This window comes from Vipera berus (assembly GCF_964194415.1).
Source record: "Vipera berus genome assembly, chromosome: 4".
Taxonomy (NCBI): Eukaryota; Metazoa; Chordata; class Lepidosauria; order Squamata; family Viperidae; genus Vipera; species Vipera berus.
In genome coordinates, this window is record NC_138206.1 from 32,724,258 (window position 1) to 33,300,973 (window position 576,716).

A 576,716-nucleotide genomic window follows, 5' to 3' on the forward strand; every position below is an offset into this window, starting at 1 on the left:
CAATCCAAACTGCGGCTGATTTTCCCATTTCAAATATTGACATTTGTCTGGGTGAGTCTTGTTGTTTAAGTTGTCCATGGATCAATGTACTTTAGCCTTCACAGCCAAGAAGTAAGACTTGTCTCAGCTGGAACTGTCTTAACTGGGGCCACTGTCCTATATGATCTTAATGCTACTTTTGAATATTTTAAAGCAGTCTTTTAAAACTATCATTTTTAAAGCTAATTTAAAATTACATAATTTCTGTTTTTGCAACTACAATTGTTGCAGTATTATAGATCAGCCTTCCCCAAGGTGATACTCATGTAGGCATCAACTTCCTTAAGCTACATTGGCTAAGCATGATAAGAATTGGTTCAAAGTGCTTGGACAGCTGTAACTTGTTCTGAATTGAGCATAATTGAGTAAGTAGGTCTCAGACTGAATTAAATGTTTCTTATTTTCACTTATTCACTACTTCACTTTGTTTTGAATTACTTAAATTTATTCATTTTATTATTATTTATTATCTTTTAATATATTTTATAACACAGTTGTGTGGACTTCCAGTTTAACTAAAATACATGCGTGCCCTGAAATCTTTCTTGCTGGTCCTGATTGCTCAGCTAATACTAAAAAGGATCTCGGTGTTCATCCAAGAACCTTGATTGAGATGACTAATGATGATCTCATTCCAAGGAAAAGTATTGAGTGGAAAGCAGATCTGTTGATTACTTCTTTTCTCCCCCCCCAAATGGTAGTTAATATTTTTTGTTATTGTTGTTTTGCCATAGCTTCAAAAACATTATTCTTATTATGCAACAACAAAACCTTTGCCATAATGTACAACAGTATTAGCAATATTCATTCATTCATTCATTCATTCATTCATTCATTCATTCATTCATTCAGTTTATAAGCTGGCTAATTTCTAATGATTCTGGGAAAATGGACTAGATGGCCTCTGATGTTAATATTCCTTCAGACTCTATGATTTAATGATCTCCATATAGGAAGGGGCCCCCCTCCATCCCCAACATAAAACATTCTTTATTCTTAATATTAAAAAAGGCAGAATAGAATATTTCCCCTGAAGGAGAAGAGGAGAGAAATCTTCTTAAAGGCAGAAAGCAGGCCTAGTCTTCCTGCTATAGGAAACCAGCTCAAGCAGAAACCTGAAGAGCCTAGTTTAGTAATAGGTATTTGTATCCATTCAAAAAGCTGGGCCACTCTATTCACAAACATAGAGCAGCCAGAAACTCCAAATAAGCAACACAAGAGGCAAGAAGCTGAAGCTTACAAGATTAGCTCAGACAAACACCTAGGATTTGCAATTCCCCTCTTGCCTAAAGAGCCAGCCATGACCCCTACATGACCCCATAAGAATCTGGCAACAGATTAAAATATTAAAGGACATATTCTTACACAGGAACAGGCATCTCAATCACAAAGCCCCAAAGAATATATAAAAACTCACCTACTCTCAACCCCATTTTGTCAGCCACTCCAGAAACATGTTGCTGTCACTGAAGTTTCTGGCTTCCAACTAAACATAGACCTCCTTTCCTGCAGCCTGCTTCCATTTTATTTCAGTGTCTTTCTCCTGGCTTGGAATCAGACCTGATTTTAATTCCAACATCCAGAACAGGCCTTTGATACACATGAATGTCCTCCTAGTTTGGTCAAAAAAGTCAAGATGTCAGGCACAATGGTATGATTGAAGTTCCACGCTACGTGCTGTGAAGGACATACAACACATATAAAAAATAGTTGTTGATATGTATTCAACTGTTAATGTTATGTTATCAACTGTTACGTTATTAATAGTTATGTTAAACTAGTTGTGAATCAATGGTTAAACGCTACGTGAGGTAATCGCCGCTGACAGGAAAACACGTGGCAATTTGACAGCTGTCAAATTGCCGAGAGCTACCGCGCAGGCAACGTTTGACAGCTCCACACGCGGACTCAGGCTGTCAAAACCCGACGCAGCCGATTGGCCCAAACGGACAAGCGGGAGACAACAGGTTCCGGATTGGTGGAGCCAACATTCAGCTGGCTATATAAGGGAGTCAAACCCCTACTGTTTTGCCTAGTGTGTACCTCAATAAATCTAAGTAGCAGAGCCTGCTGTCTCCGCGTGATCCTTGCCCTCCAGACTTTCCACTGGCGACGAGGGTGGGATCGGCTTGCTAAGCTGAAGTCACTGAGCTTAGGAAGGCATCCTTCTGGAGGCTCAGAGCTAGTCACTTGGAAGTTGTAACTTCCACCTCAAAGCAAGCCGAAGGGAGAACCGAGACAGCATGGCAGCCTTCGGTCAGATACGTGAATTCGACACCCGATTTCCCGAGCGCTGGGAATCACACCTAGGCCAAGTTGAAGGGTTCCTGCTGGTTAGCAAAATAACCGATGACCGGGCTAAGGCAGCAGCTCTCTTGTATCTGAGCGGGACCGTGGTGTACGACGTAGCCGTCGGTCTATGCAGCCCGGAACCGGTCGCGCAAGTAACCTATGCTGAGCTCACCGAGAAGTTCAGCAAACCCTACATGCCGACGCATTCCGAGATCTACTGGAGAGTCCAGTTCGCGAAGCGACGTCAACGACCTGGGGAAACGGCAGCCGACTTCGTAGCAGGATTAAGGCAAGCCGCCAGATGGTGTCACTTTCCGGACCTGGAGGACCGGATAAGGGACCAGCTGGTCATCGGTCTTAGAGACGAGCACCTCAAGAGAAAAATAATGGCGAAACCAACCCTGAATCTAGCTGAAGTCACTAGAGAGATTCAGGCATACGAAAACACCCACTCAGAAGATTTCGCCAAGGTCGAAAACGGTCAAACCGGAGCCGTGAACCAGGGGGAAATAGTCCCCAGGGACAAGGGAGAACTGGAAGACCTCACCGACGTGGATGCCATCCACCGTCGGTTCGAAAGGCTCCAAACACGGAAAGCCGAACGCGGAGAAGGGGCAAGACCCAAAAACAACAACCGAGAACCCTGAACCGCCTGCGCAAGCTGCGGAGGAAACCACATCAGATCCTCCTGCAGGTTCAGGAACGCCAGGTGCCACAACTGCGGAAAATCGGGCCACATCAAAACAGCATGCAGAAGCCACAACTGCGGAGAGCTCCACGAGGTCGAGGCAACGTCCCCAGGTATGACATCCCAGCCAACCCCAAAGGCCAAGCCCCCCAGATACCTAGTACAGGTCATAGATAAGAAAGAAGGAGGGGGGGAGAGCCACAGTCTAACCCCTAAGGTCAAAATCAAAGCCAAATTACAAGGGCTACCTTGCGAACTGGAGGTAGACTCCGGCTCCGCAGTCACCCTAATATCCGGGCAAACATTCAGAGAAATTTGCCAAAAATGCCGCAAACAGATTCCCTTAAAACCACCCCAGGTGATCCTAGCGGACTACCAGAAGTCCCCAATACCCCTGAAGGGCCGAGCTAAAATCTTCGTGGAATTCAAAAAATTCCGGGGACCCCTTAACGTCCTAGTTACCCAAGAGAACAGATCCAACCTAATCGGCTTGGACTGGTTTGAAGCACTAGGCATAAAACTAACAGGCATCCACAAAATACAGGCCGCAAGCCTGGAAGACGTCTGCAAACAATTTGCAGACGTCTTCGATGGCTCCCTAGGAACATACACAGGGCCCCCAATCACCCTTAAACTAAAGCCGGAGGTGCCACCCATAAGAATAAGGGCACGAAGGGTCCCGTTCGCCCTCAAACAGAAGATTGAGGACGAACTGGACCGCCTTGTCAAAATAGGAGTCCTAGAGCCCACCGACGGAGGGACCTGGGAAACCCCTATAGTGACACCTATAAAACCTAACGGCCAAATTAGATTATGTGCCGATTATAAGGCTACTCTAAACCGGGCACCCAATGCACATGCTTACCCGGTCCCCGCGGTGAAAGATGTCCTCTCCTCTGTCCGGCGCCATCTTTGCCAAGCTTGACTTGGCGCAGGCGTATTTACAGCTCCCAGTAACTCCTGAAACCGCAGATGCGCAAACTATCGTAACTCACCGCGGGGCTTTTAAAGTCAAACGCCTCCAGTTTGGCATTTCGGCAGCCCCAGGAATTTTCCAAGAAGTAATGGAAAAAACATTAAAAGGGATTCCTGGGGTATGCCCTTATTTCGACGATGTCCTCATCGCCAGAGAAAATAAGGAAAATTTAGCGGAACGCCTGTCAGCTGTTCTGACCAGATTCAGAACAGCAGGTCTAAAACTACACAAACAAAAATGCCAAATAGGTGTTCCCTCAACTGAGTTCTTAGGCTACAAAATAGATGCCCACGGGGTTCACCCTACAGACGCCAAGATCAAAGCTATCAAAGCTGCCCCCACACCAAAAAATAAACAAGAGTTACAAGCATTCTTAGGACTCTTGAACATTTATCATGCATTCTTGCCACATAAAGCCACCCTAGCAGAACCATTACACCGACTTTTAGACAAGGGACGCCCTTGGCTCTGGACATCGTAACACGATACCAGTTTTAACAAACTCAAAAACGCCCTATGCCACAGTTCCACTGTCACCTTATTTAGAGAAGACCTTCCCCTGTGCATCGCCTGCGATGCATCCCCGTACGGGATAGGGGCGGTACTCAGTCATCTCCTGGACTCAGGAGAACAAAAACCTATAGCTTTCTATTCAAGGACTCTCACGAAAGCAGAGAGAAATTATGCCCAAATTGATAGAGAAGCCCTGGCCATCATTGCCGGAGTCAAAAAATTCCACGATTACCTATATGGTAGGAATTTTACTATTTACACCGATCACAAGCCCCTTCTGGGCATGTTCACCTGGAATAAACTAACCCCGCAAATACTCTCACCTAGAATACTTCGATGGTCGACCTTCTTGTCGGCCTATTCGTTCCAACTAATCCACAAGCCAGGGAAGGAACTAGGACACGCAGACGGCCTCAGCAGACTGCCCCTACCCGATTCTGACCCAGACCCGGCCCCAGCAGGGCGCATCTTGGCAATCACGGAGCTACCTGAAAGCCCCTTAACAGCAAAGGACATCTCCTCTGCTACAGCCACAGACAAAATTTGCAGCCGAGTATTACAGTGGGTCTCCGCAGGATGGCCAGCCACATGCCCAGGGGAGGATTTTAAAGCATTCTTCACAAGACGACACGAGCTGTCAGCTCATTTAGGTTGCCTCCTATGGGGAAACAGGGTGGTAGTGCCTCACAAGCACAGGGAAAAAACCTTATCGACACTACACGAGGGACACCCAGGGATTGTTAAAATGAAAGCCCTAGCAAGAAGTTATGTTTGGTGGCCCGACATAGATAGCAACATAGAAAATCATGTTGCCGGCTGTTATCCGTGCCAATTAACATGATCAGCTCCACCTGAGAACCCACCACACAGATGGGAGTCGACCAAAAACCCTTGGTCCAGGGTCCATTTGGATTTTGCCGGACCATTCCAGGGACAAACTTTCCTAATCGCATAAGATAGTTTTTCAAAATGGCTAGAGGTAGTCCCAGTCCACAGCATCACCACTGCTACCACAGTACAGGTTCTGCGGGGGCTTTTCGCTACACACGGCCTCCCTGACACCCTTGTTACCGACAATGGACCCCAATTTACCTCTCGCGAATTTCAGATATTCACGAGGGGCAACTCTATTAAACACATTACATCGGCTCCCTTCCACCCCTCCTCCAACGGGATGGCTGAAGTCATGGTGAGATCCACCAAGGACGCCCTCAGAAAAATAGTAAAAGGCAACTGGCATCGTCGACTTTCCCAATACCTTCTCGCCCAGCACACCACTCCATGCACCACCACAGGAAAATCTCCGGCAGAACTACGATGGGGATGGCGGCTCATCACTCGCCTAGATAAAATGCACCCTGACAGATGCAACACCGAAACGGAACAACCCCTGCCCCCAAGAACATTTTCCATTGGTCAAAACGTATGGGCCCGTAACTACACAGACGGACCAAAGTGGCTTCAGGGTATCGTCATCGACCAAACGGGGCCACTCTCATACTTAATACACACACAACACAATGGACATATCCGCAGACACATAGACTAATTAAGAAATCGACAACCCCAAAACATCCCTCCATCAGCCCCAGCCAATTCCGCAGATCCGCCAAATGAGCCTGAGACCCGTCAACTCCCCGCTATAAACCAACCAAGACTGGGGGAAGGGGTACAAGAGAACGTCGGAACCCCGCGACGCTCCAGCCGGAGAAGACAACCACCAACGTATTTACAAGACTACGAATAGCGGGGTAACAGGCAACAACGAGGAGAGAAGAACAACACCAATTCGGGGGAGGGGTAAGGGGTGATATGTATTCAACTGTTAATGTTATGTTATCAACTGTTACGTTATTAATAGTTATGTTAAACTAGTTGTGAATCAATGGTTAAACGCTACGTGAGGTAATCGCCGCTGACAGGAAAACACGCGGCAATTTGACAGCTGTCAAATTGCCGAGAGCTACCGCGCAGGCGCAACGTTTGACAGCTCCACACGCGGACTCAGGCTGTCAAAACCCGATGCAGCCGATTGGCCCAAACGGACAAGCGGGAGACAACAGGTTCCGGATTGGTGGAGCCAACATTCAGCTGGCTATATAAGGGAGTCAAACCCCTACTGTTTTGCCTAGTGTGTACCTCAATAAATCTAAGTAGCAGAGCCTGCTGTCTCCGCGTGATCCTTGCCCTCCAGACTTTCCAGTTGTGTCTTGACTTTTTTTGACCATATTCCGCAGACACCCATGTTTGTCAAGCCGATGTGGGAGATCCAGGTAAGACAAAATTGAATACCACTGTAATGCAAAATTCATAAACTCTTGTAGTAATTTTTAAAGTAATTCTATTTGCAACATAAAAAAGACAGTAGCATCAAACAGTAGTATCTGCAAAGGAAGAAATGAAAAGCTAGAAGGAATAAAGGAACATCATACTGCTGTGATCCAAGCCCTATGCACATCTACTGAGCTTTGAAACACGTTAAAAAAAAGTGGAGCTTATGACCCTTTGCTGTATTTTAACAAAAGCTGCAAATACCTCCCGGGCCCCTGGCTACCAAATAGGAGCTGAGCCACTAACCCCAGATAAGAAAATGTTGCCAGCCTAAATATATTTTAAATATAAAGCTGAAAACAAAACAAACTTAGTAACTAAACGATCTTAGGCCAAAGAAAGTTCTTCTCTAATCCCAGCTAACATCTGTTAGCACTATAAAAACAAATAAATGCTATTTGTCTTGGTAGCATAATCCATGGAGAAATTTTTCAAAGAGGCAAGTGTGTATCTTTTTGAGTGTGAGAATGCATATGGCAAATCTGCTATTTAGGTGTATGATTTGTGTGTATGTATTTGCAGTTCCCTCAAATCAATATCCAGAAGAATGGAGCTTGCCTTAGTGAGATGAGAAATCTTGCAGTTCTACATTAACAGCTTTCTTCAATCTTTCTGAATTCAGTAGGAGGGTAGCAGCCTTTATATAAGATTATAACTAGGAAAATTACTCATAAGGGTAATTTTTTCTTCTGCCTTCAGATAAATGCTGATCTGTGCACAACACTGACCTCTAGAGTGAAATTTGATGTTTGGTTTCACCAAAAGATGTCTGGTTTTTGTACAGAACTACCATTTCTAAAGAATGTGATAATATTTTCTTATTAATTCTTATTCATTAAAATCTCTTAAGAAATTGTTAAGTGTAAATATAAGGGTGTAAAATATAATAGCAATCTATATACTAAGTTGCTGAATTATTCTCTTTAAAGTTTTCCCTTTTAAGCAGACTCCAATGAACATTTTCAGATGGGTGTTATTCCTTTTCTTACAGATATTACTTACTCTACTCTTCAACCACAAACATACTGAAAGCTGTTGTCACATAAAGGATGTTTTCTAGTAGGGAGACTGTCAAAGAGATAAGAAATAAGCCTTAAGCCTATGCAGGGTGGCTTGACAGACCTTTTCAAGATGAAGCTATTTGCCTCATTGAGATGTACTCTGGTGTCCTGCAGCCTCTTTTGGTAGTTGCACTGGTTGGAAACGGTTTTGTGCTGTGGAAGAGGATGTAAGCACAAAGCAAATCAAGGCAGCTGTGATGTTTCATCTTTCAAAGCAAGAGGCCACATTGCTTTGCAAAACAGCTTCAAGGAAATAATGCATTCAAGCTTTCATTGAAATTACAAAGTTTGCAAAGAACTGCATGGTCTGGTAGCCATATAGGGGAAATTCAGGCACAGGAGGCAACAATGATAAAATGACAACAAAAGGAAAATGTAGAAATTAGAAGACATGGTACGTGTAATGTATTGGGTTTTGTATTACTAAAGAGTATTTATTATTCTGCTGAATTATAAAAACATTTGTCAATATGCCACAGCTAGGACTAGAGAAGCTACTAGCACATTTAGAAGAAATATGTGTTTAAAGGCAGATCCATGGAATCCCAAGAATTGTCAATAATTATGTGATTTGGACATATTCCCTACTCTCAGTCTAGGCAAAATAATCTAATAACAATAAAATGTGGTTATAACCTCATTTTAAAAAAGGTGAAGAGGTCCCAAAGAAAACATGGACAATTATTTGAGAAAAATGGATTCTCTGTCTGACATATTTATTTATACAACTTTTTTTTTTAAAAAAATGTAAAATTTAACACGGTCAAAAGTTCTGAATTCTTTCTAACCCACTCCAATTTTATTTCTGAAAAATGGTTTCACATTCCTGTACACCTATTGAACTCACTGGGATTTTTTTTCTGCATCTGTAACAAATATGTGTACCTAGTATTTGTAAGGTATTAAATAACATGGTATAATTATTATAAATGATGATGATTATGATAATGTATTCATTCATTTATTTGTATCCACCTTTATTATTTTCACTAATAACTCAAGGCAATGGACCTATCCAACGCATCTTTTTCCTCCTATTACTCTCTTCCTGTGAGGATGGTTGGCTGAGAAAGAGAATAACTGGCCCAAAGTCATCCATCTGGCTTTCATGGCTAAGGCAGGACTTGAAGTAATGGCCACTTTCTAGCCTGGTGCTTTAGCTACTAGATCAGACATGTCAAACACAAGGCCCGGGGGCCGGATCCGGCCCGTGAAGTGGTTTCATGCGGCCCGCAAAGCCATCCTGGAAACAGTGAAGGAACGGCCCCCACTGCCTTGGCCCTGGCCCAGAGACCCTCCTTCTGCCAGAGACCCTCAGATCTGTCCCACTCCTGCCCAGGCCCCCATAGGCACCCTTGATGTGAACGATGTAGAGCTGGCCACGCCCACCCAGTAGGCCATACATGCACTAGCCACGCCCACCCAGGCCACACCCACCCGGCCCCTTGAGGGCAACCGCAATGCTGATGTGGCCCTCAATGAAATTGAGTTTGACACCCCTGCACTAGATCAAACTGGCTGATCATTATTATAAATTATACAGCACTGAAATACCCAAATAATTTTTATTATTTGTAAATAAAAATGAAGTTTATTCTAATTCAAATGGAACTGATTTAAATGTTTCACTTGTTTAATAGTTTGAAACAACGTATTTTTATTGTTTACATTGCATAAGTATTTATGGAAATTTTAATTTTAACAATGCTTTTTAGTAAAGAAAATTGATAAATATATAGGTAATTCTATAAAAATAAAAGTGGTAAAAACAAAGCCCTCAAAAAGAAACCAACAAGATCACAATGTCTTGTTTTCCTTCCTGATACCATTATTTCATAATGATTTTAAGGAATCCATAAGCATTTTATGGCCTCAGTGGGAATTCTATGAGTTGTGAGACCACCTGCTGCCGGCGTCGACTCCCCTCCGCCCTGTGCGTTCCCACAGAGAGGGCCTCCTCAGGGTGCCTCCGGTCAGAGAATGCCGGCTGGCGGCCCCCAGGGGGAGGGCCTTCTCTGTGGGCACCCCGGCTTTATGGAACCAACTGCCGGTTGAGCTCCGGATGGCACCGGATCTTTGCTCCTTCCGGCGCGGGTTAAAGACCCATTTATTCGAACAAGCTGGCCTGGCCTGATGGGGGAATGTTAGGGTTTTAATGGGTTTTATTCTGATTGTTTTAATTGGGCAATTATTTAATCCTTTTTTTAACTTTTGTATTTCTATTTATATGCCCTGTTCACCGCCCTGAGTCCTTTGGGAGAAGGGCGGTATAAAAATTCAAATAATAATAATAATAATAATAATAATAATAATAATAATAATAATAATAATAATAATAATTTAGCAGAGCCGGTTTAAGGAATCTCGATAGCAGGTTTGTACACTTCCTCTAGACACAGCGCTATGTTAGAATTACAGATTCCTACAAAAGGAGAAGGGACGCGGTGGCTCAGTGGGTTAGGACGCTGAGCTTGTCGATCAGAAGGTCGGCAGTTTGGCGGGTCGAATCCCGAGTGCCGCATAACAGAGTGAGCGCCTGTTACTCATCCCAGCTTCTGCCAACCTAGCAGTTCAAAAGCGCGTAAAAATGCAAGTAGAAAAATAGGGACCACTACGGTGGGAAGGTAACAGCGTTCCGTGAGTCTTTGGTGTCTAGTCATGTCGGCCACATGACCACGGAGACGTCCTCGGACAAGCGCTGGCTCTTCGGCTTTGAAATGGAGATGAGCACCGGCCCCTAGAGTCAGAAACGACTAGCACACATGTGCGGGGGAACCTTTACCTTTACCTTTTTTACAAAAGGAGATGAAATCAAATACATGCTGTGGAATCTGAGTTAAGAATTAATAATTTATCTATAAGAAATATATTGGCTACCTCTTTATTTTGCACCATTCTAAGTGCAATGATTAAATTATGAAATGTATATTGGTGCTTTTTATTCAAAATATACTTCAGCATCAGCAGACTGCTACAGACTCCATTTCAAATACACAAACAATACAACTAAAAATCCTTCCCCAGGAGACTTCCTCTTGTATTTCTAGCAATATTTTATTATCCATTTATTTGTATCCTATATTTCCTGTCCTTCAGTCATTTATCTTCCCCTGAGAAAACCTGTCCTTTTGTTCACAGTTAAAATTTTTATTCAATTATTAATTTCCATAATTCATCATTGACCTCATTTGCATAATTAATTTTGCATAACACTTGCATTTATGCTTCAGATCTGCTCCTAATGAACAGTGACACTTTTGTACAGGGAATACTCTGTGGAATTGAACAGTGTACTGGAGAGATTGGTGTGAGAGAAATCTTGAAGACCAAAGATAATAAATTGATAAAGATAAGCAATAAAGGTGCTACATATCATGAATTCTAGTGGGGACTTAATGAAACTTCAACATTATGATAGGGAAAATAAAATGTTAAAGAAGTAGATTGTTCAGTAATCTCAGGTATATTGGTTCTGAGTAAATTAAATGTATGAAGACTTACAATAATCATTTGTAACTGATTTTATTGCCTGTCCTAAATATAATGCATATGCAAATAGATGTAGGAAAAAGAAAATATGATGCTTAGTATCCCAGTAGAGCTGTGGTTAGAATGCAGTACTGCAAGCTAACTCACTGCTTACTCCAGGAGTTCGATTCTGAGTGGCTAAAGCTTGACTCAGCCTCCCACCTTTCCAAGGTCGATAAAATGAGAACCCAGATTGTTGGGGGCAATACGCTGACTCTGTAAGCCGCTTAGAGAGGGCTGCAAAGCATTATGAAGCTGTATATAGGTCTAAGTGCTATTGCTATTGCTATAATAAAAAGTTATAGTCTTGGTTCTAATTTATTTTCTATACTGTGGGAGTCTGATTTCCAGCTTATGATTTCTGTGACACTCTACATGCCCCCCCCAAAAAAAAACAGGAATAAAATTTAGAGCAGATCTTCTTTCTTTATTTTTTAAAAAAGCTTTCCTATATCCTAGGAAGAACACAGAGACCTTCTTAGAAGATGTGTAAGCAATCTGAAGAAACATTTAAAGGGCCAGCCAGGAAAGCTCTTCTGCCAAAATACAATTCAAAATCCAATAAATTGCTTAAATCACATTTATGGAGTTCTACAGAACAGCTTGGGAAAAATAGGAGAATAGAAAATAGTACAAAGAAGAAAAAGAATAGGAGAAAAAGGCCGTACTCTTTAGATTTAGCAATTTTAAGATATCTGGACTTCAACACCCAGTTACCCAGAATTCCCCAGCTATCCGTGAAGAAACAGTCCATTGAACTGATAAAATGATCTGGGAACAGAAGAACATCACTCATCATGCAGTAAAGTCCTATTTAGCAGAATGACTTAGTTTGATCGACCTGTTAACTAATACAAAATTGGTATACCTGGTTGCTCAAAAACTCTAATCCATTGGCTGTATTAGCTAATGGATAAACCCTCATGAAGAAAACGTTATCTGATCACATGGAACTCTGTAGGAATATGGTCAGCAGACCTGCCAGTTCCAACCCCAACTCCACTAACTGTTTATCAACCAGCTGCTGAGTGCCTGCCTCTTCTCCTAAGAGACAACATAGCTTTGGTACTCTATTTTGTTTGTTTGTTTGTTTGTTTGTTTGTTTGTCTGTCTTTAATGCTGTTCATTGGCAAAAAATTTATGCTCAGTTTAACTTGTAGTTCATGCTGCATTTATCCAGCTTTACCTGCTTCAACCTGTTTTCAAAGTTCTCATTGGTATACCGAAAGGGGAAACTGTTGCCTATGGTTGTGATTGCCACTTGCTTAGTTCCTACCTTCTGAACAAGGAAACTCATTGACATTGATTTTTACAGTTGCAGTATTCCACACTCATTCATTTTTGAATAAAACTTGATATCTGCAGTTGTTGAGAGTGATTTAGGAGTTGGATTCAAAGGTAGGTAAATAATAGGACATTATCTAGGATGCTACAGAAAGTCAAAAATGTAGAAATATGGAAATCTGATGTTAAAAGAAAGGAGACAAAAAGTATTTATTGTACTCTGGAAAAATGTAAGCTTGTGATAGGATTATATTAAAAAGAATTGTTCTTTTCATTTTCAAGAGAAAACAGCTGTTTGTTCTGGCTATATCTATTGATTACCTTTGATCACCCAATTTTCATTGTTGGATATGGTTTTTAATAACAAAAAGAAGGAATGAAAGCTCTAATTTGAAACACTGTGAGTAAAGTTCATTAAATATTTAGCAATGTATCTTAAATAAGGCAGCTCAGGAGAAATATAATTTTAGAACTATTTAATTGGCAGAACAGCTAATAAGGAAAGCAGTATGAGACAACTAAAAATGCTATATTCCTTATCATTAAATAATGGAATTTGATTTAATTTCAACAATATTTCTAGCTGTTGCATTAGTTTAACTTAAATGTTACTTTTATTATTATATTTCATTCTTCATTATTTTTAAAAAGTTTTAAAATATTTGGTTTTAAAATGTTAAACTACATGATACTTCTACAACAAGCAAGCAAATACAAAAAATGATGGGCTGCAATAAAGATAATTTTTGTCTAAGACAGAGAGAAAATAATTGGTTTTACAGTCCAAATATCCATCTTACTCATAGGAATTTGCCAGTAACATGCCAAAGTCAAATTACATTTCATTGCTTAACCCATTAACCATCTCTGGAAAGAGCAGCCATTAATAAGAAACAACTATGTTCACTTTTTCCAATACTTTATTCATGTGCTGTTCGATTTCTTGCAAAAGAATATGTTATGGCATATTATGTGCTAGTAATGGAATAAATTTCATGCCACTAGAAAACATTTTCTGGAATTAAACAAGTATTTTATTAATTCATGCCTCACTATTTAAAAGCTACTCAAATAACTCACGGAACATACTGTATATTTCTTGAACCTTCTTATTCAATAGTAATTTTGGAAGAATACAAATATGTTTCCTGGCAAAACAATGCAGTAAATTAATCAAGATAAAGATCCATTTTACTGCCTGGTAATAAATGGCTGTTGTTCCTCATATCCTAGGTGCCCTGCTCTCCTTAGACTTTCAGATATTTCAGGGAAATAGGTCATCACAGAAACTAATGATTACATTCAGGTAAAAGAATAAAGTCCAGCAGGTGGCTGATACCAGAACCCTAACTCAAGTTCAGATCTTCGTAGCAGTTGGGTGAGAAGCCATCAGTAAAAACAAAGACTAGACTAGGCAGAAGGCAATAGCAAATCACTTATACATGGAAAGCCATCTTATCCGTGTCCAACTGGTCACTGTTGTGATTCAGGGTCAGCCTGTGGGTTCGGCAGTTGGGTCGGACGACTCAGAGGAGGAGGAGGGGGGTGTTGAAGACCTTGCTGAGGGGGTTGAAGATCTTGCTGATGAGAGCCCTCAGCCAGGCCCCTCCCACTTGGTCACCGCGGAGACCCAGCTGTGTGAGCCTGACAGCTTGGATGAAGATGACCCACAGCTGGCCCTGTTCAAGGACGCCCGACACAGGAGGCAGTCAATTAGGAGTAAACAGAGGAAGGCAATGGGGCTTCTCGGAAGGAGGCAGAGAGAAGCCACGCCCTGAACTCTATATAAGGGGAATGTCTGGGAGGGCTGGTTTGCTGAAGGCAACCGCTCGGATAGTTCATGTTTCTTAAAGCTCCTGTTTCTTAGTTTGTCTTGTTCCGTTTGTTTTTGTGGTAATAAATTTGGCAGGCGTAATTCCAGCCTCTTGCCTTCTTGAAAAAGGGGTTGTCCCTGCCTTTTCTGCAGGGCCGGTAGCAGGCTGGTACAGAACAGTCACCAAGAATTGAGCTCAATTTAAGGTAGTCTTAGTAGGTCATTGCTATCCTGGAGTTAGCTGCATAATGCTGCTATCTCACTCATTCTTTCTCTAAGAGATATAATATGTTCTCACTTCTTGTTCCCTCCTTTGTTGCTATACGTTTAGCAGGCCATTTAAAGGCAGGCAATAGCACCTAGTAGTAAAGTACCTGCAGATGTCACCTTTACCTTTATCAATACATGATACTTCTGAATTCAAGATCATTTGACTCTGAAGTAATACGAATGGTGTATCCATTGCACTTGCAATTTACCTCAGGCTGCCGAACAAAAACAAAAATGAAGAGACTCAATGGGGTTAGTTTAGAGAGCCCAGGAACACTTACTCCAGACAAATGGCAATAAACGTCAAGATTCTATTATTATATTATACAATATCTTCAAAACTGCTTATTGATTGCAATCCATTTCCTGGCTGCAAATCAACTGACATTGAAGCATAAAAAGATGGTATGAATCCTGACATTTTTTTTACAATTGATTGTGACACAACAGGATTTTTATAAATATCACAGCAGCCTTTCATAACCTACTACTTTCTATATATAGGGAGAAATTCTGAGAATTTCAGGAATTGTACTCCTGATAAATCAGGAGGACATTAAGTTAGGAAAAGACAACCCAAACCTTTCACTGCTGAAGTGTAGCATATCTGTCTATCTTATATTTATGCCAGATCCACTGGTTTATCTGATCATATAGGTCACAAACATCTCCTACAATCAGATTCTAAAGTATTTTAACTTGCAGGTATTAAGAAATCTCCTTCTTCCTTGGATGGTCTTCTAGACTGATAAGTCACCCAATGAAATTTGAAAGTCCTGAAGAGGGAAATGTTTAAAATGTGATCACAAACTATAAAGTATTTAATAAGGGATTAATGGGTAATAATTAGATTGAAGCTATTTGTTTCAGCAGATGAGAACATGCGGTTGACCTTGTCTGAACGTGGAAGCTAAATTGGGTCAAGTCCTATTAATTCTTGGATGGGAGATATCCAGGAAATACCAGAGCTGAGACTAGACTAGAAAGCCATAAAAAAATCAGCTCAGAATAAGGCAATGGCCATGAATTCCAAGAAAAGTACATAGTCTGGTTCATGAGGTGACCATTAAGTTTGATTCAAAGAGATCTTTATTTTAGCAATTCTACTATGAAAATATAACTTTCGAAATTTTTAAGATTAAAAACAAAAAGAGGAAAGGAATAAAAATAAGTGTTGGACATTGTATCATCTGTTTGCACTTATTTTAGCTTATTTGACGCCTTGGGTAGAGGAGGGGAGGGTCTTCACATATTGGCTCTTTGTTTTTTATTCATATTATTATTTAAAGGAGTTTCTATTTAAGAAATAGGGAGCATCCTGTCTTTTACCATTATTATTTGTGCTTCTGATTTAATTACAGTTTTCAATCTCTTCAAGGTCTAATTTAGTTACAAGTGAGTTTTTTTGTTTTCTTGTGTTTCCTAAAAAATATAGCTTTTATTTCAAAGAATGTCTGTTAGCATTCACTGATAACTGGGCTATGCTCATACTCTATTTCCAATGTTATTGTAACTTGCATTCATATCAATAAACCTATAACTTCCAAGACAATTGTATCATTTTTGTTTATAAGCATTTTAAATGCTACTTAATTAGTTCATATTATTCGGCCCTCAGCTTATATTCAAGAACATATTCTCTAAAGGCTCCTGCTAAAGTAAAACTCTTATAAAAAGGGGGAAAAAGTAAAATTACGTACTTCCAAATGTTTCCAGTACTCCCTTCCAAAAAAAATGGTTTCTCCAAAAATATTATTTGCATAATTGCTTTCAAAACATTATTTTAAGTGCAACATTTGAATGAAAAACAGCTGTTTTGATATGACAGGGAGTGTGGGCCACTGGTTAGGCAATGGACTGAATGCTGTTGTACTTTCAACGCTAACGCTCACTTGAGCACAATCTTGCTGGACAGCTTCCTACAAGTGGCCTGTGACCTCTTCTTTGTTTCCTGACAGCTTGTCTAAGGCACTGGGGTTTTCCACATAGTTATTTAGCCACGATCCTCAAAAATTTTATCTTGGAAAATGAACTGAAAACAATCAGATAATTTCAAATTAGATAGTTTAGTCCTGAATACTAAACATATGAATGAACAAATAAATGTTATCAAGATAAGCAATCTTATAATCATTGGCAGTAGAACTGATTGGGTGCAATTGAGTCAAACCTGACTCTTGGTGACTAGACAAACAAAAGAACTCCATTACAATTTAATGCTAGCAACAATCCACCACTCTTCCAATGACATTTCCCTGATATCCTGACATTGACCTAGGTCAGATATCCTGCCCAGATCTTATCTGTTGTTTTTCTACTTCCCTCAGACTTTCTAAGGATAGTTGCAGATTGCAGTCTATAATTTATTTGTGTTACATGACCAAGGAATAAATTTTTCTACATAAAAATCATTTCCTCAAAAAAGCAGAATATTTTATCCAGACCTTATTGATTGGTTCTTCTCGCAGTACTGTAACAACAGTCTCCAAATCCATAATTCAAAGACATTTTTTTCTCTTGATCTCTCTCTGTCTCTTGCATAGAAACTCTAATTTCTATGAGAATAAAGTTCAGAATAATTAATTGTTTTTCCAGAGCTAATGTTTGTAATGCCTAGCTTTCAAACTGTACATTAGTACTGGAAAAACAATTAATTATTCTGAACTTTATTCCCATAGAAATCACTTTATCCTTTAAAATAAACTTCGTAATTGTCTTTCTCCCTAGGATTAATCTGTTTACTTCTCCAGTATCCAAAAAAATGGAACTGTCTATTATCTTCACTTCTCCATTGCACTATTCACTTGCTGTTTGACATGATGTTTACTTCTTAATATTTAACACTATCCCAAATTTTTATTTTCATTTTTCTCATTGTTAACTGAAAATAAAGAAGATTTAGAAGAGCTAAAAAAGTCGTATTGTCCCTTTAATTCAAATTGTTACTATTTTGACTTTCAGGTTTGATTTCAGGTGCCATCTTTTTCAATCTCACCATTCTTACACAGTACAGTAATTATTTACTAAACAAGAAAAACAGGCACCCTCTCATTGTCTTTCCTATTCTGAACCGTCTGTTCCTCCCAAGTAAGCACAACTTAAATAAAATTAAATAAATACAAATTCTTTAGATGAGACATGTTAAATTAAAAGGTTTCCCATGAAAACCTTAGTTTCAAATCTATTGTTGAATGCCTTTGCCACATCTATAACATTTTTTAAAATTTAATAATAATATTTGAATTTATTTTAAAATAATTCTCCTCACTCCCAGCTGCAATTTTTGATAACTACAGCTCAGAATATCCTTCAAAAATATGTTTGATCATTTTTTACGTTCTTTTAACTGAAAATAATTTTTTTATCTGGTACAGTTTGCTTCATACTTGAATTCCCCCATGATTCTTTAACAGAATCATGGACAAAAGTGTTCCAATTTGCAACCCATTTCCATTCCACAATATCAACAACCCACACCCCCCCCAACCCCACAGCAAAAACCTGGCAACAGAAGAATGTGTCCCCACAAACTTAGTAAACTTCTACAAATTACACCTATGGTGAGGGGAGATGAAAAGAAATACAGATAGATGACTACCAACAAGCAGAGTTGTAGAGCTGATGTCTGTAGTCAGTGAAAAAGAAATCCCTTATCCTTGCATTCATTCTCACAAACTACCAGGGATATTGGCAACAATCCAAGATTATTATTTTTTTCAAAATGTTGAAGCATCTGTTGTGATGTCATGATTCAAGCAAGAGTAGTAAAAAAAGAAAGCAGTTTTGCATCTCCAATCAAGTTTGGTAACTTGTTTGGTAATCAGGGGACTGGAGTCTAAAACATACAGTACAAGAAACGGTAGCTGAAATTGGGTATGTCTACTCTAGTCTAATAGGGACGCGGTGGCTCAGTGGGTTAAGACGCTGAGCTTGTCGATCAGACGGTCGGCAGTTTGGCGGGTCGAATCCCGAGTGCCGCATAACAGAGTGAGCGCCTGTTACTCGTCCCAGCTTCTGCCAACCTAGCAGTTCAAAAGCACGTAAAAAATGCAAGTAGAAAAATAGGGACCACTACGGTGGGAAGGTAACAGCGTTCCGTGCACCTTTGGCGTCTAGTCATGCCGGCCACATGACCACGGAGACGTCCTCGGACAAGCGCTGGCTCTTCGGCTATGAAACGGAGATGAGCACCGGCCCCTAGAGTCGGAAACGACCACCACGCATGTGCGGGGGAACCTTTACCTTTACCTTACTCTAGTCTAATGAAGAGAAGGATGAGGGGTGACATGATAGCATAGTTCCAATATCTCAGGGGCTGACATAAAGAAGAAGAGGTCAAGATATTCTCCAAAGCCCCTGAAGGCAGGACAAGAAGCAATGGATGGAAACTAACCAAAGAGAGAAGCAACCTAGAACTAAGGAGAAACTTCCTGACAGTTAGAACAATTAATCAGTGGAACAACCTCCCTCCAGAATGCTCCAACACTGGAAATTTTTAAGAAGAGACTGGACAGCCATTTGTCTGAAATGGTATAGGGTTTTCTGCCTGAGCAGGGGGTTGGACTAGATGACCACCAAAGTCCCTTCCAACTATTATTATTATTATTATTATTATTATTATTATTATTATTATTATTATTATTATTATTATTATTATTATTATTATTATTATTATTATCCAACACCTTCCATTGCATGCCAGGTATTCAAATTCATTGTTGTTGTTAGTTGCGAAGTCGTGTCCGACCCATCGCGACCCTATGGACAATGTTCCTCCAGGCTTTCCTGTCCTCTACCATCTTCTGGAGTCCATTTAAGCTCATGCCTACTGCTTCAGTGACTCCATCCAGCCACCTCATTCTCTGTCGTCCCCTTCTTCTATTGCCCTCAATCTTTCCCAGCATTAGGCTCTTCTCCAGTGAGTCCTTCCTCCTCATTAGGTGGCCAAAGTATTTGAGTTTTAGCTTCAGGATCTGGCCTTCTAAAGAGCAGTCAGGGTTGATCTCCTCTAGGACTGACCGGTTTGATCGCCTTGCAGTCCAAGGGACTCGCAGGAGTCTTCTCCAGCACCAGAGTTCAAAGGCCTCAATTCTTTTGCGCTCAGCCTTTCTTATGGTCCAACTTTCACTGCCATACATTGCAACTGGGAAGACCATAGCCTTGACTGTACGCACTTTTGTTGACAGGGTGATGTCTCTGCTTTTTAGTGTGCTGTCTAGATTTGCCATGGCTTTCCTCCCGAGGAGCAAGCGTCTTTTAATTTCTTGGCTACAGTCCCCATCTGCAGTGATCTTGGAGCCCAGGAAAATAAAATCTGTCACTACCTCCATTTCTTCCCCATCTATTTGCCAGGAATTGAGAGGGCCGGATGCCATGATCTTGGTTTTCTTAATGTTTAGTTTCAACCCAACTTTTGCACTCTCCTTCTTCACTCGCAACAAGAGACTCTTCAGTTCCTCTTCACTTTCTGCCATTAGAGTGGTATCATCTGCATATCTTAGGTTGTTGATATTTCTTCCAGCAATCTTAATTCCAACTTTTGATTCATCTAGCCCTGCCTTTCTCATGATGTGCTCTGCATATAAGTTAAATAGGCAAGGCGACAGTATACAGCCTTGCCGGACTCCTTTCCCAATTTGGAACCAATCAGTGGTTCCGTGTCCAGTTCTCACTGTTGCTTCTTGACCCGCATATAGGTTTCTCAAGAGACAAATAAGATGGTCTGGTACTCCCATCTCTTTAAGAACTTGCCACAGTTTGTTATGATCCACACAATCAAAGGCTTTAGCATAGTCAATGAAGCAGAAGTACATGTTTTTCTGGAACTCTCTAGCTTTCTCCATGATCCAGCGTATGTTGGCTATTTGATCTCTAGTTCCTCTGCCTCTTCGAAATCCTGCCTGTACTTCTGGTAGTTCTCGATCCACATACTGCTGGAGTCTAGCTTGTAGGATTTTAAGCATAACTTTACTAGCATGAGAAATGAGTGCAATGGTGCGATAGTTTGAACATTCTTTGGCACTGCCTTTCTTTGGAATTGGAATGTAAACTGATCTTTTCCAATCCTGTGGCCACTGTTGAGTTTTCCAAATTTGCTGGCAAATTAAGTGTAGCACTTTTACTGCATCGTCTTTTAAGATTTTTAATAGCTCAGCTGGAATACTGTCACCTCCACTAGCTTTGTTGTTGCTCAGCTTTTCTAAGGCCCACTTCACTTCACATTCTAGGATGTCTGGCTCGAGGTCAGTGACCACCTCATTGTGATTATCAGGGACGTTAAGCTCATTCTTGTATAGTTCTTCTGTGTAATTTTGCCATCTCTTCTTAATCTCTTCTGCCTCTGTTAGGTCCCTGCCATTTTGGTCCTTTATCATGCCCATTTTTGCATTGAACGTTCCCTTCATCTCTCCAATTTTCTTGAAAAGATCTCTGGTCCTCGCTATTCTATTGTTTTCTTCTATTTCTTTGCACTGTTCATTTAAGAAGGCATTCTTATCTCTTCTAGCTATTCTCTGGAATTCTGCATTCAATTGGGCGTATCTTTCTTTTTCTCCCTTGCCTTTTGCTTCCCTCCTTTCCTCAGCTATTTGCAAAGCTTCCTCAGACAGCCATTTTGCTTTCTTGCATTTCTTTTTCTTTGGGATGGTTTTGGTTGCTACCTCTTGTACAATGTTGCGAACCTCTGTCCATAGTTCTTCAGGCACCCTGTCTATCAGATCTAATTCCTTAAATCTATTTGTCACCTCTACTGTATATTCAACAGGGATATGATTTAATTCATACCTGACTGGCCTGGTGCTTTTCCCTACTTTCTTCAGTTTAAGCCTAAACTTTGCCACAAGAAGCTCATGGTCTGAGCCACAGTCAGCTCCTGGTCTTGTTTTTACTGACTGTATAGAGCTTCTCCATCTTTGGCTGCAGAGCATATAGTCAATCTGATTTCTGTGTTGACCGTCTGGTGATGTCCATGTGTAGAGCCGTCTCTTGGGTTGTTGGAAAAGAGTGTTTGCTATGACCATCGTATTCTCTTGACAAAATTCTATCAGCCTGTGCCCTGCTTCATTTTGTACTCCAAGGCCAAACTTGCCTGTTATTCCGGTTATCTTTTGGCTTCCTACTTTAGCATTCCAATCCCCCATGATGATAAGGACATCATTTTTTGGTGTTAGTTCTATAAGGTGCTGTAGGGCTTCATAGAACCGATCAATTTCATCCTCTTCAGCACCGGTGGTTGGGGCATAGACTTGGACTACTGTGATATTGAATGGTTTGCCTTGGATTCGAACTGAGATCATTCTGTCATTTTGAGGATTGTATCCCAGTATTGCTTTTCCTACTCTTTTATTGACTATGAAGGCTACTCCATTTCTTCTGAGGGATTCTTGCCCGCAGTAGTATACCTGATGGTCATCTGAATTAAATTCACCCATTCCTGTCCATTTTAGTTCGCTGATACCTAAGATGTCGATGTTCAGTCTTGTCATCTCTTGTTTGACCACGTCCAGCTTTCCTTGATTCATGGATCTTACATTCCAGGTTCCTATGGAGAAAAAATCTTTACAGCATCGGACTTTGCTTTCACCACCAGACATATCCACAGCTGAGCGTCCTTTCGGCTTTGGCCCAGTCGCTTCATTCTTTCTGGCGCTACTAGTACTAGCCCTCTGCTCTTCCCCAGTAGCATATTGGACGCCTTCCGACCTGAGGGGCTCATCTTCCGGCGTCATATCGTTTTGCCTTTTGGTACTGTCCATAGGGTTTTCATGGCAAAGATACTGGAGTGGGTTGCCATTTCCTTCTCCAGTGGATCACGTTTTGTCAGAACTCTCTGCTATGACCTGTCCGTCTTGGGTGGCCCTGCACGGCATAGCTCATAGCTTCATTGAATTACGCAAGCCCCTTCGCCACGACAAGGCAGTAATCCATGAAGGGGTTCAAATTCATAGAACTGGTGAAATGCCTGTGAGGAATGCTGTCTATGAAGGGGCAGCTGGTGTGAGGGACTATAGTGAACTGGCAATTTCCCAAGAAGGAGGGAGCACATTCTAATGAGGAAGGGGTGAGACAATTGGCAACACATCCTGGAGTTGAATAGGGTCCCAGCAATTAATCAGTATCATCTCATGAGATCCAGAAGGTACCACAGGAGGCACAATTCCTCTGACATCATGCCTGCCCTATTCAGATAAGTCATATGTTGGGCCACAATGTTATGTAAGCCCATTTAGTTTGTGTGATACCAGATGCTTCTGGCTCAGTTCTGTTTCACTGGCTTTTATTATTTGATTTAATTATTTCTGTTTCATTTCTGAAAAATGGTTATATGCTTTTTTGTGTTATGAATGAACTTTCAGTTTTCTCTGAATAGATTATTAGCTAAAGTAACTTTTATAACATGTTCTTTAACTAAGAGAAAATAACAATTGGTGATTACCTGCTGAGGTATTCTCTAGGCCAGGGGTAGGCAACCTTGGCTCTTTTATGACTTGTGGACTTCAACTCCCAGAATTCCTGCGCCAGCATGGCTGGCTCAGGAATTCTGGGAGTTGAAGTCCACAAGTCATAAAAGAGCCAAGGTTGCCTACCTCTGCTCTAGGCATAAAACACTATCATTAGTCCATTGTAATTTTTAATTCCATAATGAGTCCACAGTCTCTAAAGGCATAAATAAAACAAGACACAAATGAGATACACTATAATAAAAACGCACAAAGTGAGAGAATAACAGCAGGAAAATAAATCTGAGTGAATATTCAATAAGCATTGTGTGATATCTATCTTCTTTGGTGTTTCAGAAGGCTACGTAGCCAACAACTTCTGGATAGGCTATCTTTAGGGTTTAGCAAACTGGCAAACGTTGCATAGCCATTATCCAAACATATTTACACCTTTACAAATACCTATAAATATGTGTACATCTATATATATTCCTCATGTGCAAACAAAGTTATTTGACTAGTCCTGCAGAATATTCAGGGATTTGTGGGATAAGGCAAGAAGACACTGCCCCATGGATTTGGTGAATGCTCAGAAGGCATTTGAAAATATACAACATACCCAACTACTGCAAAAATATGTTTGTATTTGTATCTGCTGTGCTGATTATTTTGCATTGGCTACCCAGACCTTCTCTTCTTTTGCTGATTTAATAATTGCTTTGGAATGCCCCAGTGTGATGTAGCAAGTGAAGAATTAGAGAAGTGCAAAGAAAAGCAAAGAATCAACTTTCAGGCTTCCTGTCTTGTTTCTACTCAGAAGGAAAAAAACACATTCTAAAATGCAGATGAGACAAGACAGTTACACTGAGCTCTTTCCAATTTTACAGTTGTTACAATCAACAATGCCTCTGGATGGCTTTGCACTCTCTTCTGACATGCATACAAACACATTCTCAGCACTGTGTTTAATGTAAAAACTCTATGACAATTATTTTCCATTACAGTGCACACATGTTTATCATTAACCTTATTTTCATTGCTGAAGTCCCTATCTGTTAGTTTTCATCTCTTTTGAAACAATGTATGAGCTATGCTCAAATAGCAATAGAAATTTGAAGTTTACTTTACAGAAAGATGGACAGAATACCAGTGAAACATCATCCGGCATGTGAAAGCCTTATTTAAATATGTAGAGAAAATATTAATAGTGTCAAGCCCTTCGGGCTCGACACCACAGAGGGGACCAGGGGAGCACAACCGGCACCACCCGCTCAGCACCGGAGGCCCAGCTGCGCCCGCACCCACCAGCTGTCCAGCGGGCGAACGCCGGACCCGCGGCCGCACCAACAGCTGAGAGGCGGCCGGAGACAGCCACAGGCAGCCACAGAGAGCCCGCGCCGGCACGAACAGCTGGGAGGCGGCCGGAGATGATTACCGGCGGTCGCGCGGCTCGGTCGGCTGGGAGGTGGCCAGGAACAGCTGAGAGGCGGCCAGAGACAGCTACAGGCAGCCGCAGAGAGCCCGCGCCGGCACGAACAGCTGGGAGGCGGCCAGAGATGTCTACCGGCGGTCGCACGGCTCGATCGGCTGGGAGGCGGCCAGGAACAACTGTGGCTAGGAACAACCGCCGGCGGTCACGCGGGCCTCGCGGGACTTCACAGCGATCAGCTGTGAAGCGGCTGGAATCGACCATCGGCAGCCGCACAGGACTTACGGAGCCTCAGCCGCTTCAGCCGGCGGCAGCGCAGGACGTTCTACAGCTGCGCTCGGACGACAGGGGCTGCCAAGGGGCTGCGGTTGTGGCACGGGATGCTGAGATGGTGGAGGGGAGCACAACGGGGACTTTGGGGTACGGAAGAGGGGGGTGCTAGGCTTACACCTTCCTCCACGCTGTATGGACCTCGGCGTCAGGGGGAGAGGCAGGGTGTGGGACGACGGGATAGGGGGCGGGGTATTTACGCAGCTCAGGCGGATGCTGGTCTGCGCGGGGAAAGGGTGGGGTTAACGGGTGGGATTGTTGCCAATTACCGGCAAAGTGTAAAAGACGCGTTGGGGGTGAGTGACTCCCAACGCTGACTTTGTATTTGCATGGATCTCTTCTTAGTAAAGGTTTCTTTCAGTCAACCGTGCCACGTCGTCGTTCTTCGAGTTTGCGCTTTCCGGCGTGGACGGGAGTTTTGACAAATAGATTGCCTGTCAAGAGCATAATGGTTTGGGAACATATATCCCTCTTGAAAAATCCTGGTTTGAACATGTTTCCAGTTTTCATCCTCATATTTTATCAAACAAGCTGTGTGTGATTTACAAAAGAACCATTTTGTCTATTTACTTTACTTTACTTTACTTTACTTTACTTTACTTTACTTTACTTTACTTTACTTTACTTTACTTTACTTTACTTTACTTTACTTTACTTTACTTTACTTTACTTTACTTCTGCTTTGTGGAGATAGATTTCAGAAACAGTTATATCTTTTGAGAAGCTTGTTTCATTCTGGATCTGATGCTATTGATCAGAAGTCAGGGCCATATGATCTTTTATATAACCAATTCCTGTGGGAATCAGTGAACAATGAGATCCACCCAGACTCCAGCCCTGATCAGAAATAGCCAATGGTGGAGGAAATATCAAGATGTATCTGCAGCTCTGGATCACAGAGAGACTTCCAAAATACAAAACCTGTTTCTGTAAGCTCAGTCAGCAGAAGGTAGGTACACAGAACCCAATATGTGCACCTTAATGGGATTCTGGCAGCATTAGGAAAAATGTATTATCTAATAACAATTCAGTTATTAAACTGACCTTAATATTTAGGTCTGGGTGTTACTCGTCCCAGCTTCTGCCAACCTAGCAGTTCGAAAGCACATAAAAATGCAAGTAGAAAAATAGGGACCACTATGGTGGGAAGGTAACAGCGTTCTGTGCGCCTTTGGCGTCTACTCATGTCGGCCACATGACCACGGAGACGTCCTCGGACAAGCGCTGGCTCTTTGGCTTTGAAACGGAGATGAGCACTGGCCCCTAGAGTTGGAAACAACTAGCACGCATGTGCGGGAGAACCTTTACCTTTACCTTTTACTAATTTAAATAGAGAATATCTACTGTATGTAGTAAGGTCAATAACAACTTAATGGCAAAAACTAATCTAAACATTACATTTAATCATAACAATTCCAACTTCATATTATTATCAAATTTCCTCTCAGAATAAAGATTGGCAAGAGAAATTGAAAGCTGGTGATGGGTCTATAATGGAAAGTTGATATGTTTCTCTTGTAATGAGAGTTACATAAAACAGTTCAGATTTTGTGCAATATGCCTCACTCTCATTTCTGACTGAAAGATATCAGCTCTGATATAATGATTTCTTCATCTGATTTTAATATAACAGTATCAGTGCAAGAATTAGAAAAAAAAATCACTAAATTGTTGCCTGAGATCTGATATGTTAAAACACTTGACCACTAATCAAATAAAGAAGAGCGACATGTGTTGTATTTCTGTTCTCTTCTGTTTTACAACAACAAAAGGGCTTTAATAACACATTTATTATGGTATATGTGTAGACTACTTTGTTAAATGAATAAAATGTTTGTCTTCTGGTTTCAGATATGTGTAAGTAAAGCATTTATATGAACATAAATTTAGGTATCTTATATTAAGGTAATTTCTTGATGATACTGGCATGACTTCAGCATGCATCATCAGCAATCCCCTGATTTGTTAATTAATTTTGATCAGAATAGAGCTGGAAGAAAAGTTAATACATTTAGGTTAATACATTTACAGTAATGCATTAGGGGCTTTTGCACACTAGAGGGCATTGCTGCACTGTACTATTGATATACTATCAATGGAAAAGGTACTTACTTCTGTTTAAAAAATCTTAAATTACTTGGCTAAGTTAAATATGATTTATATTATGTGTAAAATATGTCTTATTCAGCACTATAGTTAGCAGTTCCGCCAGAATTCTCTCTAGCTAGTCCAAAATACAAAAACTAGATCATAATAAAGAAATAATTATTAAGGTATGAAAAGCATACAGGGTATTAGATGTTTATTAATTTATATCCAGCATTTCACTTTGTAGCCAAATATTCCTCATATTTGGAAACAACCTCACTTACATTGTGCTGGCTTTTAGTCTAGAGCACGGGTATCAGAATCGCCGTGTCATGTATTGTGAATTTTTTCATATTGCCAGAACTGGGTGGGCGTGGCCTCTGCATGATGCAATGGGCCCACGGGCCCGCAATTTGACACCCCTGGTCTAGAGAGTGGGTAGTGTAATGTATTTATTTATTTATTTATTTTATTTGTATACCGCCCTTCTCCCGAAGGACTCAGGGCGGTGAACAGGGCAAACATATAAAAGTACAAAAATACAAAAATTAAGAAAGAATTAAACGAGATGCCCAAGCTACAACAATAGGTTAAATACATTTAAAACAACAATAAAATCCAAACCCATCCCCCATCAGGCCAGGCCAGCTTGTTCGAACAAATAAGTCTTCAGATCGCGTCGGAAGGAGCGAAGGTCGGGCGCCATCCGGAGCTCAACCGGCAACCGATTCCATAAATCCGGGGCGCCCACAGAGAAGGACCTCCCCCTGGGGGCCACCAGATGACATTCTCTGACCGGTGGCACCCTGAGGAGGCCCTCTCTGTGGGAACGCACAGGGCGGAGGGAAGTTGGAAATGGGGGGTAGTCTATCAACCGTTGTTCAGGCCAGGTCCGGGATCGATCGCGTGTGGGGGGAAAGGGGGCCGGTTGCCTCCGGAGCTCTGGAGCGGGTCGTGGGATTACCTATTCCCACGACATTAGGGAATGGCAGCAGGTGTACGAACAGAGGGCCGTATCGACATCCGGGAGGGCCTCTCCGCTATTTACAAGCGGTGAGGCGCTCCGACCCTCTGCTTTCGCCCCGAGGTCCCGGGAGCGAGGATGTGCAGCCACCTGAGCTCCGGCTGGTGTACTTGAACGCCAGGTCCGTTGTTAATAAGGCTCCTCTCGTCCGGGATCTGGTTGAGGGTGAGCATGCGGACCTGGCTTGCATCACGGAGACTTGGGTATCATCAGCATACTGATGATACCCAACTCCAAAACCATGAATGATCTCACCCAGCGGTTTCATGTAGATGTTGAACAGGAGAGACGAGAGGACCGACCCCTGAGGAACTCCAGAAGTGAGAGGCCTCGAGGTCGACCTCTGCCCCCCTGCCAACACCGACTGCGAACGTCCCAGGAGATAGGAGAACCACTGAAAAACCATGCCTCCCACTCCCAATCCCCTGAGACGCCGCAGCAGGATACCATGGTCAATGGTATCGAAAGCCGCTGAGAGGTCTAACAGGACTAGGACAGAGGAATATCCCCTGTCCTGGGCCCTCCAGAGATCATTCACCAGAGCGACCAATGCCGTCTCCGTGCTGTACCCGGGTCTGAAACCCGATTGGTACGGGTCTAGATAATCCGCTTCATCCAGAACCAGAGGGAGCTGATGCGCCACCACACTCTCAACAACCTTCGCAAGAAAGCGGAGGTTGGAGACCGGACGAAAGTTATTTAACACAGCTGGGTCCAAGGCAGGCTTCTTGAGGAGAGGTCTCACCACCGCCTCCTTCAAGACGGCGGGGAAACTACCCTCACTCAAAGAAGCAGATATAACCGCCTGGAACCAGCCTCGTGTCCCCTCCCGAGCTGCATAAACCAGCCAGGAAGGGCACGGGTCCAATAAACATGTGGTGGAGCTCAACCTCCCCATAATCCTGTCCACTTCCTCCGGAGTCACAGGATCAAACTCCTCCCAGATAACATCGACAAGACCACCTGTGTCCTGATCGTCAGACTCTGCCCAGTCAGAGTCCAAACCGGTCCGAATCTGAGTGATTTTGTAAGACAGATGTTGACTAAACTCCTCGGCACGACCCTGCAAGGGTTCCTCCCTCACCTCCTGATTAAGGAGGGAGTGGGTCACCCTAAACAGGGCGGCTGGGCAGTTATCTGCGGACGCGATAAGGGTAGCGAAGTGATTAGACCTCGCCGCCCTTATCGCTGCGAGATAAGACCTAATATAGGTTCTTAGTCACAATCGGTCGGATTCGGATCGGCTGGATCTCCAACAGCTCTCTAGGCCCCGTCTCCGACGCTTCATTTCCCGGAGCTCCACGAAAAACCATGGAGCCCACTGGGATCTGCACCGGGTCAGGGGCCGCAAGGGTACAACTCGGTCAAGTGCCTCCATGGCTGCCCTTTCCCAGGCTTCCACTAAGGCATCCGCCGAGTTGTGAGCAAAGGGGGCAGGTGGGGACCCCAGTGCTACCTGGAACCTCTCAGGGTCCATTAAGCGCCTGGGGCGGAACCATCTAGTTGGTTCCACACACCCACGGCGGGGAGTCGCAAAACGGAAGACCAGCCGCAGGAGATGATGATCGGTCCATGACAGGGGCATAACAATTGGGGAGCCCCCACCAAGATCATCTAACCACCATCCAGATAGAAAAACCAAGTCAAGGGTGTGGCCTCCCACATGAGTCGGTCCATGAATTACTTGCGTCAGGTCCATGGCCGTCATGGAAGCCATGAACTCCCGAGCTAACTCAGATGATCCTCCCAGGGATGGTAGATTGAAGTCACCCAAAACTATAAGTTTGGGGAACTCAATCACCAACCCCGAGAGGATGTCGAGAAGCTCAGGCAGGGCTGCTGCTGCGCGACTAGGTGAAAGGTACACCAGCAGCAAGCCCAACTGCGCCCTAGGACCATATCTCAGGAGAAGAGACTCACACCCGACTATCTGGAGAACGGTGGCCTCCCGTGGACACAAGGTCTCCCTCATAAGTACCGCCACTCCCCCGCCCCTACCCTGAGCCCAAGGCTGGTGTAGCACCCGGAAACCTGGTGGGCAAAGATCAACCAGAGAGATACCACCCTCTGGGCCCAGCCAAGTCTCCGTGATGCAAGCCAGGTCCGCATGCTCACCCTCAACCAGATCCCGGACGAGAGGAGCCTTATTAACAACGGACCTGGCGTTCAAGTACACCAGCCGGAGCTCAGGTGGCTGCACATCCTCGCTCCTGGGACCTCGGGGCGAAAGCAGAGGGTCGGAGCGCCTCACCGCTTGTAAATAGCGGAGAGGCCCTCCCGGATGTCGATACGGCCCTCTGTTCGTACACCTGCTGCCATTCCCTAATGTCGTGGGAATAGGTAATCCCACGACCCGCTCCAGAGCTCCGGAGGCAACCGGCCCCCTTTCCCCCCACGCGATCGATCCCGGACCTGGCCTGAACAACGGTTGATAGACTACCCCCCATTTCCAAACAACCACGAAAGATTCCCACCCCCCCTCCCTAACCCCACAAAAAAATGACTAAAAAACTAACCAGGGGCCTCTTATTAAATTTATGCCGGAGGCCCCTGCCCCTGCCCAGCCATCTCTCAGGGTCCCAACAATCGGGCCCTTCATCAAGATTAGAAGTGGAAAGAAAGGCGGGTCGCACCCAGGAAGGGGGGGCACCCCTGAGGGCAAACAAGTCCGTGCTGGTGTAACAAAGGTGAGGCATAATTGTCCGAGCAAGTGCAGGGGAAGGCAGTCCCATAATTAATTAGTCCGGAGGATCTAAGACAGAGGGTAAGTATTGGCCTTATATGCTGTAATTACTTGCTTATGTTAAACTGTTTGCTAATGGCTGAATTCACATGTATGTTTTGTAACGGTTGCTGGGCCAGACTAGACTGGCTGTCTCCAGCCAGTTAAGTAGGTTTTTGGGCGGGAAACTGCTGCTTTAAATCTATTGGTCGCCGCCTATCAGCCAACCGTATAAATAGCTGCGCAACAGCTCTTAGTTTGCTTCTGTTATGTTCTGCCTACCAATAAAGTTTGTTGCTGTTTGAACCCTCTGTCTCGCCCAATGCCTGCAAGAACCGAATACACAACAGGTAGCTTATTGCAAGTAGTTTCCAGCATGGCTGAATTGTTAAAGTTTGACTAGGATTGTAGAGACCAAAGTTCAACTTCATACTCAGCCATGGAAACTCACTGGATTGCTTCAATCCAACCATTCTCCTTCTGACTCAAGGGGATAAAAGATATACCTTGCATAAATTTGCAAGAATTAATAAAATTACATGAATTAATGAATCTAGAGCAGGGATGTCAAACTGCTAGCCTGCGGACCGGATGCATCATGGCGAAACCGCGCCCACCCCATTGCCGGCAATGGAAAAAAAGTTGTAATACATCGCAACACATCACGTGACGTTGCGAGTTTGACACCTCTGATCTAGAGCGTTGTTTTGGAACAGCCTAGTTTTACATTCCTGTGAAATAAGCATGTACCAAAAGTAAATGTGTTAAGTTCATAAACTAATATATCTAACATAAACCTATGTTTTGAAATACTGTCAGGAATTACAGTATTCCTTTAAAGAAAATTGGTGCTTTCAGGAAAAGCAGGACAAATGTTTTTGTGTTAAATTCTATCTACATGTTTCGAAATGGCCAACCAAAAATGACATCATTGCTTCTAACTGTCAAGAGCAGCTCACTTGGGAAACCTTAGTTTATATTACAGTCAGCTGTGGGAATGCAACAGGGATGATCTCATCCAGAGATGAATAGGTTTGAACTTGGCACTTTTTCTTTACATGAAATCAACCTGTCCTTAGTTGGTGTGAGTCTGAGAGATTCAGATTTCCTGTAGCTTTACACATCACTATTGCTTAAAAACAGATATAAAATTAAAGAGAAAATCTGTTTTATCCAACTGTTCAGTGCAGTAAAATTTATGATAGTAGAAAATAGTTAAGCACAAATGGATTTCTCTTGGACTGTGTGGGAAAGACTTCAGTTGTTAAGCATATTACCCTTCTAGATGTCCAGTGATTAAAAGTCACATTATAATATACTGTAAATGCCAATATATACACATCTGTGACAGATTAATAGTGGTGATTATTGTATATGTATATAATAGCAACTTCAGCATAATGCAAATCTGTTTGGTTTCTCTGATTGGGCTAAAGTATTTCTAGAAAATAGACAATGGAAAGCAAGCAAGCAAGAAAATGCACCAGTAACATAGCTAATAAGTAAAAACTAGACAAAGGGCAGAATGTATTTATACTTTTAGGGAGCAGCTATGTTTTCATTTTTTTTCCTGTGGAATTTGTAGAATGTTCTTCATCCTTCTGAACTGCCCCAGCACTGGATACATTGCTCTGTTTATGCCTTTGAAAGAAAACCGGCCTCAGGAACAATAGAGAATTCACTGTTTATCTTGGACTACACTGCAGTAAAGGTGCTGGGCAGAGTTTGGAAAGATAACAAATACTGCATGTCTACTAACTGCCTGTGTATTCAGTTACTATAAGAGGCTAATAACAGAGAGATCAGTAAACAAGTCAATGTCTATTTCCCCCTGCCCTGCTCTATTTTAGTAAATAAATCTGAGGAAAATGAACTGCAGCTCTTTGGCACTTTTACTCTTTTTTTTAAAGGGGCTGTTAGGCATATGATTAAGCCTACCTGATTGGGTTGGAAATATATAAGCCATGATGTATGATATCACTTTAAATGTGATGATTGGCCAAGGGTGTGTTTGCCTCCCAACGGCCACTGTTAGTTACTCTGTTACTGCTATTGTTGGTTTGCTACTGTGTTAAACCTGAACAACTGTGTTTTGACCTTTGGACCGGTAAGAAGACTTTGTATTTGGAACACTCCTTGGACTGTTACTATTGTTTATCTGTTCTTTACACGTGTATGACCTGGACTGTTTATTTTTGACTGTGCTTTGTATTACACCACAAAGTAAAGTATTTTGTTTTTTCACACCTCAGTGTATCTGTGTGGTTACTGTGTGAACTTTGCTGCTCTCAGTACCTTTTTTGTCTGTGCAACTTCTTGTTAGCTCAAGGAGATCTCTGCACAATTACTGACGGGCAATATGTACAATTTTGAGGTCTGAAATTAACCCCTCATAAGTGTTCTGATGCTAAATTCATGCAAAATAGATGAAATTGTTATTGAAACAGAAAGATAGGAACAATATTCAGCACATTAGATCAATGGTCCTCTTAGTAAAGGGGTCTTTAACTTTGGCAGAGTACTTAGGACCATCTTGGCCACGAAGAGTTTCATTGAAGGTTACATTTCAGAATGTAGCTAGAACAGCACTTCAGTTAATTAAAATTATTTAAATACAATTAACATTATGTTCTCATGCATTTTTCCTTCTGTTGGAATTTATAATTCAGTGCTGCCCAGGGCTATTTTAAGCCTTATAGAAGTAGAATGGGAGTTGCAGAATTGGAAGGGAAGGATTAGCCATTTTCCTTTTTTTTTTTTTTTTGCAGCAACTATCTCATTGAACATGTGGCAGTGATGCTGATTGTTGAAGCTGTCTGGGTCTCTGATTACTACACTGTCCAAGAACAATAACAGGATGCTATAATTAAGGGAATACAAAGACAGATTCTTGAAATGATGATGGAGAGATGGGATGAAAGCTTATCCATTTTTAGCAAAAATAGAATTAATAAGTTATGTAAGTTTTAAAGTTCCAAAGAATGCAATTTACAGAAGACAAACCTTTCAGCATCAACTTATGAAAACATATTATAAGACATATCAAGATTTAATTCATTATGCTTCGGTTCCACATACTATTCAAATAATGCCCTGATAAACCTTACATCGGAGTGGTGTCAAAATGTTCCCAAGTTTATTCTTCACAATATTGCTGGTATTACTCCACTTCTATATATTTTTCAAGAAAATGTTTTCTGATAAATAGGAAGATATAAGTAAGTGACTTATAAGTAATTGCATTTATTTCACTAAAATCAGAAAATTACCTCAGATTTTTACCATAGCTTGATCAATTTTTTTATTTAATTAAATGCTGTAATTTTTTCTGTGGCTTTATTGAAACACGAAGCAGTAAATCATTAAAATATGAGTCAACTATTAAATATCAGCTCAGTGCTTTTATTGTAAAGTCATTCAAAACTCCAGCTCATTTCTTATCTTTTTCCCACACATTTCATTAAATCTATGATTTTCTGATGCTTCCTCCGGAAAATTAATCTCCCAGAATCAACATCTGCAGACACTGAATGGAGTGGCATTTTGGTATGTTATCAAAAATTCATGTGATGAGTCTCAGTTAAAAGGGTTGATGACTTCAGTAAGCATTTCAGAAGTCATGTATTAGTCTTATATGTAATAATGGATATCAAAAAGCAGGTTTTAGATGGCAAGATGCTTTTTAATGCAACAGTTTGGAAATCTCATTGAACCACTTCCTGTGGCTATGTGTGGCAGTCTTTAATATCATTTTTTTCTATCATTCACTTATTAACAATAAAGCAACAAACAAGACATTATTGTTAACAAATTGTAGAAATTACCCTCTACAACAGGGTACCTTTTATAGTTTTGAAAGCTGGTTAATATTTGTGCTTTTGTGTGTGCAACACGCCAGGGTCTTTTCCAGCTTCAGTTTCATGGAGAATTTTCTCCATGCAAATAATCAAATATTTTTGGGGGGAATATATTTTGTTATAAAGCATACCAAAAAGATGTTTGATAGTCAATTTAATCCAAGAACAGGTTTGACAGTAGCTACATGTGTTCCATTATGGAAAATTCAATTAATATGTTGTTGTTGTTGTTAGTTGCGAAGTCGTGTCCGACCCATCGCGACCCTATGGACAACATTCCTCCAGGCCTTCCTGTCCTCTACCATCTGCTGGAGTCCATTTAAGCTCACGCCTACTGCTTCAGTGACTCCATCCAGCCACCTCATTCTCTGTCGTCCCCTTCTTCTAGTGCCCTCAATCTTTCCCAGCATTAGGCTCTTCTCCAGTGAGTCCTTCCTTCTCATTAGGTGGCCAAAGTATTTGAGTTTTAGCTTCAGGATCTGGCCTTCTAAAGAGCAGTCAGGGTTGATCTCCTCTAGGACTGACCGGTTTGATCGCCTTGCAGTCCAAGGGACTCGCAGGAGTCTTCTCCAGCACCATAGTTCAAAGGCTTCAATTCTTTGGCGCTCAGCCTTTCTTATGGTCCAGCTTTCACTGCCATACATTGCAACTGGGAAGACCATAGCCTTGACTATACGCACTTTTGTTGACAGGGTGATGTCTCTGCTTTTTAGTGTGCTGTCTAGATTTGCCATGGCTTTCCTCCCCAGGAGCAAGCGTCTTTTAATTTCTTGGCTACAGTCCCCATCTGCAGTGATCTTGGAGCCCAGGAAAATAAAATCTGTCACTACCTCCATTTCTTCCCCATCTATTTGCCAGGAATTGAGAGGGCCAGATGCCATGATCTTGGTAATTAATATGTATTTCTTTCATAAATAAGTTTGAACTGACTCTGGAAGAGAATTACACATAAATTGGGAAAGTGATGTACCAAATAGGACAGTTGGTTCATCTAATACAGGGGTCCTCAACCTTGGCAACTTTAAGACTTGTGGACTTCAACTCCCAGAATTCCTCAGCCAGCAAAGAGGAATTCTGGGGGTTGAAGTCCACAAGTCTTAAAGTTTCTAAGGTTGAGGACCCTGATCTAATAGCCTTACTGTCAAATGTGACAATCTGACTTTAGGAATATGTTCTTCTACTCTATCACTGAATAGAATGAAAAAGACTTGCAACAGAAATCAAAGATAATAATAAAAAGTTTCTTTCAACATATAAATAACAAGAAAAAAAGTCAAGGAAACTGTAGGTCCGCTAAAGAGAGAAGATGGCAAGGAAGTAACAAGCAATAGGGAGAAAGCAGAGCTGCTTAACCCATTCTTTGCATCAGTCTTTACACAAAAAGAAATTATAGCACAACATACCAAAAAAAACCTGCAAAAGACAAACTAGAAACAAACATTAAAATAAGCAAGAAAATGATATGAGAACACCTATCCAATCTTGACAAATATAAATCACCAGGACCTGACAGACTAAATCCCAGAGTTCTGAAGGAGCTGGCAGATGTTATCTCAGAACCATTGTGCCATATCTTTCAAAAATCCTGGAGCACCGGGGAAATACCTGGGGATTGGAAAAGGGCTGATGTGGTTCCCATCTTCAACAAAGGGGGAAAAAACCAGACCCAGGAAACTACAGACCAATCAGTCTAACATCAATACTTGGGAAGATCCTGGAAAATATAATCAAAAGCAGAACAACTAGAAGCAAACAAAATTATAACTGGTAGCCAGCACAGGTTTGTTAAAAACAGATCATGCCAAACCAATCTTATTTTATTGTTTGATTAAGTGACCAAATTAGTAGGCCAGCAAAAAAATGTGGACAAAGTATACTTAGATTTCAGTAAGGCATTCAACAAAGTAGACCACAATCTACTGCTTGGTAAGCTAGAAAAAAAAGTTCCTAATAGTGAGAACAATTAACCAGTGGAACAGCTTACATTCAGAAATCGTGGGCGCTCCATCGCCGGAGGTTTTTAAGAAGAGACTGGACAGTCACTTGTCTGAGATGGTACAGGTTCTCCTGCTTGAGCAGGGGGGCTGGACTAGAAGACCTCCAAGGTCCCTTCCAATTCTATTCTATTCTATTCTATTCTATTCTATTCTATTCTATTCTATTCTATTCTATTCTATTCTATTCTATTCTATTCTATTCTATTCTATTCTATTCTATTCTATTCTATTCTGTGAACTGGAAATTTTTGCATAAGTACTGTAAATATTCTTAGTTCCAGTAGTTCTAGATGATAATATAAAAAGTAGTCACAGAGTTCAAGGATTCATTAAAATGATAGCTGTTCCTTGTGGAGAGGCAATAAAAGAATATAAATATAAATATATAAAGCATCTGCTAAAATGTTTTATAGTTCATAATATAGGATGTTTCCCCAAAAAAGCTACAATTTCAAAATTGTATCTCGGAAGATATTCTATCCCTCTCTGTTCACTCACCTATAGACACAGTGAAAAGTTTAAGTGCAAATGAAATAAGTGTTTTAAAAAAGGAAGTGGGCAATCTACTTTTATGCAGCCCATTTGTTAGTCCAGTTCACTAGAGCAAACTACGGTATGCTCCCAAGTCTTTGAAACAAGTCATATATCCAGATGTTTCTTCACAATATCTGGCACTATTTGTACTTGTTTACAGTTCTAACTTTGATAGAGTTGGGAACAAAATGATCTAAACCAAATTCTTAAGAAAACTGAACTTTTCTAAAGTTGCTTATGATTAAATACACATGAAATACCAAATTTTATAAAAAAAAATATCCTAACTGGCTGTCAAATGCTCTCATTCTTTGGTATCAAATTAACTTATCACTTATAAACTTCTCATATTTCCTGGCATTAGGAAAAAAAATTGTCAAAGCCCAGATATTGTTATCAGAATGTGAGATATTGCACTGTAAAGGTCCAAATGGCATACTTGTACTCCCACATGGCAAAGTCAGAACTGAAGGAGTAACATCAATATTCCAAGGAAAAAATGCATCCAGCTGTGAAAAATTCAAGACTCTAAAAACAAAAAGAACGAATATTCAAACTCTGTACTTTGTAATAACAAATCTCTAGCCCATTAAAATATACTTTATATTAATGATACTTTATTAAACACACCTTGGCAGCTGTTTGTTATATTCATATGATTTATTTCCAGCTTTTAGATCTTGATGACATGAAAAAGATACATGGAAGAATAAGCTCCACCATGTGCTTGCTTATCTCTTGCTGATTAATATAGCTAGATTTGGTCTGGTGCTAAGATTAAGGGAAATAATGTCTCCTTGACTGAAAAAGGTGTTTATGCATGCTTAAAAGAAGCAGTAATGACAGATGTATTCAAAAGTTCTTCCAGTAAGGCCTCTGTAACCATAAGCCAGATCCAACTCTTTCATTATAGGGAATGATGATTATGGAAAAAAATGACCTCATAGTCTGTCTAATCTATAAAGAAATACATAAAGCACCATCATTTCAAGTCCTGTTTCAGCAAAAATCCATTAAGGTTTACCAGAAATAACAATCTATCTTTTTTAACCTTAATGAAATGAACCAGCTTTATATTCCTTTATTTATAACAATTTTAATCTATGTTGTTGTTGTTAGTTTCGAAGTCGTGTCCAACCCATCACGACCCCATGGACAACGTTCCTCCAGGCCTTCCTGTCCTCTACCATCTTCTGGAGTCCATTTAGGCTCACGCCTACTGCTTCAGTGACTCCAGCCAGCCAGCTCATTCTCTGTTGTCCCCTTCTTCTCTTGCCCTCAATCTTTCCCAGCATTAGGCTCTTCTCCAGTGAGTCCTTCCTTCTCATTAGGTGGCCAAAGTATTTGAGTTTAAATTTCAGGATCTGGCCTTCTAAAGAGCAGTCAGGGTTGATCTCCTCTAGGACTGACCGGTTTGATCGCCTTGCAGTCCAAGGGACTCACAGGAGTCTTCTCCAGCACCATAGTTCAAAGGCCTCAATTCTTTGGCGCTCAGCCTTTCTTATGGTCCAACTTTCACTGCCATACATTGCAACTGGGAAGACCATAGCCTTGACTATACACACTTTTGTTGACAGGGTGATGTCTCTGCTTTTTAGTGTGCTGTCTAGATTTGCCATGGCTTTCCTCCCGAGGAGCAAGCGTCTTTTAATTTCTTGGCTACAGTCCCCATCTGCAGTGATCTTGGAGCCCAGGAAAATAAAATCTGTCACTACCTCCATTTCTTCCCCATCTATTTGCCAGGAATTGAGAGGGCCAGATGCCATGATCTTGGTTTTCTTAATATTTAGTTTCAACCCAATTTTTGCACTCTCCTTCTTCACCCGCAACAAGAGGCTCTTTAGTTCCTCTTCACTTTCTGCCATTAGAGTGGTTTTAATCTATAGTCCATTCAAATAAAGTTTTAGGACTTGGTTATCTTTCTTTTTTTTCCTTGTGCCTTTTAATGAGATTCTTCAACATTTTAACAAGCCTTTTTTGTAAATACATTATAAGAAAATTATCCAAGTCACTCTCATCTTATTATTTATATGTATCTTTTTCTATTGTTAATACAATATCCAGTTTCTTTTGAATATCCAGTGTAGTATATTTTTCCATGTCATTCTTGTAGCCTATCATTTATAAATTCACTTTCAATTCAGTCTTGATCTTGCTAGGTAAAATTTGTTCCTTTTCTTTTCAACAACAATAGCCATACCAGATTGATAGACACACAACTGAATCACACTATACGCATCATATTGGGCACAATAAGAACTACCCCCATATCACTGATGCTGTAAACAACAGCTTTGCCCCAGACATCCACCTATTAGGACAGCCAGAAACCTGTTGCATAAAAAAATTCAATCTGCTTCAGGCCTGGATGCAAGAATGGTTCTTTATTGCTCCTCTAGAATGTCACAACATTCCCGGTTTTATAACTAAACCAAAAGGATTAGGACTCAACATGGCAGGTATGCTAATTTCCTCTATAAATGGAGAAAGCTCTCCTCTTCGGAATGTACTGTAGCTGTGATGCTCCAAAGCAGACAGTGCGACTTATTGTGAAAGCCTCAAAGGTGCTTTTTCTTCTTTTCTTTTTTCTTTTGAAACATTTTTGATTAGTTTTATAAAATTAAAAAGAAAGGTAGGGAAATGGGGATTTGGGATAGGGTTGAGGAAAGGTTAAGGGTAAAGGTTGGGGTTTCCCCCAATAACATTCAATATTTGGCAAACAGCATGTTGTCTGGGAAATATATATATAAATAAAGATAATAAGCCTAACAATAACATTGATAGATATCATAAATTATCAAACACAATACTAAATTTTCAATGTATGATAACATTCTTAGTCAAATAGATTCAAAGTTGCATTCCACATTCCTTTCTCTCTAACTCGTTTATCTAGCCATTGATAAAATTTATTCCAAGTTCTGTAATAAACTGAATGCTCTTTCTCTTTAATCTCTAAGGTTAATCTATTCATTTCTGCACATTCCAATATTTTCTTAATTAATACTTCTTCAGTTGGTGACTTTTCATTTTTCCAATATTGGGCATACATAATTCTCGCTGCTGTCAATACATGTAACATTAAGTATCTGCTCTCCTTATCATAGTTAGGGCTTATCATTCCTAAGAGAAACAATTCTGGTTTAAATTCTGTTTGTTTTTTAATCATCTTCTCTAACCATAAATGTATCTTAAGCCAGAACCTTTTTGCTTTAGGACATGTCCACCAGATATGATAATAAGTACCTGGTCTTTGCTTACATTTCCAACAAACATTTGAAGTATTTTTAAACATTTTAGCTAGTCTCACTGGTGTCATATGCCATCTATAAAACATTTTATACAAATTTTCTTTATATGATACAGCTTTGGTTAATCTAATATTTCTATCCCATAGCTTTCCCCATTCTTCAAGCTCTATAGCATGACCAACATTTTTTGCCCACATTATCATTGTTTCTTTAACTTGTTCCTCCTCCATATTTAAGTTAAGCAGTAATCTATAGAGTTTTTAATCAGTTTTTCATCTGTTTTTAACAATGTAAGATCAAGTTCTGTCTGTTCCTTATAGAGCCCCGTTACTTTCACATCTTTTTCATATCTCGATTGGATTTGTAGATATGGCCACCATGGTAAGTCAATACTTTGTTGTTGTAAGTCTTGTCGAGATTTCAATCTTCCTTCATTAAGTAAGTCTTTATATGTTACAATTTTATCATAGTTAATTAACTTTGTGTAAGCAAAAGCTTCCATTGTTGAGAGCCATTCAGGTATCTTAGTATAATTTTTTTTCTTTTATTTTTTCCCATTCTAAGAGAAGTGCATTCTTATAGCATGGTTCTGAAAATATCTATGCGCTTTATTCTTTCCATACCACAGAAAGGCATGTCAGCCAATCTGCAGGTCATGCCCCTCTAGGTATAGCAATCTTTTGTCTCTAAGTGTTATCCATTCTTTAATCCATGTTAAAATAGCTGCTTGATAATATAATTTCCACTCTGGAAGTCCAAATCCTCCCCTTTCTCTAATGTCCTGTAGCAGTTTCACTTTAATTTGTGCTTTCTTCCCTTGCCAAACAAATTTCAAAATTATGGTATTCAATTCATCAAAAAAGGCTTTTTCTAGTTTTACCGGAATAGTTTGAAATAAAAAGAGTACTTTCGGTAGGATATTCATTTTAACTGTAGCTATTCTCCCCAATATTGACAGTTGGAGATTTTTCCACTTTTCTAAGCCCAGTTTTATTTGTTTTAATATTTTTGTATAGTTGTCCTCTTTCAGTGTTATACATCTTGCTGTTAAATAAATTCCCAAGTATTTAACTTTTTTAACTAATTGAAGATTTGTTTCTATTGCAAATTGCATTTTCAGTTTTTCTGTTAAGTTCTTTGTCAAAACTTTGGTCTTTTCTCTATTTATTATCAGGCCTGCCACCTCACCATATTGTTCTATTGTGGCCAACAGTTTTGTGCTTGTTTCCAGAGGTTCTTCCAGTATAAAGACCAAGTCATCTGCAAATGCCTGCAATTTATATTTTTCACCCTTTATCTCCAGTCCTTTGATCTCAAAGTCTTGTCTAATATTTCTGTTCAATACTTCCAACGTTAATATGAATAGCAATGGTGATAAAGGACATCCTTGTCTTGTGCCCTTTTTAATATCAAAGTTTTCTGTCTAGTCTCCATTTACAATTACTCTAGCAGTCTGTTTATCATAAATTGCATAAATTGCATTCATGAAGTTTTCTCCAAAATCCATTTCCAAAAGTGGCTGAAACATAAATTGCCAATTTAAGTTATCAAACGCCTTTTGCGCATCAAGAAATATCAAAACCATCTGTTTGCCTGGATGGGCTTCATAATACTCTAAAACATCCAAGATTGTTCTTAAATTGTTTTTTATCTGTCTTTTAGGCAGGAAGCCATTTTGATCTGTGTGTATAAATTCAATCATTTTTTAAAAATTCTGCCATTATTGAGGCGAAGATTTTATAGTCTACATTTAGCAATGAAATTGGTCTATATTTTTATATGTATCAAATCTACATCTTCTTTAGGAATTGGTATTTTGGTTTTCAGAAGAGTTTCATTACAAAGTTCTATTTTCTTATATAGTTCAAGATAAAATTGTTCTTGTTTGTCATTCAGTGCATATATTCCAATCATTAATATCTGCTTTTGGTCCATCATAATTTCAACTATTAAAATTCTCCCCTCATCATCTGCATAAATTTGTTTGGGCATCATCTTTTCTTTGTTATAAAAGGCTACTCCTCTTTTCTTTTGGGATGACACTGTAAAGTTTGCCAATTTTTGGTTGTTCTAAGTCTAAGATGTTGATATGTTGTCTCTTTATATGGGTTTCTTGAAGACAAATTATATCCATTTTTAATTTTTGTAAACGTGTAAGAGTTTTCCACCTTTTAGAGGGGGAGTTTAAGCCATTGATATTTATTGATAAAATCCCAATTTCCTCCATCTTTTTCAATTATATCTGGGTCTTAATCTCCTAGTTGATCTTGTCTCTGGTCTCTTGGTCTTGCGCCCTCTTCTGGATAAGAGTGTATAGTTTTAGTTTCTTTGGTTTCTTCTCTTACTCTTTGATCAGTCTCACTTTCCACTTGCGATTCGTCTTTTTTCTTGGATTCCGAGTCATCTCTCTCCAGAAAGGTTCTGTGGCTATCAAAGAACTCCAATGCTTTAAGTGGTGTATCTAATCTATATCTTTTTGTATCCCAGTAGATTAAGATCACTTCTGGAATCAGCCAACTGAAGTTCACTCCTTTTTTGACAAGTTTCTTAGTTAAAAAGTGGTAGTCTCTTTGAGCCTCTCTTATCCTTCTAGGGATTTGCTTGAGAACCACAATTTCTTTATCTTTGTATTTCAGCAGTTCGTCTCTTATTTTTCTCAGGATCTCATCTCTTGTAGCTCTTTTTAAAAATCTGACATGCACTTCTCTGGGCACCTTATTTCTTCTAGCATAATTGGAGTTAACACGATATGCCTGGTCCATTTCCCCTGCCATTTGTGACTTCCTGAATCCGAGTATGTCTGCCAGCAACTCTGTCATCAGTTCTAAAGGATCTTCTTCCTTATCTTCCTGTATATTTTGAAATCTTAAAAAGTATGATGCTCGCTCCATTTCTATAATAGCCAAAGAATCTTCCAGTTCTCCATTAATTTGCATCAATTTTTGGTTTTCATCTTTCAGGTCCTCCAGTTTCTGATCCACCTCCGTTGACTTGTGTTCCATTTTTTGTATTCTTTGTTGATTTTCTGCAATCGTCTTTTTAAATTCTTCCATTTGTGCATCTATATTCATAATTCTTTGGTTCATTTTATCTAAATCACTTTTCAACTCTTGATGATTTTTAGATGCTGTAGCAGACTGGGCAGCGTTCGCATCCTGGATTGCTTGTAGAATTGCTTGAGTGTCCTTCTGTTGGGTATCAGTCTTCTCCTGTTGTAACATTGTAGTAATTGATTTGTGGTAGACTGGGCTTGCGGAAGTTGAAGCCGGGGCAGAGGAGCCTTTTTTTCCAAGTTTGGATAGGTTAGAAGTACTCATCTTTGTCTTCAAAATGTATGGTGTCTCTGCCCAATAGATAAATTTTATAATCCAATAGTCTCCTAATGGTTAGGAGAGAAGAACCATCAAAGTAGTAAAAATAGTAAAAAATATGAAAAATTTTCCCGCAAAAAAAGGGAGGGGAGCAAAAAATAGTGGGGCAAAAAAAGGTTACCCCAAAGAGCATAAAAATGAAAAAAGAAAAAGAAGAAAAAAAGAAGAAAAATGAAGAAGGCACACAAAAAGGGAAGAAATAAGAAACAACAAAGACAAAAGTTAAAATTTGAAAAAATATATGGCAAAAGTAGGTAGTAAAAATGAGTAGAATGTAGTAAAATAGGTAAAATTGTCAAAATAGTAATCCAGAAGATTATATTCAAAAATCACTGATAAGGATTCCAGGCTTCTCTATATTTATAATCCAAGGGAGTCCAAAGTTTTCCACTTGTTTAGGCAATAGTCTATCTTGAGAACAGTAGAAATACACCAGAGAGGCCAAGAAGAAGAAGAAGAAGGGGCGGGGGGAAGGCAGGGAGTCTATTTTTGTGCAACAAAGTCCCCAGCTGCCTTCAAAGGAATGTCTGGGCAAACAGCCAAGTTTCAGGCATAGATAACTCCGTTGAGAGAAGATGAATGTAATTTTCAAATTTTGCCAGTAGATGTCACCAGCTGTCCATTCCCACCCTTTTTGCCGAGACAGATGAGAAGAGTTTATATATAACTTTCAATTTTAAAAGATTTTAAAAAATATAAAAATAAAAATAAAAAAAGAGGGAAGAAAAGGGAAAACTAGAAGAGCTGGCTTTCAACAAAGAAAAAAGAACACCCAGTTCTATCAAAACAAAAGCTTCCCAAACTATTACGCCACAGACAGCCTTGTAACAAAGTAAAGTTTTCACTCAGCCGAAAAGCTTAAACCGCTGCTTCTAATTCGGGAGGGAGGGGATGAAAGAAAAAAATTCCACCCCACTCCCTGATAGTAAGGGCTTCGCTTTCAAGGGCTGGGAAGGTGCTTTCCACTAAAGATCTTGGCTTATAGGGAGAGTGAAAGGAAAATCCTCACCCAGACCAGCTGCTTGCTCTTTCAATTGCCGTTCTCTTGCCTCCACCAAACAGCTGCTAATGGCAGAACGCAAAGTGTGGTCCACCTTTCTTCCTGCCGTTTCCAGGGGCTGTGTTGGGACTAGCGGTCTGGCTGCCACCTAGCCACAGTCCTCAGACATTCACCCACTGGGGGCCACCCCTACAGGGAAGCATTCAGTCCATTTGGACTGAACTCTAAACTTGTTGGAGACTGCTATCTTGCACTCCCCTTGCAGGAGCAGTTGTCAAGAACACTTTTGGGTGATCTCAAGTCTTTCCCTTGTCCGGAGAGATTTTGAACAGCCAGTCTGCTCACCTGGACTTCATTCTGCTGCAGGTGTCAGCGCTGTTTTTTGCCATTTCTTTCTCCAGAGGTACAAATTCTAGATCCCTTCATGGTGTCCAAGATTCTACTGTGTCACCTATACGGTTTAAGCGCATTTGCCCAGTTATGTCTAGTGCCCCACCTGCAACATTTCTTGAACTGCTCAAACTTAGCACACTTTTTTACAACCCATGCCAACTTTTACAATGCATTTTGCATGCCTTCCTTGAGCAGAAAAAAAGTCCATACTTTGCAATTTCTGCAAAATATTGTGGTACTGTTAACTAGCACAAGTTCTAGTGCAAAAATTACAAGAGTGTCTCGATATTACTATGTTGCCTGTTAAAGTCCTACTAATGCTGATAAAAAAAAACTTTAAAAGGTTGACTCAGCCTTCCATCCTTCCAAGGTAGGTAAAATGAGGACCCAGATTGTTGGGGGCAATAAGCTGACTTTGTAATAATGCCGCTTGGGGGGGGCGAAAGCCCTAATAAGCAGGCATATACATAGAATGAAGGCTATCGCTACGCACATTGATTTGTGCTTTAGATTGTAAGCCGCCCTGAGTCTTCAGAGAAGGGCGGGATATAAATGGGATTAAAAAAAAAAAGCCCTATCTGACGTACCTTACTATCTGATGTACCTTGTCAGTATATTAAACCGAAAGGTGAGATTACAGGGTTGGAAAATGTAGGATCTATAAATAAAATGAAGTAAATGATGTGTGGTTATAATATATGTCCATGGAACTTAGATTTTCATTGATCAGATAAAAAAAATTATTCTGAAGAGAAATGAGTTTCCATATATAGGAAATCAATAGGAGTCCCATCTACAAAAAATATAACCATTTCTGATCATGCTTCAGCTGAGATAGATCTATTGATAAGAGTGAGATATCCGACAATATATCAATTCCTAATTCATTTAAAATACTCAAAGAAAACATGCTAATACTTCATACAAGCATTAATTATAAGATTTCTGTGTTGGGCTTCCGGTTTGTGCATGCGGCGCTTCCGGATGTGCAGGAAGAGTCCGCTCCCTGCCGTCCAATCTTTCTTCCTTGGAGGACCCTGAAAAGGGTCGAAAGTCGCCCTGGAGGGGTGACCACCGCGAGGAGGCCTTCCCTGTGATCACAGAAGGGCAGCAACCCTCCGCTTGAATCCAGAGCAGCTCCTTTGGCCAAAGAAGAGACTGGCCATTAAGATGGCCGATCATTAAGCCGCTCCCTGCTGAAAGCCAAAAGCACTACCAAGCACTAAGAAGGACCTGGGTGAGACTTTACCTTTTTTATTCCCCTAACCATCTTCCTGTGGGACTTTTCTGAAAATTTCCTCCTTTTTTTTAAAAGAATGGTGTTTATATACGTGGGGAATAAATTTCAAAGCATTAAAGCCTCAAAAAAAGTGATTCAGCAAAGAAATTAAGCAATCTTATCTGTACTTACTAAAACGCTTCTATTCTTTATGGTGATCTATCACCCTATTTTCTGTTCAAGCTGTGAATTAAGGGGAAAAAAAAGAATGGAGTAATGCTACAAAAGTTTTATGTTAATTTGGGGGGAAAAATTTACATCGTATTCTGTATGCTATTGATGACATCCTGTGGCGAAACTTGGTACAGCAAGTAAATCCTTTTCTTACTGTGAGAGCTGACTGAATAACCGAGCTGTCCTTGACATTACTTTCAAAGATAAGTGAGGGAGCACCTGGCACTGAAAACAACTCTTTTGGAGGTGGATAATCAGAGACATCACCCTGTCAACAAAAGTGCGTATAGTCAAGGCTATGGTCTTCCCAGTTGCAATGTATGGCAGTGAAAGTTGGACCATAAGAAAGGCTGAGCGCCAAAGAATTGAGGCCTTTGAACTGTGGTGCTGGAGAAGACTCCAGCGAGTCCCTTGGACTGCAAGGCGATCAAACCGGTCAGTCCTAGAGGAGATCAATCCTGACTGCTCTTTAGAAGGCCAGATTCTGAAGCTAAAACTCAAGTACTTTGGCCACCTAATGAGAAGGAAGGACTCACTGGAGAAGAGCCTAATGCTGGGAAAGATCGAGGGCAATAGAAGAAGGGGATGACAGAGAATGAGGTGGCTGGATGGAGTCACTGAAGCAGTAGGCGCGAGCTTAAATGGACTCCAGAAGATGGTAGAGGACAGGAAGGCCTGGAGGAATGTTGTCCATAGGGTCGCGATGGGTCGGACACGACTTCGCAGCTAACAACAACAACAATCATTGACTCTTATTAAAATAGTCTCCATGGAAGATTTAGCTGTAAACAACAACGAAATGGATGAATACATCCCACCACTTAATTACAAACCGATACTGGACATGATTTTGGCAATGACAGAGAAAATTAAAGCCAAACTGCAAGATAAATCTAACATCTTAAAGCCACTAAATCAAACTCTGTCCTTAAATGAGGAACTGACAATCCAAAAGCAGACAGAAGTGGACACTAACACTAAAATAGGAGACTACAAAGAACAACAAATGCAACCTACAGAGAATCTTAAAGTCCAAATTTCAATGTCAACTACAAAACTTACAACTCAAAAAGCAACATTAAGAGTGAAGGCCTTCAAATACACTATGTTGAGGATTCAGCTAATCAAATGACAGCCATAACAACAGCTACTACTTTCTACATAACCCAGATGGAATTGGAAGAAGAAAAAGACCAGACTGATCTAATGACAACTATATTACATCAAACATCAAAAACTGAGCTATTAAAGCAAAATTTCAATGGCTACAAAGGGGACACTTTCTTTGCAAAACTGATATTTGGATGGTCTCTCTGGATTCAAATAAGGGATGTAGGAAGAAAGGGAGAAATATTTGAGAATTTAAAGACGCCAAAAGGGAAATCTGATTGGCACAAAAGGAAGGTGAGAGTTAGATTTAAAAAATTGAATACATCTCTTTTTTGGGATTCCTAAGGATAGAGTCTAAAAATATATTTTAATGGATTTTTTAATGGATTAAAAAAAATATAAACTGATTTTATATTTAGGTTTTAGATCTGTAAAGGAAAACAAAATTAAACTTTTAGAATATAACTCTGAACTATATTATAGAATCTGAAATGACATATAGAAACTCATTTTGTATTTAACTTTTAAATGAAAGTTGGTTATTAGAATCGATATATACTATAGAATTTGGAAAGGAATAATATATTTTGCTATAATTGGTGAATTGTTAAGATGATAAATAGACATTACTGGTAAAAAATAAGAATGTTTTGAAATGAACTTTGTAAGTTTTGTAAACAAGATAACTACTCTATATTGAAACAGGGAAATGTGGGTTACCAAAAAAATAAGCTATCTTCCATTTATCATAGGCTAACCTAGATTATTTTATTCCAATTAGGTAAAACCTAAAAGCAGGATATTGATACGTATTAGTGAAAATATATTGAAAATTCTTTTAAACGTTAGATCACAATTAGAAATGTATCAATTTGGTTAATTTGACTACGTTATAACTAAGGGAATCAGAGAGGGAATCCCTATTGATGTAACCTATGCTATTTACAAATAACTTGTTATTTGATATTGTTTACTTTTGATTACCCAACCACCGTATTGCTTCACAAATATTTGAATGTAAATTTAAAAAATTAATAAAACTTGTTTAAAAAAATTCTGTGTTGCAAAATGCATGAAATTGCTTCTGAAACTACCATGTGTACAACATGTATTAAACAGAGGTAGCCATTAGTTTTACTGTTGTATGCGTGCTTAAAAAATATGGGGGGGATCTTAAATTTAGTATAATTTAATTTCATTAACCTCCTTCATGGATTACTGCCTTGTCGTGTCGAAGCGGCTTGCATAATTCAATGAAACTATGAGCTATGCCGTACAGGGCCACCCAAGACGGACAGGTCATAGCACAGTGTTCTGACAAAACGTGATCCACTGGAGAAGGAAATGGCAACCCACTCCAGTATCTTTGCCATGAAAACCCTATGGACAGTACCAAAAGGCAAAATGATATGACGCTGGAAGATGAGCCCCTCAGGTCAGAAGCCATCCAATATGCTACTGGAGAAGAGCAGAGGGCTAGCACTAGTAGCGCCAGAAAGAATGAAGTGACTGGGCCAAAGCCGAAAGGATGCTCAGCTGTGGATGTATCTGGTGGTGAAAGGAAAGTCCGATGCTCTAAAGATTTTTTCTCCATAGCAACCTGGAATGTAAGATCCATGAATCAAGGAAAGCTGGACATGGTCAAACAAGAGATGACAAGACTGAACATCGACATCTTAGCAATCAGCGAACTAAAATGGACAGGAATGGGTGAACTTAATTCAGATGACCATCAGGTATACTACTGTGGGCAAGAATCCCTCAAAAGAAATGGAGTAGCCTTCATAGTCAATTAAAAGAGTAGGAAAAGCAATACTGGGATACAATCCCCAAAATGACAGAATGATCTCAGTTCAAATCCAAGGCAAACCATTCAATATCACAGTAGTCCAGGTCTATGCCCCAACCACCGGTGCTGAAGAGGATGAAATTGACCAGTTCTATGAAGTCCTACAGCACCTTATAGAACTAACACCAAAAAATGATGTCCTTATCATCATGGGGGATTGGAATGCTAAAGTAGAAAGCCAAACAATAACCAGAATAACAGGCAAGTTTGGCCTTGGAGTACAAAATGAAGCAGGGCACAGGATCATAGAATTTTGTCAAGAGAATACGATGGTCATAGCAAACACTCTTTTCCAACAACCCAAGAGACGGCTCTACACATGGACATCACCAAACAGTCAACACAGAAATCAGATTGACTATGTGCTCTGCAGCCAAAGATGAAGCAGCTCTATACAGTCAGTAAAAACAAGACCAGGAGCTGACTATGACTCAGACCATGAGCTTCTCGTTGCAAAGTTTAGGCTAAAACCGAAGAAAGTAGGGAAAAGCACCAGGCCACTCAGGTATGAATTAAATCATATCCCTGTTGAATATACAGTAGAGGTGACAAATAGATTTAAGGAATTAGATCTGATAGACAGAGTGCCTGAAGAACTATGGACAGAGGTGCGCAACATTGTACAAGAGGTAGCAACTAAAACCATCCCAAAGAAAAAGAAATGCAAGAAAGCAAAATGGCTGTCTGAGGAAGCTTTGCAAATAACTGAGGAAAGGAGGGAAGGGAAAGGCAAGGGAGAAAAAGAAATATATGCCCAATTGAATGCAGAATTCCAGAGAATAGCTAGAAGAGATAAGAATGCCTTCTTAAATGAGCAGTGCAAAAAAATAGAAGAAAACAATAGATTAGGGAGGACTAGAGATCTCTTCAAGAAAACTGGAGAGATGAAGGGAATGTTTCATGCAAAAATGGGCATGATAAAGGACCAAAATTCCAGGGACCTAACAGAAGCAGAAGAGATTAAGAAGAGGTGGCAAAATTACACAGAAGAACTATAGAAGAATGAGCTTAATGTCCCTGATAATCACAATGAGGTGGTCACTGACCTCGAGCCAGACATCCGACCTAGAATGTGAAGTGAAGTGGGCCTTAGAAAAGCTGAACAACAACAAAGCTAGTGGAGGTAACAGTATTCCAGCTGAGCTATTCAAAATCTTAAAAGACAATGCAGTAAAAGTGCTACACACAATTTGCCAGCAAATTTGGAAAACTCAACAGTGGCTACAGGATTGGAAAAGATCAGTTTACATTCCAATTCCAAAGAAAGGCAGTGCCAAGAACGTTCAAACTATCGCACCGTTGCACTCATTTCACATGCTAGTAAAGTTATGCTTAAAATCCTACAAGCTAGACTCCAGCAGTATGTGGATCGAGAACTACCATAAGTACAGGCAGGATTTTGAAGAGGCAGAGGAACTAGAGATCAAATTTCCAACATACGCTGGATCATGGGGAAAGCTAGGGAGTTCCAGAAAAACATTTACTTCTGCTTCATTGACTATGCTAAAGCCTTTGATTGTGTGGATCACAACAAATTGTGGCAAGTTCTTAAAGAGATGGGAGTACCAGACCATCTTATTTGTCTCTTGAGAAACCTATATGCGGGTCAAGAAGCAACAGTGAGAACTGGACACAGAACCACTGATTGGTTCAAAATTGGGAAAGGAGTCCGGCAAGGCTGTATACTGTCTCCCTGCCTTTTTAACTTATATGCAGAGCACATCATGAGAAAGGCAGGGCTAGATGAATCAAAAGTTGGAATTAAGATTGCTGGAAGAAATATCAACAACCTAAGACATGCAGATGATACCACACTAATAGCAGAAAGTGAAAAAGAACTAAAGAGCCTCTTGTTGCGAGTGAAGGAGAGTGCAAAAGTTCAGCTGAAACTTAACATTAAGAAAACCAAGATCATGGCATCCGGCCCTCTCAATTCTTGGCAAATAGATGGGGAAGAAATGGAGGTAGTGACAGAGTTTATTTTCCTGGGCTCCAAGATCACTGCAGATGGGGACTGTAGCCAAGAAATTAAAAGATGCTTGCTCCTGGGGAGGAAAGCCATGGCAAATCTAGACAGCACACTAAAAAGCAGACATCACCCTGTCAACAAAAGTGCGTATAGTCAAGGCTATGGTCTTCCCAGTTGCAATGTATGGCTGTGAAAGTTAGACCATAAGAAAGGCTGAGCGCCAAAGAATTGAGGTCTTTGAACTATGGTGCTGGAGAAGACACCTGCGAGTCCTTTGGATTGCCAGGCGATCAAACCGGTCAGTCCTAGAGGAGATCAACCCTGACTGCTCTTTAGAAGGCCAGATCCTGAAGTTGAAACTCAAATACTTTGGCCACCTAATGAGAAGGAAGGACTCACTGGAGAAGAGCCTAATGCTGGGAAAGATTGAGGGCAATAGAAGAAGGGGATGACAGAAGATGAGCAGGCTGGATGGAGTCACTGAAGCAGTAGGCGTGAGCTTAGAGGACAGGACAGGAAGGCCTGGAGGAACGTTGTCCATGGGGTCGCGATGGGTCGGACACGACTTTGGAGCTAACAACAACAAATTTCATTAACATACAAGGTGAATTTTCTCCATATTCCCTTTGAGTTCATGGTTTTGTGTGAATTCTAAATCCTAATGATAGGGAATATGGAAGATGGGCAGTAGCTATTTTACAATTATTAACCCTGAACAGATGGCTTTCTGCTAATCTTTGTAACAAAGAGAAAGCACTGACCAGCCCCAAGGAAACTTTTTATGCTTACAGAAAGGCAAATTTTGGAATTTAATTTCAGTCACACCATTTAATTTCAAACCTATTTTCAATGCCAGAGGTTTTATCGTAAAAACTTAACAGAAATTATGTGAAAGTGCTATTACATCTCATTGCTTGCAAGTAAAAAGACGCTTTCTTGTCATTCTGTGTCCTGAGATTATAACACTTTCTTCTGAATACCCGGAGCAATAAACAGCAATGGTTCTAGAAAGTTTTGCGTGAGGAGGAAGATGGGACACAGTGAATTTTAGCCTGAACAGGACTGCATCTTAAGCTTGTGTTCTCTAAAATAAATCTTTCTGTTTGAGATCAAGTTAGATAGCAGAGTTCTTTATTCTGAAAAAAACAAACAAACCAAAAAACAAAACCCACACACATTTACCAGACTTGCTAAGGTAAAGGTAAAGGTAAAGAGGTTCCCCCGCACATGCATGCTAGTCGTTTCCAGCTCTAGGGGCCGGTGCTCATCTCCCTTTCAAAGCCGAAGAACCAGCGCTTGTCTGAGGACGTCTCCGTGGTTATGTAGCCGGCATGACTAGACACCAAAGGCGCACAGAACGCTGTTACCTTCCCACTGTCGTGGTCCCAAGTTTGCTACTTGCATTTTTACGTGCTTTCGAACTGCTAGGTTGGCAGAAGCTGGGACGAGTAACAGGCGCTCACTCTGTTACGAGGCACTCAGGATTCAACCCGCCAAACTGCTGACCATCTCATCGAAAAGCTCAGCGTCCTAACCCACTGAGCCACTGCATCCCTAGACTTGCTAGCACTCCTTAAATTTGTTCTTCCAACAAATGCTGGTTTCAGCAGATCTCTCTGAGGAAGCTAACTTGACGTCTGTGAATTTTTGATTTGAGGGTTGTCGGTTGGTTTTGCTGCATTTATGAAATAGTGGGTTAGGACGCTGAGCTTGTCGATCAGAAGATCGGCAGTTTGGCGGGTCGAATCCCGAGTGCCGCGTAGCAGAGTGAGCGCCTGTTACTCGTCCCAGCTTCTGCCAACCTAGCAGTTCAAAAGCATGTAAAAATGCAAGTAGAAAAATAGGGACCACTACAGTGGGAAGGTAACAGCGTTCCGTGTGCCTTTGGCGTCTAGTCATGCTGGCCACATGACCACAGAGACGTCCTCGGACAAGCGCTGGCTCTTCGGCTTTGAAACGGAGATGAGCACCGGCCCCTAGAGTCGGAAACGACTAGCATGCATGTGCGGGGAACCTTTACCTTTTTTAATCTAAAGGCTACATAAATTAGATAAGACATCCTGGGAATGGGTACATTTGTATAGAGGGCAAATTCGGTTGACTGTTGGGGCTTTCCTACTTTCTTTAGGGTTGTCCAATAGGGTTGAGAGTTGGCCATTCCTTTCAGTTGCAAGGGGCAAACGCTTTAAACGGCGACACTAGAGATCTCCGTTCGATTCACCCCACTTGAGCCCTTTAGAAAGGCCTGCCTCTGCCCTTTAACATCTGGCTATTAAACTCCCCCCGCCCCTCCCCCCCCCGAAGCGCGTGGCTGCCGTTTTCTCCGCCCGGGACTCCCTCCGTCTCCTTGCCTACAGCCAGGCCAAGGAGAAGGCTCCGAAGGCTAGCCCCGGTGACCCTCTTGTGCAGGAGGCACGGAAGGGGACGGCTGCCGCTGTAGCCGGGCGGCCGACAGACCCGGAAGTGGTTGAGGCTACCGGGGAGGGGGCGGCGGGAGCCAGCGGTGGGTGGGGGGAAGGAAAGGAAGGGGAGGGGGCGGCGGCCGGATCCACGAGCGGCGGCCGGAGACGCGCAGTCGTTCGGCTCGGGATGCATTCGGACAACTGGCTGCTGTGCAGGAGACGCGGGAAATGGTGAGCGGCCGCGAGCGCCTCCTCCTCCTCCTCCTCCCCCCGGGGACCCGGCCGGCGGTGCTCTCCCTGCTGTTGCTCCTGCTGCTCAGACGGGACGCGGTTGCTCAGAAAGGTAGGTGGAGATCCGGTAGCAAGGCAGGAAAAAAATCTTCCCGCCATTGTGCCTTGACGCTCGCCCGGAGCGCACCCAGGAGGAGCATCGCCCTCTCCCTTCGCCTCGGATGTCATTTAGTGCGTGGGGAAGGGGAAAAGGGAGGGGAAAAGGTGGAGCAGGGTAATCCAAAGATGCTCCTCCCATAAACCCAGTTCCGTGCATCTGTAGCGAGCTTCTTCGATCTGCTCCTGAAGTTCGGCAAACTTTGAACGCCCTTCCCAGGCTCATAATTTGGAATAGTAAAGAAATGTAGAAGGGCTGTTTTCAGTTGAACTCCAGTTTTTGAGTTCGTACAACTTATTTTTCATCGACGATGCAATCTATATTAAAATGTAATGAGGGTTCTGTAGTCCGGGCTACCGTTTCTCTCTCTTCCCAGAAAGCCCAGAGAGTTTTCGCAACTTTTGCCGCGAAGAAAAAAGTCTCATCTCAGCCAGCGCTCGTTGCATCTTAGCTGATTAAGCTGAACGTCCGCCTGAAAGAAGTGCTTGCTTTTTCTTTTTTTCTTTTTAAAAGAAGTAAAAGAATTAAGTGTATCCCGAATAGGCAAAAAAAAACAACACCACCAATAGTGGGGAAAAATACACTGTCATCTCCAGAACATCCCCTTTTAATTTATTGCAGCAAAAATAAACAAGACCCAGTCCTTTGTAGACTAGTAGTGTAGCCCAGTTCAAAAGTTTCTCTAGTTCTGGAAAAACAGGCAGAACGGGGTACATTCAAGAAGCACTGAGGGCATGATGCCAGCCAATAAGTTAGTCTGTTTTGCAAACTGCAATCCAATTGATGTTTACAAATAATGAGAACATTTAGTCTGCTTGATGAAAAGGTGTGTGTAATTGGAAGTGGATTATTTTGAACTGTATTGTTTAATATGCTTATTTTTTATTTGTATTGATGGACTTTGTAAACTACTTAGGATCACTCTGTCTCTGACCATAGAACTTTACTAACAAGAAAATAAACATAAAATTTAGTTGAAATGCATTACTTTTTTAGAAATGGTGAGGATTTCAAATTATACAGTCTTTTGGAAATAGAATCTGTATGAGGAGCCTGCTTCTACATTAGCATTGCTCAAGTGAATGAACCTCCCTTTCCATCTATAATTTTTGTAATATGTTAGCACTACCTAACATACAAATACATCTATCAGTGAGGCCAAATAAGGGCAGAAGCAGAGATACTGCTGGCAAAGATAAAATATTGTTTGCACTTAAAAAAAACCATTGGCTTTAAACAGTATAGATTTAAACAATGTAAAGTAAAAGACTTGAAAGGATTACAGTATGTGAAATGATGGGATGGAATTAAAGAATCAAGAATTGGAAAAACAAAGGAGGCTCATTCAGAATAGGAGTGTGGATTTTAAAGGGAAGAAAAAAAGATGCTCTCACATTGTCTCAAACAGAATGAGTGCCAGAAAATATATACATTTGTCCTTCTCTTCACCTCACCACAGCATCCCTAGATTTAACATTCATTTCACAGACTGCAATTAGGGCAATTAACTGTTAGATTACTTTGATTTGAGGAATGTAGTTTGGTCTCTGAATGTAAAATATCTTCTTTTTCTTATTTGTGAAGTTGTTTTCTTAGGTAAGTGCCAAAAGTTTTTAAACATCTTATTTTCCACTTTGACATATGGCACTGCTGGCATGCTAAACTTCCAAACTTGTCAGAAGGAAGAGACTACAAACGGTTTGGAATCAGGATCAGGGACATTTAGAAACTGCAGTTCTATCTCAACTCAGTTAAAACATTCACATTCTGTGCCATTTGGGCCTGGATCCATTTCAGAGTACAGCCATTCCATATGTACAAAAGTGTTTATAATGCTGGATTTGTTTTTCACAAAAAATATTTTGTTCATCGTGTTTAGTTTTTAATGATAAAATATGTGATGGATTCTAAAGTCAACAATTCTGTTTTACTACATCTACTGCAGTGTTATAACCATTTATAATGTAAAGTCTACTGTAAAATGACAACTGTCAATATGCATAGTCTATTTTGCCTTGCATTATTGTAGGGATAAATAACTGCATAAATTCAGATTTTCCACAATGACCTAAACATTAGCCCTGTGTAGATTCAACTATCTCTCTTGATTTCCTACATTTCCTCAAATGTAGTCAAACTAAGAGAATTATCAAAGGATGATATTAAATACCTGAGGGAGACCTCATGCTAAAATCTACCCAATAATGGTTTAATTACCCAATGGAAAGCAGCTAATTTCATTGGCTACAGTTCCCTCCATTTCAACAAAGTTTTTCTTCAGTCAGTTACAATATAATAGCTTGCTTTCATCCCTTTTATATGGGAACTTGCTCTTGTTGTGATGGTTAAATGGAATCCATTTTCCCATTTCTACTATATTACTGTATAATGATACTGAAGAAGACTTTTTTTTGTTCTTATATGTCCCAGGTGTCTCTGAGTTTTCTAATTTTCTCCCATCAAATAAAAAAAGCCTTATTACAGATAATCTAGCCAAATTTTATACAGAAGCTTTGAATGTGTACGAATAACTGATTATGATATAAATGATTAGCATTTCTATATTTGGTCCATAAATCTTTGGTGAATTTGTAGGATACTAATATTTTATATTATTAGAAGCTGCTATGTATATATAAACAGGGAGAAAGCTTCACATTTAGTCTCACTGATTATGTTCCTAGTTGGGTAATGTAACATCTGCAAACAAACTAAGCTCAGAGAACACCAAGGACTCGACAGTTCAATCTGGACCTACATATGTTATCTTTTATTGGATTATTAGATTTTACCATGCATTTTATTTCTATACTGCTAATATATTGCACAATATCTTCCTTAAGATTTTTTTTACAATTTAGGGTCCTTTCTTTCTTATCTAATCTTAACATTAAGAGAGTACAGGTCTGTCTGACTGTGTATCTATCTATGTATCTGTCATCCATCCATCCATCCATCCAGTGGTGGGATTCAAATATGTGAACAACCAGTTCTCTTTGTGGATGCCGCTTCCGGAAGTCCATTCTGGGCCTGGGCAACAAAAAATTAGCTACCGGTTCTGCTGAAGTAGTGTGAACTGGCTGAATCCCACCACTCACTCACTCACTGTATCTAATCTAATCTAATCTAATCTAATCTAATCTAATCTAATCTAATCTAATCTAATCTATCATTATTCCAACACAAATGTTGTGCCCAGAAGACTGAGAAGACCATGTATAGTGAGTTAGATATACTCTCCAGAACATGTTCTGGATTTAAAGAAGTGTTTCACTTTTGAATACAAAACCTATTAGGTAATTTGAGTCACTAGAATCAATAAAAAAGCAATTATATGCATTAAATTACAAATCTTGCTGAGTATAAACATATTTAACTTCCATTCTTTATATGTTCTAAGACACTGCATACAAATATATTAGTTCCTTCCAAAATATATTAATGCTTAAATTAATTAGTGATTAGAAAGCTGGATGAGGCTTTCTAAATTTCAAAAACAAGATTATTTTTTTTAGTTTTGAGATAAAATATATTTTAATATGGAAGAACATGCAGATTCTGAGGTACTTAGTATTAAAAATATTAACTACCATTCTTTTATTGCATCTGTTTTTTTGTGTGTGTATGCATAGAGAGAGCATAATCTTCCCACAACGTAGGTTGCAAAAGTTGGCAGATAACAGTGCAGTGAGTGTACTAGGGCAGTACAGCATCCAAGCAATAACATTTCCTGACGTCTGGTTCTGCTTTCTCTTAACAAGGTCCTGTTTTTTGGATCTTGGTTAGTTTCATGGATAAATATATTGTTCTCTTGAATATTAAATGTTTCCGTCAGTTATAAACCTTAAGTAGTATGTAATACAATATTCAGGATATCATATAAAGTAAGGGTGGAAACTTGTGGCAATCTCTGAACTGTTACTCCTGTTACCTCTCAATGCTATTTGTACTAACTGAAGATGTTGGAAATTACTGAACAAAGCAGGAGAGGCTTATATTCTCAGACATTATGAAAATTTCAAATTGTTTGCTGGAAAATAAGGTAGAATTATACTGTATGTTCTTTTTATTCAAATACGTTTGCAAATAATGTCTTAAAGTCCACGGAAGGAGGGATATCTGTGTTGTTCCCTCATCTGTTTTGCATTAACAGTAAAAAAATTTATGCAAAGAATTCTTTGCTATCTCAGATTTAGTAAAACAATACAGTGCTTTTTTAGAATATTAATTTTTTAAAAATATTTAATAGGTTTTTGATGAAAGTAAAATCAATGTTATGTTTGACTGATATTTTATGCATTCTTCGGGAATGAGAGTTTAAAATTCCCCTGTCATGAAATTGACATATGGTTCTTCTCAGTAGCAGAGGCACAACCTGCTTATTCAAATCAGTCCCAGTGCTGGGTATCTTTTTCATAATTACTTGCTCATATTCTTTACTGTGATGTACAGTGTGTTATAAGGAACTGAATTATAACAGGAGGCCAAGAAAAGCTATTCATGAATATGAAACCATAATCCAGGCTGTGATTTTCTATTCAACAAATACGCAGTTTAGATAAAGGATTCTAAAATAGTAAAGGGAAATTTTAAAATTGCCCCTTTCTCAATATTTTCCCCCCAGACATATTACTAAGTTAAGCATATAACCATTCACTATCCATTATCATAACAGAGATAGCTGAAACCATTCTAAAGCACTGTTTGTTGAAGGCCTGCTTAAAAGAGGTTGGTGTCTTTAACTTTTAGACACTAAGGAATTCTGATTTTTTCTAAAGAGTTTTTTGTAAGACTGCCTTCTAATGTGGGCTGCGATCATCAAAGTTACTATAATATTGATTTTACTTTAATTATGTGCATATATAAAGTATGTTAGAAGATCTTCCTCATCGTAGGGTGCAGATTTCACATTAATAAAGAAATCAAGATTAGACTTAGCATGTGTAGCTAGATCCGAAAGATTATAGCTAAATCTACTATTATGAAACTAACATATAACATTTATTTGTAGTCTACCCTTGAAGAGCAGACACACATTCTTCTAAGTGTGAAAAAGCAACCTTACAGATGAATTTTTGTTTTGCAGGTGATGGATGTGGATATACTGTCTTAGGTCCTGAAAGTGGAACATTTACATCAATTAATTATCCACATTCCTATCCCAATAGCACAGTGTGTGAATGGGAAATTCGAGTAAAGCCTGAACAGAGAGTTCAGCTCAAATTTGGGGATTTTGATATTGATGATTCAGATTCTTGTCATTTTAATTATGTTAGGATTTATAATGGAATTGGACCTACAAGAACAGAGATAGGTAAGGACATATTTTATCTCTAGTATTAATATATAATGTTTATATATACTTAAGAGTAGAAAAATGTTTATGATTTTTTTCTTTTTTCTGTGCCCAATTTCTATGAATAATTTGGTATGCAAAGCAAAATGTTACCTGATTTTGTGATAACACAGAGTTGAACAGGTTTTGAAAAGCCCTGGACAAAGGGCTTTACTGTAATATTTCTTCACTACACTGTCCTTTTTCCTAATTAGCCTTGTACAAATGAATGTTTAACATACTCATATTTATTTTTAAAATTACGTATTCCCTGAAGTTTATTCCTGTTTTGCTTGTTTTTATTTTATTTTCATTCATACATTCTGCACTTTTAATAATATTGATTGTTTATTTCATTAAAAATCATTTAAAAAGACATATATGTATTCAGTAGAGCACTGTTTTGATTCATTACTTGGTATAAAGTATCTGTCACAAAAATACATATAGCAAATTTATACTTCTTCAGTTTATATGAAAAGTGATTTTGTCTAAAGCAAAAAGCAAAACTTGAGTTCTTTAAATGGCCAAGATCTGTCCATCTTGATTTACAAGTAGAGTTCACTGGCCCAAATAATTCTCTACTTTTATTCTCTTTATGTACAGCTTATTTTAGTACGATTATGTAAAAGATTTTAGTCTGCTAAAAATGAATTTTTAGTTTTGATAACTCAATGGAATTATAAAAAGAATATAAGGGAGCATAGATTTTATCCTTCTACATGTCCAGCAGTATGAAAAATGTCTTAAACTGAATAGAATGAGACTAAATTTGGTATCTGGAAAAAAAACCAAGCAAAAGAGTGATCAAGCTTGAAAATCAACCAGATCAGATGATAAATAAATTTCATAAGCCATACTTTACATGCTTTTCTTATCATGCTTAGAAATGTTAAGGTCACACTAAAATTGGCAGCACTTGTTCCTTAAAGTTTTGAAATAAAATTTCTTGGTAATCACTTGCTATATTGGCAAATCTTTAGCATATATTATGATTTAAGTAAGGGGAGTTAAAAGTAAAGGGGAGATAACTGCTGAATCTTAAGGAGAGTTATACTGAAACTGCACTGAAAGTATGTTTCATTTCCTTTTATAGGAAGTTTCATTACAACAAATTCTTCGGACTAAATTCATAGAACCCTTATTAAAATTAAAGATGCAAACACACACACATGCACACAGTGTATGTATATATATATATATATATATATATATATATATATATATATATATATATATATATATATATATATATCTATACACACACACACACACACACACACACACACACATTTAGGAATTTATTTTTTTTTATTCACTCTGTTTCGGACTAAATTCATAGAACCCTTATTAAAATTAAAGATGCAAACACACACACATGCACACAGTGTGTATATATGTGTATATATATATATATATATATATATATATATATATATATATATATATATATATATATATATATATATATATATATATATATACACACACACACACACACACACACACACACACACACACACACACACACACATTTAGGAAATTCACTCTGTTTCTCTCCCTAGCTTGGAAAGGGTTCCCAAATGAGGAGATCAGTCCTTGAAAAGACTAAACAATATATTTGATAAAATGATAAAATGATAAAATGATTAAGTCATGTGGTTTGATACTAAATAACTCAACGGGCTTGGAAATGTTGAAAAAACTATACCTCTCTAAGTCTTTGGTACCTCTGCATTTCTAAGAGATTCTCAAAAACCTGCCCTGAGAGAAAAAGGAAACATATTGTTCATTTTGTATTTCGTTATTGTTAAACTTGTGCAGCTGCTATATTTAGTGTAGATTAAACACATAGGTCTACTAAATGATGAGAAGTTTAATACTACATTTATATATGTGTTAAGTATCTCTATTGTATCTATTTTAGGGAAATACTGTGGTTTGGGCCTTCAGGTAGACAAATTAAATGAATCAAAGAGTAATGAAATTACAGTACAGTTCATGAGTGACATTCATTTTTATGGACATGGGTTTCTTGCTTCATATTCAACAACAGATATACCAGGTATAGTATCTAATTTAGCCATATTTTAGCAGACTACATATCTATTTCTGTTTAATAATTATATAATCTTACCATAATAGGTAATTTCTTGTTACCCAGTTTCTGATAAATAATGTATAAAAACATTAAGCAAAGACATTTATAAAATCACATTCAGACAGGATGATCTAAAGATATTAAGCTTAAAATACACAAAAGATATGACTAGAATACATTAATCCAAGGTGATTAAAATAAATTGTTCTATTTTGTAGCAACATTGCACATTCCTGGCCAGATAGTCATAGAGTTAATGGCTTGACATGAAGTGTTTTTGTTGCAGCAGGAACACATTTTTTGGAGGTTAGGATTGAGGATAGCATTCTTTAGGGATAATCTGTGGAAACAGCATATTTTTCTACTCTTCAGTCAGGTTTCCCTATTATCTTCCACTTCTCTAGCTGCAGATAGATCATTATTACCTGAAGTCTAAACTAATCTGCAAATCATTTGAAATTCAGTTAACTCCCTTTGGACTACCCCAATAATAGTACAACTCTCAGCATTTTCTCATTGATTTATTGGTTAGTAATTGCCTTTAGTTTTCATATATAGAGCTCTAAATTTAATAACCAAATGACTGAAGTTCACCTGAAGTCATGGGAGAACCACAGTTAATAGATGCTTCACAGCATCATAACATAAACTCTGATTTCGTTATTCGTGCTGACATGAAACCTAATCCTGAAAGATTTCATGGTAATTATTTGGAATTTCTATTGCATTTAGTGTGCTGGAAATCATTACAGGCGCTTCTCAATTGCCATATCAATTATTATTAGCATTTCCTTACTTTGATGTTTGGGCAAGATATAACTCAGTTTATCCTATGTCTGCTGGTCCTCTTTTTGGCTTTTTTGCTGATACATCGCTTGGTTCTGCTAGATCTGTTTTGGAATCAGTCAACAGAGAGTGATTTCAGCTGATAGAAACAAACTGTCTAATCCTAATTCTATCCCTTGTAGCACATTATAGCTAAGAATGAATGGCAGTAGTTCCCTGAGATCATAGTATATTCAGTGGAAATAAAAATAAGTAGGATGCATTAAAATGATTAATGATTCACTAGTTTTTAATTCAGAGTTTTAAAACATTTCACTCTTTAAAAATGTTTTGTTCTTTCATAATTTTTCTTTTGTTATAATTTTTCCTAGATTTAATAACATGTTTAGATACTGCAAGTCACTTTTCTGAGCCAGAATTCAGGTAATTTTTTTTAATATTCTGACAAGAAATTAGGATCAGATCACTTGTGAACTAGTTATTTTTTTCTCTTGTTTGAACAAAATATTCCATAGGGAGAGAAAGTAGTTATGCTCATGTGTGAATAGACTTTTGACTACAGTTGACTGAAAATAATTTTATTCAATGCAGTGTATATATCTTATTGATATATTTAGCATGATTTCCCAAAAATAAGGGGGTGTCTTTTATACTCACGTCTGGTACTGACAGCCCCACCCAGCAGGCCCACTTCTGTGGCCAAATAAATAAAGGAGCAGCTTCATTCTGCAGCTGCATTCTGGTCTGCATTTCCAGAAGGCCTCTGCAGTCGAGTACTGAACTATGGATTCAATCCATAGCTCGGTTCTCAGCTGCAGAGGTCTTGCAGAAACGAGCTATGGACTGAATCCATAGCTCGATTCTCGGCTGCAGTGGCCTTCCGGAAAGGCCTGTGACTGAGACACTGCAGAAGTGGGTCGGCAAAGAAAGGCCTGGCTGCAAGGTAAGCAGGTGCAGGGCACATGGGGCAGCTCAACACCCCCAACTCCACCCTAGCTTGATTTTTAGGCGTGCGCTTCACCCCAAAACATATTTTGGGGGTAGGGCTTATATTAGGCCCACCCCCCAAAATCAAGCTGGAGCTTATTTTTGGGATAGGCCTTACTTTCAGGAAAACACAGTATATAATATCTGTTTCTGAAGTAGTACTAAATAAAGTATTTCAGTTTGTTATGGTTAAGGTCAAGATTTATTATTATGGTTCATCATGATTTTAAAAAATCAAGAATTTACACTTAAACTCTAAAATTAAAGTTTTTGACTGCAGTCCTCTATTGATCTGAAAGTAAATCAACTGTTGTGTTATTTCAAAATAAATTTAAACAGGATTGCACTATTAACCAATTAACTGCTCTAAGTCCTTTTATAATAGAAACTTAGGTTTATAATGCCACTCTTAATGTAATATAACACAGCTCTTAAGTCATAACAATAAATATGCAATGGTTTTTCAGATGTTAGTTTATTGTTTGTAATAATCAGAATGAAATACTTTTACAATGCGTAACTCTTCCCAGAAATAAGTATTTAACTTTTATTAATTACTTTATTTGTTTTATAATATGTATTATTTATTTGTCTTGTCATTAATATGTCATTAAATGATAAGGCTTAATTCCAATGTTGTGTTCAAAATATTTTCAGACCAATTATTTGCCAGATCATGTCACTGTAGTTTATTATTGTAAATTGTTCATGAAAATATGTTTTCCCTCTTGAAAATGTATTTAGATTTTCAGACTTGATTTGTTTGAATGACTATCCTTGCTTAATGAGGTTTATTGTTAAAAAATTCAGTACAAAGTATACTGGTTGCATATTATGACAACACCTGTTTTTTTCCCTTAGCAAATATTGTCCAGCTGGTTGTGTGCTTCCTTTTGCTGAAATTTATGGGACTATTCCTCATGGCTATAGAGATGTAAGTAACATTCATTGTGATTTTTAGATTATTTAGTTAATTTATATAATCATCCATTTCACCATATTGGCCCCAGGTTGTTAACAACATTTAAAATCAAAATACAAATCACATAAAACATCAGTGGATATTATAGCAGTCAGAACAAACTAGTTTGCCAGAAATCATCAACTTCACAGGTTCCAAACAGTCTGAACATGACTGAATATTAGTAATACTTTACCAAGAATGGTTGAAATACTGTGAATTAATGCATGATTTCAAATCCATCTTTTTTTCCAAGTCATCTTCCCTTTGCATGGCTGGTGTCCATGCAGGAGTGGTATCCAATGTTCTTGGAGGTCAAATTAATGTTGTAATCAGCAAAGGTATTCCGTACTATGAAAGCTCTCTGGCTAACAATGTTACATCAAAAGTGTAAGTATATATTTTCTTAAAAGTCATCACATTTCAGTATTGTTAGAATTTGACATGCATATAAATTAAAACTCTGAAACATTAAACCCAGAGTATTATTTTAAATATTTTTACAAATTATTGTAAAGAACAGACTAGTTATCAAATAAAAGATTGCATCAGAATATGTTTTTGATGAAATTGATGCCATTGATTGATAGTATAAGACTAGTTGTCTAAATGTTGACTAATAAATATTTTTAACTTTTAAAACAATGAATTATGAAGTATCTTAGCATCCTTTTGTAAGGAGGATTGTATTTTTAAGAAACAGAAATAAAATCTGGAAGAAATTCAGTACATTTCAGGGACTGAAGGGTCTATTAGAAATATTTTGAATCATGAATTGCAAGCAATTTATATCTTTGTTTTAGTTTTCCTGGTGTTATTAAATGTTGCCAGTATCTTGACTTCAAGAAAGTACACAAGTAAAATAATTTTTCACTGACAAGCTTGCTAAACCTGGTCTCAATGGGAAGTGGACTAATCTGATTATCCGTATTTTTTAAAAATGTCAGATTTGTCTAGAAGTCTGCTTTTCCTTGTATTTTGAATGTGAAGAGTTTTAGTGTAGGTCATATTTCAAAAACAGTTCAATAATCTGCTAAACAGTAATGCAAAATGACACATTGCAAAAATGGTGCATCTTTGAGGAGTATTTTAGTAAATATATAGACAGAAATTAAGGAAAAACTTCAAGTATATGGATAGTAAAATATAAATATGTTATTTTTTTTACACAGAGGTCCTCTGTCTTCAGGTCTCTTCACTTTTAAAACCAGCGGTAAGCCTTTATGCTTCTTGGTGTTTAATGACATCTAGACTTGATTCAGCCCTATATTTCTCCTTCATTTTGATTTTTCCCCCTAAGCTTTTTATTGTCATTTCAAACTGGGGCAAAAAGTTATTATATGAATTACTGATTGCCTAAACACATTGCCTTGTGATTACATGAAATTGTTAGCTTTTATTCCTAATATTTGTTATGAACAAGAATGGCTTAGAAGCCATCTTCTTTTTAATGTGATTATAAAATGTGCAACCCAATAGATACAACATTTTCTATCAATTTCTTTAATCTACTGATTGCTCTTTTCGTTTCTATGTTTAGGTTGTTATGGGACACTTGGAATGGAATCTGGAGTAATTGCTGATTCACAAATTAATGCATCCTCATTTTTGGAATGGCCTGAGCAGCTGGGTCAACCAAGCACTTGGAAGCCAGAAAGAGCCAGGTTGAAAAGGCCTGGACACTCTTGGGCAGCTTTTACTAATGATGAGTATCAGTGGTTGCAAATTGATCTAAACAAAGAACAGCGAATAACAGGCAAGTAAATATGAAATATTTATTTAATGAAGAAAATAAATATATAATATTATTATTAAAATGGAATTTAATTTGAGAGAAAGTAAGAGAGAATGTTAGATGTAGTATTTATAAAGTTCAACATAGCCAACCATATCACCAAATCAAATCAAATGTCGTCATTTAGGTCTTGGACTGGCCTTGATAATAGGAAAAGAGAAATATTTTGGTACAGCAGTTCATTATCATGAATTAAAAGTTTTGCATAATTGTATGATTTGAGGAAAACATTTGGCCACCTGGAATGCGAATGTAGAATTAGCATCCCTTAAAAAATAGTAAACATAAAATTTATCAGCATAGGCTGATAGCCAAGAGTTTCTATCTCTGGATCCTAAACAAGCTAAATTGAATCTCATATAATATTTGGGCAACTGTTTTAGCCATAAATTGCTGGAATGTAATTTGAAGCCAGTTTAGGCTCATGGACAATAATTCTCTGAAAGGTTTTTATCAGAGTTGATACACATGTTAAAAAGCAATTGTGCTAAAATGCATCTTTGTTTCACCTCTCCTCACCCTTTCTGGATAAAGTCAGAAAGGTCCCATACACAGATGCATCTTATTCTGAGGTTTGCAGTATCATATGACTTACGAATTAGGAGCAAGTATTTTTTGTCTACTGTATAGAAGATATGATTAGAATGTTCCAGTCAGTGTCTGTCTGTCTGTCTATATCTATCTATCTATCTACCTACCTACCTATCTTATCTATCATCCATCCATCCACCCATTCACAAAGACAGATAGACATAGACATTTATATTTTATATTTGTTTATGATAAAGGGGACCTTCTGATTCACAGGTATCATTACAACTGGCAGCACCTTAGCAGAGTACCATTATTATGTCTCTGCTTATAGGATTCTCTATAGTAATGAAGGACAAAAGTGGACGATATATAGAGAACCTGGTGTTGAGAGAGATAAGGTGAGATTAAGATAATATATTACAGGAAATCATTGTGTGTTTTTAAAGTGATATTTAAGAGCCCTTTTTAGACATTTAATATGCAGGTATTGTATTGAAATATATTTATTGGAAAATTTGTAAATTCTGAAATTGAACATACTAATCCACTGAGTCCGTGTGTCAAGGTACTCATATAGAAAAATAAAAAAATATTTCATATTTCATGCACTTAATCTTGGATTGAGGGAAGATTACCCACAGAAATCACACACTGTAAGCCCAAAGGCAGAACAGTAAGAGAGGAATGGCTGGATAGGGCTCTAGAAAAAATTTGGAATTGGATGATTCAATATTAAAGAATGTTAGTTAGAGATGTAGTATTTAGGCTTCATGATATCCTTTTAAAAGAAGCAAAATGTCTGCAAAAGTCACATATGGAACACTTTATGAGGCAGCTGCACAAACATGAAAAAAGATGCAGCTGGTTTAATGATAAAAAGGCTCTGTGTATATTCTCAAAGGGATCTGAATCATCTCTTTTGAAGAATTTATGCAGGGCTAGTGGGCTTCTTCATCTCAGCCTTATTCTTGTTCTGTAATCAATATATAATATGTAGTAATTGTTGCAATGCAGACCTAACAACATCTAATTTACACATGGCTCCCAGGTTTCAATTTTATATGAAATTCTTCATGTCAGGAATCTGTTCAATTACAGAAATCCAAGGCACTTAAATATAGTACAGAGATTTCAGACAACAGAGACAACCATGTCATGATAAATATCTTGAATAGTTCCAGAAATTAAGTGGCTGGCCTTTTCATGTATTAGGTTTTGACAATACTACTATTGATCCCATTTTTGTTCAATATTAAAAGTAAAGCACCGGGGGGGGGGGGGGAAGCCCAACATTTGTAAATCAAGCTAATGTATATTCTCAAGCTTTAAACTTGCCAATATGTTCACGAACTATAATTATTCTCTGAACTTGAGCTGTTCCTTCATAAATCTGGTATATTTTGCATTTCTCATTAGTTTTTCTACTGGATATTCACTAATGAATCCATTTTCTCCAAAAATTAGGACAGCATCAGAAGCTACTTGATTTGCAATGTCTCCAGCATATGTCTTTGTTATAGAAGCAAAATAGGTATTTCTACGACCAGCATCTACCTTCCATGCTGCCCTCTGGTAGGCCAGGCGTGACAGTTCCACTTTCAGTGCCATTTCAGCCAACATGAAGGACACTGCTTGGTGCTCTGCAATGACCTTCCCAAAGGTTTTTCTTTCCATAGCATATTTTGTAGCTTCATCCAAAGCTCTCTGTGCTAATCCAACAGCACCAGCTGCTACTGGAGGCCTTGTTTTATCAAATGCTCCCATGGCAATTTTAAAGCCAGCTCCTTCACCCATAAGTACATTTTCTTTGGGTATTCTTACATCCTCAAAAACAATCCCTCTTGTATCTGAACAGCGCTGGCCCATGTTAAGCTCCTTTCTTCCAATCTATATTCCAGGGCTGTCAGCTTCCACAATAATCCTGTAAAAGCTTTACTTGCAGGAGTTTTTGGATCAGGATCAGAACGTGCCAATAAAAAATACCAATTAGCCTTGCCACCATTGGTGATCCACATTTTTTGTCCATTAATAATATATTCATCTCCTTTCCTTTCAGCTCTTGTCTTTATATCTGCTACATCAGAGCCTGCACCAGGTTCTGTTACACAGTATGCACACATTAAGGGCTCTTCAGTCATTCTTCCTAAATATTTTTTCTGCTGTTGATCATTTCCTGCAATTATGATTGGCATTTGACCTATGGAATTTGCCTTAATAGCTGTCTGAACTCCTGTACATCCATAAGCCAATTCTTCAGTAATAAGGAAGGTATCAAAAGTACCAAGGCTAAGACCACCACAACTTTCTGGTATGCATCAAACCAAGCTCCCATGCCCTTGTAATGATAGGAACAGGTACTCTCCATTTTTGTCATAGTGAGAAGCAACAGGTATGATTTCTTCTCTAGCAAATTTACGAGCTGTAGCTTGCAATTCTTTCTGTTCATCAGTAAGTTCAAAGCTATAAGGAGCAGATTTGCTTTTTGGTGATGTTGCAGCAGCATGACTGGATTGTGCTCTCAAGCCAGAAGCAACAATGCTTCGCACGACCTGACAGGCTCTCAGTGCAGCCATGACAAAGCCTTTCCTGTTCTCTTCCTCAGCGAACCTTACAGGCCGCAACTGAACTTCGTACAGATGAAACGCCAAAGCCTAGACCCGCCTCCAACAGGGGGAGGGTGTGGAGCGGGTGAGGTTGGCTTTTCTGGCGACTGTTCTGTAAAATGCTTTAGGGGAAAGAGTTGACAAAAATCAGTTTTGGAGGTGCAACCTATCTTTCCCTCTACATTATTTTAGTGGCAAAGGCAGCTAACATGGATTTTGCACATGAACATCCTTATTCCAGAAAACTTTTGCAGTGACTCACCGTTTGGCCATAACTTTCATATCTCCACAGAGCAATTGTCTGTTGACAAGAGTTGGCTGTTGCTTGATTTCAGTTCCCAATATCTGTAATGTTGACCATGCTAACAAAAATAATAAGAGTTGTAGATCAATATCTGAGAAACCAAACATTACCTAAACGTGTGTTATGAAAATGTTAATGAATTTTGTTGGAAATCTTAATTTCTGATTTGGTGATATTTCATGGAGTGTTGTTGTTAGTTGTGAAGTCGTGTCCGACCAATCGTGACCCCATGGACAACGTTCCTCCAGGCCTTCCTGTCCTCTACCATCTTCTGGAGTCCATTTAAGCTCACGCCTACTGCTTCAGTGACTCCATCCAGCCACCTCATTCTCTGTTGTCCCCTTCTTCTCTTGCCCTCGATCTTTCCCAGCATTAGGCTCTTCTCCAGTGAGTCCTTCCTTCTCATTAGGTGGCCAAAGTATTTGAGTTTTAGCTTCAGGATCTGGCCTTCTAAAGAGCAGTCAGGGTTGATCTGTAGGACCACCAGTTTGAATGCCTTGCAGTCCAAGGGACTCACAGGAGTCTTCTCCAGCACCGTAGTTCAAAGGCCTCAATTCTTTGGCGCTTAGCCTTTCTTATGGTCCAACTTTCACAGCCATACATTGCAACTGGGAAGACCATAGCCTTGACTATACGCACTTTTGTTGGCAGGGTGATGTCTCTGCTTTTTAGTGTGCTGTCTAGATTTGCCATGGCTTTCCTCCCCAGGAGCAAGCGTCTTTTAATTTCTTGACTGCAGTCCCCATCTGTGGTGATCTTGGAGCCCAGGAAAATAAAATCGGTCACTACCTCCATTTCTTCCCCATCTATTTGCCAGGAATTGAGAGGGCCGGATGCCATGATTTCACGGAGTACTGACTGCTAAATAAAATCAGGGGGGAAAAATCATATATAAACATTAAATCTAACTTTTGACTGCCCTCTTCTGGGCTTGGTAGCTTGAAGAAGAGGAAGAAGGGGATATATTTAAACTTTGCTACATTAAACTTGATAATAGTAAGTGATCATTGTAACTTGGACATCTCCAACAGTGGAGATGTCCAAATGGAAGTGGTTTGCCATTACCTTTTCCCAGGATTTTTTAAAATTTACAGAGCATTTCTAGACCTTCAAGGATTAATCAGGCCTGACTCAGAAATAATGCTACCTATTATGGGTAGCTGATGTAATGCGACAATATTAGGTGTGGCATTAATCTTTCTGTACAATCCCATGAGCTTAACAACAGAACATTCAAGAACAGGGTTCGGATAATTTGCTTGCTGGAGCTGTGAAACCTTCTGTTAAACCATGAAGATCAACTATGATCAAATCTAGCCATATTTACATGCCAGCTTGAGGTTTGAATCCTGTATCTCTTTCTCTGATAATCAACTTTTTGTTGTCTTTTTCTCAGCCTTGAATCTTTTATATCTTTTAATCGGTGTTTGTATAATAGTCCTGTCTAGTCTCAGGTTTTTTTACATCTGTTCTTGCAAGCTTTAGCCTGCATAATATAAAAGTAAGCACTTTAAACATTACTGGTTTTAATGATTGCTTCATTGAATTTGCATTAATGAATATTTCATCAGTGCTTTGAGAACTGAATGCCTGCTATGAAATGATTCGAGAACAAAAGAGATAATTATTTTTTTTTAATTTGAAAATGAAACACTTTGAAAAAGAAAATGAAATTTGCATCGGAAATATTATATTACACATTTTTTTCTAGGTATTTCAAGGCAATGCAGGCTATTATCAGGAAGTTCGCAATAATTTCATTCCACCCATTATTGCTCGTTTTGTTAGAATAAACCCTTTGAAATGGCACCAAAAAATTGCAATGAAAGTAGAATTGATGGGATGTCAGTTTAATGTTGGTAAGTGAAGTGGCATTTGATATATTCTTTATAAAATGTACAGTTTTCTAATGGAGGAGGAGGGTATCCTATGTGCACAGTTACTGTCCTTTATTCAGTAGGTAGGATCATGATATTAATCCTCACAAACACCACTGTTCTGTTCCATGCCGCCTAGTTGCAGAGTCCTGGTCTTTGCTTGAGCAGTTCTACCTATTTTTGTCAGAGAATTTGTGATGGCTAGATAAAAAGTAGCTAGCCCAGCCCCTGAAATACTGAAGATTTTTTTGTGTGACTTGCTTCAAATATCCAGCCCTGAGCTAAGGACTGTGAAAAGAATAAGAATTGCTTGTTGAGATTAGTCAACACACCTTAGTTTTCCTCAAGAAGCCATCTTGCTTCTCTATTGCTTAGACTCCCTATACTGGCATTTTTTGTCAAGTATCTAATCTCTTCTTTTGGGGGGAGATGGTTAAGAAGGTGGCTCTGCAGCAGCTTCAGGGGACTGTGGATGAAGTGGATTATCTGGATCCCTTTCAGTTGGGATTCAGATGCGGGTATAGAAGAGAAACAACTTTGGTCATGCTTTTGGATCTTGGTTAGGGAAGGATGAGGGGTTATGTGCTGCCCAGAGTCACATTTTGTGAGATGAGCAGCCATTTAAACTTTATAAATCAATGAATCGATATTTAAGGAACCAGTTAGGGCAGAGCCTAGTCAGGATAAGTAACTATTCCTCCATCTATGTGTTTATTCATCTGGAGTTCTGCAACTGAATCTGGAAGACAATCCTGGATAGGTCTCCTCTCCTCCCCTCCCAACCTCGGGGTTTCCTCTGATTCAGAGACCCCTCTCCTTTTTTCTATGTCAGAGAGGGTATCTCAACTTCTATTACTGATAGGAAATGGCTTAAATGTTAGGAGTTTGATTTCTTGTCTCCTTTTTTGCTGGAGCATTCTGCTTATCTACTAAAACTGGGTGAAAGCTGCTTGTTTCCCAGTGAGCATTAAAATACTGATCCTACATATTCCAGAAAGGGGAAGGAGTTGTTACGGTAAGTCCAGTGTTCCGTTATGGAACAACCAAATATTGCTCAAATATTTGTTTCATTTTCATTGGGTGACTGACTGGCCCTGGACATTCATATCTTACATATTAGGAGAGTAATGAGATTTATTCACATTTAGTTGCTGGCACTCTTAACAGATATTTTGAGAAAAAGTAAAATTATGTAAAACAAAGTTACTTGTTACATTTCAAATTAATGACATCATCTCAAGATTTTGCTTTCATTTAAGTTCGGGCTCCAAGACCATCATTACCTCCACCACGCAGGAGCAACAATGACTTTTCTTTGCAGATTGATAAAACAACCATCACCCCTGAGATTAAGAACACTATGTTTACTCCAAGTGTAACCAAAGGTATTGATATCTAAAAAAATAGCATTGCAGAACTATAAAGCCTTGCATTAATAGTGCCTTTTTGTTTGCCACTTTATTTTTAACCCAGTAATTCATTCACTAGAAATGATTAAGTAATATATACGTCTGTAGCCAACAGAACATTGAGATTTTGCATACAAAATTGCTAAATTAGAAGTCGACTATTTTGTATACTGAAAAGATCTTAGCTGTCATAATATCTTCATGGCAGTCTAAGAAAATATCTCCAAATGCTGTGGCTATTACATTCATTTTTACTAAATATTTGTATAAGTAATGGGATTTTTTAAAAGCTAAAACATTCATTTAAGATTTTGCTTTTGCTTTAAGTTCGGTCTCCAAGAGCATCATTGCCTCCTCCACCCTGGAGCAACAAAGATTTTCCATTGCAGACCAGTAAAACAACCTTTGCTCCTAAGATCAAGAATACTACAGTAACACCAAGTGTTACTACAGGTACTGATACCCAAAAGAGCACAGTAACATAATGCATATCATTAATATTGTGTATTTTGGTACCCTTTGATATTTGCCTACATAAAAGGGAACGTATCAAATTTGTTTTTTTATGAACCTAACATATTCTATATCTTAATCTTTCCAGATGTAGCATTAATAGCTGCTCTAGTACCTGTGTTGGTCATGGTTTTTACCACCCTCATCTTGATCTTAGTTTGCTCCTGGCACTGGAGAAACAGGTAACCAGCTTATATAAGTGCTTCTAAAGAAGGACTGCAAAGACTTGGTGTGGCACAAGTGTCATAGCAGCTTTGTACAGCACGCACAACATATTCAAATAATATAGTGGAACAGCACCCCTTTGGGAGGTTTGATTAAACGTAAGCTATAAGCTTCAACAATGCCAACAAAAAAGGAGTGAGTGCAGTGACGCTATGGTTTATGTTCACCTACTCTGTTAGAGGTTATGGTGCTTGTTATTGAATGCTGGTGAACCAGATCAGGAAAGTTGCACTTTCTGCATTCCTGTTCTAGAGCACACATATCTAAATAGTCCTCATGATGTATTGTGGCTGCAGTTTTAAGAATTCTTAGGTACAGTTGTGTGATTAATATATCTGGAGAGCTGCAGGTTCACAACAGTGGAAGATTGCTAAGAATGCACAGTGACTATATAAAGATGAAATGGGAAAAATTCAAGATTTATTAAAAAAAACCCATGAATTTCAAATAATCCTCTTCAAATGATAAAAATCCTTTTGTTGCAGTATTTTTTCTTATAACTTCAGCTGAGAATAACTGTTAGAAATAGTTAGATTAGACCTGGAGGCACCCAGGCTTATGTCTACTTTAGCCATGGAGCTCAAGCTTATTGTGATAAATTGCTATGTGTATTGCCTTCATCTCCTGTGGGAAAGGATGAAAATTTATGGAGGGCATGAATGAATAGTAAATGATTACAGATGATTTGTATTTAAACAATACATTTGGAGGTTGAATGGCATATTTCAATAAATAACATTGCTGCTATTTATGTTAATAGTATAGTACACAAAAAAGCAATCTTCTTCATGTTGTATTACAGCCAAATATTTTTAAACCATATTTCAAACAGTGATACTCTTAACTCTATCCTAAATAAGTCTTAAGATAATACTAATTATGGATGTTTTCTTCATTTGGCATAATTTTCAGAAAAAGAAAGTCAGAAGGAACATATGATATACCTTATTGGGATCGTGCAGGTAATTTTAGATGCAAACTTTGTAGTAAATGTTCAAATATGTATTTCTAATTTATTTCAGTTAATATTTAGAAATGGACAGGCAGTTGACTACTTCACAAAACATCTCAAATGACATCATTGATTGTCATCTCTTTCTCTCCCCTAACATTGATTTTCTTGTGGAGCAGATAGAATAGTGGAGCAAGGCAGGTACTTCCGTGTAGCCCAGGGATCATGGGGTCCCAAGCATTTCTTGATATAAATTACAGATTAAAATAAAGATAATAGGAAAATGGCTGAGGAACGAAGTGGGGAGAATGGTGTTGGTATAGGAAGAAAGAAAGAAAAAAAGCATTGGCTAACTTTTTTTTCAAAGCAATAAAGCACAAAATAGAATTACTCAGCTTTTTATTTACCAGTTTAGCAAAGGCAGTACTAGTTATTTCTATAATAACAAACTAAATTCATCAGGGAAACCACAGTCAAGAGTTTATTTTTTTCTGTCTCAAGCACAAGATTCAGAAGCTGTTTCCAAATATAAACAAAGTTGGATGTGTTCTTTAATTAAAACAGAATTTTGCACTTCTTCCAGCTCCATCACTTTCTCCATCCATTCTTCTGTTGGCTGGGGAATTCTGGAAGTTGGAAGTCCCCCAAGTCTTAAAAGTTGCCAAGGTTGGACACCCCTGGCTTAAACTATAGCAACTACCTCACAGGGTTGTTATTGTGAGGAAGATAGGAGGAAGAAGGAGTTTTTAGGTATGCTCGCTGCTTTAAGTTACTTATAAAATAATAAAGATGGGATAAAAATCAAATAAATAAATAGCTGCCTTGATAAAGGAGGGAAAGAAAAAAACTGAGCATAGAATCCCAGTGATAACTGCTGCTGATTTTGGTAGGATTAAAATATGATTATTTTAATTTATTATTACAAAATTAGCGAAGAAAGCTCATTATATTTTTAAAAACTTATGATGGAATTTTGAATAGCTTGATTCATACATGTATCTTATAAGTCATAGGTGAGAACTGTTCCTTTTTAATATTTTATTGCAGGATGGTGGAAAGGAATGAAGCAGTTCTTCCCTTCTAAATCTGTAGACCATGAAGAATCATCTGTTCATTATAACAGCAGTGAAATTAATTGCCTTAGATCAAAAGAAGTTGCTACTGTGTTACAAAGTCAATCAGCAGGTATATCTTCCCCAGTTTACATTTATTTCAACGAACGGTATATATTTCAAAAGGAAGATGGTAAATACATTCAAATTAAATAGATTAGCGAAGATGCTATAGTTTTCCCACAGAATTATTTCAGGTTTGTGAAAGAAAATACTACATTTAGAACAAGTCTACTTGAAATTACAGCCATACCATGGCTTTTCATCTTGGAGAAAAGATGAAAAACCAGCCTTTCTTCAGAGGTAGCTAGGTAATTTATTAGCATGGAGGCAAGATAGGCGGCAAATAAATCTAATAAAATAAATATTTCTTTTCATCTAATAAAGTTTCAACAGGCAGTAATCATTTAAATCTGCCAAAAATCTTTTGATTACAAATAAAATATATGGTTTATTTGTGTACTTTTTAACAGAATTATTGTTTGCTAACTGCTTCAATAAGCAAACCTTAAAAATGTTGAAGTATAGTTAGCCCTTGACTTATGATTAATTGAGCCCAGAATTAAGGTTATAAGTTGTGCCAGTTGTTCAGTAGGTCATCTTGTACCTAACCTGATTTTACTCCCTTTTTGGCAATTGTCAAATGTGACAGTTGTTAAGCAAATGTCATGGTTGTTAAGCAAATCCATTGTCCACAATGGGTGGCTTTTTTTTAAAACCAGAAATCAGAAGTAAATGCCATTTTCCAACAAAAAAAATAATAAATCATGGATGCATGACCACAGAAAGCCTTTACTGGCCATAAATGTGGGCCAGTTGCCCAGCACCTAAAGTGGATCACATGACCATGAGTTGGGGTAGCTATTGGAACTTCAAATCTGGGTCATAAGTATCCCTGAGGAAGTCCATTGGAACTTTGAGTAATTGCTAAGCATGAAGATAAAACTATCAGTCTGTGATGGTGGGTTTATAAAAGAAAATACTGTGTGGTCACTATAGGTATTATTGAAGTTATTAAAGTTTTTTAAAAAAATTAATGCCACCCTTTCTGATTCCTTTCAAAGATGAAGGATGACATACAGATAATTATGGTGCAGGCACAAATTCAATGTCACCCGCATCTACAACTGAGATTATCTTTTTAGGTGTGCCTTGTAATTAGGCTTATCATCTTATGCTGCAAGTCCGGTAGTGGCTTTTTTCTGGGTATTGAGAGGTTTAGAAATTCGCTTTTGGCTTTCTTCAACAGAGTATGCACAACCACTTGTGGGAGGAATTGTTGGCACACTTCATCAGAAGTCAAGTTTTAAACATGAAGGAAAAGAAGCAAGTTATGTTGATACAGATTCTTGTAACACCTCAGAACAAGAAATATATCATGCCTATGCTGAACCGCTCCCAGTTACTGGACCAGAATATGCAATACCAATAGTGATGGATATGTCAGGGCATCCTGCAGCTCCTCCAGGCATTGCTTCTGTATCTACCTTCAAAGCTTCAGGGAATCAAGCTCCTCCATTAGTGGGAACTTATAATAAACTTCTTTCTAGGGCAGATAGTCCATTATCACCCACACATATGCTGTACGATACACCTAAAGGAATGCCAGGACTGAGCCTTCCAAATGAATTGCTATACCAGGTACCACAGAATATGCCACACTCCACAGAAAATGAAGAAGATACAAGTTAAGAGTTTTTTTACAGATTTAATGTAGAAAAAAAGGTCAGGCTTTTGTGTTGTGTTGAAGAAAAATATGAGATTATAGGCCCAGGACAATATGTGTATTGCTCTTTTGAGGGCCAATATACAACTACTGCTTTCTTGTACAGATTGTGAAAAACTTGTAATTCACTACTGATGGGCACTACATCTCATTAGGCATGAAAAGTTTAATTTGTGCCTAATTAGTGTGAATACATAAGTCATTTAGATTCATCAATAATCATTCTATACTCTATAGGCTGTTGGGCCAAAGAAAGAGAGTGTTTCTTTTTGAAGTCACTGATACTACTAACAGTCTGATAATTAACAATTGATAAGGATATTCATAGCACTGTAAAAGTAAACTAAACATGAAACTCATTTTTAGTAAGTATTATACAAAACTGAAAATGATCTCTGCAATGAATAAACAATTTATATAAATAAATTGGTAAATGAGGTCCAGAAAAACTACAGTGTTAATCATTCTTTTCTGGTTATTCGAAAGAGTAACTTCATTGAAATGCTACTCTCCTGTTCATAGTAAATACTGAATAGTATTTTTCATTTACTGGATGTAGATTCCCTAAAGCTGGAATTTGCACTAGAACTTTCTGTATATTCTTTTTCAAAGACAATAGTTCTCTTGCTTGCCTAGTAAATAAATGATGGATTTCAGACTTGGTCCACTTACATATTCACTAGGTAGCTTTCTTTTTCAGCCTCAGGTTTCCCATGTGCAACATGGGCATAAGAATGAATCTACTTGCTGGGCTATTTTAACAAGGTGTGTTAGTGATATAAGACACCCAAAGTGTAATATAAATATTGTTATATTAACATTAGACTACAGAAAGCTTTACTGAGGATTTATTAGCTGCAGATGTAATCTTGTCAGCTAAGAATATAGTTTATAAAAAATAACTACCTATCCACCCTACTGAGGCTTTCTCCCACAGTAATAAACTGTAGGCCTTGAAGATGATTTTTTTTTAATTTTGAAAGGTATAAGCACATCAACATATTGTGCATACATTTGGAAAGACAGGTCAGGATTTTAATACATTTATAAATGTACAGCTTTTTACAAATGTTTTAAAATACTTTTATACCTTCAGAAAAATACCCTGGTAGCTTTTAAATTGTGAATTATGTTGTCAATTAGATTAAAATGTGGCAAAAAAATTAAAAACAAATTGCTGCTTGATGTGGACTGAGATTTAAATTGTTGTTAATAAGCTGATCATTTTGAAAGTTCAAAGTTATATGTTTAGCTTAGAATTAAAGGTAATTAATTTTGTAGTAATTCATTTTCTCAAAATGTATATATTTGAATTGATTAATGACCTTATGCAGAAATGAAAAGTATTGGAACACAAAGCTGTATTACATTGCAATTTCATTTTCCTTTGTAGCATGTTAACTATGTATCAAGAAAGTACATGAAAAAATACTGTTTTATATTGCATTTATCAGCACTGTAGTGATGACAAAATGGAATATCCTTTAATATGCAATAGCCCAGTTTTATGGACTTTTAAATGTGTTGTGAATGTGTAAGTCAAAAGACCATTGTGTATAATGTTGCTAAATACACAATATCTTAAGTTAGCTCACTGGTAAAATTTAATCATGACAATCACAACTGTGTAATATAAAATGATGTTTAATTTCAATTCCATAGAAATTGCTCTTGTGCCTTGCTCCATTCCTCATGTTTTTATTTATAAAAATTATATGTAACTTATTTTTATTGTGTAACTATGGTACTCTTAAGGGCTGAATGTGAGAACAAGCGATGTATAGATTTTATACTTCCACATATTCTTTGTATTCATTATTTTATGATTCTTTCCAACTCGTGAGTAAAATACCTGCCAGAATGGACTGAAGAAATTTGTGTTAATATAGAACATACAATAACAGGGTTGGGAGGTACTTTGGAGATTTTCTACTTCAACCCTCTGCTCTATGAAAAAATGTTATGAAATGTTATGAAAAATGGTTGTCCATCTTCTTGAAAATAGCCAGTGATGGAGCACCCACAACTTCTGCAGGCAAGCCATTCCACTGATTAATTGTTCTGTCAATTAATTGTTCTTCTTAGTCCTAGGTTATGTCACTACTGATCTTCTGTCTGTTACTTCTTGTCTTATGTGCTTTATTCTGCTGCTGTTAATAGACTTATTTGCTGTTTTATACTAAATCATAGCTCATGCTATGCTATGGGTATAGCCTGTGGTTATAACAGACAGATCCTGATAGCATATAATTATGTAATATATAATTAATAGTTCCTGTTTATTATCAAAACACATTTCTAGAAGGAAAATACAAGGAAAGTAACTCAAAAGATTGAAGTGATAATGACTATTTTGCAGTTATCAGTTATAACTTTCATTTTTACTCTTGGTTTATGATTGGAATGTAAGTTCTTCAAATTGAATTGTGCAGCTGCATTTAATGATGTAGATCAAGTTGGATGCTTTACTATTTCATTCTGATTACACTTACTGTATATATTTATTAACAGTATTGATAGATTAACATTTAAAAACTATATACAGTGTTTAGTTATACCACCTAAAATGTCAGCATCAAGTTATGACATAAAATAAGGAGAAAAACCATTTCAGCTTACTTCCCAATGCCTAATGAAATAAAATAACCTAGGCTTAATAGATTGTGCTGAGTCTTCTGAAACTGTTGTCCACTGAAATTCTACTTTTTTTAAAAAAATTATTTTTTAATCTGAGCCAGTTAAAATGGCTATATCATGCAAAAACCTGCAATTTTGCACATGTGCTATTTCCCATAAATGACTGCAAAATATCACGAATGCCACTGTAAGGATGCTTTTCAATTTCTTGCAAGAATTATACATACATATATGTAAAGAGTCTAACTGGAAATATGACAATATTCAGGCCATTAGCCTTAGTTTATTTAAATGAACATTCAAGCGGATCTTCCCTTTTATGTTTATAAAAGCTTTTCACATCAAATATTACAACATTATATAAGGAGATACATGAGAAATGGAAATGTATAAATATAGTATATATGTCAGATGAAACAGCTTTATTAAATTATAGCACCACTTTTTTAGGTACTAATGCCAATTCCTACATATTAGCTCAAGCAATCTTACTGCAAAATTCTTACATTTTTGTTTTCGTTTGCCCTAAGTTAATACTGTGTCTCTTAAATGAATTCTAAATGTGCAGAGTGCTTGTTCCTATAGTAGTTCAAGGAAGAACAAAGGCACATAGTCATGGGGGATTATTTTCTTAGAACATACTTTCTTACCTGAGCATACCATGGTCACACTGTTTTTGTATATGATACTATATAATTAGGTAATATCTATAACAATTTTAAATGTAACTTAAAAACTTTTAAAATTGCACAATGAGGATGTTTATTCTGTAAAAAAAATCTATAGCATAAAGCAAGAACATTTTTTTTAAAAAAATCCTTTTTTAAGCTAGCTGATTCTGGATAGCTCAACAAAATCAACACTTGGTTGTGTCTTCTGACTGCTAGGACAGAAGACACATACATATTCTTCCTAGTGCATAGGAACATGAGAAGAAATTCTTTGCTCTAAGGGTTGCATAGTGACTGAATTTTGAGGGAAACTGGATTACAACAACATAGTGAAGGTGATACAGATTTAGGATATTTTCCATATCCAATCCCCATGTTTCTCTAGCATAGCATCTTTTCAAAGCAAGCCATTTTCTATTGTGTTACAGATAGAAGGTAAGATAGCTCGCCTTAATATGTCTGAGATACGATCTGAATCATGTTTTCTAATGATTTCGATTCATTTCTCTTAGGTACGGGATTTTAAAACAACTTAGGCCTTCCAGGATAGCACTTTATTAAAAAAATCCATTGTAGATCTTCACACAAAATATTATTTTATTACAAAAGAATGGTGGATGACAAAAGGATCTACCACAATCTTCATCTTTGGGCACTTTTAAAGGCAGCTCAATACAGCAGAGATAATAGAATGAGCTACAGGAATAATCATTTTTTAAAAGAGTCCCAACTTCACAGAACCATTTCTGCATACCTTGATTAATTCCATTTCTAGAAGTTCAATTGTTTCTTTTTTTATCTGAAAAAAAATATTTACCATTACAATTAATGTGGACTTTTTTTTTTGAAATGTAAGCATACATAGCTGAAACCTTGCAGTTCTCCCATTTTAATATTTGCACAATATCCCCTATAAATATTTAGATATGAAGTACTAAGCATTAATTAGCATTCATAATAGGTCAAACCTGCAGCTAATCATTTACTAATTAACTATTCTAAGCCAGTAGCTTAACTACTCCATTATTTAAATTTCTCTGTAAAAATTCTCAAATTTATTTGCAAAGAAAATTTAACATACTCATTTTTTCTAATTTTGGGTAACAATTACTATCATTAAAGAAGTTAAACCAGTTTATAGTGGGTTACTGCCAAACTTTGCTGCTCATTAAAAAGAATTTGGTGACAAAATAAGAAAGTGTGTCACCCTGGTCAGCTAAATGTTCTATCTGTGTGAAGCTGTTAGGTTTTGTCCCAGTGACAGGAGACTTGAGTCTGGATGGGGAAAGATGGGTAAGTGAGGGTCTGGATGGGGAAAATGCTATGAGAGTGATGTGGAGGAAGTTCTACCACTGAAGAGGCAAGTGTGTGATCTGAGTGGCCTCCTGGACTTCTGGCTCCTAACAGAACAGAAAAGCAAGGAGACCAGCATAGCTAATATACCATTTGCAGGCCTACTTTTATGCAAGGACCTTTTACTACAACAAATGCCCTCATCATTACTTGCTTAGATTACTGTGATATGTGCCATAGCTGGCTGCCTTTAAAGACCACTTATAAGTTTCACTTGGTCTAATATGCAGTTCAGGTATCTACTGGTGCTCACTAATGGAAGCCCATTATTTTTGTGCTATGGGCCCTGCACTGACTTTGTATAAGAGTCTGTGTACAATTAAAAGTACCGGTTTTACCCTATAGAATGCTCTTTGTAGGTTAGCATCAGTTTGCATTCAGAATTAGCCCAACCAATTTGAGGAATCTCAAATTTGTGGGAGGGCAGAGCTCAGAAATACTGCTTTTCTGAAGAAATCCAATCTCCTAAAATAGCCTCCCATTAAAGTTTCAACCTTGATGGAGGCTGTTCCATTTGGCATTTGAGGAATGACACCTGGTTTGTTTTTTTGTTTTTTTTTAAGATCGTTAGGATTTTATTACTTTTATTTTACTAGGGATGGTTCAATGATTTCAATATTCCATAAAGCTGGGGTGAGTCCTGCAGTAAGGAATAAAGGTAATAAAAATGTAACCTTTAAAAATAGAAAAACATCCAGAAAGTAGGAAAAGATACAGCTATTGCTATAGGAGCATATCTCTCTAGACACCAGAATCTTTTCCATAGATGTTTTATTAACTGCAGTAGCCAATATGTTAATTTCATATTTGGAAAAAAGACCACAAGGGGGCACATTCTTTCTTTAGTTTTCAACATTTTTGTAGACCATACTAGATAATTTTACCATTATTATAGGAAAAGAGTATTATATGTTTTTGTATATAAATGAGGCATTTTTCAATTTATTCTTTATAATACTACCTTTTTAAAAATAATTAAAATTTATGAAATTGTATTAATTAACTGAAAGAATAATAATGTAACTTATTTTAGAAATCCTTCATGGAATGTTTATATTCAGATATCTTGCTGCATCATCAACATCTATTTCATCAGTACAAGATTAGTTAGTGTAAGTTTTAAACATTTTTAAAAAAACACTCTTTAGATGGAGATTAGGATTTGAAAGCAGGATCAAAAATCCTTATCAGCAAATCAGCAAAGATTTGCTAAATGATTTTTAGATCTGTTTTATGATCAGCTATGATTTACAGTCCTGTACAATCTGAGAATAAGGAACTAAAGTATCACTATTCTTGAGTTTAGATCAGACTGTTTTGAACTAGGCTTTTGCTCAAAATCTGGCCCCTTTTAATATCCTGGAATTTTGTACAGACTTAATTTGTTTTGTAAAGCAATTGGGGCTTGAGATCCTTATGCGCATTACTATCTTGGATTTTGATTTTAATATTTTTTCTAATTTTAACTTACCTAGATTTAATTTAAATTATGGTAATTTTCTGGGTATTACTTCAAGATAAAATATAAAACTTGCTATCTGTCAGGAATTGTGACAAGTGGGTTTGGTGCAAATTTTGTAAGTTGATTGTTGGTCAATGAACAACTGGTTGCATCTTTTGTTAATTAGATTAGAAATGATAAATACAGATTTGTATTTGTATTATATATGAAATGGCTATAGTCCTGTAATCTGTAACAGAAATTGTAAACAATGCAACTTTTCAATTTGGAATGTATAAAATTCTACTTCCTTTCTCTTAAAAGTCTAGTGCAGGGGTAGGCAACCTTGGCTCTTTTATGACTCATGGACTTCAATTCCCAGAATTCCTGAGCCAGCATAGCTGGCATAGGTTGAGGTTGCCTACCCCTGGTCTAGTGTATAAACTATAAATTGTCACCCTAAGCACCCAACCAGCAGCATGCACGGAGACAAAAGTTTGTACCTCTGGGATGTCAATTAATCTTCTTAACTTCTGATCCCTATAGTTCCAGTCTAAGATGAAATACTTCAAGGAAGTCAGTTTAAGGCCTTCTGAGGAGAAAGGATAAGATGGCTATTGATAACAGAACATCTGCATTTCAAAATGATTCTTAGATTTGTTGCTGTTCAATTCCAAGGCAGGTAACTTTTGCACATTTAGGCATGTCCATCTCAGCAGTTTAAAGCAAAGATCCTGCCCAGCTTCTGAGTATGAAACCATCACATTTTGACACAAAAGGAGAAAAATCCAGGTCTCAAAGTCTTACTGAAGTCTAAAAGAGTAGAGGCCTGCTGACTTTCAGGCAGCAGAGTGTTCTATAGGGTGGGGCTGTGGCAGAAAAGGCATGCTTCCTGGTTCCAATCAGAAAACAATATTTTGGGGAAGGTACCTGATAGATGTCCTTAGGGAAAGGTGCTCCCACAGATAGCCTGGCCATATGGTACAGAGGGCTTTAAAGGTGATGGCCAGCACCTTGGATAGCATCTGGAAAGAAACTGGAAGCCAGTGTAGCTTGTGCGACAGAAGTGTTGAATGAATAAATGTAAGGGCCCCATTACTGTGTGCACTGCTGTATTCTGAATCAGTTGAAGTTTCTGGGTGGTCTTCCATATGAGCACGAAGTGATACAAATGCACTCACAAAAGGTACAGGGTTTGTGTCATGACACGCTGCTGTAATGAATTCACTCAACACCTTCTGTGCAGCTGCTCCTATCACAGTTTTATTTCAGTAATTCTTAAGTTTTTAAAATTCTTCCTATAGTTGGAATAGTTGAAAAATAAGTGTATTTCATTTTTACATAACTAAGTTATGTAAATAAGTTATATAATAAGTTATATTGTAAATTTCTACCTTGTTGTATTAGTGCTTTTATCCTTCCAGGTGTCCCAACACCCACATGAACAACATCTTTTTCCAGCATTTTCATTTGTTCTTGTATCTATTTCAAGAAAGCAGAAAGGGGAGAATGTAGATCAAGAGACAAGAAAATTATAACCATTTCTTAATTTTCTCTAAAAGATTCAAAAGTGTACTATATGACTTAACTTTAGATGGAAATTCAACTTTGTTACATGGAAAAACAACACAGCAAAGCTCAAAATCTGTAACTGAGCCAGAGGTACTTTATGACAGGGCCCAATGGCTTGTCAACATATTTGTTTTCATGTAATTGCTGATTTTTCATGTCTGAACACAAATTGTTTCTCGGTTCCCCTGCTCCAAAAATCTAACACTATGCAGTATGGAATATACATGTTACCTTTTTTCCAATTTATTCTTCCTTGGCAAATGAAATGTTACATTTATTTATTTTATTTATTTATTTATTATATTTTTATACCGCCCTTCTCCCGAAGGACTCAGGGCGGTGTACAGGGCAATAAATATAAAAACAGAATATAAAAGTTAAAAAATGATTAAATATAATGCCCAAATTTAAAATTTAAAACAATAATTAAAAACATATTAAAACCCCAACCCTAACCCATCAGACCAGGTCAGATTGCTCAAATAAATACGTTTTTAGATCGCGCCGGAAGGAGCGAAGGTCGGTGGCCATCCAGAGCTCAACCGGCAAGCGGTTCCACATATTTCTTTAGAGCTTAGATGCTCTATGCCAGTCATCAAACTATTATGATCATTCATGCACTTCTTAAAAGAGAGGGAGGGAGGGAGGGAGGGAAGGAAGGAAGGAAGGAAGAAAGGAAGGAAGGAACACTATACAAATACTTGCACAAAATACACCTTATTTATATTTAGATAAAATTATAGTACTTCCCTTTGACTATATTTACCTTGAAATGTTTTGCAAATAATTTCATAACCTTCCCATCTCCTTTGAACACTGCCATCGATCTAACGAAGAACAAAATAAAACTGAGAACATGAAAAGGACAGAATTTTTGCACTGAAATCAGGACACCAATTTTATCCAAAATGAAAACAGGAACATATATTTAATTCCATTTTGTAATTTGAAAGCCATATTTCTAATGTCACCCAACTTGGTTAGGATGCAGTTGACTAGGGGCATTTATTGTTCCATCCCCTGAATTAATGCTTCGCATATACGAATCACTTTTTATTTTATTTTTTTAAAAAGGCAGTTCAAATATATAGCCTGGTATATGTATGTTTCCCAAGTATTACAAGACTAGGATTTAAAGAATGCCCTGACCCTGTTACCATTAGTGGTTGTGAAAACTTGGAAGGGACAGTACCCTAGTTGACCCTTTAATTCTGTGGTTTTGGGAAAAACCTTAAAAAGGATTCTCTTATGATGGCAAACAACATACCTGATGAGTTCCAGACACCGGAGAGCAGAGCTGCAAATTACCAGCATCACCACTGATGACTTCTCTGTGTGGTTTTTACGGAGCTTTGCCCATTTAGGACAGACTGAAATGTGAAAAACAAAGATAAATACAGTAATGCCAAATTATATTAGAAAATAGTGAGGTAGCCTGCTAATGGAGCATAGCCTGTGCCTACATAAGTTAACTAATGTCCTAAATAAATGAATCACATAACAGCTTCTTTACTTTAAACATAGATGTACAGGGTATGCCAAAAGCCAGAAACCCTAAGCCAATCACAATGCTTTATTAGTTTTATTAATCTTTTTTCCAGAGAAAATGTTACTGTATTTAGGAATGTTCAGAGGTCATGTATCAACCAAGTAAGGAAGTATTTAGAAGAAAACTGCCACAAATTTTAACATTTAATGTTATTTAAATAATAAGTCTAGGGGGGGGGCTGTCTGACTTTTGATATATTCTGTAATGAGAAATGAAAGTGCATCCTGAATAATAGCTTACCATACTGTTCTTGAACACATAAAAGAAAAAAGAAAAATACTAGTGAATTAAACAAGAAAACAACTAGCAAAGTTAAATATACATATTAATAGATAAGATAAATAGAAGATAAACATATAAGATAAATATAAGATAATATATTACATTTTATTTTTATTTATTTTTATTTTATTTAGATTTATATACCGCCCTTTCCCGAAGGACTCAGGGCGGTTTACAGGGCATTTAAAAAACAGTCAATACAAACGTTAAAACAAATTAAAAGAGATTAAATAGAACCCTGAGAAAATTAAAACCCAGTTAAAATTAAAATTAAAAATATTCTCAGCCTGGGCCAGAGAGCTCGAAGAGCCAGGTCTTCAGGTCCCGGCGGAAAGAACGGAGGGTGGGGGCAGTCCTAAGCTCCGCAGGCAGCTGGTTCCACAGGGCAGGCGCACCCACTGAGAAGGCCCTACCCCTGGGTGTTACTCGCCGGCAGTCTTTAACCGGCGGCACCCTGAGGAGACCCTCCCTGTGGGAGTGCACTGGACGAAGGGAACTTGATGCCGGCAGCAGGTGCTCCCTCAGATATCCCGGACCCAAGCCATTTAGGGCTTTATAGGTCATCACCAGCACCTTGAATCTCACCCGAAGGGCAACTGGAAGCCAATGCAGCTCGCGGAGTAGAGGTGTTACATGGGAGTATCGGGAGACCCCCATCACGACTCGCGCGGCTGCATTCTGCACCAGTTGAAGCCTCCGGGTGGTCCTCAAGGGCAGCCCCATGTAGAGAGCGTATTATAGAATATTTTATTATATGCAATTCCAATTCTTCGAATTCCAGTGAATTACATTAAAAATTAGCCAATATGTAGTCAAGCAAAAAAAAAAGACACAAATATTGTTAGGATGGAACTTATGAAGAGCACAGAGCAAAGTTATACCACTGCCACAAAACTGTAGGGAATATAAACTCTTGTTCAGTCCTGCTAATGCTTGACTGTAATCAGATTGGTCATCTGCATAAACTATTTATATTAAAGTAACTGTCACCAGGCTATTTTACATTAATATAACTGTCTAAATTCTGTAAGCAATTTACATATTTTGTCACTGGGATGTGCCAAAAGAAGGTAAAATACTCTTGATACAAATTAAGTCAAACATACAATAGTTTCAAACTGAAGATCTCTACAATTGTTATTTGGATAAATCTGCTATTTAAATATGCAATAATTATGATTAGGAATCTTAGTTCTATTAAAAATGTGTCTTAGAGTAATGAAAAATGAAAATTGGAGAGTTCTTAGAGAACATCTAGTTGCAAACCCCTGCAAAGTCTTAAAGAGTCATATATTTGACATGTAATTCTCAACTTACAGCCACAACTGAGCCTGGAATCTTCGTTGCTGAGTGAAGCAGTCATTAATGAGATGTCATGTGACTACCCATGTGACTGCTTGGCTCAATGATTACAATCCCAGCACTCCCAGATATATAAGCAATTGTATAGCTCATTAAGTGAAGAGAGTAAGGAGTGCGAGGTGACTCAGAGAAGTGGGAGGGTCTGCTCAGGAGCTGAAAATCCTCCCTGCAAAAATCCAAGCATTCTCAGAGACATGTACGCATGACCTGTGCTGAGCCTCCTAGGGCATCCCCCATCCACCTGAGGAACTCCATACTGACTACCATATAATACTGCTTCTTTGCGCTCTGCTTAGATTTTGGCATCCTCTTGTCGGATTGAGAATCAGGGACTGGCTGATTGAGTTCAGCTCCCCTCCATGCGTGGAAGGCACCTGAATTCTTTCAGTGGGGTAGAGAAAGAGAGCTACAATCGTTAGCATGTGGGCTCTGTTTCTCCACTCTGCAGAAGGAGTTCAATTCACCTGCATGCAGAAGGGAATGCCTTACAGGGTGAAGAAATGGAACTCAAATCATTAGGACCTGAGCTCCCAACCCACTGAAGCCATAACAGATAACTATTGTTGCTTAATGCTGTAACTAAGAATTTGGATTAAATTTTCAGGAACCTGAAGAGCTTAGCTCCCCTCAGCAGGCAGCTCTTTCAGCCAGCTTCCAAAGACAAGAAGGAGCTGTCTCAGCTTGCAAACTTCCCTGACAGCTTCCCCATTGACATTCTGGGGAGCTGACAGAGAAGATTGCAAATGGTGAACACACGATTGTGGGATGCTTGGCAAAGGCTCATACCTGTGAACAGGTTGTCAACCACCCAGATTGTGATCATGATTGCGAGGGAGAGCCAGCATGATGGTTTTCAACAGCCATAAGTGTTCTATGGGCCATAAAGCATCTTTCAAAGGCTGTCGTAACTTCAAACCAGCCCTGCTATTTGCTAAATTGAAACTGGCAATATAATCAACCTATGCCCCAAAAGTTAACTAATAGTATTTCTAAAATGGCATCTCACTAATTTAATCAGTCTCAGGGATTTACCTCCAATATCATATAAACCAAGTAAGTTATATTATTATATTATTTGTTCTGTAAAAAAGAAAAACGAACAAGAATTTGAAGGCATTGTTTGGGTATATGATGTGACTAAGAGTTACATAAGGCCCAGGATCATCCACTTTATCATATGAGCTTCTGTGTCTTGGCCTCCTCAGATTAAATGGAGACTATAATGTAAGTAAGGAGGCATTTTTTTTTCTTTTTCATTATTGTTTTTATCATAATCTTTATTATAAGCACATGAATAATATTTGTTAGTGTAACTGAAAATTAAGCAATGACAATGAAGCATTAAATATGTTTCAAAAGTAAAGATATTTTAGTCCATTTTTCAATTCAGCTTTAGCAGAGGGATTATTAAAATTGTTTGCTCTCCCTATCCGGTGGTTCCTGAGCCTTTGGTTTTTGATTATGAGCATTCAGTTGTACCCAATCTATGTGGGTTAATTTGTTATGAGTCTAGCATCTAAAACTACAAGCTGCATTGTTCAACATGACAGAATAATACTTTCTACTATAAAGTAAGCATTTTCTGAAAAAAGCATAATATAAACACACAATTAACATACACATGTATATTATCTCAAATTATTTTAAGCCTTGTAAGAAAAGAATGACATAGAATGACTTCTGACTAATTACTACTCACTTTCTTTCAGGTAGGAAGAAAAGCTGTGGGTGAGATCATTGGCAGGGAGGAAACAGGAATCTGAAACCATAATAGACAACTATTGTTGCTTAATGCTATAGCTAAGACCTTGGATTAAATTTTCAGGAAGCTGCTTTGTTATAAGCCAGGCAAAATGCTCTTTCAGAAAGCAGAATTTTGCAAGCACCCAAAATTAATAACAAAAAGCTTTAAAGTGGATTAACCAAATGATGGGAACAATATTGGACACAATTTAGGTTCTTTTCAAAATTCTCTCTCCATTATCCTTAAAGATAGATTTATTGAACTGGATGTATTTGTGATGAGATACTTTGTAGCTTTCTCATTTGAGACCAGAGTTGTTAACCATTATGACAAAACAGAATGGCGCAAGCTGTTAAACCACTAGCCCAACCCAGAACAGCAAATCCAAGTAGGGTTTCAGACTATCATCAGCCCTCAGCAACAATATTGCACAGGTATGCTATCTTGCTCCCTCCCGTTAATGGAATTTCTTTGGTGATTAAAAAATGGTAAATGCCATCTATGAAACATTTTATATACATTTTCTTTATAAGTAACTGCCCTTGTTATTTTATAATTTCTTTTCCATAAGGTTTGCCATTTTTCTAGTTCTATATTGTGCCCAAATTTTTTTTGCTCATGTTATCATTTTTTCTTTGATTTGTTCATCTTCCATCTTTAACAAAAAGTTATTGAGTTTCTTAATCGATTTTTCATCTGATGACAATAGTATCTGGTCAAACACTGTCTGGTCTTTATAAAAACCATATGTTTTGGCATCTTTCTCGTATTCATTTGCATTTGCAAGTATGGCCACCATGATAGCTCAATACCATTCTTCCAATTCTTGTTTAGTTTGTAATTTCTCTTCAGTATTCAAAATGTCTCTACAAGTCACAAGTTTCTCATAGTTGATTAAATTTGGGTGCACAAATGCTTCCATTGTCAAGATCCATCCTGGTATTTTCATATACATTTTTGTTTTTATCTTTTCCCATGTTAGAAGCAAATCATTTCTTACATAGTGATTTTGAAAATATTTATGGATTTTATTCTTCCCATACCATAGGAAGGCATGCCATCCGAGTTGTAAGTTGTGTCCTTCTAAGTGTAGTAATCTTTTGTGCCTAAGGGTTATCCACTCTTTTAACCATGTTAATGCAGCTGCTTGATAGTATAGAACCCAATCTGGTAAGCCAAATCCTCCATTTTCTTTTGCTTCTTGTAACATTTTCGGTTTAGTTCTGACTTTTTCCCCTTGCCAGATAAATTTCAAAATCGATGCATTTAACTCATCAAAAAAATTTTTTTTCACTGATGTTATAGGTATTGTTTGGAATAAAAAAAGTAGTTTTGGTAAAATGTTAATTTTCATCATCGCTATTCTTCCCAATATTGATAGTTATAGATTTTTTCCACTTTTCTAAGTCTAGTTTTATTTATTTTTACTACCTGCAAGATTAGCAAAAATGTTTAAAAGCATGTCTAGCAAAAGCCAGGCATGTTCTACCACCTTTGGTGGACATGCCCTAAAGCAAAAAAAAAAAAAAATTCTGGGCAAAAATACATATGTGGTTAGAGAAAATGTTAAGAAAACATGTAGATTTTAAGCCAGAACTATTTCTTTTAGGTATAATCACAGAAAATTATGATAAAGAATGTATACATTTAATATTACATGTACTAACAGCACTGAGAATTACATTTTTACAGTATCCTATATATCCTATATATGTGACCAGAACAAATATTCAGTTATGATGATGATAAATGTTCTATCAAAACCGCATAGCAATCATGTCTCCATGTCCATGTGGAGTTAATAGTTCACACAAACATCACATCTCCCAAAACAGCATCTGGAAAGTCTAGGAGCTATCAGATGTTTTGCTTTGTTTATTTGTTTTTTTCAATCAATACTCAGAAATCATATACAGATAATATTTCATAAGAAGTAAATGTTGTTACAAACTTTTACAAAATGTTTTTTTTTTAAAAAAAAATGGTACTCTCCTTTATTACCTGGCAGTTTTAATTCTTCTAGTTCAATCACAGAACGTTTGGCTCCAAAATGCTCATTGAGCATTTTTTGTACATCTGCTGGGACACCTGGCTTTGGCACGGTTTCTGTGAGGAGATCAGAAATTTTCTTCTAAAAAAGGAAAGAAAGAAAAAAAGAAAGGCACAATCCATATGGTGTGGAGCTAATAAATACATTGCAATTTTTTTCATTTGCTTCTAAACTGGACAATGATTTATATCCTAACACTTGAATAATATTACAAAAATATATTCAGTCTTCACAAAAAAACATGAATGACCTAATAAAAAACAAAACATAAAACAGTGCACATCTTCATGAACAGCCTGAAGAATGTGCAGCCTTCCCTGTTTCTTTCATCCACACCCATAAATGTTTTTTGAATTGCTTACCATGTTTCTGTTACCAGCCTTCCTGATTCTACCATTATGCAGATAAGGAAAAGTGCATACTGGGAAAAATAATTATTTTCAGCAACCATAGTGGGAGCTGCAAAGTGTCTAGAGGAGAGCTTTGCAGCTTCACAGCTGCAAAGTGTCTAGAGCAGCTTTTAAACTTGCAAGATTTTGTTAATTTAGACTTATAATCAAGTGGAAGTAGCTTGACTGGTCTGTTTCCTATCTGATATATCTGGGAAGGCTGACATCAATTTTGCAAGTTTGAAAATACAAAACTCCTTTATAGCCTGAGAAGTTAGGTAGAGTTCTTTTTGAGCCTCTTTCTCCAGCTATTATGTAGCTTCAGACTCTCTTACCTGATGGATCTATAGGAAGCATCTCTTCAACCCCCTTTCTCAAATCTTTCTCATATACCTTGGATGGGTATTGTAATCTGTGAGTCTTAAGGATGTTTAGAGACTCTGCTTCATAGATAATAGGATTGAGATTCTGGTTAAGTTGGATTTTCTGGAATAGTTGGGATTATTGCTTCTGTACTGCCCTCCCTGCCTAAGCTGTTGGATTCTATTGGTCCTTGGGGACTATAACCTGCCACCTAGTGATGATAAATCTGGAGTCGTTCATGAATCCATGGTATTCATGGCAACCATGGACATTTTCAAAATAATAAGAGGATCCAATGTATACCTTGTGTGTGTGTGTATGTGTGTGTGTCACATATTAGGTATGGTTTTTATCTTGGGCAGTTATCTGGCATTGGAGACATTACCATCAGTCAATTACCATGGAGAGATCAGTCTTGGGTTGTCCTCTGACTCACTGGGATCACTCAACTTACAGGGAGCCACTGTCTGTTAGGGTGGCCCACCTAGATGACTAATATAGACCTTACTGGATTCCATAGGGCATGTGGGTTTTCTTTGAAGATCTGTCTAGTTTCAGTTGAAATCTTGGTTGCAACCTGGTATAGGCAAGTGACTGAGGCCCTAAGAGCCACCAAAGAAAGACAAATAGTGAATCTGACGAAACATTAGACATATGAGGGCCTACATCATGGTGATAAGAGTGACAAAAAGTATTTGGCTGGACAGCCGTTTGTTCTAAATGACTATTCTATGCTTTTTAATATTTACTCCTCTTATATTGCCAAGAGGTTGTGTTGGATATATTCACTGCCTTGAGTTATTTGTAAAAATAATAAAGGCGGGATATAAATAAATAAATAAATAATTGCAAGGCATAATATTCCATACCCTGTGGTCATTACTCCCAGATATTGTCTCTACTTCTCATCATGCCTTTGGTCAACCAAAGCTTTGATACATCACTTTTTAGCAAGGGGGTGAGATACACATTAGATTTTCATGCACTGAATCATATTATGGTCAGAAGTGCAACCGATTTTACCCTAAGCATGCAAATTAGGAAGTGTAATCTACAGACTACATTTTAAACCAACACAATGGTGTCTGTATCCTACCACCTGGGAATATATGTAATGATAAATATATCAGCTCTCCTTGAGACGCTTTTTAGTAAGAATGGCAAAATACTTATGGTAAAATAAAAGACTCAGAAAAATAATACCTTTGTTTTTATATTAATATATTGTTTTATATACAGAAATATACATATATATTACATTCCAAGTTCAGTTCCATTTACAATAGGATTTTTGGATAGAATATTTTAGATTAAACTACAACTGTATTTTTCCTTGAAATGGAGGGAGAATGAAAAGGGACAGAAGAATTAGAAATGATATTGAGACTAGTTAATATATCATTTATTATTTTAAACAATCATTAATAATATTATGAAAAAATATTTTAAGATTATTTAACTGAGAATTACATTTAATTTATCATCTTTTGATTAGATCAAAATATAGCATAAAATTAAAAATATTGATTTGAAATATTAATTAGAATTACCCTTCTTTTTCTCTTTGGCTTCATTTCAATTTCTTTTTCATCCTTAGACTTCTCTCTCTCCACACTGATGAAGCATTCTGTAGGCTGAAAGAAAAAAAATGAAAATTATAACCTGGCATTTGGAGGCACTTTAAAATACAAGGACAATGATATGGCATGTACATGGCAGCCAAGACTTTACTGGAAATGAGAATTTTTGAAATCATGTTCTTCTATTAAGATCAACAGAAGAATAGAAACTATTCTATGGGAATATAGAGACAAAAGGGAATCAAGCAGGTAAAAAATTGGACAAAAACAAACTCTATATTCAGAAAAATATTTATTATAACAACATTGATTGAATATATTATTATCAATCAGTGAACAGGAAATTTTAAATATTACATTAAAAAACGGTCTTAGTTTGGTTCATCTCGATCTAGCCTAAAGGAGATATTGTTTTAATATGGATCTTGAATTTTGCCTACTGTCTTGTCTATAATGCAAAGTAGAATAAAGTTGATAACCATAATGCAAAGTAGAATAAAGCTGATATTTGTATTATAATGCATAATTATTTCACAAATATTAGAACTCATAATAAGGTAGATCACTTCTCTGCATTTATCAACAGTCATTTGGGTAAGATGGTCAGATAATCTTTCATGCGCTGAAAAAGTCTCAAGTAGTCTCTGTGTACCTGGAAGTACACAGGTCCTTCCTTCAAATATACCTTGCAAACACACTTTTCATGCCCATATATTCAGAAAGAATGAGAAGCGACTATATGCCTCGACACTTTCCACATGGAAACAGATCCTTAGTTAAATGATGCAATACTTAAGAGTCCTTGCTCAGTGTCTGGCAGAGGTGATGGGGTTACTTGCTGCATGGGTCTTATGTAACTTTGTAACATATTCCTTGAATCTTAAACTGAGATATTCAGGCATTTGAATGGTATACCTTCCATTCAGAAAACAATTACTTCATTGAATGTTTTTCACTGTGCAGTAGATTGTCTTCTATTAGTGAAAATAAAATCAACCAACCTTTTTCCTTTTCTTTGAAGAAACAAGAGTTGAACTTGAAGTCTGCTGAATTGTTTCACTTGTATTAGCACATTCTTCCTCATTATCTGAAAGAGCTAAAGACAAAAGCATATTTCAAAAATACATTCAGAATTCTATTGTTCTAGCAAGCTCTGAGTTGAACTTGGCAACTTCCAACAATGCTTGACACAATACCTACATGCTTCAGGACTAAAGGAATGTTGAAAACAAGGGAATGGGAGCAGATAGAACAGACATGTCAAATACAAGGCCTGCAGGCCAGATGCGGCCCGACATGTGGTTCCATCCGGCCTGGGGACCTGCTCTGAAAGTTTAAGTTTATTGAATTTATATACTGCCCTTTTCCCGTAGGACTCAGGGCGATTTACAAAGTATTTAAAAACATCAATACAATACAAGAGTTAAAAACAGTTAAAATAATTAAATTTGATCCCTGAGGGGGAAAAAAAACCTCTCAGCCTAGGCCAGAAAGCTCAAAGAGCCAGGTCTTCAGGTCCCGGCGGAATGACCGAAGGTTGGGGGCAGTCCTAAGCTCCACGGGCAGCTGGTTCCATAGGGCAGACGCACCCACTGAGAAGGCCCTCCCCCTGGGTGTTATCCGCCGGCAGTCTTTTACAGGCGGCACCCTGAGAAGGCCCTCCAAGTGGGAGCGCACAGGACGAAGGGAACCTGATGCCAGCAGTAGGTGTTCCCTCAAATATCCCGGACCCAAGCCATTTAGGGCTTTATAGGTCATCACCAGCACCTTGAATCTCACCCGGAGGGCAACCAGAAGCCAATGTAGCTCGCGGAGTAGAGGTGTTACATGGGAGTATCGGGAAACCCCCATCACAACTCGTGCAGCAGCATTCTGCACCAGCTGAAGCCTCCGAGTGGTCCTCGAGGGCAGCCCCATATGGAGAGCGTTGCAGTAGTCCAACCGGGAGGTCACGAGTGCATGGGTGACTGTGCGTAGGGAATCTCGGTCCAGATAGGGTTGCAACTGGCGCACCAGGCGAACCTGGGCAAAAGCCCCTCTGGTCACGGATCCTATGTGATCTTCAAAATTGAGCCGTGAATCCAGGAGGACGCCCAAGTTGCGAGCCCTATCAACGGGGGGGGGGGGTAACACCTCACTCCCCATTGTTAAAGATGAAATAATCTGGTTAATCCGAGATGCCAGTATGCATAGCCACTCAGTCTGGCAGGATTGAGACAAAGCTTGCTTCTCCCCATCCAGACCTGGACCGCCTCCAGGCAACGGGACATCACGGCGAGGGCATCACTAGGTTGGTTCGGGGTGGGGAAAAAAAGTTGGGTATCATCAGCATACTGATGATACCCCACCCCGAAACCACAGATGGGGGGTAGGGGATGCTGATCTACAACCTGACTGCATCCATCAAAGCCAGAACGCACTCGGCGTTAAATCCACGGGGCAGCCCCTGGACGCAACCAGGTTGTAGATCAGCACCCCCCACCCCCCCCACCAGCACCTCCAGCCTTGCAGCCAACAGGACCGTCCTCACCCACCCACATAGTATAGGAATGGCCAGCAGCAATATATTAGTGCTGGCAATCCCCCTCCTCCTCCCATCACCCCTTCCTGAGTGTGGGGGAAGGAAAGAGATGAGAAGGCGAAGGAAGGGAGGGTGGGAGGGAAAAAGGGAGGGAGGGAGGAAGGAACAGGGAGGAAGGAATGGAGAGTGGGAGGGAAGAAGGAAGGAACAGAGGAAGGAAGGGAAGAAGGAAGGAACAGGGAGGAAGGAATGGAGGGAGGAAGGAAAGAACAGAGGATGGAAGGGAGGGAGGGTGGGAGGGACCATGTCCCGGCACTCGCCCCGGTCCCATCCTCTGCCGGAGACCCTCAGATCTGCCCCAGTCCTACCCAGGAACCCCTGAAGCAAGTGATGTCGAGCTGGCCACACCCACCCGGTAGGCCATGCCCATCCTAGCCATCCCCACCCAGTAGGCCACACCCATCCTAGCCACACCCACCTGGCCCCCCAAGGGCAACCACAATGCTGATGTGGCCCTCAATGAAATTGAGTTTGACACCCCTGAGATAGAGGAAAAACTGAAATGATATGGGAGAATTAGCATGTTTATGGGATACAGGAGAAATTCTGTTTTGTACAAGATGTAGATTAGTACATACAGGAAGTCCTTGACTTACAATCATAAGTGGGACCAAATTTCCAAACATAAGTTGTGGTAGTCATAGATCATAACTGGAATCAATTTTATGGCTGTTTTACAGTAGTCATTAAGCAAATCATGCAGTTTTAAGTTGTAATCCATTCTCCTGAATGAACGCTTTGCTGTAGCCTGGCAAAAAAATTGTCACAAAGCACAATCATGAGACCAGGAGATGCTACAACCATGTGGGCCAGTTTCTAAGTGCCTACAATGCAGACATGTGACCTGGGGGAGTGGTGCAACATTTAACAATGGTGCGGTTTGCAGGCCGTAAAGCACCCTTACTGAGGCTGTCATAACTCCGCCAGTATTAAACAACTGGTCGTAAATTGAGCACAGCCTATAAAAAGGACAGCAAAATATTTACAAGTCAGAAACAAAAAGGAAGGTTTTGTTTATATTTTTTAAAAAAACTACTCTCTTTTTTCCAAGTGCCCAGATAGAGACATTTGTTTTAAATCACATTGGAAACAATACATTGTGACAGCCGTCTTCTTTGTTGACCTGCTTACATTCTTTGCACTATTACAAATAATAAAATAAATTCAAGTTCATTAGATTCTAACATCCTAGAGATTTTCAATAGATTGCAGTATTCTTTCCCAAGCTCTGAAAGACATTTGCACTGCTCTGTTCATATGCTGAGTCAACTACTGATCAAAGTAGCTATTGCATACTGTAAACCTCTATAGCTTGTAGCTTGCCAAGAAAATCTAATTGCTAACTTTAACATGTCTGCATAGATCCTGACTTGGCAGGTTGAGAAAATGGAAAGGGACACAAATCCAAATCCAAATAATAAATAGCCTCTCCTCCTGTATACACTTGTACATACTCGCTCAAGAACTCTAAAAGGACATGAATAGCTTCTATGACCAAATTTTAAGAACAATGCACCACCTGTCAGTTGCTTATCTCTCCACCAGGCAGGAAAGCACATAAAGTAAGCTCTACTCTTTCATCCTGGAATTGCCACAACTGCTCAGAGAAGCAACAGAGATCCCTTAAAGGGAAAGTAAAAGATTTTCCTGACCAGTTGTGTCTGACTCCAGGGGGCAATGCTCATCTCTGTTTCTTACCCAGGGGGGAAGGCAGTGTTGCCCAAAGACAGTTCCATACTCATGTGGCCAGAATAACTATACATTATTGGGCATGGATACTTTCCCACTGAACTGGTACTCTTTTTCTACTCACATTTGCATGCTTTCAAACTGCTAAGCTGGCAGGAGCTGGGGCAGGTAATGGGAGCTCACCCCATCACGTAGTGCTCGAGTCTCGAACCCAGGCTGTCAGTTTTCCAACTGACAGTGTCTTTAACCATTGAGCCTTAGTAATATGTAAATATATTGGGTGAAAATGACCACTACTACAGAACCATCACAATACACTTAGTCTTACTTTAAAACAAATCTCTGGTCTAAATTTCTGTTCTTAATTAATTAGTAAGAAATCCCAATTGCTTATAGTGATTTAACAAAACCCAGCAGCCTCCAACATTGGTTCTCAATCTAATACTGTATATGTAACACAACAGAAAAATAATATTCCATGAATATGATGAAGTAGCTTACACTTTGGCAGAAATGAGAATATAATAGACCATTAAATGGCTTCTAATAAACTGTAGTTACCTATTGCACTAGTTACTAGAATTATTGTTCTGCTTTCTTCACCTTGGAATTCAAGAGTGATGAACATGGGGGTTGCAGGCAATTTCACAATTTAGATACTGATCAACATGGCATCATGTGCTTGAAAGACAAAGCCATGGAGACATGTATATATAACAAAATATAACTGTAGAATGACATCCATTTTTTACAGTAAACACAGTGTACTCTATCTGTTTCAGGATCTAACATCATCTTATATACAGTATATGAATATAGGACTCTATTCTGAGTTGCCCAAACTGATTGTAGATATCAATATTTAGCTATATATCTGAACATTTTATACACACATACATACACACAATCATAAAGCTTTTTTTACAATGCTAAAGCTTCAAATGATATGTGATCTAAAGCTCCTCTTTATGTACATCATTTATACTACAAAAAAGACATCCAATCTTTAATTGATTTACACATATAATGTAAACTGTGCTCAGAGTGTTCTAAAGTGATATATAAGCCTAAAATGCTATTTCTATTTCTATGTGTAATGTAAGGAATATTCACAAAGATAAATCAATAATTAAACAGATGAGTAATCTTACTTTTTGTTTTTTCTGTTTTTAAGATATTGTGATGTTTTTGTCATTTCTCAACGAAATAGTACATCTTTTTCTTAAAGTTGTCACATCCTACCTACGAAATTGTCCTTCCATTTATTCAACATTAGATGTTTTTGTCTCCTAAACATAGTTTGCTTTGCAAGTTCAGTCCAGTTTTTTCTCCATTTTTAATTGTTATATTTCTCAGTTTTTTCCAATTGGAATCTGATAACTCCAGAAAAGTTGCAAATTAACATGGTTGTTGTTACAGGAAGATATTTTGCAGACAGATGCCAACTCCTCTAAATTTAATATTTCCTAGTTACACTAAAAACTGGGTGGAAAAATACGCAGGAGCAGCTGAAATTTCAAAGGAGCAGAGACTGATTAAGTCTGTCTACATAGCCTGAATTCCATCTTAAATCTCTCACACACTCCAGACTTTTGGACTCCCAGTGTCAGCAATTTTTCCCCTTTCTAGTCTAGTTCCACTTAATCAGCACCCTACAGAAAATTATGGAAGAAGCGGAAAGTTTGGTCATTACTTTGTGTCTTTCTTTGTGTATATTTACAGTTATACTCAATGATTTGGGGACTTTTTCCTCTATTGGACCATCATTGTTAATTATGCTCTATCATTTCCTATTTTAAATAGCAAGCAATTTGCTACCATTAGTACACATCTTTTTTTGAAAAAGAATTACTATGTACTTGATCAGCTAAAAAATGTTGAGAAACTAAAATTTTAAACTTATCTAAACCACTTTAGAATGTTCTCCAATTTGTTCTCCTGACAAATTAAAACTACAGTTCCAGAATTCTCAATTATATGATTGGTGCTGTGCTTCTGTGGACTTATATTTCCAAAACGCATTTTATACTTCAGTCTGAATTCTGGGGACAAATAGTGTAGTTCCAAAACACAGCCTATTCATCATGCCCTATTAATAAGTCAAATCACATTGTTCAAATGATCTTTCTAAAAAGAGTTGGAAAGGCTGAAGACAATAATCGTTCAAGCATCTCTGTACTGGAAAGTACACACAGAGATAAAAATGACACAGGATGCAATTGTAACATGGATGGTGCTCATACCTATATTTACTTGCAGCAAGCAAATGTTTACTGCTTGCATTTTGTTCTATTCCTGCTGCAAAGAATGACAGGCGAAGAGGTCAGCTTTCCAGCAAATTGACTCTCTCAAGTGCTTGGAGAGCAAAGCAGGGAAAGGGCCTGGTTTATATTCAGAGTTTCATTTAAATTAGTTCCAGGATTTTTGCATCTCTTCCTTAAAGTGCTATCTTAGATCCTTGCATTTAACGCTACTGTATCTATGGCTGAAAATACAAATGGGAAATGAAGCATTTCATCACAAGCTGCTCTGGAGCATTTGAAATAGATGCTCTTGGGTGCTCCTAAAGGAAAAGAAACATTAAAGTTTACATTTATAAAGACAAAAGATTCCCTTTTGGATCACCAGGATTTAACTATGCAGAAACGGAAATTACTCAGAAGGCTGTCTTCCTGAAAATGGTAAGCTTTTATATTCCTATATGATATCCCCCCTCCAAATTAATCTACAGAACCATTTTAGATTTACACTGAGTGTGAACTCTGTTAATGGAAACTACATAATTCTAATTCAGATACAAATTTTAGTTATTTAATTATGAATGTATAATTTCCATTCTTTTATTAATAAAAGTAGACAACCCTAATAGACCACACAAAAAACATATAGTACGAAGGATACAATCTCTTGTTTTAAAAACTTTTAGCTGTGGTTGCCAGGAACCAAATATTAATAGAAACGTTAGAGTACAATTTCTGAGAAAGATAGAAAATAAACTCTGTATCTATATATACAGAGACAATATTTAATTGTTTTAATGACAGATGAATGCATGGATACTTTCTTCTAGTGTGTGCATTTCAATAATCTCAGGCAAAAACCAAACCCTGGTTAATTATATAGCAAAAGTTATATGTTTGCTATATAATTAACTATAGTGTTGGGAGTATTTCTCTTGGAAAGTCAACATTAGTCCAGACAGGTGTTATTATTGAACAAATTATCAAACACCTCAATATTAATTTCCTTTTTGTGTTATGGAACTTAGTGATCATAATTTAGTCTTATTTTATTTATATGATTTTTATTTTTCACTTCTTTTTAATTTGTATGTATTGCATTTCTTCCTGATATCTGTTAATGTAAAATAATTACAAATATTTCAAGAAATATCTATCAACTATGTGACAGCTATTTTACCTCAGACTCCTTTTCCCTTCTCCAACTCAATAGATGATTTATAAATAATCCATTTAATTATATTGATATTTATCCTATAACAACTTATCTCAATTCCTAGTCAAGAATTGTAGTTATATGGGGAAGAGGATCGTAAACAAAATTCAATTTAAGAAGCTAAATCAATTTAATATTACAGCGTAGGCCTAGTCTATATTATTTTTCTCCAAAATGTCCTATTTAGGGAGACAGTGACACATTCTAGCTTGCATTGATGCTTTACACTACCTTTGATTTCTAATCCAAGTTTATGAAATGAGAGCAAGGGAAATATGCAGTGTGCACATGAATATTAGGGATTGTTCATTGTTCAGTTTGCTTAATGGGCCATGAGTAAACTTCAGTTTTTCAACTCTAGAAATCCAGAATAATATCATTCATTTGGAAAAGTTAAATTTGTGTATTAAAAGTGAATGTGTTGCTTATTAGACTTCTCACTAGATTCTATAGCAGGAAGCTGGAAGAGATTATGTCTTGTTGAAGGCATGCCAAAATACAGCACCAATAGTATTGTGGCCATACCTGATGGCAGTGAATTCATAATTTAATAATGCACTATATAATGACCTACTTCTTTTGAATTGTCTGGAATTATCCCACATTTATTTCACTATTATACCTTAGCTTCTATTATTATGAGAAAGAAATTTTTTCTTCTATATTTTCTGTGACATAATTTATATGTAGCTACTATATCTTCCATTATCTGCATCCTTCCAAAGTCCAGCCATTGAAAGCAAAGCAGATTACATTCAGCAGAGTTTCCTAAATGGTAGGAGATATTTCTAAGGGAAATTCATATTTATGAATCATTGAGTTTAATGACAATCAGTTGATTGTGATTCCTACAGGAATAATAATAATTCAGACAGGGAAACACAGGCTAAAGTCCATCTGCACCATGGACAATCACTGGTGTGATTTTCAGCCTCTCATTCCAGCCTACAGTAAGTATGATACCTTGACAAAGAAAACTGAATGCCTGAGTGTTTGGGTGGAGGTTGGGTAGGTGATGGAGCATCCTGGAAGAAATAACTGTTTAGAAACCACATTGGGACTAGCAATTCCATTATTTAGTGAAATATTTCCTAAGTGAAACTGTGCTTATTATCTTATTTAACTTTCCCTTTGTTTTATAGACCTGCAAAGGTCATAAATGTGGTAACAAAGTTACTTTTCCATCACTGTTGTAACCACAAATGGTTACTTAAATGAGGTAGTCGCTAGAGGACGTTCTGTACATGGTTTTGGCTATAAAAAAGAGCAATAAACACTATTTTCTTATATATTGTTTTCACTTTGCTTTAATATCAGGCCTAACAACTAAACCAAGATCGAACTATTACCTTAGCAATAACAGGGATAGAAGGAAAGAGCAGTAAGTCAAGGCAACTGATTTAATTTCTAGCTCAAGTTTTCTATTCTTTCTTGAGCTTATCTGTGTAATTATATCATTAGACCATCTTGATGAATAAATCTCTAAAAAATGCCAGCTTTGCAGATGCCATTCAAATATAACAGTGAAATTATTCTCAAAATAATTTAAAAATAGTTTAAAATACGATGATGTTAGTATGTAATAACTATTGTTATTATGAAATAGTTTAAAAGTGTGCGCCTGGTGAAACATTTTGAAACCTCTTGCAAAGTTCAAAAATAGCCCAAATATTTTCTGTTATTTTATTACTTCTATAAAGCCAACTTGCAATACTCAGATCTGCTATAAGTTGCATGGTGAAATGTAGTACTCTGTACAAAATCATTTGCCATTTTTTTTTACTCCTGATTCACATTTTTATCGAAGGAACACTTAAATTCTTCATTCAGAAATGTTCCTTCCAAACCTCAGAATACCTAAGGAATTACTTAGGGAACTATAAACATGAACTATCTATCTTGTCGGAACAAGGCATGCACATTGAAGGGCCATCATTTTACAACTGATGTTTGCCTGCAGTTGTGCATTGTCATCAGAGCTAAAATATTGATGTCAACTAACTTGTAATAAGCACATAGCACCATGCCCTCATTCTGCTATTCCTTAGTATCATCTGTAGATAAACTATTGTGCTGTGACATGCACATATAATTATTTAACTTTATTTTGTCACTTAAGGTAAAGACATGAAGCCAGCACTTAACCATATTTATAAAAAATTGTGTCAGTCCTACTCATGTCAGTTCTTCACAACTCCATATGATAGTTAATCTTCAACCAGAATGAGTTTTGAATTGCCCCATGGCACTTAAGGATGTACAATGCTTAATTATGAAAAAATGGTTTTACTATTATAGTTTTGGTGGAAATTCACAAAACTAGAAAGAGAGAAGCTCCTAAGGAAAGTAAACCTGCAATATGCTAGCTAAAGTTATTAGGTATTAGTTATGTCTTTGGTGCTTAATGGCAAGACCAATTCTGTCCATACTATATGAGAAATGAATACATGAATACAAATCTATGGTTATTATTCAGTTGAAATAAAGCAAAATAATTTTCAGGTTAGGTCCTTAAGAATGAAATTATTCTTCTATAAAACATAATCTTTTAAGAAACAACTGCACACTAATTTCTTTTTTTTTATTGAAAAGTTTTTCAATACATTTTATCTTTAACAACCCCTCCCCCCCACCCCCTACCCAACCCTTCCCAACCCTCCCCCCTCCCCTTCCCCCCTCCCCGTCCCCGACTTCCCAGAGCTAAATACAAGGTATAAAAGTAAAAACAATCATAAACAGCCATATGCTAACAACAATAAGCTATTAAGTCTATCGCACTCTAGCTCATATAAAATGACTACAAGCAATACTAATATCACATCAAAACTTATGCAAATGCTAAATGAAACTTTTTAGTCCCATATTTATTCTGGATGCAATCAATCCATTTTTTCCACTCCGTAATATAACGTTGTTGCAAATGGTCTTTCAAGTACGCCGATATCTTTGCCATTTCCGCCAGGTCAGAAACTTTTAAAGTCCATTCTTCTATAGTCGGCAGTTCCTCCTTCTTCCAATAATGACCTACTAAAAGTCTTGCTGCCGTAATTAAGTTCAACATCAACTTAGTGTCCACAACAGTAATTATGCCCAGTAAAAACAATTGCGGACAAAACTTTATCCTTTTCTTAAATATCTTCTGCATATTCCACCAGATTTTAATCCAAAAAGCTTTAATCTTTTTACAGGTCCAACTGCACACTAATTTCAATTGCTGAATAAATTTCATTTATTTATTCTTGGAAGATAAAAGATGTAAATTGGGAGAAATTACCGGTACTTCTTACAAACATTTGTTAATTTTGTTCCCCAGCCAGAAAGTATTAACAACAATATGTTTCAACTGCATTTGCGCTAAGTACTGATGTAAGAAATAAGTGTTTGTGGTCCCAAGGCTTAAAGAAAATACAGTGTACAAATCTAAAATTACAAAGAATTGAATTATGACAGGAGGGCATGGTGTTCAGCTTCCCCATTCTGAGACTGTTTCTACAAACTCCAACCATTCACATTCCCCCCCCAAAAAAAAACTGAACTTCCAGCCGAGACCTTAGTTCAAATTTCAGAGAAGATGAACTGATGCATTAAACACCTGCTGTTTGGTTTAAGTCTTCCCAAGACTTTAATGAAGCTGCTGCTGATTATTATACCTACCCAAATAACTAACAACAGAGTATTTCCCATCTGGAAAAGCTGAAAGCAGTAGTAGAAGTAAGCAACTTCCTAAATGGCCTTTGGCTCAAAAAATATGTATTTCTCAAATTCTCCAGCATTTTTATATAGCATTAACAAAAAAAGTGAGCACAATATTTTAATGAAGTGGCAAAAGTCTTATTATAAAAATAGAATCCCATTTTTGAGGGGAGAAATTCTTAAGTCTAGAGTTGTATGTTGCCCAATGTTGTTTTTAATTTGATTAGAGGAGGAAATTATTACTAGGACTATGTAGTACAAACTGCATTTCAATTTTTGGTAAAGTTTAAACTATACTTTAATTTTGAATTTGAATTATATTGATTGTTTGCCTGGTGCGCCCGCCTGCCTGCCTGAAAAGGTTGTATACTGTTTTAAACTCTCCATGTGGGAAAACTGCTATGTATTTGAATATGATGTCTTCCCTGGAAACCTACAGAGGAAATGGTAAGGCGTTACCATTATAAACCTGGAAGCCAAAAATATCTTTAATTTACTATACTGTACTGCTTTTTACATATATGCATTATTGTAATGTGAATACATCTTGCTATTTACAATTTTAATTACATATTGCTATAAGTATATGTAATATATTCATGCTATAGGGTTTCCTGCCTGAGCAGGAAAGGTCCCTTCCAACATCATCATCATTATCATTATTATTATTATTATTATTAATTATATAGAATTCTTGTAGCTTTTTAAGCATACCCAAGTTCATTCCAAATCTGTCTGTGATGATAAGTGAGATTTAAGTTTGTTCAATTGATTAATATCTTACGCCTAGCATTTGCATGTGATATTTTGTTGCATGTTAGCCCATGACAAACTCAACATTTTAAAGCTAACTAACAAAATAGCAAAACCTAAATATAGAATATAGGCATTTACACAGGCGAAGATTCTTCTCATAGTATATAAGTCAGCAATAAATTCCCCATGTTCCCATTTTTTCTTAGAACTGTCATATATATGGATATCAGCTGTGGAACTAGAATCCATGTTGAAAATATGTGTAACATGAACTCTTACTATAGATACTGGCCCAGTTTTAGAACTTGAATCCTGTTAATCACATTGTAGAATTAAGTATATTTATGGATCTATTCCAACCAAAATTCCACACCTGCACAGTTGGATCCCATTTTTGTCTCTACTCTCTTTAATTTTAATAATACAGTGGCATGCATCTGTCATTGTAGAACTATAAAACAGATTGCACTGAGAAACCTTTAAATTTAAATTAGTTTTAAAGAACAGAAATATAAAAATACTTAAAGAGCAGAGTATTGAAAATACAAATTCTTCATTTTAATGTGAGATCCTAGCCATTTGTCAATCATAATCATAATTTAATGTTGCATATAAACCCAACTCATTCTGATTTTTTCTTCAATAAACCATATTTAATAAACCATAAAGTGACTAGTGAAACATGGAAACCTCTCAATGAGATTGTATTTCCTAAACGTGAATGTGATGTGTAGTGAATAAAAAACTGAGTGATTTTCCATTTAGAGTCGCAGAAGGGAGACCATCCATATGCTTTCCAGCGAACATAAATTATTCAGAATACAGCAGAATTATGAAAATAGAAACACCAATATATTATGATAATTGATCAAGCGTGTATTTTATTTTACAGCATAAAATCATACCATAAGATAATTACCGCAAGAACTATTCTTCTCATAAGGTAAAGGTAAAGTTTCCCCCGCACATCCGTGCTAGTCATTTCCAACTCTAGGGGCCGGTGCTCATCTCCGTTTCAAAGCTGAAGAGCCAGCATTTGTCCAAGGACGTCTCCGTGGTCATGTGGCCGGCATGACTAGACGCCAAAGGCGCACGGAATGCTGTTACCTTCCCACCGTAGTGGTCCCTATTTTTCTACTTGCATTTTTACGTGCTTTCGAACTGCTAGGTGGGCACATTTTCAAAAATTAACGCTAAAATTTGTTTAAAAATGTGCACTAGAATTCTATACCTGGATTGACTTTTGCATGAATCTTACATTATTATTAATACAGAACTATTACGTTTTCTTTATCAGGCAAATAGCCACATAAAACCTACTCTCTAAAATTTCTGTATTTATATGCAATATGACCCAAATTTAAAAAACAAGAAGCCATACATGGAAATGTGAATGAGTCAAAGATTTGAAAGAATTTTTTATCATCTGGAACTTCATTAATATGAAGAGCACATATGGAATTAATTTATCATATCTCTGAATAATTATATTGATCATCTATCGAATTATGGAGACATTGCTCATAAGTATCATATGACTTCTTGGTGTAATGATCATAGGAATAAAACAAAATTCCATTAACACATTTGTGCAATTTGCAGGTATTACAGGAAATTAAATGAAACAAATAGGATAGATAGAAAGTCCTTCTGAGCATACCACAAGCTGTGCCAATAATTGGCTTAATATTTTAGAGAACGTGATAGATATAAAGTAAGATAAGTGTGCTTTAGAAGTACATACAGAATGATTTAAAAAACATGATTAGTGAAATCTTGAATATTAAATCTACTAAGGAATTTAGCCAAACATTTGAGAGCTCAAAATACAAAGACTTTTCAAAGACCTAATTTAAATAACTGGAACTATTTGGGTTATCAATTATTATGAAGACAACCTTATTTCAAAAGCAGCTGTCTAAGGAAGGAAACACTGTGGTTTATATTTATAACATTTAGATTCCATTCTTTCTCTATAATAACTGAATATAAACTGAGACTGTCCTGTTCATCCTTATAAGAGTCTGTAAGTGGTAGTGTTCTAGCAAGATTGATGATTTGGTTATGTGATCTCTACTTACAATACCATATCCTGAACAAATAAATACTCTTTATATTGAAAATACTTTATTTTAAAAAGCCTTCAATTTACATGTTACATGTTTTGATTGGGACCCTCCCTGAGTTTTGTTATAAGATAGGGGGTTATGTTGTGAATCAGTTATTGGGCTGTACAGCAATTTTAACTAGTAGACATGATTCATTATTCTATGTTCTAGGGAATATGACAGCTTTTCAAATTATTCCTTATATAACCAGTTCAAGAGAGGTCACTGATCTGGCAATAACATACATGTTTGGAGCCAGGCCAGAGCAGGAAACAAGAGACCTGCCATTTCCTTGCTACACTTAAGACATCTGCAAACACTATGACAGAAAATCTGTATTGTCATTTATAAAAAAAATAAGTAACTGTTCTATATCATTTCTTAAGCTACCTACAGTTGCTGCAGTAGTGAGAAGGGTGGCATATGAATTTAATAAATAAATAAAATATCAATGTTCCATTCACATCAACTGGCGCTTGGCAGTTATATATCTCAGAAAAATTGCGAGCTCCTACATGTCAAATCTACAATGTTAGTTTCTACAAATGTATTGGAGATACATTTAAATTGAACTGAATTCTGTGTCTCTTTGCTACTTTGCTAAAGTACAATTGAAATATTTAGTAAGAATGTACCAATATATAATTTTTGCTGCTGCTCCCTGACTTACAATCTTACTTGAGCCCGGAATTGGACCCAAATTTACGACATTATACACAGTGGTTGTTAAGTGAATCCATTATACCCAATGGGCATATGGTTTGAGTAAGGTTTGATGCTTTCCAGCAAAAAACTGTAAAAATCTGTGGTCATGTGATCATAGGAACACTGCAAATAGAAACATGAGTTAGTTGCCAAGCATTGCAAACTGTAATCACATGATCACGGGGGAACTTTTGTAACTTCAAAATTGGGTTGTATCTTTTGAGATCACTGTCAGACGTCAAATGGTTGCTAAATAACCAGTCATAAGTTGAGGGCTATTTATTTTATTATTGTATTTATTTATTACATTTCTATGCCACCCAACTCATTGGTACAGTGATTTTGGGAAGCTTACAATGTAATAAATAGTTAAACAATGCTTTAAAAATAATTAAAATTATAATAAGAAAAGTTAAAAGTTAAAAACGAAGATGATGGGTGGCCTAGGGGTGAAAAATTTCTTTATACCATCAGACATCCCCAATATAGCATAATGATAAAAAAAAAACACACCAGAGACCCTAGAAAGTGTGCAGAGAAGAGCAACAAAGATGATAAAGGGTCTGCAGGCTGAATCATAATGAATAGTTGAAGGAGCTAGATATGTTTAGTCTTTTGAAGAGAAGGATTGGGGGGATATGATAACTGTCTTCCAATAGTCAAAGATTTATCACAGAGGGGACTGACTTATTATCCAAACTACCAAAGGAGAGGACAAGAAGTAATGGGTGGAAGCTTGTTAAAGAGAAATCCAACCTAGAAGTAAGGAGAAATTTTCTAACAGTGATAACATTAATCAATGGAACAGGTTGCCACCTGGGATTGTGGGTGGTCCATCACTGGAGGTTTTCAAAAATAGACTGGACAACCATTTTACCGGGATGGTATAAGATTTCCTGCCTTGAGCAGGGGACTGAAGGCCTCTGAGGTCCCTTCAAGCCCTATGATTCTATGTTCTAGCAAGCTCCTGTCAGGGCCCCAAGCCAAGCAGCAAAGCCAAGTTTTTAGGTTCTTCCATAGTGTTGGATGATGTCACTCATTGCATGTAGATGTTAAAATGACTATGTATTACAAGAAACACATACAAAAAGAACAGACTCAATATATTTAAAGCATAATTTTAGTGAAAACAGATATCCCATTAAATGTCATCATCAGATTATGAACAGATTATGAAAATAAAATTAGATGCCTTAAAAACTGTTTATGAAAATAAGTATTCTAAGTATGCGTAATAGCTATATTAACTGCATGTGCATTATATTAAAAGATATTCTATTATTTTGCAATGAGAGGTTTGAGACCTATTTTAAAAATTCTTGTCATAAGTAGAAATTAACTGTATGTTTTGGAAGCTATTAGTAAACATCTGGAGATTTGTTCCACAGATCTTTCTTCATTCTTGCTATATTTCCTGTGCATTTAGGAAAATATAGTTAAACACAAAAGTATATTTGAGTGTCTTTGTCAAGTTGAGGACTCAGATTGTTGGGGGCAATTAAGCTGACTTTGTAATAATGCCGCTCGGGGTGTGTGTGAAAGCCCTAATAAGCAGGCATATACATAGAATGAAGGCTATTGCTAAGCACATTGGTTTGTGCTTAAATTGTAAGCCGCCCTGAGTCTTCGGAGAAGGGCGGGATATAAATGGGATTAAAATTTAAAAAAAATAAGTTCAGATAATAAAGTGAAGAAAACGAAGCAAATGTTTCCATATTTTTTTTACTAAAACAGTTGCTCTTTTGAAAGAAAAGAAAATGGATTCTTTGAATATCCTGACTTTTGCTGGAGGTCAGATCCATTTCTGTAACCTTAAGATTCTCTTTAAATTAATAAAGAAAATAATGAATGTAATAGGTTAATCATCTAATACAGAAGCTACTGCATATAACTGAAGTTTTCATATTCTCCATTCACACTGGTGATTTTAGAAGCATTCTTTTTTTTCTCAGTACCTAGATTGTGGTAACAAAATTAGTGGAACTTCTTTCCTATGTATATTTTTAAAATTGGTGGAATAAAAAAATAAAAACTATATATTCTCAATAATCATTATACAGTAAAGAAAAGATTGGAAGTAATAAAGTATAGTAATATATAGCTAAAGACAACAAAAACATTAGAAATTCCATATGATAAACATTGATAGTTATAAGAATTTAATTCAGTTGTTAAATCATAAAGATAACAAACTAATATCCTAAAACCATTTCTTAAAATCAGAAAAATGACTGTATTTCCAGTTAAGTATATTTATCCTGTTTGCCATACTCCAAGCATAATAATGTCAAATCTCTTCATGAGATAACACATGCCATATTTTAGGAATATAATTCAATATAACATGTAATCTTTAAATATGTATTTTCCAAAAGTATATTCACACAAATATTTATCTGAAACCAAGACAAAGCTATAACTAAACAAGAGAATTCCTATTCAAAGCCATTCAAATTTCTTACATCCCAACAGAAGAAATCAAGCATCCCTCCAGTTTTGAACAACTTCAAGGCATCTAATAGATATGATATAATATTTCTGATGAAATAGTTTCAATTTTAAATTCCAGCAAATGTATGTTACATTTTATAAATATGACTCCAATGATTCTTCCTTCTATATCGTACTTAGCAATTGGAAAAAAAGCACTGATTCTGTGTAACTGTACTTTTGTACAAAGAGAACAGAGCCATACATTCCTTTGAAGAAAGATAATGGCCAAGTAAAAATTAATTTGGCATGGCTCAAATTTGACTTTTATGTTTATTGTTTATTGGTCATAAACTTAAAGCAAAAAACATTAAGCAAAACTAATCTGTAATAAGCAATTTGAATATAGCTAAACAGAAAAATTAGAAATAACGCATAGGAACTATTTGTTAAAAATGCTTGCGCAACTTTCAAACCAAAAAGCAATTCTAGTTCAATAGCCTGTTCAATGAGATGATCTTTTAAATATTCTCATCTCATGTTTCATGACTGCTGTTTTTATGAAGCCTCACTATGTACCACATATTTACTTGAGCAAAGGTAACTTGATTGATTGACTGGCATAATCATAATTCATAATACTTAATAAAATTACTGTTAAAATTGATTGAGTGATCAACCTGTGCGATCATCGATGTCAACATGAATACACACAGATTTTTTCCATTACAATTTGTCCCTAACTTGGTTCTTCAGGTCTCCCAATGATGCACTTATTGCCATGTAGAGCCTTTTCCAGAGAACTAGGTCCAAAATAGGATAATAAATAAAAAGGAATAAAATAATCTACACAAAATTAAACATGGTTATATGGAAAAAGTGCAGTACATTGACATTTGAATAATACTGGCAGGAAAAGATGGGGTGAATTTATTTTTTAAAAGGGATAGGTACAAACAGAATTAATAAACATAGTCCATTACAAAATTATTTCCAAAAATGTTTTTGTAAATGAAGAGAAAAACTCATGTCATTTCTAATCTAAGATAACCTGTGCCAGTAGTGCAGTTAATAAAATGAGGCCCAACCTACTAATTATTCTCATGTGTAGCCACAAGGACATTACGTTAAAATTATTTAAAGCTTGCGGAATTTACTTAGGACTGGATAAAGCATGTTTTGCAAAGTACTTCATTGACAATTGTCTACAAAATTTGTTCCAGAAAATGAAGAGCACATTTTTGATCCCAAGAATGATGTATTGTTTATGTCCTGCAAAATAATCAAGATCAAGGTCTGTTATGACTTAGAAAGTTGTTGGCACTAGTACTCTGGCTGATCTTTCATATATTTTTTTCACTATTTTGGTTCAGTTTCTGGTCTACTTAAAAAGCCTTAAAATGATTCCAGGTTTGAAATAATATTGAAAGATATTCAACAAGAACAATTGTTAATTTAAAGTGAATTTATTGATCAGAACACTAAAATGAATTTGAATCTTGCTTTTGTTACAAACTCCTTCCTTAAATTTAATCTGAGTATTTTTCCCCCTCAAACTATTGCTTTCTGAAATATAAAAGAGAATGATAAGATTACTTTATACACCTATTACAACTAGAGAGTGAATGAGTGTGTTGTGTGTATGACAAATTGTTGTAATGATGATTAAGATGAGTACCTCTGGCCAATCCCTAGCTGTACCTTACAATGCACATAGGGAGACACAGTGCACAAAATAAAAGACTGATTATCACAATAAATCAAGAAGAATATAAATCTTAGAAGAAACAGAATTATATCCTACATAGGTTGGAGAGTAAATTCCTTGGAAAAGGAAATGGTACATTACAAACTATTTATATTTGTAGAATAGAAGAGGTAAAAAATTCAGTTTATGGAACAAAAGTGGCACAGAAAAAAATGATCAAGAAGTAGGTAATGATCAGTGCATATCTACTACTGTACGGAACAGAGAGTATACGAAGCTAAGTGCTAAGACATACGAAATGCCACTATGGATTTTCTAAAGCTAAGACCCAGGATCTGATGTTCTACAATCTACACCAAATTATGCTTTTTCAGAGAACAACAGAAGGCATATTAAAATTTTAGTTTGTCGTTTCATTTGTGAAAAAATATCTTGATAAAAATTATTCACTGAAATGAAAGATCAGCTTGAATTGAACAGTCTCTGTGAATTCCACTATTTATACCTCATGTTCCTTGTCTCTCCAAATGTGAGACTTGGAACCTATTAGAATTAGTAGAGAAGATATAAAATGTTCTACTGAAAAGCTACCAAGTTTAAACACAAAAAAATGTATGAATGAAAATGACCTAGAGGCTACTCCAAATATATTGTAAAATATTCCTCCCCTAATGACCTCAAAAGGCACACAAAGTAATTTACTAAGAAGACAATCCGTTTCCAAAAAAAAAAACAATACCAGGATCCCACTCTAAGTATTAAATACTACCACCTACAAATTATAGTTGTTTTGAACAACAGTTTACTTCCTTTTCAGGAAATGTGTCATGAATAAAGAACATACTATGTGTGTCTTGGGCATGTAGCAGGTTTTAACTCTTCTAAAGAAGTTAGAAAGCTTCCTTGAGATTTGAGCAATAATTAGAACAGCAGAAATGCAACACACTGGGATTAAAATATATCATGTCTGCCTGTATTTACCTGGGGGGGGGATAGTAAAACAACATGATTCATTTCTTGGAAAAGTTCCTATTTTCCTTTAGAAACACAAAGCCCCTCTGCACAGTGGGACAATCATTCCCTTTAAGTCAAAAGGAATGTTATAAACACTATCTGCAGTCATGTCATTCTAGTCCCAGCTAGTAAAAAAACCCAAAGGATTACTAGCAAAAGGTTTGGCTAATATATGCTTGAAAAAGAAAGAGAACATAAATAGGCAAGTCAAAAAACAATGATATAGCTATCTAACCTAGACAAAAGCGATATAGACAGTTATAGGTAAACAGGACGTTAGAGGATGGAAACTGAGGCTTTTAAAGAAATAAGTTCCATTTGAGGGAAATTATAAATTCTACACTGTACATAATTGTCAATTTCTATATAAAACAGTGTAGCAGAAAGCTGTTACCTTCCCACCAAAGTGGTACCTATTATCTACTCACATTTACATGCTTTCGAACTGCTAGATGGGAGGAGCTGAGGCAAGTAGCAAGAGCTCACTGCATTATGCGATGCTCAGGTCTCAAATCCTGTCAACTTTCCAGCTGACTAGCTCAGCGTCTTTAACTGCTAAGCCATCACACCCCCACATCCCTTTTTTTTAAAAAAAAAAGTATTATAATGTATTTTCCACAAAAATAGGCAAGTTAGCAATCCTTTGCATAGAAAGGGAGGACATGATTCTCAAAACTGTGTGTCCCATATTGCAGAAATGGATACATTTGTTATATAATACTTTTTGGAGATGTTTTTCCTCCTGAGCTGATTGTTTAAATCTTAGTATCTGCAATACCTTCAAATATATAACGTTCTATGCTAATTGTCCATAAGTTACCAGAAATGTTACATGCTTTGAAGCGAATTTTATTTCCACTTTCTTACAGATGTTTCATTATCCAAACTGTTTGGGTTTGGCATGCTCAATGCAGTAACTTAATAGCCTGAATTTATCTTAAAGGCAAGCTGTAGTTTAGTAATTAAATGTGTCCTAATACAATGTGTGAATCAAACCAATTTTCAAGCTTCATATTTCTTAGGAGAGATCTGCTTCATTGGAAGTGTATATTTCTAGTAATATAATCATAAACAAAACTTAACTACTGAAGACCTGAAAACTATTCTAAGTATCATATAGTGGGGGGTTCTGAGTTTGATTGTTTTCTTGCAGACATTTCATTACCCAAACTAGGTAACATTATCAGTACTAGTCACGAGCACTGATGATTTTATTTATTTATTTATTTATTTTAATTCCATTTATATCCCGCCCTTCTCCGAAGACTCAGGGCGGCTTACAAGCTTAGCAGTAGCCTTCATTCTATGTATATGCCTGCTTGTTAGGGCTTTCACACACACCCCAAGCGGCATTATTACAAAGTCAGCTTAATTGCCCCCAACAATCTGGGTCCTCATTTTACCTACCTCGGAAGGATGGAAGGCTGAGTCAACCTTGAGCCTGGTGGGGCTCGAACCTGCACTAATTGCAGGCAGCTGGTGTTACTTAAGGAGGCATCAGCCCTCTGCTCCACCAAGGCTCATTTTACCTAGTTTGGGTAATGAAACATCTGCAAGAAAACAACCAAGAGACCCCTTCATGTCAACCCTGAGCTACAAATATTCTCCTTTATTGGTATCATACCTTGAAAAGATCTGAGCTTTTTCACACCTGCTAAAATTCGTATTTTAAAGCAGGGGTGTCAAACTTGCAACGTCATGTATTGCAACTTTTTCTCCATTGCTGGCAGTGGGGTGGGCGCAGTTTCAGCATGATGCATCTGTTCCTTGGGCCAGCAGTTTGACACCCCTGTTTTAAAGGATCAGTATTGCCAATAGAACAGGAAGTATTAATCAGCTTGCTTTTGTTCCTTCACATTGTTTTTGTAGCATACTGTATAAATAAATAAATAATAACTCATCTACATCATGATTATTGTCATTTAACTGAATTTTAAAATGATTGTATGCTTTTGGCTACCACTTGGATTAGTCACAGGAAACCTCATCTTGAATTTTATGTCCTAGAAATTTAACTGTTATTCCTGTTTTTTTCTAGACATTAAACATGACTTGCAGACTTGGTCTGCAGCTGGCTCAGTCTCCAAAGCATTCAATATTCCAGTATGGTAATAAAGAATGGGAAAATGCCACAGTGCAAACATACTACTACTACTCTTTCTCTTTCCTCATCCACCTAATATTTCTTATTTGTTTTGGAAAATAAAAAAATATTCAGCTTTAAGAAGCTAGAAAAAAACCAAATCTATTCAGATGAAAGAGATTTTGTGTAAAATATCAACTTTCTTTCAAAAGGCATTTTCCACATCAGCATTCATAGAGTAAAATGACAGAGAAAAGCATTTTGGTATCAGTGTCCTCAGAGATCTGGTTCTAATTTCATAAGCCTTATGACAGAACAAAACTAAAAAAAACTATTTTCCTTGTGTCTTTCTCAAATGTTTTAAGGAGCTGTGATGTAGAGATTGAGATCTTTATTAACTGTCTAAACATATTTTGGATTCCTAATCAATGACACACAACCACTTTTTCCTGTTATGATTCCATGTAAAGGTTTTTCTGGCTTTTGAAAAGGAGGTAAGGCATAACGTCGTACAATATTTCACAGAGGTGATGTTTGTCTTGATAAAACTATGTTACATTTACAAAATGTAAACTTGTAAAATGATCTGCTTCCTTGCTAATGATTGTTAAATACTGATACTGTAAAAATGAGGATGTTGGATCCATAGATGGAACATTCCTGACCTTGCAGTAGAAGGCTTTAAACCACAGGTGTCAAACTCTCAATGTCACGTGACGTGTTGTGACTTTTTTTGCCATTGCCAGCAATGGGGTGGGTGCAGTTTTGCTATGATGCATCTGGCCCATGGGCTGGCAGTTTGACACCCCTGCTTTAAACCATTGAAATGCTAATTCAGAAGCTCTGTTGTTAAGAGAATAAATTCAGCTTTCATTAGTTGTTTTCCCCAGCAAAATGACAAAAATCCTTTTTCTTGTATCCATTATTGAGCCTGACTCTTGTTTGCATGTTTCCGTCTTCTCATTTGCCCATACACTGAAAATTAAACTTATTGCGTAGTGCAGTAAGCCATAATATGGTTGTAAATTGATTTTATGTTACTTGATTCCAGCAACTGTGATATAAAGCTACTGGATTGTGACTTAATGAAATGTATGACACTAGTCATTGTGTTTTATTTAACAAGCATGAGTTGAGCAAATCAAGTTTTATTGCAGGAATAGACTTGTCCCCTATTTATTGGCCTCCAAGGCCTACAGTAAACATGGCAATGAAGCAGTAATATTGTCAGAGAAGCAAGGACAAATATTTTAATATACTAATTTGGGGACCTCGCTTATTTTACAAAATGAGATCTGGGAAACTCTAGGTACTATAGAACTAGTTCATATAATATTCCATGCCACTTAGTTTAGTTCAATACATGACTACAACACCTTCTACATACACCTTTACATTCTCCAGGAGTCCTTGAGCTAGGTGGAGTTTAATTTCCATTTTAGAGTCAGAAGGAGTCCAGTTAGTTTCTGACTAACTCATCATTTTATTAAAAAACATAAGGTTTCGTTAAGTACAACACCATCATATGCATAAAATGGCTAAACTGATGTAGAATTTAAATTGGGATGAGATGGGGGGGAGGAAAAGGGACAGGAAAATAGGAAGGCTATGCAAACTGGGACAGTAAAAATTATTTGTTAAAAAAAGGTACTTTGAGATATGAAAGATCTGGAAGATTAAAATGCTCTAATATTAATTTTCCTTGTTTTGATTGCCCATGTTATTTAGAATTAAAAGAGGGACTTTCCAAAGAAAGTAGATTTAAGAATGCAAGATTAGGAGTCAGTTGGTTACACTTCAGGTCCTTAAAAGCAATCTGCGTCTTGGGAAGCTCTATATTTTGTTGAAAATCAGGAGTGATGTGATTCATATTATACATTAACTAAGCTTCATTGGCAGGCAACAACCATAAATTTACTTCAAATATAACCTATCATGAGAGTATCCAATTTAGGAATGATCAAAATCCATTGCTTAGGTAGTAAGTAATAATCTGGTTCGGCACACTGCCAGAAACGGAAAAGGTTAGCCATTGTCTTATCCAAATTACTGTTTTGTTTTCTGAAGTCAACCACTAATAATTCAAACAGTGTCCATGGAAAACAATAGTCTTGATAAATTAGCACCATCACAAGTCACCAGCTTTGTTTGAAGATTCTTGTATTGAGTTTGTCAAGACATATTTACTATATACTAGAAACTCTTAATTCTTATCCAGAAACCACCACATTCATTGGCAGAAAAACAGAGCCATATGGTTTATTCTTAACCAAATTTTCCTAGCTTTTTGAATTCAAGATGTTTTGGAACTGCACACAACTCAGATTCCCAGTCAGCATGGCCAAAGTAATTTTGGAAATGGACATCTGGAGGCGTCAGCACTATCTTCTCAATTCTTAGCTAATAAATATTAATATCGCCTTTGTAATAAAGCAGCAATGAAAGTTATATTATCCTCCAAAGTTATTGTTGAAGTACAGCTGAATTGCTTCAGCCAATATGACAAATGATAGGGTTGTTGGAGATGTTATTGAGCAACATCTATACTAGGATCACAAGTTCTCACTGCAGTTATAATACTTGTTTTATTCTTCAGATTTGATCCAGGAGAACCTATATCTAGTGTTGAAATAGCACATATCCAAACATACAATTTCTCTGATTTGGACTTAAAGGGACATGTGAACCCAATCACTATGGTTTTCAAATTATGGTTTATTAGTGTGGTTTATTCTAAAAACACAGATAAAACTATGGCTTTATGTGATGTGTAAAACTAACCAATCAATTTCTTTTTTATCGAACTGGTTTTGCATCTTTCAAGATCTTAGCATAGTGAGGATAAAAATTGTGCCTGTCTCCTGACCGTAAGAACAGATGTGCGAATATCTTACATAAATGGCTTAAAAGAGTAATCTTAGAAGCAAATTCTGGCCTTCAGGATCAGCTTTTTAAATGTATCATTCCTCCCCTCAACATACAAACAAAAAAAGAACTGTTTTCCCACCCTGCTGTTCCCTTTTTGGATAATCAGTGATTTTCTTGTGAATCCAATGACCTACTCACTAAAAATAACTTTGTTTAGCCACAGAAATAGCTAACAGTACTGGAAGTTCAGACTGCAAAGCATTGTTCAACAAAATGTTATCCAAACAAACTAAGGAATGCCTAACATAACTCTAAAGCATCAAGGAAAACAATTTTGTTTTTGTGGGAGTCTAAATGACGCCACAGACAAATGTTTCAGATGTTAAATTGGTATATTTAACATTAAATACTGTATATATGTGCTATTTAATATAAAATTACATGTCTTTATCTTTTAATCCCCACAGTATATACAAATGTTTCTGCTATATGAATTTTTTAACGAGTTAGCATTTCCACAACCAATAGCTCTGAATTCCTTGTAATATTCTCCATACTGCATAACCCATTATTTGCCAAATAATAATGGTATTGTTTTAAAGATACGTACCATCAACATCCCTCAGAAACCATAGACATACAAATACCATTGGGGAAAATACCCATTATGATGTAAAGAAAGATCATTTAAGATTGTGACTCTAAACCTATTGATACTTTTTAATATGTTGGAAAATTTAATTTGCTTAAAATACATCCTTCAGTCTCTTCCTTTCACCATAGGAACAGCTCAGTTTTACATAAAGTTACTTTTTAGCTTCAGAAAATGAGATAGTGCTGTTAGGTCAGTAAGCAACTTCAAGATTCTGAAATTCTGTGGTTTCTGAGGACTATTTTTGTTTGTCCATAAAATAAATATGCTAATTCAGATTGTATATAGTCACTGAAAAAGAACTCCATTTCACAGAAATGGAACATAGTGTTGACATCAAGAAATCCCTGGTCCAAATTTCAGCTTTGCTAAGAATTCACTGGGTGGCTTTCAAAAAAATTGTTATTTTTCAGTGCCCTATTGACACATGAATTAAAACCTTTAGAACCATTATCATCCTCCATGACTCCGTAATATGGCCAATTAGGGCCACTCAAATGTAAATTAAAGAGTGCACCTGATCAACAATCTCAAACAATGATGCTAAAATACTTCCTTTTTGTATGTTCATAACCAGAGTAGCAGAATATGTACTGTACATATATATAAAAAGTATGAGGGTGGTATGATCTTAATGGAATATACGAGGTAATTACTTAAGCAAAGTGGTATTCAACAGTTGATAAACAAAATTTTATCAATGCAGTTGCTGAATTTGACAGCATTTAAAACTGAATTTTCAAGACTTCATCAAAGTCTCTTTTTCATTTTACAAACAAATAATAATAATTACTGCTTTCTCTGGTTTATAATTTTGCTGGTACTACTCTAACACAGGGCTTTTCAACCTTTTCACCCATTGTACCACTTTTAGGATATGGCAACATCCAAGTACCACCAGTCGCCTAGCAAGGTGTCAAAAACTTGATGACCAAAAAAAAAAAAAAGGAAAAAAGTGATGAAGTACAGGTAGTCCTCCACTTAGTCACTGTTTGAAGTTACAATGGCACTGAAAAAAGTGGCCCCAAGCCACAGCTGAACAAGGCACCTGCCTGCCCACCCGGTGGCGCTCTTCCTCCTGTCCAAGGTTTTCATTGTTGTGAGCATTTCTGTTGAGGATTGGCAGCGGGGGTGGGGGGGGTCTTTGCTTTTTATTCCCCCCCTCTGCTGGTTGGTTGCAGCAGGTTTTGGTCACTTCACATGAACCTGGGACACTGTGACCATCATAAATATGAATCAGTTGCCAAGCATCTGAATGTAAATGACAAGCCCCTGGAGATGCTGCAACATTCCAGCTGATCGGCACTTCTTCTGGGCTCAGAAGCACCAGGATCAGTGCCGAGCTCCAGCTGGAGCCTGGTGCTGATCCTGGCACTTCCACTGATAGCCCGCAGCTCCAGCCATCTCTCGCTCAGGCTTGTGCAGTGCTGCCACTGGTTCAGCTCATTCCCCTCCCCTGCTATCACTTTTCTAGGATGGTCGCGTATCACCTGCCAGGTGCCAATGTACCACAGGTGGTACCTGTACCACTGGTTGAAAAGCCCTGCTCTAACAGAGTAAGAGCTACATCAACAATGAATAATATGGGTGGGTGGGGGAGTTAATTTTAAGGCTAATTTTTTAAAGATGGCACACTTTAATAAAACATGATAATAAATAATACATCGTATTAAAACATAATCACAAAAGCAAAGAGAACATAACTTTTCTATTGTGTTTTAAATATCATGTTATGCCTAAGAGAATATTGATCTGCAATATTTCTCAGCTCAGCATGGTAAAGTGCTTTGCCATCAATTTTCAGGTCCTGAATATGCACAAATAAACAAACAAACAAAACCTAATACAGGTTCAGGGCTACAAATAGCCCTCAGTTTCTCCACCTCTCTATTAGCAAATCAGAAATAAATCTAAACTATAAATTTGCATTTTAATTAAATTAAATTAATTAATTAAATGTAAATTACAATTTACATTACAGATTAAACCTAGAAAGAATTACGAATTGGGAATACTCAAAATTACTGAAGCTACAAACTAGAAGCAAACAAGCAAAAACAGTGAAAAACTTAGCAACTGTTAGTTAAGTATGCAAAGAAGAATGGATTTAATATGTATCTACTTCTCTGATCCCTGAACCCTGGTTGGACTGTTTAGCAGGAGATCCCAATAGCTGTTCTCCAGCAAGGGAATTTACTCTTTGGAGAGATAGTCTACTGTTCCTATTGTAAAAAAAAAATCTCCCAGGGTTTAATTCAATTTTTCTGCATTTCTTTAATATTCTGATTTAACCTTTTTTTTAAAAAAACATTTGCTTAATTCTGGTCTCTCTCAGCTGCTTAATGGATTACTTTAACTGATGGCTTGTAGAATCACAGAAAGGCAGTAGTGGAGCACTATGCTGGAGGTCACCAAGTTCAACTGTCCTCTCAATGCAGGAATTCAAATTAAAGCCTCTCTGACACATGGCTATCAATATTCATTTGGTTCTACTGTAGTCATGTTTAGCTATTTTTACTTGCACTTGGTTTTGTGATGGGGAGAAGTATGGGCAACTTGGTCTTTTTATAAATCTTGCAGATACAACACAATTCCTTTCCCTTGACTGTGTTGCTGGGGGTTGCTGGAAGGGAGATGTCTATAATTTCTAGATAATTACAGGTAGTATAGTTCTGCTATGTAACAGCTTTAAATTTTTTAGACATAAATGATACTTTGTGAAAAATGAACACATATTCAAACTTTTTGTATACTGCAAAGGATAAAACAAATATCAGATATCATTTAAACACAAAAAGTAACCCAATTCCTAGGGAACCACCACTCAAAGAGTAGACAGCATAATGCTGATCCTGCTGTAGGTAATATATTGGATATGAAGAAAATTTTCTGTTCAATCTACAATATATACAGGAGGGGTGACTTTATATTTGAGTAAACTGGAGTATGCCAGGGAAGGTTGCAAATTGTTCTGTAAGTCTCCCTGGCTTCACACCAACCCATGTTCCCCTTACCCCAGCTTCCTTGTGCTTCTGCATGGCCTCCTAGGTCCTCTCTACTCCAATGGCACCTTACTGTGACATCCCTACACTCCTTACCTGGGACTCCTGCCACTTCCCATTTAACAACCCATGTGTCTTAGGGTTACAAAGGCAATTGGGATTGTTGTCTCTAAGTAACTCAGTCACAGGATGTCATGATTTAAGACTGCATTGCTAAGCAATGAACTACCTGTACTACAAACTCAAAATAGAATTCATGCCTATTGATCTATTTCAAAATATTTGTGCTACCAAAAAATATCAATCCCAATCAATAACTTATCATTACAATTCTTTAAGATGGGGTCCCCAATCCTCAGTCACAGCCCACTACTGGGCCTTAAGCTGCTCAGAATCAGGGTGCGTAAGTCTCTGGGTGAACGTGCGGGTGTGCATCCCCACTTGTGCATGCGCTCCATTTGTGTGAGAGGTGGGCACATGCCTGTAGCTTGTGCAAATGGAATTGTGTGCATATGCGTGCATGCCCACCACTCACACAGAACCATCCCCTCCCCACCCCTGCTAGTCTTCAAAGCTGGAAAGGTTTGGGAACTCTGCTTTAAGATGTTACCTCTTACACAATACAATTATTCTAGCTTTTTCACATATATCAGAGATGGGGAAGAACAACATTTAAAAAATAAAGACCAGTTATCATTCACATTGCATTTAGAAAAAGTTGAAAAACCATATACGTTAAAATAATGGGCTTCAAGTGGATACTATTACAAGTAGTTATTTCTGTTCAAAGAATAAAGTACATTTATTTCAGTTGTTGTGAAGAAAATAGTGTTTTTTATTTTCTAAAATGATGCTAAACTTTGGTTAAGGTATCTTTCAGTAGCAATGCTAGCCATATTTTAGCCTTTCAGCATCTGGTAGTCTGCCATCATACAGTTTCCTTTGGTTCAGGGGTTCCCAACTGGGGGTGCGAGATGATATTCCAGGGGGTGCAAAAACTTGGGTTTTCAAAATTATAGTGTATATGAAAAATTCATTGCCGTTATTTCAAACTTTTGTAAGGGGTGCAAGAATATATTAGAAGCGTTCTAGGGGTGCGGGCTATAGAAAAGGTTGGGAACCACTGCTTTAGTTCTGTTTGTGTCTTAAAATTGTCTAGTGAATTATTGTGCACACATCTTAAAATTGGTAAGGTTGATAAGCAGTGTCTGAAAGTACCATAAAAATTCTATTCAAATATTCAAATTCAGCTTCATCAGTAATGTATATTTTTCATTATTATAGATGAGAATTAAAAATATATTTTAATGTGTGTGTGTGAATGTGTGAATGTATATGTACATAAGCACTCAACATACATGTGCTTGTAGTGTCTATATATCCTGACGAACTATTACCGATTATACACAAAATTGTGAGGTTTTAGACTATTTTATAACGTTAGCCTCAATTTAAGTAAAGAATGGACTATTGTTATTTTTACTGGAGAAAATAAAGAACAAGCATTTCACCAATTATATAAGTAATGTTTAAAGAATTAACTGAATATATCATGTCAGGTCTTATACATCTTAATAAGTAATAATTGTTAAAAAGTACGAAATTTAATTATAGTATCAGAAGATTAAGCAAAGCCACAAAATCTGGTTGGAATCATCTTAGAGGTCTAATTTAATCACGTGGTTCCAGCATCTCTGGAACTCTTTAATTTTCTGGGTTTTGTTTTTTGAATGGGAATATTCAGAAAGCCTTGTCCTCTATGAACATTTTCATTTTATCCTCCAAATTCAGTTTGTGGTTTAAATGAATTTCATACCAGATGCATTAAAACACAGAAGGACTCTGCTTCGAACAGTCTTCTTTTTTCCTAAAACTCTTATTGCATTGCTGATAAAAAAACCAACCTAGAGCATGAGGTATCTTAAGATGCCAATTTTTGGTTGACAATATTCTTTAATAATATATATTTGACAAGGCAGCTTCCACCTTATGAACATGTCAAAAAAATTGTGAGAACCTGGAGTGATGGCAAAGATCTCTTTATATACAGTGCTGTATAAATTTAGTTATGCTATAACAAGCTCAGAAGACACTTCCCTTGCAATATATTACAAATGCAAACCATTTTTCATTCTACAAATACTTTTTAAAAATCCTTTTGTTATGTCTTCACATGTTGCCTCTGCCATTTTTAAATAATACAGGAGTAATTTTACAAAGGAAATTACTTGAGGACAAACATCATAGGCTACTCTAAAGCTTCCTCCTTCCGTTATGTATTCAAGATGGACAGTGAATAATATTTATATGTTACTTACATGTAAGGGTGTAGGTCTATATATGTTGTATATAGCAGGTTTGAAATGTGTTATGTATGTGTACACTTTGAGAGGAAACAACTAAATTTCATTTTTAATGTGTGCCATTGTGCCCACAGGAAAAAAAATGACAATAAAGGTTGTCTATCTACTGTTCCAAAAGAACCTTAGGATAGAAAGTTGAGAGTGGAAGAGGGAAGAACAAACTATTCTAAATTTAAGCCAGAAGTAATAAAGTACAAAAACAAGAACAAAAACAATAATATATAAAACACAATATTATGAATTCAATGTGTCTTACTTCAAGGTAAATGTGTATAGTACTAAAATTTAACAAAAAGAGTTCATTCAGATGAAAAGAAAGTAAGCAAAAAAAAAAACCAAGGTAAAAGTATGTGTACTATAAGGTTGAAGTTCAATTTATTTACTTTAGTAGATTAATCACCTAAGAAGCTTAAGAACAAATCAAATAATATGAAAATAAAACAAAATCTCTAAAAGTAAAAACATATTTTTATATACACCCTTCCAGTCCATACAAGATCAGAAAGGGAAAGAGATATTCTCAAGCCAATGACTGCCTACTACACAAAAGGTGCTGATGGAGGGAAGACTAGTTTTGGGAACCATGTCTGAATTATCCAGATGATGGGTTGGTAGGACAAGACTGCTCACAAGGACTAATTGAAATGGAATGAAGGTCAATATATATATATGTTTCAGGACAATTACAGGATCCAATCTTGGTTGGAAACCGGGACCAGAAGTTTAGTCTTCCGAGTTTTTAGACGCGTGCTCTCTCTGCTAGAGAGAAGTCCCCTGAGCATGGGCTCCAGCACAGGTCTGAAGCTTGGAGGACTAAATCTCTGGTCCCGGTGACAGACCCAGATTGGATCCTGCAATTGAAATGTATTTGGTCAAAATATGATTAAGTTGAATCTCATGGAAGTGAGAACAAACTTTAAGAACTTGGGATCTCAAACATAGATTTGTGCACTGTAGAAAGAGAGCATGTTGCTGAAATAATAACACTTAATCAATGAAAAAAATCTGAAAGAACATTGGTTCATAACTGTAAGCTTTTGTTGTTTATGTACTGCTACTCAGAGCAGGAAAAATAAACAAGATGAACTTGAATCCTTAGTATAAATAATGCTAATAGGTTTTAATAGTGGGCAACTAACTTGAGCTAGAGAGATTAACTCCACCTTTTCTGCTGCTACTATTATCTTTTGGCCACAACCCAGAATACCCAAGAAATATGCAAATTATCCCATTGTGCTGAAATTAAAATTCAAAATGTTCTTCATAAGTTAAGGAAACATGCAACAATTAAAAGAATGAAATTTAACAGAAAACTAATTGTACAGTTACAGAGCCAGGAAGACGAATACCTAGCTCTGTAATAGTAATTCTGAATAAAAATTTGAAATAGTTTATTGGAAATTGAATATGAGCAAGCAAGTATGCTGTAACTACAAAACAGGAAAAATGTAGTCTTACAAACAGAAATATAATCGCCAATCACAAGAATTAAAAAGGTTAAAAAAAATCCATCTCTTTATCAGTTCAAGTCTTAAAACCATCTCTCAAGTGTCCCAACCAATTCTGCTAAGTAAAATGTACTATCATTTTCATGATGAATTTGGTACTAGCAAGTTAAGTTCCCATTTATAATTTTAGACCATCTCACCATGTAGCCATTTTATTGTACATTTTAAACATGCAATGCAATTGGAAGAAACTTGAACCCTATGAAATTTCTAAAAACAAATCTGATTGGGAAACCTCCTTATTTGCCCACTGCCCTTTTGATGACTACTTGACTAGTTACTGCAATTCTATTTTTAAAGAGATCAACTTTAATTCAGGAAATTATCACCCAATTATTCAACTAAGCATTGTTAGACAACTGTATATTAAATATAAACTTAAGTGTTGTCTGAGAAGTGACCAAGTCTCACATCAAGATGGGTCAACATTTCATCAACTGATTTATTATATTGTATCAACTGGCACAATGTTTGTTATTCATAAGGAGGTCTGTATGTCAGAAAGTGGGGGGGGAAGGGAGAGAAAGGGAGGAGAGAGAGAGAGAGAAGCTGGTGGGAAATTGGCAGTTCTTTTAAGGCCACTGGCTATTGTGGCCAATTAGAGTGTTACCAGAGAATAAATGTAAATCAATTATGCATTCATAGCCAAACTTTAAACATCAGTTCCCACTTTAAAAGTTGCACAGATGTATTCTCATCCCTATTTTATTTATGTTCTATATTGCGTTTATTTTACAAGATATATCAAAAAGTGAATTTTATTCTGTAATCTTATTTAACAATTCTATCTATTCTTCTTAATACTGATAATGGGGTTATTTTTGTTCAGACTCAGGTTTTTGTACTGCAGAGTTTGCAAGCTCTAGTTACATTATCCCCTTAACAACAAACATAAGATTAATTATTTGAAAATAAAAACTAACCATTGTGTCAACTTTCACTACAAGTGAAACAATCTAATTGAACAAATTAAAATTTAAAATATTTGGAAATATATTTTAATTAATCTGCACTTGAAGGCATCAGTACTGTGACAATCTATTTCATTGCAAAGTATTTTTGATATCAATGTTTTGTGAACAACTTTAGTAATGACTTTGTACTGGCAGCATTTTCTTTATAGCTAAGGTGGTACATCTTCTAATGTATAAAATACAGCTTTGCACATATTAACAAGTTAGTATCATTTTATTAAAAATCCGTAAGAGTCATGCTTCACATTTGTCACCGCATGCTAAGAGCACTCTTCAACTCAAAACTTGTTTCAGTAAGTTTTGTATTAAAATCTACCACCTGAAATATTGGCTGAAACTAATTTTGAGAAGTGTTCTCTGTCCAATCTTTGCAGATAAGTATGTGTAGTTATGGACCTGAAAAAAATGTGACCTATCAGCACAACGCTTGAGAATGCTTAGCTCTGAAAAATATATAGCAGAGTGCTTAATTTGGACTTCGAGATGGCTCTATCCAATACACTGAAGTATTGGAATGACCATCTATGAAATACATCTATTTTTTTTTCAATAGTGTCTTCCTTCCATGCAGGTATGAAGTTCACAGAATGTTCTTCAATGATGCTAAATGGAAAATATAGTAATGTCTCATATCCAAAATGCTTGTGCCCATCCTTGGTTGTTACAATTGAGACAAATGCCCATGTATTGTTGCATAGTCCTCTGTATTTTATCTGGAGTACTGAGTTACAATATATCCCCCTTCTTACTTAATGCATGGGTTGGGCAACTATAGCTATAGAAAGATGTGGCGCCTGGATTGGCTACGGCTGCATTTGCTCTCAAAGATGAAAAGTTTTTGGATGGATATAAGGGATATAGGCCACATAATTGGGAAGGTTTTAATGTATTTGAGCAACATAGTGGGACTAAGCTACCATATGACCAACAATCTTTGCTGGTATGGCAAGTTTTTAGCTGTTTTGGAACTGTTGGTGAGACTGTTAAAAGTAGTTTGCGCTGTTTGAAATTGTTCTGCCGGCATCAAGTTCTGACTTCTGGCACAGTGACGGATTTTATTGCAAATCAGGGCTGTTTCCGAAGGAGGCAGAGGAGGAGATTCTGGGGCTTATGGAGCAAAGGAACTGGATAAGGCTGTCGGCAGGCCCAGAGGAAGAGAGAGAGGCTTTTGGAACAGTTGGAGGAAGCATGCTCCGGGGCGAAAAGGAGCAAGGCCCCTTTAAGGAAAAGGTGGAAGAGATAGGATCAGAAAAAAGAAAGGAAGCAAGGTTGTCGTACAGGAATACAAGCTAATTTGAGGGCTAATCCACATGGAGCTCCGTTTCCACCTAGAGACTAAAATGGACGTTCTGAAACTTGAGCTGGCCACAAACAAGGAGTGTATATCGGAGGTGGTGGACCTTTGAGAGCTATATGCAACGAAATTTCATTTTGATGTATGCCGATTGATGTACATTCAAAGTGATAATAAAGTTATTATTATTATTAAACACAGGTTGTGCATTTTTTATTAATGGATTAGCATACAGAAATTTTGTGAAAGTCACTAAACTGTAATTGCGTTTAACAATACTGATTATCTTATAAAGACTTTAAAGTTCCATAGCAAGATCATGTGATATTTTGGACTAAGATTGTACAATCTTGTGGAATTTGGTCACCAAGTAAAATTTCAAACATTTTGAAATGTTTTCAAAGAGCTATCAGTACAATCATACAACATTGTCAAGCAACAAATCCCTTAATAAAGAATCCATTTTTAAATGATTATAATGGCAAATACTTTAGCCATAAAAAGAATCACAAGTATACTACAATACTTAATTATGATTCATCTGCTCCAATGACAATCAAGAAACATTGTATCGAAATAATTTTATCCCATATCAGTTTATTACAGAATCTAAAGAAATTTTTAAAAAAAGCATTAATAAAGGACAAAGATAGAGAACTGTAATAATTTTTCAATGGCAAGAAAAAAGTTGGATACAATTGCGTAAAATAAAAGATATTGTTTGGAAAATTGCTTGGAAAATCAAAACAAATGAGAAATAACTGTGCTATGCCTGTAAACACGTACAAAGGCCAAGGACTAATTGTGTTTTTCAGGAAATAATATATTTTAAGGCAAGGGACCCCATATTACTCTTGGTGAATAATCAAAAATGAATTTCTCTAAATCATGGCTTTTCAAATAGTACATTTTCCACATCAAACTTTGTGTTTTCTTTAGCATTTCTTTTTAAAAAATAAAAACAACATAATGGAAAAGTTCCATGTGGTAGGAAATCTTAGCAGGAAAAAAAACCCTTCAGAAATGTGTCAGAACATCATTCATTATATCATTTTTCTTGGAAGAGACTTATGAAATACTCTGCTTTCTCCATACAGAAAACAGTATCAGTATATCTATCACTTGACACCAATTCATCAATTAAATGGAATAGCTACATCTCTTATTTTGGAAGCCATAAATGTGCACTCATATTAAACATGGATACTTTTTGTCTGCATTCTAAGTTGCATTGTTTTTACAAGACAATTATTTCATTGGCAAGATGCTAAGATTGAGGCACAAAAGAAAATGGACAATCCCCAAGAAAAACAAAAACAGCAATAAAGTCGTTGCTGTAAGACTTGATGTTCCACTATGTTCTGAAATGCCTAAGTCATGGAATTCATAGAGTCAGTAACTCTAAATAGAATTTGCAAGGTTGGCTCAATAGTTGCCACATAATCTTAAAAAGGAAGGCCCAATCAATCCACATTATTTCCTTTAAATATAATAATTATATCCTTTCTACAGCTCTAATACAGTATAAACTATGACATAACAGAAATATAAAATACAACTTGCAAAAAGTGAACTGCTTTCCCAAATCAATCTACTTGTTAATATTTCCTACTTATACAAATTTACTTTTTATTTACCTTTATATTTGTATGTCTAACTAGCAATACTAATCTAAACTTTGTTGATTCTTAGTTTTCAGAATTCTCTCTTTGAAGAGTTTTTTTATTTTCACATTGACTTTGCCTTTATTTATGAGTGTCTAACTTTTGTCCTGTTTTCTAGCAATAGTTTATGAGAATGTCTTTGAGATGAGAGGAAGAGAAGCAGCAGCAAACTAGGCCAGCGTTTCCCAACCTTAGGAACTTGAAGATGCGTGGACTTCAACTCCCAGAATTCCCCAGCCAGCTATGCTGGCTGGGGAATTCTGGGAGTTGAAGTCCACGCATCTTCAAGTTCCTAAGGTTGGGAAACGCTGAACTAGGCAATGGTCTGATAAGAGGCTGCTTAGCCTGCAGAACCAATAGGGGTGTGGCAAGCTTATCAAAAGGTACCCTCCCTAGTTTGTTGGATGGTAAAGAGGGGAAGAATGTACTTTCAGGCTTCAAAGACACTTTTTCGGTAACCTTACAATAAAGATAGTGTTAGTATTCATCATTGGTGCTTTTTAATCTGGACTATCTCTAGAGGCCAACATATCTTTATTTAAGACATTTTTTCCATCTAGTGCTAATTTTTGTAAAACTTATGTTCTTGCCTATTTTGCTAAATATTTCAAGATTAATTGTACTGGTAGGAATGGGATTTCATATAACTTTTTAATTTTGTATTAAAATGCATATGAAGAGTATATGAGGTAATGCATTCACCTGGTATATGAAACAACTCTCTTGTAGAAGAATCCTATGTACATATTATTGGACTATGTACAGAGTAGAACGCCAGTTATATGTTGAATAAAGTAGCAGAAAGGGGTAAGACTTCTTGGTCCATCACATCATTTTTTAAAAAAAAAAAACGTTTATATAAACTTTCTTAACACAGCTTTCTTAAGGCTGCCTAGATGTACTGGGTATACTTGAGTATGCTTCATATTGATCTAAACCTATTATACCAAAAAAAAATCCAATTTCTTTGTCCTGCTGATCTGTTCTAATTGTACAATGCTTTCTAAAGTTCCAATGCTTTTTTAACTTCTTGCTCCAGAAAACATATATGTACTTTGTGTGATTATTTATATCATTCTGTTCTTCATTAGGGAAGAAGAGTTCAATTTTAAACAGTATTGTAACATAAGTAAAAAGTTGGAACACAGTTAAGCAGTGCTTCCATGTTGAGCTCAGACTTTAATAGCAATAGCAATAGAACATAGACTTATATACCGCTTCATAGTGCTTTATAGCACTCTCTAAGCAGTTTACATTGTCAGCGAAGTGTCCCCAACAGTCTGGCTTCTCATTTTATTGACCTTGGAGGGATGGAAGGATGTGTCAATCTTGACCGAGTCAGGATCAAGCTCCTGGCAGTGGGCAGAGTTAGCAATTCTGATTATAACCACTGTGCCACAACAGCTCCTCCTTTAAAAGTGTCTGTCAGCCATTTTCTCCTTGAAATCTGCTTCAAAAGAAAGGAGATCCTTTTAGTAAAGAGAGTACTGCCATAAATCAGAAGCTAGTGGAAAGGAATGCTAAAGAATGTCTACTCTTCTTTCTGAAACTAGATGATAGTGCTAAAAGTCACATAACATTAACATTGGTTTCTACCAGTAGCATCAATCATGTGGATCCCAAGATAATAACATATGCCTATTATCTGCTTTAAAAACAATTGGATCAAATGTACTACTTAAAGCTATTGCAAAAGATATATATTTGAAAATTAATGCTTACTTCAAAAAGGAACTACCTAAAAATAAAGATATTTAGAAGGAAGCTTAGTTACCTATGTCATATTCTAAGCCACTTACAACAATAATTCTTAAGAGAATATACAAATTAACTGATTTTGAATAGAAGAAACATTCAGTTGTCAGTCATTCTGCTTATGCAACACAATTATTTCATTATAAGGTCCAAGATTATGGTGCTTCAGTTTGTGGATTTTAAAGGACTAGAATTGTAGTAATTTAACTAAAATATAATGCTGCAATCTGTGGGAAACTGTGCTGTTGCTACCATAGCAACTGCTCATAATACCAAGAGCTTAGCAATAACAAAAAAGTGAACCAAAATGATGATTCAGTTCATGCATACACAATACAATAATCATATAAAGTGACATATACAATCTTTGTTATGTGAAAAAACCTCCAATATCTAACCAAGGATCATTTTGTTTTATGTTCCATTCTTAGTTTTTTAAAATATAAATGTTTCTAAAGAAAGGGATGATGAAAACAGAGAAATGTTTAATCACACAAAGTTCCAGCTGAAGAGCCAAAACTTACCCTCTCCTTCAAATCATCTTGCCCTAATATCTCAGAAGAATCTGTGTCTAATATTATAATACTTCATTTATCACTATAATGTAGATCTGGTCTGCCTTCTATATCTACTAAGACTGTAAATTCAGTTCTTACTGCCAGATCTCTGTACCCAGATTTGACACAGCATACCTTAGATTCTATCTATGGCCCTCTTTTTGAGCCAGTATTAATAGAACAATTATGTAACTAGCCTATTGCAGATGAACTTAGCACATTTGTACTGGATGTAGAATTTCTTGGCTTTCTTAATTTGGAAAATTAAAATATAATTATAAATTGATGATGTGGTCACATTTGGAATGCTATGTACTGTTTCACTAGCCCATCTTTTTAAAAAAGATAGAGTTGGAAAAGGTACAGAAAAAAGAAAATTAAAATGGTTTTCCTGTATGAAAGAGGCTACAGCATTTAATGCTTTTCAATTTACCGGTAAAAACAAAGACAAGAAAGAATATAATGAGGTTTATATTATGCAAGGTGTGGAGAACATTTTGCTCAATATGATATAAAACTGGAATTCAGGATTTGCAACTATTTGTTTTTCTTCTAAGCAGCAGCCAAAAAGAGAATTAAACAGAATGAAGATTGAGGTATTTTCAGTCTTCTTACACTGCAGTTCCAGCAACATTTCTTCCTGAAGACTATTTGCTCCAAGAAACAGTGTTTTCAATGGAACCTAACTTTTTGGCAGATGTCAAGGTGAATTCACTATTTTTAGATTTAGGTTGCACTTATAGATGTGTTGTTGTTGTTAGTTGCGAAGTTGTGTCCGACCCATCTCGACCCCATGGACAATGTTCCTCCAGGATTGGATGTGTATCCAATCCTAAAAGTGGGTAGAAATTAAAACATCTTTTACTTGGTATGTTTAATGAAATGGTTTTCATAAAATTGCTATTTTTCCATCACTGAAAACTGATGTTTGTTCTATTGTTGGTTTTAATTTACTTATGTACTAACTAATTTACTTTGTTGTACTAACTGTAAACCATGTAGAGCCTCTGACTGAAGCAGCATACAAAATTTGTAAATTATATAATTATATATAACTGGGTCTAAAAGAATAGATCTCCCAGGGTGCCAAGGTAGCCATTTTAAATATGAACAAAAACAGCCACCCTTGCCAATGGTCAATTGTCAACGATGTATATTTTTCAAACTTCTGTCCTGAGACCAATTTGCTCAGAAGTTGGGACCTATTCTCAGAGAGATAAGGCAGCTATAACCCAAAATGGATGAAAGAGTACATTACAGGAGACTCTGAGGCAACAAACAGGAGAATAATGAGAAGAAAGAAAAGTACTGTATTTCTTTAGATTCCAAAATCATCCCAATGAATGGTTGAAGCCCCCATAATAAGCTTCCATTAATATAACACTGTGGGAGCAAACATGTTTTTTTCCTTTATCTTACAAGTGTAAAGCAGGGGTCCTCAACCTCCGGCTGTGGCCCACTACTGGGCGGCAGCCCTTTTGTAACCAAGCCATACAAGCGGCGAGTGAACGGGCGTGCACAGCTACATTTGTGAGGGCAGTGGGTGCTCATGCTTGCATGTGAAGCTCCATTTGAATGAGTAGGGGGCGTTTGTGCTGGAAATTCTTGAGCAAATGGAGTTAGGAATGCTCATGTCCCCACCTGCCACTCGCACAGAACTATCCCCTCTTCCTTCTGCCAGTCCACCAAGACGGAAAGAAAGAAAGATTGGCAACTGCTGTGTAAAGCACACAGCATTTTCCACACGTATACCACATATTAATCAGTATAAGTAAAACTCAAGCTAATAATGTTTCCATTATTATGGAATAATAAGGAAAAGGAATAGTACTAAAGAAAATGATTCCTTTTAAGGATAAAAAAATGAAGGAAGCAAAAAGAATGACTGTATACCAAGCCAAAAGTCCTTTTGTTTTATAAAAGTTGGAAAAAGATGCACAATCAGTATAAAGTATTTACCCTATTTCACCCCTACTCATCATAAAGAGAGGAGTCTGTAAAGCCAAAGTTGTTTTATTGAATCAAAGTTGTTGATTGACTTAACTGTCGTATTAAATTCACTGTTTAAATTATTCTGGCATTCTTCCTTTCAAATTCCTATGTAACTATGTAATGGAAATATTGACCTTAGATTCTGGTTTCTTTTAACATCACAGATATGAAGATTATGAGTTACAGGAGACTTCACCAGTTGACAAAGAGATGGAATAGAGGAATGTGAAGTTTTTAAAAAGAACACAGATTTATTTAAATAAACTTAGGAGTAAATATTTAATTCCAGTGACATTACATTACTTACACTATTATAAATACTAATCCGTTACAAGTAAAAATATGCTTGCTTTCCAAAACTTTATCATTTGGCTAAAAATGTAATTCCTAAATTAAATTTGGCATATAAATTATAGCCTGGAAGCAATTCCTTCCTATGAATAAATTAAGAGTTGCTAAACCTGATATGATTAACAGATAGATTATTTATATCCAACAGGCTTTTATACTTATATCTGAATTGGCAACAGCTATTATAGTTCAAGGTCAATATAGCAGTCACACTTGGAATAGAGGCTATGACTATTTTAATCAGCTATGCTAATAAATAGCAACTTCTCCATATTAGGACCTTCTTCCTTCTAGTAATATACAAAGGGCAGAGTAAGCACCAGCCTTTTGATGATACATTTTACAGTATTATGGTTTCTTTGAAGAGCAAAACTTTATAAGCATAAATTATAAAATATAATTCATACCATATAACTGCCAATATACAAACATACAAAGGACCATATTTGAGCTGTAGGTCACAGGCATAAGAAATACTGTTGAGAGATGTTGATATCTTCAGGGCCAATAAAAAGAACTATTGGCATAAAATAAATTAAAAACTATATTGGCACCTAAAAAAAAGAAACCTAAAATATTTCAGCCAGGCAATCTGCAATTCAAAATCTATTTGAAAATGAAATTATAGACAGAAAGTATTGGACAGTGTCTTTAGTATTATCAGTACAAAATTTATAATAAGCATTCAGAGACAAAAATGTTTGTCACACTCCACCTGGGCATCTTGTGTGAAAACATAAAGTGCATTAATACCCGATCAATGGTGTCTTCATTTGTCCCATTTAAAAGTTATTTAAAGTTATTTTTACTTTACTATTTTATTTTATTTTATTTTATTTTATTTTATTTTATTTATTTTATGCCACCCATCTCACTACGAGATTACTCTGGGCAACTAGTATTACATATGAGTTAAGTTATCAAAACAAACTAATCTTTGGTTAAAGTCCTGCTCCTTTCTCACTAAATATTTTTATGTAAGTCTCTTTCTACAGTTTATTGCCTGCAGTGCAATAAAAAAAACCATACACTGTGGCATGTGTTTCCTTCCCACTTCTCTACAGAATCCAAGTTTACAAACTAATCATATAGGCAACATCAACTACATGGTATTCTCTTACATGATATTTTATTCAGCACACTCCTGCTATAGCTTGCCTGGGGTGCTAGGCCAAAAGACTCATATTTAAAGAAAAGTCCAAATCAGGAGTTTCAGAGGAGGAATCCAGGGTTGTGATTGAAAATATTTTCATGGCTGTCAGCACAGGAAGTATTTTATAGATGAGAAATAATGTTTATATTATATTTATTATATTATATATATAATAGACAAATAGATAACATACCCTAAGATACTACAATTCTGTTAAGGGGCGGATGTGGTGATGCAGTGGCTTAATGATGCTGGAACTGCCAGCCAATAATGATCTGCACTCCAGCAGTTCAAACCTGGCTTTGTGAGATGGGGGGTCTCCAGCCCACCCAGCAGTTCAAAAGCATGCAATGTTGCAAGTAATTAAAAAGGAATTAGAGAAAGCCCTAGGTCGGGGTAGGCAACCTCAGCTCTTTTATGACTCATGGACTTCAACTCCCAGAATTCCTGAGTTGAATTCTGGGAGTTGAAGTCCATGAGTCATAAAAGAGCCGAGGTTGCCTACCCCTGCCCTAGGTGATTCATGTGTGTGGAAAGTGGAAGCTGGGGCTGTACCTGGCTGGATGTGAGGCAACACAACACAAGGCGAGGCAAGGTGAGACCAGAGGAGGGTACTGAAAGAGCCAGCAACCCCAGCATCACTAATCAGGTAATGGAAGCTAATTTGCCCACTGCAGTGCACAAAGGATAGGTACACAAGGATACTTTTGAAAAATGGAATCTTTAGTTAATATCAATAATGTCCACAGTGATGTTTGCTTATACAGTTGGATTGGGTCCAAAAGATACTTTGGGGAAAAAAGACAGAAGATGTTTTTGCTGACAAAACAGAGGCTGAGTTAGCACTGAAAGTGGATCTACAAATGACAGGTCACAAGAATGACATGGGAAAAATGTCTCGTTGCACATAAAAAAAAGGTTTAAGTTTCAAAAACAAAACAAATCATAAATTAAGAAAGCGATCTGGACAATTCTTTTATATTGGATTTACAAAAGAGGTTTGTTAAATCTTGGATGACTCTTGTGAGTAAAGGTAAAAAAAAAGAAATCAAGATCTACATTACTTATATGGACTAAAGATTAAAATTATTAGAAGTAAGAGGAAGGAATATAAAGTTGGGTTATTTGATCAAGGTTAAAATAGGTATGTTGTTATTTCTTGTAAGCCTGAATAAATTTTTGCTGTCAACAGGAATGAAATGATGATGCTTTATGGATTTGTTTATAGATAGTTAAGAGATGAGACATGAGATGAAGAGATTATTTGTTGTAAATTAATACAAAAGTGAAAAGTTATTAAATTGTTTATATTTTGATGAAGGTTGAAAATCACTTGCCCTTCTCAAGATAGCATAACTGCACTTTGGATAATAGAGATGTCTCTTTCAACCTGCATATATAAGGAGAATAGGAAGGAAAAGGAGAAAATGGAAGCATTCTAAGTCTCAAGTGAAATGTGTATGGAGACCCTCAAGTCAAATCCATCACCAAGGTGCCCTGCTTTTAAGTTTTCCAAAGAAAGAGAGGGCAACTCTAAACAGATTTCTTGTTCTGATTCAGGACAGCAATTCTTCAACTCATCATTTTACTTTTGGCAGACAAATCATGCTATTTAAATCCAGATTTCTTTGAAACCACAACCAGACCTCTAGTAAAGGAAGAATGCTTAAAGAAGCAGATTGGAGCTGTGTACCCTGTCACTTTTAATTGTAGTAATAGTAATCATGAATATGATTTTTCCCTTTAGTGATTTCTTATTAAATGCTTGTTAATTTCTTTTTAATCTTCAAGTAGTATGAAGATGCTTATAAGCTTCTGTTAAAAATGAAATTCCAGGTATTTTAATTTAGGAACAGAAACAAAACAAAGTTAATATTTTTGTTATAGTGAACATAGATCATTTTAGTAAAGATGTCACACACAAAACTGCTGTTGACATATGTCTCCAATACATCAGAATGCACATTTAAACCTCATATAAATCAAACAATGTTTATCACCATATCAAAAATGGTCCAAAGGGAAAGCAGCAACATATGTTAAGCTGAACGGCAGCTTTAACAGAAATTGATTCACTTGTAGATAAAACAGTTGTTAAGGGAAAGAAAACGCACATGTAACGAGATATTGATTTTTCCTAGGAAGAAAGATTTTCACAACTTGGATACCACTATGGAGAACGCTGTGTCTTACTGCCAACCCTCATATTTCAAACCTTAAAGACAAATGGAGCAAGTCAGCTAAGGAGTAATAAACCAAACCAGAAGGAAAAAGCCACACAGTCTTGCTGCCATGAATATACACATGCACATATATTTTAATGGCTTTTTTAAAATGTTGTCTAAGTCTTCTTTCAAAAAATTTTGATGTTCCTTCCAAAGTGTATTAGTGTTTCTCTTATTCAATAAAATAAATTCATTCATACAATAAACCTTTCAGTTATAAACACAGAATAGAAGCTAGGTTTAGACATACGTTGCCCCCGAAAAGCCAAAGTGTTTGTAGTTCCTTTAGTGATAATATTTACATTTCCTTTAGGAGTTTCTTAACTGAAACTTCAGAGTTTCCAATTTTTCTATTAAACATAATACATTAAAATGGCTGAGTAATACAAAGTTTGATTTGACGTAATAGATGATATTGCCATATACGGTCTAGCAGTTATGTATAAAATGTTCTTTCAACAAAGGCATTTAGGAATGGGTGAAAAGAACAACCCATAAGAAAAACCAAACATGTAGCCAGGGCTACACAACCCTACTACTGTTGAACAGGCAAGTGATCTTCACCCATAAACACAGAACTGTATTCCTTTATCAATGCAAACTGTTGCAGAAAAAGCTGGAAGAAAAGCTTTGGATTCTGTATAGTTATTTTTTTCCACCCATACATCTTTTCCACCCATACCAGTAAAGATCAGGATTTCTAAAGAAAGTTTATAGCTTTCAGATTCATTCCCAATGGAGGCTCCTCTCCAAACAAAGGCATCCACTGCTGATGTTTGACTAGTTCATACCATAGTTCAGTTATCAGTATTAAATAAATAAAATGCTTCAAACAAAAATGCTCCTAATCAGATCTGGCATAAAAAATGCATAGAGTGAGGTAAGTGTGACCATACCCTGCAGTAGAACAGTGGATGGCAGGGCTTCAACACATTATTTAGATATTAAATAGTAAAATACTAGAGATAATCTCAGGTAAACTTTCCATGAGCCACTACGTCATCCTTCCCTAACTGCTCAACATTAATCATGTCAGTAGTAAGCTGATACAATGAAGCAGGAATGTCTGATTTACAGGGTGACAGGGCAATGTTAAGAGAACAAACATACTGCCATGTCAAGAAAGGAATCAACAAGTCTAATTTAATTTCATCTTTGTGATTCACCTCAGAAAAACCAAATATTTCTATTTTCCATCACCAGTGCTCTGCAATTATCTTGATGTTTACTCAGATTTATTGACTAAAGTTATCTTTTACATTTGATTTTCCAGTTATAATTCTGCCCATCATCTAAATTATAATGTGAGAAGATGCACACATGTATGCATCAACACATTATTATTAGGCATCCTAAGTTGTTACTAGACTCTTGGAACTTATACTAGAATCACATGTAGGTCATTATATACTGTTTATTTACGTCTGCAATAATGAATAAGAATAATGTATTCAGAGAAAAACTATGAAACATTCAAAATTCCAACATTTAGTATAGTATACAAAAAGAAAATACTGCTAGGATAAAGCTGTTTAGTTTTAGAATTGTGGATACAATTTCTAATTTGTAATTATTCTGAATTTTACTTTCTTTTCCCCACTGAAATCAAAATAAAATGGAAACATTCTGAGTCAGTGACTGGTCTAGATGCGGAAATATTAAGCAGACAAGATAGATATTTTTTAAATAGCTGAAATGTGGATGAGGTAGTATGAATTCCATTATATTGGATAGGTTTCTTTTGTCCCTTGACAGAACTTCTCACTTGTTTTATTCATGGATTCAGTTCGGATGGTGAGATTTTATGAATAACCCAGGTTTATAATAATAATAATAATAATAAGTTGGAAGGGACCTTGGAGGTCATCTAGTCCAACCCCCTGCTAAGGCAGGAAACCCTATACCATTTCAGACAAATGGCTGTCCAGTCTCTTCTTAAAAACTTCCAGTGTTGGAGCATTCACCACTTCTGGAGGCAGGTTGTTCCACTGATTAATTGTTCTAACTGTCAGGAAATTTCTCCTTAGTTCTAGGTCGCTTCTCTCCTTGACTAGTTTCCATCCATTGCTTCTTGTCCTGCTCTCAGATGCTCTGGAGAACAGCCTGGCTCCCTCTTCTTTGTGGCAGCCCCTGAGATATTGGAACACTGCTATCATGTCACCCCTCACCCTTCTCTTCATTAAATTACACATACCCAATTCCAGCAACCGTTCCCTATATGTTTTAGCCTCCAGTCCCCCAATCATCTTTGTTGCTCTTCTTTGTACTCTTTCTAGAGTCTCGACATCTTTTTTACATCGTGGTGACCAAAACTGGATGCAGTATTCCAGGTGTGGCCTTACCAAGGCATTGTAAAGTGGTATTAGTACCACACGTGATCTTGATTCTATCCCTCTGTTAATGCAGCCTAGCACTGTGTTGCCTTTTTTGGCAGCTGCAGCACACTGCTGGCTCATATTTAAGTGACTGTCCACTAGGACTCCAAGATCCCTCTCATAGTTACTACTATTGAGCAAGGTACCACCTATACTATACCTGTGCATTTGATTTTTCCTGCCTAAATGCAGAACCTTACTTTTTTCACAATTGAATTTCATTTTGTTAGATAGTGCCCAGTGTTCGAGTCTGTCCAGATCCTCCTGTATCTTAAGCCTATCTTCTGGAGTATTGGCTATTCCTGCCAGCTTGGTGTCGTCTGCAAATTTGATGAGTTCCCCTTCTATCCCCTCATTCAAATCGTTGATGATGATGTTGAAGAGCACTGGGCCCAGAACAGAGCCCTGGGGCACCTCACTACACACTTCCTTCCATGTAGATGCAGTTCCATTGAGGACCACACGCTGAGTACGGCCTGTCAGCCAGCTACGAATCCATCTGGTGGTGATGCTATCTAACCCACATTTTTCTATGTGGGTTTTTTTCTTCACAGTTTACAATTAGTAACCTACAGAATTAGTATGCAAACCCTATCCATTTATCTAACTGTAACTGCATCTCTATGTATTATTGTGATGTATTTTGCAATAATACATAGCAGAATAACAGAGAAAGAGTTGGAATGGACCTCAGGGGTCTTCTAATCCAACTCCCTGCTCAAACAAGAGACCCTATACCACAGGTGTCAAACTCGCCATGTCACGTGACACGACGTATAGTGACCTTTTGCATTGCCAGCAATGGGATGGGCATGGCTTCGGTATGATGAAACCAGTCCACGGGCCAGCATTTTGACACTCCTGCCCTATACCATTTCAGACAAATGGTTGACCAATCTCTACTTTAAAATCTCCTCCGATGGAGCACCCACAACTTCTGAAGGCAAGCCATCCCACTGATTAATTGTTCTAACTATCAGGAAATTTCTTCTTATTTCTAAGTTGATTCCCTCCCTGATTAGTTTCTATCCACTGCTTCCAGAATAATGTACATGCTCTATATGGAACAGGCCCTAACAATAGAAAACTCCAGTTGGTCCAGAATAAGGCTCATACAATATTATTACAACTTTATCAGTTATCACCATTTTTCTGGTCATGATGTTAAGACTTAGATATGACCTATAAAACCCTATGTGATTCGGGAAGACTATGAGTCTACAAGACTTCAATTGCTATGGAATATTTCCTCCTTTTGGAATAAAGTAATGGGAATTAAGAGGCCTTCTCAGTAATTGTTCCCAAGCTTTGAAATGCTTTATCAAGATAAATAAGGCTACTGTACTTTTTCTGGCTTAGAAATAATATTTTATTTAAGCAGAAATGGCTGCTAAAATGCTTGTTTACTGGCTAAACTGTTATAAAAATACATTTTTGTTTTATTATATTTTTTAATCTCTGTTGTTATTATTAGATACATTGAGTGCCATTTTGGTAAAATGGCAATATAAAATGTAATTCAAAAATAATAACAGTGGCCTACCTTTTGACAAAAGTAAGCTGTACTGAGATGCTCCCTTGGAGTAAGCAGGGATTTGTTTAATTTATATTCAGACTATTTCCCAAAGAGCTGCACGTAGACTACATAGGGATACTACTTCATTTTACCTTCACAATAAAAACACTGTAAAGTAGGATGAGCTGATTGTGTATGACTGGCCTGGTCATATTATAAATTTCCATGGTTGAGGATGGATGCGAATCTGGGTCTCCCCAGTCCTAGTTCAATCCCTTAATCACTACATCACACAAATGTCCTTCCAGTTATTGTGAATTCATTGCTATTGAGAAGGGGATATAAATGTATCTACATCTTGGTTGCTTTCAGGTTAACAATGAATATATAGCCGCTAAAATGAATGATCAGGAGGTTTGTTACCACTGGAAGGCAATGTTGCTTCTCTAGCTGTTTGTCTGGAATTACTTTAGTTATTGTGGCAGCCTACAAACTCATAAATAGACTCACTCTGCACTTCACTAAAAAAACAGGGAGGTATCTGAACACTCTTCAGCGTCCCTTTGATGTCTCATCATTTAGAGTTTAAGTTGCACATTCCAACCACTTTCAACTGCAAAAAGGGAAAAAAATTAAAGGTTATAGTAATATCAAATCAAATACTTTGCATTAGGCTTTGTGTGAGAGGAGGTGAATAGTCATGGAGTTGCTAGGGTGTGTAATGTTTTTGGGAGGCATCCTTCTTTACTCAACGTTAAATTTAATTGCAGCATGCTTTAACTTGATTAACTTCATTAGTTATATATAACTAGCTTCATTAGATATAGTATGGACAATGAAGTCATTCAGAATGTGTCAGGGAGTTCCAATTTCAAAATGAACCTCAATCATGAGCTAAATTGGTTGTATTAAGCAACATTCCTAACCTTGTTTGCTCAGCTATAGTCCATGTCAGAAATATGTAGGTATTAAATTTGGCATCCTTAAAAAAGTTATTTATAGAATATATGGAACACCTGGGTTAATTTTATTTTTCTGACATTTTTATACATTGTCCATCAAGGTGCACAGGAAATGCAGTTTCAAATATAATAGTAAGAATAAGATTAAATTACTACGGATTGCATGGTAGAACAAACCCAGGAGCATGTATGTATGTATGTGTGTATGTATATACACACATACATATGCATACATACATAAAAGGTAAAGGTTCCCCCACACATGCGTGCTAGTCGTTTCCAACTCTAGGGGCCGGTGCTCATCTCCGTTTCAAAGCCGAAGAGCCAGCGCTTGTCCAAGGACTTTTCCGTGGTCATGTGGCCGGCATGACTAGACGCCAAAGGTGCACGGAATGCTGTTACCTTCCCACCGTAGTGGTCCCTATTTTTCTACTTGCATTTTTACGTGCTTTCGAACTGCTAGGTTGGCAGAAGCTGGGACGAGTAACAGGCGCTCATACATTCAAACACACACACACACACACACACACACACACACACACACACACACACACACATCTTTAACTTAGAAGGCAAACTTTATACCGTAATTAGAAATGCTATCAAAAATACTTTTAGATCCACTACATAGTGAGATATATATTAAGAACTACTCTTACAGTCAACACTCCATAATTGTTGTACAGATTTTCAGAATTACCTGCTGAGTTTATACACCAGAATTTTCAATATCCCAAGCAAAGTAAAATATATTTAAAGCATATAACACATCAAGATACAACAAAACTAATGCCTTCATTATAGCTAATGTGGTACAGTGGTGGAGGTGTTGACCAGAAGAAATGAGAAACTATTTCTTAGTCTAGCAGCAATCACGGAAGCTTTCTAGGTGACTTTGTGCCAATCATTCCCTTTCAGCCAAATTTACACCACAGGATTGTTGTCATAAAAAAAGATGGCACTTTGTATGCAGCCTTAAGCTCCTGACTGAAAAGCTGATTATAAATATAATGAATAAAGCAAGCGAGTAAATATTTGATTCTTCGTCTGAATGAAATGTAAAAAATGAGGCAAAGTGGCCACGATTAAATGATTTGCTTAAAGATTTCTATTGGGAATATTAATAATAACTACCTGCTATATTACTTTGCTAGACATTTAAAGATGGTTGTGAGGAAAATTGTATCATTGTTGTGAAGGATTTGATGTGATTCATGTGTAGTAGTGTAGCAGATTTGATATTATTTATCAAGTCACATTTGAGGTGTAGTAATAGAATCACCCTGGGTGAAAAAGAGCTCTCAGAAACTGAATGTATCAGAATTGCCAGATCCAGTAACAGAACCAAGTTTGAAGCGGCTTCCAGAAGGTCAATAGGGGTGGGGCTAATCTCACTGTGGGAAGGAATGATGTTCCAAGGACTAGTTCCATTTGGCAGGAACCCGGAAGGAAGGCTCTCCTCCTGGTTTCTGCCAAATGAAGTTTCTTGGCTAATGGGACCCCTAACATTCTGCTGGAGGGGATGAGACAGGTAGATATAAGGGGAGAGTTAGTCCCTCAGATAACCTGGCCCCATTTCATGTGTTAGGGGAGGTGTAAACACTACATAATGCTTAAACAGTTTTCCTTAACCTTTCATACCTTGTGCTATTTCATTAGGCATCTTGCTGTAAGCAGGCAATTCCAAATGTCTGCTTCTGTAATAAGGAACTGCCATTTACTGGATTGTTAATTTGAATGTATATTCATTTCTAATAAATGAAACTGACTTTTGAAACATTTACCAACGTGGAATTGCACAATACAGTAATTTCCTAGTAGGTTCTGTAATGTTTTATTGCATATTACTGGAGTTGTGAAAAAAAGCTAAATGCTAAAGGCAAGTGTAGGAAAAATACTTCGTTGAAAAAAAACTTAGTGCTGAAACAAGAATGATTATTTCATAGCTGAATGGGGTAGACAATTGCCATATGGCAAGCATGTGTTTGTGTCTCCACTCAAATCTGTTTTTATTTATTTTTGTCTTAAAGTAGCAAAGCAGTGAATCACTGTATAATGAAAAAATGTGGAACTATTCTATAGTAAAACTGTAAATCTGAAAAGGAAAATAATAATGAATAGAAGGTATCAGCTTGGAGGGAGGCAGTTCATGAGATCAAAAATGCAAAAACACATCAAAACAGAATTGTAGCTTTTCATTAAAATTAAAAAACAAAACAACTCCCGAAGACCAACGTTCTAAAAGTTCACTAAAGAGTTATCCAGAATCCATGAGCTAATGCAGACTAACTGGTGCCTTCTCCTTCTGCTCTGTCATTATCTATCAGTAATAGATGGTTTAATCCTAAAAATATATGATGCGGTTTTCACCCTGGTAGTAGCTTCCAGATGGAGAGGTAAAATTCAGAATGTCACTTTGTTTGAAAAGGTTCTCCGTGCACATTAAATTAATTAGCAGTTCTCTGTGAGATAAGAGAACTTAATTCTGGCAAAGAAGAGAGAGAGAGAGAGAGAGAGAGAGAGAGAGAGAGAGAGAGAGAGAGAGAGAGAGAGAGAGAGAGAGAGAGAGAGAGAGAGAATGAGAATTAAATAAACTGTGTTTGCACATTAAAATCATTTTCAAAACTAACATAATTAAGAACACAAAAATCCAGTATTTAGAAAGATGAAACAGATAAATATTTTTAAAAAGGTCTTAAATGTTGAGTGTCATGAGTGATGATGGGCAGTACCTAGGTTAGATAGATAGATAGATAGATAGATAGATAGATAGATAGATAGATAGATAGAGATAGATAGATTAGATTAGATTAGATTAGATTAGATTAGATTAGATTAGATTAGATTAGATTTTACATTTTAATAATTAAAACTGAAAAATTCAGTCTGGGAGAATGAATGAATAACAAACAAAGAGAGTTGAAAGGGACTTTTGATGTCTCCCAGTCCAATCCCCTGCTCAAGCAGCAAACCCTATACCATTTCAGACAAATGGTTATCCAATTTCTTCTTAAAAACTTCCAGTGTTGGAACATTTACAATTTTTGGAGGCAAGTCGTTCCACTGATTAATTTTTCTAACTATCAGGAAATTTTTCCTTAGTTCTAGGTTTCTTCTTTCCTTGATTAGTTTTCATCCATTGCTTCTTGCCTTGCCTTGACCCCCTCTTCTTTATGGCCACTCCTGAGATATTGGAGCACTGCTATCATGTCACTCTTAGTTCTTCTTTTCATTAAACATTCCAACCGTTATTTATATGTTTTAGCCTCCAGTTCACTCTTCTTTGTTGCTCTTCTCTGCACTCTTTCTAGAGCAGTGATGGCGAACCTTTTAGAAACTGAGTGCCCAAAAATCGGCCCCGCCTGCCCCTGCTCCACCCCAGCCCGGCCCCGCTCACCCATGGGGCCACCCACTGCATCCACGGCTCACTGCAGATTGCCCAGGTGGCCCAGCAGTGCCATGGCGGCCATGCCTTCCGCCCGCACCCTGCAGCATCATCTGTGCGTAATGAGGCACAAGGGTGGAGTCTTGTCACTGCTGCCCAGCTGCCATGTACTTGGCTGCACTGCTCCGCAGTTGTGCTTGGGGGAGCGACTCTCCACTGGGGGGGGGCTGCTTTTTCTTACACACACACACACACACACACACACACCTATCTATCCAGCTACTTATACACAGATATATTTTTACACACACACACACACACACACACACACATCTTTCTACTTGGTGTTCTCCATAATTTTCCAAATCAAGTCTAAAGTCTAAAGACCATTTTTAAAAACTAGCTCAAACTCATTTTAGAATATCAGAATCATGTTTTTATGCATACCCTTTATACAATTAAACATTTGTTAAAATGTTTGTTGTTAGTGGTGGATGAATTTTAGAAAACCAATTCAGTAGTTTGATTGAATGGCTTATTTTATGTGACAAAAATATATTTCAATTGTTAGCAAAAATTTAGATTTTCTTCAGGAGGGCCTGTTCACAAATAAGAACTCTGAATTTATTTGTTCTATGATCCATTTGCTTTTTTTTGCTATTCATGGCATTAACAAGTGTCTTCTCTAACAACCAAGTTCAAAAGTATAACCATTTCTTTGATCCTGCTTATTAAAAGTCCAAATTTCACATCTACAGAATGTCACGTGGAAACTATTTCCTACACCAGACATGTCAAACTCTCAACGTCATGTGACATCGCGCAATGTATTGGGGCAGTTTTGCCATTGGCGGCAATGGGGTGGCTGTGGCTTCCGCATGATGCATCCGGCCCATGGGCCGGCAGTTTGATACCCCTGCCCTACACTATTCAAATCTTGTATGTATAGCTACATCATAGCATCCAAGTATCTTTTTTCAAGGTCTTTATTGACATTCTACCAAATGCTGATCTGCAGTATATTTCTTGAATGTTGTTCTTTTGCCATTGTTAGTCAATCCTAAAAGGCAGAAGCTATCACTTCAATATTTTCAGCTTTAAATGTTGTCAGTTTTAAATTTGATTATTATATTAATTTATTACTTTTGTTGGTTTTATATTCTTCTCCTGTTCCTCACTATGTTTCTAAAATTATTCCATCAATTCCTGTAGCCTTCCAACTTGATAATGTTTGGAGTGCTATCTCATTTCATCTTATTGTACAGAGATCCTTATAAGATGGGAATATTTTCCAAGGTATAATGGATATTGTTATCTAGTCAACAGAATTTTAGTTTACTCCTTCCATCTTTTTTTGAATCAGTTGATTTTTTTTTTTGAATCAGTTGCTATCTATCCACTGGTGTCCTTAGCATGCCAATTCAGGGTTGTAATCTCCTCTTGAGTTCAGAGGTCTTTTGGAACATGTTTCAGGATTTTCTATTTCCATTTCCATCTTCAACGTATTTACAGATGTCATTATAATACCGCTTATCTTTTCTAACAATTCTCAGAAATTATTTGTTAAGTTCCTTCCTCAGATTGTTATTTTTCTTGGCTTTGGCATTTCTTCTTTGTTCTGATATTCAGTCTGTTTTCTTCTGTTTCTTGATCTTTGACAGTCTCTCCTTAACATCATCTTTAATTTCAATTCAGATTCTTTGATTCCCTTCTAATCAAGGTCAGGACCTCTAGACAATTTATGATTTCCTACTTGAAAATAATGAATCATATCATGAAAACTGATTAACCTTATTTTTCCAATTTAGTTTTTCTTGGAATTTGCATATGAGGAATTCATGATCTGATCCACAATCAGGCCCTGGACACATCCTTGTGGTTATAATTGAGCTCTTCTACCTTCAATGTATCAATACTATAGTCAGCTTGATTTCGTATATTCCACCTGATGATATTCGTGTATGCAGACATTATTTTGCTTGTTTGTGTTGGCAATGAAGAAATCAATGGATTGGCAGATAGTTGAAAATTGTTTTCTGATTTATTTCTGTTTCCTAGGTCACATAGTCCAACTATATTTTCCTTCTTAGTATTCAGTGATATCGCAGTGGGTAATCAATTCATTTTATATCTCACTGGTTTGAGCTTTCACATATTCATGCTTAGTAATGAAGTGTAGATTCATACGCAGAAAGCCTGTTTGTTGCATTTCAGCTAAAATAGATTTTAAATAAAATTTCAAGAGTGGTAACCCAGATATCTGGAAAGATTGAAGACATACAGTCTGTATGACTTTCAGTGAGATATAAAATCTGTTTACATGGGCAGTTACAGTATGTATGTTTGTGTGGAAAGTAATATTAAGTTTGAACAGTTGTTTATTTTAATAGTAAGCCTAATATTATTTATTTGGTTTTGGTTTATTTTGTTTTGTGAATCTGGCCATAATGATTTGTGAACCATGATTTCAAGTTAAGTATTAAGTGTGGATAAGGTCCCTATATTACATTTACATTAAACTATGGTTTAAGTATGTGAAACAAGTCATGTTCCAATGTTCTTGGTTTTTTAAAAAAATACATGGGATCCATGCCATAAAGTTTTTCATTTGAACCATGGTTTAGAGAATTATTTACTTCAAGTTGGCGAAGACACATGTACTCATCATGCCATTCATAAAACTCATTCAAACCAATTGCAACAGTAACACTGATTTTCAAGTAAATATTTCTATATATTTCCTAGACTATTGGTGCAAAAATTGTTGGAAAGCATTTAGTAGCAAAGATTAGTATTACTCTTGAATTATGAATGAATGAATGCTAGAAAGTTACTAAATTAACAGAAAACCTATTACTACATTTAGAACATATTCCGTTATTCAAGTAAAAAATACATTAAATTCATGCCACAATAAATAAATAAATAAATAAATAAAGAACACTTTTAACAGAGATGATGATGATGATGATGATGATGATGATGATGATTATTATTATTATTATTATTATTATTATTATTGTTATTATTATTGTTATTATTATTATTATTATTATTATTAAGCTCCGGATGGCACCCGATCTTCGCTCCTTCCGTCGCGATCTAAAGACATTCTTATTTGAACAAGCCGGTCTGGCCTGATGGGGGATTGGTGGGGTTTTTTATTGTTATTTTAATATTTGTATTTACTGTTTTTAGTGGGCATATATTTAATTCTTTTTTAACTTTTGTAATTTTGTATTTTTTATTCTTGCCCTGTTCACCGCCCTGAGTCCTTCGGGAGAAGGGCGGTATATAAATAAAATTATTAAATTAAATAAAATAATAATAATAATAATAATAATAATAATAATAATAATAATAATAATAATAATAATAATAATAATAATAAATATATGACACTCATTCTATTAGAGCAGGGCTTTTCAACCTTTTCACCCATTGTACCACTTTTAGGATATGGCAACATCAGAGTACCACCAGTCGCCTAGCAAGGTGTCAAAAACTTGATGACCAAAAAAAAAAGAAAGGAAAAAAGTAATGAAGTACAGGTAGTCCTCAACTTACAACAGTTTGCTTAGTGACTGTTCAAAGTTACAACGGCACTGAAAAAAGTGCCCCCCAAGCCACAGCCGAGCAAGACACCTGCCTGCCTGCCCGGCAGCGCTCTTTCTCCTGTCCGAGGTTTCATTGTTGTGACCATTTCTGTTGAGGATTGGCAGTGGGGTTGGGGTGGGGGATGTTTGGTTTTTATTTCCCCCCCCCTGGACGGTTGCAGCAGATTTTGGTCACTTCATATGACCTGGGACAGTGTGACTATCATAAATATGAATCAGTTGCCAAGCATCTGAATATAAATCACAAGACCCTGGAGATGCTGCAACATTCCAGCTGATAGGCGCTTCTTCTGGGCTCAGCAGAAGTACCAGGATCAGCACTGAGCTCCAGCTGGAGCCTGTTGCTGATCCTGGCACTTCCTCTGGGCCCTGACAGCCCTGCAGCTCCAGCCATCTCTTGCTCAGGCTTGTGCAGTACTGCCACCGGTTCAGCTCATTCCCCTCCCTAGTACCACTTTTCTAGGATGGTCATATACCACCTGCCAGGTGCCAATGTACCACAGGTGGTACCCGTACCACTGGTTGAAAAGTCCTGTATTAGAGAATACCACTTTGCACAAGTTTAAGTCTGAATTGTGCCCTTTATAACTCTTTCCTTTAACTTGGGAACAAAATCTAATTTGGATATCTAGAAGTTTTGTGATTATTTTGAATAGTATTTTCATATCGTTAAAATATTTAATACACACTGTGATGATCTCAATATCATGTATTGGCTTATGCGGCTGAACAGCTCCTTGGATCTTACTGTGAGTGTCTCCTCCTACTGGAAACTAATAATTTCAGAGAGTTTAAACCATGATTTATTTTTATGTTCAAAACAGAAACATCATCTTGTTTCTATCTTAACAATAAGAATGAGAAATCAAGAACAAGAATCAAGAACATGTTAAGACAAGAATAAGCTAGATTTCATGGTTTACATGAAACACTAAACAAACTTTTGACAGAATGAAACGAGGCCTCAGTAGGAAAAAGAAAATATAAAAGAAATTGTTTTATATTTATTGTTTATGAAAAAAGCATTATAATAAATAAATATTACCTACTCAAAAGACATGACCCACTATCCCTCATGTCTGTCTACGAAGACTCAGAAGGACACAAGCTTGATCTAACCGGGACCACAGTTGTAACCAAAGCGAAATCAAGGAAAGAAAATTCCTCGAAGCCTGGTTCTCCACCAATAAGTCAATAAACAGACACATTGACATCCACCCAATCTACTAACTTCTGAGAACAAAAGAACTACTTCAACCACATTCCAGAAGGCAGCATTTAAAACGAACAAACAGGCACCCCACCACACAGCAACAAAAATCTCAACTCCCCACTAGAAAATTGACCTCATCTCGACAACAGCCAGCCAACCAAACAACCCGAAGCCAGGCCATGACTCAGAGGCAACCAAACAAACAAACACTCTTTGCATCACACAGACGATACTTAAACACCAAAGACTATGGCCCAGCAACAACAACCAGCCAATCAAACAGCCTGAAGCCAAACTATGACTCAGAAACACCCAGACAAATAACACCCACACCAATTTACATCACACAAAAATGTATTTAAAGGCCAGTGCACTGACAGACGAGCACAGTTCAAAATGCACTGAAGATGTCCCCCCGAATGAAGATGAAACATTTGCAGCCAAATCGCCAAGCTCGGAGATCAAACCAACAGCCCAGATATTACCTAGCTTAATTTGGCAAAAATAGGACAGCACTATTATTTGACATAATGCAAATAGGCAAAATGAAATATTTTTGTACATGTATTTGGAAATATCTCATTATAAAAATCTCTAGTTGCTTAACTCACACAGAAAAGATGAACCAATCATATCTAGTCCTTTTACAATCTTAATTATCTTCTACGTAACAAAAAAGGCTGTTGTATAAACATATTTTCCATTCTTATGCCAATATAAAAACTAATTTTGCTGAAAACATAAATCTAATCAAATTACATGTGAATGGTTGATATTTTAGTGTAAAGCATATATCAGAATGTCACGGCATTTGCTATTTTGTATACTAAAATAATGAAGACCAGTCTTTTGGATGGAAATGCTGCTATTTTGAGTACATTTTTGTGGCAATATAATTGCAACTGAAGTTCAATTAACTTATTCTTGTAATAAGTGGCCATTTGGGAGAGCTTAGTTCTGACATCATTGCATGCAAGGTATACATTACTAGTCCTATTCCATTTTTGCAACCTCTTTGGATACTGTTTAGATTATATGACATAAATGAGGTCATCCAGATTTGTAGAGATAGTTTACACCAGCTGTTAAGAATTTTTAAAGAAATTATTAACTCTTTGCTATTTCTGACTAAGTATATATACAAATAAGGCTATTTTTCATATATGGCATTTTGTAAAACTAACAATAAATGAGGGTAGATTAAGAATTTGGACATCACTTTAAATATCCATTTTAATTTTTACCTAAGTGTTGTAAATAATTTTATCCCACAGGTAGGTTAAATAATAATTATCAAAAGCAATTTGCTTCACAGCATTTCATCTTTATCTCAAAAGTTGTATGCAAATAATAAAGTGAGTAAAGATAACTTTCTTAAACAGATTATAATACCAAATTTTCTCAGTTCATGGCCCCCTTAGTGTCTCAGTAAATTTTTCATGGTGCCTGTAGCACAGTTTGTGTAGTATCAAACACATGTTGAGCTTTGCTTGTTATCCTGCAGCACTCTGTGAGTTCACTGTGATGCCCTGGGGAGATGCAGCCCACAGTTTGGAACTTATGTAAAATATTTACCAGTAAAACAATTGGTCCAAAAGGAACTCAGTTCAGCTAAAGAATGCAGTACATTGCCTTAGTAAACTGCACAGTCTTTTAATCTTGTTTTCAGTTAAATATGGGACACTTTAAATTTCCACAGTCACTGAAAATATTATAGAATGTTGGGCATATGGCTACCACACATCAGTTGTGAAGAATGCAGGAATGTTTCTATACAAAGTGTTTTATATTACAATAATTAGGATATACTCTATTTTGGCAGGGCACTTACAACATATAATAATAGCTGGCTGTGAGACTTTGGGCCAGTCATTCCTTCAGCCCAACTCACCTCACAGGGTTTTCGTTATGGGGAAAATAGAAGGAAGGAATATTAGATATGTTTGTCACTTTGAGATAAGAAAATAATCACAGTGGGATTAAAAAAAACTAACTAAATAAATAAATTACAATGCTTTTCCTATGATTCTTTGAGCCTTTTATGTAAAAAAAAAGAAAGCTACTCCTAAACCCCTCCCCCCATAAATAAGAAGCCTGGTGTTCATAGCCAAATAGCAATTGAGGTTTTTTGAGTTTCAGAATTATTATCTCTTTAATGGAAAACATCCTTTTGGTGGCTTGTGCCTGATAAAATGATAGTGGGATGGACCTTGGGAGCAAAGCAAGAGAACAAATTGTCAGATGGTTGTCAGATATTCGTGGTTTTCACCATGAGACACTTCTTTATATAGTGTCTCATCTGCCAAATCCAGCCCAAGACTTTTGGAAGCAAACTGTACTTGACTTAATGAGCAGAAGACAGCTGCTCTGGGGTTGCACATGAACCCTGCCTTCCCCTGTCCTACAAACATCACAGCTAACTCATTCAGCCTGTTCTTCTGCAACTGAAACTCCCTGGCAGAAAAATCTTTGATTCTCTAATTATTGTTGAACTACAATTCCCAGCAGTCCCAGTTACATTGCCAATCCCCAACCCTGTGAAAGGGCTGCCAACTAGAAGGTTACCAGTTTGAGATCAAGTAACACTGTTATGTGGTGAGCTTACATTCTTGCCCCAGCTCCTGCCAACCTACCAGTTTGAAAGAATGTAAAATACAAAAAGATAAATAGGTACCACTTCAATAAAGGAGAATATTTGTAGCTCAGGGTTAATATGATGAATCCTTGGTGCTCTCTGAGCTTGGTTGTTTTCTTGAAGATGTTTCATTACCCAAACTATATGGGTTTGGGTAATGAAATGTATGCAAAAAATACCAAGCTACCAAGGACTCCTAGGTACAACTTCGGTGGGAATGAACATTCCATGAGCCTTGGCATATAGTGATGCAGACCACATGACCATGGAAATGTCTTTGAACAACCCTTCAACTACAAAACGGAGTTGAGCACTGTTAGGATACACCAGGGGTGTCAAACTCAATTTCATTGAGGGCCGCATCAGCATTGCGGTTGCCCTCAGGGGGCCGGTTGGGTATGGCCAGGGTGGGCGTGGTTAGAGTGCATATGGCCTACTGGGTGGGCATGGCCAGCTCTACATCGTTCACATCAAGGGTGCCTATGGGGGCCTGGGCAGGAGTGGGACAAACCTGGGGGTCTCTGGCAGAAGGAGGGTCTCTGGGCCAGGGCCAAGGCAGTGGGGGGCCATTCCCTCACTGTTTCCAGGATGGCTTCGCGGGCCACATGAAACCACTTCACGGGCCAGATCCGGCCCCTGGGCCTTATGTTTGACATGTCTGGGATACACGACTAGGCAGGGGAAACCTTTACCTTTACTATTAGTGTAACATATCTTAAAAATGTATTAATTGTGGTTGTTTTCTCAAACAAAGCAATTTTTGTATCTTTGAAAAGAATTACTAAGTTTCATCATGGAGCTTACATCATGGAATGCTATATTATTCAATATTCAAGTACTTCAATCTTCCCAACTCTTTCATTGGTTTTCGCACTGACACTTCTGTTTGCGACAGCAGTGAAAAAGAGAATCCTAGATGTGTTCCACAGGATAATGAAAATGAAAACGTATATGGAGCAGGATCATTGTCACAAAAGCCAGCTTAGAACATCGGACCACAAAAAATAAATTTACCACTTGAAGATGCAACGTATTTTCATATATGGTGGACCTGTAAAAAGGTTAAAGCATTTTGGATTAAAATTTGGTGGAATATGCAGAAGATATTTAAGAAAAGGATAAAGTTTTGTCCGCAATTGTTTTTACTGGGCATTACTACTGACATTACTGTTTTGGACACTAAGTTGATGTTGAATTTAATTACGGCAGCAAGACTTTTAGTAGGGCAATATTGGAAGAAGGAAGAACTGCCGACTATAGAAGAATGGACTTTAAAAGTTTCCAACCTGGTGGAAATGGCAAAGATCTCAGCGTACTTGAAAGACCATTCGCAACAGAGATATATTGTGGAGTGGAAAAAATGGATTGATTACATCCAGAATAAATATGGGACTAAAAAGTTTCACTTAGCATTTGAATAAGTATTGATGTGATATTTATATTGCTTGTAGTTATTTTATAAGAGTTAAAGTGCGACAGATTTAATAGTTATTGTTGTTTGCATATGGTAGATTATGATTGTTTTTACTGTTATACCTTGTATTTAGCTCTGGGAAGTCGGGGAGGGGGGAGGGGGAGGGAGGGAGGTGTTGGGGAGGGTTGGGAAGAGGGGAGGGGGTTGGGAGGGGTTTTGTTTTGTTTTGTTGAAAATAAAATGTACTGTAAAACTTTTCAATAAAATAAAATAAATTTACCACAATTTTACTTATCCATTTGCTCTAAAAGTCCTTCCAACTGTCTGTCTTATGTTGTGTTGCAGCTGGAGTTCAGCCCTTAGTTATATCTTATCTCATTAGTGTAGAAAGCTTTAAAGATATTTTATGGGTTGAAATATGGCAGTTTCATCTTCAGTAGCAACTCTTCCTCAAGTACATTTGATATGATTATAATAGAAGCAAATCAATTCAAATACCAGCTGAAATATATGTGCATATGAAAAAGATGGGCAATCTGCTATGCATATTAATGGATGGCTACTAGAACTCAATCCAGCATATATTTCCATTGTATTCCATTTTACTTCCTTTAATACAGCTTTATAATTATTAATAAAAAGGAAAGAAGCATTATTTTCCTGCCCATCAGAATATTTAACATTTGTCTCAAAAGTACAGGTATAAAAAGTTAATTGTCTGATATAAGGAAATTCCTGAAAACGTAAAATTAGTTCTTCCATTCCAAACAAAACATATATATCCGACCTATTTATTGTTCCCACCAACCCAAGTGTGAATATCCATTAGGAACATATTAGAATCACTTCTCACACAGGACTATTTACTAGTTAATATCACATATTAACTCTTGGTAGCTTGCACTGAGCCCAAAAATGAAATAAAATACATAAAGAAACCAATAAAAATATAAAATATATATTTTATATGATACATCACTTTCTTTCCAAAACAAGGGTTAAGCATATCTGAACAACCAGAACTGGTTTTCTCAGCTAATACTGTATCTGCAAGAAAGATACATATTTTTCACAGCGAACTCTATTGAACACCATTTGTCAAAAACAGATCTGCACAAAGTGCTTTGGAAACAATATTATTACTTTAAGTCACCACAATCTATTGAAAACACATGATTATTAAACGTCCTTCTACATTGCAATGACATTGCTTAATTTTATATCCACCATAAGGTCTCCTACTTACATATGGAAATATGAATCACTGTTTGTAATGGAAATAATGAGTTATAGCAGCTGCAACTTATTAAATAAAGAATTAGACTTACAAAAAAAATAGCAATGCATCACAATAATTAATAATGGAGAACAAAGGATTCTAATATATTTTAGAGGTATACTCAAAATTACTATTTAATTGCATAATCTATTATTTCTTTCATGATTACATTTTAAAATTAATTTCATTTGTAATAACACTATAAATTTTAGAACAGCCACTAAAACTCTTTATTTTTTTGAATAAAGGGTACAGGTTTTAATTTTTAGTTTTATCTGCTATTTGGTTTAATTATGAGTGAGAACAGCGAGAGAAAGAGAGGGGGGTTGTGTGTTTGTTCACTGCCCATATTAATAAATACTTAATTGCATTTGCTGTTCAAGAATTAAAACAGTATTAAAATTACAGTACATCTGGACAGTGCTCTCAGGTACAACATCCAGTGTCTTCCCTACATTAAATATTATGAGTTCCAGCAACATGTAATTCCAAACATTTCTATTCTTAGTATGATACCTAAATTAAAACCTCAAGAATCTGAATCATGAGCTTACATTTGTCCCACTAATTGTTTAGTAGATGTCCAAGAAAGCAGTGTTAACAAGACCCCGTAAATAATCCAAGCCCAGACAGAGGTAAACAAGCAACAGAATGGCTTGGTTTTCTGCCCACTAACTGACTTACAATTCCATACAAAAGGCTGTTTTTATTCTCCAAACTATAGCCTTATATAAACTTTTAAGAAATATCAAAATAACTTTGGGAATCATGGTCTACTTATTTATTCCAATGTACTTTTATCCTATATTTTCATTCAAATTGCTTCATCCAAAATGTTGGTCCAATGTGATTCCACCAGGTTTAAAGCCCGATGAAACTCCTTTTATTCAGTTCACATCAATCATAATTCTTAATTCCAAGACCCTGTGTTATAAGAAAATGTGTATTGTCATCTACCCTTAGGTAATTGGTATTTCATTATTACTGATATCTGAAATCATAAACCCATACATTTTTCTAATATGTATCCCTTTATTATATTTTATTATAGATATTTATTATTAAAGCTAATTATTTTTCCAAAGATTCTAACAAAAAAAACCTGAGTCCACTTATATGATGTCTGCAGTTCAACCAGGAGAGGTGCCAGTTTTATATATGATTGAGAACAAAGATCTCAAGATTTAGATAGTAATAAATACTTGGGATGCAATGCAGTTTTGTTTTTAAAAAAGAGCTTGGCTTTTCTCTTAAATCTCAATGCTATCCTCTTCCACTTTTTCCTTCCCTTAAATTTAGCAATTTTATCTCTCTTTTCCTTGAGACAAACTTAATCTCTGCTTAATTTCCACTGCTTCCCAAACCAGGGCAAATTACATTCGCAAGTTCAGTGTGTTTCATATAGTGAAAATGGGGAAGGAATCCTTGAAGAAAAAAGATGAAGGAGTATAAGACCTGGAGGGTTTATAATAAGAAATAATGAAAGGCTTTGCATGCCGTTAAGACAATAGCAAAGTAAACTCTAAGAAGGCTTCTCAGAGGAATAGCTTTCCACAACTAAAATACCAATCTTAGCATTTGTTTTTGATAGCAATTTGCTTCACTTTTAATAAGAAGGAAACCAAAAACACCCTCAAAAGAAGATCTTAACCTATAGGTACCATATACAGACTGGATAAAATAAATTATTCCTAACTATATTTAAATTTTGTAGGTTATGTGATCCTATCATCCTATTCTGCTCCATAAAGAGCATAGATTCCAGTTCTAGGAAAAATGCAAATGAATTTAAGGCAACCTAATATCAGGGAATAATAAAGATTATACTGATCTCAATTACAGTATAAAACATGATGACAATTATCACTTGATGAATTACATGAAGCCTCTTCTGAATCATAGAGGTTTTTACTCATTACACCAACCAATCAAATACTTGTAATGCATAACTGCAGAGAAGAGCAACAAAGATGATTTTAGACTAGAGTCTAAAACATATAAAGAACGGTTGCTAGAATTGGGTATGTTTAATGAAGAGAAGGACTAGGGGTGACATGATGGCAGTGTTCCAAAATGTAAGGGGTTGCCACAAAGAAGAGAGGGTCAACCTATTCTCCAAAGCACCTGAAGGCAGGACAAGAAGCAATGGATGGAAACTAGTCAAGGAGAGAAGCAACATAGAACTAAGGACAAATTTCCTGACAGTTATAATAATTAATCAGTGGAACAATCTTCTCTAGAAGTTATGAATGCCCCAACACTGGAGGTTTTTAAGAAGAGACTGGACGGCCATTTGTCTGAAATGGTATAGGGTTTCCTGCCTGGGCAGGGGATTGGACTAGAAGACCTCCAAGGTCCCTTCCAACTCCATTATTATCATTATCATTATCATTATTATTACTATTTTCAGTTAAGGAGAAGGAGGATCCAGATAAAGCAATTCAAAAAGAAATGTATATTTGACAAGCTATTCCTGCATTTCAATATAAAGGTTCAACTCTCAGAAAAATTATATCTTAAGCAGTTAGGCTTTGTAATTTTAAAAGGTTCTGTTTTTAACTGTTTTGAGAAAACTCAGTAATTACTATAGAACTTAAAGATATTTTAGCTATGACGATAAAACAACAAATCAGCAAACACCTTGATGCAAACAAAGTCTTTACTAAAAGTCAACATGGGTTTGTCAAAAACAGATCATGACAGACAAATCTTATTACATTCTTTGACCAAGTGACAAAATTAGTGGACCAGAGGAATGCTGTAGATATAATTTACTTGGACTTCAGTAAGGCATTTGATAAAGTAGATCACAACCTACTACTTGATAAGATAGAAAAATGTGGGTTAGATAGCATCACCAGATGGATTCGTAGCTGGCTGACAGGCCGTACTCAGCGTGTGGTCCTCAATGGAACTGCATCTACATGGAAGGAAGTGTGTAGTGGGGTGCCCCAGGGCTCTGTTCTGGGCCCAGTGCTCTTCAACATCTTCATCAACGATTTGGATGAGGGGATAGATGGGGAACTCATCAAATTTGCAGATGACACCAAGCTGGCAGGAATAGCCAATACTCCAGAAGATAGGCTTAAGATACAGGAGGATCTGGACAGACTCGAACACTGGGCGCTATCTAACAAAATGAAATTCAATGGTGAAAAAAGTAAGGTTCTACATTTAGGCAGGAAAAATCAAATGCACAGGTATAGTATAGGTGGTACCTTGCTCAATAGTAGTAACTGTGAGAGGGATCTCGGAGTCCTAGTAGACAATCACCTCAATATGAGCCAGCAGTGTGCTGCAGCTGCCAAAAAAGCCAACACAGTGCTAGGCTGCATTAACAGAGGGATAGAATCAAGATCAAGTGAAGTACTAATACCACTTTACAATGCTTTGGTAAGGCCACACCTGGAATACTGCATCCAGTTTTGGTCACCACGATGTAAAAAAGATGTCGAGACTCTAGAAAGGGTACAGAGAAGAGCAACAAAGATGATTGGGGGACTGGAGGCTAAAAGATATAGAGAACGGTTGCTGGAATTGGGTATGTGTAGTTTAACGAAGAGAAGGGTGAGGGGTGACATGATAGCAGTGTTCCAATATCTCAGGGGCTGCCACAAAGAAGAGGGAGTCAAACTATTCTCCAAAGCATCTGAGAGCAGGACAAGAAGCAATGGATGGAAACTAGTCAAGGAGAGAAGCAACCTAGAACTAAGGAGAAACTTCCTGACAGTTAGAACAATTAACCAGTGGAACAACCTGCCTCCAGAAGTGGTGAATGCTCCAACACTGGAAGTTTTTAAGAAGAGACTGGACAGCCATTTGCCTGAAATGGTATAGGGTTTCCTGCCTGAGCAGGAGGTTGGACTAGATGACCTCCAAGGTCCCTTCCAAATTATTATTATTATTATTATTATTATTATTATTATTATTATTATTATTATTATTATTATTATTTATTATTATTATTATTATTATTATTTCTCTGCTTATTTGTATGGAGCTAGTACATTTTATATATGACATAACACAATTTGGCTACACTTAGAATTAACAGAATTATGTTTGTCTGAAAGGAAAAATTATAACTAGTGCTGGTCAAAACAACCAAGATATTTATTTAGATTTGGATTTATCATTTCTGAACATAAATACTAAACTGGCAACATAATCTTCTATGGTTTTTATATCCACTTCACTCCATAAGCAAAATTCTACCCCAAATGGGATATTCTTGTATTCCTACTAAGAGGGCTGTAGTGTAGCTTTTTGAAATCAAAGTCAGCTCAATCTTGCTTCTTAGAATTAATTAATTCTCAAAATACCCACACAGCATAATTACCTAGCATAGATTCAAGCATATTTTTATTTCAGCCAGTTTGAACACATTATACATGGCTTTCTTTTAGCTATTATTATTTTTATTTATTTCATATCTGATGGTGTTTTTCTTTAAAATCCTTTATGGCCTTGTTCAGTCAGAGTACAAAATTGGGGGGTCTTTTTAAATATAAGAACTTAGATATAAAGTAGTGGCATTATGAACAGATGCCTATGATAAACTCATAAGACTGTCTTCATGCGCAAAATATACATGTAATACAATGAACAATGCTTCTTGCATACAGTGCTTCCTGAATATTAAAACTTGATAGAAACAGCATTGTGTGGATTTATTATGGATTCCAGTGATAATCTTACCAGTGTTACATTCCAAAAAGTGGGGCACTAATATTAGATAGGAAGAAATGGTATTTTAGTGACAGGCTTCATGTTGTGTGTACAAATGATTCTCACTTCAAGGGCTGGGAATAACTTGTCTAAAACTATGGAAAGCTGCTAGCAGTCTTTAGATATCTCCATTATACATGGACTAAGGTTTTGAATAAAACGTCTAATAGGATAACATTGCCATTGCTGAAGATTCTGTGACATAAATGTGAATTTCTTAGCTAATTTATTCAGATAATATATGTGGATTTATAAAGCCATATGCAGAACTGATTCCTTGAAAAGACTATATACATTTTTTCTTTGGGTTTAAATTTTCTTTTTCATCTTCCTCCCTCAGGTATTTGAAAATGTATTCTGAAAATAACAATAAAGAAAGTACTTCCAAATTAAAACACCATCAACATAAGGTAAATGACGGCTATATGGAAGATTCAGAGGAAAAGAAGATGAAAAGGAGACAAACAAAAAGAAATTATGAAGCAGAGGCAGACACTATCCTAACAAGTCCTGAATTAAACAAGGAACAAAGAAACAATTCCAAAAAGGGTGAAGACCTTTCTCGAGATGATCTTTTATTTCTTCTGAGTGTGCTAGAGGGGGAGTTACAGGCCAGTATCCAATTCTAAATTCATTACAAATTCTCCTTTTCTCTTTTTGTCTGTTGTCCCTATACTGTTTGATTGTGTGGGAATGTCTATCAGACTCTAAGTATGTGGAGGAGGAAATGAAATAGACAATTTTTAAAAAATTAATCCAGAGATGCAGAAAACATAGGGAAGCATCTTAAACATTTCAAATCTAAGTTGAAATTTGGCAGGTCAAGGCCTTTGAAACTAACAAAATCAGGGAACAAGAACTTTTGGATTTCTGGCATAAATTGTGTTGTTAATAAGAGTATTGTAACAAAATCTAGAAAGTTTAGCAGAGCAGTTTTTCAGATCAACTTATATGTGGTGTGATTTCCCAGACTAAGGAATCTTTTCAGTAATGCAGGCAGTCCTTGACTTACAAACCTAATGGAGCTTACAGTTTAAGTTGTGATGTTTATAAAGTAGTTTTACTACCTTTTTTGCACTGGTTATTAAGCAAATGCTGCAGTTGTAAAGCAATCACTGCTATTGATACGCAAAAACTGCAGTCTTTGAGTGAACTCATAATTTGCTATGGGGCATTTTTGCTGAAATCCAGACATAAGGGGCGTTGTCTTACTACCTGAACACCTTTTCTCAGCATGACAATGGAGAATCCACAGATGGGTTGATCTTGCCTTTCTGCCCTACAGACTAAGTCAATCAAACTTTGCCATGCCTCTCTCCTTCCGGCTAGGAATCCCCAGTCAGGACAAAAGCGCAGCAGTTGATGATTATACAAAGTGGTGGCTCAATTTCCCCTGACACAGGACCGGATGGACCCTAGGGAGGGAGTGGATTCTCCATCGTCATGCTGAGAAAAGGCGTTCAGGTAAGACAACGCCCCTTCTCCAGGACGACGAGTGGAGAATCCACAGATAGGAAATACCAAAGCCTCACTGTCCGTATGGGCGGGAAGATGTCTGGGCCTGTGTCCCGCTATTTGACACTACTCTTTGGAGAACTCTCCTGCCAAATGAAGCATCTGCTGAGGCGAACTTATCCAACTTTATAATGCCTCACAAACGGGGAAGGGGACGACCATGTCGCCGCCTTGCATACCTCCTCTATCAATGCCTATGTTGCCCATGCCGCTGAAGTTGCAGCACTGCGAGTGGAGTGTGTGGTAATTTCCTTTGGGGCTGGCAAGGAGTGTGCCTGGTATGCCTCCGCTATGCAAGCCCTAATCCATCTGCCTATAGTGGAGGCAGACACCTTCTGACCCATTGAAGAGAGCTGGAATGAAATGAAGAGGGCTTCAGATTTTCGAAAGGAGGCAGTTTGCTTAATATAGCGATGTAATGCTCTACAAACGTCCAAGGTGTGCCATTTACGTTCCAATTCATGGGACGGCTCTGGACAAAAATCTGGCAGCATCTCTCCCGAGATGTGCTCCACCTTGAGGGACAAGAGGTTGGTCTCTGCCCAGGTTCCCAATAATTGAGCCTCGGCCATGAGGGACCTGGAGTGGGTACCCCCTTGCCTGTCGACATGGGCTTTCGCCGCAATGTTGTCTGAGAGGACTAGAACATGTTGCCTTGCCACCGTGTGGGAGAAGTGACGTAGAGCCAGATGAATAGCTCTGAGCTCCAACCAGTTTATGTTGTGTTTCAGATCTGATCGGGACCACCGACCTTGGGCCAACTGGGAGAGCAGGTGCGCTTCCCAGCCAAACAAACTGGCATCCAATGTTAGGATGAGTCCCCCTTTCCATCGCTGAAGAGACCCACCACTTGAGGGACTGCAGGGTCTGTGATGGGAACCTTACCTTGTGGTTGGAGGAACTGGAGCCTCGTCTCTGGAATGGGAGCAAGAACCATTGGAGGGTTCTAGAGTGGAGTCGAGCCCAAGGAACTACCTGCTATGCAGGAAACCATCTTTCTTAGCAGTTGTGAAAGGATTGCCAGGGTAACTACTCGCTCTCTTTGAATCTGGGAGACTAGGGATCGAATACTGTCCCAACATTCCTGAGATAAGTAAACCTCACACTTCCTTGTGTCTATCACCGTGCCCAGGTGAAGGATGCAGGTGGAGGGAACTGTCTGACTTTTTTGATAGTTCACCGAGAACCCGTGGTCCTGGAGAGTCTTGATGGACAATGCCAGTTCCGTCTGAGCCAATTGTACTGAGGGGGATTGGATAAGGATGTCCTCCAGATAACACTGGACATGCACCGGAATGGCTCTCAGATGCACAGCCAGCGATGCCAGGACCTTTGTGAATGCTCTGGGGGCCGATGACAGGCTGAATGGTAGAGCTCTGTATTGAAAGTGGTGGCCTGCGTAACAGAACTTGAGGAATTTGTGATGCCTGAGAAGGATGGGAATGTTCAGGTAAGCCTCCGTCAGATCGATGGACGTCAGGAAGTCCCCCCTTCTGATGCCCGCTAAGATGGAGGACCTTGCATCCTGAATTTCTTGTATACTAAATGGGTATTTAGTTTCTTTAAATCCAAGATCGCTCTCCATCCTCCTGATGCCTTCGGAACAATGAAAAGAATGGAATAAAACCCCCATCCTTTTTGCCCTGCTGGTACCGGTTCTATGGCCTGGATTTCCAGGAGATGTCGAATTGCTTCCTTCATTAGGCGTCGCTTGACCGGATTTTTGGAGGATGGGCAAGAGACAAAATGCCTCGGGGAATGGAGTTGAAGTCCAAAGTCAAGCCTAATCTTATGGTGTTGAGGACCCAGAGATCTGTGGTGATGGTTTCCCATCTATGTGCAAAGAGGGCCAACCTGCCCCCTATGGGAGAGGTATTCTTGTCATTTAGACCGTCAGAAGGGATGGCCTCCCGCACCCCAAAAGGGCCATTTGGCCTGAAATTGCTGTCTGGGTCTATCCCTGTTACTAGACCCGTCGAATTGACGTGCTGGTCTGGGGGGATAGGTGTGGGAGTAATGCGTAAAATTCGAGCCTGTGTAGGTTGGGCAAAAAGACTGCCTGTGGGCATAGGGGATAGTTCTTCTGTCCGTTCTCCTGATCAGAGGTGGCATGATCTTATGCTTATCCTTATTCTCGATAAGGTTTCAGTGCCTTTCTGAATAACTGCCCCCCCTTGTAAGGGGCTGAGGCCAACCTCCACTTGGATCTAGCATCTGCTTGCCAGTGTCTGAGCCACAGGACCCTGTGGGAGGTGATGTTAGATGCTAATGCCAAGGAGAAAAATCTGGCCGTGTGCAAAAAGGAATCAGCCATATACTCAGATGCAGCCACTAATTTATTTAGATCTTGGTGCATTCGTACCTCTTCTGGTGGGACCCTAGTCTGCAATTGGCAAAGCCAGAGGAGACAAGTTCTGGCAAAGAAGGAAGTAGATGAAGCTACTGCAGAAATTAATCTCCACCCTCTTATCCTTGGACTTCAGGGCCTCTGCTATATCTTCGGACATAGCGAAAGATGAAACCAAAGGAGCTAAGGGCTCATCTACTGTGGGAACTGCTAGCACCTCTGGCAGTGCTGGAGCCACATTAAATAACCTTTTATCTGTTCCCCCTGGGGATGGAAAAGTACCTGGAGCTCCCCATTGTCTCTGGACAACATTGAGAAAAAGGGGAGGACAGGGAATGTCCTGTTGAGTAAAGGTTGGTTCCGAAAAAACCTGACTGGTAGACGCTTGGCTGGTGGAAGATGTTGTGATTCCGTGTCAGCCTGTGCTCCCAGCAGCTGAGTCCAAGGGATCTGAGGAGGAGGAGGAGGGGTTTGGAGAGCCTTCAGTGTCGGAGGGAGGCTCTGATGGATTGCAGGACTCTCAGTCAGAGCAAGAGCCGGGCCCCTCCAGTCGTGTTCGTTATGAGGCTCAGCTGTGTGAGGAGGAGGGTTCAGACTCAGAGGAGTCACAAATGAATCTGTTTAGAGATGCTAGAAGCAGAAGGCAGTTGAGCAGAGCAGACCAGAGGAAGTCTATGAAGCAACTCAGCGAAAGGAGGAGAAAGCACTGAGAAGCCACGCCTTGGGGCTGTTAATAAAAGGGGAAGGTGTGGGTGGTGCTGGTTGCTGAAGGCAACCATTTGCAGAAATCCAAAGAAAATTCTGGTCTGTTCTTGCTAATCTTCATGTTTGACTCTTGTTTGAGGTTTGAATCATTTATTTTTGTTAAGGAAAATATTCTACTGCTTTTTTGTTTGAAGGACTTTATTATTTGGAACTGTAAATAAATTTGGGTTGGTTTTTTCCAGCCTATTGATTTAAAAAGAAAAAAGGGGTTGTCCTTGAAGCAAATTGGGATGGTCGTAGGCTGGAACACAACAGAAGGTTCCACCTGTGAAACACTTTCAGGACCACGTTGGGCAGTGCTTCTGGCCTTGTGCAGCAAGGATTTGAAGAGGGCCGGATTAAACAGGCCTATGAAGGGAGAGGGGTTAGGAGATTAGTCCTCATCTTCTGACATCCCCTGCTCCCTCCGGTCCTTGTCCCCTGTGAACGTCATCCTACTTCTGGAGGAATGTGAGGGGGAAACCGACCCCTGATATGCGGCAGATTCCGCCTGTGGAAGATATGACATGTTGCTATGAGAAGGATATTCCGATGCTATCGATTCAAGCCGAGCTGCCTGGTGCATCGTCGAAGCTATGCCTTGCGCAATGGCCTGGGAAATCAGAAACTGTAGTCTCTCTGACAGTTCTGGCTCCTGAGCAAAGCCCTGCCACTGTGGAAGTGAATGTGGCCTCTGACCCCAGAGGCCTAGCTATGGTAGGAGAAGCAGGGATCTGAAGGCTGAACCCTTCACTGGGAGTCGAAGCCAACTCTACGTGTTCCCTCGCAGGAAAATTGAACTGACCTGCCTCACCCTCTGGGGACCAGGCACTAGGTGCAGCCGAGGGAGAAGGAGCTTGCTGAGGACCAAAAACCGATGCCTCCATAGAAACAGACGTGTTCTGACCAAACCTTTTCTCCGTCTTTTGCCTTGCAGCCTTGGAGAATTGCCTTTCCAAGGTGTGGTGTCTCCTACTTGCCTCTTTTTCCACAGCTTTGGAAGACCTTTTGACAGAGGTAGCTCTGGATCTGAGCTTCCCAGCTGTCTCTTGCTTGGCTAATTTGAGCTTCTTGCATTTGGGTGAACTGCTGGAGGCACCTTGTACCTGTGCTTCTGCAGATTCATCTGCCATTGTGACACTAGAGATAGTCTGGAAATGGCAATCACAATGTGTTTACAAAAGCAAGGAGAACTCAATTGTGAAGAGCTGAGTTGTGGTTAGCAGCGGTGGCTACACAAGCCAGCATACACGCTACCCTGGAGGTGGTGGAAAAGACCAAATTAATGGTAACGGCCAGCACACATAAAAGTCTTGTGGTGGCGGCAAGACCAATTTAATGGTACGGCCAGCATAATCCAATCTTCTTTTGATGGTGACAAGCCCAAGTCAATGGTCAATAGCCAGCATACTATGAGCAGTGACACTGCTAATAATGAAGATAGCTAAGGCAGGCACTCAGCCACGCCCTGAAGGCTTAGAAATGCCTGGGTGATTGCATACCTCTGTAAAAGATTTGAGCCTGGAGGCTGTTGTTTCCATTTTTTTTTTGTGATTATATTGAGTTGCCCAGTAGCCTGAAAGCCCCTTGAAGAATTTATTTCGTTCTTCTGAATGTCCTGGTAATGATCGTGGAGTTTGCAATTTTTTTTTCAAAATGGCGGCCGCCAAACACCCAACTTCCTGTTCTGACGCTAGAAACAATTAGCTGACTGTAATAGTATAATCAACGGCCGGGACAAGCAGGCTGCTAGCTATATGTGCTCCAATTAAGATTATTTGCTGCTAAGTTGATTTGCTGAATGGGAGGATTTCCCCCCCTCGGGAGCAACTAAAGCAGCCCCCAAAATGGCGACTGTTACCCTCATGGCTTGCTAGAAGCTAAAAAACCCCAAAGAAACCTTAAGGCTTCAGCCAAAGCCTGTAACTCACAGCGTTTTAAAAAATCAGTGCTGAAATCAGCACAGAAAACAATAAGAGAAGGAAGGATACAACCTGGGAAGAATCCAAGATGATGTTGCTTTTTGCTAGAGCCAACCTTAACCACGTCTCTCTCGGGCTAAGACTAAATCATGACTGGGGATTCCTAGCCGGAAGGAGAGTGGCGTGGCAAAGGTTGATTGACTTAGTCTCTAGGGAAGAAAGGCAAGATCAACCCATCTGTGGATTCTCCACTTGTCATGCTTGGAAAAATGCTAGTTTTCAGCAAAAACTGCATAAATTGTAGTCACATGACTGCAAGATGCTGGAAAAAGCCATAAATACAGGCTGGTTGCTGACTGCCTGAAAAGCGGTCAGGAGATCACATTGGAGGGGGATAGCCATCAGAATTAGATCGTAAGTACCTTTGGGAGGGGGTCTGTCATAATATCCAATGGCAGCTAAGCAACCACTGCTCATTTATATTGTTTAATTCAGAGGTCCCCAACCTTTTGAGTACCAGAGACCAGTTCCGTGGAGAGAGGTTTTTCCGTTGACTGGAGGGGGTGTGGTTTTGTGCTGCCTGCATCCTGTGGTTGGGGCTTTCCTTGTTTGTGTGGACCAGTTGCTGAAATGCTGCGGCCTTGTACTTGTCCACGGACTGGGGGTTGGGGACCCCTGGTTTAATTCACTTTTACAGTTCACTTATATTTAGAATAAACCAGCTTCAAATAATAGCAAAAAAACCATTTGTTTTTATAAACTACAAAAAATTAAGTGCAGTTTAGGATTTGAAATTAATTATATTTAATTACAAATTATTTTAATTTTCATAATTAAGAACACTAGTAAATTAATATCTCTTTAATTTATAAATTCCTTCCTTGATCTCTTCTTTATAATGTTACCACACTAGAAAAAAAAATAGCCTGGGAATCTAAGGAAAAACCCCCACAAGGCTTTCTGTCACTAGAAACCATGAAATATAATGATCAAATTCAACCTTCCATATTTACAGATGAATTTTACATAACAAGTATTTTATATATCAAAGTATTATACAATTCTATCATAAATTCAGCAATATTACATTATAAAAGATTTTAAAGTATGCTACACAAATGCTGAATATGAAAAACAACCTGCTTTAAGAATAAAACTACACAGTGAATTAAAGTGAAATGTATTTAATTACATTCAGTAACACAGGATTTGAATATTTACAATATGGGCATAATTTGAAAAGCTTATACTTTTCTGAATCTGGAACTAGAATTAGATAAGTTTGCCTAAAGAGATGGGAATGTACTTTAATGACACTATGACATTACACATGTTCATTCAAATCACATTCATGAAAAATGCCTCTGGAAAAAACACTTGATTAAAATACTTTCTAAATTTGTTCAGTTTGATAAAACAAAGGAAATACAAATATATGACATTTATAAACGTCTAATTATAAAACCTCAGAATCAATATCTCAAAAATTGCTACATATACTGCTTCCTTATAGTACACTTAAAAAAATACCAGTGCAGTGTCATTAGATCTTATAATGTTCATATTCCAACAGTTTGTGCTATTTACTTGTTGAAATCTATTTTTCCATTCTATTTTTCTTTTTTTTTAATAGAGGAGAATATTGAAGTCCGCTTACTTATCTCCAACCCTATCAACACTAAGCAGAGTCACATTAGAATAGGATAAACAAAATTCATTTACAATTTTTTGTTTTATTAATACAATTGGTGAAAATTCCCATATCCAGTTTTAAAGTTTACAGATATGTTTAGATTTATTCTTGACATTTCCAGAAAAATACAATGAGATCATTAGACTTGAAACATGCAAAATATGCCAAATAAATTTTCTTGGTTTTCCAGATTGTATTCTCAACTTAATGGGAACATAAGAAACTGCCTTGATCCAAGCTAGACTCGTCAGTTGCTTGATATTTTCTGCATATCTTTCCAGGGTCTCAAGGAGAAAGCGTTTTAAGTCTTTTTGATTGGAACGCTTAGAATTGAATACTGAGACATTCTGTATTAAATGCAGGTATTCAAAGAATAAGACATTCTGGTTTTATTATTAACTTGAGCTAAACTTAGTTAAAAAGAAACATTTTTATATCCAATTAGGGTCATGACAATTAATGGAGCTTTCAAAAGCATAATTGCAGGTTCATTGCTCATTAGTTTCTTGAACTGAACTGTCTCATTTCCCATTCACTCTTATTTGCTTCCATCAATTTGTCAATAAGAATTTATTTTTATTTTTTTCCAACAATAATTTCAAATAACTGATTAAGTTATATAATTTTAAAAACTGAAGAAATATCTAAATATTGACAGCAATAATCAGCACAGAATAAACCATAAAAAGAGACTTGGAATAATTTCTATTCAAGTGGTTAAAAATCAATCCTCATTTAACATATCACTGAAGGTTAGAATATTAGGACTTTATCTTAAGAGAAAACCAAATTTCGGATATAACATAAGACCATATAATGAATGATAATCCAAAAATGGTTTCAAGTTCTATGCACTTTCCAACTGGAAGCATAGACTATCCTCTAGCACACGGGTGTCAAACTCGCCATGTCACGTGATGTGTTGTGACGTATTGCGACTCTTTTTGCTTTGCCGGCAATGGGGTGGGCACGGCTTTGGTATGATGAAACCGGCCCACGGGCTGGCAGTTTGACAGTTTCTGGGAATGAAAGATTTATTCAATTTAAAAATAACAGGTTTGAAAGGAAATTCAACATTTGTAATTTGCTCCTGTGGTAATACTGCCTCTGTGGGGTTGTTTGAACTGGAGGCCAAGACACAGTTATGTTGAAGCATATATATTGATTGATAATTAAGGTAAATCAGAGGTAGAAAAGAGTGGTCAGGTTACTTCTTTATAGACATATGCAAACAAACCTTTTCATTTGATTGGACACATTATATCTACACTGAATCAGCATGAATTCAGTGGTAGATTCCAACTACTGTAGTAATCTGCATATTACAGACAGTGATTAGATCCTGTTCATGATCTGTAAAATAGGGATTAAATGAAGTCACTTCTTGAACAATTTATTTTTATTTTTTTATTTTTATTACATTTATATCCCGCCCTTCTCCGAAGACTCAGGGCGGCTTACAAGCTTAGCAGTAGCCTTCATTCTGGGTTTGTTCTAAACACATTTCACTCCTTGTCCCAAATTTGATATTTTCTTTTCAGCTTTATCTGAAAGCCCTTGGTTGCCAGCCTAGCTAGTATAAGTAAAATGAAGATCCTGAACGCAAACCAGTGTGTGGTTTGCATTATTTCCATTTAAGATTTTCATTATCTTATTAGCACCTAGTTACTTTAACTATGAACACCAGCTCACTTAGTTGACTGCTCAAGAAAGATTGCTGAAAAATCTTCTGTGACTCAACTATTACTTTCACTTTTGAGGGATGCAATCTAAATCTCCCGGCAAAAGTCCTCCTTCAATTCATTCTACTATTTTCCAGAATTGTTGAACTTTTGAGCTTCTAGCCATCAAACAAGAATGAGGTAGAATTTCAATTAAACATGGTGTACTTGATTTGTAAAGGTAATTTCCTTACAAAAGATATTCTAAGAGTCTGTCTGTGGTTTGAAGGGTCCAATTCATAATACCACAAATCAAGGTCCTAAAACTCTTTAATTATATTTGAAAAAATATTGGCACAGATAACATACATATAAACATACATGGGTCATTCTGTTAATTTTCAGGCAATCTTGTTTTAAAGAACTGCCATTATTATATGGTACTGGATCACATTCTCTGCTTAATGTATTTCATTGGTTTTAGTATGCTAATACATGTACATAACAATAGTGGCAGAGACCTTCTGACTTAAAACAACAAATTGTTACTTTGTATTTTGTTGGAAAGTTGCTGAAGGGAGAATGACATGAAAACAGCTGCCAAAACATCAAAGTACTTTTGTACTTTGCAAAACATATGTCTCATTAAGAAGTATGAGTTTGATTAAAAATAGCAATAGCAATAACATTTAGATTTGTATACTGCCCCATAATGCTTTACAGCACTCTCTAGGTCGTTTACAATGTAAGCATTAATTTCATATTGCCCCCAACGATTTGGGTCCTCATTTTACTGGAAGGATGGAAGGCTGAGTCAACTTTGAGCCCGTCAGAATTGAACTTCAGGCTGTGGGCAAAGTTTGCCTGTAATACTGCACTCTAACCATTGTGCCACCAGAATCTCACATAAAATATAAGAAACACACAAAAAAGACACTGGAATTACTATTCATTTGCACACTACAACTATCTTTTTCCCATTATTTCTTTAGAATTATTAAGATTTGGAATAGGTGAAACCAAGGATAGTGGCAAGAGTAGAAGTAAAAGAGTAAAGGATGAATTAGGGGAGATGGAGGGAAGGAACAAGCTATTGCTTTTCATCTGCTGTTGTTTTAATTGCTTTTCAAAACATACATGTACCAAATGAAAGTTAAACAATGCAGAGTTAGCCTTATTGGCATAATCTGTATTTCTGCAGGCTCAGGATGAAGTGATTGGAGTTTTAAAAGCTGAAAAAATTAACTTGGCTTTACTAGAAGCACAATATGGCTTTGTTACTCCAAAAAAAGTCCTTGAGGCACTTCAGCGAGATGCTATACAAGCCAAAACTATATTATGGAAAGAGGATATCTATGAAAAACCCATGGAAGAGGTATGTATGATGCATGTTTAAACCAGGATGTAAGTATAGAGGGATTTATCCTAGAATTTGGTGATTTAACTAAAGAAGGGCGAGTGTCAACAAAGCAAAATATTATTTTTCTAAACAGCATAAACAGTGAGTTCAGAACTTAGGGATCCCAGGCTTTAAATTTCTACTATGAACTGACATCTACTTGAGTTGTAAATTTCAAATATAACAAATTTAAATGCAGCTGTCAAAAGATAGAAATTCTAAACAATGAATTCAACCCCTACTTTTGAATTCAGCCAGCACCTTAAACAAAACCAACAAGCTAAGGGATCATCCATAAGTATTCCACATTGCTAAGACACTTGCCCCTGTTGCAATTTGACTGCCCTTTCCCCTTCCCTTGATATTTGACATACTTTATAAACAATTCATGTATAGTGTTATGCTTGGACCGGATGCATTTCTAGGCCTTAGGAGCTGGAAAATTTGGTAAGCTGATTCAGCCAACTGGCATGTAGACTTCATCACAGCAGCATCACAATCAAACTCTGCTCTGTTTATACAAGTTAATTATTTTGGAATGGTAAACTTTGACCTTGTCAGACATTCAGTGTCAGCAGATCTTGCCCTAGCAAAATCAAGGGCTTATCCTAGGACAAATTATGTGTAAACAAGCCGGCTTAGGAACCCTGCAATGTAATGTATTCTGCAAACACACAAACACTTTAAAAATAGAGTTTTGGATAATTATTTCTATCTCTTTATTCCTATACATCAGAGTTGCAGAACTTTTAACAGGCCGTGTTTTTTTTAATATAGGAATGTGCATTTGTTTGTTTGTGTGTATGTATATGGGTGTATGCCACAAGATGTACCACAAGATTTTCATTAGATCAAGAACTACAACAGATTTCAAATGACATGCGAGAAACTGTACTGAAAAGGGCAAGGCAACATTGAGAAAAAAATGGAGGTGGGGTAAATAAATGAACAAAATATCAAGACTACTATGTAAGAGTTGTTTCAGATGAAAAGAGAATGCAAAGATGCTGCTGGGTTGGCGGGAATGACATTTGGCAGCCAATGTGAAGGGAAAGCAGATATAGCATTGCAAATGAATACCAGCAGATTGTAGATTATCCATTTATGATACTCCCAGTAAGATAAGGCCTCGTGCTTCTAGATTTCATCTTCTATCCTGAATACTTTCATAACTGTTTTGTTTGCTTGAAAGTGAAAATGTGCGATGTCTCCTATGCTTGGTAGAGAACAGTATTTTTATTTACACAGTTAGGCAATATGGTATCATATGCTTACAATGGCAGTAACAATAAAAGCAAATAAAATAATGAGATAGCCTTTATCATCATTTTTACACATTAAAAATGAAATTCTGTTGGTTGCTCTCAACACCTACATAACACACATATATAGATATGCTATATACATACATATGTATATACCTACACCCTTAAAAGAGGAAGCCTGAGCGTTCACAAGGTTGATACTGTATGGAACAAAACCGACTGAATCTGGATGTTCTGCTTTGGATACCACGAAGCCTCCTCCCAGAAGGTAACAAGGCAAACAGGTTGTGAAGAGAATGTGTAGTGTCCCAGACAATCCTGTGGACTCTGCTCAAGCAGTGCTTATATGCTATGTCCTGGATCAGGGGTGTCAAACTCAATTTCACTGAGGGCCGCATCAGCATTGTGGTTGCCATTGGGGGACCGGGTGGGTGTGATCAGCATGGGCGTGGCTTACTGAGTGAGGCGTGGCCAGCTCAACATCACTCACATCGGGGGCACCTGTGCGGGCCTGGGCAGGACTGGAGCAGATCTGAGGGTCTCCGACAGAAGGTGGGGTGGGCCTGGGGCTAGCACCAGGGCATGATGTATTGGAGGAGCTCACTGAGCCTCAGGCTGTGCACACGGCCCATGGATGGTGTCATGGACTCCCCGGAGCCCTGGGCAGCGGAAGTCAAAAGCCCAGCCCGGCCCCTGAGCTCCCATGGCACCAGGACCCCACAGCCGTGCTAGCCTAGCTGCACTTCTCCAAGGGGGGCGCCCACCTGTGCTTACCTCCTCCTCAAGGCTGCTGCTGCTGCTGTGCTCCCTCTCCTTGGCCAGGTTGTTCATGGTGGGTACAGGAGGACAAAGTGTATGGGGTCAAAGGGAGGTACACTCCCTCTCCATGCGAGGAGACCTGGCTTTGTAACCAAAGCATCCTCAGCAATAGAATGAGAGACCACCAGGGGATGGTGAAAGGGCAACAGGGCTGCTGGTGGCCAAGTGCTAAAGCAGGACTTCCCTCAGACCCTCCCTCCCTCCCTTATTCCAATCTCCTTCCTTCCTTCCCTTTTTCTTCCTTTCCTTCTTTTCTTCCTTCTTTCCTCCCTCCCCTCCTTCCCTGCCTCCCTCCTTTTCATTCTCATCTCCTTCCTTCCTTCCCTTTCTTTCTTCTGGTTTCCCTCCCCTCTTTCCTTCCTTCCCTCCCTCCTTGTCTCTGTGCCCAGGAAGGGACGAGGGGAGGGGGAGAGGGTAGCACTTCTGTCAAAGAAAAAGAGTTGGAAAAGACCTTTGAGGTATTTAGTCCACCCCCCTGCTCAAGCAGGGGACCGATAACATTCCAGACAATGGAATATCCAATCTCTACTTAAAAGCCTCCAGTGATGGAGCATCCACAACTTCTGAAGGCAAGCCTTTTCACAGGTTAATTGTTTTCACAAGTCCTTAGTTCTAGGCTGGTTTTCTTCTTGATTAGTTTCCATGTATTATTGCCTTCTGATGCTTTGGAAAATACGCTGACCCCTTCTTCTCTGTGGCAGCCATCAAACATTAGAACATTGCTATCATGTCACCACCCCTAGTCCTTTTCACTAAGCTAGACATACCCAATTCCCACAAACATTTCTCATATGTTTTAACCTCCAGCTCTCTAATCATCTTTGTTTACCATCCATTTAGACCAGATGGTCCCCCTGGTTTGGTTCATAGAACAGTGGCCACAAGCAGAGCCTTCTCAGAGACAGTACCCCAATAATAGAACTTTCTCCCAAGGAAAATATGAACAGTGCATCCTAAGCGCACACTACAGAGAAAATAAGGCATTGCATTTCAAGCCAGCACAGCCACAGGATGATGGGAACTGTGGTCCATGACTCCCAAAAGATATTAGTTTGGGCAAGGCTGGATTAAATTATAAAAGAACAGATGAGGGGAAGTAGGAGCAAGAAACACTTTCCAGATCTCTGACAAAATAATTTGGGGGGGGGGAGTTGACTCAACCTTTTAATTTCAGCTCACACCAATTCCTCTTAACTTCCCATTCAATCCAAAATTCTATTATTGCTTGGATTTTAGGGAGGGGAGGAGGCAAGAATAGACCACAAAGCCAATCTGTGAGTTTGCTCTCTACACTGCCTGCACACCACCTTCCCCATGCAGCACTTGTATACGAGAGACAGAGAGAGAGATCCCCCCTTTTTTTGTAAGTTTGCTTACACTGCAACGCTCCCGTTCTCCACACTTTTGCTTCCCTGCTCTCTCTCTCTCTGTCTCTCTGTCTCTCTCTCTCTCACACACACACACACACAGAGAGAGAGAGAGAGAGAGAGAGAGAGAGAGAGAGAGAGAGAGAGAGAGAGAGAAACCCTTCCGGAATGAAGCAGAAAGAGGTTAAAAAAAAAGAGAAGGGGGGGAAAAGAAAGGTGGAAGATCCCCTTTTTTGTAACACGGCTTTCTCCTCCTCCTCCTGCTGGCTCTCTCTTTCTCTGTCTCTGTCTCTCTCTCTCTCTCACACACACACACACACACACAAACACAGAAACCCTTCCTGCTTTCTCGTCCTTTCCCTCCAGCTACACCTGAACGGAGCAGGAAGAGGTTAAAAAAAAAGAGAAGGGTGGAGAGGAGAAAGGTGGAAGATCCCCTTTTTTGTAACACGTCTTTCTCTTCCTCCTCCTCTCCTATCTCTCTCTCTCTCTCTCTCTCTCTCTCTCTCTCTCTCTCTCTCACACACACACACACACACACACACACACACACACACACACAAACACACACACACACACACACACAGAAACCCTTCCTGCTTTCTCATCCTTTCCCTCCAGATGCACCTGAACTGAGCAGGAAGAGGTTAAAAAAAAAGAGAAGAGGAGGAAAAGAAAGGTGAAGTTCCCTTTTTTTCTAACATGGCTTTCTCCTCCTCCTCCTCCTCCCCTCCTGGCTCTCTCTGCTGTCTCTGTCTCTCTCTCACACACACACAAAAAAACACACACGCACAGAGAGAGAGAGAGAAAGAGAGAAACCCTTCCTGCTTTCTCCTTCTTCTCACCCTTTCTCTCCAGCCCCCACAGAGTTCCAGGCTGCGGCTCTGTATGACTGCTGCGTTCCTCTCTCCGGCCCTACCACGTGGTGGAGAGGGTGACTGGGAGCCGGCAGCCGCGCTCTCCCATCTCCGCGCCTTTCATCCCACAAGCTGGGTGTGTCCTGGGGTGCTAGGCAAGCGAGGAAAGGCGTGGCAAAGCAGAGCCGGAGGAGGAAAAGCCCTGCAAAATGGGGCCAGGCATGGGGAGGCTGGCCTGGCAAAGCAGAGCCACACAAGGAGAAGCCCGGCAAAGTGGGGCGTGGCTGGATGTGACAGAGTTAAGCTGGGAAGGGCGGGGCAGGCAGAGGCAAATGAGCTGTAGCTGCTGCTGCACACAACCAGCCCCTGACCGCTCGCCATTTCTGTGTACATGCGCCAGGGCGCCCAGTTGGGTTGCGGTGGGCCAGGGTTGGGGCAGCGGGGGCCGGTCCCTTGCCATTTCTGGGACAGCTCCCGGGGCCCAAATCTGGGGTCTCCACGGGCCGGATCCAGCCCATGGGGGATCCGGCCCATGGGCCTTGTGTTTGACATGTCTGTCCTGAATAGAATGGAGTGAACTCCCAATAATCTTTTCTGCCATCCTCACCACTCTCTGCACTGCCTTCCTGTCTGAAGCAGTGATGCCTCCAAATCAGACGGTAATAGCCTTCACTTCTGTTTAACTAACTATTCAAAATTTCAATTTATTTAAATTATATTATGAATAAGATAGACAATTGAAGAATCAGCATGTACAATTAAATAGCTGAACAATAAAATAATACCTACATAAGCTTCACAGCTTCAAAGAAATATACATAACTAGATATGTGGTTCATTAAAGCTCAACATAAACAATATTATGAACAAAATATTGTCACTAAGCATTTTCCAAGTTTGAGAAGAAACATTACTAAATATACAAAAACATTTCACACTCAGATCTAAACCAATGTCAGGCAAAAATTCATGACCATAATACTGTTTTTATATTGTAAATAAAATTGTATAATTAATAAATTTTCAAATTATAATGAATATTAAGTCATAAAATCTGTATGAATTGAAATAATCTAAGGAATAGACATATTCCTTTCATCACAGATTCCAAACTTAACTTGGATTTTTATCTTGGATAAGCTTTCCTCCTAAAGTTATATGGCAGCAAAATAGTTTCTAACACTACTAGACTTGGCAATATTAACTGCAAAGAAAAATAATCAAAATGATATTATTCTATTATATTTATTAAAGTCCAGGAAGTAAAAGAGTCTAACAAATACCAGCCAGAACATTTCAAAAATCTATTCCAAAATTACAAAGACAAAATATTATTTATTTTGTTGCTCATGTTAGATGTTTATCAAAAACAAGAAAGAATTACACCTGGAGTGCAAAAAAGAAGCAAGCTGCTAAGTAAATTCCTCACAGTGATATGATAATTTATCATATGTCTGCATCTCATCATCACTGATATTTTAATAGCTGACATTACCTTAAATGATGCCAAAAGCATGAGAATTCTGGCAGTTAAGAATTACTAAATTACAGTAATTCTATTTTGTTTCCAATTCTCTGCCTGGGACAGCTATGTGTGACAAATATGTGTGGCATTCTCTTCTCCTATAATGAGATACTAGCAGAGGCAAACATATTGTTTTTTAAATAATTAGAAAGTTCACTTGGTGCCATTTACTCGTCAGCCTTGAAGATATGAAAACCCATTTTATAAAGACCAATTCATTCCATACATACCTAGTATGCAAACCACTTTTTTGGTTATAACATATAGAATCCATGAATTTATTTATATTAAAAACAACCAACAGGAAATTTGTTTAGTCTAAATATTTACCACTGCATAAAAGGTGCTACAATAAAAGAAGCTGAACTTAGTATAACAATAAATCAGCTTTACAAAAGATGGGTAGATTTTCTATTTCAAAAATATATGCCACTGCAAAGATGAGAAGAGTTCCAAGACAGTCCAATGCCATTTTCAGTCAATAAAATAGAGACCTATTTAAACTAAATATTATGGATTTATTCCACATCAAATGTAAGGAAAAACTGTAAACTGATGAACTTCAAAAGTGAACCTTGTTTGTAGTTATAATACAATATTCGCAAATTAAAAAGTTAAGTTGGTATAGGTATTGTAATCGTAGACCACCACACCCCAAGAAAATTTCCAATACTTCACAATTTACAAGTAAAAAAATCAAAGCTGTATATAAAATAGATACAGGTAGCAAAGAAATCAAGATACTTACAAAAACAAAATAGCTCACTCTTAACTGTATTACTAAATAGACGAAAGAAAGTACAATGAAATCACCAAGGAGAAATTATTCTAGACTGATAGATCTGAACTAATAAACATTGGCTCCTGGACCACCCAAAATTTTGCTTCAGGGTGAAACCTTCAAAATCCTTAGAATGTGTAATATAGTCCTTCAGATACACTAATTCATACAAGGTTTCAAAGGTTAAAACCGGCACTTTGAATTGCACTTAGAATCTATTTGTATATGTGTTTTATGATCATAGTAAGTCTTTCTTGTCATAAGAGAAGAGTGCATTTGTATTAAATATTAGCCCCCAGATTTTTTTTCAAGAACAGTCCCATGTTCACCACACTGCTATAATCTATTCTAAGGAATACAAGGAAATGTGCTCAAAATGTGTGTGTGTGTGTGTGTGTGTGTGTGTGTGTGTGAGAGAGAGAGAGAGAGAGAGAGAGAGAGAGAGAGAGAGAAAGGGAGGAAATATCTTCCTCTTTCATCATTATGGAAATGTAGATTGCAGAACTGGCCAAACCCCTGTTAGGGATTCTTCAGATGGGAAAGGTTGCACCTCCACATACTTACATATACATTTTTATATATATTTGGAACATGATATACGTAAATTGTACTTTAACTGTAATGATTCCAGACATCTTAGAGCACGATAATAAAAGTTAACAGGATTTAAAATGAAATATCATTGAAAAGGTGAATGCATTCTTGATGGAATATTTTTACTTAAATTTGATCAGTTAGTTGAGAGGAGTCAATCAGATTAATTTCTCATGGTTTTTTTTTTTTTACAAAATTTAAAAGAGTACCATTTGGCTAACGCTGAAAAAACTCCACTTGCCCTGAACTGCTAAATATAAGTAAATGACAACACTTGTTCAAAGCATAAATTTGTTTGTGTATGTGTGTGAGTGCTCTTGTGTATGCATGGGCACATACAAAGAATTTCATTTGGACGTTTTTATTTATGACTAATTCCAGACAAATTTATCCCAAGTTTTATATGTAGAAAAATGCAATATCAAGACTGCCGATCAGAAAATCCAAGCCAGCAGAGACAGGCCCTCTGATAAAATCATGAAGTCTAGACTATCTTGGTCAAAGGACTTTTAACTCTGCCAAAACAATGAGAAATAAGGGAAATCTGTTTTATGTTATGTTTCCCTTTAATAGACACTAATTCAACTCATCAACGTAACAACAGCACCAACAAAAGACCTTTCATCACCTAATAAGGAAGCTGAAACTAATTACTACATGGAATGACTCCTTTTTCCGGCTGGAAAAATTAATGTGCCAACAGTTAAAACAGAGAGCATTGGTTAAAAAGGAGAGCTTCCAAACAAACAAACAATACTTGAATAAATCAACTTGATCATCCAGAACACATTCTTAACTATGCAGACCAAATGATAAATGATAAATTCTTAACATTCCTCACCAAAGCCAGTGTATCGGTAAGATAGCAAAGACATATAGCCTAGAAAGGAAATAGGAAGTGCATGCTTTGATCTTCAGTCCTATAATCCCTAATATGATTAGGCATTCTGGAAAGATTTGTTCATTTGTTTTTTTTATAACTGAGCTTGTATTCCATTCTAATCATGGACCGTCCTAAAGTATAGTTCTACTATGCACAACAAGGATTAAGAGAACTGAGAAATAAAATCAGATAAAATCAAACGTCACATCCATGATGTAGCTCAAAACCTTTAATGAAAAATGTTTAAAGATTCAATTATGGTGTTTCGATTCAGACTGAATCTGAAGAGTACAACATACAGTCTTCAACTTATAACCACAATTGAGTCCAAAATTTCCATTGCTAAGCGAGGCAGTTAAGTAATTATGCCCCACATTACAATCTATGGTTCTTAATATGAAATATGGATAAATTACTTATATATATTTTGAATAAATAATAAATGTAATAATATATTCTTAGCCAAAAGTAAGACAAATGATAGACAAACCTTAAAACTGAGGACCTTGTTACTTTTTTAGCTTGACAAGTTGGCTGAAAAACATAAAGAAACACATAGACGGATGCTTGGGCAGCTCCTGATGGTAGAAAAATCTCATAGGCAAACTTTATACAACCTTGAGGACGAGAAGAGGAAACATTCAGAATACATGGAAAAAAGTGATGAGTTTACCAATTTATTAGAACAAGAACAAGAAAGGTAAGACGTTTTTAAAGACAAGTAATAAAAGTCACTGTATATTTTTGTATTTATTTGGATAAATAAATTGAGTATATCAGGGATCCAATAAGAAGTCCATTTAACCTTATATAATATGAAGTTAGAGCTGGTTTGGTGTGGAAACCATGAAACTGAATTCTAATCCAGTGTGATCCAATCCCTGGTGACCATGGATCAATCACTTTTTTTCCGCCCTAGAATGGGAGGCAATGGCAAACCAATTCTTGCCAAGAAAACTGCAGGGACCTGTCCAGGCAGTCTCTGAGCATCAGACGTGATTCAATGGAAGAAAAAAAATGAAGTTAGGTTAGAAGTAGAAAATATATATTAGTTTTACATTTTAATGTAGAGACAAGTCTTAAAAATGTTTTGGCAGCATTAATGTTTGCTGCAGTCTTTTGTTGTGAGAATTTCCCTGGGTGCCTTTTCTTCTGAGCCGGTAAAAGAGCTCAAGCAATCAAGACACAAGGCAAGCTGCTGGAAAGGAAGTCTCTCTTATTCCAAAAACAATAACAGAGTCACTCTTTGGGGCAGCTGGCGATTGAATGGTGCATTAGTGAGATTTTTATAGAATTTTGAGCCCTTTGCGCTATGTTTATGAAGGAAATGCAAGTGTGATGTATGATTTTACGACCAGAGGAACTAGAGGAAATATCATCAACATACCCATGATAGCAAACCTCTTCTCAGGAGATGTCCCCATCAGTGGTTTCAATGACCTCAGATAAGCTATTCATCCAATTATTGGGAAGAATACAAAGGTCCAGGACCACTATGTATGTAGGGTGGACCAATCTAAAAGGTCTACCTCCCTGATGACTTTTAGCAGCACTGGTGAATTGTTAAAGTAATGACAAAGGACTGATGATAACACTGATCACCCTCAAATCACACCCACAACTGCCCCAAACCAACAACAAAAAAGATCTATAGAGCAACCTCTTATGTATATCAGGTCTTTCATAAACTGGGATAGGTACATGGTTGCCATGGGGACTATGAACTCCTGAACTGCTGCTGACTTAATATCACACTAGGACAGAAATCACCTAATACTTTCAATCTCGGGGATTCGGCTACTAATTCAACTAGAGATTCTAACTGTTTTCTGCAAAAAGGGATATCACTCATAACAGGAGGACCAGTACAACTATGGGATCTCACAACTGGCTATCCTGGATAAAGATTGCTTTGTTATAGACAAATCTCTGAGGATTCAGTGTCCTGACTCCTGGAGTGAAATTTGGGGCAAGAAGAAGTGGTTAAAAGTACTGAAGATCGAAGTTTTAACTCAGAGCATTTGAAGAAACTGAAATGGCCTAATCTGTTTTCATGCTGTGCTTTCATTTTCTTAAAAAGTACAATGCTTTCTGAATGTAAATGCAGCAGCTTTCTCTAAATGACTGATTTCCAAAAATACTGGACTTCAATTAAGTCTCATCATTCCCTATTACTATTTTGCATGATAATTGAGGATAATAGGAGTTATAGTCCAACATATCTGAAAAGTGCCAGGTAGCTAAATTCTGCACAGATGAAAAATATTATGAGGTAAGGCTAGAGAAGACCATTCTAAAGCCTTAAATAATTACAGAGATTGCAATATTGGCACATGTGGCATTATACTATAAAAACTGGATTCTGTGACTGATTTAGAGAAGTCTAGGCTTTCTTAACAACGCTATGTCTATACCTGAAGCAATAATGCTGTGGAGCAATAATAATAATTACGCTTCACAATGTGCTCAGTACAAGGTATTTTGAGATTCATAGCAACACTCAAATGCTAAATGCTAAAATAAAAATAAAAATGCAAAGATAGGACCCCAGGGGTAGCAAAAGATGAAATTAAACAAAAATATCAAGGGAATATCCTTATGCATATCAGATTTCCTCACCACTCTAATGGAAAAACATTATTTTAAAAAGTACTTCATACTTTGAGAACAAGAATTAAACTTAAAACAAATCTCTTAGAGTGGACAGGGAAATGCAGTGGTAATATTCCCTATATCCTGGACAGTTACACTTCAATCTCAATGTTGTGAGAACAGTGTCTATATTACTTTGCTCAGAATAGCTTCCAGATAGAAAAAGTTCAGCTTCAGAATGTCGAAATGCATCATTTTCATAGCATATAATGACTAGATAACACTTCTACTTGCCTTCATAATTTCATGTTTATACATCCTGGCACCACTGCCAAACATTCATCTGTCCTACTGCACTTCTTAATTTAACTTTGCTACGGTACAGATAAGCCCATAATGTGTCATGTATAGAATTTTTTTCAAAACAGATGCTTCATAGATATGCTGGATTACAATTTTGCTAATTGCCATCCAGCACTACAGTAATAATCTATCACAGGGGTGTCAAATTGCAAGCCCGTAGGCCAGTTTCATCATACCGAAGACGCACCTACCCCATTGTCAGCAATGGAAAAAGAGTCACGATACGTCACAACATGTCACGTGATGTGGAGAGTTTGACACCCCTGATCTAACACATCCAAAGGATACCAAGGTGGGGAAAAAATGCTTACCACAGGGCTGGGAAAAGTAGCAAAGAAGAATTTTGCATTTATATTCATTAGAAAGAAAGTGATTATAAGAGAGTAAGGAGGCACATAATGAGCAATAGACGTTGAAAGGAATATAAGCCAGCTGTTTGCTTAGTGCACTTACAACCTTTAAGCTAGAACCTTGAGTTTCATCCATACGTCAACTGGTAAATAAGCAGCTCCAGAAGCAGCAGGGTCATTCATGCATATTAAAGTACATCCATCACTGCCTAGATCACCATAGTCTGTACCTGCTGTAACTTCTAGATCAGACTTGTCAAACTCGTGACGTCATGTGACATTGTACGACGTATTGGAGCTTTTTCTCCATTGGTGGCAATGGGGTGGGTGCAGTTTCCTCATGATGCATCCGGCCCATGGGCCGGCAGTTTGACACCCCTGTTCTGGATATTCTTCAACAGTAATCCCATCAAGAACACATTGCAGTGTGGGGTGATTAAGATATGAGTGGCAACAAGTGGAAAAATTGCAACTGGTGCAAAAGATACAGCTATGCAAAAGCCCTTTTATCCACAGCTGCCAAATTATCTTCAAGTAGGAGCTCTGAATAGAAGAACTTCCAAATTTTGGGTCACCTCTGAGTAGTAAAGAATGAGTTAATCTGGTTTTCCATGAAATCAACTATATAGACTGATGAAGGATGGGAAGCAAAGTGAAGAGCATGAAAAAAAGAGTTCTGGAGAAAGCATGTTAAAAGGACAAATGTATTTAGTGCAAGTTAGCACAGTGATGCACATTGTGAAAAATCTTATCACACTTATATACTGTGAGACTATGAACTTGCAGTGACCAAGCAAGTTACCTGGAACAGAAGTGGATGCAAGCTTAACATCTATGCAGCCTGTAACAAAACAAGCATAGCTGAATGCTACTTGCTTTTAGTTACATAATTTTACAGTACAGGTAGTCCTCAGGTTATGACAGCAAGAGACCTGGATTGCTGTTGCTAAGTGATTCGGTTGTAAAGTTGGGACTAAACAGTTACTGTTGTAATCCCAGGAGTATAGAGGTCATAAAGTGGAAGAACTGAGAGTCCTAGGCAAGTTTTGCAGGGGTGCCACAAGGTAGTGGAGGCTGGCATGGGGCAGGTGCTATGAAGCACGACTGGTCTGTCAGAGGCATTGGGAACCCATGTTAATATAAGGAGATAAAGGGTATCCCTTTCTATCTCATTTCCACTCTAAGAGATTTCTACTGTAACAATCTCACTATTTCAGGGCAGTATTTCTTTTATCCCAAAAAGCAAGTGAAATTGCCGAATTGTTGAATGACTTCAACTAAGCCAGAAAATCATTGTTGAATGACTTCAACTAAGCCAGAAAATCAGACAATTCTAAGAGATCTGTGTACCCAAAGCTTCAGTACATGAAAAGCAGGCATGCTGCTAGATAGTAAAGTGTTTCCTGTTCTCAAAACTGCTTACCTGTCAGAATAACTGCTGTTTCAACAGCCTCTGTTACAGAGTGCCGTAGAGAAAGCTAATGACATGTGAATACTGTTGACTTATTTAGTTAGCATATACGTCCAGCAGATTCTAATTTAATGCACATTGAGCAATTGTTGAAGACTGCATTGTACTCAAATGCAATCATTTCCTTTCGGGTTTTGGCAACTTGTAGGTATTACTTATGTTGAAGGCAATGTATTCCAAGTTGTGAAATGGATACCAGATCATTGTACATTTGACCTGTTTCATGGGTATCTTGTGATTTGTAGGTGAGTGAGCAAGACCCTCCACAAACACAAATTTATTCCATAGAATATCCCAATGGGAGAGACCAAATATTTTAGCCACTACAGCATAAAGATAGGCTCAAGGAAGTGATGCACACAGACTAATGACTTCATGCTTGCATTTAAATAACAGACTATCACTTCATAGCATAACTTTCAACAGATGGTGGGAAAGCATACTCTTGTCAAAATCCACATTATTCAAAGGTTTCCACAAAGATCCTGGTGAATAATGAAAGGTTAAAATAATGGCACAGAAACAATACATCTTTTAAATGTAAAAATAAATCAAAAAATGAAAGTCAAAAGGAGTCAGAGGAACATTAAACATCCCTCAATAATCCAGTTTTCCTGTACCTTAGCAAAATTGTATAACTATGCTGTTTCCTATAGTGCAGACTAAGAAAAAGGTAACGGAAATTAACATTAATGTTGCCAAGTCTGTGCTGAAGTAATCAAATGTTTTCCTAAATGTGATGCTATTAGCTTAAACCATAATAAATTCAGATATACATCCAATTTAAAATTTTAAATCACTGTCTTGACTTTAGTCAGGAAATATATCTTTAATTGTAAAGGGCAGCTTCAAAGCCAGTCTGTGGAGTTTAGTATTATTCAGCCCTCAATATATTCTGATAATTTTCCTGAAATAAAATATGTAAAGTATAGTAAAAAAAAGTTCTGCATCGTACAACAGTAATTAAAATTCTGAAGAATTATGTCTACAGAAAGAATTAATTTCAATCCATTTTTCTTCATTATTTGCAAAGAGGCACTATGATCGTGAATAACAGTTTCTGGGGGAAATAAGAGAAGTGGCTTAAATCCTTATTTATTAACCTTTCAGGAGCATCTGAAAACAGGAAATTTTATTAGGTAGAGCTTCTTACATTGTAATAAGAATTTTGTAATGCTAAATAGGCTAACAAACAATCGATAAATAATTGTTGAGACTCAGCTAAACAAAATATACTGTAAACTGATAAAGTAAAATCTGCTTTACTTCAGCCTTGAGTTTGATATCCAGGTAGTTATTGCTAATAATCTAGATGGAGTTGGCACTGTTTTCTTCCAAGATTTCTTTAAAATTTCCATTCTAGCCTATAAGATTAGAAATTCTTGGTGATTTCCCATCCAAATACTACCAAGTCTAATGCTCTAACACTTAGCTTTTTCATAATAAATTACTTTATTAGTGTACAATGTGTTACATGAATTTATTGCAACCAAACTTTTAGGCAGGGCTTGGATCCATATATGTAAGTTTACTTATGTAAGAATTGGATCCCAGACTTATAAAAATTCAGAAAACCATTATATAAACGTCTAATGGCAAGTTTCCCCTTCCTCAATGAAGAGATACTGTGTAGCTCCTTACACTAAGGAAAGCTGCTAAAAGAAAATCAGATTTATGTCAGAAAGTTTCAAATGTACATGTGGTATATTAATCCTAAATTGAAAATAGTTTCTGGAATTCCCGTAATTCCATCTCATTCATTTCAATAAATCTTGTTGAAGGGGATTGTTTCATAATCCTTCTTGTAAAGGAATTGATTCTGATTTCTGATCAAGTGGCCAACAAGTGTAATGTGATTTACTTCTGTCTGACATCCAACAGTACTTTCAACATCTCTAGCAAAGCAAATCTCCTGTTCTGTTCCTTAGATCCTTTAACTGACAATTCTTCTGAATCCCATGTGTTCTGCTCAGGTAAAGTACTGGATAGACAGTACAGTTAATACTGACCCAGTGCTTTTTTTCTTAACAACAAAAAAAAGGTGCCGGAACTCACACGTCATACAACCTGCCTTGCCTACCCTACAAGGTTCCATCCAAAAAAGGTGCCGGAACTCCGTTCTGGGCATTCTATGACAAAAAAAGCCCTGTACTAACCTATCTTGCAAATAACTGTGAAACACTGTAATCCACCCATAGTAATACATACTAAGCATACTTTCAGCATCCCATTAATAAAACCATCAGGAGTCGTTCTCATGCATTTCATTAAATAAGTGAACGCACACAGCTTCTCACATTATTTGGGTTATCAATGTAAGCTTTGTTTGGATGCTTCCTCTTAAGATACATATAGCCAAGACACTGGTAAACCAAACTGCATATTATCATTGTCTGCATAAATCACAGATCTCACTGCTGTAATTCTTTGCAGTGAGAAGCTGGAAAAAGGCCAAGTGAAAACATAATTTAAACACTAAATCAGTTACATTCCAAGGCATTGGCTTAGTGTTTAATAGGTTCTCAAGGGATGAGAAAATTACTGAAGTGCATTGTTTTGACATGAGACAGAAGTGAGTCATTGCTTGTCACTATATTTTAGAAGTCTCCATATTTATTGTCTGAAATGAACTTTAAAAAACTTATCAGTACATCCATATAGAAAGAGAAATGCATTATAGACTAAATACATTTAGTTGAACTGTTACACTGAAGAAACGTTTCTCATTTCTCTGATTCACTCTGTCTGTTCCTTTAGGGTTCTCTTCTATATACGTTGAGTGGGTTTGAATGACTTTCCCCTTCAAATACTCCCAGATTCATTCCTGTTCCTTCTACTTGGCACACATCAATTTTATCAAATTGCAAATATATGGAGTGTACATTTGTGATAACTTTGGTAAATCCAGAGAACGAATGTATAATTAATGCAAAATTCACTTAATAAAGTCAGGAAAATGGAGCATATTGTATATGTTTACAATATATCAGTATTATATGAAGAGCTATGATTTGGATAATATTTTTATTTTGTTGTATGATTTTAAACCCATGACACTGTGGGCATGAAATTTTTGACTTAAAAATCCAACACATTTAGCTGGAAATCATTTTTTTTAGCTTTTTAAAGGTATAGCAGCATATGAAAGTAAAACACACTGTAAAAAATAGATTTAGTAAAAGTACAATATTTTGCAATTATATTTTGAATACTGAAATTATGCCACACATTTCATTATGAATGTAGTTCTAGCTTATTTATTTTTTTCCATGATATCATGAACAGCACAAACTAAGTTGTTCAACATTGTTATTTTACAGAATGATTTAGATGAGTCTTCTACAAGATAAAGATACAACAACATACAAGTATCAAAGAGTAAATATTTTTGAAAGATATTCTGGCTGGATATTGTGAGATATTTATTTTCTCTTCTTCTGAAGAATGTGGTTTAGTTATTTTGCTTGAGTTAAATAGATTATGTGACACTGTTATTATTCAGCAGTGGGAGGCTCCTATGCCATCAATCACAGGTAGAATGTCCTGTTTTGGGACCACCAAACTGAATGATCAAATGACTTATTCTAAAAGAAAACAACACGGGTTTTATGAAACATTTAAAAAATGTTATCACTTATTCAATTTACTCTAGAAAATAATTAAAATCTTTTGGAGAGAGGCAGACACACTGAATTAGGTGGCCACTATCCTTAAAATCACCTTTCCCTCTCTCTTAAAGACAAACTATTGCTAAGCACATTGGTTTGTGCTTAAATTGTAAGCCGCCCTGAGTCTTCGGAGAAGGGCGGGATATAAATGGGATTAAAAAAAACCGTCTTTAGGTCTCTGTCCAAAGCTTTACCAGGGAATTCTTTTTACTATATTTATTCAAAGCTCTACAGTAGCATTGCTTTTTGAGGTAATTGCAGTACTCATACAGTGTGACCCTTTGGCGTGATAAATGCATATGCATAAATCCACCCCAAGAATTGTACCTCATCATAATTAAACACTTTCTTTAAAAAATCTGCTAGCATCATCCTGCAGGCAAGTCAATCTGCAAGCCACATGGTTTCAGGAAGTAGGATGTGTTTATAGACTATTAGTGGTAAGACATGGACCCAATTGCAATGAAACAAAATCCTCTCAATCCCTCTCCGATATGAAAAATTAGGCCAGCCTGCCACCAACAGACCTTCCCAAAGTCCAGTCAGATAGTCCTCAGGTTATGACAGCAATTGGCCTAGAATTTCCATCACTAAACAATGCAGTGATGAAATGTGATTACTCATTGTTAACATATCCAGATTTATTAGTACAAGAAGATGGAAAACTTAAGGTATGGAGAACAATCGACTGCAGAAGGATTTAGTTTTCAACAGTTTTCATATACACAATGTTAAAAAAATTAACATGAATAAAAAGTAACTGATATTAAACAAAATAACAATGATCTGCAGCTCACATTGGAAGTATACCTAGAGAACTGACCCGTACAGTTCCGTAACTGGTGGGGATGAGCTCTGCACTGACAAAACAGGCCCTCTGTTCCAAGTTCCTCCTCCCGCAAGCTGCAGAGTGCACGATGAGCCTTCCTCTCATTCTGCAAGTACTCCAAACAGCATGCAGCTGCCAGCTTTGCCCCGACTTGCAACTGACTCTTTTTCTCTGGCGGGTCTTGTTGCACTTTCAATGGATAGTGGGCTATCACTCCTCATACCAGTGGAGAAAGATGGGGCTCCTCTCCCACACCACCACCTTGCTTCTGTGCCAGTTTCATCCTGCTGCTTCCTCCCTGGCCACACCCAGCAAACTCTTTCAACAGACAAGGCTCTGCCATCTTTGCCATGATCGCATGTTCTGGTTTGTACCCTCACCAACAACCTGGATTCTGAGCCAGCAGCAGGAGGAAGATGGTGAAGGTCAGCTGAAGACAGCAGCAGCAGCAGAGATAGGAATGTAGCCCCCGTGGTGCAGTGGTTAAAATGCAGTATTATAAGAAAACTCTGCCTGGAGTTCAATCCTGATGGGGCTGAAGGTTCTCAGCCTTCTATCCTTCCAAGGTCAGCAAAATAAGGATCTAGACTGTTGGATACAATATGTAAATAATGCTTTTTCATTGGAAAACATCAAGAGAATGCTGTAAAGTGTTATGGGATGGTGTATAAGCCTAAATGCTATTGCTATAAATGGCAGAACACAGGATGGCCAAAAAGGCAGAAATGTTGGGGAGATAGGCAGGAGGGAGTTGAAGCAGAGGCAGTTTGTGAAGGGCAGAAGTGTGAGATCCTCACCTGATGACTACAACCAGGACTGCTGAAATTGCTGTCACTAAACAATATAATCACCTGATGTTTTGTTTAATGACTGCTTTACTTAATGACTGTTTCACTTAATTCCAGACCTAATTAGGGTTGTAATCCAAGGACAATCTGTACCCTTTCTGGGACTGAAAAGTTTTGCTCAAGTCACCAAAAATTATTATAAGCTTGGGAAATTCTTTCCTAAGATACTGTAAGTATTTTGATATCATTAGTGTCCACAGAAAAAAGAAAGGTATCATTTCGGTCTTTAAACTAAAGAAAACTACCACACTGTACGGAGAGTAATTCAGAAGCCAGTAGGTCAATATGGTACATGCCTTTCCTCCATCAACTAAGCCCTCTTGTAGTCCTCCTTTGCACTGCCTCCTTTGATTCTAATTGTCAAGTGCATTTACTATTGGGAGTCAAGCTTTTTTCTGCATCTATTCATTTACACACAAATAACCTACTCTCCCAAGCAAAAGACAACATAAGAAGACAAAAGAGTGTTGATGCTTTTAGGGTTTCATTCTTGGCAGTTCCCAATCCAGACCTCACAAAATGGAGTCAGCCTTGAAAGTCCAGGTTGGAACCATTTATCTTGGAAAATGTGGGGATGAGACATGAGGACTGTACATGCAAAGCCAATCCCATCATAACTCACTTCAGGGTTTACATGTGCACAACCCAGATGATCATGACCAACAGTCATGATATAGTATGATCTAAATATTTTGATTATTGCATCTATTTAGGTAGGTTTACAGCCTGAAGTGACAATGCCAATAGATGTTTATGTTGTGAATATTTCATTACTATAGTATTCCAGCTGGGACCAAGATTTTTCCATATTTTCTCTCTTCATTTCAGAAGGAGTTAACCTCCTAAGTGTATTAAGTTTTAAGGCCACCAGGATATCATATTTCAGACCCAACTCTCATCAGACATTATAGTAATAAAATTCTCTAGCCGTTTATATTTCTGTTTTAGTGTATTTTGATAATGTTAAAGTTGATCTTGCAAGAAATGTCTACATTTGGGATTTGATCCCTGAGTAAGATCTTTATCACTCATCTCCCCATTGCACATGGATAACTGAAAGCTTCTCCATTTCCAATTTTCATATATTCCACACTTTGAAGCAATAGGTCATCACTGGTATAATCTTGACACTGAAGATGTCGCTTTATGCTTTGACTTTGCCACCTATTTTAGAATTGGCTTTATAGTTTTAGACTATATAATTTTTCAGCATGACAATTTTGGGGGCAACCGTGATCTCCTGGCAAAACCAGATGTAAGAATTTACACCTTGTATTACGTAACTTACGAGCTAGTTTCACGCCATCGTATGGACAGAATTGAATTTACAAGGATTGAATCTTGTTCATGTTGATTTTTTGGCTGATTGTACTTCTCACTACATTGAGGTCACTTAGTTGGTTGCTTGGCTCCTTGGACATTGTGGCTGATGGAAAAAACGTGACCAGCAAACCAGAGATGGTTCACATCTTGCATGTTTGATATATTTATCTGTTGAAAACAGGGTAGATAATAATCAATGATTTTTTAAAACATTTTTTTAAATGGATTTTTTATTTAAATCTGATTTTTTATCAAATTTATTTTAATAAAATGCTTTTGGATAATAATCGATGATTTTTTAAAACATTTTGTTTTAAAAAATGGATTTTTTTATTTAAATCAGATTTTTTTTATTTTTATCAAATTTATTTTAATAAAATGCTTTTGGAGTAAAAATCTATCTAAATATAGTTTTCTATTTAAGATACATTGATAATTTAGTTTATTCAGCATGAAATGGAGCTTAGTTTTGTAGCATGAGGCTGTATATTCTGCAATATTTACATTTTTGGTAAACTCATTCAAGGAATCCAAGCTCTGCAAGCTGAGATAGCATGCACTGCATTGATGCATTCACACAATTTCACAGTACCATGAGATAAATCATAAAACAAAGTTCAGGAATATTCCTTTATCCCATTGTTTTGCAAATCTATGTACTTTACAACCTGCATGATTGTTTGAAGAGAAATGCATCTCTGCCAGGCTCTAAGTGTTTTAGTTAAATAAAAGAATTTGAGTAGTTTTCCAACTATTTTCCAACTATTAACCTAAAATCGGTTCTGATATCGCTGTTTTACTAACCTGACAGCTTATTATTCTAAATAGGAAACCTTCATTTTGTTTGCAAATAATATTAAAGATTCTAACAACCAGCAAGAATGAGTCCTTACATTTAAAGAGCACCTGTCATTTCAGAGCCATCATGGTAGCGACTATTCGCGGGTATCCACTCACCTGCTGCCCGCCATGTCCCTCTGCCACATCACCAGCCGTCCTATTAAAGTGAATGGGACTGTCGGTGAGTCAACAACGGGTCAGAGGAGGAGCCACTGCAGGACAGAGATAACAGTTGCTCTTTAAAAATTATGATTTAAATCGAGTTGATTTAAATCAAGCCTTTTTACTAGTGATTTAAATCATGATTTAAATCAACTTGATTTAAATCAAATCCACCCTGGTCGAGAATTTTAAAAATTTATTCCAAGGACGCTATGAAGAGCTTAGGAAAAATTTTGTCCCTTTGCCAAACACTTATTTTATTGCAATATTAACTGGGCAGTAAAAGAGACATTAGTTAAGAACCATTCCATTTAATGATTCAATTAGTTTGGTAGAATTCTTAAAGTCTTAATTCCTCAAGACATCCATTACCAGGCTCATTCCTATGTTGTTTATAGAATAATTTCTATAAGAACAAAAGTAGATATATGTAGCTTATAACAGTGGTTCAGTACACTGAAACCTCAAATAAGTGGAAAAATGAAAGAAGTCAAGAGAAAAATCTTTACAAGTACTTTAATAAACAATCCTAAAATGGCAATAGGCAGGCAATCCTGACTAGAAGAAAATAACACAGGTGGGATGTCATTGCCTGATAGTTTAGCAGAGCTTTGTAAGAGAGACTCAGTTGTAAGCACTGTATTAAAGAAAGATATATTAAACTGAATTTACAAAATTTTGCATAAAGTCTAAGTCATTGGTTAAAAGTAAACAGATAATCAAGCCTTCTCTTTTTGCAACTGCTAACCATTAAATGCAAACTCTTACAACTGCAAAATATCAAGACTAATCTTTCCCCCTCTAAAACAGAATTATAATACATACCAATAGTGTGCATTTATTTTTTAGCATTGACCATTATTCATACAGTTTTATTCTACAATTTTAAAAACTTTGCTTGTAAATTCTTTCCCCAAACATTTGGCCAAAAAAAAAAAGAAAAAAAAAGACTCCAACTGCTGTATTCTAAAAAAGTTGGAAACAAGAAACACCCAGAATTCAATGGATTTGATAAACTTGGCTGTGACATATTCCTACTGAAATCCAGCCTTAACCTCAGAATTGACAGAATGTTGTAAATATTTTTAGAACTTTTTGAACTACTCTGTATCTTATATTCATACTTTTTGCACACTATTTTACAAATAGTAAACTGCAATAATTAATTATTAAAACAATAATCAACCAAATGTTTCAACATTTTGAAACTATGTTCCTATAAAAATAAAAGGAAAGGTTTAAAAAGGAAAAATTCTTACATTCGCTTACAGCCAAATCTATAATATTTCCAATGTTTTAAAGAAATGTCCCTTAAAAAAACAGGGAGATGTGTCCTTATGCAGTCTGAGCATGGGACTGCAGAGGGAAGGAGATCGGACAGCAGGTTTATCCTGAAAGCCTAAGAAGATAAACAAATCAACATCTGGAAAATATTTACACATTTAAATGCCAAACAAACATAATGAATACTTGTAGATTTACAGAAGCTCTAACATCATAAATTATTTTACAAATTATTAAACATTATTTCACTAGGAATGCAGGGGCACATGAATTTAAAAAAAAACAATAATTCATAGGATAGCTATCAATAGGATATATTTAAAAGCTGTTATCACATGCACTATCTATACATTTTGAAAAATAGAATATATTCAGATGTGCCAAAATGATGCTGAAAATTAATAGAAAATAGATGAATAAATGTGCATTTTAACTGTGCAATGGGGGAAAACTGGAAGAAACCAGAAGGCACTCAAAGTTCTTAATGATGATTTAATCATTGTAAAATGTTTTCTGATAACTACTGCTAACCCTCCTTATTTTAATTAAATAAGAGGAAATAAGAATTTCTTGCAGAAAAGGAATACAATAGGTTTTGTGGATTTTTATTCATAGTATCATGCCACTAGTTAGATACAATTATTCAACTAATTATATATTATATGCAGCATACAAAAAGTTTTTATTACTTTGTTCATACAAGAATAGAGCTTTTATCTTGATTTTTTTATTTTACTCTTGAAAACCAGTATAATCTTGACTAAATCATGTAGATTGCATTCCTGCATGAACATTTCAACTCATACACCATAAATGTCTCCAGGGTGTGGTAAAAACCAATCTATTAATGAGAACTAAGCATTCAGGGCCTTAAAAATACTGCATAAATCCACCAACGTAATAACAAAAACTATGCATTCTTACTGATGGCATGATCTAATGTGCGGTTTTTTGCCTATAAACTTTTTTTTTACATTTTTGTGCCACTAGAACATTTTCTGCACTACTCAAAAGGATTCCAAATTCAATGACAATCATTCCAGTAGAGACTTCTCCTTGCCCTTTTGCCCTTAGAATAAACTTAAGACTATTTTGACTTTTGTATGAATGTAAGTCCTTAAAGAACAAAAGATATACACATTGAGAAAAATTAAATACAATGATCTAGATCTTGTTGTTTAAACAAAACAGCCACTTCAGCAGCTACATGTACCCATTAATAAATAATAATAATAATAATAATAATAATAATAATAATAATAATAATAACTTTATTGTCACTTTGAATGTACACCAATCGGCATACATCAAAATGAAAGTTCGTTGCATACAGCTCCCAAAGGGTCACCACCTCCGATATACACTCCTTGTTTGTGGCCAGCTCGTTTCAGATCATCTATTTTAGTCTCTAGGGAGCGAATGATGGCAAGCAGGACAGATGGAAATGGAGCTCCACGTCGATTAGCCCTCACATTAGCTTGTATTCCTGCAAGACAACCTTGCCTCCTTTCCTTTTTCTGATCCTATCTGTTCCACATTTTCCTTAAAGAGGCCTTGCTTCTTTTCGCTCCTGGAGCACGCTGCCGCCGCCACCAACTCTTCCTAAAGCCTCTCTCTCTTCCTCTGGGCCTGCCGACAGCCTCATCCAGTTCCTTCGCTCCATAAGCCCCGGGATCTCTCCTCCTCTGCCTCCTTTGGAAACAGCCCTGATTTGCAATAGAATCTGTCGCTGGGCCAGCAGGCAGATCTTGCTGCTAAATAGTAGGGCAACTTACTTTTCCTTGCCTTTCTATTATTATATACTTATTCCTTGCCTTTCTATTTTCTTACCATTATTTCCAAGTACCATTTCAAACATGTGTTGCCATTTAAATCTCAAGAAAGGTATCTCTCAGCTATCCCCTTTACATTTGATGAAAAGGCAGACTGAATGGAGCCATGGAGCATGCCATTAGCAGTTATTCACAGTTCTGTTTTAACTTCTTTTGGCAACAAGGATATTTAAGGATAATGATGTCTGTGACTCAAAATGCAGAAAATTTCTTAAACCAACTGCAGTAGCAAGTTGTGTTGCTTTTAAAATGTCACATTAAATAAATTCTTCATCAGTTTCTAGATAGAAGATTCTACTGCAAGTAAATTAATTACTCTAGCAAAACTGCTATCAGAAAGTTATATACAGTCCACCTTCCCTTAAGACCTTAAGATTTTATTTTATGTCAGATATCCATTTGGGGGGGGGGGGTGTTACATAATTTCCACCCAAGGGGTGGTGGTGGATTTCTTTATTTTTACACACAGCATATCGTATGTAGTGGTTTTTGTTGTTGTTACAGTGACCACCAGGAGGCAACACATTACTGGTTTTATCCTTACTGGGATTCTTCAGACACTGGTAGCCAAATATTATTCTATAGGGTTCAAGCGCTATAATTGAACTCACATATGTTTGCACTTTAGATAACTATGTAGTGCCTTAGCTTTAATATTCCTGGCACTCAGCAACTCCAGGAGAGGATATCTAGAAGTGTTATCAGAATGGTAAATGCAGTCCACCTTCTTTTAAGGTCTCACAGTGGAGTGATACATATTATGTCATGCTCCCATTAATGGACTTTTATATGATTTCCTTCCCCACTTTATCGGGTTTTGTAAATGTGTGTCAGAGTATGCTTCAAAGAGAGAGGGAGAGAGCAGTATTTATTTATTTTTTAGTTTAAAACTCACATGACTCTCTTGATCCTGATAAAAGTCTATTTTTTCCTACTATTTTTTACTATTATTTGCAGATCAGGAGTTTTCATTATTACTGTTGTTGGTGTTAAAAAGGAAGTGAGAACTTTTCTGTCTGATGCTACAGCTGTGATAACTGTAGGCCCAGTCAGTTAATATCAATGGTCATCACTTGGAATTATAGTCAAAACTGCTTCTATCTGTGCAGCTATTTGGGCATTCCATACTATCTCTTGGTCCTCCATACTGAAGAATTCTTTCTTGTAGAATAGAATATAGAATAGAATAGAATAATAACTTTATTGTCACTTTGAATGTACACTTAATCGGCATACGTTAAAATGAAATTTTGCATACAGCTCTCAAAGGGTCACCACCTCCAATATACATTACATAAATATGACAAAAATAAATAAATACAGAATTATGTATATGCCCACATATATTATATGGCACAGAGAAACAACACAGTCTAGTTCAGATTATGTATACATGTGCATGATGGATGGAATAGGGAACAAAGTTACAGAATCGCGTAGTCCTGCTAGAAATACTTTGAAACCTCCTCCCAGAGGAGAGCAACAGAAACAGACCATAAAGTGGGCGTGTGGGGTCTCTAGCAATGCTTTGAGCTCTAAGCACATAGTACTTTCTTCTCATCCTCACACACTTACAGAACATTGAATGTCAACTGAACACTCTGAAGTGCTGAGCACATACACATGTACACACATAAGATGCATATGTATGCCTATAAATATACTGTATGTACAGTAGGAACCAAAGAAAGAGAAAATAATTGCATAACATTTTAGTTCCTGTAAAACAGATGTTCCCCAACCAGAGTGGAATTTATGATAATAACAACAGCAACAAGAAGGCATATTAGAAGTCAAATTATACCAAGCTATATCAAGTCTCTTGAGGATAACAGGATCATATCCTCAAGCAAGAGACAGTGCAAACTCAAGGCTAAAAATATTTAAAAGGGCTCTTTGAAGATTTTATCCACCAGAGAGCTATGTGAAATAAGGCAAAATTCAGGCAATCTAAATGTCTCAGACACTTGTTAGTTTTCGTCGAATGATTAATTCTTATGTATACTCACTGAGCTTCTATACCGATCTTTGGTTGCTTATCCTACAAGATAACATTTTTTTTAGTGTAGAGGCTAAACCATACAATGAATACAAATATCTACAGTAATGGCCAAACTTGTGGAAACCTTTTGGGAAAAGTGTACATTTGAGGTTTGATGGCTAATAACATCATTTTTTCTGGAGTAGTACCATAAAATTATATATCAATGGAAAGATAATTTAATCAAGAATGTAATGCAACAAGGTTTGTTCAATTATCTGTATTCTATGAAAAGTTATAGCCAAATAACCAGAAAAAAGAAGCACAACTTGCTTAGGTTGATATCAGGTAGCTTTCCTTCATCTGATTGTAGCCAATGAGCATGAGTGTTTAGAGAGCCAATTAGGTGTCATCTTGTTTTGGCAATGAGCCAATGAGATCACAGTAGGATTCAGTTATTGATGTCATGTATTGAAGATGAGAGGAGGACATTTGTCAGTGTGTTATGTGATCGTTATCAAGTTGGTTGGGGGTTTTGTGTGTTCTTTCATTTAGTGAGCTTGTAAAACATAATAAAATTAAAGTAATGGTGCAAAGAGTTGACTGGTTGCCCAGAAAGCGATGTAAAATAGTATTATTAAGTGAAGAAGGCTACAGTTATAAAGAAATTAGAAGAAAAATGGTGGAAACTTAACTAAAGGTGGCATTTCTTAGTTTTTGAAGAGGCATAAGGAGACTCAGTCACTACAAAACCACACTGGTAAAGGCAGGGAAAAGTGCACAACAGCAAGTGATGATAGAAGAATTAAGAGACTGTGCCTACATGACAGAAGAAAATCATCTGGGTGTATACAAGATGAAATGGCGCAATGCAATGTGAAATTGAGTGCAAGGACTGTTCAGCGCAGACTGCAGGAATTTGGCCTAAAATCTAGAATTCCACAAAAAAAGCCACTTTTATCTCTCAAACAAAGGTTGAAAAGACTAAACTGGGCTAAAACCCATATTACCTGGACAGAGGAACAATGGGACAGTGTTATTTGAAGTGATGAGACCAAGATCGCCCTGTTTGGTAGTGATAGCATAAAATACACAAGAAGAATCGGAAAAGATTTGCATCCTGATTGCATTACATGTACCGTGAAACACCCAGTCAGGGTTATGATCTGGGGTTGTATGACATCAAAAGGTGTGGGCAGAATTTGTGTGATTAATGGGAATATAAATGGCCAAAAATACATTGATGAAATACTTGAGCCCAAACTGAAGCCTTCTGCACATGATCTTTTCCAAGACAATGAACCATTTATATTTCAACAGGCTTCAGCTCCATGTCTTGTTGCTGCCGTGTGCAAAAAGTGGTTTCAACATAATCATATTCCACTGCTGGAATGGCCTGGGAATAGCCCAGACTTAACCCAATTAAAAATCTATGGAGCAATAAAACCCAGTTAATAGAAGCAACCATTCAATCTTGGTTTCACATTATAACAGCTGCAGAACTAAAGAACTTGATTCATTCCATGGGAAGACATTAAAAAGCCATAATCCATGCTAAAGGTTACCCAACTAAGTATTAACTGACATGGTAATAATTTTTCTATGGTGATAACTTTTGTATATCTCATTTTTTCCTATGGTGATAATTTTTGTATATCTCTTTTTTTTCTACGTATTTCTCTTTTCTTCTTTATAACTGCTATTCTAATAGCAAATCCTTCATAAAAGTTATTGCATTACATTCTTGATTAAATTATCTTTCCATTGATATATAATTTTATGGTACTACTCAAAACAAAAGTGGTGTTATTAGCCATCAAACCTCAAATGTACACTTTTCCCAAAAGGTTTCCACAATTTTGGCCACTACTGTAATTCATCCATCAATTATACATATAGATCAACATGCTAAAATTGAGTTTTTTCCTTAGAAACCAATTCTGCAGAATATTGAATGTGGAATATATTAAGCACTATGTCAGTTCAGTACAAATTTCTCAACAAATAATTTTGCTCAGGATATTTAGGATATGAACAGATACTTAGAATTTGGTAGCTGGAAAGATAAAATATTAGAGAATAGGAGATAAAATATTTTTGTTCAATTCTAGATATTAACTTAAGAGCTATATGTTCAAAAATGTCAGAAATATTGTGGCAGCATAGAAGATAAAATTTATTATCAGTTCACTAGAAATTTACTAGTGTTTACTATATATTTTACATACTGATAAAATCCCCAAATCAATAGCAATTGAACAATTCATCCAACAATTTTATCTTATTGAATCTTCCCCCTTGAAAACTTTAAGTGGGCCAAAGGTCCAGAGTTACCCCTAAGAACAACAAAATAGCTGTACACATAAACACGTTTTCCAATTTGTTTCAAAAAGAATTTTAATGAATGGAAACACTTCATGTAGGAACTACAGAGTTCAAAGGGAACTTGAGAAAAGTTCCCTTTAGCAACTTACTTAAAAAACAGCTCTCTTTTTTGGACTTGGATTTTTCCACACATTTAATCGATCCTTTTTAAGTAAAGCTTCAGTGCTCTTGTCTCTCTCCCATGGGGAGGAAAATTAATTAAATTGTTCAATTAAAAACAAAAATGTGGAATAAATTATGCAAAGTGTATTCATTTCCCAGTTAAATTACCTTTACTTTGTTACTGTGTCTGTACACAAACTTGAAAACACTTCAAAATGGTGCATATAACCCAGAAGAAAGGTTACATCTCAAATCAAAATGATCCAGCATAATCCATACATCTGTCAACCAGGTATAAAATGCATCTTACCCAGTGCAAAATCAGGATGTCTCCTACATGCATACTTAGGTTCAACAACTAACTCAAGCCTTTCATATTTCAGTAACCAAGTTACTCTATTAATATAACACTAGATTTTTAACAAATAGAACTATAAAAATTTAAAGCAAAACTAGACAATCCACTGGGTCATCGTTTCAGAGATATTTTCCTAAACAGAAAAATGGAATGACAAATCATGGGCAAAAAAGCAGTGGAACCAGGGGCAACTTCAATTTCCTACCAGCTTCCCCACTGACTTTCCAGATTCCTTGTTGAAATCTGGAAAGAAGCATCAAAGCATCAATCTCCCTTCCCTTCCCTTCCCGTCCTGTAGGTAAGTTGCTGCTACTAGGTAGGGTGGGAGCGAGATATTGCAAGATTGGCTGGGATCTGTCACAGAATATGTGACCACAAGAACAGCCTAGTAGCAGCTAGTGGCACAGAAGAAGCCAAAATTTCCCCAAATTTTATCCCCTCTGGAGTCATTGGTCCTGGATTTTGGACACATTCTGTAAATTAGCCCATTTGAGCTATTTTGGTTCAAAAACTGTTGCCCTCTGATGCACCTTTTTACTTAATTAGAGGTCATGACAAGAGTTTTAGTAGTAAATAGATACACAAATATTCCTCAAATACCATGTATATTATTCGTAGGATATATGTGTAGTGATGGTTTTCTCATGACACGTTCACACATTTTGCTAGAATTTTTAAATCATGATTTGTGAGCGTTATGGCTTGACCACATATCATTAAATCACAGCTATATACTGCAGGTCTGCATGAGGCTGCTAGTCTCTTTTGCAACCCAAGAGCCCCCCCTTACTGTGACTGTTGAAAGCAGTATCATAGTAACATAGCATTTGAAGAAGGAAAACTGCAGTGTAGCTGTAAAATAAGAATAACACATGTAAGACCAAACCTCCCCACAAAAATCTAAATATGTGATGTGACACGTTCTCTGAATCATTACCCTGCCCACTGTAGCCCTTGGTTTACCAGTAAAGTAATAATTGCAGTCCTAACCACCAAAAATTTGTCCACTAGCCACAAAAAGGCCATCTATTCCTCTCATAATAGAATGAATTCATGCATTATGTTAAGACAAAAACAAAGAAATGATGTACTGTATCACAGAGCCTCTTGGCTCAAATCAGCACATAGTCATCCTTATTTCTTTAAGAAAATGTGTATTTCTCTCAGTCTTAGAACACAATTAAATTATTACTGAAGTAACAGATCCTCAAATTTAGTTTGATATTGGGAATTTTGGCATGGGTTTCTACTTTAAAAATGTATCTTAATTCTACAATGGGGATGACTACATTTAGAAATCAAAACATTAACAAAAGCAAGATACATTAAGATAACAGCAAGTTCACTTTTGGGGTGATTGGTGGTCTTTGAGCTTGGTTGTTTTCTTGCAGATGTTTCATTATCCAAACCAGGTAACATCAACAGCAAAAAAACCTCACCAAGAACCCTTCATTTAAACTCTGAGCTACAAATATTTTCCTCTACCAGTACGGTCACTTTACCTCAGTATCTTAAAATGAAATACAAAATTACCATGTATCTAAGTAGCAAGTAAGAAATACTGAGTAGTAATCTGAAAAATCACTACATTTAATTTGCTTGTGGGTATAGATCCATGAATTTTGAAGTGCCTTAATTTCTGAAGAGGGCATTGCAATGGGCATTTTAGCTTGTACATTTAGAAAGAATCCCAAATAACTCAGATGTTTACTATTTCTCTCCTACTCAGATGTTACCCCATCTTCTACTGTAGTTGCCGGTAGGTCATTACTTATATGTTGTTTTTTAATCTGTTCTTAGAAAACAAAAATCCAGGTACATGGAGATTACCTCTGAGTCAGAGCATCAGCATTTAGAGTACAGGAATTTATCCTTTGTTTTTATAAAGGACTTTGCCTTTAAGGAATCCACAGAGACAGAGACAATGCTGCATGATTAACACTGCTTAAAGACTTTTTGTACTGCCAATTCTATGGAAGGTGGAAGGATTGGACAACATCTGGGCTTAGACTTTAAAGTATGAAAACCTGAGATAAGTCACAGTAGTAGATTCTGACTAAAATTTAAGCACAATGTCAGCCATATTCTGGGTTTGGCAACATCATAAGCCTAATTACAGCATAGTTTAGGAAGATGTGTGAATGAGCCCAGCAAATTCTGCTTGGGAAAATATGTTACTCTTCTTTTTCATTTGCAACTTTCCAAAGTACAAATATATTGTTGGCACTGCAAAACTAAATGTAGTTTGTTTAAAAAGGGACAGGGGTGCCAATAAAATCTGTCACTGAACCTACATGAATGGGTTTCCATTTGTACCTAGCAGAAAACCGCAAGTTTCAGAGGTGCATCCTGTACAAGGCAAATTGTAAGTCCAATCCCTATGTTTCTTTTCACAAATTCCCAAATTTCCATGCCAAATTAATTTACACTTTCCTATTAATCTGCAACTACCAAAACATGAAACCCATGCAACTGTCTCCACAGTTTTAGTCGTTTTGGGATATTAATTTTATTTTATCAGATCTAGTAAACTCTTTCTAGTAAACAAGAGACAGTCTTTCTCTCTTTGGTCAAACCTAATTTAATTAAGATTGAGTGTAGTTTAATAAACTGAGCCGTTCATTTGGTTGTCACTTTTTTCCCTATGTTGTCTCAAAATTTGGGGACTTGCATCTCAATGTACTTATTCCAGCTGATCTAGAAAAATGATACAATGTGAGGGGGCTATCAGCAGCAGTCTCTGCTTCAGCAGCTGGAAAAGGTGGTTTATGGTAGCAGTTGTAGATCAAAGGAATGCACGAGCAACCCAGATTGGAAGAAAAATGGAGATGTTGTAACAACAGGCGAGGATTCATGACAAAAATGTAACATTATCTGACCTTGATCTTCTGGTTTAGTCAGGTCCACAGAAAATGAGCTTTAGCAGTTTCTCCAATAACAAGGATGGATCAAATATCTCAAGCTAGGAATCTGATCTTTCACAGGCAATGACAGACCAATTAACAAGTTGACTCCTCCCTCCCAAGAGTAGTAACCTTGTAATGCCTTATTCCATGTTCTATGACATCCTTTTGTGTATTAGAAAACTGCTGTCATGTCTTTCTTTAGCCTTTTCTTATTTAGGCTAAATATACCAAATTCTGCATTGGGCCTGATCTCCAAGCCCATACATTTTTGTTGTTTTTCTCTCCACTCTTTCCAGATCCTTAGCTTTCTTTTTCTACTATAGTGACCAGAACTGGATACAGCACTCCAAATGCAGTCTAACCAGTGCAAGAAGGAGACTATCAAATCCCATGACTTTGGCATCCTACTTTGTTCAAGGTTGTCAAGAAGGAGGCTATGATCTATTTTATTAAATATCAGGTAGAAATTCAGATAGCTAAAAATATCACACTAAGCCATGACACACTCTGTTTTAGCTTATCCTGTCTGTCCTTATTGAAAAATTGTTAATTAAAAATACATGATTTTAAATACCTATAAACTGAAGAAAAATCCGGGAGACTTTCCTAATATGTTCTTTATTTCCTAACCAATGCACATAACTGCCTCATGGAGCAGAATACTTTTATCTCCAACTAAGTTACACAAAAAATAAAACCTTGATGCCCAAATTCTTTGAAATCACTGAGTAGACAAAATAAACTGGACTAAATAATAAAAAGGAGCAACTTTGTGTTGGCACGCAGGGGTCACAATGACCTAATCAGGCTTTAGCTCTAGTTTCTCTGATTCTGTGGTATTCTATCCTGCCATAATATTTACAAGTACAACAATATTTTAAAAACTATGATTAGTTTCTATGGAGACAGGAATTGTTTAGATGGAGTCAGCAGCTAAAATAGTGCCTTTCCTCTTACAGCTTATTTGTAAGATCCCACTTTTTTTTAACTCTTCTGTATTAAACTGCCTTTACCTACCTATCCTTAACTCATGGAAACAAAGTGTTTGAACAGCCAAATTATTGACAGATGGTTATGAACTCTATTACTGCAATCTGAATTGTAGAAATATAGGTAGCCAAAAGTCTTCTGCCAAAAATATTTGAGAACCACTGCCAATGATGAAATTGATGCTACAGAGCTGAAAAATTCAACAGTTCAATGTAGTATTAGGTAATATTATATAAAATATTAAAATCAAATGTATTGTTAAAACAGGAAATAGAAGTGGATGCTTCCAATGAAGTTGCTTTAGAATTTTTTTTACAGAAAGAAAATGTTATAATAGTGTCATAAAAAGTGACATCATAACATAAAAATGTTGCCCTCAGCATTCAATAAAACAAGGAGAGTTATTTCTGTAACAATACCTAAACCGGTACTTTGTAAAGCTCTATTTTTTTCACTGTATCACTATGTTGTAATTTGAGCTAGTTTATAGGAAAATGTGACATTTTTAAAGACGAGGTTCACATAAACAGATATAAAGGAAGTCCTGCATATAAAGAAACATTTATTATACAATATTTATTAAAAGCAAAAAATAAAATGAAACACATGATATGGTGTATTATTTGTCATATAATAGCAAATAGCAACATGTTTTATTTGTCATCTCCTGTTGAGACTTCTGTGCATATTATTATGGTTTGTGTCTGGACTTTCCATCTCAGTCCTGTTGTTTTATACTCATAATAATCCAGTGAGTCTGTGTATGAGAAGTAATGATAAGGGAACAGACACATGAATCTTAATCTCTCCAGTACTATTCTGATTCTAAGCATTGGCTAAAAATAATCATGAACATATCAAAAATATTTATAAAAACAAGTGGTTATAAAGATTCAAGTAGTAAATGTGAGATATATAGGAATGAAAGAAGGGATTGATTGATTGACTTAACTAATATGGTTGATATAGGGAGAAAAAGTCATAACTGCCTTCAGTATTTCTTGTCCTAAAGACCAAGTCCAATCGCCAAACAGGACCTCAAAGTGTTTTGACAAAGTTCAATTCATGGCATTTTGTAAGACTTATTTCTGGTATAGAAAATAATCTTATTGCTATATAAATAGATCACATTATTTGGATCTTTTACTGTATTACTATAAATCTAATAAAATTCTACCATATTTTTGTATTATTTACAGTTCTAAAATTAATGCTTGGCTATTCTTCTGAACTGGATCATAGCAAATGAAATATTCTATAACCTACAAGATTTTATTTTTGATTCTTGGATTTTGCCTTGTTTTTTAATTATTCTGGAAGCTTTATTGATAGATGGCATTTTTCTCATAAATATGTGTAAGAAATTATGTGGATTTTAATATCAAAATTATCTTCAAGTCAAGTTTACATGGATACAAATAGTGTCTATGGCATGATATAACTGAGAGATGCTGTTGCCTTCTTCTGGACTTTAAACATCCATATATTTTTTATAGTATTATGGATTTTCTGATATTGTTCGCTGTGAAGCACTTTTGACAACAAATTCATGAAAATCATCCTTGAGATATCCTGGCTTTGACCATATCACTAGTTATATATCTATGTGGCTCTTTTTAAAAATAAAACAATAGTAATAATTGCACCCAACCATTTTTTGTGAATCATAAGCGTAAGATGTAAAATATAGTCTATCCCACTTCAAAATAACTCATTGGAAGTTTGTATATCAGATTAGAGAAGAGGCCATACAAGTTTTTGGACCAGGACACACATTTCAAACTTAGAGAACCTGTCATGAAGGCTATAAAAATAGCTTTCAAGTAGAAAGTGTCCATTCACCAATGTCTTGGAAGTCATCAACAGTCAAATGCCCATTTTCCAACTGAAAAGAAGAGTAGAGTCATATATATACAGGCAAACTGATGATGTTCAGTGAAAGGTGCATTCACACAAAGCATACATAGCACAAATTTAGTCCTAAAACACATCAAAAGAACAGAAATATACAGATAACTAAATTACAGGTGTTTCTAGCTCAGGCAAAATGTTCCTCGTTTCTTTTCTAGTCCTCATATCCATGTGGTCTGCAACTCCTTCTGTTCCCCCCTAATTACATTTCATATCTTCCTCCTTCTAACTGTACTTCATCTTTTCCCCCCAAGTATGTGCAGAAATTTCCAAATAAACTAATGGCTACACCCCCTTTCTTCTTTATTGGGCTTAAAATGAAGCTCAAAAATATTATGGGAAATACAGAAGTAACTAACAAATAGTGCTTTGTTTTGCAGCATCTATCTCTCATTCTCTCTTTGGAAATTAAAAGGCTCTTAGCTAATTAAAAAGATAGATGAAGCAGGGATATTAATGTGTTCCAAGTTGAGTGTCTAGGCATCGTGGTGCTCAGAACTTAGACTCTTCATGCAAAGCCCTATTATCCCAAATAAATGTAGTTTGTTATCCTTTCTGATAAATAGATATTCCCAGCAAATAAAGAATGAACATGGTGTTCCCTGAAGATTACATTCCTAAAGAAGTAGAGTCTATAAACAAAACTCCTATTAGGAAGAGCTAGCAGGAGACTGAATATTATTTTCTTTTATAGTGCCATAGGGAAATCCCATCTGCCCTTTTCCTAGCTTGCCTTTGTCTTTTTATCTGGGTTTTGTCTTTTCAGACTGAATAGGAATATGGCTACTTTTAAAACAGAAAGCAGAAAATTCAATTAAAAAAAAAGAAAACTAAGTAAATAATGTAATTGTTCAGTAAATAATACACACTTAATAAAAACAATGTATATTGAATAGCAAATAACAATGAGCACAACACTTTATCATTTTTTTCTAATGTGAAAACAAATGACAGGGACATAGAATTTATGTTTTTGTAGTTAGTCCAGATGCACCACATGAACACCCAACTGAAGTTTTTATTTCTAGAAACTTTTACTCAAACCTTTCTCTCAGTATTAATGAGACATGCTCTTCATTTCCTGTATTAAAGCATTATGTAATATTTGCTCTGTCGGCCAGCTGCAAACAGTAATCTCTGATGATTGTATTTAAACTGTAATGCGAAGTATTCAGTGTATCAATAATTAATGGTAAACATAAGAGGTTTCCAGCATGCACTATAATCTGTATTCAGATTAGAAATTATGCAAAACATCTTACCTGTATATGAATATTCACTCAATAGCTGAGAAAAACAAATATGATCTTACCAATTCCAATTCCTTTTGTATGTGAAAGATTACCATCAGAATGAATATTCTCTGGAGGATATTTTCAGTGGCCAATTTTTTGCAAAGTAGAAGGTTCACAACTCCTCTCTTTTCCACATTTGTATCACTGTAGCCCATTATCTCTTCGCAAACTTAAATCATTCTTTATATCAACATATACACAACATATTGGGAATGGGAGAGGGCAGATATTATGAGAAAGCTGTATCATTACAATTTATTTTTTAATTTTTGATCTTGCTTTTCCACTAGGAAATTTTCAGAATTTTTCTATTCCAATAAACCAATAATGCGCATTTCAATACTTCAATAAATAATTAAATGGAAGAGCATTACGATAAATGGAGAAAATATTAATATAATTCTCTCTACTCCCAGATGCCTAAAACCAAGAACAAGTCAAAATTAATAGGAGGGGGGCCCACAGAAGGGCAGAATTCTATTGTAGTACTGCAAGTAAAAAAAATTGAATCCTGTCTAGTAGTTACCAATATATTTTTCAAAGGTAGAGGCAAGAGAATAACAATCTGGTTCACAGACAAATTTGCTTGGAAGAAGCTGCCAGTTCCAGACTCTGCTTTCAGAATATTATGGAACATGGCATTTTTAAGTATATTTATCAAACACTGTATTTTTTAAAATGAATATGGAGAACTTCATAATATGTAGATTAAACTGAAATATTCATATTTTTATTATGTGAAACATCTTTAGAAAGTTAAGCTTCAGTCCCTATGACACAGCATTAATCCTTTAATACTTACCATACAATTTACAATGTTTATGCGAGCATAAAAACACATGTAGGTAACCAACCATGACCACAATCCTAAATTCATTTTATTTGGAAGTAAATTCAATTCAATCTTTTACAACATTTCTAATAAATTTTGGGCATTGTAAAAGACTAAACTTAAATGATTCAGGCCAATGCATTTAGCATAGTACAATACAGTATATACTATGTAGTATAGTACAGTATGTAGTATATAGTACATACAGTTTAAAAAAAATTATACAATTTTAAACTTTCATTAATATGCAGAAGATTTAACCAGTTAATTATTTTAATGAATTTGCTGCAATCTTTTTCTTACATATTTCTATTTGTAAAGCAATAGAAAATTCATTCTTCTGTAAATTGAAGCCTGTTGTTTTTTTCCTGATTGTAGATCAAATGAATGTTATCTATAAAACCTTATTAAAATCTTACTAATACCAACTAATTAATAATCCTAAATATACTAAATGAAAGAAAGTTTAAAAATGGGTTTAAAAGGAAAAAGTGCATGCACTTTTTACACACAACACACCCCTGTTTCTCATCTGGCCTTCCCATCATACTTGAAGAATTGTTTTCTAGTTACATCATCAGGAAATAAAACACAAGGCAACAAGGCTTGATGTTCATACTTTTCTCAGAGGAGGCCAGCTAAGCTTGGGTGTTCCCCCCCGCAACCTCTGTAACTCAAAAAATAAAATAAAAATTAAACAAATCCAGTTGTGTTATGGGGGGAAAAACAAAAAAATTAAAATATTGCTCTGCTACCACTTCACTATCCTATTATGAGTAATGAGAATTAACTCCTCTAAACTTTTCAGTGCATTCATTTTGGCCACAAATCAATCTTGACACATGAAATGTTTCACAATTCAAAGTATTTCAAGCCAGAAAAACACACTCATGCATAAATATGCATGCACACACGCACAAATACACATATTTGTAGTTCTGGTTATCACTAAAGTACACTAAATACAGAATGAGACTGCACAATATAGAGTTCCTTATAAGGTATTGCCATGACGTAATGCTTCATAGGCTTTGGGCAAGCAGAGAGTTTCTCTCTCATTGTTTCGTGTAACTGCTGGAATGCTCACATCCCTAATGCCTAAGAGAAACAAAATCTGAACACTACTGAGCAATAATTAAATCAAGAACTCTTCAGTGCATTTGCTTAAGGTAAGAGGGAGACTGTGGGAAGAAGTTTCTTTTAGCAGCCAATAGGCATTTTGCTTCAAAAAATCAGTTGGTTCACTTTATATTATTTTCACAGCACAGCTTGGACTTAATGCTGAGATCAATTATAATACCAAACAACTTTCCGGTTCTCCTCCTAAGCATAAAAAGTTATTTTCAAGACATAACTGAAGCATTAAATTAAGAAAAGGGGAGAGCTAGAAATTACACATAATTTCCAAGTGTGTGCTGGACAGAGTCATAACTGCATTTTAAACTGGGAGAAGACTGTGAGTTTGTAATTGTATGAAGAAAGTTGTAGCAGCTTTTTTTAATACATCATGTTATATGTTATAGGCATGTAGAAACACGTATTCACTAAGATGTATTGTGCTTTTGAGCAGCTTTAGTAGTTTTAAGTTTGGAAAATGTAAATTATAAATCAAAACAGTAGCATTGACAGTAAGATAATTATTACTGTTACCATTTTAATTCATTTTTAAAATCAATTATATATGCTTTAAGGATTTTTTAACCTTAGAAATGATTTTCAAGAAAGTTGTTTTATATTAGAAACTGTTTTTTCTCCTCTGTATAACATATGCTGTTGCAAGGTAATGATCAATGTAAACTACCTGGTACTAAGGACAGTCACAATACAAAACTATGTTTCCTATATCAGCAGTTACATATTCATGGTAAGATTAAGACTGAAGCAAACTAAATTAGATATGTAAAACACAAACACTTATTATTTGGAGTAAGGATGGAAATACATTTGAACATTTTATTTACATTTATTCAGATAATTCTTCCAATTCTATATTCATTACCTATCTTACAATATACAAAATTTGTCAAACTATCTATACATGAAAATAGATCTCTTCAAATTACAATAACAACAATTGCTATGCCCACAAAGGTAATTAGATGTAAACAATGTTAATTTTAAGACTGAGTTGAATATTTTAGAAAACAGCAGTTAGCTTGCAGAATTTATCAAGGACATGCTTACAATGGTATACATCTTTAAGAATATGTATACTGTTTGAAAATATTTTTGTTTTATTAATAAATTGCATAATCTATTCTTAATAAAATCTTCTTCACTGCTATGATGACACCTTTATCTGGTAAACTAACCAAACATAAAGCAATAGTTTCTAAGATTTTAAACTAATTAATGATGAATAATAACCCTATTTCTTTTGGTCCTTTCAGGCTATTTTGTTGGAAGTTAGAGCAACTTACTTTACTGATTTTCAAAATAAACTAATTCAAATGAACTGGGATTTTAAAAGACTATTATTTTTAAGGAGCGTTTTTAAAGAATGTATCCACCATATTTTAGTTAGATTTGTAAAACCATGAAATATGCTGCCCCAAAATTTTGCATAATTAACAATTATTTTAAAAAATATATCCAACATTTTACTGTTTATTAATTTACCGAAATATTATTGGATTAAGAAAACAACATTCTCTGAAACAAAGATTATCAGGCTAAATAAAGCAAAAAAATATAACACTATCAAAAAGTTTGATTTGCTGAGAAAGCAAGTGAAATACAATCATTTTTTCCAGTCATCTGGTTTAAAAACTTTTGAAAACAGGAAATGGAAATAATTACAATATAATTTAAGCACTAATGGATAAACTGCATTTATTCTATTTAAAATCACTTTGTTTAATCACTACATCAACTAGAGGTTTATAGCACATATTATATGGTTAAAAGTTTCCATTCAGATACCAAGGTTTTATTTGGTTCTCATCAGTTGTTTTTAGAATTTCACCAACAGATTGATTTTCAAAACTACAAATCAAGTTTTCCTCTACTCAGTGCCATGCAGAAATGTAGGCCTACAGTTCTTACAATCAATTATGGCTAATATTTTGGTTGGAGATTGTAGGAAATACAGTCTAAAACAATTGAATAGCAGAAACTTGATAAAGTTTATTTTATTATTTTGATTAACAATAAATTATATTAGATGATATTAAAATATTAGATAAACTTAAGTATCTGAGTTCCATGAGAGATTTGCTTAATTCTCTCAAATCAGGGGGTTAAGTATTGCTTATCACAGGAGTTTTGTTTCTATACAATACAGCACAAAGCTGTATCTACATTACATTAATTCTCTTTCCAATTATTCTTGTTCAACATCCACAAAATCTTTGTAACTCTGCAACTCAGTTTTTATGGATGGTTATGTTTACAAGAGCTTGAAAGACAGAAGCTTGAAAGATTGTGGACAGGAATAGCAATGCTACAATTATATTAATATTACAGTAAATTGTGTGGATTTAAATGATGTTGTCCATGAGATGAGGAACATTTCCATTTTGTAATACATATGAACAGTGCTACAACATAGCAACATGATAAATTATGCCAGTTGGTTTCACTTCCCATAGTTTTTTCAATTACATAAGTTTGGATATCACTTAATACTAAACAACAACATTGTTCCTTGGTGCTTCTTATATGCACTTCTCATTGAGGAAGATCGATTTGCCCCAGGTTGTAATAAATTTTATGATGTTTTAAAAGGTTTTCATAATACAGAATATAGTATCAACTCACATTTTTAATTCAAACCCAAATCATGTATAATATGATGAAGTTTCATCTTGGGAAAGTGCCATGAATATATGCCATCAAGAGCTTTATAGGTTATCACCAGGACCCTAAACTGAACCTGCAACCCATGAACATAGGTGTAATATGATTTGATTGAGGCACATACATAACTGCTTATGCAGCGTCATTTTGCACCAATTGAAGCTTCCAATACTTTTTAAAGGCAGTTTCAGTACAGCACATTGCAGTAATCCTTCTGAGAGATACCAAGGCATAAATGATTGCAAGTAGGATGTCCCAAACCAGGAACATCCTACTTGTGGTATACAATACATAATTGTGCAAAGACCCACCTTGCCAAAACGTCCTCCTCCTGTTCCTCAAACAGGAGTTGTAAGTCTATAAAGACCCCTAATAAATTCTGCCCATGCAGAACAAGAGATGGAAAGTCCCCAGAACCACAAACCCCAACACCTTAATCCATTCAGTCTTGCTTGGGTTGAGCTGGAGCCATCTTCATCCAACTGATACAGACACTGATACAGGATTTTCAGAGCATTACATCATTGGCCAAAGTAGGGATGTAAAGTTGAGTATCATCAGCATACTGATGGTACATCAGCCTCTGCCTTTGGATAATAACTTCTCATTGCTTTCAATAAAAATAAAAACTTGGTCAAATAAATTATAAAACACTTACATTTAGCTCCTGACTTTTCTCCAAGGAATAAACATAACTTTCAAGATTTCCCTCCATGCTACCCCAGCAAATTTGTAAAATAAATTAAGAGAATATGCCTTCACCAGTATGGCCTAGTTTACATACTTACCGTATGTCTTCTCTAGTGTTTTCCATACCTCAAACTCTTCATCTCTTGGTCTATTATCTTAATAGGCATGGGGAGTCTATAGACCTCCAGATGTAATTGAGCTACATTTTCTAATCGGCATGGCCAATGGAGCAGGACTTGAGAACATCTGTGGGATTATAGGTTCTCCATACCCAATGAAAATCTGCTACCAATAGAGTTAGCAGTAATTCCAAATACAGATAGGAATGTGAGCACACTTTCAAGGGTAGGAGTAAGGACCAATTTAGTAGTATTGAAGCAAAAATATTTAAAGTGCTGTTATCTGACCATGGAAATTAAACAGTTACACAGGAAAAGAGAATGGAAAAAGAAGGGGAGTTCCTGCTATTACGTGGCCATTTCAATATCTGAAGCTTGATCCTGTGGCCAGGGCTTCTAAAAAAAGGGGCCATAAAGTACAATTCTTGAAAATATTATTGTAAAATAATATTTTATTATCTGTAAATCCTGTGAGCAGCATGAGTTGTTAGAGTTGTTACTGAAGGAACTATGATGGTGCAGTGGTTAGAATGCAGTATTGCAGGCTGACTTCTGAGGTTGGTAAAATGAGGACCCAAATTGTTGGGGACAATATGCTGACCACTTAGAGAGTGCTGTAAAGCAGCGGTCCCAAACCTTCGTGGTTTGGTGGCCTGGTGGGGAAGAGGGGAAACGGGCCTTAGCAGAATCTTCTGGGCTAGTTTAAAACTAAAGAAATGTTTAATACTAAACAATTCAGAAGCATATCAGTCAACCACTTATATAACAGAAATAGCTAAATGAGAGTAAGATCAATATAGATAACATGAAGTCAGTCTGTTCTCATGGAAAATGTTAAGTGGCAAGTTTAATTTTAGCACAAAGAAGGCAAAGATAGATGAATTAAAACTCAGGAGATCTTTCCTCATAGTCCTGTGCTCTCACCACCATCCCACATCTCTAGTGTCTAATCTTTCCATTTCCTCCTGTTACCCTTCCATCTGCACAACAGTAATTTCCTTGCTGATGTAAAAGTTAAGTGAGTTCCAGTTTTGACTATTCTAAATAAAATTACTTGTTGCTTTTCTGGCCTAGAATCAATCTGCCCATGAGAAGAAAAAAAAGACAAGAATCTCATACATATTCCCAAGCAAGCTGAAGAGGAAATAAGACAACACTTTTGTTCAACAGTTATCATTCACTCATTAACATATTGTAATAACAATTAGGACTCAAATTATGTCCAAACCATGATTTACAATAGTGGTAAATTAGTTTGTTTCTGATGTCTGTATGGATGGTATCAGACCAAAATTTACAAGCCATTTTGAGCTGATGTGAGAAGTCTTTAGTTTTGTCTGCAATCATTCTACCACTGTCCCTGTACAGAGCTGGATACCTATAGCAGCATTGTGTTGTTACTTGTGCAGTAGTGGTAGACTACTCATTCCAACCATATTGTAAATGTTTAACTATTCTGCCCATCTCAGTCTAGTGCAGGTCTGCAATACCAAGACAGCAGAACAGGATAATGAAAAAGCAGTGAACATGAACTACTTAGCTCTGCTGAACAGATTGAAACAGTGCAAAGCTGAGATGACCGACCTCCCTTTTGTCTCAGCTACATTCAGAACTTCGACTGTTGTAAAAAAACCAACACCCTGCTTGATTAAAAAAAGAATAGGCTATAGAAAGAAGTGCACAGGAGAGTTAATAGACAGAATCCTACAGCCATATTTGTCCCTTTTGTGATGGTTGGTAGATGCTTTTCCTGGCATCTAAAGATGTGCAGTTGAGGTAAAACAGCACAGTCAGACGAATGAACTCTTCACTTTGTCATATGTTCCGTGAACAGCACTTACCAGTGAAACAGAACAGAGACAATATACATGAGATAGGGTTCAGCAATGGGGACATCCAATATTGTGCTAGTATACGTTTTTGCTAATGCAAACATGGATGAACAGAACCAACTTCGCATTGGAGAAGATTCCTAAAACTAGTCTCAACTATCAACGTATACCCTAAATAAAGAGAAAAGTTTAGAGATACAAGAAAATGTCTGAAAGCTAAAGTTCCCTAAAAATATGCAAAATTAACATGTGGACAGGCATATAAATTGAACAAATAAATTTGGAGTTCTCTCAACTGATGATATTGGCATTTGAATTAGCCAAAGAGTCCATGACATGCTTGGACTTGACTAATATTATCAAGGGCATGACACTCTTGGGATGTTACACACTAGATCTGTTTTGTATTGGGGAAGATGTGACATGTTCTGAAAACGAAACACTGAACTCCGCCCCTTGTCACTTACAGATTATGGTCTGATTGCTATAAAGCAATGATGGCAAACCTTTTAGAGACCGCGTGCCCAAACTGCAACCCAAAACCCACTTATGTATCATCAGGTGCCGGGTGGGTGTGGCCCATTGGGTGGGCTTTGCTGCGGTGGTAACAGCAGACTGGGTGGGAATTAAAAAGTTCGATCAATCAATTCAAACTTTGCGAGATTTTTTTTTCCCACGAGAAGTTGAATTTGATTGATTGAACCTTTTTTTTTTGCACATGGCGGCAGAGGCCTAAAGTGAAAAGGTTTTATAAAACCCAGCTGAAGGCCTAGGGCGATGGCATGCAGGGCTCTGTGTGCCACCTGTGGCACGTGTGCCATAGGTTCGCCACCACGGCTAGAGCTTTAATCCTATCTACATTGAGGATGGACCTATTAGATCAGTCTGCCCAAAGCACATAATAAATCCTGTTCAGAAACACTTGAGGAATAACCTGATGAGATGGTGGGAAGTTTGTTTCAGACTCCATTTACCTAAAATAAGGTCTGGAGAAATAGACAGGATTGCACTGCTGTAACTTCCTGATTTATAGAAGAGTTCAATGAGATGCAGAGCAGAACAGACCTAATCACTAAAGTACTACTAGCTTAAACCCTGTCTTGAGTATTACCAGAGCACACAAACTCACATTTGAGCATTCACATTGATAACTTGCCTTTATGGAATCTGCTAAATATGATCCAGTGGCTCTTTGTAAGGCAATCTGCTCCCTGTTAGGGAAGTATGCTTACGGAGATTATCTAAAAGGCAATCTTTCAAATATTTCAGAAACTCTTGTTTCATTAGACAGTGTGGCAAATAGGAAGTTATTAATCCAAAATCGGGTTTTTTGGTTCCCCTTACTATTTTGTACCTTTCCAAATCAAATAAAGGTACAGATGGTGGACTAGAATGTCTAATCAGCTGGAACCTGAGTATTTAAAAGAACTTTTTCACTACATCAGCAGGCCAGTTTCCTTAGATCTGGGCAGTATACAAAGATATGCTATTGTTCTACCATTAGTGAAAAACATTAAATGATAATGTAAGATATTCTCTGAAGAGAAGACAGTAAAATGGAATATTCTCCGTCAAGACAGACTTTTTGACCAATGTAGAATATGTCTTTTAAAGCCCATTTGTTCCACTAGATATTTGTAAATGAAGTGGCCATTATATAGGTAGTCCTCATCTTATGACCATAATTGAGCCCAAAATTTCTGTTGCTAATTGAGACATTTGTTAAGCGAGGATTTTTTTTAAAATTCCATTTATATCCCGCCCTTCTCCGAAGACTCAGGGCGGCTTACAAGCTTAGCAGTAGCCTTCATTCTATGTATATGCCTGCTTATTAGGGCTTTCACACACACCCCAAGCGGCATTATTACAAAGTCAGCTTAATTGCCCCCAACAATCTGGGTCCTCATTTTACCTACCTCGGAAGGATGGAAGGCTGAGTCAACCTTGAGCCTGGTGGGATGCGAACCTGTTTTGTCCCATTTTATGACTTCCTTCCCACAACTGTTAAGTGAATTGCTGCAGTTGTTCAGTTAGCAATAGAGTTGTTAAAGGAATCTAGTTTTCCCATTAATTTTGCTCGCCAGAAGATCACAAAAGGTAATCACATGACTCTGGGACACTGAAACCATTATAAAATTTGAGTCAGTTGCTAAGCTTCTGAAATTTTACAAAGTTACCATGGGGCTGCTGCAACAGCCTTAAGTGTGGGGAAAAAAGTCATGAGTCACTTTTTTCAGTGCCATTGTATCTTCGAACAGTCACTGAATGAACTGTTGTAGTCAAGGACTATCTGTATAACATATGGTATGATGTCTCTATATGCTTGTTTTGATTTCCCCCCCATATCTGCAATTAGATTTGTCTTATTGATGGCTATTTTATTTTGTTACCTTGCTGGGATAATTTTTTCTTAATAGGGTACTTCAAATATTTTAGCTATATAAATATAATGTGGTACAAAAATGAAATTTGAATGGGGATTCAAATACAGCTTTTTACTTATATTTTATTATAAGTAAAATTACTTATTATTTCCTAGCATTCAACCATTCTAAGGCTAGTCTTTTTCTAATAGTTTTGAACACTTTTGTCAATGATAGAATACCATGTTAAATATTAAATCAAAATCACTAATTCTTCTAAGGAATGGCATTATCTCTTATTACATTTGAACATGCGTGTTATAAGAACATCTAAGCTGAATGGGTAAAGAATAAGGCTTGACTGACCCTGTTTGGTTTAAGTTTTTCAAGTTAAGATTTGTGTTTCCTTTTAGCTTTTACAAGGACTAGAAGTATAACTTGCAGATATATTGAGATACTTATGCAATATAACCTAAATGAGGGTGTCAACCAATTTAAATGCTGTTGTATGTTCAGTACACAATTTGTCACGGTCTTTTTCTTGGGTTATTCATACGGAGAGAATTAGGAGGCAAGGATGTGACATCCAGAAGTTGCCACTAACTGTAGAAAGAAGGAAATGATAGATTTCTTCCAAAATGAAAGAGTGAAAATCATCAAGCTTCCTTTTTCACTGTAATTTTTATTTCCTTTACTGGGAGAAAAAGGGAAGTTACTTGGCTCCCAATTTAATTCCAGCAAAAAGACTACAGTTTTAGCAGCAAAAATCCAACAGTTCTACTTTCCATTGGGATATATTCTTCTTTGGATGAAAGAGGTTGAAAATGGTTGTCTACAAGTGTATATAAGGGAGACGTGGATGTGTGTGCATGTAAATAGATGTATCATCAAAAAGCTTTGTGCAAAACGCAGGACTTAAAGTTTTCTACCAAGTAACTTTTTTTGATTGGACTGTTACATGCAATTTCAGAACTGAACTTAAGTAACTGGTTCCTAACAAATTAGTATAATTTATTAGAGTCTATGTTCTAATATGCAAAATTGACACGTGGTTTGTTTGCCCCCAATCTTGTTGTAAGCTACTCTGGGTAGCTTACAACCTCAAAATAAAACAATAAATATATATATTAATACAGGTGAAACTCAAAAAATTAGAATATCGTGCAAAAGTTCATTTATTTCAGTAATGCAGCTTAAAAGGGGAAACTAATATGTAGACTCATTACATGCAAAGCAAGATAGTTCAAACCGTGATTTGTCATAATTGTGATGATTATGGCATACAGCTCATGAAAGCCCCAAATCCACAATCTCAAAAAATTAGAATATTGTGAAAAGGTGCAATATTCTAGGCTCAAAGTGTCCCACTCCTAATCAGCTAATTAAGCCATAACACCTGCAAAGGGTTCCTGAGCCTTTAAATGGTCTCTCAGTCTGGTTCAGTAGGAATCACAATCATGGGGAAGACTGCTGACCTGACAGTTGTGCAAAAAACCATTGACACCCTCCATAAGGAGGGAAAGCCTCAAAAGGTAATTGCAAAAGAAGTTGGATGTTCCCAAAGTGCTGTATCAAAGCACATTAATAGAAAGTTATGTGGAAGGGAAAAGTGTGGAAGAAAAAGGTTCACAAGCAGCAGGAATGACCACAGCCTGGAGAGGATTGTCAGGAAAAGGCCATTCAAAAGTGTTGGGGACTTTCACAAGGAGTGGACTGAGGCTCGAGTCAGTGCATCAAGAGCCACCACACACAGACGGATCCTGGACATGGGCTTCAAATGTTGTATTCCTCTTGTCAAGCTGCTCATGAACAACAAACATCAGAAGCGTCTTACCTGGGCTAAAGAAAAACAGACCTGGTCTGTTGCTCAGTGGTCCAAAGTCTAACTTTTGCATCTCATTTGGAAACCAAGGACCCAGAGTCTGGAGGAAGAATGGAGAGGCACACACTGCAAGATGCTTGAAGTCCAGTGTGAAGTTTCCACAGTCTGTGTTGATTTGGGGAGCCATGTCATCTGCAGGTGTTGGTCCACTGTGCTTCATTAAGTCCAGGGTCAACGCAGCCGTCTACCACGAGATTTTGGAGCACTTCATGCTTCCTTCCACAGACGAGCTTTATAGGGATGCTGACTTCATTTTCCAGCAGGACCTGGCACCTGGCCACACTGCCAAAAGCACCAAAATCTGGTTCAATGACCATGGGATTACTGTGCTTGATTGGCCAGCAAACGCGCCTGACCTGAACCCCATAGAGAATCTATGGGGCATTGCCAAGAGAAAGATGAGAGACATGAGACCGAACAATGCAGAAGAGCTGAAGGCCGCTACTGAAGCATCCTGGTCTTCCATAACACCTCAGCAGTGCCACAGGCTGATAGCTTCCATGCCACACCACATTGAGGCAGTAATTGCTGCAAAAGGGGCCCAAACCAAGTACTGAGTACATATGCATGCTTATACTTTTCAGAGGTCCGATATTGTACTATGTACACTCCTTGTTTTATTGATTGCATGTAATATTCTAATCTTCTGAGATTGTGGATTTGGGGTTTTCATGACACAATTATGACACAATTATGACAAATCATGGCTTGAACTATCTTGCTTTGCATGTAATGAGTCTATCTCATGTATTAGTTTTCCCTTTTAAGCTGCTTTACTGAAATAAATGAACTTTTGCACAATATTCTAATTTTCCGAGTTTCACCTGTATATAAAATCACAATTAAAATATAGATTATAACTAAAACTAAAAGATGGGAAGGAAAGGAACAGGATGTAAAGGGGGGGAAAGCTGCTATTAGTCAATCAACCACCTCCAGTGTGGTACTCCTCCATTAGGACTCCAACCCAACTGGCAAAGCCAGGTCTTCAGGCTTTTGTAGAAGATCAGGAGGGTGGGAACCAATCACACCTCAGGGGAAGATGTTTCAAAGGGCCATGGCCACAGCAGAGAAGGCTCTTCTCCTGGACCTTACAAGCCAGAATTCGTTGACTGACGGGAACTGCAGCATACCTTCCTCTGCTGGCACAGGTGAGGCGGGCTTGTCCCATAGGAGCACACACACGTATAAGAACGTGTGTAAGTATATAGGTATATATACACACACACACATTGTATTATATATAATATATAAATTATAAACTTTGTCTCTTGAGTAACACTATCATTATTTCATTCTTTTTCTCTTAGTAGTAAAGTCTGCTACTCTGCTGATTTTAAATATTATTTTCTTTGAATCTGCCCATTTTATATTTTTTGTTTTTTTCTTGTGTGTTTTGACTTTCTTTCCTTATTCAATTGTCTAATGCCTTTAGTTTACTATCTCATGCTTGCTTATGCCAGTTGTCAGGTATTCTATATGTTTAATTTTAATCCCTGCCAAATAAACAACTATTCAGTTTGGTTTTATGAGCAACTGAATATTCTACACTATTGGTGTCAAACTCGATCATGTCACGTGATGTATCATGATGTATCGTGACTTTTTTGCCTTTGTGGAGCTGGGTGGGTGTGGCCTTCATGTGACGCATCCAGCTAGTGGGCCGGCAGTTTGACACCCTGTTCTACACCATCAAGAAAACCATCAATCAGAGGTGGAGGATTTAAAACTAAAAATGTAATACAATGTGTATAACCAGAAAGACCTATGAATAACTTTTGTTGAGAAATTCAATAATTTTTTAGTCTTGGTTCTGCTTTAAGTTGCCAACCTATGTTTAAAGAATATTTTGAACCTTTCATTCATCCATTGTAAATTTAGTTTATATTTGAATAATATAATTAAAAATATAGTGTAAAGGCAGGATAAAAATATTTTAAACTGCAGAGAATTTACGTTGAGTTTGTCAGCTGGAAAACTGACAGCCTGGGTTTGAGACCCAAATGCTATGCAATAGGGTGAATTCCTGGTACTTGCCCAGCTAGCAGTTCGAAAGCATGCATATGTAAGTAGATAAATAGGTACCACTTCAGTGAAAAATTAATAGTGTTCTGTGCACCTCGGCATATAGTCATGGCCACAGGACCACAGAAGCTTCTTCAGACAATGTTGGCTCCCTCAACTAAGAAATGGATATGAGCACTGTTCCCTAGAGTCAACTGGACAAGAGAAATGTTTACCTTTTTTTACAGTATTTATATTATAATGTATTTATATATAAAAATGCATGCAGTTTATTCAAATAAAAAATCATAAATTCAGAAAACTTATTAACATACAATAATTCTCTAAATGTTTTTTGTACTTTAATAATGACTTTCACACCGTCAGTACCACAATTATTCTTGCTGTTATCATTTTAACTGTGACCCAATGGGTCATCATTTCAGAAATATTTCTTTACTAGATTCCTTCAACAATGGCAGAGCTTCTTATGTAGTAGAAAACTTCATAAAAATTCAGGGAAATATTCAAAGATGTGTCTGCCTTGAAAGTAGCCCATGCTGTATAGTACAATCAAGCATCAGGACCTGATCATAGGAATACACATTTGCATTAAAACCTTTATGGTAATTTTTATGTCATCAAATTTTTATACAATTTGCCAAACTTCAAATACTTGAGTTATGCATCCTGGATTTTGGATGCATTTGTATCTTAGCGCACCTGAGCTAATTTTTAAGCTTCCTTTAAAAATTGTTGCTCCATGATGCACTGTTTCGTTCAGTTAAAGATTACAGACATAAGAGTTTTAGTAATATATTAGATGTCAATAATAACATACAGTATTATGCTTATACATTATATTTCATAGAGAAAGAACATTTTTCTTTCTTTTTCATAGTACTAGCTACTGAATTAAACTGAATCATCTATGCTTCCTTTACAAAGTGATTTTACATAAGCTCCTTTCTTTCTAAAACAGATGTATTTCAGGGATACAAGAGTAGCTACTTATTCCCACCAGATTTTAATTTCATCATCTTTTTTCTTAACTAAGAAGGAAAATGTTTCCAACATGTTAAGACCCTCCCTGTTTTTAGTCCTGAATGAATTTTCTTTTGAAATAAGTAGGATGGCAAAATTCTTCCAGGAATACTCCCAATTTTATACCAAAATTAAAACTACAGATGTTGAGCTAGTTTTTTAAAAACATAAACAATGTACAATATGTTAGGACTTCCACTTGAGTACATTTATTTGGGTTACTTATCAATTCCACTGTTTTTTATGAAAAGCATGTGGACATTACATATTTTCATCAGTTTAGTGGGGAAAAATATTGTGTTCACAAACAAGTATGAGTGCCTTTTATTGTCCAAACCACCTGTTTCTTGCTTACCTATGATTCACTGATTTCTTGGCCATAGAGATATTTCTTTATATTTAAGTATTTATAACAAGCTCCAAATGATCCATAAAAAAATTCTCTGTGTCTGTCCATGCGTAAACCTGTGCCTATGCATACGTGTATGTGTGTTTAAATCAAGAGAAAAGAAAAAGCAACAGTTTAGCAGTATTTTCACATTTATTAAGACAAAAACTCTAAAACAATATAATATGATTCAGTGGCCCATTTTATTAAGATTCATGAAGGTCCCAATCAGTTATCTATCACAAAAGGCAGTTAAGTGATATTAATACATTCTTCATCCCAAAGCTCTATCTGAATGATAAAATGTAGAAATCAAGATGATCCATGCCATCTGACACTACCTGGAGCTCCTATTTAATGCCACTTTAAAATATTTTAATAGTAGTTTTAAGGCACAACAGCAAGAAATTAATTATTATGTAGGTAAAGGAACAGATTACAAAATATGGATCTTTTAGTGGAAGATGAATGCAGTAAAAAAAATTGTTTTCGTGTTTAGAAAAAGCTACCTAACTGCTATAAAACTAATATATACATTTCTGAAATTTTCAAAAGAAAATATGACATTTATCCTTCAAATTGAGGTTGGTTTCTGAAGGCATCATGAAAACATCTGTATAGCTTTCTTGGTAGTGATATAAAATGGTTTGCAATCCTTCTGCTGGATATTTTTCTTTCCCGGTGTAGCACACAATCCTCTATTAATATTCTAAGTATTTTTACAACTGTTTCATTTTTTTCAGATTAAAAAAGCTCCTTGAACAAGATGCAGTTTATCAAGCAAAAAGAGAAAAGGAAAACTGCAAGAAAATAAACAAACTGAAGGAGGAGCTAACAAAACTGAGAACATTCACTTTAATCGTAGTGGATGAACAACAACGCTTAACAGAAGAGCTGAGTCAGCAAACTCAACAAATTCAAGATTTAACCACCTCTACAGAACAAGCACATGAAAAACTCTCCATTGCAGAATCAAAAGCCCACGAACAGGAGCAGAAAGCTCTCAGGTTGAAAGCAGAACTTCAAACACAAATTAGAAAGATTTCCCAAGAACAGGAAGCTACAATGGCCAAATTAACCAATGAAGAGAGCCAAAATCGTCAGCTCCGCTTAAAATTAACAGTTCTTAGTCGACAGGTTGATGAACTTGAAGAAACTAACCAATCCTTAAGAAAGGCAGAAGAAGAACTGCAAGATCTAAGAGAGAAAATCAACAGAGGGGAATGTGGAAACTCTACCCTTATGTCTGAAGTGGAGGTGCTCCGGAAAAGAGTCCTAGAGATGGAAGGAAAAGATGAGGAACTCATAAAATTGGAAGAGCAATGCCGAGAGCTTCATAAGAAACTAGAAAAAGAAACAACACAAAGTAAAAATTTTAAAGTAGAAGTTGATAGACTCAACAAGAGAATTATGGAGCTTGAGAAACTGGAGGACGCTTTCACCAAGAGCAAACAGGAATGTTCCTCTTTAAGATGTAACCTTGAAAAAGAAAAAACATTAACAAAGCAGCTGTCACTGGATCTCGATGGCCTAAAAGCTCGCATAGGAGAGCTTGAAACGACTGAGAATAAATTAGAAAAAACAGAGTTCATGCTTAAGGAAGATCTGTCTAAACTGAAATCATTAACTGTAATGCTTGTAGACGAGAGGAAAACAATGAATGAAAAAATAAAACAAATGGAAGAAAAGATACAGACTGCAAATTTACAGCTGCAGTTGGAACAAAAAAAAGTTATGTCAGTTACAGAAAAACTGATTGAAGAGAGCAAGAAAGCATTAAAATTTAAAAATGATGCTGAAGAAAAAATGTCCAACCTTACAAGGGAGAGAGATGAATTGAAAAACAAACTGAAAACAGAGGAAGAGAAGGGAAACGATCTTTCCTCTAAGATGAATTTGCTAAGAAAAAAGCTTCAGTCCTTAGAAGCTATAGAAAAAGAATTTCTTAAAAATAAACTGAACCCAACTTTCCAGCAAGAAAACAACAAGATTAAAGAACTAATTCAGGAAATTGAGAAGCTAAAACATAAACTTAAAGAAATGAAGGCCATAGAAGATGATCTCATGAAAACTGAAGACGAATTTGAATCTTTAGAACGGAGATATGTAAATGAACAAGACAAAGCCAGATTTTTATCAGAAGAACTTGAGATAGTAAAGAGAGAACTGGCACGGTATAAGTTAGCAGAAAAAACAGAATGCAACCACGAGCAGAGATTATTCAGAAAACTTAAGGAAGAAACAGCCAAGTCAGGTCATCTTTCAAGAGAAGTAGATGCACTGAAGGAGAAAATTCATGAATATATGGCAACAGAAGATTTAATATGTCATTTAAGAGAAGACCAGAGAGTCTTGCAAAAGAAACTTACTCATCAAGAAAATAAAAACAAAGAATTAGGCAGAGAAATGGAAACTCTTAACGAAGAACTGGAGAGGTATAGGCGTTTCAGTAAGAGCCTGAGACCAAGTCTCAATGGAAGGAGAATCTCTGACTTACAAGTTGCCTCCAAGGAAGTACAAACAGAACCAGCTGATAATGAACCACCTGATTACAAGAGTCTAGTTCCTTTGGAACGGGCTGTCATAAATGGACATTTATATGAAGACAGCGATAATGAAGATGATGATAATGACGATGAACCAATGATATCTTTCAAATACAATAGTTCCATTGCAAATGTAGCAAATAACAGCAAACTTTGGATCCCATGGATGAAGTCCAAAGAAAGCCACATTCAAAATGGAAGAATTTATGCTAAGCAGAATGGGAATTGTATTCAGCCTGGAAATTTAGTTTTAAGCCACACACCAGGCCAGCCTCTTCATATAAAGGTTACTCCAGACCATGAGCAAAATACAGCCATGCTTGAAATAACAAGCCCAACTTCAGGGAATTCTCACTCTTTTACTAGTACAGCTGTGATACCCAATTGTGGCACATCAAAGCAAAGGATAACTATAATTCAAAATGAGTCTTTAACTCCTATAAAATCTAAAGTTCCTGATGTCTACCCAGCTCAAGATCGAACGATGGCACCTCTTACTATGACCACTTTTGCTAGATCTGAAGCCCCTGAATCATGTGGTTCTATATTATCTGAAAGAACAAGGTCTCCTTTGGCTTTGACAAGTGGAAGTTCCCCAGGGCAGTTACTTTCACCAGTGTCCTTGGAAATGGCTGACAAGCACACTGTCTTCAAAGTATCGCCCGAAAGGCAACCATCTGTGCAGTTTCAAAGATCCAACAGTTCTAATTCTAATGTAATAACTACTGAAGATAATAAAATACACATTCATTTAGGAAATCCTTATGCACAAACTATTTCTAATTCTGTAAAAAACAATAATCCTTGCACTCCTGTGCAAGATAACAGAACTCCAAATGGAACACCAAATAAATCTGTCAACAAAATCACCAGCAGCATCACTATTACACCAACTGCAACAAGTCTCCCCCGACAGTCACAAATTACAGTAAGTAGTGTCTACCGCTGACTTTTCCTAATTCTGCTGACTTACATATCAGTATTGCGGATGTATGCTTTCCTTCCCAGGAAGACTATTTTTGGGACAACCTTAATGAGAAATTGGGGCAAGTTCTTTGCATGTGTCAATAACAGGATACAAAACTAAGTTGCTGGCTGGTCTCTTTAATCACATGAATTGTGCACTTACTATATTATTATCTGTTCAGTTAAGTATCTTCTGTTAGATACCTAGATGTGTACCTGTATAAATGCAAGTTCATGTATTTATATTGTTACTATTACCATTAGATTATCTTGCAATTATTTCACTGACAAAGTTTAACATAAAAGTCAATATTTTTCTTACCTGCAGAAATAATTTTATTTTTATTCTTGTATGCGTGTATTATTTCAAGTAAACCATGCATATTTATTTTTAGTCTTTAGTCACATCTGTTAATCTTTAACCAGATATTAATCTTTAGTCAGTCTGTTAATTTTTTTACTTGGCTGGATTTGCTGTGGGTTTACACTTTCAGATTGAGCATTATATAAAATTGTATGTATTTTAAATGATGGTAATGAACTTAAATGAGACTCCAGAACAGTGTACTAGTTAAGAGAATAACCTGAGAGCCAGTTGGTTGCTTAGGTATAATTTGAACAAACTGATAATTATCTAGTTTAAGCAACCTTTCCTAGCCCAGTGCCCATAGATAAGTAAAAACTGTAAGTCCCATAACTTCCATACAACATACCCAAAATTGGCCTGAAATGTCTATAAGGCAACAGGTTTTGGAAGATCGGAGTAGAACAATATCTTAGTGATTAAAAAAAACAGCCTTCAGTTTTAAAGATTTTATATATGAAATGTTTTCCGTAACTGGGAGGAGAAAAACCCCCACCAAAACAAAATTAGCAAAATACTTTTGAAAGATCAATGTTTCTCCTGCTTATTTTTCCTTAAACATAAATTAAGATATGGTACCCAAGTTGTTTAAAGACAGTAATTTCTTTTACCCCATATTTCTAAGAATATAGGAAACTATCTCAGATGTGATTATTTATTCATCTAGGCCAGTATTCTCTACACCAGACTTTCCCAATCTAATGTTCTCCAGATGTGTTGGAAATCAACTTTCATTTTCCCTGCTATCATGGCTATCACCCTTGCTTGATGTGAAGTCAAGGAGATGATATCATTCGCTTGGGGAGGCTGCTCTCTAAAGTCTCAGGCAAAGAGCCATCCAATCATATTGTATTTGATTTTTTTAACTGGAGATGCTAAGTACTGACCTCTACCTATGAACTCTGCTGCAGAGCTCTGGTTCCATATTCACTTTGTTAGCAACCCGAATTCTCAAAGATATAAATTGACTCCAAAGACCTTAGACCTTAGAGCCTTGGTGGAGCAGTGGGCTAATGCCTCCTTAAGTAACACCAGTTGCCTGCAATTAGTGCAGGTTCGCATCCCACCAGGCTCAAGGTTGACTCAGCCTTCCATCCTTCCGAGGTAAGTAAAATGAAGACCCAGAATGTTCGGGGCAATAAGCTGACTTTGTAATAATGCCGCTGGGGGGGGGGGGGTGAAAGCCCTAATAAGCAGGCATATACATAGAATGAAGGCTATTGCTAAGCACATTGTTTTGTGCTTTAAATTGTAAGCCGCCCTGAGTCTTCGGAGAAGGGCGGGATATAAATGGGATTAAAATAAAAATAAAAGATAAAAATAAAAAATAAAAAAAATGAGATGACAATTCTAAAAAGCAGGCATGTCAAACTCGCGACATCACGTGATGTCGCGCGACGTATCGGAACTTTTTTCCATTGCCGAAAATGGGATGGGCGCGGTTTCTCCGTGACACTCCGGCCCACGGGCCGGCAGTTTGACACCCCTGCTAAAAAGAAAAAATAGTGATATTTTGTCATCTTTATAAAAAAATCCACAAGAGTTTTTAAAAGTAAGCATTCTCAAGTAAATACAGGATGCACTCTGTCCTCTCAGAGTACAGAACATCCCAGCCAAATGAAGTTTTGTGACTTAAAATGGGTAATGATGAAGAGCATATGATTTCCAGGATCACAAGTACTGCACTTGTGCTCATTTCCGGGATTCCCAGAAGCATCCAGCTGACTGCTTTAGAAACAAAATATACACCAAGAAGATCTTGAATGTGATTCAGCACAGCTGGAACTGTAAATTCTGTGGGTTCTTTGGTGCTCTGTGAGCTTGACTGTTTTCTTTCCGATGTTTCATTACTAAACTAGGTAGCAGACTGAGGATGTTACCTAGTTGGGTAATAAAATGTCTGAAGCCCTGAGCTACAAATATTCTTTTCTATTGATTCAACTCTTGGTTTTTAGTTTTTGTTTTGGAAAAAAAAACCCATTCCATATCTTGACTAATTGCTCAAATGAATACAAACAACCCTGAACACATAAACCAACTGAAAGTGTAGGGACAAATACAGAAAAGAGGACAGAAATATTAAGGCTATCCTGGGCTTAAGCTCTGGTTTCAAAAAGATACTCTATGAAATGTGAACATAACTTGTCTGCCACTCTTTAAAGCGCCAATATCTTTGCACAGGATCATGTGCAGTAAGGGAAAAAATGATTTAATCCCCTGCTGATTTTGTATGTTTGCCCACTGACAAAGAAATGGTCAGTCTATAATTTTAATGGTAGGTTTATTTTAACAGTGAGAGACAGAATAACAGCAAAAAGAAAAAAATCCAAAAACCATAGCCAGGGGGCATATCAAGAAGCAAAAGATGTGAGCATTTTTAAAAAACTAGAATAGGTAGGTAGTTTTAATAAAACAGGAAATAACCTACAGACAATTAATCAGTGGAATGACTTGCCTCCAGAAGTTGTGAGTGCTCCAACACTAGAGAATTTTAAGAAGAGATTTGACAACCATTTGTTTGAAATGGTATAGATTTTCCTGCTTGAGCAGTGGTTTGGACTAGAAGACCTCCAAGGTCCTTCCAACTCTATTATTCTGTTAACTTAAAAGAAAAGGAGCAAATATTAGGGATGTAAGACAAACAATATTTCCTTGGTACTACAGAGTGAGCGCCTGTTACTCGTCCCAGCTTCTGCCAACCTAGCAGTTCGAAAGCACGTAAAAATGCAAGTAGAAAAATAGGGACCGCTCCAGTGGGAAGGTAACAGCGTTCCGTGCGCCTTTGGTGTCTAGTCATGCCGGCCACATGACCACAGAGATGTCCTCGGACAAGCGCTGGCTCTTCGGCTTTGAAACGGAGATGAGCACCGGCCCCTAGAGTCGGAAACGACTAGCACGCATGTGCGGGGGAACCTTTACCTTTATAGTTTGGGAACAGATAACTCTTAAGATGTTGCTAGGAATCTCTCTTCTGAAGCAGCAAGGGAGAAATCAGCTACAGTTGATTCTTGATTAGTATTAGTACTGATTAATATTCACAAGAATACTAAACAAACATCAACAATAGTCAAACAATATAAAACAATTACAACTATTCATTTCAGTTGATCTGAATCTTCAATTTGGTCATTTATTTATAAATTGATTTATCAAATTAATTTATATTTCCACCTTTTTCTTTTACAATTCCAGGTAGCTGACACATGATTAAAAAAACAGTATAAACAGCAAATGAATAACAGAAAATAGTACAAATAGAAGTAGCACTTGAGACCCCCACAGCCTAGCTCCAACCACACAAATAACACATAAAATAGGCTCACCTGCCATCCATACCCAGAGGAACAGGTCATATAATGGGCAAAACTCACTTAACTGTCTGGCTTAGCAATGGAACTTTTGGACTACATTGTGGTTGTAAGTCATAAGACTTAATATTAAATCAGTACTGCTAGTATTCTAGCCTCTGCATATGTAGTAATTCACAAAGATTTACTCAAGATCAGCTGTTATGTAAAATTTATTTAAATGAATAGAGAAAAATGATCACAGTTAGAAAACATTTAAGATCTTTATTTCTACTCAAAATGCCAATTCTGTACCAAATACCATATGAAAAACTATCATAATATTACTGTAATCGGCTGGCAACAGAAGATGCCAATTGCCTCTAAGATTCTTCTACTTTTAACTTAAATACAGGGTTTCTCCCTAAATGATTCAAATGGTAACCACATCCTATGAAATTAAGCAATTCTATTCTGAACCCACAGTAAATTAAACATCCTATAATATAAGATTTAGAAATCCTTGAATCATCAATTACATCATAACAGGCAATGGCAAGGTATAAAAAACAAGCATTTACCCATTCTTTAAAGATTCATTTAAAAGTGTATGTGTATAAAACTGAATATGCGTTTGTGTGCGTGTCTGAAAACAGCAAAATTAAAGAAAATTTGGGTCATACTATAAGCCATCCATACAAGTATTATTTTTCTGGCTGAGTTGAAAGTTAGGGTTTTTTTTTCCAACAGAGGCTAACCAGATCTTATTGACATACACAATTAGGGAAAAAGAAAGAAATTGTCTGCAACTATTCCCTACATTTGACAATCCATAGCTACAGTATTTGGGCAAAAGAGGTCTTAGAAGTAGCAAGGAACATGTAAGAGCAGGCAGCAGTAGCTTTCTGAACTTCCTTCCTCTGGCATACCACTTCCCAGGCTTCAAATTACCGGTATCTCTTCAAGCTGCGCTCAGTGAATGGAAGGCGTTTAAAGTCCCATTTACCCAAGTAGCATATTTTCTAGTTGCCATGCTTATGGTAAGTAAGAGAATGAATTAGCTTTATTATTTTTTCCCATTTAAAATAATCCCTCTAGAACACCAAAAACATCAATTATGTTCAAAAACTTTTAAACAGAAATAACTGAATTGGTGTTTAACATTTCTATGCTGTGCAAGCAGGTTATACTTTAACAATGCAAGTAATTCTCAACTTACAACCACAGCTGGAACCAGAATTTTCATCACTAAGCAAGATGTTTGTTAAGTGGGTCATGTCTGATTTTACAAACATTTTGCTATCGTTAAGCAAATCACTGCAGTTAAATGAATAGTGTAGTTGTTAATTGAATCCAACTTCCTCCATTGACTTTGCTTGTCAGAAGCCAGCTGGAAGTTTGCAAATAAGTGATCACTTGACCCACGCTGCAATTGTCCTGAATGCATGGCCTGAACTTTGATGACATGACCATGGGGAGGTTGCAGGACTTGTAAGGGCAAGGACTGGTTGTAAGTCACTATTTTCAGTGCCACTATAACTTAGAAGAGTCTTTAAACTAATGTCTCAAGTTGAGGACAACCTGTACAGTATATAAACAACATTTTCTATAACTATGAAATTTAACATTTATTTTCTAAGTTTAACTTATATTGTGTATCAGTATCTTGAGATGAGCCATTCTCCAAATAATAAGAGAAATATTTAGAGAATACATATGTAATTTTGCAGTGAAATATACTTAAGGGATTATGAAATACTTTTATCATATACAATAACTTTGATGCGTGTCTCCCTTACATTTTATAGTTATACAATGGATGACTCTCTTTGCCATCTTTACAGTTCTTCTTTTTAAATATATTTCTATTTCCTTTAACATTGTTATTTAGCATTTTATATTAGTATTTCTCATCAGAGGACTAATCAAATGCATTAATATAAGTTTGTGTTTGGCCCATTTATGTATAATATTCCACTGACATAAAATAGTTCCCAAATATTTTACTTGTAATACTTGTAATAGCAAGTATTACAAACCCAGAATAGAGGCTTTGATGCATGAAAGGAAGATTCATCAAGATTCATCTCTGGAACTGTAGAGCATAAGGAAGATGATCTTGAAAGAAATTCTGCAGGCAAGAACCATTATGTAAACAAAGTGGGCTGAAACATTCCTTAAGGCCTGGCAAACAACGTAGTATTTGGAAGAGTCCCAGGCAGGACCCTTCCTGGTTCAGTGAGATATAAGGAGATGTAATGCACAGGCTTGCGTGATTCTGTTATTATAGCCTATTTAAAAGAAGTAGTCTTCCTATGGAACTAATTTCCTGATCTGGTCTACCCGTAAAAGCAGCCAGGAACTATCAATTTGCAATTTCAAAATGTTACACTGTTCCGGAAGACAGAAGTGGGCAACTATGACATCTACTTATCACTTTTATAGCTCCTGGCATTCTTCAGGATTGTCCTACTGATATTCAGAAGTATAATTACAATTTTCTGTGATACACTGTAGTGCAATGAAATAATAGCCAAGCTAGGTCTTCTAGCTTAACAGGATGGCTTTGTCTAAAACCAACACTATCCCAAATAGACTCCCAGCAATTAGCGAACATCTGTGGCTTTGTAGACAACAACAACAAAAAAGACAACAACAAAAGGGCAAAATAAAAGGCAAATCTATACGCACTTAAGAATAAACTAATGAAAGTTAGCAATAGCACTTACTTATAGAACGCTTCACAGTGCTTTACACAGTGCTCTCTAAGCATTTTACAGGATCAGCATATTGCCCCCAAGAATCTGCTTCCTCATTTTACCAACCTCGAAAGGGTGGAAGGTGAGTCAACTTTGAGCCGGTAAGGATCAAACTCTTGCAAGTGAGCTGAATTAGCCTGCAATACAGTCTAACCTCTGCGTCACCACGGCTCCTTCACAAAAGTTACTTTATGGCAGACATGTCAAACACAAGGCCCGGGGGCCAGATCCGGCCCGCGAAGTGGTTTCATGTGGCCCACGAAGCCATCCTGGAAACAGTGAGGGAATGGCCCCCACTGCCTTGGCCCTGGCCCAGAGACCCTCCTTCTGCCAGAGACCCTCAGATCTGTCCCACCCCTGCCCAGGCCCCCATAGGCACCCTTGATGTGAACGATGTAGAGCTGGCCACGCCCACCCAGTAGGCCATACACACTCTAGCCACGCCCACCCAGTAGGCCACACCCACCCTGGCCATACCCCCCCCGGCCCCCTGAGGGCAACCGCAATGCTGATGTGGCCCTCAATGAAATTGAGTTTGACACCCCTGCTTTATGGCATACAATATAACCAGTTACAGTAGTTGTGGAGTTACAGTATGTGGCAGAATTATTGCAGGATTATTCAGAAATCCCCTATATACAACAGAGCTTTCTCCTCTATGTTCAGAACTCATGAAGCATCTACAGATGGCTTGCAACCCATCTATCTATGCTACCTGATATTTAAAAGATATTAAAAGTCAAAGTCACAAGTTAACAAAAGCAAACCAATGGCTGAAAGAACTCTATTTAGTGTTCAATTGCAGCTGCTCTAAACTGATTAATTTCACAGAAAAGCTCATTTTATTGCAACAGCCAATATTTCACACAGCAAAGAAAGCTGTTTTTAACCTAGTCATATTATTTCTTCCTCTATATAGAATTATTTGAAGTTCACATAGCATGCTAAATATTGTCTTGTTTAAAACCACAGTGGCTTTGTGTAATAAATAAATCTAATTCATTATCTACTCTGACCCATAGTAGCTCTCCAAATTATACGTTTAATATATGATTTCACATCCTTGCACATTTTCTTAAGTGAGGAACTCAGAGACTGAATTTTTTTGATGCAAAATCCATTTTCTCTAGAACTACAATTCCTTATTTGAAACAAAATGCAACTTTTATCATACAAGTTGCCACAAATCTTGTTTTGATATTCTGCAGAATTAAGAGTCAGTGGTTTCTAATACATACAATTTGTACTGTCAAAAACAATTCTTAATGAAGCTTACAGCTAATTTGAATTTTGTACAGATGCTTAATTGGCTATATGTCCAAGGAGATTCTAAACAATAAGTCTTAAAAACTATTCCCAGTTAGTTCCTAGGTAAAATTAGACCTGGTGTTTAAAAGAATGTAATTATCTGGGTTGGTTTTTTTTAAAAAAAATCCAAACAAATTAAGAACCTTTGTTTCAACTTAACCTTTGTTTCTTTCTCCAATGAAAAATTATTTTGAAGGCAAACTAACTGCTGCCCAATGATAAGAAGCAGAATGACTAGTAGCAATAATGCATGCTTTCCCTTTACATATTTCCTCTTCATCACATCACATAACAGTAGTATATTATAGTTCCAAAGCTCAGTTTTATTAAAAGGATCCAGTAAGAAAAAAGCCAGCACAGGTTGGGAGGCTGGACTCTTTACCTAAAGCCAAAAGCCAGGGCAAATGCTAGTTCTCCTCTTGGGTTGGACTAGATAACTATCCAGGCAAACTAGCTTCAGAAAACAGCTTCATGACGAAAACTATAGCCACGTTTGCTCTTTATCATAACACAACTTATTAATTATTAAAACAACTCAGTTCTTCACGTCAGCTTCCTTTCTCCTTTAAGTTTATAATTTGTAGCAAAATCCTTGCTTCCGTAGACTATTAATCCTTATTACCTTATCCTACTAATAATCCTTTACTCCTTCTGCTAAGTAGTAAGTAGCCAGCCACCTTATTATCAGTACAATAATTTGACTTTCTGGAATAGAAGTCAATCAATTGTATCTCATGCTAGCCAATTATAGAAGAATATTAAAATGAAAAACCTCTGAAGGATATTTAACTTGCTTTATTACATACATTTAATAAAGTATGTGTGTGTGTGTATCAAATAGAGGCATGCAAAGCTGCTTCATTCTAATAAATTACATATTTTATTAAATTAAAAATAAAATAAATGAATGTGGTCTCATCAAGCAAAATAGTACAAGGATGTCATACCAGATGATGAGAAAAATACTCAAGGTCAATTTTCATACTGCCAACACTGCCCCTCCAATTGATCATGAAGCTTCAATCTTGCCTGCAGATTGAGTTTTGCTGCATATATACTGTTTACATTTTATAGCCTTAATTTAGTTGCAATGGTTAGATGTATGTAATTAGAGTTTAATGCAGTCCTCTTCAGTCTGACCATTTCCAGATGTATGATTGAGTTCTGGACTCTGCTCCTTCCTGAAATCCAGAGATTAACAACACCACTAATGTTAAAGGAGGCATTGAAAGGTGGTTTAAAATATTGGGTGTCAGCTGACCAGAATTGGGTTTTAAAATGATCTGGGAAACTTATAATAAACTACCAAAACACAAGGCCCACGGGCCGGATCTGGCCTGCGGAGGGCCCAGATTTGGCCCCCGGGACTGGCCCCCGGGATGGGCGCCCCCCTGGCACACACACATGAAACGGCAAGCTGTTTGTCTCAGAGGAGTAAAGGGGAAGAGGAGGAAGCTGAGGTGTTACAAAAAAGGGGAGCTTTCCCCTTCCTCCCCCCTCTCTTTTTTTTAACCTCCTCCCACTCCATTCAGGTGCAGCTGGAGGAAAAGACCAAGAAGGGGGAGAAAGAAGGGAGAGGTTTTGTCTGTGTGTGTGAGAGAGAGAGAGAGAAAGAGAGAGAGAGAGTGAGAGACAGACAGCAGGGAAGCGAAAGTGTGGGGATCAGGAGTGTTGCAAACAGAGTAAGCAAACTTACAAAAAGGGGATCTCTCTCTCTCTGTCTCTCTTTCTCTCTCTCTCTCTCTCTCTCTCTCTCTCTCTCTCTCTCTCTCTCTCTCTCTCTCTCTCTCACACACACACACACACACACACACACACACACACATACAAATGCTGCGTCGGGGAGGTGGTGTATAGGCAGTCGAGAAAGCAAACTCGCAGATTGGTTTTGTGGTCTATTCTTGCCGCCTCCCCTCCCTAAAATCCAGCTGATAATAAAACTCTTTGGATTGAATGGGAAGTTAAGAGGAATTGGCGTGAGTTGAAATTAAAAGGCCGAGTCAATTGTCTCCCTCCCAATTATTCTGTCGGAGACATGGAAAGTGTTTCTTGCTCCTACTTCCTCTCATCTGCTCTTTTATAATTTAATCCAGCCTTACCCAAATTAATGTCTTTTGGGTGTCATGGACCACAGTTCCCATCATCCTGTGGCTATGTTGGCTAGAAATGGAATGCCTTATTTTTTCTGCAATATGCACCTAGGAGGCAGTAGGTCTGTGGGATTTAAATGTATTTAAACATTTGTTTCTTCTGCCTAATTTATTAAATCAACATCTAATTCAAAATTAAATGTTTCGGAGAAATCCAGGGTGGTTTACAAGAAAACTCTCAAAGGCAGCTATTGTAAAACATCACCAGCAATGCTTAAAACAATATTAAAAGTGTGTATTTTAAGAAAGAAAAATATTAGTAGTAATTTACTTAGTGCTGTTTGACCATAAAATATAGTGTTGTTCTACATATGCCTGGCTGAACAGTGTGTTTGGAGTTGCCTCTAAACAGGTGAGGGTTGCACTGTTCATATTTTCCTTGGGAGAAAGTTCTATAATTGGGGTGCTGTCTCTGAGAAGGCTCTGCTCATGGCCACTGTTCTATAAACCAAACCAGGGGGACCGTCTGGTCTAAATGGATTGTAAACAAAGATGATTAGGGGGCTGGAGGCTAAAACATATAACAAATGTTTGCGGGAATTGGGTATGTCTAGCTTAGTGAAAAGGACTAGGGGTGGTGACATGATAGCAGTGTTCCAATATTTGATAGGCTCCCACAGAGAAGAAGGGGTCAACCTATTTTCCAAAGCATCAGAAGGCAATAATACATGGAAACTAATCAAGAAGAAAACCAGCCTAGAACTAAGGACTTGTGAAAACAATTAACCTGTGAAAAGGCTTGCCTTCAGAAGTTGTGGATGCTCCATCACTGGAAACTTTTAAGAAAAGATTGGATATTCCATTGTCTCGAAGATCTCAAAGGTCTCTTCCAGCTTTTTTATTCTTTAAGAGAAGCGCTACCAACCTCTCCCCCTCCCCTTATCCCTTCCTGGCACAGAGAGAGGGAGAGAAGGAAGGAAGGAGGGGAGGAAAACAGGAAGAAAGGGAAGGAAGGAGATGGGAATGAAAAGGAGGGACGAAGGGAGGAAGGGAGGAAGGAAGGAAGGAAGGAAGGAAGGAAGGAAGGAAGGAAGGAAGGAAGGAAGGAAGGGAGATTGGAATGAGAGGGAGGGAAGGCCTGAGGGAAGTCTTGCCTTAGCACTTGGCCACCAGCAGCCCTGTTGCCCTTCTGCCATCCCCTGATGGTCTCCCATCATATTGCTGAGGATGCTTTGGTTACAAAGCCAGGTCTCCTCGCATGGAGAGGGAGTGGGCCTCCCTCTGACCCATGCACTTTGCCCTCCTGCATCCACCATGAGCAACCTGGCCAAGGAGAGCAAGCACAGCAGCAGCAGCCTCAAGGAGGTAAACGTAGCTGAGCGCCCCCTCGGGAAAGTGTGGCTGGGCTAGGCAGGGCTGTGGGGTCCCTGTGCCATGGGAGCTCAAGAGCCGGGCTGCGTGCTTGACCTCCACTGCCCAGAGTTCCAGGCAGTCCATGCCACTGTCTAGGGCCCCCCTGCATGGCCTGAGAGGATGAGGCTCCTCCAGTGGACCATGCTCATCCCAGTCCTATCCCCCCCCTCCGCCGGAGACCCTTGGATCTGCCCCAGGCCTGCCCATGCCTGCTGAGGCGCCCCTAATGCAAGTGAAGTTGAGCTGGCCACGCCTACCCAGTAGGCCATGCCCATGCCAGGCAAGCCCACCCAGTAGGCCATACCCACCCCAGCCACACCCACCTGCCCCCCCCAAGGGCAACCACAATGCTGATGCAGCCCTCAATGAAATTGAGTTTGACACCCCTGCTATATAGCATTGCACAGAATTTGTTATTATTTCAGGCTTCCTATATAAACTTTATTAGCAATAATACCATATTTTACTGTTTTTTCTGAAACTGATATTCTCAATATTTTCTTACCGTTAGGAATATCTTATGCACATCTCAATGTCTCTGCCCCAGAATCTAAGAACATTCAAATACTACAAACTATTGAGCTTTGCTGCCATCTAGAGATAAGAACTAGACTAAATCCTTCCAAGGACTTGAATATTCAGTAAGACTGCTTCAAAGCATTTGGAAACCATTGTACTTTATATCCCGCAACAATGACAGATTACCACAATCCCAAAGGGCTTTTCTTTTAGCACTATGAGTCTAATTCTTTCCTGAACCACTATTATTGGCTCTTATAGTACATCTAGCCACAAATTAGCCAATATTTAACCTAGCCATTGTGATTACTCAGCCCATATATTTAGCACTTGGTATGATGTGTTGTGCCAATCCAAGGAATTGGGTTAAACAGAATAAAATAAATAACCATTGCTCTGTCGTGCAAGTGAAGTCCATGACTGGGTTCACATTAAAATGAATTGCTGCTTGTTTGTATTTTGCTTAGTATGTCGTACATATCTGAAAAAGGGGTCTGTATGCTAGGATTTACAATTTACTGTGAATGCAAACTATATAATCTAGTAGCCATGGTGATGCAGTGATTAGTATTGCAGGCTAATTCTGCCAACTGCCAACAGTTCGATCCTGACCAGCAAAAGGTTGACTCAGCCTATCATCCAAGGTCAGTAAAATGAGGACCCAGACTGTTGGGGTCAATATGCTGACTTTGTAAACCACTTAGAACGTGCTGTAAAGCACTATGAAGTGGTATATAAATCTAAGGGCTATTGCGATTGCAAGTATTTTCATTTTTTTAAAGTAAAAAATATTGGTATCTTCTGAAAATAGTTAGTTTGTCAAACCCAATTTATACATTAAAATTAATAACTGCAAATATTTTTATTTTTTTAATTATAGATTGCAGATGTTTTCCATCAAGCAATTCCTATTAGAAACCCTAAATCAAAAACCATCAATACAGCAGTGCTACCAGTGAGGGCATCTTCTGGACAATAGAAGAAACCAACTTAAGATACTAAAGATGGGACACCAAACATTATCAGATCTATCCCCAACGTTTCGACGCAAAATGTCAGGAAGACATAAGACTGCTGATGTGTGAGATAATTGTTACCTAACTCATAAGTAGAAATGATTTTTTGCACACCAATACAGCAAAAATGATTGATGTTGACACTGGAATTACAAAGTATTGGGATTTTCTCATAACCAAAAATCTACTGTTCAGTAAAATATTGCCCCATTTTCCTAATATGAACCAAGTCCCACAGTTTCTCCTACACTACAGAATGGATGAAGTTTCCACTAAATTCAAATGAAGTTATTGTGAATTTCCCACATAGCTGTAACTTTGTATTTTAGGCAATGTCAAAACAACACCGGACAGAGCATGATGAAGAGACTTTAAAGATGCAGCTACCATAGTACTCTGCTATTATTTTTCCCCAACTACCCAGTGCAGCATTAGGACAATTCTATTCTCGATTCATAATTCAGCCAACCTTGAAGAGACAAAGACAAGGAACCAGGGAGAAATGATGCAAACCCTTAAGGACAAGTTCATTTTTACCCTCAGCAGGAAAAAAAGCAGTGATATCATGACACTGTAAAATTACCATAGGATGATAAAATGTTAGCAGTCCCACTTCAGTCTCAACAGAAATCAAGAGGAAGAAAACCTACATACTGCATAAGCATATGAAGAAATGGATTACTGTCACCAAATGTGCATTTGACGTGTTTTTCAAAGTTAAGATGCTGTGAATTTTGCCTACCACCATGCATTTTTACATCAATGCTTCTGACAATATGGTAAATGAAAAACTATTTTTTAAAATTGGATTCTTTTAAAAATAGTAGACCTGTATGGATTGTAGAATAGGAAAGGGATATTTTCATGGTATCTTATTATAAAATAAATTATTTTAGTATTTAAACCTCAATATAGAGATGAACAACATTTTCATTAAATAACATTCCTAAACTACATGTGGGTGCTTCATCACTTGTCTGAAATGATATAGGTCTCCTGCTTGAACAGGGGGTTGGACTAGAAGACCTCCAAGGTTCCTTCCAGCTCTATTCTTATTACTATTCATAGAATTTTTTTTCATTTACGGTAATAGAGAAAAGCATAGGTGATAAAATTAAACGGATAAAAGGATAACTGAGGGAGAGTCCTAAATCATTAGGGCTTGTACAAAATGAAATTCTCTAAAGCTTGTAATTATGCTAAGCTTGTAAGCCGCCCTGAGTCTTTGGAGAAGGGCAGGATATAAATGGAATTAAAATAAATAAATAAAATAAAAATAAATCAATTCATGATTGATATAAAAATGACTTTCCACAAATGAGCATCTCTGGAGGAGACAAAAACTACTTTTAAAGGAAATTGAAGCTGACTTGTTTCTAGACACAGTTATATGAATAAAGGCTGACTAACAAAGCATATAATACAAACTTTTGGCTTGCTCATATAAAATGATAGCAAACCATAGATCACTGCTGTTGAATTAGTCTATTGCTTCCAAAACATTAGCTGATTTTCTCTCAATTGTTGCTAATACAACAAAGCTTATAAAGTCACAATTATGCATATTATTCCTCATAAACACTCATAAACAGAGGACTATATCCACATCTCAATATAAAAGTTAACTTTGATTAACCAATCATTCAATACCCAGCACACAGAAGTTACACTGTATCTTTCAAGAATGTTTTAATTCCTCATGGATTGGTAACCACCCCTTATTATACATCAGTGGGGAGAAATAACTCATTTGTTTAATTGGGTTCCCTTTATCTAGTTTTCAGACTTTTATGAAGATCAGATTACATTCCAGGTCATATTTATGCAGAAAATTTGAAAATTCAAAAGGGATCACCAACTTTTAAACACCACAGTAGCTGCTCTTAAAAAAACTAAACAGGCAAGACCTAGTTAGTTCTTGGATGGAAGACCATCAGGAAATCACAGGACTGGGACTTTGAAAACATTTCCAAGAAAACAACATGGTGATATTCATATAGTCATCAAGAGCCGAGGTGGACAAGAGGATGGAGAGCAGACGTTATATACATTGATACACTGGAAAGCTTCAATATACACAGATAAGGCATACACACATATATACAGTACATACATATCCCAAAAGCATAAAGCAAGAACCAGTAACTAAAAGCCACTGCTTGCCTCACAAATGGTAACTGATTTCAAAACTTCATAAGATTAAAAGAGTGCAAAAGAGGAAGAACACATCATATTGAGTTAAGAGGAGAGCTGTAATAAAATGCAATAAAAGAATATATCTAAAAAGAGACCATATTCTGCTAAACAGATGTTTCAAGGCATACAACTGCAGCCAATCAGTCTGTAGAAAGTGTACCAACATTTCTCCACGAACCAGTACAGCAGAGCCACCCAAGCTCACCGCCTCTCCTCTGCCCCTTACATTTATTTCCAATAATTTTTATTATGCATTCTTTGCCCAATGTCTCTGCCTGCAGTCTGACCTGGATTGGAGGCAGGAAGAGGAGGGGAATGGCACTGCAAATCAACTTGTATCTGTTTTCAGACGAATCACAGAAAAGACATCTGTTCATTGGCGTATCAGTTTTATGACCCATTTTAGGTATATTTTACGAACCACATTCAAAAGCGGCACATTCAATTTTTCTTATATATTTCTCCGATATATATATATATAGAGAGAAAATAATTTTACCCTTCCCTCTCTCGACTGAAAAAAGCTAGTTTTCACGCAAGTGACTGTCAACTGCTCCTTTTTAAGTCGTTTCTAAATACCCAGAGCTATGCGAAAAAAAAGACTCAGTAAATATGAGGCGACGAGACCATCTATAAAATTAGCCAAGCAGCATCCCAAAACTTCCACGCTTTTCCCGAAACTCGGTACCTGGACTAAGGTTGGTTCCTTCAGGTGTCTCCCACCAAGGCTCATCCAACGTGTCTGCCATGCTGTGTATCCACTGTAATCCACGCCGCCTCTGCCCGCTGCGGCTGCCGCTTTGAACGCGTAAATCCCGCCCAGTGGGTCGGGCAGGGAGGAATTTCAAAGTGGAGGTTACTTTCGTTTCGGTCACAGCAGGCAGTGACCTGGGTGGGAGACAGGAAGAGGAGGGGAATGGCACTGCAAATCAACAGAATTGCAAACAGTTCATTGTTCCAATATCAGTATAAGCCCGGACTACGTTCCACTACATGTAATCGGACTTACTTCTGAGGAAACACGTGGCGGACATTTGCTTTTGGGTTCTGCGAGCTCCCAATTGCACTAATGCTGCGTTTACAAAATGAGATAAACCGTCAACTACGGTTGACATCCCGCTGTTTCTGCTCGCAAAGCAAAAATAAACCGCTATAGAATGGCCTGGCTCAACGGTAAACCAAACTATATTTTAACCAGGTAGTGTAGGCACATTGGCAACTAAACTACGCCTTAGTAGGCTCATCGGTGCGGTTTGGGATGCAGGTGTCTCGAGCAAACGTGAAGAATAGATTGCTTACTTTAATGTCGTGATTTTGTTTACCATTCTGAATCTTAGCTATATTATTTTGCTCTGAGTTAGCCACTGGGTTTATGATTTAGCGTACTGTGAGAGCAAAATGTCAAAATATCTTGTATGTTTACATTTCGAGCTGTGCTGTGCTGTGCTATGCGTTGGAATAGACTCGGAACATGATGACACTTTAAAAAGCAATACCGCTGTAGCGTGGTGCGAATGTGGCGTAAAAACGTGATATTTAAGTTTCGGGGGAATCTATGAGTTGAGTCTAACTTTCAGATGCTCAGGAATTATGCTGGTAAATGCACCGTAAGTTAGTTCACTGATCATTTCATCAAGCAAACACCTGCAGCGTACTAGAGGCAGATATGAGGGTCTGTAGGTTTATCTCTTAATGATGTGAATCAGCGAAGACTTCTGACTTCTAACAATAAGAGCAGTCAAAAAGCTTCCCGCTTCCAAACATGTTTAGCGGAGACCTGCACATCTACTACTGTATAAAAAATTAAATATGTAGCCTCCATTTAAAAGCAAAACAAAGACAAATCATCTCAATATAATCGGTTAGACTTCCACGTTGAAATGGTATGCACATAAGAGAAGATAATCTTTTATTTCCTCAGAAATAAGCTCCAGAATGTTCACTTGGCTATTTGTATTCTGAAAACTTCGTTTTTCGACCTCTGACTGAAACTGAAGTTACGGATAGCTCTTTCGCCCGCAAGAACCCGCTTCGAGGAAACAAAACAAGGCGGGCGAATCTTATGTTATAGTTCTATATGTTGGCGTCATCGTGGCTGTTGCACTTTACGGCAGCCCATGCATGAGTTGGGGTGTGAACGGCGCAGAACCTTGGAAATTTAGATCACGCTTTACGGCACGACTAGGGGCACGTCAACAGCTATGGCGGAAGGGCTGGCAGCGTCTTCGCCGAGTAGCTGGTGAGTTGAACTGTTTAGCTGGTAGACTGCTTGAGAGGGGCGGAGAACTTTGCGGCTTCTCCGCTGCCCAAGCTCCTCACAAAAACGGGCCATTCGTTAGCCTGTTTGAAGTCAACCTGCACCAAGTGGCTGTGGTTGGTGCCACTTGAACTTACTCCAGAAAATGTAGTATTGTCAGATTCCAGTGTGTCTGAATCTCTACAAAGCATGATTCCTGGGGAAACCCTTATGACTGTTCAGAACGACTGATTCATTTGATGTATTTGTTCTTGTTTCTAAATAAGAACAAGGGGAAAGGGAAAGGGAAATAGTTTAAAATTCACACCTAAAAGTTCAGCCATTAAGGCTGAAGTCTTTTTTGATGAACTGCAAAATAGTTCAAGTGGATTGTCTTGTCTCACCAAAACTGGGACCAGAATTAATGGACGAGTATGACAGGTGAAAGCTCAGTGAATCACAGTATTTACTGTATTTATATTGTAAACTTTTTCCAAGTAAAAAGAAGATTGATAGAGAAATAGAGGGATAAAAGGTATTCTAACTTTATTCATTTTAAGATGCCTGTATGATAATATGGTTTAATGATTTGGAGTAAAGCAGCAACATTTCTGACTTCTAACAATAGCTTCTCCTCAAAATCATGTTTCGCTTAGATCTGCATATGTAAGTATATTGGACCTATTCCACCCATTGAGCTTCATGGCTGAGTAAAGGTTTGAATCTGTACAGATAGTACTCGACCCACAATTGACCCTAAAATTTCTGTTGCTAAGTGAAACATTTGTTAAGTGAATTTTGCCCCATTTTACAACATTTTTTGCCACAGTTTTAAGTGAACCATGGTAGTTGTTAAGTTAATGACATGCATGTTAAGTGAGTGTGGCTTCCCCATTGACTTTGCTTGACAGAAGGTTGCAAATGGTGATCACATGACCCTGGGACACTGCAACCATCATAAATATGAACCAGTTGCCAAGCATCTGAATTTTGATCATATGACCAAGGGATGCTGCAATAATCATAAGTGTGAAAAATGGTCATAACTTTTTAAAGTGCCATTGTTACTTTGATCTCTCACTAAGTCGAGGACTAGCTGTATTTCCCAGTATTTAAACACTCAACTGGCAATGATTGCTGAATGGGATGTCAAGTCCAGAAGACATGCTAGATCTCTAATTACTATGGAGCAGGTATCCTTCAAAATGCCATCATTTCCAAAGTTTGCTTGTGAATTTAGATCAGCAAAGCAGTTCTTTTCATTTTGTTATTATCCAGTGTCAACTGTTTTGTCAAGATGAGTCCACAGTCTAGCCCAGGCATGTCAAACTGCCGGCCCGTGGGCCAGATGCACCACACCGAAACCTTGTCCACCCCATTGCCAGCAATGGGGAAAAAGTCGTGATATGTCGCGCAACATCATGTGACATCTTGAGTTTGACATGCCTGGTCTAGCCTCATTTCCCAGCAACCTTCAGTACAAACTATAAGTAGTTTCATATCTTATTTTAATCTTGATGACCTTTTATTCAAGTTAGTTGTCTGACAGGATTCAGGAGTTTAACCAGGATTCTAACCAGGTTTTCCTTAAAATAATCCCCTCTCAATTCAATAAAATGAATTTTCTTGAAGTAAATTTTATTACTATTATATAAAGTTTTTATATATAATCAGAACCTTAAATGTGTTTTATGTTGATTCTCATAAAGCTGGACAGTGAAGATAACATTGGTTCTTAGTTTTTGCTTCCATTAATTGTTGATGTCTTTGCTATATATCAAACCATGTATTTAAGTTTCTTTGTAAGCATTTCCCCAGAAATGTCTAGCAGTCTAAACAATTAGAGAATAACAATCTAAAATACAAATTAGGAAAGCCTGCTCGATACTGTATGAGCAATCTGAACTTTATTTTTACTCAGTCAGTATTGTTTGAGTTCCTCTTGCTTCTTCACTGCCCTTTCTGCTTTTCCATGGATTTTATGTCCCATATGTTGAATGAAATGTCTCACTCTTTCATGCTTATATGTTCACTCATTGTTCAATATTATTGAATGTATCTTGGATTCATACAATGTTTAATTTATGCAAATTTTGTGTTATGCTGTTTATACAGTGTTCTTCTGTTCCAGTATGCTATAACAGTTTGCAACCTTTTGTTCTTTCAGTGGAATATACAATAAAGTAAGAGTTGTACCACACCCATCTGAAGTCAGTGTATGTGACTGAAAGGGTGGGGTATTCTCCAAAGGGCAGGAGGAAATTTTAAACCCTGCCTTGTAGCCAGAATATCCTGTCTGGCCTTGTGGCCAGAGAAGTACTAGATAGTAAATTCATCTGCTAGTCTAGTTTAACGGTCCTAAGTACAAGTGTGAGTGAAATGGGAGATATCTAAATAAGAAAAATAAAATAAAATAATAAAATAAGCTAAGTACCATCACAATTGGTTAGATCATGTTAACATAGCTTTTCTCAGGTAATTGAGTGAGAACTCAAAGAAAATTTAAGTCCTGTATAATAAGCTGAGTAGACATTTGTGAAATTATTAGATCCTAAATAAAGGCTGCTAGTCAGTATCAAAGGGCACTGTGATGTTGGAAGTACTAAATGGAAAGTCAGGGGAGATCAAACTCCAGTCTTAATAGTCTTTCTAGAATTATTTCTCCTCGATTACTCATAAATTATTTCTCATAAGTTATTTTAATTCTGCATAGTGCATTTATCAATTTGTGAATCAAATCTCATCAAGTATAAATTGTGTCAGGGAGGTGAAGCCAAATTTTTATAAATATTTTAAAATAATTATAAATGACATTTCCCATTTTTTGTGTATTTCATATGACTCATATATTTATATATTGCTGGATAAAACTTTCCAATATATGTCTGGGTTCACACATTATGCTAGGATTCAGAGAAATCAGGTTGACAGAAGGACAAGAAAGATAATCATTTGATTAGAAATTAAGCCCAGTGACAAGAAAGGATTTTTTTACTATTTTATTTTAACATATTTAAAAGCACAATCAAGAAGGAGGAAACTAATTTTTTTTAAAAAAAGAAATAAAAGAGAGGCATAAGCTTTTAAAAATAACATTAGATTAGTGTAGTGTATAAATATAATCTTATGTTCATTTTAACTATTAATAAAAGCAAATCAATAATTTGCAATGCATCAAATGATAAGTATCATCCATCATAATAAAAAATATGAGGTTCTAATTTAAGAAAATCTGTCATTTGACTTTTTTGTGATTCATTATAATAACTTAGATTTATTGTGTTAAGAGAAATCCAAAATTTGGAAAGTAATTCAAATCCACATGCAGAATTTTCATCCATAACTGGTTTCTAGATTAAATTATTTTTTTATCAAACTTTTTCTGAAAACAAAGGTATTTTATATTGATTATTTCCATAGCTTACTTTATCATTTTTAAAGAAGGAATTATTTGTAATTTCCAATAAAAAAAAATAAATATAATGTTAGCTGTTATTATTTATAGAGCCAACACCGTATATTTTGTAGGAATATAAGGTAAAATAGCTGGCTGAATATTTAAGATTTGATTCATTGTACAGCAAATCATTTTGCTAAATGAACTTTATGACATTGCCCTCAACTGTAGAAAGAAAATGAACCTTGTTACATTTCCTGCAATTTTTTGAATATGAATTATCTATTTTGCAATCAATAATTGGAGTTAAATAAATAAATATTAATTTTCCCTGAATGTAATGCCAGTAAAGAAAGTATGAAGGAGCTTGATTCTTTTAGCCTTCAGAAAAGATGATTGAAAGACTATACAGGTAGTCCTCAGTTTATGATCAGAACTTTGGTTGCTAAGTCGTGTTATTAAGTGAATTGCCCCAAATTTTATAACCTTATTTGTCATGATATTTAAACAAATCATGGTCATTAATTAAATTCAGCTTCTTCCATTGACTTTGTTTGTCAGAAGACCCTTGGGAGGGTCACCGATGTGACCCTAGATTGGAGCCAGACAAGGATGCTGCAACTGTCAAAAATACATGCCAGTTGCCAAGCACCAATTTTGGATAATGTGAGTGCAGGGATGTTGCAATGGTTGGAAATGCAAGGACCAGTATTAAGTCACTTTTTTCAGGCTTGTCATAATTTTGAAGGTCATTAAATGCATGGTCATAAGTCAAGAACTACCGGCATGATTCTTTCCTTCAAATAAAGAAGCTGCTTCTGTTTTCAACCTTACATAACTCAGCTGTACAAACTTAGAAAATGACTTATATTATTTAGGTGTTATCAACAAGTACAATTTGTACCCTGACACATTTATGCCTTGAGTACCTTTTCCCCTTTAAATCTGAATCATGTTATAGCCCTGGATTACATTCTCTTAGATATACATTAGAGAACTCTACATATATATATATATATTATATTTATATTTTATTCGATTTCTATACCGCCCTTCTCCCAAGGGACTCAGGGCGGTTCACAGGGCATATATAAATAACAATACAAAAGTTAAAAGGAAATTAAACCAGTGCCCAATTAAAATACAACGATAATAAAATACTAAAAAACCAATTAAAAACCCATATTCCCCCATCAGGCCAGACCAGCCAATTCAAACAAGTGGGTCTTCAACCCGCGGCGGAAGGATCGGAGGTCTGATGCCATGTCAATTTCATTATAAGAATTTTAATTCTGAGATTCTTAAATTTGTTTCCACCTATGTCATTGAATGTGTTGTTCATCCTTTGTCCAAGTTTGTCCATCAGTGATTTGGAGCAGATCTGAGCCAAGAGTGGGTGTTTGTTGGAGCAGAGTAGCGTAGAAGAAGAATATATTCCAGAAGCAGGACACAACTATTGACTATAACCTGTCAGTTTTAGATAGTTGATTTCTAGTGCTGTGGAGGTTTGATAGTGAATTGTTCTAGACCAAGTGATCATTTTAGTGAAATTAGTAAAGCACAGTTGAAAGAGATAATATTTGTTGTTGTTAGCTGCGAAGTCGTATCCAACCCATCGCGACCCTATGGACAACGTTCCTCCAGGCCTTCCTGTCCTCTACCATCTTCTGAAGTCCATTTAAGCTCACGCCTACTGCTTCAGTGACTCCATCCAGCCACCTCATTCTCTGTCGTCCCCTTCTTCTCTTGCCCTCAATCTTTCCCAGCATTAGGCTCTTCTCCAATGAGTCCTTCCTTCTCATTAGGTGGCCAAAGTATTTGAGTTTTAGCTTCAGGATCTGGCCTTCTAAAGAGCAGTCAGGGTTGATCTCCTCTAGGACTGACCGGTTTGATCGCCTTGCAGTCCAAGGGACTCGCAGGAGTCTTCTCCAGCACCATAGTTCAAAGGCCTCAATTCTTTGGCGCTCAGCCTTTCTTATGGTCCAACTTTCACAGCCATACATTGCAACTGGGAAGACCATAGCCTTGACTATACGCACTTTTGTTGACAGGGTGATGTCTCTGCTTTTTAGTGTGCTGTCTAGATTTGTCATGGCTTTCCTCCCGAGGAGCAAGCGTCTTAATTTCCTGGCTACAGTCCCCATCTGCAGTGATCTTGGATCTTGTTATTGTACCTATTGTACCTCTTTGAAATCCTGCCTGTACTTCTGGTAGTTCTTGATCTACATACTGCTGGAGTCTAGCTTGTAGGATTTTAAGCATAACTTTACTAGCATGAGAAATGAGTGCAATGGTGCGATAGTTTGAACATTCTTTGGCACTGCCTTTCTTTGGAATTGGAATGTAAACTGATCTTTTCCAATCCTGTGGCCACTGTTGAGTTTTCCAAATTTGTTGGCAAATTGAGTGTAGCACTTTTACTGCATCGTCTTTTAAGATTTTGAATAGCTTAGCTGGAATACTGTCACCTCCCCTAGCTTTGTTGTTGCTCAGCTTTTCTAAGGCCCACTTCACTTCACATTCTAGGATGTCTGGCTCGAGGTCAGTGACCACCTCATTGTGATTATCAGGGGTATTAAGCTCAGTCTTGTATAGTTCTTCTGTGTAATTTTGCCACCTCTTCTTAATCTCTTCTGCCTCTGTTAGGTCCCTGCCATTTTGGTCCTTTATCATGCCCATTTTTGCATGAAACGTTGCCTTCATCTCTCTTAATTTTTTTGAAAAGATCTCTGGACCTCCCTATTCTATTGTTTTCTTCTATTTCTTTGCACTGTTCATTTAAGAAGGCATTCTTATCTCTTCTAGCTATTCTCTGGAATTCTGCATTCAATTGGACGTATCTTTCTTTTTCTCCCTTGCCTTTCGCTTCCCTCCGTTCCTCAGCTATTTGCAAAGCTTCCTCAGACAGCCATTTTGCTTTCTTGGGATGGTTTTGGTTGCTACCTCTTGTACAATGTTGCGAACCTCTGTCCATAGTTCTTCAGGCACTCTGTCTATCAGATCTAATTCCTTAAATCTATTCGTCACCTCTACTGTATATTCAACAGGGATATGATTTAATTCATACCTGAGTGGCCTAGTGCTTTTTCCTACTTTCTTCAGTTTAAGCCTAAACTTTGCAATGAGAAGCTCATGCTCTGAGCCACAGTCAGCTCCTGGTCTTGTTTTTACTGACTGTACAGAACGTCTCCATCTTTGGCTGCAGAACATACAGTCAATCTGATTTCTGTGTTGACCGTCTGGTGATGTCCATGTGTAGAGCCGTCTCCTGGGTTGTTGGAAAAGAGTGTTTGCTATGACCATCGTATTCTCTTGACAAAATTTGATCAGCCTGTGCCCTGCTTCATTTTGTACTCCAAGGCCAAATTTGCCTGTTATTCTGGTTATCTTTTGGCTTCCTACTTTAGCATTCCAATCCCCCCTGATGATAAGAACATCATTTTTGGGTGTTAGTTCTTTAAGGTGCTGTAGGGCTTCATAGAACTGGTTAATTTCATCCTCTTCAGCACCAGTGGTTGGGGCATAGACCTGGACTACTGTGATATTGAATGGTTTGCCTTGGATTCGAACTGAGATCATTCTGTCATTTTGAGTATTGTATCCCAGTATTGCTTTTCCTACTCCTTTATTGACTGTGAAGGCTACTCCATTTCTTCTGAGGGATTCTTGCCCGCAGTAGTATACCTGATGGTCATCTGAATTAAATTCACCCATTCCTGTCCATTTTATTTCATTTCATTTCATTTCATTTCTTATATTTGTATACCGCCCTTCTCCCGAAGGACTCAGGGCGGTGAACAGGGCACATAAAAAATACAGAATACAAAAATTAAAAAAGAATTAAATAAGAGCCCGAGCTAAAAACAGTAGAGTAATAAAAATCCCCAATAAAAACCCCAGCACATCTCCCATCAAGCCAGGCCGGCTTGCTCAAATAGGTAGGTCTTCAGGCCGCGTCGGAAGGAGCGAACGTCAGGTGCCATCCGGAGCTCAGCCGGCAGCTGATTCCATAAAGCCGGGGCGCCCACAGAGAAGGCCCTCCCCCTGGGGGCCACCAGCCGACATTCTCTGACCGGTGGCACCCTGAGGAGGCCCTCTCTGTGGGAACGCACAGGGCGGAGGGAAGTTGACGCCGGCAGCAGGTGATCCCCGAGGTACTCCGGACCCATGCCATGTAGGGCCTTGAAAACCATTACCAAAACCTTGAACCTCACCCGGAAGACAACTGGTAGCCAATGCAGCTCGCGGAGCAAAGGTGTAACATGGGAGTACCGGGAAACTCCCAAGACAACTCTCGCGGCTGCATTCTGTACCAGCTGGAGCCTCCGAGTGGTCTTCAAGGGAAGCCCCATGTAGAGAGCATTGCAGTAGTCCAGACGAGAGGTCACGAGCGCGTGAGTGACCGTGCACAGGGCATCCCGGTCTAGATAGGGCCGCAACTGGTGCACCAGGCGAACCTGGGCGAAAGCCCCCCTAGTCACAGCCACTATATGATCTTCCAAAGTAAGCCGCGAATCTAGGAGGACTCCCAAGTTGCGAGCCCTATCTACGGGGGGTAAAAACTCACCCCCATGGAAAGAGGTGGAATATTATGAATATCCCGGGATGCCGGTATGCACAGCCACTCAGTCTTGTCGGGGTTGAGTTGAAGTCTGTTCCTCCCCATCCAGACCCGAACCGCCTCCAGGCAACGGGACATCACGTCGAGGGCATCGCTGATACCTAAGATGTTGATGTTCAGTCTTGTCATCTCTTGTTTGACCACGTCCAGCTTTCCTTGATTCATGGATCTTACATTCCAGGTTCCTATGGAGAAAAAATCTTTACAGCATCAGACTTTCCTTTCACCACCAGACACATCCACAGCTGAGCGTCCTTTTGGCTTTGGCCCAGTCGCTTCATTCTTTCTGGCGCTACTAGTACTAGCCCTCTGCTCTTCCCCAGTAGCATATTGGACGCCTTCCGACCTGAGGGGGCTCATCTTCCAGCATATCGTTTTGCCTTTTGGTACTATCCATAGGGTTTTCATGGCAAGGATACTGGAGTGGGTTGCCATTTCCTTCTCCAGTGGATCACGTTTTGTCAGAACTCTCTGCTATGACCTTTCCGTCTTGGTGGCCCTGCACGGCATAGCTCATAGCTTCATTGAATTACACAAACCCCTTCGACACGACAAGGCAGTAATCCATGAAGGGGAAAGTTAATATATTTTGGCCTAATTGATAGTAATATATACAGTGCAACTTGATTTAAAAAGCAGGTAAACTATAGTCTTATCTGAATAAAAGAAATACATTATAGTTTGTTTTGTCTGTGCTTCTTTTTATACATATTCCCTGTATTTATTGCATGTTTTTATCTTAATCATTAATTAATATGCAACTACCTGGTAGCAGTAGTTAAAACCATTTGGGTCATTATAAAAATCCAATAAAAGTTGCAAATAAAACTATTACAATACAGACATTATAGCATGTGGTGCTCTGTGTGTAGATGTGTGGAAAACTAAATGTTCAAAAACATTTTTGGGTAAAAAGATTTCTAAGGCTACTTGTTTGATAATTTGTGTGGTTTATGAAGGGTTAAAGCAGTTTTATTAAATTATTGAAAACAAACATTAAATAACAAACATCCTGGGAGGTTAAACTAATCAGACTTATTATACCATTGCTGGTGTTTAGTTGAGACCACACATAAAACTAGCTTGGAGTCTACTGGAAGAGACAGGTCTTCAAGAAGGAACTTAAGACATTAAGGCTAGCAGGTTGTGGCTATACAAGCCAGGAGACGGGAAATTTGCTTCCATGGGGCTATAAAGGAATGCAGAGAGAATCTTGAAGAAAGTATGATAGGAACAAGGAAGAGAAAATACTGTAAAGGAAAACTAAGTCCTGGAAAAGATGATAAAAAGAAACTTGAAATAGCCCAGCTTTATTTTCTTTAAGATGGGATAGAAGGAATAGACTTTTAAAATTCTGTTGTTGTTGTTGTTAGCTGCGAAGTCGTATCCGACCCATCGCGACCCTATGGACAACGTTCCTCCAGGCCTTCCTGTCCTCTACCATCTTCTGAAGTCCATTTAAGCTCACGCCTACTGCTTCAGTGACTCCATCCAGCCACCTCATTCTCTGTCGTCCCCTTCTTCTCTTGCCCTCAATCTTTCCCAGCATTAGGCTCTTCTCCAATGAGTCCTTCCTTCTCATTAGGTGGCCAAAGTATTTGAGTTTTAGCTTCAGGATCTGGCCTTCTAAAGAGCAGTCAGGGTTGATCTCCTCTAGGACTGACTGGTTTGATCGCCTTGCAGTCCAAGGGACTCGCAGGAGTCTTCTCCAGCACCATAGTTCAAAGGCCTCAATTCTTTGGCGCTCAGCCTTTCTTATGGTCCAGCTTTCACTGCCATACATTGCAACTGGGAAAACCATAGCCTTGACTATACGCACTTTTGTTGACAGGGTGATGTCTCTGCTTTTTAGTGTGCTGTCTAGATTTGTCATGGCTTTCCTCCCGAGGAGCAAGCGTCTTAATTTCCTGGCTACAGTCCCCATCTGCAGTGATCTTGGATCTTGTTATTGTACCTAAAACAATTAAATTGCATTCATATAATCCTGGTGCTGGCCTGCTTAAAAGGACTGACAAAGGCAGATATGAAGAGAAATGGCACAAATTCAAGCTCCCATTGAAGACAATAATTTAAGTGATGGGATCTTATTGAATGGGCAGAAACAGTTGTGGGGAGCTCATCTCACAAAGATTCAGGTCATGAAGGACTTGTTAGAATAATACCAGGTCTTTGAATTGCATCCATCATTTTTGTGGTACTATTTTCAAGGCACATCTTTTTAACTTTTACAATTGAAGGCAAATATAGTGTCCCAAGGTAATGTTGCAGGATCCAATTGAGTCAGTCGCCAGGACCAGAGGTTTCCGAGCATTCCGACTCCTGCTGGAGCCCATCCTCCAGGAACGTCTCTCTAGCAGAATGTGTGTTTTTAACTTTTATTAAGAGCTTAGCTTCCATTTTTAAAAAAACTTAAGTTAATAGCATTATAGAATTACTTTTAGGTGTAAAATGAGAACACAATCTGAATGCTTCTTTATAAATAATACCCACTGAAGTTAAGTTTAAACCATACAAATGTTTTTGTGTCAAATGAGATTCATCTTAATCATTTATGATTTAAATTATGTGCAGTAAGGCTTAGTACTAAGAGATGAAATATTTCAAAAGTTGAGATCACTGTTATCTTAAAACTACATATAATCTTATTCAACCTTTGTAGGGAAAATGACCTTGCAGAAGCTCTGGAAGAAGGAGGCTGTGATCTTGAAACAGTTAGAAACATTGTCCAAGGAAGATCTCTGCCTGAACACCTAAGAGCAAAAGTTTGGAAGGTAAACTTTTCTTACTTAATTGGTAAATGATATTTTTCCTGAGTTATGTAGTTTAGAAAAGATAGGAACAACATGTTGGATCATTTTATTTCTTTTTTAAATGATGAATGTTAGCATATCAGTGACAAGTGATATAGCAGTTAAGGTATTTGATCAGAAAGATGAAGACTGAAACCTACCCATAGCCATAGAATCTTGCTCATGACTTTGGGTTAGTCTTTGCTCTCAGCTGACTTACTGTTATGGAGAAACATTGGAGGAGAGATTGCTATGTAAGCTGTCTGAGGATAGGACATGTAAAATCTAACAATAATTGTAATAATTATATTTCATCTTACATATAAACTGTATATACCAATGGATCAAAAATATTTACTTAATTAACTTTGCAATTGCCATCTGTGTTCAAGGAAATAATTTCAAATGCAAATTCAATACAAAGATGTTCCCTTTTAGAGTCAAACTATGTACTACATAAATAAAACATAGCCAAACTGTTACTTTAAAAAGAGAAATCTGAGAATGTAACTGGTTTTGGAGAAGATGTGTGTACTTCTTTGATCTTTCTTTCTTTGAAAGTTTCTTGATCCATATAGCATAACTGTTTTGCGACATCAGTAAAAAGATCTTGATTTCAGAGGAAGAGTAACCTTGGGAGGATTTAATTTCAAATACAAAAATAATTTTGGGGAAATGGTTTAATGGTCTTTTCCATTACATTATATTTCCAGTCTTAGCACATGCTTTCTGAAATGGCTTTTCTTTTAAATAAGTGCTGAAATATTGTTACATTTATTCAGTTATACCTACAGTTTCTCTTTAAACCCAAGAGATAACAGTTTACTTCAATAATAAATAAAGAAAAGTATAGGAATTATAAGACATTTCAAATACTAACTTAAAGAGTGTCACACGTTACTTGAATGCATACATTCAGTTTGATCAACAATTCTTACATATCATTAAATGCAGATTCTTCAAGAATGATAAAGGCTGCATCATTCATTATAAAGAGCCAGTTGTCAATGATTTCACTATGTATATGTGAAACAATAGCTTTTGGAATACTTTTTTAAATAAGGTTGGTTTAAGAATCATCTTCATTGCAGTCAAGATATTTAATATTTCTTCCTTTCTTTCACATTTATTTTTAGATTGCATTAAATGTTGTAGGGAAAGGAGACAGTTTGGCATCTTGGGATGGTTGTTTAGATCTGCCAGAACAATCACTGATCCACAAAGATTGCCAAGAACTAGTTGGTAAGTCTGAAATAATATTTTGATTGTTAAGCTGAAAACCACCTACAATATTTATTCTCTGCATAATTATGTTTTTATCCAATCTCTGAGATGCCTGAAACTCAAATACCTGTGTTAAGTCTGCTTGAAATGTGGTACAGAGACGCTACATTTATTTAATGTTATAAGGTTCTCCACAACTCCAGGCTGCTTATATGTAACAATGCAAAATAGAAGTATAAAAAGTCAATTACCTAGAATCTGATATGTCACCATTTGAATAACAGCATCTTAAGCATTGCTAAATGTTTTTCTTTAAAATAGTCTTTAAACGGTATTGGGGAGGGGCTGGTCCAAATATTCCGGGGTATGCTGTTCTTAGAGGCATGATGCCATGACTGAGAGGATTCAAGCATGGAGTCTATAAATGACATTCTTTCAGATTTAGGATCCTTAGCAACCCTTCTATGTTAGATGCAGCCTGACAGGCAAATTCATCTCAAAGAAGATGGCCTTGGAGATGTCTAGCTTTTAAACCATGTAGGACTTTCAAATGATAACAGTACTTGAATTGCAACTGGAAGCTGACTGGTAGCCATGCAGCTTCAGTAGTAGTGAATTAATTGTTTAGGCCATTATATACAGTATTAAGCAAACCAAAGATTCTGGTCTTCAGGGCAAGCCCAAGTGGATCAAAGGGCAATACTCCAACCAAAATGTGGTAAGCACACAAGGGATGAAAGTGAAATGTCCTTTTCTACAAATGTCCTGTCACAACTGGTGTACAGGATATAATTGAGCGAAAGGCTCTCTGACCACAGACTTGACCTGTTGTTCAAGCATAAACTATGAATCCAGAGAATCTCCAGATTGTGAAGCAACTCTTATCTGGCAGAGTGAAACCCCATCAAGAGTCAAAGATGGGCTATTCTACAAATACTGTAGCTAGCTTCTGAGTTTGCAGCCACTGTGTCTTCCTGAGATTCCATTTAGGTTTCTTTCTCCCCAGTCAGATCCTATGAAGCTATTACTCAGGTATTGTTCACAAAACAGTTTTCACTAATGCTGACATTCAGTAAACAACAGTTGGTAAGAGAGCTTAATTTGGTCTAGAGCCAGTGGTGGGATTGAGCCGGTTCACACCGGTTCAGCAGAACCGATACCTAATTTTTTGTTGAGTTCAGCAAACCGGTTATGGTAAATCTGCGTGAGCCTCCCATGCAGCCTTCCTCCACCAGCCCTCCATTGCTGCTACCGCACTTCCTTGCGCACACTTCCTTGCTGCCTTGCATTGGCCGGCATCTCCCTTCTGGAAATGGTAACCCCGTTTTCTGCTGCTTTCCTCCCAGCAGAAGGGAGGAAAGGAAGGAGGCTTTGTCTGGAAGGATGCTAAGCTCTGGGGAAACTATGCAATCTGGAGGTGGGTGAGGAAGGCCAGACTCCCCTTCCCCGATGGTTCTGCAAAGCCCTTGAGAAGCAGATCTACTTCCCACAGGGCTGGCCTCTGCACCTGCTTCGGACGGCAAACAAAAGAACTTTGCTCTTTTTTCTCCAGGAGGCCCTTTGAAATTGTCCCCCCTCTTCAGTTTTCTGCCTTAAAATCCAGAGCAGACATGTTTTCCTTCTGACCAGCTGAGGATATGTTAGCTACTGGTATGATTTTTGTAAGAAGCTGAGCATCTGTTTTGGATTTTAAGACAGAAAAGCGAAGGAGTGGGGGTGGGGGGCAATTTCAAAGAGCCTGGAGAAAAAGAGCAAAGCTCTTCTGTTTGCCATCCAAAGTGTGTGCCGAGGCTAAACCTGAGGGAAACAGATCCACTCCAGAACCATTGGGGAAGGGGAGCCTGGCCTTCCTTGCCAACTCCAGTTGAAGTAGTTTCCCGGAGCTTAGCGTCCTTCCATACAAAGCGTCCTTCCTTTCCTCCCTTCTGCCGGCAGTAAACTGGCAGAAAACGGGGCTGCCATTTCCAGAACGGAGAAGGGAGAAGTCCGCCGATGCATGGCAGCAAGAAAGTATGGACCAGAAGAAGGAAGGAAGGAAGAGTTAAGGACACCCGGGGAGGCGAAGGAAGCTACCGTTAAGCTGCCGGTGATGGCGCAAACCACGGGAGAGCTGGCGGAAGAGAAGGAGGAGGCGGCTGCCACCACACAGTGATCTGTGGGGTGAAGCGGGGGCAGCAGAGGTGGCAGGGACCAAAGAAAGGCCCTCTACCGGCAGACACGGCTATTGCACAGCGGTGGCAAGAGCCTTTCGCCATCACTTCCCCTGGCTCCAAAACGACGGAGGGGGACTAGGTAAGGTCCATCCTCCATAGCACGGCAGCCTGGCTTGGGAGAGAAGTGAAAGGGAAGAGGCAGGTGGGCAGCCAGGTCATTGAACCAGCGGGGGGAGGTCACCAAGCGGGGAGTGGCTTGGGTGCAGGGGCCCTGAAGTAAGCAGGTGCGAGACGCATGGGGCAGCTCCCCCCGCCTTTGCTTGATTTTTACGCGTGCACCTCTTACAAGGTTCTGTGATTTCAGAGAGAACTGGTTGTTAAATGGTTTGATATCCTTTGGTGCTAGATGTTTTTCTTTCTTAAAAAATATCAACTGAACTGTTCTTAACTTGTTTTTGTTCTTAACTTGTTTTTATTTCTCTTTGTCATTTGCCAATTTTGGGGAATGACTAAGGTCACAGGCTAATACAATCAAGGAATGCATGTGGTGTATAATGCATAACTTATACACTATTTCTTTTTAGATCAGCTGTCAGTACCAGAGGAGGAGAAGTCAGTATTACTTTTGGATATTGAATCTGTGATTACATTTTATTGTAAATCTCGTAATGTTAAATACAGTTCTAGCCTTAGCTGGTCCTATCTCCTTAAACCTTTGGTTCATCTTCGACTTTCACGAAGTGACTTGTACAACTGCTTCTATGCTATCATGAACAAATACATTCCAAGGTAATGTATGAGCTTTAAATTTAATCTTAATTTTTATTTTATGGATATCTCCTTACCCCTTTATTAGTCCTTCCTTTTTTCTAAAGGTGGCATTTTTGTTTGGATTTTTTTAATCTTGAGCCTATGAAGATCAAATTCTTCTGATCTTTTGCTTGTCACAAATCTTTATGATTTATGTCATTCATACAGGGTTTTTTAAAAAAGTACAATCACTTTTATTTCATCTGCTTATATCACTGCTTTCTTTTAGGGACTGTTTTCTGAAAGGCAGACCATTTCATCTCTTTAGGCTGCTCCTCCAATATCATGAACCAGAACTGTGCTCATTTCTGGACACAAAAAAGATGACGCCGGACTCATATGCACTCAACTGGGTAATAAAGTGAAAGTAGGAAAACATATTGAAAAGTGAAATTCTATAACAGAAAATTTCACATACTTGGTAACAACTCCTAAACAAAAAGAATGTATTTTTGCACAATTTTTTGTAGCTACTACAGATAGGATGTTATTAGATTCTGATTTCTGGTATTAAGTTCTTACAGTGAATTCACTTGTTCGTAAGAGATCTTTCTATTGATCAGAAATTATTTTATGTTGGCCCATAACAGACAAGCAGAAATGTCTGATTAACAATGGTAATTTCTCCCAAATAGTAAAGGATATTATTGGGTTTTATTTTTGTTGCACTTTCTTGACATGCTATTATATCCATGATTCCTAAAGAGTAATCTATGATCTATCTATTAATCTAGTATTAGCCATGTAAGAAAACACACAAATGCACCTATTTAATCATTGTTTAAAAACAATAAAAAGCATGACCAAGTTATCCTACAAAGAAGGAGGCTTATTAATAGGAAAGTCACTTTGTTCTAATAAGTGGATACTTCAAATCTTTATGTAAGGTGCAATTGAACTGGTTAAACTCAGTGATTGTAAAGGTTTTATAAAGAAGTATATTTAATTTCCATATGTTATAATGTATGCCATATTTAATAAAGATGAATCACTTATATTTCATATAAAATAAATGTCTTATCTTTTGGGATTTTAAAAATTTTAAGAATTTATTTTTAAAATGTTCCTGTGGCTTAATCTCTTTAGCTGAGAATTAGGCTGCACTTAATAAAAAAGCTGATCAACTGTAAATACATGTATAAAGCTCTTCCATGTCTTCTATTCTCAGAAATATTATATTAGTAAATATACCGCTTAAAAACTAATTTGAGTTAAATCTACCTTTACATCACCTATTTACTTCTGTTAAAAACCAAAATGCATATGATCATGCAGATGCTGGCTTGTTTCTCAGCCAGCAATTTCAAAAAATAAAATGCATTAGATTGTTTTGTTATCCTGCATCATAAACAATACTGTCTTTTAAAATTACAATTAAAAGCTAGAGCATATTCTTTGCTCTCAGGTTTCTGAGACCAGTTCTTAGAACTTTATATAGTTTTCCAAACTTTAATAAATTTGCACAAAATTATCATTGCATATATTTCAAATGTATTATGCTTGCATTAAACAATATTTTCCTACAAATCTTGGCCATTGGCATTCTTTAATGGCCCAGATTCGTAGGAAAATATTGTTTAATGCAAGTATAATACGTTTGAAATATATGCAATGATAATTTTGTGCAAATTTATATATGTAGCCAATCCCACTTTCTGATAATTAAATTGCAAACTAAAATTGTACATTTAAAGTTTTAAAATATAATTATATTACTAAAATTTGCTTCAGTTTCCTTTTCATCTACTTTTCAGCTTGGGTCCCTATTTTCAAGTTACTGCACAGATGAAGTCACCCAAACAATATGGGATGGATATTTTCAGCTAGCAGATCCATTCTTCATTTATTTCTTAATGCTTATCATTCTTGTTAATGCTAAGTGAGTATATAACATTAACTTGCTTATCTGCTGCTCTTGATTCTTTTCTTTTTACACCTGCTTCATGTTTCTCCATTTGCCTTTTCAGGGAATTGATCTTGGCACCAGAATCTGATAGTAAAGAAGATGTTATGAGTAAGTTCTTCACCTTTATTATACCGCTATTTAGGCAAAGTAATACTGAAGTCCTACTGATATGTGGAAGACTACATTCTCATATTTTTTTAAAAAAAAAAACCAAATGTGTACAAAGTTAATATAGCTGACATTGAACTAATTCAGACACAAAAATAAAAGGTGGTTAAATGCAGGAATGTTTTGTCTACTGGCTGGTGTATCACAGAACTTTTCTGCAAAATGATTGCAAAAGGTGCTTAATGTTTTAGTTTAAAAGTTCCCTTTTTTTGGTCTGCTTTTTTTCCTGAATTCTTTCCAGTTAACTGTTCTACCATTTACATTTTTATTATCTATCCATTCAGTTCTTAGACACTGGCTTCTTTATCTCAAATCTATGTTTCTTTTGGGGAAATATACTATTAAATCTGTCAAGCTACTGCAAAGAATACAAGCCCATTGAATCCTAATATGTATATGTGCTCATATACCAAGCATTTCATATATTCCTTTCTCTTCCTTGAAATCTTGAACAATTTTTTGCTACTACTCTTTTTCTCTTCCCCATATCTGAGCAATTTTTAATCAAGTTCCAGGAATGAGTGAGGTGCAGTTATTTGTGTAATGTAGAAGAACATTACAAGATAAGGAGACATTGCTTTGGTCACCAGGACACAATCTGTCTCTTTGCCATCTAGGTTGGTTAGCAACAGCATTTTGCTCCTTTATTACTTGAGATTTTATATTATCCATCATACAAGCCATTTTTATGAAACTTGATCATGAAAAAAATCATATCAGTAGTGATTGAAAGAGAATAATAACATGGACTTGTGCTTTAAAAAAATCTTCTTGTAATACTTGATGTAATGTTTTGTATATTTCAGACTTTCTTGAAAAATCTCCTGCCAGTTTGGAAACAGAAGATATAGAAGACCTTTTCTCCCTAGCACAATATTATTGTAGCAAGACCCCAATTTCCTTCAGAAAGGTAATTGTTAAGCACACTGAGCTGTCTTCTCCATTCTGTGCCCTCCACATGATGTGTACTAATATTGTCATCAATCTTAGCAGCATGATTGTACTTTAAATTCCAAGAATGGGCTAGTTAAAGGCATAGATTTGGAATGACGGCATGAGAAATAAATATATAATATAATTACATTAAGTCTTCATTAAATGAATTAATCCAATAACAATGGCAGACCTTAATATCATAGAAATTAAGTAATAGTATGCCCAGCATTTCTTTCAATATTGATTGCTGTTGCTTAAAATGAACTCCATAGCAATTTCTGCCAAACCCAAATGATTTTTAAAAACATCGGTTCAAAACTACATAAGTTTCCATTCACTTTGCTAGTACTAGTCAGGTTTGAGTACCTTACATGAGAGGCCACCAGGAACTACTAAGCATATATGTTTGGTTGGGAAACAAATGTTCCAGAAAACAATGGTGACAAATGTCCTTCATATTTTTATTGTACACCACCCAGAGAGAGAGAGCTGGTAGCAAACTAGATGGGTATATTCGTAATATCACCCAACACAAAAGAATGTTTCATTAACTCCCAGCTATTAAAAGCAAAGCACAGTTAAATATTACATTGTTTCCTATCCAATTAAAAGTTTCTGGAAAATAAATTGTTCCGCTGAGGCTTAAGAGGCATGTTACAAGATGTTCACCTTTTATTCTGGCTTTTATTCCTGCTTTTATGGATAACACAACTTCCATAAAAAATTACAGAAAAAATATAAAAGATGCAGAATGTGAATAAACCGAGGTTGTTGTTGTTAGTTGCGAAGTCGTGTCCGACCCATCGCGACCCTATGGACAATGTTCCTCCAGGCTTTCCTGTCCTCTACCATCTTCTGGAGTCCATTTAAGCTCACGCCTACTGCTTCAGTGACTCCATCCAGCCACCTCATTCTCTGTCGTCCCCTTCTTCTATTGCCCTCAATCTTTCCCAGCATTAGGCTCTTCTCCAGTGAGTCCTTCCTCCTCATTAGGTGGCCAAAGTATTTGAGTTTTAGCTTCAGGATCTGGCCTTCTAAAGAGCAGTCAGGGTTGATCTCCTCTAGGACTGACCGGTTTGATCGCCTTGCAGTCCAAGGGACTCGCAGGAGTCTTCTCCAGCACCAGAGTTCAAAGGCCTCAATTCTTTTGCGCTCAGCCTTTCTTATCGTCCAACTTTCACTGCCATACATTGCAACTGGGAAGACCATAGCCTTGACTATACGCACTTTTGTTGACAGGGTGATGTCTCTGCTTTTTAGTGTGCTGTCTAGATTTGCCATGGCTTTCCTCCCGAGGAGCAAGCGTCTTTTAATTTCTTGACTACAGTCCCCATCTGCAGTGATCTTGGAGCCCAGGAAAATAAAATCTGTCACTACCTCCATTTCTTCCCCATCTATTTGCCAGGAATTGAGAGGGCCAGATGCCATGATCTTGGTTTTCTTAATGTTTAGTTTCAACCCAACTTTTGCACTCTCCTTCTTCACTCGCAACAAGAGACTCTTCAGTTCCTCTTCACTTTCTGCCATTAGAGTGGTATCATCTACATATCTTAGGTTGTTGATATTTCTTCCAGCAATCTTAATTCCAACTTTTGATTCATCTAGCCCTGCCTTTCTCATGATGTGCTCTGCATATAAGTTAAATAGGCAAGGCGACAGTATACAGCCTTGCCGGACTCCTTTCCCAATTTGGAACCAATCAGTGGTTCCGTGTCCAGTTCTCACTGTTGCTTCTTGGCCCGCATATAGGTTTCTCAAGAAACAAATAAGATGTTCTGGTACTCCCATCTCTTTAAGAACTTGCCACAGTTTGTTATGATCCACACAATCAAAGGCTTTAGCATAGTCAATGAAGCAGAAGTAGATGTTTTTCTGAAACTCTCTAGCTTTCTCCATGATCCACCGTATGTTGGCTATTTGATCTCTAGTTCCTCTGCCTCTTCGAAATCCTGCCTGTACTTCTGGTAGTTCTCGATCCACATATTGCTGGAGTCTAGCTTGTAGGATTTTAAGCATAACTTTACTAGCATGAGAAATGAGTGCAATGGTGCGATAGTTTGAACATTCTTTGGCACTGCCTTTCTTTGGAATTGGAATGTAAACTGATCTTTTCCAATCCTGTGGCCACTGTTGAGTTTTCCAAATTTGCTGGCAAATTGAGTGTAGCACTTTTACTGCATCGTCTTTTAAGATTTTGAATAGCTCAGCTGGAATACTGTCACCTCCACTAGCTTTGTTGTTGCTCAGCTTTTCTAAGGCCCACTTCACTTCACATTCTAGGATGTCTGGCTCGAGGTCAGTGACCACCGAGGTATAATCCTGCAAATAATATGTGAAAATCATATCTATATAACTCTGTATATGTCAGGGGTCTTCAAACCTGGCCCTTTTATGACTTGTGGACTTCAACTCCCAGAATTCCTCAGCCAGTGTGCCTGGCTGAGGAATTCTGGGAGTTGAAGTCCACAAGTCATAAAAGGGCCAAGTTTGAAGACCCCTGGTATATGTTTTAAAACAGTTTTATCCAAGGGCTTACGAAAAGGTCATGGTCTTAAATGTGCTGACTTTACATATATTTTAATATTTATCATAACTATTTTTTTTCTTACTGTCATAGGAAAATCACAGTCTTTTTGGCAGCAGCTTATTGGGTATCAAGGATGATGACTCAGACTTAAGCCAAGCTTTGTGTCTTGCAGTTTCAGTATCAGAGATACTTCAAGCAAATCAACAACAAGGGGTCAGTAAGTATTCCCAAAATGGGAAAAAATGAAATCATTGCTACATCTAGAAGTGTATCTTAAGAATATTATAATATTAGCAAATCAGACAACGGAATCTCTGATTTTTGCTGTGATTTAATCCCCTTCATGGATTACTGCCTTGTTGTGGCGAAGGGTCTAGTGTAATTCAATGAAGCTATGAGCTATGCCATGCAGGGCCACCCAAGACGGAAAGGTCATAGCAGAGAGTTCTGACAAAATGTGATCCACTGGAGAAGGAAATGGCAACCCACTCCAGTATCTTTGTCATGAAAACCCTATGGACAGTACCAAAAGGCAAAACGATATGATGCTGGAAGATGAGCCCCTCAGGTCAGAAGGCGTCCAATATGCTACTGGGGAAGAACAGAGGGCTACTACTAGTAGTGCCAGAAAGAATGAAGTGACTGGGCCAAAGCCGAAAGGACGCTCAGCTGTGGATATGTCTGGTGGTGAAAGGAAAGTCCGATGCCTAAAGATTTTTTCTCCATAGGAACCTGGAATGTAAGATACATGATTCAAGGAAAGCTGGACGTGGTCAAACAAGATGACAAGACTGAACATCGACATCTTAGGTATCAGCGAACTAAAATGGACAGGAATGGGTGAATTTAATTCAGATGACCATCAGGTATACTACTGCAGGCAAGAATCCCTCAGAAGAAATGGAGTAGCCTTCATAGTCAATAAAAGAGTAGGAAAAGCAATACTGGGATACAATCCTCAAAATGACAGAATGATCTCAGTTCGAATCCAAGGCAAACCATTCAATATCACAGTAGTCCAAGTCTATGCCCCAACCACCAGTGCTGAAGAGGATGAAATTGACCAGTTCTATGAAGCTCTACAGCACCTTATAGAACTAACACCCAAAAATGATGTCCTTATCATCATGGGGGATTGGAATGCTAAAGTAGGAAGCCAAAAGATAACCGGAATAACAGGAAAGTTTGGCCTTGGAGTACAAAATGAAGCAGGACACAGAATGATAGAATTTTGTCAAGAGAATACGATGGTCATAGCAAACACTCTTTTCCAACAACCCAAGAGACGGCTCTACACATGGACATCACCAGACGGTCAACACAGAAATCAGATTGACTGTATGTTCTGCAGCCAAAGATGGAGAAGCTCTATACAGTCAGTAAAAACAAGACCAGGAGCTGACTGTGGCTCAGAGCATGAGCTTCTCATTGCAAAGTTTAGGCTTAAACTGAAGAAAGTAGGGAAAAGCACCAGGCCAGTCAGGTATGAATTAAATCATATCCCTGTTGAATATACAGTAGAGGCGACAAATAGATTTAAGGAATTAGATCTGATAGACAGAGTGCCTGAAGAACTATGGACAGAGGTTTGCAACATTGTAGAAGAGGTAGCAACCAAAACCATCCCAAAGAAAAAAAATGCAAGAAAGCAAAATGGCTGTTTGAGGAAGCTTTGCAAATAGCTGAGGAAAGGAGGGAAGCGAAAGGCAAGGGAGACAAAGATTATGCGCCCAATTGAATGCAGAATTCCAGAGAATAGCTAGAAGAGATAAGAATGCCTTCTTAAATGAACAGTGCAAAGAAATAGAAGAAAACAATAGAATAGGGAGGACCAGAGATCTTTTCAAGAAACTTGGAGAGATGAAGGGAACGTTTCATGCAAAAATGGGCATGATAAATGACCAAAATGGCAGGGACCTAACAGAGGCAGAAGAGATTTAAGAAGAGGTGGCAAAATTACACAGAAGAACTATACAAGAACGAGCTTAACGTCCCTGTAAAAAAAAAACTTATCAGGACCTCTAACACATTGTTCTGCTAACCCAGCTGTTTGAATCCAATGTACTTCAGAAAAGGGAGGGGTGAATAGTTTTTTACTTTGGATCTAAATAGTTGCACATCACTATTTTTCAAAAATGATCCATTGGCTCAAAGAATTGCAGTTCTTAGTTCATATAGGCAACAGAACAAGCACAAACTTTGGAAAGCACGCTATTTTTAGTTATTCAGATAATTTTGGGGAGTATCAAGAACACTATTTTCCTTTAAATGTCTTTATTTTCATATTTGTTATAATCATAACTCGTTTTTAAAAATCAGTAAAAGGTATTTATTAAATTTACATGTTGTCCATCACCACAAAGCAATTATAGAAGAATGAACTAAGTAATCAGTGTCATGTATTGAATAAACTAGGTTCTAAAGTTAGACCATCTGAGCAGCTAATAATAATATCATTGTATTTGAAGTTTAATACTTTATGAAAGCAACTGTTGTACATGGTGGAAACCCCTAGAATTGTCATACATGGTGGAAACCCCTACCAGAATCCAGTTTTTTCCAGAAAGTTGTTTATATATATTGAAACGTGTTGTAAATGCTTGCCATCTAGCAAATGGCCTTTTAAAATTCAACGACACTCCAAAAACTGTGAAATAAGGAAAAAATAAGGAACAAAATATTATTCAACACACACACACCCAAACACACATGGAAAAACAGTGGAATTTGTGTAATAGGGCTATGCACACTTTGAACAAGATTTGAAAGAAGTGCTGTGTAGATCTTGCATGAGCTTATCAATACTCTACTATTTACTAAGTTGTGACCCTTTTTTTGCTTATATCTGTGCCTGGAAAAAAAAGTGTTTGCTCCTTTAGGAGTCATATAAATTTTGTGCACGGATTCCATAAGGTGAAGGCATCTTCATTTCTTATACAGTTTGCACAATAGCCCCCCTCTGGGGGGGGTTGATTTTAACAACTAGCACCAAGGTGCTGTGCTCATGTAAGATCTGAAACAATCCTCCAAAAGCATTTTCAAAGCACACAGTTTTAAAGTATAATCCTTGGCTAAAATAGTTGGCTGCATGATTTTGTTAGCATAAATAAATTATCTTAAACTATGTTGCATTTTCTCTGCCTTATCAACTGACATTATTTAAAAATAATCTTGTTTTAGGAAGGAGTAAGATTCTTTGTGGTGGATTGTCGCCCTGCAGAGCAATACAATGCTGGCCATTTATCAACTGCATTTCATTTAGATTCTGATTTAGTAAGTAAGCTGTCAGCTTTAATATATTTACTTTCATTTTTTTAGAAGGATAGAGTTCAAAATTGTATCAAGTGATGTCATATTGCTGATAGATGACATTCTGAAAATTAAATAGATCTATTTGTAGATCTGTTATGTAAGGGAAGGAGAACCTATCAGGTTTTTAAAATTTATTTTTCAGCATCCATCCGGGGTGGATTCTTTATGTTTAATGTTACATCTATTGGACTTTTGTGTATACAAGAATTTTTTTTCTTGTTAGTGTTGGATGTTCTTTTTTCTGCTATTTTATTCTTGTTGATAAAATAAATTTTAAAGAGTTATATTTTCATTACTGCTATGTAAATCTTTTGTAAATAATTGTACATTTGTGAGACTTCTTCATGCCTTGCCTAAATGTTTTGCAAAAGCAAAATATCAAAAAGTAAATCTGAGGATTGATCATTGGGATACTTACCCTCTCTCCTATAATAATGAGGAACCCACTGATGAACACTCTGAATATTATTTTTGTGCTAGTTGTTTTTTCACTTGATTTTACGGTCGCCCAGCTAATTACTTAACTAGCTTTCTGATCAAATCTCATGGGAAACTTGATAAAAATTCTTTGCCGAATTCAATTTACATTATTTATTTATTTATTTATTTATTTATTTGTTTTTATAAACCGCCCTTCTCCCGAGGGACTCGGGGCGGTGTACAGAATAAGGTAGGCATACAGAATGAACAATAGTGAAAACAAACAATAGTAAAATACAAGCTGGGACCCCAGATTAGAGCTATCAGGCCAGGCCAGACTGCTGGAACAGATAAGTTTTTAATTCGCGCCGGAAGGTGCGGAGGTCGGGGGCCATCCGGATTTCGGTTGGTAAGCTGTTCCAGAGGGCTGGCGCACCCACTGAGAATGCCCTCCCCCTGGGGGCCACCAGCCGACATTCCTTGAGCGGTGGCACCCTGAGGAGGCCCTCTCTGTGGGAGCGCACAGGACGGTGAGGTGCTGACATTGGCAGAAGGTGCTCCCGTAGGTAGTCCGGACCCATGCCATGTAGGGCTTTGTAAGTCATTGTTAGCACCTTGAACTTCACACGGAAGGCAACTGGAAGCCAGTGCAGTGCACGGAGGAGAGGTGTGATATGGGAGTATCGGGAGGCTCCCAAGAGTGTCCGTGCCACTGCACTTTGCACCAGTTGAAGCTTCCGAGTGGATCTCAAGGGCAGCCCCAAGTAGAGAGCGTTACAGTAGTCTAGGCGAGAGGTCACAAGAGCATGGGTGACTGTACGTAAGGCATCCAGGTCCAGATAAGGCCGTAATTGGCGAACTAGTCGAACCCGGGAGAAGGCCCCCTTGGTCACAGCTCCTATGTGATCTTCCAGGGAGAGCTGCGAGTCAAGGAGGACACCCAGGTTGCGGGCCCTATCAACAGGGGGTAGTAACTTGTCCCCGATGTTAAGGGATGGGATGTTCTGAGTATCCTGGCTTGCCGGTACGTACAGCCATTCAGTCTTGTCCGGGTTCAGTTGAAGCCTGTTCCTCCCCATCCATTCCCGGACCGCTTTCAGGCAGCGAGACATCACGTCGAGGGCATCACTGATGTTGTTTGGAGTTGAGATGAAAAGCTGGGTGTCATCAGCATACTGATGGTACCCTACTCCAAAGCTGCGAATGATCTCGCCCAGCGGTTTCATGTAGATGTTGAACAGGAGAGGCGAGAGGACCGACCCCTGAGGGACTCCGCAAGCGAGAGGCCTCGGGGTCGACCTCTGTCCCCCTGCCAACACCGACTGCGAGCGACCCTGGAGAAAGGAGGAGAACCAACGCAGAACCGTGCCTCCCACTCCCAGTCCCCTGAGGCGTCGCAGCAAGATACCATGGTCGATGGTATCGAAAGCCGCCGAGAGGTCTAATAAGACTAGGACAGAGGAATGGCCCCTGTCCCGGGCTCTCCAGAGATCATTTATCAGAGCGACCAATGCCGTCTCTGTGCTGTAGCCCGGCCTGAAGCCCGATTGGTACGGGTCTAGATAAACCGCTTCATCCAGGATCTGAGGGAGTTGGTGCGCCACCACGCTCTCAACAACCTTCGCAAGGAAGCGAAGATTGGAGACTGGACGAAAGTTGTTCAATGAGGATGGGTCCAAGGTGGGCTTCTTGAGGAGAGGCCTCACCACCGCCTCCTTCAAGGCGGTGGGGAAGTGACCCTCCCTCAGAGAAGCGGAGATGACCGCCAGGAACCAGCCTCGTGTCCCCTCTCGAGCTGCATATGCCAGCCAGGAAGGGCACGGGTCCAGTAAGCATGTGGAGGAGCTCAACCTCCTCATAATCCTGTCCACTTCCTTAGGAGTCACAGGATCAAATTCCTCCCAGATGACGTCGACAAGACTGTCCATGCCTTGTTCTTCCAACTCAGCCCAGTTGGAGTCCAGGCCGTTTCGGATCCGAGCAATTTTATCCAGCAGATACTGACCGAATTCCTCGGCTCGACCCTGCAAGGGTTCCTCCCTCACCTCTTGGTTCAGTAGGGAGCGAGTCACCCTGAACAAGGCAGCCGGGCGATTATCTGCGGACGCGATGAGGGTGGAAAAGTAGTTGGATTTTGCCACCCTTATCGCAGCGAGATAAGACCTGGTGAGGATTCTTAATCGCAATCGGTCGGATTCGGATCGACTGGATCTCCAACGGCTCTCTAGGCCCCGTCTCCGACGCTTCATTTCCCGGAGCTCCGCAGTGAACCATGGGGCTCGCTGGGATCTGCGCCGGGTCAGAGGCCGCAAGGGTACAACTCGGTCCAGAGCCTCCGTGGCTGCCTTCTCCCAGGCTTCCACTAAGGCATCCGCCGAGCTGTGAGCAGGGAGTGCATGTGCGTCCCCAAGCGCTGCCTGGAACCTATCAGGGTCCATTAGGCGCCTAGGGCGGTACCATCTGGTTGGCACCGCGCACCCACGGCGGGGGGTGGCAAAGGGGAAGTCTAGCCGCACGAGGTGATGATCGGTCCATGACAGGGGCATAATAGTCGTGGCACCCCCACCGATATCATCGCACCACCGTCCAGACAAGAACACCAAGTCTGGGGTGTGGCCTCTCTCATGAGTCGGTCCAGAAATTATTTGCGACAGGTCCATGGCCGCCATGGAAGCCATGAACTCCCGAGCCAGATCGGACGATCCTCCCAAGGACGGTAGGTTAAAGTCTAAAGCATTCCCACAAATTACTGAGGAAGTAATTAAAAATGAGATGAGATTAATCCAGCAAGATTTGTTCTTGGCATTTCCACACTGAAATCTGATACTGATTACATTGCTTTCAAGGTACATATATCAACAAAGTTTTATCTATAGATTTTTATGTAGCTGACTTTTCCAAAATGTAGTTTAGTTTAGGTATAGAAAAACATAATATATGAATTAGTTATAACAGTCTCTTAACAACTGGCTGATAATTATTTTTCTCTTTTTAAATATATCAGCATGCTTTTAAAGTGATGATTTAGAGAAAGAATTAAATGATCAGCTAAACAGATGTGCAGAAATGATTCCTGCTATTTTTCTTCTATTACAGATGCTCCAGAACCCATCAGAATTTGCCCAGTCTGTGAAATCTTTGTTAGAAGCACAGAAACAGTCAATTGAATCTGGTTCTATAGCTGGTGGAGAACACCTGTGCTTCATGGGTAGTGGTCGAGAAGAGGAAGATATGTACATGAACATGGTACTTGCACATTTCTTACAGGTATATCTAAATTCTATCACATATTGTCTCTAAACATAGTAATTAGTTTCTTTCCTTTGTCTGCCATCAGTTCATTAGGTAATATTCCCATCCTTACTATACTGAAATAATATTTGCAGTTAATTTTCATAGACACAGTGTCCAACTGTTTGGATTATTGCATATACATTCCCTGTCAACAGTTAACCGAATTGTGAAAAGTTTGCACAATGTTGTCTATAATAATGCGAGGTAAATTTTGTTATGTGTGATCACCATAAACATCAATGTTTTTAATAAATATTAAAAACATAATTCTAGGCTTGAAAAGTCCCTTAAGAGCAAGAGAGATTTTTTAAGATACAATTTTTCCTACTTTAATTTTTTCTATTGTTTCTGCCACTGGAAGCCACTTCTGTATTAAAAGATACAGATTGAAGAAACTAGATTCTAAATTTTTGTATGTTACATTCATTATATTATTATATATTATATTATTATATATTTATATTATTATATTATAAATTCAATATAATGAATGAAAATATTGCACCTTCAAATGCATGAGATTGGTCCTTAGGCTGAGAAAGGAGGAAATGTTTATTGTTGATGAAAAAGGCCCACTTTTATTTAGAAAGGGAATTATAAGACTTATTGACCTGTTCCAGTGAAGCTTCTTCAAGCTAAAACGTGTACTAAGGCTGTTTTGTCTTACACTTATTTTGTTTTTTAAAAAATCCATATGCTAATCTCATCTTGGTGATTTCCAATCTTCTTATTTCAGAAAAATAAAGAATACGTAAGCATTGCTAAAGGTGGATTTATGGGTAAGATTTTCCTTTAACTAACATAGCAGCGAATCATGGATCACTTAATGACTGCAACATTTGCTTAATGGCCTCCAAAAAAAGTCATAAAATCGAGTTGGTCATCTGAGTGATCCATTTTACGACCATCTGAGTGATCCATTTTATGACTTATGACTATAGTAGGGTTAAGTCAGGGACTATCTGTAGTATCTACACTGCCCAGACATCTATAACCTCTTTCGATTTTGAATTCCATAGGGGTTACAGTTTTAATCCTAATCTGGACTAACAGTCTGTCAGAAATTAAATCTTTTTTTTTCTTGCATTAATGTGCACATATTTGTTCTCATAGTTCCCAGTTCAAAACACTGCTTATGATCTAATCATTCTTAAATTTAAGCAAGATTGTATGATTAGAAAAAAATGAACAAAAAACCATGTATTATTATTATTATTATTATTATTATTATTATTATTATTATTATTATTATTATTATTATTATTATTATTTATTATATGCCACCCAACTCCTAGGAATCTTGGACAGTTTTTAGTAGTTTTCATTGCGCAGTTTTGGGATAGAACTGAATTTGTAGCTGGTGCCTTTTACTTGATATGGTGCTTTACAGAACGCATCATAATTATTAGCATATTTGAGCACTTTATTGCATGCATTAGTTAACATTATTATTTATATACTTCTATTCTTATATACACCTGTTAGTTTATTACATTTTAATGAGGTTAACAATTATTTTAATTTTTTTTTTAATAGCCCTGCAACAGCACTTAGCAGACATTAACATTGAAGGACCAGAAAATGGATATGGCCATTGGATTGCTAGTACTTCAGGCTCAAAAAATAGTATTAACTCCTTAGTTGATGTGAGTCCTTTTTAAATCAAATTGTTTAGCTTTTGAAACAATGTTTCGGGACTGCATTTATTTGTTTATAATATAGAACAACATATCATATGTATTGAAGGAGAAAAGAGATGTTAGGCTTTGTTGCCAAAAGTCAGAAAGAGGATGGTAAAAACTTTTCCAGCCAACAAATTTTAATAAAGGATATAAATGATAATTATCACTACTTTAAATTTGATGCCTTAGCTGAGCAGTGTGGTGGCCTAGAGCTGGAGCTCTCACCATATAATCAGGAGGCTGTGAGTTCGATCTTAGGTAGCGGCAGATATTTCTTTCTCTGGGTGCAATGAGAAAATATCTGCTGTGAACTCCATGTAGGCATCAGGAAGGGCATCTAGTCAGTAAATGCTCAGCTCCATTCAGTTGCCCTAGCTTCACCCCAATGCAAGGGATTACAGGTTCGTTAAAAGAAAAAGAAATTTGATGCCTTAACACCACATTATAAACTAGATTATGGCAGCATCTCCAGCTGCCTGTACACTAGGAATAGCCAATATGGTAACAAATATATAGACTAGTTTATTTATTTCTCCTTGTTTTTAGAGAAAAATACAGAAACAAGACTTGCCAAAACATATGCTCTATACGTTACAGCCCAAATAGTTCCTGTATTGTGACCATACTTAAGCTGGTAGAGGTACAACAGAAACTATAAATGTTTTAAAACTAATTTTCTTTATTTAAATTCTTGTTTTTTATTTAAACTTTAATTAAAATTCACTAAATGCTGTTAGTTTGGTACCTAGTGGATTTAATATTTTTCCTTAATTTATAAAAATTACAACTCAGAAGCAAATTTCAGAAGCACCTTGGAGGTGGGGGGAGATTGTGTGTACCCTTCGGGGCTTATTTTGTGCACTTTGGTTCTTTACAAATGGTGTTTGTTTCAAGTGCAGATTTGGGTGGTTATGGAATATAGATGAGTTTTACTGGGAAACTTTCTTTTGTTTTAGGGTGATTCTCCAAATGGATCAAATGATGGAAAAGGTGTCAAGTCTTTGGTAAACAAGATGACTGAAGCTTTAAAGACAAAATCTGTAAATGTGAAAGAAAAAGTTATTAGTTTTATTGAAAATACTTCAACTCCCGTAGAAAGGTGAGTTATATTGGCATATTTATTATGGGGATTGTGGGCCAGAAATGTGAATTCTCTGGAATGTTTCACTTTCTCCCAGAATGCAGTGATTATATCTCAAATACTAAATTACTTCTTCATCGATTCCATTGATTAATGATAATGTGGGTCTGGATTGGTACATTTGAGGGGTGGGGAAAGAAATGTTCCAGGAACACAGTTTTCAGATCACAGAAGTTTGCATATAAATTATTTCTGGCCAATATTCTTGCATGTTAAATCACACATTTTATTTCTCCCTGATTGTGTTATGCTACTGTGAAGAGGTTTAATGGCTTGGCCTTAAAATTATTCCTATGTGTTAGTAAACATATGTGCAACAAGATTTTTTAGATTGGAAAATTGTTATTTCTCATTTCTTGTTCCACATACTTTTCTCACAAATCCTTCTTATGATCACAAACCTTGTAACCTGTTAAGTGCTGTAGGAGATGTGTGTGCGTGGATGTGTATGAATATATGTGTGTGCTTTGTGCATCCATGTGTGTGTGGGTGTACATACATCTCAGATACATATAAACACACACATACACATATTCAGAAAAGCCAATGGGGTATTGTGGTAAAAGTGCTGGACAAGGAGTCAGGAGAACTCAGGTTCGAATTCTCCCCTAGGCATAGAAGCCAAGAAGGTGACCTTGGGGGCAATCAAAAATTACCTTAACCAGTACTGGACAAACGTGCCAGATGACTCCATTTCTCCTTCAGTGGATTAATTCAAAAAGTAACAGAATCGAATAATAATACTTTGTTTTAAAAACATAAAAAAATCTTATGATGGAGAGCTTTGAGATACACACACACACACACATAGTTAACATTAATTCCAAATGGGAAGACATAAATAAGGTTTTCTTAATAGATTGTAATTATTTATTCTGTCCTCTGCCCAATTTGCTATAGAATTTCTTTCAATCTTCCCTGGCCTGATAGAGCAAGTATGCTGCGGTAAGCCACATGCAACACTATCTGAGCAAAACTGCCTTTGTCCTTTTTTTAGCATGACTTCATACTATTTGTAAGCATCAGTTACACTGTCAATATTTCTCAGTTTTTTTAAAAAAAAATTAGGAATGCTTTACATCAAGCTCAAACATTTAAAATACTATGGTTACAGGAGATATTCATATTCATTTATAGATGATACATGCATAGGTAATAAATGCTTCCTCCTTTACAGCATGATGCAGTCAAACATAAACATTAGCCACAATTTACTGTTTTGTCTGAACCTTAAAATGCAGCTACATTTTTGATAATCCTACTCAACAAAATGGGAGTATTGAAAAGTTGATATGGAAGAGAGGTTTCATTATTAAAATACATTTCAACAATATCTTAAAAAGTATACCCTTATGCCATACCTTAAGTATATTCTTATGGCCCATTACATTGCCATTGATGCTTTGACTAAGTAACATAGATAAAAATTTTGAAAGAATATAATAAAAACTAAATGGATTTCAAGGCATGATGCAATAAGAAATATACTTTGAGGATGGACAAGTTAAAATAGCCAGAATTGTTATGCTATGTAAATTTAGCAATTGACTATGGGAATATTGTTTCTTAATTGTGCTTTTATTTAATATCATCTGAACATCTAGCTTACAACAGCAAATTACCTTAAAGGTATTTATTTATTTACATGAAGTGTGAGAAGAACTACCTTCCTAACTTAAATGACTGCTGTGTGTAATTTGGTTTTCAAACCATAGTTTGCTTTTACCATGCTTATATTAAAACAAGCATATTATGTCTAAAGGTTATGGTTGTTCTTATTAAGCACGTCAATAATGATTTCCATAAGGTATGCATTCTTTATATCTTCTGGCAGTACACTTAAGCCCATCAAACTAATACATCTCGTCTCTAGATGAGATGGACAGCACACAAACAAACAAACAAATAGACCATACCAGTCTTAAAACAACAAGTCACAGTTAGCATTATCCTTGCATAAGTAGCGACTATTGTATGTTGGGCTTGTAGTGAAATGTGAAAGAATAAGAGAATCGTATAGGCCTTAAAAGCATATAAAGAGGGCCTGCAAATTTTGAAACAGTTTCAAGAAAGGATAAATTATTGCCCAAAAGCTATTTTGTATAAACAGTGGGTTTTCTGGAGATAGTAAATCACAAAGTATCCAGTTGAAATTATATTTATTTCTTATACCAGCTATTTTATTGAACAATGTCAGTGTTACAGATGCTTATCTTTATAAATTACTAACAAGCACCCCTAATCTGGCTTTCTTTGGGTGGCACATTTGTTGTCTCTCTTTACGCAGTTCAGTTTCCTATTTAATCTGCCAGCTCCTAGAAAATGAAAGCACTTACCTTCAGGAATAGAAATAAATGTTAGTTTTCCCATCAATTCCCCCATTCTTCTTCCTTATGTTACCTATTTGTTTCCTCTAGCAGCCATTTCTACAATAATAAGTGAAATTTTCAAAAGCGGATTGGACAGCAATTTACTTATACCTTTACTTATACCTAATCAGCATTACAGTTTTTAGAATGTGTGCATAACACATTGGAATGGGCTACTTGCTGTGAAGTATGAAACTACGTCTTTAATATGGCATGCGGTTTCTAATCAGTGAAAGATGAATGAGCAAGAAACAAGATCCATGTGAAAAATCTGAAAAGAGGAGACGCTATAGTTCACATTCTATACCTCTCAACTCTGTTCTATTATCTGATATTATGATTGGTCCAGAGACATTTCTTAGATTAAACTAACACTTAAACATTCTCAGCTTTTTATCTCTCAGTATTGCATACATTGGTTGGAAACCAATAATAGTTTGTCCCCAAACATGCCTCGATATATTATCACTTTAAGGAAACCTTTGACTTTGATTTGTTAAAACAAAGATGTGTAGTGTTGCTGAATTACAAAGCCCCGTGAGAAGAAAAGTTTGGAACTGTAATTTAGTAATATCTGGAAAGCTATATACAGCCTACTAAAGAGATCTCTGTTTTCTGACTACGCTTACTGAACTTTTCAAATCAAACGTCTTGTACTTAATACAGTCCAGCCAGTTCAGCGCTCTCTTGCCTTTTCACTAATTTTCACTAATTCAGTACGGTTCATGGTTTTTGCGCAGCCTGCTACCTTTATCGAATTCTTTGACTACACACAGAGATTCATACCTGGATCACATTGCATGCTGCTAGGAGAAAATGCTTCAATAAAATATATTTTTAAGATGATGATGATTTTTCCTTTCTTATGCTCTTTCCCTGCCAACAGGCATGTCAGCAGCAGTGACAGAGTAGGAAAACCTTACCGTGGTGTGAAACCAGTTTTCAGTATTGGAGATGAAGAAGAATATGATACTGGTATAGTAGAAGGTTTTATAAGCCAATTATAGGTTGTACTTTCTAGCTAAGTCCGGAATTCTGTTAGTAAAAAGATACTCTAATTGTGCTCTGAAATTCCAACTGGAATCTGCAATATTATCTCATTTTGTGGGGGGCCATCATTCATCAGACTTCAGTTACACCTTATAAAATCTGAAGGCTTTACAACAGAAAAGTCCATTATTTGGAGACTCAGTCTGGACAATTTACATAAATGGACACAAATCACATAAAATTTGCATAAATTATATAAACAGTGTAACATGTCTTCTCTTGTATGGTCTGTTAAATCAAAATTTTACTCTTAAGTTTAGATAACATATTCCCATACAAAAAAAATATCTGTATTTCAATAGCGTCAGATTTCCTATACACACATAAGCACACAGGTTTTCTGAGAAACACCTGTACTTTTTTCCAAGAAACTTCAAGAAAATGATCTGGACAAGCTAGAGATCTAGAATATATAGGTATATCGATTTCACTCTACACTAATAAGCTCTGCCGGACTTTATTACTTATAAATTCAAGTCAAGGCATCCTTCTGTATTTCAGAGACACTCAATAGTTATCAGAGAAACATCTTATTATTAAACGAATTTGTTTGGAATCCTCATTTCAGCCTTTATTTCAGAAATTTCAAAATAGAATGAAAACTATTTTTAAAAATATGTGATAGCAATTGAAAAGATTTTATCTATGACATCATTTTTTCTTTTTGAAACAGATGAAATTGATAGTTCTTCCATGTCTGATGATGATAGAAAAGAGATTGTCAACATTCAAACTTGGATAAATAAGCCAGATATAAAACATTATTTTCCTTGTAGTGAAGTGAAAGAAAGTGGACACATGTTTCCTAGGTATTGTTGCATTGGCTTTATAATCTTAATAATGTTTCTAATTATATATAGTGCTTCTCTCTCTCTCTCTCTCTCTCTCTCTCTCTCTCTCTCTCTCTCTCTCTCTCTCTCTCTCTCTCTCTCTCTCTCTCTCTCTCTCGTATAGACAGTTGCTACCTTTTAAATGCCAGATATGTAGACTTCTGTAATTCTGTAATTACTTTTCCAATTTATCTTTAACCCTACTGAATGAAAAAAAATAAAAATGTCGGGTGACTGATTAAGTGGTTCACAGACTGGAAATTCATAGCAAATATTATGTTTTGCTCATAGCGTAATATATATTTGAGCTTTTATCTCAATATAAAATGTGTCCACAACTTGATGAAAAGTCAATTGTAAACTTGCTAAATAGCTGTTATATGTAACCACAGAATATTACTACTTGCAAAATGAGTTTGCCTCAGAATAATAATGCTGAAGATGAGGAAGTGTCTGTTTCCTAATATAATGCCACTTTTTTCTGATTATTATTTTTTTTGTAGTCATCTTTTGGTAACTACAACACACATGTACTGTTTACGAGAGATTGCATCTCGAAAAGGATTTGCTTACATACAATCTCGTCAGGCACTAAATGCTGTGGTCAAAATTACTTCCAAGAAAAAGCATCCTGAATTAATAACGTTTAAATATGGAAATAGCACTGCTTCAGGCATAGAGATTTTGGCAATTGAAAGGTAAGATTTTGCTATGATTAGCATCAACTACATTTGAATCATCCATATATTCTGAAGATTAATTTATATATCAAAAGTAAATAAGCAATTGACAATAATTTCTAATGCTTTTTACGTGCAGCCATGTTATAGGGGGAATTATAAAATCCTTGTATAAAAAATGATTAATGCTTAATATAATGTACTAGTATTATCATTCGAAAGGGACGCGGTGGCTCAGTGGGTTAGGACGCTGAGCTTGTCGATTGGAAGGTCGGCAGTTTGGCGGGTCGAATCCCGAGTGCCGCGTAGCAGAGTGAGCGCCTGTTACTCGTCCCAGCTTCTGCCAACCTAGCAGTTCGAAAGCACGTAAAAATGCAAGTAGAAAAATAGGGACCACTCCGGTGGGAAGGTAACAGCGTTCCGTGCGCCTTTGGCGTCTAGTCATGCCGGCCACATGACCACGGAGACGTCCTCGGACAAGCGCTGGCTCTTCGGCTTTGAAACGGAGATGAGCACCAGCCCCTAGAGTCGGAAACGACTAGCACCCATGTGCGGGGGAACCTTTACCTTTACCTTTTTATTATCATTCGAAAGGCTATTGAGCCTTGTCCAGGTTCTGTAGAACTTTTTGTACATTCTTTAATTGTGCTAAACAATAGTCTAGAAATTATTACACCTTGTGATTTAATTGAAATATTGTTTAATCACTATATTAGATCTTGAGTGAATCATCTATGTACATGCTGGAATTTTGAGATTCTCTTAACAGCAGCCTATTAATCGGTGTTCCAAATCACTTACATTTTTCCCCCAATATAAAAATAAATTGGAAATTAGTTCCCTCGGCAGAATATTATATATATTTATGTATTTATCAAAATTATGTAACCTCCATTCTTAAAGAAAGTGGCTCTGGTGGCAGACAACAATTAAGTAAAAGAAAAATATATAAAAACAATCATTATTAAAAATATAAATTGGTCATTATTATAAATAAATAAAGGCTCAAGATACAATAAATATTAACTATACCAACAGAACCATCTTAGAATGTCACTGGTCTCCTGGGATCCTCAGTCCTAATGACATAACCATGTCCTGAGAGACTTCCAGAACATTATGGAGTTAACTGTAGGAGATGATGAGGCAAAGCCTAAAGGCAAGGTCAAACAAATTATCAGTTTGGAGTCATTATATTCCCAAAAGAGGCCTAAGTCCAGCCCTTGCTGATTCCGTTAATTCTTCTCTAGCATCAATGTGGCTTAACCATAGTAGATTAGATTCTTGTATATAGGTGAAATGAAATAAACTTTTGGTACTTTGAACTTTACTCTTATTCCTGGTTTCTTGCACCTGACACTAACTTCACTCAGGGAGAGAAAGTTCCATAATCATGGAGAATGTTCCATGGCAGAAAAAGCCACTTCCTGGGAGCCACCAAGTATAAGTCCCTAGCAGATGGGACCTGCACCATACTTCTCTTTCAGACCTGATGGGGCAGACAGAAATAATTGAGGACAGGTGGTCCCTCAGATAACCTAACCCCATGCCATGAAGTGTTTAAAGTTCAACAGCAGCACTTTGAATTGAACCTGGAAGCAAACCGGCAACCAGTGCAGAGATGTGACATGTGTTCTTTTGGAAGCAAACATAATGGTCTGTGATGCTGCATTCTGCATCATTTGAAGCTTCTGTATACTTTTTAAGGGCAGTCCCATATAGAACTCATTATAGTAATCCAATTTGGAGGTAATTAGGGCATGAGTGACTGTGAGCAGACCCCTTCCAATTTAGGAATGGCACAACTGGTGCACAGCACGAAGGATCCTCCTACCTATGACTGCCATCTGTTGTTCAGGCAGCAGTTATGTGTCCAGGAGGACCTCCAGATTACACACTAGGTCTGTCTGGGTTGATGTAACCCTATCTTGCACCAAAAATGGTATAGTCCTAAAATTGATAAGTCCCAAAACCCAGAGCCACTCAGTCTTGCCAGAGTTCAGCTTAAGCCTGTTGTTCCCATTGAGACCTTCACAGCCTCCAGGCACAGGATAAGACATTGATGGCTTTGCTTAATTTGCCAGGAACAGATATATATATAATTGGGTATCACCAGTATTATGATGATACCTCATTACCTGGTGATGGATAAGCTTACCCATCAGCCTCATGTAGAAGAGGCAACACTAAACTCTGTGGCACCCCATGGAGTAAGGGCCATAAACATCTCCACAATCATCACTAACTAGAATTAACCCCAGAGAAAGGAGGCAAATCAGCACAACACAGTTCAAACCCACAAAGAGATTAAGTGGGGCATGGATGGATGTACAATCCCCATCCAGCCTTCACCAGAGGTCAGCCAAAAATTTAAAATACAGTCCTAAAGAAAGAATATTACAAACACAGAGACACCCGCAGAGATGTATCCCAGCAGTAGTTGTATATATATGTTTGTGTGAGGACTGGTGAAAGAAGAATGGAAAATACATTCTCATGAGAGCCTTGGTGGAGCAGTGGGCTAATGCCTCCTTAAGTAACACCAGCTGCCTGCGATTAGTGCAGGTTCGCATCACACCAGGCTCAAGGTTGACTCAGCCTTCCATCCTTCCGAGGTAGGTAAAATGAGGACCCAGATTGTTGGGGGCAATAAGCTGACTTTGTAATAATGCTGCTGGGGAGGGGGGGCGAAAGCCCTAATAAGCAGGCATATACATAGAATGAAGGCTATTGCTAAGCACATTGGTTTGTGCTTAAATTGTAAGCCGCCCTGAGTCTTCGGAGAAGGGCGGGATATAAATGGGATTAAAATAAAAAAATAAATGATAATTAATGGACCCTAGCCATTTCATAAAATCAAATAATAATGTATATGTTTTTATAGGTAACTATTTTTATAGTATTGGCAATCACTGAAGCTTAAAATAAGGAACATATTTGCCAAAAGTCTAAAGTTTGAAACTTTTTGTCTATTGAAACTTCAACTACTACTTTTAATCTACTATTATAAAATTTAGTGCTGCTATAAAATTTAATGCTAGTGTAAATTCTCAACAGGCAAGAGGAATGACACACTAATTCTTTATCTCATTTCAATTTCTTTGCAAATAAATATTGTGTATGTTTGTATGTATGCCTGTGCGCATGTGTGCATCATATATATGGATCCTACGTATCATGACATAATATTTTAATGGTATTATTTTATATTGTGAAAGTGATTAGTATATTAACAAATGATCTTATCTTTTCCAATTTTAAGGTACTTGATTCCAAATGCAGGTGATGCCACCAAAGATATAAAAGAACAGATTGTGAAAGTACTGAATGCCCTAGAAAGCTAATAAGAACAGATGTTTTCACTGTATCTTCAGAAGAAAGTGGTGGCCAAAATATTTTATGTGGCCTAAAACAACTTGTTGCATCTGAATACTAACCTAAGAGGACATTTCAGTTTATTGATGGGAGTGCCTGGATAACCACTTCATGGTAGAAGTAAACTATACTTTTGAAGCGATTTTTTTTTAAGTATTTTCTTTAACACATTTGCAGATATTGTTTGTTATGAACTTGAGTTATTTTTAAAGTAGCTTTGGAGAAGCTGACTTATTCTTCAGGAGTGAACTCAGTACACACATCTGTGAAAAAATGTACTGTAGCCAGACAATTCTTTCCAATATTGGAAAATATTTGGACTACATCATTCACAATTGAACAACACCACATATCAAACTTGGGATAGGTTTATAGGGACATACAATGTGTATGTAATTTTTAAAGTCTTCTATGAGGTTTAAGAGAATAGTTAAATTCCTGAAGCTTGAAATACTAAGCAGCATACAGCAGTTGAATCTTAACAGCTTTATACTTTATAATGAAAGCTAAGGTTTTCCAAAGTCAGCATTAGATTAGGAAATGAAATTGTAATTCATTTTTCATGGGGAGGCGGATATAAGAGTTGGCTATACTAATGAACATGAAAACATAATCTTTCAGAAACCTGTTCAAAATCTGTCCAGTGCTTACTAAAATTGCAATGCACACTAGTGAAGCAAAGTGTGGAAACTTTATGTATGCTGTCTTTAGTTTTTTCTTTGAAATGTATCAGCTGAATGCCGTTAATAACGTCTTCAGTACTTGAGACTGAAAAAATAAAATCTGGTGCAAAAATCCATAGTTTTCAAGGAATAACTATAACTATATAAATAAAATTAATAATAATAATAATAATAATAACCAAAATGGTTGTGAGAGGTATTTTGAATGCATTTAGGAGTCTTAAGAAAATCCTGTAAATGCTGACATGAAAGCTGCAAAACCTGGGAGTAACAATTCATAAGATTGTAGTTGGTTAGACAAAAAAATAATAGAATATCTGCAGATCCAATCAATATACCAATGGAAACTAAAATCAACAGATCTTCATTCATTACCAACTCTTTTGAGCTCTTAACTACAATCATGTAGGCACCTTAATTCTGAAACCAACACTCTTTTTTAAAAAAAATATACCTAAACAAGTATATAAATATGAATTGCATGAACTGCACTTTTTCCAATACTCCTGTATTTATAGTTCTGTCCCAGAGCTGCTGCATTATTTTTTTCCTTTCTCCACTCTACTTTTAAAAAGCAAATTAAAATCTCCTAGAGGTTTTCCTGCCTAATTGAGCAATGACACTTTTTTCATAATATTAATGTAAAGATGTTTGTGCAATTGTTTATAAAAGTGCTATTGTAAATAAATCATTACTACTTAAATGCCAATTATTTGTCCAAATCATTTGATCCAACTGTCATTTACAAGGAATAATAATGATAGCAAAAAGGTACACTTCACATCTTAGATTGAGTTAATGCAATTATAACTATTTTCTTTAACTCTGCATTCCTCAGTCTGTTCTGAAGAGAGGAATCTTCTGTGCAGAATTTGAGTGCTTGCAAAGTAACAGGTGTGCATTGGAGGTTTCAATGAATTCTATCCAGTGATATTGGTGAAACTTCTTTTGGCATTCTCTGCTACACAGTTTTTAGTGTGTTTTTATACACACATTTTTCACATGTAAGTGTCACTTTGTTGACCTATTATTTAACATGTATATGAAGTTAAAACAACATACTACAACTCTACTTAGTAATCATTTTAGGTCTAAGTAGGGTTTGGGTTTAAAAGACAAAGTAGGCTTTGGAGTATGGGAGGCACTTGTTGCAAACACCCTAAAGCAGTTATATCTTTTTGTGTGCTTATGTGGCTGCCTCTGCAGCTGAAAAGGATCCTCCAAAAAAGAAGCACCGGGTATTGAGTGAATTGGCTGTTCACAGGAAGTTCAAGTTATATTTTGTCTTTGAATCCTAAACTCGGAACTTTCCTCTTTCAGCTAAGCTTATTGTATTTACTTTTACCACACCTACATGATTATTATCATGACATTGAACCAACTCAGTTCACAGTAAGAGCCTCTTTGTCTAAGCTGGATGATACAAATGTTTCAACTCTGTTCCCTTGCCTATCTATACAATGTAACTAATGCCTGTTTCAACCCAAAAGTTGTGAAAGTCATCACTTTAACAAGGTTAAATATGGCTGTGCTTTGGTTATAAGATTATACCTTAAAATACTGGCTCTAAATAGTTTTTATAAAATATAAGCTAATCTATATTATGAAAAATTATAACATATACATTTCTCGTATATCTCACAGCATTCAGATTTATATATCACTTCATGGTGCTTTACAGCCCTCTCTTAAGTGGTTTACAGAGTCAGCATATTGACCCCAACAATCTGGGTTCTCATGTTACCAACCTCAGAAGTATAGAAGGCTGAGTCAACCTGGTGCTGGTCAGGATAAAATTGCTGGCAGTCAGCAGAGTTAGCCTGCGATATTGCATTCCAACCACTGCACCACTGTGCTGCACTTTTTAAATGAAAAGTTCAGCATGAATGTATGTTACATCTACAGTCAATTGGTGCTCCTTGCATCTTATCATCTCACTCCACTTGCAGTGTTTCACGGCTTGGCCCAAAAGTGCTTTTCCAAAAGGCAACTGGATTTTCTTGGATTTTTTTTTCTTTGAAAACATTTCACTTTCCATCCAAGAAGCTTCTTCTGTTCTGGCTGAATAATTGAAGAAGCTTCTTGGATCAGAAGCAAAACATTTTCAAAGAAAAAAACTAAGAAAGTCCAGTTGCCTTTTGGAAAAGCACTATTGGGACAACTGTGACCTAGATGACCGAGAATCTTTGTAGACACTTTCATGGCTTGGGAGTGTTTGGGATTGAGACTGCTGGAGGTATAGTCTTGATCCATGGTCCGAAAGTTATGTTGAGAACATGCTCACCTTTCCCAGAGACACCAATTTTCCCTTGAGATCATGAGCAGGCAAATGGTTCACGCTAATTGACAACACGTGAAGAATTATTTGTTGACCATTTAGCTTTCTTGATTTCAATGTAGTGAGGTTTTCCTTAAGCATATACACATACACTTTTTTTGCTCTCAGTCACAAGTTTCATTAACAAACTGATAAAAGAAATTGAGAAGAGTGGGAAAGACAGAGGAATTAGGTGAAGTCAATACATTTTACAACAGTTTTCAAATCTGTATTTTATTATTTATTATGAGCATGTGTCAGTTCTATTGGACATAATTTTGAAGGAGTATTTTAGAGGCCTTTTAATACACTGGGCCCTACACTGATAGTTACTTAGGAGGAAATACAGGTAGTCCTCAATTTACAACAATTGAGCCCAAAATCACCCGGCGGGTGATTCCCAGGGGGAGGGCGTTCTCTGTGAGTGCGCCCGCCCTTTGGAACGAACTGCCGATGGAGCTTCGGACTGCCCCCGACCTTCGCTCATTTCGCCGGGACTTAAAAACCTGGTTGTTCGAATTGTCTGGCCTGGACTGAGGGATTTTAAATTTTAAAGTATTTAATTAAATCATATTAAATTATATTAAATTCATTTTAAATTTTTAATTTTATTGTGATTATGAATTGTGGGCTTGTACTAATTTAAGTCCATTTTATTCTCTTTTTGTACTGTTTTAACTGCCCTATGAACCGCCCTGAGTCCTTCGGGAATAGGGCGGTATATAAATTCAACTAATAAATAAATAAATAAATAAATAAAATTTATGTTGCTAAATGAAATATTTAGTAAGTGAATTGTGCCCCATTTTACAACCTTACTTACCACAGTTGTTAAGCGAATCACTGTAGTTGCTAAGTTAGTAACATGACTGTTAAGTGAATCTGGTTTCCCCATTGACTTTGCTTGTCAAAAGGTTGCAGAAGATAACCGGGACATTGCAACCATCATAAGTATGAACCAATTTTCAAGCACCCGAACTTTGATCATGTGACCAGGGGAATGCTGCATGGTTGTAAGTGTGAAAAATGGTCACAAGTCACTTTTTTCAGGGCCACTGTAACTTCAAATGGTCACTAAATGAACTGTTTTAAGTCAAGGACGAACTGTATTGAGAAAAATTATTGGTGCAGAAAGTACACATAAGGCTGCACATCGTGAAGTAGAGTTGCCAACTGAACAGAAAGTAAATAATTAAAATCTCACTTTAGAATTTGAAAAAAAATATATCAGAAAACACATTTTTGCAGGTCTACTTCCTCAGCTTGGCCATTCTCAGCCCAATAACATCACTGCCCAAACAACATGGTCATTTCTCATCCAACACACTTGAAAGATTCCAGGTCAGCCAGGAATACACATGCCAGCACCCATTCTAAAAAGTAGGTTAAAAACCTACAGTGATATAATTTTAAATTGAAAATGAATACAAATTATTAAGAAAATTGTTTTATTTTTTACAATAATATTAACATAAAAAGAGTCCTACTGTGGGCATGTCAAGAGCCCATATAATCCAAAATTCTATGTTACATTAATCAGGTGAATTCAAGAAGTTCAGAAGCATGGATGAGAGAACTGGCACTCCCTCCCTCTGGCTCCACTACAACCTTTACTTAAGATGTTAATCCTCCACCAGTTTATTGGGACTCTCTTTGATGGTGAAGAACCTTGGTGGAGCAGTGGGCTAATGCCTCCTTAAGTAACACCAGCTGCCTGCAATTAGTGCAGGTTCGAGTCCCACCAGGCTCAAGGTTGACTCAGCCTTCCATCCTTCCGAGGTAGGTAAAATGAGGACCCAGATTGTTGGGGACAATTAAGCTGACTTTGTAATAATGCCGCTTGGGGGTGTGTGTGAAAGCCCTAATAAGCACGCATATACATAGAATGAAGGCTACTGCTAAGCTTGTAAGCTGCCCTGAGTCTTCGGAGAAGGGCGGGATATAAATGGAATTAAAATAAATAAAATAAAATAAATGGTCATGTCAAATTCTACATTCTAAAGAAGTACTGTTATCATTTTTATTTATTTACTGTTTATTTTATTTTGTTTGCTGCCCATCTCACTGCAAGGCAACTCTTAGAATCATTCTTAGCTTGTGAGAAAGACCAAAAATAAAGCAAAACCCCACCACCCCCACTTTCCACACTTGTTGACACAATTATTACCTCCCTTTACCCATTTTGACTGTAAACTAGAACACTTCCAAGTTCTTGAATTATTTCTCTGACTTTGGTTACTTTCCCCCCCTTTTGGTAAAGGTGCAAAACGATACTTTATTTGAAATGCAGTGATCAGAAGTGTACAGCATTCCAATCAATTTCACTCCATTTTATACAAGGGCGTCATATGTGAAGTTGTATTTAACATTTCATTCTCAATATGTTTTCTTTTTCTTAATAGTCACATTCAGGGTTTACATTTTCATTCATTCACCATGATCCCAATAGCTGTTTCCAGATGAGTTGCTGTCAGCTGAAGTTTTATTAATAGATGTGAATTTTGGTCTTTATAGATAGCAAGAAATGCAGCTCCTTGCATTTGCCATTTTGTCATTCCTGGGGAGTTTTATTTTAGTGACATTCAGTACGTAAGAGGAAAGCTGCAAAATTCCACATGGCTGCTAGATGGCAGCAAATAGGTTTCTACGGTACCAGCCGTCTGGATCTTTGTAGTTCTAATAGTGGAATATAGCTCTCTCTCTGCAGTGCTAATGATTACAAATTCAGCAAACTTATCACTCCTCTTCGCAGTTTTCCATGATGAAATATTGGTGTTTTATGCTTTCAACATATTGTACTAAAAAAGCCCTAGGCGGAAGGAAAAAGAAAATTAAGCCCTTTTTCAAGGTTAGAGAATCTGGAATCCGCCAAATAATCTGGTCGTCAACTCCCATCATTCTCAGAGACGCTTTTAAGAGCAAGGGCTTGTGGGAGTTGTGGACCCATAGGTAAAAACCGGAAAATAAATGTTCCAAAAGAACTACATTTCCTAGAAGCCCTTGCTTCTTTTGAGCGTGCGCTGTGTTCTCTTAAGAATCTTTTTCTGGTCAGCGGCAAACCTTACTGAATCAATGTTATGCAGCTGGTGAAAGGAGTCATGGCCAGTGAGTAATTTTTCCTACAAGGATTGTGTGCTCAGGTAGTTTAGTTTCCGCTGAACGCTTAACAAGAGGGGATAAAAGAGAAGAAAAACTTTGTCTTTGGACTTAGGCTTTCCTTCTGCAAAGGTGCTGTGTTCCTTTTTGTCTAATTTTTAAACAAAGTTAACCAGAGACCTGCCAGTATAATTTTATGTAGGTTGTATGTAGGTTTTATGTATGTAGCTGTAGTCGTGCAGTGGTTCTGCTTGTCCTGTCTTGGTTTGCTGGTGGCGGGAGCAATTTTAAAAAGTTAAAAAAATAGGTACTGTTTCTGTTTAGGAACACCTTTTCTATATTACCTTAAGTACTTATTTTGGGGGGGGGTTTGTGTTAATTTTGGATAACTTCAATGAATACTCATGTTAGTTTTTTGCATTTAATATAAAGAAAAAAACCCCTTAGCAAATACAGAAATCAATTTATTTTCATAATAACTCATGAATCAGTCTACACTTTAGATGCATGGAATAAAGTCCTGAAGGAAGTGTGCTGTGTGTATGGATGTGATTCATATTGTGTAATTCCCAGCTTTATAACCATGTTAGTAAAGATTTCTTTTTCTTCCATTCAATCAGATCTGATTCACATAGTCTGCCTGGACAAGTCCCTGCAGTTTTCTTTGCAAGAATTTTTTTTCCCCAGAAGTGGTTTGTCATTGCCTCCTCTTAGGACTAAAAGACAGTGACTGGCCCAAGATCACTCAATTGGCTTCATAGCTAAGGTGGTCTGGTGTCTGTCCTGATGTCCTAACACTACAATAAACTGCCTCTCATTTACAGTAGTATTTTAAATGAACTTATCTCTATTTAATAATATTTAATATTAAAAATTAACTTATCCTCTAACTGGAGCAATTTGAGATTTGGCATGTCTTACAGCTCTCAATTACAGTGCAATGGGTTATAATGTTAAATGTGTTACTCAGTTTGCTCATTTGGACTCCAGTTATAAAGTACTAAGAAGTAAGTCTACACAACAGTATTTATTTTATACCATAGGGTTGAGGTGCAGGAAAACATTGGTAATAGGCAGTTCTGTTCTTCTGCCAGTTTTGTAAATTATGCTTCAGTAAGTCCATAAAGATGCTTTGGAACTTTTTTGGGAACTTTTTTAATACCTGAAATTTTGGAAAACCTTATAACTGAAATATTTTTATAGTACTGTGCTCTCAAGAAATAATACTTATGATCATGGTCTCATGGAATGATACCAGGATGCTTCATTCTTTTTGGTTACTTCTGCTCATGTGACCAGATAAGCTAAGGATGGAGAATCTTTTTGTAAGGATTGCTCAAAATTGATAGCAGTTTCCTATAGTATAAGCCCTAAAATAGTAATATTGTTATTTTTAAAGGCCCAATTCACCACCAACTGTGTATTTTCATTAACATGTTTTTTAACAACTGCATCATAGAGTTTGCTAATGTTCAACTTGTATTCAACTATAATGCAACTTATATAAGGAAGTGAAAACAAAGCTTTAGTTGTTGGGATTAGGTTGATACAGAATTATTATTTTAATCAAGTGTGCTGCTTAACCCCTCTTTTTTCTTTACATCAGTTTCTTCATCCTGGTGCCGTCTAGCTACGTAGTTATATTGAGATTCCAATCCCTGTACAACATGGTCTTTGGTTCCCCTAATTCTTTAAGGTTTTTATTTGCTTCATAGTGGTTGTGGGAGGCAGGTGTATCTTTCTAATTAAAAATTGATGGTCGGATTTTTTAAAAAATGTTTTTCTTCATAGCTGAACCTTTACCTTTTTTTTACCTTTAGATTTTCGTTTAGCACTCATCCAGCTCCATGTGTCTGCTGTCAAAACAGACAACTTGAACAGAGCCTGTAGACTTGTGAGAACTGCAGCAGGACAAGGAGCAAAAATTGTAATTCTGCCAGTGCGTATAACTTTTTTCAAAAATGATTCTCCAAATTCAGATTTTTTTTTTATTGTTCTTGAGCCCTACATTTGGTGTTTACTTTTTCTCCCTGGCATAGTTAGGGATTTCTTTCAAAGATCAGAATGAATATTAAAACTGGTCTTTAGATAAACACTAACAGCTACAGTACCTCTGCATCTATATACTACTAAAACTATCCTGTCTGTTGATTTATAACCTTCATAGCACAAAACTTTTTGAATCAAGGTACCTTGAATCCACTAATTTAAAGACTGCATACCAGGTCCAGGATCCATTACTCCTGTATAATTGAAATTTCAATATTTTTCATACCAGGTGTATTTGCAAAATTGCAGCATTTTCTGTTTTTAAAGCACTTTTTTCTTTCTTGTTTTATAATATTGTATTTTTCACACATTTTTAAATAGATGTTTTGTTGCTTTGCTGCAGAGCACTGGGCTCTTTCCAGATGTTTCGTTTAAATTCGGTGGTTGTGTGATATTTTTCTCGGCCATATGACAAATATTTTGGGAATATGGACAGTTTATTTTGATTTAAAAATGGGTTTCATTTTGGCTTCAAGTGAATATTACAATTTCATTTGCCATGATAGTAGGCAAACTGGGATATAATGAGGGGGGAAGACAATTGAGTAATACCTGTGACCCAAATTGAGTTTTCAAATTTGTTGAAAGTGCTTATCTCTGACTCTGCTGAGTGAAATTGAAAGAACCTTTATCAGATGTAGCCAAAATCCAAGGCCTTATATATTACTGGCCCAAAATCATGCAGCAGTTTTTATGCCTAAGAGAGGCCAACTAGCCAGATGCTTGTTGACTGCACCTCAAATGAAACCACTGCTCTGTGAGCTGCATTGGTTACCAGTCTGCTTCTGGGTGCAATTCAAGGTATTGGTGATCACCTTTAAAGCCCTTCAAAGGCTTTATGAGTCCAAGTTACTTGAGGAACCATCTCACCCCACTAGGATGGCCTGTACCACTCATGCGGTTGGCGGAGTCCAGGAGGACGGCATTCTCTGCTGTTGCTCCTGCCCTCTGGAACACCCTGCACTTTCGATGTGTGGTTGGCCCCCCAACCCTCCTATCTTTATGTAAGAGCCTAAAGACATGGCTAGGCCAGTTGGCTTTCGGCTCCAGTGGGGTATTGATTGAGTAATAACAGATTCCACCTCTCTGCCCCCCTCCACCCCTGCCCTCCCCATGTGTCTTTGGTTGTAAGTTTTGGTTTTAACATTTTATGTTTTAATTAAGATGTAACTGAAAGCCACCCAGTTACCCTATAGTAAGATGGGCAACCAATAAATTTTATAAATAAATAAATACCTCCATGCCTGTCCAACTAGAGATCTTAGCTGAGCAACAAGTTCTGCTTCTTGGAATAGCAGAAAGTGTATTTGTTCATAATATCTTGAAGCCTAAGTCAGGCTAAGCTATAATGTAGGTTTTGAGGGGCAGAGGTTAAGTGTTTTCTTAGCTATTTATTTATTTATTTATTTATTTATTTATTGATGGGATTTATATCCCGCCCTATCTCCCGAAGGACTCAGGGCGGCTAACAACAAAACATATAATAAGTACAGAACTCAAGATAAAAATGAAATTGAGAACATCAGTGCAATAAATTAAAATAGAGAATTCAAAAATGAATTAAAAATATTAAAATATTTTTAAATAAAATAAATAATAAATAAATAAATAAATAAAATATTAAACCAAACACATCACATTATGGCTTATTGTGCTGTGTAAACCCCTAGAAACCTATTCATACAGATAGTCCTTGACTTATGACCATAATAGAGCCTGCTGATCTTAATTGTAAATTGGGTCACCCATGTGACTAACCTAATTTTACAATCTTTTTTGTAGCAGTGATTAAGCAAATATGATAGTCATTAAGTGAACCCATTGTTTGCTGTGGGGCAGTTTTTGCTGGAAACTAGAAGTAAATGTCATTTTCTGGCAAAAACAAATTGTCACATGACTGCACGGTACTGTAAAAGTGGGTCATGTGACCAGGGAGCAAATGTTTCAACTTCAAAATTGGGTTGTTAGTCCGTTTTGGGGGGGTCGATTGTAACATTCAGCCATCACTAAGCAACCTGTCATAAATCAAGGACTACTTTACTGTAGTGAAGTGTATTATATTTTTATTCTGCTTTGGTATATATACACACACACACAAGCATACACATAAACTCAAGGCAGTAAACATACCTGATATGCCTACCTCCTATTTTCCTCACAATAACAAACTTGTGAGATAAATTGGGCTGATAAGAATTACTGGCTCTAAGTCACACAGTCAGCTTTTATGCCTAAGAGAGGCCAAGACTTCCCAGTCTTCTGGTTTCTAGGTAAGCAACTTAATTGCTGCACCGAGGTGGCACAGTGGTTAGAATGCAGTATTGCAGCTACTTCCGCTGACTGCTGGCTGCCAGCAGTTCGGCAGTTCGAGTCTCACCAGCTCAAGGTTGACTCAGTCTTTCTTCCAAGGTTGGTAAAATGAGGACCCAGATTGTTGGGGTCAATGTGCTGACTCTGTAAACCGTTTAGAGAGGGCAGTAAAGTACTGTGAAGTGGTATGTAAGTCTAAGTGCTCTTGCTACACCAAACTGCTTGTCTCTCATGATTTATAATGTATTATGACTTTACATATTATGTAAACCAGGTTTATATAATTCCAGTATCAGTTCAGTCATTTTTGCATTTTATATTTTAATGTTACTTTAAAAAAAGATATATTCCTTAAATGTGCCTCATGGGTGTCTGACTTATTTTGGTTCTCATTCTAGGAATGCTTCAATTGTCCCTATGGCACAAAATATTTTCCAGAATATGCGGAGAAAATTCCTGGAGACTGCACACACAAGCTCTCAGAAATTGCAAAGGAATGTGGTATATATCTCATTGGAGGTAAATTGTTATTTTTAAAGTTTATTTTTGTATATAAATACAGCCCATTTATTTGACTAAATAATCATCTTTGCTTTTAACAGGTTCTATTCCAGAAGACGATGCAGGAAAATTGTATAATACGTGCACAGCTTTTGGTCCTGATGGCACTATGTTAGCTAAATATAGAAAGGTAAAAAAAATCATGTTTGCCCTCTTTTCTGTCAGTTTGACAATATTGCAGATAATCCTTGACTTATGGCAACAATTGACCCCAAAGTTTCTGTGGTTCAGTGAGACATCTATTAAGTGAATTTTGCCCCATTTTACAAACTTTCTTGCCACAATTGTTAAGTGAATCACTGCAGTTGATAAGTTGGTAACATGGTTCTTAATTGAATCCGGCTTTCCCATTGCTTTTGCTGCTCAAAAGGTTACAAAAGGTGATTACATGACCTTGGGGAAATAATAATGGTCATAAGTATGAACCAACTTTTTAAAATACTGGAGTTTAGCTTGAGAATCTGCAACTTAGCAGAGGCTCTAAGTTTCATAGAAGAGCTCAAGGTCTCCCATGTCCATTTCCATATCTGAATTTAAATTGACTGCATCTGAGTCTAGGGGCATTTGTTCCTTTCCCTATGCTGTCAAATATCACATAGTTTTATTTCCTTTACGACTTGTATGACAGTGATAATAGTAGAGATTTAGGCTAAAGCTATAAACTGAAAATTTACCTTGTGGAAACATTTTTGTATTTACTGCTATAAATGGGAAATCTTAAACAAAACTAAGAAGTGATATTAATTCTCTCTGACTTCTTCCAACGTATAAAAGATTACTTCCAAGAGTAATAATTAACATAGATTAGGTAACAGAGATTAGTGTGCATGTGTGTCAAAGAAGTAACACAGAAAAACAAGGACATTTCAATGTTCTGCCTCTGTCTCAATCATCCACTCCTTGTTAACTATATTAACCAGTGAATTATTTACTGTTGCAATAATCCTGGCTTAATTATTTCTAGGAAGAGCTGGTGGAATGACATTGTAATTTTACCAGTAGTCATACCCATACCCAAAACTTCTGTGGTGCTTTCTGAAAGATCACCTTTTAGATTTAGATCACCTTTTCAAGTGATCTAAATGAAGTATGTGTTGTTTGTGTACACAATATTATTTGACACTCTATATTGGTTTGTACATATAGCTGCATTAAGACAAAGTGTACTTTAGTTGAGAAGTGCATGAATTTCTTGCACTTTCTGGCAACTAGCTGCCTTATTTCCCATAAATATCTGCCAAGTGTCAACATCTTGCAATTAAAAAACGTACCTTTTTTCCAGACCACTGGCTTCAAGTTTATTTTAAACTACTTTTTAGTTCAGATTTAACAAACATTTACTACTCACAAGAAGTGAAGACCAAAATGGACTTCCGGTTCCTGTTTCTCAGCAGAGCAGTTGGAGAATTCAAAATGTTGGATCTTCCGGCTAAAATTTCTTTTTGTTGGGGACCCTAAGGGGCTAGAATCCACCCTGAAGGGGTGGAATGAAGGAAGGAAATCCCAGGGACTTAGGAGAGACGGTGGTCTCTCTGAACAGTCCAGGAGAAGCCTCCCAGAAACCAATGGAAGAAAAGGCTGGCTAACACCATGTCCAGTCACAGTTGAAGCAACAGAAGTCATAAGCAATTAAACCAAGCAAAATAATAAACAGCATGCTTGAATCTGGGTAGGAATACTGATTTTTTCTATCCCACCTACTTTCCTGAAGACGAAAATCCCCAAAATAAGAGATCTCCGAAGAAGGAAAGGGGGAGGGGGACTTCGCTCCCTCCATTTCAGTTGGGTGGCAAAATTTACCCTTTAGAGAAAGAAAACAACTAGAAAGACATGAAAAATGAGCAAATGCTGACACCTGCTGGTGGATGAGGATTTCTTTTCTTTTTTTCCCTTTGAACTTTTAAGCTTTCAGAAAATGCACCTGTTTTAAACAAAGATAACACAGCTGAAGCAATGAATACTTTACAAAAGGAAACGTGATGAGCGACAATTTCAAAGGACAATGACTTTAAACTACATAGAAATCCAGAATAATTTTGAGAGTATGAATCAACTCATTTTCAACTTAATTTCACTCCAAGAAATTTCTCAGGAAAATACAGTAGAGATGACTGAACAAGATTCTGAAGACTCAAAGAAGGAACCTTATAAAACGCTCATTTCAAAAAAGGAAGTATATGATAAGCAGCAAAAATTTCAAAGGACAATGACCTTAAATTACAAGGAAATGCAGAAGAACTTTGAGAGCATGAATCAACTTATTCTCAACTTAATTTCACTTCAAAAACTCTCTCAGAAAAATATAGCAGAGATGATTAAATATAATTTTGAGGATAGAGACTTGAAGATGGAATCATATAAAATAAAAAATTATGATTTAATTCAATTGGGAAATATTTTAATATGTCTAAACTTTGAAGATAAGGAAAAGAATGAGAAACAATTCCCTTTAGGGAAACAAATGATGATGAAACATCAGAAAAAAGATGGAATATATCAGAAAGAATACTTCAAAAAGAAACATTTGTTTGAATATAGCTAAGAAATGGGAAAATTTTGAAATATACTACTCTTAGAGGGAAATTTTTTCTTCTTTTTCTTCCTCCAAATCAATATAATTGTGTTTTTTGTTGTTTTTTTCCTATTCTTCTGAGTTGAATTGATTTAAACAAAAGCAAATGTTTTAGCTACTTAAATGTGATGATAAGAAAAATATAAAAAACGTGTTTTGAATGAGATTTAAAGAATTAGATGATTAAAACTATTAAATGGAATGTTCAAAGTTTAAATAGACTAAATACATTTTTAGGTATGGTTAAAAAGAATGAGAAATTGAGGGAATAAATATATATTAAATTAGGAGAAATACATATTTTCATGTTATTTTTTGTAGTTTAGTACTTAAATTCACTAATGTAAATATAGTTGAATGTTGAACTGATTGTTATTTGTAAGAACATTTAGAATTTGGAGGGAGAAATAAGCTGCTCTTCTTTCTTTTTTTGTTTCTTTTTGTTTCTTTTTTCTTTTACTTATTGATTGGGAAATATAAAAATATGAGAGGGTATGGAAAAAACAGAATGAAATCCACCAAGGTAAATATAGTTAAGTGTTAAAAAGAGGAGAAATAAGCTGAAATAAACATGGTGACAGGAGTTATGATAAGGCAACTAAAATGATATACAGGATTATTGAAACTATATATTGAACTGTTGTTAAGCAAATAAAACTATCTTAATGTAATGTTTTGCAAAGAAAGACATGTTGGGGAAAGGGGAAATCAAATAATTAACATATGGAATATAGATTATAGAAATTAATTGTTAAGGACTGTCTTATAAATGTTACCCAGACAACATTCTGTTTTATAATGACTTTTTTTAATCCCATTTATATCCCACCCTTCTCTGAAGACTCAGGGCGGCTTACAATTTAAAGCACAAATCAAATGTGCTTAGCAATAGCCTTCATTCTATGTATATGCCTGCTTATTAGGGCTTTCGCCCCCCCAGCGGCATTTTTACAAAGTCAGCTTATTGCCCCCAACAATCTGGGTCCTCATTTTACCTACCTCGGAAGGATGGAAGGCTGAGTCAACCTTGAGCCTGGTGGGATGCGAACCTGCACTAATTGCAGGCAGCTGGTGTTACTTAAGGAGGCATTAGCCCACTGCTCCACCAAGATTTATGTTATGTTAAAAAATTCTAATAAAATATTTAAAAAAAAAGTGAGGACCAAAATGGTAGAGTTTCAATGTATCAGTGTCATCTTTCAGCTTAGTGATTGATCGTTTATTCCTGGACAAATCTTTTCTCTGTGTTTAATTGTAAAGTTGATGGTTTGGCATAGTAGTCGTTGGAAGGTATATATTCAATGTACCATTCTGTGAATTTGTGCAGAGAATATGCAATTAAAGAATGTTTAAACAAGAATTGTCTTCAATTTTAAAACAGATTCATTTGTTTGACATTAATGTGCCTGGAAAAATCCAATTTCAGGAATCAGAAACTCTGAGTGCAGGTGACAGGTTTTCTGTATTGGATACATGTAAGTAAAGAAACTTTGGTTTTGGCAGTGAAAACTAATTCACTTTCAGATTTTTTTTAATGTATTTTTTTCTAAATTTAGGATTTTATTCAGGTTTAACATTTATTTCTAATATACATTCAGTTGTTCCTTCATGTTTGATTATAAATTATGGTCAAATGTACTATTATAAATGTTTAACGTATCTCGTGGTGTTGGAAAAGATACCCTGAATTTCTCTGAATGTAATTACTCATTTGCAGATTTCTTAATCCTATTTTTAGTAAAAAGATATGAATTGGTGAAAACTAATTCTTGATATGAAACTTGTGATTCAGAGCAAGCTTGTTATATGGATATTAAAAACCAGAATTCTCTTCCTCTGACATAATAAATACTTTATACATTTTTTTTGCAATACTAGAGACATTAGTGTTGATCTGTAGTAATAACAAATGTCTTGCATATCTTGTTTTGATGCAGCTTACTGTAAAATAGGAATTGGCATTTGTTATGACATCCGATTTCCTGAACTAGCTCAAATCTATACCCAGAAAGGTAAAGTTGAGAAAATCTCCTAATTTATGCATTAAATTAAATGTATATGGCTACTCATGTACTAGAGAAACCCTATGCAGCAAATAAGGATAAAAACACTACACAGTTATCAAATTAAATAAATTTAAAGGAGACAAAGTTGAGGATCCAGTAAAAAATATCTCTTATTCATAAACCATATAACCAAGAGCCTTGGTGGAGCAGTGGGCTAATGCCTCCTTAAGTAACACCAGCTGCCTGCAATTAGTGCAGGTTCACATCCCACCAGGCTCAAGGTTGACTCAGCCTTCCATCCTTCCGAGGTAGGTAAAATGACCCAGATTGTTGGGGGCAATTAAGCTGACTTTGTAATAATGCCGCTTGGGGGGTGTATGAAAGCCCTAATAAGCAGGCATATACATAGAATGACGGCTACTGCTAAGCTTGTAAGCCGCCCTGAGTCTTCGGAGAAGGGCGGGATATAAATGGAATTAAAATAATAAAAAATAAATAAATACGAGAGCTTCATTAACAGCCTGGTCCCAGAACTTGGGGAAAAGACAGGTCTTCATCACTTTCCCGAAGGCCTATAGTGTTGAGACTATTCATACCTATGACCAATGGAGAGTTATTCCACAAGGCAGGTGACATGATGAGGACAAAACGTTTTTGTTAAAGTGTGAAATATTTTATCTTCCAGAATTAGAATATGCTTGTTTCTTGGGTGTCTGCGTTAGAAATCTAGAGATGAGTGGTGCCCGGTCTTTTTCTTTATATTGAGCACTACATTGTTGTCAAACTTTTATAGACAATATTTAAGATTTACAGTTCTGTGTGTGTATCATGGAACACATAACCACTTAAGCTCAAATAATATTTTAATAGATTAACAATGAATTAAAATCAGCCAGGATTTGGTGCTCTTATTTGAGAAAGATTAAATGAGAACACCAGTATCTTGAAAAAAATAGCAAACGTGTGGTTTATGGCAATTAAAATATGTATATTCAGTGTTGATATAATGTACCATTTAAAGGAGTGATGCCCATTCTTCTCAAATATCTCTGAAATACAAATCATGTCATTTACATATTTACCTCATTAAATGATATTGAAGCCTCTTTCTTTTGCCTTTTTTATATGCCTCAATTAGATTACTTTAGAAATTTTCCCCATTGCATTCAAATTGTCTAAATAAAGTTTAGATGAGCTTCCTGTTTTTCAATGTGTGGCATGAGTTATGACACTGGTTTCAGAATGGGAAAGGCTGATATTTTTCACCTCTAGTTGCATGCATTACAAAGTATAAATTACCCTGATTTGTGCTGCAATTGAATAGTATTAGTTCTAATAGGTTTTCTGCTTCAAAATGGCAATCATTCCATTGGCAAATCAAAGCATTATCTCAAGGGGTCTTTTCTAGAAGTCAGGTGGCATGTGGTTATTCCCTTCCAATTTAGAGACTTTTTTTAGATGATACAATGGCTAGGCCAGGTTTCCTATTGTTTCATTCCTTAGGAATTAAAATGGTAAATGTATTTTTCTAAGCAACTAAAAGTTTTCTATAGTTTCACCAATTTGGGCATTTTTGGCGAGGAGGAGGGGGATTATTTAAATTTATTAGCTGCCCATCTCCAGTTGATACTAGGTAGTGTACAAAACTAGAAAAAAAACAACTAAAATAGAGGCTTTAAATAAATAAACATCAACCCTGGGCCTGGGAGCAAGCCATTGTTTTCAATTATCAGTTTAGGTTCAGTTATCAGTTTGGAATTCTAATCTGGCAGGTTTTAGTGCAAACTGACTTCTTAAAATTATATTTTCAAATATACTTTACAGACTAACCATTGAAAACAAATAGAAAGAAGGGTTGACTAAAGTGTATCAAATCAACAGCAATGACTTTTTATTACATATGTTTTACCTTTCTGATCATATTGTCATCCTATCTTCCTTTTGAACTAAGGTTGCAAACTCCTAGTATATCCAGGGGCTTTTAACTTGACAACTGGACCAGCCCACTGGGAACTGCTGCAAAGAGGCCGGTGAGAATCCATTTATCTGTGCCTACACTCTTTCTTACATTTGTTGCATTGAAATGGCTCGCTCTACTATAACTCTTGGTTATTGCATTTAACCTTTTTAAAATTTAAACTCAAACTATGTTCTCTCATTTGATGTTATTTTAGATACTTGGGATCTAATATAGTGTTTATTGATTAATTTTATTGAATTAAAAAACTCCCAAGTGCCACATTTTTAACTCCACCTGAAATGGCTAATAGGCTGATACTCTTTCTTTCCCTTTTTGGCAGAGCTGTGGATAACCAGGTCTATGTAGCAACTGCATCTCCTGCTAGGGATGACACAGGATCTTATGTGGCTTGGGGACATAGTACAGTAGTAAATCCATGGTAAGTAAGAAAACAAATTCTTCCACTAATATATTACAACCAACGAGACACAATTAATTGCCAAATTAAAATGTACAGTAACTTTATTAAAAAAACATTTGAAGTAAAAATTATCCTTTATCTGTGAATTCAAACGAAATGGAGGGAGGAAATCTTTAGTGACCAGGACAAAGATACACATTTTTTTACTAATAATGCTTGAACATTCTTTATGCCAGGTTTAAGTACATGTGAGGATAATTGCTACTTTTTAAAAAATATATTGCATGTATTTTTAATGACATGGCTGGCGACAGGTTTAGGTATTCTATTCTCTTTTTAATCATTTGAAAAATCCCCATCCCTGATAACATGTCTCACTTTATTTTTGACTAATTTTGTTTCATGAAATAAAAAATGATTAAACCTTTGATAAAAGTATCAATTTTGTACCATTATTTTTAGTAATATCTTCCAACAGTACAGGAAAAGAGGGAGATGTGTATGAGAAAGATATGGCAATGTATTTCAGTATCTAAGTCCAAGCCTACATTATTTCAGAATGTACTGCTTTACAATCTTCTGTGTTATCAGAAAATCAACAATACAGTTAATAAGTACAAGAAGTTTAAAATACTCAGGTCAGATTTTACATATTGAAAGAAGTTTTTATATTGTCTAAGCTGAATTTTAGCACATTTGCCTGTTACCTTTTAAATGCTAACACTTGCTCTCTTTTTTCATGCAAATTATTTCATCATCATCATCATCATCATCATTATTATTATTATTATTATTATTATTATTATTATTATTATTATTATATTATTTCATGCAAATTATTAAAACCCAGATTGTTGGGGGCAATTAAGCTGACTTTGTAATAATGCCGCTTGGGTGTGTGTGTGAAAGCCCTAATAAGCAGGCATATACATAGAATGAAGGCTACTGCTAAGCTTGTAAGCCGCCCTGAGTCTTCGGAGAAGGGCGGGATATAAATGGAATTAAAATTAAAAAAATTAAATTAAATTAGCTGGAAAGTAAAGATCAGTGCTTTATAACCTTTGAAATGATAGGTTCATTCCAGTTCCTTTCTGCTTTGAAACAGTGCAAAATATAGACAGCTTTTAGATACCTGATAGAAAACTGAGGCTTACAAGTCCACAGCTTGACGTGGTGAAGTCCAGTAAGATAATAACAAATGTAGAACATATTCACACATTCCTGATCTGTAATATTGATTACTTTAGATCAATCTTCATGAACCATCAAGTATATTAGGACTACGTTTGGAAGGACTTATTTCAGCACATTATGGTTATATCAGGATGGGAAAGATTGCCTTAAAGTGAAGTACATTGATCCTGTGGTTATCTTTACCTTTAAAAGAAAGGAAGAATTGTATAGGACTTGAAAGCACATTCTGTCTTTTCATCTTCCAGAATTCTGTTATCAACTTTGAACAAATGCAATTAAATTATGCTAACAAGAAGCAACTCTGAGGAGGAAGTTATTTTTGCCGATTTCTGTTCCTTGAATAATGTCTTTCCTGTTTTTCAATTGCCATTCATGAGAACATAAAAATGCTGAAGAAGTAAATTTCTAGAACAGTTCCAGGAAGTGACCCTGAAGACCAGCAGGGGATTAAGAAATCAGTAAGGCCACACTCACTATGGCAATACACAATTTGTTAAACTTTTACTTTCCTTTTTAGGGGTGAAGTTATAGCCAAAGCTGGCACTGAAGAAACAATTGTCTATGCAGAAATAGGTGAGTTGATAGGACTAATTTAAATCTTTATGGAGGCTCTTGTAAATTAGCTAAGTTGTTCTCTTTCACTTTTCTGCCTATTAGTTGGAATATTTATCGTATTCAGGTTGACAGTGAAGTCATTTAAGAACTTTTCAGCTGTAAGAGGTGCAGCAATTATAATAGTTCAGTCTGTTAAGATTTGCCTTATAAAGATGTAAATATACAATATTAGATACCAAGTGATTGCATACATCTGAAGTAGCTGGAACACAAATGCAGCTTTTTTCTGTAATTCATTAAAGCATGCATCATTTTCTAGGATCATACAGCTCCTAGGGCCATGGTGGTGAACCTATGGCACGGGTGCCACAGGTGGCATGCAGAGCCCTCTCTGTAGGCATGCGCGCCGTCGCCCCAGTCCTAGGCCTTCAGCTTTAGGCCTCTGCCAGTGTGCAAAAAAAAGAAAGGTTCAATCAATCAATCAATTTCAACTTCTTATGGGGAAAAAAAAGTTCTCGGAAAGTTGGAATTGATTGAACTTTTTAGTCCCACCCAGTCTGCCGTTATAGCAGCCACGCCCACCCAAAGGGCCATGCCCATCCAGCACCCAATGATACATAAGTGGGTTTTGGGTTGCAGTTTGGGCACTTGGTCTCTAAAAGGTTCGCCATCACTGTCCTAGGGGATGGCTTTTATTCTGACCACACAACACAAGAAAAATACAGATGCTTTAATGAGTGGTTGACAGGAATTGTGCTCAAGCTACATGCTGCCTAATTATTTTGATATGGGAAATAAACAGAATTGGGATTAATATGGCTTTATTTTTTTTTATACAGACTTAAAGAAGGCTGAAGAAATCCGTGAACAAATCCCTGTTCTTTCCCAGAAACGATCTGATCTTTATACTCTGGAAGCAAAAATTGTATGATTCTAATTTGGACTGACACATTTTCTAATAGCCATTATTAGCTAATTCAGTGTAATAAACTAGTAAATCAAATTATAATTAAAATGATTTCCATGTAATGGTGAGAGTTTGAGCTTAAATTTTTCATAAGTCTGTGCAGCTTTTGGACATTTTGTATTGCATTATAAACTTTTCTGACATACAATTTTTTTTTATGAAAATGGAATAATCAGTCACATCAACAAATGCTCCATTTTGGAGAATATATTTTCCAAAATAATACATTGGGTAAAAGCAGATTCCTTTTTTGTTAAGTTGACCTAAATTGGTTACTTCTAAAAATTATCAAATGCATTCTTCTTTTGAAGTATGGTATTTATTTGATTTTATGAAAAATAAGAGATTAAATTAGCTAAACTCCCCCAACAGTATTTTGAAGATACTTTTGAAGCATCATGCAAGTTTCAACAATGTTCATCCAGTTGGGCTGTTTTTAATGAATGAATAAACACATTCTTCAAAAAGATTTATTATCTAAAGAAGCAGTTTTAGCATGCTGTCTCTCAGAAGTCCCAAACATTAAAAGATTCAAAGAGTGCCTCTGTACTTTCTCATTACTTCCACATCCCAAAACGTATATGAAGAAGTCATCCAACTGACCCAGAAGAGCTTGTATTTTGAGCAGCTGCAACTATCCATAAATTCTCCCTGGTTCCTTCCCATCAGATTAAACCTCATACAGGAATAGTTTTATCCAAGCCTGGGATGGTTCCACATCTTTAGGTTGATAGCCAAGGAATGAACTTAAGCTACAATTCAGTTTTCATCAATAATTCAGATAGTTCTATCTAGAGAACCATTCAGAAATGTTGTGAGCCCTCTTCCTCCCCTTAAATTATACTCAAAACTGCGAATGGCTTATGGTTTGGAACATCATGAACTGATTCCAGCTGCCTAGACTGCAAGCAACTGCTTTCCTCCTTGTGGAACATCCTGCCGGAGATTTGACAGGTCCCTATCCTTCTAGCCTTTCAAAAGGCCATTAAAATTGGTTGGCTTTTTTTCCCTTTTTCTTGACTGAGGTGCTGGAATTGTATGGGTGGGAGGCATGGAAAGAGAGACAAGCCTGCTACGGGGAATCTCCAGGGGGCAGAGTTTTTGTTTATTTTTTTAATATTTCTTGGTTTTATTTTTGTTTTAAGTCACCCAGAGTTACTTAAGATTGGTGGCCATATCAATCTTTAAAATAAAGTTTACCGGTATGCTTGCTTGTAAGAATGTCTTCTGGTAAAAAAAATGGTGGCTTATGATGCTTCTTAATTGCATGAGTAATATTAATGTACAACAAATCAATCCTTATGTTGTGGAACACTTTATATAACCTTCAGCAGCATTATCAATGTGATGTGTGTGTATACACACACACACACACACACACACCTTTGCACTATCTGACAGCAAAATAAAACAAATCCATTGATTTCTCCATTTGATGTCTAGCTTTTTATAACTTTTTTTTAAAATAGCAACTTATCAAATAGATGAGAAGGTTGTAGGACTATTAATATTCTTCTGTCCAGCATATCATTGTTTCTTTCTTCTACACACTTCATTCCCATATCCCCCTATATTTAGAGCTGCAGGGACATAATTGGTCCTTGCTATTGCACATGCTGGGCTATAAAAATTCTGAAAAATACAGCCCAATCATAAGTCATAGAACAGTTTAGTGGCAATGTTAGAACGGCCAGAATACTGAGTTATGTCTTTTGAAATATCCAATTTCACACTTTGAAGAAAATTATAGTCTATACTCACAATTGGGGTATTTCAAGGTTGAAACTCACCCCTAATATAGAATGGGTTTTCTCCCCAAATTTCAGCAAAGAAAATGAACAGAATTTAAGAAGTTTCATTAATTTCATTTCTGCAACAGCTTCCAGTACATTTACTTTACCCAATTAGGGTAAAATTTCATTAATCAATACCCTAGACCACAGATATATAAAGATATCTGAACATAATATTTATTTGGTGACTTTACATGTATAAGTCATTTACAAAAAGAATCATATGCAGTTTCAGTGCAGCTTCAAATATCTGAATAACAGGCAAAATTCTTATAATTCGGAATGCTAGAATTAGATCTCACATGCTTAATTCTTCATTGCTTTCAAGAGAAAGTGACTGTATAGCCATGCAAATAAAAACCCCTTTAAAAATAAATATGATGCAGTCATAGCAGGAAAATGGAGATGTATGAAATAAAATTTCAATGCGCTGCTTTTTTTTATAGCACTGAAATTCTAATTTGAACATTGAGCAGTATTATTTGACTTTGCTCAATCATTCCAGTTCAGCCACCATCTGTTAGTAAGTGAAAAAGATAACAATCTTTGGGAGAAGAAAATGTAAGTATGATTTTATTTTGCATTGGTGGCTCTAAATTCTTATTTGTATGACACAGTAATTGTAGCATGTTGTTTTGAACAGTTCCAGAATCTCTTAGGCAGTGACTATGAAATTTTGCCATTGTTGTTTTGAAAAACTGTTCAATAATAAAATTTGCTTTTGAAACGCAGAATACCTTCGTGTGACAGCAAATGAGTTTTGAAGTCTTTATACAAGTTTTATAAACTATTTACGAGAGCAGAGCCCTGAAGACCAGTTTAGCCACTGTCTCATATGAAACAGAAACCAAAAGGAAGTAAAGAAGTGTTTCCATATGGGATCTTCTTTTTTGGGGGGAAAAAAGCTTCAGTACCTATTGCAACAAAATCTTCCCTATCAAACAGTTCACAATTTTTATTGTTTTCCCAAACCTTAAAATAATGAAAAAGGATTCTTATATATATAAAATACACAGCACTATTGTTAAAATCAACAGAACAGCATATTGTATAACACTCTTGTGGTTAGAACCAGTCATTCACAACAGTTACCCTAAAAAATGTGTCAGAAAGATTTTTATTTGCATGGCCAAAATAATATTTGATCCCATTGCAATTTTGTTTTTAAGTTTCTTCTAACAATTATTTGATGGGGGAGGGCAAGGGGGGGGGGAAATTGTTTTTTTTTTCTTGAATAGCCATTCCCACAACACCTAAACATTTAACAGAATTACAACAGCACAAACGGGGAAAAAAGTAACTTCCACCATTCAACACACTGCAACAGTGTCTTTAGGACTAGGCTGAAGTGGGCAGCTTTACTTTGTAAAAAATCATTCTCCCCCCCTTTTTTTTTACAGTGTTGGTGGCTTCAATCCATATTTTTTAGCAACTTCTGTCTGGGCATAAGCAGCATCACAGAGTGAATAGAGGTGAGCCATTTCCATTTCTGATTTGGCTAGATTAATAGCTTTGTTGAACATTTCAATGGCTTTGTCCAGATTGCCCCTGCAATAGTGAAAAATGTATTATAAAGAAAGAAGCAAAGACTGATACAGCAACAAGTCGAAGTCAGTCACATACATTTAAAGTTTAAAAATAGTCTACAACTGATATGAGGTTTAATAGGACACTAAAAAATATAAATTATAAAATTTTGGAAAAAGCTCAATGATTAGGCACATCTGATCTAAGGAAAGACTGAAAACATTTTATCTTTAAATTCATAATGGGAAAATTTGTACAACCACAACTAACTTTCAACTCTGCCTGAACTAACCATACGTGAATCTAATACATAAACTCTACAGCAGTAATTCAGAATTTTAGATGCCAAATTTGAAAAATATATTTACCTTTGCACTTCAATTGTCCCCATAGTTTCATATGCAAAATCACATTTGTTATCAATTTCAATAGCTTTGCTTATAAGTTCCAAACCTTTATCTAAATCTTGCTTCCATTGAAGCTGAAGTAAACTGGAAAAAAAGCATTACAGATCAATAGTAAATGTTTAGCCTACAACTCATGTGCATGAAAATGACTAACATAATAGTCCTGCTGAATCAGGCTTGGATTCATTTTCACAATAGCCAATCAGATACATTTTAGATGAAACGGAAATCTAAACATGTCCCTATTTCTGCTATAATTTCACAAGCATTGGTATTCAGTGGAATGTTTACACAAAATAACCAATGAATCAAAATAACAACTGACAGATTTGCCCTCCATGAATTTACCCATTCTCCTTTTAAAACTACTGTTACTGGTCATCATGAAACTCTTGCAGTGATGAATTTTACAGGATCATGTAAGTATATATTTTGTTCTATCTGATCTAAATCTCTTTCTGTACAGCTTCACTGGATGACCCCAATTGTAGTGTTTTGAAAATGAGAGAGAAAAGCTTCTCTCCATTCACTTTTCTCCATACTAAGCATCACTTTATATATCTCCTTCATCTCCCTTTTTTCTGGCTAAAAAACTTCAAAAGTTCTACAGGCAGTCCTCGACGTATGACCCCAACTGGGTCTGGAACTTGTCACTAAGTAATATGGGCAGTAAGTAAGTCACAACCATTTTTATTTGCATTTTTGTTGCCCTCAATGACTTCCCCCATTGACTTTATTGTAAAAGTCAAGGCAGGGAAGATTGCAAATAGGTATCATGTGACCCCAGGATGCTGCAACCATTGTAAATGCTAAGTGTCCAAACATTGATCATGTGACCATGGGAATGTTGCAATGGTTGTAAGTTCAACAACTGGTTGTAAGTCACTTTTCTCATGCCATCGTAACTGAACAGTTGCTAAACAAATGGTCATAAGTTAGGAACTACTTGTCACTTTCTAAAAAGAAAGGTCCTTGAATACTGGATCGTTTCTATCACTGCACACAGATCTACCAAACTGGCATTCTAAATTCAAGTTCATGGTGTCATTATATTTCAGAGAGAAAAATATGAATATTTGGGCATCTCATTAACTCATTTATTGGTTAAGCAACTGGTAAACAGAAACTTAGTACAATTTAAACTTTTCAACTTTTACATTTGATGCTTAAATCAACAATTTCAGACTATGATCCACAGTAATAGTACTTAGGGCTAAAATCCAACTATTTTCGCAGTAAAAGCAGTAAAAAAATGAAATAATGAGCAAAGTATTATTCTGTACTATTATATTTACTGGATTAAGTGCTACTGTATAGTTAAAATTATATAATTATATGTGAATTTAATATTAAAACAAATAGTTACCCCTTATGAACGTAGGTAGTAGCATTATCTGGCTCAAGATCAATACATTTATCATACATATCGTCAGCTTTGCCAAACTGCTGTTGGTCTGTTAATGCCTACATGGAGACACAATAACAACATAGCTCATCCATGAATGAATGCTTTACAACAGGCCTAATAATAAATGAAACATTTTATTATTAAATTTATATGCTGCCCATCTCACTATCTAAAGCAACTCTGGCCATCTTACAATACAATAAAAACACAAATATACATATATTTAATACATTAATAGGAATAAGATAAAATTAGGAATTAAATACCCAAGAGGTATGGAGGTGGGATCTTACTCCACCAGTCACCTCCAGCTTAAAGTGACCCCACTGGGGTGCCAGGCCAATCAGCAAAGCCAGGTTGTGAGGCCCTTCTGGAAGGCCAGGAGGCTAGAGGCATATCTCCCTTCTCGTGGTAAGATGTCCTAAAAAGCAGGGAGTATCACAGAAAAGGCTCCTTTCCAAGACCCTGTGAGCTGGAATTCCTTGACTGACAGAGTCAGTAGCACACCCCTTCTGCCAGAATGAGTGGGGCAGGCCAATCCTATTCCTCAGGAAATAGAACTATACCATGAAGGGCTTTAAAGGTAACAACCAACACCTTGAATTGGACCAAGAAGCAAACCAGCAGCCAGTGCAGCTTGCGTAACAGCAGTGTTACATGTGTCACTCTAGGGCCCTCTAGACCTGTCCGCATAGCTGCGTTCTGTAAAGTTGTAGCTTCCAAAGAGTCTTCAAGGGTAGCCCTATACAGAACGCACTGGAGTACTCCAAACAAAAGATGATCAGGGTGGGAGGAACTGAACACAGGACTCATTTTTCAGGAAAGCATGCAGCAAAGACTCTCCTAGCCATGACTGCTCTTTGGGCAGGAGTCATTGAGTCTAGGAGAATCTCTATGTTGTGCATGGGTCTCTCGGGGGCAGCGCAACCCCATCCAGAACCAAAGTTGATAAACTCCCAGATCCCTAAGCTCCTCACACCCATAGCCACTCAGTGTTGGCAGAGTCCAGCTTAAGTCTGTTGTCCCCCATCCAGATCCCTTCAGCCTCCAGGGATTGCAAAAGGGCAGCAACAGTAACACTTGGGTCACTCATGACGGAGATATAATGTTGAGCATCATCAGCACCCTGATGATACTTCATCCTGTGATGTTGGATGATCTCACCCAGTGGCTTTATGAAGATATTAAAAAAGACCGTATAGTCTACTATGTACTAAGCCCATCATAAAGGAGGAGCTGTGGGCTGGACCTGCTACAATTAGGACCGACCTTGCTAAAAGGAGCCAAAATCCCACTCTCATCTACGAATACGATAAATTCTGTTTCCGTCGCATAACCAAATTTGAAACCCAATTGAAAGGGTTTCAGATAATCCATTTCATCCAGGACCCCCTGAAACTGCCATGCTAGGTTCTCCTAATATAGTTCTTTAATAATTAGCACTTGCATATATTATGCATGATCTCCTGCTGTGTTTTATTTTATTAGTTTTGCATGTAACATTTCTTACAAGAATATTTGGTACTGAGCTGGTTCATGATAGTACATGAGATTTTTTAATAAGGGACTAAAGAAATTATGTACCTGGGCATACAATGCATAACCTTCAGCACACCTTGGAAATTTCCTAATAACATCCTCAAAACCTTTCATTGCTGCTTGTACTTGAGAAGTATTATTTCCAGTATAGGCTTGACGGTACTGCAAAGAAAAATAATTAAGAGTTAAAAAACAAAGCCTTAATAGAAAGCCTACAAACTCACTCATGTATTTGTAACTGTAACTTCTAAACTTGCTACAAGTGATATTATTTTGCCAAGCTGCTTGTGAGATTAGGTTACAATAAAGCCTAATAAACTTTCAAATACTCACCAAAGCAAAACATTTCTGTGCCTGTGCCAAAGCAGAATCTGGGCGCAAACGGATACATTCATCAAAATCTTCTACAGCTTCTTCTACGCGGTCAAGCAAAATTTTTAGCTGAAAAAGACAAAAAAACTTCAGCATAATTCTATTAAATGAAAGTAAAATTACTGCTGCAATACAGTTACCAGTAAAAACATACTGACTCAACCTGTATTACATGATTGAATTCTTCAGAGCCCTAGCAGATGTTTATAAGTTATGTAGCATCTTTAATATTAAACTTGTACCTCTACCAGGATACTGATGAATGTAGGATTATCACTTCAATATGCATAATTCAGTACACAGTTATAGCAGTTACCATTTAATATTGTCTGTCTGTTACGATTTTTCTTCTGGAGTTATCCATACAATGAAACATCTGATTAGAAAAATATTAAAGTGGAAGAATAATCTCTACCTGTCCTCTATGATGATAAACATCTGCATTCTGAGGATCAATATCAGCAGCCATATTAAAGTCTTGAGTAGAGAATAAAGGCTGTTGCTGCTGCATATACATACTTCCTCGTTTGATGAGGGCATTAGCACGAAGCTGTTGAGAAGAATTAAAGCTATTATGCATTTCTTTTCCTAGATAAGATATTTCAGTTTCATTACAGAAGTTATCTGACAGTTTCTTTTTACATTTAAAAAACTCTTAGCATAGGTAAAATGTTAAGCTTCTTGTTTAGGAGTTTATCCTCCCTGTCACAAAATGGCTTGCGCACAATGCTGGAGAAACGTATGTCTATTATTTCCCAAAATAATTCCATCTCTAATTCATAGGGCTTCTACACCCTTGACTGCTAGTATCCCGCCAATGAAAACTAACAGATACTCACTAGAATTAAAACACATCACACATAGTCTAAACCAGTAACTACAGAAAGCATATCAGCAGTGGACTTAGACTGATCTACTTTACTGCAGTCAAGGGTCATCAGCAGTTGCAGGACCTCCAAGAAGAGGCAGCAAAAAAGGATGATATAGCAAACAGAATTATTTCCAGGCCAGGAAAAAAGTGACTGCAAGATTTTATCAAAAGCAACATTTGAGAAATGGAATAGATGAAGGAACTATTTGCTACAATAAATATTGAGCAAGAAACACTACATTCTGAATTTTAGAGCAAAAAGTTAATCCTATTATACTCTCATAGGCAACTCTAGGGGCAAAGTGGAAACTAGAAAAAACAAGTATTTTTCAGCCCACCATAGAGTATCTTCAATTGCTTGCCTAGGGTTATCAGAATTACAGGTTGCCCTCAGCACACTTCTCATAGAGGGGAGGGATTTTTGCAAACTTCACATCTGCCCTAAAAAATTGATCTCCCCTGAAAACCCCATGAAATAGAGTTGGGGATAATAAGAGAATAACAGAATCCGTTTTCTTCTTGAAAGTCACTATCAATACTAAGAAATGTGTTGTGAAATCTATAAAACACTTACCTTTACATTTGCATCTTCCATAACAATAACCTGATTCAAATCAGGTTTGGCAGCATTTGCATTACCAATAAGTAAATAGAATGTAGCTCTTAACAGCAAGGCTTCTGCCATATATTTTCCCTTAGCTTCAATTTCTTTAGTACACTCACTAATTATTTTGTCATAGTTTTCTTCTTCCATATATTTTTTTGCCTTTAAATAGCCACAGCTAAAAGAAATATATAAAGCAGTTATTAATATGCAAGAGAAATGTTTCTGTAGTTCTAATCAAATCATATACAAGCTCTTTGTGAAAACCCACCAAATAAAATTCTCTTTATATATTTTGTAATAATATTGGAATGGCAACATTCTAGTAATTCCCAATGGATATATAAGATTATGCCGAAAAAGAAATTCTAAATATGTGCAAATATGTCTGTTTCTACAAATTTTCTATTTATTATTATTTTATTTATTTAAAATATTTAGATAGCCACCTATCTTCTAATCAACTCTGGGCAGCTCCCAATCAAAAGGACTGGGATTTGGTTAATTGGGTAGCTCCCAATTAAAAAGATTGTCATACATTTTACAGAGCCATATTCTTACCTTAAGCAAAACTAAGCAAGCTGAATTGCTTGTGCATTTGATAGTTTCTATAAAACCAGATTTCAAATATTCTGTCATTAACTTTTAAAAACAAATTGTATTTGAACAATCATTCAAAATTATAAGAAAGTATTGTGTTTATTCCATTTTTTATTACAAAAATCTCCTATAGCAGGAACAATCTGATGTATTTTGAATTCACAATTCTCTTAAGTCCTAAAAAGTCCTGGATTCACAATTCCCATAAATTATGGCCCCCAGTTGGTTTAAAACAACAAACCATACCCTCAAACCTCAGCTTTAATCATTAAGGCCAACAGAGATTATGGTGATAGCAAATGTATTTATGATACAATGCAGATAAAACTATCGGGAGCACTATGTCCATACCAGCATATTTAACCAGCAATAAAAAAAGGTATTTTACAGGTACTTTTTCAAAAGGCAACCAAACTTTTCCCCCCCTTGAAGACATTTCGCTTCTCATCCAAAAACTTCTTCAGTTGCCTTTTGAAAAAGCACCTTTGAGACAATCTTAACATGGATGACTGAGAATCTCCAGAATCTCCTTATAGTCACTTCAAATATCAAATCAGACAAATGGACCATTGTTCTTAGTACTGTATATTCTGATAAGAAAAGTCTAGCATTTTAGTTAGAAGTTTCTTGCTACAGACTAAATGTCAGCTACAGGTAATGAGCCATGTGCTATAACAGTGAGTTCCAAATTATGCATGGAATTTTAACTGAAGCGAATGGCCAAAAATGTACAATCCTGCAAAATTTGTGAGGGCAAACATAGGAATTCATTTCTTCATACCTATTTCCTTTTACTTTCTATTCCATCCCAGACTCTTTTCCATTCCTGAATTTTGTCTTCCCCACTTCTAACTATCCTAGTATCTCCTTGATGTAACAGCAAACAGCATAGGAGTCCCCAACCCGAGCCGTGGCCTGTTCAGAACCGGGCCGCACAAGCAGTGGGTGCTTGCATGTCTGCCACTCACACAAAACCATCCCCTTTCCCCCCTCCCGCCAGGCCACCAAGCTGGAAAGGTTGAGGGCCGCTGGCATAGGAAGACTGTGTAACCTCTCGCTTCTCCCAATTCTATAGTTTTATCATTCTATTCTCCAATGTTTAGGGGTTAGGTTGCTTCTTGGTCTGGAACAGAGTGTCAGAATCCATTTATATCATATTCATAAATGTATGTTTAAAACATTATTCCATGGATCCTGCCATCTCCCGAGGAAGAGGGAACAGATGTGTATTGAGCCGGTATTAGGCATTTCAAAGGAAAAGAGAAGCCTTTTGAACTGGGGAAACAAAAGGGGGGGGGGTTAGGGTAGGAGCATCTGGCTTGTGTCACAGAAGAGAGCAATAAACATAAAAGGTCCTAAGTTCCTTTTTCCCACGAGAGGGATGATACAGGTAAATGATGGGGGTCTGACCAAATGGGGTTAAGGGGGGATTGAACCGGAAACTCTTTATAAGGGTTTAGTTTGTAGAACAATATTAAGTCCTGTCTTGTATTCCTACAACCAAGCATGTCATAGTAAAGATTCTTTTTGGACTAGATTTGTCTCCAAGAGTTTTGTCTTCCTAAGACGTGGTTTGGGGTGGGTCCTGACACAGAGTGGGATTTCAACAGCCATCTCCTTTGGCATAGTCCCGTCCGCTCCACTCCTCTGAAAATCAATTATCCCCCACTGAATGACTTTTCGGTGTTTTGTTCTTAAATGTGGCCACAGTAAGCTAAAAATAAGCTGCCTCTCACAGTGAGTGAAAGCAATTACTGTGTATCTACATTACTTCATTTCTCTTTCAAAAAATACAATAAATGGCAGCAAAAATAATGTGTTATATTTTTGTATCATTTGTACAATCTGTCATGGAAGTTTAGTTGCTTAACTGCACGGTCACTTACTTTTCTTTTATTATGGAGGCCTCTCCTTCTTTATCTTTATCTTCATCAGATTTCTCTTCCCTTAGAAGAGGCTGAGATATAATGTCATCTGTGAAAGAGCTGAAGTAAGATTTGATAAACTGTGGTGAAGGCATTAAGGGTTCCCGGTTCTACAAAAAGGAAACATAGATAGCTTGAAAAAGGCAAACCAACCAATGCTATTAAAGAAATAAACAATCAAATTATGTTTAGAATTTAGCTGTAAATATAGCTAACAGGATACTTTTTTGATTTCTAAACCACCTGAACCTTTCTTCCAATTATTAGCTTTTTCATCCTGATTTTCTCAGAGCCCAAGATTCCTTTCCAGTTAAGAAAGTGTTACAAGAAGCCATTCTCAAGAATATTCATTCAATGGAAATGTTTCTGTCATTATTTAGACCACTGGCAAAAAGATCCTCTTTTTTGTAATATTGGTGTATTGACTTAACAGATATTTCTATGATGCACAAACTTTGAAAACATGCATTGAGAGCTATTTCATTTAACAATGATACTTTATATCCAAGATCCTACTAAAAATTACCTTAAGTTTATTTAAAAGAATAACAACATTCTTTTCAAGTAGTCCTTTTCTATTTCTCTTCCATTTGTCCCTGCTATTGCGGTAAGCTCCAAGTTTTGGTGCATTTTTCTTGCCCGCAAAGCTACATACAGGTAGTCCTTGACTTACAACCATTACTGGAACCAGAATCTTGGTCAATGAACAAGGTGCTCATTAAATGAATGTCACATGATTGTTCAGCTCAACTACCGCAATCCCTACCCTACCCATTGAGATCATTAAGCAGTCTTGTCGGTTGTTAAGAGGGCAGAGTTCCAGATAAGAAGCAGGGGATGCTTTGGGGGTGAGGGATGGGGAGATTCTAGGAGGCTATGTTAAGAAATAAATCCAAGCACAATTACCAATCCCTGAGTGAAGTGCATTGCCTTGCTAGGCTTTTTGTCCAACATAAGACCTCTGAGAAACCTTACTTTACTGTGCTACCTCTCTACTTAGATTTTTCCTCCTCTCGTCTCTGGGGGATGGCAGAAAGAGCTGCCTATCAAATAAGTTCAGTTCTCCTCCACACTCAGAAGTAAAATCCTCTGATGAGGTACAGGAATGAAATTCAAATCTTCATGATTGGAGTTCCATTTCTGCACCCTGCCAAAGTTCAGCACATAGCTCTTTAGTCAGTTCCCAGAGATGAGAGAGAGAATCCTCTTGGCAGATAGGACCTTCCCTACTGGCTTCCCCATTGACTTTTTTGAAGCCAGCAGAGAAATTCCAAATAATGATAGGATAAAAATAAATATATAAATGGCAGCTGCGTTATTTGGGAAGGTTGGCAACTGGTTTTAAGTGCCAACAAGTTACCAAGCATCCATATTACAATCATGTGACCACAGGAACAATAATGCAAGATACTGTGACAGATGGGAGTTCTTTATGGGTTACCATAATTCTGGACCATTGTTAAATAAATGATGTTAAATTGAAGACTACCTGTATAGATTAGAGAATTTCAAATTGACTTCTGGTGTGGTAATTTTAAGTAGTCTAGACTTTTGATTTATTTTAAATGAGACACTTCTGTTGAAATGATACCTGTATCTATGTGTATCTCATTTTATATATGTGGGATGCTTCTCATATACATCTCATATACAGTCATGGCCAAAATTGTTGGCACCCCAGAAATTTTTCCAGAAAATCAAGTATTTCTCACAAAAAGTATTGCAGGAACACATGTTTTGCTATACACAGGTTTATTCCCTTTGTGTGTATTGGAACACAACAAAAAAAGGGAGGAAAAAAAGCAAATATTCCTGCAACCATTTAAGAAAGCTAATACTTTATCATTTGTTATAGAGAACAAATCATACCTTATATTTCTCTTTGGCTTTTTCTTTCCCAAGAAGTTTAAGAACTTTATCAGCTAGCAACATACTTTGCTGATTTTGAAAGCCCTCTAAAATGCAAACTGCAGTAACATCTGGAAACATAAAAGAGAAATTTCTAATCCATTAGCTCTTGAAATGCTACCAAGGGAACTCCTACCAAGTACATTTATATCCCACTAAACAATTAGCCTGATGTTGGAGATGACCAAGCCTGAGCCCAAGGGAAAGGTCAAATGTGTCATTAGTCTCAAGTCCCTTTGGGTCCACAAGAGATCTAAGCCCAGCTCACCTTGAATTCCATTGATTCTTACCTACCACCAATTTGCTTTGACTGTTAGTAGTTTAGATTCTTGTAGAGAGCTTTCGCATACAATAAACCTATATATTCATTTGAACTGCCTGGACTCCTGATTTCCTGCGCCTGACACCTATTCAAATTTTATTCCCAAGTCACCCTCTCCAAATTCTCACCATCATCAGGTGCTTGAAGAATAGACTTTTTATTTAATGTTTAAACAATCTTTCTGTTTAATAATAATGATACATGTACAAAATACTCACCTTCTAAACATTCTTTTTTGTTATCTAGTTTCTCATGTGCTTTTGCACGCCTGAAAAGTGCTTTCACATATCTGGGATTAAGTTCAACTGCCTTTGTGCAATCCTGGGCCACTTCTTTCCATTTTTGCTGTAGATACAAAAATAACTAATTAAAGAGAACCTATTTCCTCAAACAACAAAAAATACCACTGTAGATTTCTAACACTTGTAACATAACTATTCTACTCTTTTGTTTTAGCTTTCAATCTGAAATATTTTCCCCATATATTTAAGTAATCAACCTAACAATTCTAACTGCTGAGTATTTATTCAATAAATCCCAGTTTTCAGTGCAACCAATGTAAATGTATTCTACAACTGTAATCATAATTACTTATGAAGTTTCATTACTGAAACATAACCGATGTGTCTGAAATAATTTTTATGGAATGCAGCATAGAAAATTTTCATTTTCAAAATTGCATTATGAAACTAAATCTCCATGAGCTAGAGGGTCAGTAAAAAGGGGAAATAAAAAAACTGAAAGAAAGGAAATATATATTAAAATAAGAAAAAATATATAGAATACAGCTGCTTAACTTACTCAAAACCTTTTAAAATATATGCAAGTTATAAATTATCAAAGAACACTTCCAATGAGAATCCAATGAGTGTTATTAAATTATGTATATTATACAGGTAATACTCGCTTAGTAATCATTTTTCAGTGATCACGGCACTGAACAAAGGGATTTCTGACTGGTCCCTGAGATTACAGTAGTTGCAGTGCCCTTTTGGTCACGTGATTAAAATTTGAGTGCTTGGCAGCCAGCCCGCATTTACAACTCAAGGTGGCTTCAACTCACCCACTACTACCTAGCTTCCCCCATTTACTTTTTTGGATCCCTGTATTCTGTGGACCCTGCTGACCAAGCATGCTGCAGCTTCACATTGCAGCTCAGGGACTTCTAGCATCCTCAGAGCTTCAGCATACCAAGAAGCCCCTGAGCTGCAGCATGGCAAGCAGTCCTGGGGCCAAGTCCTTCTGGAGTTGCTTGCTGCCCTGCAGGCCAAAGTGCAGGGCAATCAAAAAGGCAGAGATTGGAAAGAATACGTATCTGGAGGGAGTTGAAGGGGAGGCAATCCCTTATCTTGAAAAACCTAAGGCTCAGGCCTATGAGGGATATCTGGAATGGGGCTTGGTTGCGATGGGTCCTTGGCTAACAACTAGTGCAATTTGGTTAATGATGTAATGGAATACCAAAATTATTGTTGCTAAGTGATGCAGTCATGTGATACTGCACTTTATGGCTGCATCAATTACTGACACAAATTCCATTCCCAAACATCACTGTAACTTGAGAATCACTACTACTACTAACTCCTCATTAATCATTAATTTTAACTGTAATCCTGTCTACTGATTAAACCTACACTAATAAAAGGATCTCTTTTCAGGCATGCATATCAATTTCCTTTATTTTCACACCAGTTTCACTTTCTTAAAACTACCAAAAAATAAGTCCGTGTTGGCCAGCAAATACTTTCATGTTGTTAAAAGATCCTCTCTAGATGGCTACAACAAACTTTTAAGATCTGGTTAAAAGCGTGGTCGTGATGTTGTTCAAAAAAATTATGAAATGTCATGAGGAAAGTGGCTGCTCAAATCTCTGGAACCAAGAAAGTCCAAAGCAGAGGGCCATAAGAGAAGGCCTGCCATCTCATCCATGTCCACTTCACATGACAAAAACCTATGATATAAAGGATTCTAAGCAGGCTTTCTTACGATATTTTCACCAGATGGGCAGATTCAGCCTTGGCAAAGTGGTGCCTGATGATATATAACATTATACTGTAGGTCATCGCCACTAATTGGAAGTGCTGTTAACCAGAACAATTTTAGTAGAAATGTTACTCTAGTATAAGGGTATTATACCCTTTCTCAAAAAAGCATTGGCAATTTTCCTGAACCAGGTCTTCAAATGCCTTCTAGCAGATAAAATTTTTGCTTGCTTCCAAGCTGTTGAATATACTTCCTTAACAGTTAACCCCAATCTTTTGTCAGACTTGTAATTCTTAATGAACAATTTTTTATCCTGTATTTTGAAAACTATTAGTTGCACTGGGTATTCCCAAGAATTAAAAAACATGGGCTAAATTGAAAAAATATTAAAAAATATCATTTGTATAATATACTGGCAAAGAAATATAGATATAAATAAGCAGCAGGAAAATATGAAATGAGAGTTGAGACATGGTTATGTCTGCAAGCATTCTAAGTTCTGTTGTTTTTAAAATGTTTTTAAACATTTTCAAAATCAAAAGCTTCTATTTTTAACATCTAGGCAATTTGCTATATATCTATATATGTATATATTGCAATGGGCAGCAGTGTCCAATGTGTCTTCTGATTGTACAAGAAACAGGTGGAAACTATATTTAAGTTGCAAATGAATGCAAATATAGATTAGATGTTTTCATACCAGTTGTTCATAAGCCGCAGCTCGGTTCTGATAAAATGTAGAAAGGTCACTATTTTTTTCAGAAGGACATAAACTGATGGCTTCGGTGTAACACTGAATAGCTTGCTCGTATTTTCCAGCTTTGAAGTATTTGTTGCCTTTGTTCTTCGCAGCCTGGGCTTTATCTAGAGGACTCTGCAAATAAAAAATCACTTGTATGAATTCTTATTTATTTATTTATTTATTTATTTATTGATGGGATTTATATCCCGCCCTATCTCCCGAAGGACTCAGGGCGGCTAACAACAAAACATATAATAAGTACAGAAATCAAGATAAAAATAAAATTGAAATCATCCGTGCAATAAATTAAAATTAAAGATTAAAAAATAAATTAAAAATTCTAAATATAATTAATTAAAATGCCTGTCAGTCCAGGTCAGCCTGGTGGAACAGGAGTGTTTTGAGGCCGCGGCGAAAGGATTGGAGGTTTTGGGCCATCCGAAGCTCAGGGGGGAGCTGATTCCATAGGGCTGGCGCTCCCACAGAGAAGGCCCTCCCCCTGGGGGTCGCCAGCCGACATTGCCTAGCTGACGGTACCCTGAGGAGGCCTTCTCTGTGTGAGCGTACTAGACGATGGGAACTATTTCCCGGCAGCAGATGGTCCTGCAAGTATCCCGGGCCTAAGCCATGTAGGGCTTTAAAGGTAAGTACCAGCACCTTAAATCTCACCCGAAGGGCAACTGGTAGCCATTGCAGCTCACGCAAGAGGGGTGTGATATGGGAGTATCGGGGTGCTCCCGTCACAACCCGCGCAGCTGCATTCTGCACCAGCTGAAGCCTCCGGGTGGTCTTCAAGGGCAGCCCCATGTAGAGAGCATTACAGTAATCTATACGGGAGGTAACGAGTGCGTGGGTGACTGTACGAAGGGCATCTCGGTCCAAAAAGGGGCGCAATTGGTATATTAGATGAATCTGTGCAAATGCCCCCCTAGCCACGACTCCAATATGATCTTCAAAACTGAGTCGTGAATCTAGGAGGACGCCCAGATTGCGTGCTCTATCAATGGGAGGTAACATCTCTCCTCCTATAGTCAGAGATGGAACTAAACGAGATGACGGTATGTACAGCCACTCAGTCTTGGCCGGGTTGAGTCGAAGCCTGTTTTCTCCCATCCAAATCTGTACCGCTGTACCGCTTCCAGGCAACGGGACATCACATCGAGGGCATCACTGGGTTGGTTCGGGGTGGAGATGAATAGCTGGGTATCATCAGCATATTGATGATATTTCACCCCGAAGCCACGGATGATCTCTCCCAGCGGCTTCATATAGATGTTGAACAGGAGGGGCGAGAGCACTGATCCCTGAGGCACTCCACAACTAAGAGGCCTAGTGTTTGACCTCTGCCCTCCTGCCAACACCGTCTGCGAACGGTCCGAGAGGTAGGAGAACCACCGCAGAACGGTGCCTCCCACTCCCAGCCCCTCAAGACGACGCAGTAAGATACCATGGTCGATGGTATCAAAAGCCGCTGATAGATCTAATAGGACCAGGACAGAGGAATAACCTCTATCTCGGGCCCGCCAGAGATCATTCACCAATGCGACCAATGCCGTCTCCGTGCTGTGCCCGGGTCTGAAACCCGATTGGTACGGATCTAGATAATCAGCTTCCTCCAGGTTCAAAGGGAGCTGTCATGCCACCACGCTCTCAACGACCTTCGCAAGGAAGCAGAGGTTGGAGACAGGACGGAAGTTGTTTAAAACAGCTGGGTCCAATGCCGGTTTCTTGAGGAGGGGCCTTACCACCGCCTCTTTCAAGGCAGCAGGGAAGTACCCCTCACTCAGTGAGGCATTGATAACTGCTAGGAGCCAGCCTCGTGTAACCTCCTGAGATGCATAGACTAGCCAGGAGGGACACGGGTCCAACAAACATGTGGCGGCACTTAGCTTCCCCATGATCTTGTCCACTTCATCCGGAGTCACAGGATCGAACTCTTCCCAAATGTATTCGGCCAAATTCATCGTTTTCCTCTCGTTAGATACTGCCCAGTCAGAGTCCAGACCAGCCCGAATCTGAGCAATTTTGTCCACCAGATATTTACTAAATTCCTCAGCCCGTCCATGTAGGGGGTCCTCTCCCGTCTCTTGATTTAAAAGGGAGTGGACCACTCTAAATAGGGCGGCCGGGCGGTTATCTGCGGACGCAATGAGGGTGGTGAAGTAGGCGCGCTTTGCCACCCTCATTGCCACAAGATAAGATCTAGAAAAGGATCTTAACTGTGTTCGGTCAGACTCAGACTGACTGGTTCTCCAAATGCTCTCTAGGCCCCTTCTCTGGCGTTTCATCTCCTGCAGGTCCTTGGAGAACCAAGGAGCGAGTCAGGACTTGCGCCGGGTCAAAGGCCGCAAAGGGACAACGCGGTCGAGAGCCTCCGAAGCAGCCTGTTGCCAGGCATTAACTAAGGACTCGACCGGGTTGTGGGAGAGGGAGGTGGGAATCGGTCCAAGCGCCATCTGGAATTTATCTGGGTCCATCAGGCGCCTGGGGCGGAACCACCTGAACTGCCTCCAGAATGAAAATGTAAAAAAGCCAGCTTTGGTTAAAACTTTAAATTTTCAAGAGTAATTTGTAAAATTCAGCATCTAAACAGCAGTTACTACATATATTTCTTTACATACCAGCAGAATTTAAGAACAAACATTAGCCACAGAACTTTCCAAAGGTTACTTCCTGTAACATCAACACATAAATTTATGACCTGCACTTTATTCAAAATAAAAAATGTCACATTCTTCTATCAGAGGCAAGTATCTCTTGTCCTCCACGAAAAAGATTGTCAGCAACCTCTTACTTTGCAATGCTAGTAATAAGCAACAAGTGGTTTTATTCAGGTTTTTGTGCTTGCTATTGGTTGCAAGATTGATGAGAAAAATAGCTGTTGCAAAGAAAGAAACGTTGCCTTTTCTTCTCCTAAAGCTAGAATATTCCATTTTTACTGTTTTTCTCTTCTCTAAAATTTCCAGCAAATCAGACAAAATTTTGTGTTCTACCCTCCAGCAACCCTTCGGCAGAGAGATTTTTAAGTAGGAAATCAACAGCAGTTCTACTACTGTTTAACCATTTACCTTCTCTGTATCTCATCATCTCTCTTTTAAGGATGTCAAAAAGTTGGGAATGAAAGTTGTATCAGACCTTCAATTAGTTTGCAAAGCATAGAAATCTATTAGCTTGTAATGTCCTTTACACATGTAAGGCCATTATTACTTTACAAAATGTATTAGGCATAACTTAATTTTCTTACAGAAGTATACCTTGTTTATAAAACTGAAAAACAGTTTCTTTAGAAAATAACTACAAATTTATTGTTTCACACCTCTATCCCATCCTTCATTCCATCTCTCCCCAATATTTTCTGTTGCCTCTTCCTCAATTGTTCTGTGACTACTAAGTAAACGTTAATTACGAGATATTCTGTAAGAATTCTTCTCTGTCAAGCTATTTCTAAATCTTACAGATCTCCTAAATCTATTGATGCAGTACTTTCCTCTTTGTAAATAGTGATGTTTTGATGATAGGATCACAGCTTTAAGAAATTACTATTGCAAGAGAAAAGCTTTTTTTAATTTTTTAAGTTAAGGCTCTTTCCCAATACTATATGGTAGAGGTCCCCAACCTTTTGGGCACCAGGGACCGGTTACGTGGAGAGAGGTTTTTCCACAGACCGGTGGGGGTATGGTTGTGTGCTGCCTCCATCCTGTGGATGGGGCTTTCCTTTTTTGTGCAGACCGGTTCCTGGCATTCCGGGGCCCGGTACTGGTCCACAGACAGGGTTGGGGACCCCTGTTATATGGCACAAATCCTATAGTTGTTAGCTTGAAGGAACTAATATTTACTAGATTATGAATCCTGGACAATGTGTTTGACATAGCATTGTCACAATCATATTTTTAAAAAGTGGTTTGATGGCCTGAATACTGATGGTCAGATCATTGTAGGTCCCAATTTTAAGTTTCTAATGATAAACACCACTTTCACAAATCGTAAAAACCAATCAATTTATCATTTGATATAAAGATGCACACCTGACACATATTATCAAAACCTAGTTGTGCAAGGGTAAAAATCTTATCCTTTCAGGGATTTGTCCAACGGACTTTTGGGTCCTTCAGTAGTCTTGACATTATAGCTAGGGAGTAGGGCACCACATCTATGACCAGAATCTCTGCCTCCAAGTGACAGGACAAGAAGCTATGGATGGAAGTTCATCAGGAGACTAAACCCGGAAATAAGGAGGAATTTCCTGACAGAAAGAAGAGTTACTCAATGGAACAGCTTGTATCCCAAAGTTGTGAGTGTTCCACTGCTGGAGCTTTTCAAGAAAGGATTGGACAACCACTTATCCAGGATGGCATAAGAACTCCTCACATGGGCAGGAGCTTGGACTAGAAGACCTCCTAGGTCCCTTCCAGCCCTATGATTCAATGGCAGGATATGAATGCCTCTATGTCCATTTGGATGAGAGGAACAAGTAGCCACCCTGATGCCAGCAGGAGCCCTAATTAAGTTTGTCAACTGATTAGCTGGTTCCTCACCCCTTAGTGTTTGGTGACTTCAACTTCCATGCTTTGGTGAGTGGGTTTAATGGCTGTCATTGTGACCATGGATTTGTCCCAGGTTATCTCAGGACCTGGCCAATATATACTGGCAAACATCCTTGTACCTTGCCTTTGCCTTCAAGCAGCTTGCAATGAAATTGTTATGGCGGGCATTATGTACAAAGCTACTGGGAAAGAGCATTTATTAGTGTGAGGTGATGCTGATGTTCTTCAGCTATTTATTATCACCTCAGGTTAGAACTGATGCTATTAATGTTTTCTCCTAGTGTCTGGAGGTGTCAGGATCTGGAGGTTGTGAAATGGGCTGAAACTGATTGTTTTCTTGCTATTATAGTTTTGTTTTAGCATGTTAAATATTTAATTCCTACGATGACATTTAAATGCTTATGTTCCCTATAATTAATGTACACTGCCAAGAGTCTTGAGACTTAGAGGATGTAAATAAATACTATTCAATCTTAAGTGCATGAAAATTTATATAGTACCTTTGAGTGTCCAAAAAAAAAGAATTCTAAGTGAATACAGCTGCATTTCTTTGAACATTTATATTGAAACAATATGAGAAAACAGTGTGCAAATGGAAAAAAAATGCAAGAATAAAGCTTGATATGCAGATTTGTGAAAGCAACTAATACAATATCATAACGATTCATAAATGAATATGATGCATCCATATCTGGAATAGGAATACTGCTTTAACTACAAATCAAAATATTTTTTAAAAAAGTTATATAAAATGAGAACCAAAAGAGCCTGAAGTAAAACTCCTTACACCAGCACGTCTTTAATCTTAGAAAGAAAAATTCAAAAAGAAATATGAAAAAAATGGATAATAGTCCACTTGTTCTCATATAATTTTAGAACTCAATGCCACCAATTACATATTTAGTGTCACCAACTAAATATGTTAGCTATACTATATATATATAAATATAGTATTAGCTATGCTATATCTATAAAATACAGTTTTATGTATATAAATCAACAACTTCATTTTTCAGCACTTAAAAAAGAAATGCCAAATTTGAAAACTGTTTCCCAGTAAACAGCACACACAATACACAAGGCGAATATAACGCATTTTAAGGTATTCATTAATATTAAAAAAAATTATTTGGGTATTTCTCTTCTCATAAAACTCAAAATAGCAACAGGGAAGAGAAGCCTCGAGAGAAGGCGAAAAAGCGGTCGACTAGTCTGGCTCAGCAAAGAAAAACCAATTTCGCCGTCCCCCATCTTGCTGGCTGAAGGGCAGCAGCTACCGATAATTCAGGTTGCTGTCATGAAGTCACGTGGCCCACCCCTTTCTTTCCTTCGCAGGACAGCCCCCCCCCTCTCCCAAAAGAACCGTTGGAACAGGGAACCTTGGAACCCGACCCCGCCCTCTAAAAGCACTTGGCGCCGCAATCCTGCCCCCCCCTCCCCACCAAGCACGTGGCCGGCTGGCTCGCGCGCTGCAGCCGAAACGCTCACTAAGGCGGCCTCCCGGCTCTTCCTTCGACGAAAGCCCGCGCGCCCCCTCCCCCCGCTCGGGGACCAATTTCGTCCATCGCCCCCTCTCACCAGCTCGTCGCCACCGGCGGAGCCATCGAGATGACTGGCCCCTGAAGGGTCAGTGAAGGCCGGGCTGGCTCTCCCCTCGGGGGTCTTCCTCTCGCTGGTTCCTTTGCCACCGGCCCGCGACCCGCGCCTCTTTCGGTTCCACAAGTATATTGCTCCGACCCCAAGCAGCGGCACCCCGACTATCAGAGCAAGCTGCCAGCGCGGGATCCCCGAGCCCGTCCCGGTTCCACCTGGGGCGGCCTCCACGGGCTTCGAGGCGGCCATGACTCCCGCTCGCCTCACGCTTTCAGTAGCTGCGGAGAAGCAGCTCAGGAAAGAAAAAAAAAGAGCCAACGGAAACCAGGGGCATAACGGGAAAGGCGATCGGGAAAAACTTCCGCCCGCGACCTGCTACCTATTACGGTATCAAGCCCTGTGCTGTAGGGCCGCCTACTGGCGGGAAAATAGCGGGGCGGTCATGGATTAGATTGAAAGGAAACCAGGAGCGCTTCTTTTTTTAAAAAAAATCCCATTTATATCCCGCCCTTCACCGAAGACTCAGGGCGGCTTACAATCTAAGAAGCACAAATCAATGTGCTTAGCAATAGCCTTCATTCTATGTATATGCCTGCTTATTATTTATTTATTTATTTGACTCAGGGCGGTGAACAGTGACATAAGTGTCAAAATGCACAAATACAGAAAATTGAAAATAAATTAAGCCCCCCACCAAGCGGCATTATTACAAAGTCAGCTTATTGCCCCCAACAATCTTGGACAAGGTGTTGTTTGGGTGGCATGGCGAACTCTTTAACGTTGAATTGCGCAAAGGTCACTTAAGATTTAATATTTTAACGAGGAAATCCATAACTTCGCCAGATTTGAAAAGAAAATCGATAAGAGTGTGCCTCTGCCTACTAAAGTTATATGGAAGGGAGAGTTGGTAAGGCAAGGAGACGCCCAATAAATTTGTACGCGGCCAGAATGTGTACTAAAACAAGAAGGACGGGTGCTGAATGCATGCAAATTCAGATAATTTTAATAATAATAATAATAATAATAATAATTCATCTTGTTCTAAGATGGCGGCGCCTGGAATGGCTGCGGCTGCATTGGCTCTTGAAGGTGAATAGTTTTGGGAGGAATAGTAAGGGCTATAGACCACATGATCAGGAAGATTTTAATGTGTTTGAGCAACATGGTGGAACTAAGGTAACATATGACATACAACCAACAATCTTTGCTGGCCTGGCGAGTTTCTAGTTGTTTTGGAACTGTTGGTGAGACCGTTAAAAGTCGTTGGCGCTGTTTGAATTTGTTCTACCAGCAGCAAGATCTGACTGCTGGCCCAATGATGGATTCTACTGCAAATCAGGGCTGTTTCCAGAGGAGGAGAGGACCTGGAGCTTATTGAGCGAAGGAACTGGATGAGGCTGTCGGCAGGCCCAGAGGAAGAGAGAGGCTTTTGGAGGAGTTGGTGGCGGCGGCGGCAGCAGCGTGCTCCAGGGGCGGAAAGAAGCAAGGCCTCTTTAAGGAAAGGGTGGGAGTCAGGATCAGAAAAAGGAAAGAGGGCGAGGTTGTCAGAACACAAGCGAATTTGAGGGCTAATCCACACGGAGCCCCATTTCCATCTGTCCTGTTTGCCATCGTTCACTCCCTAGAGACTAAAATGGACAATGTGAAATTTGAGCGGACCCTGAACAAGAAGTATATATCGGGGGTGGTGACCCTTTGAGAGCTGTATGCAACAAAATTTCATTTTGATGTATGCCGATTGGTGTACATTCAAAGTGACAATAAAGTTATCATAAAGCTGATCAGAACCAAAGCATTTTGCCTCTGGAACCTGCAAGTGTGTGCGCAAGTGAGCAATCGATACAAAAAATAAATAAATTGAGGTTTGGTCATGGGGAAAGAATGACCAGAGCAAAATTTCAAAAACGGTTTATGTGAAGGAAGAGTGGGGTCAAGAGGTAAGAAAAAAAATATGTAGAAAGTCGTGGTTTTAGAGTAGGGGGTCTTCAAACCTGGTCCTTTTATGACTTGTGGACTTCAACTCCCAGGCATGCTGGCTAAAGAATTCTGGGAGTTGAACTCCACAAGTCATAAAAGGACCAAGTTTGAAGACCCCTGTTTTAGAGAGTTGATGAAATATTCAGAAAAGGGAGAGGTGAATAATTTATAAAGAACAAAATATATTGTTATGAATTAGTGTATAGACTGGCTTAAAACTACATTTAAATTTATCTGATCTCTTGTACTTTATTGAGCTAACTATTTCTTACTCCTTTTATAATATTGTTTACCCTAAAACAGAATAGCATGATTGGCATACAAATATAATTTCATTACAGAATAATTATTCAGCTTCATATGCAGTTGTGGAACAGAGACAATTTACAGCAGCGGTTCCCAACCCCCGGTCTGTGGATCGGTACCAGTTCGCAGCATGCCAGCAACCAGGCCACACAAACAAGTAAAGCCCCATTGACAGGATGCAGGCAGTACACAAAACCACACCCTTCTGGTCTCCATGACACCAGTGCCATTCTTCCCAAACTTGGTGTTTTCTAAATGCAGAGAATTCCCAACCCTTAAGGGACTGCAACATTGATCCTTGATATTTTGGGAATTTTGTTCAGATACACTTGAAGGCAGTCTCCTAAAGGGAAGCTTCCTATGAATATAGAAAAGCCTTTGCGCTATTGAACGCCCTGATTTTCGTTCACTGTGGTTATACACTGCCATACTATATAGCCTAAGCCTAACTAAATCTATGTTTAAATTTGAAGTAAATGACTTTTGTCTTTTTTCTGTTTTCTTTTTCCCCTCTTGGAAATTGCATATCATATTTGTTATGTATGTAAATAGTTAGCAATAGGCCTTGGAAGAGATTGCAAACATAGTGCAGCTTTGCAAGGTTTAAAGCGGGAAAATAAGGTGCAATCATTGGACGCCATAACCAAGGAGCGGGAAAAGAGACTGTTTGTATTGGTTACAGTTCAAACGCTTTCCCTATAAAAGGGTTGCAACATTTGACAGTTGGCAGTTGACTTTGTGTATTCAATAAACTCATTCCTTGTTAAACCACTCTGAGTCCTCGTCTATCAGAACTAAACAACTGGCGACGAAGGTGGGATAGACAGAGGACCAGAGAATCGGCAGAATTGTCGCGCAAAGGCGGCGGAATTCGAATACGTGTCAAGTCAACCGAGCGGCCGCGGCAGAATAAAAAAAATTCTCCGAATGGCGCAGATTGGGTCACTGAAGGAATTTGACCCTAACTTCCCCGAGGATTGGGAAGAATACATCGGGCAGGTCGAAGGATTCCTGTTAGTGAACGGAATCACCGACGACCGGAAAAAAGCGGCGGCACTCTTGACAATCTGCGGCACACCGGTCTACAGAGTTGCTGTCGGGCTGTGCCAGCCTCAACCAGTCTCCAGCGTGCCCTATGCCGACCTCCTCGCAAAATTAAAAGTTCACTTTACTCCCCGAAGGTCCGAACTCTTTTGGCGGCGCATCTTCGAGAAGAGGAATCAGAGACCGGGGGAGTCCATACAGAAATTCGTCGCTGCCGTCCGGGAAGCAGCAGTTCGTTGCAAATACGACAATTTAGAGATTAGAATTAGGGACAGAGTCGTGCTGGGCTTACGCGATGAACAATTACAGAATAGAATAATCGCCAAACCTACCGGCGATTTACAGGAAGTGTTAGACGAACTCCTCACGTATGAGTCAACCGGGTATCGCGACCCCCCCCGCAGTAGCACGGCGACAGCACCCGAAATTAACCAAGAGGGCTATGTGGACTGCGGGGAGGTGGATCAGCAGTGGGAGGAAGAGATCGCCAAAGTCTCCAGGCGATTCGGAAAGATGGCACCAAAACAACTCAGAAGCGAGGGGCCTGACCCTGGCCGCCGGCAACAACCCGCAACACCGCAAAGACCACCGACCGGGGCACAACGACCGTGGCGGGACACAGCAACCAGACCGCGCGACAACGAAACGCAGAACCGATGCGGCAGCTGCGGCGGCAACCATTCCCGCGCTTCCTGCCGATTTCGTACCGCCAAGTGCAGGGCTTGCGGCAAGACTGGCCACATCCAGGCCATCTGCAGAAGTCGCGGTCGGGACACCCGTCTGAACGAAGTCGATGTGTGGCCAGAGGGTAAGGTAACCCCTAATGCTAGTGGCAAGGAGACCCCTAAACCCCGGGTGGAAAGTCCAACTCTAAGGGAGGTGGCCCGCGTCAATCGGAGACGGCGGGGAAGGGGGCACAATTTTCCGGACGGAAAATTAAAAATCACAGTCCTTCTGCAAGGGGTCCCTTGCAGAATGGAAATCGACTCAGGGGCTTCAGTGTCGATAATTTCCACTGAAACCCTTGAGAAAATTGAACAACTAAGTGGAAAAAGAATTCCACTTAAACCAACAACTATTCAATTAATGGACTTCCAAAAAAGTCCAATAATCGTAAAAGGGAAGACCAGCCTTAAAGTAAATTTTAAGGGGTTTAAGGGGGTCTTAGATTTGGTAGTTACGGAGGGGAATAGGACCAGCTTAATAGGGCTTAATTGGTTTCCAGCCCTAGGAATTTGGATAGGGGGAATAAATTCTGTGATTAGAAATAAGACCCTCGAATCCGTCTGCAAAGAATTTGCAGACGTATTCGATGGATCTCTAGGCAAGTACAAAGGGCCCCCCATTAACTTTAACCTAGACCCCTCAGTAAACCCGATCAGGCTAAAGGCCCGGAGAGTACCTTTTGCCTTAAAAGAAAAAATCGAGGCCGAGCTCGACCGGCTTGTAGGCCTCGGAGTTTTAGAACCTGTTGAGGGCGGTTTGTGGGAGACGCCGATTGTCACACCCCTCAAACCCAATGGGGATGTGAGAATCTGCGCCGACTATAAAGCCACCCTCAACATTGGGATGAAAAAACATGCTTACCCGGTCCCGACGGTGAAGCAGGTCCTCGCCACGATCCAGGACGCCGCCATCTTCGCCAAGCTCGACTTGGCGCATGCGTACTTACAGTTAACTGTTTCCAAGGAGGCTGCAGAGGCACAAACAATTGTTACCCACAAGGGGGCGTTCCGAGTCCACAGGCTGCAATTTGGAATTGCAGCAGCTCCAGGCATCTTCCAAGAAGTGATGGAGAGGACCTTAAAGGGCATACCTGGAGTATGCCCTTACTTTGATGATGTCCTAATAGCTGGAAAAGACGAAGGAATGTTAGTAGAGCGGCTGGAACAGGTACTGGGCAGATTTAGAAAGGCTGGGTTAAAATTAAAAAAGGAAAAATGTAGCATAGGGGTTAAATCCACTGATTTTTTGGGGTTCAGGATTGACAAAAGTGGAGTCCATCCTACCCCTGAAAAAATCAAAGCAATAAAAGGGGCTCCTGAACCAAGGAACAAGGCAGAACTACAGGCCTTCCTAGGCTTGGTAAATTTTTATCACACTTTTGTGCCACATAAGGCTGCCATTGCAGAACCTCTGCACAGACTCCTAGATAAGAAGACCCCTTGGCAATGGCAGAACAAGCACAAAGAGAGTTTCCAAACTCTAAAAGACATCCTTTCCAGTAATTCAACTGTGACTCACTTTATTGAAAACAAACCAATCTTCCTGGCATGCGATGCTTCGCCTTATGGCGTAGGGGCGGTGATCAGCCACTTAGACAACCAAGGAATACAAAGACCCATTGCATACTACTCCCGCACACTAACCAAGGCAGAGCGGAACTATGCGCAAATAGACAGGGAGGCATTAGCTATTGTGGCAGGAGTTAAGAAGTTCCACGATTACCTGTATGGTAGGAACTTTACTATACTGACTGACCACAAACCCTTGCTGGGACTGTTTACCACAGATAAACAGACCCCTCAGATTATGTCACCCAGGATGCTGAGGTGGTCCATTTTCCTCTCAGCATACTCATTTTCCCTCCAATACAGGCCTGGTAAGGACATGGGTCATGCAGACGCTCTTAGCAGATTGCCCCTAAGCACAACAGAGGAGGACCCTGCCCCAGTGGGACAAATAATGTCCCTACAGGATATTCCTGATTTGCCATTAACGGCAAAAGACATTGCTGAGGCAACCAATAAGGACCTCATCTTAAGAAGAGTAATGGCCTGGGCCATGAGTGGTTGGCCCAACGCCAACCCGGACGTAAAATACAGTCCATTTTTCAGAAGGAAAGATGAACTATCAGTTCATATGGGGTGCTTACTCTGGGGAACTCGTGTAGTAATTCCGGAAATCCACAAATCAGCTATCCTAGTTGAATTGCATGAGGGACACCCTGGAATAGTAAGGATGAAGGCTCTGGCTAGGAGTCACTTGTGGTGGCCAGGATTGGACCACGACATTGAGGAATGCGTTGCCAATTGCCATCTGTGCCAACGCTCCAGGCCTGAACAACAACACATCCGCACACATAAATGGGAGCTAGCTAGGAATCCTTGGTCCAGGATTCATATTGATTTCGCGGGACCTTTCCAGGGGTTAACGTTCCTTGTAGTGGTCGACAGTTACTCTAGATGGCTAGAAGTAATACCGGTCAGTTCAGTAACGGCAGGCAGAACAATACAGGCATTAAGGGGCCTCTTTGCCACTCATGGGTTGCCAGATTTAATAGTGTCTGATAATGGGCCACAATTCACATCTATTGAATTTCAGGATTTCCTCAAGGCCAACTCGATTAAGCACAAGACTTCTGCACCCTTCCACCCCTCCACCAACGGATTGGCTGAAAGGAATGTGAGGACCACGAAGGACGCGCTTAAAAGAATCATTCGAGGTGACTGGCATCAGAGACTAGCTGAGTTCTTGTTGGCTCAACACACAACCCCCTGTTCGGCTACAGGGAAAAGCCCAGCTGAAATGAGGTGGGGCAGGAAGATATTGACCAAGTTGGACAGATTACATCCTGACAGACTCCAACCAAACATTGAATTTGACATTCCTAACAGAACATTTGAAGTGGGGGACTTGATTTGGGCCAGGAACTACGCCCAAGGGGACAAATGGATTCCAGGGGTGGTAACTGAAATCTTGGGTCCCCTATCTTACATCATTGAGGGGGAAGGGAATAGGATTTGTAAAAGACACATAGACCAACTGAGGAAAAGATCTAGTGGGTGTGTGCCTGCTGAGGGGGACCAAGGATTAGTAAGGGGGAACAGTACAGACTACATTAGGCCTGAAAGCGTTGTGGGGGTTGGGCATGATAACTCATTCCCTGATGCCCAACAACAACAGTTCAGTCCAATTGATTGGGAAATACCCCTGCGAAGTAGGCCAGTGACCACTGAATCACAAACACATCCTATTATTCAAGACAGTACATCTGTAGACAGTAACCCAGAGCCCAGGTCCAGTAGTAACCAGCAGCCTAGCAGTCAACCAGAAAGAAGGGTCCCTAATAGTCAAAGCAACAGATACCCGTCCAGAATACATAGGCCACCAAAATACCTAAGGGATTTTGTAAGAAAATGACATCAACTGGGGGGTAAGGGGTGTTATGTATGTAAATAGTTAGCAATAGGCCTTGGAAGAGATTGCAAACATAGTGCAGCTTTGCAAGGTTTAAAGCGGGAAAATAAGGTGCAATCATTGGACGCCATAACCAAGGAGCGGGAAAAGAGACTGTTTGTATTGGTTACAGTTCAAACGCTTTCCCTATAAAAGGGTTGCAACATTTGACAGTTGGCAGTTGACTTTGTGTATTCAATAAACTCATTCCTTGTTAAACCACTCTGAGTCCTCGTCTATCAGAACTAAACAATATTATTTTGCTTTTAGTGAAATGTTATAGCCCAGGGGTCCCCAACCTCTGGGCTGTGGCTCACTAGTGGGCCAGAAGCTGTTTCCAACCAGGCCACAGAAACGGTGGGCAAGCATGCACACGCATCCCCACTTGCATGAGTAGCACTAAATTTTCATAAGCAGTGAGCGAGTGCATGTGCATACAGCTCATGGAAATGGAGCTGTGCACATATGTGTGCACTTGCCGGCCGCTTGCACAGAACCATTTTCTCTCCTTCCACTCCTCCCCGTCTGCCAAACCAGAAAGATTGAGGACCTCTGCCCTAGCCTATCACCCAAACATAACACATCAATGGCTATTTTAAAATGAACTTGCCTGAATTTTGCTCACCTGCAGATAAATTGCTTCCTGTATTGCTTCTGTCTATTTGACTGTAGTGGTCAATGGAGGGAGTTCATAGTATTTTCTTCCTGTTTTCTTTCCTGAAATATTCACTTGAGAGAGAAAAAATGGGGTTTGTTTCTGGTATACAAGAAGATAAATGTTTGTTTGATTCTCTATTTTGATACAAGGGAGCAGCTGTGATAGTTGAAGATTTTATTTTTATTTTTTTTTAATTCCATTTATATCCCGCCCTTCTCCGAAGACTCAGGGCGGCTTACAAGCTTAGCAGTAGCCTTCATTCTATGTATATGCCTGCTTATTAGGGCTTTCATACACCCACCCCCCAAGCGGCATTATTACAAAGATGCTGGTATTTGCTTCCCTGATAGTTTCATTGGTGGTAGGTGCACTTTAAACAGTGATAGTGGCTTTCCTGGTGGTTTTAATGGTGGAAGAGAAAAATTTGCCATAGCATAAACATCTATGAAACTCTCCTGAGAAAAGAAGAGGAAGAAAAATAACCATTTTTTAAAAAATTAAAAACAAGGTAGATAACTTGTTTTTGAACTATACTGTGTTCATTCAAAGGGTGTAAGTTCCAGAGCTGAAAGTGTACACGTAGGTATGTTTTCTCTCCTTTAGTGATATTTAAGAAGACTAAGTGATTAATGATTTGCATTATTTTCAATGTAACCTTCAGTAAAGGTTAAATATAGATGTAGATTATTAATGTTCTGTAATTAATTGAATTGGAATTAGAGCTTTCTTCTGGAAACAGCATCAAGAAGCCAATTTGCCTGAATCTCTTACTGCTTTAAAGAACTCAAGCTACTTTCTCCCCCTTTCTTTTAGGTTTTAGGAGTTCTTTATCCACTCATTTTCTGAGTGTGCAAAGTCCAGCCATATCAGGTTGAAATCTGTGCAAAAGAGGATTCGTTAGGTTTAAACTTTTTCAAACAATTTTGTCCACTTTAGTAGTGGTAGAATCATTGCCAGATAATCTTATTTCTCTCCTAGCTAATAATCCTTTCCTCATTTCTTTTCTTGCATATAATCCCAAAATATTTATATTCTCTGGACATTTTTTTTCAAAAGTTTTGCTTCTTGAAAAACATTTGGTAATTCTGATGAATCCTTCAAACTGAACACAAAAATAATTTCAGAATGGCTGTATTACATAGGAATCTTGAGAAATATGAAATTAACTTTTAATGATTATTATTAATTGCATAGTATTTCCAACACTGCATGAATTCAAAAGGGCTAAAAGTGTTTTACTGCTGATTTTCATTTATGGATTCCAGTTGCCGTGATACTGTTTTTCCATTGTGCCAATGACCTAGTGATACCTTTCACTGTTTGTCAGTGACTGTACCTAGATTTTCAGGGGGGGGGGGGAAAGTGTGAATGAAGCAAATGAATCTTCAGTGATATGTTCCATTTCATGATCTTGTATGCTGTAAGACATGGGTGTCAAACTCGATCGTGTCATGTGACATTGTGACATTTTTTGCCTTTGCGGAGCCGTGGTGGCCATGGCCTATGCATGATGCATCCGGCCTGTGGGCCACCAGTTTAACACCCCTGCTGTAAGAGATTTTTTAACCAGCTGAACATAGTTTGGTGCTCTTCAGTTGCCAAAAAAATTCTCAACAACATTCTGAACGTTTCCCCAGCCATTTTCTCTGGCCCCACTAACAGATCTTCAAACCTCTTGTCATTGATTACATATCTGATCTGCGGAACAACAAAAATGCCTTCCTTAATCTTGGCACCAATTATTCTTGGAAACATCTGTCCAAATAACAAAAACCCTCACCTTTGTATTTCACCGCTTTCACAAAACTTTTCATCATTCCAAGTTTTATGTGAAGCAGAGGAAAAATACCTTTGTTGGGTAAACAATTGATTCATGTGCACATTTTTCTTAATAGTAAAATTTTGATAAGAGAAATGTAGTTTAGAAATATTTTTGATTTCTTTTTTACTTTTATCTTTCTTATTGTGTGTTAGTTTTTAACCTTGTTTAAAAGTTGTAATACAAATTATACTCAGAGATATTTATGTGATGAATTATTTAGTAGAATCATAGATGTTGGATTTATCAAGTATGGATTACAGTATTGTTGTGCTTCAATAGAAATATATGTCTTTTGTGCTGTTATTTTAAAAATGAAAAATTAAGAGCCCCATTGAGAATAATATGATTTAATTTTAGTCTTCAAGGACTCAAAGGAATAAAAAGAATGAAAGAAAAAACCCTACACACAGGGGTGTCAAACTGCTGGCCCGTGGGCTGGTTTCATCATACCAAAGCTGCGCCCACCCCATTGCTGGCAATGCAAAAAGAGTCGCAATATGTTGTGACACGTCATGTGACCTACATATTACAAAGAGCTATTCTAACGAGTAAAGGAAGGAACAGCAAGAAGAAATTGTGGAGTTTTCAAGTGGAAATGTAGCTAATACTTTGCATTATGTGTATATAGAGAAGACGTTATTTGTATAAATTATTATAGATTCACTTTTTAAATTCTAAATGAATCTACTGGGTGAGGTTATCTGATGGCACTGGGTAAGATATAAGTACGCTGATGATACTCAATGTTTACATTTCTTTGTTGTTGTTAGTTGCGAAGTCGTGTCCGACCCATCGCGACCCTATGGACAATGTTCCTCCAGGCCTTCCTGTCCTCTACATTTCTACTCATTCCTAATTATGTGATGCTGTAGAGATCCTGTATCAGTGTCAGGTCTGTGTGGGTTTGGATGGGAAACAACTGACTTCATCTGAACCCAGACAAGACTGAATGGCTTTGGGTGTTATGTCCCTCTGGTACTGACGATTTTCCATCTCTTGAGTGACATTGTACTCTCCCAAACCGAACCTGTGCACAATTTGGAGGTCCTTTTAATGGCTTCTATTTGAGGAATAGGTGGCAGCCATGACTGGAAGGATCTTTCTACAACTACAATATGCATTGTACATCAATTACATTCATTCCTGAATTGGGAGCCCTACTCACAGTCATTGACACCTTTATTACTTGTCTTATGAATTACTGCATATGTTGCACATGGGGCTACTCTTGAGAATTTGGAAGCTTCAACTGGTGCCAAATGCAGCTGTGCAGGTAGTTATGTGCCTCCCATGATTAGTACACTCTGTGTCTCTGTTCCGTTGACTGCATTGGCTACCAGTCTGTTTCTGGATGCAATTCAGGATGGTGAATTCTACAGCATGGGATCAAATTATTTGAAGGGCCACCTTCAAATTGGAGAATCATACTTACCTGTCCCATCAGGTTTGACAGTAGGGCCATGCTCAGGCTCCTATGTGCCATAGAGTGTCATCTAGTGGAGCCCAGGAAGAGAACTTTTTCTGTCATGGATACCATCCTGTGGAATATATTCCTCTGAAGATCAGATTGGCCTGACCCCTGGTGGTTTTCTCAGGGCCTTAAAAACATGGTTTTGTCAGTGAGTTTGGTGACACAGAGTATGTTTGGTGACACAGAGTAGAACCAGTACAGCGGCTACATTGACTATTATGTATGGATATGATTACCTTAGCTATCAGTTTTATGTTCTGATTTTATATGGTCTTACACTGTTTTTATTAGTATTGATCTGCAGTATTTATACTGTTTTTTAATTGTGAGCTACCTAGTGTCTTGTATAGAGATGGATAGCTATAGAAATTTGATTAATAAATATTGATATATTTTAGGACAATCATGTAAAGTGGTGAAATTTCTGAAGTGGTAAAGTGGGATTTATTTTTGTAGATATCTGAAAAATATTGGCTAATGCCAGACATTAATTTTGCCAGAATGTGTCTTTTTATTTGCACATTAGTTGCATTGCTCTCAAGGTTCATAAGCACTTGGAGGCAATTTTTGCATAATCCCAGATAAGCATTTTTTCCTCTGCCAAGCATAACTCTCTGCAGTAGATTCAATAGAACATTGCAGAGTGGCAATTTGCTATCCAAATATATTTAAATAAATGGGAATATTTTTTCTTAATTCTGCAAAAATAGATTAATGCATGCAGTATTCTTGTATGGTTTTAAAAGAAAGCATCCTGACTTTGAAAATAGTATTGTTATCATCATCACTATCATTCTATTTGTTTACTCCTGTTTATATAGTCAAAAAGGGGCTGGCATAGTGTCGATAGCGGCCAGGGCTTATTGGGCATTGGTAACGGTTAAGGTTAGGAGAACGGTGGTGCCGGTCTGGGCTAGCAGAGCATCGGCATCGATCAGGGCTGGCAGAATGCCAGTAATATTCAGGACTAACCTGTTGCTGGGGTCAATCTGGACTGGCATGGTGCTGGTAGTGGTCAGGGCTCCACCAGTGCACTGGGCTCAACATTAGGTCTGGTTTCAGCAGTGGGGAGGCGGCCCGTGCCACCGCTATGGGACTGGGACTTCACCAGTGCAGTGGAGGCTCATGAGACCACCTGTCTTCTCGCCCACCTGAGATTACTTGGCACGTCGCCTGTGCTCTTTTGCCCATCTCCAGCCTGTCAGTATTCTCCTTCAGATGTTCAATTGAGTGCTGTGGATCGTGGTTGTTTTGCCTTCATCATCACAGGTGAATGGAAATACTTCTTTACCCCTATATTCTATCTTATCTATATGACGAGATCTTTGTTTTTTCCTTAATAAATAAGCTAACCACCTGCCAGGTTTATTTGCATTATTAAAAATATGATGTTTAGCGTATCTTAAATTAGTTGCCACCTGGTCCGCCATTAACATATCAAACTGACTCCTTAACAAATTAATTGATTCTTTTAGCCTCTTATCAGATGGATCCATAGTAAAGGCTTTCTCTTTCCTCTTTATTTCACCCATTTTAGCCTCCAACAACAAATTATTTTGTTTCACTTCTTCCACCCGTTCATTCAAAGTCTCAATACATCCTGCCAGCCCCTGAAGTGCTAAGAGAATGTCCTCCCGCATTTCCTTGTTCTTCTCCTCAATAAGCTCAGCCACTTGTTCAGTTATTTTTTCAGACTGAGTGGCTAAAGCCACTTTTAAGGCATCTTGCAGGTCCTTTAACGTTACAGGTGGAGAAGCTGCAGGGGATGATGTCAAAGACTGCAGTCCAGATTGTTGAACAGGCGATGTCCCTGCACTTTTAGTAACAGGGATTCTAGGAAGCTTAGAAGCCATTTTATAGGCACTTAACTCTCCATTCACACTTTCACTTCTCTTCTTTAAGAACTAAAACCACATCTTGTAAGTTCAGGCAGAGCAAATTTAAAGTCCAATTCCTCCTCAATCTCCCAGCAAACACTTTCACTATAAAAAAAGTGAGAGAGGGAGAAAAAAAGAAAAAGAAAAACCCCTTCACCTCTTATAAAAAAGGAAAAAAAGTTCTTCCCTTCTCTCCTCCCTATTCACTCAGACGCCATTTTCCCTTTCTTTTCCAAATAGTAAGCAGGACGAAAAAGAATTGTTTTTTGAGGGTTAAAGCCTTGCACTTGCTGTTTATACAACTCCTGTCTCCGCTCTGCTGCAGCAATGTTTCTAGATGTCAATCAAATCCGGCAGGAGTGGATTCAGCGTCTTGTTCTGCTAACAGCAGAAGAGTCCTCCGCTCCAGAGACTCCCAGGCTTTGGGGGGCCCCTCACCCTTCAAGCCCCAGAACAAATGCTCTGGGGCTCTAAGGGGGCTCTACCCCTACCTGGGAACTCCCCCTCCCCTCTTCACCTGAGGAGTGGGGTTTTCACACCGCGGAGAAGCTGATTGTCGGCTGCTCAGCGGTTTAAACAGAAACAAAGGGACGGCGGTCAATTTTGACCATCCACGACGCTGGAGAGCCACCCGGAAGTCCCCCCCTATTTTTATACCTTTTGATTACATAAGCCATTCACCCAGCAAAGCTGACACACATAAGATAAGCAGGGAGAAAGCAGAAATAGCTAAAAATGTTCCCTTTGGGTGTTTCCCCAAGACACCGTGTTCCCTTTTGGGTTAGGTTGATACTGGGTGTTTTCGTTGCTATCCTTTCATGACCCTGCATCCATGATTCTGCAAGTGCCCAAAGACAGTGGGGCCATCTGCACATATTCACAATTTATACTTCAACAAGATATAACTGGAAGATGATAATATTTGGACCCTTTGTAAAATTTATGATTGAGGACTACATAATAGCCAGTTTATCTGAAAGTATTCTGTATGTTGTATATTATTAATGGTATACAAAGAAGAAGAAATTTAAAAAGCAATTCTGGGCAAAAAGAAAATAGTTTTTAAAAGCACTATGATGTGGGGACTTTTGTCTAAAATACCACTGTAAATCTGCAAATACTTTTAGTATTTGTCTGAAAGTTGCTTTGTGCACTGATTCCCTGTTGGTATTTTTAAAGATTTACCTAAACAGTATAAGGTACTGGATTACATTTGCAAAAATAATTGATCCAGAATAGGACACTCTTATACCATTTTGCCAGTGCTGACTTACAGTGTCTTTATAGCATCACTCTGCCACCACTTAAATGATATAAAGGTGGCTTCCGGTTCCGGAATTTTGGTGCTCCCAGATGTGTGAGGGATTTGCTCCTCCTGTCGCCTGGATTTCTTCATGGGGGGGCTGTAAAGGGGTTGAAAGTTGCCCTGGAGGGGCGATGAGCAGGGGAGAGGTCTCTCCAGTCGGCGGTAGAAGGGCAGAGGCCCTCCTGTCTGCTTGGAGCTACTCTCTGAACCAAAGAAGAAATGATCGGCCACTCCCATGGCCCATCATTTAGCCGTTTCCTGCCGAAGCCAAAAGCACAACAAAGCACTTGAAAACTGGGTGAGAATTGCCTTCTTGTCTTCCTAATTGTCTACTTTCCCTGTCAAAAGCTTCTTGAATTTGCTCCCCCCCCCCCGTGAGAGGAGAGGGAAGGGATTTTTTCCCCCATCCTCCTTAAGAGTGGCCTTTGTCTACATTGGGAGAGAAAAGAAACAGCCCTCTACTGAATTATACTGATTTATTGGACTTACTGCCTTTCTATTTTTGGCCCAAAATTCCTATATTTACAGAAATGGACTATTCTACCTATTAGTCTAAAAAAGGGGACCAAAAAAGAAATGAATAAAAAGATACTGTCTTTTGAAGTATTCTGAGGATATCTAGTGAATACTATTGGCAAACAAGTTTGCTTATATTTTGGACTGACCTTGGCATTAAGATAAAAACTTGAAACAGCTAGAGATGAATTTGGCTTAGACTTGTGGAGGTGTACTCTTACTGATTTTTGTTTGAAAAATAGCCTCCACCAAGGACTATTTATAATTATTACAAAATGGAGAAGGATCAGTCACAAACCTTGCTTGATTATAACCTCATACTTGAAACAATCTACAGTCACTGAGATGTCTATCTCCAGATTTAATAATTTACATGCCAACCGTAAATCACAAATTGAAACCCAGACTGCAACTAAAGAATTTACACTTCAGAATATAGTAAAATTGGAAGATATTACTATTGAGACAGAGGAATATAAGCAACAACTATCCAAAGAACCGACAACTTGAAAAGTACACAAAACTATCACTATGGCAAATAACCTTAAGGACTAACAACACACTATGGAAAAACGTAATGTGCAAGATAGTGATGTGGAAGATCAACAAAGACAGTTTCCTGAAAGCCTGGATAGCCAAGCATTAATTTCAAAATTGGCTCTATTTAAAGCAGATGAACCCAGACGGAAGAGGAATCTAGACAGAACTGAAGACAAAGTTTTTAGAGCAAATACAGAGACTAGAACTAACAGGGCAACAACATAATGATTACAAATGGTTTGGTTTTTGTGGACCACTGATGGCTAGATGGCCTCCTTTGATTCAAATAATATGTATTGGAGCGAAGGGAGACCTATCTGGCAATTCAAAGGCTGGAAACCTGATTGGCAAAAAAAGAAAGGCCGAGTTAGATTTAAAAAGTGAGTTCTTAGAGAACCATTAAAGGTTATCCTTTTAGTAATCAGTGATCTATCAGGATCTAAAATAGAAAATGTTTATGAGATAGAACTAGAATGTGTTTATGTATTTATTAGGCTTATTTTAGACATTATAATTTGTGCACTGACATATTGGAAATTTGGTTTATAGATCCCACGTTTGATGTTAAAAAACGTTTGATTATTCTATTCAAGAATTAAGAATTAGCTAAAATTTAATACAGAATCTGGTTGTGTATAAATAGTCCTAGATTGATAAACATAGGCTGTGGTCCTGTCAGTAACATGTGATGTATTAGGATGTGAAACAGACAATGTTTATTAGGTAAAAGGTAAAGGTTCCCCTGCACATGCGTGCTAGTCGTTTCCAACTCTAGGGCCCGGTGCTCATCTCCCTTTCAAAGCCGAAGAGCCAGCGCTTGTCCGAGGACGTCTCTGTGGTCATGTGGCCGGTATGACTAGAACATAGGTAGAACATAGCTAATCAGCCACTGTGTACATGTTAGATGCTATAGTTTTTGCTGTAATGAAAAAAGGGAAATTTGGGTTGTGAATATTATTTGGGATGTTAAAGGCTAAATTTGAATAATATAATTAAAATTAGCTAAACTTTAATAACAGGACATAGATATATCTCAATGAAATTGAATTGACAAATTTTTCAACTGACCATGCTATTTCTAGAAATTTATTAGTTTTAAACTGGTTGTATGAAATGTTAAGGAAAATTGAGAAGGATGTTTTGATAATGTAACCTGAATTATGTACTGAAAACTCTGTTACTGAATCTGATTACCCAGTCATCATGATGCTTTCTAAATATGTAGATTTTAACTGAAAAACCAATAAAACTTGTTTTTTTTAAAAAAAGAAATTATATAAAGGTGATTGTCATTACTGTGATTTGGACATAATAGTGGTTGGGTGATTCTAAAATTATTCCAAGTCACTAGTAGGAATATTATTCTAGAAAACATCTTTGTGTACAGCAATGAAATTTCAGAGTCCTTGCAAATTTATGTCCATGAAGTCCCTGTAGTTTATGGATCTGAGAAATAAGAAATGGTCATTTGTTTCTACTGGCTCACTAACTTCAAATAATTTTAGCAGCATGTTCTGTATGTCTGCTTGCTTCCTCCCCCCATCCCCTGTACAACCTTACTGAACTACTTTGCCCAAATTAAATACTGTTTAGTGACTCAGCGTTATAGAAGCATTTTTCTATGAAACTGAATTTGACTAACCTCTCTGGCCAATAGTGATTGTAATGAAGTGTATATTAATTCAAACAGGAATGTGTGCTTTCCAAGCGAAGAGCTAAAAACAGTCGTAAGGAGGGGGGGGAGGTTGTGTGTGTGTGTGTGTGTGTGTGTATATGTGTGTGTGCGCGCGCGCGCGCGTTTATGTGTGTGTAAGCTCTGAAACAACTGGTTGGAAACTCTCACAGATGTTCTCTGAGTTTCTGAGCAGCGTTGGGATCTTTCGATTGTGCTTTTTCGGAATCTGCGACGGGAGAGGCAGAAATCTCCAGCTGAAATCCGAGGCTTTCAAGCAGATCCGTGGACGCTTATGTCCATGGAGGACCTTCCACATCCGAACACTCCGCCTCCCTGCGGCTCCCAATCCCGCTTGCTGCCACATCACTACAGCCCTATTGATAGTGTTTCTCGCCTCCGTCAGAGGGCAGCTGTTCCGGGGGAGGTGGGGGGCAACCATCAAGAGAATGAATTCCTGCCAAAGTCCAACCGGAGGCGAGAAGAGATGAAAGTGGGAGGGGAGGAGAACGTGGTGCCCCATCAGTGGAGCCAGTAGGGCGCCTCGAAGAAGGCGGGATGGGGAGGGCAGGACTGTAAAGGGAGCATCCCTGGAGGAGAGCAGCCAAATTCTTCCTCGTCACGGAGAAATGAGGTGCTCTCCGGCACGTCCGCACCCTTGACGATGGACGATCCAGGGATCCGCGCGTCGAATTCCACATAAAATTCCAAAGACTCTGGAGGCTGTTTTAAGTTGCAAAGAAGCAGCGAAAGTTCGGTAAGGCTTTATGAAATGTTCCTCTGTGTTTTCACTGGCTTCTGCACGAGTTGCAAGCGGCGTTCTGATTGCCGGATTAGATAGTTTCCCTGAGTATGGAACATACCAATACAATTACAACTTTAAACGTACATAACGGAGAAATACAGCAATCGCACTTAGACTTAAACACCGCTTCACAGTGCTTTGCAGTCCTCTCTAAGCGGTTAAGAGAGTCAAGCGTATTGCCCCCAACAATCTGAGCCCTCATTTTACCCGTTAATAGTGGCAATTTATTAATACCGTAGTACTAATCATGGACTCCTTAGGTTAAAACTTTTGAGCACCGTTCCCCTTCCCTTGTTAGGCAATTTCCCTTAAAAATTGTCCTTAAACCATTTCTTTTTTATATATAAAGATTTTATTAGTTTTTCTCTTACATACATATGTTAATTTTTCAGCCAGCGTGCTGTCTGGATTCAAAAGCGCTAATACATAATCAATTCCTAATCCTTGGTTCTTTCCTTTAGCCCAGGGGTCGGCAACCTTAAACTCTCAAAGAGCCACTTGGACCCGTTTCCCAGAGGAAAAAAACACACTGGGAGCCGCAAAACCCGCGCACGCACACAAGGGGGGGAGCTTGATTGAAGAGTTTAATTAAAAAAAATAGAGGTTGCTGTGCATGAGTTCTCTCTCTCTCTCTCTCTCCCACCCCCCTCACTCCGATCTTCTGCTCACCTGGCAAGCTGGCTTCACGCAGTTCTCGGACAAGCTGACACACATTCTTATTGGGCTGGCTCTCCTGCCCTGCTTTCTGCTGCTTCCTGTGGAGAACTTGTCAGCTTCTCCGAGAACAGCGTGAGTTTTACACAGAGAGAGAGAGAGAGAGAGAAAGAAAGAGAGAGAGAGAGAAGGGAAGTGCAAGTGCAAGTGCCTTTCTCTGTCTCTCTCTCTCTGCAAATGGCGGAGCACAACTTGGAGCCGCAGGAGAAGGCTGAAAGAGCCACATGCGGCTCCAGAGCCGCGGGTTGCTGACCTGTGCTCTAGCCATTTGTAGAATGACATTTCTATTCGGATTTAAATTATTTAAGACAGAGGTGTCAAACTCAATTTCATTGAGGGCCGCATCAGCATTGCGGTTGCCCTCAGGGGGCTGGGTGGGTGTGGCCTGGGTGGGCGTGGCCTACTGGGTGGGTGTGGTTAGAGTGCGTATGGCCTACTGGGTGGGCGTGGCCAGCTCTACATCGTTTGCATCAAGGGTGCCTATGGGGGCCTGGGCAGGAGTGGGACAGATCTGAGGGTCTCTGGCAGGAGGAGGGTCTCTGGGCCAGGGCCAAGGCAGTGGGGGCCGTTCCCTCACTGTTTCCAGGATGGCTTCGCGGGCTGCATGAAACCACTTCACGGGCCGGATCTGGCCCCCGGGCCTTGTGTTTGACATGTCTGATTTAAGAGAAACAGACCAAATAAAAGAGGAGGTGGAGTTGCTCTCTATATAAGAAATAACTATATCTCAACAGAATAATAATAATAATAATAATAATAATAATAATAATAATAATAATAATAATAATAATAATAATAATAATAATAATTATTTTATTTATATACCGCCCTTCTCCCGGAGGACTCAGGGCGGTGAACAGGGCAAGCAAATAGAGCACAACAATGATGAAAACTGTCTTGAATGCATTTGGGTCAATATAAAAGAGGGGGGGAATGCCATAGGTGTATACTTATAGGCCTCCCAACCAAACAGAGGTAATAGGTGAACTTTTTGCTAACTAAGGTACATAGGAAGCACATCACAATAGTAATGGGGGACTTTAATTACCCTGACATCAACTGGGAGACAAACTCCACACCAAGTGGAAGATCAAACAGATTCCTGACAAACCTAGCAGACAACTTTGTCTGCCAAAAAAGTAGAGAAGGGAACTAGGGGATCAGCCATATTAGTTTAGTGGGTTTATTAATGTTCCCCAGAAATTCCCTTCACCAAAACCCCAGAACTGTTCCAATTAAGTCCAGCCAAAATAAAGACCGATGCTAGTCCGCAGAGCAATGACCAATGAGTCCACAAGACACTTGAAAGTTTCCCAAACAAGATAATTTTCCTAAACAGACAAAATTAAATCCACAATACAAGAGGGTTCACAAGGCAAGAAAAGTCCAGGGTTCACAAGGCATGATCCAAGTCAAGGCACGGTGTCAAAATTAAGTAAGAGGAAATAGCAGATAAAGAATCCAGATTAGGAGATGGTGGGCTGTAGCTATTGCTGAGTTGACAGCAGCAGAAAAGCCCTTCTATTTTTTGGTCAGGAATTTGCTAAACAGAGATATATCCAATGATGATTCTTAGAATACTGGTAGGAATCGGTCTCCCCACTTGAACTTCCAGAAAGGTCATACTCAGTGAAAATGTAGTCCTAACACATTTAAAAGCCACCAAGTTGTGGAAGGATGGATTGTTACCCAAAGTGGTTAAGGTTGTAATATTGCCAGTTCTTCAGGATCCAGGCTAGCAGTTGTTACGTTTTGGCCTTTGAATGTCATCATAGGTAAGATTGTGATTTTCATGTCTTCTATGCTCAATTTCAATCAAACAAGCCAAAAAGGAAACAAAAAGACCAAAACATCACCTCATGAGCATGCCAAGATTAACCTTAGACCAAGAAGCAATGAAAGAACTATCAACTCAGACAAATATGTTAACAGTAAACAACCCAAGCAAAGAACCTGTGCTGTCCATGCACATATAACAGTGGTTTAGTGGATTTATTAATATTCCCAACAATTCCCTTCATCAAAAAGCCAGAACTGTCCCAATTAAGTCCAGCCAAACGCAGACTAATTGTAGTCCACAGAACAATGCCCAATGAGTCCACAAGAAGGCAGTTCTTCCTCATTGCTGAGGGGCTGCAGCTGTGTGATTTCCCCACTTGAAGCCTCAGGGCTGTTCTGCTGTAGCCCAAATCCCACTCAGATGGCTTCTCAGAGCCATTTATTTATTTATTTATTTATTTATTTATTTATTTATTTATTTATTTATTTATTTATTTATTTGGTTTATATACCACCCTATTCCCAAAGGACTCAGGGCGGTTTACAAGGCAAAATTTAAAAACAATCCAATATAAAATTAAAATAAATTAAATTAAGTCTAGCCGCAAAAATTAAATCACAATTTAAAAATATTAAACCCCTCAGTCCAGACCAGATAGCTCAAAGAGCCAGGTTTTTAGGTCCCGGCGAAATGAACGAAGGTCGGGGGCAGTCCGGAGTTCCGTTGGCAGTTGATTCCATAGGGCAGGCGCGCCCACAGAGCCTATTGAGCAACTATCCTCCAGATGTGCCTGGAAATGGTTCATCCTCCTCTGAACTGACATCTGGAGAGGTATCTGGGGAAGCATCTGGGGGAGTCATCACATTAAGTAGTTTGTCCTTTTTAAAAAAAAATGTCTTAATCTATACCAGGGGTCCCCCCCTGGCCATGGACCAGCACAGGTCCATGGCATGCCAGCAACCGGGCCATGAAAACAAATGGAGCCCCATCCTCAGGATGCAGGCAACATGCAAAACCACACCCCTCCAGTCGACAGAAAAACCTCTTCCCACGGAACCAGTCCCTGATGCCCCAAAGGTTGGGGGATGCTAATCTATACAGTATGTATACAAATAGAAGTAGTCCTCAATTTACAGTCATTCATTTAGTGATCATTCAAAGTTACAACAGCATTGAAAAAAATGACTTATGACCAGTCCTCATATTTAGGACTGTTGCGGCATCCCCATGGTCACATGAAAAAAATTGGGGCGCTTAGCAACTGACATGTATTTACAGTAGTTGCATAGGTCACCATTTGTGACCTTCCCAACCAGCTCCTGACAAACAGAAACTGGATTTGCTTAATGACTGTATGATTCACTGAACAACTGCAGTGATTTGTTTAACAGTCATGGAAAAAGAAAGGTCATAAGGGGTCATGGGCATGGCTCACTTAATAACTGCCATGTTTACCTTTCTCTGTACTTCTCATCACATAACAATTTTACATGGTCCCTTACTTACAGTATGTAATCTGTAGCTCTATCAATAATCCAAACTTTCTGGGATGGTCAGAAAACAAGACACAATTAAGAATTTTATGTATTTTTAAAAAATTGTTGAGCCTACAGTGTAATCAAAGCAAACTGACCACCATGAGGAGATATGGATATATGGTACATATTTGAACTTAATCAGATAGTATGTCAGTCATATGAATAGAATTATAACCCTTAACCATTTCTGACTGCAAGGCCCTGTATTATAGGTCTGGCTTTGATATGTCAACATAAAAGAACTTCAGTGGTTCCCTCACTGCTGTTTCAGTTCCCTGCACCTGCAGTGAACATTGTGATGAAAATAAAAGTGAAGGCAATGAGGAAGATCAAAACCTTGGGAAATAGAAAGTGTTTCACAGTGTAAACTGTCAATTTACGTTTCAGCAATTTGCAGAAATGGACTTTGGAAAAAACTTTATAAATGTAATCAAAGTAATTTATTGTAAACAAATATCCAAAATAATTGTAAATGGAGATCTTACATAAATCTTCAATATTAAAAAGGGCACAAGACAGGGATGCCCACTATCTCCATTACTATTTATACTAACATTGAAAGTACTGAATAGAAACATTAGACAAGATATAGAAATTAAAGGACTGGAGATAAAGGATGAAAAATATAAACTACAAGCATTTGCAGATGATTTAGTCTTTAAATTGGAAGATCCATTGGAAACAAGCACTAAACTTCTGGAGAAAATAGAAAAATTTGGAGAAGTGGCAGGGTTGACAGTAAACAGAGAAAAGACTAAACTGCTAACAAAGAATCTAACAGAAAAACAAAAAAATCAACTAACAAAAACAAATCTTCAAATAGTTAAAAAAATTAAATATTTGGGAATTTATCTAACAGCAAGATGTGTAACAATAAAAGAAGATAACTATGTAAGACTGCTAAAACAAATAAAATTGGATTTGGAAAAGTGGAAAAACTTTCAATGTTGAGAATAGCAACAGTGAAAATGAATATCTTACCAAAAATACTCTTTTTATTTCAAATGATTCCTGAAAGGCTGGGAAAAGCCTTTTTTTGATGAACTGAATACAATAATATTGAAATTTATCTTGCAAGGATAAAGTGAAAATGCTACAAGAAGAGAAAGAAAGTGGAGGATTTGGACTGCCGGACTGGAGGTTATACTACCAAGCAACTATTTTAACATGGCTTAAAGAATGGATAATGCTTAGAGAGAAAAGACTATTGTACCTAGAGGGGCATGACCTACAAATTAGTTGGCATGCCTTTCTGTGGTATGGGAAGAATAAAATACATAGATACTTTCAAAATCATTTTATAAGGAATGCACTTCTTTCAGAATAGGAAAAAATAAAAGAAAAAAATTATATTAAGATACCTGAATGGCTTTCAACAATGGAAGCTTTTGCTTACCCAAATTTAATTAACTATCATAAAGTTGTGACCTATAAAGATATTTTGGACAATGAGGGAAAATTGAAAGACAGACAAGATTTACAAGAACAAGGTATTGATCTAGCATGGTGGCCATATCTGCAAATTCAAATGAGATATGAAAAAGATATTAAAACAATGGGATTTTATAAAAAACAGACAGAATTTGATCAGATACTGCTAAAAACAGATGAAAAGTTGATTAAGAAACTCTATAGATTTCTGTTAAACTTAAAGATGGAGTAAAAACAAGTAAAAGAAACGATAACATGGGCAAATTTTTTTTGATATAATATAGAATTAGAAGATTGGCAAAAGTTATGGGAAAGAAATATTAAATTAACTAAACCAGTGGCATATAAAGAAAACTTATATAAAACGTTTTACAGATGGCATATGACACCAGTGAGATTATCAAAAATGTTTAAAAATACTTCAAACAACTGTTGGAATTGCAAACAAAGACCAAGCACTTATTATCATATCTGGTGGACATGTCCTAAAGCAAAAAGATTTGGGGTTAAAATACATTTATGGTTGGAGAAAATGACTAAAAAACAAAAGAGCAGAATTATTTTTGTTAGGAATTTGTTGTTGTTAGCTGCGAAGTCGTGTCCGACCCATCGCGACCCTATGGACAACGTTCCTCCAGGCCTTCCTGTCCTCTACCATCTTCTGGAGTCCATTTAAGCTCACGCCTACTGCTTTAGTGACTCCATCCAGCCACCTCATTCTCCATCGTCCCCTTCTTCTATTGCCCTCAATCTTTCCCAGCATTAGGCTCTTCTCCTGTGAGTCCTTCCTTCTCATTAGGTGGCCAAAGTATTTGAGTTTTAGCTTCAGGATCTGGCCTTCTAAAGAGCAGTCAGGGTTGATCTCCTCTAGGATTGACCGGTTTGATCACCTTGCAGTCCAAGGGACTCGCAGGAGTCTTCTCCAGCACCATAGTTCAAAGGCCTCAATTCTTTGGCGCTCAGCCTTTTTTATGGTCCAACTTTCACTGCCATACATTGCAACTGGGAAGACCATAGCCTTGACTATACGCACTTTTGTTGACAGGGTGATGTCTCTGCTTTTTAGTGTGTTGTCTAGATTTGCCATGGCTTTCCTCCCGAGGAGCAAGCGTCTTTTAATTTCTTGGCTACAGTCCCCATCTGCAGTGATCTTGGAGCCCAGGAAAATAAAATCTGTCACTACCTCCATTTCTTCCCCATCTATTTGCCAGGAATTGAGAGGGCCGGATGCCATGATCTTGGTTTTCTTAATGTTTAGTTTCAACCCAAATTTTGCACTCTCCTTCTTCACTCGCAACAAGAGGCTCTTTAGTTCCTCTTCACTTTCTGCCATTAGATTGGTATCATCTGCATATCTTAGGTTGTTGATATTTCTTCTGGCAATCTTAATTCCAACTTTTGATTCATCTAGCCCTGCCTTTCTCATGATGTGCTCTGCATATAAGTTAAATAGGCAAGGCGACAGTATACAGCCTTGCCGGACTCCTTTCCCAATTTTGAACCAATCAGTGGTTCCGTGTCCAGTTCTCACTGTTGCTTCTTGGCCCGCATATAGGTTTCTCAAGAGACAAATAAGATGGTCTGGTACACCCATCTCTTTAAGAACTTGCCACAGTTTGTTATGATCCACACAATCAAAGGCTTTAGCATAGTCAATGAAGCAGAAGTAGATGTTTTTCTGGAACTCTGTAGCTTTCTCCATGATCCAGCGTACGTTGGCAATTTGATCTCTAGTTCCTCTGCCTCTTCAAAATCCTGCCTGTACTTCTGGTAGTTCTTGATCCACATACTGCTGGAGTCTAGCTTGTAGGATTTTAAGCATAACTTTACTAGCATGAGAAATGAGTGCAATGGTGCGATAGTTTGAACATTCTTTGGCACTGCCTTTCTTTGGAATTGGAATGTAAACTGATCTTTTCCAATCCTGTGGCCACTCTTTGAGTTTTCCAAATTTGCTGGCAAATTGAGTGTAGCACTTTTATTGCATCATCTTTTAAGATTTTGAATATCTCAGCTGGAATACTGTCACCTCCACTAGCTTTGTTGTTGCTCAGCTTTTCTAAGGCCCACTTCACTTCACATTCTAGGATGTCTGGCACAAGGTCAGTGACCACCTCATTGTGATTATCAGGGACGTTAAGCTCATTCTTGTATAGTTCTTCTGTGTAATTTTGCCACCTCTTCTTAATCTCTTCTGCCTCTGTTAGGTCCCTGCCATTTTGGTCCTTTATCATGCCCATTTTTGCATGAAACGTTCCCTTCATCTCTCCAATTTTCTTGAAAAAATCTCTGGTCCTCCCTATTCTATTGTTTTCTTCTATTTCTTTGCACTGTTCATTTAAGAAGGCATTCTTATCTCTTCTAGCTATTCTCTGGAATTCTGCATTTAATTGGGCGTATCTTTCTTTTTCTCCCTTGCCTTTCACTTCCCTCCTTTCCTCAGCTATTTGCAAAGCTTCCTCAGACAGCCATTTTGCTTTCTTGCATTTCTTTTTCTTTGGGATGGTTTTGGTTGCTACCTCTTGTACAATGTTGCAAACCTCTGTTCATAGTTCTTCAGGCACTCTGTCTATCAGATCTAATTCCTTAAATCTATTTGTCACCTCTACTGTATATTCAACAGGGATATGATTTAATTCATACCTGACTGGCCCAGCGCTTTTCCCTACTTTCTTCAGTTTAAGCCTAAACTTTGCAACGAGAAGCTCATGGTCTGAGCCACAGTCAGCTCCTGGTCTTGTTTTTACTGACTGTATAGAGCTTCTCCATCTTTGGCTGCAGAGCATATAGTCAATCTGATTTCTGTGTTGACCGTCTGGTGATGTCCATGTGTAGAGCCGTCTCTTGGGTTGTTGGAAAAGAGTGTTTGCTATGACCATCGTATTCTCTTGACAAAATTCTATCAGCCTGTGCCCTGCTTCATTTTGTACTCCAAGGCCAAACCTGCCTGTTTTTCCGGTTATCTTTTGGCTTCCTACTTTAGCATTCCAATCCCCCATGATGATAAGGACATCATTTTTTGGTGTTAGTTCTATAAGGTGCTGTAGGGATTCATAGAACCGGTCAATTTCATCCTCTTCAGCACCGGTGGTTGGGGCATAGACTTGGACTACTGTGATATTGAATGGTTTGCCTTGGATTCGAACTGAGATCATTCTGTCATTTTGGGGATTGTATCCCAGTATTGCTTTTCCTACTCTTTTATTGACTATGAAGGCTACTCCATTTCTTCTGAGGGATTCTTGCCCGCAGTAGTATACCTGATGGTCATCTGAATTAAATTCACCCATTCCTGTCCATTTTAGTTCGCTGATACCTAAGATGTCGATGTCCAGTCTTGTCATCTCTTGTTTGACCACGTCCAGCTTTCCTTGATTCATGGATCTTACATTCCAGGTTCCTATGGAGAAAAAATCTTTACAGCATTGGACTTTCCTTTCACCACCAGACACATCCACAGCTGAGCGTCCTTTCGGCTTTGGCCCAGTTGCTTCATTCTTTCTGGCGCTACTAGTACTAGCCCTCTGCTCTTCCCCAGTAGCATATTGGATGCCTTCCGACCTGAGGGGCTCATCTTCCAGCGTCATATCATTTTGCCTTTTGGTACTGTCCATAGGGTTTTCATGGCAAAGATACTGGAGTGGGTTGCCATTTCCTTCTCCAGTGGATCACGTTTTGTCAGAACTCTCTGCTATGACCTTTCTGTCTTGGGTGGCCCTGCACGGCATAGCTCATAGCTTCATTGAATTACGCAAGCCCCTTCGCCACGACAAGGCAGTAACCCATGAAGGGTTTTTTTTAGGAATAATAGGAGCTAATTATGAGAAAGATTGCAGATACATAATACTACACGTACTAACGGCAGCAAGAATTGTATTTGCCCAACATTGGAAAAATGAAAACTTACCAGCTAAAGAAGTACTAATTAAGAAAATTCTAGAGTGTGCAGAAATGGATAGATTGACTTTAAAAATGAAAGAGAAAGAAGACTCAGTGTACTTTAGAACATGGGATAATTTCTATCAATGGCTAAAAAAACGAGTTAGAGAGAAAGGAATGTGATATGTAATTTTGAATATATATTTGTAAGAAGAAGGCTATTGAGTGATTAATTAACATATTGTTTATGATAATTAACTACTATTATTGTTTGTTAAATACATGAACTCAGACATTATGCTGTTTGCTAAATATTTAGAATGTTATTTGGAAAAACCCTAACCCTAACCTTAATCCTAACCCTAACCCAAATCCCAACCCCAACCCCACCTTATTCTTAACCCTATAAAAACTAATAAAATCTATACCAAAAAAAACCCTTGGGAAATATTTATGGCAAAAATAATAAAATAAATTTCTGATAAATATCTCTTATACAAGCAGGTTTTGAAGTCTGGCACAGATGCCTTTCCAAAGAAGTACAGTTCGTAATACTAGGAATAGTGTTTCATTCCTGCAACAAAATATAATTTATTACTAGATCCAACTGTAATAAGCTACATCTTAGATTTGCCTATAAATGTGAGATTCTTCTGAAATTTACTTTATTTTTTGAACTGCTTTTTCCACAGTAGAAAAAGATGGCCAATTTTAAAGGTCATGCTCTTCCTGGAAGTTTTTTCCTTTTGTTTGGCTTGTGGTGGTCTGTGAAATACCCATTCAGGTACCTCTGTCAAAGGAGGAAAAGCATTTCTCTTGGTTCAAAGACAGGATTTCAACGCTTAGAATTTACTGAAGGCATACTCAAGGTTGTCTTTGCTCTTATTGGTAAGTTTACATTTTTTAAAAAGACATTATTATTCTAAATAAGTATGATTATGATTTAATATAGTAGATTCTGTAATGTATTGGGCCTTTTACTTGAACTGTTTCCACATCTCTTTGAATGCTGCTTGAGATTGCTTAATCAGGGAATCTGTGTAACAGTCGCAGGCTGCCCAGACATGCAGTCTCCAGGACGACCATTGGTTGGCTCTAGGACAGGAATAGGTTCCTTCAAATCTATTGGCCGCCGCCTAGTGGCCAGCAGTATAAGTAGCTGCGTAGAAGCCTTGGTTACTAGTTCAGTTCCTGTTATTCAATAAAGCAATGTTCCTGTTTGAACTCTCTCGTCTTGCCTCCTGCTTACAAGAAACCCAGTACACAACAGATTCTATCTAGTGTCTATGGAGATTCTCAATCAAAGGTGCTCTTTCAAGAGTACTGAACAAGCTTCTTGGATGCATCAGGGTAAAAATCCAGCAAAACCAAAGACAGCACATCGCAAAAGTCTCACTTTAGAATTCAGAGGTTCATTTTATTGAATTTAGAACACACATCAACAACCCATTGCAATGAAGACCAACATTGGACTGGCCGTCATGACAGTGATGACTAGAGGCCATGTGGCTCTGAACCAGGACCACTCCCAAACTTTTATACCTTTCTACAAACAGATGACCAGCTAAGCTTGCATTACCAAATTCTGTTCCTTGTACTTTCTGTTGACCATGTCTTTCCACATATACCTGTGTACATTTGAAACTTGCACTCATTTGTTACTTTCAGTTCCTATTTCCCATGGATTCAATTTGTATGTTCTAAATATACATTTGGAAACAAGCAACTTTGCAAAATTCTATTAACCAAGGCACAACTTCACCTTAAATTCCAAATATTTCTTTAGCATTATGAATAAGCGACAGTAAGAACTTTGGCTCAGTATAATATTTTTACATTAGGCCTAACTTTAACTGCCTATGCCTATCTGTTCTAGAAAAGCTAAGGCACATATTTTCTCTTTTGACACGTAAGAAATGAAACTTCTTCAAGGAAAAACAAAGAAAGTTCAGTTGCCTCTTGAAAAAGCACCTTTGGGTTTCTATCTAGTGTTGAACGTTGTTTCCCTACACTGAGATCAGATTCAGTGACAAAACTGAATAACTAACCTGTTTATTTTGTACCTTAATCTTTTAAAGAAATATACACCTCATTTGGAATTGTTATTATAATGCATTTTTGGCTATATGTTTATTTAGAGTAGGATATTATTATATATTGGGGTTGTTATTTGATGGTTAGGTATGAATATCTTTTATATCTTAGGTTTTTGTCAAACTGAAACCAGAGATTATTTTATTATATAATTGTAGCTGTATTGAAGAGAGTTACAAGTAACCTTTTTTCTTTATGTTGTATTTGTTAATTTTTTGTATGCTACTTTTTGAACTTTTCCCATTGATCCTCCTTCCTCCTTTTCCCTTTTTTTAGTTTTATATTTTGACATTTTATCTCTAAAATTAATAAAAATTCTAATATACATAATGTAGAACTCCAAGAAAGAGTTAGATCAGACATGTCAAACTCCTGACATCATGTGATGTTGCGCAATGTATCGGAGCTTTTTTGCCATTGCCGGCAATGGGGTGGGCATGGTTTCCCAATGATGCCTCCGGCCCACAGGCTGGCAGTTTGAGACCCCTGAGTTAGATCTTTCAAGGAGAAAATGACCATATTGTAAGATCCCAGGCCCTTACTTAAACTTGAGATACCATATCAATCTAATCAGATAACCCAGAGACTTCTTGATCAAGCAGCACTTTATTTGATCAAATTAAGCAGCTGGGTGGCCAACAATCTGGAACGCTGGCAGAGTTATGTCCAGAAGTGCCACACCATAGAAAGTTGGTAGCATTGCTTTATAAACTTTGTTAGCCAACGAAAATCAGACAACAGAGCCATTACATCATAAAGAAGACATCAGTCATTCCTGTACACTCCCTTATTCCCTTCTTCAGTATATCCCATCCATATACATGTTTCCCAAGCTTGCATGAGATTTCCTGGTGCAAAAGCTGATTACAAAAAGCAAGAAAGCAACAGTTAGACTAAACAATTTTCTTTTGTTCCAGAATCCTTCAATATCTTGCTAAATTTCAGTAGAGGACACAGCGACTTTCACTTGTCCTTATCAGAATAAACATTCTGGCTACATTTATACTTTTTGACTTAATTAATAAATCACAAAGCAAGGAATTTGGGGAGCTGAAGTCCTCACTTTTGAAAAATGGTTTCCAAAATGGTTGGGGTAGCTTCCATAATCAAATGTTAACAAATAAGTATTGCAATAGTGCCCAGTATCTGCAGCTGAGGTGTAGGATGTGAGTGGAGATCTACTTCTCCAAGCTTGTGGGTTGGTTTCTGAATGTTTCATTACCAGGCTAGATAACATCTTCAGCAGAATTTAGGGAATGTCAATGTTGGTGTTCTTTTGCTTATAAGGGCTTCATATAAGAGCACGTGAAGCTCTTATAAGCAGAAGAACACCCTGACATTCTCTAAATTCCACTGAAAATGTTATCTAGCCTGGTAAAGAAATGTTCAGTAACCAACTCACAAGCTTGGAGAACAAACCTCCATTCTCAGATGAGTATTACTTGCCTGCAATTAGTGCAGGTTCGCATCCCACCAGGCTCAAGGTTGACTCAGCCTTCCATCCTTCCGAGGTAGGTAAAATGAGGACCCAGATTGTTGGGGGCAATAAGCTGACTTTGTAATAATGCCGCTGGGGGGGGGGCGAAAGCCCTAATAAGCAGGCATATACACAGAATGAAGGCTATTGCTAAGCACATTGGTTTGTGCTTAAATTGTAAGCCGCCCTGAGTCTTCGGAAAAGGGTGGCATATAAATGGGATTAAAATAAATAAAATAAATAAATAAATGATGAATGAATTCAGCTGGTTGTGGTTTATTCAAGAAACAATAAGTAAAAAAAATCATTACATAAAATGAACTGTTAATTTAAAGATTGTCTTGGTTACAAAGCATAGTTTCATTCTTATCCCAGTTCTTGGTAGCCAATGGCTCTACAATTAGGCAGGGTAAAGCAAGGGTATAGATGTAAGGGTGATCTGGCTGTGGCATCTGTCATCCCATTGATTGCCATGGTTGATTCGATTGATCTAGCTGGCTAAGTGGGTGTCCTCTTCCTAACTTATAGTTCCATTTTCATCCCTCTTGAAGCTGTGTGCTCAGTGAAAGAGGATGACCATCCCAGACAGAAGGAGTGTACTAATTGTTATGTATTGGGCTCAATGGTAAACCACGTGGTAAGCTGGAGCAGCTAACGGCTCTCCAGCAACCCAAACTTCAGGTCTCCAGTGCTGCTATTGGCTACCCCTAGGCAGCAAATGGCTGCTTTAAACCTATTGGCTGGCGTCTAGTGGCCAGGCTATAAATTGCTGCAAGCTGCAGCCCATTTCTCAGTTCAGATCCTGCAAGCAATAAACCATGAGCTTTGTTAAACTCACTTGCCTCATCTACTTTCCTGCGCGAAGAACTCACTACACAACACTGGCGACGAAGGTGGGATCCTGCTTCTCTAGAAGAGCTGAAGTTCACTAGGGGAGAGGCAGCTCATGCCTGGAGGGAAAAGGCATTTCCCCCCCCACTTCGGTCAGCTAGCAAGCGATGCTAATGACCTCATGCTCAGTGGATTCAGTCCCTGGCCCTCGGAGAAGCAGGATCGGAAACTGCAGGAACCAGCCGAAGACAGCATGCCGAAGGTTGGAAGACTTCGTGAATTCGATGTCAAGCATCCGGAGGGATGGCTTTCCTACTTGTCCCAGGTAGAGAGCTACCTCCAGGCAAACCAAGTCGCAGAAGACGGGCTAAAGGCTGCCACGCTGCTCTGCATGTGCGGCCCGGCCACATTCGACCTGGCCAAAAATCTCTTCACACCAACGCCACTGGAGTCAGTTTCCTACGCTGACCTCAAGAAGAAGCTGGGAGAGCATTTCCAGCCAAAGATGTCAGTAATTGCTTGGCATTTCAAGTTTGAACAGCAATTGGAGAAATACCATCTGAATACATCGCGGCCTTGAGGCAGGCCGCACACCTCTGTAAATTTTCCGACGTGGAGGAGTGACTGCGAGATCGGCTCGTCTGCAGCCTACGGAATTGAACGCTCCAGCAAAGACTTTTTGCCAGACCGAATTTAACATTCATCGAAGCCCAAGACGAAGTAATGGCAGATGAAGCTGCTGGGGGTGCAGTCCAAACAGTCCAGCCCGCCAAAACAACAAAGCACGAAGAAACAGACCACCACGAGTACGCCAAACACTCAGAGGAATCTTCGGAGGAAGAAGATCCTGAAGTCAACAAGCTTCACAAGCAACCCGACGCACAGCACCGCAGCAGCAAACAGCAAGAGAACACTTACAAGGCAGTTCTCTTACCTAGATGTAAGGGCTGCGGTGGCAACCACCAACGCACTGATTGCAGATTCCGGTCAGCCACGTGCAGGGCCTGCGGCAAAACAGGCCACATTGCAACGGTTTGCAGAGCTCTCTAGAGGGACCGGCCACCCAAATACCAGTCGGAAGATCTGATCAGGAGAGGTACTGGGGCCCAGGGTCCATTTAGTGTGGGGTTTTGTAGAAGCCGTAGAAGTGTATGCTGCACTGAGGCCCAACGCCCCCTCAAACCTAAACTCAAACTGCAGGTGGAGCTACAAGGAGTCCCTTGTAAAATGGAGTTGGACTCTGGCTCTGCTGTCTCCATTATCTCCCAGGACACCTTCAACTTTGTGTGCAGTCGCAGTAGGCAATGGGCCAAGCTAAGGTCCTCCAACAAAATTTTAACTGACTTTCAAAATGCTCAAGTCAAAGTTAAGGGAGAAGCCACCTTGGCCGTAAAATTTAAGGGGTTTTATGGGCACCTGGATGTCATAGTAGTAGGGGGCCAGAGAACGAGTCTCATGGGACTCGATTGGTTTGATGCTTTAGGCATTCAAATAACTGGTATCAATCAGACACATACTGCAAACCTTTCGTCAGTCTGAGAGGACTTTGCAGACGTTTTTGATTCAGCCCTAGGAACATACACAGGCCCGCCTATCTCATTCAAGCTAGATCCCAATGTAGTCCCCATTAGGGTTAAGCCTAGAAGTGTCCCTTTTGCCCTAAAGCATAAAATTGATTTAGAATTAGACAAGTTTGTAGAACAGGGCGTTTTACAACCAGTTGATGGTGGGGAGTGGGAAACTCCTATAGTCATGCCACTTAAGGCCAATGGAGAAATTAGGATATGTGCAGAGTATAAATGTACACTGAATAAAGCCCTTAGTTGCTATGATGTTTAAGTCTTGTAACTTGTACTATTTGCCAATTATTGATATGATGTTGTCTGATCTAAGAGGGGAGGGGTGTTATGTATTGGGCTCAACGGTAACACCACATGGTAAGCTAGAGCAGCTAACGGCTCTCCAGCAACCCAGACTTCAGTTCTCCAGTGCTGCTATTGGCTGCCCCTAGGCAGCAAATGGTTGCTTTAAACCTATTGGCTGCCGCCTAGGGGCTAGGGTATAAATTGCTGCAAGCTGCAGCCCAATTCTCAGTTCAGATCCTGCAAGCAATAAGCCATGAGCTTTGTTAAACTCACTTGCCTCATCTTCTTTCCTGCATGAAGAACTCACTACACAACATTAATCTTTGGTCAAGGATATATGTGGTGAAACCAGTGGCAAGCCTTGACCATTTCTCCTGGGCTTATCCAACTGTCCCTATCTGTTGGAAGATAGAACTTTGTTTGCTACATAGTCCATCCAGCACCTCCACAACCAACCTCTTCCACTGATGTTAGTTCACTGTTACAGCTGACATAAGATTCAGGGTGACCATCCAAATATTTTAGGAATACTATAGCAAAATATCTTGGGTGACTCCTGTCAATCTTAGGAATGTAATTTAAATATGAAATACACTTTACGAATATAAGCATGCAATGAATTTCACAGACTTGGTGCTATGGTCTATGATTTGTTCACATTATAGGTATTGCATAGAACTACAGATGTTGTGACATTTATTTCAAGAAATGAAAATGTGCAAGATAGTGTATGAATGTTTCCAGACAGACCACTGCCAATGAAGTATGTTTTGCAGTGTTATTTTTTCTCTGTATGATTTTATCAGAAAAAATTCGGTAAGAAAAAATATGGAGGATCTGATAAGAAAATGTGGGAAGTTTTACAAATAAAATATGTTATTTATGGAGCCACTTAGTTTTATTTCTGAAGCAGGCCTATTGCACAGTAGCACTCTTAGCTGGAAGCAGCTTAATATCCATTAGATAAAATAACAATTTGATATTTTTTTTTGCATAATAGCAAAAAAAGGTTGCCTGTGTATTCCTTTGTTATTTTATACAGGTATGATGGCAGAGCAGTTTGTTCCTGATGGACCTCATTTGAAGCTATATAATTATGAAAAAAAGCAGTGGAATTACTTAATGAATTGGCAGCATGCAACCATGTACCTCTTCTATGGCATCTCAGGACTAGTGGACATTGTGACTCACAGCACAAATGCATTACCTGAGGCCTTAGACCGAATGATGCTCTCACTTGCTGTTTTTGTGGAAGGTGAGCTTATGGTATTTCACTGCACTGTTTATGTAGAAAAATTTTCTGAACCCAAATGAAAAAGAGTAGACTAAATAAGGTAACTATGTCATTGTAATCAATATGAGAAAGGATGTAACAGAAATAGAGAACAAAAACAGATGTTTAAAGACTATGAAATAATGAATTAATAAGCATGTTTTAATAAGCATCTGTTTCTTTATTAGTGATACATGCAGAGTGAAAGATTTGTTTTATTTAAAAAGATTAAGAATTCATTATGTTTGAAATAATTTAGCACTACTATCTGAGGATTTAAAGAGATTAAAGAAAAACCACTGTACAGTAGGTACCTCAAAGGATATTGTTTAACATATTAATCATGTAAACAAACAAAAATATTCCATAGTAGCAGTCCTGAATTACACGTATCTAGCATCTGCTTAAAGTATATGGCTCAAGTAAATAGATTGTGTTATTTATTTGTTTGTTTATTTATTAAACTTTATACAAAGTTAAATACAACATCTTCTGCAAATTTGAATGCATACATCCTATATATGTTTAAACATTCAAAATAAGAACAACATGACCCATGGCACTTATACTTTAAAACTCCTGTGGTGGCAATAACAGCTTCCAAAGTTTTTTTTTATATAAGACTCTTTGGAATTAAATACATACCGTAGTTTGAATGAAACAAAACCCAAAGGTTTTTAGCAGCAATCATGTATGAAACCTGCAGATTAAAAAGTAGTTGACTTCTCATTCCCTTTCAACAGGTTTTCTATTTTATTATCACATCCATGGGCGTTCCATGTTAGATTTTCATGTTCATCAGTTACTTTTAATAACTATCTTTGGAGGTGCCATCTGCATATTCTTGGAAGTCTTTTTCCACAATAGCATTGTTCTTGAGATGTTCCGAACAAGTCTTTGCATATTGCAAGGAAGTTGGTTCTGGCAGGTAAGTAAATAATTTTTGTTTTTCTTCTTTTTTTATTAAAGAGTTTTACAAAAAAAAGATTTTACAATACATATCCCCAAAACCCACCCACCCCAAACCACCCCCCTTCCCCCACCACTTTCCAGAGCTGAATACAGGGTTATAGATATAATAATCATATTCTAACTAAAATTATCCATAATATAAAATTAACCAAATTCATAATGTGCTTTAACTCCCCTTTAACATAGATACATACAAGGTATTAAAGACATAATGATAATATCTTAAACAAAAATATAATAAATACTAACACTACAATTAATAACAATATCCTTCTAAAATCTATTCATAAGCTAAATGGAACTTTTTAGTCCCATATTTATTCTGAATATAATCTATCCATCTCCTCCAAACTGAAATATATCTTGTGAATGATCCTTCAAATAAGCAGAAATCTTAGACATTTCTGCAAGATTCGATACTTTAAATACCCATTCTTCTATAGTAGGCAAACTATCCTTCTTCCAGTATTGTCCCACCAGTAACCGTGCTGCTGTTATCAAATTCAACATCAAATTGGTTTCTTTAACATCACAATCTACAACAATACCCAATAAAAACAATTGTGGAGAAAACTTTATCTTTCTCTTAAAAATCTTTTGAATGTACCACCAAATTTTAACCCAAAAAGCTTTTATATTTCTGCAAGTCCACCACATATGAAAATAGGTGGCTTCTAAACTACCACATCTCCAGCATTTAGACTGTAAATTAGGATACATATTAGACAACTTCTTGGGATCCAAATGCCATCTATAAAACATTTTATAAAATTTTCTCTTAAATTTTGAGCCTGAGTAAATTTAACATTTCTAACCCAAATTACCTCCCAAGTATCCAACGGAATTGGTTCCTGAATATTTTGTGCCCACTTTATCATACAATCTTTAACTAATTCCGTTTCTGAATCCAATTCAATTAAAACATTATATATCCTCTTTATATGCGCACAATTTAAATCTCTAATTTGTTTTACTAAATTTTCATCTGTAATTGTGATGTCAACCTTCTGATCCAGCTTCCACCTAGCTTTCAATTGGGTATATTGAAACCAAGAGTAACTTATGTTTTCTTGTCTTAACTCATCTAATGATTTAAGTTGCCAATCATTCCCTTCCAGTCTAAGTAATTCCTTATAAGAAAACATATCCAAACTCACTCCCATAGAGACACCTTTTTGTTTTTCTTCTTGATGCATTTAAAAAGAAACTTTTGAGATTAGAACCAGGATCATCAAATGAGATTCTCAAACAGCTGCTGGACACCAGCTTATTCACTGCTTCAACCTGTCTGCTTCTCTTTAACTGCTAAGGTGACTGCAGTGTAATGATACTGGAGATTACTCTGCATTATTGTAAATATTGGATGACTGGTGTGTAATACCTGATTCACACTTTCCTCTGTCCAAAATAAGTTCTTCATCTTGGACCATGATCCCCTGCTTATTTGAGTTATCATCATCCCAACTAACTTGACCTGTCTCCTTAGTGTCCCTAATAAGGTCAGCAGGCGTACTTTTAAGATAGTCAAGAATGCCAGCAAGGAGTGTGATGTGGATGCTATTGTACATTTTGGCACTAACGATCTGTCCAAAAAAGATGTACTCTCTGTGCAGAACAATTTCCAGAGCTTGCGGCAGGAACTTAGCAGGATAGTTTTCACAGGTTTTACCAGTGTATAAGGAGCAAAATGGAAAAGGCCAGTGTATAGCAGAATTCAATATGTGGCTAAAGGAGTGATGTAAAGGGGAAGGCTTTGGTTACATTAGTCATGATGTCTCCAGTTGGTCAAATGAAAAAGTGTACAAAAGAGATGGTTTGCATCCATCAAAGAAAGGAACTGAGTTGCTTGGCAATAAATTCACAGATTTTCTGGAGAAATATTGAAACTGAAAAATGGGGACAGTGAGTTAATTGACACAGAACAATACTTTCCCTGGCAATCTAAAAATTATAGGCTTATCAGTGCATGTAACATAGATGTGTGTGTGGACAAGAATATCAACCTTGCTGTCAAGCAAAATCAAGCTTTTAATAGTGAATGCCACACAAAATGCACTAATCAAACAGGTGTTAAGAAAATAAGGGAACTCAGGCACCTCACAGGTTATGTAGAAAGTGAACACAGGGTTAGTCATAAAGGACTCAAATGTCTTTACACCAATGCACAGAGCATGAGCAACAAACAGGATGAATTAGAAATGCAGGTAAATGAGGGCAGATATGATGTTGTTGCCATTACGGAAACTTGGTGGGATGAAACCCACAAATGGAACACACATCTAGAGGGATTTAAATTATTTGAAAGAAACAGACCAAATAAAAGAGGAGGTGGAGTTGCTCTCTATATAAGAAATAACTACATCTCTACAGAAATGGAGCACAACAATGATGAAAACTTTCTTGAATGCATTTGGGTCAATATAAAAGGGGATAAAATGCCATAGGTGTATATTATAGGCCACCCAACCAAACAGAGCTAATAGATGAACTTTTTGCTTGTCAGTTAACTAAGGTATGTAGGAAGCACATCACAATAGTAATGGGGGACTTTAATTACCCTGATATCAACTGGGAGACAAACTCTGCACCAAGTGGAAGATCAAACAGATTCCTGACAAACCTAGCAGACAACTTTGTCTCACAAAAAGTAGAGAAGGGAACTAGGGAATCAGTCATATTGGACTTAATTCTCTCTAACAGAGATGAAATGATAAAAGGTGTTGAAACCACAGGAACTTTGGCGGGGGAAGTTACACAGTCAAGCTATAGTTTTGAATTTTAAGAGACCTAATTTTAACAAACTTAGAGAAAGCTTGGGAAGGATTCCATGGATGAGAATCCTCAAGGGGAAAACAACTCAAGAAGCTTGGGAAATTTTGAAAAGTGAGATTATAAAAGCCCAGTCTAGCACAATACCAACGAAGAAGAAAAATAACAGCTCTCAAAAGAAACCAGCATGGCTGCATAAAGAACTCTCTGATAAATTGAAAGACAAAAAGGACAAGTATAGAAAGTGGAAAGAGGGGCACATAATTAAGGGAGAATATCAGCAAATAGACTGAGCCTGTAAAGGTGAAGCGAGGAAATCTAAGGCTCAAAATGAACTAAGGCTTGCAACAAAAGTCAAAAATAACAAAAAAAAGATTATTTCAACATGTAAAAAACAAGAAAAATGTTAAGGAAATGATTAGTCCATTAGTGGGAGAAAGTGGCAAGAAGGTGACAAGCAACAGGGAGAAAGCAGTACTATTCAACTCGCTTTTTGCATCCGTATTTACACAAAGGGAAAAAACAGTCCAACCTATCAAAAACAGTACTGTAAAAAAACAGATTAGAAACACAAGTTAAGATAGGCAACAAAATTATAAGTGAGCACCTGTCCACCCTAGATGAGTTCAAATCACCAGGACCAGATGGACTACACCCCAAGGTTCTGAAGGAACTGCCAGAGGTGATCTCAGAACCACTGAATTATATCTTTCAAAGATCCTGGAGCACTGGGGAACTACCAGAGGACTGGAAAAGAGCTGAAGTAGTTACCATCTTCAAAAAAGGGGGAAAATGGATCCAGGAAACTACATACCTATCAGCCTGACCTCAATACCTGGGAAAATCTTGGAAAAGATAATCAAGCAAAGAATCAGCGAACACCTAGAGGCAAACCAAGTCATTACCAAAAGCCAACATGGGTTTGTTAAAAACAGATCGTGCCAGACAAATCTTATTGCATTCTTTGACCAGGTGACAAAATTAGTGGACCAGAGAAATGCTGTGGATATAATTTACTTGGACTTCAGTAAGGCATTTGATAAAGTAGACCACAACTTACTACTTGATAAGATAGAAAACTGTGGGTTAGACAGCATCACCACCAGATGGATTCATAGCTGGCTGACTGGCTGTACTCAGCATGTGAGATAGATGGGGAACTCATCAAATTTGCAGACGACACTAAGCTGGCAGGAATAGCCAAAACTCCAGAAGATAGGCTTAAGATACAGAAGGATCTTGATAGACCTGAATATTGGGTGCTATCTAACAAAATGAAACTCAATGGTGAAAAAAAGTAAGAAAAACCAAATGCACAGGTATAAGTATAGGTGGTACCTTACTCAATAGCAGCAACTGTGAGAGGGATCTTGCAGTCCTAGTGGACAATCACTTAAAGATGAGCCAGCAGTGTGTTACAGCTGCCAAAAAAGCCGACACAGTGTTAGGCTGCATTAACAGTGGGATAGAATCAAGATCATGTGAAGTATTGATACCACTTTACAATGCCTTGGTAAGGCCACACTTGGAATACTGCATCCAGTTTTGGTCACCATAATGTAAAAAAGATGTTGAGACTCAAGAAAGAGTGCAGAGAAGAGCAACAAAGATGATTAGGCTAAAACATATTGTTGTTGTTGTTGTTATTGTTATTATGTTACAGAGGAGTGATGACCACTATTTGTTCTTCTATCAGTGCCTGCTTCAGACATTTTATCTCTGTCTGCTTGTTTCTTTGGAGGAAAAGAAAGTTAATTGCCAGCATTTTCCCCTGTCCTGCCCCTGGAGCTCTGATATAGTCCAAGATAACAAATCTTGGACAGTTATGGGAGACTTTTAAATGATCAGAAAGAGGTTTTGGTTGAGAGATGAGATGAGTGGGAGGGGAGAGGAGATCCTTAATTAGCAGAGCAGTGAGGCAAAGTACAGGTAATCCTTGACTGATGACCACAGGTGAGATTAGAATTTATGTTGCTAAAAAAAAGAATATTGTTATATGACTCATGTCCAACTTTATGACATTTTTGCCATAGTTGTTAAGTGAATCATTGCAGTTGTTAAGTGAATCATGCAATGTTTCCCCATTTACTTTGCTTGTTGGAAGCCTGCTGGGAAGGTCAAAAATGGTGAATGTGTTACTTTGGGATGCTGCAACCATCGTAAATACATACCTGTTGCCAAGCCACGTGAGTTTTGATAATGGGACCATGGTGATGTTGTGATAGTTGTAAGTGCAAGGATCGGTTTTGTAAGTCACTTTTTAAAAGTGCTGTTGTAACTCAAATGATCACTAAACAAATGATGGTTAAGTCGAGGATTACCATACATTGGGTCATGTGGCACATTTAGATAAGGTCAGGATTTTACAGGTTTCTTTTCCTCTGTGAATTACAGGTTTATTTTATTAAGCCCATTTTAGTGTTTTCTTTAAACCCACTTTAGGATTTATGCTACACGTGTTTAAATGTAGAAAAACAATTATGTTATATACTTGATGATTGAAAGATAGGTCTTTAGGATTTAGCAGCATTTTTAGAAAGTCTTTATGGATGCTATGATCTGATGATTCATTGGCAGAGTTGCTAGAATACGTTCATTTGTTGCATTTCTTTGGGCACAGGACTACATTACTTTGAAATTATTTCATATTTCCCCTTTTATAAGGATGGATAGCTAACTTTAATATTAGAATAGAAAGGAATAATAACTATCACTATAACTTTTCTTTATTTTTGTATATTTGTATACAAATCTTGTATATTTGAATTTTAATTTAATTTCCATCTTATCTTTCTGTTAATATGGAAACTTAGGTAGCATATAAGGAACCTATTTAAAGGTTAAGAATTGTGGTTAGACTCTTCTAGCCTGCCCAATGATTGTGACCTGCGCAAGTCTATATAGTGAATATCAAATGAAGTTAATATCTAAATCAGCCTTCCTCATATCATCCTAGTATAGAGCAGGGGTGTCAAACTGCTGGCCCGCGGGCCGGAGCGTCACGGAGAAACCACGCCCATCCCATTGCCAGCAATGGGAAAAAGTTCCGATACGTCGCACGACGTCACGTGACATCGCGAATTTGACATGTCTGACCTAGAGAATGCCTTTGTAGAGAAGGCTGATATAAAACAGTTCTAACTCTCTATTCTTATAATAGAGGTAGATAATCTGCTAACTTTTTGGTATATGCAGCCCTCAACTTGAGTTTATGTGGCCTTCAGCCTAATTAAAGAACTGTGCAAGAGATCAATTTTTCATCGGAACTATTGGAAATGAGAGAACAGAAAAAAAAGTGGATATCAGAATGAGAATAGGCATTTTCAAAGAAGCAGTGGCATAAATTTTTGCTTTTCACTCCACTCCCCGCATGACATGTTTCAGCACTACTGACTATATGGGAAAAAAGGGATCTTAACCAAAGAAGTGTAGCCTACCTCGGCCTTAAGCTATAATAAAGAGCACACAAGGCAGAAAGGAAATCTTATAAAACTGTATTTATTCATGGCAATTTATATAGCCACCCTTTCTAAAACAATGCAGGATGATAACTAATAATAAACGAACTTAAAATATAATTGGACACAAAGCAGTTTTCATCAAAGGCAATTCAAGATTTGAAACAGCCATCCCAGAAAGCTCTACAAATCCTCCTGACCCAATGCCCGGATCTTCAAAGCATTACTTAAAAGCAGGAAAGTTTGGGGGCATGTGGATCTGGAGGGGGATGCTATTACACAGGGTAAACCAGCTTATTAGGTATGAATGACCAGACCACATGTGTAAAGTGTAAACTAGATATTTTATTGTTCTATGCTAATTTCACAGGAATCTTACCAGACGGCAGTTTGCCCCTGGGAAAGACTAGATAAAATCCAACAACATTCAAGAAGTCAGGCCTTGCCTGTTGTGTTTAGTTAATGACTGCAAACTAATTCCCAGTTTGACCCCTCCTGACTGAGATAGTCGCTTTCCAACAGCTCCCCAAATCTGGATATATTATCTCAAATTGGGTAAAAATGTGCTTTCCTTTGGGCAATGACACACAAACCCATTATCCAATCACAACTGGGACATTTAAATAAGGACTTTCTGATAGGCAGTTTTGGATAATAAAGGAAAAGGTTTGGAAAGCACTAGTTTAAGAGATGGGGCCTGAAGCATGGAACCCTACCAGATCTTATTGAGAAGCAGATATAATTGGAGAGAGGTAATCCCATTAAAAACCCAGTATTCTAATGCCCTTTTCTTTTTTTTTTTACAGATTGGATATGTCCTTTACCCTCCAAGTGGTAGTCCAGAATGGAACCAAGTGGATCACAGTAATATCATGTTTCTCACCATGTGCTATTGCTGGCATTATACAATTATACTTCTTATCATGGCAGTCAATTATATTCTAGTCAGCTGGTAAGTGAATATTATTGGTATTCTAAAGAGCTCCACTTAAATGTCAAGATTTTCATATTTTATTCAAAATCTCCATTTATACAAAAATAGGTATTCCAATTGAATAGGAATGAAAAATTATAGTAGTTTACAGATGCAATGGCATTCAACCTATAACTTTTGAAATACACAATTGTTCCTTGATGCCTGCATAGAAATTGCAAACAAATTGCATATGTACAGTTGTAAACATATAACTGTGTATACAATTATATACACAGTTATTTAAAAGCTGTTCATACTAGTGCTGGAAGAATGCCAACTCTTTAATTTCTTACTGAGATTCTTTTAGTTAGCTTTTTTATTTTGATATCTATGTAGTCCTTCAGCTCAGCACACAGGTTTGGAAGACCTTACTATGTAATACTTAGATTTTGCCTATTATTTTTGTTGTTGTTTTATAATCTAATATTCCCAACAGGTCTTACTTCTCTGAGATTAGGATATAAGGACAAAATCAGAGGACAAAAACATATTGAGACAGTAGATTAAGCCATGCATTGGATTTCATATATCATAGATCTATATGACACAGATTATTATATATTAACGGGATGTCACTGGACATAATATCCTAGTGATGTTAAACATTAAGAATGAAGGGTACATTTATCCATCCATATAATTTATTGGCCACACAGTAATACCGGTATAATAAGAACAACTTTGGAAAAAGAAGGCTAAATATGTAAAAATAGATGAAATAGTAGAGTTGGTTTTCGCATTCAATGTGCCATCTTATGTAAAAATAACTATCCCTCTACTTAATCACTGATTAGCTTAGAATGTGTGATGGTTTAGCATGAATTGTTCTTGTAACTTTTCTTCTCCAGGGTGGTTCGTACCAAAATAATGCAAGTCCCATCCATGGAAATCGGATTGCTGAAAACATCTGAGCGAGAACAGGAGTCAGAAGATGAAATTTAATTCTACGGAAACATTTTCTCATAGTTCACTTTCTATTTTAGTATTTCTAGTCCCTAGTGATTCTATTTTTTCATTATTTAGTCTTATACAATTTAAACATTAATTTATGAAAATGCCATTATGGCATTGTTTTTCTCAATTGAAGTAGAAACAGATGGCATTGTAGCATCTCAAATGAGAATCAGTTCTGGCCATTAATAATGGTGGATCCATTCTTTCATTGTTCTTGGGTAAAGTGGGAAATTTTCACCTATTGTTCAAAAGCCAGTTGCAATCCTAATGTAGCAGAAAATGGGATATATGTTAAAATAGTAAAATGAATCAATTATACATTATCATTATTTATAAATATAAAGAATTTCTAGGATAGATTTCAAATTTATATTTGTAAATGTATTGCTTTGTTTCTTATTTTTTATTTTTGTAATTATTTATTATCAAAGAATACAAAAAGCCAAATATTTTGTTTCAGCAAATAATGATCTCCACAAATTACTGTGTATATTATTTTGCATATGAGAATTACCTACAGCAGAGTTGGCTTATTTTTATAAAAAGAAGAAAAAACTATGAGGTCAAAGTATGTTTTAGATGATTTCTGTATTTTGAATTCATTCAGTGCAAAGAAGACTCATGCCATGTTTCAAATCCCTATTTTGCAATGACGCTTACGCAAACCTTGGAAAGAGATTCACTGGGTTCAAGATTCACATTATGAAGCAACTTTCTCCAAGTCATTAAAGCACCTGTGCAAAGGGCACGTCTGGTGTGCATGTCTATGTGTCCAAAAAGTCATGATTGTGTTGCAATCACAGCCACCCTTTTTTATGTGCATCACAGAAAATTTTGCTGCATACAGACAGAGAACCTATGAATCACTGTCAGATAGGATCACAGCTGGTATTTTTTGTGACATGAAGATAAGTATAGCTTTACAAAATGTGGAGAGAATTTGACTGCAGACAGTGTGTTTTTGACAAGTAAACCAAAAATTGTTATTTGTAAACAAATTGTGTCCCCTCTTTTCTCCTTATGCTAACATACCTTTGCAGTGTTGTACTGTAGCATGGTGAACATGTTTAGAATACTGTGTTTATCCAGAGCCCCGAGCCTACATTTGTTTTTAGTAATAAGTGATTGCTTAATCTGTTTTACTTTTAAGTTTCAATTCATGGGTATCTGTAGGGGCAGGGATAGTGACACAGTAAGCCATCACTCATTGAAGCAAATGATGTAATGTGACATCCTTGTGTTCCATTACAATCATTTATAGCATTACATCACCCTGTTCAGGATGCCTGTCTTTCAGTGAGTACTCCAGTTGGGAAATCCACTCAAATATTGACCCAGCCTAAATATCAGATTGCCTTTTTTCTCCTTGGGTTCATGTTTACAAAGAGCTTCTATTCCCTGTATCTTTCCCCAGCCAGACTCTCTTCCCACCAGTCACTGTTAACTGTGAATTGTAGCTCTTCCACCATCACTCCCTACCCAGCCATGGGCATCTACAAGCATTGCCTGAGTCACCTTCACCAAGTCAAAGATGCAAATTTTATTTATTTATTATTAAATTTTTATGTCACTCATCTCACTGATACAGGTAACCTGGGCAAAGACAATACATCATAGGGTTGCTTATCTGTGCTCTTTGTTAACACAGATAAAAAGCAATCAATTATAGGCAATCTTCCCTCTCTCCCCAATATATTAGTAGATGCCTTTTATCCTTTCTCCAGTTTGGCATTTTAATATCATCTCTGGATATTGCGAGAAGGACTCTTTGCAAGAATTCTATTTATCTGAAGTAATATGACATGAAACAATGCTCAGGAAAGACTACAGGATATGTGCCTTTAGCTTTAACGTACAGTACATACTCAGGTTAGAATATCTAATTGGAGATAAAACATTAAGAATGTTAACATAATTAAAATATGTATATTATGTGTCTCTTTTTTTCAAGAATTATACATTGGAAGAACTCTGTGGTTTTATATGTATATGGAATACAAAAATGGTCATATTCATTGCTATTTGAAATGTACTTTCTGTGTACTGAATATTTGTTTTAAAACAAATTTTCTAATTCAGGAATAAGGAGAATCCTCTCAGCTAATCATAGGTGGTTCAAGTCTTTTAAAATTATCAATAGTTATTAGGTTTTAATAATATTTCAATGTTTTATAGTGTATGTTGAAATAAAAAGTTTTGGTTTATTTTGAAGTAAGCACAAATGTATGCAATGAGCTACTTTTTATTCTAGAATCTATAGACAAATCTAAATATGTTTGTTCTAAAAATTGGAGCTTATGACCTTTGGAAACAGCTGGTGATTTGTTACTCAAATGAGAATTCTGATTGATTTGTTGTATCTTTGTTTTCTTTACTATTACGCTGCTTAGCATCTATCTCAAACAATGGTCATGTATCAATGGGGTCAAGTTATGTAAGAACAGGAGTTTAATATAGCTAGACATGATGGTGTCCTGGAAGACATAGTTGCTATCTGTTTCAAATTCACTGCTCTGAAATCTCAGCAATCGAGCATTAGGCTAAAGAAAAGCATTGAGGATATCTCTCTTTTGTCTTCTCCCCATAGCATCTCCTAGCCAGGTGAGCATCACTGAAGACATCCATTAATATGGTAAAGAGAATGTTGTTATTCCAGAGATGCTATTACCTTAAGGTTTTTTATATGGCTCCAAGAATCCTGCTTTTTATAATGCTTATTTTTTAGACTTATAGGCTGGAGAAAGTAATTTTTATTGCAGCTTTGACATTTAGCCCAGTCTCAATAACAATATTAATATTTAATGTGGAATTTGACTCTTAGACTTGGAAACACTGATCAAAAGAATCTGGCATGCTTATCCTAAACATTCTAATACAAGAATATGTAGCTCATTAAGGAGTTTTCATTTTGTCTTCTGACTGCTAATTGGTATTCGTGGATGTTGCCTGCCTATATGTCCTACATAGTGGCTGCTATTGTTCTTACACTGTATGTTGTAGACGACTTCCATCTTTTGATCTTGGACTTCTGGATCTTTTGGTTACTTAAGATGTTTTGGAGAATTAAATTGATTTGAAAAGCCCTTAATGCCACAACATATAGACAGCTGAGTGTCTATGAGCATCTTAGACCAATCTAACTAACTAAATAAAGCCACTAGAAAATTCCTGGAAACTTGGAATTCAGACAAATTAGCTATCAATAGACACATAGGATAAACCACATTTTCACACCAAAGAGACAATTAAAAAAGCTCAGAAGGAAATTAAAAGAGCAGAACACGTTATCTTTAGCAGCCTACACTCAGATAAGCAGGGATTAACACCAAACAAGCAGAAAACAATATCCTACCAAGGAACTACCAAGGGCAAAATCACCTTGGAGAATAAATCCTTTGCTGTAATTATTGCTTTATTAAAAACTTTATTTGCATGACATGGGATTCCAATTGAACTTGCTTGTAACCATATTGCTTTTTCAAGTCAAGCAATGCAGGAATTTAGATACAAGAGGGACATTAATATAGTGCATAGGATAAACAGAATAGTTCAAACAGTGAAAGAGATACTAAAAAAAACCCTCATATGAATGCCATGGGGCCATATCTTGCATTATTTGCTTGGAGGAATAAACCAAGGACAGAGGTTCTTTTAGTTTCTTTTCAACTATTAATGGGAAAATCATTAGAAACTATCCCCACAGTGCCCACTCATTTGGCTCCTAAAGTACACTCTCCTTTAGACCAGGGCTTTTCAACCTTTTCAGCCATTGTACCACTTTTACGATATGGCAACATCCGAGTACCACCAGGTACAGCAAGGTGTCAAAAACTGGCTTCCATACCTCAACCATTCATCATATGATTTAGCCTTCAGACCCCTTAAGGGTACCACCTGTGGTACATTGGCACCTGGTAGGTGGTACACAGCCATCCTAGAAAAGTGGTAGCGGGGGAGGGGAATGAGCTGAACCGGTGGCAGCACTGCACAAGCCTGAACGAGAAATGGCTGGAGCTGCAGGGCTGTCAGGGCTCAGTGGAAGCGCCAGGATCAGTGCCGCTTTCCAGCTGATTGGCGCTTCTTTGGGGCTGTCAGGGCTCAGTGTAAGCAGCAGGATCAGTGCCAGGCTCCAGGTAGAGCTCGGCGCTGATCCTGGCGCTTCTGCTGAGCCCTGAAGAAGCGCCAATCAGTTGGAATTTTGCAGCATTTCCAGGGTCTTGTGATTTACATTCAGATGCTTGGCAACTGATTCATATTTATGATGGTCACTGTATCCCAGGGTCATGTGAAGTGACCAAAACCTGCTGCAACCACCCAGCAGAAGGGGAAAAATAAAAACCAAACACCCCCTCTACCCCACCCCCACTGCCAATCCTCAACAGAAATGCTCACAACAATGAAAACCTTGGACAGGAGGAAGAGCGCGCCAGGCAGACAGGCAGGTGTCTTGCTTGGCTGTGGCTTGGGGGGGCACTTTTTTCAATGCCATTGTAACTTTGAACAATCACTAAGTGGACTGTTGTAAGTCGAGGACTACCTGTACTTTATCACTTTTTCCTTTTTTTCTTTTTTTGGTCATCAAGTTTTTGACCCCTTGCTAGGTGACTGGTGGTACTCGGATGTTGCCATATCGTAAAAGTGGTACAATGGCTGAAAAGGTTGAAAAGCCCTGATTTACAACACACTAGTGAGACCACACTTAGAATATTGTGTCCAATCCTGGTCACCATGATACAAAAAAGATGTTGAGACTCTGGAAAGTGTGCGGAGAAGAACAATAAAGATGATAAGGGGTCTGAAGGCTAAATCATATGATGAATGGTTGAGGTATGGAAGCCTGTGGGAAGACTGGCCACATCACATCCATCTGTAGAGATTGCCAAAGGAACCGGCAATCGAATCGCCAGTTGGACATTCCAATTAGGAGAGGTACCGGGGCCCCGGGCCACTATAGCATAGGGTTTTGCTCCAGCCGCAGAAGCATTTGCCACATGGGAGCTCACCGCCCTATTAAGCCGAAGTTTAGATATCAGGTGGAACTGCAAGGGGTCCCTTGCAAGATGGAGCTGGACACAGGCTCAGTCGTTTCCATTATATCACTTGAGACATTTAATTTCGTCTGCAATCACAGCAAGAGATGGGCCAGGCTAAGGCCATCTGACATTATACTGACCGACTTCCAGAATGCCAGAGTTGCAGTCAAAGGTGAGGCCACATTGGCCGTAAAATTTAAGGGGTTTTCTGGGCACCTGGATGTTGTTGTAGTAGGGGGTCAGTGAACGAGCCTGATCGGGCTCGATTGGTTTGATGCACTAGGCATCCAAGTAACCGGAATCAAGCAGACGCAAGTCGCGAGTCTAGTGACTATGCGAGGAATTCACAGATGTGTTTGACTCAGGTCTGGGGACGTACACAGGCCCACCAATAACATTCAAACTAAATCCTACTGTAGTGCCGGTCAGGATTAAACCTCGTAGGGTGCCATTTGCTCTTAAATACAAGATAGAAACTGAGTTACATAAACTTGTAGAACAGGGGGTACTGCAGCCCGTAGATGGGGGTGAATGGGAAACCCAAATCATCATGCCACTAAAAGCCAATGGGGAGGTCAGGATCTGTGCCAATTACAAATGCACAATTAATCGTGCACTCAAACAGCATGTGTACCCGGTACCAGTAGTAAGCCACATCCTGGCATCCTTGCAAGGGGGTACAATTTTTGCAAAATTAGATTTGGCTCAGGCCTACCAACAGCTTCCTGTGGATGAGGCCACAGCCACGGCACAGACAATTGTAACCCACTGGGAGGCGTTTAAATAAAATGCCTGCAATTTGGGGTCAGCGTAGCTCCTGGTATTTTTCAAGGCATTATGGAGCGAACGCTCAAGGGCATTCCAGGGGTTTGCCCCTATTTCAATGATGTGCTCATCGCAGGTGAGTCCACTGAAGTGCTGGCAAGGAGGTTCAGAACCGTCCTTCAGAGGCTGTGTGAAGCAGGCCTCAAGCTTAAAAAGAATAAGTGTAGTATTGGAGTCCCTTCAACTGACTTCTTGGGTTTCCGTATCGATGCCGATGGCATCCACCCTGCTGAGTCAAAAGTGAAAGCCATTCAGATGGCACCCAGCCCCAAAACGAAGGGAGAGCTTCAGGCATTCCTAGGCCTCCTAAATTTTTTACCATGTGTTCCTTCCTAACAAGGACACTGTTCCTTCCTAACAAGGACACTCAGACAACCCATCTCCAGCGCCGCCATTGGCTGCTTCTAGGGCGGAAATAGGTTGCTTTAAACCTATTGGCTGCCACCTAGAGGCCAGGGTATAAATAGCTGCATTCGCAGCCGTTTCTCAGTTCAGTTTCTGTAAGCAAATAAAGAACGATTCTTGAACTCACTCGCCTTGTCTCGTCAATCAAGCAACGAACCCAGTATATAACAGGCTGGACAACCATTTGACAGGGGGTTGAACTAGAAGACCTGCAAGGTCCCTTCCAGCTATGATGACTAATGCTGCCCAGACATTCACTGATGCCATTTCTAAACATTTCAGCAACTGCAATTCCCTAGTGGGGTCCAAATCTGCTCAAAACAGCAATAATTAGTAGCAATAATAGTAAACATTATTACAATTATTTATTATAGCAACAAAAAAACAAACAAAAGCAAAATTATATTTAACTTTTCCATAGTATACTAAAATGCCTGAATGATATTCTAATATATGAACACCATAATTCAGCACTGAAACAGCCATCTAAAGTGATTATCCATTAATACGATGTCACTTCTAAAGAGGTCTTTGCCCAAGTGGCCATTCACCTTGCTCCATTTAGCGAGACACTGGAAGTATAGCCTCAGGTTGCTCTTGCACATATATATCCAGTCCATCGACATTTTTAGGGATTTGTCTTCTTTAACCAACTCTTTCTGGCATACTAGAAAAGAAATGTGAGAAGGAATACTTATGCATGATCAGAGTCATCAGATTTACTCAACTCAGTTCCTTCCTGATTTGTTGAATTTCAGCTACTGGTGATTTATAGATTTAATGATTAGAAAAGGTAGCAAATGAAAGAAGGAAATTATGATGTAACTTTAGAGAGAGAAGGTCAAATATAAAAGCACATATAGCTGTTGCCAAGAAAATTGGAAGCCATTATCTCTCCTCCCCTCCCCTCCCCTCCCCTCCTTTTACTTTATAGGTTGCCCTCGACTTACAATAGTTCATTTAGTGAGTGTTCAAAGTGACAACGATCACTGCAGATGGGGACTGTAGCCAAGAAATTAAAAGACACTTGCTCCTCGGGAGGAAAGCCATGACAAATCTAGACAGCACACTAAAAAGCAGAGACATCACCCTGAAAACAAAAGTGCGTATAGTCAATGCTATGGTCTTCCCAGTTGCAATGTATGGCAGTGAAAGCTGGACCATAAAAAAGGCTGAGCGCCAAAGAATTGAGGCCTTTGAACTATGGTTCTCGAGAAGACTCCTGCGAGTCCCTTGGACTGCAAGGCGATCAAACCGGTCAGTCCTAGAGGAGATCAACCCTGACTGCTCTTTAGAAGGCCAGCTCTTGAAGCTAAAACTCAAATACTTTGGCTACCTAATGAGAAGAGCCTAATGCTGGGAAAGATTGAGGGCAATAGAAGAAAGGGACGACAGAGAATGAGGTGGCTGGATGGAGTCACTGAAGCAGTAGGCGTGAGCTTAAATGGACTCCAGAAGATGGTAGAGGACATGAAGGCCTGGCGGAACGATGTCCATAGGGTCGCGATGAGTCAGACACGACTTCGCAGCTAACAACAACAACAACAAAGTGACAACGGCACTGAAAAATGTGACTTAAGACCAGTTTTCACACTAACGACCATAGTAATATCCCCATGGTTGTGCAATAAAAATTCAGATGCTTGGCAATATTTGTGATGGTTGTAGTGCCCTGAGGTCATGTGATTCCCTTTTGTAGCCTTCTGACAAGCAAAGTCAGATTCACTTAACAATAGTTTAACTAATTTAGCAACTGCAGTGATTTACTTAACAACTATGGCAAGAAACGTTGTAAAATGCGACAAACTCAATTAACAATGTTTCACTTAGCAACAGAAATTTGCTTGTGGTCATAAATCAAGGAATACTGTATTTCCTTTTTTACTTTCTTCTCACTTTTTGCTATCTTTTTTATACCGGTAATTTATCCATTCAAAATTGTATTCTTTTTATTCTATTGAAAATGCTTTAATAAAAATTCTATCTATCTATCTATCTATCTATCTATCTATCTATCTATCTATCTATCTATCTATCTATCTATCTATCTATCTACCTACCTACCTATCTATCTATCTATCTATCTATCTATCTATCTTCTATCATTTATCTATCAAAATAATTATAGGTAAAACATATTTAGACTATAGGACCCATTTTATAATCATGCTTGACTTTTATAATCACCATGTAGTTTTCCCTTTAACAGTCATTATATAGTGTTATTTCAATGTATTAATAGTGATATGGCCACATGCATTTCCTTTTTATCATATTATAATCCCTTGTGATTTGCATTCTCCCTGGCTTTCTCTGCTGCAGTAGAACCCATAGGAAGCTATCTTATCAATAGGGATGTCAACCAGAAGAATCTGTTGGCGGGGGTGGGTGGATGAGGGGATTAAAAATATCAAGATGCTGAACCATGATTTGTGGCTCAGCACACTTTCTGAATTCATATCCAGGGAATGTACACATCTTCTAAAAAAATGACATCTTCTGTCCCATACCCAGCTATAAAAAACAAACAAACGTTTGATTTTAAAGTCTTCAACTTAACATACTATCAAGAGAATATGGATAAAGATCGGGAAAAATCCTTTCCATGTTGAAATCAATACACGAAAACATTCTTTCAGCTTGTGACAAAATAAGATGCAACATAAAGGAACAAGATGCCAGCTTAAATATACAAACCCAGATCTTGACTACAACCAAAGAACTAACAATGCAGAAAATAACAGGAAAAGTGGAACAACTAAACACTAAGAGAGAAGAACGAATTGACCAACAGACCCAGCCAATGGAAAAATCAGAAAAGAGACTGACAACACTGAAAATGGAAAAGACCTTTTACAAAAATCAGAAGAAATTTGAGGAAAAGGAAGAAGAACAGACTGAATGGAAGACAAACCTATCAGGACAATTGTGGGAAATTGGAGTAAGTGGGAGGTGATCTAAAGAATACAAAGAATACAAAATTAAAATTAAATTAAAAATGGGCTAGTTCTTCCAAAAAAACTTCCACTAAACAGTCTTTCTTATTCCAAATAATACATATACTGCTTAAAAAAATAAAGGGAACACAAGATAAGACATCCTACTATTAAATACAGTACATTGTGTTGTTTAAGTGTTCCCTTTATTTTTTTGAGCAGTATATAATAGAGGGAGAACTATTTGATGATTCAAAGGCACTAACATGGAAGGTTAGTTGGCAAAGGAAGAAAGCCAGAGTCAGGCTGAAGAAAATAATGGTTTTGATTTATTAGAGGGGATATCATATTACTAACTAGAGAGTTGAATACGGTGGAAAATAGATAATTTTTAGAAAATAAAGTAACATTACAATTGAATAGGTAAGATGTGTAACAAGACTAATAGACTTTGGTATAAAAAGGAAAAAAGGGAGAAGTTGAGATAAGGGAAATTTTGGTCACCTAATATAAAATATTTGGAAATCATAAATAACAATTTTCCCCCTTTTTTCTCCCCCCTTTTTTTGAATATTGATGGGAAATTAAAGTTTATGTATAGGCTAAAAAGTATTGATAAATGTAACAAGATTTTTTTTTACTCAGTTGAAAATAAGAATTCTTTTTGCCCAATATGACATAATAGATATTACTAGAAAAAGAGAGGGAGTATTTCAGCTTCTAAAATTTAGACCTAAACTAAAAGATTTATATATATTACTGATTTATTGGTTAACCCAGACAATACATATAATGGTTTTGATTTATTAGAGGGGATACTGTATTATTAATTAGATGGTTTAATATGGTGGAAAATAGATAACTTTTAGAAAACAGAACAAGATTATATTCAAATAGATAAGATGTGTATTTAGAATATTAGATTTTGTTATTGAAAGGGAAAAAGAAAGAAGTTGAGATAAGGGAAACTTTACTTATCTAAAGCTTGGAAATTATAAATACCAAATGTTAATTTGAATATGGATGGAAAATTAAAGCTTGGGAAAAAAGCAATAACAGGACATTGATTGTATATAAGGATTGAATGCAAACACATTAAGATATGTATAAGCCAAAAATTATTGATAAATGTAACAAAGATGTTTTTACTTGTTGTTGTTGTTAGCTGCGAAGTCGTGTCCGACCCATCGCGACCCTATGGACAACATTCCTCCAGGCCTTCCTGTCTTCTACCATCTTCTGGAGTCCATTTAAGCTCACGCCTACTGCTTCAGTGACTCCATCCAGCCACCTCATTCTCTGTCGTCCCCTTCTTCTATTGCCCTCAATCTTTCCCAGCATTAGGCTCTTCTCCAGTGAGTCCTTCCTTCTCATTAGGTGGCCAAAGTATTTGAGTTTTAGCTTCAGGATCTGGCCTTCTAAAGAGCAGTCAGGATTGATCTCCTCTAGGACTGACCGGTTTGATCGCCTTGCAGTCCAAGGGACTCGCAGGAGTCTTCTCCAGCACCATAGTTCAAAGGCCTCAATTCTTTGGCGCTCAGCCTTTCTTATGGTCCAACTTTCACTGCCATACATTGCAACTGGGAAGACCATAGCCTTGACTATACGCACTTTTGTTGACAGGGTGATGTCTCTGCTTTTTAGTGTGCTGTCTAGATTTGCCATGGCTTTCCTCCCCAGGAGCAAGCGTCTTTTAATTTCTTGGCTACAGTCCCCATCTGCAGTGATCTTGGAGCCCAGGAAAACAAAATCTGTCACTACCTCCATTTCTTCCCCATCTATTTGCCAGGAATTGAGAGGGCCAGTTGCCATGATCTTGGTTTTCTTAATGTTAAGTTTCAACCCAACTTTTGCACTCTCCTTCTTCACCCGCAACAAGAGGCTCTTTAGTTCTTCTTCACTTTCTGCCATTAGAGTGGTATCATCTGCGTATCTTAGGTTGTTGATATTTCTTCCGGCAATCTTAATTCCAACTTTTGATTCATCTAGCCCTGCCTTTCTCATGATGTGCTCTGCATATAAGTTAAATAGGCAGGGCGACAGTATACAGCCTTGCCGGACTCCTTTCCCAATTTTGAACCAATCAGTGGTTCCGTGTCCAGTTCTCACTGTTGCTTCTTGACCCGCATATAGGTTTCTCAAGAGACAAATAAGATGGTCTGGTACTCCCATCTCTTTAAGAACTTGCCACAGTTTGTTATGATCCACACAATCAAAGGCTTTAGCATAGTCAATGAAGCAGAAGTAGATGTTTTTCTGGAACTCCCTAGCTTTCTCCATGATCCAGCGTATGTTGGCAATTTGATCTCTAGTTCCTCTGCCTCTTCGAAATCCTGCCTGTACTTCTGGTAGTTCTCGATCCACATACTGCTGAAGTCTAGCTTGTAGGATTTTAAGCATGACTTTACTAGCATGAGAAATGAGTGCAATGGTGCGGTAGTTTGAACATTCTTTGGCACTGCCTTTCTTTGGAATTGGAATGTAAACTGATCTTTTCCAATCCTGTGGCCACTGTTGAGTTTTCCAAATTTGCTGGCAAATTGAGTGTAGCACTTTTACTGCACTGTCTTTTAAGATTTTGAATAGCTCAGCTGGAATACTGTCACCTCCACTAGCTTTGTTGTTGCTCAGCTTTTCTAAGGCCCACTTCACCTCACATTCTAGGATGTCTGGCTCGAGGTCAGTGACCACATCATTGTGATTATCTGGGACGTTAAGCTCATTCTTGTATAGTTCTTCTGTGTAATTTTGCCACCTCTTCTTAATCTCTTCTGCCTCTGTTAGGTCCCTGCCATTTTGGTCCTTTATCATGCCCATTTTTGCATTAAACGTTCCCTTCATCTCTCCAATTTTCTTGAAAAGATCTCTGGTCCTCCCTATTCTATTGTTTTCTTCTATTTCTTTGCACTGTTCATTTAAGAAGGCATTCTTATCTCTTCTAGCTATTCTCTGGAATTCTGCATTCAATTGGGCATATCTATGTTTTTCTCCCTTGCCTTTCGCTTCCCTCCTTTCCTCAGCTATTTGCAAAGCTTCCTCAGACAGCCATTTTGCTTTCTTGCATTTCTTTTTCTTTGGGATAGTTTTGGTTGCTACCTGTTGTACAATGTCGCGAACCTCTGTCCATAGTTCTTCAGGCACTCTGTCTATCAGATCTAATTCCTTAAATCTATTTGTCACCTCTACTGTATATTCAACAGGGATATGATTTAATTCATACCTGACTGGCCTAGTGCTTTTCCCTACTTTCTTCAGTTTAAGCCTAAACTTTGCAAGGAGAAGCTCATGGTCTGAGCCACAGTCAGCTCCTGGTCTTGTTTTTACCGACTGTATAGAGCTTCTCCAACCTTGGCTGCAGAGCATATAGTCAATCTGATTTCTGTGTTGACCGTCTGGTGATGTCCATGTGTAGAGCCGTCTCTTGGGTTGTTGGAAAAGAGTGTTTGCTATGACCATCGTATTCTCTTGACAAAATTCTATCAGCCTGTGCCCTGCTTCATTTTGTACTCCAAGGCCAAACTTGCCTGTTATTCCAGTTATCTTTTGGCTTCCTACTTTAGCATTCCAATCCCCCATGATGATAAGGACATCATTTTTTGGTGTTACTTCTATAAGGTGCTGTAGGGCTTCATAGAACCGGTCAATTTCATCCTCTTCAGCACTGGGGGTTGGGGCATAGACTTGGACTACTGTGATATTGAATGGTTTGCCTTGGATTCGAACTGAGATCATTCTGTCATTTTGAGGATTGTATCCCAGTATTGATTTTCCTACTCTTTTATTGACTATGAAGGCTACTCCATTTCTTCTGAGGGATTCTTGCCCGCAGTAGTATACCTGATGGTCATCTGAATTAAATTCACCCATTCCTGTCCATTTTAGTTCGCTGATACCTAAGATGTCGATGTTCAGTCTTGTCATCTCTTGTTTGACCACGTCCAGCTTTCCTTGATTCATGGATCTTACATTCCAGGTTCCTATGGAGAAAAAATCTTTACAGCATCGGACTTTCCTTTCACCACCAGACATATCCACAGCTGAGCGTCCTTTCGGCTTTGGCCCAGTCGCTTCATTCTTTCTGGCGCTACTAGTACTAGCCCTCTGCTCTTCCCCAGTAGCATATTGGACGCCTTCCGACCTGAGGGGCTCATCTTCCAGCGTCATATCATTTTGCCTTTTGGTACTGTCCATAGGGTTTTCATGGCAAAGATACTGGAGTGGGTTGCCATTTCCTTCTCCAGTGGATCACGTTTTGTCAGAACTCTCTGCTATGACCTTTCCGTCTTGGGTGGCCCTGCACGGCATAGCTCATAGCTTCATTGAATTACGCAAGCCCCTTCGCCACGACAAGGCAGTAATCCATGAAGGGGGTTTTTACTTAGTTGATAATAATAAGAACTATATTAGTCTAATATGAGATAATAGATATTAAAGGAAAAAGAGAGGCAATATCTGATGTTGTAACTTGAGATTTATACTAAAGACTTATGTATGTTATTGAACTATTGATTAACCCAGTCATCAAGTTGCTTTTTAAATACTTAATTGTAAAATTAGAAAATTAATAAAATATTATAAAAATAAAAAATAAAAATAAATAAAAATGACACCTTCCATGTGAAGGCTTTGTATGGATTCCTATGGTTATGAAAATAGACCACAAGGCTTTGCAATCAAAACCATGTTCCCTTTTAACGTGTGAACAATACACAGGGTAGGCTCTGATCTCATGGTTGTAATCAGCGTCTTCATTGACATCTCAAAGATCTCTCTCCCAATGACTACTATGGGGAGTCCTGCTCTTTGAAAAGTGTTGGGGAATTTCTTCTCTTGGAGAAAATTAGATACATATATCTCCATACATTTCCCTTCTACAAAATCCTATGTTCTCAATTTACCACTATATAGGAAGTTGATATCTATCATGAACATTATGAGCATTTCTAATTCAGTAGTGAAACTGATCTCACAGAGGCAATGCAAAATTTTTCTGTGCACAGCAATTCCAATGAAAAAGTAATTTAACAGTTACCTTTCAGAAAGCCTCTGCTTGTGTTTTTTTTCTTTTGCCCCAAAAGTTAAGTACTGTGTCAGAATAAAGGGAAAGATTAGTTTGTCCCTCTACCTTGATCCTGATTTGCAGCTTTCCCCCAGAGTTCCAGGGAGAAGACTTTCTTATCTCTTCTTATCTGAACATTGGAAAAACTTTAGCAAAAAAAGTTACCTATCTTCCATACATGTTCACTACTTTGCACAACTACTTATGCTTCAATACCACTATCATTTCCTCCTGGTACTACCTCAGGTTAAACAGTGGCCATTAATAACAAAGGCATAAATGAATGAATGAATTAGTGGCTTTACCTTACCTACAGTATATTACCGGTATTCAAAAACTGTATTTAAGCCATAACATAGTTTGCAAAGTTCTGGCTTAGGATGGTTAGCGGTTAAGGTACTAGCCTAGAAACCAAGAGACCGTGAGTTTGAGCCCTGACTTAGGCATGAAAGCCAGCAGGTGATTTTGGGCCAGTCACTCTCTCAGCCCATCTCAGCCCACAGGTTGTTGTGGGGAAAATAGGAGGATGAAGTAGTATTATGTATGTTTATTGCCTTAGTTACTTATCAAAATAATGGAATTAAAAAAAATCAAAGCACTCAATTATCATACTTCCACCTGTTGTGTGAATCTAATTAATCATAACATGTTATACAAACCAAGCCTAAATAGGATTTATGGATCCAGTTCGTAACGCATCAACATTCCTATCATCTGCTCACTTGAAACCAGTAAGAGTTTATCATTCATGCAACATTATATACAAGACTACTCAGCCATCTGTGCTGCTCCCTTGAACACTATTAAATTCAACAGCATTAATAATAATATCCCTGCAGGACACAATCTTGTGAACTTTGATCTTCCACGCAGTATGAACTTTAGATTGTTTCTTCTTTAGAAGAGGAAACCAAGATAGCTATTCTAAATACCAGTAAAAATGAAAATCACTGGTCAAAAGATTTCATAAGAAAATGATAAGTATGTGAAAGACTTGCTTCCCCTATAAATTAACCTTTGTGTAATAATGTGTGTATAAATATTAAAATAGTCTATGTATTCTTTAAGTGGCAAGTAAATCAGAAGGCTCATACCCTTGCTGCCAACCTGAAATATTTCCCTGCTTGTAACTTAATCTTGAGTCTAATGCATGAAAACCCTCTGGCAAATAAAACAAGTCAGACAAGCTTAAAATGAAATCATTAGCTTGGTGATTATGACATAACATTGCTAGCTTTGATAATCCTAAAAGCTATAAAGATCTCAGATTGGAAATCTATTGTACAAGAAGATTAATTACCAGGATAGTTTTTCTTATACAAAATACTTTACAATTCATTTTTTAAAAGATTTCAGTTAACTAAACTCTGTGCTTTTTTGTAAGATAAAAGGTGCTGGAACTCACATCTTGTTAATCTTTTATTTAAAAAATTATATATTCAGTTCTTAACATAAATTTATTGTATTTAGGGCAAATGTTCATAGTAAATTTTACACTAAAAATTTTAAAAAGATTTTCAATTCACCAATGATTTTTTAAAATAATTTACCTTTCACACGTAGTCAATCACTGTCCACACACCCACACAGGTCAGTTGTGTAACAAACATAATGGTCGCGGCCCACAGTAGGCTCTCAGCGCTCAACCACACGACCAATCACAAGCTGAGCAGCACCCTCACAACCAATGTGGACGAAGTACACATGCATCGAACTCAACACACAAGCAGCCCACATGCACCATTTTAATGATTTTGCTACCGACCTGCTACGCTCAACAGGGCGATTCAAGTCCATGTGGACCAAACATCAAATTTTCAAAAGTTACTTTTAAAACTTGGAAAATCCATCGGAAAAATTGCCAGAACTCTGTTCTGGTGCGTTCTATGACAAAAAAGCAATGACTAAACTGTTTGCAAGGACCCCAAAATGTGTCCTAAAGATACTTTTTTCACGAGGCAACTGGACTTCCTTGTTTTTCTTTGAAGACCTTTCGCTTCTCATCCAAGAAGCTATACATTGTGGAAACAAAACAACAACTTTACAAACATATGGCATAACAGAAGAACAAACCCAGTCAGGACAAGTCAGCTGTCCATCTGCATTTAAAAGACGAAGGCCACTCTTTCAAAGACAGCATAGTCCACATTTTGGACAGAGAGATCGCTGGTTGAAAGAGGGGTCAAAGAGGCCATCTGTGTCAAAACTGAACAGCCCTCTCTCAACAGAGGGGGAGGGATCTGACATCATCTATCTCCAGTTTACAACAAAGTCCTTTCAACAGTTCCAAGAAGGCTCCACACCCATTTGCACTATTCAAGTGACACTGAAGACACAGATAAGCCTCCAGGTAGCATTAACAACTTGCTAAAAGAATGCAAATGAACCACTGTTTGCAGGAGTATAAATATTTCCATTCCCCACCATCCTGTCAGAGCTGAAGAAGCTTCTTGGATGAGAAGTGAAACATCTTCAAAGAAAAACAAGGAAGTCCAGTTTCCTCATGAAAGAAAAGCATCTTTGGGTTAACTATGACCTGGATGACTGAGCAAAAGATATAACACAGCCTGGTACTGCTGACAGAATTTATGTAATTTTTGAGAAAGAAGGCGTTGAAGGGAGTCTTCATCAGGGTCCAGTCCAAACAGGGAATAAACAACATGGCGACTGCTTTAGTAGGAAGGTTGTAGTTTATTGAAGAGGAAAGCTAGACAGAATGATGGCTTTGGAAGAAAAAGAAAGCACACATGTAGTAAGGAATGGGTTTTATACTCTCTTGAGCTTTTGTTTGGAGTTGTTTCCTGTTTAGGCTTTGTATTTCCTTTGTCATGTACTTTTGATCTGAGTCTGATTGTGCCCCTTTGGCATCTGTGGGTTAATCCTATTATGTCCCATCTTAGAGTTTGGGTGGGGTATGTAGATTTTAGTTGTCTTACTAAGCTTCTAGCTGGAGGGTTACAACCTTCCTGAATGAATTATTACATCTGCATTTCTGCAGAGCTGGTTTCTGCTTGGGGGAGGGAGACTTGGGGCTGTTAAGAAAAACTGGGCATGCTTTTTTTTGCCTCATTAAGATATTTTGAGGAAATATAACATTCTTCCCTTTTAATATTTCCTTCTCTGGGGTGTGTGTGTGTGTGACTCCCCACAAAGGCAATGCAAAATGTATTAGGACTTGCACATTAATAAGATGGCATACTCCCTCTTTGAGGAAGCTCAGCAGTTCAAAACTGAAAATTAAAATAATTTTTCCTAATGTCCTAAGTAAGAGGGAGAGAAATTCGTATTTTAAATTGCATAAGATAATTACGTAAGACCAAAGTGGCCGTGAGAGAAGAATGAATGTCTCCTATGCAGAATAGAATGCTCAGGAGCAGGAGGGTGTATTTTTTTGTTTCACTTTCATCAAAAGTCAATGGTTTCATGGCAGAATCTAAAAGCAACCTTCGACTGAACACGCATTCACATACCCCTCAAAAACATGGTGTAATGCAAAAAGGATAAACGTTGACACTGAACCCCGCTCACTGCAAATGTTATCCATTATTTTTATTTATTTTTTTTTTAAAAATGTAAATTTCACAAATCCACAAGAAATTATTTCCGGCAATCTTATCACGTGTAAGAAATAACATCTTCCTCAAGTTACGGGGAAAAATGCACAGGATTCCAAATTGCGTATTACGACTTCCCCGGCGACTCCTCTTGCGCTTGCGCAGTTCCGTTTTCCTGTGACGAAGCGTTTCAGGGCCAGATACCCGCTTGTCGAGTCGTGGGAGCGGTGCGCGTGCGCGGAGGTTTGGGCCGCGGGCGGAGCCGTGACCACCTTGGCAGATTCCCTTTGCCACGTACGGCAGCGGCGGTGGCGGCGGCGGTGAGTAGCGAGGGACCTTAGGCCGGCTTTGGCCGCCTGCGTGGCTGAGGGAAGCGCTGGTCATAACCTGGTGCTAGAAGAGCCAAAATCGTGGCGGCCGGGGAGCCGTGGCCTTCTTTTGAATGGGCGCGGCCGAGCTGCTCTGTAGGTGTATTGCGGGGGCGGCGGTGTTGAGTAACCGGCCGGAGGATCGAGAGGGGAAGAAGAGGGAGACCCGCTCGAGACTTCGCCTTCCATTTTTCTGTGGGAAGGAAGGAGTTAGCTGAGCCCCGCTCAGCTGCTGCCACTTCCTGCGTCCGCTTCGCTTTCCCTTTAGCCGCGCAGGGGTCTTCAAACTTGGCCCTTTTATGACTTGTGGACTTCAACTCCCAGAATTCCTCAGCCAGCGTGCCTGGCTGAGGAATTCTGGGAGTTGAAGTCCACAAAGTCATAAAAGGGCCAAGTTTGAAGACCTCTGCTTTAGCGTTTGTGGCCCAAAGGCGGGTAAACCTCTTTGGCCTGTTGCAACCAAAACTGGAAACTTCTGGGGCACAGTGCGTTATTCTGGGGTGTCAGGACAGATCTTTAGGGGAGAAAGATCTTTGCTTGAAAAGCTGCTTTTTTTTTTGCATCCCCCCCCCCGTTCGATGTTGGAAACTACAATGAGCAGTTTGCACCTCTGTAAATTAAGTTCCCCGAGGCTGGGCTGTGACCGACGTGGTTCTCCCAGCGATGCCTGATTTAAAAAGCTACAACGGATCGTTATTTGAAAGAAGGGGAACATAACGGGCAAGGTCATTCAAGCTAGATCTCCACGTTATCAAAAAAAAAAAAAAAAGCTTGAGACTCTAGTCTAGAATCTAGAGGGCAGAGAAGAGCAACAAAGATGATTAGGGGACTGAAGGCTAAAAACGTACCAAGAATGGTTGCAGAAATTGAGTATGTCCAGTGTAATGAAAAGAAAGAGTAGGGCACGGGTAGGCAACCTCGGCTCTTTTATGACTCATGGACTTCAACTCCCAGAATTCCTGAGTCTGACTCAGGAATTCTGGGAGTTGAAGTCCATGAGTCATAAAAGAGCCGAGGTTGCCTACCCCTGGACTAGGGGGTGACATGATAGCAGTGTTCCAATATCTCAGGGGCTGCCACAAAGAAGAGGGAGTAAAGAAATTGATAAGGGCTTGGATTCTTGAGAATTTTCAAATGAGACAAGCTTCCAGGTCATAAACGTGGAATAAATCCATTCATTTCAAAGGTCAGAGCTATTCTCCAAAGCTATTCTCCAAAGCACCTGAAGGCGGGACAAGAATTCAAGGAGAGATTCAACCTAGAACTAAGGAGAAATTTCCTGACAATTAAGACCAGTTAATCAATGGAACGACTTGAGTCCACAAATTGTGGATGCTCCAATACTGGAGTTTTTAAAGATGAGATTGGTCTGAAATGGTTTAGGGTTTCCTCCTTGAGCAGAGGGCCGGCTTAGAACCCCTCCAAGGTCTCTTTCCAACTCTTGTTATTCTGTTATTGTTAGAGGGTGGGTTTTGCTTTAAAATCTGACCTTTGAAATGAATGGATTTATTCCACGTTTATGACCTGGAAGCTTGTCTCATTTGAAAATTCTCAAGAATCCAAGCCCTTATCAATTTCTTCATGTCAGGAGCTCTTTATTTCCTCAACAATGTAGGTATTCTGCCTCCTATTTGAGTCTAATACTTAATCACTGCTCAAAGTGGAGCATTCTACTGAGAAGTGTTCAATTTTTAAATATTAAAATTGTTATGTGGTTATGTTACTTTATTAGAATTGAAGAACTTGATGGTTTCTGGTGTAGGGTTATAAAATGTATTGGTGCTTTTTGTATGCTTAAAATAAAAGTGTAAATTATGCTAAATATACTCATATGGAAGACTGGGGATTTTTTCTTATGAAAGTATTCTTAAAATATTTTTAGAGTCTGCCACGAATGAGAGGCTGTGTAAACATTGTGAAATAAATATTAAAATAATATATTTAAATAAGCTCTCCTTCTTAGACCACAACATAAGGAAGCTTTTATTAAAATAATTGCTTTGTAATGCTTCAAACTGAACCAGAGGTACATAATACAGGTAGTCCTTGACTTAGGACCACAAATGAGTCCAAACTTTCTGTTGCTAAGTGAGTTTTGTCCCATTTTACAACTTTTCTTGCCACAGTTGTTAAGTGAATTGCTGCAGTTAAGTTAGTAACATGGCTGTTAAGTGAATCTAGCTTCCCCATTGACTTTGCTGGTCAGTTTATTACATGATCCTGGGACACTACAACTGTCATACGTATAAACCAGTTGCCAAGTATTCTGATTTTGATCATGTGACCATGAGGATGCTGCAATGGTCGTAAGTCACTTTTTCAGTGCTGTTGTAACTTTGAACAGTCACTAAATGAATGGTTGCAAGGACAACCTGTAAAGCAATCCACACTTAAGCTATAATTGCAGGTAGTCCTTTACTTATAACCATTCATTTATTTACTTACATGAGCAATGAAAAATGTGACTTACAACCAGTCCTCACACTGACCGCTAACATAACATCCCCAAGGTCACATATAATCAGAATTCAGGCACTTGGCAACCAACATGTATTTACAATGGCTGCAGCATCTTGGGTGGGTCATTTGATCACCTTTTATGACCTTTCCAGCCAGCTCCTGTCAAGCAAAATCAATGGGAAGAGTCAGATTTGCTTAATGACCACATGATTCACTTGACAGCTGCAGTGATTTGCTTAACATCTTAGCAAAGTCAATGGGGAAGCCAGATTCACTTAATAACTGTGTTACTAACTAAACAACTGCTGTGATTCACTTAAGGACTGTAGCAAGAAAGATTGTAAAATGAGGCAAAATTCATTTAGCAACTTTCTCAATTAGCAATATGACTATCTGTAGTATAAAGTTCCAGAGTATTAGTTAATTTGATGCAGCAAAGATAGTAAGCTTTATGGCATCATAAATATTGGTAGGATTCTTGTGGAATATCTTTTAGTGGTGATTCTGAAATAGATATTGATTTTTAAAATTACTGTATGCCACTATAGATTAATTCCTTTATACTTTCCTGTTCTATAATATAATTAAATTCCAAACAAAAAGTTAAAGCAGAAGAAATGTAAACAAATAATATAGTATTTAAAAAACATTTTGGGGGGAACTTTATTTCAAAATGTTTATGTTTGGATCTTGACAATAATAAGAATAAATTCGTGTTTCTATTTCTCGGATATCCAAAGTCAGAGATTGTTCTTAGGGCTGTAACACTGCATCACAGTTCTTGCTGCAACTTAAAATATGTACATTAACCAATAAAGATTTCATTAAAAATTAAGGCTGAATTCTCAATTAGATTTAAAATTATTCTTCAGTTCATCTAAATAGCAGTAGATGATAGCCTCTTTCCTGTTTGCATCAGACAATTTTGCTGAATTATGCTTGTCACTGCATGATACAGTATTATTTTGTAATGCATATTGAGCCCATCAAGCAGCTGGTCTCGTTGCCAGAGAAAAGGGGGTTTATTGTTTTGTGTACTGGGTTTTATCTTTGTAAGCCACCTGGAGTCACCGAGAGTGAGTTGGGCAGCCATGTTCTTAATAAATAAATAGTAATTATTGAAACAAATTGTTTATACTTTTCTCTCTCCCCTTCCCTCTCTCCTGTTGTGTACTTTTATTTAATCAAACACTAATTCAAGATAATGCAATACAAAATATTCAACAGCAATTGGATTAATTGTTCCTCATAATGTATGTTACCTATTGAATGAGATCTCTCCTTTCTCTTCTCCAACATAGGTGAAATTCATTCAGAATTTTGTTCATATGCCTGGAGTTTTTAGTACTGGAGGGAAAGATACTGTACATCTAATAGAGAATTAGGGAATGCTTTTCTGTATGTTTTGGACGGGGGGGGGGGCTGTCAATATGCTGTTATACATGTTATTTGAATTTGGTTTTGATTTGATAAAAAACAAATTTATAAAAAGCATCTCGTGGTTTTTGACACTATTATTAAATATTAAAATATAAGTTTTACATGGGAACAATCTAAAATACAGGGATTATAACTTTTTAGATGTTCATTTTCGGGCATTCTTTCCAACCTTCGATCCTCCTAGCAAGATTCAGTTTTTTGACTCTAGAATTACAGAAGTGAATGTTTTATAGTTTTGAACTATGTGTAACCTTTTGGCCACCAAGTATCATGATCACCGAGATGTGTTTGAATATTAGTAGCTTGGGTTGGTAGTTGGGCTGTTGGTTTGATCTCCCAGCAACTGAGTTATATGGTTTACAGTCCTAACTTATTCTTAATGGAATACTTAAAAGCAGGATATTTTTGCAATAATACAAATCAAGGACTAGTGGAATCAGTGTAGATTCAGGGTTATATCTTCAGAATGTAAACATTTATATGCAAACTTGCTTATGAATGATATTGGTCTCTTGAGAGATGAAAACTAAATCTAACTTAATGTTCTGTGCAGGTATTGTGCACTACTGCCTATTTTGCTAATTAGCACTGCATGGCGGGGCATTTGACATCCAGCTGAAAGTTAAAAGAATAATTATTCTCTTGGAAACCAGTGCAAAACAGGTAATTTACACATTTGATATTTTTATAGAATTTTATCAAAGTGTAAAGTATCATGAAGTTAAGAGTGATTCCTATTTTTTATTTTTTTATGATGGTATGTCATTAGTAAATTGGGCTCCAACTGTTTAAAATAGCCAAGTTTATCGAAACTAATTGAAACATTGTTTTCATCATCTCCACAAAAAAATCACCCAAAATCTCATGATCCTTCATGAGAATCGACACAAAAATTATGAGATTTCATGTTATAACTCCAGAAATCTTGCAAGATTTTGGCATTCCCAATGAGATTTCTTAATCTTTTTATACCTATTTTTTTTTAAAAAAAATGGAACTTTAAATGCTGACAATGAATATCTTGATGCCTGTGTCACTCTTGTAGTAATAATGTACTGTGCTTATGCTATGTATGGTTAACAAAGTTGCAATTGTCTCTTATAATTTCTTACTTTTCCCTGTGTCTACATTTTTGGAATTATGTTTTAAAAGGTTTGTTTATTAGCATACAGTGAGGGGAAAAAATTATTTGATCCCCTGCTGATTTTGTAAGTTTGCCTTCTGAGAAAGAAATTAATAGTCTATAATTTTAATGGTAGGTTTATTTTTACAGTGAAAGAATAACAAAAAAAATCCAGAAAAATGCATTTCAACAAAGTTATAAATTGATTTGCATTTTAATGAATGAAATAAGTATTTGATCCCCTATCAATGAGCAAGATTTCTGTCTCCCAGGTGTCTTTTATACAGGTAATGAGCTGAGATTAGGAGCACTCTCTTACAGCTTGTTACCTGTATAAAAGACACCTGTCCACAGAAGCAATCAGATTCCAAACTCTTCACCATTGCTAAGACCAAAGAGCTGTCCAGGGATGTCAGGGACAGGATTGTAGATCTACACAAGGCTGGAATGGGCTACAAGCAGCTTGGTGAGAAGGTTACGACAGTTGGTGCGATTATTTGCAAATGGAAGAAACACAAAATAACTGTGTCTCCCTCGATCTGAGTCTTCATGCAAGATCTCACCTCGTGGAGTTTCAGTGATCGTGAGAATGGTGAGGAATCAGCCCAGAACTACACGGGAGGATCTTGTCAATGATCTCAAGGCAGCTGGGACCATAGTCACCAAGAAAACAATTGGTAACACATTATGCCGTGAAGGACTGAAATCCTGCAGCGCCCGCAAGGTTCCCCTGCTTTAGAAAGCACATGTACAGGCCCGTCTGAAGTTTGCCAATGAATAACTGAATGATTCAGAGGAGAACTGGGTGAAAGTGTTGTGGTCAGATGAGACCAAATAAAGCTCTTTGGCATCAACTTGCCATGTTTGGAGGAGGAGGAATGCTGCCTATGACCCCAAGAACACCATCCCCACTGTCAAACATGGAGGTGGAAACATGCTTTGGAGGTGTTTTTCTGCTAAGGGAACTGGACAACTTCACTGCATCAAAGGGACGACGGACGGGGCCAAGTACCATCAAATCTTGGGTGAGAACCTCCTTCCCTCAGCTAGGGCATTGAAAATGGGTTGTGGATGGGTATTCCAGCATTGCAATGACCCAAAACACACAGCCAAGGCAACAAAGGAGTGGCTCAAGAAGAAGCACGTTAAGGTCCTGGAGTGGCATAGCCAGTCTCCAGACCTTAATCCCATAGGAAATCTGTGGAGGGAGCTGAAGGTTCGAGCTGCCAAACGTCAGCCTCGAAACCTCAATGACTTGGAGAGGATCAGCAAAGAGGAATGGGACAAAATCCCTCCTGAGATGTGTGCAAACCTGGTGGCCAACTACAAGAAACATCTGACTTCTGTGATTACCAACAAGGATTTTGCCACCAAGTACTACATGTTTTGCAAAGGAGTCAAATACTTATTTCTCTCATTAAAATGCAAATCAATGTATAACTTTTGAAATGCATTTTTCTGGATTTTTGTTGTTATTCTGTGTCTCATTGTTAAAATAAACCTACCATTAAAATGATAGACTGATCATTTCTTTGTCAGTGGGCAAACATACAAAATCAGCAAGGGATCACATATTTTTCCCCTCACTGTACCAAATACATGAGTATTTTTTTAAGGATGACAATTCTTCAAAATTAAAATCACAAATTCAGTTTGGGTCACTTTGAAAGGAATCTAACTTTCCTTCAGAATTTTACAAAGCTACTGAAAAGCCAGGATATGAGATAACCCTATTAATAATGCCTTGCCATTTATTTCCACTCATATAAGAACACACACACACACACCGGGAGGGGGAGGAGAATTTTGTTCCTTTTCCCCCACCATGAGCCTACTTTGTCTTTTGGTTAAATTGATAGATATTCATGTTACTAATCCATTTTTATATTTCTATAAGAAGACCTGTGGTAACTATGAACGGCCAACTGGATTTGAGTGGAAAGCTTATAATTAAAGCTCAGCTGGGTGATGATATTAGAAGAATTCCAATTCACAATGAGGATATCACCTATGATGAGTTGGTGCTCATGATGCAAAGAGTTTTCAGGGGAAAACTGCTGAGCAATGATGAAGTTACAATAAAATATAAGGATGAAGGTAGGAATTTTTACCTTCCATTTTCTAATGTTATTTAATAATGAAAAAGCTTAAAGGAAGTCTTCAGCTTTTGTTTTGGAACACGTTTTTTCCCAGCACATGCAAAGCTTATGAAATTACAAAACACAGAGTAATACAGTGTAATTAGATCTTTCTGAATTACATTGAATCTTACATTGTATAGTAACTATGTGATTGTATCATTAAATGGCAATAGATTTTCTGTAGGCAGTAATGTTTTGTACAGTAATACTTGTATATGTATCTCCTCCTTTATCTTCTTCTGTGTTGGGCCATTGGCCACATGTTTGAAACCAGTCTATCATTGCCTTAAAATGATACAAGTATGGGGTAACTTATAGTAAAATATGAAGAATGCAGACCTAAAATTTAGGAACCAGTGACCTACGAAAGGATTTATAATATGAAATGTATCCACTGGAGTGGACTTGTAGAGGCAGGTGGATGAAAGAAACAGCTTGGAAAGATAACCTGTCATTGATGAATCTGTTGGGCATTGATGAAGAAACTTATAATATTCTCAATTAAAGATTTATATACCGTATATACTTGAGTATAAGCCGACTCGAGTATAAGCCGAGACCCCCAATTTCACCCCCAAAAACTGGAAAAAGTTATTGACTCGAGTATAAGCCGATCCGCCGTTCTGCAAGCCTCCGCCGCCGGCGGAGGCTGGATCCGCGCTCTGCAAGCCTCTGCCGCCAGCAGAGGCTCGATCCGCCATTTTGCAAGCCTGAATACACAGGAATACCCTGTGTGGCCGCGGCTCTCGGGGAAGCCCTGGCTGTCCGCTTCCTCGCTCCACGCTGCCATTCGGGGCCCGCGCGTTCCCCGGGCAAATCGCGGCGCCCAGCAGGCGAGGAAACACGCCCGCTCCAGTCGCCCCCCCCCTTCCCTCAGGAGACGTGAAGCAAGTGACCGCCCGGAGCTTACCGAGGACTTGCGCGCGGCCGAGGCTTCGGTGCTTCCAGGATCGCGCGCACCTCTCTCAAGCCGCCGCCGTCCCGAGACCTGCCGAAGTTTGGGGAGGTTTGGGGAGGTGCGCGCGCACCTCCCCAAACCTCCCCAAACGTCGGCAGGTCTCCGGACCTCCGCGCCCTGCCTGCCTGCTTCTTTCCGCTGCAACATGTTGGCAATCACCTTTAAAGCCCCTCATGGCATGGGTCCAGGTTACTTGAGGGACCATCTCATCTCAGTGGGATTGGTCCACCTCACCCGTGCTAGCAGAGGAGGCAAGCTGCGGGCCCCATTTTTAATTTATATATCACAAAGAATCTTTATGATATCAAAGCTGCCCTACTGTTACTTGCAAATTATGGAGCAAAACCTTGGAACAAGTTTTGACAGCACTTCAACTCTGCCTGTGCTGTCAGGCTTTATTTGGTTCCTGCCCTCTCCCAACTGCTTGCTATCTTTTGGAAATAGATTTTTAAACAACTGACACTGATATGTGGGAGGTTTTTTTGGAAGTTGTATCTGATTCCTCATTCTCCTTAATTAACAGATGGAGATCTTATAACAATGTTTGATAGTTCAGATCTTTCCTTTGCAATTCAGTGCAGTAGAATCCTGAAACTGACACTATTTGGTAAGTAAAAATATTGTTAAAAATTGCTTGATACTTTTTCATTTTATTTTACTTGGTAATAATTTTTCCTTAATTCCCATGAAATTATGTAACATAGATGGTACATACCATTTGTTCCAAAGCAGTTCATACAAGTTATAAGGTCTTTTGTCTCGTCTTGTGAAAACTTACTAGTGTATTATCTCTTTTATAGTTAATGGGCAGCCAAGACCGCTAGAGTCAAACCAGGTAAAATACCTTCGCCGAGAACTGATAGAGCTTCGCAACAAAGTGAATCGTTTATTGGATTGCTTAGAACCACCTGCTGAGCCAGGACTTTCTACTAGTCTGCCTGAAAATGGTAAGTTGATAACTGTTACTTAAAAATAGATTGGTGTGGATGTCCCTTCTCATAAGCTATGCTTGCCTAGAAATGTGCAAACATCCCAGGGTGGAAACGCTCTGTTCCCTAAACATCCTATTCCAGCCTCATTTGCCATTTGTTGTTGTTAGCTGCAAAGTCGTGTCCGACCCATCGCGACCCTATGGACAACGTTCCTCCAGGCCTTCCTGTCCTCTACCATCTTCTGGAGTCCATTCAAGCTCACACCTACTGCTTCAGTGACTCCATCCAGCCACCTCATTCTCCGTCGTCCCCTTCTTCTCTTGCCCTCAACCTTTCCCAGCATTAGGCTCTTCATTTGCCATTTAATTTATTTAAAGTATTTACATGGCTGCCCATTTTAAAATGAGAGCTCTGTGCCTCATAATCATAACAAAGCAATAACAGAGTAAAAAGAAAAAATAGAAAAAAAAACAGCCCCATAAACTCTCCAGTGCAGCCTGTTCTGTACCAGCCTGCTACCGGCCCTGCAGAAAAGGCAGGGACAACCCCTTTTACAAGAAGGCAAGAGGCTGGAACTAAGCCTGCCAAATTTATGGACACAAAAGCAAACAGAACAAGACACGAACCATGAAACAGGAGCTATTCAAGTGGTTGCCTTCAGCAAACCAGCCTTCCCATGCATTCCCCTTTTATACAGTTCAGGGCGTGGCTTCTCTCTGCCTCCTTCCGAGGTGCCCCATTGCCTTCCTCTGTTTACTCCTGATTGACTACCTCCTGCGTCGGGCGTCCTTGAACAGGGCCAGCTGTGGGTCATCTTCATCCACGCTGTCAGGCTCACACAGCTGGGTCTGCATCATAACCAGGTGGGAGGGGCCTGGCTGAGGGCTCTCATCAGCAAGCTCTCCAACCCCCTCAGCAAGCTCTCCAACACCCCCATCCTCCTCCTCTGAATCATCCGACCCAAATGCCGAACCCACAGGCTGACCCTGAATCACAACACTGCCCATAATACTCTCCATTTAGTTTTATTTTATGCTTCCTTTATGATTTCTTTTATAAGTAACTCGAGATGGCAAATAAATATACATGACTCCTATTCTTACAACAGCACTGTGAGGTGGGTTGGGCTGCAGGGTAATAAACGGCCAAGAACACCTAGGTGGCTTTCGGGCCTGAGGTGGGACTGGAACTCACAGTCTCCTGGTTTTTAGGCCAGCACATTAAGCACTGCATCAAGTGGCCTTTCCTTTCTTAACAGAAATATTCTGACTGCAAAATTGGTTTGAATGATGTGTTTTAGGTGAGGACTAAATGCTTTTTCCAATAAGGAATCATTTCTGATAAGGTCCAGTTGAAATATTTTGGGTGTGGAGTTTTCACCTTGAAACATTTTCTGCCTTGCTGTCACTGCTTTAAATCTGTAAAGTTTGGGCTTGGTACTTAACAGCGTTAAGTACTACTATCATTTTCATAATTTCAGGCCTCTGAAAATTTCCATCTCTGTTCCAGATGTTGCAGAGGGTAGGGAAGACAAGCCTACTGCCGATTCAACTGTCAAGCCGTCTACTCAAGTTATAGCAGCAAGTATGTCTGCTTTTGATCCATTAAAAAATCAAGATGAAATCAACAAAAATGTCTTGTCAGCATTTGGGCTGACAGATGATCAGGTGTCGGGTAAGAATATATATTTTACTGAAACTGTTGCTGAGGTTTACTCTTTCCGAAGTGGCCAGGCATACGGCAATTTTATAGATGGTATAGGTAGCTCTCATTTAAGGGCTTACCAACCATTCAGTTTAAAGACAGCGCTTGTAAAGTACTTCTGACCATCACAAAACACACTCCCTCCCCTCTCTCTCCCCCCCCATATACACACACACCATGGTCATGTGAGAAGGCATGAAGAGAAACGGAGATAAGGATTTTAGCTCCATGTGTTCGCTTAACAACTGCAACCAGGAGTGCTGGAATCGGGGGGTCGCTGAGTGCAGCATTCACATGACATCTTGCTTAACAACTGCTTCACTTAATAACCAAGATTCCATCTCAGTTGTGGTTGTTAAGTGACAACTACCTGTACGTGAAGGAACTTCAAATTTCAAAATTTTGCATTAATAATTTTTATCTCCCCCAATGGAGCTGAAACTTCTTATTCTGTTTCTTTTTTTCCCCTTTGGTGTCTTTTATCTATACTTCTTTCCAAGTTGAATTCAGTACAAACCTGTAGCTCTTGAGACCACCAAGAATACATTTGAACCATCACACAGATAGTCCTCGACTTAACCACCATTCATTTAGTGACTGTTCAATGTTGCAATGCCACTAAAAAAGTGACTTATGACTGTTTTTCACACTTAACAACTCTTGCAGCATCCCCGTGATCACATCATCAAAATTTAGATGTTTTGCAACTGGCATGTATTTATGACGTATGCAGTGATCCAGGGTCGTGTGACCATCTTTTGCAAGCTTCTGACAAGAAAAGTCAAGGGAGAAGCCAGATTCCCTTAACAACTGTGTTGCTAATTAACTGCAGTGATTTACTTAATCATGGCAAGAAAGATTGTAAAATGGGACAAAACTCAGCAACTGTCTTGCTTAGCAACAAATTTTGGTCTCGGTTGTGGTCATAAGTCGAGGACTACCTATGATCAGTTGTTGAACTAAACAGGAGACACACAGGTTCAAGTTCCCATCTTTCTTACTCTGTGATTTTGAGTCCATTTTTCCTCTCTCAGCCTAAATCACATCAGAAGATAGTTGTTGAAATAAAACTGAGAAGATTACGCTATAAGACATCTTGATATTTCAGTGAAAATTTGAGCTGTAAATGCAATAAAGACAGACTTGGTGTCGATTTATTATTGTATTAGTTTACTAGGGGCATAACAAGGCCTGTGCAGATTAAGCATTTATCTGTTCACGTAGATTGAATTTTAAGCAATGGAAAGTGATGTTTCAGTAGCCAGTCACAATCAGTTCATAACAGCGGTTAATAGCATACTCAAGAATTACCTTGGTTTACATAAATCTGAATTTCAAAATCTGGGAGATCTGTATATTGGGAATATATGTATACTGAATTTTTGAACAGCAGCAGTGACAATATATTAATCTCACACCTGAAAATTAGTAGTTAAAAAAACACACAATAAGGAATAAAAGAAATGGAAAATCCAGTCTGTACAGGAAAATCCTGTCTTAAGTTGTTTTTTTTTGCGTATTAACTATTAGCACAGTGTTTTTTGAAATGAGAGAATTGCTATTGCATACTAGATACACTTGACTACTTAAGGCAGTTGCAGAAATATCCATGAAGGTTAGTGGAAAGATAAAGCTGCAATATTGATTTAATGGTTTGGATTCATAGCTGTTTGCCATGTGCTGTGAAGTGGATTGGATTCAACTTAATTAGCTTGGAATAGGCTGTTGAAAATTTGTTGCAGTTAATTTCAGTACCAATTAAATCTTTTAGTATGATTAATATCTGAATATGATAAAGTTTAGAATTTGTTCCTTTGGATGCACTCCAGAATCTCTCTGTTGTTGTTGTTAGCTGCAAAGTCGTGTCCAACCCATCGCGACCCCATGGACAACGTTCCTCCAGGCCTTCCTGTCCTCTACCATCTTCTGGAGTCCATTTAAACTCACGCCTACTGCTTCAGTGACTACATCCAGCCACCTAATTCTCTGTCGTCCCCTTCTTCTATTGCCCTCGATCTTTCACAGCATTAGGCTCTTCTCTGGTGAATCCTTCCTTCTCATTAGGTGGCCAAAGTATTTGAGTTTCAACTTCAGGATCTGGCCTTCTAAAGAGCAGTCAGGGTTGATTTCTTCTAGGACTGACCGGTTTGATTGCCTTGCAGTCCAAGGGACTCGCAGGAGTCTTCTCCAGCACCATATTTCAAAGGCCTCAATTCTTTGCCTCTCAGCCTTTCTTATTGTCCAACTTTCACTGCCATACATTGCAACTGGGAAGACCGTAGCCTTGACTTTTGTTGATAGGGTTGAATCTCTCTGTAATGGTAATTAATTTAACATTATAAGGTACATTATAGAAAGTTAATGTCAGTTGGAGTTGGTATAACTCTGAATAATTGTGAAACTCATTTTATGACTCGTGGACTTCCTGGCTGAGGAATTCTGGGAGTTGAAGTACACAAGTCATAAAAGGGCCAAGTTTGAAGACCCCTGGCCTAAGTTAATGGTTAAAACAGGTGAGGAAATTTGTCAGTATAAAGTCAACAAATACTACTGTTTGTGATTCAAAAAGTTATACATGCAAACAGCAGATGGCAGCACTTTAAAGCAGATAGAAAATGGCACCACTTAAATTTAAAAATGTGGTTCAGAGCACACAGCTGTCCTGCTTTAGCTGTTGCACAGAAATTGCTAAGTAGTGAAATATGTATTATGTTCCCAATTTTATGACCTTTCTTGTGGCAGTCATTAAGTGAACATCACATCATTAAGCGAATGCCATGATTGTTAAGCAAACCAATTGTTCACGATGTAGTGGCTTTTTTCTGAAAATGAAGTAAATGCTTGGTTTTTGGCAAAAATGTCACAAAAGACATTTACATGACCTGAAAACATGGCTATGACTTCCAGAAACCCTCCAAAAGTAGTCACAAGGTAGTGATTTCTAAGTGAGAGAAGGGAAAGCTACATAGGAAGTAATATTTATGAGGTTATATTTATTAGCCATGGTGGCACAGTGACTAGAATGCAGTATTGCAGGCTAATTTTGCTGACCGCCAGGGGTTCAGTCTTCATGGGCTCAAGGTTGACTCAGCCTTCCATCCTTTTGAGGTCAGTAAAATGAGGACTCAGATTGTTGGGGGCCATAGGCTGACTCTAAACTGCTTAGAGAGGCTCGTAAAGCATTATGGAGTGGTACATAAGTTTAACTGCTATTGCTATTACCTATATTTAATTAATTTGATTTAAAGGTTACTAAAGTTATGTGAAATTGAATTTTATTTCATTGGTTTTATTGTGGCTCCTACCCCTTTTTTTGAAGTACGAATCCAGTTATCCATTCGAAGACTAACTAGAAAGCTATGCATTTCTGACACAGAAATATTAATTGTATTAAAGTTATGCAGCTATCTTACTGTATGCTGTTTCTTTATTTGCATCCCGCCTTTATTATGAAAGTAAGAATATTGTATTTCAGAAGACACTGCAGATTATTGTTCATTATTTTTGTTTCAAAATACTTTCTTTTCTAGGACCGCCCAGTGCCCCTGTGGAGGAACGTTCAGGAACACCTGATAGCATCACTTCTGCATCCTCCGCAGCCCATCCACCATGTGTTCAACCACAGCAACCGTCATATGGAGGATCTCAGCCCCAAACTGGTCAAATAGATGGTAAGCAATTCATTCATGCTTATTCTACTTCCAGTGAACATATTTACCCTTTCCTATCTCACAATATGATACAATTTATGATATTTGCTCCTATGGTTCCACAGCACTTTTGGCTGTTTGCAGTTTTGTTTCTTGCCGCCCTTACTTTCATGACCGTGTGCTTCACCTTTAGATTTCTCTCAGACATTTATATCTTGTGATATATTGCTCCTTTGGTCACATTTGTTCACATTCATTTCTGGCTATGTTTTTGTTTAGTCACTGCTTCTTCATTTTTTTCACTGTCAAAATGTAATTTGGTTTCTTGGAACTGGGGATTTTGCTGTATACCAAAGTGCTTTATATGCACACAGATGGCTTTTAGATGTTTTAATTAATCAAATACAAGAAACATACATTATTTTTGATTTAAAAATGTTATTTTGATTGACCTAGCACTAGGTGGTGCACTAATGCTGAGTCATAACAAAGAATTCTCTAAAATGAAAAGTGTAAAGGCTATTTGAAGGATTAGCATAGTGGCTTAAAAATGAAGCGCTCTTACTAGAAGGATTAGTTAAATTTTCTAAATAAATAGTTAGAAATATTATTTGTTAAATATCTGGTTCATTTCATAGGCATTAGATACATATGATAGAAAATTCCAATGTTATTTCTGACCTAAAGGTATGCACACAAAACTGGCTTTCCAAAGCAGTGTGTGTACGCAGGATCTTCTGTGATTGTTGTTATCTTCGCCTCGGTAGGTGTTCTTCCCAGAGGCAGTTAGTGATAATGTGGACTCAAAGAGAAGGAAGTGTGCTCCTTTGTTGATAAAGTAAAAGTTTTCTTCCAAAGTGTTTTGCATATAATAAATCACTGTCCTTCTCTAAATCAATTTCTATTTACTGCCAAAAGGCAATGATATTGTGATAACATATACACGTATGTATGTTCTTATTGTGAAATGGGTTGGAGGAGAAAATATAAAGTATATTCTTGCTACTTATGTCCCTAGAAAATAATCAGTTACCGGTAGTTCTTGATTTACAAGCACAATAAGGACCATAATTTCTGTTGCTAAGCAAGGCTGTTAAGTGAGTTGGACCCAATTTTACAGACTTCTTTCCCATGGTTGTTAAATGAATCAGTGCAGTTAAGTAAATCAGATGTTTGTTGAGTGAATCAGGAGGAAGCTGGCTGGTAAGGTCACAAATGGCAATCACATGTCCCCAGGACACGGTAACCATCATATATACATGCCGATTGCCAAGCACTCAGATTTTGTTCATGTGATTGTGGGGAAGCTGCAACAGTTGTAAATGCAAGGATTGGTTGTAAGTCAATTTTTCAGTGCCGTTGTAACTTTGAACAATTGCTACACGAAGCTGAGAATTATCTGTAAATTAATTCTATGTTTGCTTTTAAACTCTTTAAGACATGGTTGTCACTCGTCGCTTCATGTGACGTGTCGCGATGTATCGTGACTTTTTTCACATTTATGAAGCTGGGGTGGGTGCGGCCTGCACATGATGCAACCGGCCTGCAGGGCGGCATTTTGTCACCCCTGTTTTAAGAGAACAATATGAGAAAGATAAGACTAAGCAAGCAATATTCTAAAGTTGTAAAATTTTTAAATTTTAAATTGATAGGCCAAATGTATCAGCAGTATCCACAACAGGCTGGATATCCTTCTCAACAGCCACAAGCTCAACCTCAGCCACAATATGGTGTACAATATCAAGGTAAGCAGGTGTAAGGTGCTTAAGCATTGCTAAATAGTTTTGCAACCTATTTGGAATACTTCTTTATAGTTTAGTTCTCAAAGTAAAAATAAAACAGGAATGGGATATATTATTAACGCATAAGTACTTTTAAAGCTCTTCTGAGTTAGGTACTTTTAGATACGGTTTAGAGCTGTTTTGGAGAGATAATATATATATATATATATATATATATATATATATATATATATATATATATATATATATATATATATATATATATATATATATATATATATATATGTGTGTGTGTGCAAATTATTCAAATTGCTAATAAAGAATTTGGGAGGCTAAGATGATCATTTCGAACTCATTTATGTTCTCATCAGTTAGTCATACCCTTTATCTGAGATTCGAACCCGGGCTGATTGTATATCAGGCAGTGTTTTAACCTCCTGAGCCACGGGGTTCTTTCTCTCTTATATTAGCTGGAAGGCAAGGCAAATGTATGTTTAAGTATTTGTCAAGGCTTTTTGAATGGACCTTGCTAATTAACTCTTTCATTCCTGTTTTGGCCCGGCTCAGGGCTTATCCACAGGAACTAGTCAACTTATGACAGCTCATTATTTGTGCAAATTATTCAAATTGCTAATAAAGAATTTGGGAGGCTAAGATGATCATTTCGAACTCATTTATGTTCTCATCAGTTAGTCATACCCTTTATCTGAGATTCGAACCCGGGCTGATTGTATATCAGGCAGTGTTTTAACCTCCTGAGCCACGGGGTTCTTTCTCTCTTATATTAGCTGGAAGGCAAGGCAAATGTATGTTTAAGTATTTGTCAAGGCTTTTTGAATGGACCTTGCTAATTAACTCTTTCATTCCTGTTTTGGCCCGGCTCAGGGCTTATCCACAGGAACTAGTCAACTTATGACAGCTCATTATTTGTGCAAATTATTCAAATTGCTAATAAAGAATTTGGGAGGCTAAGATGATCATTTCGAACTCATTTATGTTCTCATCAGTTAGTCATACCCTTTATCTGAGATTCGAACCCGGGCTGATTGTATATCAGGCAGTGTTTTAACCTCCTGAGCCACGGGGTTCTTTCTCTCTTATATTAGCTGGAAGGCAAGGCAAATGTATGTTTAAGTATTTGTCAAGGCTTTTTGAATGGACCTTGCTAATTAACTCTTTCATTCCTGTTTTGGCCCGGCTCAGGGCTTATCCACAGGAACTAGTCAACTTATGACAGCTCATTATTTGTGCAAATTATTCAAATTGCTAATAAAGAATTTGGGAGGCTAAGATGATCATTTCGAACTCATTTATGTTCTCATCAGTTAGTCATACCCTTTATCTGAGATTCGAACCCGGGCTGATTGTATATCAGGCAGTGTTTTAACCTCCTGAGCCACGGGGTTCTTTCTCTCTTATATTAGCTGGAAGGCAAGGCAAATGTATGTTTAAGTATTTGTCAAGGCTTTTTGAATGGACCTTGCTAATTAACTCTTTCATTCCTGTTTTGGCCCGGCTCAGGGCTTATCCACAGGAGCTAGTCAACTTATGACAGCTCATTAGTTGTGATGATCATCTTAGCCTCCCAAATTCTTTATTAGCAATTTGAATAATTTGCACAAATAATGAGCAATGGTAGCATTCAGTTGCTACTTAGGAATATATATATATATATATATATATATATATATATATATATATATATATATATATATATATATATATATATATATATATATATATATATATATATATATATATATATATATATATATATATATATATATATATATATATATATATATATATATATATATATATATATATATATATATATATATTATATTCCTAAGTAGCAACTGAATGCTACCATTGCTCACAGCTGATTGCTTTAATAGTTTATATATAAAATGATATATACAGTCATGGCCGAAATTGTTGGCACCCCAGAAATTTTTCCAGAAAATCAAGTATTTCTCACAGAAAAGTATTGCAGGAACACATGTTTTGCTATACACAGGTTTATTCCCTTTGTATTGGAACACAACAAAAAAGGGAGGAAAAAAAGCAAATTGGACATAATGTCAAACAAAACTCCAAAAATGGGCTGGACAAAATTATTGGCACCCTTAACTTAATATTTGGTTGCACACCCTTTGGAAAAAATAACTGAAATCAGTCGCTTCCTGTAACCATCAATAAGCTTCTTACACCTCTCACCCGGAATTTTGGACCACTCTTCCTTTGCAAACTGCTTCAGGTCTATCTTATTGGAAGGGCGCCTTTTCCCAACAGCAATTTTAAGATCTCTCCACAGGTGTTCAATGGGATTCAGATTTGGACTCATTGCTGGCCACTTCAGAACTCTCCAGCGCTTTCTTGCCATCCATTTCTGGGTGCTTTTTGATGTATGTTTGGGGTCATTGTCCTGCTGGAAAACTTAAGATCTCGGATGCAAACCCAGCTTTCTGACACTGGGCTCTACAGTGCGACCCAAAATCCTTTGGTAATCCTCAGATTTCATGATGCCTTGCACACATTCAAGGCACCCAGTGCCAGAGGCAGCAAAACAGCCCCACAACATCATTGAACCTTCACCATATTTCACTGTAGGTACTGTGTTCTTTTCTTTGTAGGCCTCATTTCGTTTTCGGTAAACAGTAGAATGATGTGCTTTCCCAAAAAGCTCTATCTTGGTCTCATCTGTCCACAAGACGTTTTCCCAGAAGGATTTTGGCTTACTCAAGTACATTTTGGCAAACTGTAATCTTGCTTTTTTATGTCTCTGTGTCAGCAGTGGGGTCCTGGATAGTTCGCGCTGACATTGATGCTCCCTGAGCCTGCAGGACAGCTTGCATTCCTTTGGAACTTGTTTGGGGCTGCTTATCCACCATCCGGACTATCCTGCATTGCAACCTTTCATCAATTTTTCTCTTCCGTCCACAACCAGGGAGATTAGCTACAGTGCCATGGGTTGCAAACTTCTTGATAATGTTGCGCACTGTGGACAAAGGCAAATCTAGATCTCTGGAGATGGATTTGTAACCTTGAGATTGTTGATATTTGTCCACAATTTTGGTTCTCAAGTCCTCAGACAGTTCTCTTCTCCTCTTTCTGTTGTCCATGCTTAGCGTGGCACACACAGACACACAATGCAAAGACTAAGTGAACCTCTCTCCTTTTTATCTGCTTTCAGGTGTGATTTTTATATTGTCCACACCCAGGTGAGTTTAAAGGAGCATCACATGCTTGAAACAATCTTGTTTATCCACAATTTTGAAAGGGTGCCAATAATTTTGTCCAGCCCATTTTTGGAGTTTTGTTTGACATTATGTCCAATTTCCCCTTCATGGATTACTGCCTTGTTGTGGCGAAGGGGCTTGCGTAATTCAATGAAGCTATGAGCTATGCCGTGCAGGGCCACCCAAGACGGAAAGGTCATAGCAGTGAGTTCTGACAAAATGGCAAACCACTCCAGTATCTTTGCCATGAAAACCCTATGGACAGTACCAAAAGGCAAAACGATATGACGCTGGAAGATGAGCCCCTCAGGTCGGAAGGCATCCAGTATGCTACTGGGGAAGAGCAGAGGGCTAGTACTAGTAGTGCCAGAAAGAATGAAGCGACTGGGCCAAAGCCGAAAGGACGCTCAGCTGTGAATATGTGTGGTGGTGAAAGGAAAGTTCGATGCTGTAAAGATTCTTTCTCCATAGGAACCTGGAATGTAAGATCCATGAATCAAGGAAAGCTGGACGTGGTCAAACAAGAGATGACAAGACTAAACATCGACATCTTAGGTATCAGCGAACTAAAATGGACAGGAATGGGTGAATTTAATTCAGATGACCATCAGGTATACTACTGTGGGCAAGAATCCCTCAGAAGAAATGGAGTAGCCTTCATAGTCAATAAAAAAGTAGGAAAAGCAATACGGGGATACAACCCTCAAAATGACAGAATGATCTCAGTTCGAATCCAAGGCAAACCATTCAATATCACAGTAGTCCAAGTCTATGCCCCAATCACCGGTGCTGAAGAGGATGAAATTGACCGGTTCAATGAAGCCCTATAGCACCTTAAAGAACTAACACCAAAAATTGATGTCCTTATCATCATGTGGGATTGGAATGCTAAAGTAGGAAGCCAAAAGATAACTGGAATAACAGGCAAGTTTGGCCTTGGAGTACAAAATGAAGCAGGGCACAGGCTAATAGAATTTTGTCAAGAGAATACGATGGTCATAGCAAACACTCTTTTCCAACAACCCAAGAGACGGCTTTACACATGGACATCACCAGACGGTCAACACAGAAATCAGATTGACTATATGCTCTGCAGCCAAAGATGGAGAAGCTCTATACAGTCAGTAAAAACAAGACCAGGAGCTGACTGTGGCTCAGACCATGAGCTTCTCGTTGCAAAGTTTAGGCTTAAATTAAAGAAAGTAGGGAAAAGCGCTAGGCCAGTCAGGTATGAATTAAATCATATCCCTGTTGAATATACAGTAGAGGTGACAAATAGATTTAAGGAATTAGATCTGATAGACAGAGTGCCTGAAGAACTATGGACAGAGGTTTGCAACATTGTACAACAGGTAGCAACCAAAACCATCCCAAAGAAAAAGAAATGCAAGAAAGCAAAATGGCTGTCTGAGGAAGCTTTGCAAATAGCTGAGGAAAGGAGGGAAGCGAAAGGCAAAGGAGAAAAAGAAAGATATGCCCAATTAAATGCAGAATTCCAAAGAATAGCTAGAAGAGATAAGAATGCCTTCTTAAATGAACAATGCAAAGAAATAGAAGAAAACAATAGAATAGGGAGGACCAGAGATCTTTTCAAGAAAATTGGTGAAATGAAGGGAACGTTTCATGCAAAAATGGGCATGATAAAGGACCAAAATGGCAGGGACCTAACAGAGGCAGAAGAGATTAAGAAGAGGTGGCAAAATTACACAGAAGAACTATACAAGAATGAGCTTAATGTCTCTGATAATCACAATGAGGTGGTCACTGACCTCGAGCCAGACATCCTAGAATGTGAAGTGAAATGGGCCTTAGAAAAGCTGAGCAACAACAAAACTAGTGGAGGTGACAGTATTCCAGCTGAGCTATTCAAAATCTTAAAAAGACGATGCAGTAAAAGTGCTACACTCAATTTGCCCGCAAATTTGGAAAACTCAACAGTGGCCACAGGATTGGAAAAGAACAGTTTACATTCCAATTCCAAAGAAAGGCAGTGCTAAAGAATGTTCAAACTATCGCACCATTGCACTCATTTCTCATGCTAGTAAAGTTATGCTTAAAATTCTACAAGCTAGACTCCAGCAGTATGTGGATCAAGAACTACCAGAAGTACAGGCAGGATTTCGAAGAGGCAGAGGAACTAGAGATCAAATTGCTAACATACGCTGGATCACGGAGAAAGCTAGAGAGTTCCAGAAAAACATCTACTTCTGCTTCATTGACTATGCTAAAGCCTTTGATTGTGTGGATCATAACAAACTGTGGCAAGTCCTTAAAGAGATGGGCATACCAGACCATCTTATTTGTCTCTTGAGAAACCTATATGCAGGCCAAGAAGCAACAGTGAGAACTGGACACGGAACCACTGATTGGTTCAAAATTGTGAAAGGAGTCCGGCAAGGCTGTATACTGTCGCCTTGCCTATTTAACTTATATGCAGAGTACATCATGAGAAAGGCAGGGCTAGATGAATCAAAAGTTGGAATTAAGATTGCCGGAAGAAACATCAACAACTTAAGATATGCAGATGATACCACTCTAATGGCAGAAAGTGAAGAGGAACTAAAGAAGGAGAGTGCAAAACCTGGGTTGAAACTAAACATTAAGAAAACCAAGATCATGGCATCCGGCCCTCTCAATTCCTGGCAAATAGATGGGGAAGAAATGGAGGTAGTGACAGATTTTATTTTCCTGGGCTCCAAGATCACTGCAGATGGGGACTGTAGCCAAGAAATTAAAAGATGCTTGCTCCTGGGGAGGAAAGCCATGGCAAATCTAGACAGCACACTAAAAAGCAGAGACATCACCCTGTCAACAAAAGTGCGTATAGTCAAGGTTATAGTCTTCCCAGTTGCAATGTATGGCAGTGAAAGCTGGACCATAAGAAAGGTTGAGCACCAAAGAATTGAAGCCTTTGAACTATGGTGCTGGAGAAGACGCCTGCGAGTCCCTTGGACTGCAAGGCGATTAAACCGGTCAGTCCTAGAGGAGATCAACCCTGACTGCTCTTTAGAAGGCCAGATCCTGAAGCTAAAACTCAAATACTTTGGCCACCTAATGAGAAGGAAGGACTCACTGGAGAAGAGCCTAATGCTGGGAAAGATTGAGGGCAATAGAAGAAAGGGACGACAGAGAATGAGGTGGCTGGATGGAGTCACTGAAGCAGTAGGCGTGAGCTTAAATGGACTCCAGAAGATGGTAGAGGACAGGAAGGCCTGGAGGAACGTTGTCCATAGGGTCGCGATGAGTCAGACACGACTTCGCAACTAACAACAACAAAATGTCCAATTTGCTTTTTCCCCTCCCTTTTTTGTTGTGTTCCAATACACACAAAGGGAATAAACCTGTGTATAGCAAAACATGTGTTCCTGCAATACTTTTCTGTTAGTAATACTTGATTTTCTGGAAAAATTTCTGGGGTGCCAACAATTTCGGCCATCACTATATGATGCATATTTCAGTGTTCTCATTTTTAAAAGGGATATTGTACAACTGTTTGAAAAACCAGATGGCATGCATTATTATGAAAAATGAGTTTAACATAAAAATACAATCAGGAGAAAATGCCCAATGGTTATGTTTTACTTGGTCATTTACCACTCTGCAGATTGCCTCTAGAAAAAAAATTCCAGAATCTTCAGTTACAGTGAAACTAGTCGAATAATTTCAAATGCCCAATAAGTCATATGACTTCTAGAAGAAAAGTTGCATCTGAGGAAAAGTTGTATCATTTCTCTTGAACGTTTTGTTTAGGATGAATCTTTGCCAAAACAACGTCTGAGGCCCAACCTCTACGAACACACAAAATAAATGCCTCCTGAGTTTTAGCAGCTGTTAATATAGTTACCAACAGTTCTTTCTGCATATGGAAGTTAGTTTTGTGATGCCTTACAGCAGGCCTGTCAAACTCGCGACATCACATGACATCGTACGACGTATCACAACTTTTTCCCCATTGCCGGCAATGGGGTGGGCGTGGTTTCAGTATGATACATCTGGCCCGCGGGCCGGCAGTTTGACATGCCTGCCTTACAGAGAAGCCATTCAATTTTCTGCATTATATTCATGTATGGTTTTTAAAAAAAGTTTTCGAAGGCTTTACACGGTACGTTACAGATGATAATCTTTACTTCTTAGTATCATCGCTAGCCATAGGTCACTTAGTTAATCCAAAACTATGTTACAGTGCTCTTGATTGTTTCAAAGTAAATTTTGAGTCCAAATTCAGGTGAGTTCAAAAGTGTATTTTAGTCATTGCTTTCTTGTAAGGATCCTGTGTTTTTAATATTATGTGTCTGGTATTTAATGCTAACAGGATTCCAGTCATTGGAGAGGTTTCATTGCAAGTAGCTTCAGGTGTGTTTTATGCAAGAGATAAATGGAGTTCTTAGTCCCCCATCCCCTTCCAGATTTTTGTTTCACATTACCAGTGAATTTGTCTTTGAAAGTTATTTGTGATGTAACTGAATGCATAGAATTAAAAATATATGCACTCCTATCTACATTTTTGTATTTATGAAAATGATATCTGGAGATAATCTTTTGAATTCAAATGTGTATTAATTGTTTCACACTGGGTTCTACATGTACACATACACATACTGATACTAAGCATTTTGAACTTTTCTAAAATTTTTGGATTGAAACTTGGCCGTTTTGAGCTCAGATGTTTTCAGCAATCTGGTTTTAGAAACAATGTTGAAACAGGCTCTTTTTACTTTTTAATGGATTATTAGTGTTCTGAATGCAGAACAAAAATAGTTTCTAAAATAGCATTTTGTGGTCGGAACAAAACACTCAAGTCATTTATAGGTTTTGTTCTGATGGAGTATAATCATTGGCCACTCCTATGGAACATTTTGAGTGGGAGTATTTTGTTGCAAGCTTGAAATAAAACATGTTTTCCATTTTGTCCATACTTCTTTAAAATTTAAAAAATTTTAATTTAAAAAATTAAAAAACTTCTTTAAAATGTGCATTTTTTCTAAAGAAACCTTATATATATCAAAATATATGAAATAAACTATATTATGTTTATATACTATTAATATTATGCGTAAATAATACGAATTCATATAGTTTCACCTTTTCTACCACCTTGTCACATTTTTAACAGTTTATATAGATTTTTTTCACACATTTTGTTGAATTGTGTGATCTGTAGTTTTGATGGTGCTAGGTATTAAAAAACTATTTTGTTCACCTACACACACACAAACACACACACACACACACAGGGCTGTAGAACTCTGAATTCATTTTTCAACAGCTGTACTTAAATTTTATAGCATTCCAAAATATGCATACACACACACACGTATTAGAAATTATTAATTTTGTACGTGGTAGTAGATACAATGGCAGGCACAAAGATGGCAGAGTATTGAAATTCCCACAATGGAGGAATGGATCATAAAATTGTCAGAATTGGCAGAAATGTGAAACTGCCCTGTTTAGCCAGGGAGAAAACAAATGCCTTTCTAAAAGGCTGGAAGCCTATTATGGGCATTTTGCTAAAAAAAAGAGAGAGAGAAAAATGAAAAAAATTATTTATAAGGGGTTGAAGAGATTTCTGGAAGAGATAAAAGGGATGGGAGGTGATAGGTTGTCAGTATCTGTTGAAGAAAAGATTGGAAGTTGTTTTATAACTAGTCTTGTTTTTTTCTTGCACCTTTTTCTTTTCTTTTTTTTAATTTGTCTTTAACTTCATGTAAAACTCAGTGTAAATAAATAATGCCAATATAAAGAAGCAAGTTCTACTTTCACCTCAATCTGTTGTTTTACTTGGATCTCTTAGCAGGCTACAGCCAACAGACTGCTCCTCAGCAAGCACAGCAGTTCCAAGGGTACAGCCAGCAAGCTTCCCAGGCTCCAGCTCCTGGCTTTCCTGGCCCAGCTCCACAGCTGCCAGCTCAGCCTCCTCAGCAGTATCAAACAGGCACTTATACTCCACAAAATTATACAACTCAGGCTTCCCAGTCTGCTAATTATAATGTAACTCCAGCATCGCAACCTGGAATGGCTCCTAGCCAGCCCAGCACCTTCCAGCCAAGACCTGGTTTCACTCCACCTCCTGGAACTACTATGACTCCTCCTCCAAGTGGCCCTAATCCTTATGCACGCAGTCGTCCTGCATTTGGCCAGGGCTATACTCAGCCAGGTCCTGGTTATCGATAAGGAAACTATGCTGTTAAAGAGCCCCAGGTAAATCCAAGCAGCTACTGAAGCTGTTCCACCTGTATAGACAAGAAGATTCTTTAATTGATATTTAAAAAATAACAAAAGGCAAAATATTGTATGGTATCACCATTGCTCTTTAATTTTCTGGCATAAATGACCAAATGAATTTTGTTTCCTGCTTTAAACTGTATTGGCTTTCTAGTTTAATATTTGTCCTATTGGAAACACTTACCTTAAATGTATGTAAAGCAGATGACAATTCTAGCTTGCCACATTAAACTGCTAGGTGAAAATCTAGCTGACTTACTTGAATTGGTTTTACTAATAAAATGAAGTACTAAACTAGATCCACTTGTTAAAAATTAGATATATATAAATTGTAACCTTCACAATACAATTGAATAAAAACATTCAAATCATTATTCAATCATTTGCAGAGAAGTCTGTTTAGTAAATGTTGTACCTATCTTTCTACAGAAAACTAGTTTCCAACTCCCCAGATTTTGTTGAAATATTTTTCACATAAGCAACACATTCAAAGCAATTTCTGTTAGTGTAGCAGGTGAAAAATGCTGCAGTAAACATTGTGTAAATTTGTTCTTTTTCTTACATAAATCAATAAAAATGACAGGTATTTGAGTGATGATAATAGCTGAGTGCTTGGCAGAAAAACTCAAGTGAATTAAGCAAATTAAAATGCTTTTCGTAACATTAATGGCAATCTAGTACTCTCAGCATTCAGCGAGTGGTACAATTCTTGTACTGGAAACAGAATGCTGTTGTTACGTGTGGTTTTAACATTTTGATTAGCTAATAGCTTATTTTAATTAATGTTTGTAAGTCAAGGTGATGTTACCGTGGCACGGTTAGTGAATTACATCAGAATACTGGTAAGGCAAGATCATGGGTTATTCAGAAGGGCGTGTTGGTTTTTTGCTTAGAGCAGGGGTCAGCAACCTGAAACAGTGAAAGAGCCACTCAGAATCGTTTCCCTCACAAAAGGAAAAACTGGGAGCCGCAAAAAATGTGTGCGCATGCGTGTACATGCGCACATGCGCAGAACAGGGTTTGAAGAGTGGAGCCAAGGCGAGATATGCACCTACCCTGCATATTTGAATTGGTTGAACTTTTTTAGTCCCACTTTTTTTTGGGGGGACTACACGTAGCAGAAGACTGGGAGCCACAGGAGACGGCTGAAAGAGCCGCATGCGGCTCTGGAGCCATGGGTTGCAGACCTGTGGCTTAGAGCATTATGCGCATAACATTCTTTCTTGAATTCTATTCAGATGTCCCTGTTCAACACTTTTTCTAAATCAAGCCCATAACATTGCTAGGATCAAAGACTACAGTGGTTTATTAAAAGCTGTATTATTTTTATCTGTTCTATAAAAGTACATGAACTTGATGGAGACCAGTCTTAAAATTAGTTGATCTAAAATATTGGAGGGAAGAAAAACTATGGTAACTAAAAAGTATGCAACTAATTCATACTGTCTTTAGCATCTATCTTTTATTAAATATATTTTTAAAAGTTTATTTTCACAACGCTGAATATGCCTGTCAATTACAGCATACCGCAGAATTTCAGCATAAGTCCTTGGTAAATTTCCCCCACTCTGCCCTACAACTACTTTTTAGTGTCTCTGCTTATTCCATTTTATCTTGTGCCTGTCTTCTTGCACTTTCATTTGGCATGTGAGAAATCCAGGTTTTGTATGCATCTAATGATTTTTACCTATGTATTGTATTCTTCCTTTTCCACCAGACCTATTTTGAAGCTTAACATTCAGCTCTTCTTTCCACGAACCATAACGATTACTTAAATATATCTTGTTTAAAGAAAGTTTACTTATTGATTTATTTAAAAGATTTCTGTTAGAAATACAATTAGAGTACAACTCTGGGAGGCTTATAACAAAACCAAAACCATGAAAGCAACAAGAAAAAAACTAAAAACTCGATTCCTCAGTCATCATCCCAGGGTATCCAACAACTACTCTATGGCTGCCACCGCACTTTTTGCTAAAGAGCCAAGTCTTCTTGACTTTCTGGAAAGCTAAAAGGGTTGGGGACTGCTGGAATACCTGGGAGAGGGTATTCCATAAAGCAGTAACAGGTTTGGAAAATGATAAATTCATAGATCCTACTTCATAGATCCTACCAGAATGGCAGACGTGGAACTTGCCCATTTTATTCAGTCTAGTAGGACAGGCAGGTATTATCAAGTGAGAGAGCTTATTCTGCAAATAAGCTAATCCTGTGCCATTAAAACTTTAGGTAATAAGTACCATTTTGAATTGCACTGGGAAGAAAACGTAGCCAGTGCAACTGACACAATAGAATGTAACATGGGAAAAGCTGAGACACCCAACATTTAACTTTAACATTTCTGATCTGGTTTTGAGAGAAGCTTTATGCATGTCAACCCTCCCAGGTAAACCAGAACAGGAAAAATAACCAGATCAGCTAATTCCACTTTATTGTAAGGCTACATTAACAAATATTGTAACTATAAAAATACAGATCTGCTGCCATCTCTTTCAAAGTCTGAGAAGACGGGGAAGGCTTCTGCTGAGTCTTCACCCATTAAGCAGATGTACTATAATGTGATGGTTCCCCAGGCAGCATCTGTCCCCTGTCTCTTGAGATTTTTCTTACATATCATTACATGTATTACAACAATCATATCCGTAGCTTGAATGAAGCTTCTAGAAGATGCTCAGAACCACTCGGGGCATCTTAGTGTCAATTACACACTTATTTCTTCAGGGATATATACTCCTTGGTCTTAGCAGTTGCCAGTGCATAGTGTTTGCCTTGTCAAGTGTCTGCTTCAAATTGAACTGAATCAACAAGCTAATTAGATCTGACTTTCCCACAATAAACAGTAGAACTAATTTACTTCCCCCCCTTCTCAGGTTAAGCTCTCACTGTATAATGTTTTATTACAGTGGTTATGCCAATAATTTCTTTTTTCCTACTTGATGCCAAAATATTGTGGAATTTGCAACTGGTTATCGGCTTCCAGAAATTGAGCATGGGTTAACAAATTGAGTCTCAATTCAAATAACATACTGTAAGTGTTGGCAACAGAGAATCCACCACAGGGCTTTGAGTAGAATTTGTTCTGGGTAAAGATGTACAACTTGCACATACTCTAACAGCCCAATTTCAGAGAGTTAGAGTGCTTTTACCTAGTTTTAACTACCAAACCAGCTTCATGAGTCATGCTTTAAATTAGATGTATCATGATGCTGTCCTTGAAAGGTTTTTAGCACTTTTGGATAGCACAAATGCAGTTGCTAAATTGGTGTCCTTTATAGACTACAGTTTTCTTCATTATACTGATTTTTGGATATGTTGTAAATAAAAGGAATTAATGATTATTAGTACCTGATAGGACTTTTTGCCAAGGTGAACTGATAATATAAACAAGTTTCAGAATCCCAACAATGAACTAAAATGCTGCCCATAAGCATTCCTACAAGAATCTTTTCTTGATAATTCCAAGTATCTGTGTTCTATCTCTTATAACTACACACAATTCACATACTCCTCCAGCTTGCAGTGTACATATTTTATATACAGGGAAAATATTTTTGAATGGCACTTATATAATACATAATTGTCAAGCCCTTCAATTTTCTGTGGATAAGCTTGTGAAATTTTGAAACCCTTCTAAATGACCTTTGAGATGGGGTCTCAATATAGTTTATATCTTAAAAAGCTCATGAAATAGGTTTTATTTGTTTTGATTTTGTCAATCAGATAATTTAAAGCAATATTGTCCCATGTGTCTTGTTTTCATTATTTCAAAATGATCTGAAGGACACTGAAAAGCCTTCTAATGGATTCTTAAAAAAAAAGTGGGAATATGGATTATCTTCAAAATAATTCCCACTGTCACCTTTTTTTCCAAAGAATAAATCTTACATTTCAAATTAGGTAATTTTAGCTTTGTGTAGGCTTAATATATCAATAAATACTAATGGTTAAAAATATTTTATTTATTTATTTATTAAGAGTACAATGTACCTGCAGTGTACTATTTTTTGTAAACAACCAAACCAATATTCCTTGTGTTTCTTACATTTTCATACATTAAAACTTACATCTCTTATAATGTTTAAATGTTTAAGTCATACAAACGTAGCGCTGTAGGGAACAGTTAAATTATTTTCAAAAACAGTCTTCATTTTCTATTTCATAAAACAGATCACATTACTCTTCAGTTTTATATAAAACAAAACATTTTTAAATACATGTACTTTGGATATCCTTTGACAGTCTTTTATACAACACACTAGGCCACATTTCTCCATGTTTAATTGAAATAAAACTGCCTGATTACATTCTTGATATGATTTACACCATTAATCTGAATACACACATTTCCCACAAAGCAGCTTCAAGAAGTAAATGATTGAATCTGCTGTGTACTTAAAGAAGGAAAATCTGTTTGAAATACTTAATGTAGCCTTTTTAAATGGCATGTGTACTTTGTATTCAGATATATATATATATACCAGAGTACACAGTATTTTTGAGAAATATTCTAACATTAATAACAGCAAAAAATAGGAAGGCTTTTGCATCTTTATTTCACCGTAGCAATATATTGTTTCCCTGTAAATAGGTTGTGTGTATATATGTGTATGTTTACCATGAATTAGTTCAATTTCTGGTGGGAGACTAAAATATAACAGCCATTACAGTATTATTTATACATATACCAGTGAATTCTATCAAAACGAATAACTTTCTGACATACAACCAATTTTGATGCCATTTTATAAATTTGTTGCTATAATCCAATGTGTACTGGGAGTGCAGAATAAAAGTTTGTACTGAAATCTCCCTTGCATTGAGGAGCTCTTGCACAATTTTAAACATTTGTCATATATTTAGGATAGTAAGATGGTTATTGGTATGGGTTCAGTTAACATGATTCTTTTTTTCTGAATGATATTTTAATAGAGGAAATTTGAGGTGGTGTCAATTTTGTCTAATGTTCGAATAACATCTGCAACTTTTCAAATGGATTTGATTTTTTATAAAGTAGCAAAAATGTCCAGAAATTAACTGAGAGAATAATTTAAGTGTTTGAAAAGAAGTAGAATGTGACCATTGGCAATGTACATTAATACAATTCAGACGATATTTTTTTCTTACCAGCTTTTCAGTAAAGGTGCCTCAAAATATCACAACAATAGTAAAAAATAAACTACACCTTTTACAATAAGAAGATAATATAAGAGACTATTAGGGAGCCAGCTTCCCAAGACATCACTTTATGATATTTCTTTCTGCAACATAACTGTAAATCTGAACATTTATAATTAAGCAGCCAATGCTATTGAAAGTTACGCAGTATTCTTGCTAGATTTCAGTTTGTAATATCACAACAAACTGTTTTGTCTGAGCATGGAGCATCAGTTTGTTTCTTGTTCTACCATTTTCCAGGTATTGTAGTTCCACATTCATACCAATGAACATAAGTACTGTGCGTTCCAGCTCCTATTTTTCCAAAATGGACAGGCTCCTGACGGACAGCTCTAAAATAACCTAGTTGAAAGAGAAGTTCAACATTTAGTAAAAAATAAAAATGGGGAAAATGACGCATGTATGTATAATTAAGTATCTACACTTCTAAAATATGAAGTCTAAGCAAAATTTAATTACAGGTGTGTATTACATATGATCATTGTAACACATACCTAATTGTTACAAAACCAACCTTTTAAATGGCTTCCTGTACAGTGTAGTTTTCAGGGTCATACACAATTATACAGTAGCAACATTATTTTGTCAAGTATTTCTGGGAAAGTCCTAAGCATGAATGCCCTTTTTATTTTATTTTCATCAAGATGCAAAATGTAAGTAAATACAATAGATAAATAAATAATATATATCTGCACAAGTAGTTTTGGAGAGAGCAGAATTTAAGCCAAGCACAATAAGTTGATTAGGAGGTAATATTAAAATCAATACAAGACTGATTTTTTGCTTAGTAATAATTGAAATAGTAACAATAGTAATAGTTTGCTTAGTAATAGTGGAATTGAGAATCTGTATGTCAATACGAATGAAGATCTCTATAGTTATGTGTTTCTAATCTAATTTTATTCTTAATAAATCGCTAGAAATTAATTTGGCAAATGAAAGTTATCAAGCAGACTGAGATGGCAAAATACAGTTTTATGTATGCTTTCCTTCTAACAGGATATTCTGCCACCAGAATATTTGTTTTATAATCTTTGGGATGGTCATTTCTGACATTGCTGAAATACTCATGCACATTGTGTTCAGTTCCTATTTTACAACTGGAGAGATGGAATAATCTGATGGAACACCATAAAGCTTTGTAGAGGAAATGCCTTTGCAGTGGGTTCAGGAATTTAGGCTTCAGAACTATCTGCTGTCAAGGCAGGGTATCTGCCTGCTCCACACATTCCACTAGGGAGGGCATAGTTATGGTCCCTTCATTGAAACAATGTGATTGTTTGGGATCCAGGAGGCACAGCCTCTGTGGGCAGCGTCTGCCCTTTTGGACAATTCCCCCCCCCTCATGCAGTTGGTACCAATTCTATAGGTAGTTAAGACCAGGTTTTTTTTCTTTTGAGTTTTGGAGTCATGAATTGAGTCTCCAGTGAATAAATGAGAAGTTTTCAGTTCTGTTTGTTATGTTTTTAATGTTTTTTAATAAGTATAATGAGTTTGTATTAATTATAATTTTATTTTTGTATGCTGCCCAAAGCCACAGGATTTGAATTGGGTAGCCATATAAATGTATAAATAAACATGGTTATGAATGTATACTTGGTTGTCAGGTATGTACTGTATCAAAGTTGACTCTTGTTCTACTTTTATCACAGATGACAATTCTGTATTATATTTAAAGGTTGGAAATAAACTTAAGAGCTCATTCATTATCCTTGGTTTAGAACATACCATTTTTGGTAGCCAGTTGATGTGATGGAAGCTTTTGCCCTGTCTTTCCATCAAAATATGAATCCACAAATTGACAATGATCTTCTCCATGTCCTCTCTGATCACCTATATTATAAAATGTGCCTAGAAAATATTATAAGCACTTTTAAAATACGATTAAAATTCAATCAATCAAAGCACAAATAGGTTACAATGGTAATTGGAAGCTAAATTTCCATCACTAAGTGATGTAGTCGTAAGATAGCAATAGCACTTAGAGTTATATACCATGACCACATTGTTTTTTAGCACCTGAATCCCAGCAGTACTTGTTGCCATAATTAACCAAGTTCCACCAGTCTTTAGGCAAAGACCCTGATCTAAGCCCTGGCGTGGTTCCTCCGACATTTACACAAATATAAACACTATGCTAAACTAGGGAAGATTATCAATACATGGATATATACTGCATATAAAGCAATGTAAGTTCTGAGGGATTCAAAAGCTTGTCTTCAGTTTGGAGAATATCAGTCTCCCAGTTGACATTGATCTGTTATATGTTTATATAACCACACTGCTCTATAAAGAACATGTTAGACTCTTCAATAGCACATTCCCACAGGAATCCTGTATTGTATAGAATAATATACAGTATGCTGAAACTCAACGGTTGCCAGCATGAAAAAGAGGACTCATGATGTTTCATTGTGCCCTCCATACTGATTATCCATAACGTTTCATGTTGCCTGGATACTGATGGATGTGCTTTGGTGATGGCACGAACTTTTTGATCTTGTACATCATAAACGTTCCTAGAGTTATCAGTCAAGCTTACAAATATCCAGTGCTGTTCTACAAGTTGCTGTGTCTGAAATCTTATATTCAGACAGCATATAATATTGAACCTAGCAATGTCCTGTGCTGGCCACGTAAATAGCCATCCTATATGCTTACTTGTTAATAGTCAATTAATAGAGTTTTGATTTTATACCTGTAAGTGTGTCACTGAGGTAAATTTTATATCGAAGGGAGTTACACAATTGAACCCCCACAAACTTCTTGTACCAAGTCCTCTTGACATACTGTTTTCCCTTACATTCAGAATAGTCATCGGAATTAAAGCTGACTTCGGTCCAAATCGCATCTTTCCCCACTGCAAGAAAATAATAAATGAGATCTTGGCTATAATAATGCCAAATATACATCTGACATAAGTGAGTGAAAAAGCAATGTACCGTATAAGAATATTAGCATTATTATATTTTCCCTTTCTTATCATAAGTGTAATTAAAACATATTGTAGTAAATAGCAATAACAATAGCACTTAGACTTATATACTGCTTCACAGTGCTTTACAGCCCTCTCTAAGTGATTTACAGAGACAGCGTATTGCTCCCAACAATCTGGCTCCCCATTTTACCAACCTCAAAAGGATGGAAACCTGAGTCAACCTTGAGCCGGTCAGGATCAAAGGAATCGAACTCCTGGCGATGTGAGCAGAGTTAGCCTGCAATACTGCATTTTAACCACTGCACCATCACGGCTCATGCAAGTGTACAAGTAAACACAAGTAAATACAAAATATAAGTACAAGACTAAGTGCAAAAATAACAAATAACAAGGATATTACTAAAATAGGAAAGAAATAATACGGAGACAAAAGATTATTGTGACTTCTCATATTATTTCTTTTTATTTCTGTTTTATTATGTTATTTATGCAATTGTTAATCAAATGGTTTTTATATATTTTATTGCTAACAACCCTACAGACTATTCTATGTCAAAAAGACTCATTCCAACTTCTATGAATGAACAAGTAAGATAATCATATAGCCTGGCATCTAAAGGAAAACAAAATTGGGGCTAAATAAATATATATGAGAATAATGTTGCTTAATTTTATTATATTTGATAGCACAGTATCAGCAGTAGACTCCCTTGGGTTTGTGGTTTCTATAATATCCCAGGGTTTGAAATGGACATCTAACATTAGAACCGTAATTTAAAAAGCACAACAAAGAATGTTCTTCCTGTGTCAACTTAGAAAGTTGAGACTGCCCCAGGAGCTTTTGATACAGTTCTACAGAGAAATGTTTGAGTCTGTCATCTGTTCTTTGATAACTATCTGGTTTGGTACAGCAACTAAACAGGACAAATACAATCTCCAACAGATAGTTAGAGCTGCAGAAAGAAACAATTGGAACCAGCCTGCCTTCCATTGAAGACCTGTATATTGTACGGGTTAGAATGAGGGCTAAGAAAACATCTACAGACCCTCACATCTTGGACATAAATTGTTTTACTCCTCCCCTCAGGATGCCACAACTAGACACAGGGACAGTTTTTCCCTTGTACCATTCACTCTACTGAACATCTAATCCTCACAGTATTGTTTTACATCTAAGTATATTTACCCATGTTGTATGGCTATAGTATTATTATCCTGCTCATCTTCTCAACTAACCCCTCTTATTGGTAACACTATGATTATTATTATTCTGTTGCTATGCATATACATTGAGAGCTTCTACATGGAAACCAATTTCTTGGATGTCTAATCATACTTGGCCAAATATTCTATTCTATTCTATTCTATTCTATTCTATTCTATTCTATTCTATTCTATTCTATTCTATTCTATTCTATTCTATTCTATTCTATTCTATTCTATTCTAGTCTAGTCTAGTCTAGTCTAGTCTAGTCTAGTCTAGTCTAGTCTAGTCTAGTCTAGTCTAGTCTAGTCTAGTCTAGTCTAGTCATCGTTGGTTTTGACAAAAGACAGTTCTCTAATAGCTGCCCACCATATTTCGAAATGACAGACTACAAAAAAAAGGCAAAATACCTTTCTCTTCTAAACCTTTTTTTGTCATATAACAGCACATTATGCAATCTCAGAAATGGTCTCCAATAAGCATGCTACTTGTAAAGAAGACTTACTTGAAATAGATTCTGTCACTCTTGGGTCAGCTGTAAAGAAAGTGGAAGAGAGAGCAGACAGAAAGAGAAAAACACGTATAAAGATTAGCCTTCAAGAAATAAACCAACCTTCCCCAAACCTACCTAAAATTTTATACATATAATAAGGAAATTATAAAATAAACTTTTTAAAAAGAAAACAAATGCAATTAGCATGGACTTTTAGAATTAGAAAGTTGTTTGACATTAGAACCAATTCTGTCTGAACACTGAATACTTGAGTTCAAACTACTCAAAGATAACATGTTAGCAAATGTCTATTTAATGCTTCTTATTAGTAAATTATTTGTAATAATTTAGGTAAGGGAACCAATCTGACAACAGTCTGGGATGCTTGTAAGTCTATGATACGAGGTTATTTTATACAATACAATACAGCAATTAAGAGGAAGATTGGACAAAAAAAATCCAAATTAACAAATTAAACTGAAGGAGAAGGAACTCCAGCCAGAAGATCCTAACATACAATCAACCAAACTTTTTGCAACAGCAAATTTCTTTGTTGATTATTTCAAAGAAACTTAAATATACAAACAATACTTTTTGAACATGCAAATAAACCAGGAGGATGGTTGCGATACAAACTAAGAAAACAGGCAGAAAAGAAGATAATCAAGCTTCAAGAGATGAATAAGACATATGGATAACAAAAACTTTCAAAGACTTCTTTGGAATTATATCAATTTATATTAAGAACAAGAAATCTCTTTAGATACTTTGGAGGAGTATATAACAACTAAAAATCTTCCTAAACTATTGGAAATCTACAAGCAAATTTTGAATAGTTCAATAACAACCTTTGAAATAATAGAAGCAATTAAAAGAGCAAACTAAACACTTCATGGAATTTTTAAACATATTTTAATCAGTGGTTGATATTTTATTTTTTAAAGAAATTTTACATCAACCCAATATTGGTTTTTACTAATAAATGAAATGCTAATTACCGTATTCATTCTGAATTCCAGTTTAAAACAAGTATTATTTTGAAAGTTTGTTCAGATGCTATAACTTTTTTTATCTAAACACAATTATAACTTTGTTTTGTTTTTCTCTATAAAATTGTAAAGAATTAAAGGAGAGTTATATTTAATTGATGCAGTTATTGAAATTCCTACCTGATTCCGTTCTAAATGGCTTTGATTCACTACTTGGACCTTCCCCAAGAGGGTTGCTAGGTATCACAACAAATTCATAGCTAGGAAGGAAATAAGCAAAACAAAGTACATTTATAATTTACAATGTGATGTGAAATAAATAGGAAACATGTATTTGAGATGTGTAATTAAGATAACTTTAATTAAAATTTCAATATGGTTTGGCAATTTTTTAAAATTTAGGCAACATATATTGTTTCAAACATGTTTAAGGAAATAACAATATCCTAAGCAGCCTTTTGTCTGGATAATTGATAGACAAAAAGTTGTTAAAACTGATAGTTTAAAAACCCTTAAAACAATTTAAAAATATTTTTTATCCTGCTTTTATTATTATTTTTAAATAACTCAAAGTAGCAAATATACCTAATACCCCTTCTTCCTCCTTTTGCCCCATAACAATTTGTAAATTGAGTTGGGCTGAGAGAGTGACTGCCACAAAGTAAATTAATCAGATTTTCATTCCCAATTTTCCATCTAATTTTCTGGTTCAAAGTGAAATGTACTGTATTCTTAAACTTCTCAGTGAAACCCCAATTTAACAGGCTCAAACTGCCATGCTTTAAACACATTACAGGTAGTTCTCAAGTTATATTGACATTGAGGTTGAGATTACCATTGCTAAATGATGCGGTTGCAAAGTGTGATATGTCTAGTTTAATGAAGAGAAAGACAAGGGGTGACATGATAGCAATGTTCCAATATCTCAGGAGCTGCCACACAGTGGTGGGATTCAGCCACTTTGCACCACTTTGGCAGAATCAGTAACTAAGCAATGGATGGAAACTAACCAAAGAGAGAAGCAACCTAGAACTAAGCAGAAATTTCCTGACAGTTAGAACAATTAATCAGTGGAACAACCTGCCTCCAGAAGTTGTGAATGCTCCACCACTGGAAGTTTTTAAGAAGAGTCTGGACAGCCATTTGTCTGAAATGGTATAGGGTTTCCTGCCTGAGCAGGGGGTTGGACTAGATGACCTATAAGGTCACTTCCAACTTTATTGTTGTTGTTGCTGCTGCTGCTGCTGTTATTGTTATTATTATTATTATTATTATTATTATTATTATTATTATTATTATTATTATTATTATTATTATTATTATTGTTGTTGTTGTTGTTGTTGTTGTTGTTGTTGTTGTTGTTGTTGTTCATTGCTTAGTGGCTGATATCCCAGCAGTCCCAGTTACTGTTGTAACCACAGGACCAAGTAAGTTAAGAAGTACATATAATCAATTAAACAGTCCTTAACCCTGCTCCATCTTATGCTGCTGTGCTTTAACTCTGAACTGGTTTAAGAAAAATCTGCTTTGAATATGTATGTGTGTGTGTGGATATGTGTATGTGTACATGCATGCATAAACATATAAAAATAAAGTAAAATGCATATTTAAGTATTTATTTGTATCCTACCTTTATTATTTTTATATTTACATTTTACAAATATCTCGACAGCGAACATATCCAATACACCTTCTTCTTATTTTCCCCACTACAACCCTGTGAGCTGGATTGGGCTGAGAGAGATGACTGGCCCAAGGTCAATCAGTTGGTTTTCATGGCTATGGCAGGACTAGAACTCATGGTCTCCTGGATTCTAGCCTGCAGGATATACAATATGTATATATGTCTCTGTCTCTGCTCTCTCTCTCTCTCTCTCTCTCTCTCTCTCTCTCTCTCTCTCTCTCTCTCTCTCTCTCTCTCTCTCTCTCTCTCTCTCTCTCTCTCTCTCTCTCTCTCTCTCTCTCTCTCTCTCTCTCTCTCCCTGCATGTGTGTGGCTGTGTGTAATCAGCTTTAAAATAAAATCCTTTTTTTATTTTCCCAATTTTTTTTTCTCATGGTCATTCTAGTTATAACAATTGCTTGATTCAAAATCTGCTACATTTCAAAGCTGGGACATTCTGCCTATGGATCCTCATAAACAGTATGCCACTGACAAAGACTACATGTTATATGCTGCAGCTGCCACAGACTTATTTGAGGAACAGCTGGGAAAATGAGATGGAGGTGGTTTCTACCTCTGTATGGAGCCAAAGTGTAGTAGTTTGGCTAGAACGAAGTGTGGTGCAGCAGATAAACCCAAGCCAACACAAAATGGAAAATATTACTTTTAATATGAAGTGGAAATGGTTGGAGGCTGCATTTGTTGGGGATAGAGATCAGCGGAAGACAATGTCCATTCCTTCCAGAAATTATTGGTGGCTTATACTTGTGACAAGGCAATCTGACAATGCAGATATGGCCAAACCATTAAACAGAATAGGCATTTAGCTCTGAATATAAAAAACCTATACATTTCAGTGGCTTACAAAAATCTTTCTAAATAATATTAATAATGAATACACTTGAACATTAGCCATGAGACAGACCAGGTAATGTTGACTTGCTTTTTCCTACTCCTCAGGAAGGACAGCTAATAAGGGCACTGGACCAACTCTCTTTGTAGTGGCTGATAGTTTCTCTATTTCCTCTTACGGGGTGGAAAGAGAAAATGGCCGCCTCTAAAATAGCTCTGTTGAAATAATGGAGTAACAATGTGGAGACATCTTAACCAATGATTCCAACTAGTGAATTATTATGCTTCCTGTTAGGCCTGGAATTCATGGTAGCATAATATGTCAACAATAATGAGTTCCTATATTATCTGAATGAAACTATGCCTGAACATTCAGCCATATTATCCAGCATGGATTATTCCGCAAAGGGTTCATTTCAACAAGACTCAGGAATGTCTATGTATATGTTGGATTGCAGCCAAAGTATAAAACTAGTCATGGGTAATTGGTGGTGCATGACATTTATTATTAATCCAACTATTATTTTAAGTTGGCTAACCATATCTTAGTCTTTGTGAAGATTTTATGTATTGTTTGTTAATTGCTTCACATTCCCAGATGAAAGCAACTGCTGAAAGATTAAGTCATCTGAGTATGAAAATCCACAACATGTAATATTGTTTTTGAATGTTTGTCAAGACAAACCTGACTAATTCCAACAGTATTTAATAATCTGAAGAAAACTGAGTGAACCAAATTATGGGCAAAATGTTTTGCATTTCCCAGGTTCTTGTACTTTGTTAAATCTTAAGATGTATTTTTCCTTACTTTGCAGTATTGAAAACATTATTTCTGGTAGCTTTCCAAGTGTGAAAGCCAAATTACACCTCACCCAAAGGGGAAAAAAAAAGAAACAGAGCAGTGATACAAATTGATTATAGGTTTCTGTTGCCATGAGAGAATGGAACACCTGCATCAGGACAGTGTCTTTAACAAGCTTATGGAATTTTGCAGCAAACCAGATGTCCCCAAAACAAAATAAAACTAAAAACTCTATTCCAAACCTACCAATTGAACAGCAATAAACTGCTAGAGAATTAAAGAAGTAACATACAAAATAAACATCCCATAAACTTTAACATTTAAAGTATAGGTACACAACACTTATTTATAGTGTCTGTTGACAACTGATAGTACTAATCAAGGAGCTATTGACATAGGAAAAAAATATTTGGTGATCTTAGAAACCCAAAGTCAGAACTTTGAACAGGTTTTACAGCACCCAGTTTTACAGTTGATGAATATTCTATCAGTGTTTTAGCTGTCAAAGAAAATAAATTATCACTAATTATCATTAATATCAAGCTTAGGTATACAATCACTCTTACCCTTTATTTCCTTAAATTACTGTATTTCCTTTTGCATTTTTCTCTAAAGAATCTGTCACTTATCTTTTGAACTCATAATTATGTGCATTTTCTTGGAGAAGTTTATAACTGATTTACTTGTTCATAACATACGTATATATAAGGCTTAATACAATATTTGTACCAACATCCATATATATGAAAAGATGCACCTAAACAGATAAACCTCAGAGTTTAGCTAGAAGTGGCTCTAATTACAGGGTGCAATGAAATTAGTTCCTATCCTAGCTATAGATCATATGCATCCTTCATTAATTTTTAGCATAAACTACTATTCACTTTTGACAAAAGTTAAGATAAAGTCCTTTTTTACTGTAATTTTCTCTTGCTCTCTTCCTCTGTCAGAAAAGGCTCATGATTAATGAGAATTGTATTATGTGAGAGTAACTCCAATTATGTTCATATTATGTTCATATGAACAGGATAGCAGCTGAAGAAGAAGGGATATTTCAGCAGACAACTGAAAAAAGATGATTAGGTTTGGGGCCTCTCAAACAAGTCTTCTCCTGAGTTACCTTCCATTCCTTTGTCTTGGATTTTTGTTATACTATTGATCAATATCCTCAAACCCTGGACGCACAGGCTAGTACTAAATTCAGATACTACCACAACCATTGTCAGTTCATTGTGTTTTAAACACATGAATAGTAACTTTTGCCCTCATCATCTCCATAATGGATCATTGTAATGGGACTGCCTTTGAAGATTACTCAGGAGCTTCAATTGTTTTTGAATGCAGCAACCTGTTTGCTTATCTAAGTTCATGGTCACTGCTGGCTGGCCATGTGTTACCAGTTTAATTTAAAATGCTATTTTTTATTTTGAGTCCAGGACATTTTTGGAACTGTCCTTTCTGAGTAGATTAAGTCTAATCTGTATGAACAAAATGGAAGAAATACTGTAGATCCCTATGTCCTAATATTACGGTGGCAGGAATAAGGAAGCATTCTGTGTGGCTTCCATGCCTGGTTAGAAATGCTTTTCTTCCCCAACTACAGATTGTGCCTTTATGTTAGTAATGTGGGAAAAACTGCTCTTTTGCTACATATTTGAAGCCTAATATATTTTTCCTGGCACAATCTTACCTGCTTTTATTATTGAAGTTAGTTACATTTTAATATATTATGTTTAGTATGCTAAATTTATTCACATTCCCAAAACTGATTGAATGGAATAATATACAATTTTTTAAAGTGTATAAATAAATGCAAACTTAAATTCATTATTATAATAAAATTCCTTTTAACAACATCACCTTGTATTAGGTTTCAGATTTTCCACTGTAGAATGGGTTTGATTTGTGGTTATAATGGACTTATCTTTTCCAACTGTGCCTCCATTTTCTGTTGATACAACTTTATATTCTGAAAATAAGAAGATAATGTTCAATTACTTACATTATTTCAGTTTTGTAAAACCTCTTTATCTGGTGCCTATTTTTGTCCTTCTTGCTCCCACTGTAAACAAAATATAGTTCAAAGTGGATTTATTTTAAAAAAATTAAAAGATTTTATCACTGAGTTCAATAAAAAAATCCCTTTAGTTGCATAGTTAATATAGACTAATTCTGGAATAATATATCAAAACCTTATTTCCAAATAATCTTATTTAATATCTCATAATTTTTTAAAATTGCCAAGGGAGAAATTAATATAGAAATAAGTGATCAAAACAGAATGTCTCAACTTACTTAGCCTACAACACTGGTTTAATTATAATCAGAATGGACATAATTGATAATATCTTCAATCAGGGCTTTTGGAGGAGGAATGGTAGACTGAAGATGTCTCCATGAAAGTGGAGCCAAAAACTGCAGGGAAGAACAACGACCAGTAATTAGAGTGGCTCTTCAGAATGTCTCAGAAGGGGAAACAGGGGATCACCCATGTGTACTCCAAACAGTGATTCTCATGAGGAGAATGCAGGATAGTTGCCTCCCTTGGGGTTGCTAGCAACCATAGTTGGTGCCTTTTAGAATTCTAAACTTGCCTTACACATGACAGCTAGCTGGGTGATTTTGGGCCAGTCACTCTCTTAGCCTAACCCAACTCACAGAGTTGTGGAAAAAATTAGGAGAAAGGAATATGAGGTATATTTTGTTCCTTGAATTATTTATAAAAATAATAAAGGTGGGATAATATTTTTTTTAAAAAATAAAAAAGACATTAAGTTCACTAACTTCACTTGTTCGTGAACTTTCAGATATTGTTCATTAACTATTAGAGACCTTTAGAATGACAAGTTTGAAAACACAGTTTTCCTTCAATTCTGAATGATATTTTTTTTTTACCATAGCTTACGCATTTACAAAATCTGAAGTAAACAGCAGAAAGCTAACGATCTTTCTAAAAGACATTGGGCTTTAAAATATGAGAACTGAGATCTTGAATTACAAGTAATCCTCAACTCACAATAACAATTGAGCCTGAAATTTCTATTTCTAAGCGATACAGTTGTTAAGTGAATTTTGCCCCATTTTTCAACCTCTCTTGCCACAGTTGTTAAGTGAATCATGCAGTTATTAAGTTAGTAACATAGCTGTTAAATGCATCGGGATTCCCCATTGACTTTGCTTCTTAGAAGGTTAAAAAAGGTGATTACATGATCTCAGGACACTGAACCATAATAAATATGAACCAGTTGCCAAGCAAATTTTGAGCATGTGATCATAGGGATGCTGCAACGATTGTATGAAAAATGGTCATAAGTTACTTTTTCAGTGCTGTTCTAACTGTTGTAAATTGAGAATTACCTGTATTCTGTTCTGGAAAAATCATTAGCTGACTGAATGCAAAAACATAACATTTAGTTTTAGATATATATAAATCCATGATGTTGAAACATATTCCTAATACTATATTGTGTGTACATAAGTCCTAAGTTTTATAGAGAGCAATATTTGATTGCTGTCTCATACAACTATTAAAATATCAGTTACTGTGTAAATAGCAACATCACTAATAATTAAAGAAAATACAATAGTTCTCTCATCAAGAACTGATCATGAACACCTTATTTAAAATTTTAGTGAATTCAGAGTACATAGAAGTACATACCTGACAATTCTGACATGGCTGCCATGGACAGAGAATGCCATCTGTCATGGCCCCATCGGAGCCTGGTTTGGAGGAGAGGAGGAAGAGGAGGGGTTGGAACCAATGGGGATGGCAGGGATTGAGGATGATGCTGTCCCAGGCCCCTCGGGCATAGGGGAGGTGGTCAGCTAGATGAAGAGCTACCTGCCCTCACAGATACAGGGAAGGATTGGTGCTGATAGGCAGCAGATCCCCTCTGACGAGGAACAGTTGCCTCCCCCACTCGATCCAAGGGCATGGAGAGTAGAGCGGAGGGAAGCTCAAAGGGGGGCTGCGAGGCTACTTGGGAGAAGATTGACCTGACCCTCTTCACAAGGAACACCTGGCTAGGGATGACTTAAGGAGAAGCGGGGGGGGGGGAGGGAATTATCTTTCTTAGGAACAATTGTTTCTTTGGCTTACACTCCCACAGCTTTGACTTGTGCTCTTACCTGTGCCTTGCTTTGCCTTGTGACCTACCTTTAGCCTTGTGGACTTGCCTTACCTTGGGGACAGGCCTTGCCCATCGTATCTTGATTCTGGATCTTACCCCATGAGCTTGCACCTTCTCTTTGGACTTTGTTGCTTATTGGCCTTTGTTTTGGGGACTAAGGGTGGCTGCCTTTGGGGTAGTGTAGGGTGGAGCCGTACCAGTGTTGTAGAGACACTTGTTATGACATTTAATTAGAGCAATAAAGGACTCTATTAATGCCTACCTCTGCCTAGGCAACCTGGATCATAACACCATCTAAAGATAATCTGTTAATTAATTAGAGCATAATTTTTAGTTAGAATGGAAATCAGAGATCTAGAAAAATTAGGAATTTTAATAAAATAGAATGCTAATACATCCTCAACTTTTCAAAATAACTTGGAAGAAGTGTGTATGTTAACACAATGCCTGGACAAGACAAAAATCTAGTTAACCTGTTACAGTTTCATTTTCTGGTTTTTCCCAATTCACTATCACAAAAGATGGACATCCCTCAACAGTCACCACTGTGAGATTCGTAGGAGGTTTTTGGGGGGCACGAGTAGCCATGTCTCTGTTGTCCCCCACATCAGATGGAAAGTGTTGCAAAGTATCTGTGATAGAACAAGGTTCATCATCTTTTTTTTTCATGTATTTCACATGGTCACCTGAAAAGATAACCAATTAAAAAAGAAGTTGAGATTTTGGAAGAAGTGAAAAGAAGAGCAACCAAGATGATTAAAGGCTTGGACACGACAACATATGAAGAACAGTTGCAGGATTTGGGTTTGGCTAGTCTAGAGAAAAGAAGGACTAGGGGTGACATGATAGCAGTATTCCAGTATTTGCAAGGTTGCCACAAAGAGGAGGGGCTCAACTTATTTACCAAAACACCTGTAGGCAAAACAAGAAACAATGGATGGAAACTAATCAAGGAGAGAAAGCAACCTGGAACTAAGGAAAAACTTCCTAACAGTGAGGACAATTAACCAGTGCAACAGCTTGCTGTCAGAAAGTGTAGGTGCTTCATCACTGGAGGTTTTTAAGAAGAGACAGGACAGTCACTTGTCTGAAATGGTATAGGGTCTTCTGCTTGACCAGTGGGTTGGACTAGAAGACCTTTAAGGTCCCTTTTAGCTCTATTCTTATTGAAAATAAAATAAAAGTCTTCATAACATATCTGATAATCTTGAAATGAGAACCCGTGAAAATGAATGTCAGCTCAAAAGGAAATGAAGTTTTATTAAATAAAAATTATTTTACGAAAGTGGAAGATAAAAATGATATATTGCTTAACAGTTTTTTTTCTTATGAGATAATTTTAAACATACCTGTATACCTTGGTGTGCCTGCAATATCAGTCTCTGATGTAGGGATAGAACTGAACATTGGATTATCTAAGCAAAGAACAATAGTATAACATTAATGAAAGCTCTAGTTTTCTACCTTGTTCAAAAGCTCTCGTTTTAATCATACCTCAGTTTTAAAACCTCTCCTCAGATCATGCTTGGAATCATGTTCACATTTTCTTAGGAAATGTGGCATTATAAAAAAATAGTTTCTTTGAATTGCTGAAACTTTGGTGATCTTAATCCAAGCAATCAAATTAGTAAATTAATTAGTAACTTCATGATGTTATAACTCTTTACAATTCCAAAAAGAGGGTTTTTGTTTTTTCTGATTTTTTTTTTGTGGAAAGGTATTTCAATAATCTAATTGTATGGTTGCTGAAAGTAAACTGATCCAATTCTTTATTTTAAATCATGCTATTTATCTTAATAGCTAGGGAAATATATAAACAAATATTCTGCTAGCAGAAAAGAATGACAAGTAAAATTAATGTAAATTGAGTTATACATTATATATTATATTGGTCAATATAACAATCACTACAGGTCCTTTTGAAATAGCATGGAATTTTATAACATACTTCTAGAGCTGATTGAAGCAATACGAGATACCATTCAGAAATGAAGCATTCAAATTCTTTTAGCATGAGTACCGTATGTTAAACTATTTTAGGTTTATAAAATTGTGTCACGTTTAATGTTTGTGAAAAAGTCCATTGATGTTCTTCACAATGCTTTATGGGGTTTTATTATAAATATTTTATTAATTTTCTATTTTTACAAACAAGTGCTTAATAGACAACGTGTTGACTGGGTCCATTAATAATTCCATGGTACATATAAGTTTCTTCAGACTAAATCCAATATTACACCATCCAATACTTCCTCTCTTCTTACGGTAATAAACATTTTTCCACATGAAGCAAATATAATTCTTATTGGTATTAATAGATATACAGTTGAATATCAGGATTTACTGCAGTTTTCTAATAATATCAATGATATCAGTTTAAAATATCTTTTCTAACCAAAACATATCTTAATTGCATTTGCACTCAATATCCATTTATTCAGTCAGTATTATATTTTAGCTTTTTTCAGTTTTAATTTCCCATCCATATGCAAAATATCCCAATCATTTATAGTTTCAAAACAAGTTATATTTGGGTAACCAAAAGCTTCTCTTTTTCAAACTTCTTAGAATTTTCTTATTTCCCTTCTCATGCCAAAATATGATATTCTGATTACCAATCTTATCTATCTAGTTATAGTTATAATTATATTTCTATTTCTAGCAATCTATTCTTAGCCATATTTATATTTTAAGTTTATAAAATTGAGTCACATTTAATATTTGTTTTCATAGTGGTTCTTCACAATGCTTTATGGTTTTAACCATCCTACATACTTTGATAAATGTGAGCACTTTGCTGTTCCCCTCTAATGCCAAAGAATTTATGCAAATTCATTAATGTTAACGTAGCAAGGACCTTGCATGTTATAGCCCTTGTCAGTGAAAAATAACAGTTTATTATGTTCTGTTCCTGTTCTCTGGTTAGTTAGTTATTAAAATTTCAACAAAATCATATTTGTCTTGGTTGTCATGTTTGTCTTTCTTAGGCATATCCAAGATTAAATATTTCAGGACCAACTACAAATGGTTGTACCTTCAACATTAAGCCCATTTCAGCTCCCAACTTTCCTAGAGTCAATTTGTTAGGACTCCTCTTATGGCTACTCCTAAGGTTTGCAGAGGTAAGGTATGGTATTCAACAGAATAATATAAGAAAAATGTGCACTGACATTTGGAATGGTATCATAACTATTGGAACTACTATTAATTTATGTATTAAGCTACAAGACTGAGATTAATAAAAACATAAAGAAAACTTGGAACAGTGCTATTCCATTCTTACTGTAATCTGGAGAAGCTGCTGCTGTAGGTAGCTTTTTAGGTGAATTTGTTTTCACAAGGGAACTTGGCCAAGTGGGTTTTGCTATAGAAGTTGTGAGAAATGAAGATGCACGTGGCATTAAGACATTTCCTATTTGGAAGAAAAGAGAATTTGAATCTAATTGGATTTTTACACAGGCTTGATTGTAAAATAAACATGTCATAATGATAAAAGACATTCATTAATCAAATGGATTATTTAAATAATCCTTTTGATTAATGAATGTCTTTTTTACACAAAGAGAGGCAGATATAAGTGAATATAAGTGTTTAATGTATAGGTGTATTTATTAAGATCTTTCTAGTACTCCATATAGTGGTGGGATTCAGATATGTGAACAACTGGTTCTCTGTGTGAATGCTGCTTCGGGAAGTCCATTCTGGGCCTGGGCAACAAAAAATTAGCTACCAGTTCTGCCGAAGTGGTGCAAACTGGCTGAATCCCACCACTGACTCCATATCTATACAATTTGTAGTTTATTTTCTATTGATCAGCACATGGTATAGTATGCAATTAAAAGCCTAAACAAGTAAACTTAATTCAGCTGATCTATACAAGAGATATTTATTCCCATTGTAAACAAAACTCTGAAAATTTTCTCCAAATACACTTTACAGAACACAACATTGTATTGATATTGTTTGCCCACATTTAACATTTGACTGAAATGTTCCTTCTTATCACACACTTGAATTTACCCCTTTCTGAAGGATTTAGTAATATGTAGATATTTCTGTAAAATCTTTCACTGGGTTCCTGTTTGCCACTCCAATACATGTTTATTGTGGCTACACCCGCAATATTTCTCTTATCAAATATCAAATATCAACTCCTCCATAGTACACTGTTTGAATAACTACTCACAAGTGGGTATGCATATTCTACAGGGAAAAGGATGTTGGTAAAAAGTGTATATGTGGGCGCAGGGAGGACATAGAAGAATTGTACATGCAGGTGATGTTTCTTCACTGCTCATCACTCCCATGAATAATATAGGATCAATAAATATTTTGCCTGGAAGCACTACAGGATGTTTGTAAAAGATTGTGATAGTTCAAATGAATGTTTGGATGACTGATCACATGACTATCAATTGCATTTAATAAACAAATTTATTTATTTATTTATTTTTATTTATTTATTTATTTATTATTTGTTTGCCACAAGGCACACTTGTTTTCTAGTTATACTGAATGTAAGTACCCTTTGAGCATATATAAAGAGAGCTGTATCCATTATGACAATAAACGTAAGAAAAAAAACCTGTTGATTAGGAGGATGACATACCTGAACGGCCAGGTTTACCAGTCACATTGTTGGGTGGCAACGGTTTTCTTCGTATTGGTGTAGGTCTGGCAGGAGCTAAAGGAGGTCGTGGAGAACCAGGTAATGTAGCTACTGTATAATGTTACAAGACACCAGTGTTAAGGGAGGAACTGCACACCATGTAATCAGAAAGAGAAAAATGGCTAATAGCTACACTTCTCAAGCACATTTCTAAGGCATGAGCATTAGTGATAAAAGCTGCAAAAGAACACAAAGCATAGACAGGAAAATGCTGAAAGGTATTATTTTTAGGCATTAAGTTTCTTGCAGTAAAAATGCATGCTTCTGACATCAGACTAAGCAAGAGTGCAGAAAGCAGCTAAACTAATTTGTTAGAATCTATGCTTCTTGTTCAGTTAAGAATATTTACTGACTGTTGCTTTGTACTATATTAGTAGGTAACAGAACAGATTGTCATCACAAAGGAAGCTAAGTCAAGGTGAAACACAATGCCATTTTTCTCCTAAAAATATGACCACTGCTTATGCTGCAAAGATCTATGGATTGGAGCAATAGTGCAGCAGTAATGTTAGTTTGCGGAAGTGAACACAACCTGCATGCTCCCTCATAAAACCAAAACTGGGGAAATGTTACTTAGTAAACTGCTCAGTGAAGATATTTTGTTAAAGGATGTTCATTGTATTCTTGCAGTGGCAAGTAAGGACAAGAAGGCTCTCCTCAAGATCCTTCTCCAGGTAGTTTATCCTCCTTGAGTAAGGTATATAGTTTGAGATAAACTGAGATAGAACTAAATAGCAGCATGAAACGCTTCATATCTGAGTAATCAGTTGCTTCAGATCGTACTATGTACATAAATATTTCTTTGTTATTTGTTTAAAGTCCAATAGAACTAAGCTGTAATATTTAATTTATAAATATTACAATTGTTTTGTTTAAATGGATATTGTAACTGCTGTAGTAAGTCTGTTTATATTAATGTAAATTAATTTCTCTGTCATTAATAAGGATAATTTTTTAAAAAATTTAAAGCCATTGTTTCCATGCATTCCTTCCAAACTTTAATAACTAGAGCAAATTCAACAGTAGTTTTCCAAAAATAAGTGAGGCAGTCAGTCATTTTTTTCTCTCTCGCTCTCTCCTGTCATCTGTCATCTGTTATCTATCTATATCCTTCCCTCTGTCACAACTAAATCAGCAGTTTGATTTTCTAGGGAGCCAAAAGCAAGACAATTAAGAGACTGTTAGGTCATTTTTTTCACCCATGGCAAGATTCAGCAAGATCCTGCTTGGAAGAAGAATTTGAATACAGCGAAATTTCTTTATTATTTTATCTATTATTCTATGATTATTCATTATATGCAATATAATGAATCTGATAAGAATGACACTGGATATAGATCAGGGAAAATATTGTATAATGCATAATGAATATACTTCACCTGGAACTGGTTTTTTTCTTACAACTGTGGAATCTATTGGTATACTAGACTTAGCACTAGAGGCTGGATGGAGAGGCTTTGCAACATCTTTATTTGTTAATTTCTCACCTAAGATTAAAAATAAGAATAAAGGTATTATCAGCTAATAGCCACGACAGCTATATGTTATCTCAATAATCAGAGGCAAACTGTTGAGAAAATGAGCACTTTTACAGATCAAGTGCCCAAACTGCAACCCAAAACCCACTTATGTATTGTCGGGTGCCAGGTGGGTGTGGCTCATTGGGTGGGTGTGGCCCATTGGGTGGGCGTGGCTGCGGTGGGAATGGCAGACTGCGTGGGACTGAAAAGTTCAATCAATTCCAAATTAGCGAGATCTTTTTTCCCCCCATGATAAGTTGAAATTGATTGATTGAACCTTTTTATTTTTGTACACGGCAGTGGAGGCCTAAAGTGAAAAGGTTTTATAAAACCCAGCTGAAGGCCTAGGACTGGGGCTATGGGGTGCGTGCCCACAGAGACGGTTCTGCGTGCCACCTGTGGCACGCGCGCCATAGGTTCGCCACCACAGTTATAGGACAATGTGCTGGCCTTTGACCTGATTCATCATGACTTCTCTTATACATACACCATACTCCTCCTATATACCTGCTTATTTTCTGATTTATTTGAATATTTCTGTGCTTTTAATTTGAGGGTCATAAAGGGACTAGTCAAGCCACTTAAAGAAAAAATGTAACGCAAGCATCAAACATTCTGATTCAATTCTCAGAAAAAACAAGCTATATGAAGATCATGTCTCTACTGATGTTCTGACTAATCTCCATAAATCCACATATTAAATAGCATAAGTATATGTATCAGAGCCCACGTGAAGATTGTGAAAGGAATGGTGGGTGAAATGCTATGTAACATTTGAGATAATTTTTGGAAAATAGAGATTTACTTATCTCACTTAGTTTAGCAATCCATTATAATGTATTTCAATCAGTTATAAGAACTCCGGAAACAAAATATAATATTAAAAAAAATGAGAAAAAAATAACAATAATGTTAAACATGTTAAAACTGTCACAAAATCAATAGAAACATAATAAAAGTAAACCCTATCCATAAACATATCATTTTACTATAACTGAACCTACAGCATTTTCAATAATTATAACATACAGTACCACCATGGTGACAGAAAACAGCTGGCAGCCTTCTTTGTAATCATTGAATACTGGTCTTAAAATAGAATGAGAATTCTTTCCACCCTTCTTGTTTTGGAGTAAGTTAGCCCATGCAAAGATCATAATAAAAGAGGCAGCACATTGCCTCTGCTCAGTTTCACTAATTGTACACGAACTTTGAAGATATTATCATACTTTCTTTCAAAAGAGCTAAGTGAAGCAAACTAAGAAAAGTTCTTCCATGCAGCACATATGTACGATTGCATCTTGCAGTATTAAGACCATATCGTGTGTTTCTGGCTCTCAGGAACATAGCTTGAACATTTTTCACCAAGTGGAAATTTTTATGCATATATATTTATAGTCAACAACATTTGTCCTAGTTCAGCATTGCATAGCATAACTAGCAGTGTAGAAAATGGACAACTTCTAATATCTATACACTGCTCAAAACTGTTTATACAGTTCTTGAAATGATAAGTCATGCAATGTGTTTCACTTATTTAGGTGATGTGGTTTGAAAAATATTTTAGTTAATCTTTCTCTAAATTAGGTTTCATGTTGAGTAATTTAGCATAACTCTGGAATTCCAAATATGGGGTACTAATGCACTCATAGATACTTCTGTTGGCACCCATCAGGTTCTTATCCACATTTGATCATTTTTTTAAAAAAGACAAAAAAATAAGGCGCTGATTTCCAGCATTATCTCATTTCTGAAAATGTGACTGAGTGTTAAATCAGTTGGGAAGACCTTCAAAGAGTCCCATATGCCCTCATCACTTCACAACTATTGCAATGCATTCTATACGACATTGCCTTTGAAGATCACCTGGAAACTACAGCTAGTTCAAATGCAGTGATAGGCACCTCTCAGTGTGCCCATGTGACACAGCTACACAAATTGCATTATAGGTAGTTGTCACCTTGAGAGTGGGCAACTAAATTTCATTTTTGATGTGTGCCGTGCCCATGGTAAAAAAATGACAACAAAGATTATCTTATCTTCAATAATTACAATAAGAATATGTCAGGGTTAAGGGTTAATTACTGTATGGTTCAAATTACATCTCTTTTTTTATTTGCAGCTATTGCTACTTTATTAATGTAAAATAAGCATTAACAGAACATCAAATACATGTGTACTGAATGGGTTTATTTCTTGGCATTTGGTTGTAGAATTACAACTAATTTTTTTCACAATTATATTATTGTTTTCTATTTATCTGTCTATAGAGATAAGCAACCCCTTCATGGATTACTGCCTTGTCGTGGCGAAGGGGCTTGCGTAATTCAATGAAGCTATGAGCTATGCCGTGCAGGGCCACCCAAGACGGACAGGTCATAGCCGAGAGTTCTGACAAAACGTGATCCACTGGAGAAGGAAATGACAACCCAGTCCAGTATCTTTGCCATGAAAACCCCATGGACAGTACCAAAAGGAAAAAAAGATATGATGATGGAAGATGAGCCCCTAAGGTCGGAAGGTGTCCAATATACTACTGGGGAAGAGCAGAGGGCTAGTACTAGTAGCGCCAGAAAGAATGAAGCGACTGGGCCAAAGCCGAAAGGACGCTCAGCTGTGGATGTGTCTGGTGGTGAAAGGAAAGTCCGATGCTGTAAAGATTTTTTCTCCATAGGAACCTGGAATGTAAGATCCATGAATCAAGGAAAGCTGGACGTGGTCAAACAAGAGATGACAAGACTGAACATCGACATCTTAGGTATCAGCGAACTAAAATGGACAGGAATGGGTGAATTTAATTCAGATGACCATCAGGTATACTACTGCGGGCAAGAATCCCTCAGAAGAAATGGAGTAGCCTTCATAGTCAATAAAAGAGTAGGAAAAGCAATACTGGGATACAATCCTCAAAATGACAGAATGATCTCAGTTCGAATCCAAGGCAAACCATTCAATATCACAGTAGTCCAAGTCTATGCCCCAACCACCGGTGCTGAAGAGGATGAAATTGACCAGTTCTATGAAGCTCTACAGCACCTTATAGAACTAACACCAAAAAATAATGTTCTTATCATCATGGGGGATTGGAATGCTAAAGTAGGAAGCCAAAAGATAACCGGAATAACAGGCAAGTTTGGCCTTGGAATGCAAAATGAAGCAGGGCACAGGCTGATAGAATTCTGTCAAGAGAATACAATGGTCATAGCAAACACTCTTTTCCAACAACCCAAGAGACGGCTCTACACATGGACATCACCAGACGGTCAACACAGAAATCAGATTGACTATATGCTCTGCAGCCAAAGATGGAGAAGCTCTATACAGTCAATAAAAACAAGACCAGGAGCTGACTGTGGCTCAGACCATGAGCTTCTCCTTGCAAAGTTTAGGCTTAAACTGAAGAAAGTAGGGAAAAGCACTAGGCCACTGAGGTATGAATTAAATCATATCCCTGTTGAATATACAGTAGAGGTGACAAATTTATTTAAGGAATTAGATCTGATAGACAGAGTGCCTGAAGAACTATGGACAGAGGTTTGCAACATTGTACAACAGGTAGCAACCAAAACCATCCCAAAGAAAAAGAAATGCAAGAAAGCAAAATGGCTGTCTGAGGAAGCTTTGCAAATAGCTCAGAAAAGGAGGGAAGCGAAAGGCAAGGGAGAAAAAGAAAGATACGCCCAATTGAATGCAGAATTCCAGAGAATAGCTAGAAGAGATAAGAATGCCTTCTTAAATGAACAGTGCAAAGAAATAGAAGAAAACAATAGAATAGGGAGGACCAGAGATCTTTTCAAGAAAATTGGAGAGATGAAGGGAACGTTTCATGCAAAAATGGGCATGATAAAGGACCAAAATGGCAGGGACCTAACAGAGGCAGAAGAGATTAAGAAGAGGTGGCAAAATTACACAGAAGAACTATACAAGAATGAGCTTAATGTCCCTGATAATCACAATGAGGTGGTCACTGACCTCGAGCCAGACATCCTAGAATGTGAAGTGAAGTGGGCCTTAGAAAAGCTGAGCAACAACAAAGCTAGTGGAGGTGACAGTATTCCAGCTGAGCTATTCAAAATCTTAAAAGACAATGCAGTAAAAGTGCTACACTCAATTTGCCAGCAAATTTGGAAAACTCAACAGTGGCCACAGGATTGGAAAAGATCAGTTTACATTCCAATTCCAAAGAAAGGCAGTGCCAAAGAATGTTCAAACTATCGCACCATTGCACTCATTTCTCATGCTAGTAAAGTCATGCTTAAAATCCTACAAGCTAGACTTCAGCAGTATGTGGATCGAGAACTACCAGAAGTACAGGCCGGATTTCGAAGAGGCAGAGGAACTAGAGACCAAATTGCCAACATACGCTGGATCATGGAGAAAGCTAGGGAGTTCCAGAAAAACATCTACTTCTGCTTCATTGACTATGCTAAAGCCTTTGATTGTGTGGATCATAACAAACTGTGGCAAGTTCTTAAAGAGATGGGAGTACCAGACCATCTTATTTGTCTCTTGAGAAACCTATATGCAGGCCAAGAAGCAACAGTGAGAACTGGACACGGAACCACTGATTGGTTCAAAATTGGGAAAGGAGTCCGGCAAGGCTGTATACTGTCGCCCTGCCTATTTAACTTATATGCAGAGCACATCATGAGAAAGGCAGGGTTAGATGAATCAAAAGTTGGAATTAAGATTGCCGGAAGAAATATCAACAACCTAAGATACGCAGATGATACCACTCTAATGGCAGAAAGTGAAGAAGAACTAAAGAGCCTCTTGTTGCGGGTGAAGAAGGAGAGTGCAAAACTTGGGTTGAAACTTAACATTAAGAAAACCAAGATCATGGCATCCGGCCCGCTCAATTCCTGGCAAATAGATGGGGAAGAAATGGAGGTAGTGACAGATTTTATTTTCCTGGGCTCCAAGATCACTGCAGATGGGGACTGTAGCCAAGAAATTAAAAGACGCTTGCTCCTGGGGAGGAAAGCCATGGCAAATCTAGACAGCACACTAAAAAGCAGAGACATCACCCTGTCAACAAAAGTGCGTATAGTCAAGGCTATGGTCTTCCCAGTTGCAATGTATGGCAGTGAAAGTTGGACCATAAGAAAGGCTGAGCGCCAAAGAATTGAGGCCTTTGAACTATGGTGCTGGAGAAGACTCCTGCGAGTCCCTTGGACTGCAAGGCGATCAAACTGGTCAGTCCTAGAGGAGATCAATCCTGACTGCTCTTTAGAAGGCCAGATCCTGAAATTGAAACTCAAATACTTTGGCCACCTGATGAGAAGGAAGGACTCACTGGAGAAGAGCCTAATGCTGGGAAAGATTGAGGGCAATAGAAGAAGGGGACGACAGAGAATGAGGTGGCTGGATGGAGTCACTGAAGCAGTAGGCGTGAGCTTAAATGGACTCCAGAAGATGGTAGAGGACAGGAAGGCCTGGAGGAACGTTGTCCATAGGGTCGCGATGGGTCGGACACGACTTCGCAGCTAACAACAACAACAACAACAAGAGATAAGCAAAGGGCCACAAAGCATACCATTGAACAAAATAAAGATGCCACTACTAAACATTTCAACAATATGAGGAATAATATTTAAGTCTTACCTCTTGGTTTTTTACTCCAGGATGGCCCTCCTGGTGTTCTAGTTCTGGGAGGGGCTGGTGTTGTTCTGTAGACAACTGAAAAAATAAATGTCAAAGTTATTAGTAATTGACTGGACACAATGATATATTTATTTTCACTGTGTTTACTAAAGGTAAAGTTCTCCTCATTCCAGTTCATTGGTTTTAACTACTACAAATTAAATCCAAAAGTTGCCTAGCTCGGTCTAGCACTCATGATATTATTTTCTTTGGTAATGAAATGTCAGCCAGAAAACAATCCAAGGACCACATAGTTCAAATATTCTGTTCTATTAATCTAAAATATGGTTCAGTATTTCAAGGACCAGACAGAGTTATGCTTTTAATTCAAAGTAAGAAACTGATCAGCTAAATTATGATTCTGTATTGATTTTAGTAGAGTGGGTTTTCCTATTTTGAGGACTATACCTTTTTTCAAATGTGGAATTTTGGTGACTGTCACTTTGTTGTTCAGTTTAGATGAAGCTAAAACAAAATAATTAAATAGGTTAAGTGTACCCAAAACAAAAAGTACTAGACCATCAAAGAAATCTTACACATATTTTAGGAAAATTAAATTTTTGACATCAGGAGTTTTAGAATTAATAAGCTCTGATAGAGAAGTCTGTTTGAGGTAGTATTCTATATAGTCAGCTTCTATACCTAGGTGGAGATGTTATGTAGTATATTCACACACATGCACACACCACACACATACACACTGATTCATAAGTCTGCATGAAATGTAACTGAATAAATGTTCATTCCAGTTAACTTAGAGGTATAGATAACTAAACCATTCAAAGTATCTTGGAACAAATGAAAACATGATTGTAAAGCTGAATTGATTCTGGATTTGCTACAGTTAGGATACAGGGAACAAAAGAAATGTCACAGTCACAGTTAGGTAGTTTTCTGAGCCAGATTTGGAAACAGAATGTCAAGCAAGATTGTTGCAAGAAAAAAAATCCTAACACACTACCATCTACTCGTTGTATTAATATTCACAACTGAATGTATTCCTAGTATCCTTTTATTCTGTTCAAAGAACAGTTTATGACAATTTTGGGATGCTCTCTAGAGGTCATTCTTATTTTTCTTTTAGCACAAAATGAAGACTTGGCTATTAACTCAAACTTTTATGTCTTAATAAGAGTAGTCTTGTCTATACTTCATTAATATCCATTTGGTTTTCAGTCTGTTTGTGACTGTATCCCATTATAAACTTTCTATCGCCACATGACACTGCCTTTGACCAAGTCCCCATCCTTATCCTTTTTAAACATTTGTATGCTTTATATTTCCATGTTGTTTTGGCTCTGCGATATTGTTCTGGCTCCCTTTTTAGTAATCTGAATAGCTAAAACCCAAAAGGAAACAAACCAAAATATATCAATAGCTAACTGTTAATCCCAATTATTGTCAAAATTGTATCTTTCAGACTGCAAAATAAATGCAGATGTGAGGGGTAAACAGTCCTCTCCACCTCTGTTAGTAATAAGCCAAACCAAAGTTAAAGGGACAGATTACATTCAGACATTCCTTATGGGAATTCTTTTTGTAGCTAAAAACGAATTAAAGTTCCTGCAGCTAGTCTAGAAAGTCCCAAGCTTTGGTAGGTGCAATTGTTGGATTATTTGATCTCTGATTGTCTAGATGTTGTTCATCTCTAATCCTAATAAACCATGATCAATGGTCATATTGGTTAGGCTTGATGGGAGTGGTATTCTAGAAAGTCTTCTCTCCTTGCTTTCTAAAAGACATAATATTCTTTGGATTGTTGAGCAGTTATCTTTATAGAAATAATACATAAAGAGTCCTGCCAGCCTATCATTTATTATTATTTAGCTTGAGAAGAAGAAATATGAGAGGAATAGAAAGTTATTATTCATTTTTCTTACATTATTTTCTTTTCCTTCCATTATGATTTGGTTGCCCTATTAAATAATAACAGACTATGGACAAATCAAAAATTAAGGAACATAATTCTTTATGCAAATAGAGAGGCCAAACTTTCCTCAGTCACTTTTTGATGAAGCCTTGTACCAAATTTAGAAGACAGCAATTGTGTGTGATGGTGGTGGTGGTAGTGGTGTGTGTGTGTGTGTGTGTGTGTGTGTGTGTGTGTGTGTGTGTGTGTGTGAGAGAGAGAGAGAGAGAGAGAGAGAGAGAGAGAGAGAGAAAACATCTTGTTCATACACCATATTAAAATTTAAAACTCTAATATTACCATTGATAGTGATATAAGAAAGAATTGTATAAGAAAGAATTAACTAGCAAGTAGTATACTCAATAATACTTAACATATTGGCTATTTACTTACTTTTCATATAGCTTTGTTATGAACCATTATGGATTTAACTGAAATAAGTTTATGTCAATGTATTTTAAGATATTGCATCAGTTAGATTTTGAAGTACCAATAGCAGTTTCAAAAAAAAATCTCATCTAATGAATTTTATCAAAATGCAATTACCAGGTTTAGTCTTGTTTCTTTCTTGTTTGTCTGATGGTTTTGGTTTTGAAGGAAGAAGTTGTGTTTCTTTTGGATCTGGAAAAAAGGAATGAAATATTCATTAGGAATCACGTCTTTTATTTTATTCAAATAAGAGTACATGCCTTAAAATCATTAGACTAAAAACAGTGATGACTCCATATGTTTCTTGTAGCTGACTTGAAACAGGACAATAATATATATTATAATCAGTATTAAGGTAGTCAAATAGTCAAGCTTTGAGAAATAGTATATTGAATAGGAAAGACAGAAAAAAAGACATTACTTACCAACATTAGACTCTGACAGAGAGTAACAAAACAAAACATCTGTGGAAAAGCCTATACAATATAAATCAATGCATTGCAATAAAAAGAGCTTCTCTACCAGTGGGAATTCACAGAGGTCCTTCTGACCTAGCATACTTGGTGTGGGTATAATCCACATGAAGTGAGCAGTGAAGACCCAAGTGATAAAGGAATTTAGAAGCTGTAAGATAGCACCTTGACTTGACCCAGGAGCCTACTGGTAACAGCTCTTGTACCCAACATAAACCAACAAGGACAGTTGCATTCTTTGCCTGGTGTAGCTTCTGGGATATTTTCAAGCTAAGGATAACAGTGTAACTGTGATAAGGTAAGGGTATAATCATTATTTTCAGTCATTCTGGTCTAAGTAAGATCAAACCTGGTGATCCGTGGTTAAGAATATCATAGGAAGCCAAGAAATCCAACAGGTCTAGGAGATCATTCAGACCTTACTGAAAATCATTCACAAAAGAGACCATTGATTGTTATGTCAGTTATTCTGAACATGAAATAGGATTGGTAAAAGGTGATATAGAAGTATTGAAAACTATTGCAAGTTTGAGCCTGTGATTATGTTTTTAACTACAGAGATATAAATATCATTATTCCTACTATTTTTGGCTGTGTGCACTTTTCAAACATGGTCAAAATAATTGTGTGGATGTGAATCTGTACATACACAAATCTTCAAGGCAACTAGTGATATATCTTGTCCCAAAGAAAAGTTCTACAAATTTAATATAATATGAAACAAAGTAAGAGCAGAAATCTTTCATCTAACACTATTGTTGGTAGCAATTTCAGTGATTTTAAGTTTTTGTGGTGGATTTCTACTCTTCTTTCAAAAACAGTAAAGAAAAAGGTTCATGAGTATATAAGCAAATTTTCTGATAAGTTTTTTCTTCTTGGGTTGAGATATTTGTGCTAAATCTGGCAACAGGATAATAATTTTTCACAGAAGACAAGATTTGGGAAAAATTCTCTTCTAACTAGGCTCTCAGGTGCAAGCAGGGGGAATTTTGGTTACCTTGCTCTAAAAATACAGAAATTAAAAATATGGATGACTATATACAAATGCAACTCGGTTACCAGATTTGGTCTGTAGCATTGTTGGCATGGATAATTTGATTTGTTAAGAATGAACTATTCCATGGGGGAAAGTGAAATAAGAATCAAAACCTGGATTATACTGTGCAGAAATACATCTGTTTATCAGCTTGAAAAAGCTGGTATGAAAGTCATGTGGACATAAGGTTGAAAATGAAAGGTAATGTTTTTATTGCCTTAATATTTTATCATCATCATTATCGTTATCATCGTCATCTCTGCCTTTAAAGGTTTCTGAATGACAAGTATTACTTGGCTTAGTATTTTCATTATGGGAGAATAAAATGCGCAGAACATGTTTGCAATGTAATACTTTTACTTTTGTAATACAATATTATTTGCATTTTAAGCATCTGCTCTCAATGAACTTCCAAGGACTTTTTGCACAAGCAATGAGTGGAACCAGGGCTTCTTCTTAAAGCCTCCCAATTTCCTTAAAAATATTCTCTGCAAACAGAGAACCTTGATGCTATTTTAATTTCTACTAATTTAAAAAAATAGAAGTAGTTGTTGCTATTGTTATTATTGTTTCTTTCTGAGAAAAATAACAAACTGCTTTTTAAAAGCTACTATAAGGGAGAAATGTTACATTAGAACAGGGGTGTCAAAGTGGCAGCCCGCAGGCTGGATGCATCATGCACAGGTCACACCCATTCCGGCTCCACAAAGGCAAAAAATGTTGCGATATGTCATGATACATCACTGATGCAATCGAGTTTGAAACCCATGAACTAGAATGACATGTTCATATAATATATTGTAAATCAAATATACTGTTTCAACATGTCTATGGAGATTCTCAGTCATCCAGGTCATAGTTATCCCAAAGATGCTTTTTCACGAGGCAATTGGACTTTCTTGTTTTTCTTTGAAGATGTTTTGCTTCCCATCCAAGAAACTTCTTCAGCTCTGACTGGATGGTGGGGGAAATGGAAAGATTTCTACTCCTTGCAGCAGCTGGTCATTTGCATTTTTTTAGCAAGTTGTTAGTGCTAACTGGAGGCTTATTTGTGTCTTCAGGGTCATCTGAATAGTGCAAATAGTGCAAATATGTGTGGAGCCTTCTTGTAACTGTTGATAGGACTGTGTTGTAGATTGGAGATAGATAATGTCGGACCCCCCCCCTTTGTTGAGAGAGGGCTGTTCAGTTTTGACATAGTTGGCCTCTTTGACTCCTCTTTCAAGCCAGCGGTCCTCTCTATCCAAAATGTGGACTTTGTTGTCTTCAAAAGAGTGGCCGTTGTCTTTTAAATGCAGATGGATTGCTGAATCCTGTTCCGATGGGTTTGCTGTCCTATGTTGTGCCTTATGTTTATGAAGTTGTTGTTTTGTTTTCTCAATGTACAGATCTGCACATAGCTCACTGCATTGTACTGCATATACCACGTTGATCAGTTAGTGTCTGGGTGTTTTATCCTTGGGGTGGACAAGCTTCTGCCTTAGTGTATTCTTGGGTTTGATATGTGCACATATGTTGTGTTGGCTGAAGATTCTCCTGAGATTTTCCATATGGGATGACTACATTGCTTCATTTATTGTTTTCTTTGTCTATTATGGAAGAGCTCCTGCTAGGTCTTTTTTGAAATTTGATGAAGGCCCACTTGGGATAGCCACAAGTTCTGAAAGGAAGCCCTTGAACTACATATACAGTTTCTGAAAACATCAACCTTTCTATGGATCTATGGACACTAATTAGCAAGTTAATGGTAATTATCATGCATGGAGTAACAGTAGATATAACTTTAATGGCAAAGCAAAATGCTTTGCACATGCTAAAAGGAATCTTTATTATTTTTAAAGTTTCCATCGCAATTTGTCAAACTAAATAATTAGGTTGAGCTTCTGAGCAAATTATAAAATTTAATGTTTCATTATGTAGGGATAATTTTAAAGAATGAACATACATAAATACAAATTGAAAATGTATATAAAAACACCCTAACACATATATAGAGAGAGTGCCAAAACATCCTGCAAATAGTCCTGGGACAAACTATGCACAGTGTATGAAACTATTTTAGGTAAATAATCTCTAAAATGGAAAAAGTGGCTGCAATCTAATAATTATTATATCTAATATTCTGTCCTGTCTGGATTTGCTATATACCCTGACATTTGTGAGGAAGTTTAATGGTGCAGTTTTAGTGAAAGAGACAGTGTGATGTAAAATAACAATTACATATCTATGTACCTGGTTTTGATTGCTGTGTTTTTTGACCAGGAGGACTTTTAGGTTTGGATGGCTCATGATGTTTGACATTTAGACCTGAAAAGAACCAACAAACTCAATATGAAATGATGCCCTTGTGTGACAATTATTTATTATAGTGATTCAGGAAATAGCTATTACAAAAACTAGTAAATAAAATTCACAAAAGAATTCACAAGAGAGACAAGAAGCATTAGAAGGAAATGGATAAGCATTTTGCTGCTTTACTTATAGTTATTTTATGGATTAACAATTTCTAGTCTAGATTGCAAATCTGACACCAGACTATTTTATTTTATTCTTGGAAGAAGGATGATGTCACTTGAATTCCTTTTGGATCAGAATTCATTCCTATACTTTTTTTCCCTTTGTGTGCAAATACTGAGAGGATTCATTCTAATTAAATGTGATGGATACCAGCTACGGTACTCTATATTAAGAGCAGAGAAAACAATTTTTTCCCCATCTAAATTTCAGCAGCTTGTCATAGAAACTCTCTTTGCAATGTATCTTTGTGTATGGCAGAGACCATGTCTGCCTATGACATAATGGCAGCAATTTTCAATTCATCCTTTCAATAGATACATTTCCAGAACTTCAATTTCCTCAGGAAAATGGAAAATAAGAACAGTTACAACTATTTATTCCTAGTGAGATTCCATTTTGCTGCTTAATCTGATAAAAATGCTGGCATTTGCAATTCATCTGGGTCCTGTGCCTTGATCCTAAGATATCTAAGATATATATTTTCTTTTATTTTCAGATAATTCTTTTTAGGGAATATGATTCTGTGGTGATTGTTTCATTAGTTGAAAACAAATAGATAAAACTTGAAAAAGTTTTTTTTTAAATAAGTAAATAATCTGAACTTTTCAACTTCATTTGAAAAATTCTTACTGGTCAGTTCAAATTATATTAGAAATCTTTTTATATTAATTTAAAGGGGAAAATGGATATTCCCATTCAAATAGAAAACATACAATAGCTAAATTGGTGCTGATTTAAATGTATACAATAAAAGGTTAAGATTACATATGTTGTGCAATGTTCTCATGTTAAAGGTATTCTGAGCATAACCCAAGTTGTAAAAATGCTTAAATTAGAAGAAATTCTTTAGGTTAATAGCGAAGACAACCTCTTGGCAATTTTATAAAACTGGAAATGTCTTTTACATTAGAAGTTACAAAAAAAAGAAACTTGTTTAATAGCCAAAAATGTGGTTAGAAAGGAAAAATGTTTTTCTGGTTGCTAAGAATGAGTTCATTCTTTTCTTTTTTATTCTGCTGGCATGTTTGTTCTATATTTTAACAGATAAGAAAAGGAATACCGAGTTGCTGCTAATTCTGAGTAAGAAACTATTTTTACAGAAAGTAAACTAATTTTTATTTTACTATGTGTTTTTCCCACCATTATTTGTATGCTGATAACAGTTTTTTTTTCAATTTTTCATTTTAGTTATACACAAATATGCGCTTTTTTCCATATTATTTTATGTGATTATGTAAGATGGAACTCTATTAAATATATCTGAATACAAGATTCCTGACAGTCAAAATAATGAACTACTCACTGGATTTGGTTGGGGTTATATAAGGACTGGAAGAAGTTTTTGGTCTGGTTGGAACTTGATGTGTTTCCTTAGGAGCTGTAAGAAATTATACTGAGGGTTTTTTTTTACTTTAATATTCCAAACTACATCTATAAGTGCTATAAACATGAGTATTGTTATAAACATCCTGATTAAAAAAGGTGAAATTCCAAAAACTAAAATACAATATTAATTCTCTGAACTAGATGCAATGGGATTTGAGATCTAGACAAGAGGAACCATCTCCCAGGCTCCTTTCCATTATTTAAATAAAAACAGTGGTGTGGCTGGGTAAAACAATGTGTTAACACAGCTTTGTGAGCTCTTACCCAAGGGAGCGATTTCATCAAGTGACAAGTAAGATAAATAAAAACATTTGAGGTCAAGTGAGGTCTATAAATGTCTGATTGGAATTTTCCAAAGTGCTTTGCAGATCTTATATGGTCTTCTGACTGAAATATATACATGTAGATATGGTAGTAAATACAGATATAGTTTTGAGAGAGAACTATACCTGTATTTAAAAATAATTCTTCTGAGGAGTGTCCTTCACTCCCAGGCAGTAAAAGTCAGTTTGAACCATAGATAGCCTGCTTTATTCTAGTTGTGTATTCCTGATTCTGTCATTTATGTATGTGTTACAGTTTTTTATTCTGTCAACAAGAGGTTTCACATGGCTGTACATTCTAATTATTTATTACCTGAGGGCACTGTTCTACCTACATCTGTGTAATTTTGACTACTTCATGGGCGACTTCCAAATACTGACAGTCACAACCACTTGTTGCTGGCACTGTCAGCCTACTGCAGCACTGGTCAAGAGCTCATTCCTAATCCCTCACCCCAACTTGTTTCACCCACATTTTGACTTGTCACCTGAGCTATTTCTAAATAGAAATATAATACTTCTTTCAGCTGAATGTCAGGCCTGAGTTCTGAAACAGCCTGAGACACAAGTATCATCCAGAACTGAAACCTGTTAGACAACTTGACAGGGACTTAAGACAGCCATAATCAATACATAATACATAATCATATTTATTCTTACTTATTCGCTGTATCTTAAGAAGAGATATTAGTTATTGGTTTTCTCACTGCAGGTGGAAAAATGAGAGTGGAATCAGGGATTCCATAAACACTTCCATAACTTTTCTTGCATTGAAACAAGTATCATTTGCCAGCCTTGTAAGGCACAAGTTTATGCCAGGAGACGTTCCTGCAAGCTCATGAACTTGAGATTGCACTTAAACAGTTGTCTTATTCCACTACTGATATGTATTCTATGACTACACAGTTTAATAATAATATGAAAAAGACATTAATAATGAAGAACTTTAAATGAAAAGCTAATAGGATGATAAATGTGATAACATCTCACTAGACATAGAATTCTCATTATTTGAAATTTTTAAAACATCTGAAAATCTATAATTAAGAATATTACCTGTTGATGATTTTGCTTGTTCAGTTTTAAAAATAACCTCTTCTACATCTGCATCAACAATATCAATAAATAAAATAAAAATCATTCAGTATTATGTTGTAAATAATTTGCAACCTAACATGAAAAATACATTTCGGTTTCATTCAGCTATAGCATTTAATGAATATGCATATTTTATTTGATCAGGTTCCAGTAACAAGCTGGATCTGGAGCATAAGTATGTCTTCTGAGTATATGAAAAATAAACATTGATTAGACAGTTATTTTACTAATATACAGAGCATTGCACTCAGAGGCAAATACATAATTTAGCTCTGTCTGTAACTTTTTAAACCAAATATTTATTTTCCCAGAATTGTGCTGAGAATAACCGGGCAATGCCAGAAAAACATGCAATTGCTTTAAGAAAGGGTGAACAGGGGTACTTGTGTAGCCGGTTCTTTGCAGGCAATAAGCGAGACGGAATATTGCAAACAGGAACATGCTTTATTGAGGCAAACAGGAACAGAACTTAAACAGTGGCTGCTGCGCAGCTACTTATATGGTTGGCCACTAGGCGGCAGCCAATAGGTTTAAAGGAACCCATTCCCGCCCCAAATCAACCAATGATCTTCTTGGAGACAGCAAGTCTGGCTTAGTCATTGACCGTTACACAGACACACCATTAAGCAACCCTTAAGCAGCATTCAAACAGACACGTGAATCAGCACAAGTAAAAATCCCAATACATTAGAGTATCCCACTCCATTCTTTTGCCTTTTTGAATACCAATCAATGTGCAGCTGTAATATATACTGGATTGTTTCTGGTACTCTTACTATGTATTTGCATATGTACGATCATTCCTTATTGTTACGAGCATAAAATGATAGAAATGCATTTGTTTATTTAGAAAGGTTTTATGAATGATGGGGAATATACAGATTGACTTTATTAGTTAGAATATAATTCTGATTCCATTTTGTATAAAATGTATACTCATCCCAGAGTTAATTCCATTTACCTGAACCATTCTCAGACTGAAATATAGATGCTTGCCTTTTTTTCTACCTACAATTGTAACTTTTTGAAGCTGCACTATGTGTATATCTATCTTAATAACCATGGGGTGCAAACACTCATTAAACAAATTTGCACTTCCATTTATCAAAAATTATTGAGAAAGTATTTTCACCACCTGATTCTTGCAGTCAGCAATCATTAACATCCTTTAGTATCTGATTTTTCCCCCCTTTATTATTTTCAGTGTAAAAATAAAAATACTGTACATTTCTTTAAGGGCATAGAACATTTTTCTTGCTGTTTTCAGTTAACTCTAATGAAAACATAATGTGATGCAATGGCAATATACTATAATATACTGTGAAATAGTTTCATGAGGTCGATGGATCGTTAAGGTGCTTCCAAGTAAAAGGCATCACGCAGAGATGCAATCATATGAAGCTTTATTCATCGTTAGATTAGATAGAAAGAAAGAAAGCTAGCATAGCATAACTGGAACAGAACTAGAAGAAGAACAAGGAGAGGGAAGCAGCCCCTGAGCAGAGGTATTTATGGGGGGTCTCAGCTCTACCCTAGCCATAAAACTCTCTCGCCAATGGGGCTGCAGGGGAGCAAAGAAGCCTCTTTGCTCCATCTGATGACCTATTTGGGGAACTGCCATGGCTGGCACAAAAACATCTAACATATACAATACTATTAGGGGAACATATTATGCTGATTATACAGTATAGTTTGGATGTCTTAGATTTCTTTAAGTATTGAATCATACTCTTAGGAAAAGAATTCCAAGCTATGGCCAAAAAAATAAAACACCAACACGATCAGTGTATTGGCACAAGATAAATAGGGATTTACCATGCTGGTCTGAGGTTTACATCCCTGGGCTATGTACACCCTTGGGCTGTATACTGACTGGCATATTTATCATGTGTGAACAAAGTGTATTTCATAGAACCTAAAAGACGAATAAAATTCTTATATAAAATAGTTTAAATCTATGTGCAGAATAAAGGAATGGATTCAATGGCTGACTGTTAATGATGACACTATTCAAACACAAAAGATCTTCCCATGTCTTTTAAGTTGCATATGTAGTAACTGACAGGGAAGAGATGGTGGGCTTTCTGTGGGAAGAAAACAACCAAAATCAGAAACCACCAAAGACCCCACTGTTCCTTCTAGAAAAGCTAAAGCTACATCTTGTTTCCTGAAATACCATGTCTCCTTTTATGAATCCAAGTTGGCTACATTGATTATCAGAAGAGGCCCTTTTGAGAATCATCTCGCTTCAGTAATTCACTTAGATGGTTTTTTGGAAAGGGTAATAACATGCACACCTCAAGTTATAATGTGCATTTCCAGGAAGCACACTTGGCTTCCAATCTCCCAGGACTTAGAGAAGTCATGAAAAACCAATTTTCCAACTAAATCTTTGTTAGTTGAATTGAATTAGATTCAAATAAAATTGATATAAAAGTAATTGTTTTTTATTTTTATTTTTTAAAATGTGTATTTTTATTCATGGTAAGCACTGAATGTTGTATAAAAGATGGGGCATACATTTTAATAAATAAATAGATTTTAATGCATAGAAAAGCTGGGAAAAGAAATAAAATAGGCAATGTTTTATTTGGAAGTAATTATTGTGCATGGGCAAAGATACTAAAATGAGGTTTTCTTACTAGAAATTTATTTGGCATAATTAGAATTAGAAATATTATTGTTATTCATATAACAATAAATAAATAACTATAAGCAAGAATATTTTTGCAAAATAGGACTTTCCTAACTTCCATATTTCCAAAGAAGCTTTTACAAGTTTCTAATAAGTCACTTATAAAGTCTGAGAACACCCTATTTCATATTCAATACATTGATAGACTTACAGTTTCAGTGATAGATTTGTAGCTCAGATTCTAAATAAAAATGCCTTCATTTCATGCTAGAACACTGTTGGTTACCAGCCAATAGGGAAGAATTCTTTGCATAATTAAATACATATATAACTCTTATCTACAGACCTGGCTAGGGGTTTTAAAGTGGGATGTACTATGTTGCAGTGGTTCTTCTTCTCTGAAGTTGGTTTTGGCAGATGGGAATGGTCTAGTCCTAAAGTTCTTCTTTGTGGGGGCATCATAGCTGTATGCTATTCCTGCTTCTTTTTAACATCTACATGAAATCAAGGGGGGATGGTAAAGTATTCTGATGACACACTCAACTGTATAAATCTGTCCCTACTCAAAGAAGTGAAAGTTGTTGAGGTTATGTCACAGTGTCTGAAGACTATGGGTGTCTGAAGGGAAAAAAATAAGTTTAGTTCAGTCCTACCCTGACTGAGTAGCTGTTGCTTGTGGATCCATGAGAAGATAACAACAACAATAAAGTTGGAAGGGACCTTGGAGGTCATCGGGTCCAACCCCCTGCTCAGGCAGGAAACTCTATACCATTTCAGACAAATGAGTGTCCATTCTCTTAAAAACTTCCAGTACTGGAGCATTCATCGCTTCTGGAGGCAGGTTGTTCCACTGGTTAATTGTTCTAACTGTTAGGAAGTTTCTTCTTAGTTCTAGGTTGTTTCTCTCCTTGTATGGGCCAGATTTCCTATTATTGATTATTATTGATTGTTTTTTTTCTTGGATTACTATCTCTTATAGACCTCTCAGAGACAAATTTAATAAAAAAACCTTACTGCTAAAAGGACAAAACTAATAAAATTTTATTCCCAAATTATGTAGGTTTTTTTTAATGCAGGCATTGACACATGTAGAGAATTTAAATAACAATATAGAATTTTACCAGATTTTGGTACTAGCAGTGGGTTGATAGTTGTTTTAGTCATGGAAACATGATGCTTGGTCTTTGCATCTGCAAAAGAAAAAATATCTTCAAAATTATTAACATGTAAATAAGGTCATGTCGGGCATTTTAAAATTGAAGGTGAAGATGAAGGTGAAGGTGAAGAAACATGCTGTGGATATGGAATGTACAAAATCAGCCATACAAAAGGGTTGAGAAAGAGTAGGCTCAATACATACATAAAATTAGTGATTGATGAAAATTTCAGGAGCCAGCTTAAAAAAGAAATGGAAATTACAAACAGGTGGGAGTTCACTGCGTATAATATGGCCACTTCCAGCTATATTCATATGACTGAATCACTGTGCAAGAAAAGAAAGAAAAAGCAGTACTGTGGAAAAAATAAATAGAATGGTTAAAAGTCTTCCGTGCTAAATGACTAGCAAACCTAGAGAAAGGATGGGATTTAATGGAAAAAAAGGTGATGTTAGATGATCTTACAGAAAAGAAAATGTAATGGATCTCTAAACAAGAAAGTAAAATAAGAAAATCGATCAGTGTGCCAGGAAAACACTATTACCTACTATTGGAAGTTCATTGCTAAACGTAATAGGTTCCAAAACTGTACCAGGGAAAAAAGGGAACTATTAGAATATGGAAAACCTTTAAGAATGGCTGTAACTACAGTACTAATTTACAAACAGAAAAAAATATTGTAGCTTTAAATACAGAAATTGATACATAATCTTAGAAACTAAGATTAGAAACTGATAAGAATTAGTGCATCTGAGCACATCTTCCAAAGTTGTGTTCAATCCATAAAATCCCTTTGTCTAAGGAGCTTCCAGGAATGCATAATCTACCTATCTTCTAAGAATGTTATTGAATGTATAAACAATATGTAATTATCAGGATTAGTAAATGGAAGTTACGGCATGCTGAAGAGTTTACAAAGATAATTATAAGCCCCAGCTGAAAATAGAAAAAAGCAACCAACCCAAAATAAATTCAGTAAGTCGAAATTGAAGGACATGGTTACATCTATGTACCCCAAGATGCCTCAGAGGTGGTTCATAATTTTAAATATTTTACAAATATGAATCAGAAGTGTTGCATCATAAAATGCATGACCTGAAGGTGAAGAAATATATTATCTCAGATGTTTTTATTTCTCTATATCAGACATGTCAAACTCGCGATGTCACATGCCGTTGCGCAACGTATCGGAGCTTTATCAGCATTGCCGGCAATGAGGTGGGCGTGGTTTCCTGATGACGTGTCCAGCCCGTGGGCCAGCAGTTTGACACCCCTGCTCTATATGGACTCTCATAGGAAGATTTAGTGTATAGGGTAGATGTCTTCAGATTGTGAAGCTTACCTTTATTCTCATTCTATAAAGGGGACATTCAGGGTGTTGTAGAACATTCAGTATTGGATCATAATATTTAAAATTTATATATTTTGTAATCTGAAGGAAGTACTGACTTTATACTACTATTGTATAAGATTATGTGAGATAGGTTCAAGAAATTCTTGTAGTAATACGGAAAGAAGTAAATAAAAAAAGTCAGTCTACCATGTTTCCTGTCTGGTACTTCTGAAAGAATATAGTCAGCTTCTTTAAATTTTGATGGAGCAGGGCTTGATTCATGGGAAGCTGAAAGAAAGTCAATCTAGATTTAAACTACATTCTGACAGGGAGGTACAACATTCAAAATACCATGTGTTATTAATCATATCTTATGAAAGGATTTTGAACTGAAAAAGAAAGATTCTCAAAGGGTAATGGGGATTAAACCTTGGGAAAATAAAAAACTAAGTAACATGAACAAAAGTAGATGGTCTGCTAATACTATGCATATCGGTGTAGTGAAGCTCTTTATATGATTCAAAGGGATGTTTTAAAAAGTTGTGTTCAACTGTATTATGAGGCAATAACAAACTGTATTTGATTTTACCTAACATATGAGAAAATATAATTACAAGGTTTGGTAACTGGGAGTTCTGGTGTGGTCAAGATTTTAGGAAGATAATTATCATCCTCAGTTGAAACTGGAAAAAAGAAACAACCCCAAAATAAGTTCACATTGTCCATGTTGAAGGACATGGCTACACCTATATCTATGTCTAAGAACTCTTTCATATTAAAATGGAATTGTTAATTATGATCATACTATGAAGAAATATATTGTCTTACATGGGTTTTAATCCTCCATAAAAGATAATCAAAGGAGATTTTGGTTTTTTAGGATGTGTTTTCTTCTGGTTGGAAAGTGCACTTCCATTTTACTCAATGTTGTGGAACACTCATGATTGAATAATATATGTAGAACGTATGCATGTAATGATTTCCAGAATGTCTGGATTTCATCAACCCATTCGATGTTACAGTAAATAAATGCAGGAACTTATCTTGTGAAGGATCAGAATGTAGAATGTAAAAAAAATAATAATTCTGCTATATATCCTGTCTGGTACTTCAGCAATGATGTAGCCAGGAACTTTAAATTTTGGTGGAACAGGGCTTGGTTCATAAAAAAGCTGAAAGGAAGTTCAGTACAGAATTAGTCTGCATTCCGAAAGGGAAATACAGGATTCAAAAAACCATGTGATATTAATCATGATGAAAAAATTTTGAACTGAGAATTATCGAAGGGTAATGGGTAATTTCAGGAAAATGAAAATCAAAAGTAGCATGAGAAGAAATATATGGTTTTCTAACACTAAGCATCTGTGTAATGAAGTACCACATGGCGAGCATGTCTTTCAAAGTTCTGTTCAGTACAAAACCTGTTTCTAAGCAGCCACCAGGAGTGCATTTGCTACCAAATTGTATCATTACGCATACAATTTTATCAAACATATGAGAACACATAATTACCAGGTTTGGTAATTGGAAGTTCTGTTGTGGTCAAGTCATTAGGAAGATAATTATCATCTTCAGTTGAAACTGGAAAAAAGCAAACAACCCCAAAATAAGTTCACTGTGTCCATATTGAAGGACATGGTTACCCCTATGTACCCCAAGTTGCCTATATGTGCTTCTATCTTGAAATAAAAATGTTGTGTATAACCCTACAATTAACTAATATAGTGTCTCAGATGAATTTTAAATCTCAGTAGAGGAACATCAAGGAAAATGTTGGTGTGTCTGGTCTGATGTCTTCATGTTTGAATGTATACTTTGTTTCCTTTTTATACAGTTTTGTACAACATTCCTGGTTGAATGAATTTATTTAGAACTTACACATTTTAAAACTTCAAGGAAATCTGGATTTCATATTCATTTCGGAAAGGAACAGTGTAGAATAATACTAGATGGTGGAAAGAAGCATGTAAAAAATAGTTACTCTACCCTGTTTCCTATTGTACCCCATGTTGCCTACAAGTCCTTCTATCTTCAAAGAGATATGTTGTACATGGTCCTAATATATATATATTGTCGTAGATTAATTTTAATCATCAATTGAGGACCATCAATTTTGGTATGCCAGGTCTGATGTTTTCAGTTTTGAATGTGTTCTTCTATTCCTGTTACATAGTTTTCTATACTATTTACGATGGAATGAATATATTTAGAACCTACGAATTTAATAATTTCAAGGAAGTCTGGATTTTATGTTCATTTCATGAAGGAACAGATTAAAATAATACTAGGTGGTAGAAAGAAGCATGTAAACAAAAATCACTCTACCATGTTTCCTGTCTGGTACTTCTGGCATGATGTTCTCGGGTTCTTTAAACTTTGGCGGAACCGGGCTTGGTTTATGAGAAACTGAAAGGAAGTCCAGTCTAAAATTAATCTACATTTGACAGGGTGATATAGGATTCAAGATACAGTGTGGTAGTAAAGCTATACAAGGATTTTCATCTCAAGAAGAAATAATTCTCAAAGGCTAAGGGGACTTAAACATTTGGAAAATATAGATCTAAAGTAGCATGAAAAAATGTGGATGTTCCCCAAATACTATGCACGTCTATAGCTCTGCATATGGTTTGTGGGCATGTCTTTAGAAGTGATGTTCAATCAGAAGCTCCAGGTTTCCTAAGTAGTGACCAAGAGTGCATTATCTACCAACAATCACACTGTATACATTTTTGTCAAACATACGAGAACACATAAATACCGGGTTTGGTAATTGGAAGTTCTGTTGTGGTCAAGTCATTAGGAAGATAATTACCATCTTCAGTTGAAACTGAAAAAAAGCAAACAACCCCAAAATAGGTTCACTGTGTCCATATTGAAGGACATGGTTACCCCTATGTACCCCAAGTTGCCTATACGTGCTTCTATCTTGAAATAAAAATGTTGTGTATAACCCTACAATTAACTAATATAGTGTCTTAGATGAATTTTAAATCTCAGTAGAGGAACATCAAGGAAAATGTTGGTGTGTCTGGTCTGATGTCTTCAAGTTTGAATGTGTATTTGTTTCCTTTTTATACAGTTTTGTACAACATTCCTGGTTGAATGAATTTATTTAGAGCTTACACATTTTAAAACTTCAAGAAAATCTGGATTTCATATTCATTTCGGAAAGGAACAGTGTAGAATAATACTAGATGGTGGAAAGAAGCATGTAAAAAATAGTCACTCTACCCTGTTTCCTGTCTGGTACTTCTGGCATGATGTTCTCGGGTTCTTTAAACTTTGGCGGAACCAGGCTTGGTTTATGTGAAGCTGAAAGGAAGTCAGTCTAGAATTAATCTACATTCTGACCGGGAGGAACAGGATTAAAAATACCATGTGACACTAGTCATATCTTAAGAAAGGGTTTTGAATTGAAGATGAAAGAATTCTCAAGCAGTAAATCTCAACAAAACAAGCACTAAAATTAGCATGACAAAAATAGATTGCCTGCTAATAATATGCATGAATGTAGTGAATCTCTACCTATGATACGTCAGAATGTCATTCAAAGTTCTGTTCAGTCCAGAAACTATTTTCCTAAGGAGCCACCAAGAGGGCATTATCGACCAATAATCATACTGTATAATTTTTATCAAACATATAAGAACACATGATTACCAGATTCGGTAATTAGTAGTTCTGGCGTGGTCAAGACTTTAGAAAGATAATGATCATCCTCAGGTGAAACTAGAAAAAAAAGAAAGAACCCAAAATAATTTCAAAATGTTCATATTGAAGGGCGTGGTGTCACATATATGTTGCAATTTACCCAAGAGCTTTTTCATCTGAAAATGGAATTTTGAGGCATGATCTTACTATGAAGCAATATAGAGTCTTAGAAGTATTTTAATTTTCCATAATTGATCTTCAAATACAATTTTGTGTGGACAATCCGTGGTCTTCTGGTTGAAAAGTGCACTTTGATTCCACTAAATGTTGTGAGAATTCATGATTGAATAATGTGCTTAGAACTGCATATATGCCTGGATTTTGTAAGCCCATTGGATGAAAGTTACTAGATAGATGCAAAAACCTATCTTCTAAACAAAAATAAAGTAGTACATAAAAAATCACTCTACCATGTTTTGTGTCTGGTACTTCTGGTGGGATGTAGCTGGGTTCTTTAAATGTTGATGGAACAGGGCTTGGTTTATAAGAAACTGAAAGGAAGTTCAGTAAAGAGTTAGTCTGCAGTCTGACAGGGAGATACAGGGTTCTCAATACTGTGTGATATTAGTCATTTCTGAGGAAAGAATTTTGAACTGAGGAAGAAAGAATTCCCAAAGGAAAATGGGTAATTTCAGAAAATGAACATCAAAAGTAGCATGACAAGAAACATATTTTTTCTAGAAAATACTATGCATTTGTGTAATGAAGCTCTACATATGACCTGCAGACAAGTCTTTCAAATTCTGTTCAATGCAGAAACTCTGCATTTCTAAGCAGCCACCAAGAGTGTATTATATATTAACAATCACTCCACATATAACTTTATCAAACATAATTACCAGGTTTGGTAATTGGATGTTCTGTTGTGGTCAAGACTTTAGGAAGATAATTATCATCTTCAGTTGAAACTGGAAAAAAGAAACAACCCAAAAATAAGTTCACAGTGTCCAGGTTGAAGGACATGGTTACACCTATAAATGCCAAGGTACCTAACACCTCTTTGATGTTTAAATGGAAAAGTTCAGCATGACTGGACTATGAAGTGTATTGTCTTAGATGGTTTTAATCCTCTGTACAGGATGGCCAAAGGAAAATTTTGGTTTGTAGGGTGTGCTGTATTCTTGTTGGAAAGTGCAATACCTTTCTACTCAGTGGGGTAGAAAATTCATGATTGAATAATATACTTATAACATATTCAGGTAATGAGTTCCAGAGTGTCTGGATTTCATAAACCCATTTCATAAGATTATACGATATAGATTCATAACTTATCTAGTTAAGGATCATGAAATAGTACATTAAAAAAAGTCACTCTACCATGTTTCCTTTCTGGTACTTCTGGCAGGATATAGTCAGGTTCCTTAACTTTGGAAGGAATGGAGGTTGGTTCGTAAGAAACTGAAAGGAAGTCAGATCTAGAATTAATCTACATTTTGACAGGGCAGTACGTGCGTTGAAAATACTGCATGATACTAATTGTAACTTATGAAAGGATTTTGAACTGAAGAAGAAAGACATTTCAAAGTGTAATGGGAGTCCAACCTTGGGAAAATAAAGATCTAAAACAGCATGAAAAAAAGAATCTCTGTAGCAAGGGACAGCATATGATCTGCTGGGATGTCTTTGAAAGTTCTGTCCAGTCCAGAAATCCTTCTGTCTAGGTAGCCTTGGGGGATGTATTATTACTCAGCATACAAGCTAAAAAATTTTATTAAACAAATGAAAACGGGGATTGGCTAATAAGAAACTGAAAGGAAGACCATTTTAGAATTAATCTACGTTCGGATAGGGAGAAGAAAGAATTCCCAAGGACTACATCATAATAAAATGAGCCCAAAAGGTAGCATCAGAAATAAAATGTAGCCTGGTAATATTTTGCATCTATGCAATAAAGATCTGCTCATGATGATTTCAAATTCTGTTCAGTGCAGAAACTCCTTGTTTCTAAACAGTTGCCAGGAGTGCATTATCTATCAATAATCACTCCACATATAATTTTATCAAACATATGAGAACATATAATTACCAGGTTTGGTAATTGGACGTTTTGCTGTAGTTAAGACTTTAGGAAGGTAATTACCATCTTCAGTTGAAACTAGAAAAAAAGAAAACGACCACAAAATAAGTTCACAATGTCCACATTGAAGGACATGCTTACACCTATGTACCCCAAGTTGCCTATAAGTTCTTGAAATAGAGCAGTCGTTCGTAGTCCTACAATTAAGTAATATATTGTTGTAGATGAATTTTAATCCTTTAATGTAGCACCATCAAAGAAAATTTTGGTATGCCTGGTCTGATTTAAATAAATATTTCTGTTCCTTTTTTATATATTAATAGGTTCATATAGTTTTCTACGGCATTAATGATGGAATGAATATATTTAGAACCTACGAATATAATAATTTCAAGAAAGTCTGGATTTTATGTTCATTTCAGAAAGAAACAGATTAAAATAATACTAGGGGGTAGAAAGAAGCATGTAAACAAAAAATCACTCTACCATGTTTCCTGTCTGGTACTTCTGGCATGATGTTCTCGGGTTCTTTAAACTTTGGCGGAACCAGGCTTGGTTTATGAGAAACTGAAAGGAAGTCCAGTCTAAAATTAATCTACATTTGACAGGGTGATATAGGATTCAAGATACAGTGTGGTACTAAAGCTATAAAAGGATTTTCATCTCAAGAAGAAATAATTCTCAAAGGCTAAGGGGACTTAAACATTTGGAAAATATAGATCTAAAGTAGCATGAAAAAATGTGGATGTTCCCCAAATACTACGCACGTCTATAGCGCTGCATATGGTTTGTGGGCATGTCTTTAGAAGTGATGTTCAATCAGAAGCTCCAGGTTTCCTAAGTAGCCACCAAGAGTGCATTATCTACCAACAATCACACTGTATACATTTTTGTCAAACATATGAGAACACATAAATACCGGGTTTGGTAATTGGAAGTTCTGTTGTGATCAAGACATTAGGAAGATAATTATCATCTTCAGTTGAACTGGAAAAAGCAAACAACCCCAAAATAAGTTCACTGTGTCCATATTGGAGGACATGGTTACCCCTATGTACCCCATGTTGCCTATACGTGCTTCTATCTCGAAATAAAAATGTTGTGTATAACCCTACAATTAACTAATATAGTGTCTTAGATGAATTTTAAATCTCAGTAGAGGAACATCAAGGAAAATGTTGGTGTGTCTGGTCTGATGTCTTCAAGTTTGAATGTGTATTTGTTTCCTTTTTATACAGTTTTGTACAACATTCCTGGTTGAATGAATTTATTTAGAGCTTACACATTTTAAAACTTCAAGAAAATCTGGATTTCATATTCATTTCGGAAAGGAACAGTGTAGAATAATACTAGATGGTGGAAAGAAGCATGTAAAAAATAGTCACTCTACCCTGTTTCCTGTCTGGTACTTCTGGCATGATGTTCTCGGGTTCTTTAAACTTTGGCGGAACCAGGCTTGGTTTATGTGAAGCTGAAAGGAAGTCAGTCTAGAATTAATCTACATTCTGACCGGGAGGAACAGGATTAAAAATACCATGTGACACTAGTCATATCTTAAGAAAGGGTTTTGAATTGAAGATGAAAGAATTCTCAAGCAGTAAATCTCAACAAAACAAGCACTAAAATTAGCATGACAAAAATAGATTGCCTGCTAATAATATGCATGAATGTAGTGAATCTCTACCTATGATACGTCAGAATGTCATTCAAAGTTCTGTTCAGTCCAGAAACTATTTTCCTAAGGAGCCACCAAGAGGGCATTATCGACCAATAATCATACTGTATAATTTTTATCAAACATATAAGAACACATGATTACCAGATTCGGTAATTAGTAGTTCTGGCGTGGTCAAGACTTTAGAAAGATAATGATCATCCTCAGGTGAAACTAGAAAAAAAAGAAAGAACCCAAAATAATTTCAAAATGTTCATATTGAAGGGCGTGGTGTCACATATATGTTGCAATTTACCCAAGAGCTTTTTCATCTGAAAATGGAATTTTGAGGCATGATCTTACTATGAAGCAATATAGAGTCTTAGAAGTATTTTAATTTTCCATAATTGATCTTCAAATACAATTTTGTGTGGACAATCCGTGGTCTTCTGGTTGAAAAGTGCACTTTGATTCCACTAAATGTTGTGAGAATTCATGATTGAATAATGTGCTTAGAACTGCATATATGCCTGGATTTTGTAAGCCCATTGGATGAAAGTTACTAGATAGATGCAAAAACCTATCTTCTAAACAAAAATAAAGTAGTACATAAAAAATCACTCTACCATGTTTTGTGTCTGGTACTTCTGGTGGGATGTAGCTGGGTTCTTTAAATGTTGATGGAACAGGGCTTGGTTTATAAGAAACTGAAAGGAAGTTCAGTAAAGAGTTAGTCTGCAGTCTGACAGGGAGATACAGGGTTCTCAATACTGTGTGATATTAGTCATTTCTGAGGAAAGAATTTTGAACTGAGGAAGAAAGAATTCCCAAAGGAAAATGGGTAATTTCAGAAAATGAACATCAAAAGTAGCATGACAAGAAACATATTTTTTCTAGAAAATACTATGCATTTGTGTAATGAAGCTCTACATATGACCTGCAGACAAGTCTTTCAAATTCTGTTCAATGCAGAAACTCTGCATTTCTAAGCAGCCACCAAGAGTGTATTATATATTAACAATCACTCCACATATAACTTTATCAAACATAATTACCAGGTTTGGTAATTGGATGTTCTGTTGTGGTCAAGACTTTAGGAAGATAATTATCATCTTCAGTTGAAACTGGAAAAAAGAAACAACCCAAAAATAAGTTCACAGTGTCCAGGTTGAAGGACATGGTTACACCTATAAATGCCAAGGTACCTAACACCTCTTTGATGTTTAAATGGAAAAGTTCAGCATGACTGGACTATGAAGTGTATTGTCTTAGATGGTTTTAATCCTCTGTACAGGATGGCCAAAGGAAAATTTTGGTTTGTAGGGTGTGCTGTATTCTTGTTGGAAAGTGCAATACCTTTCTACTCAGTGGGGTAGAAAATTCATGATTGAATAATATACTTATAACATATTCAGGTAATGAGTTCCAGAGTGTCTGGATTTCATAAACCCATTTCATAAGATTATACGATATAGATTCATAACTTATCTAGTTAAGGATCATGAAATAGTACATTAAAAAAAGTCACTCTACCATGTTTCCTTTCTGGTACTTCTGGCAGGATATAGTCAGGTTCCTTAACTTTGGAAGGAATGGAGGTTGGTTCGTAAGAAACTGAAAGGAAGTCAGATCTAGAATTAATCTACATTTTGACAGGGCAGTACGTGCGTTGAAAATACTGCATGATACTAATTGTAACTTATGAAAGGATTTTGAACTGAAGAAGAAAGACATTTCAAAGTGTAATGGGAGTCCAACCTTGGGAAAATAAAGATCTAAAACAGCATGAAAAAAAGAATCTCTGTAGCAAGGGACAGCATATGATCTGCTGGGATGTCTTTGAAAGTTCTGTCCAGTCCAGAAATCCTTCTGTCTAGGTAGCCTTGGGGGATGTATTATTACTCAGCATACAAGCTAAAAAATTTTATTAAACAAATGAAAACGGGGATTGGCTAATAAGAAACTGAAAGGAAGACCATTTTAGAATTAATCTACGTTCGGATAGGGAGAAGAAAGAATTCCCAAGGACTACATCATAATAAAATGAGCCCAAAAGGTAGCATCAGAAATAAAATGTAGCCTGGTAATATTTTGCATCTATGCAATAAAGATCTGCTCATGATGATTTCAAATTCTGTTCAGTGCAGAAACTCCTTGTTTCTAAACAGTTGCCAGGAGTGCATTATCTATCAATAATCACTCCACATATAATTTTATCAAACATATGAGAACATATAATTACCAGGTTTGGTAATTGGACGTTTTGCTGTAGTTAAGACTTTAGGAAGGTAATTACCATCTTCAGTTGAAACTAGAAAAAAAGAAAACGACCACAAAATAAGTTCACAATGTCCACATTGAAGGACATGCTTACACCTATGTACCCCAAGTTGCCTATAAGTTCTTGAAATAGAGCAGTCGTTCGTAGTCCTACAATTAAGTAATATATTGTTGTAGATGAATTTTAATCCTTTAATGTAGCACCATCAAAGAAAATTTTGGTATGCCTGGTCTGATTTAAATAAATATTTCTGTTCCTTTTTTATATATTAATAGGTTCATATAGTTTTCTACGGCATTAATGATGGAATGAATATATTTAGAACCTACGAATATAATAATTTCAAGAAAGTCTGGATTTTATGTTCATTTCAGAAAGAAACAGATTAAAATAATACTAGGGGGTAGAAAGAAGCATGTAAACAAAAAATCACTCTACCATGTTTCCTGTCTGGTACTTCTGGCATGATGTTCTCGGGTTCTTTAAACTTTGGCGGAACCAGGCTTGGTTTATGAGAAACTGAAAGGAAGTCCAGTCTAAAATTAATCTACATTTGACAGGGTGATATAGGATTCAAGATACAGTGTGGTACTAAAGCTATAAAAGGATTTTCATCTCAAGAAGAAATAATTCTCAAAGGCTAAGGGGACTTAAACATTTGGAAAATATAGATCTAAAGTAGCATGAAAAAATGTGGATGTTCCCCAAATACTACGCACGTCTATAGCGCTGCATATGGTTTGTGGGCATGTCTTTAGAAGTGATGTTCAATCAGAAGCTCCAGGTTTCCTAAGTAGCCACCAAGAGTGCATTATCTACCAACAATCACACTGTATACATTTTTGTCAAACATATGAGAACACATAAATACCGGGTTTGGTAATTGGAAGTTCTGTTGTGATCAAGACATTAGGAAGATAATTATCATCTTCAGTTGAACTGGAAAAAGCAAACAACCCCAAAATAAGTTCACTGTGTCCATATTGGAGGACATGGTTACCCCTATGTACCCCATGTTGCCTATACGTGCTTCTATCTCGAAATAAAAATGTTGTGTATAACCCTACAATTAACTAATATAGTGTCTCAGATGAATTTTAAATCTCAGTAGAGGAACATCAAGGAAAATGTTGGTGTGTCTGGTCTGATGTCTTCAAGTTTGAATGTATACTTTGTCTCCTTTTTATACAGTTTTGTACAACATTCATGGTTGAATGATTTTATTTAGAACTTACACATTTTAAACCTTCAAGAAAATCTGGATTTCATATTCATTTCAGAAAGGAATAGTGTAGAATAATACTAGATGGTGGAAAGAAGCATGTAAAAAATAGTCACTCTACCCTGTTTCCTGTCTGGTACTTCTGGCATGATGTTCTCGGGTTCTTTAAACTTTGGCGGAACCAGGCTTGGTTTATGAGAAGCTGAAAGGAAGTCAGTCTAGAATTAATCTACATTCTGACATGGAGGAACAGGATTAAAAATACCATGTGACACTAGTCATATCTTAAGAAAGGGTTTTGAATTGAAGATGAAAGAATTCTTAAGCAGTAAATCTCAACAAAACAAGCACTAAAATTAGCATGACAAAAATAGATTGCCTGCTAATAATATGCATGAATGTAGTGAATCTCTACCTATGATACGTCAGAATGTCATTCAAAGTTCTGTTCAATCCAGAAACTATTTTCCTAAGGAGCCACCAAGAGGGCATTATCGACCAATAATCATACTGTATAATTTTTATCAAACATATAAGAACACATGATTACCAGATTCGGTAATTAGTAGTTCTGGCGTGGTCAAGACTTTAGAAAGATAATGATCATCCTCAGGTGAAACTAGAAAAAAAGAAAGAACCCCAAATAATTTCAAAATGTTCATATTGAAGGGCGTGGTTTCACATCTATGTTGCAATTTACCCAAGAGCTGTTTCATCTGAAAATGGAATTTTGAGGCATGATCTTACTATGAAGCAATATAGAGTCTTAGAAGTATTTTAATTTTCCATAATTGATCTTCAAATACAATTTTGTGTGGACAATCCGTGGTCTTCTGGTTGAAAAGTGCACTTTGATTCCACTAAATGTTGTGAGAATTCATGATTGAATAATGTGCTTAGAACTGCATATATGTCTGGATTTCATAAACCCATTGGATGAAAGTTACTAGATAGATGCAAAAACTTATCTTCTAAACAAAAATAAAGTAGTACATAAAAAATCACTCTACCATGTTTTGTGTCTGGTACTTCTGGTGGGATGTAGCTGGGTTCTTTAAATGTTGATGGAACAGGGCTTGGTTTATAAGAAACTGAAAGGAAGTTCAGTAAGGAGTTAGTCTGCAGTCTGACAGGGAGATACAGGGTTCTCAATACTGTGTGATATTAGTCATTTCTGAGGAAAGAATTTTGAACTGAGGAAGAAAGAATTCCCAGAGGAAAATGGGTAATTTCAGAAAATGAACATCAAAAGTAGCATGACAAGAAACATATTTTTTTCTAGAAAATACTATGCATTTGTGTAATGAAGCTCTAGATATGACCTGCAGACAAGTCTTTCAAATTCTGTTCAATGCAGAAACTCTGCATTTCTAAGCAGCCACCAAGAGTGTATTATATATTAACAATCACTCCACATATAACTTTATCAAACATAATTACCAGGTTTGGTAATTGGATGTTCTGTTGTGGTCAAGACTTTAGGAAGATAATTATCATCTTCAGTTGAAACTGGAAAAAAGAAACAACCCAAAAATAAGTTCACAGTGTCCAGGTTGAAGGACATGGTTACACCTATAAATGCCAAGGTACCTAACACCTCTTTGATGTTTAAATGGAAAAGTTCAGCATGACTGGAGTATGAAGTGTATTGTCTTAGATGGTTTTAATCCTCTGTACAGGATGGCCAAAGGAAACTTTTGGTTTGTAGGGTGTGCTGTATTCTTGTTGGAAAGTGCAATACCATTCTACTCAGTGGGGTAGAAAATTCACGATTGAATAATATACTTATAACATATTCAGGTAATGAGTTCCAGAGTGTCTGGATTTCATGAACCCATTTCATAAGATTATACGATATAGATTCTTAACTTATCTAGATAAGGATTATGAAATAGTACATTAAAAAAGTCACTCTACCATGTTTCCTTTCTGGAACTTCTGGCAGGATATAGTCAGGTTCCTTAACTTTGGAAGGAATGGAGGTTGGTTCGTAAGAAACTGAAAGGAAGTCAGATCTAGAATTAATCTACATTTTGACAAGGCAGTACGTGCGTTGAAAATATTGCATGATACTAATTGTAACTTATGAAAGGATTTTGAACTGAAGAAGAAAGACATTTCAAAGTGTAATGGGAGTCCAACCTTGGGAAAATAAAGATCTAAAACAGCATGGAAAAAAGGAATCTCTGTAGCAAAGGACTGCATATGATCTGCTGGGATGTCTTTGAAAGTTCTGTCCAATCCAGAAATCCTTCTGTTTAGCAGGCTTGGAGAATCTATTATTAGATCGCAAGCGAGCTAAACATTTTACCAAACATATGAGAATTGGCATATAAGAAACTGAAAGGAAGACCATTTTAGAATTAATCTACATTCTGATAGGGAGAAGAAAGAATTCCCAAGGACTAAATCATAATAAAATGAGCCCAAAAGGTAGCATCAGAAATAAAATGTAGCCTGGTAATATTATGCATCTATGCAATAAAGCTCTGCTAATGATGATTTCAAATTCTGTTCAGTGCAGAAACTCCTTGTTTCTAAACAGTTGCCAGGAGTGCATTATCTATCAATAATCACTCCACATATAATTTTATCAAACATATGAGAACATATAATTACCAGGTTTGGTAATTGGACGTTTTGTTGTAGTTAAGACTTTAGGAAGGTAATTACCATCTTCAGTTGAAACTAGAAAAAAAGAAAACGACCGCAAAATAAGTTCACAATGTCCACATTGAAGGACATGCTTACACCTATGTACCCCAAGTTGCCTATAAGTTCTTGAAATAGAGTAGTCGTTCGTAGTCCTACAATTAACTAATATATTGTTGTAGATGAATTTTAATCCTTTAATGTAGCACCATCAAAGAAAATTTTGGTATGCCTGGTCTGATTTAAATAAATATTTCTGTTCCTTTTTATATATTAATAGGTTTATATAGTTTTCTACGGCATTAATGATGGAATGAATATATTTAGAACGTATGAATTTAATAATTTCAAGAAAGTCTGGATTTTATGTTCATTTCCAAAAGGAACAGATTAAAATAATACTAGGTGGTAGAAAGAAGCATGTAAACAAAAATCACTCTACCATGTTTCCTGTCTGGTACTTCTGGCATGATGTTCTCGGGTTCTTTAAACTTTGGCGGAACCGGGCTTGGTTTATGAGAAACTGAAAGGAAGTCCAGTCTAAAATTAATCTACATTTGACAGGGTGATATAGGATTCAAGATACAGTGTGGTACTAAAACTATAAAAGGATTTTCATCTCAAGAAGAAATAATTCTCAAAGGCTAAGGGGACTTAAACATTTGGAAAATATAAATCTAAAGTAGCATGAAAAAATGTGGATGTCCCCCAAATACTACGCACGTCTATAGCTCTGCATATGGTTTGTGGGCATGTCTTTAGAAGTGATGTTCAATCAGAAGCTCCAGGTTTCCTAAGTAGCCACCAAGAGTGCATTATCTACCAACAATCACACTGTATACATTTTTGTCAAACATACAAGAACACATAAATACCGGGTTTGGTAATTGGAAGTTCTGTTGTGGTCAAGACATTAGGAAGATAATTATCATCTTCAGTTGAAACTGGAAAAAGCAAACAACCCCAAAATAAGCTCACTGTGTCCATATTGAAGGACATGGTTACCTCTATGTACCCCAAGTTGCCTATACATGCTTCTATCTTGAAATAGAAATGTTGTGTATAACCCTACAATTAACTAATATAGTGTCTCAGATGAATTTTAAATCTCAGTAGAGGAACATCAAGGAAAATGTTGGTGTGTCTGGTCTGATGTCTTCAAGTTTGAATGTATACTTTGTTTCCTTTTTATACAGTTTTGTACAACATTCATGGTTGAATGAATTTATTTAGAACTTACACATTTTAAACCTTCAAGAAAATCTGGATTTCATATTCATTTCGGAAAGGAACAGTGTAGAATAATACTAGATGGTGGAAAGAAGCATGTAAAAATAGTCACTCTACCCTGTTTCCTGTCTGGTACTTCTGGCATGATGTTCTCGGGTTCTTTAAACTTTGGCGGAACCGGGCTTGGTTTATGAGAAGCTGAAAGGAAGTCAGTCTAGAATTAATCTACATTCTGACCGGGAGGAACAGGATTAAAAATACCATGTGACACTAGTCATATCTTAAGAAAAGGCTTTGAATTGAAGATGAAAGAATTCTCAAGCAGTAAATCTCAACAAAACAAGCACTAAAAGTAGCATGACAAAAATAGATTGCCTGCTAATAATATGCATGAATGTAGTGAATCTCTACCTATGATACGTCAGAATGTCATTCAAAGTTCTGTTCAATCCAGAAACTATTTTCCTAAGGAGCCACCAAGAGGGCATTATCGACCAATAATCATACTGTATGATTTTTATCAAACATATAAGAACACATGATTACCAGATTCGGTAATTAGTAGTTCTGGCGTGGTCAAGACTTTAGAAAGATAATGATCATCGTCAGGTGAAACTAGAAAAAAAGAAAGAACCCCAAATAATTTCAAAATGTTCATATTGAAGGGCGTGGTTTCACATCTATGTTGCAATTTACCCAAGAGCTGTTTCATCTGAAAATGGAATTTTGAGGCATGATCTTACTATGAAGCAATATAGAGTCTTAGAAGTATTTTAATTTTCCATAATTGATCTTCAAATACAATTTTGTGTGGACAATCCGTGGTCTTCTGGTTGAAAAGTGCACTTTGATTCCACTAAATGTTGTGAGAATTCATGATTGAATAATGTGCTTAGAACTGCATATATGTCTGGATTTCATAAACCCATTGGATGAAAGTTACTAGATAGATGCAAAAACTTATCTTCTAAACAAAAATAAAGTAGTACATAAAAAATCACTCTACCATGTTTTGTGTCTGGTACTTCTGGTGGGATGTAGCTGGGTTCTTTAAATGTTGATGGAACAGGGCTTGGTTTATAAGAAACTGAAAGGAAGTTCAGTAAAGAGTTAGTCTGCAGTCTGACAGGGAGATACAGGGTTCTCAATACTGTGTGATATTAGTCATTTCTGAGGAAAGAATTTTTAACTGAGGAAGAAAGAATTCCCAGAGGAAAATGGGTAATTTCAGAAAATGAACATCAAAAGTAGCATGACAAGAAACATATTTTTTTCTAGAAAATACTATGCATTTGTGTAATGAAGCTCTAGATATGACCTGCAGACAAGTCTTTCAAATTCTGTTCAATGCAGAAACTCTGCATTTCTAAGCAGCCACCAAGAGTGTATTATATATTAACAATCACTCCACATATAACTTTATCAAACATAATTACCAGGTTTGGTAATTGGATGTTCTGTTGTGGTCAAGACTTTAGGAAGATAATTATCATCTTCAGTTGAAACTGGAAAAAAGAAACAACCCAAAAATAAGTTCACAGTGTCCAGGTTGAAGGACATGGTTACACCTATAAATGCCAAGGTACCTAACACCTCTTTGATGTTTAAATGGAAAAGTTCAGCATGACTGGAGTATGAAGTGTATTGTCTTAGATGGTTTTAATCCTCTGTACAGGATGGCCAAAGGAAACCTTTGGTTTGTAGGGTGTGCTGTATTCTTGTTGGAAAGTGCAATACCATTCTACTCAGTGGGGTAGAAAATTCACGATTGAATAATATACTTATAACATATTCAGGTAATGAGTTCCAGAGTGTCTGGATTTCATAAACCCATTTCATAAGATTATACGATATAGATTCTTAACTTATCTAGATAAGGATCATGAAATAGTACATTAAAAAAGTCACTCTACCATGTTTCCTTTCTGGAACTTCTGGCAGGATATAGTCAGGTTCCTTAACTTTGGAAGGAATGGAGGTTGGTTCGTAAGAAACTGAAAGGAAGTCAGATCTAGAATTAATCTACATTTTGACAAGGCAGTACGTGCGTTGAAAATACTGCATGATACTAATTGTAACTTATGAAAGGATTTTGAACTGAAGAAGAAAGACATTTCAAAGTGTAATGGGAGTCCAACCTTGGGAAAATAAAGATCTAAAGCAGCATGGAAAAAAGGAATCTCTGTAGCAAAGGACTGCATATGATCTGCTGGGATGTCTTTGAAAGTTCTGTCCAATCCAGAAATCCTTCTGTTTAGCAGGCTTGGAGAATCTATTATTAGATCGCAAGCGAGCTAAACATTTTACCAAACATATGAGAATTGGCATATAAGAAACTGAAAGGAAGACCATTTTAGAATTAATCTACATTCTGATAGGGAGAAGAAAGAATTCCCAAGGACTAAATCATAATAAAATGAGCCCAAAAGGTAGCATCAGAAATAAAATGTAGCCTGGTAATATTATGCATCTATGCAATAAAGCTCTGCTAATGATGATTTCAAATTCTGTTCAGTGCAGAAACTCCTTGTTTCTAAACAGTTGCCAGGAGTGCATTATCTATCAATAATCACTCCACATATAATTTTATCAAACATATGAGAACATATAATTACCAGGTTTGGTAATTGGACGTTTTGTTGTAGTTAAGACTTTAGGAAGGTAATTACCATCTTCAGTTGAAACTAGAAAAAAAGAAAACGACCGCAAAATAAGTTCACAATGTCCACATTGAAGGACATGCTTACACCTATGTACCCCAAGTTGCCTATAAGTTCTTGAAATAGAGTAGTCGTTCGTAGTCCTACAATTAACTAATATATTGTTGTAGATGAATTTTAATCCTTTAATGTAGCACCATCAAAGAAAATTTTGGTATGCCTGGTCTGATTTAAATAAATATTTCTGTTCCTTTTTATATATTAATAGGTTTATATAGTTTTCTACGGCATTAATGATGGAATGAATATATTTAGAACGTATGAATTTAATAATTTCAAGAAAGTCTGGATTTTATGTTCATTTCCAAAAGGAACAGATTAAAATAATACTAGGTGGTAGAAAGAAGCATGTAAACAAAAATCACTCTACCATGTTTCCTGTCTGGTACTTCTGGCATGATGTTCTCGGGTTCTTTAAACTTTGGCGGAACCGGGCTTGGTTTATGAGAAACTGAAAGGAAGTCCAGTCTAAAATTAATCTACATTTGACAGGGTGATATAGGATTCAAGATACAGTGTGGTACTAAAACTATAAAAGGATTTTCATCTCAAGAAGAAATAATTCTCAAAGGCTAAGGGGACTTAAACATTTGGAAAATATAAATCTAAAGTAGCATGAAAAAATGTGGATGTCCCCCAAATACTACGCACGTCTATAGCTCTGCATATGGTTTGTGGGCATGTCTTTAGAAGTGATGTTCAATCAGAAGCTCCAGGTTTCCTAAGTAGCCACCAAGAGTGCATTATCTACCAACAATCACACTGTATACATTTTTGTCAAACATACAAGAACACATAAATACCGGGTTTGGTAATTGGAAGTTCTGTTGTGGTCAAGACATTAGGAAGATAATTATCATCTTCAGTTGAAACTGGAAAAAGCAAACAACCCCAAAATAAGCTCACTGTGTCCATATTGAAGGACATGGTTACCCCTATGTACCCCAAGTTGCCTATACATGCTTCTATCTTGAAATAGAAATGTTGTGTATAACCCTACAATTAACTAATATAGTGTCTCAGATGAATTTTAAATCTCAGTAGAGGAACATCAAGGAAAATGTTGGTGTGTCTGGTCTGATGTCTTCAAGTTTGAATGTATACTTTGTTTCCTTTTTATACAGTTTTGTACAACATTCATGGTTGAATGAATTTATTTAGAACTTACACATTTTAAACCTTCAAGAAAATCTGGATTTCATATTCATTTCGGAAAGGAACAGTGTAGAATAATACTAGATGGTGGAAAGAAGCATGTAAAAATAGTCACTCTACCCTGTTTCCTGTCTGGTACTTCTGGCATGATGTTCTCGGGTTCTTTAAACTTTGGCGGAACCGGGCTTGGTTTATGAGAAGCTGAAAGGAAGTCAGTCTAGAATTAATCTACATTCTGACCGGGAGGAACAGGATTAAAAATACCATGTGACACTAGTCATATCTTAAGAAAGGGCTTTGAATTGAAGATGAAAGAATTCTCAAGCAGTAAATCTCAACAAAACAAGCACTAAAAGTAGCATGACAAAAATAGATTGCCTGCTAATAATATGCATGAATGTAGTGAATCTCTACCTATGATACGTCAGAATGTCATTCAAAGTTCTGTTCAATCCAGAAACTATTTTCCTAAGGAGCCACCAAGAGGGCATTATCGACCAATAATCATACTGTATAATTTTTATCAAACATATAAGAACACATGATTACCAGATTCGGTAATTAGTAGTTCTGGCGTGGTCAAGACTTTAGAAAGATAATGATCATCGTCAGGTGAAACTAGAAAAAAAGAAAGAACCCCAAATAATTTCAAAATGTTCATATTGAAGGGCGTGGTTTCACATCTATGTTGCAATTTACCCAAGAGCTGTTTCATCTGAAAATGGAATTTTGAGGCATGATCTTACTATGAAGCAATATAGAGTCTTAGAAGTATTTTAATTTTCCATAATTGATCTTCAAATACAATTTTGTGTGGACAATCCGTGGTCTTCTGGTTGAAAAGTGCACTTTGATTCCACTAAATGTTGTGAGAATTCATGATTGAATAATGTGCTTAGAACTGCATATATGTCTGGATTTCATAAACCCATTGGATGAAAGTTACTAGATAGATGCAAAAACTTATCTTCTAAACAAAAATAAAGTAGTACATAAAAAATCACTCTACCATGTTTTGTGTCTGGTACTTCTGGTGGGATGTAGCTGGGTTCTTTAAATGTTGATGGAACAGGGCTTGGTTTATAAGAAACTGAAAGGAAGTTCAGTAAAGAGTTAGTCTGCAGTCTGACAGGGAGATACAGGGTTCTCAATACTGTGTGATATTAGTCATTTCTGAGGAAAGAATTTTGAACTGAGGAAGAAAGAATTCCCAGAGGAAAATGGGTAATTTCAGAAAATGAACATCAAAAGTAGCATGACAAGAAACATATTTTTTTCTAGAAAATACTATGCATTTGTGTAATGAAGCTCTAGATATGACCTGCAGACAAGTCTTTCAAATTCTGTTCAATGCAGAAACTCTGCATTTCTAAGCAGCCACCAAGAGTGTATTATATATTAACAATCACTCCACATATAACTTTATCAAACATAATTACCAGGTTTGGTAATTGGATGTTCTGTTGTGGTCAAGACTTTAGGAAGATAATTATCATCTTCAGTTGAAACTGGAAAAAAGAAACAACCCAAAAATAAGTTCACAGTGTCCAGGTTGAAGGACATGGTTACACCTATAAATGCCAAGGTACCTAACACCTCTTTGATGTTTAAATGGAAAAGTTCAGCATGACTGGAGTATGAAGTGTATTGTCTTAGATGGTTTTAATCCTCTGTACAGGATGGCCAAAGGAAACTTTTGGTTTGTAGGGTGTGCTGTATTCTTGTTGGAAAGTGCAATACCATTCTACTCAGTGGGGTAGAAAATTCACGATTGAATAATATACTTATAACATATTCAGGTAATGAGTTCCAGAGTGTCTGGATTTCATAAACCCATTTCATAAGATTATACGATATAGATTCTTAACTTATCTAGATAAGGATCATGAAATAGTACATTAAAAAAGTCACTCTACCATGTTTCCTTTCTGGAACTTCTGGCAGGATATAGTCAGGTTCCTTAACTTTGGAAGGAATGGAGGTTGGTTCGTAAGAAACTGAAAGGAAGTCAGATCTAGAATTAATCTACATTTTGACAAGGCAGTACGTGCGTTGAAAATACTGCATGATACTAATTGTAACTTATGAAAGGATTTTGAACTGAAGAAGAAAGACATTTCAAAGTGTAATGGGAGTCCAACCTTGGGAAAATAAAGATCTAAAGCAGCATGGAAAAAAGGAATCTCTGTAGCAAAGGACTGCATATGATCTGCTGGGATGTCTTTGAAAGTTCTGTCCAATCCAGAAATCCTTCTGTTTAGCAGGCTTGGAGAATCTATTATTAGATCGCAAGCGAGCTAAACATTTTACCAAACATATGAGAATTGGCATATAAGAAACTGAAAGGAAGACCATTTTAGAATTAATCTACATTCTGATAGGGAGAAGAAAGAATTCCCAAGGACTAAATCATAATAAAATGAGCCCAAAAGGTAGCATCAGAAATAAAATGTAGCCTGGTAATATTATGCATCTATGCAATAAAGCTCTGCTAATGATGATTTCAAATTCTGTTCAGTGCAGAAACTCCTTGTTTCTAAACAGTTGCCAGGAGTGCATTATCTATCAATAATCACTCCACATATAATTTTATCAAACATATGAGAACATATAATTACCAGGTTTGGTAATTGGACGTTTTGTTGTAGTTAAGACTTTAGGAAGGTAATTACCATCTTCAGTTGAAACTAGAAAAAAAGAAAACGACCGCAAAATAAGTTCACAATGTCCACATTGAAGGACATGCTTACACCTATGTACCCCAAGTTGCCTATAAGTTCTTGAAATAGAGTAGTCGTTCGTAGTCCTACAATTAACTAATATATTGTTGTAGATGAATTTTAATCCTTTAATGTAGCACCATCAAAGAAAATTTTGGTATGCCTGGTCTGATTTAAATAAATATTTCTGTTCCTTTTTATATATTAATAGGTTTATATAGTTTTCTACGGCATTAATGATGGAATGAATATATTTAGAACCTACAAATTTAATAATTTCAAGGAAGTCTGGATTTTATGTTCATTTCAGAAAGAAACAGATTAAAATAATACTAGGTGGTAGAAAGAAGCATGTAAACAAAAATCACTCTACCATGATTCCTGTCTGGTACTTCTGGCATGATGTTCTCGGGTTCTTTAAACTTTGGCGGAACCGGGCTTGGTTTATGAGAAACTGAAAGGAAGTCCAGTCTAAAATTAATCTACATTTGACAGGGTGATATAGGATTCAAGATACAGTGTGGTACTAAAACTATAAAAGGATTTTCATCTCATTAAGAAATAATTCTCAAAGGCTAAGGGGACTTAAACATTTGGAAAATATAAATCTAAAGTAGCATGAAAAAATGTGGATGTCCCCCAAATACTACGCACGTCTATAGCTCTGCATATGGTTTGTGGGCATGTCTTTAGAAGTGATGTTCAATCAGAAGCTCCAGGTTTCCTAAGTAGCCACCAAGAGTGCATTATCTACCAACAATCACACTGTATACATTTTTGTCAAACATACAAGAACACATAAATACCGGGTTTGGTAATTGGAAGTTCTGTTGTGGTCAAGACATTAGGAAGATAATTATCATCTTCAGTTGAAACTGGAAAAAGCAAACAACCCCAAAATAAGCTCACTGTGTCCATATTGAAGGACATGGTTACCCCTATGTACCCCAAGTTGCCTATACATGCTTCTATCTTGAAATAGAAATGTTGTGTATAACCCTACAATTAACTAATATAGTGTCTCAGATGAATTTTAAATCTCAGTAGAGGAACATCAAGGAAAATGTTGGTGTGTCTGGTCTGATGTCTTCAAGTTTGAATGTATACTTTGTTTCCTTTTTATACAGTTTTGTACAACATTCATGGTTGAATGAATTTATTTAGAACTTACACATTTTAAAACTTCAAGAAAATCTGGATTTCATATTCATTTCGGAAAGGAACAGTGTAGAATAATAGTAGATGGTGGAAAGAAGCATGTAAAAATAGTCACTCTACCCTGTTTCCTGTCTGGTACTTCTGGCATGATGTTCTCGGGTTCTTTAAACTGTGGCGGAACCGGGCTTGGTTTATGAGAAGCTGAAAGGAAGTCAGTCTAGAATTAATCTACATTCTGACCGGGAGGAACAGGATTAAAAATACCATGTGACACTAGTCATATCTTAAGAAAGGGTTTTGAATTGAAGATGAAAGAATTCTCAAGCAGTAAATCTCAACAAAACAAGCACTAAAAGTAGCATGACAAAAATAGATTGCCTGCTAATAATATGCATGAATGTAGTGAATCTGTACCTATGATACGTCAGAATGTCATTCAAAGTTCTGTTCAATCCAGAAACTATTTTCCTAAGGAGCCACCAAGAGGGCATTATCGACCAATAATCATACTGTATAATTTTTATCAAACATATAAGAACACATGATTACCAGATTCGGTAATTAGTAGTTCTGGCGTGGTCAAGACTTTAGAAAGATAATGATCATCCTCAGGTGAAACTAGAAAAAAAGAAAGAACCCCAAATAATTTCAAAATGTTCATATTGAAGGGCGTGGTTTCACATCTATGTTGCAATTTACCCAAGAGCTGTTTCATCTGAAAATGGAATTTTGAGGCATGATCTTACTATGAAGCAATATAGAGTCTTAGAAGTATTTTAATTTTCCATAGTTGATCTTCAAATACAATTTTGTGTGGACAATCCGTGGTCTTCTGGTTGAAAAGTGCACTTTGATTCCACTAAATGTTGTGGGAATTCATGATTGAATAATGTGCTTAGAACTGCATATAGTAATTTCCAAAATGTCTGGACTTCGTAAACCCATTGGATGAAAGTTACTAGATAGATGCAAAAACCTATCTTTTAAACAAAAATAAAGTAGTACATAAAAAAATCACTCTACCATGTTTTGTGTCTGGTACTTCTGGTGGGATGTAGCTGGGTTCTTTAAATGTTGATGGAACAGGGCTTGGTTTATAAGAAACTGAAAGGAAGTTCAGTAAAGAGTTAGTCTGCAGTCTGACAGGGAGATACAGGGTTCTCAATACTGTGTGATATTAGTCATTTCTGAGGAAAGAATTTTGAACTGAGGAAGAAAGAATTCCCAAAGGAAAATGGGAAATTTCAGAAAATGAACATCAAAAGTAGCATGACAAGAAACATATGTTTTTCTAGAAAATACTATGCATTTGTGTAATGAAGCTCTAGATATGACCTGCAGACAAGTCTTTCAAATTCTGTTCAATGCAGAAACTCTGCATTTCTAAGCAGCCACCAAGAGTGTATTATATATTAACAATCACTCCACATATAACTTTATCAAACATAATTACCAGGTTTGGTAATTGGATGTTCTGTTGTGGTCAAGACTTTAGGAAGATAATTATCATCTTCAGTTGAAACTGGAAAAAAGAAACAACCCAAAAATAAGTTCACAGTGTCCACGTTGAAGGACATGGTTACACCTATAAATGCCAAGGTCCCTAACACCTCTTTGATGTTTAAATGGAAAAGTTTAGCATGACTGGACTATGAAGTGTATTGTCTTAGATGGTTTTAATCCTCTGTACAGGATGGCCAAAGGAAACTTTTGGTTTCTAGGGTGTGCTGTATTCTTGTTGGAAAGTGCAATACCATTCTACTCAGTGGGGTAGAAAATTCACGATTGAATAATATAATAATATACTTATAACATATTCAGGTAATGAGTTCCAGAGTGTCTGGATTTCATAAACCCATTTCATAAGATTATACGATATAGATTCATAACTTATCTAGTTAAGGATCATGAAATAGTACATTAAAAAAAGTCACTCTACCATGTTTGGTAATTGGACGTTTTGTTGTAGTTAAGACTTTAGGAAGGTAATTACCATCTTCAGTTGAAACTAGAAAAAAAGAAAACGACAGCAAAATAAGTTCACTGTGTCCATATTGGAGGACATGGTTACACCTATGTCCCCCAAGTTGCCTATATGTGCTTCTATCTTGAAATAAAAATGTTGTGTATAACCCTACAATTAAATAATATAGTGTCTCAGATGAATTTTAAATCTCAGTAGAGGAACATCAAGGAAAATGTTGGTGTGTCTGGTCTGATGTCTTCAAGTTTGAATGTGTACTTTGTTTCCTTTTTATACAGTTTTGTACAACATTCATGGTTGATTGAATTTATTTAGAACTTACACATTTTAAAACTTCAAGAAAATCTGGATTTCATATTCATTTCGGAAAGGAACAGTGTAGAATAATACTAGATGGTGGAAAGAAGCATGTAAAAAATAGTCACTCTACCCTGTTTCCTGTCTGGTACTTCTGGCATGATGTTCTCGGGTTCTTTAAACTTTGGCGGAACCAGGCTTGGTTTATGAGAAGCTGAAAGGAAGTCAGTCTAGAATTAATCTACATTCTGACCGGGAGGAACAGGATTAAAAATACCATGTGACACTAGTCATATCTTAAGAAAGGGTTTTGAATTGAAGATGAAAGAATTCTCAAGCAGTAAATCTCAACAAAACAAGCACTAAAAGTAGCATGACAAAAATAGATTGCCTGCTAATAATATGCATGAATGTAGTGAATCTCTACCTATGATACATCAGAATGTCATTCAAAGTTCTGTTCAATCCAGAAACTATTTTCCTAAGGAGCCACCAAGAGGGCATTATCGACCAATAATCATACTGTATAATTTTTATCAAACATATAAGAAAACATGATTACCAGATTCGGTAATTAGTAGTTCTGGCGTGGTCAAGACTTTAGAAAGATAATGATCATCCTCAGGTGAAACTAGAAAAAAAGAAAGAACCCCAAATAATTTCAAAATGTTCATATTGAAGGGCGTGGTTTCACATCTATGTTGCAATTTACCCAAGAGCTGTTTCATCTGAAAATGGAATTTTGAGGCATGATCTTACTATGAAGCAATATAGAGTCTTAGAAGTATTTTAATTTTCCATAATTGATCTTCAAATACAATTTTGTGTGGACAATCCGTGGTCTTCTGGTTGAAAAGTGCACTTTGATTCCACTAAATGTTTTGGGAATTCATGATTGAATAATTTCCAAAATGTCTGGACTTCGTAAACCCATTGGATGAAAGTTACTAGATAGATGCAAAAACCTATCTTTTAAACAAAAATAAAGTAGTACATAAAAAATCACTCTACCATGTTTTGTGTCTGGTACTTCTGGTGGGATGTAGCTGGGTTCTTTAAATGTTGATGGAACAGGGCTTGGTTTATAAGAAACTGAAAGGAAGTTCAGTAAAGAGTTAGTCTGCAGTCTGACAGGGAGATACAGGGTTCTCAATACTGTGTGATATTAGTCATTTCTGACGAAAGAATTTTGAACTGAGGAAGAAAGAATTCTCAAAGGGAAATGGTAATTTCAGGAAAATGAACATCAAAAGTAGCATGACAACGAACACATGGTCTTCTAATACTATACGTCTGTTTCATGATGCTCTAGATATGATCTGCAGACATGTCTTTCAAATTTTGTTCAGTGCAGAAACTCTGCGTTTCTATGCAGCTGCTAAAAGTGCATTATTCACCTACAATCACTCCTCATATAATTTTATCAAACATAATTACCAGGCTTGGTAATTTGACATTCTGTTGTGGTCAGGACTTTAGGAAGATAATTATTTTCAGTTGAAACTGGAAAAAAGAAACAACCCGAAAATAAGTTCACAGTGTCCGTTCTGAAGGACATGGTTACACCTATAAATGCCAAGGTACCTAACACCTCTTTCATGTTTAAATGGAAAAGTTCAGCATGACTGGAGTATGAAGTGCATTGTCTTAGATGGTTTTAATCCTCTGTACAGGATGGCCAAAGGAAAATTTTAGTTTGTAGGGTGTGCTGTATTCTTGTTGGAAAGTGCAATACCATTCTACTCAGTGTGGTAGAAAATTCATGATTGAATAATATAATAATATACTTATAACATATTCAGGTAATGAGTTCCAGAGTGTCTGGATTTCATAGATCCATTAAAAAAAGTCACTCTACCGTGTTTCCTTTCTGGTACTTCTGGCAGGATATAGTCAGGTTCCTTAACTTTGGAAGGAATGGAGGTTGGTTCATAAGCATCTGAATAAAGTTATGTCTAGCATTAATCTAAATTTTGACAGGGCAGTACATGAATTCATAATACTCTATGATACTAATTGTAACTTATGAAAGGATTTTGAACTGAAGAAGAAAGACATTTCAAAGTGTAATGGGAGTCCAACCTTGGGAAAATAAAGATCTGAAACAGCATGAAAAAAAGAATCTCTGTAGCGAAGGACTGCATATGATCTACTGGGATGTCTTTGAAAGTTCTGTCCAGTCCAGAAATCCTTCTGTCTAGGTAGCCTTGGGGAATGTATTATTACTCAGCATACAAGCTAAAAAAATTTATTAAACAAATGAAAACGGGGATTAGCTAATAAGAAACTGAAAGGAAGACCATTTTAGAATTAATCTACGTTCGGATAGGGACAAGAAAGAATTCTCAAGGACTAAATCATAATAAAAGTAACATCAGAAAAAATGTAGTCTGCTAATACTATCAGTCTGTGCAATAAAGCTCTACTGTTGATCCTTTCAAATTCTTTTCAGTGCAAAAACTCTTTGTTTGTAAGCAGTCACCTACTAACAATCACTTCAAATATAATTTTATCAAACATATGAGAACACATAAGGATGTGTCTGGCCTAATGTCTTCCAGTTTGAACATGTACTTTTGTTCCTTTTTATACAGTTTTGTACAACATTCATGATTGGATGAATTTATTTAGGAGGTACACATTTTATAATTTCAAGGAAGTCTGGATTTCATATTCATTTCAGATAGGAACAGATTTGAATAATACTATATGGTGGAAAGAAGCATGTAAAAAAAAGTCACTGTACCATGTTTCCTGTCTGGTACCTCTGGCATGATGTACTTGGGGTCTTTAAACTTTGGTGGAACCGGGCTTGGTTTATAAGAAGCTGAAAGAAAGTCCAGTGTATAATTAAACTACATTTTGACAGGGAGGTACAGGATTAAAAATACCATGTGACATTGGAAAGGATATTGATCTGAAGATGAAAGATTTCTCAAACAGTAAATCTCAATTAAATGAACACTAAAAGTAGCATGACAAAAAACAAATCGCCTGGTAATAATGTATATCGCTGAATTGGTGACCAAAACAGGATGCAGTATTCCAAGTATGCATTATAAAGTGGTATTAACACTTCACGTGATCTTGATTCTATCCCTCTGTTAAGGCAGCCTAGCACTGTGTTGGCGCTTTTGGCAGCTGCAGCACACTCATATTTAAGTGATTGTCTGCTAGGACTCTGAGATTCCTCGCACAGTTATTACTATTGAGCAAGGTACCATCTATATTGTACTTGTGCATTTGGTTTTTCTTGCCTAAATGTAGAACCTTACTTTTTTCACCATTGAATTTCATTTTGTTAGATAGCGCCCAATGTTCAAGTCTGTCAAGATCCTTCAGTATCTTAAGGCTATCTTCTGGAGTGTTGGCTATTCCTGCCATCTTAGTGTTATCTGCAAATTTGATGAGTTCCCCATCTATCCCCTCATCCAAATCATTGATAAAGATGTTGAATAGTGCTGGGCCCAGAACAGAGCCGTGAGGTATGTAGATGCAGTTCCATTGAGGACCACATGCTGAGTGTGACTGTTCAGCCAGCTACGAATCTATCAAGTGTCTTAGTGAAGTCTAGTGATATTGTCTTAAAGAGTTTTAATTTTCTATGCATGAGGATCAAGGGAAATTTTGAATTGTCTTTTAATTGGAAAGTGCTCTATCAATTCTCATTAACGTTGTGGAGCATTCATGATTGAATAATGTACTTAGAATTTATTTATTTTTTATTTTTATTTTTTTTATTATATTTATATACCGCCCTTTCCCTGAGGACTCAGGGCGGTTTACAGGGAATTAAAAATCAAAACGTACAAAAGTTAAAACCAGTTAAAAAATATTAAATTCACCCTGTACACTTAAAAACCCCAGTTAAAATTTTCTCCTCAGCCTGGGCCCGAGAGCTCGAAGAGCCAGGTCTTCAGGCCCCAGCGGAATGATCGGAGGTCGGGGGCAGTCCTCAGCTCCACCGGCAGCTGGTTCCAGAGGGCAGGCGCTCCCACTGAGAAGGCCCTATCCCTGGGTGTCACCCGCCGGCAATCTCTCACCGGCGGCACCCTGAGCAGACCCTCCCTGTGGGAGCGCACTGGGCGAAGGGCGTTTGATGCCGGCAGCAGGTGTTCCCTCAAATATCCCGGACCCAGGCCATGTAGGGCTTTATAGGTGATAACCAGCACCTTGAATTTCACCCGGAGGGCAACCGGAAGCCAATGTAGCTCGCGGAGTAGAGGTGTTACATGGGAGTATCGGGAAACCCCCATTACAACTCGCGCGGCCGCATTCTGCACCAGTTGAAGCCTCCGAGTGGTCTTCAAGGGCAGCCCCATGTAGAGAGCGTTACAGTAGTCCAAACGGGAGGTCACAAGCGCATGAGTGACTGTGCGTAGGGCGTCTCGGTCCAGATAGGGACGCAACTGGCGCACCAGGCGAACCTGTGCAAAAGCCCCCCTGGTCACGGCTCCTATGTGATCTTCAAAATTGAGCCGTGAATCCAGGAGGACGCCCAAGTTGCGAGCCCTATCAACGGGGGGTAACACCTCACCCCCCATCATTAGAGGTGGAATAACATGGTTATCCCGAGACGCCGATATGCACAGCCACTCAGTCTTGGCGGGATTGAGACGAAGCCTGTTTCTCCCCATCCAGACCTGAACCGCCTCCAGGCACTGGGACATCACGGAGAGGGCATCACTGGGTTGGTTCGGGGTGGAAAGAAAAAGTTGGGTATCATCAGCGTACTGGTGATACCCCACCCCAAAACCACGAATGATCTCGCCCAGCGGCTTCATGTAGATGTTGAACAGGAGAGGTGAGAGAACCGACCCCTGAGGAACTCCACAAATGAGAGACCTTGGGGCGGATCTCTGCCCCCCTGTCAACACCGACTGCGAACGGCCCCGGAGGTAGGAGGAGAACCACCGTAAAACGGTGCCTCCCACTCCCAACCCCCTGAGACGCCGCAGCAGGATACCATGGTCGATGGTATCGAAAGCCGCTGAGAGATCTAATAGGACCAGGACAGAGGAGCAACCCCTGTCCCTAGCCCTCCAGAGATCATTCACCAGTGCGACCAATGCCGTCTCCGTGCTGTGTCCGGGCCTGAAGCCCGATTGGTACGGGTCCAGATAATCAGTTTCCTCCAGGAACAGAGGGAACTGATGCGCCACCACACTCTCAACAACCTTCGCCAGAAAGCGAAGGTTGGAGACTGGACGATAGTTGTTTAAAACAGCCGGGTCCAAAGCAGGCTTCTTGAGGAGGGGTCTCACCACCGCCTCCTTCAAGGCGGCAGGGAAGACACCCTCCTTCAAAGAAGCAGTTATTACTGCATGGAACCAGCCTCGTGTTCCCTCCCGAGCCGCATAAGCTAGCCAGGAGGGGCACGGATCCAACAAACAGGTGGTGGAGCTCAGTCTCCCCATGATCCTGTCCACATCATCAGGGGAAACAGGGTCGAACTCAGTCCAGATAACATGCTCAAGACCGCCTGATTCCTCCACATCAGACTCTGCCCAGTCAGAGTCCAGGCCGGTCCGGATCCGAGCGATTTTGTCCGCCAGATGATGACTAAACTCCTCGGCTCGTCCCTGCAAGGGATCCTCTCTCACCTCCTGGTTAAGGAGGGAGCGAGTCACCCTAAACAGGGCGGCCGGGCGATTATCTGCGGATGCGACAAGGGCGGCAAAGTAGTTAGACTTCGCCGTCCTTATCGCCGCAAGATAAGACCTTATAAAGGTTCTTAACTGCAATCGGTCGGATTCGGATCGGCTGGATCTCCAACCGCTCTCTAGACCTCGTCTCCGACGCTTCATCTCCCGGAGCTCCACAGAGAACCATGGGGCCCAACGGGATCTGCGCCGAGTCAGAGGTCGCATGGGTACAATGCAGTCGAGTGCCCTGGTGGCAGCCGTTTCCCAGGCCTCCACCAGAGCATCGACTGGGCTGTGGGTAAGGGTGATAGGTATCGGCCCAAGCGCCCTCTGGAACCGGTCCGGGTCCATTTGGCGCCTGGGGCGGAACCACCTGGTTGGTTCCGCCGCCCAGCGGCGGGGGATGGCATGACGGAAAACCAGCCTCAGGAGGTAATGATCTGACCATGACAGAGGGGTGATAGATGGAGAACCCCCTCCCAGATCATCCAACCACTGTCCAGACAGGAACACCAGGTCGAGAGTATGATCCCCCTCGTGAGTAGGGCCCTCAATAACCTGGGTCAGGCCCATGGCTGTCATGGAAGCCATGAACTCCCGAGCTAACTCCGACGACCCCCCCAGTGATGGCAGGTTGAAGTCACCCAGGACTATAAGCCTGGGGAACTCCACCGCCAACCCTGAGAGGGTGTCGAGCAGCTCAGGCAGGGCTGTTGCCACACAGCTGGGCGCCAGGTATGTGAGCAACAAGCCCAACTGAACCCGAGGACCACATCTCAAGAGGAGGGATTCACTCCCGGCCATCTGGACAATGGTGGCCTCCCGGGGACACAAGGTCTCCCGAATAACCACTGCCACCCCACCACCCCTGCCCTGAGCCCGTGGCTGGTGCAGCACCCGGAAACCTGGCGGGCATAACTCGGTGAGAGGCACCCCTCCCTCCGAACCCAACCAAGTTTCCGTGATGCACGCTTTATGCATGTAATAATTTCCAGAATGTTTGGATTTTGTAAACCCATTGAAAAAAATAAAGGGAACACTTAAACAACACAATGTACTGTATTTAATAGTAGGATGTCTTATCTTGTGTTCCCTTTATTTTTTTGAGCAGTATATATTACACTATATAGATGCAAGAATTAATCTTGCAAACTACCAGAAAGTAGTATATAAAAAAAGTCACTCTACCATGAATACTGTCTGGTACTTCTGGCATGAGTATTGGGTAATTTCAGGAAAATGAACATCAAAAGCAGCATGAGAAGAAATATATGGTCTTTTACTACTATCCATTATTGTGTTATGAATCTCTGTATAAGATCTACAGGCATATCTTTCAAATTCTGTTCAGTGCAGAACCTCCTTGTTCCTAAGCAGCTGCCAGGTATGCATTATTTACCAATGATTACAACGCATATAATTTTATCAAAAATATGAGAACACATAATTACTAGGTTTGTTAATTGGACGCTCTGTTGTGGTCAAGACTTTAGGAAGATAATTTTCATCTTCAGTTGAAACTGAAAAAAAGCAAATAACCCCAAAATAATTTCACAGTGTCCCTCTTGAAGGACATGGTTATATCTATGTAGCCCAAGTTGCCTACAAGTCCTTGTATATTGAAATATAATTGTCATACACAGTCCTGCAATTAACATATATGTAAAGGTAAAGGTTCCCCTGAACATGCGTGCTAGTCGTTTCCAACTCTAGGGGCCGGTGCTCATCTCTGTTTCAAAGCTGAAGAGCCAGCACTTGTCCGAGGATGTCTCCGTGGTCATGTGGCTGGCATGACTAGATGCCAAAGGCGCACGGAATGCTGTTACCTTCCCACCATAGTGGTTCCTATTTTTCTACTTGAATTTTTTACGTGCTTTCGAACTGCTAGGTTGGCAGAAGCTGGGACGAGTAACAGGCGCTCACTCATGGCACTCGGGATTCGACCCGCCAAACTGCTGACCTTCTGATCGACAAGTTCAGCATCCTAACCCACTGAGCCACCGCGTCCCCAACTAATATATGGTGGTAGATTAATTTTAATTGTCAGTGGAGGACCATCAATTTTGGTGTGCCTGGTTTGGTGTTTTCAGTTTTGAATTTGTACTTCTATTCCTTTTACACATTTATGATTTAATGAATATATTTAGAACTTATGCATTTTATAATTTCAAGGAAGTTTGGATTTTATGTTCATTTCAGGAAGGAATACACTAGAAAAATTCCAGAGGAAGAAAGAAGCATGTAAAAAAAAGTCAGTCTACCATGTTTCCTATCTGGTACTTCTGGCATGATATACTCAGGTGCTTTAAACTTTGGCGGAACCTGGCTTGGTTTATAAGAAGCTGAAATGGAGTCCAGTCTAAAATTAATCTACATTTGACAGGGAAGTACAGGGTTCAAGATGCAGTGTTTTACTAGTCGGAATTTATGAAAGGATTTTGAACTGAAGAAGAAATAATTCTCAAAGGCTAAGGGGACTTAAACCTTGGGAAAATAAAAATCTAAAGTAGCATGAAATTGTGGATGTTCCCCCCATATTATGCATGTCTAAAGCTCTGCATAGGGTTTGGGGCATGTCTTTAGAAGTTATGTTCAATCAGAAGCACTATGTTTCTAAGTAGCCACCAAGAGTGCATTATCTACTAACAATCACACGTACATTTTTATTAAAATTATGAGCACACATAATTACCATGTTTGGTAATTTTGGGTTCTGAAGTGGTGAAGACTTTAAGAAGGTAATTATCGTAGTCAGTTGAAACTGGAAAAAATAACCCCAAAATAAGTTCACACTACAGTATCTATGTTGCAGGACAACAAGCCTAAGAGCTGTTTCTTCTTAAAATGGAATTGTCATTTAGTACGTTAAAAAAAAGTCACTCTACCAGGTTTCCTGTCTGGTACTTCTGTCATGATGTAGCCGGGTTCTTTAAATTTTGATGGAACAGGGCTTGATTCATAAGAAGCTGAAAGGAAGTCCGATATAGAGTTAGTCTGCAATCTAATAGGGAGGTACAGGATTCAAAAGACTGTGATATACAATGAAAGGATTTTGAACTGATAAATATATTTTCAAAGGGTAATTGGTAATTTCAGGAAAATGAACATCAAAATTAGCATGAGAAGAAATATTTGGAGTTTTACTACAATCCATCTGTGTAATGAAATTCTACATATGATCTTTCTAATTTTGATCTTGTTCCTGAACAGTCGCCAGGACTGCATTATCTATCAACAATCACATTGTATACATTTTTATCAACCATATCATGACACATAATGACCAGATTTGGTAATAGGAAGTTCTGCCGTAGTCAAGATTTTAGGAAGATAATTATCATCCTCAGTTGAAACTAGAAAAAAGCCAACAACCCCAAAATAAGTTCACATTATCCATGTTGAAGGACATGGTTACATCTATATAAGCCTAAGAGTTGTTTTATCTTAAAATGGAATTTTCAGGGATGGCCCTACCATGAAGAAATATATTGTTTTAGAAGAATTTTTATCTTCCATATAAAGAGATCAAGAGAAATCTTGCATTTTACAGTGCACTGTCTTCTGGTTATAAACTACATTTCCATTCAATAATATACTTAGAACTCGTGCATGTAGTAATTTCAAGAAAATTAGGATTTTGTAAACCCGTTGGATAAGATTACACTAGATAGATACAAGAATGTATTTTGTAATAGATGAGAAAGTAGTATGTTAAAAAAGTCACTCTACCATGTTTCCTGTCTGGTACTTCTGGCGTGATGTACTCGGGTTCTTTAAACTTTGGTGGAACTGGGCTTGGTTTATAAGAAGCTGAAAGGAAGTCCAGTATAGAATTAATATTCATTTGATAGGGAACTACAGGATTCAAAATTTGATGTTATATTAATTATAAGTTATGAAAGAATTTTGAATTGAAGAAGTAAGTATTCTCAAAGGGTAAAGGGAGTTATACCTTAAGAAAATGAATATTAAAAGTCATATGATACAATAAGGATGGTCTCCTAATACTACCCATCTGTGTAATGAACCTCTACATATCATTCACGGGTATTTCCTACCTTGTGTCTAGGTAGCCATGGGGAATTCATTATCAGATAGCAAAAAAACCTATATTCAATGTTATCAGACATATGAAAACCCATGATTACCAGGTTTGGTAACTGGGGGTTCTGATGTAGTCAAAACTTTAGGAAGGTAATTATCATCTTCAGCTGAAGCTGAAAAAAAGCAAACAATCCCAAAACAATGCCTTCAGTATCTCAGTGCCTGTATTGAAGAATGTGGTTAGAGTTAGGGTTATATACTCCATGTTTCTTACAGGGGCTTCCGTGTTAAAATGGAATCATTATGCATGGTTCTCTTATGAAGTAATATACTGCCTTAGATGAATTTTAATCCTCAATAGAGGACTATTAAAGAAATTTTGGTGTGTATGGTGTGACGTCTTCATATTTGAATGTGTATTTTTATTCTTTTTTATACAGTTTTGTATGCATTTATGATTGAATGAATATATTTAGAATTTATGTATCTTATATCAGATGTCTCCAACTCCAGGTCCTTGAACCAGCACCGGTCCACGGCATGTCAGAAACCAACCCATGCAAATAAGCCCCATTTGTTGGATGCAGGCAGCACATAAAACTACGCTCCCTTTGGTCTGTGAAAAAACCTCTTTCCACGGAACTGGTCCCTAGTGCCCAAAAGGTTGGGGGCCTCTGTCTTATAATTTCAAGGAAATCTAGATTTCAAGTTCATTTTACAAAGGAATACGCTAAACAAATTCCAGAAGTAAGAAGAAGTGCGTTCAAAAAGTCACTCTACTATATTTCCTATTTGATATCTCTAGCATTATATATTCAGGTTCTTTAAATTTTGATGGAATTGGGCTTGATTCATAAGAAACTAAAAGGAAGTCCAGTGTAGAATGAATCTACATTCAGACAGGCAGGTACATAATTGAAATGACTATCTGATAGTAATCATATCTTATGAAAGGATTTTGAATTGAAGAATAAAGAATTCTGAGAAAGTTATGGGTATGTTTGTGTGAAACCTCATGAAAATTAATTTCAAGAATAGCCTGAAAAAGAAATATTTATTATTGGGGTCTTCCAATATCATGGTTATATGTAGTAAAGCTCTGCATATGATCAATAAGCATGTCTGTCAAAGTTTTTTTCAGCCTTGAAACTACTTGTTTCTAAATAGCCATGAAGAATGCATTATCTAACTAACGATCACAATGTACGAGATTTTATCAAATATAGAAACACATAATTACCAGGTTTGGTAATTGGGAATTCTGACATAGTCAAGACTTTAGAAAGATAATTATTATCCTCAGCTGAAACTGGGGGGAAAAACAACCCCCAAAATATGGATTTCATATTTATGTTGTATAAGAATACAGCAGACATACTCAAGCAGCTATCTTGTAAAGTAGCAGGAAGAAATATTTTAAAATCACTATACCAAGTTCCCTTTCTGGTTCTTCTGGCTTGGTATAGCTGAATTCTTTAGACTTTGATGGAACAGGGTTTATTTCTTTTGAAGCTGAAAAGAAATCGAGTTGAGAATTAATTAATACAGTATCTTGAAAGGACAGTAAATTGACTCTCCATTTGGTGGGATCGTATTAATATCTTATCAAATGTTTTCAGACTACTTCTTAAATAACCATAGTTTGAACCTGTAAGAGAATTAACTTCTAAAATACTCTCCAGAAAGAAAAAGACAGTTAAGTGAAAGAACAGTATTGAATATAATTTTTAAAAAGAGACATTTGGATTGTTTAGTATGAGCTACATATTATTACTTCAAGGACAATTAATTTGTTTAAGTTCTGAGTTTGCTGAGGACAATGATATTTTGATGTCTAACATTTTATAGTGTGTCAATTTATAAACAATTTTTTCCTGCATTGGTTTTCAAAATTTGAAGTTCACAACTTACTCTGACATTGTATTTAATTATATTAATTTTGTTTTCATTCACCATGGGAAAAATAAATCCCTTTCTTTTTTAATCAAGTTTTGCTTGTTTAAATATTGTCTTGCTTATGTTTTATTGCTGGACAGGAGTTAAAGAAAACTTGATTCAAGTATATGTGCATATAAATATATTAATGTCCACATCAATGCAGTCACAATTAATCACATGACATAAAATTTCAAGGAAAAATTGAAAAACACATTATTACCATAATCAATAAATTTGAGTTTTGATATGGATAATTTAGAAGGGAAACTTTCTTCTTTAGCGTAAACTTGAAAAGAACAAAGTATATTAGGACTGAATGGTATATTTACATCCAATCTCTCAAAACTAGGCCACGTGCTTTTAGTTATTGAATGTGATCATGGTTGTTATGTATTAAGATGTAATGCATAAAATGTTTATTTTGCAATATGTTGCATAAGAACCAATCTGCAAAAATCTGAATGAGGTTGGAAATAAACAAAAGGTATTTCATTAATGGTTTTCCAGAATTTTATAACATTTTAATGAAGCCTGATTCTTATAATCAGGTCTTTGAAACAATATATATAATTCAAGTTCAAGAGAATATTTCATATATAATGTTATAAATTTAAAAGAATAGATTAGTGAAAATGGGTAGAGGATCTTGACTACAAATGTATGTCTGACTGATAATACTGATGTTTTAGGGTAGTGTTTATCAGGTGAAGTGCAAAACGTTCCATCTCAAAATGTTTTTATTTATATGAATTAACATGAATTAACATAGTCATTCTCAAATATTAATACTTTCTTGAAAACATAATCTCAAACTTTTAGAATTTCTTAGCCAATTTTGTTTGAATAATCAATTGAGTTACTTATTTGCAACATTCTACCCTAGTTAAAGAAGACTATTGTATTCTGAAGCATTTTTCTGCATTGAGATTAACAGTAAATGATAGTTATTTAAGAAAATAAAAATAATCTAGCAGAACATTTTGTAGCTATTAAATTATGATTTATTAGGTTTGGTTGGTGGAGTCTTTTAAAATATTAAAAAATGGATGAAGAGATTATAGTAACTATTGGAATTTAGATGCTAATTAGAAACATCTAATGCAATTATTCATAGATTTATTGTAAAGTTTTGTCTAATAACACATTGAACTTTTTTCTAGTAATCTGATTTCAATTATTCCCTTCTCAATTGTAGTTGGGTAACTGGTTTCAATGCAACAATGGCCCAAATGGAGGCAAATTTTACAACAAATTAAGAGTTTCAAGTGCACATTATGCCTTTGTGTGGTTTTCTTCTTACTTTACTAAGCCTACTCATTCAGTAGGTTAACAAAAAGCCTAATTCTGTCAGACATGAATCATGGTATCTATTACTTTCATCCTGTCACATCATATCACATTTAATATTTTTAGTTTAGAGGTTCACAATTTTACCCAGTTTTGGTACTATTCAATAGAATGCAACAGGTTATATTCATATTTTATAAACTAACTAATAAAATATTAATGATAAATAAATGCATGAATAAAACATATCTTAATTAAAAAAATAATGGATGAATGCACATGAGTATGAGAAGAAAGTAATATAGTAATTAGGTATTCTTGAAATAAAAGATGTTACCCATTGTTGCCACTGGATGTCCATCAGTGACAGATATCTTTGTTGCAGCAGGAAGTGGAATCAATTTGTTGGTAACTGCTGGAGTATAAAAGATATCATACTGAAACAGAGGAAAGAAATCTAAGGGTTCAGGATTTTAAGTCTGGTATACTTCATGGGATATTTTAATGGCATATTATTTGTGAAAAACAACTAAAATATCATCAGCTAAATTAGTATTGCATATGATTCTGGATTTCATATAAGTTGAAAAGCTTGCTCAAGAATCAATACATTCAAAGGTAGTATTTAGCATATTCATTTATTAACTCAATGCATTTACTATCTTAATCCAGAATTCTAGAATTCTAGTAATATTACAATATAACTTATAACATACAGCAAACAATAAATAACATTCAGCACACAACATATAACACATACCGTATAACATCACAAATACATGACACGACATAACCAATTTCCACACCCATGGCTTCACAATTATCATTCCCCAAAGGTCTTCCCAAAAAACCTAAATACTACATGGGTCTTGAAGGTCATTATAGTGGAAAGTTATTGCATTTTATTATAATTACATATTACAATTTGTGGGCGGTCTTAAAGAAAAACATCATGTAGAGTAAATTATAATAGTCCAGTTACAATAGGACAAGAGTATGAAAGACTATCCTCAGGACATCATCTTCCTGGTAAGACCATAATTGGCACACCAGTTGAAGCTGGGTAAAGGTCCTCCTGACCTAATTTCCATCTGCTCTTTGAACAGGACCACTGAGTCTAGAAGTAGCCTGAAGTAGAGGATCTGCTCTCTTTGGAGAGAGAGATAAAATTGGCAATAGTGTGGAATCAGGCTTTCAAATAGCTGCTTTATCTTGCTTTAATGAGATAGAAATCAATTTTATATCAATGTTGGATCTGTCAAGGAATGGACAGATCAGAGACTCTATCAAAGCTGATGGGATCTCTCCTTTCTTCAGAGACATTGGCTAATATCTGCATCAAATTTCCCATCTCCTTTTTGACCACTCTATCCAATCATTATGTGACAGAGCTAACATTACAGAGCAGGGGTCCCCAACCCCCAAGCTGCAGCCCGCTACTGGACCATGGTCTATTTGGAAATGGGCTATGTGAGCTGAATGCGCATGCACCTTGGCCTGCCACTTGGGCAGCCAGTACCCCTCTCCCCCCCCACCAGCCAGGATGCCAAACTTCAAAGATTGGGAAGCACTGTTATAGAGAATTCTGAACTTTCTTTAAATATTAAAAACTTAACCTTAAATGTTGTGATAATTAGATGATTTATTACAATATACATTTGTTGAGCAAGTTGAATAAAATAAGCTAGTATTTTTTAAAAAGCAAAATACTAGAAGTTACTCTCCAGAATAATGAAGTGCATACATAACTGCTGACATTTTCTTTGGTTTAGGTGATTTATTTGTTAGATTCTTTATCCTCCCTTTCTTCTAGGAGCCCAGAGCAACTTACAGGGGGATCAATCTTCATTTTATCACCACCACAACAAGCCAATTAGATAGGTTAGTCTGAGAGAGAATATGGCTAGACTAGGTGACTAAATTATAAAGCAAACAAAGATGCAAAGAAAATATCTTTTATCAATGAAGCAATAGAACCTATTCTTGAAACTCAAATACAGGCAATATTAGAAAAATGAACTTGCACGAGTGCACATCTTTAAAACAGCTTAGGCCAAAATTGCTAGGATCTTTTTAAAACAAATTTCAAACATTTTTAAAGAAGGAAATAAACCAACTTTGTAGGATGCTGCTTAAAATAGAAAAAAAAACCAAATGAGAGTTGTTAAATACAGGTACTCCTCAACTTACTGTATGACTACAATTGAGCCAAAATTTATGTTGCTAAGTGGGAAATTTGTTGAGTTTTTCCCATACTACAACTTTTCTTGCCACATTTGTAAAGTGAATAACTGCAGTTGTTAAATTAGTAACATGGTTGTTAAATGAATCTGGTTTCCCCATTGACTGTGCTTGTCAGAAAGTTGCAAAAGTGATCACAGGACACTTCAGCCATCCTAAATGTGAGTCAGATGTCAAGCATCTGAATGTAAATCATGTGGCCATGGGGATGCTGCAACAGTCATAAATATGAAAAATGGTCATACTTATAAGTCACTTTTTCAGTGCCATTTAACTTCAAATGGTCACTAAGCGAACTGTTATAAGTTGAGGACTACCTGTATAAATGATTAAAGAAAATAAATACAAAGGAATTGTGTACTAGCACACTGTCCAATTGTTTTTGATTTACTGAAGCTAATGTTTCAAATTAAACATTCCAGATAGCTGCTATTTTAAGGATGACATTTTGGGGATAGATTAAAGTATCACAAATTCCATTTTTCTCATCACAACCAAAGATGAACCCATGGCATATCTTTAGAAGAAATCTATCTTCTTATTAATATGTTCAAGTTTCCATGTTGATCTCATAAATTCTATATATCTTTTCCAATTCTAATGCTGTTAAAAATGGGTTTTAGAGCAAAATTTACATCAGTTGCTTCTCATTTACTTGGATTATCCTTATATAAGGATATTTGAGGCATTATGTTGTGTGGAAGATAATTGTAACAAACATTGTGAACAGATGTATAATTCCTCATTTTCTGTCTGTTTGTTAGGTATCTATTACAAAATTACTTATAAAGTCTATCAGATTTCACGGTACCAATTATCTATTCAGGAGAGAAGTAAAGCCTATATCCAGGCTTGCTTTTTTACTTTCTTGTGCAAAGATAAATTAATTGTAGCAAAGTTCTCAATGTTCTTCCTGAAAAGAATTGTGTGTATATGAGATCCTAGGGTTTTGGACTCAAGAATGAATAACTCTCTCCAACCACATAAACATCATGTATTTGTGATGTTATATGGTTTTGTTTCAGATTTATCTTCACATGTTTTTGTCCTGATAGAAACACATTGCAGATAGCTTTTATATGCATAGGTAATCCTGTCCCTTATTCCAATATTGAAAATGGTATGCAGCTTGTGCTATTTCAAGCAATGACTTAATTCATATTTAAGAGGGAATGTCCATCTTCAGCTAGAGAGATAATAGAGAGGTAACTTTCTAGTTAAAGTTCTTGGCAGGAGGATACTAGAGACACTGAATTAAAGGAACTTGATAAGGATGAGCCAAGACTGAAACAGAGGTTTTTGATATTCAGTTCCCAAGAATTTATTAAATGAACAATTCACTTATGATTTAACATACCTTGCATATACAGATATTAATATTAATAATAGCAGAATATTTTTAGTTAATGAAAATAGACTTGATGAAGCCACTACAAACCTGATGTAATTTTTATTATGTTTATGAGTATTTTTAAATGCTTTCAGAATTGTAACCGTATTATCATCTACTGGTATTTGTGATTAATGTTTAACCAAATTATTGTCCAATTATATTTATTCATTTCTGTGCTTTATTTCATAAAATGATAGCACAAAAGATAATGATAATGAAATCTTACTGGATTTCTAGACAAATCAAAAGAAACTTTATAATTAGTATATTTTATTTCATGTTGCAAAGTTATATAATAAAAACAACATGACATGTTCTGTTATTATGAAATATTTGTCCAAAACAACAAAAGGGAAAGCTTGATCCACGCTGTGGAACAAAACAGTTATAGGAAACTACATAGCAATTACCCAGTGTAATCTTTGGCTCTTCCAGATGGGGAAGGAGTTGGGGCTTGGAAACAGGGAATTTTTGCCCCCAGGGAACTGAAGGATAGAAAGGAGAAATGACAGTTAAAAAAAAAAAAGCACTGGCACTCAGAAATGCTTCTTTATGAGCATTTTTGAACTGGATGAGAATTCTTCCATAACAGAATTTTGTGTACATCTAAATCCAAAATTGCATAAAATCATCCCATATGGTTAATAAATAGGAATTTATATGTTAGTTTTATTCAAAATATTCCACCTCTCTCTATGGGGGGTGAGTTTTTACCCCCCGTGGATAGGGCTCGCAACTTGGGAGTCCTCCTAGATTCACGGCTTACCCTTGAAGACCATATAGTAGCCGTGACTAGGGGGGCTTTCGCCCAGGTTCGCCTGGTGCGCCAGTTGCGGCCCTATCTGGACCGGGATGCCCTGTGTACGGTCACTCATGCGCTCGTGACCTCTCGCCTGGACTACTGCAATGCTCTTTACATGGGGCTTCCCTTGAAGACCACTCGGAGGCTCCAACTGGTACAGAATGTGGCCGCGAGAGTTGTCTTGGGAGTTTCCCGGTACTCCCATGTTACACCTTTGCTCCGCGAGCTACATTGGTTACCAGTTGTCTTCCGGGTGAGATTCAAGGTTTTGGTTATGATCTTCAAGTCCTTACATGGCATGGGTCCGGGGTACCTCAGGGACCACCTGCTGCCGGTGTCAACTTCCCTCCGCCCTGTGCGTTCCCACAGAGAGGGCCTCCTCAGGGTGCCTCCGGTCAGAGAATGTCGACTGGTGGCCCCCAGGGGGAGGGCCTTCTCTGTGGGCGCTCCGGCTCTATGGAACCAACTGCCGGTTGAGCTCCGGATGGCACCGGACCTTCGCTCCTTCTGGCGCGGTCTGAAGACCCATTTATTTGAACAAGCTGGTCTGGCCTGATGGGGGACATTAGGGTTTTTAATGGGTTTCTTATATTGTTATAGTTTTTTATCTGGGCACTTGTTTAATTTTCTTTTAATTTTTGTATTGCTATTTATATATGCCCTGTTCACCGCCCTGAGTCCTTCGGGAGAAGGGCGGTATACAAATTTAATAAAATAAATAAATAAATAAATAAATTTGTTTTTTTAAGATTTGACTTCCCTCTTTTTCCATTTGGCAAATTCTAAACAACTGTTGCAACAAAAGGACACGAGTTTGCTGTTTGAATAAAGTAATTAATGCAATGCAATCTTATTAAATTGTTTAGAAAAAAGTTTAATTGATTTTAAATAGCTTTACTTTACAGGTATATATGTTTAACATATGGCTCACTGGTTTAGCCTTAATTGATTTTTAGAACCTGATCAATGCCTAAAAGTATGTACACTATCCATTCTGATATTTTTAGAAAGAAAAAAGCCAATCAAACTGGTTGTATTTACTTGTTTGTGCTGCATTTTGGTTTTTAAAACAGTTCATTTATTTCTTTTAATATACTGCTGTGATTTTATAGAAGTTATTTTGTGCAAATAAAATATTTCTTTAAATAATAATAATACAATTGCTTTAAATTACAGTAGTCTAAACGTTTACTTTCACAGCAATACAATTACCTCAAATAATTATTTTTTCATACAGTATATATATATATATATATATATATATATATATATATATATATATATATATATATTATTTTAATTCCATTTATATCCCGCCCTTCTCCGAAGACATATACAGTATATAACATTACTATCTTTGTATACATAGAGAGTATATACACGATTATAGCAAATGAAATAATATTTTTCTTAGGCAAGTCTATTTTTGTTGATTTCCATTTTGATGCTAAAACATGAATAACTTATTCTGATCTTATTAAATGTAATAGTAAAGTAGTATGTCAAATTGGATGGGCTTCTATTAAAAGGGGCATGGCCTATTTCACATCTTTTTACACAATAAAATAGGGCCCGGTTTGCTGTTATGAATTTTCTACTGTGCCCCCCAAAAATAGCTAGCACAGTAAATTTGGTCAGTATCAATCAACTCTTTAAACATATGAGTCTGACTGCAAATGATTTTTTTTCTTTCTTATGATAATGAAAAGAGGAAAGCCTTCTTTTTTCTGCCCACTAAATTCTAAACATTGATTAAGAGCTAAATAAACAACCTGATATTTTTGTTCTTGAGGCCCAATCCGGTATTTAAATCTACATTCCGAATCGCAGGTCCTAAGTGGCTATTCAATCTAATAAACATACATATGTAAAAATACATTTCTATAAGCCTTGTCTTTACCAAAGTTCAAATAGAAAGGGTGGAATTGCTAGCACGAAACTGAGATATCTTGAAAGTTTTAGTTTTACTGGTGGGCTATGAAGAATTTCTATGAAAAAAAGAAAGTGGGGGAAAAAACCCCTATCTATTTTATTTGTCTCAGTACAAGCTAGCATACATTCATTGCCAGTGGTGGGATTCAAATAATTTAACAAACGGTTCACTGCCCTATGTCTGTTTTAAGTATAAAAAAAATGATATACCGAAAGGTAGTTTATTATTTCATGCATTTAGTACTTAAATAAGAACAATAAAAGAGGTACAGAAAACTAGATTATGTTATAAGAAAGAGTTTTAAAATATTAATGAAAATATATTAAATAATACCTGACAAAAAACAATTGAATAACGTGTATGACAAACCTGTTTGTCACAAGAAAGTTTGAGCATTCTTTCATGGCTTCCAAAATGGGCGATAAGATAACCCTTAAAATCTATATTTCTATTGGTTCATTGTGTCCTACCATGGCCAGACAAAGATTATGCACATAGTCCATTTAGTTAATATTTTAAAACCTATGCAAATTACAGTTTCCTGCAATTTTATGGAAACATAATTCATCTTTACCCATTGTTGTTCTTGGCAATTCTGGGGTTTTAAAAATGCTAGATGCAGTGGTTTTTTCTTGTGATTCTTTTTCTGCTAATGAAAAAAATAGCAAAACATCATTTGGGAATGAGACACTTTCACATAAAACGTTATTCTAATATTTTTGATAGGAGCTGATCTTTGTTGCAATTTTGGCTACTTGGCATCTGTTATAAAAGCAACTTATCTCTTCACTTTCCATGAGAGAAGTTTATGTTCCTAGAGAGAAAGATTTATTGTACTCGCCTAGATTAAACTCTTTAACAACAAATGGAGGAGAGACAGATAATACCTTATGATAGATAATACTATTTGTGATAGATAATAGTTAGATAATACTAATTTCCCAAAAGACAACTGCCTCTTATCCATTTATATGGTTCACATAAAATGTCATGTAACAAGACTACAAAGAGTTTAAACATAAAAGACAAAATCCAAAAACTCAACATCAAGAGAAAGATGACATTTAGCTATCTTTACCAGGTGAAATTACAAAAAGGAGAGTCTTTTTATAACAGTATAAAATTACCCACATCAATACTAGATAATAATTTTGTACTGTTAGAAAAAAGACTATATATATATGTATGCAGAGCAACAAGAAATTGAGGTGTGTGTTTCCTGCTTAAAATGTCTTGGTCATTACATTTGAGAATGTGAACAGGAACCACTGAGACATTGTAATAATTAATTAGAGGATATAAGCTTAAATGGTAAGACCTTTGAAAAAGTCTTCTTCCTAGAATTGGCTTCAGAGCCCAGGATCTGATAGCAGTTCCCTTTCAGTAAAAAGGGACTGAAAATAAAATTGCCAAAATTATGATGCTCTATGGTGAGCATTATAATACTGACCAATGTATTTGAAAAGACATTGGAAAAAAATAGAGGCCAGCTCCCTGTATTTTTTGGACTTTTTAATTTAAAAATAAGGTGGAAAAAAGTATGTAATATCCATTTTTTTCAATTAATAATAATAATAATTTTATTTATATAAAATTATTGTATGCTTCATAGAAGAAAGATTTTATGCTTCTCTCACAATGTATCACCCACCTTACTAAGAGAATCAAAATAGAAAGAAATCCTTAATTAAATTAATGGAATTCTCTGTGAAAGAACTGATGCTAGTGATCAGTACAGGTGGTTCTAAAATAGATAAAGATAAATTTTAGAGATTAGATTAGATAACTGTATGGAAGTGAAGTCTATAAACCAGATTACCAAATGTTCAAGCTGGCTTCAGAAGGGGGCATGACACTACTACCGTGTTTCCCCCCAAAGTAAGAAATAACCTGAAAATAAGCCCTAGCTTAATATAAGCCCTACCCCCAAAATAAGACCTAGTTTTGGGGTGAAGTGCATGCCTAAAAATCAAACTAGGGTGGGGGGGAGCTGCCCCACTTGTCTTGCACCCGCTTACAATTGCAGCCAGGCCTCCCATGAATTGATACCTGCCTCACCTTGTCGGCCCCCTTCTTCTGCGGCGCCCCCCCGGCCTGCATTTTACCATCAGAGGCCTTCAGGAAATCTCTCTGAAGCTGAGAATGGAGGTCCGGATTACCCCCAGCCAGCATTTTGCCGTCAGAGGCCTTCCAGAAGGCATCTGCAGCCAAGAACCGAGCTACAGATTCAATCCGTAGCTCAGTTCTCAGCTGCAGAGGCTTTTCCTGAGGGACTCTGATGATGAAATACTGGCTGGGGGGCATGCACATGTCAATCAGGAGCTCCATTCTCAGCTGCAAAGGCATTTCCTTTGGATGCAGAAGAAGTGGGCCAGCTGGCCAGGCCTGTGGTGCTGCTGCCACAAGGTGAGACCATGGAAAAGATACCCCCCCCAAAAAAAATCAACCAGGTACCTCTTTTGGAGGAAAAAAAAGACCCAGTCTTATTTTCAGGGAAACATGTTAACCATATTGCAAATCTATGCAGGAACATGGAAAAATCTCAGAAATATCAAAAACACATCTATATGTGTACGAAAGTTGATTATGTTGATCCTAACAAATGTGGAGAGCCTTTGAAGACCTGGGAATGCCAACATATCTTCTCAAGTTGTGCAGTCACCATATACAAATCAGAAAGGCACTATGCAAACAACATACGAGGGCACTGTTTAGTTCAAAATAGAGAAAGAAGTGTGATAAGGTTCCATTCTTTCACCTTTGTTTTTCAACACACATGGCAAAGCAATCATGTGAAAGCTGCATTTTGAAGAATAAAAAAAATACAGTAAAGATTAGAGGAAAGAACATCAACAATTTTCCATATGTTGATGACAAAAATCTCATCTCAGAAACCAAAGAAGGCTGGAAACATGATCAAAAAGATTAAATAGAGATATTTGGCCTTTTCCTAAAGATCAAAAAGACCAAGCATAGGAGTAAAAAGTAAAGGTTCCCTCGCACACGTGTGCTAGTCGTTTCCGATTCTAGGGGCTGGTGCTCATTTCCGTTTCAAAGCCGAAGAACCAGTGCTTATCCGCGGACATCTCCGTGGTCATGTGGCCAGCATGCTTAGATGCCAAAGGCGCACGGAACGCTGTTACCTTCCCACCGTAGTGGTCCCTATTTTTCCGAACTGCTAGGTTGGCAAAAGCTGTGACGAGTAACAGGTGCTCACTCTGTTACGCGGCACTCGGGATTCGACCCGCTGAATTGCTGACCTTCTGATCAACAAGCTCAGCATCCTAACCCACTGAGCCACCGCGTCCCTTACAAGCATAGGAGTAGAAAAGTCAAATTAACAATTGAATAGTAAGAGATGAAATGAGTACAAAAAATCGCTTTCCTAGTATTGCAGATTGATCAAAGCAATAAATGCAGTTCAGAAATAAAGGATCAAATTGCACTGGGTCACACAGGAATGATGAACATGAATAAACATGAATCGAAAGCAAGAACATCAACATTATGCCTCGCTGTTGTTTTTCCAATAGTTACCTACGCCTGCAATAACTGAACCATGAAAAAACTAGACAAGAGGAAAATTGACTTGTTTTTGGTGTGGTGTTGGAGAAGGCTCTTGCACATTCCTTGGACAGCAAGGGTGACCAATAAGTAAGTACTGGAGCTAATAAAACTAGACATATTGCTGGATGGAAAAATCATAAAATTCTGCCGTACTTATTTAAGTCATGTCATGCAATTGAACTCACTGGAACAGGCAGCTATGCTTCCAATGATCAGTGGTAAAAGGAAATTAGACTGCCAAAGACACAATGGCTTGACTCCATCAAAGCTGATACCAGACAGAACATAAATCAACTGAAAGAAGCCATACACAATTGGAAAAAATGTAAAGAGAGCTGGCCCATAGAATCACAGGGAATCAGGAACTATTGAGCAGATAGTATTATCACACAATCTATTACATGCCACTCTAAGCTCTTTATCTGAATGTATCCAAAGGTAAACACCAGTGTTATAATACTTGTCTTTAAATTATTTCAATATCTAGATAGCCAACTAGGAGAATGAGAATGGAAATCTCATATGATTTAAAGCTAATTAAAAACAGTTGTTCTGACTGTTCAGATTGATAAATACCACATTTAGCAGGATATAATTTTATTCCTTTTGCTATGATTTTTTTAAAAAGGTGAAATATTTTTTCTAAAATCATGAGATAGATCTGTATTTTGACAGATACAATATTAAATCAACAAATGCTTTTTACTTGTTTTCTTACAATTACTCATGAAGTTGTGAAAGGACAGCTTCATTTTTCATAATTCAGATCAATGAATGCATTCTGTTTTAAACAAATCTGTTTTCTAATGGTTAATACTATATCTGTAAACTCATTTGAATGTTCCTTCTGCATGCTTTCAGATTTTTATTGTGCAATAATTTTGTTTCATTCATGGAATTTGTAAGATCACCCAGAAGTCATTGTTTTCTGTTGTAGCCCTTTCTCACTTTCTCCAACTTTCTTCCTACCACAAAATCACATGTGGGAGGGATGCTCAGAACAGCTTCTGAAGGCCTTTTTATTGATGTTACTGGAGTCTACTCTTTCTGAAAGCATCATTGTTTTATTATTTGCCATTGTGAAAAAGGAAGGTTTGTTACAAATTTCATAGGAAAAATATGGTTGAAAACTTCTTAATCTCATAACATTTAAACCAAAACAAGCATAGTTACAACTGAAAAATTATGAGCATCCTTGATCAACCTAAATTAAAAAATGCTAGGAAATTCTGGAAACCTTGTTATTCAGACAAATCAGCCATCAACAGATACATGGAGATAAACCACAATTATATATCTTTCCAAAGCAATAATAAAAAAGCTAAGAAGGAAACAAAAAGGCCAGAACACATATTCTCCAACAGCAAGTAGCCAACTAAGCAGGGATTAACATTGAACAATCATGTAGAAATCCTAATCAAGGTATTATCAAGGAGAAAATGACTCCCACCAACACTGGCAGGGCAAGCTACTTTATATTCAAAGAACGGCTGCAGGATTTGGGTTTGGCTAATCTAAAGAAAAGAAGAAATAGGGCAGACATAATAGTAGTATTCCAGTATTTGAGGGGCTGCCACAAAGAAGAGGGGGGTCACGTTATTCACCAAAGCACCAGAGGGCAGAACATGAAACAATGGCTCGAAACTGATCAAAGAGAGAAGCTATCTGGAATTAAGGAGAAACTTTCTGACAGTGAGGACAATCAACCAGTGGAATAGCTTGCCTCCAGAAATCATGGACGCTCCATCACTGGAGGTTTTGAAGAGAGGGATGGACAGTGAGATGGTATAGGTATAGGTTCTCCTGCTTGAGCAAGGGGCTGGACTCCAAGGTCCCTACCAGCTCTACTCTACTCTACTCTACTCTACTCTACTCTACTCTACTCTACTCTACTCTACTCTACTCTATTCTATATAAACAGGGAGAAAACCCCACACTGATTCTGGTACCTATTTGGGTAATGAAAAGTGTGCAAGCAAACATCCAAGGCCAGAGATCACCAAGGACTCCACAGCTACAACCCTGAGCTACTTATATTCTGTTCTATTGAAAAATATAGTTAGAACTATATAACTTGTCAATAGATTTTTGTTACCTGGAGATGCTTTTAATTTTTCAGTGATCCTAGATGTTTTAGGTATGTTTTGCTTCATAGATGGTAGAGCAGAGACTAAGAAAAAATAAAATAATTCAAACAATATACAGAAAAAATAAATTTCATTCCTGATACTGAAAGCAAATATTACCTATTTATCTTATTTATTTATTTTTATTATTTGTATTGAAAGTAAAATCATCATGCACATACAAATATGTCTCTATCTACACACAGCCAGTTTTATACACAAACACACACATACAAACACAGACATACATACACTATAAGACAGGTTTGATAATTTACCAAAGAGCCAGCCAATCAAAAAAAATTGCATAATACCAAACTGACAGTTAGGCTTTTTCAACATAAGCACAAAAAGAAAGGATAAACCCACATGCTTTCTTCAAGTAATTGTACAAGATATAAAAATGCAACATGGCTCAAAATTCCTTTTCATATGCAAGATAAAATCAACAAAATAATTTGTATTCCTCAAATGCTGAAAATAAAAATTATTAAAAGTTAGTATACTAATTATGAGGTTACATATAATGACTTTTTGGTCATATTCAAATTCAATGAAGCAAAAATATAAATTCATATTATAATGATTCATAAACAAATCAATATACATAAGTGCATGCTTAAAGGTGTTTAATTTATTTATTTATTTTATTGGATTTATATTACCAGGTTTCTTATGCCATTTTTCTGGGGTGGCAGAAACCTTCCATTTCAATGTAATAAATGGGATTTCATGTGGTGCTGAAAAGAGGATCAACTTTATATTTAAAATTGTTCATGATTTATAAACATCTCACATAAAAAACGCACATGCAATGATCTCGTAATGATGAAGAAATTCAGTTTGAAATGGACCAACAACAAGCTGATGAAGATGATAGAGATGTAATAGACGTTTTACAGTACTCAATTGAAGATTTCAATGTTCCCACAAGTGAGTAATCAGAAGGCAATCTACTCACACAGATGGTTCTAGATAAAAATGATGAATAATAATAAAAAAGAAATTCATGCATATCTAAAGTATAAAGTTCAACAATGCACCACAATTTTCAAAGCATTTTTAGAGGATTTAAAGAAGAGGAAATTAGAGAAAGGTTAGTATGGAAGGAATGGCTATTGTATTCTCGAACAAATTAATTCACATGGAGTGAAAATGTTTCTGATGAAATAGAAAACTCGTTATAATCATTTCCAGTGAAAAAAAATAACTTTACCCAGAGTTGCCCTTGGCCAGTCAAGAGTTTTAGATGTTTTGGATGGGAAAGATTCCAAAGTGGGTTCATTTGTTACTGCTAGGGGAAAAAAATGAAGGTATAAAAGATGGTGAGAAAAAAGCAATCTTAAAAAAAAACAAGGTTTTGCCTGTGGAAAAATATTTTTGGTTATAGAGGTTGAAACGTTTTCATAGTTAATCTTTATTGCTTTTAATTCACCAATTTATTAGTTGTTATAAATGAAGCACTCCGTTTAAATTTGACACTGGTAAGAATTCTGTTCATGCACATGTAGCTGAATTTGAACAAATGCTAGTCTACTGACTGCTTTTATCAGAATCAATGCCACACACTACATTTTAGAGATTTCTAACCATTCTATTCAATCATATGGTTGGAAGGAATTTTAAAGGCCCTCTATTCCCATCCTTGCTCTGTGGAGGAACTCTGACATAAGGTCATCCTTTTTTTTCTGAACATCTCTAGTAAAGTCATGTCATGCAAATAAAGTGGCCCAGAATTACAGGATTGTAATGAAGAGATCAAACATTTGCTCACATAAAGTCTAAAATACAATTATATGTATTAATTACAAAATCTCAGTTTTGCAGAGAATCAAAAAAGGGTAACTTCCTTTTGAAAAATAAGAGCAACCTCCTTCATTTATTGAAAAGAATATTTGGGAACTTTCTTTTTTCTTCCAACTAAGACTGATATATTTCTATTTCTCAGTGTTTTCAAAAGTCTGGAGTATCTTCTACAGAATAGATTGGTAAATTGAAAAATATCAGGGAGAGTTTTTAATTCACCAAATCTTCTAACCTAACAACCACTTTTAAAGGTTTTGAAAAAGAGGCAAGAAATCTTTCCTTTCAGCTAACAAACTCTTCTCATTTTCAGAATGCAATTATTTGGATTCCCCCATATTATGCATTTCAGCAAAACAATGTGATTCTCAATTGCTTTTCATTAGCAATGCCTTATCTACTTGTAAAATAGAAAAACAAACAAACAAAACTAGGAGTTATTCAGGGGTGGAATAACAGATCTCTCTCCTGAAACCTCCCCTTCATGGATTACTGCCTTGTCATGGCGAAGGGGCTTGCGTAACTCAATGAAGCTATGAGATATGACGTGCAGGGCCACCCAAGGTGGACAGGTCATAGCAGAGAGTTCTGACAAAATGTGATCCACTGGAGAAGGAAATGGCAACCCACTCCAGTATCTTTGCCATGAAAATCCCATGGACAGTACCAAAAGGCAAAAAGATATGATGCTGGAAGATGAGCCCCTCAGATCGGAAGGTGTCCAATATGCTACTGGGGAAGAGCAGAGGGCTAGTATTACTAATGAGCCTAATGCTAGGAAAGATTGAGGGCAAGAGAAGAAGGGGACGACAGAGAATGAAGTGGCTGGATGGAGTCACTGGAGCAGTAGGCGTGAGCTTAAATAGACTCCAGAAAATGGTAGAGGACACAAAGGCCTGGAGGAACGTTGTCCATGGGGTTGTGATGGATCGGACATGATTTCGCAACTAACAACAACAACTCCTGAAACCTAAAAATAAAACTAAATATGTTTAACAATTATAACAAAATTTAAATGAGTTACTCAGTGGCATATTTTAATGATGAAAAGAGAGAAGCAAGTTATTCCCAAGTATGTGATATGTAGGCAGCTTACTTTTTGTATTTAGCTCTGGTGTTAAAACTGAAATATCTACTATTAAGCCATAAGTAAATACAGGCTGGAATCCAATGAATATGCTCAAGAGGTTGAGGTGCTGGGTGAAACTTTTGACTTATTTTGAACCACACACTCTTTCACTTTCAAAATCAGATTGTGATTGGCTAGCAGGAAATGTAATTCAAGAAGTTTCTTTGGGAATCAGTTATAGTTTTTATTGACTTCTAACCGAGCCTATACTGAGTGGTCAAATTATATGACCTCTGAAGTTGCAGGGAAATGCTGATGGGTACATTACATCCTCTGGACTAGGTTTCCATTTTGTCATTTCTGGGCCTTAGAACTTGTCTCTGCCTGGAAAATGGCAGGATACCAATATTTTGGCTCAATGCCTTTTAAGGAAAATAATACATACTTATTAAAGTAAGTTTTCATGTTTGAGAAACAATAATGTGTTTTTATTTTCTATAGCTTCCTTTTTATTGTACTTGGCACAATAATAGTGAAAGTCACTGATAAAAGCTTTTAATTTGCCCAAATTTGTTATTAATGTCTACAATTAATCCATTTTTTTCTAAACCTTAAAATATATTGACTAGATTTTAGCATCCCAGTCAAATTTTTAATTATTAATGTGCTCCAAAGCCATGTAGGTATTTTCACAATTTTTCCAATTGATTTTTCTATTTCACATAAATAAATGTTTTGGGATCAGTGGTGGCCTTATTTATTTATTTATTTATTTATTTATTTATTTATTTATTTATTTTTTATTTATTTATTTATTGGGACTTATATGCCGCCCTATCTCCCGAAGGACTCAGGGCGGCTAACAACAATAAAAATACAATAATACAAAAGTTAAAAAAGAATTAAACTAGCAGCCCCAATAATAAGTTAAAAACATTTTTAAAATCCCTATCAGTCCAGGTCAGCCTGATGGAAAAGGAATGTTTTAAGGCCGCGGTGAAAGGACCAAAGATCCAGGGCCATCCAGAGGTTCCACAGGGCTGGCGCTCCCACAGAGAAGGCCCTCCCCCTGGGGTTCTCCAGCCGACATTGTCTAGCTGAGGGCACCCTGAGGAGGCCCTCCCTGTGTGAGTGCACTGGGCGATGGGAAGTCGTTCCCAGCAGTAGACGGTCCTGCAAATATCCCGGGCCTAGGCCATGTAGGGCTTTAAAGGTAAGTACCAACACCTTAAATCTCACCCGGAGGGCAACTGGTAACCAATGCAGCTCACGCAGGAGGGGTGTAATATAGGAGTATCGGGATGCTCCCATCACTACCTGCGCGGCCACATTCTGCACCAGCTGGAGCCTCCGGGTGGTCTTCAAGGGCAGCCCCATGTAGAGAGCATTGCAGTAATCTATACAGGAGGTAATGAGTGCATGAGTGACCGTACGTAGGGCATCTCGGTCCAGATAGGGGCGCAACTGGTGCACCAGGTGAACCTGGGCAAATGCCCCCCTGGCCACAACTTCTATATGATCTTCAAAACTGAGTCGTGTATCCAGGAGGATGCCTAAGTTGCATGCCCTATCAACAGGAGGTAACACCTCTCCTCCCATAACCAAAGATGGAAACTCTTGGACTAAACGAGATGACGGTATGTAAAGCCACTCAGTCTTGGCCAGCTTGAGCTGGAGCCTGTTCTTTCCCATCCAGATCCGTACCGCTTTCAGGCAATGGGACATCACGTTGAGGGCATCACTGGGTTGGTTCGGGGTAGAGATGAAAAGCTGGGTATCATCAGCATATTGTGATACCTCACCCCAAAACCACGGATGATCTCACCCAGTGGCTTCATGTAGATGTTGAACAGGAGGGGCGAGAGGACTGACCCCTGAGGCACCCCACAACTAAGGGGCCTCGGGGTTGACCTCTGCCCTCCTGCCAATACCGTCTGTGAATGGCCAGAGAGGTAGGAGGAGAACCACCATAAAATGGTGCCTCCCACTCCCAACCCCTCAAGACGTCACAGCAAGATACCATGGGCGATGGTATCAAAAGCCGCTGAGAGATCTAATAGGACCAGGACAGAGGAATAACCCCTATCTCGGGCCCGCCAGAGATCATCCACCAGCGTGACCAATGCTGTCTCCATGCTGTACCTGGGCCTGAAACCCAATTGGTACAGGTCCAGATACTCAGTTTCCTCCAGGACCAAAGGGAGCTGCCAAGCCACCATGCTCTCAACAACCTTCGCAAGGAAGTGAAGGTTGGAGACAGGATGAAAGTTATTTAAAATAGCTGGATCCAAGGCAGGTTTCTTGAGGGGCCTCACCACTGCCTCCTTCAAGGTGGCAGGGAAGGACCTCTCACTCAAGGAAGCATTAATAACTGCCAGGAGCCAGCCTCGTGTAACCTCCTGAGCCGCATAAACCAGCCAGGAGGGACACGGGTCCAACAAACATGTGGCGGCACTTAATTTCCCCATGATCCTGTCCACTTCATCCGGAGTCACAGGATCAAACTCCTCCCAAACCCATCGCTTCCCCCTCGTCAGACACTGCCCAGTCGGAGTCCAGACCAGCCCAAATCTGAGTGATTTTATCTACCAGATACTGACTAAACTCCTCGGCCCATCCCCGCAAGGGGTCCTCCCCCGTCCCCTGATTTAAAAGGGAACGGGTCACCCTAAACAGGGCGGCCGGGTGGTTATCTGCGGACGCAATGAGGGTGGCGAAGTGAGCACGCTTCACCACCTCCATTGCCACAAGGTAAGATCTAGAAAAGGATCTTAACTGTGTTTGGTCAGACTCGGACCGACTGGACCTCCAAATGCTTTCTAGGCCCCTTCTCCGGTGCTTCATCTCCCGCAGGTCCATGGAAAACCAAGGAGCCATCCAGGATCTGCACCGGGTCAGAGGCCGCAAAGGCACAACACAGTCGAGAGCCTCTGAAGCAGCCCATTGCCAGGCGTCAACTAAGGTCTCGACTGGGCTGTGGGAAAGGGAGGTAGGAATCAATCCAAGCGCCGTCTGGAACCTATCTGGGTCCATCAGGCACCTGGGGCGGAACCACCTGGTCAGTTCTGCCTCCCAGAAGCAGGGGGTGGCATGACAGAGGCCCAGCCACAGGAGATAATGGTCTGTCCATGAAAGTGGTTGAGAGGTTGGAGTAACCCCACCCAGACCATTAAGCCACTGCCCAGAGGTAAAAATAAGGTTGGACGTGTTTCCCCCCTCATGAGTCAGACCCTGAATAATCTGGGTCAGGTCCATGGCCATCATGGAAGCCATGAACTCTCGGGCCACCCCCGATGCACCACCCAGGGAAGGCAGGTTAAAATCCCCCAGAACCATGAGTCTGGGAAACTCAACCTTCAGCCCTGAGAGAGCATCGAGTAGCCCGGGCAGGGCCGTTGCCACGCAGCTGGGAGAAAGGTACGTGAGCAATAGGCCCAACTGACCCCCAGGGCCCCACCTCAGGAGGAGGGACTCACATCCGCCTATCTGAGGGGTAGTGGCTTCCCACTGACGAAGGGCCTCCTTAATAACAACTGCCACCCCCCGCCCCTACCCTGAGCCTGAGGCTGGTGAAGCACATGGAAACCTGGTGGGCATAACTCGATCAAAGGGACTCCTCCCTCTGGGCCCAACCAAGTTTCCGTAATGCATGCCAGGTCTGCGCCTTCCTCCTCAATCAAAACCCGGATGAGTGGAGCTTTATTCACCACAGACCTGGCATTCAAATAAACCAGCCTGAGCTCAGGTACCTGTCCTCCCCCACCCCCGGAGAAGCAGAATGAAGCCAGAGGGTTGGAGCGTGCCACCGCTCAAAGACAGCGGGGGCGTGATCCCAGATTTCAATATGGCCCTCTGTTCATCTATCTGCCACCATTCCCAATCACCATGGGGATCGCTGTCCCCACCCCGTCCCCTCGGGCCCCAAGACCCCCCACCCCACCCCCCATCGCCGTGACCGTCTACCAACCTGGACTGAGAAAGGTCCAGCAAAATCCCCCCATCTTTCTGCTGGGCCTTACATCCCTCCCCCCTCCCTAACCCATTAAAAAGTTTAAATAAAAAATCCCTAAGCCTCCGTTTTGTGCCATGCCACCTCTCGGGATCCCAGGATCCGTCATTAAGGAACCGGCGGCATAAACCAGAGGGCCACACCTGGGAGAGTGGGGAATCTCTCAGGGCAAGCAGTTTGCCCACGGAATAGATCATCAATAAAATAAAGGAAGATAAATAAAATAAAAGCAGGAGAAAATGAATCGGCTAGAATCAATACAATGAATATTAATGATAAGACCACAGAGCTGGACAGCGATTCCTGAGCAAGGTCACCCTCTCACAGTGACAACAAGATCTTCTGGCATGAGGGAAAGACCACTATCCAGCTCCAGGCAGGTCGCGGAGAGGGAAAAAAAGTCCGATGACTGGGTGGTAGTAATAGTCCATTTGTCGGTGAAGGCATCCATAGCTCCAGCGATGGACAGATGTAAGTCTCTAGCTTCAGGTTCCAGGCCCGGTCAACAACAGCCGGGCCCCCCCTGCCGTCCAACATCACCAGGCCCCACCGCCAACACCTCCAAGGCCACCAAAGATGTAAAATGGCGGCAACAAAATCCAGACCAGTCATCCATCCCCATCTCCAGATAAACTTGCGACCAATTAATACTTAGGGTAGAAGTAATACATACAAAATCTGCACTATAAAATCATGCAAAAAAGGACAAAAACCATTCTTTGTTATCTCCAAGCTAAAAAGTTCAATTTGAGGACAATGTGGGAAGTAATGTATTAATGGAATGCATAACTAGTGCTTAGACCCAGAGGAGAAAAACACCCTATAAATAGGTTTCTGTGCTTGAAACTGAAGGAAAAAAATGGGCAGGACTTTATTATCTAATTTATTATTAACATTTAAATGGCAGGCAACATCTACCTCAATAATAGTTTATATTTCTGAACAAAATTAGTGATACTTGTCTATGCTGCACTGATCAGAAAGTACCTGGAATGCTATTTCTAGTTGCCACAATACAAAGATAGTGCTAAGGAATTACAAAGAGTACCAAGAAGAGAGAAAAGGTGGTTAAGGGACTTGGCCAAATTCTACAAAGAGTGGTTAAATGAACTTGGTATATTTAGCTACAGAAGAAAAGGCTAAGAGGAGACATGACAGCAATCTTCCAGTACATGATATAATGCTAGAGGACAGAAGGTGAGGCTTACTCTCCATAGTGCCTGAAGGTAAGACAAGAATAAATCGGTGGATACTTCATAGATCCTAAATTGAGAAAAAAAGAAGTTTCCCAACTATGAGAGCTATTAAGCATACGAACAGCCTCCTGAAATTGTGGATGCTCCATCAGTGGAAGTTTACAAGAGAATATCGGACGGACATTTGTCTGTGATAGTATGTGGATTCCTTCATTGGGCAGGACATTAGACTAGTAGCTCTCCAAGATAGCCCTGTGATTCATATTTTTCATATGCATCTTTTTGTCCCTTTTATTTCTTATCTTGTGAGTGCCAAATCCAGTCCAAATATCTGGCTAACTGTGTGTGACCAATCATAATAATAACACTCTATAATATTATAATATTATTTGGAGGAGAAAATGTCAAAAATAGGGAAATCTTAAAAAAAAGTTAGATGAACTAAAATGATTCCTGATGTAGGCACAAAACATATTTGATTTATGCTGCTAATTAATCCGTTTACAAACATGCTAACTTAGAAAAATGGTTTTTTGCCAACAGAAAGGACATAACCTAAGAGTTTTTATTAGGAAAAAATTGCATGAATCATAGTTTTTGGCTGAAGGAATTGCCTTTATCCTATTTACAGATAGATACAGATTATACATTCAGAACTATTTGTGTGCTGATAAATATAATATCCATTTTAACAAAGGAGCCTTTTACAGAAACTTTAAACTCTTAAGTAGGCCACCCAAATGGTTTCCTATAGAAAAAACAAACATTTTTTATAGCATTTTTATTTCATACAACTAAAACACTTAAATATATTGTTTGGACATATTTACTGAAGTGTCCCAAGAAAATTTACTTGAAATAAATAACAAGCTAAGCAGTAAAATCTGTCAGGCTTTTTTTGTAATATCAATTCATTAATGGATCAAAAGGAGTTAAGAAAAATTGAGAGAAAAAAACACATTTAAATCTTTAAATTTATGATGACAATTTTAAAAACGTTTTTATCCAATAAAAATAGCCTTATGGTTAGCTATCCATAAGTTAACTAGAGCTTCTTGTGGAATAAAATTTTTATCTTTGACAATATTGTTCAGCTGACAGTGTCTGAAACATATATTATCTGAGTTTAAAAGATCCTCTCTCTATCAATGTTCTCATAAAACGTGACCTTTCTGAAGTTGCTGTTTATGCAGTAGAAAAAGTACAGTTTTTAGTTTAATATTCATGTTGTTCAAAACTAACATCACAGCCCTCATCCTTTTAGAGGAGGCCCATTTATAATAAGACCAATATATTATTAAAATACATTTAATGAATTACAACATACTCTCTTTTACAAAAAACACCTCACACTACACAATGTCTTAATCCTGTCTGATACATTCAGTCACAAATACTTTCCCCAAAAGACCTTCTCTAAAAATGTCTCTTTTGTTTCAGCTCCAACTTCCTGCTACTTAAACCAAAATACGAGTTTTGTGCCTCATGCAAAATAATAAACCATAATGTGAATTTTTCCTTTTGTCATAGTGTGATGTAGAGACTCTCCCATTATGATTTAGTATTACGTGTGTGAACTATGCCATTATGGCTTGATTAAAAAAACGCAATTCAAAGATAGAGTATTTTTGTATATCCACATACTCTGAATATTGTCTTGGAATCAAATAGGATAGCTTTGTTATATTTATGAATATATTTCATTTCCATACCTGATGAGTGGGGCATTTTCATTTCTACTCCCCAATCCTTCAGAGACAATTTGAAAATGATCCACAATAGTCTTTAAACTTTCAAAGCTTAAACATAGAGAATGGGGGGAGTGGGGGGTTGCTGTAATTTTAGCTATGCTGGAACTGAACCAGAAATAAAGTCATCATAATGGAAATGCCTTTAGCTAAATATTCTTTGAACATATACAAAACAACTTTATTTCTAAATTGCATTATTTGAATGTAATATTGGAGAAAAATTATTACCTGCTTTTGTTTGTATGGTCTTTAGAATAGGTGTTTCGGATTCTGAAGGAACTGGCTGCATTTTCTTTAAAACTAAAGTAAAAGAAATGGTCATTTTTTTAACGAAAACATTGGCACAAAATTTACATTGCAAAATTATGACTGTTCTACAGCAAGTCTCCAGGGACATAATTTAATGCCAATTGAAGGATTTATGATATAAGGACTAAATCTATCCTTAAGATTAAAGGAAAATCTTAAATATTATCAAGATGGAGTTCTAGGACTTAAATAATTCAAGAATGCTAATCTTTTTTAATAATTTTAAAGCAAAACTATAATTAAAATAATATTAAAAAGAAATCACCTTCACCCGATGATCCTGTGGGCATGTGAGGCGTAGGAGATGGTTTTGCTTTTGGAAGTCCTAGAAACTTTTGCAGATCTAAATATTAAAACACAAAAAAGAAAAGAAAAGCCACTGTATGATTTTATAAATTTTAAAAAATACTTATGATTTAATGACATAATACAGTGGACATAATCTTATATTTTAATCACTCTCTACTTACATAACGAGGATATAAACAGTTTTACTAAATCAGACTAAGGGAAACAGACTTATGGTCACAATTAGGACCAGCATTTCTATCGCTAAGTGATGCGGTTGTAAAGCAAAATGCCATGTGATTGCATCTTGCTTAGTGACTGCAATCCTGGAAGTCCCAGTTGTCCTTGTTAACCAAGAATTATACTTGTTAAGTGAGTATCAATCCCAATTCAAACCATTCCAGGCTTGGTGTCTTAATAAAGTAAGCAACTGCCTACAACTTCCTCACCCTATCTGTCCCAACTCATTGAGGAATGCTGTAATATCCATAACATGAGGCATGGGTCATACTGTAAGTCCCTTTGTATCTTGCCATTGTAACTTTAAGCATTCACTATACAAACAATTGTAAGTTGAGGACTATCTGTCTAAGCATCTGTACAGGATGCTAGACAGGGTAATATGCATGGTTAGGCAAAAACACCAATGGCTAATAAAAACAAATGTGTGACTGGACGTAAAGGACCCTGTTGCTCACCAACTTGTAAAAGCTTGTATTTTGAGAATTGTAACATTTTGTTTTGTTAAAATGCAATTGAAAAATATATTGACTGCAATCCAATAGAGTGATTCATCATGATGCATTTCAGTAAGATTAAGCATATTTAATGTCTGTTGGATTGTGGCCATTCCTTTTTATAACCAAACTGGACGATGAGTAAAATTACTATAAATAGAAAACAAGGGTAAACTCTGCTAGTGGTTTTTCAATGCCATTCTTAAAACCACAACATGGTACACTGTTAATTAGTTTAATAGCAAAGATGGCTTAGGAAAACCAAGAAGTTTTTTTAAAGTGAGATAAAATGAAGTACTAGCAGTGTTAGTAGTAAATACTGAAAGGCAAAAGAATCAGTTCCAAGATAGGTTAATTTTCATGGTGATATTTTTAACTATTTTTTTAAAAGTTATCATGAAACATGAATTACGGGGGATATATGGTATACTGAAGATATCTTTACAAAATCAGAGCTGACAATGATGGCAAAGACCATGGAATCTCAAGACACAAGTGATCAGGCTCAAATTATTTTATTTTAGACATGTTATTTGAAGACCTAGATCTCCATGAAAGGCTTTAATTCTGGGTAAGGTGGAAGGGAAAAAAAGAGAAGAGGATGACTAGTAACAAGATAGATGGACTCAGCTACAATGGTGATGAGTGCACTGCTAAAATACCTAAAAGATCAGATTAGGGGTAGATTGTGAAAGGAAAAAATTCTATCTATGTAGTTTCTAGGAATAAAAAAAGACTATATAAATAATCAAAAATCAAAAGATATATTAATGCAAGATATTTAATTGATTTAAATATCATGTTTGTATTATACATATTAGTAGCACTATTCAGTAGTGTTGCAATGATAATTGTGTAAACAAAGTATTACCCAATGTGACAGGTGGCATTTCAGTCATAGGAGCTTTGCTAGGTTTTGAAGATTCCAGTTCACTTTCAGTGTGAGCTAAAAGGAATCAAAAGTAACACCTTTTCTTTAGATAGGAATTATATGGTGACCACATATATGGCATACTTCAAACAAAGCAGGGATTCATACAGTACTTTGTGTTTTCATTTCATTGCTCCAAATGCTCTGCTGCAGTTTATTTATTTATTTTATTTTATTACATTTATATACCGCCCTTTCCCGAAGGACTCAGGGCGGTTTACAGGGTAATTAAAAACCAAAATACAAAAGTTAAAAACAAGTTTTAAAAAAAATTAAATTTGTCCCTGTATAAGTAAAACCCCAGTTAAAATAAGATTAATCCTCAGCCTCGGCCAGAGAGCTCGAAGAGCCAGGTCTTCAGGTCCCGGCGGAATGAACGGAGGTCGGGGGCAGTCCTCAGCTCCACTGGCAGCTGGTTCCAAAGGGCAGGTGCCCCCACTGAGAAGGCCCTATCCCTGGGTGTCGTCCGCCGGCAATCTCTTACCGGTGGCACCCTGAGAAGACCCTCCCTGTGGGAGCGCACTGGACGACGGGAACTTGATGCCGGCAGCAGGTGTTTCCTCAGATATCCCGGACCCAAGCCATGTAGGGCTTTATAGGTCATCACCAGCACCTTGAATCTCACCCGGAGGGCAACCAGAAGCCAATGCAGCTCGCGGAGTAGAGGTGTTACATGGGAGTATCGGGAGACCCCCATCACAACTCGCGCGGCCACATTCTGCACCAGCTGAAGCCTCCGAGTGGTCCTCAAGGGCAGCCCCATGTAGAGAGCGTTGCAGTAGTTGATAAATGGAAATATTTCAGTGAGCAATTAATAAAGAAACATTAGATGACAGAATATTTTTCAAAATCTTGCTATTGAAATATCCCTGGAAAAGACACAGGAAATATGTTTTCCTGGGGAATAAGTCACTTTGAATAAAGTGTGTCTTACCTTTCAATAAACAAAACTTGGATTGCGCTACTGAGAAGTGTTATACACTCCTCTGTTAAAGACAGGTTTCCTTATTATATTTTTGTTCTTCAAAATTAAAGTGAAACCTCATTCATCTTAGAAAATCTACTTTACGCACTACTATCATCACTCCTTTTTCTAGTACAAAAATTCTTTTCCTTTTCTCTTTTTATTCTTTAAATTTCTGAAGAAATGGAATAGTCACTTTTTTGTTAAATAACTTTTTTTGACATAAGCAGATCCACTTAATATCTAAATTCATCTATATTCATAACTCTATTCATTAACAGGAGACATCTCCTTTTGCCAAGTCCTTCCATCAACACCCTGAAACTCACTTTCTTAACTACCATCTTCTCTTTGGAATATAAACTGGGAAGGGCTTTGATTAGCAGTCTTTATAACTGTTTGAACTGTATTTGAATAAATGTAAAATATTCATAAACTTATTATATGACTCATTTCTGGGCTTTGAAGATTTAATTTCATTTCCAAAGCTTTAAAAAAATGTAAGGCTATTTTTATAAGAACTATTTTTTTCATTAGCCATTCACAACCAGATGTTTTCCAGATATGCCAGAACTACAGGCCTCAGAACTTAGAGCCAATAGAACTATTTCCCATGATCTACGTATACTTCCAGCTTATTATATAAAGTGAACTAGATTGAAAAACCTTTCCTTGCTTTCTGTCAGCGTAGCACCTGCAATTATGTTCATAGAATATCACAAATTAAAACTGAATAATGTTATACAATGTACTGTTTTTATGTGCCATAACTATGCACTTTTCTATGCAGCTATTTTGGGCACAATCTCACAATTATTCAAAAAGTTGACCCATGCTTTAATTAGAAATTCATTTCTGAATAGCACTTCATAGCCTGAAAAAAAAGCAGTGCATCATTGTGGCAGTTTCAGTTCGGTACATGTTCATTTGTAATTCCAAACAGCAAAATAAAGCATGGGAATAATATGTCACCTTGATTGACGGTAGAATCTTTTGAGACACCAGCAGCTGTAGGTTTACTCTGTTCCAAATCTTGTTCTACCATAATTTTATAAAGAAGGAAAAAGGGACGGAGGGAGGGAGAGAGAGAAAAAAAAACTATTAGTGTAAATCAAGTTTAGCCTTATCAGTAAGCTAAGTTATGGTTTAAACCTAAGAAGGACATGCTCCTCTTAGTAAAATACATTAGATTGTACTTGGGCTTGGAAGCTAAGCTAGTTAGTACTTGGATAGAATATCACCAACATATTCCGTCGTTTGTAAACTAGACTAAGAAACTGAATAACATTTCAAAAACACTGACAAACTATTTTATTGCTGTTGCTAAGAAATGAACATTTACTGTATGTCCCATGTAGCCAGTGCTTTTTTTGTAATAGAAAAAGGTGCTGGAACTCGCACATGTTATATAACCTGCCTTGCCTACCCTACAAGGTTCCATCCAAAAAAGGTGCCGGAACTCCGTTCTGAGCGTTCTATGACAAAAAAAAGCCCTGCATGTAGCTATCAAATGTTAAGCTCTATTTCAATCATATTCTACAGTATATGATTAAGACTGTAGCTAACAAGTCAGTCCTACTCTCTGAAATCAAATAATTCTGAGTTCTTGAAAATGGAGCACAAAAAGCCTGAAATAGCAGTCTTACTTATTTGTAAAGTGTGTGGCACTATAAAAACATGAGAAAAATGAACTGCTAAAAAAAGAACCTAAATTCTGAACCTGCACTCTGATAGCAAGTCAGGTGTGATATAAAATACTATATGTGGCTTTAAAAGCACACAGCACAATATATTACAAGCCCATACTCTTTAAGCATTCTGATAAATAATGCATAAAGGACAGACTGTGACTATAGTACCTTCACACTTAATAAAAAAAGCAAAAATGACTCATCCTCTGCAAGAACCAAAACCACTAACACTCATTATGGGCTTTTTAAATGCAAATTACTAAAACAGGGGACTCAAGTGCAAATTGATATTTGGCCTAGAGTTGATAGTTCACCTCATTTTCCCTCTTACAACCCCATTCTAAACCAAGAATCTGCATTAGAAAAAATAGTTGTTTGTTCAAATGGCAGTGTTAAAGGAAAAGTCTTCATCATTGTTCAATCCAAGCCAGGAATAAACAACATGGTAACTTCTTTAGAAAGAAGCTTGCAGTTTATTGAAGAAGAGAGCCAGACAGAAAGATGGCTCTGGAAGAAAAGAGAAAAGCACATGTAGGGAGTGGGCTTTTATACCCTCTGGGGCTCTTGAGGTTGTTTCTTGTTCCTGTTTGAGGCTTTGTATTTCCTGTATCCTGTATTTTGACCTGTGTCCCTTTGGCATCTGTAAAGGTAAAGGTAAAGGTTCCCCCGCACATGCATGCTAGTCGTTTCCAACTCTAGGGGCTGGTGCTCATCTCCGTTTCAAAGCCGAAGAGCCAGCACTTGTCCGAGGACATCTCCGTGGTCATGTGGCTGGCATGACTAGACGCCAAAGGTGCACGGAACGCTGTTACCTTCCCACCGTAGTGGTCCCTATTTTTCTACTTGCATTTTTACGTGCTTTCGAACTGCTAGGTTGGCAGAAGCTGGGACGAGTAACAGGCGCTCACTCTGTTACGTGGCACTTGGGATTCGACCCGCCAAACTGCCGACCTTCTGATCGACAAGCTCAGTGTCCTAACCCACTGAGCCACCGCGTCCCTTGGCATCTGTAGGTTAATCCTATTATGTCCTGTCTTAGAGTTTGGGTGGGGTATGTAGATTTTAGGTGTCTTTGTCTTCTTACTCTTCTAGCTGGGGGCCTCCAACCTTCCTGGATTATTTACATCTGCATTTCTACAGAGTTGGTTTCTGCTTGGGGGGAAAGGAGACTTGGGGCTATTAAGAAAACTGGGCATGCTTTTCTGCCTCTTTAAGATCCTTTGAGGAAATATATTTTTCTGCCCTTTTAATATTTCCTTCTCTGGGTGGCTGACTTCTCACAGCAGCTTTATTTTTCCCAATGCAAAATTTACTGGAATTGGCTCTGAAGTGAGCTTGATCTCATATAGATGTCCAGTCAGGTTCTGAAAGAATATTTACTCAAAGGGAAACTGTATGATTAAGGTCATTGCTAGGTTGGCCTTCAAGAAAGAAGTAATCAAATAAGTTACAAGTCCCACAACCTTGTATTTTATCTGTGTGATGTACCATAGAAGGCTTCAGAAGGAGTCAGACCCTTGTATTTTTTTAATTAGCTGAGTCTTACCCTAAATCAGGGGTGTCAAAGTCAATTTCATTGAGGGCCGCATCAGCATTGCGGTTGCCCTCAGGGGGCCGGGTGGGTATGGCCAGGGTGGGCGTGGCCTACTGGGTGGGCGTGGCTAGAATGTGTATGGCCTACTGGGTGGGCGTGGCCAGCTCTACATCGTTTGCATCAAGGGGGCCTATGGGGGCCTGGGCAGGAGTGGGACAGATCTGAGGGTCTCTGGCAGAAGGAGGGTCTCTGGGCCAGGGCCAAGGCAGTGGCGGCCGTTCCCTCACTGTTTCCAGGATGGCTTCGCGGGCCACATGAAACCATTTCGCGGGCCAGATCCGGCCCCCGGGCCTTGTGTTTGACATGTCTGCCCTAAATCTTCACACCCGTCTGTAATTCACCAGCTGTCTAACTTCTCAGAGTTGCTTTGATCTTAGTCTCTAAATTCATTTTCAAAAGGGAGTATGTACAGCTGTTTCGGTTTACTGTTGTAGTAGATTCAGATACTCTTGTCTCATTCATCTAAGTTTGTTTCAGTAGCCCACTTATCATCACTTTCTCTTTATTCCCCAGCATCTAATACAAGCAAACTGAACGCGGTCCTAGTTTGTGTTACTCTTATATTTGAGCTAGCCAGATAAAGCATTAGGGAGTCTTTGCCCAAGGACCTCTACTGGCAAGGTAGGTACCACCTGGAATTCAAACTATGGTTAGCTGTGTCAAAGGTCACACTATAACTACTATACCTCTAACTACTATACTATCCAGCCACTAAATGAACAAGTACTGTCAGGGCTTTCTTTTCTCATAGAACGCTCAGAACGGAGTTCTAGCACCTTTTTTGGATGGAACCTTCTGGGTAGGCAAGGCGGGTTGTATGACATGTGTGAGTTCCGGCACCTTTTTCTTTTACAAAAAAAGCACTGAGTACTGTAATAACATATTGGAGAAAGAGAAGACAAACAACACCAGTGCAAAGTGGCTCTAGGACATGAGAACAAACCATAGTAATTTCCCAGAACCACAATATCTCAGAATTCATAATAGCAGGCATCCAACAGTGGGTCAGGAACATGAAGAGCTAGGTAGCACCTGGCCCACATATGATCCCCACCTACTGATTAAAGAAACTGAAAGCAGTGCATGGATGTTTACAGTACACTACTGCCTCAGTAATGCCTGATCAGTGGGACTGGGTGAATACTATTCTGACATATGTCCAGTAAAGGACAAAAATGCATTGTATGCTGCACTGCCTAATCCATGGGGAAGGAAGGCAGATTTATTGAAAAGAAGAAAAAAGTTTGGTCTCCTGCTATCAGGTCTCCAGCTCTTGGATAATCAGAAAAACGTCATCACTCTTTCTTATCTCCACTCATTGCATTTCTTGCCAACTTGAGGAAACCTGCTTCTCTCCACAGTGTGAGAAGTGAAAAAGCTGGTTCTCTTCTCACACATCTTTAATTGCTACCTTCTGAATTAAAACTTCATAAAATTGCACAAGACTGCACAAAACACAGATTAATATGTGTTCAGTGATTCTCTGGAAGTCACTAAATAAAAGAGCAATAAAAATCAAGAAAATATATGTCTCTCAATATATTTTTCTAAATAATGTGATGTGATTAATGTAAGATAATTTTAGCGCAATATAAATAAATAAAAATTCTTGTCAAATCACTATGTAAAAAGAAAGAGCAAAATAATCACCAGTCTGGGATTGTGGAGTGATTTCTTTGACATCTGATATCTTTGATTCTGGGAGCCATTCTTGAGTTTTGTTCTTAGCTGCATAAAGCAAGAATGCAATTCTTAGTTTAAAAGGAAAGATATTTCACCTAGATCTGCAAATAAAGTTAAGTACTTGTAGTCAGGCTGTCTGAATCATAATACATTGATTCAGTTTACTGTTTAAATTACTAATGCTATATTTTGATTTACCATATGTACAATCTAAATAAAAGTGCATGTATATTTATTTTCAACTTTCATTAATATAAAAACTTATACCATATTGCCTGAAAATCTATTATTTTTAATGCAAATTTCCCAGGCAATAATTTTATTTATACTTTCAAAGGTTTTGCTACATAAATTTTTGATGCAAGCTTAAAAAAAATTAAAATGTATTTAAATGCTTTTTGAAAACTTATGTTTTTGCTAAATATATCTATCACAGGCAAATGTTTTCTTTGTGCACATATTTGAAAGACAAATGATAACTAACTCGATTCAACTCGATTCAGTCTATGCTCTGGTGGAAATTGTTTATTTATTATGCTATATATTGCTGAGTTTGCCCAGGATAGCAATATCCATAGTAAATGAACTAAACATCAAATAAATAATATATCTAAAGCAAATTATAGTAATTTGAGACAAACATTGTAGGCCAAATAAACTATCACACAAAACTGTATCAAAACTTTATGTACATTCCCATTTATGAATCTTAGTTTAGTTTAGTTTTTTTTAAAAAAAAGTCTACACTGATTTCCTAAATATAATGATAGGGAAACAATTGAATTAGTTTCTGAAGCACATCACCTAGTCCTGTGCCTCAGAAAATGTTAAATTGGGTCTAGCAAACAGTCTCTGCTGAAGCGTTCTGTCCCAAAGGCCACAGATGAGCCGGTCTCTTAGTCATTCTTCTAGGTTTGAGAACTTGCAAAGGCGGGCGGCCTGTCTAAGGCCCACAATGAACTCTGAAGCTGTCTCCCCGGGTAGCTGCACTCTTTGATCAAATTTGAATCTCTACCCCATCTCTGACATCTTGGGCTGGAAGTACCCGGTTAGCTTCTTCTTAAGGTCTGCGTATGAGACTGCTTCGATGGGTGTCAGCACGAAAAGATTCTCTGCCAAATCAAAGGTTGATGGGCCACACACGCAAAGCAATGTTGCAGCCTTCAGACCTTCCTCTGTGATCTGATTTGCTCTCAGATAGTTCTCTACTTGCGAAAGGTAAGATGGCCATTCTTCCGGATGCTTCACGTCAAATTGTCTTAGTTTGCCGACGTTTGGCATTCTTCCTTCAAATTCCTTCGATCTTCAGATCTTGCTTCTAGGCTCAGGGAATGCGTCCGCTGAGCACGAGGCCACTAGTGTGGCTTACTAGCCGGCCTAGAGAGGGGGGGAATGCCTCTTCCCTCTGGCATGTGCTGCCAACCCCTTTTTGACTTCAGCTCTTAATCGGCGAAGCAGGATCCCATCCTCGTCACCACTGTCAAGTTGTGGGCTCTTGGGTGCAGGAATGACAACACGGGGCTGAGTACAGGATAACTCATACTTTATTCTTGCTGTAACTGTACTGAAACTTGGGCTGCAACCAGCCACAATATATAGTCTAGCCCCTAGGCAGCAGCCAATGTGTTTGAACCCACTCTTGCTGCCTGGGGCTAGCCAATTGCAGTACCGGAGACAGCCAGTCTGGGTTGCTGGAGAGCCGTTGGCTGCTCCAGCAACGCACATGGTGTATCACCACAAGCCCAGTACATAACAGTCTTGTTAAGGGAACATCACATGGGGTAATTGCTGGTAGGTTGTTTAAGCAGGGAAGCTGGCTAATGGCTCCCAGCTCCTCAGACAACCTGTCTCCAGCACTGCTATTGGCTGCCTCTAGGGCGGCAATAGGTTGCTTTAAACCTATTGGCCGCCGCCTAGAGGCCAGGGTATAAATTTCTGCATTCGCAGCCCTGTTTCTCAGTTCAGTTCCTGCAAGCAATAAACAATGATCTTTGCTGAACTCACTCTCCTCGTCTCGTCATTGAAGCCACGAACCCAGTATCTAACAGCCTTCTTCCTAGGGATGGAAGAAAGTGATAGGTCCAATGTCTGTCTTCTGCCTTAGTTCAGCATAAATTGTGGTTAGTTAACCAGGTAAGTAAGGTGGCCTTTTGGAGCTGAGTAGTATACATCAAACAGCTTGTTTGCCATTTCACATTGTTAGGCATATGGTGATAGCCTACATAGTTGGGTTGAAAATATGCAAACTATGATGTTGTGACTTTAAGATGTTAATTGGCCAATGGGTGTGTAAGTGTTTGCATGGCCATAAGAGGGAGCTAGGAACGTAGCTTCTCTCTCTCTGAATTCACTGCTCTCTCTACTATTACTGTTTTGCTGTACTGTTGGTTTACTACTGTGATAAACCTGAACTGTGTATTTGACCTCTGGACCGGTAAGAAGACTTTGTATTTGGAACACTACTTGGACTGTTACTATTGTGTATGACCTGGACTGTTAACTTTTGACCGTGCATTTTTGTTTTTACATCACATCAAAAATAAAATACTTTCTGTTTTCACAACTCAGTGTCCTCTTGTGGTTACTGTGTGACTCTTACTGCTCTCAGTACCCTTCCTTGTCTGTGCAACTCTTTGCTAGCACAAGGAGACCTCTGCACAACAACACCTAACACACATCATGGGCATGGTTAAACATATGCCACTCCTATGTGAACAAGAGAAAAATTCTATTCATCCAAGATTTTCTACTTACCTAGAATTTGTTTTGGTTTTTCAAATATATCCAACCTTGAGGAAGATGGAGGTTTCTGTTTTGTTGCATTGAAATCAGGAACAATAAGGTGCACTACGCATACAGATAAATGAATCAGTTAATTATTTAGAAAAGTTTCTAAGTTTCCATTATGTAGAGATTAGTATCAGTAGTAGAAAGAGTCAGCTGGAGGAATAGAGGCAGGAAAAGGATTATAGCTTCATCTTATAAGTATAGAAAATGATGTGTTTATTTTTCAATAACTGCCACCCCAGAGAGGCTTTATAAAGTTACAATACATCAGCTTTTTAAAATCCCTTTACCTATTTTCTGGATGTAGCAGAATCCCAAAACAAAATTTTGATATCATTCAAGTTGTGATAATGCTAACAAAATAAAGCAGTATTATTACCAGCAAAGTTGGCACTACCAATTACTGAAAAGTCTAACAATCTATTTTTAATTTCTTTTTCATACAGCTCCATGATCAAATGCAGTACAAGCTAATAAGAACTGGGTTAGCTATTAAATCCACTTAGAGACTTCCAAAAATAAATTGTGAAAGTAAGCCACAGAATGTCTATAAAAATAATCACCATCTTAATCACCTAATATTGGTCCTGATAAAGGAGGCCTCTGTAGAATTTCAGACTGTGTCCGATGTGTAATATTTTGAAGAACTGTGGAAATAATAAGAATGAATCTATTAGAAATCTAAATACTTGTTCTAACGTTAGAGACCTGACACACTATGGTTGATATGAAAGATTCTGAATGGTTCTTATAAGCTACAATGTTTTTGATTAAGATATACATATACTGTATATTTTTTGTTACTTATGAAATTATGAAACACAATATTCAGTATTACGTAACATTATATAATGAAAATGTGGATTTGAAGGTGAAAAACTACCAGTCGAGGGAACTTTGGAAACTGCAGATAGGGCACTAAAAATCAAGGTGATTTGAATTAGAAAGATTTGGGAGATTTACACCAAGTCCAAAGTATGTTTGAAGAGCTTGGAGATAATACAAAATGTACGTGTTAGCTTATGTTGCAAATGAAATTTCTAAAAACGAAGGGAAAAACTATATTTGAGAAACACCTATGTGAGAGGGGAAGTAATAACTTGGTGGTAGACTCATTGTGGATTATTTCTTTAAATGGGTATGCAGCCCTTAAAACCAGCCTTTTTCAACACAGCTTCTATTATCAAATATAATGAACAGGAAAATTGCATCAAGGAAATATATTGGCAGGCTAAAGGAATGTATAAGGATGCCAGCTCATTAAAAGACAAATGAGATGGGGTCAGAGTGAATCAATGGGATAGATCTCTGTTCCTCTAACCCAGGCATGTCAAACATGCGACGTCATGTGATGTTGCACAACGTATTGTGACTTTTTCCCCATTGCCGGCAATGGGGTGGGTGCGGTTTTGGCATGATGCATCCAGCCCGCAGGCCGGCAGCTTGACATGCCTGTCCTAACCCTATCTAATTGTTAAATATAAGTGTGGCTATATAAATATTTTAAATTAAATAAATTAAATTAAATAAAATTTAAAATGTATTTCTGTATACCATTTTTGCTAAGTGGAAAACTGTAAGTGGGGGTGTTGGTTGGGAAAGAAACATACCAAATTGTACCACTCATAAAATGTGTCTAGAATGTTTTAAATAACCTACTTGATAAAGAGCACAGCACCTCATGAATGATTAAAGTAAATATATTGATATCAATACAGTTTTATTTGCAAAATGCTTGTGATAGTTATTCTGTATAACCTTCCTTGATTCATTCTTCTTTTTAAGGCTACATAAGGAGGATGCACTCAATCCAATTTTGTTTAATTTTCTGCAAGGATGACAAACTCTGCTATATAACTTGACAAATGCAAGATTTCTCTCACTCTGAGGGAAATTGTCCGAAACAACTGAATTTGCTGAAAGAGTTGGTATTTTAGAATATGTCCAGCATACTTAAGTTAAGCATATGTATTTTTGCTTCAATTGCATACAAGCAACACTCTTTTTTTCATGCACATTCTTTCTATTCTATAAATATAAGCACACAAAATCCCACAATACCTTGTTTGATTACTTTAACTGGAACAAGAGTTTTTGAATCTGGTATAAACTGAAGAAAAGTTAAAAAAAATAATGGATACATGAAATATCATTATATATATATTTAAAGATACAAATATTGTTCTTTCCTTCTAAAATTTGTTTTTCATATGCACAGCAAGTGCATCAGGTAAATAAATAAATAAATAAATAAATAAATAAATAAATAAATAAATAAATAAATAAATAAATAAATAAATAAATAAATAAATAAACAAACCTTTATTGTCAAAGTACAACATGTGTACATTGAGATTAGCTGAGCCTCCCCCCCGTGCTCTCTTCCCCCCAACACACAGTTAATCACAGTTTAATTAAAATATTTTGTTTATTTCATAGTAAATGTTTTATGAAGTGTTTTAAACATGCCATAAATATCTATTCCAGCTGCTGAAGGGCACCGGAGAATAAAAATTAGGCAAGGATATTGTAATCTAAGCATTGAAACAGTTGTTGCCAAACTTTTAAGATTCTTAAAGGCCTTGCTCAGAAAGTTCATTTGAAAAGAAACTCCACATCTATTCCCCTCACAATCCTATAACAGAAAAAAATATTTTTCCATTGTTTTTTGTCCAGTGCTGATAATCCAGAGCAGTGTTCTCTGGGGAAATCAGGGAATTGAAGTCCACACATTTGCCAAGATTGGCTAAATTATATTTTGGATGGAGCTGTCCCCCAGTTGTGCAGTTTGGAATTTGTTATCACCCTATAAAGAGGCCCCAGAAACAAAACTTTCAGTGTATACTTCATAGTTAAATAGAACCTCATATTTTAGTCTAATGAATGAATGATTTTTTGGATCCATGCCCACAACATCCAAATTTTAATTGTTTGGCCCACATTAAACTGATCTTGTCAAAAAATGTCAACTTTCTCATTGCAATCCTTTTAATAAGTACTCATAAAATTCTCACAATTTATATCATTTGCATACAATAAGGGAAGGTCATTTTAGCTATTTATTGAACAAGCCATGTAGAAACCTGAATCAATGTTCCATTTAAGTAAAATAATAATGACTTGATCAAACGGATTGATTATCTATGAACTGTTTCACTTAAATATATCCTCCCATCCCTACTCTCCCTAATAATTAAATGAATGAACAGGTTGTACAGCATAACACGACTCAACAGTGGGTGAAAACTGGGAGGCCTAGTGCAGCATCAGCCCACCTGCTTCAGACCTCCCAAGGTCCCCCCCACCCCCTGGATATCCCATCTTTTGCTTCCTACCCTTGGGTATACCCCACAGCCACTTGGGTATCCAGCTACTTCTTCATAATCAGTCACTTATCTTCTGAAGATCTCTAGACCTCAGGACGTTGGGGTAGGAAAGGGGAACAGGATGCTCCTTTGCTGGACCACATGGCAAAATCTCGCAAGCAGGTGGCCACTTGTACAATTGTGCCATGTGGACATTGGAGAGGCCTGTTCTCCTTCCCTATCTGTGGTCTGGAGAAGTTAACTGAGCAATTGGTGACTGAGGTGGGGAAGAATGTGTGGAACCCAGTGGGGTGGCAAAGAAGGCAAAGTGCTGGTAGGACCCAATGGGGCAAGATGGGAGGGGAAAATAGGTGAGGGATTGTGCTGCAGTGTTTCTGTGGTTGGTCACAAGAACCAATGGGAGTGCTATAGAAGCTGTAACTTGAAATTGAGTTGTAAATAGCTTTGGTGGGGGGGGTGTCTGTCATAACTTCAAATGGTTGCTACAGTAAGTGACCTTTATAAGTCGAGGACTACCTGTATTTTTTTTTCTCACTTGATCTGCAAACACTTAGCAAACATTAATGGAATATTGAAATGAGTAATAGGCTGGGAATGTCAAATTCTGGATTCAGACAAGGGAATATATTAACTAAGCTAGAATGTATATCTCAGCAAACCGCAATTTCCAGATGTCATTTGCTAACAAAAGTTAACTATTGTACAGTATAATGCTTGAAATGAGTGGTCATATTATGCTAAGCCCCAAACCAAACAATCTTTGATATGACATTGTGTATAAATTAGGTCATTTAGTGAAGGTAGCAATAGATCTACAGCTGAACTTATTGACAAAATTAACAATAAAGAAACTATCAGAACCAGATGCTGTCCATTCAATTTGCACTCAGACCGGTCAAATATGAAATTGATGTACTTTTAACAAAAATATGTACATACTGATACTGCAGAAAACTATTTTAATAGAATAGAGCTAGGACTGGGAACATCAGGTGCCCAGCCCAGTATAAAATTCATTCGGTAATTCTGAACCAACCAAAATTTGTCATTACAACCAACTTTGCAGCCGTTTATATTGCACAGATAAAAAGGAGACTGCCATGAAAGGGTTGTTTGAATTTCAGGAAAAGGTAAACATAATATTACAATGACAACCCCCCACACCCCCTAGATAGGCCTCTGTTTCAAAATAAAACAAAAATAGGTTTTCTTTTTAATATTATTTTAAGAAATTATGATCTCAATATATTTTCCAGATTAAATAGTGGACAATTTTGTTAGTTAAAATTGGAAAGGAGAAACTAGTCTTACTAGAAAAATAATTAACATGATACCTGAAAATGTAAGTCAAATTCTTTGACAATGCAAGATATATTAGAAATTTGAATAACTCTTTTTTTCTAACAAATTCTCACTAAATATTAACAATTGGTGGTGGGGGGGGACTACTTGCTTGACTTTAAGTAGTCAAATATAATTTACACAAAACAATTTATTTGCCTAAGTCGGCTGCAAATTGCTTTAGTTTAGTTTAGTTTAGTTTAGTTTAGTTTAGTTTAGTTTAGTTTAGTTTAGTTTAGTTTAGTTTAGTTTAGTTTAGTTATTACATTCCCTCCCAAAGCAGCTAGCTCAGACAATTTAAAGCATGTTTTACAATACTGCTTTTCTTAGATGATATTGTGAAATATTCATTCACTGAGTCCCAGACTACAGCACATGTTTGTAACAAAATCTGTCAACATTATATAGTATAAATAAATCATACTCAATTGATGCTCAGTTACTGAAATAAAATAGTCAGTTATCACACATACAGGATATGTTAGGCAAGAGTGTCTGTAAAGGTAATTTAAAAGTCAAGATGGTGCAAAATATGTAAAAAAGGAATAGTCTTCAATCCTTCAGACAAAAATATCATCTTAATCTTTTCACCTCCCCTGAAGATCTCCCTTGTTATATGACACATTACTAAATAAAACAAAAATGCTAAATTATTTTTTCAGAGAATAAATCTGGACATTTTACAGTGAAAACAATCCACTATAACACTATGGTGAAAGAGAAAAGAAAGTAAAGGGAAATGCATATTCCAAATTCTGGTTTTGATTTCTGGTATACATTTGTACAGTTCCTAATGGGAGAAAGGCAGAATAATTCCAAGGTCCTCTGGACCATTCCAAAGTCTCAGCTCTCTAACAAATTCTATTTTTAAACTTAACTGCCCTTTTATATTAAGCTAGCTGGGGGTGGGGGTGTAATATTTTTCCAGTGTAATATTAATAGTAATCCTCTGCTTACAATTTAGTGACTGTTCAAAGTTACAACAGCATTGAAAAAAGTGACTTATGACCTATTTTCAAATTTATGACCATTGTAATATCCCTGAGGTCCTATAGTCAAAATTCAGATACTTGGCAACTGGTTCATATTTATGACAGATGCAGTATCCTGAGGTCACATGAATACTTTTTTGACCGTCTGATAACAAAGACAATGGGGAAGCCAGATTAACTTAACAATTGTTCCATTAACTTAACAACTTTAGTGATTCGCTTAACAACTGAGATAAGAAGGGTTGTAAAACGGGGCAAAATTCACTTAACAAATATCTGCCTTATCAACAGAAATTTTGGGCTAAATTGTGGTTGTAAATCTAAGATTACCTGTATTGCTTCTACAGTAGCAATAATGTTGCAATTCAGAGTATTTAAAATCTATCTTTAGTTATTCTTGTAATATTGCTAGTCTTTGCATTAAAAGGAGAAAAAGAACCTAATTCTGTCTCATTCTCCAGACCCAAGAAACCTATTTTCAATAGCCTTCCTTTTTTTTCATAGAATGTGATTGTGAGTAGAAAAATACTTCTTGAATCTATAGTACTTAACAATTCTTAACTGCACAAAGAGCTTTCACAATTACAAAAACCTATCTATCAACAGATACTTTTCATAAAGGAAAAACTGAATGACAGCTAAGAAAGAATGAAGGTAGCATGCTTATTCTTGCTCCTTTTTCTGCAACTAGAAGCTACACCCATTGCTAACAACTAAAAAGGGCTTCTGCTCTCACATATGAAATATTTGGGTGGAGAGGAAGAAAGATTTAAACATAGATGCAATTTTCAGACACCAGTGTTCTAACTCTAAATATTCCAAGCCCATCATGAGATGCAAATCTGGATGATTCATATATAATATATTTAAATTCAAAATGTATTGCTAATATGAACTGGGGGTTTATTGGTTTCTGTCCTGTGCTATTCTGTTATTTTTGTAAGCTGCCCTGAGTCACCAAGAGTAAGTTGGGTGGCCATATAAATTTTCTTAATAAACTAATTAATTAGGATGTAGTAGCATGTAAATTAACTATCTTATAAATTAACTAGGATATTATAAATTAAACGAGTCACTGTACTACAACCAGTGTGGAAGAATTCAGCTTCTGATATTAACAAGATGATGACTCATGGCAGGAAATTTCCTTAAACTCTAGCAAAAGGAAGGAAGGAAGGAAGGAAGGAAGGAAGGAAGGAAGGAAGGAAGGAAGAAAGAAAGAAAGAAAGAAAGAAAGAAAGAAAGAAAGAAAGAAAGAAAGAAAGAAAGAAAGAAAGAAAGAAGAAAATCCATATAGTAGTCCTCAAAATATCTAAATAAATGGAACTCTCTTATCAGTTTAGTTAGAATTTCCCATTTAGAAGATTTTGGATAGCTTCATATTAACTTTTATGATGTGATCTGTTTGTCTCCTTGAGAAGATGCCAATGACCATAACTAAGCCGTATACTTGGGCTGTTTAAAAGCAACTTCCACTTATCTGGAAATCATATGTTCAAAACAACTCACCAATCTCAGATCTGTGTTCCTGTGTTCATCCTTCCTCTCTGCTCCTTAACTTGTGGGTCCTTGACTTGGGTCAGCTAACTAATTTTGCTGGGATTTGATTCCCGGAGTGTAGTGGATCCTTCTCTGTCATGGCTATGCTACATTTCCTTGAATCTATGCTCTGTTTGTCTCCTATGACTTGACTTGGAGCTAAAAACTAAACTACATTTTCCAAGGCATGTGTGCCTGCATAGCCAATAATGTACAGTATTTGCTTTTGTAATTAACTGGAATACTATTTGTCAATGAACCACTTGTAAATAGAGTTGGTGTGTTTGAACCAGGACACTGAAGATCAGACATTTCCAAGGTGGTATTTTCAATAGTCTCCAACAGCATTAAATATATAATAATCTAAAAGTAAATGTTGAAATCTATAAGTGATGCTTATAGATTAATACTGCCTACATGTCTGCATTTAAAGTATTGTAATGGTATAGCTGTGGCAAGTTCTTAAAGAACTGTGGCAAGTTCTTAAAGAGATGGGAGTACCAGACCATCTTATTTGTCTCTTGAGAAACCTATATGCGGGTCAAGAAGCAACAGTGAGAACTGGACACGGAACCACTGATTGGTTCAAAATTGGGAAAGGAGTCCGGCAAGGCTGTATACTGTCGCCCTGCCTATTTAACTTATATGCAGAGCACATCATGAGAAAGGCAGGGCTAGATGAATCAAAAGTTGGAATTAAGATTGCCAGAAGAAATATCAACAACCTAAGATACGCAGATGATACCACTCTAATGGCAGAAAGTGAAGAAGAACTAAAGAGCCTCTTGTTGCAGGTGAAGAAGGAGAGTGCAAAACTTGGGTTGAAACTTAACATTAAGAAAACCAAGATCATGGCATCTGGCCCTCTCAATTCCTGGCAAATAGATGGGGAAGAAATGGAGGTAGTGACAGATTTTATTTTCCTGGGCTCCAAGATCACTGCAGATGGGGACTGTAGCCAAGAAATTAAAAGACGCTTGCTCCTGGGGAGGAAAGCCATGGCAAATCTAGACAGCACACTAAAAAGCAGAGACATCACCCTGTCAACAAAAGTGCGTATAGTCAAGGCTATGGTCTTCCCAGTTGCAATGTATGGCTGTGAAAGTTCGACCATAAGAAAGGCTGAGCGCCAAAGAATTGAGGCCTTTGAACTGTGGTGCTGGAGAAGACTCCTGCGAGTCCCTTGGACTGCAAGGCGATCAAACCGGTCAGTCCTAGAGGAGATCAATCCTGACTGCTCGTTAGAAGGCCAGATCCTGAAGCTAAAACTCAAGTACTTTGGCCACCTAATGAGAAGGAAGGACTCCCTGGAGAAGAGCCTAATGCTGGGGAAGATCGAGGGCAATAGAAGAAGGGGACGACAGAGAATGAGGTGGCTGGATGGAGTCACTGAAGCAGTAGGCGTGAGCTTAAATGGACTCCAGAAGATGGTAGAGGACAGGAAGGCCTGGAGGAATGTTGTCCATAGGGTCGCGATGGGTCGGACACGACTTCGCAGCTAACAACAACAACAACAAATGGTATAGCTTAATTATGATAAAAATTAAAATAAGTATGTTAAAAAGTAATTTACTGATAAATTAAAATAGATACTAGTCCATACTCAGAAAAATAAAAATAAGCGTAAAAAAATCATAATCTTATACATATCAAAGGTAAAATAATTATAATGTTTCAGTTCTAAAAATCTTCTTGAATAATTCACATAATCAAAATGTATTTAATATAAAATGCAAACAAGACAATTAAATCCAATCTATTGTCACTTTGATATATAATTGGACAGAATATATTTTTGATGTGAAAAATGAGTTATATTTGTAGGTTCCCTGAAGAAGATTTAATGGAAAAATTTCAGATTCATATTTGATATATGGCATACAGGTAGTACTTGAGATGACTGGTCATTTAACAACCATTTGAAGTTCATTTAACATTTGTCCCAACTTATAACCACAATGGGCAGGAAATTTACCTGTATAGGTAATATGCTAAATAATAAAGATAAAAATAATTTTCATTACATACCTGTGTTTGGATTTTAGGGAACTTGTAGTTGTTCTGGAGCTGTCCATTTTCTTTGTTTTTACCTGATATAAATATATATGTATGTATGTAAAAACCCTCCAATAATCATATAAAGGTACATATACACACTAATTTTGTAATTCCAAATGTAATGTGATCTCATACAACTTTCCATTGTTCATGTCACAGTTAATGATAATTTTAATGAATGTATTGTAATGAATGTAATAAATATATTGCCCTGTTCCTCAACCTATATTTAAACTCCAGCTGATTTCTGCAGTTAAGTCAGTGATATACTTAACTAAGCTGGATAATATTTATGAGTAAGAACTCTTATTTTACTTCTTTATTACATTCATAGCCCATTATTTCTCCAAAGACAATGCTATAAGCATATAAAAATAGTAACTAATTCAAAAAGTAAAATAATCAAAAACACATAAATTAAAAAATATAATAATAATCTTATAAAACTAATGTCAATTGCATATCAAGATGCCAAAAGCTATTGGCATAACAATCTATTTACAACTATTGTTTGGCTGTCCTGTACTCCTTTAGCAGTATGTTTCAAAATCTAATCATTGTAAGAAGATCCTCTCTCATCTTCTTGCTGAATATATTTCTGGTATTAGCACAATGGAAAGGACTTCCCCAAAATTGTAACTTGAATAGGCCGATATGAAAAAATCCAAAAATTCAAGTAACCTTGATTTAGGTTTTATAAGCCATAACTAGCATCTATATATATACATGCTCAGAAATAGGCTATTATTAACTGAAGAAACAAGAAGGATGTTTCTCTCTCATGCTTTCAAAATCAATTGTCTGGGTTCATCTAAACTAAAACATTTAAGAGTTTTCATAGTCAGCCTTTCAATAACATGTTATATTAACCTAAAACATGGGATGCAACAAGATTTTATATAAATAGAAATGGGCATATTTGGCATAGTAGGTTTAGTTACACTAATGAATCTTTTGTGTATTTCACTAATTTCACTTTAGTTCTTTCTTTTGTTTTATTAGCCACAGTTTTCTTGAAGAGCTGTAGGAAAGATCAGAAGTAGATGGGTTTATGAATACATCCTGGGATAGGGGAAAAATAGAACAGAATGGATGAAAAAAGAAAAGAGAGGAACAGATACATAAGCAATGAAAAGACCTCTTTCATTGTGTTAAATACTGTAGGTAACTTATTCATTCATAGAAATAAACAATATTTAATCTGACTAGTTAAAATGTTGTTGGCTACAGCTTATACCTTTGGTAAATTTAAGAGCAGGTAGTCCTTGACTTATAACCATTTGTTTAGTGACCATTCTAAGTTACAGTGGCACTGAAAAGGTGAATTATGACTGTTTTTCACACTTATAACTGTTGCAGCATCCCCTTGGCCACACGATTAAAATTTAGGAGCTTGGTAACTAGCATGTATTTATGACAATTGCAGTGTCTGGGGTCATGCGATCATCTTTTGCGACCTTCTGACAAGCAATATGACCATTTTTCATACCTAGAACGGTTGCAGCATCCCCATGGTCACATGATTTACATTCAGATGCTTGACATCTGACTCACCTTTTTGACGGTTGCAGCGTCCTGGGGTCATTTGATCACCTTTTGCAACCTTCTGACAAGCAAAGTCAATGGGGAAGCCAGGTTTGCATAACAACTGTGTTACTAACTTAATAACTGCAGTGACTCGCTCAAGAATTGTGGCAAGAAGGGTTGTAAAATGGGGCAAAGCTCACATAACAACTGTCTTGATCAGCAACAGAAATTTTGGGCTCATTTGTGGTTGAAAATTGACAAAGTCAAAGACTACCTGTACCATTATCATGTTATGTACTTAATTGGATGTGAGGGCGATCTGGCTGCGACATCTGTCACCCCATTGATCACCAGGGTTGATTCGGCTGATCTGGCTGGCTAGGCGGGTGTCCCCTTCCTCCCTCACCGCTCCATGTGCGTCCCTCCCGAAGCTGCGCGCTCGGTGGAAGAGGACGACCATCCCAGATAGAAGGAGTGTACCGATCTTCGGTCAAGGGTATGTTATGTACTTAAGGGAATCAATTTCTTTGCAACTTTCTTTTTTAAAGGCAGGATTGTGCAACCTGAAAAAATCATCCCTCCCATAATTGCCTCACTTCCAAAAATATTGTTTTCCAAAAATGTAATTATGTAAACCACCAAATATTGCTTACCGGTACAAGTTATTCAACACTGGTATTTTTGCTCCAAAAACAAATAGAGTCTCTTGTTATGAAACTTAGCTTTGCCTAGACCTAGAGAATGTGTGGATCCATTGATTATTATAACTCCAGGTGCTTAAGATGACTGTATAATGTTACAAATAAAAAAATTTAAAAAGCGGAGCAGCCATCAGAGTCTTTGCAATAGCCTTCATGGGTAGAGGGAAAAGTGACAGTATAAAAATGTACTAGAAGCACTTAAGAGGTTATTAATTATGATTCTCACTGCTGTCCTCACTGCTTCCTCACAATAGGAAGATAGAGAACAAATTGGGTGTATCATATCCCCATCTGTGGAATATCTTGTTCTCATTTTATTTATTTTATTTTATTTTTATTACATTTATATCCCGCCCTTCTCCGAAGACTCAGGGCGGCTTACAAGCTTAGCAGTAGCCTTCATTCTATGTATATGCCTGCTTGTTAGGGCTTTCACACACACCCCAAGCGGCATTATTACAAAGTCAGCTTAATTGCCCCCAACAATCTGGGTCCTCATTTTACCTACCTCGGAAGGATGGAAGGCTGAGTCAACCTTGAGCCTGGTGGGACTCGAACCTGCACTAATTGCAGGCAGCTGGTGTTACTTAAGGAGGCATTAGCCCTCTGCTAACACCTGGGTCATTAGAAATGCCTCTGAAGATATGAAGACTTACTGGCCTGATGGGATAGTTATGTGATGGTTTCAACATTAGAAAAAGTGATACTGTTTTTTATTGTTTCCTTACTAGAATATTAAAAAAATGGGGGGGGCACCAAGTCATAAAATATCGCACATAAAGATTTGGCTGCAAAAGATGAAATTCAAATAAAAAAGCTAGCATAAAAATAATCTGTAAAAATATGGAATCTCTCAGAATATAAATTCATAAAGGTCAAGTCTACTGCCTGGAGTAAAAATCTCTTCAAAGCAATAGGGCAAAGTGAAACAGAGTAAAGGAATGAGAGGTGGTTGTATTCCACTCTCATATGGATTTTATTTTAGGTAAAGAAGAGATCCACTAATCATAGTTTTTACTGTATGTGATGAGAATGATACATGAGATTTCCATGTCAGTAATTTACAGCATTGCTAGCCATTGTTGAGGTGATATAAATCCACACTTGTGTGAATCTCCTTAGGCATAAAATGTACATCCTTCACCAATAGTATATATGTGTACATATATGCATGTATTACCTAGCTACCATCTATCTCTATCATTTGTATGCTTCCTGATTCCAAACCAACTCACTAGTAAAAACATTTTTAAAAGATGAAATCAGTAGTAAAATATAAAGAATAAAAATAAGGAATAAAAGATAGCAAGGTGACAGAAACCCAACTGGAACAAGAAACAAAAAAAGAAGAATAGAATAGAGCTGGAAGGGATCTTGGAGATCTTCTAGTCCAGTCCCCTGCTCAAGCAGGGGAACCTATACCATCTTAGACAAGTGACTGTCCAGTCTCTTTTTAAAAATCTCCAGTGATGGAGCACCCACGATTTCTAAAGGCAAGCTGTTGCACTGGTTAATTGTCCTCACTGTTAGGAAGTTTCTCCTTAATTCCAGGTTGCTTCTTTCTTTGATCAGTTTCCAACCACTGTTTCTTGTCCTACCCTCTGGTGCTTTGGAGAAAAATTTGACCCCCTCTTCTTTGTGGCAGCCCCTTAAATACTGGAATACTGCTTTCATGTCTGATGGGGGGGTGGGTTGGGTTTTTTATTGTTCTTAATATTTGTATTTATTGTTTTTTACTTCGGGCATTATGTTTAATTCCTTTTAACTTTTGTATTTTTGTATTTTATACATCTGCCCTGTTCACCGCCCTGAGTCCTTCGGGAGAAGGGCAGTATATAAATAAAATTAATAATAATAATAATGTCACCCCTGTTTGTTTTTTTTTCCTTTAGACTGGCCAAATCCAAGTCCTGCAGCTGTTCTTCATACGTTTTAGTCTCCAGGCCTTTGATTATTTTAGTTGCTCTTCTCTGAACTTTTTCCAAAGTCTCAACATCTTTTTTGTAGTATGGTGACCAAAATTGGTTGCAGTATTCCATGTGTGGTCTTACTAGGGTTTTATAAAGTGGTACTAATAGTTCACGTGAAGAATCCAAGAGTATTTCATTCAGCTCTTTGTAGTTTTTCTAACAGCAGGGTGATGGTTATCTACATCTTGGGGTAACCTCACTCTAGAAGGCACATTTCCAGGATCCCAAGGTATGACATTGCTTAACTGAAAGAACCTAGAGCATGCTAACCCTGCCAGATTGAACTGGACAGACAGATACTATGAAGATAGTTTATCTAGTCTGGGTATTATTCATGTGTGGTTATGTTATATGGTTATGTTCCACTTTTAAATTAAATTAAATTTTAAAAATCATTAGCTACATAGATTCTCTTTGGAATCAGGCAGCTTAAAATCCAATAAATAAATAAACAGTAAAAGTTTGAAACTGTTACAAATTACTTACCAGGAATAACCACTTTGTGAATGAAACTCTTACTCCAGATCCCATCATCTGTATTGTCTTTCACTCCAAATTCATAAATAGTGTTGGGTTTCAAATTATCCACCACTGTTTCTGTAGTTGGACAAAGCTGCAGGATCCACTTCTTATTCTTGTCCTTTTCTCTGTAGCGCACTGTATAAAATCTAGTCAATAACAGTAAACATATACTTTCAATCTGAAGAAAATGCAGAATACAAAAGCAAAATACAAATTTATTGTGTGTTGTGGCAAACTTTATGTGCGCACTCCATTTTCTTTTTAGTTCAGACATTCTTGAATTGTGAGAATAGGAACCTGAGATGGTGAAATTTGAGTTATTAGACAGAGTAATTTCTTGTCTAAATTGAGTTAAGTGCCTTGAATTCAGTTCAATTCAACTATCCAGGCTCAGGCAAATCTGATCAGTGCTCCTTCACACAGTTTTCTTAGCAACCTTGCTAAAGTAGCAGACCTACATTATGCTCTATGGCAGAAGTTTCCAAACATTTCAGTCTGAGGGCCACATTGGACATTTTGCAAATATTCAAGGCCCTGGGCCGGGGGGAATCAGTGAATAAAATTTAATGGAATGAATTGTTTTAATTTTCTCAGTATGATATGATTCACAACAGCTGTAAAAGAAATTGGACAGCTACAAAAAAAGCAATACCATGCTTGTATGGACAAATGATATAAGAAAAATGTCAAAAGTTAGAAAATACTTGAATAAATAATAAATTAATAAGTGCAACCCAGAAATGAAGGCTGTTCTTTTTTTAAATACAATACATTTACACAAATGCATTTTTAATACAATATTTTTAATACAATACATTTACACAAATTTCACAAATCAACGGAGAAAGAGAATGTAGCACAGATCACTTCTGCCCACCCTCACAAGCAAAGTAAGCAACCCTCCAGCTGGCTTAAAGCCAGCACAAATTTTAAAGGGAAAGATGCTTCTCCTTCCTCATCCAGCAATCCTCCAGCTGGCTCACAACACCTCCCACCAGAGAAATCAAGGGAATCCTATCTTCCTTTCTAAACAGTGGTGAATGCAACCCTACTTTTTGTCCCTGTGCTATTTGGAAAGGATTGAAGCACAGCACATGGGAGAAGTTGGCAGGCCGGAAGGAATATTCTAGAGGGCCAGATGTAGCCTGCAGGCCGTCTTTTGGAGGCCCTTGGTCTATAGAAATAAATAATATTTATTTCTTTCATTTTATTGCGAATACAGAGCTTTGTAAACTTCCCATAAAAACATAATCTAGTTTTCTCATCTGCCAGTGTTATTTCTCTGTATAACATGTGTAATCAAGATATATTTAATAACAGAACCTCTTTTTTGCAAACCTAATTTTAGGAACTTGGCTGTGGCATAAAAATGTTAAAATATATAATATTTCCTCATAAATTATGATATCCTCTCTTTAATCTAGCAGTTTTTATTTAACCCCAACATGATAAAAATCAGCCTCAAAGCATCACAGAAATTATGTCAACAAATATGTTGAAATAGCACTATATCTACATCAGCATACAAACCGCAGGCTTATTAGTAACTTAGGTAGGGGCCACATGATAAATTCCTGGCTGAATTATTGCCAATTGCAGGTTTGCTATGTGAATGACTCTCAAATTATAGTGCTGTTACAATATTCTTCCATTTAAAAAAAATATATAGCTTATTCATTAGTACTGATTACATTCTCTAAAAACTATCTTTCCAACTATTTACTTTTTTACTGTTTGTAATTTGTTTTTATTCACTTCCTGTGAAGATCTTATTATTCATTTAGCAGTAGAGAAAATATGAATCTGTTTACAGGTTTGTTCAATTTATTGCATCAAAGATAGCTGAGTGATAACATTTGTAATTGTATAGGGCACCAGAGATTATAGGACTGAATGATATTGTGGATATATGAGGTCTAGGTCTAAAACAGAATGAATGTAGTTTAGAAAAGGATAATAGTGAAATAGTTTTACTTATTTTGTTATATAAATAGTGTGTGGTCACAGTGATTTATATGGGTCTCTTATTCTTCTGTTTCCCCCTCAAAAAGCTGAGAGGTTGGGCTGAGAGGATGTGATTGTCCAAAGTCACCTAAGTGAGTTTTTGTGATTGACGATGGATATGAAGCTGGTCCTGCACAAGTCATAGTCTGAAGCCTTAACCATTATACCAGTGATGGCGAACCTTTTAGAGACTGAGTGCCCAAACCACAACCCAAAGCCCACTTATTTATTGGCATGCAAAAACCAGGGGCGCAAAAATGGGCACCATGCTGCAAGGTGAAAAAATGGCTGCCGCCGTGCTGCAAGGTACATATACAAGGCGCTGCACCATGCAAGAATGGGGCAGGGCTAGTGAGTATCACGCAGGCACTAGCCCTGCCCCATTTGCAGTACGTGAATGCTTGTGGCCCCATGCGCGCACGCACGCATGTAAAATGCTTCCCCCCTTTTCTTCCAGTTCACCAATCAACAATGGTTGATGACCTCTGCTCTACCACTTCTACTCAAGCTTACTAGTCAGCTGCTTCGCCTCCTTTGTGCTGGGCGGGGCTCCTGCTCTGGGCGGCAGTGGTGGCCTGATGGACCTGCTGCTGGTGGCGGTGGTATGCATGCCAACAGAGAGGGCTCTGAGTGCCGCCTCTGGCATGCATGCCATAGGTTTGCCACCACTGGATTATACCATATTATCTTTTAAATATATTTAATATATGGCAAAGTTGCTCAGAGTAAAGACATTTTTACTGTTACAAAAAGAAACATAGCAAGAACTTAATTATTATAATGTGGACCTATTCAAACAGTAATGTGATGAATATAGCACATTTTTGCATATAAAACAGATGCATTATGGAAACAAATTATGGTATCAGTCCATTCCATTACCTGTCGTTTGGACAGTTATTCATTGTGGTCCAATCATGCTTTGGATTGACTAATATCCCCCAGGACAGGAAGACAGATGTTGGAGTTAAAGTGCCTATTACCAGTTGAAGGGGTTTGTGTGTCTTTGTTTTACCTACATAAGAAATATAAAAGTGCATAGTGTTTTATATTCATATATATATTAAGACACTGAATATAAGAAGGCTTCTAAATTTATCATATAAAATTTAAATGGTCTGTATACTATGAACCATTAGAATGCAATATACCTCTTTTCATCATTGCTAAAATTAGATATTGATGAAGAAGGTACAAATTCATAGTTGATGAGCTACATTCAATTTAGAATCACTTAATATAAAAATGGGAAGATTACATACTGTGTATTTCAAAATAATACAGTCAAAGGTAGGTATTTATTGCCAAAATGTCTATAATAGAACATGTTGATAATCAAAACCAGATCACATTGTTTATTCTGCATAATCAATTATTCAATTCTTTCACTACAGACCTCTTTTGGCAATAATTTTACATCTATATTCCAACATACAAGAAGTAATGTAATGATTCCTGCGCCAAACCACTTTCTATCTACAATCATCCATAGGTCATTCACAGGTAAATACAATTGTTTACAGCAGGATTTTTTGTGCATATATCACTCCCTGTTGTCAACAATCATACTGTTCTCCTGGAAGAAGGTCCTTCAGTCATTTTATAACATGACTGGTTATAGGAATTGACTGCTCAATGTAACTAGCCGCTAAAACTTGAGGACCATGTGTTGGAACTTGAATGTTGCAGCTATCCCATTCACCTGTCCAGTCTTTATTCTTGATCAAAGTTATTCATGAGTAAGTTCCAATTCTTTTTAAAGACCACTTAGATTGTCAGCACAAATTCATCAAATAAAGAAAGGTTCATTTCACCCATAATATCTCTTTGTAAGCAACTACTACATTCACAAGAGAGCAAATTATTTACATTTTACTATTCACAAGGAAAAGTGTGGTGGTTGAATAAGTCTGTCATTTCAAACTCTGTGAACAGAAGCATCCTCACAAGCAAAAAAGTTTTCTAGTTTTCTATGCTTAGAACTTTAACAAGTTTAGCAATATACAGGTTGGTTTACTATTAGTATGAGTCTATATCAATAGTTGTATGCTCAACAGATTTTTTTCTATTGAGAAAGAGCCCCATTTTATGAATCAAGGATGTCCAGAGGGTATGGTAAAAAAACCCCAAGATGGTTGCAGTGATAGTGCATTTGAAGATCTGCCTATTTCTCAATTCATGTGTGTCCTACACACATTGGACATAAAAGCAAATGAGACTTTGATCATAGTATCTTGGCTACCACTTTGCTGCAGATACCCCTGTTATAATTGGATACCTCTAATAATTAAGGCAGTACTCAATCCATATTAGGTGAACTAGGCACATAAGTACCAAGTTGAGTAGTGCCAAATTGAAGGAGAAAAAGAAATTTTACAAATACAAATTTATATTTTATGATGTAGGGTTCCAGTAGCTAGTAGCTAATTTAGGGCTGTAGTTGTTCATATTTTCAGAGAATAGAATTTATGCCTGTTAATGAAACTAATGAAGCTCTAAAAATATATAGTTGTAGGTTCACAGTAGATTGCACATTCATTTGAACTTTAATATTTCCCTGTATGCAATAGATTTATCTAGTTCTAATTCATCCTTCCTCCATAACTTTAAATATGTGCTTGTGTGTTTATACCTACATGCCAAATTCTTCATCTCCAAATGTCGTTTTCTTGATTCCTTGAACACTGCTTAGTTTTATGAACACTCCTTTTGTAAGTCTTGTTAATTAATAGTTAACAAATATATTTGTCAATCTTTTAACAACAACAAAATGAGATTTCTATTCCTTAGGTTTTGAGTAGAATATGTATATATCTCATAAGATTTTGGGTTAACTTGTAACTAGTGCTAATAGGCATACTGGGGTGTTTGTTTGTTGTTGTTGTTATTGTTGATTAAAGATGTGTAGTGGTTTTATTTCCATGACACATTCCCCAGACCTATTGGCTCATAGCTTTCATTTTGTTATACAAAAAGCAGACAATTTTTTTTAAAAAGTGAAATCTTTAATGTCTAGTAAATAAGCATTAGCCATTAATTAGAATCAAGTGAGTTGCTCATGGAAAGAGGCCAGTGCCTGGCAATGCTGGTCAGAGATTAGCATCAGTAAAACTGAAAGGGAACTTCTTTCTTTAGTTTTCATAGTTTGAGAAGAAATGTCTGCACAGACATACTTAGACAACTAGGGACAGCTTGCAAAGCAACCAGTGAATCTTGAAAAGGATGTAGATGCTTTAACAGTTTGAAGAGCAGTGCTTCATTTTAGCTAACACACTTTACAAAGCATCTGTTTTAAATGTTTTAGCTTAGTACTGAAGCCATATTATCTTCATAGAGACCAGAATAGTCTGTTTTTTTCACCAAGTCACCTTTTGTTGTATTTGTTTATTTGTTTTTTTTTAATTTGCCTGACTACATTTTTTAAGCAGAATATTATTTTGGAATCTTTATGATTCCCTCTACTCTTCTCTGATACATATCCTTCATTTTCAGGTCAGAAGTCTCCACTTTCTTTGTCTAAATCTTGTTTAACAAAGGGAGACTTCTGCCTTGCACATTCAAAAAAATAGTTCAAATTTGTGTTATCCACTTTCTTCCTTATTTTCTTTTATGAAACAACAAATGCTGTGTCATTTGCTTGAACACTGTATGTTTATATATCAGATAAATTGGATGTAATTTAGGGATATTTCTGGACTGTCAGCTTCTGCTTGAGGAGTGGGTGGCAGATGTGGTCAGAAAGCCTTATGCACAGATATAGCTTGTTGCCAGTTGTGCTCATTCCTAGTGGGAGACTCTGTCCATGCAGTGTTTATTTGATGGTTAAACTATTGCAATGAACTCTACAGGGGGTTACCCTTAATGACAGTTAGTCCAGAATATGGTAAAAGCAATAATGGGCAAGCCTTGCTATGTCATTGTAACATCTCTGCTGCATGAGCTCCACTGGTTACCAGTTGAATTCCAGATGAAAGTAGAGTTACCTACTGTATAAGCCCTAAATGTCACAACAAATAGGTAGCTGGAAGACTGTCTCTCTCTCCCACAGTATCTGCTCATTGCGTGTTTTCTGACAAGGCTGGCTTTAGTGAGACCCAGGAGACAAGCTTTCTTTGCCTTTTGCAACAATATCCTCCTAGAATTTACTGAAATGAATTTGGTTTTTGTTGCTGAAGATATTTTGTATTTATTGTATTGTTTTTAATTTTGTAAATTTAATTTAATTTTAATTTATTAATATTTCTATACCGCCCTTCTCCCGAAGGACTCAGGGCGGTGTACAGGGCAAGAATAAAACACAGAAATTTAAAAAAGATAAAAGGTAATTAAATACATGCCCAATTAAAAAATACAGTTAATACATACTAAAACCCCCAATAAAAATAGTAAAAAACCCCACCAATCCCCCCTCAGGCCAGGCCGGCTTGCTCGAACAAGTATGTTTTCAGATCGCGGCGAAAGGAGCGAAGATCGGGCGCCATCCGGAGCTCAACCGGTAACTGGTTCCATAGCTCCGGGGCGCCCACAGAGAAGGATCTCCCCAACAACAAAGGTCATTTAGTTAGAGAGACCTACAAAATCAATAAATGAAATTCAGCTCAGTAAACTTGTCTGACCTACTTGTCTGGCTTCATATGCAGGAAACATGCTAATTCGAGATTGGCAGTGGCCCCTTGTCCTCAGATCATTGGATTTGCAGATAAGCAGAGTTTTCAAAGACATTTTTTTCTGGAAAACAGATAGTTGACCATCTTGTCCTATTTCCAAGGTCCTGTTTTTCTCCCTTCCCTTCAGCAGCTAAGTTAAAAAAGCACCTTTCCTTCATCTTTTCCAGTTGCTCTGCGGGCAGCTTCATTGACTGTCCTGTACAAAAGCCAGGTTTTTTGTTTGTTTGTTTGTTTGTTTGCTCTTGGCATAAATAGCAAACATAGAGAATTAGGATAGTAGCATATTTGCAGCTCCATGGAAGATAGCGCTCAGCAGTTCCAGGACTTATATCAACATGAAACTCTGCTGAAATAAGAAATTGATTGGCATAGATGTGAATAATTGTGTTAATTATTTCCCACTGTTTATGAGCCTAAGTGAAAACATGGGCTAATTTGTCTCTAAATTAACAGCAGAAAATGTTATTACTCAGATTTGTGAAGCAACAGAGCAAATGGATGCATGTCATATGTCAATGGAATGATGCTTCTTTTGGTGCGTTTCCAAGTATTCGGTTACATCATAAGAAAAAGGAAGATGCTAACATAGGTTTGATTTTATGAACATGAAAAATATATAATTCTTCAAAATATTGCTCAGTGTGATAACATTGGTTTCTTCTTTAAAAAGTTGAATAGGTTGGTCCACGTCTTGAAATTGTATATATTTTTATGATATAATAAATATATATTTATTATTTTTTATTTGTCAAATTTATATTTCGCTTAACTCTCGATTAAAATATGGGTCTCCTGAGTTCTTATGGAAAAAAATTGTTTAACCTTTTGAAATACCTGAGCAGGATTTCTTGTTATTAGGTCTCACTACAATCAAGTATCTTGGCTCCGCATCTGGAAAATATAAGTTATGACTGTTTGAAAAATCAGGCAAACAGGAAATACTTGAAATAATCAAAACCATATCATGTATCATACTATTTTTCTCACTGTATTACTGGCGTTTCATTAGCACTACATTTAGGTTATTCAAGTCCATTTTCAAAATACATAGAGAGTGTAATAGCATGCAAGTTTTGACTTTAAGACATCTCATATCTCTTTCCCTAAATAGAATCACATGAATCTGAAAGTTTAGCTGTAGGGCTTGTATTTTCCATCAGGAAAATGAATCTGGGATAAAAGAAATCAGGAAGTTGTGAGCTTGAATAAAACAATGAAATAAATAGTGCTACTTAGAAACGTGGAATCTTTCCTTTTGATAGATGATGAACAAAAGTAATGAACCAGTAATTCTCAAGTAAAATGTTTCCTTTGGGGTTTCAACACTGATAACTTTTTCATTTCCATTTACAACACAGTAGGTTGTAAAGTACCTGAAATCTTAACAGACTCCTGTCCTTTTATTTGTCCCAATTCTGATACTTCCCAGGCCAGTTTTTGCCACCGGAGCAATTACACAGCTCTAGTTTAGCTCAATGTCATGTGAATGTATATCATAAATGTCCTTTTCTCTTACAGGAAAAAAAATTAATCTGATTGATATAAAAACTTTTCCAACCAAACATGGAAGCATAAAACAAGATTTACAACAAATTAAGTTATATAAGCACCATTTCCATAAAGAGAAACCAGACAATCAGATAATTATTAATTTTTAAAAGGTGAACTATTTTGGATTATGAGAAAAAGTTAAATATATGTGTATTGCCTTGACATAATAGCAGTCATGCGCATACATGATTCTTCTTTCTAAAATTAACTGCAATTTTTTTGAATAAATTCCTGTTGACTGAGAATCAGTTTTCAAATTCTTTGGAAATCATGTTGTTTTTTGGGAAACAAAGCCAAATGTGCTGATATTTTTTACATATAAGCTAACAAATTCTTAATGGATTTTCTATTCTCTGGAAAAACACATGGTAAGAGGCCATAAATTCATTTAAGGTTTCTAGTGAAAAGCAGTTAAGTCATCCAAAGCTTAATCAAAATAAAAACTGATTAAAGCAATATTTAGAAAGAGAAATGAGTTTTTATATAGTAATGTGTGTGTAAATATATATAACTTCTCAATGGATAAGAGGCAAAGTTTTAATTAAAATATTTAAAAAAAAACAAAATATTTATCTTAAACTGAATACTTATTCAAGTTACATTGGGCAACAACGGTAAAATAAAATATCTTGAACAATGATTTAATTAATAAAATAAAAATTACTTGGAATTAGAACTTTAAAACAGTAAACATGTTAATCAGTCTACTATTGTATACACAGAATACAGGAATTTCAGGTCAGGTATAAGTATTTCCAGGTAGACTAATCAACTTCCTGAGAAAGTGGAAACTATTTTTATTGAAATTGTCTATAATAATATGTCCTTCCTAACTTACAGTTCAGTGAATTAAGGACATTACTTCAAGCTCCCTTCCAACTCTGTTATTCTATTCTATTCTATTCTATTCTATTCTATTCTATTCTATTCTATTCTATTCTATTCTATTCTATTCTATTCTATTCTATTCTATTCTATTCTATTCTATTCACTTTTAAATATTGTCTTATATTGTAGACTGAAAATAAGTTTTACTACTTGGCAAGGAATTTTACATCTCTCTGACAAAGTTATCTTTCTTACTTTCTACAGCAAGTATGGAAGGAACTGTTTAAACATTGGCTATGTTTAAGAATTAGATATGTTTCCTCTGAAAGCTCAGGGCAAATTAATCAAAGCCTTATCTCAGATTCTAGGATCTAGGATGAGTACTGATACATCTATTTACCTCTCCTTTTCTTCCTTTACATCCTCCTAATGTAACCACTGTTAACATTACAGTAACTCTATGCTTATAGACCACTAGTAGATCAACTTATATAGGGAGAGTTTAATTTCCAGATCAAAATCACCATATAATATTAACTAGAAAGATGTATAAAGAGGAAGATGTGTAGTTCCAAAATGTGTATTTCTTCACTAAAGCATTTCTTCATTTTTTGTGAAATACACAAGAACTTTATCAAAATTATTAACACTGGGAATCACAGACTTGCTTCACATTATGCACAGGATCTTAAAGGTTTATCATTTAACAACATTTTAGGCTTCACACCAGGATTCAGTGGTAAATCTCACCTCTTCAGAACCTCAGCCCTTATTTAGAAGTTGGTTAATTTGTATGAACACTGTGTTTATTGCCAAAAGGAATGAAGATTTATACATTAACATAACAGACAACTTGCTGTGCTGTAGTGCAAAGAAATACAAACCTATATATAATTCTATGCTCCAGAGTTTAAAACAGGCTTTTTTCTTCCATCATTCCAGGTTAATGGATACTTGATCATTCACCTGATGGTCTTGGGAATAATTTTACACAATGTATATTTACATGAAAGTTATTTCTGGACAGACAGAGATATATTGAATTATTTTTTGATAGGTTAAGCATGCCTGTAATATTGCATTGTTGCTCAGTTTCCTTGAATTGTCTGTATGTCATGTAATTCTTGCAGTCTTATTGGATTACTGCAACAAGGCAGTAATCCTTTATGGATTACTGCCTTGTTGCAGCAAAGGGGCTCACGTAACTCAATGAAGCTATGAGCTATGCTGTGCAGGGCCACCCAAGACGGTCAGGTCATAACAAAGAGTTCTGACAAAATGTGACCCACTAGAAAAGGAAATGACAACCCAGTCCAGTATCTTTGCCATGAAAACCCCATGGACAGTACCAAAATGAAAAAAGATATGATGCTGGAAGATGAGCCCCTCAGGTCAGAAGGTGTCCAATATACTACTGGGGAAGAGCAGAGGGCTAGTACTAGTAGCACCAGAAAGAATGAAGCGACTGGGCCAAAGCTGAAAGGATGCTCAGCTGTGGATGCATCTGGTGGTGAAAGGAAAGTCCGATGCTGTAAAGATTTTTTCTCCATAGGAACCTGGAATGTAAGATCCATGAATCAAGGAAAGCTGGATGTGGTCAAACAAGAGATGACAAGACTGAACATCGACATCTTAGGAATCAGGGAACTAAAATGGACAGGAATGTGTGAATTTAATCCAGATGACCATCAGGTATACTACTGTGGGCAAGAATCCCTCAGAAGAAATGGAGTAGCCTTCATAGTCAATAAAAGAGTAGGAAAAGCAATACTGGGATACAATCCTCAAAATGACAGAATGATCTCAGTTCAAATCCAAGGCAAACCATTCAATATCACAATAGTCCAAGTCTATGCCCCAATCACCAGTGCTGAAGAGGATGAAATTGACCAGTTCTATGAAGCCCTACAGTACCTTATAGAACTAACACCAAAAAATGATGTCCTCATCATCATGGAGGATTGGAATGCTAAAGTAGGAAGCCAAAATAACTGGAATAACAGGCAAGTTTGGCCTTGGAGTACAAAATGAAGCAGGGCACAGGCTGAGAGAATTTTGTCAAGAGAATATGATGGTGATAGCAAACACTCTTTTCCAACAACCCAAGAGACGGCTCTACACATGGACATCACCAGACGGTCAACACAGAAATCAGATTGACTATATGCTCTGCAGGCAAAGATGGAGAAGCTCTATACAGTCAGTAAAAACAAGACCAGGAGCTGACTGTGGCTCAGACCGTGAGCTTCTCATTTCAAAGTTTAGGCTTAAACTGAAGAAAGTAGGGGAAAGCACTAGGCCACTCAGGTATGAACTAAATCATATCCCTGATGAATATACAGTAGAGGTCACAAATAGATTTAAGGAATTAAATCTGATAGACAGAGTGCCTGAAGAACTATGGACAGAGGTTCGCAACATTGTACAACAGGTAGCAACCAAAACCATCCCAAAGAAAAAGAAATGCAAGAAAGCAAAATGGCTGTCTGAGGAAGCTTTGCAAATTGCTGAGGAAAGAAGGGAAGCGAAGGCAAGGGAGAAAGAGAAAGATACACCCAATTGAATGCAGAATTTCAGAGAATAGCTAGAAGAGATAAGAATGCCTTCTTAAATGAACAGTGCAAAGAAATAGAACAAAACAATAGAATAGGGAGGACGAGAGATCTCTTCAAGAAAATTGAAAAAATGAAGGGAACGTTTCATGCAAAGATGGGCATGATAAAGGACAAAAGTGGCAGGGACCTAACAGAGGCAGAATAGATTAAGAAGAGGTAGCAAAACTGCACAGAAAAACTATACAAGAATGAGCTTAACGTCCCAGATAACCACAATTGGGTTATTGTACAATGTTGCAAACCTCCGTCCATTCTAGCCAAACATCCTAAAATGTGAAGTGAAATGGGCCTTAGGAAATCTGAGCAACAACAAAGCTAGTGGAGGTGACAGTATTCCAGCTGAGCTATTCAAAATCTTGAAAGACGATGCAGTAAAAGTGCTACACTCAATTTGCCAGCAAATTTGGAAAACTCAACAGTGACCACAGGATTGGAAAAGCTCAGTTTACATTCCAATTCCAAAGAAAGGAAATGCCAAAGAATGTTCAAACTATCGCACCATTGCACTCATTTCACATGGTAGTAAAGTTATGCTTAAAATCCTACAATATAGACTCCAGCAGTATGTGGATCGAGAACTACCAGAAGTATAGGCAGGATTTCGAAGAGGCAGAGGAACTAGAGATCAAATTGCCAACGTACGCTGGATCATGGAGAAAGCTAGGGAGTTCCAGAAAAACATCTACTTCTGCTTCATTGACTATGCTAAAGCCTTTGATTATGTGGATCACAACAAACTGTGGCAAGTTCTTAAGGAGATGGGAGTACCATACCATCTTATTTGTCTCTTGACAAACCTATATGTGGGTCAAGAAGCAACAGTGAAAATTGGACACAAAACCACTGATTGGTTCAAAACTGGGAAAGGAGCCCGGCAAGGCTGTATACTGTCACCCTGCCTTTTTAACTTATATGCAGAGCACATCATGAGAAAGACAGGGCTAGATGAATCAAAAGTTGGAATTAAGATTGTCGGGAGAAATATCAACAACCTAAGATATGCAGATGATACGACTCTAATGGCAGAAAATGAAGAGGAACTAAAGAGCCTCTTGTTGCTGGTAAAGAAGGAGAGTGCAAAAGTGGGCTTGAAACTCAGCATTAAGAAAACCAAGATCATGGCATCCAGCCCTATCAATTCCTGGCAAATAGATGGAGAAGAAATGGAGGTAGTGACAGATTTTATTTTCCTTGGCTCCAAGATCACCGCAGATGGGGACTGCAGCCAAGAAATTCAAAGACGCTTGCTCATGAGGAGGAAAGCTATGGCAAATCTAGAGAGCATACTAAAAAGCACAGACATCACTCTGCCAATAAAAGTGCGTATAGTCAAGGCCATGGTTTTTCCTGTTGCAATGTATGGCTGTGAAAGTTGGACCATATGAAAGGCTGAGCGCCAAAGAATTGAGGCCTTTGAACTATGGTGCTGGAGAAGACTCCTGCAAGTCCCTTGGACTGCAAGGCATTCAAACTGTCAAACCTAGAAGAGATCAACCCTCTCTGCTCCTTAGAAGGCCAGCTCCTGAAGTTGAAACTCAAATACTTTGGCCACCTAAAGGAAGGACTCACTGGAGAAGAGCCTAATGCTGGGAAAGATTGAGGGCAATAGAAGAAGGGGATGACAGAGAATGAGGTGGCTGGATGGAGTGACTGAAGCAGTAGGCGTGAGCTTAAATGGACTCCAGAAGATGGTAGAGGACAGGAAGGCCTGGAGGAACGTTGTCCATGGGGTCGCGATGGGTCGGACACTACTTCGCAACTTTATTGAAACAACATATGTTTCAATAAAGTAAGTGAAAAACATACTGCTGATTCTGGTACTTTGGTCTGATCAATAGAAAAGATGCAACATTGGGAAAACCTTACCATCTTCAGCCCTTGCAAGTATGTCAAACATGATCCATTCTTCTTTTTGTAAAGAATAGCTTGTTTTACATAACAATCTTGGAAAGCAATATGGAGTTTTGTCCAAAACTGAGATAAATCACATTTTTTCCATCTGTATACTATGTGGAAACTCAATGAACTCTGGTGATGTTGGCAAGAAATATCATGTAATTATTTCACTATGTCCTCTAAACTATTACATTTTATTCTGTAAGATGTCTTCACTTTTTCAAACTCATTTTTAAGGGGTATTAACCCTTAGTGAAGAAACAAGTAAGAAATTACAGGGTTTCATAGAGAGACAGGGTTCACTGAACATATTAAACTAAATTCTTGACCTTATTAGGAGACAGTCACATTGGAGCTTAAGAAAACTGGAACTGCAGCAACAGAACATACAAGATATACATTCAGAAACGGCAAAGTAGAATTAGGGCAAAAAGGAGCAGAAGTGCCATGACAGACTCTTAAATGGAATGATTTTATTGACTACGTATTTTACTACCTACATATTCACTGCTGTCAGTAAAAATAAGTTTTGTTTGGTTTGACTGAAGAGTTATTAATTTTTTAAAGAAATGTATTGATATTTTTAACCTAGAATTTCTGACCAAACTTACACTTTCATTCAAGGGATCAGGTTTTCCTGTCTATATTTTACACACCACTCAGTATAGATCTGATAATCCTTGTGGTCAGTGCTTTTTTTGTAAAAGAAAAAGGTGCCGGAACTCACACATGTCATACAACCCGCCTTGCCTACTCTACAAGGTTCCATCCAAAAAAGGTGCCGGAACTCCGTTCTGAGCGTTCTATGAGAAAAAAAGCCCTGCTTGTGGTTATTCAACTAATATTGTATATAGTCAGCTATGTATGTATGCACGTATGTATCCACGTATGTATAAAAGAGTTCTTAGAGCTCTTTTGTCCTACCTGCTTTTAATAGCTTGCTTATCCCTCTGTGCTGAGAAAGATAAAGACTTTCTTGACTCCAACCTAGATCCTCATGATGATATGAAGTTTTCTTGGCCATAATATGGACACATTTTGTTAGAGTCTTCTCCGGGATGATTTTTTTTAAAAATAAAAAAAATAAAAAGTTACATATTGTAGCTTATTTTCCGGGAATTTATTGGTGCCAACTTGGACTGGCCTAGCTTAATTTTTTGAAATCAGTTAGGGTCACATAAATACTGTACCTCTCTAGCCCCTTCAGGTCCATTATAACCACACAATTCTTGAACGTATCTTTATGCACATAGCTTTTCCTCATTAGAATTGTTTAAAAACAATGTTTTCTGATTGCGTTTTCATTTATTAAATTCTGATTCTATTGTGTCATTTGAAGGCTGATGCCAGTCTATTGCCCAATTGTTTAAATTGGGCTCTGTTCTCTCTGCATGGGGTATTTTATAATCATGCAGTTATTGAGCATTCTGTCCTGACGTTATAACTGGACTATTTTAAAATTTTATTTTCCTTTTGCAAATAACATAACAATGTGTACATGTGATGATACAAAGCAGAGGTCCAGCTCTGTACAATGGAAATGTGTTCAAAGTGTTTTATACAGGTTTACATTTACTAAAATTTTATCCAGAAGTTAGCACAGAAATTAACTAAGATGATTAAGGGCCTGGAGATAAAAACATATGACCAACAGTTGCAGGAATTGGGTATGGCCAGTCTAGAGAAAAGAAGGACTAGGAGTGACATGATAGCAGTATTCCCATATTTGAGGGGCCGCCACAAAGAAGAGGAGGTCAACTTATTTTCCAAAGCATCGAAAGGTAAGACAAGAAACAGTGGATGAAACTAATCAAAGAAAGAAGCAGCCTAGAACTAAGGAGAAACTTCCTAACAGTGAGGACAATTAACAAATAGAACAGCTTGCCTTCAGAAGTTGTGAGTGCTTCATTGCTGTCGATAGAGCCACCTATCTGAAAGGGTATAGGATCTCCTGCTTGAGCAGGAGGTCAGACTAGAAGACCTCCAAGTGCCTTCCAGCTCTTTTCTGATTGATTGATCTTTACATACCACAAAGGAACCAGTCTATAGGAAATGTATCTCACTGACCAAAAGTGATAGTCAGTAGTCTGCTAACTTTGGGTCTTCTGCTGAAAAGAAGCAGCCAGGAGAATATAGCAATTATGATAATAAACAGTCTATCTGACCGGCCAACAGCCTTCCTCCCTGAACTACCCTTGATGTTCTAAGGCCTGGCCCTGCAGTAGTCAGTCTTTTGTTTGAAGAATTCCTTTATTCATACTGAAATAATTCAGGAGATTTGTGTAGCTAGTTCCAAGATGTTGTTTTAAGATTCAGATACAATGAACACACAATTAGGGCAAATACTAGAAAAAATTATTTTGTATTTTAAACTAAATCTTGCAGAATAAGTGCAATATAAAGAGAATATTCTTACATGCTGGCCAGGAACCCCCAGATATTAGAGTGGGTGGATTTGTGGACGCTCTGTGCATGTGGCCTTCTTCTGGGACCTTGGTTTACACTGAAACATATTGTCTAAGAGGTTTTTTTTAGAGATGTATACACTTCTAGATATCATTCTTGTTAGGGACCAGATTATACTCACAAAGGTAATTCAGTTAGCAATAGCATAAGCACTTAGACTTATATACTACTTGATAGTGGTTTACAGCACTCTCTAAGCACATTATCCCCAACAATCTGGGTCTTTAGAAAGATGGAATGCTGAGTCAGCCTAGAGCTGATCAGAATCAAATTCCTGGCAGTGGGCAGAATCAGCCTGTAATACTGCATTCTAACCACTACACTACCTTGGCTAAATCCTGTCAAAACAAGCTAAGATAGCATTCCAAGGCAATACCATCCTAACCTCCTTTTTCTAGGTGGTTGGTTAGCCAAAGACATTTTAAATATTTTATATTTTATAACCTCTTTGGGCAGAATTGGTGCTCTAATAGTAGAGAAGTTAAATCTGTCTGTGTCTTCAGAGATCAGTTGTGATTTAATTTTGGAGATGGTGCCTGTATGATTCTTCATATAGATGATGGTTGGATAAAAAAATGGGCATCTGAGGGATGAGAAAATTTTAAAAGATGGTGCCAATCCACCTCATTTGTACTTGTGTCACTACAGTACACATGAGGAGCAGCGCTTATGTTCTGTTTAGCATCACCCACAGTATATGATTTTATCTGCAGATTTTATAAAATGTTACTAATATAAGGGGTGTGTAAAATCTGCCACTATTGTACATTTTGCAGTAAATGTACTGAAAACAAGCCTTACTTTCAAAGACTATAATCTCTCTTCCCAAATTATCTCAGATGCAGTTTGGGCATTATTTTGGACTGAATTGTACATGAAAGATTAGCATAGTTCTTTCTGGCATCACTTTCAGACCTGTTGCAAACCAAAATGTGTACATTTGCCATTCTATTTTTATATTGTATGGACAATGTGTTTTTTGTTTGTTTTACAATTCTGCATACTGATATAATTATAGGGTTTCCTGCCTGAGCAGAGGGTGGACTAAAAGACCTCCAAAGGTCCCTTCCAACTCTGTTATTCTGTTAATTGTTCATTTTTTTGTTTTAATTGACTAACATAAAACTATTTTTATTGCAAAAAGTTGGTGTATTTGTAAATTACATTTGGGTATAATATTGTAGATTTTATAAAGGTGGTGAGGTCTGTTGCTCCTAGTGGTGCTACTGGATACTGCCTGCCCACTGGTGCAGTGCTGAGCTGAACACAGAGCAAAGTGAAGTCAGGCCCAGGCAATAATCTGGCTTCTTCTTCTTCTTCTTCTTCTTCTTCTTCTTCTTCTTCTTCTTCTTCTTCTTCTTCTTCTTCTTCTTCTTCTTCTTCTTCTTCTTCTTCTTCTTCTTCTTCTTCTTCTTCTTCTTCTTCTTCTTCTTCTTCTTCTTCCCAATGGATCTATAGCCATATCCATCAAACAATTCTAAATTATTGTGAATTTATTTTCTTCATTAATATGTAGAACTCTCTGGCAAGTGTTTAATTTGATTTTATATGTTAGATTAGTTTAATTCTAGGGAAAAATTTTTAAATGGTTTCCAAGTGTCTGGAATTAAAAAGAAAAATGTATTTAATTACAAAGTATGTATTTGATATATTTGCTCTAAAAGAAGGAAAAGCCTCGTGCTTTACAATGCTAAGTACTTACAAGGGTCTGCAACCTTAGAAATCCATCTCAGGAAAACATAGGTTTAAACTTGCCAAAAATATCCAGAAGGCATATAAAAGGTCCACCTACTTCTTCATTCTGAACATTTGTTTAACACAGCTAACTCCCTAAACACTTACTATGAGGAAAAATTTGCCCTGATGTTTGCCAGCAGTTGCTTTGAGGATCTCCAAAGTTTCATCAATTTTACTCATCAAGTGCATTACAGTTCTTACATGTAATAATCTGCCTTAAGAAGAAATTGATATTGTATTGCAAAAAGGGCAGCAAAGAGGGTTTCTGAATTTCTCAGAGCTATCTAGTATGTATCTAGGGTTTTTTTGTAGCCCAGATCTGCTAGTTCTGATTTAATATTAAGTATAAACCTAAATTTGCTTCTGGTGATTAAATTTGCTTCTGGTCTTGCAACATTAGTTACAGATCAACAAATTATTGACTAACATACAACATATCTTGAAAAAAAAGATTGTTGGGGGCAATTAAGCTGACTTTGTAATAATGCCGCTTGGGGTGTGTGTGAAAGCCCTAATAAGCAGGCATATACATAGAATGAAGGCTACTGCTAAGCTTGTAAGCCGCCCTGAGTCTTCGGAGAAGGGCGGGATATAAATGGAATTTAAAAAAAATTTGCAATAATGTCAAATTAGCCAGTTTCCTTTAAATATTCATATATTTTGAAAAATATCATTAATTGAAAACATGCAAACAAATAAACATCTTCCAGAATATAAAAACAACTTTATTGGTAACGCATATTGTTTCTTTTCCTTTCAAAGCCTCTCATCTATCTTCTAGTCCAAATTAGTAGAAAATAAGTGTTCAATTTGAGCAATCATTGTTTTAAAAAAGCAAACTGTAAATTGTAAATAGCCTTACCAACTTCAGTTATGTACATTTTTCCGTTAGATGGTAGGGGAATATACTGGTTAGAGAAGAAGCTGCTTCCATACCCCAGGATGAAACCTTCCAGTTTTGTGCTTGGAGTTGGACGAATGTATCTCATGCACACTGCATCATTGGTTACATTGATCTGAACTTTGAGGCTTTGTTTTTTAACTAAATATAGCAAAAGAAAAGGAGAAAGAGAAATGTTATTATAACATAAAATAATTGGCATTGATATTTGTCATATATTCAGAAGCTCAAATGGAGGACAGAACTGTACTGTAGATCAGAAGTCCCCAACCCCCTGTCCATGGACCAGTACTGGGCCACAGCATGCCAACAACTGGTCCGCACAAACAAGCAGAGCCCCATCCACAAGATGCAGGCAGCACACAAAACCACGTACTCTGGTCTGCGGAAAAACCTCTCTCCACGGAACCGGTCCCTGGTGCCCAAAATAGATATAAATTAAAGTGTCAGGAAGTTACAATTCAATAAAGAAATAGATTATTAGCCAATACAGATTACCAGACCAAAAGCTTTCATGATTCAAAATTTGATTGAGAAATCTGGTCATTTTTAGCTGTTGAGATTATTTATCAGTCTGATAGATTACACTGTCCAGAGCCATTGTTGTAATTTACAGAAACCTTACCCAATCAGATGTAAACATCCATAAACTATACTGTCACATACACCTCAAGTCGTGGAAACCTAAATGCTAATACCAAGTAGTAGGTAGTAAATTATTCTTCTGAACAATATTTTTTGTCATGAAATATGTGTAATTTAATCCAGTTGTAAAAGTTACTGTTAGCCAAAAACACTAAAAGATAATATTGAGCTCACTGAGGATCTGGATTCAAACCAAAATGTATTCATAAGTTCAGCACTTTGCAATGCATTCTCTTGCTTAAGCACAACATCAACTTTATGAATATATGCTGTCATTTAAAAGAACAATGGGACTACTATATGCACTGATAAATATGCTAAGGAAATCCAATATTGGTTAGTCCCTGGAGTCAAGACATCTTAATTCCCCTTTTTCGTTTTTGGAACACATGAAACATCTTTTGATGTAGAAATTAGAGTAAGGCCATACCATACCACATATGGCTTTGGTTGTGGGTTTTTTTGGTTTTGTTTTGTTTTTTTAGTTTTTAGTTTTTACTTTGTTGAGTTTCTACAAAAATATACCGGGTCTTTGACTTTTCATGGGTCATGCAAAACCTTAAAATACCGAAAAAGTGAGATTGTTTAAGTCAGTCATTAAATAGAATGAAATGATATGCTAAAGTAACCATTCTGGAATGTACCACTATATATAATTAGAGACAGAGAAAATAAAACAAAAGAAATTTTGTAGTATATAAGCTTTTTTTTCATAAACAAGCAAGAAAGATAAATATTTTGTTGAGTTCTGACAGCGTTTGCTCAGAAAATGGATGTTCACATCCTATGTTTATGTGTTTTTGCTTCTCATAATCAATATATCCCTTCTTGTTGCATTTTTGATGACAACTGAACTGTACAAATAGTATTAAATGTTTTTGTATCTTTAAATCCTTTAAGGTTTATTGGTAATGGGCATCTCTATGTAGGATGTCATTTTCATGACAAAGACCCTTAAGAGCATTGAATGACACATGAGTCATTTTCTGAAAAGTGAAGGTCACTACATTTGGACCAAGTGCTATTTCCAGAGGCAGAAATCCAACTCATGAGTTACTGTAGCCAGATCATTTTGCTCCAGAAAGGCTGGAACTTAGCCATCAACCTGAGCTGGACAAAAATATTTTTGGCTATAGCTACCACCAGTCCTTCCAGTACGAACAATGAATTTAAGACAAAGCCTCAAGTCATAGTAATATTGTCTCAAGGGCAGCAATTCTGTCTTGTTGAAATCAACAAGTTGAAATCAACTTTGTCCTATTTTGTCCCATCCATAAAGTCTCTACACACCAGAAGCATACTTTGACAACATCCCTTGCTGGTCCCAAAATCATAATACAGAGCCAAATATCAGCATATTGATATTAAACCATAAAATTGCTGTGAATACGTTAAATAGCAAGAGCAGAAAAAAATAAAACTTTGTGGCATATACAAAATGAAAAAATAGTCAACATCCTGCCCTCGTCCATCATCATGGATTGGATTTATGTCTTGAGATAGCAGAGGAACCACTGAGAAATGGTTGTTTCTTTCCATATTAGTGTCTAGCATGTCAGAATACAATAGCCAATGAAAGTTGTAAAAGGACTGCCATACTGCATCAAGGTTCCTACAAAGGTTATCACTAGAGTGATCAATGGATTCTCTATCACATGTTGGAACTGCTATAGGACTGAAAGGAATCTAGTTAATCCACTTCCTTTAGGGTCCTTTTGAATTACTTTAAGTAAAGGTGCACCATAGCCTTCTTCAAGCCTTCCAGTATTGTCCCTTACCAAAGTGAAACAATGTCCACCTCCCAGTCCTACCATCTTTCTTCATATCCCCCAATCCTACAAAGAAGCCAAGAAGGACATGGATCAAGCCCATATATTTTAAGTATATTGATATTAAAAGTAGCAAAAGATTCCTGTGAAAGCTGACTAATTTTTTTTACTCAGAGGAAGGTTTCAAGAACTTTAAAATTAAAGTAATATTAGAAAAACAGTATTACAATTAAAATGGCCATTCCCCAGAACAAATCTACTATTTTAAGATCTAGGATAGAATTTTGATACAACTCTGTCTTGAAAAATCTATCTTGCTGCTCCTAAGATAATGTTTAGCAGAACAAATCCTCAGATATCTAAGAGTAGTTAGCTGCTATTAAAGGTTTCTCAGGTAGTTGTTGTGGCATTCCATGAGGTCCTATTTTATCCCTCATAATGTTCAACATCTAAATAAACTCACACTCATCCTATTTGTTCCCTAAATCATACTGAGGAAGCCTGCTCTATTGGACAATTTGAAGCTGCATGGAAAAACTCTACCTGCTCAACACCAGCTTCAAAATATGGGAGAGGGTGCAACACCCTACCTCTTTACAAATCCCTTGATCACATGATATGAATTGGTATAATTCTAATATTTTGAAGCAATATAATAAGCTATTTTGTTTTTATATATGTGTTAAGTATCACATGGCTTCATTCTGGAAAAAGATCTAGAGAGTCACTTAAAGATGACACTGACTTGATGGCATACAGTCAAATAACTGATTTTGCTGAATTGCAGTAAATTGGAATAACATAATTTGCTAGATTTTCATCACTTTACACCTGAATAGAAATCAATGGATTATCCACCAGAGAAGACTACTGTTGCCAAGTCACAATACTATAGACACATGAGAAGTCCAATCTTATTGAGTTCAATGACATATCTATGTGGTTTAATGCAGCCAGATTCACTTCATTAAAAAGAAATTATCGGAGAAAGCTGTGCCTTTCTCATTTCCAGATCTAGCTGTGATTATCTTGCTATCAAACAATGGCAGACCAACAAAAGAAACATCTGCACTGTTTTTAAATTGTTCAGTCCATCTGTAGAATTCCCATGGTATCTGCTGAAATTAGCAAACTAAGATTCATCTTATACTTAAGGTTTTTTCCTTACTACTTTTAATACTTTTTCCCAAATAATCACTATTGTATCTTGGGGGATGAAGGAAATTGATACCATATGTCAAGCTAGTTAACAATAAATCTATTTAAATGACAGGATGATGTAAGACATTTAGTTCGAATTAATATTTCAGTGTTTTCCGCAGGTTATTTCCTTTTAATGTTAACATGTTAAAATTACCTTCATGTTCTGAAGTACATGAAAAGTTTGTCAACAGGTTCTGATAGGAAAAATGCATGAGGAAATCAAAAGAAAAAGTCTGTTAGTATTATTTTGCCTACTTACTTGTAAAACTTATTACTAATTGCTAATAATAGACAATGTATTGTAAACAGATCTGATATAATTCAAGTAAAGTGAATTTCCTTACAAGCCTCTTTGAATTTCATTAAATGATAAAACAAATATTTTGGCTAATTCTTGTGTAATCCCTCATCCAAAATACAACTGTTTTCTGGCACATTGATTATTGCAATTTCTTCCATTTACTTATGAGAAAGTATGTTCTGGCACATATTTTTAATACATGTTTGTAGTGCTGTAAACTGTTGCTGGTTTTATGTAATGAAGAACAACATTACACACTGAGAGTCAAATCATGTATTGTCTAGTGTATGAAACAAATGCCACATGGCAAGGCACCATGCCAGAGATTGGTGTTTAATTGGAGAATGAGGCCACTATCAAGGAAAAATCTGGAGCTGTTTAAAGCAGAATTTAAATGAGGGTCTGAAAAAAAATGGTATTTTTTTTAAAAAATCTGCATTTTGCATTTATTTTAAATGTATATCACAAATTGTATCATACTGTAGGTGAAGTTGACAATGTCTTTGTTCTTTTCAAGACTTATCTTCTCTTCAGTTCCATAATGCAAGCAATATCCCCAAATCTTCACTACCAGACATACTGATTTCTAATTTGAATCTGTACATTGTGCTGAAAAACAAGTAGCTACCTAGATTATCATATCATCTTGTTTGAAATGACTTTTACCTTTGATAGCCTCAGTGATGTAGTTACAATTTTGTGTTGGTATTTTACTTAAAACAAAAAATCTGTTTATTTACTTTGTTAGCTTGCATAACACTAATCAGTGACCATAAATAAATAACAGTATTATTGGGCTGAAAAGGTATTGGCTCTTAGTGCATCAGTACTCCAGCGATTTCTATTGAAGAACAACCTTGAAGGGAAATGTATGCTATAAATCATTATTATGGCATGTTTGAGATGAAATAATGCATGTTCTAAACAAATATTTCATTTTGGATTAAATACTTTCCTGCAAAAATTAGTTTTAAAAATGCTTTTTTAAATGGAAGGTTGGGAAAGCATAATCTTAACTATGATGACTTGCCAGAAATGTGATTTCCATGGTCATAAAAGCAAACATGTTCTAGTAACAAATGCTGCTAATAACTGAGAATCTTTTTTATACAGAAATCTTGAAATATTGTCTGCATGGGGATCTAGATTTACACCTGAGTCCTAAGGGATGTAGTGGCACAGTGGCTTATTGACTCTGGAACTGCCACTCAGAAATGGTCTGCACTCCACTGGTTCGAGGCTGGCTCCGTGAAACAGGATGGGCTCCTGCCACTGACTCCCTGGCTCCTGCCTAACCAGCAGTTCAAAAGAATGCAATATTGCAAGGAGATAAATGGGTAGCACTTCAGTGGGAAAAACTAGCTGCTTTTTGCATGAACAGAAAAAATGCACTTTTGAGTTATGGTTTTGATGATTAGGAAAAGATTCGGATAACAGAAAATAGCGAGGAGTTCTGGTAATCATAAAATAAAAAAGAATTTTGTAAATGTACACATTTTTGCTGCAAAGTAAATTGGAATCTCCTTCCTTCCTTCCTTCCTTCCTTCCTTCCTTCCTTCCTTCCTTCCTTCCTTCCTTCCTTCCTTCCTTCCTTCTATATTTTAAGATCGACAGTTTTATAAGCATATGTTATGACATATTGTATAAGTAGTAGATTATGCTTGATAATAGGAATTCATTCAATATGAATAAATCTACAATAATTAAATCTGATAATGCTCAAATTCAGCTTTTAGTCAATCCTAAAAGAACAAGCAGCAAGATAAATTGCTGTTTAGTGGTTGTCATTCTTTCAAAGTTATCTAATCAAAACAATGTTTTCTACCCTGGCAAATGTATAATCTAACCATGAAAGAAAAAGCAGACAAAAAATTAACCTTGACCTCACCACAAGAGCCTATTGGAAGACAATTTTAGCCAACCTAGCAATACTGTGGCTAATTCTAATTATCAAAAGTTGTTGACACAACAGAGCCAATCTTTTTTCTTAACTTTTGTTGCCCACCTAAAGGAAAAGTTGTTTGTCCTACAACTTTCAAGGACTGTGTTCCCTTTCCACAAAAAAACTCTTACAAAACTGCATATTGTAATATTTATTTTAAAATAACTCATGAAAAGACTGTTCCCTCTTTGTTATTTTCATGTTTGACATGTTGAGTTATTTGGTGTGATATTAAAATATAGAGCCGAACTCTTTCACTTCCAGCCACTTTTACTACTTATATAGTAACAGTGCATATGAACTGCGCTTTTCAGTGAACAGTATGATACCTTTCTAGATTTGATGGAAAATGACATACTGTATATAGAAGTATGGCACAATGGTATTTTGCCAATCAGGTAAAGGAGAGATAAAACAAGCATAAACAGAATTATATGGAAATACTGAGTCTAAAGCTATGTTCTTAATTTAAACATACCTTATTCTCTAAGGTCACCTATTTTTATTTAGGCTATATATCAATTTCTCTCTTGCCAACTTTCTATTTTAAGCAGCTGCGTTTATTGTCACATTTCCATAACTGAACATATTTTTTCAGTAGTTGGTGTGTGAACATTTCATATTATCATATTAATATAGCCAAAGGCTAGTTCACAAGTATGTGCAACTAGCCATAATGCCCAAAGAATGAAGTGCACATTGTGACTTCAGGATGCAAGCTTTGCCCGTTCATGCTTGTGTCACAGTGTTGTTTACAAACTTGCATAGGGATGGAGCTTTGGAATGTTCTTATGCACTTTTAGTCACTTTTTCCTTAGCCTTCACTATAGCTGCTCATGAATGACCTGGAACCGCTCTTGGGATCCAACTCTCAAAAAGCAACCACTTCTGAGCATTTGATTAATCATAACTAATCATTCCATTTCTATTGGCAGAAGAGGAATACTGTGGACAGTCAAAGAATTCCAGCTGGTGGGGTTCAGAAGAAGGGCCTTTTCTGCTGTGGGTCCCACCCTCTGGAACAATGTGCTCCTCAAAGTGAGATCTGCTTGCATCCTTTTGGCCTTGTATAAGAGCTTGGCTCTGCCAATTGGCCTGGAACTCCAATAGGGCCATTCCATATTGAAGGTGGTAGTAAACTACAAAGAAAATCCCAACTTCAGCACATGTTTTTGTAACTATTTTTTTTTCATCTTAATGTTTACTGTTTGTAATGTTTTTACATCTGATTTTATGATGTTGTAAGCTACCCAGTGATTTGACAGTGAGATATGGGGCATATAAACAAACAAACAAATAAACTATACTAACTCAAATAAAGCTAAAATTATCAGAGCTGCTATTTTAATATACTTCATTGAAAGAATAAGTTACTGATGTTTATGTTTAAAATGAGACCAAATAAAATTTAAATCATATTGTAAATGATTCAAGAAAGAAAAATGCTGTTCTGAGAAATTTCAATTTTTCTCAGTTACATCATTATAAGAGATGAACTGAGACAGAATTTAAATGGCATTGAACAAAGTGAGGTAAGTAAAATTGCAGTTAAAGACATATGAGAGAATGGACTAAGTCCTAAAAAATGAAGAATTGCACCTGTTTTGCCTCAGTCCATAAAAGGAGTGGCAAGCTGCCCTGAAGGCATTTGATGTCTGCAGAAGACTAGCTCTTGAAAGTGAACGTTTAATACTTCCATCTATGTATTTTTTCCCCTGTCATTTCTTGCTATCTGGTTTAACCAAGCAGTGACGGCTGTTTCTGCTATTCTTGATCATTCTCTTTGGCATGTGTAGACTCCCTCTTTCCCCTTCAAAGAAGATGAGGTATTTTGCACAAAGATCAAATCACAGCCTCCCAAAATAGAAATATCTTAATAAATCCATTTGGTTGTGATTATTTTCTGAGAAGCTATTTGATAAAGGAAGATTGATTTTAAAAATTATAAAAAATAACTCTGGCTGCAGTAGTGTCAGGATTATGGCAGTATAGTACTAAAGCTGTGCATAGAGCCAATTAGTGGTTAAGACACCAGTCTATAAAGTAGAAGAGTATGAGTTGAAGTCCTGTCTTAGCCATGAAGGCCAAATGGGTGACCTTGGGCCAGTCACTCTCTCTCAATCCTACAAGATTGTTGTCAGAAAAATAGGAGGAGGAAGTTATGTTGGATAAGTTTGCTGTCTTGAGTTATTTGTAAAAATAATAAAGGTAGATATAAATAAATAACACCCATGTACCAGAATGAGAAAATGCAAAATAATATCACTGGAGTGAGATATATAAGAAAACAATTTTTAATAATCAAGAAAAAGTAGACGGCATAAAACTGATATTCACTTTATTATAAACTCAAGTGTATTTTCATGATAAATAATAAGCACAAATACTATATTCCAGTTTTGGTAAGCATAGTATGGACCTTCAATAATTCCCATTTTACCATTCAGATGCATCATGCCGAAACCACGCCTACCCCATTGTTGGCAATGGGGAAAAAGTCCTGATATGTTGCGTGACATCACGTGATATTGTGAGTTTGACATGCCTGTCTTAGGATGTGGAGTAATTATTACTCCTCCAACCTAAATTCATTAGATACATATGATACATTTTAGTATGAAAGCTAGTTCCTTTTGTTAAATTAACATGACATCATATGACACCATATAAATTCTGGCTATTTCCAGGGACCATTTTCATGCTTTATTCTTGAACACAGTAATGATGTATGCAATAATACTATATCAACAGTAACAGTTTACTGTTGAAAAGATGCCTTGCAGAGTTGTTGGGAATACAGTGGAATATAAATTTAATAAATAAATTTTAAAAACTGCAGAAATAAATCTTCCAGACATGCAGTAATTTCAACATATTTTCAGACTGCAAAACACTTTTCAGATTGCATCAATGTGGGGAAGGGGGAAGCCTGCGGTCTCCACCCATGATATATGTTTATTGTTTATATATTCATATTGTTAAGATAATTTATTAAAAGGCATGATATATTTCATTCTCTTGTTAACATTTATATTACAAAAGAGCATTTAAACAGCATAAGATGTGATTATGGTGAAAATGAAGATGAAGAAAGAAGCTAGTAAGACAACAGATAATCTATGATTAAGTTAAAGTTCTGACTGGCTACATAAGTTATATAAAGTTCTCACTGGTTGTAAGATATGAGACATTACCTAAAATGAGTTGGGAAAATATAAGAAAAAGTTGAGCTACATTTGTTGCCCATGGAATCCAGTTTTAGCATAATAGTCTTACACTGTACTGTCAGATAATGACCATAATACACCACAGATAAATATCTTTAAGCTCATTCACTACAAACAGAAGGATTACATTTCCTTTAATAGCATTGATGGTAAGGAAAATAACAGCCTACTGTTCCATAAGCATAAAACATCTGCAGTCTTTTAAAATCCAACTTGTTTAATCTTGTTTTCATAGATATGATTTTTATTGTACTTATTCTGTAACATTTGGCAAGCTGAGTCTTGTACATTTCTTGCATTCTGTTCCAAGTTTAATTCAGGTATCTGAGCTCTTTGTCCTCTTTGTCAGATAAAGCTTAGCTTACCATCTGATCCACATTTCTAATCCCCTCACAGTGAAACCATTTTAAATCAGAGGTATTAGCAATATTGTATTGTTGGAAAGTATTCAGTGAGGTAACCTTGTAAGACAGCTGGAGGGTTAATTGGATATGAGACATTATCTAAAAATGTGGCAGTTGTTTTATTTTCTTATTATACCATTTAATACTTGTAATAACAGGGTTTCTTTATATTACATTTTGACCTCATTATATTACATTTTGACCTCACAGCTACATTGCTCTTTTTGTCTTATTTAGAGAGTATTTTAAATGGAATGCAAATAAGGACATATTCACATGTATCACTTAGCCCATCATCGGTGTGGGTTACCCACGTCTTCCAGAGTGCAAGAGCAGGCTGATATTAGACTATCATAAAGAAATGCTCTAAGAATAAGCAACCTCAAACTATCTGCCTGAATAACAATTTACTTCAAGTAGTGTAATACTTTCTTAGTTTTGTGAACAAATGTGAATCTAACAGGAGATGTTTTAATAGTAGTGACTTGATAAAGCGACACAGTGTTTTTCAGAATTTCATGGGTCTAAGAAATGAAAATAACAACTACAGGATTTCAAGTCATGATATCACAAAAATGGGGAAGCAACTAAAGATGTATACATTTGATTTCTACCCTGATAATATAGTGGCAAATGGTTGCTTGCAGTATTTACCCTTATGTCTTTGACATTATTTTTGCCAGCAGGTTCCTGTAAACATTGTATTCACAGAAATCTCACTAAGAGGTCTAAAGAGTACTTCTATTTCAAGCTCACTAAGTTGGAACTCAAACTGGGAACAGAGAAAGGCTGAGTTCTACCTTCTACCATTCAGGTTAAAAGAGCAACACTTTCCCTTCTGTGGTTGCTTAATTTCTAGAATACTTCTGCTGACCTTAGAAACTTGAGTACCAGAACCTAACAGTATGAAATAGTACTTATATAAGTGTTTTTTATTAGCCTAATGTTATCTGGTTGGGACATGTGTCGTATACCTTTCTGATATCTCTGGATAGGAAAAAAAGTAGAATTGTAAAAACAATTCAAGAATTGTTCTAGAGAAGAAATGGGCAAGGGTCTGCACTAAACAGTTTAACAGAGGAAAGTGTCATAGCTGATATGGTCATACTATTCTCATAGACATGTTTTAATTGGGAGTGGGAAGATTTAGAGAACTATTTTTCCCACTAAGTTGAAAGCTCTTTTAGCTTTCCGGCCAGGACTGAGAACTTTTAATTTTTAACCTATTGTAATTGGGTTTTTTAATTAGAGTTAAGGGTTTTAGATTTTAATTAAGGATAATTTAATTTATTTTAATTTGTTATTAACTTTTGTATTGTTATATTGTTTTAATCGTCTTGTGAACCGCCCTGGGTCCTACGGGAGAAGGGCAGTATATAAGTCTAAATAATAAATAATTAATAAATAAATAAATATAAATTGGGCTTTATATGTTTCATCCAATCTCAACATTGTGGGAAAGAATGCTATCAAACTTTAGCAACTGAGGTCAGATGATGCTCCAGCATAAAGTTCTTTGAGGACTCATATAAGACGAGGGCCTCAAGTTGTTCATTTTTTGTACTAGAAGAATACTTTCCATTTATAACCCTGGTTTTATTCCACAGAAGGATAGGCTTTTTCAGTTCAACAATAACTAGCAAAAATAACTTTTGTTATTAAAATACAAGAAACAGGAAGCAGTACACATGATCATACTATTTAATCTAGGTAGGAATGGTCACAATAAATCATTTGGAGTCAGTCTTTAAATCTAATAATAATAAAAATAATGGATACAAATTAAAAATGAAGTGTGACAATTCTTCCCTAGAGTGTCCTTGGAAAACATCTAACAATGACGCATGTATTACCAATTACGAAAGGTTTTCATAAAGAAAAAAATAGATGTTGAATTAACTATTCAACTTAGCCATAGTTTTTTGGCTTTTGAAAAGACAGAAGTAATAAGGAAAATTGTAAATGAATTTAAGAAAGAAATCAAAAAGATATTACAAGAGAAAGAATTATTAGCCCTCAGGTATGTTTTACTGGGAAAAATTGGTAAAGATGATGATAATATTCAAGAAAGACAAGGATCTTTTCACTTGGGAGTACAGAAGGATGAGACAGAAAAATAAAAGTTGCAGAAAAAAGAACTCTAATTCAAGTGGGCAATTGCAAACTCGGTTGTGAAAGCATTATCTAAAAATTAGAAATTCTATAAAAAGAGTTACCCTCCTTTTTCAAAAAACACCAACAATATGGAATAAACAACAATGGCCAAATGTTTGCAACTTCTCCTTATGGACTAATCAGGGCAGGTGCATACATGTTACATCTCTCTGTGTGTTGTGTGCATATGCGGCTGTTTCTCTCTTAGGGTCTGGTGTGTCTATGCAAATATATGCAAGTAAAGGTATAATTAGAACAAGAGTACATATGTTGCCTCTGATTAGGTGTATGTGCTTTTCTGCTCTTGTGTTGCATCTTTATTTTTGTCTACAGGTAGTACTTGGTTAACAACCACTTGTTCGGTGACCATTTGAAGTTACGACTCCACCGAATGAGTGGTACTTATGACTAGTTTTCAAAGTTCTGTCTGTCCTGATACCTCCCTTCCCCATTCACACATTCACAATCTGGGCACCTGGGAACTAGTTTGTGCTTACAACAGTTGCAGGATCCCACAATTATGTAATCTCCATTTGCAACCTGCCTTGCTGGCTTTCCACAAGCAAAGTCAATGGAGGGAAGATCACAAGTCATTTGGATAAATCTCCCACACCCCACAGAAGTCACCCCAAGCCATGTCTTGCTGCATTTGTGCCACATCATACCAGGTCCTTATGCACCCTCCTCTGCCCTGCAGGAGCCACTTACATGCCTGCCAGCCTGCTTGCAAACCACCTGAAACTTGCATCTTTCCCACTGAGTTTGGTTTTTGGAAGCTGGCAGGAAGTTGTGAGGAAGTCATTGCTTAGCAATCTGTGAACCTTGCTTAACAACAGCAATGGGAGCTGTCAGTATTTCTGTCGCTAAACAATGAAGCCACGTGGTCCCCTGTCATGTGGTGTTTCTCAATATTTGTGTAAATATGTGCAGGCAGCATATGTTCTGTATCACATGACTTGCAGGGAAATAAAAAGCGATTTGCAGTGGATCATTCAGAAACTACCAGCCAATTGCTGCTCTCTTTGGTATATAATATACTGGAATATTTTTGTTTCTGGAATTCTTTTCTCCATAGCACCAAGCCAGATATGGCCCATTTTTTAATTTCTTCTTTCTTCTGTCAGTTACTCCAACCATATAAAATTTAGTCTCATTCTGATTAGTTTTGGAAGAGATACCCTGCATGTAGAGACACAGAATCTCAAACTCCCTTAGATAACTTTACATAAAATTAATATCTTTTATATAAAACTCTACTATTAAAAGAGCTATTTCCAGCACACACAAATCTGCTGGCTTTTGGTGATTTCTAAAGTTTGTTTTTACAAAACATTTGGACAACATTAGTTTACTATGAGCAGCCACTTGTGAGCAACGCAGTGATATTATGATTACATTGGAACTTCAAAAAATCTAGCTGTTCATAACTGAAGAATTCCACACTAACAGAGTGTAGAATTGCATGTTTGTACAGATTTCGCAGAAGGAAATACTAAATAAAAATGTACAGATACATTAAGAAAAAATATTTTGAAGAAAAGTGCCAGGAATCAGAGGCCTCTCTTGTTCAATCCTATGTAAGGGAGATCACTTCTTTTTATTGTTGAAGTGCTCTCACTATTCCAAAGTTGCTTTTTCAAAAGGCAACTGGACTTTCTTTGTTTTTCTCCTTGAAAACATTTTGCTTCTCATCCAAGAAGATTCTTCAGTGCTGACTGAATGAGAAATGAAATGTTTTCAAGAAAAAAACAACAACAAAGAAAATCTGGTTGACTTTTGAAAAAAGCACCTTTGGGATAACCGTGACCTGCATGGCTGAGAATTTCCATAGACATTTGTTCTCACTAGTCATTCAGTTCATTCCAAAACTGATCAGAATGAGACCAAATATGGTGGAATTCATTCAGTTGGAACCATCCTTCCTACAACATCAATGCATTATTTTGGTTTCTGAACTCTGAACAAAAATACCCCCTTTACCTTTTTTCTATGCAGAAAACTGTACTTTCAGGTATTTAAAGTGTACTAATATGTTTTTCCTCAGTCTACTGTTCCGGAGTTCCTTCAATTTTTCTTTTACAGGACTTGATAGTTCCTGAGCATCCCTTATTGTCTTTTCAATTTATCCTTTTTTGTGGTTTCTAGAACTGGATACAGTACTCCAGGGTGGATGGCCTGATTAGAACAGAATCATATGGAATGGTTATTTCCTGTGATTTCAAAATTATTAAAAATGAATCCTAAAATTCTATTTGTCTTTTGGCACCCAAAATACAGTCAATTCATTCTCAGTTTGTAATCAACTACTCCGTCAACTATTCCACAAGTATGATTACCAGGCAATTTTTCCCAATCAATTTCCATATTATTATCTTGAGAACATACCCATCATTTTCAAAGAAAATATCATGGACAAGCTTGAAATCCTAAATGTTAGTAATAGGAAACTAGAGTAATTCTGGAGTAAAATCAAAAAAATTTTAAGCATGAATGTGAAAAGATCAAGAAACAGTAAAATTAGAAATCTGGATGTCAGAACAACGTGGAAATAGCCAAGACAGAACCTAAGGCCAAAAAGGACAAAGATCTCAGGAACATTTTTTTTAAAAATTCAGAACATTGTTAGTTGAGACTAGAGGCAGCACTACAACATTGGTAAAGACAATGAAGAAGAAAACATGCATAGAAAAACAGGGAAAGTTTTCCAAAAGATCTCCAAACAGAAACGGAAATTCTAGCTTTGAATTGGTATGCTAAGCATCATCAGTGAGCAAGTAATCATTGACTCAAAGAAGATTTTAAAGGTTGGAAAAGTATATTCTCTATAGTAGAGATGTCACATTGACTACAATAGAAATGTCCTATTCCAAGGTACCTTAAAAATATTCCTTACTTGTAAGAAACTATAGATGGACCACTCCACTCTCCTGGCCTTTCATAAAGTGGTCAAAACTATCTTTAATTTACATGTCAGCAACATAATCCTTATGAAGAACCAGCCCAAATTACATGGAAGTGCTTTGATTATGGAAGACTCCTGAGGATCACAGAAAAAAATTGAATTCTCATTCAAGGCACTATGACTTGATTCATATTATCATACTTCCTTGAGAAATTATGATAGGAAAGATGGAATGATAGA

General features: G+C 37.3%; 9 protein-coding genes and 1 pseudogene across 18 annotated transcripts; 7 read left to right on the forward strand and 3 right to left on the reverse strand.

Moving 5' to 3' along the window:
* The first annotated feature begins 54,136 nt into the window (after positions 1 to 54,136).
* Positions 54,137 to 79,481, forward strand: DCBLD2 (discoidin, CUB and LCCL domain containing 2). 2 transcript variants are annotated; one of them, XM_081327101.1, is made up of 17 exons: positions 54,137 to 54,355; positions 58,360 to 58,442; positions 59,487 to 59,714; positions 61,663 to 61,800; positions 62,994 to 63,045; positions 64,471 to 64,543; positions 64,827 to 64,960; positions 65,743 to 65,783; positions 66,111 to 66,326; positions 67,173 to 67,297; positions 71,518 to 71,665; positions 72,943 to 73,068; positions 73,420 to 73,545; positions 73,694 to 73,787; positions 74,743 to 74,792; positions 75,830 to 75,967; positions 77,144 to 79,481. In XM_081327101.1, exons 4-17 carry the CDS (start codon positions 61,737 to 61,739, stop codon positions 77,584 to 77,586), a joined length of 1,830 nt encoding a protein of 609 aa, XP_081183227.1. In that variant the 5' UTR covers positions 54,137 to 54,355; positions 58,360 to 58,442; positions 59,487 to 59,714; positions 61,663 to 61,736; the 3' UTR covers positions 77,587 to 79,481. The 2 variants fall into 2 exon arrangements, with proteins under 2 accessions (XP_081183227.1, XP_081183226.1); XM_081327100.1 differs by lacking the exon at positions 58,360 to 58,442 and having other exon boundaries at positions 54,158 to 54,355.
* Positions 67,315 to 69,534, reverse strand: LOC308667690 (medium-chain specific acyl-CoA dehydrogenase, mitochondrial-like; annotated as a pseudogene). Its single transcript has one exon. The product of its transcript is annotated as a medium-chain specific acyl-CoA dehydrogenase, mitochondrial-like (transcript).
* A 1,986-nt stretch (positions 79,482 to 81,467) lies between the features above and the next one.
* Positions 81,468 to 243,400, reverse strand: CMSS1 (cms1 ribosomal small subunit homolog). 3 transcript variants are annotated; one of them, XM_081327607.1, is made up of 10 exons: positions 243,285 to 243,400; positions 95,615 to 95,709; positions 94,584 to 94,667; positions 92,233 to 92,362; positions 90,187 to 90,246; positions 86,562 to 86,664; positions 86,061 to 86,121; positions 85,117 to 85,204; positions 84,226 to 84,314; positions 81,468 to 81,727 (listed from the first exon to the last, which is right to left on the reverse strand). In XM_081327607.1, the coding sequence occupies exons 1-10, from the start codon at positions 243,343 to 243,345 to the stop codon at positions 81,644 to 81,646; spliced, it is 855 nt and encodes a 284-aa protein (XP_081183733.1). In that variant the 5' UTR covers positions 243,346 to 243,400; the 3' UTR covers positions 81,468 to 81,643. The 3 variants fall into 3 exon arrangements, with proteins under 3 accessions (XP_081183733.1, XP_081183732.1, XP_081183731.1); XM_081327606.1 differs by having other exon boundaries at positions 84,226 to 84,311; positions 86,061 to 86,142; XM_081327605.1 differs by having other exon boundaries at positions 86,061 to 86,142.
* Positions 162,744 to 182,394, forward strand: LOC308668001 (filamin A-interacting protein 1-like; the record flags this gene model as incomplete). The annotated part of the gene is made up of 3 exons (XM_081327664.1): positions 162,744 to 162,929; positions 173,402 to 173,575; positions 182,212 to 182,394. 3 exons carry the CDS (start codon positions 162,744 to 162,746, stop codon positions 182,392 to 182,394), a joined length of 543 nt encoding a protein of 180 aa, XP_081183790.1.
* On the forward strand, positions 211,087 to 240,794 carry LOC308667959 (filamin A-interacting protein 1-like). The gene is made up of 3 exons (XM_081327599.1): positions 211,087 to 211,181; positions 224,876 to 227,606; positions 240,265 to 240,794. Exons 2-3 carry the CDS (start codon positions 225,198 to 225,200, stop codon positions 240,361 to 240,363), a joined length of 2,508 nt encoding a protein of 835 aa, XP_081183725.1. The 5' UTR covers positions 211,087 to 211,181; positions 224,876 to 225,197; the 3' UTR covers positions 240,364 to 240,794.
* A 1,222-nt stretch (positions 243,401 to 244,622) lies between the features above and the next one.
* On the forward strand, positions 244,623 to 284,908 carry TBC1D23 (TBC1 domain family member 23). Of its 2 annotated transcripts, XM_081327388.1 has the most exons (19): positions 244,623 to 244,835; positions 255,510 to 255,621; positions 256,776 to 256,881; positions 259,601 to 259,805; positions 260,056 to 260,179; positions 261,581 to 261,705; positions 261,794 to 261,840; positions 262,707 to 262,810; positions 265,454 to 265,576; positions 268,544 to 268,636; positions 272,192 to 272,362; positions 273,126 to 273,168; positions 273,926 to 274,035; positions 275,028 to 275,170; positions 276,113 to 276,157; positions 278,468 to 278,556; positions 279,305 to 279,440; positions 279,965 to 280,159; positions 283,404 to 284,908. In XM_081327388.1, the coding sequence occupies exons 1-19, from the start codon at positions 244,798 to 244,800 to the stop codon at positions 283,483 to 283,485; spliced, it is 2,091 nt and encodes a 696-aa protein (XP_081183514.1). In that variant the 5' UTR covers positions 244,623 to 244,797; the 3' UTR covers positions 283,486 to 284,908. The 2 variants fall into 2 exon arrangements, with proteins under 2 accessions (XP_081183514.1, XP_081183515.1); XM_081327389.1 differs by lacking the exon at positions 276,113 to 276,157.
* Positions 284,909 to 289,547: 4,639 nt separating this feature from the next.
* NIT2 (nitrilase family member 2) lies at positions 289,548 to 304,308 on the forward strand. Of its 2 annotated transcripts, none has more exons than XM_081327185.1 (10): positions 289,548 to 289,621; positions 291,433 to 291,551; positions 294,370 to 294,490; positions 294,574 to 294,662; positions 298,486 to 298,579; positions 299,042 to 299,116; positions 301,062 to 301,140; positions 301,411 to 301,509; positions 303,203 to 303,258; positions 304,080 to 304,308. In XM_081327185.1, exons 1-10 carry the CDS (start codon positions 289,594 to 289,596, stop codon positions 304,169 to 304,171), a joined length of 852 nt encoding a protein of 283 aa, XP_081183311.1. In that variant the 5' UTR covers positions 289,548 to 289,593; the 3' UTR covers positions 304,172 to 304,308. The 2 variants fall into 2 exon arrangements, with proteins under 2 accessions (XP_081183311.1, XP_081183312.1); XM_081327186.1 differs by having other exon boundaries at positions 298,531 to 298,579.
* Positions 304,309 to 307,341: 3,033 nt separating this feature from the next.
* On the reverse strand, positions 307,342 to 326,633 carry TOMM70 (translocase of outer mitochondrial membrane 70). Its single transcript, XM_081327184.1, has 12 exons — positions 326,328 to 326,633; positions 320,164 to 320,337; positions 317,702 to 317,828; positions 317,123 to 317,232; positions 315,215 to 315,363; positions 312,699 to 312,906; positions 311,669 to 311,803; positions 311,215 to 311,322; positions 310,927 to 311,043; positions 309,301 to 309,398; positions 307,896 to 308,018; positions 307,342 to 307,548 (listed from the first exon to the last, which is right to left on the reverse strand). Exons 1-12 carry the CDS (start codon positions 326,589 to 326,591, stop codon positions 307,395 to 307,397), a joined length of 1,767 nt encoding a protein of 588 aa, XP_081183310.1. The 5' UTR covers positions 326,592 to 326,633; the 3' UTR covers positions 307,342 to 307,394.
* Positions 326,634 to 354,558: 27,925 nt separating this feature from the next.
* Positions 354,559 to 370,514, forward strand: TMEM45A (transmembrane protein 45A; the record flags this gene model as incomplete). Its single annotated transcript, XM_081326903.1, has 5 exons — positions 354,559 to 354,745; positions 361,167 to 361,379; positions 362,141 to 362,325; positions 369,403 to 369,548; positions 370,421 to 370,514. 5 exons carry the CDS (start codon positions 354,559 to 354,561, stop codon positions 370,512 to 370,514), a joined length of 825 nt encoding a protein of 274 aa, XP_081183029.1.
* Positions 370,515 to 388,565: 18,051 nt separating this feature from the next.
* Positions 388,566 to 414,697, forward strand: TFG (trafficking from ER to golgi regulator). Of its 4 annotated transcripts, none has more exons than XM_081327506.1 (9): positions 388,566 to 388,658; positions 393,160 to 393,269; positions 395,627 to 395,826; positions 397,352 to 397,435; positions 397,629 to 397,775; positions 399,270 to 399,434; positions 402,995 to 403,135; positions 404,767 to 404,859; positions 413,896 to 414,697. In XM_081327506.1, exons 3-9 carry the CDS (start codon positions 395,643 to 395,645, stop codon positions 414,270 to 414,272), a joined length of 1,191 nt encoding a protein of 396 aa, XP_081183632.1. In that variant the 5' UTR covers positions 388,566 to 388,658; positions 393,160 to 393,269; positions 395,627 to 395,642; the 3' UTR covers positions 414,273 to 414,697. The 4 variants fall into 4 exon arrangements, with proteins under 4 accessions (XP_081183632.1, XP_081183633.1, XP_081183630.1 ...); XM_081327507.1 differs by having other exon boundaries at positions 388,567 to 388,658; positions 399,270 to 399,344; positions 413,893 to 414,697; XM_081327504.1 differs by having other exon boundaries at positions 388,569 to 388,658; positions 413,893 to 414,697.
* Positions 414,698 to 576,716: the final 162,019 nt, after the last annotated feature.

Bases quoted from the DNA above. Each gene is read 5' to 3' on its own strand.
- NIT2 (XM_081327185.1), top strand. From the start codon at position 289,594: ATGCAGCTGGTGAAAGGAGTCATGGCCA. The intron at 289,622-291,432 runs GTGAGTAATTTT...TTTTACCTTTAG, and splicing joins GGTGAAAGGAGTCATGGCCA to ATTTTCGTTTAGCACTCATC. The intron at 298,580-299,041 runs GTAAGTAAAGAA...GTTTTGATGCAG, and splicing joins GTTTTCTGTATTGGATACAT to CTTACTGTAAAATAGGAATT.
- DCBLD2 (XM_081327100.1), top strand. From the start codon at position 54,241: ATGGTGAGCGGCCGCGAGCGCCTCCTCCTCCTCCTCCTCCCCCCGGGG. The intron at 61,801-62,993 runs GTATAGTATCTA...AATTTTTCCTAG, and splicing joins TTCAACAACAGATATACCAG to ATTTAATAACATGTTTAGAT. The intron at 73,546-73,693 runs GTACTGATACCC...TAATCTTTCCAG, and splicing joins AACACCAAGTGTTACTACAG to ATGTAGCATTAATAGCTGCT.
- LOC308667959 (XM_081327599.1), top strand. From the start codon at position 225,198: ATGGCCAAATTAACCAATGAAGAGAGCCAAAATCGTCAGCTCCGCTTA. The intron at 227,607-240,264 runs GTAAGTAGTGTC...TTTTAATTATAG, and splicing joins CCCGACAGTCACAAATTACA to ATTGCAGATGTTTTCCATCA.
- TBC1D23 (XM_081327388.1), top strand. From the start codon at position 244,798: ATGGCGGAAGGGCTGGCAGCGTCTTCGCCGAGTAGCTG. The intron at 256,882-259,600 runs GTAAGTCTGAAA...ATTTCTTTTTAG, and splicing joins AGATTGCCAAGAACTAGTTG to ATCAGCTGTCAGTACCAGAG. The intron at 261,841-262,706 runs GTAAGTTCTTCA...TGTATATTTCAG, and splicing joins TAGTAAAGAAGATGTTATGA to ACTTTCTTGAAAAATCTCCT.
- TFG (XM_081327504.1), top strand. From the start codon at position 395,643: ATGAACGGCCAACTGGATTTGAGTGGAAAGCTTATAATTAAAGCTCAG. The intron at 395,827-397,351 runs GTAGGAATTTTT...CTTAATTAACAG, and splicing joins AATAAAATATAAGGATGAAG to ATGGAGATCTTATAACAATG. The intron at 397,436-397,628 runs GTAAGTAAAAAT...TCTCTTTTATAG, and splicing joins CCTGAAACTGACACTATTTG to TTAATGGGCAGCCAAGACCG.
- CMSS1 (XM_081327605.1), bottom strand. From the start codon at position 243,345: ATGGCAGACACGTTGGATGAGCCTTGGTGGGAGACACCTGAAGGAACC. The intron at 90,247-92,232 runs GTAATAAAGGAG...TTATGGTTTCAG, and splicing joins AGAAGAATTAAAACTGCCAG to ATTCCTGTTTCCTCCCTGCC. The intron at 85,205-86,060 runs GTAAATATAGTC...TTCTTGAAATAG, and splicing joins TATTTGCAAAACATTTCAAG to ATACAAGAACAAATGAAAAT.
- TOMM70 (XM_081327184.1), bottom strand. From the start codon at position 326,591: ATGGCCGCCTCGAAGCCCGTGGAGGCCGCCCCAGGTGGAACCGGGACG. The intron at 309,399-310,926 runs GTACATAATTTC...GTCTCCATGTAG, and splicing joins GTTATGCATTGTATGCCCAG to GCATTAACAGACCAACAGCA. The intron at 308,019-309,300 runs GTAACTATTTGT...CTTTTTTTCCAG, and splicing joins ACTACCTACGTTCATAAGGG to TTTACTTCAGCTTCAATGGA.